We start from the raw sequence: 576,716 nt of genomic DNA, 5'->3' as shown, positions 1-576,716 counted from the left end.
TCCATCTCCACATTACCCTCTTCTCTGTGTGACTCATTTTCTGTTTCTTACCAAGACATTCTTATTGGATTCAGAGCCCACCTTGATCCAGGATGGATCTTCATCCTTGCCTTCATTACCTCTGCAAATAACCTATTTGCAAATAAGGTCACATTCAGAGTTTCCCAGTGCACGTGAATTTTGGAGGGCACTATTCAACCCACTCTAACTCCCCCACATAAAACTTCCCAGTGATTTCCTGTTGTCACAAGAATAAAATCCAAATCCCCATCGGGTCCTCGGGATCTAGCATCTGCCTAGTCCTTCGACCTCATTTCCTTCCACTCTGCTTTCGTTCACTACACTCCAGCTACACTGGCTTCTTTCTCTCCCTTGAGCGTGCCAAGGTATTCCCACCTCCAACCCTTTGCACTTGCTTTTCCTTCCTCTTGGAACACCATTTCCTCAGACTTGCACATGGCTGCCTCTTCATCATTCAGATCAAAACAAAAAATGCCAGGTCAAGAGAACTTTTATGACTGTTCTGTTAGCTAAATCTATATATAAATCTACATAGCTAAAGCAACCCCCACTCTTAGTCACTACCTCAATACACTACTTTATCTCCTTTGTGGCAAATAACAGTATCTTAAATTACTGGGTTTATTTGTTCATGAACTTACTAGCTATACCCATAAGAAAGTAAGTGCCTTGCGTGCAGGGCTTTTTAACTGGCTTAGAGTCCTACTATTCACACAGTAGGTGTTTGTGTAAGAAATTTTGGACTGGCCCACTCAAAATCCATGGCATCTGGAGTGCAACGGGAAGTTGCCTTCCTGAAATGCAGAAGCTGGAATGCTAAAAACCACATTTCCCAGGCACCCCTGCAACCAAAGTCCCAGTTGTAATTTAAATTCCTCAAATAACAGGCAGTCATGCAAGACTTGAATTTCGAACTGGGTTCAGAGGGGACAGAAGCCTTGGATGTGCGGTATCTGTTTGGGGGGCACAGATTGTAGCAGCTGTATGGCAGCTTTGCAGTGGGTGGCCAGCTTCCTGGTGGTAGCGGGAGCAGCAGCTCTTAGTGGGCTCACCCATGAACATTCAGCCTATAACTAGATACCTGTGATGTCATTTAGGGATCACCGAGATAATCCAGAAGAATCTCCCCATCTTAAAATTCTTAATCACATCTGCAAAATCCTTTTTTTTTTTTTTTTTTTTTTTTTTTTTGAGACAGAGCCTCACTCTGTTGCCCAGGCTGGAGTGCAATGGCACCATGTCAGCTCACTTGCAATCTCTACCTCCTGGGCTCAAGTGATCCTCCTGCATCAGCCTCTCAAGTAGTTGGGATTACAGGCATTCATCACCATGCCCACCTAACTTTTTGCATTTTTAGTAGAGACGGGGTGTTGCCATGTTGGCCAGGTGGATCTCGAACTCCTGGCCTCAAGTGATCCACCCTCCTCGCCTCCCAAAGTGCTGGGATTACAGGCATAAGTCACCTCACCCAGCCCCGCAAAATTCCTTTTATCCAAATAAGGTAAATGTTTTAGTTTTTCCAGGCTGCTGAAACAAACTACTATAAACTGAGTGGCTTACAAACAACAGAAATTTGTTTATCACAGTTCTGGAGGCTGGGGAATCCAAGGTCAGGACACTGGCAGAGTTGATATCTGGGTGAGACAGGAGAATAGGGAATTAGGGTAAACAAGGGTTAAGAAATAAGCAAAAGAACAGCAGGTGCAGCCAGTTCTAGGCAAGATTAGGTGGCATACAGGCCACATTTTTACTCCTGTGATAACAAGACAGAAGTTTCCATCTCAGCCTCTGATTGATGGCAGGCCAAGCTTCCACTTCAGCCTCCGATTGGTCACAGGCCAATCCTTCATAAGATGGAACCAACTGGAAACCTCTAAAGGGAGCCTAGGGGAGTTACCAAATTATTTCAGCTTAATAAAAACCCAAATTGGGAGATTCTTGAGTTGCTGGCTCGAGCCTGTTCCCACTCTGTGGAGTGTACTTTCGTTTCAATAATCTGTACTTGTGTTACTTCATTCTTTTGTTGCTTCATTTGTCTTTCATTGCTTCATTCTTTTGCTGCTTTGTTTGTGCGTTTTGTTCAACTCTTTGTTCAACACCCCAAGAACCTAGACAACTCACAGTCAAGACCTTCCATCCAGTAACATGGGGAGGGCTCGCTTCCTGGTTCATACATGGTGATGGACTTTCTTGCTGTGTCCTCACATGGTGGGAGGGACTAGCTCTGCACTCTCTTTTACAAGGGCACCTCCCAAAGGCCCCACCTCCTATTACCGTCACCTTGGGCATTAGGATTTCAGCAGATGAATTTGGGAGAGGACACAAATATTCAGCTGTAATATTTACAGCTTCCAGGAATTAGGACCTGATATTTTGGGGGAGGCAATAATTCAGCTTACTACACTGGCCTTGACCAGAAAACTATGTTCTAAGATCTTTTCCAGCTATTCAAAGGGAATGCCACTGGCGTGCGTGCTCGTCTCCTACCTCACTTCCATTTATTTCTCCCTTGAAGGACTTACCTAATGAGGGAAAATGAGGAGAAAGGGAAAGAGCAAACATGCAATGGCTGCAGACACTCAGCCAAGGCAACTAGGAAGTGCGTGAGCCAAGCTCTGACCAGGTGTAGACACTCAGCCGAGAGCTGAAAATGAATAACCAAATTACTGGAGCATCAGCCAAGTGTATTCAGCTGCATCTGATAGGCCAAGAGAGGGACAAGTGCTTGGCATGTTCACCTTAGCAGACAGGTGCATTGGGCCTGGTATGCCCTTGGAAAAAGATCCCTTCCCAGGTGAGGGCTGGCTTTCCAGGAAAGCTCCAGCCAGCCTCGCCCATTTTTAAGGACAAGGAGGAGGAAAGAGGCAAGAGAGAGAATGAGAATAGGGAAGTAGGAATAGATGGCTTCCTGGACCCAAGAGGCTATTCACCAAAGATCAAAAGAAGTGAAGAGATGAACGAATTATCTGGATAAATTAAGCAAAAATAAAAAGAGGCAATGGGACTTGGGGACCTTTCCAGTCAGAGCCGGTTGTCTACACTATTAAGCTCACTAGACAATTATTCAAACTTTTCTGCACGTGGGAGGGCAACAAAAAACTGACCCCAGGGTAGGTCTAAAAGCCCCAGATTGCTTCTCCCATCTTAGCACCCCTTTGACGTTAAGTCAAGCCATTCAACCAGAGCAGACATAAAATAAGAATATCAAAGTAGTGCCTGCATATAATTAGGCAATACTGACCAAAATAAAGTAGGTTTGATCTCTTAATGGGTGAATAAAATGCTGACATCAGCACCATGTTGTTTGGCAAAATGTGCAATATTAATTCATTCATTTGATAACTAATAAGTACCTAGGGATATATTGATTAATCAGACATGAATCTTGCTCTCAAGCAACTTACAGTCTAATAAAAGACATACAGCATGCTCATAAATAATGCATTTAATCTTATCAATAAACCTGTGAGCTAGTCACCCTGACTCCCACTTTATGGATGAGAAAAACTCAAGTTTGCAGTAAACGCCTTGTACAGACTCATACAGTTAGTGACAGAGCCTGGATCTGAGCCACATGTCTCACTGCTGAAGCCCATACTTTTTTCACATGACTCTAAGGTTTTCTGAAGGAGAAACCTTTGAATTTTCAAAGCTGTATAGGATTTAAACAAGCGGAGATGAAAGAAACAGCACTTAATGTAGAGAAAAAAGAAGAAGTATAGAGATGCCGTTGTGATATTAATCGACATGGGAAATAAGAAATAGGAAGTTTGTGGATGGAAATTATGAGCTCAACTTTTAAAAATATCTTTGAAGGACTTCTAGGACACGCAGCTAGAAAAAACAGCAGTCATTCAGAAATGCAAAACTGGAACCCCGCAGAGAAGCCTAGGCCGGATATTTAGATCTGGGTGTCCTCACCCAAAAAAGAATGGTGGAAGCCATGAATCTACTAAGGCAAAAAGTCTATGATGAGAAGACGAAAGAAGAGAAAGGGCCAAGAACCTTTGGAAGTTCTACCTTTAGGAAGTAGAAGAAAGGAGTGGAAGGTGGAAAAGAATGAGTAGGCAGGAGAGCTGAGAAAGTCAAGCATTCCAGAACACAGGGGAGGAGAAAGTTGAGGGATGAAAGCCTGACGAATTCTACAAGAAGAACAAGGAGAATAAGTTTTGATTGGTAAAAGGCCACTGGATGGGCAAGTAGGAGGCTTTTGGTGACGTTTAAATAAGAGTATGTGTTTGAGTAATGGAAACAACAAGGATAAATTGCCCCTTCAAAAACTCTGATAACAAAAGGGAGGAAAAAGAGGAAATAAGAACAAGGGACAGATAATTTTTATGGAAAAATCCCAGGCTTGTCTGCATAATTTAAAACATTATGGGCTGGGCGTGGTGGCTCATGCCTGTAATCCCAACACTTGGGGACGCCAAGGCGGGTGGATCACAAGGTCAGGAGATCAAGACCATCCTGGCCAACATGGTGAAACCGTCTCTTCTAAAAAATACAAAAATTAGCCGGGCGTGGCAGTGCGTGCCTGTAGTCCCAGCTACTCAGGAGGCTGAGACAGGAGAATTGCTTGAACCCGGGAGGCAGAGGCTGCAGTGAGCCGAGATGGCGCCACTGCACTCCAGCCTGGGCGAAACAGCAAGACTCTATCTCGAAAAAAAAAAAAAAATATATATATATATATATATATACATACACATATATATAGCCAGACATGGTGGCTCATGCCTACAATTCCTGCACTTTGGGAGGTTGAGGTGGGTAGATCACTTGAGATCAGGAGTTCGAGATCAGCCTGGCCAACATGGGGGAACCCCATCTTTACTAAAAATGCAAAAAATTAGTAGGGCGTAGTGGCGGGCACCTGTATTCCCAGCTTGGGGAGGCTGAGGCAGGAGAATTGCTTGAACCCGGGAGGTGGAGATTGCAGTGAGCCGAGATCGTGCCACTGCACTCTAGTGCGGGTGACAGAGCAAGACACCGCCACAAAAATGAAAAATAAAACATTATAAATTTCCTCTTGCATCTCTTCATTTTTTTTATCTTCCCCCTTCACTCTTCTCTATGTAAACTCGTTCTGGCCAAGTGAATCAATCAAGTTGGGAACACTGATTTAAGCAGACTTGTCAATATTACTCTGGGAAAAAAAGGAGTTGATAAACTGTTCTGGCAAGAGTCATCACAAAAATAGTACTACATAGGCTTGTGATTGGAAAGAATAGCAAGGTTTAGGAAAACGTGTTTGTTGGTTGTATTTGTTTGTGTAGGGGATAGTCGAACGTGTTTGTAGGGGAAGGCTCTAGTGTTAAAGGAGAGATTGAAGATGTGTTATGATTCTAGACAAGTATGGAGAGAAAGGAGATCAAGCCACACCTGTAAGGGCTGGCTTTAGAGAGAAGAAGGGACATTTCTTTCCCTGAAATGTCCATGAAATACAAAAGAAAGAAGGCTGACAATGATGTGAAATCAGAGGCAGACAACCATAGCAGCTAGGTAATTCATACCAATCTTCCCAATGAGGACAAACATACAAGTTGCATTAAATATAGGGATTATCTTTCTGGAAGCATCAGATAGCTAACACAAGAGTGAAGAATTAGCAAGCCAGAGACCAGGAAAAATGGAGGCCCAAGAGGTAAACCCACAGTCTGAAGCCACTCTTCTCCTCATTGTTAGCCAACGTCAGTTCACACAGCAGAGAGGACGAGAGTCTGAGCAACACTTTACACAGCATCATATGGTTAGAGGATCTGATACTGGGGTCCAGGGCCCACCAAAGTGAGTGTCCCAGGAAAATCCTTATCTTTGGGTTGTGACCCTAAAGGACTATACTGTAGGAGTAAATATTATCCAGAAATAGCCCGGCCTTTGCAGACATTGCAGCTCACCTTCAAATCATTTCAATCCATGAAATTGGATTAAATTAATCTCAGGGTACTCTTGGCCCCAGACTCCTGACGAAAGCAAAGTAAGTCCTCTCTGGAGGAAGATAAGATTATCCTAGGTCTCAAATAATTTCCACAATTAATTTTATAGCTATGCTCACTATAACAGCAAAAATAACTAAATAAGAAGAAAAGATAATAAACATAAAAATCAGCATAACAATGGAAAATAGAACAATGGACACTCAGAGAGTCTCCAGATATTGGTGTTAACAGAAATTCTAGAAAGGAAAAAATATTATTATATTTATTATATTGTATTATGTTATATTATTATATGTTCTATTATATATTATATTATACATTGTATTCATTATATTATTATATTAAATTTAATAAGTCATAGGTGTGTTTTATAAGAGAATAGACAAAGCTGAAGTAAATTGGATGTTGGATCAGAAGAAAATATTTGCAATGAAGCATGAAGGAGTAAAAGAATGAAAAAGACAAAAGAGAAGTTAAGAGTGATAAATAATAGAGTAAGAATACCTAGTACACATGTTACTGGAATTCTGGAAAGATAGAAGAGAAAATGGGAAAGAAGCAATATTTGAAAAGATAATAACTGAGATTTTCTCCAAAGCAAATTAAACACATAAAGCTACAGATTCAAGAAGTCCATAAAACTCCAAGAATTATAAGGAAATACACCTAGGTACATTATAGTAAAATTGCTGAAAACCAGAAGAAAAAGAAATATCTTAAAAGAAGCCATAGAATAAAAGACAGATCACTGTCAAAGGAGCAACAATTAGATAGAGAGCTGATTTCTCAAGAGAAACAAGGAAATCCAGAAAAATAATGGAATACCCTTAACATACTAAAAGTAAATAATGCCAACCTAGAATTTTATGCCCTCCAAAAATATCCTTCAAGTATAAAGATGAATTAAAGACAACAAACCAAAACAGAATTATTTGTCACTCACAATAAAGGAAATATTAAAGAATATTCTTCAGGCCCAAGGAAAACAGTCCCAGATGGAAAGTCAGAGATGCAAGAAGGAAAGTATTACATTAAAAATAGCAAGTATTAAAATATAGGTAAATATAAATTGAGAGTGACTATATAAAACATTTTAAATGTTGTTGTATTTGAAATATATATTCCTCGGCCGGACACGGTGGCTCATGCCTATAATCCTGGCACTTTGGGAGGCTGAGGCAGGCAGATCACCTGAGGTCAGGAGTTCAAGACCAGCCTAACCAACATGGAGAAACCCTGTCTCTACTAAAAATACAAAATTAACCAGGCATGGTGGCACATGCCTGTAATTCCAGCTACTCGGGAGGCTGAGGCAAGAGAATCGCTTGAACCCGGAAGTCAGAGGTTGCGGTGAGCCGAGACTGCGCCATCGCACTCCAGTCTGGGCAACAAGAGCGAACTCCATCTCAAAAAAAAAAAAAATTGGCCAGGCGCGGTGGCTCACGCCTGTAATCCCAGCACTTTGGGAGGCTGAGACGGGCTGATAACGAGGTTAGGAGATCGAGACCATCCTGGCTAACACGGTGAAACCCCGTCTCTACTAAAAATACAAAAAAAAAAAAAAAAAATAGCGGGCGCCTGTCGTCCCAGCTACTCGGGAGGCTGAGGCAGGAGAATGGCGTGAACCCAGGAGGCGGAGCTTGCAGTGAGCCGAGATCGCACCACTGCACTCCAGCCTGGGTGACAGAGCGAGACTCCACCTCAAAAAATTAATTAATTAATTAATAATAGCTTAAAATACATGACAATAATAATACAAAATTGGGGACAGGAGTAGAGTTAGGGTGTTTCAGAGTTCTTGAAATGCCTCAAAAGAGCATGAAGCACCAATTAATATAAGACAAGAAGGAATACTGTGATCTTGGGGCTTATCACCAAAAGAAGAGTAAAAAGGATATATAATTTCCAAGATAATAGAGGAAGGCAACGAAATATTAAAAAATAGTCATCCAAAATAAGCAATAAAACGACAGAAAGATGAACATAGAGTATAAGTAGGACAAATAGAAAGCACACAACAACATGGGAGATCTAAATCCAAATATATTAGGGATTAAGCCAGGCACAGTGGCTCACGCCTGTAATCTCAGCACTTGGAAGGCCAAGGCCGGCAGATTGCCTGCACTCGGGAATTCAAGACCAGCCTGGGCAAGAGGGTGAAACACCATCTCTACAATAAATACAAAATTAGCCAGGCATGGTGGCACACGCCTGTAGTCCCAGCTGCTTGAGAGGCTGAAGCGGGAAGATCTCTTGGGCCTAGGAGGTTGAGGCTATAGTGAGCCATGTTCACACCACTACACTTGAGCCTGGATGACAAAGCTAAACCTTGTCTCCCCACCAAAAAAGGAAACCGGGAATTACATTAAATATAAATGGACTAAATGGTCCAATTAAAAGACAAAGATTGCCAGATGATTAATGTTTTCAATTGTATAGTGTTTACAGAAGATTACATTAAGGATATAAAATGGGCTGGGCATGGTGGCTCATGCCTGTAATCCTAGCACTTTGGGAAGCTGAGGCGGGTGGATCACTTGAGGCCAGGAGTTCAAGACTAGCCTGGCCAACATGGTGAAACCCCGTCTCTACCAAAAATACAAAAATTAGCCAGGCGTGGTGGCAGGTGCCTGTAATCTCAGCTACTCAGGACGCTGAGGCAGGAGAATTGCTTGAACCCTGGAGGTAGAGGTTGCAGTGAGCTGAAATTGAGGTGAGCCAAAAAAAAAAAAGCTGGGGGGGGATACAAAATGGATAAAAGTAAAGGTATGGAAAATATATACCATACTAATCCAAAAAAGATTGGACTATCTATATTATTAATTATCAAACAAAATAGAATTTAAAGCAGAAAGCATTACTAGAGATAAAGAAGGGCCTGTCTTAATAACAAGATTTTCAATTTCCCAGGAAGTTATAATGTTGTGAAATTATTATTATTATTATTATTTGAGATGGAGTCTCACTCTGTTGCCCAGGCTGGAGTGCGGTGGCACAATCTCGGCTCCTCTACCTCCCAGGTTCAAGTGATTCTCCTGCCCCGGCCTCCCAAGTAGCTGGGATTACAGGCATGCACCATCAAACCTGGATAATTTTTGTATTTTTGGTAGACAAGAGTTTTACCATGTTGGCCAGGCTGGTCTTGAACTCCTGACCTCAGAGGATCCACCCGCCTCAGCCTCCCAAAGTGCTGGGATTACAGGCATGAGCCACCATGCCCAGCAAATATTATAAAATTATATACACCTAATACCTCAAAATACATGAAGCAAAAAGCAACATATCTACATCTAGACAAATCCACAATCATTATGGTAGAATTTAACACACTTCTGTCAATATTTAACAGAACAAGCAGACAAGTCAGTAAGGATATAAAAGATTCAAACAGCACAATCAGCAACTATAACCTAATGGACATATATAGAATACTGAGCTCACAACCACAAGTGTACATTATTTTCAAACACATAAGAAACAATTTCAAAAATCAACCATATGCTGAGTCATAAAGCATGTCTTGACAAATCTCAAATGACTGAAATTATACAAAATACACTTTTTAAATACATTGCAAGTAAGCTAAAAAACCAATAACAAAAATGATGATTAGAAAACTCCCTTTTTTTTTTTTTTTTTTTTTTTTTTTTTTGAGATGGAGTCTCACTCTGTTGCCCGGGCTGGAGTGCAGTGGTGCAATCTCGGCTCACTGCAACCTCCGTCTCCCTGGTTCAAGCGATTCTCCTGCCTCAACCTCCCGAGTAGCTGGGATTACAGACGCGTGCCACCATGCCCAGCTAATTTTTGTATTTTTAGTAGAGATGCGGTTTCACCATGTTGGCCAGGCCAGTCTTAAACTCCTCACCTCAGGTGATCCACCCACCTTGGCCTCCCAAAGTGCTGGGATTATAGGCGTGAGCCACTGCGCCCGGCCCCATGTATTTGAAAATGCAGATGTACATCTAAATAACCCAAGAAAACAATCAAAATAAAATTTTAACATTTTAATAGAACGATAATAAAAATATTGATTGCTGAAAGTCATGGGATAAGGTTAAAGCTATGATTAGATGAATATTTATAACTATAATTGCATATATTGATTATAGGAAAGGTTTAAAATTAATGAACTAAGCAGTCATCTCAAGAAATTAGAAAAAGTATGGAAAATTAAACCCAAAGAAAGAGAAAAGAAGAATTTAATGCACTAAAAAACAAATATAGAATATGAAATATAGACGGTTCCCAACTTACAATGGTTCAACTTATGATTTTATCACTCCAATAATATGAAAGCAATATGCATGCAGTATGCTCCTCAACTTACATTGGAATTATGTCCAGATAAACCCATTCTAAGTTGAAAATATCTTAAGTTAAAAACACACTTTAAGTGGGACACAACTTCATTGTAAATGAAGGAGGATCTGTAACAACAAAACCAAAATCTGGACTTTTTGGAAAGAGTAATAAAATTGATTTAAAACCCTAGCAAAATGGCTTGGTAGCTCATGCCTGTAATCCCAGCACTTTGGGAGGCCAAGGCGGAAGGACTGCTTGAGGCCAGGAGCTCAAGATCAGCCTAGGCAACATAGTGAGACCCTGTGTCTACAAACAAAAAACAAACAAACAAAAACCAGCAAGATTTATCAAGGGGGCAAAAGAAAGAAAAGGAAGATTAAAATAATCAATGTCAGGCATGATAAACAGACATCACAACAGAACCATCTTTATTAAAGATCATAAGAAGCTATTATGAATAGTTTTATGCCAAAACATTTTGCAAATTTAGATAAATTGGTGAATCCCTTAAAAAGAAAATTTATCAAAAATGGACACAAGAAAGTAGGTCAATCTTAACTAACCCAATAACTATTCAATAAACTGAATTGATAATTTAAACCCTTCCACAAAGAAGACTCCAGGCTCAGAGTAATACCCTCAGAAACACACATATGCCTCCACCAGCACACAAGAGCAAGGATGATCATAGAAGCGTCATTTATAATAGCCCTAGACTGGAAACAACCTAAACGTCCATCGAGAGTAGAATAGACAGACAAATTATGCCATTTTTTTAATGTAATACTATCCACTGATAAAAACTGCAAACTACACCTACACATGACAACCTGGATGATTTTCACCAGTATAATGTTGAGTAAAAAGTGCGGCGCATGAAAGAATACATACTGTTTAGTTACATTTATATAAAGTTAAAAAAAAAAAAACAGGCTTTAGCATTGAAATGCTAAAGTTTAGTTTAGCCAAAAACTAAATCTTAGCATTTAAAGAGACGTTTTTCCCTTTTTTTAAGATTTTATTTTTTTAGAGCAGTTTTAGGTTCACAGCAAAATTGAACAGAAGGTACAGAGATACCTCATATACCCTCTGCCCCCCACATAGCACAGCCTTCCGCACTGTCAACATCCCCCACCTGGGCGGTGCGTTTGTTACAATCCATGAGCCTACACTGGCACATCGGTATCACCCAGGATCCATAGTTCACATTAGGGTTCTCTCTTGGTCTTGTACATTCTACAAGTTTTGACAAATGTATAACGACAGGTGCCCATCATAATAGTATCATACAGAGTAGTTCACTGCCCTAAAAACCCTCTGTGCTGCACTGTTTGATCCCTCCCTCCCCCTAATCCCTGGCAATTACTGATTCTTTTTGTGTGTGTGTGAGACGGAGTCTTGCTCTGTTGCCCAGGCTGGAGTGCAGTGGCGCCATCTTGGCTCACTGAAACCTCCGCCTCTCAAGTTCAAGCGATTCTCCTGCCTCAGCCTCCCAAGTAACTGGGACTACAGGCACATGCCACCACGCCTAGCTAATTTTTTGAATTTTTAGTAGAGACAGAGTTTCACCGTGTTAGCCAGGATGGCCTGGATCTCCTGACTTCATGATCCGCCCACCTCAGCCTCCCCAAGTGCTGGGATTACAGATGTGAGCCACTGCGCCCAGCCAATTACTGATCCTTTTACTGCCTCTGCAGTTTTGCCTTTTCCAGAATGACATATAGTTGGAATCATACTGTCTTTTTCAGACTGTCTTCTTTCACTTAGTAATATGCATTTAAAGTTCTTCCATATCATGTCATGGCTTGATAGCTCATTTCTTTTGAGGACTGAATAATGGTGCATGCCTTAATGTATCCCAGTTTATTATCTATTCACCTACTAAAGGACATCTTGGTTGCTTTCAAGTTTTTACAGTTATGAATAAAACTGCTATAAACATGTTTATATATATATTTAGGTGGTAAAGATAATCAAAGATGCTTTACATAAAAAGTCAGGATAATGGTCGCCTCTGATAGGGAGGGAGGGTAGATAGAGGTGGACGGGGGAATGAAGAGTACGTCCAGGGTGAGGGAGGGCAGAGTTCTAGTTCTCAATCAGGCTGATAATGACACTGGTGTTGACTTTGTGATAAATCACTGAACTGTGTATCTTTGTTTTTGTTTTTGTTTTTGTTTTTTTGGTTCTTTTTTATTCTTGTTTTTTATTGAAACAGAGTTTCACTCTTGTTGCCCAGGCTGGAGTGCAATGGCGTGATCTCGCCTCACTGCAACCTCTGTCTCCCAGGTTCAAGTGATTCTCCTGCCTCGGCCTCTTTTTTCTGTAGGTACATTCTATTTTACAATTTTTAAAAGTGATGAAAAAAAGAAAAAGAGAGTCAGAAAGGAGAGAAGGAAGAAGGAATGGAGAGAGAACAGAGACCTTAGAAGCAGAAAGCTGAGGCGTTAGAGCACATGTTGTGTGGCCTCAATCTTTTCAATAATGTATGAGGCACAATCTCCCGGAGAGATCAAGGGTCTGAAAGGTCTGGACAAGACTTGCAACAGCTGCATTAGAAATGTGGTGGGCTAGGAATCTGCTATAGGTCAGGAAAAGGATTGCTGAATAAACCCTACTGAGCATAGGCTGCAAACTCAGATGCCCACGGGGAACAGGCAGGCATCTCATGAATCAGGTTGTCTGGGGAGTGGGAGGAAGCAAGCCCATTGATCAAAGGCATCTGATTCTCAGTTTGGGGTCCAGGAAGACACTCTCTGTTGTTGCAGAGAAGGTGGCAAAATGGAGTGTATGCCCCATGTCAGAGAAGCCACTGCCTCTCAGCTCCAGCCAGTGGTCCTTCCGGAATGGGTAAAGACCGGGTACCACCAGCTCTCCAGCTCTGCTTGTGGAGCTAAAACTCTGGATTTTCTGGTGATCTCCTATTTCTTAAATGCTCATAACTAAATCAAATTGTTTTAAATATCATTCCGGCCAAAAAAACCCCATTTGATGTTCCTGATGAGGTCCGTGAGGTCCGAGACCCCTGTGTGAACCAGTCAGATCACCATGGAACAAGTCGCCCCAGGGCATGGCTGTCTCCAACCGCTCTGAGTAGCCAGCCGTGCAGCCAGCCGGTCTCAGATTTGGGCTGCGATGAGTCTGGATGGCAGAAGAACAAGAGGGATGGGAAATTGAGGGAGGGCCTCATTGAAAGGGCTCACTCCAGGAGCCAGAAAACCAGAAGAGCCTAAGGGACCCAGAGCTAGAGTGAGATCAGAGATGCACAGTCCCCATGAGGACAAAGAGCCCAGTGAGGAGAAAGGGAGAGGTAAAAGGATAAAAGAGTCAGAAGGAGTTTCAGAATCTAAGAGCTCTAAAAATAAACCTTTCCCTTTGTATCACTTTTCTCTTTTTACTTTAGTTGCTCTCAACTTGCTGCTTCCTTTTTTAAAAAATTCTAGCAATTCTGCAGGAAACCAGAAGTGTGAACCAAACACAGTAACTCTAGGTGTTATGGCACTGTCCTGCTCACCCTTCTGTTGGCCTACTGGCTTCAAAGGTAGGCACACACACCGTCCCTTTTCTAATGATCCAGTTGTGGACTCAGGCTCAGTAAGCCAAGGCCACAAGCAACAGGGCTTGGGCTCCATCTGCCTCGGCTGCTTGCGGCTGCCTTCCAGGAAGTGCTGGAACAGCAGAAGCAGCTAGCAGTGCGCTCAAGAAGTGGTCAGCAGTTGGGAGCAGCTGGAGGAGGGGAGGCCAGTGAGCAAATATCAGCTTGGGAAATAGGGTTTTGGCTGAACAAAGTTCACTGTTGTTTTCCAAGAAAGCAGAACCTAGTGGAGCCACCCTAGAGAATAAGGAGAGGAGCAACTTGAACTGAGTGTTGGCTCCAAACTTCTACGGCATGATACGCTTGGCCACCCAATTGTGATCAGGGCCATTGTTGTTCCCCTGGGGGCAGGGGGCATAGGGCAGGCGGCCGCTCAGAGTAAAAAGGGAAGACAGACAGGCAGTCCAAACACCACCAAATGACAGAGATGCAGACCAAGACGAAAGGAAAAAACAACAGAAGGGATTTTTGTCCTTGAGATGTGCTACGCAAATTCTTTTCAATTAGTTTCCTATTAATTGTTCCATCTTGAACATTTAGAGCTGTTCAACCCGGGCAGCATCTACATTTTGAAGTAGTAAGTTCTCCATTCCTAGCAGAGTCGGAGCAGAAGCTCAGCTGTTATCTACCAGAAATTCTATTAAAAGGATGAAAGGTTGAACTAGATGACTTCTCATTCTGAAGACTGTAATTCAGCAGAACTGACTAATCCCTGGCAAATGATACCCTTTCTGAGTATGCATGTGTCACTGAAAGTCACTCAGACAAACCAGACTATTTGTAAATAGGTCTGATTATCTGCAAATTAGTTGATTGAAGGTTCCTGGGTATCAAGCAGGGCTTATTTTAAGAAATTAAGTTAATTTAGATAATAGCTGTGTTGAAAAGCAACAAGTTCAAAAACAAAAAGAATGCAGCTCCCCTTTTATTTTTTTCAACTCTATATTTTCTTTTCAAATTGTTTCTAACAGACCATCTGTTAAGAAAGGCTCTTTTGACCGGGAGCAATGGCTCACGCCTGTAATCCCAGCACTTTGGGAGGCCGAGGCAGGTGGATCACCTGAGGTCATGAGTTCAAGATCAGCCTGAGCAACATGGTGAAACTCCGTTTCTACTAAAAACACAGAAATTAGCTGGGCGTGGTGGCGGCGCCTATAAGCCCAGCTACTCTGGAGGCTGAGGCACAAGAATTGCTTGAACCCGGGAGGCAGAGGTTGCAGTGAGCTGAGATAGCACCATTATACTCCAGCCTGAGAGACAGAGCAAGACTCCATCTCAAAAGTAAAAAAAAGAAAGGCTCTTTTGTAAATTACTTAAATATGCTTACAAGTCATTATTACTTTTTAAGTCAATAGAAGTCTTTTTAGTTTATCTAATAGCATATTAATTCCTATGCTTTACGTGTTTGTACCCATACAACACCCAGCCCTGCACCTAACACATAACAGGTGCTCAATAGATGTTCATTGAATTAATTGGTTGCAAAAACCGAGTGTATACATTGAACATTTCTGCATATTGGTGATAATAATAGTATTTTGAACACTTGTTCTATGCCAGTGACTGGGTCAAATAAACACTCAACCTCATAGTAATATCTACGAAGTGATTGCTACATTAGCCCCATTTTACAGATGATGCAACTGAGGCCGGTGAGAGGCAGAACCAGGATTCAAGGCCAGGCCTGTCCGACTCCCGAGCCGAAACTCTCAGCAAGGGTATTAAACTGAATCTGAATCCTCTTAGTTTATCTATTTTAAAGTGCTACATGTGGTATGTTCAGCAGATGAAAACTCTCTGATGAGGCACGTGTGGATGGGATGGCAGGGCTGAGAAGGCCGGCTCCCCCACGGGGTGTGCACAACCTACCTCCCCAGCTGTTTCTGCTACCGGCTGGGGCCTTCAACTCCACCGCCTCCCCTCCCCCAGGCCCTAAATCACTCTCAGGCCCTTTGTTCTTCCCCACAGCTGCTCAGCATATTCCTTGATTTGAAATTACGATCACAGGTTGGAGTGCTACTTAAAATAATTTTGCCAAATGTTCCATCTCTCTGTGTTGATGAATATAATGGATGACAATTTAAAGAGCAAAAAAAAAGTAAGTATTCACTTTGTTGAAGACAAAAAAAAAATCATAAGCTGCATGCATAGCATTAGTTTGGCTCTGAAAGATTCATTCCCCCAGGAAGCTAGCCAAATGCTGGACTTTTGTGAACCGCAGCATGGCCGGGAGAGCAGGCTGCTGGCAGGTATGGCCTGCAATAGAGGGAGAGAGCAAAGGTCAGGGCATGTGTTGGGTTTGTTTAAGCATGAGTCAGAGGAGTGGGGGTAGACCTGGGGATCCAATTTCCAATTTCCTGTGCAAGTCACTGAGCCACACTTCTCCCCTTCCCCAAAAGCCTTTTATGCGTACCGCTCTGCAGAACAAAGGGAGATATAGTAGGGGGACACAAATAACCGGGACAGGCTGGTCTTCTCGAAGGTGGAGGCTCTCTTGAATTTGGAAAATGCAAGCTCTGAGGGAAGCAGGGATGAAGGCAGACCACGTGCATCTAGCACTTTGGCCAACTGAGGCTTCCCGGGCTTGGAGGTCCTCACCCTGGGCTCTTAGCGCAGCCTGAGCCCAGTGTGAAGCCATGGGCCAGCCCTTCCTGCAGGTGGGTCCTGTGGCCAGGCTTAGCTCAGGCAAGGGGTGGCTGGGCTATGAGGAATCAGAACAAGGCTTCTTCCTTCACACCGAGTCCTGCTCAGCAGGTGGACTCCACGTTAGACATTTCCCCCATGTCCTAAGGCTTCTTCCAGGCTTGAGCCCTGGAAAGCAGGTGGGGAGAGATGAGCAAATCCTGAGCAAAAAGGAGGTGGCGGTGACGCCTCTCTGAAGTTTTCCATACCAAAAAAGCCCTGGCACAAGGCAGGCACTGCTGGCAGCCCGGCCCCACAAGCTTACTTCCAGTGCAGGAATCCAATAGGAACATGTGCCCCCAGGGCCTCTGGAAACGCAAACTGCTCTCTGAAAACCAGGTCAGCCTCTCTGTAGGAGTCTTGCCATGCAGAAAACACCAGGCCCTCTGGAAACGCCCCCTGTTCACTGAGGGTCTCTGGCTGGCCGGCACTATGCCCAGCAAGGCCACCTCCCATAGGTGACACGCCAGGGTCTTGCTGAATCACAATAAGCTGGGAGCTCTGTGCACCCCCCAAAATGATCTTCCACACAATGAAAAGCACTCAAAAGAAATGGTTACAGCTGCTGGGGGCCCCGTCAGCCTTTGAGGGCAGTGAGGTGCCGGGGTGGCAGCCTCTGGAGCAAACAAGGCCCAGATCTACTGCTTCCCAGCTGGGGAAGGTTCCTGCCCCTTTCTGGGCCTCAATTTCCTCGTCTATGAAATGGGCATAACCGTGTCACTTCACCAGGGGGTTGTAATGGGTAAATGCCCCTGCTCTGTGGATAAGCAGGAGTCTTTCGAGCTATTTCCACCAGAAATGGCAGAAGCACGGCAGGGCAGGAGAATTGCCCGTCTGCGGGTCAGGACAGAAGGCAAAGGTGTCTTTACACACAGAAGATGCTACAGTTCTTTGTCACGCCCTCAACCTCCAGGACTGTCTGCTTGGCTGTACAGTCTGCTTACCATATTCCCTCCAAAGTAGGGACCCAGCCCCGCCCAGCCCCTCATGGACTCCACTCCAGACCCTCCTCCCAGACAAGTGGGGAAGAGAGGCAGAGCCTGCGGTGTTCCCCTCACTGAGCTGTGGCAGTTCCCCTCTCTTCCTTTCTCTCAGGTGACTCTTTTGACCCCCAAGGATCCCTGAACACTCATGTGCTGTCTCCAGCCTCTCTTGCTTGGAAGAGGAAAGAAATATCTCGGGTTCCTTTGTCTTCGGGCCACACTAGCTCCCCCTACCCCACTCACTCAGGACACAGCAGGAGGGAGCAGAAGGACTGGCTGCCCAACGGAAGGAGATTTTATCACTGATATTGTTTGAACTTACTGGTGTGTGGCAATTAAAATGGTTTAAAACCAGTCTGACTTGGAGCTAGATTGATTCTTGTCTTTAAACTCTCTACGGACAATGCTGTCCTCACTGCCAGCCCCCAAGGCACACCCGTCCCTGTACCCTCCTTGCTACTGCTCATCCAGGACCCCATCTTTATGGGCCTCCCAAGTCATAAGCGGTCACTCTCTTCTCTCCTTGGATGCCCTTAACACAGAAAATGATCTGCACCCTAGTTACCGCCTCTCCTACAGGAGCTCTCGGGAGACAGGCTTGTTGGGAATCCTCAAAAAGGGTGCTCTCCCTCTCCCCGGAAGCTCTTCTTGGGCCCTTTGGGAAAGCAAAGAAATAACCCGTCCTCCAAATCCCCATGGGCATAAGAGGAGGGTCTTTGATGCCTCATTTTTCTTCTTGTGTTTTTATTTTCCCTTTTTGCAGATCTCTGCATTTAATGAGGAAGTGCTGTCAGCAGAAAGGAGAGGAAGCTTCACCCCGACCATCCGCAGGACCCACATCCCTCTCAGCAGGAAGGCAGAATCATTCATCTATTGCTTTCCTTGAAGGGCAGCTCCAGACACTCACGTGGAGACAAGTAGGAAAAGCATAGAATGTGTCATCACACTGTGTACCTCATACAGGTGATGTCCTGGAGAAATCTCTGGAAAGAGAAAATAGAAATTTTATGATCCACAATTAAAATGATTTAAGTAATAAATAACCCTGATAGCTTGCCCCACCAAGTATATGCTACGTTCCACACCCCTGGCCAGCCTTTCACATCCATCTCCTCGCCAAGCCCTCTAACAACCTTACAAGGGAGAGACTTTTTACCCTCACTTCCCAGAGGAGGACACTGAGGCCAAAGAAGGGAAGGGATTCCCCAGGTGACACCGTAAGTGACAGAGTTGAGACCCACATGGCCTGGCTGAAGTCAAGGTCACTCTAATTCCTCACACAGCCCCACCAGAGGTTCCCACAGTGCTGTGTGCCAGCCGGGTGATAAGGCCTTTCCACAAAGGACATCAAAATACCTCATCAAGCCGGACGTGGTGGCTCACGTCTGTAATCCCAACACTTTGGGAGGCCGAGGCGGGCAGATCACCTGAGGTCAGGAGTTCAAGGCCAGCCTGGCCAACATGGCGAAACCCCGTCTCTACTAAAAATACAAAAAATTAACCAGGCATGGTGATGGATGCCTGTAATCCCAGCTACTCAGGAGGCTGAGGCAGGAGAATCGCTTGAACCCGGGAGGCAGAGGTTGCAGTGAGCCAAGATCATGCCATTACACTCCAGCCTGGGTGACAGAACGAGACTCCATCTCAAAAAAAAAAAAAACCTCATCATCAGTAGAGAACTGTCACCTTCCTAAACGAGGAAACTGACACTTTTAAAAGCAAACAGATTTCTGAACATGGGGTTAATGATAAAACTGGAAAAACGTAAAAGACTCCCTGTTCCTCTCCTCCATTATCAATATGTGACTTAGATTTGGATGCCAAGTCAAATCTCACCAGAACTATATCCTCCATGGTAAATTATTAAAGAGTCTATCAAAGTTTGCTTTAAGAGAAAAGTAAATACACCCAACTTTCCATACAATGCCGGACCCTGAGTTCACTTCCTGGTTTCACTGTTGACTCAGGTTGCAATCCTAGATAAGTAACTACACAGGCTCACTGCCCTGGGCCCAAAGCTGGGGCGAGAGCCTGGAGTCAGCGCACCCCCAAGAATTCCGGAACATGGGAAGGTGCCCATCTTTCGTGGAGGGGGCATGCCTCGAAGAGGAAAATCAGGCAAAAGGCCGTGTGCAAAGCTCCACGTGCAGGTGCAAGCTGCTTGTCCCTGAGTCTCTGATTGCGAGGAAAGGGGTCACCCGTTGGTCGCACCACCAACAAAGCCCTGCCATCCTTTGGCTCAGCACTCACCCATAATTACTGGGCGTGAGGTGGGAAGGGCTGCCCTTTGGGACTCAGGTGGTGGGGAGGCTACAGAACAGAGTTGGCAAGTCAACTCCAATCACAGTAAGCATTTTCAAAGAAACAAATAAAAATAGCCAGAAGTGGGTCAGCACTTACAGTGAGGTTAGAGACAGGAAATTGGGACAGACTCCCGGTCCTGTGTAGAGGGATAAAAGTTTTATTTCATAAGTACAAACTCATACTCTCTTTCCAATCTGATTCCTCGTTTCTTCTCTTTTGCTTTTTCATCTCCTCTGTCTTTTGGATACACAGGAAACACACACACACAGCTAACAAAAACAGTGTGATGCTGGATCCTTGCTCCTTCAGTTCTAAGGTCCTCTTTTTCCTGAAGCTGAAGAAAAAAGATACTTAAAGAAAACTTACTCGAGAGTCAGGCAGGAAGGGGAGATGGGATACACACTTTCCCTATTTTTAACGTTTCTGCAATCTCAGCGCATGCTGCTTAAGAGGAAAAGAGCAGCAAAGCAGATGAAAAGCACTGCGTCCTTAAGTGATTTACCTGTTCCCAAGCAGGCCTGCCTCACACCTGCCTCCCTCCAATTCCCTGTCATTGACCCTCCCGCCACCATATCTGTGGCATCTGGTGTGCTGCACACACAGTATATGTGTGCAAGTGCATGGTATATACACATAGCACACATGCATACATGCTATAAACACGTGCCCATACATAGGCCCAGTGCTCAGGTATGCACAGTGCTCAGGTACACACAGTACACATACCTGCTAGCCACATACACTCTCAGTGCACGCACATGGTGCTCATGCACACATGGTAGTGCATGGTGAATCCACATAGCATCCATGCACACACACAGTACCCACACACACACGCGGTACATACACATGGCACCCCTGCACATACACAGTAGACATGCATAACCCAGAAAGTGGTTCTTGCTCTCTCTGTAACCTTAAGACTTTGGCAGTTTTTGTTAACTCCCACACTTGGCAGGATTACATTTCCTTGTGGCCTCAATGACGTGATAGGGCAGATTTATTGGGCTTACAGAAAAAAAGAGAGAGGAGAGAGAGCGAGCGAGCGAACAGTAAACTCTGCTGTGCAGTCAACCTGGGCCTTGGTTTTAAGTTGCAGATCATCAGGGCCAAGAAAGAAGATTTGGCAACATGGGGTGGTTTGGTGAGAGTCAGCATGTTTCACTGGTAATCTGCTGGAGCACTAAAATATATACATCCAAAGGTTACCTTCTTTCAATTCACTGAAAAATAAAAGGAGCTTCAAGGCTGGACCAAATAACATACATAAATAACACACGCATGCCTGCATGCATAGATGCAAACATACATACCTAAGATGTGTAGCAAACAAAACAGGCACAGTGCTTTCAGGAGAAACTTGGGTGTGGAAGTAAGTTCTACCTTTTTGCTCTATTTTCCTCCTGGAGGGAGAGAGGAAAAGCAGCTGCCTAAATGCACAGTCAGCCCACAAACTGTCATGCATGACTATCTCCAGGGCAGACAGGAGAGCAGGAACCCATTTATGAAGCTGAGTTCTGATGCAGAATGTTTTCAGGGCTTAAGACAGCCCCCACACAGCTAGCCAACAGAACTTTCTGGGCGCGGTCAGTTAGCTATGTCGCACAGAAATGGCATCTGCTTTCACTTATTTCAGAACTCAAGCATAAGTCCTGGGAGTATTTGACCAAAAGAACCTCCCACTTGGCGTGCGAGGGTTAGGTTTCCAGAAGATGTAGCACGTACCTGCGCTTTCAACTCCCAGAAGCCAAAGCTATGGAAAGATCTCAGTGTGGTTTTTTTAAATTTTATTTTAAAATCATACCATTTTAAAAGATCTGCTTGTTATAAATCCAGCCTAAAAGCAGATGAATGAAACATAGACCCACACAAAAAAATCTACAAGAATAGATCTTTTTTTTTTTAACTTGGGGTTTTTGAGGAGGGATTTTAGAGGAGTGGCGGGGAAGCTACTCAGTCGAGATAAACTCCTTAAAAGCATGGGCAAAATTCCCTTTTCTGTGACCAGTTTTTTTAAAAATGACAAAGTCACACAAGAGAGGAAATGAAAAGGGAAATTTTTAGACTTCTCATCTGTGCTGAAAGCCCCGGGCTGTTTCAGAACCCGGTCAGGGTAACCGTCAGGCCTGCGGTCACCGCGCTGCAATCCCAGGAGGCCTTGCGTCAGCGGCCATTATATCAATAAGGAAGTACAATCACCAAACCACAAGCCGGCTTCTTTTCTAAGCCCACATGTTGCTTTAGAGGGTTTTCAAACAAGAGACTTTCCTGTTTTTGAAACCTGTGAATCCACAGGTCTTACAGGTTACTCAAATTATCACTTGCAGCATGAATTTCAAAACTGCTTACTCCAGCCTTCCCCTCCCCTGGAGGAACAGACGTCCATTTACAAACCAGAATCCTTATTTACAGTGTCCCGTTGCCAACTGCTGACACAGAAGGGGAAAAAATACCAGTTATACATTAAGCTTTAAGGTTAAAGTATCTGTGCCAGACGCTGTCCAAACACCATCTATTCACTGACCTGAAGGCAGGATGACCACACTGGAGAAAATTCCACAGAAACAGTTTTGCGGTCACAGCAGTATTCCTTCACAGAGCCAGGCTATGTTTCCTGCAGATGCATACACATGCTTGCAAATGTACTGTAAGAAATCATCACAACTCATAGGAAACATATTTGTCCTAAGATGTGCAGCAAATCTGTTGGAAATTTTAAAGCACAGCCAAAAGACATCCCAAACCACCTATGAGGTTGCTTCCCAGGTTGCTGGAAAAATCAACGTAGGATAGCATTGGTAGAGGACGCTACGGGGGGCACAGGTGAAAGATGTAAACAGTCCAATCTAAATCTTCAATGGGATGCAAGTCAGACTTGTTTTTCTCTTGAGCAAATAGAAAGATTCAGATTAAAGAGTGCCTTATAGAACTGGTACAGAGTTCTACATAGAACTGATACAGAGTTCATCTAATAAAAGTGTCTTATAGATGAGATAAATCCATAAACAAACGTCTCTCTTTCCTGCTCAGCTCAGCAGCTTGAGAAAGATGTGCCGCACCTAACAACTGCATTTGACAACCATCTCCTGGTTTAACTTTTACCCTGGCCAGTGGCCACTTAGCATTGCCCAAGCAATGCCTGCAGACTTCATCACGCGCTCCCTCACTGGAAGCGTCCCTCCTAAGGCAGACCTGAAGTTCACAGAGGGCTTCTGGACAGTAGTTCACATTCTGTTTTCAATGGTGGCCCAATCAGACTGAGAATAAACAACAAGTGAACTTTATCCTGCAGCTACAACCAGTGAACTCTAAGCCCATTTCACAGAATGCACACAGCAATAATGGATCTAGCAGACACTTATCTAATCTCACACTTTTCCGTCTTTTTGTGTTATAATCAACACTTAGCTCATCAAAACACACACACACACACACACACACACGTCTTCCAAAAAGAACCTGCTCTCAGTTTAAGCACACTGAGATTTTGTTTATCTTATTTTATTTGTCTGCATTCCAATAAACCTTCTAACACTGAAATGTTGAGACAGACACTCTAAAGTCAGGATGCTGTGATGTTTATGTTTGAGGGAGGGTTCTTTCAAAGTAGCCAAAATTGTCTCTCTTATGAAATGTGAAGTGTGAATGAAGCCACACCAAAAAGTCTCAGAAGTAAATCTCTCAAAGATTATGACCAGCCTGTTGTGGAATAACGCAATATATCCTTAGAGGAAAATACAATAAAGTAAAAGAATTCCAGGCTTCCTACACAGGCCCAGTAGGTATTTTTTATCATAATAACTCATTGGTAAATGGCCTACTATGTCCATAGGAAAAGCATCCTCTTCTTCAACCATGTTTTAAAAAGAATAACTTTTTCTTTCCTCCTTTGGAAAAGCCATTGCTACAAAATTCACATAAAACAAATACAGACTGGTTTTCTGTTCCTTTCACTTTCTGTCCCTATCACTTTAGGCTGTGGTAACCAGGACTCCTAGGCCCAAATATGCTTGCCTGATTTTGCCTGAGTTTGCTGCAGAATTGCTCAACCAACTTCTCACTTTGGCTATGTAGACCATAGCTCTTGCCCTCCCTCCAGGGGAGAGGCATTAACCAATGAAGAAAACAGTGACTCCCCTCTTCTGCCACCACTGACACTCCATACCCAGGCCTGTGCCACCAGGCCTGCTTCCAGGACTGTGGGCTGCCTATTCCCTGCTATCTTGAGCCTTCCAGCTCCAGTGCCAACAAGGGCACTAGGTAATGGGTACTTCTGATGAAGGACACTGCATGAGATCTTCCCATCACTTAGAGAAGTGTTCCATTTGGGGTCATTACCAACCCTGTCTACTCAGACCAGCAAAATAGGATGGATAGGCAAGTATAAGGCATCACCTTATATTTGTGTCTTAAAAAGCTCTTTATATTGCAGAATTTCTTTATTTGGAACAACAAAATACTCTGAAGGGAATCTCATCAATTTTAGTTTGGAAAGTTTATAGAGGTTGTCTGGAAGAATAGTTTTTGTTGATTTGGTTTTTTAATACAAAGAAAAATAAAAGCTTTTGTAGTTATTCTTGAAGGTATGACCTCCAATTACAAGTATGAGAGATATTGTAAGCAAGTCCTTTTCTTTTCTTTTTTTTTTTTTTTAAGAGACAAGGTCTCACCATGTTGCCCAGGCTGGTCTCAAACTCCTGTAAGCAATCTGCCCACCTCAGCCTCGCAAAGTGCTGGGATTATAGCTGTGAGCCACTACACTCAGCCTGTAAGCTAGTCTTTTAAAGCTCATTTTAAACTTTTTTTTTCTTTTTTGAGACAGGGTCTTGCTGTGTCGTCTAGGCTGGAGTGCAGTGGCACAACCTCAGCTCACTGCAACTTCCATCATCTCCCAGGTTCAAGCAATTCTCGTGCCTCAGCCTCCCGAGTAGCTGGGATTACAGGTGCCCACCACCATGCCTGTCTAATGTTTGTATTTTCAGTAGAGACAGGGTTTCACCATGTTGGCCAGGATGGTCTAGAACTGCTGACCTCAAGTGATCCACCTGCCTCAGCCTCCTAAAGTGCTGGGATTACAGGCGTGAGCCACCAGGCCCAGCACATTTTAAACTTTTATTATGACAATGTTTATTTTATGTTTTAAAATTTTATTATGACAAAAGGAGCATACAGCACAGCGACTCTCCATATAACTATCACTCGATTAACAATTACCCAGATTTTTTGACGTTTGCTTCATTTATTGTGTTTTACTTTTTTTTCTCTTTCTTTGCTGAAATCTTTTAAAGAGCATCGCAGGCCTCATGCCATTTCACTCCTTCCTACTTTAGTTTGCATCTCTAAAATGCATGAACATTTCCTTACATAGCCCCATGAAGATCCCTTTTTAAAGCAATACAAGAAGTCGGCTTTGTGGAGATGGCAAATAGCACATGGCTATGAAGGCTTGAGATAACATTTCCAGTGAGCATAGCATACAGACTCAAAAAGTCCTAAATCTCAAAGGCAGTTGGACAGAAACAAGATGAAGTGTTCTGGAAGATTGAGTCAGATCATTCCAAAAGGGACACAAGGCCGGGCACGGTGGCTCATGCCTGTAATCTCAACACTTTGGGAGACCGTGGCAGGCAGATTGCCTGAGATCAGGAGCTCAAGACCCAGCCTGGCCAACATGGTGAAACCCCGTCTCCACTAAAAATACAAAAATAAGCCGGGTGTGGCAGCACATGCCTGTAATCCCAGCTACTTGGGAGGCTGAGGCAGGAGAATCACTTGAACCTGGGAGGCAGAGGTTGTAGTGAGCCGAGGTCGTGCCACTGTACTCCAGCCTGGGTGACAGAGCGAGAGTCCATCTCAAAAAAAAAAAAAAAAGATGGGGGGCACAAGTGATGACAAAGACTATTGATAAAGAGTCTGAATAATGAGTAACAAAAAGGCAAGATTCCTAAATAAGCATATTTATGCATGTGATTCTAAATATAACTGGCCAGCCGCGGTGGCTCAAGCCTGTAATCCTAGCGCTTTGGGAGGTCCAGGCAGGCGAATCACTTGAGGTCAGGAGTTCTAGACCAGCCTGGCCAACATGGTGACCTGTCTCTACTAAAAATACAAAAATTAGTCAGGCGGGGTGGCACGTGCCTGTAGTCCCAGCTACTCCGGAGGCTGAGGCAGGAGAATCATTTGAACCTAGAAATGGAGTTGCAATGAGCCAAGATTGCACCACTGCACTCCAGCTTCGGTGACAGAGCAAGATTCTTTCTCAAACGAATAAATAAATAAACAAACAAACAAGTAACCAAGTCAATACATTAAATTCTTAACTAGAAATATGACTATTTCACTTGCATCATTAAAAGTATATATTCAAGCCACCGGGCATGGTGGCTCATGTCTGTAATCCCAGCACTTTGGGAGGCTGAGGCAGGCGGATCACGAGGTCAGGAGTTCAAGACCAGCCTGGCCAACATGTGAAACCTCATCTCTACTAAAAATACAGAAATTAGCCAGGCGTGGTGCCACACACCTGTAATTCCAGCTACTCGGGAGGCTGAGGCAGGAGAATTGCTTGAACCTGGGAGGCAGAGATTGCACTGAGCCGAGATCATGCCACCACACTCCAGCCTGGGCGACAGAGCGAGACTCCATCTCAAAAAAAAAAAAAAATTCAAGCCGGGCGCAGTGGCTCACACCTGTAATCCCAGCGCTTTGGGAGGCCGAGGCAGGCAGATCACCTGAGGTCAGGAGTTGAAGACCACCCTGGCCAACATAGTGAAACCCTGTCTCAACTAAAAACTACAAAAATTAGCCAGGCGTGGCTGGGCACGGTGGCTTACACCTGTAATCCCAGCACTTTGGGAGGCCGAGGCGGGCAGATCATGAGGTCAGGAGATCGAGACCATCCTGGTTAACACGGTGAGACCCCATCGTGACTAAAAAATACAAAAAATTAGCTGGGCGTGGTGGCGGCCGCCTGTAGTCCCAGCTACTTGGGAGGCTGGGGCAGGAGAATGGAATGAACCCAGGAGGTGGAGCTTGCAGTGAGCTGAGATCGTGCCACTGCACTCCAGCCTGGGCGACAGAGCGAGACTCCATTTCAAAAAAAAAATATTAGCCAAGCATGGTGTAATCCCAGCTACTCGCCAGGCTGAGGCAGGGAGAATTGCTTGAACCAGAAAGGCAGAAGTTGCAGTGAGCTGAGATCGCACCACTGCACTCCAGCCTGGGTGACAGAGCGAGATGCCATCTGAAAAAAAAAAAAAAAGTATACATTCAAGATGGCAAAAAAAAGGGGGGGACACAAAATGTGTGTAACCTACCCATTGGGAAATAGGGCATTGCCTCATATTTGGGCTTACATACATGGTATCTTCAACCCATCACCTACCCGCCTCCGCCAAGCCTACTCTTCCTGGCAACAGTACTTCTTCAGTGTATACCAGATGCCACGCACCATGCCAGGCCCTGAGTATACATGTCCCTGAAGTGCACACCTGCCCTGTGAGGGACATCCTACTATCCCCTCACTTTTTCAGGGGAGAAAAACATAAGACTTTAAGAAAGTGAGTTATTTCCCACAGAGATAATAAAGGTGGAACGTAGATCTGACTTATTCTGTCTTCTGCCCTGAAGACTCTTTTTTACTCTCGTCTTCCCCAAAGTAGCAGCTTTAGATCTGCCCTAAACCAAGGGGCAATATAAAGGTTTCTACTCATACTGGGAGACGGGGAGGGCTTATCATCTGCACCATCCCAGGACAGCCATCGCTTCATTTTGTCTTAGCCAAATCACTGTTTCTGGCTATGACAGTCTAGTAATAAACAATGGATGACACTACCCAATGGTGGCTCTAATGCCGCTAAGATGACAAAAATAGCCAAAGCATTTGCAGAGGGCTTAGCTGTAGGGCAGCTGAAGGTACTTGAGTTTCCATCAGGCTCTCAACATGCTACCATTGCTTATGTGCACCCATGCGTCTTTTTCCCATTCAGGGTTGCTAACTCCATTAGATAGTTGTTCTCTGCCACTTCCTCTAATATTATCTTCCCATAAGATGAGGAAAAGAAACACAACAAATTCAGCCCTGCTCAGCCATGTGGTCCAGCCCACACAGGTCTGTGCTACATATAAACTTGTGGCTCCTTGTTTAGCCTCACCCCTGAACTGCAGGATGATTCCCCAGCAACTCATTTAATCTTTCTTTACTGCAGTTTCTTTATCATTAAAACGTGATGTTTGAAGACCATGGCTGAAGTAGCCAAATAATATTATCCAATTAAAGTGAAAAGCACCATATAAATGCTACAGAGGCTAAGACTTAAATAGCCACATATGGTTTGGGGAAAAGCACTCCAGTGCATCAGCTAGCAGTAAAAACACGCAGGAGCGAAATGATCTGGCTGGAAATGAACTGCAAATTGATAAACATTTAGTTGCTAATGCAGTGTTTATTATTTTTTACTAGGATAAAAATTAACTTGTGCGGCCTTAGCCAGCAAACACACTGAACTCTACCATCTGGGTAGTGGAATCGGTATTTCTGTAGCCTCGGGTTACAGGTGACTGTTGCCAGATTTGATTTTATTAGCAAATAGGTCCTGGTGTGTCTGGACAACAGAACCGCGGGATGCTTCTGGAAGCACAAACACGCCAGCGCACCAAAGGGTAACATTCGAGAGGGAGCTTAGGGCCGGCCCCAACCAAACTCAGAATCCTGTATTTCCCAAAAAGAGGTTGCTACTCGTGTTGAAGAATCGCCTTTAGCCTGCGAAATCAGCCAGGGCTGCAAGGCGACGACCTCTCGAGGAACCGGGGGTTCGGGCAGCGGGGGATGGGGGGCGCCTGGAGCTGGGAATGGGACGCAGGGGGCGGACGCCGGCGGGACCACGTGACAGCGCCAGCAGCAGCCACAGCTGCCCCAGCTGCAGACGCCGCAGTCCTCTCCCCGGGGCCGTTTTCCATGAGCTTTGCAAGCAGCTGGATCAATTTACTGGAGCCACAGCGCCCTACACAAGCACGGTCTGAATTATTACTCATGGAAATCCCCTCTGTTTCATGGAATCAGGTAGCTTTCAAATTCCCAACAATTAATGGCCCTTTTGGTCAAAGGAAAATAGCAAAAAATTAAAACAACCCCCACCCCAACCCACCCCCCAGAAAAACCCAACCCAGACTGCCAGGCTGAGGGCTTCTAAACAGTCCGTTTGGTTTCTAGTAAATTAGAGAGAGTGGGTGGTTGAGGTACAAGTAATGCTATCCTGTAGAGTGTGGTCTTTGACGTCAGCAAAATGTTTCTCTCGCGTTTCTGCTTCTTTCCCTCTCTCCCTCCTTTTCCCTCTCCACCCTCCTCCTTCCCTCTTTATGTCGAAGAGACAGATGACATAGGGTAACTGTGGAAAAGTGCTCATAGTTTTGCAACATAGCTCACAGGCTCAGAAAAATTCCCACATTTTAAAAAATGAAGAGTATTGTGGGAGATGGGTAAATTGGCAACACAAAAATACATGCTACCCAGGAAAGGAAGGGGGAAAGGCTGCTGGGAAGTGCAGTCATCACCACTGGCGGTATGGTCTTCCCTCCATCCTGCCGGGTTAGTAACTCTGTCTGAGGGAACATTCTTCCTGTGGCGAAGAACACATCCTCGCTCCAGCTGGCCTGAAATCGGATCCTGGAGAGCATGCGCCCTGCTCCCTGGCTACTGTATTGGTGGGACCCATCCCGGACTGCTGAGCCAGGATTTCTCCTGGCTCTGCTCCCCCTCACCCTCCTTCCGCTAGAGTTGTTTTTCTCTACTCATCAAAGGCAGCAACAGCTGCCCCCATGGGTTAGCATAGAAGTTTCTAGAATAAGGATTCCAAGTCTAGGCAAACATTTGTAACCTGACCCTGCAGTACTTTTGTTTCCCCTTCAAATTGCTTTTGTCAGCCCCACTGTTTCAACAGGGGCAGCCGTGGACACCCTAGGGGTCTGGCCCGACAGTCACAGGGTGAGGATTGGTGGAGTGGGCCACTCCCTTTGTGGCTGTGAATTGCCATTTGGTCTCTAGAGTAATGTGACTCTCACATTCTTTGCCCAGGCAGCTCTTTAAAAGCAGGAATCTATCCTGACCTCGCGGGTTCTGACGTGCTGACTTCAAGTGTGGTTTCCGGCAGGCAGAGAAAGGAGCGGGGTCCAGAGTACACATAGGCCTGGTTTTCTCCCTGTGGGGTGTACTGGCTTCCCCCTCATCCCTTCCCTGATCTAGACAGCAAGGGCATCAGAGGACCTTAGAACAGGGAGTACTTTGTAAACCAAAGCCTCTAAATGCTGCAGACACCAGGTTCATGTGAAAAGCGTATCTGCCATGGAAAAAATACATGCACGAGAAAATGGAGCAAGGTCACATGAATCTACTCAAAAATGAGACCTGGAACCTGAAAAAGAACCTCTGTGTCTGTGTGTGCGCGTGTGTGTGTGTATTGGGGAGGGATAGGTGCATAGCAGCGTCATGAGCAGATAACATAAGAGCACAGCACACAGTAGACGTTTATTAGGTTGTGCAAAAGTAATTGCGGTTTTTGCCAGTAAAAGTAATGGTGAAAACCGCAATTACTTTCACACCAATGTAATGAGGATTGGGCAGATGAACAAATGAGCAAGTGAATGAATTACAGGAATGAATTGGTTTAGAAAACAAAGCAAAAAGGAGCTGAAACTTTCTTGGGGGTGGATGGGGTTGGTGCTGGATCAGTTTGGAAGAGAACAGACTTCTAAAGTGTAAACCCAAACCAGGAGTCTGACATGATGACTGATGATAATGACACTCGGTAACAAGCTTGAACACTTGCCACGTGCTGGACACGGTGAGTGTCTGACACACATCATCTCTGCTGGTTCTCATAGCAACCCCAGGAAGTAGGAACTAGGTTTAGGGTATGCCGACTCTTTGGGGCACCAGAGAAGAAAATCCTGGACCCGAAGGGTTGAGGAAGATTTGAAGCAGATGTATCCAACCAAGAGCAACCCATGTGTAACTCCAAGCTGGCAAAGTGGGTCCTTTAGTGGCCCTGCCTGCCTAAGTCTGACCTCCACTGTAGTTTCTGCCCGCCTCGGTCACTGTTGAGAGGAGACAATTGCTCTCCTGCTGACTTACCGTGCAGAGACCCTGAGGGGGCCAAGGGTGGAATGGCTCTGATCCCAGGCAGCAAAAGCTGGCCTAGCCGCCTCCTTCCCATTGCTCCTTCCTTCTCGCAGAAACTGCAGGAGGGAGGGGAAGAACTGGCATCCCTAGGCTTCGAGGGCGGTTCTTTTGTGCTTCTGGCCCCAGCCTTACTGGGCAACCGCTGGGCTCTTGAGGAAGCCAACTCCAGTTTTCCAGGACATTAAGGGACTCAGGTAGCCAGAGTGATGCCAACCGGCCTGTCCTTGGTGGCCTTCACGGACCTTCTCTCACCTTTATGAGAAGAGCAGGGAACTTTGGTTTGACCCAGCTGAAGCGCTGGTGCCTCACAGCAGCTCTAGTTTAAGGCTGAGCAGGCTCTCTTTTCAACATCATCACAGGGATCATTTTCCTCCACCTCACATTTCCTCTCCTGGAAATGCACCTTAGTCATTTTTTGGTCACTTCAGGGGAATTCTCTCCCCTTCGTGGTCTACACCATTGCTCTACTGAATTATTCTTTCTTCCAAACACGCCATTACAGCCCTGACACCACAGATGTGCATTTCAGAAAAACAATCCTCCAGGGGCATCATTTGAAATATCCCCCTCTCATGTAAGATGTTTCCCTGAGAGGTGGAGTGGGGTGAGGTGGGAGGGACCTTGGAGGAGGAGCTTCCGCTTGAACACAGCTCGTTGCCCTGTGATTACCAGGACAGAGCGGAGTTGGCTGTCAACTTGAGCTTCTTGCCTACTCCTCACGGACCCTGGACCCCCATGCCCATACATCCCAACAGACTGGATTCCTATTACCCACCCATGGACAAGCCATTAAAAATATGGAATATGAATAAGCTCCAGAACACACTGGACTCTGCAACTCAGCAGGTGTGTGATCAACCTGAACAAAAGACAGAGCCCTTAGCCACTGCCAGGTGGTTTAGCAAGGGCGTTGAGAAGCTGTTTGGCTAACAGCACACAGACCAGTCTGTGCTCCTGTGATGGGGGCAAAGATGAAGCAGATGCCCTCGTGGCCACCTGACACAGCAAGTTGCCAGCCTCCCCTAAACACACACACACAGTCATGACCTCCAGTGTCCCTGGAAGGTGGCACGGGTAACAGCCAGTGCATGCTCTCTAGTCCTGGCCAGCTGGAGTCCAAGCCTTGGATAATAATACCTCCTTGATGGGCTAATACAATGTTTATAGCACTTCTGGCTTCTGGTAGGCCGCTTTTTACTGTTGGCAGAAACAATGTTTACAGTGGCTTGGTGCTGAAGATCACTGCAATTTACTGAGCAATTTTTATGAGCCATGTGTGTTAAATACATTACCTCTGCTCACATTAGCCGTCAAGGTAGGTATCATTATTCCTATTTTACAAATAAGGAACCTGAGCTTAAAGCAGTTAAGTAATTTGCCCAAAGTCACATAGATAGTGGCAAAGAGATGGCTCCCATTAAGGTAATCCATGCCTCCTTCACAGCGCTGTGCTGGCCTGCGTGGAGAGACAGGTCCACATAAGCAGAGCCCCTACTGCAGGGCAACACAGAGTAAATCCAAGTGATTATGCAAAAGGGCGATGGCCGTGTGTATGTGTGTGTGTGTGTGTGTGTGCTCACCCTTAGCTCAGGACAGCGCTTTTCAGCTTCACACAGTCTGCCAAAGGCCCATGTTCAAAACCCACCTATTGAAAAGCTTGATTCTGACCCTCAGCCCACAGCAAATATAGGAAATAAACAAAGGGCATTCATAAAGACTAGGGTTCACATGCAAATTTCCTGCACATAATAAAGCTCAACAAACCAAGCGGTCAAAACCACTGGAAAGCATCAGTAGACATTCAGGTAATGATACATTTATTTTAAGCAGTCAGAAAGGAAGAGCAAAAGGTAAAATCAGCTTCTGCATGGGTAGAGATTTATCCTTGCCCCTTCTTTGAGATAGAGCTAACAAGCCCAAAGTGACTTGAACAAGGAGAAGGAGCCTCTTGCAGGTCACTGGCATCCGTAGATAAACTGTAATGGAAGTGTGCCTATGGGGATAAGTGGGTTTTAACACATCGGCTTTGACTGGTGACAAACACTCTTTTGCTCTATATCCCTCCATACCCCCTTTAGTTCCTTGATGATGAAGACTCCCCCTTTAGCTTTTCCAGGCCACTCTTGTTGAGAAGCCAGTATTCTAGAAGTTGAAGTGGCCTTGGATGTCATTCTTTGTTGCAGCAAACTTTCCTTGCTGAATCAGACCCCATAAAACACCAACTATGAGTCACACACAAGTAAATGAGCCGCTATTGGGAAGAGAGATAATGGGGTGATATTTATCAGTGGCTGAATCTTAGCAAATAATGAGCATTGCCTCATCAGTGGTCATGTTCGTGTACATTACCTTCCAGATCACTGCATGGTAGCTCTTGGGATGGTTTCTAACTGTCAATATTTACAGGAACCAGGCACTTAACACAGAGCAAGTGGGCTGGATGTCTCCACGGATGACTCATGCCAAATGAAGCCTTTTATCTAAGGGTCACTGCCCTGAATCCTCATTGGCTGGAGCAGATTGGAAGTGATCAGGTCACTGAAAAGCTCGTACATGGCTGTGGGCTCAGTTCAGTTCTCTGGATGTACCAACATTTATGAAATGAAAGCGTAGAGGAGAGCAAGGGTTTGAACGCATGTAGAGCTGTAGTATTTGTTTGTTTTTATTGGCTAGCTAGTAAATATAGCTCTGGGGCTAAGGGAAGGTGGCAGTGAGATGGCACCAAGAGCCCACATCAGTCTCCACTTGCAGAGAGATTCATACCCTTGAGTGATAGGAGCCTGCATCACCCCAGACCTACCTGAGAAGGCGTCTGCGCATCAGCCAAACATGCAGACAGACACACACCGAGGAAGGGGTGCCACTTAGAACCCAGCAGATCACCTTACCTGGTTATGTAAGTAAGCAGAGTAGACCTGTCTGCCCAACCAGTCCAGGTAGAAAACCTTGGCTCCGTTCAAGCATTGGGAGATAATTTCTTTGGATTTTGAAAGCTTAGGATATTCAGGAGACACTCATCTAAAACGCAGCTAACCTCAGGAGTAGGGCATACGCTAGGTCCCATCAAATAAGAGGATTCTGCTTGGGAATAAGCAGGGAGCAAGAGAAAGAAGGCAGGGTCGAGGGGCAGAAATGGAAGCCAGGAAAGGAAGGCACTGCAGGAGGAAGTGAGGCAGGAGAAGTTGAGCATACCCGGGCTTTGGGACACTCTTGCTGGGCTGGCCCTCAGAACATCACTGGAATAGACATAGAAAAGAAAGGGAAGCTTGTTTTAACATCAACGTTAAATGAAGAAATGCCACGAGACTTCAGAAACACCACTATCAATATGAGGGAAGAGTGACTGTGACGTGCAAATTTCACTCCGCAGCATGCACAAAGAAGCTGATTACAGCCACATTGGCAGTCACATCTTGGCCAAAGTCCTCTGGGGACCCAGTACTAGGCAACATGGGACCCGTTGGTCAACACTGAGCTCCTGGAATCCCAATTTCCTTTAAAATCAGTGAACTAAGCCAGGATTGCAAAAGGACCAATGGGACAGGATTATTATTGCGTTGTGTGGTGAAAAATGTCTTTGATCCAAAATGGTAGATACTGTAGAAGAACGAGGAATATTGAGTCTTCCATACTGAGCCTGTTTTAAACAGGCCTGGCTTGTTAATAGGCACAGCAGGTTTGAAGACTGGGAGGTGTTTCCAGAGATCCCAAGATGATCCACAATGAAATGAGCTGGTGATTCTTGCAGATAAAGAGATCAGAGCACACAGCCATCCTCCAGGGCCATAAATCAAAGGACAGTCCTGTAGCAATTGCGTGGAAACACAACATTGCCATCATTTTTACACACAAAGGGCAAAAAGTGACATAATTCGTGCCCCAGAGAATCATTTTATTGCAGCCTTTTCCAGCCACCATGCCCCATAAAGCTGGGACTGGCAAACACTGGCAAACACACTGCCAGCCACACAGTCACAGCGTGTCAACAACAGCTGGGGTCCCTGTTCCCAGTCTTTCTGAGATGCACACATGTGGCTGCTTTGTCAGGCCGTGTGTGTGTTGTGGCCATGAGTGTGTATACACGTGAGCTAAAAACAAACTTGGAGAGTGGGGGACAGCCAAAAGAAAGTGATGCTTCTGATTCTATATTGAAGGGTCTCCATTCTATTCCAGAGCTTCCGTAGGGTGGCATCTGCTGGAGAGCCCTCTGTTTCATTTCCCCCTAAGTTTCTGCTTTCTGCTGAGGGTAGAGGTAAGGAGAGGCTGAGTAGGGAGGGTTTGGGAGGAGAAAATGAAGAAGAAAAGATGAGCTTGTTCCTGTTCCTCTTTTCCTGTACTTCTCTACTTTTGTCTGTAGATCGTCTAGAATAACTTGCAGATGGCTATATGCTCAGTGAACGTGTTGAGAGGCTGTATTCATTTTCCCGGGCTGTCATAACAAAGTACCACAGACTGGCTTAAACAACAGAACTTTATTTCTTCACTGTCTGGAGGCTGGAAGTCTGAGGTGTAGGTGCCGGCGGGGTTGGTGTCTTCTGAGGCCTCTCTTTGGCTTGGAAATGGCCATCTTCACCCCATGTCCTCAGATGGGCTTCCCTCTGTGTGTGTCTATGTCCTCATCTCCTCTTCTTAGAAGAACACCAGTCATATTGGATTAGGGCCCATCCTCGTGACCTCATTCTGACTTAATCACCTCTTTAAAGACCCTTACACTTGGCCAGGCACAGTGGCTCACACCTATAATTCCAGCAGTTTGGGATCACTGAAGTGATCACCTGAGGTCAGGAGTTCGAGACCAGCCTGACCAACATGATGAAACTCAGTCTGTACTAAAAGTACAAAAATTAGCCCGGCGTGGTGGTATGCGCCTGTAATCCCAGCTACTTGGGAGGCTGAGGCAAGAGAATCACTTGAATGCTTGAACCCGGGAGACAGAGGTTGCAGTAAGCTGAGACTGCGCCACTGCACTCCAGCCTGGGTGACAGAGCGAGGCTCTGTATCAAAAATTAAGTAAATAAATAAATAAGTACCTTATCACCAAATAAGGTCACATTCTGAGGTCCTGGGGGTTAGATATTCAACCATAACAAAGGCAGAGCAGGAAGAGATGTCAACAAATGTGCAGAGCCCTGGCAGAAGCTTGGCACTGTGCCAGGCAGGAGAGAGAAAAGGTGGGAGAGACATCATCTCAACGTGACTGAATGATGAAATGATAGCCCCGGTGAGTGAGTGAATAGGTGGATGTATCAATCATGAATGAATTGAATGAACATCAAAACTGCTCCCCGAATCCAGAGGACTCAACAAATTCCAGGCATACCAAGTCCAGAAGCTGAGTCCAGAGCTGACAGCCTATTCCCATCTCTATCTCCCACGGAGCTGCAGAGATCATTAGGGAAGTAGCGTGGCCACTGCTTCATGCCCACAGAAGCCCACCAGCTCTTGCCTAGAGCAGAACCACCGTGCAGAGAGGTGAGGCACTCCCAGATGAAATCCAGGCCTTCTCCATCTGTGAGCCCTTTCCCAAAGTGGGCTCACAGCAGCCCACAGTCACAAAGCAGAACTGAAACCCCCTACAGGCAGCATCTCAGGTCAGCTGTGCGGACAGTGCTACCTGCCACAGGCCACACCAGCTGCAGTGCGGTGACGGGTGGTGTTCTATGCCTGCGATAGTGTCACCCTGCCAAATGAGAGTGAAAGTTTCCACATCCTCCACGCCATCCCCTCAAAACACTCCCGGTGCCCGAAACTGTACCCCTAAGTAAGGAAGCCAAATTAGAGGAACAGAGAGGGAACATGCCCCTGAGCTTTCTCATCAGTGCATTCTTCCATGCACTGCAGATAATTCAGCTACGTCACTCAATTATGATTATCTGTGCTGTGAGTGTTTACTTAATCAATCTTCAAAGAGCTTTCCAGATGGGTGTTTTGGTGACTAAATCAAGGTCAGAGTTCCTCCTGCAATCGAGCAGAGGCAGCAGGGGGCAGGCCCAGCTGACAGTCATCTGATCTCCGCAGCTGTGCACAAACTTTGAACCAGTTCCTGTCCAGTGTCTCTTTCAGGCTCCCCATGAACCCCAGTCCTTAGTCCACTCCTGAATTGCAACAACACACAACACAAATGCACACAGCGATGCCTCCCTTTCTTGGATGACTTTTATATCATTTTCCTGCACATTCTCCTTCCAGCCCAAACGTAAGCAAGTTGCACAGCGTATCCGTGAATCTTTCCTTTATTACAGAATCTGCAGTCCAAAAGCACTGGCTTGGTATTTCCTCTGCCCCGGTAGGGATTTTTATGGGGTTTTTATTTGGTTTCATTTTTGCCGTGCTTCTGAGAATGGTTCTTTTGTTCTTCCTTCACTCACTGCTTAGATCCTCCAAGGCATTCCGCTCAGAAAATCACACAGCTGCTGCCCCCACTCCAAAAAGAGCTGAGAAAAACCCCCATTTTCCTATGGATTTTCAAGCCAAAAAACAATGGGCTCTGTGGACAGATGTGACCCCTCCCCCAGGCCATGTCCCCCACTGCCAGGCAGGGGACGCAGAGGCGAAGGGGGAGGGCCCACTGCGCCCTAGGACTTGGGAATAGCTCTCAGCACCACGGTGGTGGGCTCCATTGTATGTCTTCCAGGACAGAGGCCCCTTCTTCTGGAGAGTGCCCCCTCCCTAGCACAAATCAGAGTCCAGATGTGAGCAGCCATCAGTTCAGCTCTTCCTGGGCCGCAGTGATTGAGCCAGTGATGGTCACCTGGACCCAGTGAAGGCCACGAAGGCCTCTCTCTGTCCCTTTCTGGCAGTGAAGTCATGAGGTGCAATAAGCAAAAGCTGCCATCATGCACATTACCTGCCACAGAGAGGAAGCTTAGCAAAGAGATTTAGATCAGTATTCAGAGGAAGTTGAGGCGTGAGAAAAGAGAGAGCACGTGGCAGTGTTGGCTCCCAGTTGCAGGTGTCCAGGGTCACACAAAGCCCCCTTTTAAAAGCCCTGGCTGGTTTGACCTGCATTTCTCTCTCGAGAAGCTCTCAAGTCCTTGTTGAATATGGCGGTGACTGGATGCTGGCCGTCCTACCTGAACTAGACCAGCCGAGCCTCTGCTCTGGCCAAGCAAATGGGAGGAGATGGAGGGAGAAAAGAGGAAATGGGAGAGACTGGGCTGGAAGAATAACCCCTGTCCAGGGTGATGGAGGACGTCGGAACGCAGAACACCTGTAGCAGTTTTGCAGAGGGCTTCCAACTCTTTATCAAGCCTGCACTCCACTCTTAGGTTATACAGTCTTAGGCACAAGCAATTATCTGAATAATTGGAGTGTTTCTTAGAAGAGGTTTTAGGCATCAGCAGCAATGGCTGTTCAGACGGCACTCTAGCGATAGATCCTTGGAAAACTCCATGCTCTGGAATAAAAAGCCAATCCTGACTTTTCACTTCGGAATGTCTCAGCTCCCCACCTGACCCTCTCCTATCGTATCATTGGCTAAATGGACAAAGGGACCACAAGAAAACTACTTCCTCCTTCAACTGCCTCCTCCATCAGTCTAGCACCTGCCTAGGTAGAGCCCCTCAGAACCATGCTGCTCCCCCAAATGCAACTCCCAAAAAGGAGGGAGCTCTTGAGGCAGGCACAGATCCAGGATTTGCCTCAGCTCTCTATGTCACTAGCCTCTCTCAGCTGAAACCACAGAAAGGCCTCAGGTCAGAAGGCTTACCCAACGTGAAGCAAGGTCATAGGGTCCAGCTGAGCCCCCTCACTCATCCAAAGGGGTCAAGGGAGGGCCAGCGGCTACAAGGGGTCAGAGCCTCAGGTTTGACTCCAAGTTCAAAGAATCTAGCTAAAGCCACACTGTGCCCCCTGGCACCACCCTCAGAAACAGATCCAATCCTGAGTCAGAGAGGAAGCAGACACTCACTGAATCACCCATCCACTTCCTCCTACCCACAGCCGCTCAGCCAAGACCAGCAGCCGCTTCCAAGGGACAAATTAGTGACTGACACTTGGAAAAGTTGACGCTCTGAAGGAGAGCAAGCAGGGCGCCACGCACGCGGTGTGAACCACCAGGACCGAGTTTACGGTGGCTCCCCACCCCCTGCATTTTTCAGAGTAAAACTGCACATTTTGTAACAGCCCCTATCCTGTCCTGCACTGACCTTGGCTGTGTTATTTTTCACTTCCCTGTTCAGAACACAGCCACACTTTCCAAATGCCATGAATCATCACCACCGAGCAACGGCCATTTAGCAAGGCAGGAAACCACTGCGCGCCAGCCCTGGAAGGAGCAGCTCCCTGCAGTGGGCCTCTCCTACCCTGGCTGTTCATCGTGGCAAGAGTCCACCACGGAGGCCAGCAGGGCAGAGTTGCCACCCCATGTTCTCAGTTTCTCCACCATCGTCCCTGGGGGTTTCCGGTTCCCCCTTGCACCAGGTCACAGGCAGCATTAGCCATCTTCTGACTTTTCCGAAGGCTCTCTTGGTTGCATTGGCTGAAATGAAGCTGTCACCTTCCAGTCCCGGAAGGGAGAGAAGTTCTTGGTGACATTGACTGAAGTGAAGCTGTCATCTTCCTATCCCAGGAAGGAAACAAATGGGGAGACCCATTCAAGACCAAGGGAGGCCAGGCGCCATGGCTCACGCCTGTAGTCCCAGCACTTAGGGAGGCCGAGGCTGGCAGATCGCTTGAGTCCAGGAGTTTGAGACCAGTCTGGGCAACATGGTGAAACCCCGTCTCTACTAAAAATACAAAAATTAGCCAGGCTTGGTGGTACATGCCTTTAGTCCCATTTACTTGTGGGGCTGAAGCAAGAAGATCCCTTGAGCCAGGGAGTTCAGGTAGATTAGATCAGGTGGATCTTGCACAGACATCAACAAGACATGGGACGTGCATTCTGCCTGCAAGTGGCCCTGCAGTTATAGGCAAATGCCATCCTGTCATCCTTTATGACCAGAGCCATGCAGGCTTCTAGACGTCATTCAACCAGTTTCTGAAAGTAGTCACCAGTGAGTCCATAAATCAGTCAATCAACAAAATATTATTACCCTCAAATAGTTATCAAACTCTTCTGTGCTGGGCACCTGGCTCCATGGCTCTCTGAATAACGTATGTCTGCCTTCATGCCAGCCTTAGTTCCTCATGTAGTAATGATATCCTCATATGAAGTCATTATTTTTGCCTCTATTTAACCATAAACAGTACCATTCAAAAGTAAAATGATCGAGGAAAGGCAAATCAATACAACAATAAAACATCAGTTTTAACCTATCAGATTGGCCAAAACTTTAAATACTGTCAATGGCTAGTGTTGGCCAGAGAGTGTGGAAACGGGAACTCTCCTTATTATTGGTAGATGTTTAGTGTTATACATTTTCTGGGAGAAATTTGACCCTCTACTTTAAAATTATTCATGAGTACCCTTTGTCTTCCTAATTTTAAAACTAGGAATTTATTCTCAGTTGAGCCACCAGAAAAAAAATGCACAGATAGTCATCACAGTGTGGCAAATAAATCTAAAAAATAAATAAAGCTGAAACAACCTAGATGTGATTGAGTCAGTGACTTATAGTATGTTTAATCATATACTATGCAACCATTAAACATAATGTTGGAAATCTACGTCCAAAGCCATAGGAAGATATTCACATGGATCATTCTGATAGATAAAAAGTAGGAGCTGATACAACATGTGCAGTCCATTTATGTAAAAATGTTGTTGTGAGTGCATATTCATAAAAGAGACACCTGGAGGCTTATCAAATCATTGACAGTGGTCACCTCTGCAGAGTGGGATTTGGGGATGATTTTTACTTTCCTCACATTTTCTGTATGTCTTAAAATTGCCTACAATACATATGAAGCATACTTACAGTCAGAAAATATACACACATTGGCCTGGCGTGGTGGCTCACGCCTGTAATCTCAGTACTTTGGGAGGCCGAGGTGGGTGGATCACCTGAGGTCAGGAGTTCGAGACCAGCCTGACCAATATGGTAAAAACCCATCTCTACTAAAAATACAAAAATTAGCCAAGCGTAGTGGCACGCACCTGTAATCCCAGCTACTCGGGAGGCTGAGGCAGGAAAATCACTTGAACTAGGGAGGCGGAGGTTGCAGTGGGCCAAGATCATGCCACTGCACTCCAGCCTGGGCAACAGAGCAAGACTCTGTCTCAAAAAAAAAAAAAAAAAAAATTAAAAAGAGAGAAAATATACACACATTTCTTTTCATTTTAAAACCAAATGCAACACAAATCCAAAAGCTGTTTGCCTAACAGATCATATCTGTGCAAGAGAAGTTTTACATGCTCTCTTTCTGATGGAAGATGTTACTGCGGACATTCCACCAGAAGGTCGTGGATTCTAAGCTGTTTTTCCACAGCTCTGATGGGCTGAACTGAATTATGTTCACACTCTCTTACTCAGCCCTGTGTGGCAACCTGATGGATCAGGATGGCTGACCAGGGGTGGAAGTATCCAGTGTGGAAATCAAATCCCAGCTTGGAATTAACTAAATTAACTACCACAGACCTCTCTGGGTGGCCAAGCAAATTCAGACGTTTTGAAAATATATAACTCACAACCCCTCTCTCTCCTCAGCTCCAGAAATGAATTCCAGACCCTTGGAGATCACAAAAACCTAAAGCCAGAAAGATCCTTAAGAAGTCATGTATTTTGGACTCCTCATTTGACGTTTGAGGGGACCAAGGCTCAGAGAAGTGAAGTGACTTACTCAAGGTCAAACAGCATAAGGGTGGCGGACATAAGAGAGCTTGTGTCTCTTCATCTGTAATCCAAGGTTGCTTTTTCTATAATGCGTCTAGCACTAGTACGGTGGGCAGGGGTGGGTGTTAGTGTGGAAGATGTCCTTCATACCATCAGAAACGGTTCCTGTGAGGGGTCCAGAATATACTATGATGGTCTGTGGCCCTGTAGAAGAGTCTAGTTAGAGTTACATGTGAGCATTCTTAACCAGAAAGTCATGTATTTTTCTGAAAGGGGATATAGAGAGAGCTTTCACTATATTTCAAAGGGGTCCCATCACACAAGGAAAACTAAAAATGGATGAACTAAAGCATGGGTTACCAGACTTTTTCTATCAAGCTCCATGGAGTAAATGTTTTGGGCTTTGCAGGCCACATGGTCTCTCTCCCAACTACTCAACTCTGCCCTTGTACTGTGAAAGCAGCCATTGATCAAATGTGAACAAACGGGCATGGCTGTGTTCCAATAAAGCTTTATTTACAAAAACAAGCTGTGGGCCAGATTTGGCCCAGGCAATAGTTTGCCAACCCCAAAACGTGAGGATCTGATCAACTTCCTTTCCATTACCTTAGATTCTGCTTGCCCCTGCTCTCGGGTGAACTGAATGACATCCATATTCCTGGCAATGGATCCAGCACTTAGCCAGGGACCACCAAGGAAGTGCAGAGGCACATAAAAGGCATTCGTTTCACTTTTTCATTAAACAACAACTTCTTTGAATTCCTAATTGGAAACTTTCACACAAGAATCGAAGTTGCTGCAACTCATTTCCTGCTGCCCTGCTTGCAGTGTATTTTCAGCAAAATAATTGTTGAGTGTGGAGGCTGACATTTGACCTCTGGTGGCTGCCAGCAACATACTTTGCTGACTCATTTGCATATATGGTTTTCGAAACACACTGGCACATTCTTCCCTTTTCGCATGAAGTCCTGACGTCCTTGATTAACTAGAGACTAAAATAAGATCTCAAGGTGGAGTGAGGCTAGGAGGGAACTGGAGATTTTTTTCTCCTGTTGTGGCCAAGGAGCACTTTTTTTTTTTTTTTTTTTTTGAGACGGAGTCTCACTCTGTCGCCCAGGCTGGAGTACAGTGGCGCGATCTCGGCTCATTGCAGCCTCCGCCTCTCGGGTTCAAGCGATTCTCCTGCCTCAACCTCCCGAGTAGTGAGGACTACAGGCGCGTGCCACCACACCTGGCTAATCTTTTATTTTTAGTAGAGACGGGGAGTGCAGTGGCACGATCTTGGCTCACTGCAACCTCCACCTCCTGGGTTCAAGCGATTCTCCTGCCTCAACCTCCGGAGTAGCCGGGACTACAGGCACGCACCACCACACCCAGCTAATTTTTCATTTTTAGTAGAGACAGGGTTTCACCATGTTGGCCAGGCTGGTCCCGAACTGCTGACCTCAGGTGATCCGCCTGCCTGGGATTACAGGTGTGAGCCACCACGCCCAGCCCAGGGAGCACTTTAATGCAAGTTGAGAAGTACTCAGCACCTCCTCTGTTGCCGAGTCAGGCCTTGCAATGTGTACAAAGCACCGGGGCTGGGATCCAGGACATTGGTCCTCTGCATTTGTCAGATCCCATTTGTCCTGGGGTCCCCCATGAGACATATGTCACTCTCCTGCTCCACAGACCCTCACCCACCTACAACCCTTGGGCCTTGCCCCTTCCAAATTCTGGTACCAAAAGGACTGAGTCAGTTGGTTCTAAAAGTGAGAGGCAGGTGAAAAAAATGGTTTTCCATTTGTGCAATGATAGTTGTGAATACTCTCTGACCCTATGCAGCAGAAATCCCATCTGTGGATAATAGCTTCGAGGTGCAAATGCCTTCTCTGGGCTGTTTTAGACCCCATTCCATGCTTTGGCATTAGGACATACACAAACACACTTCTCTAAGGGACACAAGAGGTAACAAAGCTCTCCTTCCAAGAGGACAGTGGAGGAGGGAGAGACCAGGCTGGCGTCAGGCCAGCAAGGAGCCAGTATTGAGTCCTCCACTCTATCTCCCACCTGGGTGTCCCAGTCCCTGGACAAGCTGGCTCCTGCAGGAGGCCCCCATTTCACATCTCAAGTGGCTTCCGGAGGATCCAATGAGCTATTTTTTTTCCTTTTTCTCTTGTTATATAAAAATTATAGGAGGCCATTGTTTTGAACCAAGCTCCCACACTAGGCCCCAATAGAACAGACTAAAAATCAACATGGGCCAGGCACAGTGGCTCACACCTGTAATCTCAGCACTTTGGGAGTCTGAGGCAGGCGAATCATTGAGCCCAGGAGTTTGAGACCAGCCTGGCCAACATGGTGAAACCCCGTGTCTACAAAAAATAACAAAAATTAGCAAGGTGTGGTGGTGTGCACCTGTATTCTCAGCTACTCGGGAGGCTGAGGAAGGAGAACCACCTGAGCCTGGGAGGTTGAGGTTGCAGTGAGCAGAGATCACACCACAGCACCCCAGCCTGGGCACCAGAGTGAAACCCTGTCTCAAAAAAAAAAAAAATCAAACTGGAGTCACCCACGCTAAAGTTCCATACCACCAAACCAAAACAAGGTTGTTATCTGACCTTCTGAGAATCGAGAGAGAGAGAACAGCCAATCTCCCAAAAGACCCGTTTAAATCTTCAATCAGAATGATAATGAAGTTCTTTCTGCTTTAATCCTACCACAAAAAAGGTAGCATGAAGTCACCCAAGGTTAACTAATGAGTTATTTTTCTATTGTTCTATCTCCCTGTCCCCTCCTTACAAGAACAAGTAACTTTGAAAAGTAACTAATACAATCTTTGTTCCCTGTTTCTGTTTCCTTCAGTCCTTCTCTGTCTACAAAGCCAACCTCTTCAGCTCAGCTCATGGAACACTTATTCCATTGTGTGGAATGAGTTTGTTGTTCGATGCCAGAATCACAAATCAAGACAATCAAGGTCTTTAAGCTAAATTTTTTGTCATTCTGGTTTTTGACACTCTTTTCTACCAGGACCTGTTTCCCAGCTTTCTCATGGAAAATCCCTGAGCCGGCCACTTCCTGTTTTTGTTTTGCTTTTCTACCCCACTGGTGTACCCTTTGACCTTTTGTCCCTTGTCATGATCCTCCATCTCAAACTGGGAAACCACGCACAGACCAAATCCGCAGCCCCAAGCAGCTAGCTCCGTGCTGCGTGTACTAAACAAATCCTTTCTCCAAGGGGTCCTCTGACTTGCTTCCTCACCTACAAATGGGATGCTGAGAAGACTTAGGCGTTTGTTTTGGGCTCTGCTGGGCTCACTACCCTGTGTTGTGATGCCTCCAGCAAAGCCCTAGGCAGGGGTGGATGCCGGGGTGCAGGATCTCTAGATGCAAACTTTGGTAACAGTTGTTACTGAGTTCTGAAACTTCTTGATCCACTTTTATTTGGAGCTAGAAGTTCTCTTCTGCTTTGTTTTGACAACTAGACTGGCTAGACTATGGCCTGGTGACGCCTGTTCTTTTTTCTTCTTTCTCCTGTTTTGTCCCCTGCCTCTGGGCCCGGCATTCCTGGCATATTTGGAAAGAGTAGGAGCTGGCCTGAGGCCACTTTTCCAAGTATCTTCTCAGCCCTGCAGTCCCGTTTCCAACACACAGTCTCTTTGCTTTTGTTTATTCTGCGCTTCACACTCCCAGTCAGGAGCCAGTCCCACAGGCAGGCCCAGAGATCAGACTGCACAGGCGAGAGGGCTGGAAACTCCAGGGTCCTCACCACCTCTGCAGGTGGAACGTGCAAACCGGTCAGACAAAGGAGGGGTTAACCGTGTGCCCATCTTATGGGGAATTTCCCCCAATACATCTGGCATCTACGAAGTAAAAGGGAAAAAAGAACCCCACACAGTAAGCCCCGCTGCCTTTGAGGATTTACTGCCTGGAGCACAGTCCATTGCAACCCCATTAAGGGCCCGAAGTTAAGCACGATTTTGCCTTGGTCTGTCTGCCTGGCTGACCTTCGCCAGCACACTTCACCCCTCCGGCTTCAACTTTCCTCTCTCTGGAGGCGCCTAAAGAAGCTTACAGAGCAAGGCGCTTCCAGCCAGGGCGCAATCGGGTGGTACCTGGGGTGACCTCATTTTCTGTCAAGCCCAGCTAGGCCTGTCTTACATCTTACCTGGAGGAAAGGTCAACCCGATTCATAGCAGAGGAAAATCTGAAGTTTACTCTAGTCTCTAAATTGTTTTCAAGTTCCCATGGGGGAAAGAGATTGATTCATTTTGTTAATAAGCAAAGGTCTTATTTTTCCACCTTTAGTCGTGTAAACGTCAAGGGGGAAAAAAAGCTTTGTATTCAATCAAAAGACAGTTCCAGCATTTTAAAAAAGTCAAGTGGAGATGAAACAGATGATCTTCCAGGAAAAAAAAAAAAAATAGTCTTAACTCCCAAATTATAACACCTTGAATTATCTCATGTTTAATTCTAGCAACAAAGGCCTCAATGTTTGCCTGTGTTAAAGAATAGTTAAAAGCATAGTGTGTAGGAGCCACAGCCAAGATTCTTCCAGATTTCTTGTGCCCTGCAATGAATCAAACCACTGGACCAAGAAAGGCATTTAAATGGAGCCATAATATCAAATTCAGAGTTTCATAGCAGTGTGACTCAGTAATAGCCAAAAGATCAGCAGATGCATGGATAAACCAAATGTGGTAAATCCAGATAGTGGAATATTATACAACATTAAAAAGGAAGGACATTCTGGCACTTGCTATAACATGGATGAACCTTGAAGGCATGATGCTAAGTGCAATAAGCTGGTCACAAAAGGACAAATACTGCACGATCACAATTATTTGAGGTTCATAGAATTATTTCTGTTTTGCAAAATGAAAAAGTTCTAGAGACGGGGGTAGTAATGGTTGTACAACAACATGAATGTGCACAACACTACCGAACTGTACACTTAGAAATGGTTAAGATGGTACATTTTATGTTGTCTATATTTTACCACAGCTTTTTAAACATTTAATTAAATGTTTTAAAGTTTCAGAGTTGCGAATAAAGAATCCTGAGTGGCTAAGCCTTCCCCTTCTCTGTACACGCAGAGCCGTGTATATGCAGCTCTTTTCTGAGAACCATTGATTGTGCCTTTAATTTAGAGCCTATGCAGAGTCACGAATGCACCCGCCCACTTTTCTGCTTCAGAACTTAGCCTGAGCTACCACATCCTCCATTGTGAGGGAGAGAAAGGGCAGCTCTTTGCCCTGTTTGACTAATGGAAAAACCAAAGGTCATGGAGGTTAAGTAACTTGCTCAAGGTTAGGCAGTTCACAGGGGCTGCCCTCAGTTAAAAGTTCCTGGTGGAGCTGTCTCCAGATTTATAGCCCCCCACAGCATTGAATAAACCTGGGTCAAAACCAATGTGTGTGGGTGGAGAGATTGGAACGGCATTCCAGGACCGATTTTCCAAAATGAGCTCTAAAATCAGTGCCATGTGGACAAAAGCAATCCAGAGGGACATCACATTTGTTCATTCAAACAGTGTTCATGGCAGGGCACAGTGGCTCACGCCTGTAACACCAGCGTTTTGGGAGGCCCAGGTGGAAGGATCACTTGAGCTCAGGAGACCAGCCTGGGCAACATACAGAGATCCTGTCTCTACAAAAAATGAAAAAGCATTAGCTGGGTATGGTGACTCATGCATGTAGTCCCAGCTACTGGGGAGGCTGAGGTGAGAGGATCGCTTGAGCCCAGGGGGTTGAGGCTACGGTGAGCCATGATCACATCACTGCACTCCAGCCTGAGCAACAGAGTGAGATCCTGTCTCAAAAACCAAACAAAACATAAATAGTGTTCACGGAGCTCCTCCCGTGGGCTGGGCTCTCTGCAAGACACAGCATCCATGCCTGGGTCCCCACCAAGCTTGGGGCAGGGGAGGAGGCAGGATGCAGGCCTTCAACAACCAGTTGCAAGACAGGGTGGCAGTGCAGAAATGGAGAAAGTGGCAAGTGTGGCCAGAGCACAGAGGAGAGTTTCAGACCTACCTGGAGAGGTGGAGCCATCAGCTGAGGCCTGGACAGGTGGGCACTAGGGGAGGTGGTGCGTGGTGCATGTGCAAAATACCCAGGACACGGAGAGCCTGGTGCCTTGCAGAGAACCCTCCCTCTGCTCTCCCACATGCCCTGCTTTTCCTCAACACTGATCATTCCTGTTTTCCTATAAACATGCTATTCCGTCTTCCCTATTTAAAAAAAAAAAAACAAAAAACTAAGAATTCCACATCTGTGCCAGCTATCTTCTTTTATTAGCTTCCTGGGGCTGCTGTTACAAAGTACTACAGACTGGGTGGCTTAAACAACAGAGACTGACTGTCTCCCAGTTCTGGAGCCTGGGAGTCCAAGATGAAGGCCTTGGCAGGGTCGATTTCTTCTGAGAGTGTGAAGGAGGCTCTGAGCCCTGGCCCCTCTCCTGGCTTCTGGTAGCCTCGGGCGTTCCTTGGATTGGAGATGGCTGTCATTAACCTGTGTGTCTTCACATCACCTTCCCTCTGTGTGTGTCTGTGTCTGTGTCCAAATTTCCTCCAGTCATATTGGATAAGCGCCCTCCCTAATGACCTCAGCTTCGTCATCTTCAGAGACCCTATTTCCAAATAGGCTCACATTCACAGGTACTGGGGGTCAGGTCTTCAGCATCCTTTGAGATGGACACAATTTTTCCCATAACACTCTCCATTGCTCTGTTCTCCTTTGTAGCAAAAAGCCCTCCAAAAGTCTTCTAGACTCCGGGGATCAATCACGGGACCCACTGAGCTCACTCTGTGGTCTTCAGGCCATCTCTTTCCAGCACCCCTCAAATTTGTATCTCCAGCCTCAACCTCACCCCAGAGCTTCAGACTCATATACCCTCATCCCTTAATTTAGTAAACTCAGAGCAAAGACCACCAGACATCCTGACTCCTCTCTTGCCCCTCCCCATCCCCCACCCCTCACTCAGAGAGGATGGCTTAACCTTCAACACCTGCAATCATGACTGTGCCTTCTTGCCACCTCCTCACCATCGTCTCTCCCCTGGAGCATGAAAGGAAACTTCTCACTGCTCTGTCTACTACCACCCACATACTCAGTCCCAACACAGCAGCCAGAAGGTTATTATACCTCCCGGTGCGCACTTAAACCCTCCCATCACATCCCAAATAAGAGTCAAATTCCTTAATGTGGCCAGCCAGGGCCACCTGGCTACCAGTCAGCCCCTCTGCCTATCATGCTCCATGTTTCTCACACAGCTGTCGCCACCCAGGCCTTCTTATTATTTCTCAATTACTCCAAGCTCATTCCTACCACAGGGCCTTTGCACAGGCTTTTTGCTTTCAGCTGTAATGCTCCTTCCCCTTACTGCAGGGGCTAACTTCACTTCATCTCAGCTTCACTGTCATCTCCCCCAGGAGGCCCTGTTAGACCATCTCTCCTAATACTCACCCCTCCCAGATCACTCTCCATCCCTTACCTTGCCTTATTTTCTTCAGTATCACCTACCACTTTATGTAATTAAGTTGTCTACTTATTCAGTTATTACCTGTCATCAGTCTAGAATGTAAGTTCCATGAGGGCAGGAACATGTCTCATTCACCGCAGTGTCTTCAATGCCTGTAACTAATGTTTGTTGAAAAATAAGGACTTTGGGCCTGGCATGGTGGCTCGTGCCTGTAATCCCAGGACTTTGGGACACCAAGGTGGACGGATAACCTGAGGTCAGGAGTTTGAGACCAGCCTGACCAATATGGCAAAACCCTACTAAAAATACAAAAATTAGCCGGGTGTGGTAGCACATGCCTGTAATCCCAGCTACTCAGGAGGCTGAGGCAGGACAGTCACTTGAACCCGGGAGGCGGAGGTTGCAGTGAGCCGAGATCGTGCCATTGCAATCCAGCCTGGGCAACAAGAGTGAAACTCCATCTCAAAGAAAAATAAGGACTTTGTTTCAGGAGCAATGGGGAGACTGTAAGGGTTCAGGGAGAGGAGTGACAACATCAGTGTTTCATTTTGAGAGCTGCTTCTGGTTACTGCATGCAGAAGAGACGAGGCAGGGCCAATACCCAGGGAAGAGGCAGTGTACCAGCCCCTATGGAGGTTCAGGGGTATCTGGTAACCTGGAGAGTCTGAGGATCCCATGGTCTTGAATTAAATCTCTCTGGGACTTCAGGCAAGTCAGTAAGCCCCTGCACACCTCAGATTCTTCATATCCTAAATAATGTGATATGAACTCCTGCTACAGTTGGCCCTCGGTATACGAGGGGGATTGGTTTCAGCAACCCCATGTATACTCATATCTGCACATACTCAAATTTGCAGTCAGCCCTGCAGAATATGCAGGTATGAAATGTCCCCCTGCTCTATATGCAGGTTTCACATTTTGTGAAGACTATATTTTCCATCCGCATTTGGTTGGAAAAAATCTGCGTACAAGTAGATTCACATAGTTCAAGCCCATATTGTTCATGGGTCAACTGTATAGAGAGTTGGGGGGCAGGGATTAAAGGAGACTATTCTTATAAAGCTCTGAGCACATGGCCAGTGTTCAGCCAACATCAGCTATTGTCTTTTTTTTTTTTTTTCTGAGATGGGTCTTACTCTGTCACCAGCCTGGAGTGCAGTGGCGTGATCTCGACTTACTGCAACCTCCGCCTCCTGGGTTCAAGCGATTCTCGTGCCTTAACCTCCCAAGTAGCTAGGATTACAGGTACACACCACCACACCCAGCTAATTTTTTTTTCTTTTTTTTTTTTTTTTGAGACAGAGTCTCACTCTGTTGCCCAGGCTGGAGTGCAGTGGCATGATCTCGGCTCACTGCAACCTCTGCCTCCCGGGTTCAAATAATTCTCCTGCCCCAATCTCCCGAGTAGCTGGGACTACAGGCATGTGCTACCATGCCCGGCTAGTTTTTTGTATTTTTAGGAGAGACAGGGTTTCACCGTATTAGCCAGGATGGTCTCGATCTCCTGACCTTGTGAGCCGCCTGCTTCGGCCTCCCAAAGTGCTTGGATTACAGGCATGAGCCACCATGCCCAGCCAGCTATTATCTTTATTGGAATTGAACAGACGTGGAATTTACTGGAGGTGAGGCTTGGGAGGAAGTAGGATGTGGAGGAAGAAGCCCAAGGTACCAGCCTGAGAACCAGGGTGAAGGGTGCTGCTGTTTATGAAGCTGGGGTGCTGCAGGGCAGGAGCAGTTTCAGGAAGGGAGATGGCCTTGGGTTCCGTTTGGGGCATGTGGAGGTGGGTGCACCTGTGAGACCTCAGGTCCAGAGCTGAGAAGGCTGGCTGAGCAGAAGATGGTGATTTGAAAGTCATATGGGCATAGAAATGGTATTGGAAGCCACAGGGATGATTTGAGGGGAAAATGCAAGATTAAATGAGAAATGTGCCAGGGATAGAGTGCTAAGAACACCCACAATGGCCGGGTGCAGCGGCTCACGCCTGTAATCCCAGCACTTTGGGAGGCCGAGGCAGGCAGATCATAAGGTCGGGAGATCGAGACCAGCCTGGCCAACATGGTGAAACCCCGTCTCTACTAAAAATACAAAAATTAGCTGGGTGTGATGGCGCGTGCCTGTAATCCCAGCTACTTGGGAGGCTGAGGCAGGAGAATCACTGGAACCCGGGAGGCAGAGCTTGCAGTGAGCCGAGATCACACCACTGTACTCCAGCCTGGGCAACAGAGCGAGACTCCTCTCAAAAAAAAAAAAAAAAGAACACCCACAATTAAAGGAGCAAGGTCCCCAACAAAGGATTCTCATAAGTTGTGGCCTGAGGGGAACAGGATAAAAAGCAACAAGGTGTCATGGAACTCAAGGAAAAGGGAACTTCATGAAGATGAAGGGAGAAGTCAGCTGTGCCTGGTGTTGGTTTTTCCTTTCTAGAACTAAAAGCCAGAATGATTGACAAGGCCCCCCAGTGATGGGGACCATGATCCATTCACTCCCAGCAAACCTTGGGGAAGAGGATGCAGCGTGGAGGTAGCCTGTGGAGGAGGATGGAATCCTGCCTCCTGCCAGGGTCTGTCCCCAGCCACACTGTGGTGGTTTCATTGCAAATCACCAGGTCCTGGGTCTGACACTTTACTTTCCCAGTTCCTGCAGAGCAACTGTCACGCAAGCTGATCTGAACCTCCACTGGCTTCTCAGACTCAAACCAAACACTCCTCCTCCTGGGATCACGAGTTCTATTCAGAGTGGGCCCTGGAGGCCTTCAAAGCTGGGCCCCAGGGTTCTCACGGTGAACTAAACTTTCTCCGCAGACCCCATTGGCCCCAAACCTGGCTTATCTGGCTCCAGCCCTGAGCCACCCAGCGCTGTCCCGATGTAACAGACGTGTTCAGCAGAGACGCACAAGGACTGGCAAGGATGCCTCATACTAGTTGATCCTAAATCTAAAAGACTATGTTTTTGCTACATTCACTCACATGCATCACACACCTGTAGGCACACACGAACACATACATGCACACACGCACACAATTTCTTCCAGTTTAACTCACGCTACTTAGAGAACCAGCTAGAAGGTGAGCTTTCTCCTAGGCCCTCTCATTACAGATGAGAACACCAGGCCCCAAGAAGCTCAGCATTTCACCAACAACCCTTGGCAGTGACAGTGAGTGTGTCACCCTGAACCCCTCTCCCTCTCTCTCACCTCAGTGCTCCTTTTAACTTCCCCTCTTTATTTTATTTCTTGCCAATTCATGCCCTGCCTTCCCTCCAGAACTCAACCCTGAACCTTCTCCCACCGGCACAGCCGTCTGTAACCAGCCCCTGCTAACTCCTCAGAATGAGTGGATGCTGGAGAATGATGACTTCCTCCCAAGAAGAAAGTGAAGGAAGCAGCAACCTCCTGTCAGCCAGATCCCACCAGGACCCCTTCCCACAGACCCGCTTGATGCTGCCTCTCACGGCAGCAGGGAAACGCTTGGCGGGGGTGGCTCTGCTTCTCACAGCAAAGAGAGAATTCTTGGAGGGCAGAGGCTGTCCTCAATATATTTTCCACCTGGTCCCCACCCTCTAACGGGTGTTCTGTTAAAAATGCGTGCACCACACATGTCTCTCAGAGGCCAGGCGGGCTTCAGGGCTACCAGGGCACCTGAATGGGCTCCAGCCCATGCCCAGAACCCCAAGAGCTCTCTGTCCTAGAGGGAGTCCACTTCCTCCGAACTTCCCAGGAAGCCACCCAGCCCACTGACATCCATCAAAAACAAGCTCCCTGGGCAGGCTGTGCTGGGAGGAAGGATCCTCTAATGTAGCATCATCCCTACGGGGGAGACCTGAAGCAGACTGTTTTCAAAGTAGCTTTTCTATCAAGGCCTGGGCAAAATGCATTCATTAGAAAAATCAGAGATGGAAGGAAGCTCATGAACTCATCGGGGTAAACAGGATCTGCAGTTGGTTTATGACCGTCTCTCTGATATCCCAGGAAAAATATATTTTACAGTTTATCTTAGGGATGCAATCAGAGAAAGGTACATATGTATAGGTGTGTGTGTGTGTATATATATATATATGGGCATATATGTGTGTGTGTATATATATAGATATATATATGTGTATATATAGGTATATATATGTGTATATATGTATATATAGGTATATATACGTGTATATATAGGTATATGTGTATATATAGGTATATATATATACACACACACATAGATATACACCATATATCTGTGTATTAATCCTGTTTATATATAAATCATATATATGTATATACTATGTGTGTATGTATATATGCATATATACAAATATACACCTGCTCATGTACATATACATGCAAAGGCATATTTATGTGCTGTTTTTTTGTTTTGTGTTGTTTTGAGATGGAGTCTTGCTTTATCGCCCAGGCTGGAGTGCAATGGTGCCATCTCGGCTCAGTTTTTAATAGCAAAACATTGGAAACTTCTTAAATGCCCATCAGTAGGTGACAGTTTAAATCACAGGTCTGCAAGTGGGCCAGTGGGCCAAAACCCAGTCTAGGACCTATTCTGTGAATAAAGTTTTATTGGAACATAGCCACACCTGGTCATTTACGTCTTTGACCAATTTGGAGCTACAATAACAGAGTTGAGTATTTGCAGCAATGACCATCTGACCCACAAAACCAAAAATATTTACTATCTGGCCATTTACAGAAAAAGTTTGTCGACGCCTAGGTTAAATTATGCTTCCTCTAAATGAAGCTATTCAATGATCCTGTAAGTCTGTAATTATGGCTACGAAAAGCCCATGATCTCTTAAAAAGTAAGAAAATCAGTTGGAAAATGTTGACACAATCCCATTCTTATCAAAGCAAAATGTATTCACCTGAACGTGCATACAAAAATGTGCATTGAAAACTATGTATCTTTCCTCTAGAAAGTTATGGGAGAAGGAAGATAATAGATGGTGTTTTTTCTTCCTTATATTTTCTTTTTGTGTTTGATTTTTAAATAATGAGGATACCTTAAAGTTCTTTTTATTGAGGGAAACAGTTGCTCACTTCCTTCACTCCCTAATAGCTGGTGAAAGGTGTCAGCTTTAGGAAGGGCTGTGTCAGGGAAACATCTTGGCTTCTGGGGTGTTGGGGCAACAAAGGGCCAAGAAAGACAGCCTCTCAGAGGAACAGACCCCAGTGACATCCTTGGGTGGGCCCCCGCCTGAGCAGCAACTTCTTCCAGCTCTGTCTCCCACTACAGCTTCTGCCCTTGGCATGGTCCAGAGCTGCGATGGCGAAAACTCATCACCAAGCATTGCCTCCACTGCACCGAACCCAGCAGAAAAAGAGTCCAGAGAACATCCTGGTCCTGAGTCAGCCCCTGGCTTCAACCCACAGGACACCACAGGGCGCCACGGGACATGGCACAGCGCCAGATGCCAGGGATCCGAGGAGACAGAGCATGATGTCCAAACATGAATGGCTTATTTTTAGCAAAGTCCAGCCCTCATGTCCTGGCCCTGCTCCAGGGTGAGCAACAACATTCCCTCTGACTCAGCTCCGCAGGCTGACTCGGTTTCAGAGGAACAAGGTAGTCTCTCCTTGCTGATGTGAGCGGCGGGCAGTCCTCCCCTTCAGGAAAAATCTCTACAGTAGTTCTGATTCCTTCTGGGACTGTGTGCTGGCTGCTTCCAGAAGAAACATAACTATTCCCTTCACAGTCTGGGCTTCGGAACTGAGTGCAGAAACTTCCACACTCCATCTTCTGGACTCCCGTCTTCTAACCTTCCCATGTGATTTCCAAGGAAACCAGATGGCTGCCTTCTCCCTCCTCTTCCTCTTCCTCCTGCACAATGAGCCGACAGCCCCAACCCTGCAGCTCTGGCCTGAAACTGGGGCCTGTTTCTCGGGGGTTTCTGTCTCTTCGATCAGTCACCACACTGTGTCCAGCAGACTAGAACAACGAAGGGAGGAATCGTTTTCTTCCAGTAACGACACTAGAACCTATGTTCTGCTGTAATGAATAATATGGGTTTGCCAGGAAGACGTGTCATCAATGCCAATAAAACAAGGCAGAGTACAGATACCTCTAGAGATCTTGCCAAAGAGGCTCACAGCCCTGATAGGTTTGTGTATGTTTTGGGGTGGGGGGACATGACAGAATGAGAGATTATTTTCCTTCCGGACATTCTCAACATGCCTGAAATAGCAAGGACACAGCTGTCCCTCCCCAGTTGTCCCTGTGTGATTGGAGTTGCAGGTGTCAGTTGTCTCAAAGCAAAGAAAGTGCAGAGCCTGCACGTATCCAGATCTTCCAAAAGACGAGGCCCTGTTCTCCTGGCCTGGCGCCTGGGTTTCTCATTTGCTCCTAGGTCTCTGGTATTGTGTCGCCTGCATCCCGGGCAACGCCAGCAGCCCAAGCGCCACTGAACAAGTCAAGACCTCTCTGGATGAGGTCAGCAGCTGGAGCTTCCCCTTATTTTGTTAGGAAGCACCATGCGTCAGCCTTTATTCACGCACTATAAAGTTGTAGCCTTTAAGGTTAGTCTCTTCCACACCTATAATTCTCCATCAGAGCAATTTGCTGCAGAGAAAGAGCCCTCCAGCAGGCAGTACCTGTGAGTCACCGCTTCTTCCTGGCCCCCGCCCGCCCTAAAGGAGTGGCTACTAACAGGCACCTTTGATCCTCAGGCTGCTCTGGGAGTTGGAAGAGTTGCCGAGGCTCACCTGTAGTCATAAGGTCAAGAGACTTGCCATGAGAAATAGTAACAGTAGCACCGCCTGGATCCCACCCCGGGTCTTCTCCCTTGGGCCTCTGTTCTTCCTGTAGGGGTTGGATCTTTCAGCTCTGCCATCTGCCTTTCATATCATCAGTTCTATTTTTTTGTTTTCGTTTTTGTTTTTGTTTTTGAGACGAAGTCTTGCTCTGTTGCCCAGGCTGGAGTGCAGTGGCGTGATCTCGGCTCACTGCAACCTCCACCTCCCAGGTTCAAGCAATTCTCCTGCCTTAGCCTCCCAAGTAGCTGGGACTACAGGTGCTGCCAGGCTAATTTTTGTACTTTTGGTAGAGTTCGAGTTTCACCATGTTGTCCAGGCTGGTCTTGAACTCCTGACCTCAAGTGATCCACCCGCCTCAGCCTCCCAAAGTGCCGGGGTTACAGGCGTGAGCCACTGTGCCCAGCTTAGTTCTATTTTTGAGTGAACAACACTCTCCATTGGCAGGGCAAGGTCACCTTGGTATGTGGCCTCACTTACGGAGTAGAGTTTCTCCAGGGCCTCTCCCAGGGCTGTTCAAATGACCCAGCACAACCCTTCAAGTGACTTCCCCTTCTCTAAGACTCTAAGACTCAGTTTCTTTATCTGTCCAATGGTGGAATTGGAGTAAATATTTGCTAAGTTTCCATCCAGCTCTAATGTACTAAAAATCTATGAAAATCTGGATTTTCCCATTTCCAGACAAGCCTGGTCCTACTCAACCTTAATCTACAGCCAGCCACCAGATGAAACCCGCTGCAGAGCCAACCCTGACACCAGCTCTGTGCTCTTCAGTTCACAAGCACCATTCTCACTGGAGCCCCACCAGACCTCGATGACGTGGACAGTGCCAGTTACGTGGACAGGCTGAGGCGGGTGGGTCACTTGATGTCAGGAATTCAAGGACAGCCTGGCCAACATGGTGAAACCCTGTCTCTGGAGATGAGAAACACTTTGTCGAGTGCCAAATAGCAGCACTAATAATGTAGCAGCCCTGGGGCCCGAGCCTGGCCTCCTAACTCCGAGCCTGGTGCCCCACTTATCAGCCCCACCTCTCCCCGTGGGTGTCTACCTGGCTGTAAACGACACTAGCCAAAGGCAGAACCTCAACCTGCAGCCATCAGTGGACATTCAAGTGGACCTGCTAGGCTGGACAGAGAGAACAGGAAAGTCAGGAAGGCCTGTTTCTTCCTCCATTTTGGCTGACACAGGCTCCCTAGCACCCGGCCGTCTGACCACCCTCAGATGAAGCTCTGTTCTCTCCATCCCTTTCCTCCTCCTCAGTCTCGGGGATCAGATGGGTGCAGGGCCCTGTTCTGGGGACACTGAGAGCTGTGCATTCAGGTCAGACATGCACAGTTTCAAATTCACAGAGGAGGCAGAGTGTGGTGGCTCACGCCTGTAATCTCAGCACTTTGGGAGGCCAAGGCAGGCAGATCACCTGAGGTCAGGAGTTCAAGACCAGCCTGGCCAACATGGTGAAACCCCACCTCTACTAAAAATACAAAAATTGGCCAGGCGTGGTGGCACGCAGCTGTAATCCCAGCTACTCAGGAGGCTGGGGCGGGAGAATTGCTTGAACCCGGGAGGCGGACGGAGGTTGCATTGAGCCTAGATCGTGCCACTGCACTCCAGCGTGGGTGACAAGAGCGAAACTCTGTCTCAAAAAATAAAAAATAAATAAATAAATAAAATTCATAGAAGAGCCTGGTGTCCCTTTCCCATAATCTCACCCCCACGCAGAAAGGGGCAAAGGAATCGTCATGGTGTAAATCATAGGTTGGGCTTCGACTGGAGGCCTCCTCCAGCCCCTCAGCCATGTCAAAGTGGCCAGAACAGGGAGAAGGGAGCATTCTCTCCACCGCCCCCATGAGCCTGCGTTCTACTGAAGGTGACAGGAGATGTTTGGGATGGGGGAAGGAAGGGAGGTATCTGTGTCTTGTCAGAGTTAGAAATTGCCCAGAACATTAGCAGGCCCCACCCAGCCTTCATCTACAGGCCCTTTAGATTCTGCTGTGGCTCAAACTCGAAAAGACAACAGCCTTCTCAAAACATTTACATTCCTGCCAGGCAAAGATTCATGTGACGCTGAGTCCCGAAGTACACAGGTTTTCATGGGAAGATTAAAAGAGAATTCCGATGATTTCATGACAAAGTAGCCAGTCTTGCCAAGTGTCATTTAAAGAAAAAAACAAAGAAGAAGAATCCTTACTTTGCTTGCTTGTATTTTCTTTTCTATCTGGAATCCTGCATGTATCAGTTTTATAACTTCATTGACAACTTTCAATTGGAATTTAATTAAAAGAAAATAGAGGCCGGACGTGGTGGCTTATGCCTGTAATCCCAGCACTTTGGGAGGCTGAGGCGGATGGATCACTTGAGGTCAGGAATTCGAGACCAGCCCGGCCAACATGGTGAAACCTGGTCTCTACTAAAAATACGAAAATGAGCTGGGCGTGGTGACCGGCACCTGTAATCCCAGCTACTCAGGAGGCTGAGGCAGGAGAATCGCTTGAACTCAGGAGGCGGAGGTTGCGGTGAGCTGAGATCACGCCATTGCACTCCTCAAATTTAAAAAAAAGGGGAAATAGAGAGCAAGGTCAGCCTTGGTCCCCAATTTCTGCAGAAAGTGCAAAAAGAGATCAGCAAGGCCTGAAACAGACTTGCAAAACTTGGCAAGGGTCCCAAGATTCGTGAAAGGATATTGTGAGGCCAAACCCACTCAAAGACCTCCAAAGATACTGAGGAAGGTGTTCTCTTGCATGAGCTGGGCTTCAGAAACGTTCTCTCATACTCCAGTGTGACACACACACACACACACACACACATACACACACCAGTGCCCTGCCCCGAGTAAAATTAGTTATTCTGTCCTTCACATGCAAAAGGGACAACCTTCAATGTTTCTACGCATGAAACACTTTTGCCAGAAGCCTGAATTCATGCAAAGCATATTCATCTAGACTGAATTTTTTAATATGGTGTATATATATATATATATATACACACATACACAATGGGATACTATTCAGCCATAAAAAAGAATGAAATCCTTCATTTGCAGCAACATGGGTGGAACTGCAGTTCATTTTATGAATGAAATAAGCCAAGCACAGAAAGACAAATATTGTGTGACCTCACTTCTATGTGGGAGCTAAAAAAAAGTTGGTCTCGTGGAGGGAGAGAGTAGAATGATAGAGACCGGAGGCTAGGAAGGGTGGGAGAAGGGATGAAGAGAGCCTGGTTAGTGGATACAAACATACAGTTAAATAGAAGGAATAAGTTTCAGTGTTTGATAGCACAGTGGGGTGACTATAGTTAACAATAATATATTGTATATTTCAAAATAGCTAGAAGATTTGAAATGTTCCCAACACAAATAAATGATAAATGTTCAAGGTGATGGGTACCCTACATACAATAATTTGATCACTACACATTGTATGCTTGTATCCAAATATCACATTTACCCCATAAATATGTATAAATATTCTGTAGCCATAAAAAATGCAAAACTAGGTAGGGCATGGTGGCTCATACTTGTAATCCCAGCACTTTGGGAGGCCTAGGTGGGCAGATCACCTGAGGTCAGGAGTTCAAGACCAGCCTGACCAACAGGGTGAAACCCCATCTCTACTAAAAATACCAAGTTAGCTGGACATGGTGGCGCATGCCTGTAATCCCAGCTACTCGGGAGGCCGAGGCAGGAGAATCACTTGAACCCAGGAGGCAGAAGTTGCAGTGAGCCGAGATCATGCCATTGCACTCCAGCCTGGGCAACAAGAGCAAAACTCCATCTCAAAAAAAAAAAAAAGCAAAACTAAAAAAAAGTACCTTCAGCTGTTCACAGTCAGACCCATGTTGGAAAATTTGAGTCAAAATAAAGCATGTACATTCAATATATCTGTGCACATTAATGAGAACAATGTTTTTGTACTGTTGGCCCTGACCTTGGAATATTATTAGAACATTTTTTAAGCAGAGGGGTGATCTCTATTTGGGTTTCGATTATTGTTCAACACTGATGTTACAATGATAGCGGCTGTGGTGAGTCTCCCTGACTGATGGGACGATGAGGCACAGAGAAAGCTGGGGCAGATGGTGGGAGTGGGATGGGGAGAGTGAGATGCCCACAGCAGCCACAGCACATGGCAGCACACAGACTCCACCACCCTAGAGCTGGAGTCGGGATTCAGTGGACTGGAGTACAGTGGCATGATCTTGGCTCACTGCAACCTCCACCTCCTGGGTTCAAGCGATTTTCCTGCCTCAGCCTCCCCAGTAGCTGGGATTACAGGCACCCTGCCCGCCACCATGCTTGGCTAATGGTATGTGAGAAAATGTAAATCCAGAGTCCTGAGTCATCAATCCTGAATTAGAATACACCACCTGTACTTCTCAAGACCTACCAGGAATTTGCATTCGTTCCACTACTAGCATAAAATACAAATAGCTGAGGGGTCCTTAGAAGGAGTGTCTGAGTCCATTTTCTGTTGCTTATGACAGAATATCTAAAACTGGGTAATTTATAAAGAAAAGGAATCTGAGCCAGTCACAGTGGTTCATGCCTATAATCCCAACACTTTAGGAGGCCAAGGCCCGAGGAACACTTGAGGCCAGGAATTCAAGACCAGCCTTGGCAACATAGGGAGACCCCATCTGTATGAAAAAAGTAAAAAATTAAAAAAATTAGCTGGGTGTGGTGGTGCACACCTGTCGTCCCAGCTACTCAGGAGGCTAAGGTGAGGAGAACACCTTTAGCCCAAGACATTGAGGCTGCAGTAAGACATGACCACACCACTGCAGCCCAGCCTGGGTGACAGAGCAAAACCTGTCTCAAAAAAAAAAAAAAAAAGAAAAGAAATGTATTTCCTACAGTTATGGAGAATGAGAACTCCAAGTTCAAGGGTCTACATGTAATGAGAGCCTTCTTGCTGGTGGGGACTCTGCAGAGTCCCAGGGCGGTGCAGGGCATCACATGGACAGGGGGCTGAGTGTGCTAGTGTACTCAGGTCTCTCTTCCTCTTCTTATAAAGCCACCAGTTCCTCTCCCATGATCACCCATTAATCCATTAATCCACAAATGGATGAATCCATTCATGAGGACAGAGATATCATGGCCCAATCACCTGTTAAAGGCCCCCCTCTCCATACTGCCACTTCGAGGATTAAATTTCAACATGAAAGGGGAAAAACATTCAAATCATAGCAGGGAGGTATCTCTAAATAGATCTAAGAGGGCTCAAGACACAGGGGTAAAGAGCTTTGAAAGCTATAGTCTTATTCCACTAATGGCACTATCATCCTGGCAGTTTTGAGATTGCCCTTGGGGACAGTTTATTGACTATCCTTGATGATTAAATAAATAATAACTACTTATTCTTTCGTGGTGGATATGACTTGTGGAGGCAACCAAGAGAAGACAGTAGAGTATAGAGGTGAAGAACTTGGATTCTTTTGGAGCAGTGGTTGGTGTCACTGGAATAAATTCTCCCAAGGCACTGCTCTAGTCTACACATGGCAGTATCACTGCTATGGCTTGAATATTTGTCCCCTCCAAAATTCATGTGGAAATTTAACTACCATTGTAACAGTATTAAGAGGTAGGATCTTTAAGAAGGGATTACGCCATGAAGGCTCTATTCCCACAGGTAGGATTAATGCCATTATAAAGGATGAGTCCATCCTCCTTTTCTCTCTTTGCCCTTCTGCCTTGGGCCATGTGAGGACAAGGCATTGCTCCCCTCTGGAGGATGCAGTGTTTAAGGCACCATCCCGAAATCTGCCACTCCTTGTCATTGGACTTCCCAGCCTTCAGAACTGTGAGCAAATTAACTTCTGCTTTTTATAAATTACCAGTCTGTGATATTATGTTATAACAGCAAAAAATCAACTGAGATAATCACTTCCTCTCATGTTACCTTGGTGAAAACCAGCCCATGGTTGCACTAGATAGAGGGACTAGCCATGTACCAGAAAAGAAGATGAAAGCAAGTATTGAGAAGCACAACCCAAAGAATGGATCACTCCGGCCCTGTCCAGGACTCATCCTCCCAATGGAATCAACGGCAGGGAAGCGTGTTGACCCTTCTAAAACAAATATGTCTACATTGGTAACCTATCAAATCAGTGAGAAAACAGGTCTGCGGTAGCCCAGATGTCTCAAATGTGCAGGCTTGGGTTTAGCTATTTATCCAAACACCAAACCCCCAAACACCAAACCCTCTGTTGAGTCTGCCTAGGATTCCACTCAGGATACTCAAAAATTCTGCTCATGTGGTCCTAGGCCACTGCCCCCTTACCCACCCCAGACTGTCCCATGGTCCTGCTTTGGTAATTGCCATAATGCAATCTGCTTTTCTTCCAGGTGTGTGCAACCTACATTATGTATCTGTGATGCAAATCATGCAAAGAACCAGGTGGCTACTTTCCATTTTATCTCATGCTCTCAGCTGGTATTAAACAGACCTATCTGATTTTCCTTGTCTGTATACTTTCAGTTCTGTTTTTGGTGCTTACCTATTATTACTTTTATATTTCATGATTCTTGCTACCACTCATCAATTTGCTCTCCTATCTTATGTCTATAAAATATCTCCAGATTATGTAATAAGGAAGCAATACATGAGTGGCCTCCAGGGAATGGAACTCGGTGGAACTAGGACTGTCTAGAAGGGAGATCTGAGGACATTTTAAATGTTGAACCACATGAGCAAATACTTAATCAAAATACTTTTTTTTTTTTTTTTTTTGAGACAGAGTCTCCCTCTGTTGCCCAGGCTGGAGTGCAGTGGCACGATCTCAGCTCACCACAACCTCTGCCTCCCGAGTTCAAGCGATTCTCCTGCCTCAGCTTCCCTAGTAGCTGGGATTACAGGCACCCACCACTACACTTGGCTAATTTTTGTGTTTTTAGCAGAGATGGGGTTTTACCACATTGGCCAGGCTGGTCTCAAACTCCTGATCTCAGGTGATCCACCTGCCTCAGCTTCCCAAAGTGCTGGGATTACAGGCATGAGCCACCACACCCGGCCTCAAAAATGCTTTTGAAACAATTAATAATAATGAAATTAATAGTGTTCATTGTTGTGATAAGGCTAGCAAGGAGATCTTATTGGTAAGGAGAATGGGGAAAGAGGAGCCATCTGCGACCTGAAATAGAATCCCAGAGAGAAAAAGAGAGCTGCTTAAAGAACATATTTAAAAACATCTGTGGTATGATATGGAATGTGACCACCTTCCTCCCACCTCCACCAAGAAATATTCAGGAAAAGCTACAAAACCCATCAACGCTTTGGGAGTAAACGATGTGGAGAAATTGGAACTTTCATGCACCGTGGGTGGAAATGGAAGATGGCGCAGCTGCTACGAAAAACGCATGAAGCTTCCTTAAAAAAATTAAAGATAGAATTCCTATATGATCTTAAAATTTCACTTCTGGGGCTTTACCCAAAAGAAATGAAAGCGGGGTCTCAAAGAGGTATTTGTGCACCCATGTTTACCATAGCAGCATTATTCACAATAGCCAAAAGGTAGAAGCAACTCAACTGTCTATTGTCAGAGGAATGAATAAACAAGATGTGGTCTATCCATACAATGGAATATTATTCAACCTTGAAAAGGAAGGAAATTCTCACACATGCTATAATGTGAATGAACCTTGAGGACATTATGCTGAGTGAAATAAGCCAGTCACAAAAGAACAAATGCTTTATGATCCCACATACATGAGGCATCGAGAATAGTCAAATGCATAGAAACAAAGTAGAAGAGTGCTAGGGGGGCGGCTGGTGTGAGGGTGGGGAAAGAATGGGGAGTTAATATTTCCTGGGTATAGTTTCAGTTTTGCAAGATGAAAAGTTTTGGAGATGGATGGTGGTGATGGTTGCAGAACAATGTGAATGCACTTAACCCTACTGAGCTGCACGCTTAGAAATGGTTGCAGTGGCAAATTTTATGTTATGTGTGTTTACTACAGTTTAATTTTTTAATTTAAAAAATACTTTATATGTTGTGTGGTGTGTGTGTGTGTGTCTGTGTGTGTGTGTGAGAGAGAGAGAGAGAGAGACAGATGTTGGGTTGCTTGGGGGTGGGGGCAATGGTGGGTGATAATGTATTAAGCCTAGATGCAAAGCAAGGGCAAGATGACCTGTAACATCTGTGTGACATCTCTAAGGCAATCCTTTGGCAAATGATGAGCAGTGCTTAGGTAGTTTATTTGGCTCCAAAAGTATCCTGAACCTCCTCCAGCAGTGCTGCCAACTCCTGGCACCCAGCATGGTGTTGCATGCTTCTTAGTTGATAGAAAAAATCGCCTGCCTCGGAGGATATATAGTGTGGCTTCTGACATCTTCCTTGTTTGTCTTGGAGTGAGATTTCCCTTCCTTCCCTTCCCACATCTACTCAGTCATTCAGCCAGTAACTATTCGTCCGTGTACACCATGGGCCAGGCTCTGTGCTAGACACAGGGGATTGAGAGGTGAACACAGCAGTTGCTGCCTGCAGGAGGCTCCTAGCCCAGCAGGAAAGACAGACAAGCAGACAAGCAACTGCCACAAAGCAGGAGGCACATGATGATGGGTGGCACCAGGAGCTAAGGGGACATGGGGCATTGCAACACCCCATGTCCAGAGTCATCTGGAGGGCATGGAGAGTAAACCCAGAAGTGGGACACTCACAGTCCAGCTGAGATCTGAACTCCTATGGAAAATTCGGAGTTATTCCTGAAAAAATAAAATAAAATTAAATTAAAAAGCCAAACCTTAGAAGGGAGATTAGGGAATAAGAATACAGAGGTGCAGCTACTCAGAGAACAGCACTGTGGGGTCTAGAAGAGATCCAAGAGAGGACACGGTGTCTTTAAGGAACAAAGAGAAAATAGTAGTACTAAAGCACGGAGCACCAGGGGAACTGTGCTGAGGCAGGCAGTCCCCAGGCACTGAGGGTCTTAGCATCTGTTTAGGAGCAGCCGGTCACCATGCCAGGGACAGTGGGAAACATTTGAAAGTACTCAAACAAAGGAGCACCCTAATGCCATTTGCAATTCTAAATGAACAACGGAAACGCACCTTGAGTTGGAGGAGTGTGAGGCTGGTGTGGATGTTGGGAGATCTGTGTATTAGTTCCATGTGGCTGCTGTCACAAATTACTACAAACCTGGTAACTTAAAACAACAGAAATTTATTACTTCACAGTCCAGGAGGACAGAAGTTGGAAATTTGTTTCACTGGGTTCAAATCAAGGTGCTGACAGGGCCAAGCTCCCTCCAGAGGCTCTAGCGGAGCTCTCTGTGGCTTCTGGTAGCTGCAGGCATTCATTGGCTTGTGGCCGCATCCCTCCAATCTCCACCTCCATCTTCATTATCACCTTTACTGTGTGTCCCATCTCCTGCTGCCTCTTCCTTGTAAGGACACTTGTGATGGTATTTAGGACCCACCTGAATAATCCAGGGTAATTTTCGCATCTCAAAATCTTCATTTAAACCCTTGTACACTGTTGGTGGGAATGTAAGAAGGTACAGTCACTATGTAAAACAGTATTACAGTTTCCCAAAAAAATTAAACATAGAATTACCATATGGTCCAGCAATTCCTCTCCTGGGTATAGGCCCCAAAGAACTGAAAGCAGAATCTAAGGAGATATGTGTACACCCATGTTCACAGCAACACTATTCACAATAGCTACAAGGTGAAAGTAATGCAATGTCCATCAACAGATGAATAAACAAATGTGCTATATACACACAATGGCATATGATTCAGCCTTCAAAAGGAAGGAAATTCTCTCATACACTACAGAAATAAGCCAGTCACAAAAGGGCAAAGACTGTATGAGTCCACCTTTGTATTTCACTTTATTTTTGAGACAGGGTCTTGTTCTGTCACCCAGGCTGGAGCGCAATGGTATGATCCTAGCTCATTGCAGCCTCTGACTCCTGGGCTCAAGTGATTCTCCCACGTCAGCCTCCCCAGTAGCTGGGACCACAGGTGTGCACCTCCACACCTGGTATATTAGTCCGTTTTCACACTGCCAATAAAGACATACCTGAGACTGGGCAATTTACAAAAGAAAGAGGTTTAATGGACTCACAGTTCCACAAGGCTGGAGAGGTTTCACAATCATAGCAGAAGGCAAGGAGGAGCAAGTCACATCTTACATGGATGGTGGCAGGCAAAGAGAGAGCCTGTTCAGGGAAATTCTCATGTTTAAAACCATCAGATTTCATGAGACTTACTCACTATCCCAAGAACAGCATGGAAAAGACCTGCCTCCATGATTCAATTACTTCCCACCGGGTTCCTCACATGACACTTAGGAATTGTGGGAGTTACAATTCGAGATGAGATTTGGGTGGGGACACAGCCAAACCATATCACCTGGCTAATTTTTAAATCTTTGGTAGAGACAAAGTCTGACTAGCTGCCCAGGCTGGTCTCGAACTCCTGGGCGCAAATGATCCTCCCGCCTCAGCCTCCCAAAGTACTGAGATTACAAGAGTGAGCCACTGTGCCGGGCCTCATTCCACCTAATATGAGGTATCTAGAGTAGTCAAATGCACAGAGAGAGAAAGTGGAAGAGTTGTTGCCAGGGGCTGAGGAGAGAGAGAAATGGAAGTTATTAATGGGTACAAAGTTTCAGTTCTGCAAGACAAAAAGAGCTCTAGAGATGGACGGTGGTGATGGTCACACAACATAGGAATATACTTAATGCCACTGAACTCTGCACTTAGATGAATAAACTGGTCAAGTCTGTTATATATTTTATCACAATTTTATAATTTTTTTTAAATTCCTTAACTTAATCACATTGGCAAAAACTTTCCCACGTAGGGTAACATTCACTGTTTTCCAGCGATTGGCACTTGATATCTTTGGGGCCACTATTCAGACGGCTACAGTCACTTAGGAGACTACTGCAGTGGTCCAGAGAAGAAGTGATGGAGGCATGAACTAGACCACAGGCAGTGGGGATTCTAGAGCTGCCAGGCAGGCACTGCTGGTGGGAGCTGGGAACTGGGCAGGAAGAGTGATGCCTGGCACCCTGGTTTCTGGCTGGGGCAACTCACAGAAACTCTCAGCAATGCTGAGAGAAGAGCAGATGGAGGGTGGGATCAAAGGGAAGACTGGTGTTGGGGAAGAGATTGAGGTGAGTTTTAGACACATTTGCAGGTGTCGACCAAAAGCTGGGCCACTGAGCAGAGACCTGCCTACATCTTGAGGCCCCACACAAAGGTCTTGTCCCAAATGGGTGAGCCAAGGAAGAGCAGGGATGCTATGGAGGGAGGAGGCAGCCACAGGCAGGGCTTGGGGATAGTCTGGAAAACAGAGAATGAGAGGAGTCAGGGCAAAGAGGCGAGGTCTGTGGAGGTGCCACAGGAAGGCATTGGGCACTGGCTCCAACTGAGAGCTGGGAGCTCAGGAAAGCTCAGGTGGCTAGACCCGGCCAGGGGGCAGACATGGAATAACAATGGCCTTCCGTGAGGGCAAGGCCATCTGTAGCAAAATGTCCACCCTCCATGCCAAGCCTCCCACCCAAATATCCCTTCTGATTTCCCATGCTATGAGAGCCTGAGCCCCGGAGCCCTTGGAGAGAAGATCCATCGGAGGCGGGAAGGTGGGGGGACCCACGTGGCTCAGGTTAAACTTACACCTGGCTTTGCATGGAGAAGTCTTGGCGAACTTCTGAACAACAAATCAAGTTACAGATGGCTGAAACAAAGGGTAGTTTCCCAGGAGCCGCTGAGACCATCAGTAGGGGCCCTGTAGACTTTCATCCAAGTCAGACTCAACTGTATCTTTCTTTTTCCAATTTTTTAAAAATTGTAGTAAAATACACATAACAGAAAATTTACCATCTTAACCTTTTTTTTTTGAGACAGCGTCTCACTCTGTCACCCAGGCTGGAGTTCAGTGGTGCGATCTTAGCTCACTGCAACCTCCATCTCTGGGTTTCAAGTGATTCTCCTGCCTCAGCCTCCCGAGTAGCTGGGATTACAGGTGCCTGCCACCATGCCTGGCTAATTTTTGTATTTTTAGTAGAGACAGGGTTTCACCATGTTAGCCAGACTGGTCTCAAAACTCCTGACCTCAAGTGATCAGTCTGCCTCCGCCACCCAAAGTGCTGGGATTGCACGTGTGAGCCACCGTGCCTGGCCTCCATCATAACCATTTTTAAGCACGTTGTTCAGTGGTGTGACATGCATTCCCACTGCTATGCAGCCATCGCCACTAACCATCTCCAGACACTTTCATCTTGTAAAATTGAAACTCTGCACCCATTCAACAATAACTCCCCACGTCCCATTCCCCTCAACTGTATCTTTTTAAAGTGCTTTTCCCAGTGAAGTTTCTAACATTGCTAAAGAACATAAAATATAAAGATATGGCCACGCAGCAGGGGTTTTTTCCCTGCAGAATGCCCACTAAACTGTTTTTGTATGTTTAATTTCTTTAACCAAGGAAATAGGGGATGCCCAACATTTGGTCCCCAAACCAGAAAGACTGTGGGTTCCTTGCATCAAGCCGGGGGTTTTAGTGAACTCCCCCATGGGGACTCTGTCGGCCCGCTCCACCTCGGGTGTTCCCCCGCCCCTGCCTTTTCCTCTCTCACCTCCTCCATCCACCCCTCTCAGCCTTGCAGTCGGCCTGCCTCTCCTCTGGTCGCTCTGTTTGTAGGGAGGGTCTGCTTGAAGGGAATTCCCATTCTCTCTCACCCAGAGTCGAGGCTCTTGACTCTATTGTACCTAAAAAGCTCCTGAGGAATTTGACAAGGCCCCATCCTCAGAGATAAGGGGTGAAGCCCAGGAATCTGCATTTTTAACAAGCATCCCAGGTGATCCTGACACTTGCACACACCCCCACACACACCCACGCCGACTACCCACACACTTCCATGGCTCAGAAGTCTGCAGGACCCACAGCAGATATTCGGGACTATTTGTTCAATCCACACCTGAGTCGTTGCACGATTATGCTGAAGTTCCTCGGAACACCTCGCCTGCCATCTGACAGCTTCCCATCCAGAAACCACACAGTACAGTAAAAAACAGAAAAAAGAAAGCCGTTAGACCCCAGTGAATGTTATTTTTAATGAAAGTGGTGCATTTTGACTCACTGTGTTGAGACCAGATTATAAATGAGTCATCAGTGAATCGACCACAAAGAGCCTTTGCGGAGGTGATTTACAGGCGAGCTCTGATATCTGCTGTCCTCTGCACACGCTTCACAGAGATGCTGTCAGACGCAGAGCTGGTCTGGGGCATCTGTTGCCGCGTCAGCTCAAAAGGACGCTGTGTTGTCACCAATGGGATTCCCCAGCCCAGGCAATGTTGCGGTCCCACCCACACAAGGAAGGCAGCCATCACTGAACAATGCTTGTGGTTACATCATCATTGCTGGTTTCCAGGTAGTGACTAGCAGATACTGGAGAGAGACAGGCCATCTGCTCTTCCTGTGCACCTCAGCTCCTCCCTCATACCCACATCCTCTCGCCTGGTCTTCTAGAAGCAGCCCCTATGCAGACAGACCAGCAAGACTGAAAGCTGGACAGACTCGAGCCGGAGAGCCAGGTGGAACAACCTGGCCAGAAAGTCTCGCCGCAAAGAGTCTGGCCACAGCCCCGCTTTCCTCATCTCTAAAATGTCCACATGGCCGCCTGCCCTACCCGGCTCAAGGGAATGTTGCAAGGCTCTCATGGAAACCATGCTTGTGAGGGTTTTGAGGGACAGTAGAAAACAAATAACTTGCTTTCAGAGGGTGCTTTCACCAGTCAGCAGCGTCTGACCCGGGCAAAGCCAGACAACTAAAATGGAATGAACCCGCAGAGTAGGGTGGGGGTGAAATGCTCCACTTCCAACCCAGAAAGGAGATGCCAATGCTCATGTTTCCCCTTAGAGAAACAGGCAATGTTTGAACAGGAACAACGACACCAGAGGGTCAGTCACACACAGAACACCCCATCTCCATGCCGATGGGGGACTGACTGTCCTGCTGCTGAACTGCACCCCTGGGCTCTCCGGGACACTCCACTGGTGGCCACACTCAGGAAAATAAAGAAAAGCCTTCGAAAGGACCCTTCTGGCCATTTAGGGAATGCACACACCTGCTAGCTCCTGCTTGCCTGCTCAGAACTGCCTCCACTGAGGCAGGAATCTGCAGCCAAGAAAATCTCTGACAACCCCAGGGACAGAAGGGTCAGTCTAGGGGACTGTCGACCAACCCAGCAACCCAGATTAGCCTGCTCCACCAGGAACTCTGTGTCCAGAGAGCAAGATCTGCCACAAGCAAAACTAGGCCTCATGTACTATTCCACAATAGCAACTAGAAAGCATGTGATCCAGAAAACCTTCAAAGAAGGCCAGAAATTCATTAAATCTGAAAAGAAGGGAAGAAGGGCCGGGGAGAGGAAAACACTGTTTAGCAAAGCCAACTGAATCCCTCTTCCATACATCACAGATGCAGGACCAGTCTCAGCATTCAAGAGGAAGAGAAAAATGAAAACAAAAACCAATCTGGAGTTGAATGTCAGCCTTCCCCTCACTGGTTCTGGGTCCTTTGGAAGGCCATATTGTCCCCGGACCTCTCTTGCTTCAGTGGCCTTCCTGCCAGGATTGCCATATGGATTAAATGGACTCATTTATGTGTTGTACCTACACAGTACCTGCAACATAGTAAACATCCAATAAATGTTGGTTTCTTGCTACAAGAAATTGTAAAATATGGGCACAAATTCCTCCTACCTTGTTAAGCACATCCCTTGGCAAAGACTTAGCTGCTACTCCCATCAAGAGTTGTGGTCTATGTCCCTACCCCTTGAATCCAGGCTAGCCTGGGACTTGCCTCAACCAGTGGAATTTAACAAAAGTAACAGTGTGTGACTTCCAAGGCTAGCCCTTGCCACTTCCACTTTTGCCCTCTTGGAATGTGGCCCAGAGACAGCCATCTAAGGAAGCTGATCCAGGCCACTGGAAGAGGGGTGGGCAGATGGAGAAGTGATGTCCCCCAGCCAGCTGCCAGTCACATGAGAGAGGCCATCTCAGATCTTCCGGCCCAGCTGAGCATTCAACTAAATGCAGTCACATGAGTGAGCCCAAGCAAAACCAGCAGAACTGTCCAGACAACTCATAAAATCAGGAAAATAATCAACTCTTGTTTTTTTGTTTGTTTTTTGAGATGGAGTCTCTGTTGTCAGGCTGGAGTACAGTGGTGCAGTCTCGGCTCACTGCAACCTCTGCCTGCTGGGTTCAAGCGATTCTCCTGCCTCAGCCTCCTGAGTAGCTGGGCCTACAGGCGCCCAGCACCACGCTCAGTTAATTTTTTGTATTTTTAGTAGAGACGGGGTTTCACCGTGTTGGCAAGTATGGTCTCAATCGCTTGACCTCGTGATCCGCCCACCTCGGCCTTCCAAAGTGCTGGGATTACATTGTTGTTTTAAGTCACTAAGCCTTGGGATGATTTAGTATGCTGCAAATTCTTACTGAAATACTTTTCTTATTTCCACCTCTAAAACATCTTCTCCCTTGGGCATTCTTGGGTTTACCTTAGCCATACCACATCTGGTAGATTATTCAATGAAAAACTAAGAGTTTATGGGGACCAGGAACTATGGTTTTCACAGTCATCAAGTTATTTTTATGCCCACATGTTACGATAATTAATCAATCAAACAATGAAGCAGCATCTGCCAACCCAGGTTGATGATTAGCAAATCTGCCTATTCTACCTTTAAAATAGATGATAAATTCAATGACTTATCTCCAATTCCACCACAATCTCTTACCTGGATTATTGTGTTACCCTCCTAATTGGTCTCCCCCTTCTATTTATGTCTCTCTACACGTTGCTCTTCTCCACAATGAAACCAAAAAGATTTTTGAAATATATTCACTCATGCATTCACTTCTTCAACAAAAATTTAATTTTTGGCCAAAAATACCTTCCTCTGTGGAATTTACATTCTAGCTGACATTTGAGAAATTAATAAGTAAGTTAATGAATAAAATATACAATGTGATACACTCAGCAAAAAATAAGGCAGGAAATGAGGAGGCATGGATAGACGGTGTTGGGAGGGGTAGCAGTTGTGAATAAGGCAACCAGGGAAGGTTTCAATGAGAAGGTGACACTTAAAGACCAATGGAATGGCAAGTGTAAGCACCCTGAGACAGAACCATTCCTCGCATACTGCAGAAATAGCAAGGAGGCTAGTGTGGCTACGCAGAATAAGCAAGGGAGGCTCGCCACTGCACTCCAGCCTGGGTGACAGATTGAGACCCTGTCTCGATAAATAAGTAAATTAGCAAAGGGGAGAGTTAGGATGAGATGAGTTCAGAGAAGTAACAGTGAAGGGAGGTGGAGAAAGTCAGATTACACACCACCTTGTAAACCAATGTAAAGACTTAAGCTTTTGCTCTAGTGGTATGGAGAGCCGTTAAAGCATTTTCCCCAGAGGAGTTACATGATTTGATGATGTATATTTTAATAGTACCACTCTAGATAATGTATTGAATACAGACTGAGGAATATTCTGAGATGATGCCTATCACATAACTTTTTAATGTCCCCAAATACTAACATCAAAAATAGGTAGTACAGCCAGGCGTGGTGGCTCAGGCCTGTAATCCCAGCACTTTGGGGAGCCAAGGCAGGTGGATCACTTGAGATTAGGAGTTTGAGACCAGCCTGGCCAAGATGGTGAGACTCTGTCTCTACTAAAAACACAAAAATTAGCCGGGCATGGTGGTGCATGCCGTAATCCCAGCCACTCAGTAGGCTGAGGTAGGAGAATCGCTTGAACCTGCAAGGTCAAGGTTGCAGTGAGCTGAGATTGTGCTACTGCACTCCAGCCTGGGCAACAAAATGAGACTCTGTCTCAAAAGAAAAAAAAAAGGGTAATACAAGCACTAGAGAAGAGCAAAACCAAAAATCCATTCGCCATATTTGTCACAAAACTACCTAACAAAGTATCCCCATGGTTTCCAAAATACAAGTGGATGGGGCGAAACCACCAACAGATCCCAGCTCTGAGTAGAATTAACATCTGTACGAAAGGAAGCAAAGGCGGAGTCGGTGCATGTGACAGACCTGAGAATCCCCAAATACCCAAGAGGACTCAGTGGAAAGCTGAGAGTCAATTTGAGAATAAGAGCTGAAACGGGAAGGGTTTTGCCCACTCATATACTGGGTGAGTTCAAGGAGTCAGCAGTAAAGGTCTGAAAAGGCTAGAACTGTCTGAGAAAGTCCCATAAATTCTAAAAACTAACCAACCAAAACTCCTTCTGTGACAAAGCCTCACACTGAGAAGAAACTTCTAGGAATAGGACCCAATATGAGCAACACATGGGGCAAGAGAGACAAAAGAAAGAGACAAAAGAAAGGGTGAAAAGGGGGTAAGAGGAGCACAGAGCCTAGAGACCTCAAAAAGTGAGCCACCACATTCCTAAACACTGTGAAAACAACAGAAGAGAGAACTTTAGAGCAGTGAGGCTTTAAAAAAAAAAAAACAAAGCCAAGTAGCTCTGTATCTTCTAGAGATTCACAGAAACTAGTTTATAGTAAAATTTTCAATAGAAAACAATTAAAGGCCAGGCACGGTGGCTCACACCTGTAATCCCAGCACTTTGGGAGGCCAAGGCAGGTGAATCATTTGAGGTCAGGAGTTCAACATCAGCCTGGCCAACATAGTGAAACCTCGTCTCTACTAAAAATAAAAAAATTAGCTGGGCGTGGTGGTGTGTGCCTGTAATTCCAGCTACTCAGGAGGCTGAGGCAGGAGAATTGCTTGAAACTGGGAGGTGGAGATTGAAGTGAGCTGAGATCATGCCACTGCACTCCAGCCTGGGCAACAGAGCAAGACTTTGTCTCAAAAGAAAGAAAACTATTAAAGTCAAATAATATATATTTATTTTGGAAAAAAAGATAAAAGTTACAGAATCACATCCCTACAGACCATAAAACAGATAATAAAGACATGCCTACAAAATGAATTAAATCCACAGCTTATTTCAAAACAAGCTAAAAGACCAACATAAATTAGAGCAAGAAAAACTGAGAAGTAAAATGATAAAATTCAGGGAAGTATTAGGAATTTTTTAAATCACATTAGAAATTATTATTAAATTAAAAAGAAGACAAGAGGGCATAAATCCAGTGGATAATTCCTTAAGAGAAATAGAAAGTATAAAGTAAAAAAAAAAAGTTATATTAAAATAAATGAAGAAAGAATTAAGAGGGATTTGAGAGAAATTAACAAATACAGAAGATAGACAAAGAAGATCCAACATGTGTGTAAAAGGAGTCCCCAAAAGAGAAAACCAAAGTGAGGAAAAGAACACAAACTAAAAACTACAATGGAGTGGGAGAATTTTTCTGAAATTAATTTCTCAAGATTTGAGACTACATAAAGTCAGAATCACCCCAATACAAGCAACACCAAAATACATTCTAATAATATTTTTAGACTTTAAAGAAAAATATAAAATCCCTTGGGCATCCAGGAATGAAGAGCACGCTGCTTAGAAGGGAGAGAAAACCGGGTCATCCTCGGACTTCTCAACAGCCACACTTTGTGCCAGAAGAACAGATGGAAAGAGGGTGAGGATGGAAGCAGGGAGAACTGATAGGAGGCAGAGCCAACTGGACTTTCTGGTCGATCAAACATGGGATGTCAGAATACCTGAGCAGCTAAGACGAAGTTTCCATTGATGCTATTGGGTAGACTGTGGGAGGCAGTGGTTTGGGAGCCAAGAATAAGCTAGTAGTTTGTGCATACTATGTTTTAAATGTCTACTAATAATCCATATGGAGAGCTGAGTAAGCAGCTATATAAAGAATCTGGCATTTGAAGCTGAGGTCTGGGTTAGAAATATATATTTGGAAAAGATCAGCATATGGAACCTGGGTAAAATCAATGATGGAGTGAGTGAGGAGAATATGCCCCTATTCAAAACTTCACATTGGCTTTTAACAAAATACAAACCTTTTATCTTGACCAATAAAGCCCTCCATGTGGCTCCCTCTCACGCCTCATCTCCTGTCACTCTCCACCTCACTCCAGGAGCTCTAGGCACATAGGCCACCTTGCTATCCCTGAGTAACTTCACTTCCATCTCAGAGTGTTTACATTTGCTCTTCCCTATGACCAGGACATGTTCCCTCAGATGTTTGCATGCCTGCATGCCGACATCGTTTAACTCTCTGCATAAATGTCAGCTCCTCAGAGAAGTCTTCTGATACCCTATCCAAAATATCTGCCCCCAATCCCAAACCCACCATTCTCACTCTCTAACCCCTTAATCTGCTTTATTTTTCCATTATTCACAGGTTCCTTTTTCAGTTTCTATTGCTGCAAAACAAATTACCCCAAAACTTAATGGCTTATCACAGCCATTTTACTAGGCACCTGGATTCTGTGGGCCAGGAATTTGGACAAGGTGCAGAAAGAATGCCTTGTCTCTGCTCTACAATGTCTGGGGCCTCAACAAGGAAGGCTCAAAGGCTGGGGTGACTCGGCAGCTAGGGTTTGGAATCATCCGAGTGCTTGTTCACTCCTGTGTCTGGCATCAGAGCTCAGCTGACTCAAAGACTGGGAATGCTGGCCAGAGATCTCCACATGGCCTCCCCGTGTGGCTTGGCTTCCTGACAGCATGGCTGCCTCAGGGCAATCAAACTTCTTACTTGGTTACAGAGACCCAAGAGCAAGTGTCCCAGCAAACATGGAGGAATCTGCATTGCCTTTCAAGACCCAGCTTCAGGAGCCATACAGAGTCACTTCCCCAGCAATTTACAGGTCAAAGTAGTCTCAAGCCTGGCAAAAGGAGGAACACAGATGCCATGTCTCAACAGAAAAAGAATCAAAGAATGTCGAGGCTCTGTCCCACCATACTGCCTGAGAAAACGTTGAGCTTTTCTTCCCAAGCATGCTACTAGATGCCTGTGGAAAGAATGAATTGTCTCCTTAATATTTGTCTGTTGACCTATGATTGTCTTGCTCTCACTCTCTCCCCTTACCCTGGAGACAGGACTCTGAATTCCCAGCTGCTCTAGTATATATCAAGTCTTGATGTAAGATCTCGACTCCACAAAATGGAGAACACAGTGGTTCTCTCTTTACAGCAGGGCTCCTGAATCTGTCGACAGCCTCCTCCTCCATAATGAATGGTCCATGTCCATTTTACAATCTGGTCCCTTAATTCCCTGTAACTTCTTGTCAGGACTTCTTAAAAGGATGAAATACTTTTCTGAATATTGGAAAAACCCACAAAAACACAACAGAAGAATTAAACAAGTTCACAGAAGCTCGTTCACAATGCCATTTGATTAAAAATAATTGAACAAGGAAAATTAATTCCAGGCAAAACTGAGTAGTTATTTTCCTAAATTGGAAGAAAATGCTTCTCTTTCCACCATCAAAGCCCCTAAAAATGCCACCAAGATTGTTGAATAACATTAACTTGAGACGGGAAACCACATGACTTTACACCCACACACTCGCCCTTTGGCCTGGGCATGCTTGATTCAAGAGAAGAGTTACATGTGCCTGAGCACCTCCCTTCAAGTTTTAGAAGCTTTGCATTGCACTGACCAAGAGTTTCTCTTGGATTATAGCTAAGGCTGGGCATAGGCTTGTGTGCAATCATGGGACGGAAAGAGGGAGAGACTGCATCCCAAAGGGAGATCAAATGAAGCAAAACAAAGAAAGGGAAGGACCAGACCCAAACCCAGATCGACCGGCAAGCTAGAACATGGCTTGGGTTGTCTGGAAGCAGTTCCCAGACAGAAACCTCAGTGTGGTGAATCAGTTTCCTTGGACATCAAGGGGATAAAGAATCTGCTGTAGAGACAGAATGTATTTATTCAAGGAATGGCTGTGAGAATTGGGCATGAGCAGCGGTGGGTGGAAGGAGGATGGAGTATGTGGCAAGGAAAAGCCAACATGAATCCCCAGTCTAGACACTAATCCCATAACCAGAGAGAAGCAAACTATCTAGAAGAAAGGGCATGTTTGGGAGAACAGAGCCAGTTGAGCATAGCTCTGAAATGACTGGTTGTGAGACCCGAGTCAGGTATCGCAAGACACATCTTTTAAAATCACAGAGAGGAGAAAATAGACATAATTAAAGAAGACAAATGGTAGTCTACACACAAATCTTCTTTTCTGTCCTGCAAATCAAATTCCACTATAAACAATGCCATAAGAAAATGTCTATTCCTCTAAATAGCAAAGATTTCCAAGTACAAAAAAGAAGGCCCCCTTACATCAAGCAATGCAATTACATCACAGCAGGAAAGCAATGTTCAGAGAATCTTGTATTATTCAGGACGATCATCCGTTATCGTGAGACTGATGGCATGCATCCCCATGCCCGGGCAAGGGAGAAAAGAAGATTGATCAGCAATGTCCTGCAGTATTCACTTTGAAAGGATGACACTTTTCCTGTTTTGTCACACACCCTGCTTCTTAAAGGTAGGTCCCAATTCTCTTGTGACCAGCCCTACATATGCCTAGCAAATGCAAGGATACATTTGGCTGCAGCAATTATTTGCAGGTGATGGAGCTCTGGCCCACTCTCCCTTTAAGTGTTTTCAGGCCGATCCCAATGGCTCACACTTATAATCCCAACACTTTGGGAGGTCAAGGGAGAGGATCACTTAAGGCCAGGAGTTCAAGACCAGCCTGGACTATGTAGCAAGACACCCCCCACCCATCTCTATAAAAACTAATTAAAACAATAACAGAGCATGATGGTGCACACATGCCTGTGGTCCCAGCTACTTGGGAGGCTGGGGGGTGACAGATGGGGGAGAATCACCTGAGCTCAAGAGTTCGAGTGAGCAGTGAGCTCTGATCCCACCACTGCACTCCAGCCTAGGTGACAGAGCGAGACCTTGTCTCTAAATAAATAAATAAAAATAGGGGCCAGGTGCAGTGACTCATGCCTATAATCCCAGCACTTTGGGAGGCCGAGGCAGGAGGATCACCTGAGGTCAGGAGTTCGAGACCAGCCTGACCAATAGGGCGAAACCCCGTCTCTACTGAAAATACAAAAGGCGGGCACCTGTAATCCCAGCTACTTGGGAGGCTGAGGCAGGAGAATTGCTTGAACCTGGGAGACGGAGGTTGCAGTGAGCTGAGATCACACACCGTTGCACTCCAGCCTGGGTGACAAGAGCGAAACGTTGTCTCAAAAAATAAATAAATATAATTTAAATTTTTTAAAAAGTGTTTTCATACTGAAGAAACAACAGCAGCTCATATTTGTATCCCATTTTCATGCTTGGGAGGCATTTTTACCTACATGATCTCAGTCGATTCTCCCAAAAACCATGTGAGGTCAGGATAGCCCAGCCTGGTGTGACTCACACAGGTGCACACACTTAGCTAGAGCTCTCTGTCTCTCCTTGGGGAAGGGGAGTCACTGGGAAGGAATGAAAACACTGTCCCTCCCTGACCTTGCTGTGGACTAGGCCCTCTTTGTCCTGCAGGAAGACAAACAAGTCTTTGTGGATCTAAGGGCATAGGGGCCAGTGTAGTGGGAGCAGGGCTTTTGTGGAAAGGGGGTCCAGTCTGAAGAAGGAGTGAACTCAGATGTGTTGAAGGGACTCAGTCACCAGGTCTGGGAACCTATAGGTGGTTGGGGGCCCCTAAGTTCTGGAGGCAGTGCCAGGTTACAAGGAGCAATGCCCGGGAGTTGAGTGCCCAAAGGGTGGATGGGACGAGAGTGCCACATCTTGCACGGAAAGGGAAGCCTGCTTTCAGGGGCAAGGGTTGCCCCCAGTTGGAACTCCTCCAGGGCTGTGATGTGAGGTCTCACTGGCTGACTTTTCTGTTCCCCATGGAGCAGGACCATCAGTATCTCCCCACAAGTACGATCAATATCCTGCCAGTGTTTTGAGTACCCCCAACAACATCAATGCAAATCGCTCAACCACCCCACAGCATCCCAGACACTTGGAAATCTTATCAGAACCCTGGACACCCAGCAAGGATGGGAGCAAGAGCTCCCATTCCTGCTCTTTGGGGCTGGATAGGCACCCTTTAGGTCACCCCAAGCCAAAGACAGATGGGAGTGGACGCTTCTTTTTCATTGGCATTATTATTGTTATTATTGTTATTACTCCATCTTCACTGAAAAGTTGTTAAGGTGGAAAGAAGTTAAAGCCAGGATCTTATAGCCAGTGGATGACACCAGTCCTTTGACTTTCGGGCCCTGATTGCTTTATTATACCAGGCTCCTGCCTCAAAGGTAAACTATGCCAATGACTTGGGCCTCTGTTTGTTCACTTTAAAAATGTAATGAGTAGCGGGAGGTCCTTTACTCTTTCCGTCCCCCGCTATCCTGGACCCATGATTCTCCAGCCCTGGGATCCTGACTTGGAGGCGGTGGCAGGCGTACTCCATGTCTCCTGCAGAATGAGCACAGTTCCTCTGAATACCTTCTCCTCCTCAGGACAGCACTTCCTTCGTCCCTGTTAGGAACCTGCTTTATAAGGTGAGAGATCTTTTCATAATGAAGCCCTTTTTAATTTTGAAAAAAAGTAAAAACCTTTGCTTGGAAGGAGTCCCGGACAGACCCAGCTTACACCGAGCTCCTTGGAAGCTGATAGCATTTCCACGCAGCCCCAGGTGCAGTCACTACGATGTGCTTGGGAGGAGAAGGACGATTTTGTGACCAGACAGAAGAGCTCTCTTCTGTACTATGCCTGTGAAGCAGCAGCTGTTCTGTGTTCCTCTGTCCAGGAAACGAGAGATCAACTCAGAGAAAATTCAGAGAAAAGCAACAAAGATGATTAATGAGCTAGAAAAGCAAGTGACAGCCTTGCGGGGGAATACATTGCCAGAGCTGGATGGATATCACACACCAGATCCGTGCGTGTGAGCAGGAGCTGGCCACAGAAAGAGAGAGGAACTGTTTGGCTAGGGCCCAGGCAGTATCCATACTATAGAAGTAACAGGAATGAAATGGAGAGGAAAGGAAGATGTCAGCTGAAAATCAGAAACAAGTTCCTCACCAAGACACTGCCCTCTCACAACAAGGATAGAAAGCCTGTTGCTTTAGCTGTTATCATGGAAGGCCCAGAAAAGGCCTTGGGAGAATCCAGTTTCAGGAAAGTGCGGGAAAATACCAGAAAGCTGTGGAGAGCCCACGAGGATCCTACAGAACAGCCTCTAGACGTCGACAGCCCTGTCATGAATTAGAATCTTTGGACAAGGGTGGTGAGCCAACCAGATCCTGCAGCAGCTGACAAGCAACCAAGGCTACACAGCTTCGCCTGGGACAGCTTCACATGGTCACTGTGATTTAGATGATAATAAATAGCCCTCCCCGGCAGCCACGCGGACCTTGGGAACAAGTCTTCTTTTCTCGGTCCATTGAAGTCACTGGAAACCATTAGCGAAGTTTCATCACCGTTTGTAAATCACTGCCTTAGTCATGCAACGTAGCTCTTAAACAACTGAGGGTGTTTCTTTTTCATTCTCGTAGGCTACGAAGCATAGATGCTAATACTGGCCTGAAAGTAGCCTTTGTTCCTATGGTTCCTGCACACTGCATCTCCCAACTCTACTTTTCTGCTAAGGCACCGGGCCCATAGAGCTCTTTGATTGCATGTCATTACAGTACAAAATAAACAGGAGAGGTGGCCCTGGGGGCTGCCACCAGGGCAGAAGGCTGCTGTTAAATCTGGAAAACTGACTCCTGGCCATCCCTGGTCCGGATGCAGGTTATTTTTGCGGCAGCCTCTGACCCCAGACACCCTGCAGTCTCCTCTTACACATCCTCCCCACGTGCTGCTTCCACCTGTTGGCTTTTGTCACCATCAGCCCCAAAGTGTCTGCGCTGCCCAGACCCCACACTCATCTGTGTCCTTTCCCACACTTCCTCCCTGCCGTCTTGCTTGCTTCTGAGAGTCAGCAGGCACCATGAGGAAGGGGATTTCTCTGTCAGCCTACATGAAACTTTCACCGTGGACAGATTTCTTCAATCCAGAAAAGCCTTTGGGGGAGGGGTGGGAGGGCTCCAGTCAGAAACCCTAGAGGGTTGGCCCCGTGGAGAGGGGCTTTCACATGCCCTGCCTGCTGCTGGGGGTAGGATGCTTGGTGAGGGTTCATGGTGGCCAAAGCTATAGGACTCCTCACTCAAACCCCTCAGCCTGACCCTACAGAAATGTGCTCTGTCTTGGAGAAGCCAATTAACCTCTCTGGAGGTCATTCCCTCATACCATATCACAGTGACCACAATTCTAATGCAGAGGCAGAAGACTCAACTAATTCTGCATGAAGAGAATGTGCTCATATAATTCAAACTTCCTATATTCAAGGTTTCTCCAACAGACATGAGTGTTCTAATCGGAGCACGGTATTGCACAAGTGATCAAGCTCAAGGGCTCAGAGTATTAGAGAAATTTGCCCAACCTCACACACTGTGTCACGCAGCAGGGTCAAGTTTCAAACCCAATCAATCCTGTCTTACGCCAAAGCCCTTGATTTCTCAGTTATGTCCACTGTTCTGCAGTGAGTCCAACAAAATATTTGTTTCCGTGGTTAGACTGAACTCTCTGAGACCCCGTGGTCATGTGAAGATAGCTGTGTTCATCAGAGCACTTGGTAACAAGTAGCTTAGGAAAAAAAATAACAAATTGGAAGGTTGGGAACAATAGCTCATGCCTGTAATTCCAACATTTTGGGAGGACTAGGCAGGAGGATCACTTGAGGCCAGGAGTTTGAGACCAGCCTGGAGAGCATAGAGAGACCCTGTCTACACAAAAAAAATAAAAAATAAAAAATAAATTAGCCAGGAGTGGTGGCACGCCTGTAGTCATAGTAACTAGGGAGGCTGAGGTAGGAGGACCACTTGAGCTCTGGAGTTTGAGGTTATGGGGAGCTATGATTGTGCCAATGCACTCCAGCCTGGGAAACAGAGCAAGACCTTGTCTCTAAAATAAAAATAACAAACTGCTCCAGTGCTGAGAAGGTCTGGGAATAGATTTTAAGCATGGCTAGGCCCACAGCTCAGACAATGTTCTGAAGTGCCTGTCTCTGCTTTTGTTATTTGGTGTTATTCTTAAGCAAGTTTTCCCCTCCCAAGGAAGGAAAACAGCTGGCAGTGACCCCGGACTCACATCCCCACTGAGCAGCCCAGAGAACGGCAGCTCTAGGAAAAGCACTGGGATTGGGTCTCACTGAGCCAGTTTGTGTCATCAGCTGGGATTGGGTTTCATTGAGCCAGTTTGTGTCTTTAGCCTCATTGTTTAGCTGGTCACTGCATTTAGGAAGTTGAAATATGCTGAATGACCAGGTCTGGACACGAAGGCCACCCTTTGAGTATTAAGGAGGAAAAATCCACTGAAAGACCTAGTGGTGAGGAGGAGTGAGAAGGAAGGAGAAGGGCAGGAGGCCTGTGGGAAGGGGCGTCATTGGGGAGAGCCTCAGGGGACAGATGACAGGACTCACAACAGAGTGATGCTCAGCCATTCCACGGCCATCTGCAACCTGCTCTGAGGATGGGGACCCAGTGACAGTGAACCATGAAGGAGAGACAAATCTGCTTCTCACCCCAATCACAAGAGCTGCCTGCTCTGGCCAGATCCTGAGCGTGGGCAGCAGAGTCTGTCTGAGGTCCTCGGCTTCTTGCGGAGCTTCTATCCTCACTCTGGAGGAACAGCAAGGATGGAGCCTCTACCCTAGCCAGGAAGAACAGAACAACTCCAGAAGCTGAGGAGACCACAGGGCCTCTCTCATAAGAACAAAGATGGCCATCTATGACAAATATATGGCCCATAGTGTTCACTAAAAAATTGCTAAAAGCAGGCCAGGTACAGTGGCTCACTCCAGTAATCCCAGCACTTCGGAGACTGAGGCAGGAGATCGCTTGAGCCCAGGAGTTCAAGACCAGCCTGGGCAACATGGCGAAACCTCATCTCTACAAAAACAAAAAAGAAAGCAAAAACGTAACTGGACATGGTGGTGCACACCTGTGGTCTCAGCTACTTGAGAGGCTGAGGTGGGAGGATCGCTTAAGCCTGGGGGTGTCAAGGCTGCAGTGAGCTATGATGGCACCATTGCACTTCAGCCTAGACTAGATGACAGAGCAGGACCCTGTCTCAAAAAATATATATATATTATAAATATATAATATATATATTATAAATATATAATATATATTATATATTTATAATATATATTATATATATTATAAATTTATAATATATATAATAAATATATAACATATATTATATATATTATAAATATATAATATATATAACATATATTATATATATTTAATATATATAATATATATTATATATATTATAAATATATAATATATATAATATATATTATATATATTATAAATATATAATATATGTTATATATATTATAAATATATAATATATATTATATATATTATAAATATATAATATATATTATATATATTATAAATATATATGTATTAAAAATATAATATATATGTATTATATATTTATATATATAAATTTATAATTTATATATTTAAATTTATAATATATATATATTTATATGTGATTCTCTCGTTTTTAAAAAATTGCTAAAGGCATATGGGAATTCTGGTCTTGTGGGGCTTGGTGGCCTTTCTCAGAAATAAGCAGTCGGGCGTGCCTTAGGCACATGAAAGCCAAATTCGTGGCCAGTCTATGAGACCTGCGCTCTGTGAGGCTCCTTGTAGCGTGGAATGTAGTGGGCACAAAACTCTTGGAAGCACTACTCCAATCTTATCATTTTATACTTGAGGAAACTGAGGCTTCCAAGGTGACGCAAGATGGCCAAGATCATACCCAGAATCAGCCTCTGCAGAGACGACAGACACTTACTGGGCACTTCTTTGGAACAAAAGCTCACACCAGCCTCAAATCTTTGCTCTGTTGTCTTGGTCCATTTTCTGTTGTTATAGAGGAATACCTGAGGCTGGGCAATTTGTTAAGAAAAGAGGTTGGCTGGGCATGGTGATTCATGCCTGTAATCCCAGCACTTTGGGAGACCAAGGCGGGTGAATCACCTGAGGTCAGGAGTTCAAGACCAGCCTGGCCAACATGGTGAAACTCCGTCTCTAATAAAATACAAAAAAAAAAAAAAAAATAGCCAGGTGTGGTGGTGGGTGCATGTACTCCCAGCCACTCTGGAGGCTGAAGAAGGAGAATCTCTTGAACTTGGGAAGCGGAGGTTACAATGAGCCAAGATCGCGCCACAGCACTCCAGCCTGGGCAACAAGAGTGAAACCCCAAAAAGAAAAGAGGTACACTTAGCTCACAGTTCTGCAGGCTGTACAAGATGCATGATGCCAGTATTTGTGCTGCTTCTGGTGCTGGGTTAAAACACAGTGGAGAGGGTCATAGAGGAAGCAGATACATGTGAAGAGCGAGAACCTGAGAGGCATCCTGGCTTTATAACAACACACTCCCATGGAAACTAATCCATTCCCCTGAGAACAAATCCACTTCCACAAAAATGGCACCATGCTGTTCATGAGGGATCTCCCCCGTGACTTAAACCCTCCCACGAGGACCCACCTCCCAGTGCCACCCCACTGGTGGTGCTGGGGATCAAACTTCAACATGAGATTTGGAGAAGACAAATATCCAAGCATGGCATCTGTCTACCTGGGTCCTCATCTGCCCCTTCAACTCCCCACGCATCCTGTCCACTCTACCCACAGGATGTCTCTTGCATCTGTCCACTCCTCTCCACATGGACTCCTAGACTAAGCTAGCATGGCCAGTCTCACTGAGAACACAGCAATAGCCTCCTTCCCCCTCGGACTCTCCTCCCACATTGAAGCCAGAGTGATCCTATGAACATAAATCCCACAGGGCACCCACAGACCTCTCCTGCCTCACCATGGGCCTCTCTCACCCACTGTATTAGGCCATTCTTACATTGCCATAAAGAAATACCTGAGACTGGATAATTTATGAAGAAAAGAGGTTTAATTGGCTCACGGTTCTGCAGGCTGTACAGGAAGCATGGTGCTGGCATCTGCTTGGCTCCTAGGGAGGCCTCAGGAAGCTTCTAATTATGGCGGAAGACAAAGCGGGAGCAGCACGTCACATGGCAAACGCAGGAGCAAGCAAGAGAGAGAGTGTGGGGAGGTGCCACACCCTTTTAAGCGACCAAATCTCATGTGAACTGAGAGCAGAGCTCACTTATCACCAAGGGGACAGCCCAGGCCATTCATGAAGGTTGGATCACCCCCATGATCCAATCACCTCCCACCAAGCCCCACCTCTAACATTGGGGTTACACATGCGATCTCGGTGGGGCCACATATCCAAACCATATCACCCACCTTCTGCCCTGCAGCCTCCGTGGCCCTCCTCTGCTTCCTCAAGTCATCCTTGCCCCCTGCAACCTCCAGGCCGTGGCACACACTGGGCTTTTCCCCCACCAGCATCTCTGCCCCTTGGAGCCCCCATGAGACTACCATGTGGAAGGTGAGCTGGTTGGATAGTGGAGGGGGTTCCTGCAGGAGTGTTAGCATCTCCACACAAGCCTTGACAGCCCTGCTCTTCTCCTCGCTGGGCCCCACGGTGGATCTCATCCTAATGGCACACCCAGAGATTCTGCCGTGATGGTTCTGGGTGTAGCCTGAACCACAGAGTTTTTCAAAGCTCCCCAGGCGAGGCTAATGGTCAGCCAAGGTTGACTATCACTGCCCTGAACATAGCATGAGGATGATAGGCGGGTCGTTTCTTACTGAAAGGTCCCTATGTGCCAATCACTGAGCTACGCACTCTGTGGCTGGTTTCACTGAAGTCTCACCAAAGCTACAGGAGCTGAGGACGATGATCTCCATTTGCAGGTGAGGAAAACCAGGCTCAGAGAGGGGAAGAAACTCGCCAAGGTCACGTAGCTCAAGGCAGCAGAGCCGAGCATGAGCCCAGGGGTGGCTGCCTCCAAAGCCTGCATTCCTAACCATTCTAAACCCTGTACCCTCCATGGGTTTCAGTAAGGTGCACAGAGAATGCCAAACTTCAAAGTCCTCTGAGATATAAAATGTAGATGTGCCACCATGGAGGAGCCAACGAGAAACAGAGTCCAAAATATGGAAACACAAGTTTTGTTCCTGATGTCAGACCCTGTAAATACCACAAATAACACATCAGCATGTCCTCCCATCACTGTCAACAAACTATAAAACGCCTTTTAAACAGCCCACAGTCATGACTGTACAGAAGTCAAATCCAGCAATTCAATTTTCCGAGGAATGTTTTTTTGTTTTTTGAGACGGAGTCTCACTCTGTCTCGCCCAGGCTGGAGTGCACTTGGCTCACTGCAGCCTCCACCTCCCGGGTCCAAGCGACTCTCCTGCCTCAGCCTCCTGAGTAGCTGGGACTACAAGTGTGCGCCACCACGCTCAGCTAATTTTGTATTTTTAGTAGAGACGGGGTTTCACCATGTTGGCCAGGCTGGTCTCGAACTCCTGACCTCGGGTGATCTACCTGCCTTAGCCTCCCAAAGTACTGGGATTACAGGCATAAGCCACCGCGCCCAGCCCCAAGGAATGCTTTGCTTAACTGACTCCCTCCACTTGCTTTGTAAGAAACTCTAGTTCAAGTTCATGTGCAGAAGCTCCTTGAAACCTGCGAAAGGAGGTGCTGGGCATCAGGTGAGGAACACCTGGTCCTCATCAGCCTCTGCGGCTTCCACTAGGCATTTGTTGGGAATTTTCTTTTTCGTTGAGTCCTCACCAGTAATCCATGATCTGATCCAATATAAAAAGACTTTCAATTATTTAGATAATAACATCTCACATTTATATAGTGCTTTACCATTTTCAAAGTACTTTCACATATCTTATTTCATTTGCATATCAGGCATTCAATGTTGGCTACATTTGTATAGATAAATACAGGTGATGAATAGGCAAAGTCTAAAAAAATACTGTATTTCGTTATCATCTCCAAATGCTGTTTCAAATAAGACAAATTAAATAAATATATTAAAATGAGAAGTCTCTTAAGGAAAGCAACACACATTTATAAAGTTACCTTTTCCAAGACTAGCAAAGTAATGAGCATGATGAGGAACTCAAAGCATGTTTCTAGAGACTTCCATTTCCAGCAATATGGTAGACTGCTAAGCTGACATATCCAATTGCTGAAAACAACCCAAAATATTGAACAAACTACTTTTTAAATAATAATAATTTGTTGAAGACAACCAAGAAACTAAGGAATACTTGGAGGGCAATACTAAGTAAAATCAAGAATCTGAAGAGATTTAAGTAAAATTAATTACCTAGAGAGCACCAAAATCAACGTTTACCTTGAGGACACTGGTCAAGCTCAGTAATCTGAGAAGTGCAGGAAACAGGAGATAAGATGGAGAGTCTAATAAGAAACACCTAGAGCTTCCGGTAACACTAGCGTACTTTTTTTTTTTTTTGGACACAGAGTTTCGCTCTTGTTGCCCAGGCTCAAGTACAATGGCGCGATCTTGGCTCACTGCAACCTCTGCCTCCCAGGTTCAAGCGATTCTCCTGTTTCACCCTCCCAAGTAGCTGGGATTACAGGCACCCGCCACCACAACTAGCTAATTTTTGTATTTTTAGTAGAGACCAGGTTTCACCGTGTTGGTCAGGCTGTTTTCGAACTCCTGACCTCAGGCAATCCACCTGCCTCGGCCTCCCAAAGTGCTGGGATTACAGGCTTGAGCCACCACACCTGGCCTACACTAGCGTACTCTTAGTGGAAAGGTGAACTACACCAGGGATTGCAGAGAAGATTGCTGTCTTGAGGCTTGGTATCGCATAAAAGGGAAAAACCTACCCTGAGAATCTGTAACCTCAAGCCAGCCCACATGTGAGTTTGCTGTTCTTATCTGCTATAGTGCCCCTAAATAACTCAAGCTGGAAATTTGGTGGTCCTCAAAACCCTCAGCTGAGAGTTTTGTTTACAAAGACCTACTCTAAAATTCCAGCTCTGGGGAAGATGGAGTAACCACATTCCATCCTGTCTCTCCCACCAAATGCCAGAACACAATGCACAGAGAAGCTGAGGACTCTAAAAAGTAAATAGCCGGGCGCAGTGGCTCACGCCTGTAATCCCAGCACATTGGGAGGCCGAGACAGGTGGATCACCTGAGGTCAGGAGTTTGAGACCAGCCTGGCCAACAGGGAGAAACCCTGTCTCTACTAAAAAATACAAAAATTAGCCAGGTATGGTGGCACACGCCCGTAATCCCAGTACTTTGAGAGGCCCAGGTAGGCAGATGGCTCAAGCTCAAGAGGTCAAGACGGGGATGAAACCCCATCTCTACAAAATACAAAAAAAAATAGCCGGACATGATGGTGCATGCCTGTGGTCCAAGCTACTTGGGAGGCTGAGATGGGAGAATTGCTTGAGCCCAGGGAGGTCAAGGCTGCAGTGAGCCAAGATCATGCCACTGTACTCCAGCCTGGGTGACAGAGCGACAAGACCTTGTCTCAAAAAAAAAAAAAAAAAAGTAAATAGCAGCAGGCAGAATAAATGAGAAGACAAGAATTCAGATTACTGCTGAGGTGGCAGAAAGTTGACCATTTTCCCCTCTTCAGTCCTCCTGCTGCTTGGCCCCAGACATGGTACACTGGTAGCAGATGCATCACAGATAAGGGGAATGAAAGCCCGGATTTCTGGCAAGAGGACGAAAAAGATGAGCCCCAGCATATAAGAAAGCCCTGAACAAGTGGCCGGGCATGGTGGCTAACGCCTGTAATCTTAGCACTTTGAGAGGCCCAGGCAGGTGGATTGCCTGAGCTCAGGAGTTCGAGACCAGCCTGGGCAACATGGTGAAAGAAATCATGAAGAAGAAGGAGCTTGGCAAAGTGACACCATAAAGTTATATATAAACTCCCAAATTTAGCAAACAGTATAAATTTAGAGATAAATTCAAAGAAATTTATCTTTGAATTTTTTTGAATTTAGGATAAATTCAAAGAAATCAATGCCAAGACACATCATAAGGAAACCTCTGAAAACAAAGAAAACATCTCTAAAACAATCAGAGAAAAGTGCCACAATGCAGGGCGTGGTGGTTCACGCCTGTAATCCCAGCACTTTGGGAGGCAGAGGCGGGTGGATCACGAGATCAAGAGTTCAAAGCCAGCCTGGCCAACATGGTGAAACCCCGTCTCTACCAAAAATACAAAAATTAGCCAAGCGTGGTGGTGCAGGCCTGTAATCCCAGCTACTCAGGAGGCTAAGGCAGGAGAATTACTTGAACCGGGGAGGCAGAGGTTGCAGTGAGCCAAGATCATGCCATTGTACTCCAGTCTAGGTGACAGAGCAAGACTGTCTCAAAAAAAAGAAAAGAAAAGTGCCACAATGCCCATAGAGAAAGAAAAATTGAAATGACTACGGATTTCTCATCAGAAACTATGGAGGCCAAAAGGAAGTGGCACATTTTTTTTAATGCTGAAAAAACAGACCTGTCAACCCACAATTTTGCAGCCAGCAAAAATATTGTTCAGAAAGGAAGATGAAATAAAGACATTCTCAGTGAAAGGAAAACTAACATTCACTGCCAGCAGATCTCTCTAAAAAAATTGCTAGGGCCGGGCGCGTGGCTCATGCCGGCAATCCCAACACTTTGGGAGGCCAAGGTGGGTGGATCACCTGAGATCAGGAGTTCAAGACCAGCCTGACCACATGGTGAAACCCTGTCTCTACTAAAAATACAAAAATTAGCCAGACATGGTGGCATGCACCTGTAATCCCAGCTACTGGGGAGGCTGAGGCAGGAGAATCACTTGAACCCGGAAGGCAGAGGTTGCAGTGAACCGAGATCATGCCATTGTACTCCAGCCTGGGTGACAGAGCAAGACACAGTCTCAAAAAAAAAAAAAAAAAAAAGCATTGCTAGATAAAGTTCTTCAGAAAGAAGAAAAACGGTATTTGGAAGGAAACTGGAAACATCAGAAATGAAAGAAACAGACATGGTAAATATCTAAATCAATACATTATTCTCCTATTGAGCTCCTTAAAACATGTTGGTGACTGAAAGCAAAAATTGTAATATTTTCTAATGAGCTTTCATATATATATACACACACATATATGTAACATATAAGACAAGTATAACAGAAAGAGGGAGAATAAAGGGACCTGTATGGTAGAAGGGAGGAGATAATAAAGATAGATGCATAAATTACTGAAACAGGCAGGGCGCAGTGGCTCATGCCTGTTATCCCAGCACTTTGGGAGGCCATGGCAGGTGGATTGCTTGAAGCCAGATGTTCGAGACCAGTCTGGCCAACATGGCAAAACTCCATCTCTAATAAAAATATAAAAATTAGCCAGGTGTGGTGGGCTCCTGTCATCTCCTGTCATCTCAGGAAGCTGAAACATGAGAATTCCTTGAAACCAGGAAGCAGAGTTTGCAGTGAGCTGAGATCACACCACTGCCCTCCAGCCTGGGCAACAGAGTGAGGTTCCATCTCAAAATAATAATAATAATAATAATAATTAATTAATTAAACAAAAAACAAACAAAGAGAAACAAAAAAAGTTATTAAAATTATTTTAACCTCTGAAGAGGGTAATTTAAAAACACCTCTAAAAAGAATAATGAAGAAAAAACATGAAAAGTCACAATAAATAATAACACAAAAAGGAACTGATACCTATAAATACAGCAGAGATTAGACGGATAAGAGAGTACTTCAACAACTTTGTGCTAATAACATTGAAAATTTATACATTCTTAGAAAAATTTATTTTTGAAACTGATTACAAAATAAAAAGAAATATGGATTAGGCCAGTAGTCTAAATTTTCTAGTAAAGAGAACACTAGGCCAAAACAATTTACAGGAGAGTTCTAATAAACTTAAGGAACAAAGAAATATTTTTTTAAATTTAGCAAGAAATAGAAAATGAGGAACAACTCAACAACTCCACGGTTATGAGGCCAGTATGATTTTGACAACAAAACCTAAACAAGAAAAATTTGAGAATTTAAAATTCTATGCCCATTTAATTCATGAATAAATATTCAAAAACTCCCAAGCAAATATTAGCAAACCAAATCCAACCACATATTTTTTTTTTTTTTTTGGCGATAGCATATTTTTTAAAAAATAAAACAACCAGCCATGGTGGCTCACACCTGTAATCCCAGCACTTTAGGAGGCCGAAGCGGGTGGATCACCTGAGGTCAAGAGTTCGAGACCAACCTAGCCAACATGGTGAAACCCCCGTCTCTACTAAAAATACAAAAATCATTTGGGCATGGTGGCGGGCAACTGTAGTCCCAGCTACTCGGGAGGCTGAGGCAGGAGAATCACTTGAATCTGAGAGGAGGAGGTTACAGTGAGCCGAGATCGTGCCACTGCACTCCAGCCTGGGTGACAGAGTGAGACTTTGTCTCAAAAAAAATAAAAAATAAATAAAAGTAAAACACAGCACAACAAAGTTGAGTTTATCTCAGGAATTCAAGACTGATTTTATATTTTAAAATCCACTGATATTAAAGGTTAAAGGAGAAAAATCTTATTATCCTCTCCATAGATGCAGAAAAAGCATTTTATAAAATTCCACACCCATTTATGATTTTTAAAAAGTTTCCTAACTATTAAAAAATCAGAAGTAAAAGGAAATTTCCTTAATCTCTCTTTTTTTTTTTTTTTTTTTTTTTGAGATGGAGTCCGGCTCTATCGCCCAGGCTGAAGTGCAGTGGCACAATCTCAACTCAACTCACTGCAACCTCCTCCTTCCTGGATCAAGGGATTCTTGTACCTCGGCCTCCCAAGTAGCTGGGATTACAGAATTGTACCACCATGTCTGGCTAATTTTTGTATTTTTAGTAGAGATGAGGTTTTGCTATGTTGGCCAGGCTGGTCTCAAATTCCTGGTCTCAAATGATCCGCCTGCCTCGGCCTCCTGAAGTGCTGGGATTACAGGCATGAGCCACTGTGCCCAGCCGAAAAATTCCTTAATCTGATTAAAAAGACATGTATTTAAAACTTCTCAATTGTTTGGTTTCCCATCTGGCATTTAAGGAGCTTGGAAGTCATCACCCCATCCTAACAACAAGTAAAAAGCTGAACAGACTGAAAAATCAACAACTCTTCTGAAGTCCATCAGAGAAGTGAGGTCACATGGCAAATCACTGTCCCCAGAGTTGAAGAGACAGATATGCAAATACAGAGAATCACAACCTACCAAACCAGAAACCCATGAGCAGAAACTTCCACAGAAACCAGTACCATAGCAGAGAAATCTAAGCTACAATCGACCAATTTCTGGGGGTTCTGTGTGGACTAGCCTAAGAGTTCAAAACTCCAAGAGGACCCAGTCATAGAGGAGGACCCACACTTTTATGACTTTGACCTCCTTGAGATTGACCAGGTTCTCACACTGAGACAGAAAAAAACCTACTCATGGCAGTGGGGAGGAAAAGGAACCATTTTAAAATATGCTGGAGCATTCTGTTCTTCCTAACAAGGCCTGCCCTCAAGGGCTCCCGGGCGTGGTGGCAGGCGCCTGTAATCCCAGCTACTCGGTAGATTACTATATTACAATTCCTTCTAGCCAGTACATCACGTCCAGCTATCACGAAAAAAGTAAAAGTCATAATAAAAGGCAAAGAAAAAAAAAAACACACATACACACACACACACACAATTTGGAAAGGCAAAGCAAGCATCAGAACCAGATTCAGATGACAGGGACGGTGGAAATATCAGACCAGAGATTTTAAATCATTAAGATTTTTTTTTTTTTTGAGACAAGAGTCTGGCTCTGTCACCCAGGCTGGAGTGCAGTGGCTCAATCTGGGCTCACTGCAGGCTCCACTTCCCAAGCTCAAGTGATCCTCCCACCTCAGCCTCAAAAGTAATTGGGACTACAGGCACATACCACCACGCCCAGCTAATTTTTGTATTGTTTTGGTATTACAGGTGTGAGCCACTGCCACCAGCCCCTTTTATTTTTAATCTATATGTATTGTTATATTTAAAATGGATTTCTTGTAGACAACATATAGTTGGGTCTTGTTTTTTGATCCACTCTGACAATCTCTGTCTTTTACTTGAGGTATTTAGACCATTGATGCTTAAAGTTATTATTGATATAATTGGGTCAATATCTATGATATTTGTTCCTGTTTTCTTTCCATTGCCCTTGTTCTTTGTTCTTATTTTTGTTTCCTACTCATTTTCTGCCTTTTGTAGTTTTTTTTTTTTTTCCAAGATAGGGTCTTGCTGTGTTGCCCAGGCTGGAGTGCAGTGGCACAATCACGGCTCACTGCAGCCTCGACCTCCCTGGCTCAAGCAATCCTTCCACCTCAGCATCCCAAGTGCCTGGGCCTCCAGGCCTGCACCACCACACCTGGCTAATTTTTTTTTTTTTTTTTTTTTTTGTAGAGATAGGGTTAATTGAGCATTTTTTCCTCCTTTCTTAACATATTAGTTATAATCATTTTTTAAAGTTTTTTTAGAGGTTGCCCTAGAATTTGCAGTGTACGTTTAGAGCTAACCCTAGTCTTCTTTCAAATAACACCATGCCACTTCATGGGTAATGCTAGTGCTTTATAATAACAAAATAGGCCGGGCGCGGTGGCTCAAGCCTGTAATCCCATCACTTTGGAAGGCCAAGGCGGGCAGATCACCTGAGATCAGTAGTTCAAGACCAGCCTGACCAACATGGTGAAACCCTGTCTCTACTAAAAATACAAAAAATAGCCGGGCATGGTGGCAGGCACCTGTAATCCCAGCTACTCAAGGGGCTGAGGCAGTAGAATCTCTTGAACTGTAAGGCAGAGGTTGCAGTGAGCAGAGGTCTCACCACTGCACTCCAGCCTGGGCGACAGAGTGAGACTCTGTCTCAAAAGATAAATAAATAAATATAAATAAATAAAGGCCAAGATGCAACGCTAAAGACTCAACAAATCCTACCAAAGTTTTAACCTGTTCTACCAAGAAACAAATACTATTCCAGAGTATACATAGAGAAGAAGCAGTCTCCAACCCCTTTTATGAAACTATCATAGTCTTGATTGTGAAACCCAACAATAATATTATAAGAAAGGGAAGTTATAAGCTTCATCAGTGACCATACCAACAGATGGTATTGAAATAGGATAATTTAAGTCAGGCACAGTGGCTTGCACCTGTAATCCCAGTTACTCAGGAGGCCAAGGCAGGAGGATTCTTGGGGCCAGGAGTTTGAGACCAGCCTGGTCAACATAGTGAGATCCCTGTCTCTAAAAAAACAACATAAAAAATTGTAATGAAATAGGATAATTTGGAGAAGACTTATTTACAATGTGTGGTTGAAGGGGAACAACACGGGATCTTGTTCTTGAGATAGGAACCAGGGAAGAGAAAGCTTACCAGACCTCAGAAGAAGAGAGAGTCTTACAGTTGGCAATTCATATCTCAAAAAATACAACCAGCCTGAAATGAACACACTATCCTCCCTTCCTCCAGTCTCCTGCCAGGGCTCCCCACTGGCCTGATCCAGCTGTCAACCAGAGGGTACAGGACCTCAGTGAAGAAATTCACATGGGCCAGCCCTGCTGGGCAGTGAGCAAGGTGGAGTAAGAGGAGTAAGCACATCTGGAAGGGCAAAGGGAAGATCTCCAAATTGCGGGCCAAACTTGCTCATAAATTTAGCCTGAAAATTCTTCTTTAAAAATTATCAAGTTAAATCTAGCAATGTATAAAAAAGCTGATATGGAATAACCAAGACGGGTTACATTTTATTTTTTTTTTATTTTTTATTTTTTTTAATTTCTGAAGTATTTATTGATCATTCTTGGGTGTTTCTCGGAGAGGGGGATATGGCAGGGTCATAGGATAATAGTGGAGAGAAGGTCAGGAGATAAACACATGAACAAAGGTCTCTGGTTTTCCTAGGCAGAGGACCCTGCGGCCTTCTGCAGTGTTTGTGCCCCTGAGTACTTGAGATTAGGGAGTGGTGATGACTCTTAAAGAGCATGCTGCCTTCAAGCATCTGTTTAACAAAGCACATCTTGCACCACCCTTAATCCATTTAACCCTGAGTTGACACAGCACATGTTTCAGAGAGCAGGGGGCTGGGGGAAAGGCCATAGATCAACAGCATCCCAAGGCAGAAGAATTTCTCCTAGTCAGAACAAAATGGAGTCTCCTATGCCCACCTCTTTCTACACAGACACAGCAACAATCTGATCTCTCCTTCCTTTCCCCACACTTCCTCCCCTTCTCTTCAACAAAACCGCCATCGTCCTCATGGCCCGCTCCCGATGGTCGCTGTCTCTTCGGAGCTGTTGGGTACACCTCCCAGACAGGGCAGCCGGGCAGAGGCGCTCCTCACCTCCCAGACAGGGCGGCTGGGCAGAGGCGCCCCTCGCTTCCCAGACGGGGCCGCCCGGGCAGAGGCGCTCCTCTCCTCCCAGACGGGGCGGCCGGGCAGAGGCGCTCCTCACTTCCCAGAGGGGGCGGCCGAGCAGAGGCGCTCCTCACTTCCCAGAGGGGGCGGCCGAGCAGAGGCGCTCCTCACTTCCCAGAGGGGGCGGCCGGGCAGAGGCGCTCCTCACTTCCCAGACTGGGCGGCCGGGCAGAGGCGCTCCTCACCTCCTAGACGGGGCGACCAGGCAGAGGCGCTCCTCACTTCCCAGACGGTGTGGCGGCTGGGCAGAGGTGCTCCTCCCTTCCCAGATGGGGCAGCCAGGCAGAGGCGCTCCTCACTTCCTCCCAGACGGGGTGGCGGCCAGGCAGAGGCGCTCCTCACTTCCCAGAGGGGGCGGCCGGGCAGAGGTGCTCCTCACTTCCTCCCAGACGGGGTGGCAGCCGGGCAGAGGCACTCCTCACCTCCCAGACGGGGCGGCCGGGCAGAGGTGCTCCTCATCTCCCAGACGGGGCGGCCGGGCAGAGGTGCTCCTCATCTCCCAGACGGGGCAGCCGGGCAGAGGTGCTCCTCACTTCCTCCCAGACGGGGTGACGGCCGGGCAGAGGCACTCCTCACCTCCCAGACGGGGCGGCCGGGCAGAGGCGCTCCTCACCTCCCAGACGGAGTGGTCAGGCAGAGGCGCTCCTCACTTCCCATATGGGGTGGCGGCCGGGCAGAGGCGCTCCTCACTTCCCAGATGGGGCAGCCGGGCAGAGGTGCTCCTCACTTCCTCCCAGACGGGGTGGCAGCCGGGCAGAGGCGCTCCTCACCTCCCAGACGGGGTGGCCGGGCAGAGGCGCTCCTCCCTTCCCAGACGGAGTGGCCAGGCAGAGGCGCTCCTCACCTCCCAGAGTGGGCGGCCGGGCAGAGGTGCTCCTCACTTCCTCCCAGACGGGGTGGCGGCCAGGCAGAGGCGCTCCTCACCTCCCAGACGGGGCGGCCGGGCAGAGGCACTCCTCACCTCCCAGAGTGGGCGGCCGGGCAGAGGCGCTCCTCACTTCCCAGAGTGGGCGGCCGGGCAGAGGCGCTCCTCACTTCCCAGAGTGGGCGGCCGGGCAGAGGCGCTCCTCACTTCCCATAGGGGGTGGCAGCCGGGCAGAGGCGCTCCTCACTTCCCAGATGGGGCAGCTGGGCAGAGGTGCTCCTCACTTCCTCCCAGATGGGGTGGCGGCCAGGCAGAGGCGCTCCTCACCTCCCAGACGGGGCGGCCGGGCAGAGGCACTCCTCACCTCCCAGACGGGGCGGCTGGGCAGAGGCGCTCCTCACCTCCCAGAAGGGGCGGCTGGGCAGAGGCGCTCCTCACTTCCCATATGGGGTGGCAGCCGGGCAGAGGCGCTCCTCACTTCCCAGACGGGGTGGCGGCCAGGCAGAGGCGCTCCTCACTTCCCAGCTAGGGCAACAGGGCAGAGGCGCTCCTCACTTCCTCCCAGACGGGGCAGCCGGGCAGAGGCGCTCCTCACTTCCTCCCAGACGGGGTGGCAGCCGGGCAGAGGCGCTCCTCACATCCCAGACGATGGGCGGCCGGGCAGAGGCGCTCCTCACTTCCCAGATAGGGCGGCCGGGCAGCGGGGCTCCTCACATCCCAGACGATGGGCGGCCAGGCAGAGACGCTCCTCACTTCCTAGAGGGGGTGGTGGTGGGGCAGAGGCTGTAATCTTAGCACTTTAAGAGGCCAAGGCAGGAGGCTGGTAGGTGGAGGTTGCAGAGAGCCGAGATCACACCACTGCACTCCAGCCTGAGCACCATTGAGCATTGAGTTAGCGAGACTCCGTCTGCAATCCCAGCACCTCGGGAGGCCGAGGCAGGCAGATCACTCGAGGCCAGGAGCTGGAGACCAGCCCGGTCAACACGGCGAAACCCCGTCTCCACCAAAAATACAAAAACCATTCAGGCGTGGCGGCGCGCGCCTGCAATCCCAGGCACTCGGCAGGCCAAGGCAGGAGAGTCACAGGAGCCCAAGGCAGGGAGGTTGCAGCAAGCCGAGATCCCGGCAGTACAGTCCAGCTTCGGCAACAGAGGGAGACCGAAAAAAGAAGGAGAGGGAGACCGAAAAAAGGAGAGGGAGAGGGAGAGGGAGAGGGAGCGGGAGCGGGAGCGGGAGCGGGAGCGGGAGCGGGAGCGGGTTACATTTTAAAATGCGAGTTTGCTTTAACTTTTTTTTCTTTTTTTGAGACAGAGTTTCACTCTTGTTGCCCAGGCTGGAGTGGAATGGCACAATCTTGACTCACTGCAACCTCCACCTCCCGGGTTCAAGCAATTCTCCTGCATTAGCCTCCCAAGTAGCTAGGATTACAGGTGCCCGCCACCGTGCCTGGCTAATTGTTTTAATAGTTTTAGTAGAGACAGGGTTTCACCATGTTGGCCAGGCTGGTTTTGAACTCCTGACCTGAAATGATCCACCAGCCTCAGCCTCCCAAAGTGCTGGGAATTCAGGCGTGAGCCACCACAGCCAGCCTGCTTTAACTTTAAAAAAACAAATTAACTAAAAAAACAAATTTTTCTCCTTTAAAAAATTAAAGGAGAAAGAAATCTTGGTTATCCCTATAGATGTAGGAAAGATGTTTCCTAGGATTCAATATCCATTCATGATTAGAAAAAAAAAATTTAGTAAACTAGGAATAGACAAAAATTTTCCTTAATCTGATAAAGGAGATCTACAAAAAATAATAATAATAATAATAAGCCTATAGCAAACATCAGAAACTGAAATGTTGAAGGCTTTCCCTCTGAGCCTCCAACAAGATGAAGATGCCTGATAACCCCACTCCTTTCAACATTATGCTAAAAGTCTCACAGGAAGTCAGACAATGGAATAAGACAAGAAGAAGAAATAACAGGAGGTTTAGGAAGAGACAACCCGTTAATATTACAGGTGACATAATATCTACAAAGGAATTCCCCTAAATAATATACATATATTATTAAGTTATTAGAGTTAATAAGAGTATAACAAGATTTCTGAACACAAAATCAGGATACAAAAGTCAGTTGTGGCCGGGTGTGGTGGCTCACGCCTGTAATCCCAGCACTTTGGGAAAGGAAGAACTAGCTTGTATACCAGGTGCCACAGACTGTGAGGCTTAATCTACAGGAATTTGTTTCTTCACATTTCTGAAGACTGGGATTCTGAGACCGAGGTGACTGCAGGGAGGCCTCCTTCCGAGGCCTTTCTCCTTGGCTTGCAGGTGGCCGCCTCCGTTCTGAGTCTTCATTTGATCTTCCCTCTGCGTGTGGCTGTCCTAATCTCGTCTTCTGAGATAGACAGCAGTCATGTCAAATTAGGATGTACCCTCATGGCCTCATTTTAATTTCATTCCCTCTTTAAGATCCTATCTCCAAACACACATTCTGAGGTGCTAGGCGTTAGGGCTTCAACTTATGAATTCCGAGGGTGGGAGGACAATACAGCTCCTGACACCTGGGAAACCGTGGTATGAACTCAGCTGCCCTGGTCCAGGCTGGGGCTGGATTCCAGGGGAGGAGGTGGGTGTGGTCATTTTTTCCCACTCACTGAGGTCTTGGTCTTCCATGGGCTTCTTTCTTCCGACTGTCCTCCAGCCATCAGGTTGTTTCCCACGCCAGGCCTGAGTTAGGGACAGGACTCTCCATGGCCATGAGCATCCTTCTTTGCTTCTCTACTCCCATCATTCCTGCAGAGGCCCCTCCTTTCTAGGAAGAGGGAACCTCTCCAGGTCCTGCCCATAGCTACAGTGAGATTAGATGTGAATACAAGGGCCAACCTAGGGGAAAGGAGATACGATAGGGCATTGGAGAGGAAACTGGGAAGGAAAGTCCCGGGCTGGCTATGCATGGGCATGTGACCCCCAGTGCTTTATTTTTAGTGCCAGCTTCTAATAGAACACCTTCTCCTCCTTACTTCCCACATCTCACACCATGCAGCCACCACCACAGCAGACAGCACAGTGCAACTGGAAGAGCACAAGCAGACTTGGGGCACACAGACCTGGTTTGACTCTTGTTCCTGCCATTTACTAACTGTGTGGTGTTGGCCAGGTTGCCGATTCTTTGGGGGACTTGTGTTCGTTATATATGTAGAAGGGGACAGTAGTATCTACATTATAGTATCACTGGGAGGATTACTTGAAATCATGCATGTAAAGTGCCTGGGGGCCAGGCACAGTGGCTCACACCTGTAATGCCAACACTTTGGGAGGCCAAGGCAAGCAGATCACCTAAGGTCAGGAGTTCAAGACCAGCCTGGCCAACATGGTGAAACCCCATCTCTGCTAAAAATACAAAATTAGCCAGGCATGGCAGTGCACGCCCATAATCCCAGCTACTCTGAGGCAGGAGAATCACTTGAACCCGGGAGACAGAGGCTGCAGTGAGCTGAGATTGCGCCATTGCACTCCACCCTGGGCAAAAAGAGTGAAACTCGGTTTCAAAAAAAAAAAAGTGCCTGGGACCTGTTGTTAGGGGTTAAACTATGCTCCCTGCTCCAAAAAAATTCATACGTTGAAGTCATTAACCCCAGTACTTAACAATGTGAGTATATTTGGAAACAGGGTCTTTAAAAGGGTAGTTTTAAGATTTAGTGAGTAGTTAAGATTTAGTGAGGTCATTACTGTGGGTCCTAATACAATTTGACTGACATAAGAAAAGGAAATTATGACACAGACAGCCGGGCACAGTGTCTCACGCCTGCAATCCCAGCACTTTGGGAGGCCAAGGCAGGCAGATCACGAGGTCAGGAGTTCGAGACCACCCTGGCCAACATGGCGAAACCCCATCTCTACTAAAAATACAAAAATTAGCTGGGCGTGGTAGCGGGCACCTGTAATCCCAGCTACTCGGGAGGCTGAGGCAGGAGAATCGCTTGAACCCAGGAGACGGAGGTTGCAGTGAGCAGAGATCACACCACTGCACTCCAGCCTGGGAGACAGAGTGAGACTCTGTCTCAAAAAAAAAAAAAAGACACAGATACACACAGGGGACAACCACATGAGGACACAGGGAGAATAGGACCATCCCCAAGCCAAGGAGAGAGGCTGCAGGGGGAGCTGATTCTGCTGACACCTCGATCTTGGACTTCCAGTCCCCAGGAATAGGAGAGATTCAGTTTGTGTTATTCAAGCCCTCTAGTCTGTGGTACTTTGTTACAGCAACCCTTGCAGGGAACAGTCTTCAGGCTGATAATCCTAGAGAAATCTTGGCCCCCAAGGCTGTCCCAAATCTTCCCCAGTTCCCCCCAGGACTATCCATGTAAGAGAGACTTAGGCTCACTCATCTGAGCCAGTGACACTATGGACCCAAGAATCAAAAATAAGATGAGTTGGGAGTGAATACGAGAAGACACAAATTTTCTTTCAAGTCATTGGTGGGGGTTTGAAAGTGGCAAAATTAGGGATAGGACTGTTTCAGTAAAAAAAAAAATAATCAAAGCATGCTGATAGATCCCTAAACAATCTCAGCCTGTGATGACTTTGTCATTTTGAATGATACCTTTACTGATATTTGTCAGTTTATTCTATGAACTGCAGTTTTCACAGGTAACCCTGTGAACAAATGGGTTTCCTGTGAACCAGCACGCCCACATCTTTAGAAAGTAGCCAGGTCTTCTGATTATTCATTCCCTATTTTGGCAGTCAACAGACAGGCCACTTGTCTTCGCTGCTAAGGTGGAAGAAGGAGATAAAAGGATTTATTATCTGAACATTCCGGAACCTTCCAAACAAATCTGGGTTTTTTTTTTTGTTTTTTTCCTAAAAGCTGGACCACGTTTTGCAAGATGAGAAGTACACTTTCTTTCTAAACCAGCTTGTCCATCTCTGCTCGGTTCACACAAGCATTGACTCCCTATTGAATGACAATCTGCTAACCCGCAGAGTAGGAGATTGCTACGTCAGCACAGCAGTTGTGTGCTGAAAATCCAGAGGATGAAGTCAGTTTGCATCACTCATCACTAGCGTTCCATGGTCACGTTGCAGCGTCTCCATCACCAGCCGCCCACTGGCAGGTCCTTGGGCTGTGTGAGAAGGGGATGAGATCAACGTCCAGGGTAGAGCCCAGAGGGAACCACAGGCAGCCCCTCTGCTCACAAGAGGGGCCCATGCTCCCCACAAATGAGGCACCCCGTGGCTGGGGCACCAGGCTCATCAGGCAGATTTCAGCCCTCACAGTTTGCACAGCCTTAGAGCCCACACAGCCCTGGACAGCATCAACCACTATGAACTCTACAGCAAAGGTAGCAGAGTGTTCAAAATGATGCTTTGGGTTCCAAGCTACTTTCAATGGGACGGGAAATAGTCTAGAACCTGATCCACAACCTGTGAGCCTTCTCACCCCCGCCCCACCAAAAAATATAAAGAGTGGGCCAGTTGAGAGACATGATTTTGAAGAGAAGATTGCCTGAGGGGTGTCTCTGTGGAGAAAGCTGTGCTTCCTGAAGGGAAGTGGGGGCCTCCCCTCACCTCAAATTTGTGGGTTTCCACAAAGCTTCTCAGAGAGCTCACCCTGGGATTCCCTCTCCTGATGGCAGAGAAGGCCAGAGCCCTTACCATCCAGGAAATCCAGAGGGTGGGTGTCAGGCTGCAGGAGGCTGATGAAAGCCCCAGCCGTGTCAGGCCTAACCCCTGGAGCCTATAAATGTGGCCTTATTTGGAAAGAGGGTCTTTACCGATGTGATTAAATTAAGGATCTCAGGATGGGGAGATTATCCAGGATTAGCCCTAAATGAGATTACATGAACCTAAATGCAATTAGCCGTTTCCCTACAAGAGAGGGGCAAAGGGAGGTTTGCCCAATGCAGACGAGACGGCGATGTGACGCAGAGGTGGGGACCGAGTGATGCGGCCACAGGCCAAGGGTTGTCGGCAGACACCACAAGCCGGAAGCGGCAAGCTGGGGTTTCTCCTGACAGCCGCAGAGGGAGCAGGGCTGTTGTGCCCACACCTTGATTTCAGCCCCCTGATCTTGGTTTTAGACTTCTGTCCTCCAGGACTGTGAAAGAATAAATTTCTGTGTTAAGCATCGTAATTCGTCATAATTTGTTAGAGAACCACAGGGAACTAATGCACAGGATGACTACTGCCTGCTTTTTTAATTATTATTTTATTTATTTATTTATTTATTTATTTATTTATTTATTGAGACAGTTTCACTCTTGTTGCCCAGGCTGGAGTGCAATGGCACAGTCTCGGCTCACTGCAACCTCCGCCTCCTGGGTTCAAGCGATTCTCCTGCCTCAGCCTCCCAAGTAGTTGGGATTACAGGCATGTGCCACCACACCCAGCTAATATTGTATTTTAGTAGAGACGGAGTTTCACCATGTTGATCACGCTGGTCTCGAAATCCTGACCTTAGGTGATTCACCCGCCTAAGCCTCCCAAAGTGCTGGGATTTTGGGCATGAGCCACCACGCCTGGCCCTGCCTGGTTTTTTTAAATAAATTTTTGTGTGTGTGGACTGGGCACAGTGGCTCAAGGCTGTAATCCCAGCACTTTGGGAGGCAGAGGCGGGCTGATCACTTGAGGTCAGGAGTTCAAGACCAGCCTGGCCAACATGGCAAAACCCCATCTCCACTAAAAATACGAAACTTAGCTGGGCATGGTGGCGCATGCCTGTAATCCCAGCTACTCAGGAGGCTGAGGTAAGAGGATTGCTTGAACCCAGGAGGTGGAGGTTGCAGTGAGCTGAGATCACGGCGCTGTACTCCAGCCTGGGCAACAGAGTGAGACTCCATCTCAAAAATAATAATGTTTATTTTTGTAATGACATGGGGTCTCACTATGTTGCTGTTCTTGAACTCTCGGCCTCAAGTGATACTCCCTCCTCAGCTTCCCGAAGTGCTGGGTTTACAGGAGTGAGCCACCATGTCTGGCCCTGCCTACTTTGATGCCAGAACCAGGAGCAAGCACTGGGTTGGGGTTGGCCTCCCTCCCAGAGCTTGTGGGGGCAAGCCACACAAGAGGGTCAGAACCAGCTGAAGCCACACAGAGAGGGAACCAGCATGGGGTCTGCTAGGGGCCTGATCAATAAGACCACGTGGAGGGGCAGAAACCCTAGCAGCAAAAAGCTCGAGGTAAACCCAAGGGACCAAAGCAGAGAGTCTCAAATGATCACCAAGAAGAGACTTCAGGAAGTGCAGACCCACAGGGAAGCCCTGGCAGGAGAAAGGGCAGCTTTCAACCACAGCCAGACCCAAAGGATGCACAGCCAGCTGCCCATGCACCTACTCGGGTGAGAGCTGTCCTGGGCCCTAAAACCCCTCACCCAGCTCCAACCTTGGGAGAAGGGGCACAAGGAGTCACAGGAAAGGACAGAAGCCAGCCTCATTCCTTTCCCATGCAGACTTCCAGCCCTAAGCAGCCTCAGCTGGAGCAAGAAGAATGGTTTGAAGTTTTGATTAATATCTTGGCCTGGACATTGAAATTCCAAATGGAGACTGGTTGTTTTGTTTTGTTTTGTTTTGTTTTGTTTTGTTTTGTTTCCATTTAAAGCAACCATCAGACATACTATTTCCTAAGAGGAGCAGAAAAGTCCAAGCCTGCCAGGGCCTGGGAACATGAATCCGGCTGAATAAACTTTAGAGGGGCAGCACAGGACAAAAGCTAAAGTTGCCTTCCAATTGCATTGCAGGCTGTGCTCGTTCCACACACCAGTTGCACACAGGCTGGTGAAAACATCTCAGTGGAACTGAGAGTAGCCAAGTTCCCGTGAAAGGAAAACATGCAAATCTGTTTTCAGTATCACTTTTAAGCTTCCTGAGTGGAGCCTTTGGCCTGGAATGACTCGCATTGACGTCAGCCCGAGGCAGCCATATCGCAGCAGCTGCCATCCCTTCCTCACCCGCGGCCCCTGGGGCAGAAGACACACTGGTTTTGTTTCATGGGAGATTAAAAACAGTTGCTGCTGCATCCATAATTCACAACCCCTGTGATCACCGGGGCCAGGAATACTGAGCAAAAAGCACAAGGAGTCCACATTAAAACCAAGGGGAGCTGGGCGCAGTGGCTCACCCCTGTAATCCCAGCACTTTGGGAGGCCAAGGCAGGTGGATTGCCTGAAGTCAGAAGTTCAAGACCAGCCTGGTCAACATAACGAAAACCCTGCCTCTACTAAAAATACAAAAAAATTAGCTGGGCTTGGTGGCTCATGTCTTTAGTCCCAGCTACTTGGGAGGCTGAAACACGAGAATCGCTTGAACCCAGGAAGCGGAGGTTGCAGTGAGCCGACATCATGCCATTGCACTCTGGCCTAGGTGACAGAGTGAGACTCTGTTTCCAAAAAAAAAAAAAAACACCAGGCCTGGTGTGGTGGCTCACGCCTGTAATCCCAGCACTTTGGGAGGCCGAGGCAGGCAGATCACCTGAGATCAGGAGTTCAAGACCAGCTTGGCCAACATGGCGAAACCTGTCTCTACTAAAAGTACAAAAATTAGCCGGGCGTGGTGGTGGTGAGTGCCTGTAATCCCAGCTACTCAGGAGGCTAAGGCAGGAGAATCACTTGAACCTGGGAGGCGGAGGTTGCAGTGAGCCAAGATCGCGCCACTACACTCCAGCCTGGGCGACAAGAGCGAGACTCTGAAAAAAAAAAAAAGGGGAGACCCACAAAAAAGATGCCAGAGGTGGGGATCATGGTCAGCTGGGACCCTGCCAGGGCACTACACGCTTGCCGGTTCTCCTGAGCCTCAAGGCGATGGGATCTACACCATACATCTGAGACTCTGATAAACTGCTCGAAACATGGGCTTATGCATGATGCTGCTTTGTTTTATGGCACTCTGTGAGGGAGACAGGGCAGGTACCCCACAGCCCAGGATGGACTCCTCTTGCCTCTGGTCTCCTAGCAGAGCAGCAGTCCCCCAGGAGGAGAAAACAAGCTCCTTCCCAGGGCTGCACTGGGGCTGGTGGCAACGGTGGCAATGTTGATGGTCATGTGGCCTGCCCTGCACTGGCAGCCGGGACCCTGACTCTACTTTGAATCTTCTGGTTCCTTCCAGCATCCAGGACGAGGCCCCAGCAGTAAAGCCCAGCTCCACACTGCTCCTGCAGCACGGAGCTGGTTCTCCTCCAAAAGTCCTGAGAGATGTATCATTTATCAAGCTGGTAGATAATTCTGCCCCTTTCTATAGTGCCTCTCAGACACATCCCGTAGGTAATTGTTGCTTGAAGCCTCTATTAAAATGTGAGGCGACAGAAGCCAGTAGACTGTGTATCCCTTTCCTTCGTTTACTCTCAGGTTAGAATGGTCTTTCTGCCTAATCCAGTGATTGGGGCATAAGGGAAGGAATGTGAGTGTGGGGAAAGGGAGGTGGGGGAGAGGGCTGGCGTGTACTGCTGCACTCCCTGTGGTTTTAAGATCCTTCAAATAGAAGCTATGAACATGTGTCTGGGTGCAGCGGCTCATACCTGTAATCCCAGCACTTTGGGAGGCCGAGGCGGGCGGATCACTTGAGGTCAGCAGTTCAAGACCAGACTGGCCAACATGGTGAAACCCCGTCTCTACTAAAAGTACAAAAATTAGGTGTGGTGGCGGGTGCCTGTGATCCCAGCTACTCAGGAGGCCAAGGCAGGAGAATTGCTTAAACCCAGGAGACGGTGTTGCAGTCAGCTGAGATCACACCACTGCATTCCAGCCTGGGCAACAGAGCGAGAGACTTTGTCTCAAAAAAAAAAAAAAAGCCAGGCACAATAGCTCACGCCTGCAGTCCTAGCACTTTAGGAGGCCAAGGCAAGTGGATCACCTGAGGTCAGGAATTTGAGACCAGCCTGGCCAGTGTGGCGAAATCCCGTCTCTAGTAAAAATACAAAAATTAGGCTGGGCGCGGTGGCTCATGCCTGTAATCCCAGCATTTTGGGAGTCTGAGGCAGGCGGATCACGAGGTCAGGAGATCGAGACCATCCTGGCTAACATGGTGAAACCCCGTCTCTACTAAAAATACAAAAAAAAAAAAAATTAGCCAGGCATGGTGGCGAGCGCCTATAGTCCCAGCTACTCCGGAGGCTGAGGCAGGAGAATGGCACGAACCTGGGAGGCAGAGCTTGCAGTGAGCTGAGGTTGCACCACTGCACTCCAGCCTGGGTGACAGAGTAAGACTCCGTCTTAAAAAAAATAATAAATAAAAATAAAAAAAAAATTAGCTGGACGTGTTGGCATGCACCTGTAATCCCAGCTACTCAGGAGGCTGAGGCAGGAGAATGGCTTGAACCCAGGGGGGCGGAGGCTGCAGTGAGCCTAGATCGTGCCATTGCACTCCAGTTTGGGCGACAAGAGTGAAACTCCGTCTTAAAAACAATACAAAAATAGAAGCTGTAAACATGTGGCTGTGCCTCGGGACTGCCTGGCTTCAGCACTGCTCTGAAGTCAGGGCCGGCAGAGAGCAGAGCTTACTACCAGAGGACGTGAGTGTGAATCCTGCGGCTGGCTCCACCACTTCTCTGAGCGGGACACCAAGCCCAGCTATCACTGCTGCCACTGCTTCTTCCTAGGGGCCTGCCCCAAGCCCGACTCCTGGGCTGAGGTCTGGCCCCTCCCCTCCCCTTGCTAATCACAGTGCCCTGTCATAGGTGATGTCATTTCCCAGTACACTGAGAAATGCGAGGGTGGGAGCTTTGGCCTGTCCAAATCCCAGCACCCTTCACATAAAATGCAAAATGAAACACACCAACCGCAGATAAAGTCCAGATGGTATTCTTATTGCTGGCATTGCAATATCAGTTAAGTATCAGCAAGTAACGATCATTCCCCACACCTCCCTTTCTTAGGTCTGAGGAAAACTTGTAAGGTTGCGTGGATCCACATTGAGGACTGTCTGCTGGGAGGTGGGAGACTCTTCTGGGGAAAGGCAGACGGTGAAGAAAAACAAGAGCTGTTTTGCTGTTGTTGCTTTTAATCAATCTTTTATTCACAGCTACAAACCTTTAATCAATTATGGATAAAACACAAAAGCTTTTTGAAATGCTGATAAAGGAACCCATACTGAGAGACCAAATAAAATCCGAGTGCTGAGCTGGCCATGGGCTTGGCGGGTCAGCAGCACACGGAGATGCAGAGATGGTGGCACCAACAGAAAGGAATGTGGGAAAATTTTGTCCCCCAGATAATATGAATAGAACAGTAAAATGAGGTTCAGGGTTGAAATGGCAAAGCCAACATTGCTGTCATTCTCTTGGGTCCCTTCCATGTGCTGGGCTATGATTATAAATGGGGCATGCTGGCTGCATGCCAGGGGCTCCTGGCCTCCAGGAGACAGACACTGTCACACCAGGCTGAGCAAGGGCCATAAAGTCAGGGATTGCTTGGGGCCAGGAGTTAAAGACCAGCCTGGGCAACACAGCAAGATGCTATTTCTACAAAAAAAAAAAAAATATATATATATATATGTATATATAGGCTAATATATACAATATATATAGGCTAATATATTATATATATACATATGTGTGTATATATACATATATGTGTATATATATACATATGTGTATATATATATATTAGCCAGGCATTACAGTGCACACCTGTAGTCCTAGCTACTTGGGCGGCTGAGGTGGGAGGATGGCTTGAGTCCAAGAGTTTGAGGCTGCAGTGAGCAATGATTGAGCCAATGCACTCCAGCCTGGGTGACAGAGCAAGACAAGACCCCGTCAATCAATCAATCAATGATAAAACAGGCCACTGGCCAGATTTGGCCTACAAGGCAGTAGTTTGCCTGCCCCTGGTTCAGATTAGAAAATATAGAGTTGAAATCCACTAGCACAGTCTCTCCAAGTCCTGCTTTTCTTTCCCCTTCCTATTCCACATGCCTGGATATTTTCTCATATCCAGTGATTCCAAGACATTGCTAAATGATCTGAAGATTACAGTGAGCTTGCCTTCATCTAAGCTCAAGAGACTGCAGTGCATAAAGATAATTTGTTCAACAGAGTGAGAACTGCTTTGCCAGGAGCGCTGAGTGTTTTAGTAATCAATCAATCAATCAGTCAGAGAAGAACTCATTAGGCGCATGGTGCTGTTCCACACTGGAGATGTGCAGAGTGTTGAGGCTGGATCCTCACAAGCGTTGAGGCTGGATCCTGGCACGTGGGTTGGTGAGAAATTCCTGCTTCCCTGTTGCCCGGGTACTCATCGCAGTTTCACACACTTTTAGTTGTGTATAATCCTTGAGAGTCACATTTTCCATTTCTTAACCTGTACAATGAAGAAATTCAACTAAATGGCAACGTGATTTTGTGTGTGCACCAGGGGGCTTCTCAGCGAGGGCTTCTTGGAGATGTCTTGAAGGCGGTCATGTGCCATGTACGAGGACTGGCCTCAGGGGGAGGGCTCTTAGCTTGAGCTCAAGAGATGGAGGCTGTAGTGAGCCATCATCTCGCCACTGCACTCTAGCTGGACAATGGAGAAAGACGCTGTCTCAAGAAATAAAAAAGTATTCATTGTTTATATGAAATTCAATTCAAATTTAGCTGAGCATCTTGCCTGTTTATTTGCTAAATCTGGTAACTCTCTAGGGAGAGAAGCAAGTTCACATTTGAGTGTCTGGACCTCCCAGCAACATACTAGTTGGTTCCTACAACCTGTGCGTGGGCATCAGTGCATGGAAATGGCGACAGGGAGAGGGAATAAAACAGAAATAGAGGAGGGTAAGTAATTGAAGCCTCAGTATTTTTGCTGTCATTGCAAGAAGAAGGAAATGCTCTGACATACGGTGTAGACGAAGAGTTGAAAACTCAATGCCAGCTGGGTGCGGTGGCTCACGCCTGTAATCCCAACACTTTGGGAGACTGAGGTGGGTGGATCACCTGAGGTCAGGAGTTTGAGACCAGCCTGGCCAACATGGTGAAACCCCGTCTCTACTAAAAATACAAAAATTATCCGGGCGTGGTCGCAGGCGCCTGTAATCCCATCTACTCAGGAGACTGAGGCAGGAGAATCGCTTGAATCCAGGAGGCGGGGGTTGCAGTGAGCCGAGATTGTGCCACTGCAGTCCAACCTGAGTGACAGAGCGAGAGTGTCTCAAAAAAGAAAAAAAGAAAGAACAATGCCACAAAGAGCTGGACAAGGAGTAAAAGTAAGTTAAGTGGAATGGATATAACCACAGGGAACAGTGGGGACATGCGACACTGGGGGATGCATGCCCTGCCTAAGAGGTCTGCTGGTACCTCGCTCCAGCTCACTCTGCCATGTGATCTTCAGGGCTCGGTATGGAAGAGCTGATTCTCCTCAGGTTGACAGTCCTGGTAACCTCAACTGTGGATAGTGAGGCTGATTTCAGAAAGAGTTTTGGAGAGCCCACAGAGTTCGTGAGTAAAGCTGAATATAGTCCCAGCCTCAGCAAATGAAGGCTCCTTCAGCACTAAACCAACTACAAGCTTCACCTGGAAGCAGCACTGCCAGGTGAACACAGGACACCCAGTTAAATGTGAACTTCAGATAAACAATGAATACCCTTTCTGTATAAATACATCCCAAATATCGCATGGAACATACTTACACCCAACAAATATATATTTGTTGGCCAGGCATGGTGGCTCACACCCATAATCCCAGCACTTTGGGAGGCCAATGTAGGAGAATTGCTTAAGCCAGGGGTTTGAGACCAGCCTGGGCAACATAGTGAGACCCCGTCTCTACAGAAATAAAATAAAATAATTAGTCAGGCATGGTGGTGCACACCTGTAGTTCTAGCTACTTGGGAGACTGAGGTGGGAGGATAACTTGAGCCCAAGAGATGGAGTCTGCAGTGCACTGTGATCCCACCATTGAGCTCTAGCCTGGACAACAGAGTGAGACTCTGTCTCAAAAAAAAAAAAAAAGTATTCATTGTTTACATGAAATTCTATTCCAATTTAACTAAACGTCTTGCCCTTTTATTTGCTAAATCTGGTAGCTTTCTAGAGAGAGAAGCAAATTCACATTCGAGTGTCTGGACCTCCCGGTAACATACTAGATGATTCCTATGTACTCTCTTTGATGCCAGAAGATGGATGTTCTAGAACCATCTTGGCCCCTCACCAGTTGTATGTTCCCTGTCCCTCCGAGCCTCGGTTTCCTCATCTCTTAGGTGGACATGGGAATTCCTATCTCACAGGATTGTCACAAGGCTGAAATGGAGTAAATGTAATGGCATATCGTACGGTGTCTGAGACGAAGCAGACACGCAACACGTTTGCTGCTGAGTGAAATTCCTTACCCTCAGAATGACGCTTTGTTCTCTCACTGCACCTGTCAGGACCCGTCCAGGCTGGGACCAGGGGAGCGTGTCACTCCCACAGTGGCAGGCAACATCATGTGGTCTTCAGGGCCTTAATGGGGAGCAAGCGAGGAACACAGGGGCTGTGCTCCTGGTGAACCGTCCAGGTAACAGTTCAGAGGAGAATGAGGGCCCTGGCTTTCTGTTCTTTGGGGTTGGAAGCCACGAGTATAGAAGCCTCCTTTTCCATTTGGGCTTTGCCGCCATTCTTCAGCAGCATGGCAACTGCTGCCAGCAGCACAAGGACGGTTTCTAATGCACCCAGAGAGTTCTTTGAGGGGCTCGGAGAGACCCAGGACCAGCTTCAGCCACCTTCCCCCCTCCGGCCTGAAGCCTCTCGAAAGCCAGGCCTGAACACTGAACAGCTGGGAAGCCTTCAAGCATTCCAAAGAAGAAATGGAACCTGGGGCATGAAGAGCTTCATTTTATCTGCTTCCTTCCCTGGATGCCTGAAGGGTGACACAGGAGGTGCCTGCCAGCGCCGCACGCTGATCCGCCTGCAGACGGCCCTGTCCACGCACACACAGACACGTCCCAAATATTGCAGGAAGATCTCTTGAGGGAGCTCATTTAACTCTGCTTCCCTTGGAAATAAAAGTGACTGCATTCTTTCACTGGGGCTGCCATAACAAAGTGCCGCAGCCTGGGTGGCTTCAACAACAGAAATGCCTTGTCGCCCAGTTCTGGAGGCGGGAATTTGAGATCAAGGTGCCAGCAGGTCGGTTCCTTCCGAGGCTGTGAAGGACGGATCTGTTCCAGGCCCCTCCTCGGCGTGCAGGTCTACACGTTCACATGAAGTTCACATGAAGTTCTCCCTTCACAGCTGTCTGTGGCCAAATGTCCCCTTCCTATAAGGACACCCATCACGTTGGATTAGGACCTACCCTCTCGACCTCATTGTAACTTTGTTACCTCTTTAAAGACCCCATCTCCAGGCCAGGCGTGGTGGCTCACGTCTGTAATGCCAGCACTTTAAGAGGTCGAGGAGGGCAGATCACTTGAGGTCAGGAGTTCGAGACTAGCCTGGCCAACATGGCAAAACCCCATCTCTACTAAAAATACAAAAATTAGCCAGGCATGGTGGCGTGGGCCTGTAATCCCAGCTACTCAGGAGGCTGAGGTGGGAGAATCACTTGAACCCAGGAGACAGAGGTTGCAGTGAGCTGAGATCACACCACTGCACTCCAGCCTGGGAGACAGAGCGAGACTCTGTCTCAAAAATATACATATATAAATAAAATAAAATAAAAATAAAGATCCCATCTCCAAACAGGGTCACATTTTTAGGTACGGGGATTAAGACTTCAACATATGAATTGGGAGTGGAAGGGGACAGAATTCAACCCACATCAGTTATCTTGTTGGAAAGAATAAAGTCCATTAATCCAAAAGTCTGCTGTGGTAGATATCACAAATATTCCTCTTCTACATGGATGAATCTCAAAATAATTATGCTGAGTGAAAGAAGCCAGGCCAAAAGAGAACATGCTGTGTGATTCCATTTATATCAAATTCTAGAAAATGCAAACTAATCTATACAGCAGCAGAAAGCAGATCAATGTTTGTCTGGGGATTGATGTCACAGGTGTGGAGATGGCAAAGGGTCCCAAGGAAACTTCCAGCAGTGATGGAATGTTCATGATTGTGATTGTGGTTGTGGTGGTTTCACGGACATACGCGTGTGTCAAGCTTATCAAACTGTAGACTTTAAATATGCATATTTTATTATGCATCAATTAAAATTTCATAAAGAGTTGGGGGTTTTTTAAGAATAAATATGGCCAGATGTGGTGACTCAGGCCTATAATTCCAACCCTTTGGGAGTCCAAGGCAGGAGGCTTGCTTTAGGCCAGAAATTCGAGACCTAGTTGGTCCAAGTGTTGTAGGTTATTGTTAAGCTGATTTAACATTGTCTCCTAAAATAACCACACCTGACTGACTATTAAAAAAAAAGTTTGAGACCAGGCTGGGCAACACAGCAAGACCCCATCTCTATTAAAAAAATTGTATAAAAATTAGTCAAGCATGGTGGTGTGCACCTGTAGACACAAAAGGCTGAGATGGGAGGATCACTTGAGCCCAGGAGTTCGAGGCTGCAGTCAGTTATGATCAAGCCACTGCACTCCAGCCCCTGGGCAGCAAAGTGAGACCGTGTCTCAAAAAATAAATAAATAAACGAACAAATATTCCACTTCTTCCCTTCTGTTCTTTTGTTGGGCATGTGGTAGGCATGTACTTACTTCCCTGTTCCCTTCAAAGTAAGGTGTGGCCATGAGACAATTCTTGGCCAATGAGATGCTGGCAGAAGTGATAGGTGTCACTCACAGGTGGATGTGTTAAGAGCCAGGGTGTGATTCAGCACCTTCCCTTTAGTCCCACCCCTGCAATCATGGAAGGATGAGTCAAGATGGAGCCTCCAACCACCTGGGTCCCTGCCATGACCAGCGCCCCCTGCTGACCTGTGCTAGATGCGCATCACCAGTAAAAAACCCTTTGCTTTTTTAAGCCACTGAGATTTGGGGCTTGCTTATTACTGCAGCATAACCTAAGCTCTGCTGACAGTCACCTACAAGTATGAGAGTCTGTCATTCAGCTGTGGCCCCACTGGAATCAGGCAGGAGACGGAAGCCACACAACTAGAGGGTGAACCTAACTAACCACCCAGACTCCTCCCCTCCCCAAAGCCTCGCTATACTCTGGTCCTTTTTGCAACACAGTAATATGCATAAAGGGGTACACACTTGCTTTTCTATGTAAAAATGGCCCCCAAAAGAAAGCTAGCTGCTGGTGGTGACAGTGGAAGTGAGAAGGAAGGCAAGCAGTCCAGCAAGGTCTGAAGGTCAGAAGCGGGTTGTGTAGCCTGAGGTGGAGGATGCAGTGAGCCAAGATCGCGCCACTACACTCCAGCCTGGTGACAGAGTGAGACGCCGTCTAAAAAAAAAAAAAAAAGAAGTGGGTTGTGTAAATGACATTGGCCCTGTATTCGCACATCATGGCATGGAAACCGTGTCTCACAGCTGCCAGTTTTGTCTTGCTACATTGTTGGAGGGGGTCATATGCTACAGAGGTGGTCTTGAATCTGAGGAGTCACCAAAGCATCGGAATTTCTGTGATGCCTATTTAGCACAATGCATTTCAAACACAGGTGATCTTTCTGCAGAAAGAGGCAGACTGTAATGAAGAGAAGACACAAGGCTTGCTTCGTGCCACCTGGGGAGAGCGTGGAGCCACGGTGCTTGGTTTCAGCACCTCCGCCAGCTTTCTCTGGGCCCCCTGGCAGACCCTGAGCCTTCCTGGCCCCTGAGGTCTATCCATCAAGCTGGCTTACGTGGCCTCTGAGGTCCTCTTCAGCTTGAGGTCCTGTGATCATTCAGGTCTGGGCATCTCATCTCCCGCCCATACCTTGGTGCTTCCTAGATACAGGACATTCTATGACACACTTTATGTAATTCTGAGTTATTCCTCACAGCAAGCCTAGGAGGGATATGCTATTATAATCCTGGTTTTACTCCTCATAAGGAAACTGAGGCTTGACAAAGTCAAGTAATTTGCCCAAAGCCACATACCCTTACAAGACAGAGCCAGAAATGCAGTCCTGATTTTCAGAGCATGTGCTGCTTCTTCTCAAGCACATGCTCAGATCACTCCACATTCTTTCTCATGGATTTTTTTTTTCATTTTATCTTTGCCTTTTGTTAATAGTACGAAAAAAATTAAGGTTTATTGTGGGTTGTCTGGATGATACCCTCATAACCAGGAATTGCCCTTCCATGTTGGAACCAGCACCTCCATTTGTGCTCACAATCTGGCTCTAAGAAGTCTCCTGATGAAACTGCATTTAACCTTTTTTTTTTTTTTTTTTTGGGATGGAGTCTCGCTCTGTCTCCCAGGCTGGAATGCACTGGCGCAATCTCAGCTCACTACAACCTCCGCCTCCCGGGTTCAAGCGATTCTCCTACCTCAGCCTCCTGAGTAGCTGGGATTACAAGCACCCGCCACCATGCCCGGCTAATTTTTGTATTTTTAGTAGAGACAGGATTTCACCATGTTGGCCAGGCTGATTTTTAAAATACTTTATAAAAAAAAGAGAGAGAGAAGGAAGGAAGGAAGGGGAGAGAGGAAAGAAAGAAAGAGAAAGAAAGAAAAAGAAAGAAAGAAAGAAAGAAAGAAAGAAAGAAAGAAAGAAAGAAAGAAAGAAAGAAAGAAAGAAAGAAGAAAGAAAAAGAAAAAGAGGAAAGAGAGAAAGAGGAAGGAAGGAGAAGGAAAGGAGGGAGGAAGGAAGGAAGAAAGGAAGGAGGAAAGGAAGGAAGGAAGGAGAAAGAGAGAGAGAAAAAAAGGAAGGAAGGAAGGCAGTGGAGACAGTTATCCCCATCCCCCACCCCCCAGAAATAAAAACATTTAAGAGCTCCAAGTTTTTAAGAATTATTTTAATACACTTTTCCTGTGAAACTCAATTCAAGGCAACTTCAAGGTAAAAATGCTTATATTTGGCATCTGTCCTTGTATTTTTAGGCACCTTGATGCATTCACACTCACTATGCTCACACCCAGAAGACCCCCAAGAAATCCGCCTCCTTGTGCAGATAAAGGAAATGCAAACTGGTCATTCTGGAAACCAGGGTCAATTCTAGATTTCTAGAAGCCTGGCTGTGGGCCTCAGGGCCCTTCATGAAAGCAAGGGCCTCAGATTGACCCTTTCCAAGCATCCCCTACCAGGAGGGGAAGGGCACAGATTCTCAAGGGACCGTGGTGCATGCAGGTAAACTGAGGCCTCTAGGCTGGCACATGGGACCACTGCCCTAAAAGACAAGCCATCCCTGCTCTCTGTCTGGATGGCCTGGTCAATGCAATGTAGATCATGGATGTGATTTCTCTCACTGATATTTGGGGGTGGGGTGTCAAGAACCAATTTAAAATGTATCCAAGTATCCGATGGAAATAAGAGGGAGCTACAGAAAATGACTCAAGCTGAGGACATATAGGAAGGAATTGATTCAGGTGTAAGGAAGGATTTCTGGGGAACTTTCTTCCTCGTGTTCGTCCCTCCCTCTTTACATAAGGTCGAGTCATGAGCACCTTGTGTTAGAAGCTGGGGTACAAAATGATCAAAACAGAGGGCCTGCCCACTGAGAGTACACACTTCCCTGGGCCACATCCACCCTCCGAAGTAATCCCACCATGACAGAGCAGCTGTCATCATGGAAGGACTGCCCAAGTGCAGAGGGGCCCAAGAAAGTGGTCCCGTCCTCAAAGCAACTTGAGATGAGGATCCTGCATCATCCAACAGCTACAGCTTAGGCAGATGAATAGCGGCTTCCCTGGGCCCGGGCAGTCCTCCAATTCATAAAAGCAAACAGGCCTGGGGCAGTGGCTCATGCCTATAATCCTAGCACTTTGGGAGACCTAGGTGGGCGGATCACAAGGTCAGGAGTTTGAGACCAGCCTGGCCAACATGGTGAAACCCCGTCTCTACTAAAAAAAATACAAAAATTAGCCGGGCATGGTAGCATGCACCTGTAATCCCAGCTACTCAGGAGGCTGAGGCAGGAGAATTGCTTGAATCCCGGAGGCAGAGGTTGCTGTGAGCTGAGATCGCGCCACTGCACTCCAGCCTGGGAGACAGAGCAAGACTCTGTCTCAAATAAAAAGGAAGGAAGGAAGGAAGGAAGGAAAGTAGGAAAGAAGGAAAGAAGGAAGGAAACAGAATAGTAGGTTGTCAGCTGGACTGGTTCTAGAGGTTGGAGATGCCAAGGTCCTCCCATGACAAATCAGGAAACTGAGGACACACTTTCACGGCCAGTTCTCCAGCAACGCCCACTAGCATCCCAGGCTCTCTGTCTACCTAAACAAAGTCAATTCCCCCTGCCTAGCAATTTAATTTATGAGGGGTTTTTTTAATGATAATGAGTTGGAACTGAACACACACTAAAATGCAACGCAAATCACTGCAATGAGAGCTGAAAAATGCTAATCTCTCTCCAACATCTTCAGTGCCATTCTCCTGAAACTACCTGCTCCAGCAAGGTTCCCGTGGGTTAATTATTGCTGCAGAGGAAATTACACTGATTTGCATCTGCTTTCATCAGCTGGAACCAGTGCATGTCAGTCCTGCAGGAACAGGCCTGGGTTAACCTGTTGGCTGCTTCAGGCGAGAGGGACACTGCGTTGCAGGCTGCCTCTCCACCCCACCAGTGCTGTTTCCCAGCCTCAGGGCACCTGCAGAGATCCAGATCTGGTTACCTGTTCACCTGTACTTTGTGCATCTGATACTCCCAGAGCCTGCCCACCTGCTCTTTGCAATGCGGCAGCAGCAAATCCCGGGCCCCAAGCTCAAGGCCTGGGATTTAATTTGCCCTATTTGAAAGGTCCCATTCCTACCTGGTGAGCTCAACAATAACTATCAAAGCCACCTTTCTCCTCGTCCAAGAACCAGCCTTTCTACAGTGACTGGCTCCAGATGCAATTTCAAAATCTGGCTGGCTCCTGCAGAAGCCAGGACAGCCTCCCAGATGGGAGTAGGCCACCTCTGAAGGCTCGGCGAGTTACAAAACAGAATCCCCGTGCACTAAGAGAAAGAAGAGAGAGATTGCTATAGAGGACTGGCCTCTGGGGCTCTGAAGACCTGAGGCCTCTGTTCTCAGATTGCATGGGACCTGAAAGCTCCTGGCTGTTGGTCCCCTGTGTGTGTAACAGGGTACCTTCTTGTTCTCAGAAAAGGAAAAGTCTGTAATCCATGTATTGATATGCAAATGTATGTTTACCCAGGTGAGGTGTATTGTGAGAGACACCCCTGGGATAAGTTTCCACTCTGCACATAACCTTTATTACAGTATTCTTGTTTCACTGGCTACTCAAAGGGTTTAAAAAGAAAGTTTCACTTGCATACTACATCTGGCCTGCAGAAATCTTTCACTGAGCCATGTTTTAACCAAAAGCACCAATATTATTATGTTTGCATTAGCATGTGTGGGCTGTCGTTAGGTGCTTTTGATTATAATGACAGCACCAAGAGTCTTAAATCTAGGTAGCACCTGTTCTGAATGATCCTCTGATGATATTGAATATAAGCAAAATAAGTATTTCATATTATTGATGACAGATTGGACGTGATTGTATTTTCTCTATGAAAGATGCTGAGCAACTCTGTATCAATAACTGTGCGGAGGACTCCAGGATTTGGTTCATACAGGAACTCCTTTAATAGTGCTTAGCTTACAAGCTCTCCAAGGTGGGGATGGAGCCTCAGTTAGATTGATACAGTTTGCAGAGTGCCTGTCTTAGTCGATGCTCAATAACATTCGGGGCAGGAGGGAGTGAATAAAGGTATACATGGGTGGACAAAATAACACAGTCTAGGCCGGGCACGGTGGCTCACGCCTATAATCCCAGCACTTTGGGAGGCCGAGGTGGGCGGATCACAAAGTCAGGAGTTCAAGACCAGCCTGGCCAGTATGGTGAAACCCCATCTCTACTGAAAATACAAAAATTAGCCGGGCATGGTGGCGGGTGCCTGTAGTCCCAGTTTCTCAGGAGGCTGAGGCAGGAGAATCGCTTGAACCCGGGAGGCAGAGGTTGCAGTGAGCCAAGATCGTGCCCCTGCACTCCAGCCTGGGTGACAGAGCGAAACTCTGTCTCAAAAAATAAAAAATAACACAGTCTATCCCTTAAGTAAAGCCAGGTCCGGCGGGAAAGGCTGCAGCCACCGGTGAAATCACCCCTAGGTCAGGACACTCAGCAAGAGAAAGTGGCCTGCCTTGGAGCCACCTGAATACGCAAAACGGAGTCAAATATCTGCAGAGGAATTTGGCACAAAACGTGTGGCATATTGTATGACCTGTTTATAGAGATCGCCCTGAAAAAAAAAAAAAAGGTTGAGGACTCAGGAGGGCGTAAGCAATGACTAACCTGGTTAGCTAATTACAGGAGTTACACAAACCGGCTTCAGGGTAAAGTCCATTCAGGGGTTACTCAAGACCAGCCCCACCCCCAACAGGTACTGTGGAGGCCCGCAGCTGAGCTGGGCCCGAGTCCCTTCCTCCACATGCACACCCCTTCCTGGCTGCACACCCAGGTGCCCTGCCATCTCAGGTTGCTGATACATCTGTTGGCTTGTGCCCCGGCTAACAGCCATGACCGAACTTCCCAGTGTGTGATGATGGCAGTTCTCACCTGGAGCGGCACAGAAGGGCGGCCTGCTGGCTCTACAGCTCTCTTGGACCTCGATCCTCCTACAGACCCTCCCCTTCCCTTCCCCAGTAACCCAGACTCCTACCCAGGAGTTGCCAACCAATGTACTGGCTGAAAGTGGAGGCCACTTGGAAGGCTAAACTTTGTGGATGTATCCAATGTCCTTCCTGAGACAACCCCAAAACAATGCAATTTCCTTTCTCAGCCATCGCCCCAATAAAGAAACACCACTGCGGATGCATCTAGCCACGGCCAACTGAAACGGCGTTCTGGACACCTTGGTCTGCCTTTGCAAACAGCATGCGCACACCCAGGGCACACTGCACACACTTGCACATGCCACACTCACCGCTGACAGAGGGTGAGCATGAGAAGGGCCCTGGAGTCTGGGGGCACAGGATGCTCGAGACTGCATTATCCTCTAGGATCTTGTCCTTTGGCAAAATGAAACTCAGAGGGTCAGAGTTTCAGAGCGTCAGGAAATGACAAGGCTGAACCTCAAGCTCTGATGTTTTGGCCACAAAAGGAAATGCAGGCGCAGCCAGATGCCTAGAAAAGGGGGAAAGAGGGCTACCGTGCTTCTTGGATTCCTGCCCGATTTTTCTCTTTGACCATCACTAGCCATGAAGAGGCCCTAATAACCAGGCCCCTTTGTACTTACCTGGAATATTGGAGGGCTCACTTCCACACATTTATTGAGGGTCTACTATGTGCTATGCACTGTGCTAGAAACTGAATTGTGCCAAAACAGTTCTTGCTCTCAGGATGTTTATATCCGGCAAGTGAGAGCAGCAGAAAAACAAATAATGGCAATAGAGTAATGTGGAAAATAAGAGAAGACATACATATGTCAAAAAAGTACAACTGGGCCGGGCGCAGTGGCTCATGCCTGTAATCCCAGCACTTTGGGAGGTCGAGGTGGGGGAATCGGGCCCGCCTCTTAGAGGTCAGGAGATGGAGACCATTTTGGTCAACATAGTGAAACCCCGTCTCTACTAAAAATACAAAAATTAGCCGGGTGTGGTGCTGCGCACCTATAGTCCCAGCTACTCGGGAGGCTGTGGCAGGAGAATCACTTGAGCCCAGGAGGCGGAGGTTGCAGTGAGCCGAGATCACACTACTGCACTCCAGCCTGGGTGACAGAGCAAGACTCCGTCTCAAAAAAAAAAAAAAAAAAAAAAAAAGTGCCACTGCGTATCTCTTAGGGAGGAAGTTGGGGAAGCTTTGCAGCCATAGTGACGTCAGGTGAGGATTTTGCAGGAAGAATGGGAGCTGTCAGGAGGGTGAGAAACGGTGTTATCCCTGGCCAAGGGAACCATGCGGGTGGAACTCAGTGATAGAATATGTCAGCAAAGTGGAGTCAAGAATGACATCCAGGCCAGGTGCGGTGGCTCACACCTGCAGTCCCAGCATTTTGGGAGGCCAAGGCGGGTGGATCACCTGGGGTCAGGAGTTTGAGACCAGCCTGGCCAACGTGGTGAAACCCCCTCTCTATTAAAAACACAAAAAATTGGCTGGGCACAGTGGCTCATGCCTGTAATCCCAGCACTTTCAGAGGCCAAGGCGGGAGGACCACCTGAGACTGGGAGTTCGAGACCAGCCTGACCAACATGGAGAAATCCCATCTTTACTAAAAATACAAAATTAGCCAGGCATGGTGGCGCATGCCTGCAACCCCAGCTACTCAGGAGGCTGAGGCAGGAGAATCGCTTGAGCCCGGGAGGCAGAGGTTGTGGTGAGCCGAGATCGTGCCATTGCACTCCAGCCTGGGCAACAAAAGCAAAACTCTGTCTCGAAAACAAAAACAAACAAACAAAAAAACAAAAAATTAGCCAGGCATTGTGGTGGGTGCCTGTAATCCCAGCTACTCAGGAGGCTGAGGCAGGAGAATTGCTTGAACCAGGGAGGCACAGGTTGCGGTGAGCTGAGATCGCACTATTGTACTCCAGCCTGGGTGACAAGAGCGAAACTCTGTCTCAAAAAAAAATTAAAAATTTAAAAAAAGAATGAAATCGAGGTGTTCTGTCTTGGACAAGTGGGCGAATCATAGCACCCTTATCCCACATGAGAAATACTGAAGGACAGGCAGACATATAGAATAAGAGGGTGAGTTTATTCCCCGCCATCTTGAATTCGAGTTATCTGTAGGATAGTCAGGCGTAGGCATCAATGTGCACCTGGACAAGTGAGTGTGGAAAAGAGTGTAGAGGACAGAAGCCAGGTAAGCAACCTCAGCAAGAGAATGGTAGACTATGGAGTAGATGGGGTAAGGAAATGAAGATGGAGCATGTAGGCTACTCCTAAGCTGGTGCAGTTAAATAAGGAGGAGAGCAAGAGTCCTGCAGGCTCATGGAATACAGCCATTGGGTTTCTAGCACGAGGAAGGGATGGGTGATCCTCCATTGATGTGAGGCCAAGGGTGCGCATGGACAGGCCAGCCTCAAATAGGAAGAGGGGCTGTTCTCAGCTCCTGGAGAGAAGAAGAGAAAGACAAGTAAGAGAGGAGGTAATGAGGGAAGTAGGGACTAAGGGGGACAAGAAGTTGAGAACTGTGTTTTGTTCTCCCTTATGAAAATAAGCTTAATGAAAATTGCCTAGGTCATTAGGTTGTTTTTTAAATGACCAGGTAAAGTCGTCTTTTTTTTTTTTTTTTTCCTGGTCTGGCATGGTAGCTCACACCTGTAATCCAAGCACTTTGAGAGGTCGATGCGGGTGGATCACTTGAGGTCAGGAGTTTGAGGCCAGACTGGCTAACATGGTGAAACCCGGTTATCTACTAAAAATACAAAAAAATTAGCAGGGGGTGGTAGTGCATGCCTGTAATCCCGGCTACTTAGGAAGCTGAGGCAGAAGAATCACTTGAACTTGGGAGGCAGAGGTTGCAGTGAGCCCAGATCACACCACCGCACTCCAGCCTGGGTGACAGAGCTAGACTCCATCTCAAAAAAAAGAAAAAGAAAAAGTCTTTTTTTTATTATTATTATTTTTCTTTGAGACAGGGTCTGTGGCCCAGGCTGGAATGCAGTGGTGCGATCATAGCTCACTGCAGCCTCAAATTCCCAGGCTCAAGTAATTCTCCTACCTCAGCCTCCCAAGTAGCTGGGACTACAGGTGCGTACCACCACGCCCAGCTAAGGTAAAAGCATCTTTAAAGAAATAAACTAATTCTAAGTGTACTCTAATCATACCTCTCCATACGATACATACATTTATTGATTATACAGCAAATGCCTTGGGGAGAAAAGATTCCCTGGATCTGGCAACACTGAATTATTTCACTGAGATTTCTCAAAACCATGAAAACAATAAGTTTCAGCTGATAAATACACGAAATGTCAAACACTATGAAGACTTCAACTATCCCTACTTAGAATAATCAAAATCAACCAGGTGCGGTGGCTCATGCCTATAATCCTAGCACTTTAGGAGGCTGAGACGAGAGGATCATGAGGTCAAGAGATAGAGAATATCCTGGCCAACATAGTGAAACCCCGTTTTTTGTCTTTTTTTTTTTTTTTTTAGACGGAGTCTCTCTCTGTTGCCAGGCTGGAGTGCAGTGGCTCAATCCCGGCTCACTGCAACCTCTGACTCCCCGGTTCAAGTGATTCTCCTGCCTCAGCCTCCTGAGTAGCTAGGATTACAGGAATACGCCACCACACAGCTAATTTTTGTATTTTTAGTAGAGCCGGGGTTTCACCATGTTGGCCAGGATGGTCTCAATCTCCTGACCTCGTGATCCACCCACCTCGGCCTCCCAAAGTGCTGGGATTACAGGCTTGAGCCATAGCGCCCGGCCTATCCCATTTCTACTACTAATATATACAAAAATACAAAAATTAGCCAGGCATGGTGGCACGCGCATGTAGTCCCAGCTAGCTACTTGGGAGACTGAGGCAGGAGAATCACTTGAACATGGGGGACGGAGGTTGCAGTGAGCCAAGATCACACCACTGCACTCCAGCCTGGGCGGATGAGCAATACTCCATCACAAAAAAAAAAAAAAAGAAGAATCAAAATCTGTGAAAACATAACATAGATAGCTGCTCATCTGATTAAAAGGCTCCCTGCTTTCATGTCCTATTCTTACAAACTCAAGAACTTGACACAAACTTCAACCTCCAAATAGAGAAGCAGCTCCACTGTACAGAGCCAAGCAAAAATGCCTTTGGTGGCTGGGCACAGAGGCTCACACCTGTAATCCCAGCACTTTGGGAAGCCAAAGGGGGAGGATCACTTGAGGCCAGGAGTTCAAGACCAGCCTGGGCAACATAGTGAGACTATCTCTACAAAAAAATGAAAAAGTGAAAAAAAATTGCCTTTGGAGACAGAAGTTTGAGGGCATTTTGAAGACTTTTATGTGCCGAGAAATTTCAAGCTTGAAAGATCAAAAGGCAAGAAGAAATAAATATATCCAGTATTTTGAAGGATCAAGGGATCAAACTGCTCATTTGACCAACTGGAGACTTACAAGAGCATTGGAATGTGGGTCGGATCCAATGTGGATAGAACTCAGCTATGGGCTTTTAAACCCATTACCCACCCACTGGGAACAGGATTCTGAAGGCAAATGGCAGGTGTGTGAATAGGTGTAGGGCCCACACAATAGGCCCTGTCAGGCAAACACCCACTGGCATGCTACACCAAATGGAGAAAACAGACATGAGTTCCCTGTCTCATGGATCCCCTGGGTTCACACTGCAGGTCACATTGCAAAGGAATGAGAGCATCCACCACCACAAAGGGAATACCAGAGCTTGGGCCAGAGGGCAGCACAGTAGCCCTCCCACTGCTTATGAAGAGGAGGTTAAACTTCCCCACCAGAAGCCCCGGGGCAAGAGAGAGGACTAGACGGGAGGAGGGGAAAAGCGTGTCACCTGGCACCGATGACAGACTCGTCAGCAAGAGCCAAACCAAGCCCCTCAGTGAGTCACACAAACTGTGGAGTTTGTACTGAACATCTACAAGGAGCGTGGAGGCTGCGCTTCTCCAGAGTCCTGCTTGCTGTGCCGGGAGCATTCCCGTGGTCCTGTCAGGGTGCCTGGGTGGGGCTTCACTCTGGGCTCCAGAAGCTACTGCTCAAATGCTGCATTCTCTCAGCAGGACAACCAAAAGCTGGGGAGAGGAAAGGGAGAAGACTCAAGGGAACGTGACCCTGACTTCCCAGAAGGATGAAGCCATGGATGCCACCGCACCTGGCTGGGAGCCAAAAGGCATGAAATGGTGTGGGAACAAATTACAGAAACTCTTGGGCAGGAGCTGAGGGCTTGAGTGTCCAAATGAGATACAGCCTCCTCCTCCTGATCCCATTCTTTTCCTCTTCAAAAGGTTCTTTTTGCATTTTAAATTCAAAGGAAGGGTTTGGACAAAAGGGAGGCTGTTCCATCCAGAAAGCACGTACTTGTCAGAACAAGCCGTCTGCCAGGGCGTCTGGCGGGGAAGGGCTGGGGGCCACAGGCTGACTTACCCGAAGTCCTCGGGCAGTGGCAGGGGCCCAGAGCACCTCCCCACTGTGAATCAGAAGAAGGGCATTCCTCCACTGTTACCAGCATCTCCATCTCCACCAAAACAAGCCATGCCTTTCTCTTTCCCACGTTCCTGGGTCGAGAAGCAGGTGTGGTCCTTTGCAGCAAGTTGACATCAACGAAAAACACATTCCTTGGCCCTTCGAGTCCTATTGACACATGCAGTTTCTGAGGCTGAGTTACACCTGACCTCTGGGTCAGTCCCTGTTTACTCATCCGCACAACCCACTCATTTATCAGATAATGACCCAGCCCTTGGATGTGACTCCTGCTCGGTCCCAGAAGGAGTCGGCAGGGTGTCAGGGAGACCTCCCTCAAGGGGCTCGCAGGCTGCCCCACACTGGTGATGGCACCCAGGAGGGCCCTTGCATGGTATCTACTTATATAAAACATGCCCCTTCTGACCCCCACCTCCTCTTCATGCACTTCTTTGCATTTATTCATTCATTCAAAGGATAGATATTGGGTTCCCCTGGTGCCAGGCTCCACAAAAACTTTTCAGGGGAACCAGGTCCAGTGGCTTACACCTGTAATCCCAGTGACACTAGAGGCTGAAGCAGAGGGATCCCTTGAGCCCGGGAGTTCAAGACCAACCTGGGCAATATAGTGAGACCCCATGTCTACAAAAAAACAATTGAGACAGGGTCTTACTCTGTTGCCAGGCTGGAATGCAGCGGTACGATCTCAGCTCATCGCAGACTCATTCTCCTGGGCTCAAGTGATCCTCCCATCTCAGCCTCCACAGTGGCTGGCACTGCAGGTTCACACTACCATGCCCAGCTAATTTTTGTATTAAAACAATTTTTTTAAATTAGCCAAGCGTGGCGATGCACACCTGTAGTCTTAGTTACTCAGAAGGCTGAAGCAGGAGGATCACTTAAGTCCAGAAGTTTGAGGCTGCAGTGAGCTGTGATTGTGCCACTGCACTCCAGCCTGAGTGACAGAGCAAGACTCTGACTCTAAAATAAATAAATAAATCAGAAAAGAAAAGTGTGGAGGATGTAATGGTGAACCAAAGCTGGCATGATTTCATCTCCCACATAACTTACCTTTCAGTAAGAGAAGACATCAGAAGCAAGCAAGCAAATAAATAGGCCAGATAGGTTCTGTGAATAGGAAGGGCCTCGGAGAACATCAAGACTGGGGAGGGGCTAACTTAGTCCTCTCTGAGGAAGGGACGCAGGCCTTAGGGATGAAGGGCAGGCACATTTCAGGCTCGGTCCCCTGAGGAGGGGAGCCCAAAAGGAAGCCGTGATGGGGGGTTCAAGCCACCGGTGTGAAATGGAAAGCTCAGACGAGGCACGTCCTCGCTCATCAGACACAGGCACACTCTGGCCCAGAGCAGGATGGCCTCAGGCCTGGCCTCCACCCATGGGGCTTCCTCCTTTGTGGCAGAGAACTTTGAAAAGAAGTCAGCCACGTGGCTTGCTTCTAACTCTCCCAGAAAGGCAGCAAATGTGGCTTGTTATACTAGGGAGAGAGGCCATCTCGGTGAGGACACTCTGGTGGCTCACGATTGGCCTGATTTCCTCAGATGACGCTAGATGGTCAGAGGCCGCTGATCCTCCAGTCCCCGTCCCCCAGAGACCCCAGTCAGTGTCGGTGGCCAGTCAGCTCCTGCCAACACCTCCTGGAAACTGCACCATTGCCCCACTCGTGGGCAAGACCCCACATAGTACTTGAGCTCTTTTTCTCAGGAGGGGCTGATGCATGCACAGCCAGGGCCCTGGGCCTGGCTGCCCAGCTCCTCCTCGCTTCCAGAAACTCCCCTTCTCCCTACTGCATGGGACTGGTGCCAGGCCACATCGTGGTTTGGCTTGAGAGCAGTGTGCCTCCCTTCTGAACGTCGCAGCTCCATGTGCTTCCCGAGGTGACGAATGACCTTGATTCACATTGGTGAAGTAATGGCTTTCCTCTTCAACCTTCTCATCCATTAGTCACGTTGCAACACGGCCCTGCATGGCACAGAATGCATTCCCAGGAGCCAGCTCAGGGAATTGCAAACACCTGCCAGGCTTGGCTTACCAAACTCACAGTCACACAATCAGCCCAGGTGCCCGGAACTGCCTTGGCCCGCTGCCACCAAGGGCCCCGCAGCAGGGACTTGGGAAAGTGTGAGAGCAGAGGCCAAGGACTGGGGCTTAGGTCCACGTCTCCCCTTGCTCCGTGACTTTGGGCAAATGACTTAACCTCTCTCAGCTTCTGCATCTATACATTGCCAATAACGCTATGAGCACTGGGGAAAAGCAAATGAGAAAGTGGCTGTGGAAGCATTTTGTAAGCTGTTATAAAGCACCAGACAAATGACAGTGGTTCAGTCCCATGGAAAAACTGGTCACAATGGGTGACCACTGGGTCATTACCCAAGGAGTTTGTTTGTTTGTTTGTTTCTTGAGACAGGGTCTTGCTCTGTCACCCAGGCTGGAGTGCAGTGGCACAATCACGGTTCACTGAAGCCTCAACCTCCTGGGCTCAGGTGATCCTCCCACCTCAGCCTCCCGAGTAGCTGGGACTACAGGTGCATACCACCACACCTGGCTAATAATTTTATTTTTTGTACTTGATCTTAGCTAAAAGGCTGAGAAGTGATATAATTTTATCTTTTGTAGAGATGAGGTCTTACTGTGCTGCCCAGGCTGGTCTCAAATTGCTGGGCTCAAGGGATCCTCCTGCCTCAACCTTCCAAAGTGCTGGGATCACAGGCATGAGTCACTACACCCAGACACCTAAAGATGGCTCATTTCTATGAGGAATAGAAATGATGTCCTTGAATCCATTTCTGGGACATGGAAAGACATAACACAATGTTTTTAGTACAGGTTGAATATGCTCCTCATTTAAATACCTAGGGGGCTAGGCACAGTGGCTCATGCCTGTAATCCCAGCAATTTGGGAGGCCCAGGCAGGAGGATCACTTGAGGCCAGGAGTTCAAGACCAGCCTGGGCAACATGGCAAAACCCTGTCTCTACTAAAAATACAAAAATTAGCCGGGCATAGTGGCGCATATCTGTAATCCTAGCTACTCAGGTGGTTGAGGCACAAGAATCGCTTGAACCCAGGAGATGGCGGTTGCAGTGAGCCGAGATCGCACCACTGCACTCCAGCCTGGGTGATGGTGCAAGACTCCATCTCAAAAAATAATAAACAGCTTGGGAATCACAGTGTTTTGGAGTTTGCATTTTTTTGGATTTTGGAATATTTGCATAATATACTTATCAGTTGAGCATCCCAAATCCAAAAATCCAAAATCCGTAATGCTCCAATGAACATTTCCTCTGAGCATCAGGTTGATGCTCAAAAAGTTTCAATTTTTGGAGGATTTCGGATTTTTGGTTTGGAATCCTCAACCTATATATCAGTAAGTAAACTTCCTGTGTAAAATCTGAGAAACAAACCCCATGCCACATTGCAAAGCATTGTAATAAGATGCCAAGAAATGTCCATAGGTATATGTGTAGTACATCCTCTGCCCCAAAATCATTGCTTGGAGACTTGGGATTGGAACCTACATTGCATTAATGGCTATTATTTGAGCCTGCAATGAGATACAGTAGGTGGGTTCAACAGTGGGCTCAGATGCCTGTAATCCCAGCTACTCGGGAGGCTAAGGCAGGAGAATCGCTTGAATCCGAGAGGCAGAGGTTGCAGTGAGCTGAGATCATGCTACTGCACTCCAGCCTGGGTGACAGAGCGAGACTCTGTCTTAAAAAAAAAAAAAAAAAAAACAGTGGGCTCAGGCCACTGTCACTGATGTAGGTCATCTTATAGCTTCCAATGTATATACTAAAGGAAGAATTAGCAAGTTTTTCAAAGCTGCATGTCAAGTTAGTGGCCAAAAAGAATCCCTGCCCTCCTGCCTAGTGGAACTCCCTTTGATGGACAGCTCTTGCTGCGCACACGGGCCCATCCGTTTTGTTTTTTGTTTTTTTTTTTTTTTTGAGACAGATTCTCACTCTGTCGCCCAGGCTAGAGTGCAATAGTGCAATCACAGCTCCCTGCAACCTCCGTCTCCAGGGTTCAAGTGATTCTCCTGCCTCAGCCTCCTGAGTAGCTGGGATTACAGGCGCGTGCCACCACACCTGGCTAATTTTTGGATTTTTTAGCAGAGATGGGGTTTCACCATGTTGGTCAGGCTGGTCTCAAACTCCTGACCTCATGATCCACCTGCCTCGGCCTCCCAAAGTGCTGGGATTACAGGCATGAGCCACCGTGCCCAACCAGGCCCATCCTTTACAAAATGCCTCTTTTTAGAATAAATTGCTAAACTTTTTTTTTTTTTTTTTTTGAAACCAAGTTTTGCTCTGTAGCCCAGGCTGGAGTGCAATGGCACTATCTCGGCTCACTGCAACCTCCACCTCCCGGGTTCAAGTGATTCTCCTGCCTCAGCCTCCCGAACAGCTGGGATTACAGGCACCTGCCACCATGCCTGGCTAATTTTTGTATTTTTCGTGGAGATGGGGTTTCACCATGTTGGTCAGGCTGGTCTCGAACTCCTGACCTCATGATCTGCCCACTTTGGCCTCCCAAAGTGTTGAGACTACAGGCGTGAGCCATCGCGCCTGACCAATTGCTAAGCTTTTACCATTCCATTTTATCAAACAAAAGAGAGGCAGGACTTGGGTCCTTCTTCATCCACAGGTAATAAGATCAGGCTAATAATGGCCAGGTGCGATGGCGCATGCCTGGGCGACAAGAGTGGGACTCTGTCTCAATAAAAAAATAAAAAAATAAAAAAAAAGATCAGGCTAATAATGATGCTCAAGGGCAAATCACCAAGGATCTGGATGTGAATGGCAGGCGGCTGGATAGGAAGGGACAGCAGGCCAGTTGGCAAGAGGGTGTTCACTGCACTCCATGCACCCACCCCGGCTGGTCTCCTTTCCTCGATGGCAAAGCACCATTAGCAGACCTCCTCCAGCTCTGGAAGCAGGAGTCTTGTCCTTGAAAATCATGGAGTTTAGGCTGGGCACGGTGGCTCACACCTGTATCCTAGCACTTTGGGAGGCCGAGGTGGGTGGATTACCTGAGGTCAGGAGTTTGAAACAGCCTGGCCAACATGGTGAAACCCAGTCTCTACTAGAAATACAAAAGTTAGCTGGGCGTGGTGGCTCGTGCCTGTAGTCCCAACTACTTGGGAGGCTGAGACACAAGAACCCCTGGAACCCAGGAAGCGGAGGCTGCAGTGAGCAGAGATTGTGCCACTGCACTCCAGCCTGGGTAACAGAGCGAGACTCCGTCTCAAAAAAAAGCAAAAAAAGAAAATCATGGAGTTTGAGTCCTGTGAGGCTTGGGTGAATTCAAAACCAAGTGCAGGCCTGGCGTGGTGGCTCACGCCTGTAACCCCAGCACTTTGGGAGGCTGAGGTGGGTGGATCACTTGAGGTCAGGAGTTCAAGACCAGCCTGGCCAACATGGTGAAACCCCGTCTCTACTAAAAATACAAAAAACTAGCCAGGTATGGTGGTGCATGCCTGTAATACCAGCTACTCAGGAGCCTGAGGCAGGAGAACTGCTTGAACCCGGGAGGTGGAGATTGCAGTGAGTCAAGATCCTGCCACTACATTACAGCCTGGGTGACAGACGGAGACTCTGTCTAAAACAAAACCAAAACTGCAGTTCATTCTTCTCCCTTTCTTCTCCATGATCTGAGAGGGAGAGTTTATGAAATGCAGATGCCCAGGCTGCACTCACAGCCACTTAGAAGCAGGCCTTTCAAACTGGCCATCCCTAAGACCACCCTCTTCAACCCTCCTACACATGGTCTTCCCCAGCCTTCTCCATCGCAATCAAGAGCTCCATCTTCCACCTCCAGCAAACACCCAGAGACTGTCCTTAACTCATCCCTCTGTCATGCTCCACATCCAATCCATAAGAAAAGAATGTCAGCACCATCTTCCCAAGAAATCCTGAATTATGTATCACCTCCCCTAGCATCCAGAATCACACACAGCCCCACAACCCACATGGTGCTCCCTACAGGACCACACCCCTGCTCACCACCCTCACATCCTCTCTTGCCACCATCCAAGAGCAGCATCCTCCCCCAAGCTTTGGACAGGCCACCCTCATTCCCCTCTCAGGGCTTTTCTGCAGTTGTTTCCTCCCCCTGGAATGCTGGTCCCCTGGTCTGGCTCCTTCTGCCCTTTGCGGAATTGCTCGTGCAGACACTTTCTCTGATTCCTTATCTAAAATTTTTGCTCAGCCAGGCACAGTGGTTCATATCTGTAATCCCAGCACTTTGGGAGGCTCAGGTGGGAGGATCCTTTGAGCCCAGGAGTTCCCAGCTTGGGCAACACAGCAAAACCCCATCTCTACAAAAATATTTTTAAAAATTAGCCAGGCATGGTGGTGCATACCTGTAGTCCCAGCTACTCAGGAAGCTGAGTCAGGAGGATCACTTGAGCCCAGGAGTCTGAGGCTGCAGTGAGCTATGATCACACCACCGCACTCCAGCCTAGGAGAGAGAGTGAGACCCTGTCTCAAAAAATAAAATAGCCGGGAGCAGTGGTTCACACCTGTAATCCTAGCACTTTGGGAGACCAAGAGGGGGTGGATCACCTGAGGTCAGGAGTTCAAGACCTGCCTGAGCAACACGGTGAAACCCTGTCTCTACTAAAATACAATAATTAGCCGGGCATGGTGGTGGGCACCTGTAATCCCAGCTACTCAAGAGGCTGAGGCACGAGAATTGCTAAATCCGGGAGGCAGAGGTTGCAGTGAGCCTAGATCACGCCACTGCACTCCAGCCTGGGTGACAGAGCGAGACTCCATCTCAAAAATAAAATAAAATAAAACAAAATAAAAAAGTTGTTCCTCTCTCCTACCCTCCCCTCTAGCCAATCTCTGTCCCATTATGCATTTTTAGTGTCCTTATAGCATGTCACTCTCTGAAATGATTTCTTCTTAATTTTATGTATTGACTGTCTCCTATGTCTCCTATGAACAACATAAAGGCGGGGCCACATCCCCCTCATTTACCACTGGAATGGAACAATTCCTGGGCCAGAACAGGGTGCTTAAAAAGCATCTGTTGACCCCCTCCAAGAGTCCAGTAACTTCAGGCAAGCTGAGCAGGAGAGCACCAACACCTCTCGAGTTGCCAATGGCCAGTTTCAACACCTCAGACAGTGGGGCCCAAGGCCGAGCTCCTGCCATTGCATCTGAGGCCTCCAGTGCTAAGGGAGAAGCCCTGGGCCTCTTCCACTTTTGGCCTCCTTCTCTGCTGGAGCTGCACCAATTTCCACAGGAGTTGGTGATGGGGCACGAGTTGGCCCCGGTGCTCCACACCCAGAGCCCTGGGCAGGAGAGCACCTTCTCCTTTTCTTGGCCTCATCACTAGCACCGGCAAGCTTTTCAATTCCCCCATCTGCAAGACAGGGACAAAGAATTCTTTGTCACTCCACCTACTTCTCACGGGTGTTGTGAAACAACTGTTTGCTCGGAAAACACTTTGAGCAACTTGGGGAAAGGTGCCCGGGGCTCAGATGACGCCTGTTGCATTCGATCCAGGCCAAGGAAGGACTGTGCCAACTAGTCATCCGGTCACCGCTGCACCCCCCGGAGGAGCAGGAGGCACAGCAGCTTCTCCTGTGTCTCCAAGCCTGTGTCACCAAGCCCGTTGGCCGTGCCGTGGTCCCAGAATCTTCCCACAAGGTGTGTGTGTGTTCCTGGGGCTGCCTGAGCCACTGGTTTCAGCAGAATCCGAGTACTCTATGGGCCTGGACAGTGGCCTCCAAACACCCAGCCTACCCTTAGCCAGAAAGAAGGGCCGAGGGTCACCTGGGGATAACATACCTGAGCTCCTGCCCTGCAGGGCGGGGCTGAGATTTTGCTGCCAGCATCCCAGGCAGGGAGCTGGGAACAAAAGCAAGTGGTCTTGGCTCCCCAGCTTGGGGAGGGCAGATCGTAACCTGCAGGCAGGCAGGTGCCTCCTGAGCCGACAGCAGTTGCAGCAGCCACCTCGTTACTATGACAGCCATACTTGGCCACCATCACTCTGTCTCCAAGAGGTGCTGGCCCCAACCTTGACCACACAGGGTCACCCAGGGCTGCCCAAGGTGGAGAATGGAGAAGAACCGAGGCGAAGGCAGGCTGAGGGCCAATGGACACACCTCCCCTTTAGTCAACAGCTCAATCTAAGCTTCGGACTGGAGGTTCGACTCAAAGGTGGGACAGGCCTCTCTCTCTGCAGCATCCACCCCAGGCTGCTGCTTCTAGATAAACCCCTTTCCCTACAGGTGACTTCAGCAAGGCCTTTAGCAGACAGTGAACAGCAGACAGCATGCATGTTTAATTATAACTCTCTTGCATAGGCAGGACTGGCTATATACAGTATGTCTGCCTGTTACTAATTATATTTACTTTCAAACGAAGTGGGGGAGATCTTCTGAAGATGAGTCAGAAAACAAAAAAGCCCTTCGTTGTTATGAAAGCAGGGGAACGTCTCCTGAGAGCGTCTGAGCAGCACTGTCACTGCCTGACAATGGAAAACCTGAGCGCCAAGGCAGCCAACCCGGTAAACACCACACGCTGGCTTTCCTGGCCCGGCGTCCCTTCGAGCCAGTGCCTGAACTGCATACCAAACCACAATCAATAGGAAAGGCGTTCTCCCTCCCGGATAGAGCGGCATTTAGAGCCTGGCTGGCTCTTCCTGCAAAGACAGGGCGACTCGGCGATCTGCTGTCACCTTAATTAGGAGGCAGCGTTCCAGTTGAAACACAGCAAAGGTTTTTTCCCTCATCAAAGGAGAAGCATTCTGACCAGATGGCTGAAATGAAAAGGCTTCATCCTCAGCCTCCACACAGCCAACAGTGTTATTAACGACGACACTGCGAATGCCACAAATCACATGCGAACACCTAGAAACCCAAAATAGTCACCACATGCAGAGCAGTTGTCCGCGCCTTGGCGGCGATTAGGTCATTGTACTAATTTCAGCTGGACGCAGCCTCACACACACATGTGGACTCACACCCGTGTCTGTCTGTGTGTTTGAGGTCTGCAAGGGTGAGGTGCCCGCGGTTGTTTGAGGGGAACTGGTCCCCAGGCCCCACTCAGCCATCAGCTGCCTCTTCTGAGAAGACCGCGTGGGCAGCCCTGCCTCCTCTCCACACAGACGCCAGAGTAAGCCCAGCCGAGGGTGACACATCCGCCCAGGAGAGCCATGCAAACTCACACTGTTCAGAATGGGTTTTCCAATCGTTTTCTAAACAGTCACACTTATTTTGTTTGCTTTCTTCCAGGAAGGCTGCACTGTTTTGGAAAAGTAAGGGGAGGACATTTTTTCAAATGAGTTCACGTCCTGAGTCTTTATTTTAAATATTTTATTTCCCTATAGACGGAGTATTGGGAAGCTGTGGCCAGAGGACAGAGCGGTCTCAGGTGGGCGGCTCCCGGGGTATGAGGATCAGAGCGTGTCCCCCCACGCGCACTCTTCACAAGCCGGGGAACTGGAGTTGGCAACAAGACAGCAACGAAGGAGCCGGGAGAGAGTCCCTTCCCAAACCCCCACCCCACTTCCCACCACCCTCCAAGAAAACGTTTCTAAAACCAGCTTGGAATTTGGAATGAGTTTTCCTGTTTGTCCAGGCAAGGTTGAATTATGAAATCGCATTATTCAAAAGAGAAGAGAAAAAGTAGATATGAGAGACTAGTCACTGGAGATTTTATTAGGAAGGAATCATGAGGGTAGCCAGCATGAGTCAAAGTGCATTATTTTACCCGTTACTCGTGGTCGCCCTATGAAGCAAATGCTGGTGCGCCCATTTCACAGGTAAGGCCCGGAGAGGTGAGGTGGCAATCCCAGGGGCCCCCTACCCACTCCCACAGACTAAGTCAGCTTCCCTGCTGGACACCTTCTTAGCAATCTGCACCATTCCTTCATTGCTGGAGTCATCACTGGAAGCGAAAGTTATTTGCAGGGTGAGTTGGCCTATGTCTGTCACTCCCCACTAAAATGAAAACTCCATGAAGACAGGGGCTTGTCTTGTTCACGGAAGTACCCAGACTGGGCACAGTGCCTTGAGCACAGTAGCTTTGAAGTATGTATTTATTGAAGAGATTAAAATTTAAAAAAAGCCAGGCATGGTGGCTCACACCTGTAATCCCAGCACTTTGGGAGGCCGAGGCAGGTGGATCACTTGAGATCAGGAGTTCGAGACCAGCCTGGCCAACATGGCAAAACTCCATCTCTACTAAAAATATATATGCAGTGGCAAGCACCTGTAATCCCAGCTACTTGGGAGCTGAGGCAGAAGAATCACTTGAACCGGAGAGGCGGAGTTTGCAGTGAGCCGAGACCACGTGACCGCACTCCAGCCTGGGCAACAGACCAAGACTCCATCTAAAACAACAACAACAACAAAAACAACAACAACAAAAACAACAACAACAACAAAACCCTCTTGTTCTAAAGGAAGAAAGAAGGCCCAAAAAGAGAAACATGGCAATGCTGAGCATGCCAGCAGAAACATAACATGACCCATTTCAAAACCAGTGCCACAAACCCTTCCAGATTCACAAAACACTGGGGCCTGAAGGGCCTGGTACCTGGGCAGTGAATAGGCCTTTCCACTTCCTATCGAGGCACTGGACGGTATGTATACAGAGTGTCCCCCCACATGCAGCAGATGGGGTACGAGTGCCCTTCCTACAAATGGAGAATCAAAGACAGAGACAGCAGTGCTTTATCCTGAAAGTAGCTTGAACAGCAAGGGCAGAGCTTGGCATCAGATCTGTCAGCCCTGCCCATAATTCCCTGATCGGATCACAGATGGAAGCAACGCTCTAGTTTTCAGAGCAATGGCCCAAATTCTAGTTTTACCCCACAAAGATTACACCCAGCCTCAAAGTGTGGGGACCTGGTCACTGAGAAAGCCTCCCTTTTCCCACTCTGGCTCCCCCTGTCCCCTCAAAGCCCCCAAGCTTCACTAGAGTGGATAATGAGATGAGGAAGAAGAGCAGATGGAAGAGCAGGCAGAAAAGGAGGGCTGGAAAGAGGAAGGACCCTCCCACCACCTCACCAAACTGAAGGCTGTGCTCCCAGCAGGCCTCCTGGGGTCTTGTCTTCCATGTGGTTTAAGGCACAAGCATTTGTAAAGGCCTGTTGGCTCATTGTGTTCCCGGCCTTGTCTTAGCACTAGAACTCCTCAGGAAAAACACAGAGCCCTGCCCTCAAAAGGCTTCCAGTCTCACAGCAAACCAAACAGTACAGCTTAGAGGTCTCCAAGCACAAAGGCTGCTTGCCATTCCTGGCTTTTCCATTCTCCCGAGTCAGGGTGAGGAAGTTGTGCTGTTCCAGCCTCAAACCAAGCCAGGCCCTCCCTTTGGGCCTCTTAATTTCTGAATTCTGCTGGGTCAAGGTTTATGAGAAAGTGGATGCAGCCATTTCTAGGAGAAATAGAAGTGGGGAATTTGTAACACATCACCCCTAAGGAGACCACACTCAGTTCCTGGGTCACACCGAGTACATGTGGACAGTTTGACTCATCACATCTCCTTTCCTCTGGTAAGTGGCCCTCTGGAGCTGCGGCATAAATGCTGAATCCAGGGCCCATAAGAGTCAGGACTGCCCTGTGGGCACCGTGTGTAACACACACCAGAAAATGCCCGAGACCCACAGCACGCGACTTAGCAGCTGTCACGGAGCACAAGAAAGCGTGCCTTCCACAATGAATTCTCTCCAAAAGCCATCTGACTACAGCAGCTCAGATGACTTTGTTCTTAGTGTTACATTTTAACTGACAAAGTTTAACAACGACTGTGACTTACGGCCTTCTAAAATTGGCAGCAAAACAGGAAAAAACATAAGTGAAGCCACTCAGTACCACGCATGATTTCTGTTGTTTCTGAGCATGTGTGCATGTGTATATGTGTGTGTTATGTGTATGTGTGTATGTGTGTGTATGTGTGTATAAATATGTTATGTGTGTGCTATGTGTGTATGTGTATGTTATGTGTGTGCTTGTGTGTTGTGTGTATGAGTATGTGTGTATGTGTGTTATATGTGTATGTGTGTGCTGTGTGTATGCGTGTATGTAGGTTATGTGTGTGCTATGGTTGCATGTTATATGTTATGTGTGTGCATATGTGTTATGTGTGTATGAGTATGTGTGTTGTGTGTGTTGTGTGTGTGTTGTGTGTGCATATGTGTTGTGTGTGTTGTGTTTGTGTGTTATGTGTGCGTGTATGTGTGTGCGTATGTGCATGTCTGTTATGTGTGGTGTGTATGTATGTTATGTGTGTGCTGTGTATGTTATGTGTGTGTTGTGTGTGCATATGTATTATGTGTATATGAGTATGTGTGTGTTGTGAGTTGTGTAATTGTATATACGTGTTATGTGTGCATGTTATGTGTATGTTATGTGTGTATGTGTCATGTATATGAGTATGTGTGTACATGTGTTGTGTGTGCATGTGTGTTGTGTATGTGCATGTGTGTTGTGTGTGTGCATGTGTGTTGTGTGTGTTGTGTTTGTGTGTGCTATGTGTGCATGTGTGTGTGTTATATGCATGTGTATTATGTGCATGTGTGTTATGTGTGGTGTATGTGTGTGTTTTCTAATGGTAGAAAACATCTTCCAGACACACTGTCCTGGCGTTCCCAAGTACATATTTATGCCAAGTTTATAAAAAGCAGCTGCAGACAGGATTGACTGAAGGCTCGCTCTGCTGTCTGGCTTCCAGAAGGTGCATCGGTTCTCACTCTGTCACCAGGACTTGGATTTACTTTTTAAAACTCTCTAACTTTCTGCATCGTGCACCTGAAGGAGACACACCTGTGGCTCAGAGTGAACCAGAACAACGTCCACCTCTTCCTCTTCTAAGCCTTCATAGTATACTTTTTATTTGCAACGTGCTTCAATGACTTGTGTTGTGATCATTTTTAGTCCATCAAAATCCTCAAACAGATACAAAAAGGAAAGTGTTCCAAGGCTCATTTCACAAATATCTGGGTGTCACAGAGAGGCAGAGTGACTCAAGCACAATCAGCGGTTTTCTGAATCCTTTAGAACATAGGGCAGAGCCCTCCGTGGGTCAGTTGAGGCCAAACTGACTCTTCATCCACTGGCTCTGGTTTCAGTGAGATGCCCTTTTCCATCAGCCTAAGCCTCTCAGTCCTTCCCCACATACTCCCTGTGGTATCTCCCACCCCAACCAGTGAGAAGCTCCAGCCTCTACTTTACCTGCCTTTGGGTTCGTCCCCCACCCCAACACCCCGAGAAATCCCGAGTGGCTGTCATCTCCTGTGCCCAAATCCACACATTCTTCTGCCAGTTTTCTCACTGACCTGGGATGGGGACTCCACTTACTTCCCTCCTCCACCATGGGCTTAATAAAGACAATAATAACTTGCTTTGTAGCTCTCCTGGGGGTGACTAATTGGTTAATCTTGGGAAGGCCCTTTGAAGATGAAAAGCCGGTATTACTCACGGGGTTGAAGGCATGCACCTGCCCCAGTCTGGGCCTGAGTCAGCAGAGAATGGCCTCCCACCTGCAAGCAGGCTGGGAGAGCTGGCTGGGGCCTCTGCTCAAGGTCAAGGTTGGCCAACAGAGGGGTGTGGAGCGCACACCTGGCACCTGTAGGGGGAAACCAAGAGGCCTTGGCGGCCTGCGCTGGGTGAGCCTTTCCAACTCTGGGAACTGTGCCCCATCAGCATTTGCAAGGTGTAATAAGCCTTCCAGTAACTCTGCCAAGAGGGCAGCACATGTCAGGAATAGCAATCGAGACAGTATTTCCTGGTAATTGTTTGGGGAAAATGCTTTTCTCATAGCAAAGCCCTCCCATTTTCTTCCTCTGGAGGAAGGGGAGCCAGGGGAGGTAAGCAGGGCATAGAACTGCAGGGCCTGAGATTTAGGATGCAAGCTGTGGGCAGCAGGGCTCTCTTCTTTTACAGCTCATGGGTATCCTCAGCCTGTCTCCTACTCATCTCTCCAAGGAAAAGGAAGTGGTAGCAAGAACTGGGAACCACCTAAATAAATTAAAAATAGAACTACCACATGATCCAGCAATCTTCCTTTTGGTTATATACCCAAAAGAGAGAAAATCACCACCGAGGAGAGGTAGCTGCACTCCCGTATTCACAACAGGCAAGATAGGGAAGCAACCTAGGTGTCCATTATGGACAAATGAGTAAAGAAAATGTGTGCACTCAACAGGAATGGGGAAAGAAAGAATGAAGAAAGAAAGAAAGGAAGGAAAGGGAAGGGAAGGGAGGCAGGCAGGCAGGAAAAGAAAGAAAGAGAGAGAGAGAAAGAGAAAGAAAGAAAGAGAAAGGAAAGAAAGAAAGAAAAAAGAAAGAAAGGAAAGAAGAAAGAAAGGGAAAGAAAGAAAGAGGGAGGGAAGGAAGGAAGAAAGAAGAAAGAGAAAGAAAGAAAGAAAGAAGACAGAAAGAAAGAAGGAAAGAAAGAAAGAAGAAAGAAAGGAGAAGAAAGAAAGAAAGAGAGAAAGAGAGGAAGAAAGAAAAGAAGGAAGAAAGAAAAAGAAAGAAAGGAAGAAAGAAAGAAAGAGGCCGGGCGTGGTGGCTTATGCCTGTAATCCCAGCACTTTGGGAGGCCGAGGTGGGCGGATCACCTGAGGCTGGGAGTTCGAGAACAGCCTGACCAATATGGAGAAACCCTGTCTCTACTAAAAATACAAAATTAGCCGGATGTGGTGGTGCATGCCTGTAATTCCAGCTACTCAGGAAGGCTGTGGCAGGAGAATCGCTTGAACCCGGGAGGTGGAAGTTGCGGTGAGCCAAGATGGCACCATTGTACTCTAGGCTGGGCAACAAGAATGAAAAAAGAAAGAAAGAAAGAAAGAGAGAGAGAGAAAGAAAGAAAGAAAGAAAGCAGGCAAGGAAAGCAAGGAAGACTGGGTGTGGTGGCTCACACCTGCAATCCCAGCAGTTTGGGAGGTCAAGGCAGGCAGATCGCTTGAGGCCAGGAGTTCAAGACCATCCTGGGCAGCATGGTGAAACCCCATTTCTACTAAAAATACAAAAAATAGCCAGGCGTGGTGGTGCATGCCTGGTGCATGCCTGTAATCCCAGCTACTCGGGAGGCTGAGGTATGAGAATCTCTTGAACCCAGGAGGCAGAGGTTGCAGTGACCCAAGATTGTGCCATTGCACTCCAGCCTGGGCAACAGAGCAAGTCTCTGTCTCAAAAAAAAAAAAAAAAAAAAAAGGAGATCCACAACATGAATGAACATGGAGGGAGGATAGGAACGGTATTATGCTGGGTGAAATAAGCCAGACACAGAAAGACAAATACTGCACAGCCTTGCTTACAGGTGGAATCTTTTTTTAAAAAAGCCAAATACACAGAGATGGAGAATAAGACAGTTGTTACCAGTATTGGGGGTGAGGCAGAGGAAATGGGGAGGTGAATGCAGAAGGACACAAAACAGCAACTATGCAGGATGAACAAGTAGAAAGATCTGATGTACAATATGAAGACACACTTAGTTAAAAGTGTACTGTATTCAGCATCTTTGCTAAATGAGTAGATTATAGTTGACTGTAGCTGCTCTTACTACAGGGGAAAAATACGTACCTATGAGAGATGACAGCTATGTTCATTTGCTCCACTCTAGTAACTGTTTTACTATATGTACATGTACCTCATAACATCACATTGTATACCTTAAGTATACACAATAAATTCAAAAAAAAAAAAAGGGCTGGGCGCAGTAGCTCATGCCTGTAATCCCAGCACTTTGGGAGGCCAAGGTGGGTGGACTGCTTGAGGTCAGGAGTTGGAGACCAGCCTGGCCAACATGGTAAAACCCCATCTCTACTAAAATACAAAAATTAGCTGGGCATGGTGGCGCATGCCTGTAATCCCAGCTACTCGGGCGGCTGAGGCAGGAGAATTGCTTGAACCCAGGAGGTGGAGGTTGCAGTGAGCCAAGATAGCACCACTGCACTCCAGCCTGGGTGACAGAGACAGACTCTGTGTCCAAAAAAAACACTCATGCCTGTAATCCCAGCACTTTGGGAGGCTGAGGCAGGTGGATCACCTGAGGTCAGGAATTAAAGACCAAACCCCTTCTCTACTAAAAATACAACAATTAGCTGGGTGTGATGATGCGTGCCCATAGTCCCAGCTATTCAGGAGGCTGAGGCAGGAGACTCACTTGAACCCAGGAGGCGGAGGTTCCAGTGAGCCGAGATCACGCCACTGCACTCCAGCCTGGGCAACAGAGCGAGACTCCATTTGAAAATAAAAATAAAAAAAGAGAGGGCCAGGCGCAGTGGCTCATGCCCAAAATCCCAGCACTTTGGGAGGCCGAGGCAGGTGGATCACCTGAGGTCAGGAATTTGAGACCAACCTGGCCAACATGGTGAAACCCCTTCTCTAGCAAAAATACAACAATTAGCTGGGTGTGGTGATGCGTGCCTGTAATCCCAACCCAGGAGGCTGAGGCAGGAGAATCACCTGAACCCGGAAGGTGGAGGTTCCAGTGAGCTGAGATCATGCCACTGCACTTCAGCCTGGGCAACAGAGCGAGACTCCATTTCAAAAATAAATAAATAAATAAAAAAGAGAGGGCCAAGCGCAGTGGCTCATGCCTGTAATCCCAGCACCTTGGGAGGCCAAGGCAGGTGGATCACCTGAGGTCAGGAATTCGAGACCAGCCTGGCCAACATGGTGAAACCCCTTCTCTACTAAAAATAAAAAAATTAGCTGGGCATGGTGATACGTGTCCGTAATCCCAGCTACTCAGGAGGCTGAGGCAGGAGAATGGCTTGAACTCGGGAGGCGGAGGTTGCAGTGAGCCGAGGTCATGCCATTGCACTCCAGCCTGGGTTACAGAGTGAGACTCTGTCCTCCTCCCCACCAGCCACCCCCACCCGCCATTGCAAAAAAAAAAAAGAAAGAGAGGCCAGGTGTGGTGGCTCATGCCTGTAATCCCAGCACTTTGGGAGATTGAGGTGAGAGGATCTGGCTTCAACCCAGAAGTTACCAGCCTGGGCAATCTAGTGAGACCCCATCCCTACGAAAAAACTAAATATTAGCCGGGTGTAATGGCATGTACCAGTAGTAAACTCCTGGCAGGAGGACCGCTTAAGCCCAGGAGTTTAAGGTTGCAATGAGTTATGATGGCACTGCTGCACTCCAGCCTGGGTGACAGAGCTACAGAGAGAGAGAGACAGAACTGAGAACCAGAAGAGGCCAAAGCAAGTAGATGAAGGCAAGGGTCCCTTCAGACCACGCCTCCACCCACCCTTGACCCTGCGAGAGGGATTTAGACACAGTGGCAGCTGGGAAGCCAAGAACAGAACACATTAAGCCTTGCAACCTAATGCCAAGATTCCGCCCGAGAGACCCCGTTTCCTGCCCTCTGCACATTCCTTCCGTTCCTCCCAAGCACCTTCTCCCACTGCTATTTTCTTCTTTCTTCTAGAAAACAAATCATGTGGCCAGAAGGATGTCAGGCACTTCTGCCTTCTCTTTTAGATTCCCGGGTTCTTATAAGGTTTTCCTGGCCTTCTCTCTGCCTGCAGAGTGCCTGGCACTGCAGAGGCCCCCAAAACACACAGGATGATAAAGCTCTAGAGAAACAGGATGGAAGCCTGGGTGCGTGAGTGCGGGAAACAGGGCACAGGGGCTACTAAATCTTTGCCCGGATGGCGGGGCCGGGCGGGGCTGGGGGAGCAGAGCAGCAGCAACAGGCTGTGAAGTGATTTTGTTCTGTTCAGTTAGGAAGGAGGTGGGTGGAAATGACAGTTTGGAGCTGATCAGAACAGAGGAAACTGTTTCGGGAGAAGCCGTCTCCCTTCTCCAGTTCTAACAGTGCCATCAAGCGGCTTGAGGAGCAGGCGCAGGGCAGTGCCTCCAGACAACCCGAGCTGACCCCTCAGCAGAGGAGCACGGGGCTGGGCAGAGGGGCAGCTCTCAGCACTCTGCCTGTGACAAGGGCCAGTCCTCAGCCTCCCAGACAGATGGCCAAACACCTTTCCCTAGAACGATCTGCAAAGAGGTGGGTAAGGTATCTCCCCAATTGTAGGTATAATGCACAAGCACCTTAATGGATACGGGCAGTCAAGTTTATCAAGTTCCTGCGAGGTGCTTCATTGGGACACATTGGGACAAACGTCATCGTCCTGTAAGAGGCGCCAAAGCACATTTTCAACGCGAGACGTGGTCAGTCACCAGGGCAAGCCTGTCAATGCCATCAGCCCTTGTTGATGTTCAAAGGAGAGCAGAGGACAAAGAGGACAAAAGTGTGCTGGGCAAAACTAGCTGTGACCAGCACACCAGGGGGAAGGCTCATAGGATCCTCCAAGCTAAACTTATTATTTCACCTACTTCACTCGCATTCCTTTTTGAATTCTGCAAATCAAAATCTATTCACCTAAGAAATACAAGGCTGGGCAAGCTGGCTCACGCCTGTAATCCCGACACTTTGAGAGGCTGAGGTGGGTGGATCATATGGTCAGGAATTCGAGACCAGCCTGGCCAATGTGGTGAAACCCTGTCTCTACTAAAAATACAAAAATTAGCTGGGCTGGGTGGCGCACGCCTGTAGTCCCAGCTATTCGGGAGGCTGAGGCAGGAGAATCACTTGAACCCAGGAGGCAGAGGTTGCAGTGAGCTGAGATCATGCCACTGCACTCCAGCCTGGGTGACAGAGCAAGACTCCCTCTCAAATAAATAAATAAATATAAAAATTAGCCAGGGTGGTGGTGCACACCTGTAATCCCAGCTACTGGGGAGGCTGAGGCAGGAGAATGGCTTGAACTTGGGAGGTGGAGGCTGCAGTGAGCTGAGATCACGCCACTGCACTCCAGCCTGGGTGACAGAGTGAGACTCTCTCTCAAAATAAATAAAGAAGGAAACAAAAGACTTTCTCAGCAGTTGTGTGTCTGGATAACTGCAAATGAGGAGGAGGTGGACAAGGAGGAGGGAGAACATTCTACAAGGAGCCCAGGCCCCTAGGGTGGGTCCAAGCGCTGACACTAAGTCACTGTGCACCTCTGAGGAGGTAGCCTCACTCTCTGAACCTCATGTTTCTCAGGTGTAAAAACAGAGGCTAGAACAAGATCCATAGATTTTTTTTTTTGAGACAGAGTCTCACTGTCTCCCAGGCTGGAGTGCAGTGGCGTAATCTCTCTCACTGCAACTTCTGCCTCCTGGGTTCAAGTGATTCTCCTGCCTCAGCCTCCTGAGTAGCTGGGACTACAGGCACAAGCCGCCATTCCCGGCTAATTTTTGTATTTTTAGTAGAGACGGGTTTCGCCGTATTGGCCAGGCTGGTCTCGAACTCCTGACCTCAGATGATCCGCCCTCCTCAGCCTCCCAAATTGCTGAGGGTACAGGCATGAGCCACTGCATCTGGCCAGATCCATGGTTTTCTTTCTTTGATTTTTGTTTTTTGTATTTTTTTGAGATGGAGTCTTACTCTGTCACCAAGGCTGGAGTGCAGTGGCGCGGTCTCGGCTCACTGCAACCTCCGCTTTCTGGGTTCAAGCGGTTCTCCTGCCTCAGCCTCCTGAGTAGCTGGGATTACAGGCACCTGCCATCACACCTGGCTAATTTTTTGTATTTTTAGTAGAGTCAGGGTTTCACCATGTTGGCCAGGCTGATCTCGAACTCCTGACCTCAGATGATCTACCCACCTCGGCCTCCCAAAGCGCTAGGATTGCAGGCATGAGCCACCACGCTCAGCCAGATCCATGGTTTTCAAAACCACAGTTCCTCAGACCCCAGGGGAGGGGAGGAGCTAACTGGATGGACTTTGGCCCCCATCTCAGTTTACCAGAACAATTCTTCATTCATTCTTCTTTCATGTTTCGCGTTTAGGTTAAGATTTTATTTGAAGAAAGTGTTCTCCAGTGTTGTAGGCACTTTTGGAGGGATCTGCCCTGCCCATGGCTCTCGGAACTGTCCCCCACGCCCGCAGAGTTGACCTGAGGTCAGGAGTTCGAGACCAGCCTGAGCAACATAGTGAAACCCTGTCTCTACCAAAAAATACAAAAATTAGCCGGGCATGGTGGCCTGCGCCTGTAATCCCAGCTACATGGGAGGCTGAGGTGGGAGGATTGCTGGAGCCCGGGAGGCTGAGGTTGCAGTGAGCCTTGATCAGGTCACTGCACTTTAGAATGGGTGACAGTGAGATCCTGTCTCAAAAAAAAAAAAAAAAAAAACTAAATTAAAAATAAAATGTTCGGTCGGGCACAGTGGCTTACACCTGTAATCCCAGCACTTTGGGAGGCCGAGGCAGGTGGATCACGAGGTCAGGAGATTGAGACAATCCTGGCTAACACGGTGAAACCCCGTCTCTACTAAAAATACAAAAAATCAATGGGGCGTGGTGGCGGGCGCCTGTAGTCCCAGCTACTCGGGAGGCTGAGGCAGGAGAATGGCATGAACCCAGGAGTTGGAGCTTGCAGTGAGCCGAGATCATGCCACTGCACTCCAGCCTGGGCAACAGAGCAAGACTCCATCCCAAATAAATAAGTAAATAAATAAATTAATTAATTAAATAAAATGTTCAATACAGCATAGCATATAATGACTCAGTAAATATTAACGTTTTTATCATTTCCATTGTTGATATATTCAAAAGTTGTTTGTAAATCATTCATGTTTTCCTGTTGCTATAAAATTAAATTTCAGAAACATCACGGACTACACCTACCAATAATACTATAAATTTTAATTTCAAAACTATTTTCTTATTCATATCTACTTGGACTATACCTACCAATAACATCTAATGCTTTTCTTTAAATTTATTTGTCCTGAAAACTTCCATCCAAGGACTTACATATTTGTAGATAGGCTAATTTACTCATTTGTCCACTTAATCTTTTTTTTAGATGCTCTGAGATTTACCAAAGAAATAGATGGCAAAAATCCCTTCACTAAGCGCTTCCAGGGTAGAATTTGAAGAAATCATAATTTTAAGTGTGTATTTCTTAAATTAGGTTTCTTAGATTTGAGGTCACCTGAGTTCCCCCAGTAAGAGATCAAAGACTCGCATATTACCAATATGAGAAAAGGCCTCCGAAATTTGCATTTGTCACACTTTGGGTCACAGCCTAGTCGTGGGCCCCGAAATCAATTTAATGGATCAGAACCAGCATTTTAGTTTTTTTTTTTTTTCTTTTTCGAGACAGAGTCTTGCTCTGTCACCCAGGCTGGAGTGGCACGATCTTGGTTCAATGCAATCTCCACCTCCTGGGTTCAAGCGATTCTCCTGCCTCAGTCTCCCAAGTAGCTGGGATCACAGGTGCCTATAACCACACCCAGCTAATTTTTGTATTTTTGTAGAGACAGGGTTTCGCCATGTGGCCAGCCTGGTCTCGAACTCCTGACCTCAGGTGATCCATCTGCCTCGGCCTCCCAAAGTGCTGGGATTACAGGTGTGAGCCATTGGGCCTGGCCTAGAATTTTTTTTTAATTAGAATATGTCACATGCAGTAAAACTAAGTATTGTTTTGTAGAAACGGATATCAACCCTGTAAATGTGTGTGCTGAGTGAAGATGTCAAACACCCCCTCGGCCAGGCACGGTGGCTCACACCTAGAATCCCAACACTCTGGGAGGCTGAGGCCGGAGAATCGCTTGAGCCTAGGGATTTGAGACCAGCCTGGGCAACATAATGAGACCTCGTCTCTACAAAAAGAATTTTTTTAATTAGCCAGGCATGATATTGCGCACCTATAATCCCAGCTATTTGGGAGGCTGAGGTGGGAGGATCACTTGAGCCTGGGAGATTAAGGCTGCAGTGAGCCGTGATTGCCCCATTGCACTCCAGCCTAGGCGACTAAGAGAGACCCTATCCCAAAAAAAATTGAAATTAAAATTTATAAACCACAAAAACCTACCTCTCACTGCGGGTCTCAGTCAACACAGCCTGCCAACGCTCTCACACAACCATTTGACCCGCCCCTTCTGTTCCTCAGTCTTCAACCCAACCCAACACACATGCAACCGCACCCCGGGACGCCTGTGTATCATTGCACCTGCCTGGGATTTCAGCAGCAGCCTGGACACCGGCAGAATGGTGGGAATGTTTAAGGCTGACCCAATCATGGCTTCCTCTCCTCGGAGTACTGCCTCTGCCAGGGGCCCTTCCTGCCACATTTGACTCCCAATACACATCCGTTTGGCTTTTGTTTTATTGGGTTTTGAGTTTTTTGGGGGATGGGGTAAGAGAGGGGTGCAGGTGGCTGGTCGACCAGTAGAGTTCAGGAAGCCGACTGTGAAACCCCTGGTCACTTTTGGTCAAGCTAGTGCTGGGCTTGGAGCTGGAGGCTGGGGGCTGTCCAGCACTCACCATCCTTACAAGCACAAGGGGTTAAGAGGGTCCTCACTCATTACCACCTTTAATCTCCAGTAGTCCACTGGCAATCTCTGTCAGCTCTGGCCACGTGTATGAAATAGCGGAGAATCTAGCTGAAAAACGATTTGTTTGTCTGCATGACACAAAATAATCATTTTACCTAATCTTTTTTCTTCACTCACATGACTGAACCACAAGATTGCTTTTGGCATCGTGTAGAGTAGACCTTGCAACTCAGAGCACGGAGCAAGGAACTGCAACGCCAGCCTCGCCTGGGAGGCTGTGAAAAGGCAGAATCCTGGGTCCAGTCTACACCTAAGGATTCAGAATCTTCATTTTAGCAAGACTCCACAGGAAATTTACGCACACGTTAAAGTTTGAGGTGCAGTGGCATAGTTCTTATGCTGGCTGAAGTGCTGTTTTCATTAAGATTCATATCCAATTAGCTTTGGCCACAGGTGCTATTTTTGCAGGTACGCAGCGCTCTTGCAGGCCACTGGGACCTGCTGGGGTCTGGAGTGCCGCCTTCCACTTCCATCATAGACCCAAGATTCGGAAATGCTAGCTCAGCTGAGTGAGGTGGCTCACGCCTGTAATCCCAGCAATTTGGGAGGCCAAGACGGGAGGATTGCCTGAGGCCAGGAGTTCAAGACCAGCCTGGTCACCATAGTGAGATCCCGTCTCTACAAACAACTTAAAAATTAGCTGGGTGTGGTGGCGCATGCCTGTAGTCCTAGCTACTCGGGAGGCTGAGGCACGAGGATCACGTGAGCCCAGGAGTCTGAGGCTGCAGTGGAGCTGTGATGGCACCACTGAACCCCAGCCTGGACAACACAGTGAGACCCTGTCTCTAAAAATAAATAATGAATGAATGAAATGCTGGCTCACTAACAGCTGCTGGGCTTCGGCCACGTTTCCATCCCTCCGCAGTGAAATTGTCAGCGTGAGATCTGTCCTTTCCTGGCAAGTGCTGTCTTTCACTCTGGTTTTATTCTCTTCCTCCTACTTTTCTGGCGTTAAAATGTGCTTTGTTGTAGGACATGAGAGTGCCTGTGATTGTAGACATCGTTTTGTTTGGTTTTGTTTATGTCTTCACTAGGCAAAATAAAACTTGATTACCTATGTCTACCCTGTTGTTTTCAGTTTTCTAGCCTACGAATCCAAAAGTCTGGGAACAACTAGTAAAAATGAAACCAGCAGGGTGTCTTACTGAATCCTGTGCGGCTAAAGCAGAATTGGAGTGTGGTGTCCCACAGAAGATTTGGGGTACAGTGTTTGCACCATCATTCAGAGTGCTGGCAACTAAAAGGGACCCACTCTGTGAGAAAGAGGCACAGAAAGACAGCGGCACAGCTGGAAGGTGGCACTCCAGACGCCAGCAGGTCCCAGTGGCCTGCAAGAGCGCTGTGCACTTGCAAAAATAGCACCTGTGGCCAAAGCCAACTGGATATGAATCTTAATGAAAACAGCACTTCAGCCAGCATAAGAACCATAGGAAGACAGGCCGAGCGCAGTGGCTCACACCTATAATCCCAGCACTTTGGGAGGCCAAGGAGGGTGGATCACCTGAGGTCAGGAGTTTGAGACTAGCCTGGCCAACATGGTGAAACCCCGCCTCTACTAAAAATACAAAAATTAGCCAGGCATGGAGACATGTGCCTGTAGTCCCTGCTACTCAGGAGGCTGAGTCAGGAGAATCGCTTGAAGTCGGGAGGCAGAGGTTGCAGTGAGCCAAGATTGCACCACTGCACTCCAGCCTGGGCAACAGAGCAAGACTCCGTCTCAAAAAGAAAAGCTGTAGGAAGATGGACCTCATGGCTGGACACCCAACACCCACACACGTCAAGGTTTGTTTTCTCTGATATCGTCTCCTGAAAACTGAAGAACCTGTCACAAGCAAGCAGACCTGTCTCCAAACAGAAGATACCATGCAATGCGGGAAAGAGGGGTGATTTTCCTCAGTAAATGGAGTGGCTGGAGTGAGTCTGTGGGAAGCACAGAACCACGGCCTGGTGCAGTGGGAATGGAGGAAGGCTGGGAAGGCAGCAGCCACCGGGCCTGGTGCGGTCCACAAAGGAACAGGAGCAGCCTTCGTCCTCAGCCCACATCCCCAGGCCCTGTGCAGCTGCTCAGCTCCCCTGCAAGGCTCGAGGCCCCATCTCCAGCGTCCTGGGATTCTCCGCATTCCAAGCCTGGCACATAACAATGGCAGTGTTTGTGGCATTTCAGAACAAGCTTGGAAACTTTCAAATGTCAGAATGAATGATGTGGAAAGCTTGTGGGAGACGAGGAGAGGCAGAAGCTGAGCTGGGAAAATGGCAAGGCAGGGAGGCGCCAGAGGGAGCGCTGCTTAACACGTCCTTGGGGCTCCAAGGCTTTTAATAAAGGGATCCTCAGAAGCAGAAAAACATCTTGAGCTGTCAGAAAAGCAGTGATGTGGCAAAAATGTGAAGATTTACTGCGGTCCCGGCGGGGAGAGCTGGGGCACGTGTTACTGATTTTATCAAGGACCCACTGTCTGATTCGCCAGAGGATTTCGTGGAACAGGGAGCGCTGCTATCCCGGCAGGATCTGGGTATCGGAAGACACACGCAGCTCCTGTCTTGCTAAGAGGAGGAGGCCCCCTGTAACCAGGAAGCTCCCACACTGAAGACCAGACGTCACTCGATTCCCACGGTCCACATGGCCCCTCCAGAGGAGACTGTGCTGCACAATTGTCCACAATTTTGGAATGTCTAAGAGATGCCCACTCTGTGAGAAGCACTGGGCAGAGCTTAGGAATAAACATGGGAAGGCAGAAGTACAGCTCAAAGGCAGCATTCTAGATGCCACTTCGTCCTGGGGGGAATGACAGTGATGCACCCTACAGCAGGAAACCAGGGCTCAGTACCCCCGACCTCCCTGACCACAGTCTTCTCACCTGTGAATGACAGACTAGGGCTGGATAATGGTGACATCCCCCGTGGATGGCAAGATTCTCAGAAAGAAGAATCCTGGGTCTCCCTCAACCCAGGTTAGGCCTCAGTGACTGGCATGGAGTCAGAGTCTGTCAAAGGAATGGGTGGATGAGGCGGTGCAAACCCCTCCTTAGGGCCAAGACTCAGGCCTGTCCCCAGGGTGGAGAGGTCTCTAAAGAGAGACATGGCCAGGCACAGTGGATCACACCTGTAATCCCAGCACTTTGGGAGGCCGAGGCGGTGGATCACCTGAGGTCACGAGTTCAAGACCAGCCTGACCAGCATGGTGAAACCCGTCTCTACTAAAAATACAAAAATTAGCCAGGCACGGTGGCACGTGCCTGTAATCCCAGCTACTCAGGAGGCTGAGGCAGGAGAATCGCTTACACCCAGGAGGTGGAGGCTGCAGTGAGCTGAGATCGCACTATTGCACTCCAGCCTGGGTGACAAGAGCGAGACTCTGTCTCAAAAAAAAAACAGATGCAATACAGGCATGGTGGCTCACGCCTGTAATCCCAGCACCTTGGAGGTCAAGGCAGCAGGATTGTTTGAGGCCAGGAGTTCAAGACCAGCCTGGACAACACAGCAAGATCCCATCTCTACAAAAAATCTAAAAATTAGCCGGGCATGGTGGTGCATGCCTGTAGTTCCAGCTACTTGAGAGGCTGAGATGGAGGATCACTTGAGACCAGGTGTTGGAGGCTACAACAATCTATGATAGCGCCCCTGCACTCCAGCCTGGGTAACAGAGCAAGACCCTATCTCAAAAGAGAGATAGAAGCCATAAGCTCGCAAGGAAACCGCCCCCCCACCCCCGCCCCCCGTCTCCCAGCCACCACAACTGCCTGCTTGGGCAGCAGGGATGGGTATATGAGGACAGGGACTTGGAACCAGGCCAACCTCAGTCTGCTCCGTGCTCACTTCTGCTGGGGTTTTTTTTGTTTGTTTGTTTGTTTTGTTTTGTTTTGAGACGGAGTCTCGCTTTGTCACCCAGGCTGGAGTGCAGTGGTGTGATCTTGCAATCTCTGCCTCTCAGGTTCAAGTGATTCTCCTGCCTCAGCCTCCCAAGTAGCTGGGACTACAGGTGTGTGCCACCACGCCTGGCTAACTTTTGTGTTTTTAGTAGAGATGGGGTTTCACCATGTTGGCCAGGCTGGTCTTGAACTCCTGACCTCAAGTGATCCACCTGCCTCAGCCTCCCAAAGTGCAGGGATTACAGGCCTGAGCCACCGCCCCCAGCCTCACTTCTCCTGTTAATGACCTCAACCCTCTGAGCCAATTGCCACAGCCGTGTGAAACGAGAACACCACCTAGAAAGGCTTAGAAGGGTTACAGGTGACTGCCTGGGCGCGATGGCCCATGCCTGTAATCCTAGCACTTTGGGAGGCCGTGGCGGGCGGATCACCTGAGGTCGGGAGTTCAAGACCAGTCTGACCAACATGGAGAAATCCCGTCTCTACTAAAAATACAAAATTAGCCGGGCATGGTGGCACATGCCTGTAATCCCAGCTACTCAGGAGGCTGAGGCAGGAGAATCACTTGAACCCACGAGGCGGAGGTTGCAGTGAGCCGAGATTGTGCCATTGCACTCCAGCCTGGGCAACAAGAGTGAAACTCTGTCTCAAAAAAAAAAAAAGAAGAAGAAGGGTTAGGGGTGACTTATGTAACAGCACTCAGCATCTAGCACACAGTAGGCTCGGAGTGATCATTACTATTGGCTTACAGTGGCTTCGCCAGCACAGTCAGCCTCATGGGAAGGAGCACCCAAGTCTCAGGGCCACTCCCTGAGCACATGTGAGCTCAGCGGGATCCTTGCTGACCGGAGTCCCACGGGGAAGCATGAAAGAGAGCCAGGAAGCGCTGGTGGTCCAAACGGGGCAGGAGCCTGGACACCAGGGATACAATGACCCAAAGCCTTCCCCTTGTTTCCTCCTCCTCAATTCTCAGCAGAGTGAGGGGTGAGGAGTTAGGCCCTAGGGAGCAGGAAACAAGCAGGGATTCAGCCACACCCCCACCTTCACCTTGATCCCGGACGAGACGTCCCCATCCCTTCCCAGCAAGGCAGCCCTCAGGAGCTGCAGCACAAGTGTCTCGCCTGGAGCTTCCAAGTGCAGAGCCTGATCTTTGAAGAACCACTGCCACACTCTGGCAAATGCAAGAAAAGTCATTCTTGGTGCTGTGGCCTGGGGACCAGCACTAACTGTCCTAGGGCACAATCCGAATGCAAGTAGGGGAGAGGAGGCCCCAGCAGGCTAGATGCTGCTACAGGGAGTGACCATCACCCCTGTGTGTCCAGAGCCCACTCCACGCCTGGAACGCAGTAAACACTGCATCAACAGTGGCCCTCCCCGCAATCCCCCTTGCTCACCCACTTAGCTCCTGAGCTCCTTGTCATGCTTTCTGCGTGGCCCTGCTCTCACCTGACTGTAATCTGCATTTATTCCGTGTCTCCAGCTGATCTGTGAGTTCCACAAAGGGGAGAAGCCACCTGCTGGACGGTCTTGCATCTGTGGCAATGCCTTGTGCATAAACAAGCCTTCACTAAATGTTTGTTGAGCGAACAAAAGAGCGAATGATGCACACGAATATGGAGGTCTACTAATATGTGCTTAGGGAATTAAACCGGTGATGACAGTGATGAAAGTGAGGCGGGTAGGTCATCGCAGTGCCTGCGGTAGGCACTAGATGGCGCCCAAGCACACCAAGAAGGCGCTGAGAGCCGGGCTGAGCAGCATGAGTTTTCGGTATAGGGGTTTCCTGGAAGATTGGAGCAGTTTATCTATGAGGGCCCCTTGACTGAAAGTCTAAGATCTGGTACAAATAAGCCAGGACCAGCGGGACATGCTGTATTAGAGTTCTCCAGGGAAACAGAACCAACAGGATGTGTGTAGAGAGAGGAAGAGATTCACGTTGAGGAATGGGCTCGTGATTGTGGAGGCTGGCAGGTCCTAAACCCAGTGTGCACCAGCAGAGTCCAGACCCAGGAGAGCAGAAGGTGCAGAGAAATCCCAGGGTGCTCTGCTGGATAACTTTCCTTGCTTGGGAAGGCCAGTTCTACTTAGACCTTCAACTAATTGGATGAGGCCCACCGACATTAGAGAGTGCCTCTGCTTTACTTGGAGTTTACCAATATGTTTTGAGACTTTTTTTAATATAAAATGAGGTCCTGCTATGTTGCTCAGGCTGGAGTGCAGTGGCGCAATCATAGTTCAATGCAGCCTCAAACTCTTGGCCCCAAGCAATCCTCCCACCTCAGCCTCCCAAGTAGCTGGGATTACAGGTGTTCACCACCATGCCTAGCTGTAATGTTGATCTCATACAAAAGCACCCTCCCAGTTGACACATAAAGTTAACTATCACACACACAGCTTGAGCTGTTGTTCCAGAGAAGTCGTGATCTTTTTGTTTGTTTGTTTGTTTTTTGGAGATGGAGTCTCGCTCTGTCATCCAGGCTGGAGTGCAGGTGGCGCTCAGCTCACTGCAACCTCTGCCTCCTGGATTCAAGCAATTCTCCTGCCTCAGCCTCCCGAGTAGCTGGGACTATAGGCGCATGCTACCGTGCCCGGCTAATTTTTTATATTTTAATAGAGACGGGGTTTCACCGTGTTGTCCAGGCTGGTCTTGAACTCCTGAGCTCAGGCAACCTGCCCGCCTCGGCCTCCCAAAGTGCTGGGATTACAGGCGTGAGCCACTGCGCCCAGCAGCTGTGATCTTGCATGGAGACCAGCATCCTCCGTCCCTCCCTCTTGCCTTCTCCCAAGAGCCCCATAATGAGTGTGAAGTGCTGGAGCAGAGACCTGTTTCCTCCCAGAGAAATCCAAAGGTTCATGGATCAGAATGTTTTTTCCACGTGTGGCCAGGCACAGTGGCTCACGCCTGTAATCCCAGCAATTTGGGAGGTGGAGGCAGGCAGATCACCTGAGGTCAGGAGGTCGAGACCAGCCTGACCAACATGGTGAAACCCATCTCTACTAAAAATACAAAAATTAGCTGGGTGTGGTGGTGCACACCTGTAATCCTAGCTGCTCGGGAGGCTGAGACAGGAGAATCGCTTGAACCTGGGAGGCGGAGGTTGCAGTGAGCTGAGATCGCGCCTCTGCACTCCTCCAGCCTGGGAGACAGAGTGAGATTCCATCTCAAAAAACAAACAAACAAAAAAGAATGTTTTCCCACACGCAACCCCGCAAGGCAATGCAGAGAATGCTATCCATGACATGGTTCTAGGTTCAACTTCTGAGGACACTCTCCCAACCTGTGTTATAGATGCTCTTTGTAGAATTTTAGTCAGTGTTTAAAAATTAGCTCAGCCCTAAAGGTCTGTGAATTGATGGTAAGTAATTTAATTGGAGATGAGTAAGTGAGGAGACAAAGGAAGAAATGTTACCCTCTCCGCTGAGCACAGCTAATATCACAGATAGGAAAGAGCTTTTAGCATATTCACTGATTGGAGTCGTGTTTACATTCCTGTTGTCAACTGGAAATATTTGCTTGTTTAAAGGAAGCTTCCTGAGTTTCATCTAATTGTTAAATCTCTGTCCTGAGGGAAAGTTCTAGGTGTAGACCCACACCACACAGTTCGTAAGTGACCATGTGCTAAGGCAAGGCACAAACTCACCTTAGCTGCTAAATTATTTTCTTTCACCATAAAACTGCAAACAGTACTGCAAACAAATCTGCAAACAGTACTGCTATCAGCAAAATCATCCATTATTTTTCCATGTTAGTATTTTTTAACCCACTATTCTCAGGAACAAAACAAAACAAAACAAAACCTTTAATTTGTGTTTAGACATCATCAGTTAGCATCATAAAAACCTTTGATTAAAGCAAAATTAGGCCATTGGTAATAGACTCACAAAAACCATTGGGGAAAAAACTGCTTCATCCTTTGAGCTACTCTCTACTTTGCAATCCAGTTTTTTAAATAAGGTTTCTAAATACACAACATGAGTAGTGACCTGCTGGTGTTTCTAGCTTGGAAGAAAGCTATGGAAGCCTGTCCCTTGGTCCACCTACGAGAGAAGAGAGGGACAAGGCAGCCGAAAGAAAGTTCTCCAAAGTGGAGGTGCCCTTCTACAATGCCAGACAGCCCGAGCATACTCTTCACTCTTTTTGTGTGTTTGTTTTTGTTTTCGTTTTTGTTTGAGATGCAGTCTCACTCTTGACACCCAGGCTGGAGTGCAGTGATGCGATCTGGGCTCACTGCAACCTCCACTTCCCAAGTTCAAGCGATTCTCCTGCCTCGGCCTCTTGAGCAGCTGGGACTACAGGCACGTGCCACCACGCCCAGCTAATTTCTGTATTTTTAGTATTGATGGGGGGTTTCACCATGTCGGCCAGGCTGGTCTCGAACTCCTGACCTCAGGTGATCCGCCCGCCTCAGCCTCCCAAAGTGCTGGGATTACAGTACAGGCATGAGCCACCGCGCCTGTTTTTTGTTTTTTTTGTTTGTTTGTTTTGTTTTTTGCAGATTTTATGGCTTTATTTAAACACGAATAAAATGTACACATGGCTGCCCATTCATTTTCTTGGCGGGGCAGCCGGGCATTGGGATTGCTGACTCTGACGGCAGCTGGGCTGCTCTTCCCGAAACAGCTTTGCGGTTCTTGGTTCTTGGAGGAGGCGCGGCCAGTGGTGCCTGCACAGTCAGATTCACTGCACATCAGCAGCACTTCCAACTTCTTGATGTAGTGGACCAGGAACTGGTCTAACTGGTGCCAGATGAAGTTTTTGATCCTCTTTTGGATGCTGTTGGGCTCCATGAGGGGTCTGAGGGAGACATCATTCAGAGTAGGAAATAAATGTCACCTCCGTAGGCAGAACCAAGGAAAGGGGGTTTTTTTGTTGTTTTTTGTTTTGTTTTGTTTTTGTTTTCTGGGGGTTTGTTGTTGTTTTTTGAGGCAGGATCTCATTTTGTTGCCCAGGTTATGCAATCATAGCTCACTGTAACCTCAAACTCACGGGCTCAAGCCATCCTCCTGCTCGTCTCTCCAGTAGCTGGGACTACAGGCACATGCCACCATGCCTGGCTAATAGTTTTTTAAAAACTTTTTGGCTGGGCATGGTAGCTCATGCCTGTAGAATCCCAACACTTTGGGAGGCCGAGGCGGGCGGATCACCTGAGGTCAGGAGTTCAAGGCCAGCCTGGCCGACATGGCGAAACCGCGTCTCTACTAAAAATACAAAAAATTAGCTAGGCGTGGTGGCAGGCACCTGTAATCCCAGCTACTCGGGAGGCTGAGCCAGGATAATTGCTTGAACCCAGGAAGCGGAAGTTGCAATGAGCCGAGATCGTGCCACCGCACTCCAGCCTGAGCGATAAGAGCAAGACTTTGTCTCAAAAAAAAAAAAATTTATTTTTTGTAGAGATGGGGGTCTCATTATGTTGTCCAGGCTGGTCTTGAACTCCTGGTCCCAAAGGACCCTCCCACCTTAACTTCCCAAAGTACTGGGATCACAAGTGTGAGTCATCACACCTGGCCTGTTTTGTTGTTGTTGTTGTTGTTTTTCAATAGACTTCTTATTTCTACCTCTGCCAATAGTTTTTGGGGGTTTTATTTGTTGTTTGTTTAGAGGCAGAGTCTCAATATGTCCTGGGTAAATTCTTATGAGATCAGACCCTATTCCCCAATGAAAGACTGAAATAATTAAGGCTGCACAATGGTCCTCACTTGGGAGAGGGACAGCCCACTTCAGCGAGACACAGAGCCCCACGGACTGTGCACCTATGGGATCAGAGCTCTCTGGTGACACTCAACAGAGATGGACCCAAACTCTAGGGAGGGAGGAAGGAGGAGGAAAGGAAGGAAGGGAGGGAGGTAAAAAGGAAGGGAAGGAAAAAGAGAGGGAGAGGGGGAGGAAACGGGGAGAAAAGAGAAGCAATGATCTCTGGGACAGAGGAGTTGGCTTGGGTGGGTTGCAGGCACAGTGATTTTCCTCCCACCACTGGCTCCATGTGGAGTGGGGGCTGAATGGATGACTCTCCAGAATTAAATTGGGGTGCTATTCCCAAAGTCAGGGAGAAGGACTTCAGACAGGCAAGAAACATGTGCCCAGGGAAGCACCCACCTGCAGGGGTGGGCAGGCAAGCTTGGTGGCATGAACAATATTAGTGTCATTCTCCTTTCATTTTCCATCAGTTTGTGTTTTTGTTTTCTTTTAAGACAGAGTCTTGCTCTGTCACCCAGGCTGGAGTGCAGTGGCACAGTCCTAGCTCACTGCAGCCTGGAACTCCTGAGCCCGATTGATCCTCTAGTCTCAGCCTCCCAAATAGCTGGGACTACAGGTTCATGCCACCAAACCTGGCTAATTATTTTAATATTTTAGAGAAATGAGGTCTCTCTATGTTGCCCAGGCTGATCTCAAACCCCTGGCTTCAAGCAATCCTCTCACCTTGGTCTCCTAAAATGCTGAGGTTACTGGCCAATATATACCCAGTTCTTAACATGATTTTAAACTTTGGTCTTGGGTCCAACTAAATCAGATGAGTGGCCAGGCCCGGCGGCTCCCCGCTGTATTCCCAATACTGTGGGAGGCCGAGGCAGGTGGATCACCTGAAGTCAGGAATCTGAGACCAGCCTGGCCAACATGTCAAAACCCCATCTCTACTAAAAATACAAAAATTAGGCAGGTGTGGTGGCACACACGTATAATCCCAGCTGCTCGGGAGGCTGAAGTGGAAGGATGGCTTGAACCCAGGAGGTGGAGGTTGCAGTGAGCCAAGATCACAACACTGTACTACAGCCTGGGCAACAGAGAGAGACTCCGTCTAAAAAAAAAAAAAAAATCAGATGACCTCCTGTTTATTTAGAATGCAGATTTCTGGACTCACTCCCACAAGATTGTCTCAGTAATGCTGAGACCGAGCCCTAGAATCTGCATTTTTTTGGAGTCTTGCTCTGTCGCCCAGGCTGGAGTGCAGTGGTGCGATCTTGGCTCATTGCAGCCTCCCACTTCTGGGTTCAAGCAATTCTCCTGCCTCCGCCTCCCAAGTAGCTGGGATTACACAGGCATATACTATCATGCCCAGCTAATTTTTGTATTTTTAGTAGAGACAGAGTTTCACCATCTTGGCCAGGCTGGTCTTAAACTCCTGACTTTAGGTGATCTGCCCACCTCAGCCTCCCAAAATTCTGGGATTACAGGCATGAGCCACAGCGCCCAGCCCAGAATCTGCATTTTAACCAGCCTTCCCCAGGTTGCTGCCCACTGGCACACGTTCCTGTAGTAAAAAGGAGAGATACTCAATAGACTATAAAACTCCACATTAAAACACTAAAATCCAGACTACAAGAGTAACACCAAAGAGAGACTGGACAGATTCTACAGGAAGGTTTACAAATAATTTCCTTCCCACAGTCAAATTATTCTCTTCTCTGGCTTTTCCAGAAAAATGCTGGCAATTAAAAAGGTGTAAATAGGACAAAATCTAGGAAAGAAAATGTCCCAAACAGGAGTAAGGCCAAAAGGTCCCCTCTCTCTCCCACCTTTGGGGATTGACAATCCCCTGTAGCTACTTTGTAAACTTAAAAGTCTCAGAGTGGGTGAGAAGGGATCACCTGCTCAACATGTTCTTTTCCCCAAGCAGCCATAGCATCTGTCAGCAGGTCTCCCCTGCAGCAAATAAGCGGCTTGCGGGCCGGCCCTGCACACCTGCAGCTGCTGGTTGCTCTGGCAACCAAGACCCAAGCCCAGGCCTGCAGCGGCCTTGCGCGGATGTGCTTCCTCCGGTTGTCAACACAGGAAAAAGAATTGAGTGTGAAACCCTCAGGATCTGTGAGAAACTATGTGATCTGGAAAGAAAAATCTCTGCAAACCTTTTTGATGCAAAAGACACTGTGAAATGGGCGTTAGTGAGAATTCCATGTTCCCATCGTGTGACGGGTGTTTTGCGGAGTCATGCGGCAATGTTGGGGTCACCAGCTGATCCAGTTCATTCCTTTCTCATTAAGAGTCCAGGGAGGGCGGCTGACTTTGAAAGGGAAACAGGACTGAACCCTAGGTCTCTTGAGCCTTGTTTCTGGCAGATCCTCCACTGGCAATGAATTTTTTTTTCTCTCTTTTTTTTTTTTTGAGTTGGAGTTTTGCTCTTGTTGCCCAGGCTGGAGTGCAATGGTGCGATCTTGGCTACTGCAACCTCCGCCTCCCAGATTCAAGCGATTCTCCTGCCTCAGCCTCCCGAGTAGCTGGGATTACAGGCATGTGCCACCACACCCGGCTAATTTTTGTATTTTTAGTAGAAACAGGATTTCGCCATATTGGTCAGGCTGGTCTCGAATTCCTGACCTCAGGTGATCCGCCTGCCTCAGTTTCCCAAAGTGCTGAGATTACAAGCGTGAGCCACCATGCCCGGTCCTGGCAATGAATTTTGAACCTCCTTTGAGTTTAACCACCTCCCTCCAGGAGTATCTAATAGCATGTTCTCACAGAGCTAGTCCAAGCCCTGGAAGTTCTGATGGCTCCCCATCCAACTGTGAAGAGAGGTCAGCAGGCCACATATTGGCTCTAGACAGAGACATGGGATAAGGACTCCTCTCAGTGACATGAGAAAAAAAGGGAATGAAGATTGTCCACAAGAGGAAAAAAATGAAAACTAAGAAATATTGAGAAGGAGGGCTGGGTGCGGTGGTTCATGCCTGTAATCCCAGCACTTTAGGAGGCTGAGGTGGGTGGATCACTTGAGGTCAGGAGTTCCAGACTAGCCTGACCAACAGGGTGAAACCCTGTCCCTACTAAAAAAAAAATAAAATAAGTAAAATAAAACACACAAAATTAGCTGGGCATGGTGGCGCATGCCTGAAATCCCAGCTAGTTGGAAGGCTGAGGCAGGAGAATCACTTGAACCCGGGTAGCGGAGGTTGCAGTGAGCCGAAATCATAACAAGAGGGAAACTCCAACTCAAAAAAGGGAAGGGAAGGGGAGGGGAGGGGGAGGGAGGGAAGGGGAGAGGGAGGGAGGGAAGGGAGGAAAGGGAGGAAAGGAAAGAAAAGAAAGAAAGGAAAGAAAGATTGAGAAGGAAAGAATAAAGCAGAAGTAGAAAACAGCCATGAGCCTTGGAGTCAGGAAATTTTTTATCAGAGGTGTTGATTCTTCCTGTTTAATCCTGGTGGGTTAGCATTCTGTGAACAAGTCTTTCCCTTTTGCCTTGGCTACCAGGAAGCTCAGCGCTAAACTCTGAGTTATTTATAGCAGTTTTCCTTAGCCTGACTTTTTCTTCTGCCTGCATTACTGCAAATCCTTTCTGGAAGTAGGTAGGAAGACAGCATTTGTGATTTTCTTGCTACCTATCTATTCCCCCTGTTTTGACAGCTGGACACCAAATTCCCTCCAGGAAACTATCCTTCTCCTACTCTTAGCCCGTGTGCTTGGGACAGAGGGTTCCAACTCCATCTCAGGAGTGATGCATGTGAGACGGGTGTGAGTCAAGCAGTTATGCCAGCTCCCTTGCCACAGTGCTTCATTTTTAGGCAAATCTATGAGCCAATTGGAGCCAAAGAGATGCAAAGAATGGTTTGTCAGGAATCACGGGATAGAAATTGTTCCCACTACACTTGAAATTGGAAGGACGTGAGTCTGAAGCTACCACAGCTGTATTGGGACCAGGAGGGAAGCATCTGCCCAAAACTACTGCCCAATCAACAGGTGAGACCTGAAGGATGAAGAGAGAAAGAAACCAGATCCATGTTCATCATTGGGACCCCCAGGTCCAGCTGTACCTGAAGCCCACCTTGCTGTCAAACAACAAAGTCCCCTTCTGCTTCAGTTTGCCTGGGTCTATAAGCATGGACAAAACGCCTTACTTTGCTTTCTCTTACTCTATGAAGGGTACGTGGTTATGGCCAAATATGTAAAAAACACAGGAAAGTATAAGTAAGAAAAATCCAGCCGGGCGCAGTGGTTCATGCCTGTAATCCCAGCACTTTGGGAGGCCAAGGCAGGCAGATCACAAGGTCAGGAGTTCGAGACCAGTCTGGCCAATATGGTGAAACCCCATCTCTACTAAAAATACAAAAATTGGCTGGGCACTGTGGCTCATGACTGTAATCCCAGCACTTTCAGAAGCCCAGGCAGGTGGATCACTTGAGCTCAGGAGTTCGAGACCAGCCTGAGCAACATGGAAAAACCCCATCTCTACAAAAAATACAAAAATTAGCCAGGCATGGTGGCATGTGCCTGTGATCCCAGCTACTCAGGAGGATGAGGCAGGAGAATCACTTGGGCCTGGGAGGTTGAGACCGCAGTGAGCCGAGATCACGCCAGAGCACTCCAGCCTGGGCAACGAGTGAGACTATCTCAAAAAAAAAAAGTATCCTGCAAATGGTTTTCCACCAAAGCTCAGAGCACACTTCCAGATACTTTTAAATTACTACGATATTCAAACATACAGAAAAGTAGCGTAGTATATAACAAACACCTGTATATGCATCACCCAATTCCACAATTGTTAATGTATTGCCAATTTCGCTTCATGTATTTTTTTTTTAAGGGAACAGCATGAAAATGTATTTCTTTCTGTGTTGAAGTTTTGTTTTTTGTTTTTTGTTGTTTTTTTTGGGACAGAGTCTTGCTCTGGAACCCAGGCGGGGGTGTAGTGGCACGATCTCAGCTCACTGCAATCTCTACCTCCCAGGTTCAAGCGATTCTCCTGCCTCAGCCTCCCAAGTAGCTGGGATTACAGGCACCTGCCGCCATGCCCAGCTGAATTTTGTATTTGTAGTAGAGACGGGGTTTCGCCCTGTTGGCCAGGCTGGTCTCAAACTCCTGACCTCAAGTGATCCACCTACCTCAGCCTCCCGAAATGCTGGGATTATAGGCATGAGCCACTGTGTCCGGCCTGTGCTGAATTATTTTAAAATAAATTGTAGACATTATGATATTTACCCCTAAAGTTAATTTTATATACAGTATCTGTATATAAAAAATTCTATATAATAAAATGGGTTTGTTTTTGTTTTTGTTTTTTTCGAGACAGAGTCTCGCTGTCACCTAGGCTGGAGTGCAGTGGCACGATCTCAGCTCACTGCAACCTCTGCCTCCTGGGTTCAAGTGATTCTCCTGCCTCAGCCTCTCAAGTACCTGGGACTACAGGCGTGCGCCACCACGCCCAGCTAATTTTTGTATTTTTAGTAGAGACGGAGTTTCACCATGTTGGCCAGGATAGTCTTGATCTCTTGACCTGATGATCCACCCACGTTGGCCTCCCAAAGTGCTGGGATTACAGGCGTGAGCCACCGCACCTGGCTAAAGTGGTTATTTCAATACATAATCACAATTGAAACATAATCATATAGAACCACAATGAAAAATAATACAATTAATGCGATTTTCAACATTGTCTAATACCCAGGCACATTCAAATTTCCCCAAATAGGCTGGGCACAGAGACTCCACGCTTGTAATCCCAGTACTTTGGGAACCAATCCCTGAATTCAGCACCGTAGAGGCCATTGGCTTCCTGCGGAAAAGCAGCCCCAGTGAACGGGTGGAACACAAGTTCAATGAAGTGAGAAGTGGAGACAGCGAGCATGGACAGTACAGACGTTTTGCTAACTAAGTGAGGAGAGACATCAGTGCTGCCTGCAGGGGAGGTGGGGCTAAGAGGCTTTTTTTGAGATAAGAAAAATCCTACCATGTCTGTGTGCTAATGGAAATATCTAGTTATATAAAGAGGTGAAACTGATGATGCCGAAGAGAGAGGAAGAATTGCTGGAGCAATATCCGCGATGGCCCAGATGGAATGGGACCCCAGGAGCTGGCTGGGAAGTGCGATCAGGTCATACAGGTCATCCATGGTAACGGGGAAAGGCAATGGCTATGGGCACAGATACAGTCCATGGTGGTTGTGGTTGGAGTTTGAATTCTTTTTTTTTTTTTTTTTCTGTTGAGACAAGGTCTCACTCTGATGCCCAGGCTGGATTGCAGTGGTGAGATCATAGCTCACTGCAGACTCCTGGGATCAAAGCCATCTTCCCATCTCATCTTCCCGAGTAGCTGGGACTGCAGGTGCTCCCCACTATGCTCAGCTAATTTTTTTAATTTCTCATAGAGATGGTGTCTCCCTATGTTACCCAGGCAGGTCTCAAACCCCTGGGCTCAAGCAATCCGCCCGCCTCTGCCTCCCAAAGTGCTGGGATTACAGGCGTGAGCCCAGGAGCCCAGCCTGAACTCCGCTTATAAGAAGATATTCTCGGCCGGGCGCGGTGGCTCACGCCTGTAATCCCAGCACTTTGGGAGGCAGAGGCGGGTGGATCACGAGGTCAGGAGATCGAGACCATCCTGGCTAACATGGTGAAACCCCGTCTCTACTAAAAATACAAAAAATCAGCCGGGCGTGGTGGCGGGCGCCTGTAGTCCCAGCTACTCCGGAGGCTGAGGCAGGAGAATGGCGGGAACCCGGGAGGTGGAGCTTGCAGTGAGCCGAGATCGGGCCACTGCACTCCAGCCTGGGCCACAGAGCGAGATTCTGTCTCAAAAAAAGGAAAAAAAAAAAAAAAAAAAGAAGATATTCTCATGCCCTTTGGAAATGAGGCACCTAAGCCTCAAAGAAGTGCCCCAGTACGCGGCACATTTAGAACTAAAACCCCAAGCCCCTGCTTCTAAAAACCGTGTTCGTTCCGCCACCCGACAGCTGCCCCTCTATTTTTGTAAGGTGATTCTACAGAACTGGGAAGGTAAGGAGTTAAAGAAACCCTCTGCCACATTTTATTCTTTGCCTTTCGTAGAAAAAGATCACTTACGTTGCTTTGACTCACTCTGAAGATTAACCTGGAATTGCGTCTCTTCTTGGACAAGTCAGAAGTCCTTTCAACTATCCTTTTCAATTAATATTCTCCTGTCTGGTAGGTTCCCATCTAGAATTTTAATTCACGAAGACTGGAAACAGGACTTCACAAAATGTCATCCCGGCACATTTTCCAGGAGGAACGGTTTTATTTCTAAACAAATAATCGGAGCATTTTCATTTCGCTATGACGATCGCTGTACCTGGCAGAATCACAGTTGCGCTGGGGCTCGAGGCTCCCGGAGGCCTGGGGGACAGGCACGGCGCGGACGCCCCCGAGGATCGCCGCCAGAGGGCGCCAGCGCGCTCCTTCGCGCCTGCTGCTGCCCTGATGAAAAGGCTCACAGCGCACGCGGTGCACACGGAGCAAATCCTATGAACTTCTCCAGCCCAGTTTGGAACAAGGGAAAGGGCAGCGCGCGGTACCGGCTGTCCACTCCGCGGTCCTCCTGGCTCAAGTCACCCTGAGTCTTCCCTCAGCTGACAAAGGCGATCGGACGCACAGCCTGGACCCAGAACCGTGGATGGATCCACTTTGCCAATATATTGAAAAAACTGATACCCTGTTGAGAGAAGAATCTATTTTTGTAAGAAATGTTACTTTACACATACTTTGCTGATTTTTGATCTCAAAAAACCCAAAACCTGGTGTAGTGTCCAGTAACTCAGTTGCCTGGAGCCCTATGCAATGAGACTGAATTTCCATGGGGCCCAGTTATTAGCTTTAAATCATTTTCGGGCAAGGCGTACACACACACACACACACACACACAACGTATATACACAGAGAAAGAGAGAGCTCACCTGGTACTTCTCTTTCGTTTCATGGTGACACATTACAGTGCACACAACATGACCAGCTTACAGGTGCTAGAAATGGAAGTCTGAGGCTGACAACTCAAGGGTGTGTGTGTCAGGGGCAACAGCTCCGTAGATGAGTATTATTAACTATAATTACACCAACCCAGCCTCTTTTGAAAATTGACCAGAGATGCTTTTTCTTATCTTGATGAGTAGGTCAGAGTAATTATCATTTGCACTGGGAAATAATACCGTTGGTTCTAGGGCTGATGTCTGCAAGCTGGCTTCACTGTTTCTTGGACTTGTCTTTTATCACATACCTCAAGTCTCTCTGAGAAAGAAACTAATTCACTATTGTTTCTCCACTGTGGGAGAGGGAGGCTGTGGGTGGGGAGTAAACTATAACCGAGATGTACACTTACTGTATTTCATGTTGGTTAGTGCCCTGGAACTAACGTTTCTGTTTCATTTTCTAATGCAACAGTGACAGGTTTTACTAATACCAGCCCTCATCTGGCTTTTACTGAGGTGTCTGTCTCGTGTTACAAACCATTCTGTGTGCTGAGGATACAGCAGTGAACAAAAACAGTTAAAAAAAAAAAAAAAAAAAAGCCAGGCGCAGTGGCTCTTGCCTGTAATCCCAGCACTTTGGGAGGCCAAGAAGGGCCGATCACTTGAGGTTGTGAGTTCGAAGCCAGCCTCACCAACATGGTGAAACCCTGTCTCTACTAAAAATACAAAAATGTATTTGTACATGGTGGCACATGCCTGTAGTCGCAGCCACTCGGGAGGCTGAGACAGGAGAATTGCTTGAAGCTGGGAGGCTGATGTTGCAGTAAGCCAAGATCGCACCACTGCACTCCAGACTGGGCGACAGGGCAAAACTCCCTCTCCAAATAAAAAAGCTCTAAGTAATCAAATAACCAAGTAATTAATTACCCAATATCAGTCAGCAAATGAGTCAGAATTCAAGCCACAATAGCTATTATTCACACTACAGTCACTCCTAAATTTGTTTTAGTGACAGTGTTTAAATTGAGCTCACTAAGAATGTCTAACACAGTATCTGAGAAGCTAAAGATTTGGAAAGTCTTGTCTTCTGCCAGCTAACATTTGGTAAAGACATGGTTATTTTAGCCAGCATCCTTTTTTTTTTTTTTTTTTTTTTTTTTGTATCGTTTTGTTTTTAGAGAGAGTTTCACTCTTGTCGCCCAGGCTGGAGTGCAATGGCTCACTGCAACCTCCACCTCCCAGGTTCAAACAATTCTGCCTCAGCTTCCCAAGTAGCTGGGATTACAGGCATGTGCCACCACGCCCAGCTAATTTTTGTATTATTAGTAGAGACGGGGTTTCACCATGTTGGACAGGCTGGTCTCGAACTCCTGACGTCAGGTGATCTGCCCACCTTAGCCTCCCAAAGTGCTGGGATTAAAGGCATGAGCCACTGTGCCCAGCCTCTTTTTCTGAATATAAGTGAATTTTAAAAATCTGTCACCTGTGAAAGTAGACTGAATTCCAAGTCGTCAAAGTTCTGAACAAGCTGCCAACCTGGACTGCTAGTCTGTAGTTCATCTAGCTCAAGGGAAAGTTAAGAAACAAAACAATCCTGTCTTTTAAAAAGGTTTGGGAAAAGCAGGGTATAGACGGGGCCACAGAGCACCCTTAAATGATGAACTATAATGACACCTAAGTCACCCCTGTATTTGGCAAGTTTCCATGAAAGGGTGGTTCAAAATGACTCTAAATTATGTTTTTGGTTTTTTTCTAAAAGGCCATCTCAGAATTTTTTTTTTTTTTTTTTTTGAGTTTGAGAGCAGCCTGTCCAACATGGTGAAACCTCATCTCTACTAAAAATACAAAAAAAAAATTAACCAGGCATGGTGGTGCACACCTGTAATCCCAGCTACTCGGGAGGCTGAAGCAGAATTGCTTGAACCTGGGAGGAGGAGGCTGCAGTGAGCCAACGTTGTGCCACTGCACTCCAGCCTGGGTGACAGAGCAGACTGTCTCAAAAAAACAAAACAAAAACCTTTATGAATGCTCTTCAATGGCTGCCAGGTTTGCTTTTTTTTGGCATTTTGTTGTTAGGTTAGGAGGCTATCAAGAAATATGTAGAAAGCTAAATAGATCCCTTCCCTTCTCCTGTTCTCAAACTTACACTATTTCTAATAACCAAGTGAGTTAAGTGGGTTTTAAAATAGATTACTCCTCATAATGTTTCTTTCCTTCCGCTTACCTGGCATGTGTAATCCCAAAGAATCTTTTAAATTTTGTGGTGAAAAAATCCCATTTCTGTTCATTTGGATTTCCATTATTTACTAGGCATTTAACTATGCTCTATGCTGAGGAATCTGACAGTCAGTAAGACATGTCTTGGGAGCTGTCTGGTGGGAAAGATGGACAAGTCACCAGGAAGTGACAGTAGACATTGGTAAATGCCATAGGAATATCCCAGGAATGGAGATACCAGCATCATCAACATGGGGCACAGAACCCTGGACCTGGGCCGGCTACATTAAGACTCTCTCAATGAGATGGTAAGATCAGGGACTATTTTGTTTATCCAGCTATCTGGGGTGATAAGCGCAGCTGCCCAAGGCATAGGGAGCCCCGCAGGAGGACAGCTGAAGAGGAAGGCACATTTAGGGGAAGGATGGCACATAAGGTGAGATCGGAGTTAATCAGGCCAGATTATGAGGGCCTCGGATGCCATACGAGGGACATGATGTTTCAGATTAATTCCGCAGGCAGCTGTGTGGATTGGCGATGAGACCTCCAATAACTCTGGGTTACCTAAAATAGTGGCAGTGAGGCTGGAAAGAAGTGGGACAGGAGGAAGTCATCAGCTACAGGTGGCTGCTGAAGGAAGAGAGGGAGAAATCACCCAGGAAAAATGGAAACACCAGGGGAAGCTTCTAGATAAAACAGCATCTTTTGGCTGGGCTAAAAGAGGAACAAGTTTGTCTTTCTCTTAATGAGATAGGGTCTCACTCCGTTGCCCAGGCTAGAGTATAGCAGTGCCATCACGCCTCACTGCAGCCTCGAAGTCCTGGGGCCAAGCGATCCTCCCACCTCAGCCTCGTGAGTAGCTATGACTACAGGTATGCCCTACATCCAGCCAATTTTTTCACATTTTTGTTGAGATGGGGTCTTCTGACCAGGCAGGGTGGCTCACGCCTGTAATCCCAACACTTTAAAAGGCCGAGGAGGGTGGATCACTTGAGGCCAGCAGTTCGAGACCAGCCTGGCCAACATGGCGAAACCCATCTCTATGAAAAATACAAAAATTAGCTGGGTGTGGTGGCACATGCCTGTAACCCCAGCTGCTTGGGAGGCTGAGGCATAAGAATCGCTTGAACCTGAGAGGCATTCCAGCCTGGGCAATAGAGACTAACAAAACAGACAAGTTCTGGAACTCCTAGCCTCAGGTGATCCTCCCACCCCTTAGCCTACCCAAAGTGCTGGGATTACAGGTGAGCATGGCACCTGGCTTAGGGAGTTCTGGCAGAGGCCCTACTCCCTGCCCTGCATCCTGTCTCCCATGGCCTCTGGCTCTAGCCCAAGCTTGTCCAACCTGTGGTCCAGGGCAGCTTTGAATGTGGCCCAACACAAACTTACAAGCTTTCTTAAAACACCATGAGATTTTTCTGCAATTTTTTTTTTTTAGCTCATCAGCTATTGTTAGTGTTAGTGCATTTTATGTGTGGCTGAAGACAATTTCTTCTTCCAATGTGGCACAGGGAAACCAAAAGATTGGACACACCTGCTCTAGCCAACGTTCATTCCAGCCCTCCTGTGTCAATCTGCTCTTCAACTCAGGCTTTCCAACACACTCAGGTCCTGCTTACCTGGGCAGTTTATGGCAGGAGCTGAGGAGGCTAGGGCATACCCCCTTCCACCCTCTCCAAAGCATTAATTTTACTATTAATATAATAACTTTGGAGGTGGCAAAGAGAATTTTGTTAGAGCAAAATTACAAAAACTCTCATAGATCTGATACTGATGACTTGTACACTTCAGATCATTATCAGTGATGTAGACTACAACGTATTCTCAGCCAGCGCATTCTGCTACCAATTAGCTGCTTTTTACAGTGCTAACGTACATATTCTGTAACCTTAACACAGCTAGTTTCTCTAACAATCCTTCATGTTTTGCACGTCAGCAACATCACCACTGAGCTCCTCTCACGAATCTGTTTTAACAGGCCTCCCAGGTGGCTGCTATCTCCTGAAGCTAGGCCCACCACCACCCGGAAGCCCTCGGGCGCTGACACTATCACAGGGATTTTCTTCACCTGGAATCTGAGGCAAATGTGCATTCTCCTGGCAGAGAAGCCTGCGGCCCTAGACATCCTCGAAGACGTTAACAAAAAAACCCACAGCTTTAGACTCAATAAATTCAGCAGAGTTCACTTCTCCAAACATACGCCAAGCCAAAGTTTTCTCCAAGCCCTTTAATATTCACTTAAACAGTTGAGGCACAAGCAATAATAAAACTGCATTTTTTACGTTACAAAAAGATTTTGTATGTTATCTGCATGATATACCAATCTTCTCAATCTCTTCTGCAATAACATCTCATTAACACTCTGGTCCACAGGTTGATTTAGTAAAGTCAGAATGGCAGGCGGGAGGATGGTAAAATAAACTTACCGAGGGGCAAAAGGAACCAAACATTTACTGAGTGCCTACTATGCACGCTCTACTAGGTTTTACACACTTTACATAAACGTGAACCTAAGTTCTAGTTATCAGTTAACAGGCCAGCATTGCTACGGCCAATAAGTCTATGTTTTAAATGTTCTTTCGCTTTTAAGTATAAATTGTGGAACAAAACAATGTATCTTTGCCCAAAGCAGCATGTCAACTGTTACACTAATACATTATTTTCCATTTCCAAAGTTTTTGTTTTTAGTTAAGTGTGCAACATTAGCACATGGAAACGCTCAAGCTGTGTATTAGTTCACTGAAATCTGGGGTTTTTTCGTTCTCACCTGCTGAGCACCATTTGGCCAGCATCACTACAACGAGCTGATTATATTACCTTGTAAAACTTAAGATGGGAACGAATAGTGTTTGGCAATTACATTTCTGGGAGAAAAAAAGTGCTGATTTTTTTCTTTAACTCGACACAGCTAGCTTTAAAAAGTGGTACCTCATTTTAAAGCACCAAAGTTGTCATTTAAATAACAAAATGTACTTGGGTTAATGAACTGTAAAATGAAGATACCACTGCCTTTTCAAGCATTACAGCAAAGCCAGTATGTTCAGAGCCAAGTGACACCCAGCTCATACTGCACTCCAGTTCCCAAGGAAAAGGCGTTTCTACCCTCTCCAAACTTAAGCTGCCCCTCACTCCTCCAGCCAGCCCTCCTTTTTCTGAGCCCATTCTTTGCTTGCTGAGCTATCTGCCCCTTGCTCCCTTTCCCACCCGTTCTCCCTCTAACTGCCCCTCTATACATGTCTGGGCTGCTGCCTAACACTTCTTAGCTGCCTGGTTAGTCACTGACCAATCACCACTACACTGCTTTGGAATTGGGATCCCACTAGTAAAACTAACTGGCATGTCTGTACTGGTCATCCCCCCAAAAAAGCATCCTGTGTAACAAAAAAGCACTGTTTAAGGGTTCAGGATCACAAACCCTCAAGATACCCGAGAAAAGTCCTCAAATGTGAGTCGCCTAGTCTAACAGTAGAGGTTAAGTTCAAAGATGAAATGTGATTTGTTCAAGGCTGTGCGGCTAATCAGAGGCAGAAACTAGACCTATTTCTCCTTCCACTACACCACAAAAAAACCGAGATTAATAATGATTAAGAAGAGTTTGTAAGTCAATCAAAATAAAATGCCTAGTACATAGGAAAAGTCTTTGGGATTTCTCCACAGACTTTTAGACAGAACAAAGGCAATCTTTACAATGAGAAATGCTCGTCAGTTCAACAGATGCCACCAAGTACCAAGGATCCTTACTCAGTTCTGAAACTGTGACTACGGAGATTATGTCACTATTTGAGAATAAGAGGTCCCACCTGCTCCACCCTTTTCAAGTCTTCAGTCACAAGGTTGCAACTTACTCTCATCGTTTAACAAGATAAATTAATCAAGTTGAAGTAGGATTAAGGAGGTACATTGAAGATAAAAGCAAAAGGCAACAAACATTTTTACAAGCAGATCATCCCAGTTACCTTAAAAGTTTCAGATTAATTTACAGAGTAGTGACATAATCATATAATTTCAGTGAAAATCAAGATAGTTATACCATTAAAAAAAGATCAATTCAGAAATACTAAGTCAGGCAAGCATGCACAATTCAGAATATAAAAAAATGCAGGGCCTGGTTGCCCACATACATTCCTCAGGTTAAGGTGGATTTAAAGATGCCCAACAGAACCCAATGAATCAGAAGCTAAAAGGGACACTTCAGTGATCAGCAGACGCATTCTCTCATGTAACAAACGGAGGGAAAGTGAGCACACATTAACTGGCGAAGCTCACAAGGTCAGATTAGGGGTGTACAGAGATCTAATTCTTGGTGCTATTTGCAACTACGTATATTTAAAATACAAGGAGATAAATACCCAGAACACATTAAGCCTACTGATTTAAACAGAACATTTCAAGACTGATATACAGAAAGAGAAGGAAGCTGTTAACCCAGCACAGCAGCACACCTCACATATTTACGTCTCAGAGATTAAATGGAAAGAAATGATCAATCAAAACCTTTAATGCTGTTTTCACAAACACAATCAAGTCTATCAAATTTCCAGATTTACAGCAAAATGTGCTCCCTAAAAAAGTGTACATTCTTCAGTTTCTCCTATACTTTTTTTTTTTTTGCCTATCTTTCAAAACTGAGCACTGAGTATTTTTAACATAAGCCATGTCATATGTACAGTTTAACTATGTTTCAGGAATAAACAAAATCCATGATATTTTAGTAACTCATAGTGTATTTATAGAATGAAAAGTTCTCTATCAAAATACACTTTTCACTGGGAAAAATAAATAAAATAGACAAATGGATCTACACAAAGTAAACATTAACTTTGGTAGATTTCAGTGTAGTTCATAACAAGCATATTTGCCCTTATTCCCCCAGAGCTGCTCAACTACCAAGAATTTTTAAAATATTTTTAACTGAGATTTCATTATGTTGACATTTGTTTCTCATTCCACATCATCTTCAGCCAAGCTCTGAGCACTCACAATTCTCTGAAAGAAAAAAAATAATAATTTTTTAAAGTGTCATAAGCATTTAATCGGATTCTAACTTCAACATAAAATGCTCTTTGTATTCAAAGAACCGAATCTTAGTAAAGTTCACCCATTCTGACATTTAATTCAAAATGTAACACTTTACACACTGTCAGCATCCAAGAAAACAATGATCATACTACTGACAGTCCCATTTCAAAAGTCAAGTTAACAAAGGAGGCAGATCATTACAATATATATATTTTTAATTCAGATGGGGTCTCTGTCACCCAGGCTGGAGTGCAGTAGCACAATCTCAGCTCACTGCAACCTGACTACTGGGCTTAAGCGATCCTCTCCCACCTCAGCCTCCTGAGTAGCTGGGACCACAGACTCATGCCACCATGCCCGGCTAATTTTTTATTTTTGATGGAGACAGGGTTTTACCATGTTGCCCAGGCTGGCCTTGAACTCCTGAGCTCAACTGAGTGCTAGGATTATAGGGCATGAGACACTGTGTACGGCCATCATTACATAATATTACATCAGTCAATTATGTAACTAAAACCAAAAAGATTTTAAGATCTCTTTTCACTCCCAGGCAAACCAAGAACACTGATAATTGAGTGAAGGATGTCATTTTTAAGGAATTAGGCTTCACAATGAATTCATAAATATTCCAAAAGACATCACCCTCTGGCCAATTTTCCAAAAGTACTATACTATGCTGCCTTTCAAATAGCGTAATATTAAACCGATGATTCCAGTATGAATCCTCTAGAACTAGAACCACATTAGTCTAAATAAAAACAATTTAGACAAAGTCCTTGGTTGTCCAACTCATTCCCTCAAATCGTTGGGACCTTTACTTTCTTTCCAGTCCTTTTCTAATTCAGTTGAGTAAAAATCAGTTTGAAAAATTAACCAGTCAGTTACTAACTATACAGTTCTATAAATACTTCCTATCATCATTCACTGTTTTAATCACACCAACTTGGGAAATCAACACATATAACAGACACGCTATTCCAAAAAGCAGATTCATTTGGGCTCCTTGAAAAGAACTCAAAATGCACAGAAGGCATTTTCATTAACTCCTTATTTACACATAAGTTAATCTTTTACAGTATATTAATGCTATTTTGCATTTTTGAGTAGGGATTTGGGGATGTCGTCAAATAGCTCCAAACTCAAAGCGCACCTCAGCAGCAGCAGAGGCATGAGCCTTTACACAAATGAGTCAGAGAGAATCCACGCTCCTGAACGCCCTAATGTCTAGGCTATAGCTATCTAGGCTCCTTTGTCAGATCACCTAACTGAAGGCATGGTCTCCTGGAAGAGTAGGCAGAAAGCTACTTGTAGAAAGTAGCCAAGAGTGACCTGACTTTGGACAGTTGACTACTAAGACCTGCGACTTATCACTAAGACACACACTTCCTGATCCACCTCCAGGGCACAATCACTAGATCTGGGCAGTCATCTGGATTGTTTCCCATCAGAGAGGAAAATGTCAAGCGCTGATATCTCCCGTATTGTTTTCATTATACAGATAAGTTTATTTCATCATGTTCACTAGGCTCATTTTAAAATGTCCCTAATCATTCGATTCTAAATCCCACTCATTTTTATGTCATAACATTCCAATTCCTTACCTGGCTAATTGTTGGGAGCTTAGTCAGAAGCATCTGGAACACTGGTGGTGGAAGAGTTTGCTGTAAGACCTGCAGTAACTGCTGTGGCTGTCCACACACAGCAATTGCATTTGTCAGATGGTCTACGCCCTTCTCATATTCACCTGTAAGATTTACATAAAATTACATGTAACCTGAAAAGCCTTGGCCTTTGTCAAAATTAACTTTACACACTATCTCCAAATGATGCTGACCAAAAACACTAAGCAAGTAAAATACTGGAAATGACCTCTAATGCATTCATATAACTATTATGAAGCTACTAACAAGAATGAGTCAGATTACGTGTACTGATATGGAAGGGTTTCAAACATACGTAAGGGGGAAATCAATGTATAAAAATGTCAAAGTATATTACTATTTATATACTTGGAATATTTCTGAAAGACTACATGAGACAATTGCTAACAATCGAATAGTACTTTTCTGTAACAGAACTACAAGACTGGGGACTGGGGTGGAAAGAAGACCCAATTTCACATTAAGCCAAATCTTTGTACTATTTGAATGGTATCACATGGGAAGAAAAAAAAAATTTTAAGTGATACTAGTAGGAAAAATGGTCATACTAATGAAATATGACAGGAGAAATAAAGCCATGATTAACTCCGAGTGGGAGGGCTTTTTTTTTTTTTTGAGACGGATTCTTGTTGTCGCCCAGGCTGGAGTGCAGTGGCACGATCTCGGCTCACTGCAGGCTCCGCTCCCCGGGGTTCACACCATTCTCCTGCCTCAGCCTCCCGCATAGCTGGGACTACAGGCGCCCGCCACCACGCCCGGCTAACTTTCTGTATTTTTAGTAGAGACAGGGTTTCACCATGTTAGCCAGGATGGTCTCAATCTCCTGACCTCATGATCCGCCCGCCTCGGCCTCCCAAAGTGCTGGGATTACAGGCGTGAGCCACCGCGCCCGGCCTATTTTCTTTTATCTATAAATATCCTTTAATAGACAAATTATGTTTGAAAAAAATACTTAAGGCTTACAGTTTTTCAAAGTTCACTTAATTCAATAAATAATAAGTATCTGCTATGTGCTCCTTGTCCTCAGTTAACTCCATTTTATTTATTTTTTGAGACACCATCTCCCTCTGCCACCCAGGCTGGAGTACAATGGTACAATCTTGGCTGACTGCAGTCTTAACCTCCTGGGCTCAAGCAATCCTCCCACCTCAACCTCCCAAGTAGCTAGGACCATAGGTGTGCACCACCACACCGGGCTAATTTTTTTTTTTTTTGTAGAAACAGGGTCTCACTATGTTGCTCAGCCTGGTCTCAAACTCCTGGACTCAAGTAATCCTCCTGCCTCCGCCTCCCAATGTGCTGAGATTACAGGCATGAGCCACTGCACTCGGCCCTAATCCCACTTTAAATCAAACTCCAAAAACTGTCCCAAATTATTTGAGCAAAACTATGCTATTAAATATTTTAAATTAAGCACTCTTCTGTATAGGAGGTTTCCATTAAAATATTTTAATGTGCCTTACATAAAAATAACTCCATTATTTTTAAAAAATAATACGGCCAGGCACGGTGGCTCATGCCTGTAATCCTAGCACTTTGGGAGGCCAACGTGGGTGGATCACAAGGTCAAGAGTTCAAGACCAGCCTGACCGACATGGTGAAACCCTACCACTACTAAAAATACAAAAATTAGCAGGGCGTGGTGGCGCGCACCTGTAATCCCAGCTACTTGGGAGGCCAAGGCAGGAGAACTGCTTGAACCCGGGAGGCGAAGCTTGCAGTGAGCCAAAATTCCACCACTGCACTCCAGCCTGGGCGACAGAGCGAGACTCCGTCTCAAAAAGAAATAAATAAAAATAAAAAAAATAATAACAATACAAGTAGAGGAACAATTCTCCTCAAGTCTCTCACACTTCTGCACTTCTGAGCAGATATTTACTGCCTTCGCTCCAAACTGTCTTTTCAAGGACGTTTGTACAGTAAACAACCTCAGAATATAAACTGCCTCCCACTGGAGCAAAGGCAGGTTTGCAACATCACCTATGTGTAGGGAAAAGCGCCCACATGTTTACTGCCCATTATAAAAAATTCAGGATCCTTAAATTCAGGGCTCCTCTCCTATATGCAATCCACTACATGTACATGTGTCCCCTGACTTTCTGCACTGCCATAGGAACTGTGGCTCGGGAAACCAGTGCAAATGCCAATACCCTTGTTACTATTACTGCAGTGAATAACGAGCTATCCTTTGTTCCTAGCCCAGTGGTCTCATGTATTTTGCCAGCATCCATGAAATTGGCACAAACTAATGTGCTAGCATGCAAGTAAGGTAAATCTCAGAAATGAACGGGAGCGGCGGCTCACACCTGTAATCCCAGCACTTAGGGAGGCCAAGGTGGGTGGATCACCTGAGGTCAGTTCAAGACCAGCCTGGCCAACATGGTGAAACTCGTCTATACTAAAAATACAAAAATTAGGCCGGGGTGTGGTGGTTCATGCCTGTAATCCCAGCACTTTGGGAGGCTGAAGTGGGTGGATCATGAGGTCAAGATATCAAGACCATCCTGGCCAACATGGTGAAACCTGGTCTCTACTAAAAATACAAAAATTAGCTGAGCATGGTAGCACATGCCTGTAGTCCCAGCTACTCAGGAGGCTGAGGCAAGAGAATCACTTGCACCTGGGAGACGGAGGCTGCAGTGAGCCAAGATTGTGCCACTGCACTCCAGCCTGGCGAAAGAGTGAGACTCCATCTCAAAAAAAAAAAAAAAATGAGCTGGGCCTGGTGGCGCACGCCTGTAATCCCAGCTACTTGGGAGGCTGAGGCACAAGAATTGCTTGAACCCTCGCTTGAACCTGGGAGGTGGAAGTTGCAGTGAGCTGAGATTGCACCATTGCACTCCAGCCTGGGCAACAGAATGAGACGCCGTCTCAAAAACAAAACAAAACACCTCAGACCTTTTCCAGTTCTTAATACCATTAAGATCATTTTTTACCAGATTCTTTTTATTTACCAAACAATTTTCCATGATATAAATTCACAGGAAACTGATCTTAAAGAGTGAGAATGGGGCTGGGCGCGGTGGCTCAAGCCTGTAATCCCAGCACTTTGGGAGGCCGAGGTAGGCGGATCACAAGGTCAGGAGATCCAGACCAACCTGGCTAACAGTGAAACCCTGTCTCTACTAAAAATACAAAAACTTAGCCAGGCGTGGTGGTGGGTGCCTGTAGTCCCAGCTACTCGGGAGGCTGAGGCAGGAGGATGACATGAACCCGGGAGGCGGAGCATGCAGTGAGTGGAGATCGCGCCACTGCACTCCAGCCTGGGCGACAGAGTGAGACTCCAACTCAAAAAAAAAAAAAAAAAAAAAAGTAAGAATGGACCAGGTGCAGTGGCTCACACCCGTAATCCCAGCACTTTGGGAAGCCAAGGCAGGCGGATCACTTGAGGTCAGTTTGAGAATAGCCTGACCAACATGGTGAAATCCCCTCTCTACCAAAAACAGGAAAAAATTAGCCGAGCTTGGCGGTGCATGCCTATAATTCCAGCTACTCATGAGGCTGAGGCAGGAGAATCGCTTGAACCTGGGAAGCGGAGGTTGCAGTGAGCCGAGATCACGCCACTGCACTCCACCCACTGCACTCTGGGTGACAGAGTAAAACTCCACTTCAAAAAAAAAAAAAAAAAAGGAGAAACAGTTTCAGATCAACCTTACTAATTTTTCCCCAGCAAGCTGAGGATATTAAGTATGTCTTAGGGAATATCTCTACCATCATACCCGATGCACTTGACCCTGTCAGCTGATGGCAAGCCTAGGTATCAGGATAGTCACTCTGGTGTTCTTTCCAGGCTCTTAAATCTGGTATATGTTTTTTTGGTTCTACCAATTGGCTGCTGTTGAAAGACTGAGAAACATTTTGGGTAAAATTTTGAATACAGTGGGGTATCTGATGGCACCTGAGTATAAGTAAAGGTTTCCAAGAGCTTTCTTAACCTCTTGATCACCATCAGAAACAGGTGAATCTCCACTGCCAATGTGAGGACTATGATTGTCCCATCTACACAATGTTTCAGGATACTCCAATTGTGTAGATCATTGTCATCTGGGTTTGCAGGCACCATCTGGAGCTGCTTGGCCAATTCCTTTCCCAGGTATTGAAATGATGATGTAGTGATACCCATCACAAGAGATCCGACCCAGGGCTGCACAGTGATCCATTGATGGTCAGTTTAGAATTACAGTAATCAAAAGATTGGCTAAGTCAATTCCTGCTTCTGAATACATACTATAATTAAATCTCTTCTGAACTAGCACTGTTGATTACGTATCTGCAGATTTAGCAACAATGCTGAAGAAGATACATTGACACAATCTCAGTTGCAGTGATCTTGTCATTTTGAGCTCTCTTCTTGTGCAAAGCGGATGTTGCTACAACTTTTGATGACTAGATAGCCAGATCGTAAGTGGTATCTTTTGTTAATACAACAGCATCTAGAATATCATAAAATCCATCTATCAGCATACGAAGATCAAACCCGGTGTTATACGATGCAAGGAGCAGAGCAACTCAGTATGCAGCACTGCTTTAGCACTGAGGGGGAATGCTTTCCCTTTCCCCAATGCCTGGGTCCTCTCTCTCACATTGATGGAGAAATTGCAGTGTGATGCCTGTAGGAGACTTGGAAATGTTTCCTGATTGGTGCCTATCTTGTACTCCTCTGCAGTTACAGATTTTATGTATATAGTTTTTAAGAGACAGCATATCATTTCTGTTGCCCAGACTGAAATGCAGTGGCACCATCACAGCTCACTAGAGCCTCAAACTCCTGGGTTCAAGGTATCCTCCTACTTCAGTCTCCGAGTAGCTGGCTACAGGTGCATACTACTGCACCTGGTTTATTTTCTCATTTCCTATAGAGATGAGGGTCTCACTTTTGTTATCGATGCTGGTCTCGAACTCCTGGCTTCCAGCAGTCCTCCTGCCTCAGCTCTCCAAAGTGCTGGGATTACAGGAATGAGCCACCATGCCTGTCCCTACTCACTGATTTTTAACCCTTCCCAGTCTGTCGGCAATTTGAGTACTGTGACTCTTTAGGTCAAATTAATTGAGCAATTCTATTGATATCAAAAAAGTATTTCTTGGCAAAGGGGAGACATGATAAAGTTAGTTACCACCATTTTTAATGAATTAAACTCTCCCCATAAAAGAAACAACAAACTCATTCACACACAAATGCCCCACATCATGTAGTTCACTTCTATCTAAATCTATTGATACAGCAATCAGAATTTTAAAATATTTGATAACAGTTTTAATAATGATAGCAACTACTTCAAATCTACTTTTGAGATTACTGAGTAAATTATGGTTCTCATGTCTGTCAATTTGATAATTTCAATTTCACAGCTGTCTTAGCACTGTTGATGAAATAAATGAAGTACAATGTATAATGAAAAGGCTAAATTCTGGATCAGATAACAAGTTGGTTCTGAAATAAGGGGTCATGGACTCACCGTGTGACCTTGATTAGGTAAATTAACCTTCTCTGGGACCTTACATTAGCCATTCCTTCCTATAAATACTGGAAAAGATCTGAAGATTAGATGAAGGAGTTGAGGAGTATATTCCTAGCTTATATTCCTTCAGTTACTATTTACATATCGCACTATGGCTATACATTAGAAACTACTTCAGAGTAAGAGAACCTCATTTGTAAAAACTTACTATCTTCTACATCATATGATATAGCAAGAAAACCTAAAACTCACTTAAAATATATCATGGACAACAATATCCCACAAGGAATATTTCTTTCCAGAGCCAGTCTTACACAAAATAATCTTCCAATTATTAAGTGCCTAAAAACCTGTCTTGAGATATTTGGAGTACCTTTTCTAATAGCCAAATTACACAAACAAAGCCCCTTATCATTATAAATTTCTATCAGTGAGAAAAATTCTACCCAGTTCCTTAGCTTTTCAATGACTATTACCTTGAGCTAGTAACTCTTCACCAAGCTGTATCTCTTCAAGGAAGAACTTCTGAACAGCTTCAGCATCTTTAAGGTCAGGTAACTGGAAATAAAATATTTAATAATTGACACCACAATTATGTCAGGGGATATAACCAATACACAGATATCAATAAAAATAAAACAACAAAAAACCAAATCACCCATTCTAAAAAAATCTGATAGAAGAACTTTACTCCTGAACAACACTTGTAGGAATTAAGAGTTCATCTACATTCAAATGAATAAAAGAAAAAACTTGAGTTTGTAGTTGAATAATTCTTAGAAAGCTCTAACTCGAATGTAAAGAGAAAAGAGTGCAAAATCTATACCGTCTACGCACTTTACAATATTTTCGGATGCCATTATTGTAGATTTTTATACAACTGTAAGCAATTTGTCCTTATGATTCAACATTATTTTATACAGATTTTTTTTTTGTTTTTTTGAGACAGAGTCTCGTTCTGTCACCCAGGCTGGAGTGCAGTGGCACAATCCCAGCTCACTGCAACTTCCACCTCTTGGATTCAAGCGATTCTCCTGCCTCAGCCTCCCGAGTAGCTGGGTGCCCGCCACCATGCCCAGCTAATTTTTGTATTTTTAGTAGAGATAGGGTTTTGCAATGTTGGCCAGGCTGGTCTCAAACTCCTGACCTCAGATGATCCACCCACCTCGGCCTCCCAAAGTGCTAGGATTACAGGTATGAACCACTGCATCCAGCCTACATTTTACATGCATCTAAAAGACTGTTTTTTGAGACAGGGTCTCACTCTGTCGCCCAGGCTGTAGTGCAGTAGTGTGATAACAGCTCAGTGCCTTCACCTCTCAGGATCAAGTGATCCTCCTACCTCAGCCTCTCTCTACAAAAAAAATAAAAGACTAGCTAGGCATGGTGGTGCATGCCTATAGTCCAGCTACTAGGGAGGCTAAGGCAGGATTGCTTGAACCTACGAGGTCGAGGCTGCAATGAGCTGTGACTGCACCGCTACTCCACCCCAGCCTGGTGACAGAGTGAGACTCCATCTCAAAAAAAAAAAAAAAAAAAAAGAGAAAACCTAAACTTCTATTAGTGCAAGTTTTTGGTCCTTGAATTACACTGTACATGCTCTTATTAACCTAGCCAACACAAGTGAAACAATTTAAATTTCTGAAAGTGGAGACATCTTTCACGCACTATCCCAGCATGTAGCAATAATTTAATTCTATTCTTCAATCTAAAAATACATACTGGTGCATGTCTCAATCTGGTTCCCTGTGCCCTTAGAAATATAGGTTACCAAAAGCATAATAAACATATTACACACTTCAGGAAGGTAGTCTGATCCTACTAGAACAAAGTAGTTTCCTCCCATTTTCACTTCACTATTACCATGTCCAGTCAACTAGCTGTGTTTACACAACTGTTTCAAAATAACAAAATATACTGGTTAACTTATTTTTTCCTTGTCTCAACTTGCTTTAAAAAGAACCACTAATGATCCAGTAATCCAAGTCCTAAGAACCCAGACAATAGAACTCATCTCAATAAAAAGGAAAAGTTGCAAGCACAATGATTAACATTTACTTAATTTACTTACACACGCCACAAAACATTTTTTACCAAGTAGCTAAACCTACGTAGTCATTAAAAATAATCAAGAACTCAGGCTCTATGAAAAGAAAAAATAAATTACAAGTTTTATATCCAGAACTGTGTACCGCAACAAGGCAAAAATTTGTCAGAGCAGTGGGATTCTGGATCAGTGGGCTTGAATAATCTTGAATAATTTTTGAAATAATAACTCATGGTTCTTTTACAGGAAGTTAGAGTAAAGAAATTAAATCTTAAGTGTAATATTGTATCATTTTGAAGCAGCTGATTAGGAACTTTTCATCTTTTGGTGCAAATGTCTTGAGGCCCTCATCTTGTTCCTTAATTATTGTTCATACAGTAAGCTGTATGTTGTTATGGCCAGCAAAAGAAATAATGAAGGACTCAATAATTGTCAGTGGAACTATGTTATTCACCTACTCCTAAAAATAAGCTGTATTTTAAAATAAAAAAGCAATGTCCAGTATCAACTAGCTTTTTCCAATTACATTTTAATTACATTTCCAATTACAGATTTTAAAATAATATTTCTACAAAACATATAATTTAAACAGAAACCAGACTATTACCTTGGAAAGCCCAGCTCTCTCCTTGGCAAGCTTCTGTTTCTTTCTTCCTGCAAGAAATGCAAAGTTATATTTACATTTTGTCATTATAAAAATGGGAATCAAAAGAATTCTAATTGCTGTGGCAGTCATTAATTCCATTTGCAAAACATTTCTAACTCTAGGAATCTATCCCTCCCTGTGATCTGTCAAGGCCATATGACTAGTTCTGGTCAATGAGCTGCAGGCAATGTGACACTGCACTGGAGCGTTCTCCTTCCCTTTGGGGCAGAAGATCTAGCAATTCACAAGATGGAGATAGCTCCAACAGCTGGACTTCTAAAGTAATTACAATAAGCAGATCAAGTCCCCCCTTCCAACCAACACAGGATATGTAACAGGGGCAAGAATTAGGCCACTAGTATTGGGGAGTTTTATTACTGAAATATGCCAGATTATATCTTTACTGAATGTTGCAAACTGGCATTCTTAAATGAAAGAAAAAATCTAAAGTGTACAGGAGGCATATGATGGTCACATGAAAATACTATACCACTTAAAGGTACTTGAGCATCATCAGAATTTGGTATCCAGCGGAGGCCTGGAACCAATCACTCAAGGATACTGAGGCAGGACTACACCTAAAGTGATAATCACTAAAAACTACCAATGACATAGACAGTAACTACTGACATAGTTAAGAAAATGTAAGGCTCCAATACTTATTATTAGCTAATACTTATTAGCTGGGTGGCCTTAGGCAAATCTCTCACTCTCCCAAGATAAGGTCTAAACTTAGAGGACTACAATGAGAAACAAAAGCCATGAAACAAGCAAACGTCCTCTGAAAACCTTAAAGCACTCTACAAATCCAAGCTTCAATGCATGACTAAAGAGGTCTGAGGGCCAGGGGCAGTGGCTCATGCTTGTAATCCAAGCACTTTAGGAGGCTGAGCCAGGCAGATCACAAGGTCAGGAGTTCAAGACCAGCCTGGCCAACATAGTGAAATCCCATCTCTACTAAAAATACAAAAATTAGCTGGGCATGGTGGCAGGCACCTGTAGTCCCAGCTACTTGGGAGGCTGAGGCAGGAGAATCACTTGAACCCGGGAGGCGGAGGTTGCAGTGAGCAGAGATTGTGCCACTGCACTCCAGCCTAGGTGACAGAGCGACACTCTGTCTCAAAAAAGAGGTCTGCCTACCTGCAGACAGAAGGTTCATTTACTATGGTCAAGGTACCTTTTCTTAAGTCAACCCTCGTAAACTGGATTTCATCACACCAGCATCAGATACCCACTCATCTCCCATAATAGAGTGCTACCACTGTAAGGCTTAAATACGATTCTAGCCATTTCAACAGAAAAAATATGCATTAAAGTTGATCTTATGTATTAATCTGAAGGCTGCTAATTTTTCTAAGTACCTTACCTAAGTGTTCATCACTGCACAACTAACTGTGGGGAAAAAGGACAAAGAACATAATTCAACCCTCCATTTGCTTATGGGTTTTTGTTCTCTTAAGGCAGAAAATAATGAGTGATACCAAACAACAATATCTAATTGCTAAATATCATGGTCTACACTGGAACCTGCACTGGAGGGAGCGTAGTAAAACTAGAAAAGAAATGGAAGACTTCAAAGGATCTGGACATGAAGACAAGAAACACTTGGATGTGAGCACTAAGTTTTAGATGCTACATGCCAGACACTGTTCTAAATGTTTATTAGCTTATTTAATCCTCACAACATTAAAAGAGTTACAGCTGGGCACAGTGGCGCACGCCTGTAATCCCAGCACTTTGGGAGGCCAAGGCGGGCGGATCACTGGAGGTCAGGAGTTCGAGATCAGCCTGGTTGATACGGTGAAACCCCGTCTCTACCAAAATACAAAAAATTAGCTAGGTATGGTGGCAGGCACCTGTAGTCCTAGCTATTCAAGAGGCTGTAGCAAGAGGATCACTTGAACCTGGGAGGTGGAGGTTGCAGTGAGCTGAGATAGCGCCACTGCGCTCCAGCCTGGGCCACAGAGCGAGACTCCGTCTCAAACAAAAACAAAAAACAAAATCCAGGTACTATTATCATCCCCATTTTCCAGATGAGAAAATGTACCAAGGTCACAATTACTTACTGGTGGAATGGCAACTCAAACCCAGGCTTTTGGACTTGAAACATGACTCTCTTCTGCCTCTATAGTTAATAGTGTGGAGAAGTAAAGATGTTATTACCATCAAAAAAAAAGGCACCTCAGAAATGAATGTGCCAAGTTTGTGGGATCAACTGTATGTGAGACATACAATTTGCCAAACCAGAATTTAGGGAAAATTACAAAACTGATAATGAAACCCAGGGAAGTGAAACTGAGTCATAAGTTTTTTTAGTAAGGTGGGGAAGAGTGTGTGATTGCCACTGAATACATTTAACTGACACAGCTACCAAATTTTAAGATCACTTAGTTGCTTTACATTTTTAGCAATAAGATTAAAATTCTGGCTTTAGTTTCATGATACAATTAACTTATTACATTAACATATTTTCAGATATAGTATTATGCAGTATCTCTGTGATAAAGGGACAGATGGTAATCAACTGAAAAACCATGAAGAAATTTAACAATGAGCAAAATCAAGCCTTGACTCAATGTTTCCAAGATTTATTCACTTAAATAAGATGCTTAATATATTTTTAAGGTGTCATTTTATCCGTCCCATATAAGTGAAATGCACCTGCAGCTGGCATTGTAATTTGGCAATTACGTTTCATTTACTCATAATTTAGAATGATAAAAACTATGTTTCAAGGATCCTGATACTCTGCTTTTGCTAACAGGTGACAAAAAGTCTAAATAAATTAGGATCTCAAATTTAACCTCAAGCCTCATTTTAAACAATGTAAGGCTCTCTTATTTTTTTATTTTTTTTCTTTTTGAGACGGAGTCTCGCTCTGTCGCCCAGGCTGGAGTGCAGTGGTGTGATCTCGGCTCACTGTAAGCTCCACCTCCCGAGTTCACGCCATTCTCCTGCCTCAGCCTCCCGAGTAGCTGGGACTACAGGTACCCGCCACCACGCCCAGCTAAGTTTTTCTATTTTTTAGTAGAGACGGCGTTTCACCGTGTTAGCCAGGATGGTCTCGATCTCCTGACCTTGTGATCCGCCCGCCTCGGCCTCCCAATGTGCTGGGTTTACAGGCGTGAGCTACCGCGCTCGGCCGCCTAAGCCTCTCTTCTTAACGAAAAAGAAAGCCAATGAGCTACATGCCCTATGTGAGAAACTGCTCTTTTATTGCAGATGTAAATATTCTATTGGAAATAAGACTAGACCACAAAATTTTTAAAAAAATTAATTTTAAAAACTCAAAATTAACTGAACAGAATTTCATTCCACAAAGGCAAAATACCCCTAAAGTTTTTAAAATCAGCCAATCACGCAATTGCACTTTTTTTTTTTTTTTTTGAGACCGAGTCTCGCTCTGTCCCCAGGCTGGAGTGCAGTGGCGCCATCTCGGCTCACTGCAACCTCAGCCTCCCAGGTTCAAGCAATCTTCCTACCTCAGTCTCCCAAGTAGCTGGGACTACAGGTGCGTGCCACCACACCCAGCTAATTTTTTTTGTTGTTGTATTTTTAGTAGAGACGGGGGTTTCACCATGTTGTCCAGGCTGGTCTCGATCTCCTGACCTCGTGATCTGCCCACCTTGGCCTCCCAAAGTGCTGGGATTACAGGCATGAGTCACAGCACCTGGCCTATAGACACACACGCACGCACGCACGTATATTTTGGAGACAGAGTCTTGTTCTGTCTCCCCAGGATGGAGTGCAGTGGTGCAATCTCTGCTCACTGCAACCTCCACCTTCCACATTCCAGCAATTTTGCCTCAGCCTCCCAAGCAGCTGGGACTATCGGCGTGCGCCACCACACCCGGCTAATTTTTGTATTTTTAGCAGAGAGGGGGTTTCACCATGCTGGCCAGGCTGCTTGAACTCCTGACACGAGGTGATCCGCCCACCTCGGCCTCCCAAAGTGCTGAGATCACAAGCGTTGAGCCACCACACCTGGCCGCAATTACCTTTAAACAGACTGCAAGATTATTCTAAATAAATTTTACAAAAACATCAAACAACAAAATAATTCTACTCATAAAAATATCTCATCCAGACGCGGTGGCTCACGCCTGTAATCCCAGCACTTTGGGAGGCTGAGACGGGCAGATCACGAAGTCAGGAGTTCAAGACCAACCTGGCCAATACGGTGAAACTCCGTCTCTACTAAAAATACAAAAATTAGCCTGGCGTGTTGGTGTGCGCCTGTAATCCCAGCTACTCAGGAAGCTAAGGCAGAATTGCTTGAACCCGGGAGGCGGAGGTTGCAATGATCCGAGATCACCCCACTGCACTCGAGCCTAGGCGACAGAGTGAGACTCAAACAAACAAACAACAACAACAAAAAATCTCTAGCATTCATCAATTACCATGTGTGAGGAACAGTACTAAAACTCTACACTATACCATTTTACAAAAAGGGAAAACTAAAGCTTGAAGTTACTTGCCTAAAGTTACTGCTGCAGCTAAGTAATTCACTGTAATCATTAGGTTGCCGCTAAGTCCAGAAAAAACAATTTTAGATTGAAAATGATGGAGAAGTTATTTTGAAATAACATTCCTCCATTTGTCTAAAATGATAGCTCTTGTTTCTGCAACAGGACTTCAGGGTTTCCAACAGAAGATAGGGTTAATCCATTCTTTCTAACTCCGCATTTGTACCAAAACCCCCAGCTGTCACCCATTTTGGCAACTACAGGACAATAACCTGAAGGCAGAATGACTGCCAGCATTTACGGAGGAGCATTTCCTATGTCAGGAAACGTGGGAGGCAATTCAAACATCTCAATCTTCACACGACCAACAAGAGGTAGGTGGCATTACCTGATTTTACAACTACGGAAATTAGGATTCAGAAACCCCAAATTATGCCGCTAACCTGGCCCTAGAAATTCAGGGTCTGAATCCAAAACAGTATTCTATTAGTCTGCCTAGTCATAAATCAAATTATGTCTGTATCCCTTCCCTCCTAAAACATAAGAAAGCTGGAACTAGATGTCTGATTCTAAGTGCTAGTAAGATCAGCGCTGCAGTCACTGCTCACACATGGCTATTGAACACTTGAAATGACTTAGTATAGCTGAATTAAACCGTAATCACTGTTACTTAAGTAAACAATCATCCCTTCTTTGTACACCTTGGGCTTTAGTAACTTATGTGTAAATTTTAATTTCAAAAACTAATTTGGCTGACCAACCAAGATAAGCCAAAAAATATTTCTTATTGCAACAAATTTGCTCTTCAGTGATGCGAATGAAGAGTCTCCCAAAATTCAAGGTGGATCTAACTGTTTTCATGAAACGAGTCCCCTCTTGCAGACCTCTCTTAAAAGATGTCGCAGGTATGAAATAAGACTCAGCCACGGGAGAAGCGCAGCCCTTTGGACTCCCCTGCAATTTCTATAGCATTCACTCATATCTTGGAAGCACTTAGAACGAAGCTACCAAGAGGGTTTAAGAATGCAGCAATGAGCCAGGCGGATCTTCTGAGGTCAGGAGTTCGAGACTAGCCTGACCAACATGGTGAAACCCCGTCTCTACTAAATACAAAAAATCAGCCGGGCGTGGTGGCGCCCGCCTGTAATCCCAGCTACTGGGGAGGCTGAGGAAGGAGAAGCGCTTGAACTCGGGAGGCGGAGGTTGCAGTGAGCCGAGATCGCGCCACTGCACTCCAGCCTGGGCGACAGAGCGAGATTCCGTCTCAAAAAAAAAAAAAGAATGCAACAATGATACTGCACTGAGCATGCGGATTTAGCCTCAGACTAAAATTCGCGACAAAAATGCACGACTTTTTAGAGGTTTAAAAAGATGAACGACAAAAAAAGAGACTAGCTCCTCCCCAGGCCACACACACCCCAGATTGTAACACAAATCAAGAGTGCACTTGCACGGCTAAAATGTTTGGGGAAAACAAAACGGGAAAAATCCTTCCTCCAAAATGAAGGCAATTCCTGCGGGGCACTAGAGCCCCCGGTGCGGCGCAGCCAGCGCCCTCGCCTGTTGAGGGCCGCACCACGCGGTCGCCCTGCGCGGCCCACAGGCTGGTGGGAGGCAATGACCCCTCCTGTGGAGGGCGGCGGCCGAAGGCAGCAGGCCCGGGCAGGGTAGAGACGACCCACTCACGTTCTCGAAGCCTGTTCTTGAAGTTGGGGTCACTTCGTCTTTTGCGGTCGAAGTAGATGCAGTACCCAATGAAAAGAGCCCCGCATACACCGGCGGCGATGGCGCTGTTCCGACCCACCATCTTCTCTACAACGCTGAGCGTGGATGGTGGCGGCAGGGACCGCGAAAGAGCGGTGGGCCACGAACCCTCAGAGCGGTCGGCGGAGCTCACACCCGACGGCCGCGGACCAGGAACACGAAAAGGCAGAGCACACGCCACTTCCGGTCCGAGTCAACTAAGGGCCTCGAGGTCGTCCGCGGCAGTGCCTGAGCAGAGGTCCGGGGCGCGGCTCCTGCGCCTGCGCCTGCGCAGTGGGCCACGCCGGCGTTGCCAGTGCGCCGCTGGGTGTACGCACAGGACTCGGGAATTTGCACGTGACCGCGGGTTTTTTTTCATATCCGCCGACCATGCTGTAGTGAGGCGGACGCGTTGCTGGCTTGCACGTACTCGGAAGACTAACTGACAACCTTGTTTGTGGCAGACAAAGATGCAGGGTCCCAGACCGCGAATGCTTCATCTTGTCTTCTTGTCTAACACAGGCAGCCTGTGACTTGTTTGAATTAAACTGTACTTTCTTTTCAGATTGCCACAATCCATTGTGCGTAGTGGTTCCATTTCAAAAGAATGTTACAGGATAGCCTCATTTTATGATAACTGGAATAAAATTAAATGGAGTAATTTCTTGAAAAATATACACAATTGGAGGAAAAATAGAAAACGTTTTATAGCCACATGAAAACATACACATGATCAGGCCAGGCACGGTGGCTCTCTCCTGTAATCTCAGCACTTTGGGAGGCCGAGGCGGGCGGATCACTTAAGGCCAGGAGTTTGAGACCAGCCTGGCCAACATGGTGAAACCCTGTCTACTAAAAATACAAAAATTAGCTGGCCATGGCGGCCGGGGCCTGTAATCCCAGCTACTCTGGAGGCTGAGGCACGAGAATCGCTTGAACCAGGAGGCAGAGGTTGCAGTGAGCCAAGATCGAGCCACTGCACTCCAGCCTGAGTGACAGATCAGGCCTCCGTCTCAAAAAAAATAAAATTATATATATATATATATATGATCTCAGTTAAGATATTCTGACAAGGAAAACCGTGGGCAGAAAGCAGGCATTAAACAGACACTGTAAGTTGAGGGGCATCAAAGAAGTCAAGTATCAGTGTCAGAGACATTGGAACCAGAGCTACCTTACCTTGAATAGGGACTGGGTAAAATGAGGCTGAGACCTATTGGGGCACATTCCCAGGAAGTTTGGCATTCTTGGTCACAGGATATTTACAGGGAAGGGAACAAGTTAATAATGTTTACTTAACAGACCCAGGAAATGACCTGATGTCCCAATATCTTAAGAACAAAAGCATTCTTAGTTTAATTTTCCCTTTAAAGATAATATTGATTCTTGCAGAAGACAGTAGTTACACAGGATTAACAATCCTTTGACAAAGACCAGGCAGTGTCTCACATCTGTAATCAATCCCAGCACTTTGGGAGGCCCAGATGGGCGGATAGGTTGAGCCCAAGAGTTCAACACCAGCCTGGGCAACATGGTGAGACCCTGTATCTACAAAAAAATTAAAAACTTAGCCAGGTGTGGTGGCACGCACCTGTGGTCCAAACTACATGGGGAATGATGCGGGAGGATCCCCTAATCCCAGGAGATTGAGGCTGCAGTTAGTTGATTGTACCACTGCAGTCCAAACTGGGTGACAGGGTAAGACCTTGTCTCAAAACAACCACAGAAAAAAAATCCTTTGTCACAAGCTCTTGGAGTAGAGCACATCTTCCCCATTATTTTTTTGCTGTTCAATATAAACAAGCCTTGTACCTAAGGTGGACATGTTCCTTCTCTTGCTTTAGGGTATGCACCATTCCACGAAGTACCCCTTCTTTCACTTTTTTTTTTTTTTTTTTTTGACTGAGTCTTGCTGTCACCCAGGCTGGAGTGCAGTGGCATGATCTTGGCTCACTATAACCTCCACCTCCTGGGTTCAAGCAATTCTCCTGCCTCAGCCTCCCCAGTAGCTGGGATTACAGGCACATGCCACCACACCCAGCAAATTTTTGTATTTTTAGTAGAGATGGGGTTTCACCATGTTGGCCAGGCTAGTCTCAAACTCCTCACATCTGGTGATCCACCACGACCGATCTTCTTTATTTTCTTAATAAACTTGTTTTCACTTTACTCTGTGGACTGGCCCCAAATTCCTTCTTAGGCAAGATCCAAGAACCCTCTGTTAGGGTCTGGATCTGGACCCTTTTCCAGTAACACCAGGTTGTGTAATGAAGAATTTGGCTGGCCTTTGTCCCCAGTTCCTGGGAGTTCTAGCCCCTTGGAATTGATGAGTGATTCACTCCTGTAATCCTAGCACTTTGGGAGGCCAAAGTGGGAGGATCACTTGAGTCCAGCAGTTTTGAGAGCAGCCTGGGCAACAAAGTGAGATACTGAAGCAACGTCGTTTGGGGTAATACCAAAGGTTCATTGCCTCATGCCAAGGAAATCAAGAACTTGAGCACACACGGAGTAAGGTTAAGAGCAGAGGTTTAATAGGCAAAAGAGAAAGGAGGCTTGGGTGCAGTGGCTCACGCCTGTAATCCCAGCACTTTGACAGGCCAAGGCGGGTGGATCACCTGAGGTCAGGAGTTCGAGACCAGCCTGGCCAATATGGTGAAACCTCGTCTACTAAAAATACAAAAAATTAGCCAGGCGTGGTGGCGAGCGCCTGTAATCCCAGCTACTCGGGAGGCTGAGGCAGGAGAAGCGCTTGAACCCAGAAGGCAGAGGTTGCAGTGAGCCGAGATCACGCCACTGCACTCCAGCCTGGGAGACAAGAGCCAAACTCCGTCTCAAAAAACAAAACAAAAACAAAAAAACCTTCAAAGGTAGTATCACAATGTGAATAAACTGAGAATGTGGAAGTCTCCACATTTCACATACACCATCCATAAAGAAGTATAAAACTCAACACATGATTAGCAGACAATGCTATCAGCAGATAATAGCACTTTTATTAGCAGTACTCAGCAGGAAAAGAAAAAGCAGTTCCCGGTTGTTATTTCTGTTTTCTCTGTTTCTTGGGGTGTCCACTTTTCTTCTGTCCTTTCTTCTTCGTTTTAAGGAGAACAGCTTTTTCTCCAATAAATAAGCTTTTAGAATGTCCTTCTGCAGTTTTGGAAGTAAAATTAAGTCCCTGCTTAGGTTTACTGACATTCTTCAATCGTGGTTTTGAATTTTGTTGTTTTAATTTTTCTTTATTAACAGAGCGCATGACTCTGAGTTTTCTCCCCATGAGTTCAGAATTATTTAATTTCAGAGCAAGATGAACAGAATCTGTATTCTGCAAATCAAAAGAAAACACAATACATTAATTTCTACCAGAAACCCATCTGCAAAGAAACTAGTGAAAGTGTCACTTTAACAGATGAGAATGACTTTCAAGCTTGCATAGATAAGCCCCATCCAATCCCAGGTGTATCAGCTGCTGCGCTCTAAGTCTCCTTATCACCATGCTCCTCACCAGTGTTTCCTCAGAAAGCACTCAAGCTGCCTTGTGAAATGTTCAGCTAAGTCACAATGCTACAGGCTTCGTGTTTTTTTTTTTTCATTGTAAAATGAGGTTCTAAACTAGATTAGTCATATGCAATATTGGCTTTTTTTTTTTTTTTTCTTTTTTTGAGACGGAGTCTCGCTCTGTTGCCAGGCTGGTGTGCAGTGGCACGATCTCAGCTCACTGTGACCTCTACCTCCTGAGTTCAAGCGATTCTCTTGCCTCAGCCTCTCAAGTGGTTGGGATTACAGGCGCAGACCAACATACCCAGCTAATTTTTGTATTTTTAGTAGAGACAGGGTTTCACCACGTTAGCCAGAATGGTCTTAATCTCTTGACCTTGTAATCTGCCCACCTCGGCCTCCCAAAGTGCTGGGATTACAGGCATGAGCCACCGCGCCTGGCCCCCATATGCAATATTTTAAACCAATAAACCTCCTTTGCATAGCCATCTTTCTGTCAAAGCCCCATTGTATTAGCTGACCAGAGGGCAGGGAACTCTCCATTACAGTACCTGAGATGTTGGACTAGACACCCTCTAGGATTCCATTTAGATCCAAAATTCTGTTATACTTCTGTTCTAATATAGAGCCATTAATGCTAACAACCCTGAATATCCATGAGATGTTTGTTAAAGGACTTTAGAAGCTTATCAAGTAATAGAAGACAGGGAGCAGAGAAGCAGAAAGGTAACCACAATACAGTAACAATGGCAACAAATGCTGTGACAATCTTTCTAAAAAAGCTACCAGGCAATTCTTATCAAGAGTCTTCAAAATGGTAACACATCTTAACCTAGTAATATCCTAATGGGGATCTATCTTAAGTAATCTACAATCCAAACTTTTGGGAAAAAAACATAACCAGGCCAGGCGGGGTGGCTCACACCTATAATCCTAGCACTCTGGGAGGCCAAGGCGGATAGATCACTTGCACTCAGAAGTTCAAGACCAGCCTGAGAAACATGGTGAAATCCTGTCTCTACATAAAAATACAAAAATTAGCCAGGCGTGGTGGCACACACCTGTAGTCCTAGCTACTCAAGAAGCTGAGATGGGAGGATCGCTAGAGCCTGGGAGGCAGAGGCTGCAGTGAGCTGAGATCGTGCCAAAGCACTCCAGACTGAGCAACAGAGACTCTGTCTCAAAAGCAAAAAACACACAACCACTGCAATTTCATTATTACAGGGAAAAATAGAGAATTCTACCAAGGTCCAACATGAGAGAAATGACAGTATAAACTCTGTTATATCACTCAATGGAACATGCTTACATAACAGAAAATAACATAAAATAGGATGTAAACACAATTTAAGTTCACAGAGAGAAGTTCAACTATAAAAATGGCAGCACAAGGAAAAACTGAAAGGAAATGTAGTAATGGGTTGTTACTGAGAGAAGAAAAATATATGACATCACATAGTATTGTAGAGTCAGCTCCCCAAATCCGTGAGTTCAGTATCAGAGGATTCAATCAACTGCAGATAGAAAATACTTGAAAACAACAAATAAGATGACAATAAAAAATATTTATTATATATAACAATATACATTCATGCAAATGTGCCATTTTATATAAGGGACTTGAGCATCTGCAGCTATATATACTGTTTGCTATGTGAGAGGGATCCTGGAACCAATACACCATGGATATCAAGGAATGACAATACATTATTTTTTGTTTTGAGATAGGGTCTCACTCTGTCACTTCGGCTGGAGTGCAGTGGTGCAATCATGGCTCACTACAGCCTTGACCTCCTGTACTTAAGCAATCCTCCAGCCTCAGCCTCCTGATAGGACCACAGGCGCTGGCCACCATGACCAGCTAGATCTTTATTTTTTAATTTTTCTTTCTTATTTTAAAACAGGGTCTCACTCTGCCATCCAGGGTGGGTGGCTCACTGCAGCCTTGACCTCCCAAGGTTCAGGTGATCCTCCTGCCGCAGCCCCTCAAGTAAATGGTACTACAGGCATGCACCACCACGCCCAGCTGATTTTTGTATTTTTTTGTAGAGGCGGGATTTTGCCATGTTGCCCAGGCTAGTCTTGAACTCCTGGACTCAAGCGATCCACCTGCCTTGGCTTCCTAAAGTGGTAGGATTACAGGCATGAGCCACCGCACCCAGCCTTACTTGTATATTTTTTTGGAGAGTCGGTGTCTACCTATGTTGCCCAAGCTGGACTTGAAGTCCTCACATTAATCAGTCCTCTCGCCTCAGCCCTCCAAAGTGCTGGGATTACAGTCACGAGGCAACATGCCCGGCCTGTATAGTCTTTTACTCCTTAATATTGTCAGGCATGAATCACTGGTTAAAAATTAGTGAACTAAATATAACTAATTTGGCACAAAGAATAAAACTTTCTTATACCTTAATGTCAATTATTTACTCTATCATACAGAAGGTGGAGAAGATTCAGTGATTTAGTCCTTCTAATATCCAGGATCGAAAACATTTCATTAGTATGAAGAAAGAACTGGGACATCTTTTGGATAGGTGCAGTTGCAGCAATATATTATGGCAGGTTATAAATTCAGTTTTCTTGTTTTCGGTTTTGTTTTTTTTTTTTGAGACAGAGTTTTCCTCTTGTTGCCCAGGCTGGAGTGCAATGGAGCAATCTCGGCTCACTGCAACCTCTGCCTGCCGGGTTCAAGCGATTCTCCTGCCTCAGCCTCCCGAGTATCTGGGATTACAGGCATGTGCCACCATGCCCAGCTAATTTTGTATTTTTAGTAGAGATGGGGTTTCTCCATGTTGGTCAGGCTGGTCTCGAATTCCCAACTTCAGGTGATCCACCCGTCTTGGCCTCCCAAAGTGCTGGGATGCTGGGATTACAGGCATAAGCCACCATACCTAGTTTTTTTTTTTTTTTTTGAAACGGAGTCTTGCTCTGTCGCCCAGGCTGGAGTGCAGTGGTGTGATCTCGGCTCAATGAAACCTCTGCCTCCCAGGTTCAAGTGATTCTCCTGCCTCAGCCTCCCAAGTAGCTGGGATTACAGGTATGAGCCGCCACATCCGGCTAATTTTTAAATTTTTTGTATTTTTTTTTTCCCTTGAGATGGAGTCTTGCTCTGTGGCCCAGGCTGGAGTGCAGTGGGCATGATCTCGGCTCACTGCAACCTCCACCTCCCAGGTTCAAGCGATTCTCCTGCCTCAGCCTCCTGAGTAGCTGGAATTATAGGCGCCCGCCACCACACCTGGATAATTTTGGACTTTTAGTAGAGACGAGGTTTTACCATGTGGGCCAGGCTGGTATCGAACTCCTGAGCTCAAGAGATTCACCCGTCTCGGCCTCCCAAAGTGCTGGGATTACAGGCATGAGTCACCACACCCAGCCCAGTTTTCTGAAGATGGAATTTGAGAATGGAAGTGAAAGTTATGTCTCAATGATGACATGCAACAGTGTCAATGCCTCCCAGGGCACTTCGAAGGACAGCGACAATGCATTAGTCTCCCATACCTCAAACAGCACATAGCCAAACCCTTTGCCGATGCCTGTCATTTTGTCTCTCACAATCCTCACAGCCATGATACTTCCACAGTCCAGAAAGTGCTTTTCAACGGCAGATTCTTCAACTTCTGAAAACAAATTCAACCAAAATGGAAGTAAAGAGTTGGGAGCCCCTCAGAAACATGGAGATGTTTCATAATACAACTAGTTAAGCATGGTCCCATGAAAATAAGCCATTATATTGCACACTTTTTTGTACATGTGCTGCCACAGCAAACACATTGCATGCTTTAAAATTAGTCTTAAATCAAAACATTAAGTTACTACTCAGTTCTTATTTCCTTGTTATTTACTTAGTAATATTAACTGTACTTTGTTTAAACAAACTTACTGTAAGGGAGATTCCCCACAAAAACCGATCTCTTGTCTCTCTGAAACAAAAAGACAGTTAATAAAAATCACTCACTAGACCAGAAAATGGAAGTCATCGAAAATCCTCCCTATCCCTCCTTCCCCCCATATCTGACAGGTCACCCATCTTCTAATTTAACCACACATCATGTTCTTTGATTCTGTTTCTTCTGTCTTCCCTGCTGGACTGTGTGTGGGTACCAGAGGAAGGGAGGGGCCTTTTGTTCACAGCTGGCACTGACACACGGTAGGGATCAGGAGCGGCCTGCTATATTGAGGGCATGCAAACTTTTTCTGTAAAGGGTCAGAGAGCAAATATTATAGGCTTGGCAGGCCATGTGGAATCTGTTGCAACTACTCAACTCTGCCATTATACCTTGAGAACAGCCCATGGATAATACACAAATGAATGGATGTGGCTGTGTGTCAAAAGAAAACTTCATTAACAAAAAAAAAGCAGCACGCAGACTTGGCTCTCTACCATAGTTTGTTGACCCTCTACTGGGTCCCCAAGTCAAGCCAGGGCTTTCATCCAGGTCGTTGTCATTTCTCCACTAAGTTGCTTTGACATCGACAGAAATGCACTCTATGTTTCTGTGGGTGAACTGTTATAACTGTCCTTCATTCATTTCTAGGCACCTTTGTCAAGTCCCAATCTGGTCATGTCACTCTGAGTTTAAATTTTTAGAATAGCTCCTGAACAAAATCCAGACTCCTCTGTGTGAAGCACGGTAGACAAGGTCTTCATGATTTGGCCTCTGCCTATTTGTCCAACAGCAACTCTTACATACCTCACCCACCTAACAATTGTATCAAGCTCTTGCCATCTCCTGAGTGAATTAGTTTCTGTCCTCACCATTTATACTGTGTTTTTCCTCCCAGACATGGCCCTCGGCCTTTACACCACTTTTGGTCTACATAAGCCTTCTCTTCTTTCTTTTCCGCCCCCCCCCCCACCGCTTCTCCACAAGGTAAGTTCTATCTCCTCATCTTTCAAGACTATTATGAAATTCATTCCCCTGGAAGCTTGCCTTGTCTCTTCTTCCTGGCATATCCCCAAGTCAGGTGTCCCAATCCTGAGCTGACAAATCATCCTGTGCATTGATGACAGTACTTATACAACAGTGACATGATCTGTCACTCCGACCCTAATGTATACTGTCAGCTCCTAGGAAGTTGAGACTATGTCTTAGAACTGTATCTCTGATAGAGTATGTACTAAAAACTGTCTAATGAATAACTGAACTTTCTAGACCTCGGTCTATAATGTGTTAAACCAGATGATGTCTAATGTACCTTCTGACCTAATTATGATTATTTGAAGAGGACTATGTTTTTGTTTCTTTTTAGGAAACAGGGTTGCCCTCTGTTGCCCAGGCTGGAATGCAGTGGCATGATCACAGCTCACTGCAGCCTCAAATTCCTGGGCTCAGGTGATCCTCCCACCTCAGCCTTCTGAGTAGCTGGGACTGTCGGCATGCATCACACACTTGACTAATTTTTTTTTTTTGTAAAGGCAGGGTCTTGCTACATTGCTCAGGCTGCTCTTAACTCCTGGGCTCAAGTGATCCTCCCACCTTGGCCTCCCAGAATGTTAGGATTACAGGCATGAGCCACTGTGCCCAGCCAGGACTACATTTTTGAAGGGAATGTTGACCTCGGTCCTTGTGCCTCTCTTGCCATCAACTCTGTAACCACAGAGGACATAGGCTGTTTCCTTCTGTGCTTCCCTCACATTGCTGATTCCAGTCCTCTTCCAGGAAAAGCCTGGAAGGAAAGATTTCTCTCTACAAAGCTCTCGTTCTTTAAACAAATCAAGTACTACTTACAGATGAGGTCTCAGATGCGAGATCAACTCTAATACGAAATCCATCTGCAATTTGGGCCCCATTTCTACGTTATAAATACAAAGGGAAAATGGTTGTTAAAAATCAGCACTCAATTACTAAAATATCTATGCTAAAATGAAACCAAAGAATAAAAAAAATACTCATACATACTTATAGGACGATTATTCTGTTCAAACCTAAGGGATAAAATTACCTTTTCAATGCTTGCGTGGCAGCACTCTCCTCCTTAAACACAACGTAGGCATTAATATTTTTCTGATCAGGATGAATTTTACGTCTACACCAAAAAAAAGAAAGAAAAGAGAGACAAGGTAAAGTTTCTTAGCCTCAAAGTCACTAGAAAAAATCCAGCTTGTTTTCAACTCTTAATCAACACACATGACAAGAATTCCTGGGTGGACATTTTATCTCTTTGAATAAATATTTAGTAATAACTCAAAAAATAACACACAACTTACAAAGATATTGGTGGAGACACAACCCATACTTTCTTAGGAGTCATAACCATGAGAAAACAGATGGACCATGTATATGAATCCCTGAGAGCCATACGAGAACTAAAAACTGACATCTTAGCTGCAGTCCGTATCTAACACACACATAAACAGCTGTGAAAGACTGAGTTTTCCTCTTTACTGTAAAACACCCATATAGAAGAGTGCACAAACTATGTATAGCTGAGTGAATTAACAACAGCTCAACGTGCCTCGTAGCCCACTCAGAAGCCTCTCTGTGGCCCTTTCCTGTTGCAGCCCCTCCTTCCCTCCAAAGGCAACCACCATTCCCATTTTTATAGGAACTACTTCCCTGCACATCTTTGTGGTTTTATCAACCAAGTGTCTATTAGACATCATGCTTTGGTCTTGTCTATTCTTTTGACCTGATATGTCTTTTGAATCTTGTTTAATTTACAGAGTTTTCTCTGTATCTCTTTATCTCACTGTTTGGCCTGCAGAATTCCCCACAGCCTGGATTTTGCAACTGCAAGCTCATCAAGTAGTTTAACACAAACCTTTGTCCTCTCTATTTCTTCTAAACTGGCAGCTGCATCCAAAGGATGGATCAGACTCAGACGTGACCCCTTTGTCGCAACTGCTGGTGGGTGTTGTGTTCTTTCCAGGGAGTCATGTTATGACTGGTTTTTACCCTTTTGTCAATGACTGCAGCTGCTGCTACTAAATGCCTAAACTCATTAAGTCACTAGGTTTGCAAAATGGTGATATAATTTGGATGTGAGGAGTTAGCAAAAAGGACCTAGTAATGAACACAGATCTTTCCCTGAAGACATCAACCTACTGTTTTGAAGTAACAAAAATGCTACTACATAAATGAGTATCATCAAGAAGGGAACTGGAAACTAGTGCCTGACATGACTGATGGCATTCTGTAATAATACACTATACTAATGCTTTTGTATTGATTAAACCAGCTGTGATTTATTGAATGCCTAATATATACCAGACACTCAGCTAGACATTTTATGTATTTCATTTAATCTCACATCTCCAACATGGTGTTTTTTTTCTGATTTTATGAATAAGGAAGCTGAGACTGAAAGAGGTATGTGACTGCGATGAAACGGCAACAAGTGGCTGGCCTAGGACTGAAACCAAGTCTAGCTGACTCTAGAGCCCTGCTCTTTCACCCAACACACAGCTGCTGACAACTCCCAAATCCAACACATCCTAGTGCACCCCCAGGAACAAATGCTGGAGTTCCACTTCCACCTAGAATGTAAAAAGCCAGAAAGTGCATCACTCCTGCTCTTAACAGTTAAGAAGAAACCAGATAACCCCCAGCATCATAACATTTGTTGCAGCCATCAGAGAGCTGAAGTCTTGGGGAAAGCCAGCAGCTAGAAGCTAAGGACAGGCCTGCTCCCTCCAAAGAGAGACAGAGGAAGCACTGGCTCTACTGGCTCTATGATGGCCGAGCACAGGGGCAAAATGCTGGGCACCAGACAAGCAGGAAAGATTCCAGCCATGATCTCACTAAAACACTAGAGCTCAGCGTGGGCTGGGCCTGAAACAGAGGTCCTGGAGGCTGCTGACGCAGGAGTGTGCACCCATCCTCAGGATCTGCCCCACTGACCTCCACTCCATGGGAAAGGCTGAGATTGCAGCCATGGATGCTGCAGGCCTGGAGGAGGGAATTGCCAAAGTGTGGGAAAGGCACAAAGCCCCACCTGGATTCTTCTCTTGATGGAGGAGAAGGCTAAGCTGCTAGGAGAGGGATAGCAAACCCTGTCACTCCAGGGCATACTGAAGACCCCTACAGCCGGAGGAAGGGAGGAGTCCAGCTACTGGGAGAGAGGTGGGAAACATCCTCTGCACAATTCCCACTAAAGGTACAAGGCATTTGGCACAGCTTGGCTGCCCCAGGAAAAAAGCCCTGATCAGGTGCACTCCTGAGACACAGAAACACTAAGACAAGACAGCAGAGACCCTGCTGCGCCTACTCCCACCAGACTACCAAGCCAACTGACAAGCAATAGCACTTGAGATGGAGTTTCGCTCTTGCAGTCCAGGCTGGAGTGCAATGGCACCATCTCGGCTCACTGCAACCTCTAACTCCCGGGTTCAGGCGATTCTCCTGCCTCAGCCTCCCGAATAGCTGGGATTACAGACGCACGCCATCACTGTTGGCTAATTTTTGTATTTTTAGTAGAGACGGGGTTTCACCACGTTGGCCAGGCTGGTCTTGAAATCCTGACCTCGGGTGATCCGCCCACCTTGGCCTCCCAAACTAATGGATTACAGGCGTGAGCCACTGTGCCTGGCCAACAACAGCACTCTCTAAATGAGATCTTCAATAAAACTTAAAACTTTCAATCTTTAAGAGACACCTCTGGGTGGGCACGGTGGCTCATGCTTGTAACCCTAGCACTTTGGGAGGCCAAGGTGGGTGGATCGTCTGAGGTCAGGAGTTCGAAACCAGCCTGGCCAACATGGTGAAACCCAGTCTCTACTAAAAATACAAAAATGACCCGAGTGTGGTGGCGCACGCTTGTAATCCCAGCTACCTGGGAGGCTGAGGCAGGAGAATCACTTGAACCCAGGAGGCGGAGGTTGCAGTGAGCTGGGATCGCACCACTGCACTCCAGCCTGGTGACAGAGCAAGGATCCATCTCAAAAAAAAAAAAAAAAAAAGAGAGAGAGACACCTCTAAAAAAGCCAGCCACAAACTGGAGCAAAATATCTGAAACACACATAGCAGGAAAAGGTGTTATATCTAGAATATATAAATAACTCCTTACAATTGTATAAAAATAATTTAAAAGTCACTAAAAAATGGGCAAAATTTTTGTACCAACATTTCACCAAAGAATAGATACAAATAGTAAGCACATAAGATGCTTAACATCTTCAGTCACTGTGGTTGACAAACCTTTAGAATGGCTAAAATTAAATGACAATGCCAAGTGCTGGTGAGGATGTGAAGCAACTGACATTTTCATCGATAGCTGGCAGGAATGTAAAATGGTACAAGGACTTTGGAAAACAATTTTGCAGCTTCTTAGAAAGTTAAAATATACCATAAGATCTGGCAATCCGACCAGGCAGTTTCTCAAAAGAAATGATCTGTACCCAAATATTTTTTAGCATTTTTATGTATAATAGCCAAAGGCTGAAATAACCTGAATGTTCATAAACTGGTGAATGAGGCCGGGTGCGATGGCTCACGCCTACAATCCCAGCACTTTGGCAGTCTGAGGCAGGTGGATCACCTGAGGTCAGGAGTTTTAGACCAGCCTGGCCAACATGGCAAAGCCCCATCTCTACTAAAAGTATGAAAAAATTAGCTGGGCATGGTGGTATGTGTCTGTAATCCCAGCTGCTCGGGAGGCCGAGGCATGAAAATCACTTGAACCTGGGAGGTGGAGGTTGCAGTTAGCCGAGATGGTGCCACTGCACTCCAGCCTGAGCGACAGAGCAAGACTCCATCACAATACAATACAGTACAATACAATACAATACAATAAATCACAATAAATACAATACAACACAACACAATAAACAGGTGAATGGATAAACAAATGGTACTGTCATACAATGGAATACTACTGAGCAATAAAAACGAATTAATTACCAATGCATTGCAATAATAAGAACAAATCTCAGACAGGCACGGTGGCTCAAGCCTGTAATTGCAACACTTTGGGAGGCAAAGGCAGGAGGGCTACTTGAACTCAGGAGTTCAGGACCAGTCTGGGCATTAGTGACACCTTGGCTCTACTAAAAACTTAAAAATCAGCCGGGTGTGGTGGCGAGCACCTGTAGTCCCAGGTATTTAGGAGGCTGAGGCAGGAGGACTGCTTGAGCCCAGGTGATAAGGCTGCCGTGAACCATGATCGTGCCACTCGACTCCAGCCTGGGCAACAGTACAAGACACTGTTCCCCTCTTCCAACCCTCACCCACAAAAAAACAAACCTCAAAATCATTATGCTGAGCAAGTTAGACAAGAGTACATCCTGTATGATGACTCTACTTAAATAAAATTCTGGAAAAAGCAAACTAACACACAGAGACAGAAAGCAAGTGAATGGCTGCCTGAGGACAGACGTGGAGGGACATATTGCAGAGGGTTAGGAAGAAACTCGAGGTGATAAAGTGTTCAGTATCTGGACTATGGCAGTGGTTTCAAGATTGCCTACATATGTTAAAATCATAAAATTGTACATGTCAAATATGTGCAGTTTACGGGAAGTAGCCTTAATAAACTAAAAAAAAAAAAAAGGTTTTACACATTTTGGCTATAAGAAAAAGGAAAAAAGTTTTACATGGCAAAATTTCCCATAAGCCAAGTCAAAAAGCCAACAAGCTAGGGTGTGGTGGTGTGCACCTGTAGTCCCAGCTACTCGGGAGGCTGAGGCAGAATGATTACTTGAGCCTAGGAATTCCAGGCTATAGTGGACTATGATTGAGTCACCGCACTTCTGCTGAAGAACAAAGCAAGAATCTATCTCTTAAAAATAAAATAAGGCCCGGCGCGGTGGCTCATGCCTGTAATCCCAGCACTTTGGGAGGCCGAGGGGGGCAGATCACCTGAGGTCGTGAGTTCAAGACCAGCCTGACCAACATGGGGAAACCCCGTCTCTACTAAAAATACAAAATTAGCCAGGTGTAGTGGCACATGCCTGTAATCCCAGCTACTCAGGAGGCTGAGGCAGGAGACTCACTTGAACCAGGGAGGAGGAGATTATGGTGAGCTGAGATCGCACCATTGCACTCCAGCCTGGGCAACAAGAGCAAAACTCCGTCTCAAAAAATAAATTAAATAAATAGCAAATGACAAATAGAGAAAAAATATCCATAATTCATGTCACAAAAGGCTGATTTCATGAACATCCCACAGATCAATAAGACTAATAATTCAAATAAAAGAAAGCACAAATGACTCTTAAAATTACATGACAAGATGATCACTCATAAGAGAAATTCAAATTAGAAATACCACACTCAGGTTTCCAACAATCACAAAGCTCAAAAACATACTTTTTTTTTTTTTTTAAGATCGGGTCTCACTCTGTCATCCAGGCTGGAGCGTAGTGGTGCAATCATGGTTCACTGCAGCCTCCACTCTCTGGCCTCAAGTGATCCTCCCACCTCAGCCCCCAGAGTAGCTGGACTACAGGCGTGCACCACCTTGCCCAGCTAATTTTTGTATTTCTTTGTAGAGATGGGGTCTCACCATGTTGCCCAGGCTGGTCTCGAACTCCTAGGCTCATGCAATCCACCCACCTCAGCATCCCAAAGTGCTGGGATTACAGGCATGAGCCATCTTCCCTGGCCAACATACTGGTTTTATAAAGTAAAAAACTTTACTGTTGGTAAAGATGTGGGAACATGAATAGGCTGCAATCTCTACGAGACAGCAGTCAAATATGAATGCAAATACCCTTCTGACTGAGCAATGCCACTGCTAGAAGTTTATCCTACAGATAAGTTTAGCTTATGTACAAAATTACCTAAGTACAAAGTCACTCATTTACTCCAACATTATTTGTTTTGTTTTGAGAGAGCGGGTCTTGCTTGTCACTCAGGCTACAGTGCAGTGTTGTGATCACAGTTCACTGCAGCCTCAAGCTCCTGGGCTCAAGTGATCATCCCACGTCAGCTTCCCAAGTTGCTGGGACTACAGACACGTGCCTCCATGACCAGCTAAAATATTACAGCAGGTTTTGTTTGTTTGTTTGTTTGTTTTGAAGACAGGGTCTCACTCTATCACTCGGGCTGGAGTGCCAGGGGTGCAATCACAGCTCCACTTCCTGAGCTCAGGTGTTCCTTCATCTGATTCCCAAGCAGCTGGGACTACAGTGCACGGCATCATGCCTAGCTAATTTTTTGTAGAGATGGGGTTTTGCCATTTTGCCCAGGGAGGTCCTGGGCTCAAGTGATCTGCCCGCCTTGGCCTCTAATGGTGCTGAGATTACAGGCATGAGCCACTGCACCCGGCCTTTAGCATTATTCGTAATGGCCATGAGACTGGGAAAAAACTTTCTGTCCATGTGGGAGATTTGATAAAATAAATTAAGGCACAACTACAGAATACTCTAAGAAAAAGGGCATTTTTTTTAAAATGCTATAAAAATAATCACTTTCACACCAATATAAACAGATCTCCAAGTTGTAGTAAGTAGAAAAAGGGAAGGTGTGGAGTAGTGTGTATGTTGAATACCAGTGACTTAAAATGTTTTATGTGGGAAGAAGAACATCTATGCGTTATCAGTTTTTAAACGCCAAGATGTCTCTAGAAGCTTACATAAGAAACTAAAAACACTTGCCTAGGGTAGGCAATTGGCTGACTAGAGAAAAGGTGTATAATTAAATTTTATTTATTTATTTATTTTGAGACAGAGTCTCACTCCGTCGCCAAGGCTGGAGCGCAATGGCGCGATCTGGGCTCACTGCAACCTTCATCTCCTGGGTTCAAGCGATTCTCTTGCCTCAGCCTCCCAAGTAGCTGGGACTACAGGCATACGCCACCACACCCCGCTAATTTTTCTATTTTTAGTAGGGACAGTGTTTTGCCATGTTGGCCAGGCTGGTCTCAAACTCCTGTCCTCAAGTGATCCGCCCACCTCAGCCTCCCAAAGTGCTGGGATTACAGGTGTGAGCCACCATGCCCAGCCATCATTAAATTTTAAATTAAAAACAACAACAAAAAGGCAGTGGCTCATGCTCATAATCCCACTGCTTTAGAAGGCTGAGGCAGAAGGATTGCTTGAAGCCAGGGATTCAAGACCAGCCTGAAAAACATAGTGAGACTCTATGTCTACAAAAAAATAAAATAAAATAAATTAGCCATGGTGGTGTGCACACCTGTAGTCCCAGCTACTGGGGACACACTGAGATGGGAGCATCACTTGAGCCCAAAAGTTTAAGGCTACAGTAAGCCAAGATCTTGCCACTGCACTCCAGCCTGGGTGACAGAGCAAGAGCTTGTATGTTAAAAACACAAAACAAAACAAAGAAACAAAAAAACAATGAGATGGGGCTGGAGGAGAAGCTGACAGTATGGTGTCATGTTAGAAAATTCCAATTTTCTAACATATCCCACTGAATTCCTCAGTAGTACTTGTACATACACCTGTCAGAACCTCTGTTTCTGTTCAAATTTAGGTTCCTGGGTTTCAACCTCATACAGAAACAAAAGTATGACTCAAAAAGAAGGGTTGTATCTTACTAAGGTTTCTAGTCTCCACAGCACTGAACAATGCCTGGTATCTAGGAGGATCTGCATCTTTGGTTACCTCAGCAAACACTGTGGAAATCCATATATTTATCAAGTCTTAACTATACACCTGGCACTGTGATGGTTATGAGGAAAAACCGGCGAAGACCTGGTCGGCCAAATAACTCCAAATGAAGACTGAATATTGAAATGAAGTCACCAAGATGTCCAAAGGGACTGTTGTCATACAAAAGTTTGATAGAACAGGATTCCCAGAAATGTTTCTAAAGTACATTATTATATTTTATCTAATATAAAGAAGTATCTCCTTATAAACTTCATCATTTCATGTACCATTAAGAGAGAAAAACACCCAAGATATGAGACTAATAGGAAACCGGCATAAAGCTGAAGGTAAATGAAAAATAAGCCTTCCATATGGAAGGGCGAACAAGGAGACGTGTAGGTTTCATTCTTGACACTGAGTGGGAAACAAAAAAGTCCCCTGAGCACTGGAAACAAGCCACCACCAGTGTGGTCCAAAACCCTCCAACAGAGAACGCCAAGTGGTCACAGGCTGGCAGTATACCCAGGTGACCAGCACAAGCAAACATGAATTCTCTCTGGAAAAACACAAGAAATATGGCATTTGTAATCTGTATGAGAAAATTTAGGCATGAAATTTTACACTCTCTTCCAAACACTAAAAACATTCTTAAAATTTTTCATGGCTCATTTTCCAGTAATATTTTCTATGACTCTATAATTTATATTATGGCTTAAAGAAAAACGTGACAAATGTAAAGGCTCTCAAATACAGAAGCAAACAGTCAATCATGCTCTATTATCCAAATATATTAATAAAATCTATGCAATGTTAAGAAATGGTCTAACTTTTTAGCCAAAAAGGAAGAAAGTTTAAGGTGACTCCCTTCCTCTAATTATAGACTTACTTTATTGCTGCCAACTTTTTGGATAGAGTTCCCTCTGCTGGAATCTTTCAAGAGAAAAAAAAAGTATTAAAGACAGTATTTGAAATATTACCTCAAATTAATATTTTAAGTGAAGTCTAAGTATCTAACTCCAGTACACTGTGATCAAAAACATTCTAGGGAAATAAACAAATCAGAAACAATTGTCCTAATTTTTTTTTTTTTTTTCTGTTTTTTTTTGAGACGGAGTCTCACACTGTCACCCAGGCTGGAGTGCAGCGGCATGATGTCGGCTCATTGCAAGCTCCACCTGCCGGGTTCACAACATTCTCCTGCCTCAGCCTCCTGAGTAGCTGGGACTACAGGCACCCGCCACCACGCCCCGCTAATTTTTTGTATTTTTAGTAGAGACGGGGTTTCACTGTGCTAGCCAGGATGGTCTCGATCTCCTGACCTCGTGATCCACCCACCTCGGCCTCCCAAAGTGCTGGGATTACAAACATGAGCCACCGTGCCTGGCCAATCATCCTAATGCTATATGAAATGAAGCTCATGGCTTAGGATAAGTTTTTCCAATGAAACCATCATGCTCAGATTTAACAGGCAGGGACTCAAAAACCCAGACAGAAGTTAAGATACTGGGCTCTCAAATTGCATCAGATGACTCCTAGAGGGAGGACGCCAGGAAGAGACACAGACGATGAAAGACACATGAAAACTGTAAGGAAAAGGCCGGGCGCGGTGGCTCACGCCTGTAATCCCAGCATTTTGGGAGGCTGAGGCGGGCGGATCATGAGGTCAGGAGGTCGAGACCATCCTGGCTAACACGGTGAAACTGCGTCTCTACTAGAAATACAAAAAAATTAGCCGGACGTGGTGGCGGGCACCTGTAGTCCCAGCTACTCGGGAGGCTGAGGCAGGAGAATGGCGTGAACCTGGGAGGCGGAGCTTGCAGTGAGCCCAGATGGCACCACTGCACTCCAGCCTGGGTGACAGAAGACGACTCCGTCTCAAAAAAAAAAAAAAGGAAAAATGTTAAGGAAAAAGAAATGTTTATAAATTAACATTTTATCGTGTATTCTAATACAATTTTTAAATATGTCTAACTAAACTGATGAATAATATAAAAAGACATATTGTATCACCTGTATCTCTAAGAGTTTATATATTCTAACAGGCAAAAAAATGCATGGTGTCCATTGTGCAGGTATGGGAATCTCTTTTATATGCAGGTTCACTTTATTTTCAGTCATATATAGCCTCCTTTAAGAGTGGATGGGGCAGGTAGGGAAAACTTTATGGAAGAGGCAGAAATACATGTCAACAACTACAGCTGTCGACAACATGCCAAATGCAACCAGGTACTGAGAAGATCAAGGTGAAAAGACACCAACCCTGCTAGTTCACAATCTAGAACATAAATGCCTTGTAGGGCAGTTATTATAAATCTTTTCTGGAAAGCCTATTTTCTTTCTCAGTAACCTGACAGTTTACATAGTAAAACTATGAAATTCTAACTATTTCTTCTGTTTGCAGTTTATCTTGCTAAAATTGCTAACACAGTCAAACTCTCAAACCTCAAAAAAACAGTACAAGACATAGAAATGTCTAAATGAATAATCAACATGTGAATGACATCATCAAAACACATTTATTGGGTGCCTTCTGTACAGGGTCTACATCCCGTTATTTGTTTGGTTTTGTATTATTTTGTTTGTTTGTTTTTGAGACAGAATCTCGCTTTGTCGCCCAGGCTGGAGTGCAGTGGCACAATCTTGGCTCACTGCAACTTCTGCCTCTCAGGTTCAAGCGATTCTCCCTCCTCAGCCTCCCAAGTAGCTGGGATTACAGGCCCCCGCCACCATGCCCAGCTAGTTTTTGTATTTTTAGTAGAAACGGGGTTTTGCCATGTTGGCCAGGCTGGTGTCGAACTTCCGAACTCAAGTGATCCGCCTTGGCCTCCTAAAGTGCTGGGTTACAGGCATCAGCCACTGCACCCGGCCTACATCCTGTCATTAAAGATATTAATACATAAGTACAACATAAGGCAATAAAGTACAGGAATAATGCAGAGGAAAAAATATCATTTAATGATATAAAGTATCAGAAAAGCTTTGAAGAAGGGACATTTTAGCCACATACTGAAAAATACTTTCATAGGCAAAAATGGTACCTTAAGGAAGGATTCCAGGCAAAACAAATGGACTGGCAAAGGGACAAAGGTGAGAAAACCCATGCGTAGAGGAACACAGGACGGGCGGGGCCACACTGGAGAACTGCCAAGCTAAGAATTAAGGATGTATTTCACTGACAGTGAGAATAATTAACACAATCTACAGGTGCTGGTAACCCAAGAAGAAGTAAGACAGAGTATTTGTAACCACAGCTTACAGTCTGGTGGAGGAGGCAAACAGCAATTTCAGTAGAGTGTACTAAGTACTGTAATGAGGGATGGGTGCTGTCAAATGCATAGCAGGGACACACTGGTAGCCTAGAGACTGGGGAGAATCAAGGCAGGCTCCCCAAAGGGGAGAAGGCAATAGCAGGCCCAGTGAGGGGTGTGTGTGTGGCGGCTGGGGGGATGGGGGGGAAGGGCGTTTCATTAATGCAAGGCAGGGAAAGAGGTAAGGGTTCCGGGAAGAAGAGCTTCAGGAAGACTGAGTTGACAGTGTTTTGTTGGACAAATTAGAGGAAGACTGAAGGTAGGAACCACAATAGGCCTCTGCGACTATTCTGACAGGAGGTAATGAGAACTTAGGTAGGACAAGGAAAAAAGAAAGGAATGACTCATATTAGGAAGAAATCACAGTTGAAAAACGGGCAGGAATGGCAAACGCTAGCATGGGTGAGCCAATGAAGAGTCAAAGGCAACCACAAAACCTGCAGCCTGGGCGCCACTAAATACCACAGAAAAATCAGTAGGCAGCATAGGGTTGGGGTGAGAATGGATGAAGTAAGCAGATATACTGAAATCGGGGTCTGGCAAGACACCCACACTAATGCGTCAGCCAAAGGTCTAATACGGGGAAATGGAACTCAGAAGGACAGACAAAAGATATGTGATGACAGTGGGAAATAAATACCCTGACAGAAATTATGGGCACTGTCAAAGCTTCGGGTAACGTCTACTTCTATAGAAGTGGGCAGTTGTGCCTCCTCTAACATTTGGCAATTCCTGAAGATATTTTCCATCGTTAAACTGATGTGCAGGGGGCGCTACCAGCATCTAGTGGGTAAAGACCATGGATGTTACTAAACATCCTATAATACAAAGGGCAGCCTTCAACAACAAAGAAGTATCCAGCCCAAAATGTCAACTGTATGAAAGTTGAGAAACTCTATTCTAGAGAATCACATGAGAAAGAGCAATTAGAAACAAGAAAAAGGCTAAGCGCAGTGACTCACACCTGTAATCCCAGCACTTTGGGAGGCTGAGGCAGGCGAATCACCTGAGGTCAGGAGTTTGAGACCAGTCTGGATAACATGGTGAAACCCTGTCTGGACTAAAAATACAAAAATTAGCCGGGCGTGGTAGCGCACACCTGTAATCCCAGCTACTTGGGAGGCTGAGGCATGAGAATTGCTTGAACCCAGGAGGTGAAGGGTGCAGTGAGCCGAGATCGCACCACTGCACTCCAGCCTGGGTGAGACACAGCGAGACTCTGTCTCAAAAAAAAAAAATAGAATAAACATTTCCTATATTCTAATATACATTAATTATGTAATAGTGTCCAAAAATGTACACTACGGTACGTCAACTAACTATGCCTATGCAGTTAAAAAAAAAAAAATCATGTATGGGAAAACCAAATATAAATGATACTTATTTCCTGCTCCAAAGAATGTGGCTATAACTGGTCCAGAGGGCTGAGCTGGTAAAATCCAACTCACTTCTATAAAGTTTTAATATTAAATTGACATAAATACTTTATCTGTCTGTGCTCAGAGAACAAAGACTGTTTGCAGCAATCATACCCACCTCCCATACTAATGCATATGATGGGACATAGGAAGAGAATGCCTAGGATTCCAGCAATAATAATCAGTATTAACTTTTCAGCCTATTCTGTTGACACAGTAAATAAGTCACCCATCCACCCTCCAAAGTACATTGCAGGCTTTCGTAGCAAGAGTATCATTTTATTAAGTAAACTCACTACATTATTTAAAAAGTTCAAGAGTCAGCAGTAGATAGTAAGAGCAACTCTTTTCTTGGGTTAAATTTGAATCTATTGATTCAAAAGGTTAAAGTGCTCCACCATCTCACTAACAGCAAGAAGTTAATCTGACTTAAATGCAATAAATTTTAATATTATGTAATTTTACAGGGGAATGAAACATACCAGAGAACGAAATCGTACAGATTCTATTTGTCCATACTCTTTAAAAAACGACTTCAGCTTCTAAAATTAAAATGATACATACACATTAGCTCACCTTCAGAACATCAAACACATGCTACAAAAATTAAGAAAAATTGTCTGATAATCCTTTACTGCCAGGTATTTTTTTTTTTTTGAGACAGAGTCTTGCACTTTCGCCCAGGCTGGAGTGCAGTGGTGTGATCTCGGCTCACTGCAACCTCCACCCCCGCGGCTTCAAGCGATTCTCATACCTCAGCCTCCCAAGTAGCTGGGATTACAGGCGCCCGCCACCATGCTCAGCTAATTTTTGTATTTTTAGTAGAGACGGGGTTTCGCCATGTTGGCCAGTTTGGTCTCGACCTCCTGACCTCAGGTGATGCAACCGCCTCAGCCTCTTGAAGTGCTGGGATTACAGGCATGCGCCACCATACCCAGCCTACTGCCAGTTTTTAAGAACATTTCAGGAAAGTAGGTGACTATTCAGTTGGATGAACAAAAAAATTTTACTGAAACTTGTGAGACTCTGTCCCAAAAAAAAAAAAAAAAGAAAACACAATTCAAGCTCCTATTAGTATCCATCGGATGTATGCTTTTCTTTCAATCTTTTATAACCTTTATCACATGTAAATTAAGGATAGACTTATAACTTCCATAGACTCTCTCATGTTTTCACATTGGTTTAAACCAGGAATAAACTTTTTTTTTTTTTTTTTGAGACAGAGTCTCACTCACTGTCACCCAGGCTGGAGTGCGGTGGCACGATCTTGGCTTCTGCAACCTCCCCCTCCTGGGTTCAAGCAATTCTCCTGCCTTAGCCTCCAAAGTAGCTGGGATTACAGGCATGTGTCACCACACCCAGCTAATTTTTGGGACTTTCAGTAGAGAAGGTGTTTCACCATGTTGGCCAAGCTGGTCTCGAACTCCCGACCTCAGGGGATCCACCCACCTTGGCCTTCCAGAGTGCTGGGATTACAGGTGTGGGCCACCACGCCTGGCCTCAAAAAGGTTTTTCTACTGTTTTTAATCAAGTAGAGTTTAAATTGTCCTTCAAAATATGAGCAGGATGCCGAGCTAAGGATTGCAACAGTTACTATCACATGAACATGCAGAAGCAAAGGGCAGGTTTTGCTTCAGTGATCGTCACACAACGGAAGACACTCAGGACATCTTCATTCTTTAAACAACACATATTTACTATGCACAAGGCACCACTTCAGGTGTCAAGAGACAGAACGAGGCCGGGTGTGGTGGCTCACGCCTGTAATCCCAGCACTTTGGGAGGCCGAGGCGGACCGATCACAAGGTCAGGAAATCGAGACCATCCTGGCTAGCACAGTGAAACCCCGTCTCTACTAAAAATACAAAAAATTAGCTGGGCGTGGTGGCAGGCGCTTGTAGTCCCAGCTACTCGGGAGGCTGAGGCAGGAGAAGGGCGTGAACCCGGGAGGCGGAGCTTGCAGTGAGTGGCGATGGCGCTACTGCACTCCAGACTGGGCAACAGAGCGAGACTCTGTCTCAAAAAAAAAAAAAAAAAAAGAGAGACAGAATGATGAAAAAAGAGGATCAGGCCCAGTGGCTCATGCCTGAAGTCTCAGCGCCTTGGGAGGCTAAGAGGGCAGATCACTTGAGCCCAGGAGTTTGAGACCAGCCTGGGCAACATAGTGAGACCCTGTCTCTACAAAAAAACACAAAAATTAGCCAGGTGTGGTGGTGTGCGCCTGTAGTCCCAGCTACTCAGGAGGCTGAGGCAGTAAGATCACTTGAGTCCAGGAGTTTGAGGCTGCAGTGAGCAATGATCGTGCCACTACACTCCAGTCTAGGTGACAGTGAGAACCTGTCTTAAAAAAGAAGAAAAAAGAAAAACATCTTTAAACATATGGAGCTTACTTTCTAGTGGCATATAACAGGAGATAAGGCTGAAAGAAAGAAACCAGGCAGGAGGTCACTGCAATATTCAAATATAATCTGCAAAAGCCTGAATCGGCAGGGACTACAGGAATGAAAAGGAGGGGGTGGATATTGGAATCCATTTATATTAGGATGATTTATGTAATAATTTACAATGAAGTTATATCCATGACTTATTATTGAATGCTTATTCAACACAGGAAGAACAAAGTTATTAACTTCTCTGAACTTTTACTATATACAAACTCACCTTCTTATTACATGTAACAGGCAAATTCCCAACAAACACAGTTCTCTCATTCTTTAATCTCTCTTCTTCTTGGTTGATTTGAATTTTCTTTCTTTGACTGACAACTGTGTCATCTATATCACCAAGTATTTTTCTATCTGCTACTTTAACACCAGGTTGAGAATTTTTCCTTTTCTGCCCTTGTATCTGGTGAATTTCTTCTAAATCAGCACTCGCTAGAGCGCTTTCCCTTTTTAAGGCAAAAAATAAAACAAAATAAGCAGTAAGAGTCATGCCAGTTAGGTCTAGTATTTGACAAAGCACAGCCCTACCCTCCCGACTAGAAATATTTCCCAATGTCTTCTGAATTTTCCTAGATTTACCACTCACAAATATATCAAAATTTTTAGAGCAGCACTATCTAGAAACTGACTAGTATCTTTAGAAAAAAAATGATTTAACTCAAGAGTTAGAAAAAGTTAAGCTCTTTTTTTTTTTTTTTTTTTTTTGAGACAGGGTCTTGCTCTGTCACCCAGGCTGGAATGTAGCAGCGTAATCACAGCTCACTGCAGCCTCAACCTCCTAGGCTCAGGCAATCCTCCCACCTCAGCCTCCCAAGTAACTGGGACCACAGGCGCATGCCGCCATACCTGGCTTTTTTTTTTTTTTTTTTTTTTTGAGATGGAGTTTTGCTCTGTCACCCAGGCTGGAGTGCAATAGTGCAATTTCGGCTCACTGAAACTTCTGCCTCTCGGGTTCAAGTGATTCTCCTGCCTCGGCCTCCCAAGTATCTGGGATTACAGGTGGCCGCCATCACGCCGGGCTAATTTTTGTATTTTTAGTAAGAGATGGGGTTTTGCCATGTTGGCCAGGCTGGTCTTGAACTCCTGACCTCAAGTTATCTGCCCACCTCGGCCTCCCAAAGTGCTGGGACTAAAGGTGTGAGCCACCGTGTCCAGCCTTTTATACATACATACACACATACATACATACATACATTTGTTTATTTATTTATTTATTTTTTTTTTTTTTTGAGACAGAGTCTAGCTCTGTCTCCCAGACTGGAGTATAGTGGTGCAATCTCGGCTCACTGCAACCTCCGCCTCCCTGGCTCACAACGATTCTCTTGCCTCAGCTTCCCAAGTAGCTGGGATTGCAGGCGCCTGCCACCATGCCCAGCTAATTTTTTTTTTTTTTTTTTTTTTTTTTAGCAGAGACGGGGTTTTCACTGTGTTGGCCAGGCTGGTCTCGAACTCCTGACCTCTTGATCCGCCCACCTCGGCCTCCCAAAGTGTTGTGATTACAGGCATGAGCCACTGCGCCCGGTCTCCTTTTATATTTTTTTGTAGAGACAGGGTTTTGCTATGTTGCCCAGGCTGGTCTTGAACTCCTGAGCTCAAGCCATTCGCCCACCTCAGCCTCCCAAAGTGCTAGGGTTACAGGCATGAACCACTGCACCTGGCAAGAATAAGTGAAGCTCAATTTTTGAACACGTTAAATCTGCCAGGCAACAGCAGCAGCAAGTTCATCTAAACAAAAGCTGATTCACTTAAAGCTCCTGGAGATTTAGTTTACACTCTATCAGTGCCTAATTTCATTTTCTACTCTAGACCTTTAGGGGCACTATCACACTCCCTGAGAGTCTAAAAAGGTTAATATGGCAGCAGAGTACTTACTCTGTAAAAGCAATATGGCCGATAGGAAAAACCAGATTCCCTACTTCTAATACTTCTGTAATATTTAAAGGACTCTTACCAAAAGTAAATTGTGAAATGGTAAATACAATATAAAGTATTGCTGGATATGGATAAGCAAGGTCTGAGCATCAATCTGAAAGGAGAACTAAAGGATATTAAGGAGTGAGGGAAGAGAAGAGCTAGTAAGAATCATAAAAATGACTCACTCATCAGCAAATACTTACCGTGTTCCTACTCAGTTCTAGACTCTGAGGATACAAAGATAAAGAAACAATCAAAGGCCTCCAATAGTGTAGTGAAGAGACAGACCAAGTTCACAATAAAATGGTAACAGCTATAATACATGGTATGCAAACATAAACGAGAAAGGCTTCTCAGAGGAGGAAATCAGTGTCTGGCACATAGTCCAATAAAAGCTGACTGTTATTACTCCTCCCCTGAGGACAGGGTCCATGTCTAGTGTTTTGCTCACTACAGTATATAAAGTACCTAGCAGGAGTGAAAGGAAACGAGACAGTACAGTAAGATGGGAACCAGCTCAGAAGAGACCTTCAATGTTACACGAAAGTGCTTAGATTTTATCCTACTGAAGACGAGGAGACACTGAAGACTCTGAGAGCATCTAAAAAAGATCATTTGGGCAGAAGAGTAGAAGATAATTAGAAACGGGATAAGGTTGGAGAAGGGAGACCAGTAAGGAGATGGTTACAACAGTGTGTATCTGAGAAGACTGACCAGACTGACCACAGCAGGGAAGGAGGTGAACACGAAAAAGCAGATTAAAGAGATAATCAAAAAACAGCATCATCAGGACTTGGCAACTTATTAGCTAAGCAAGGAGAGGAAAGAAGACAGGATGACTCTCGGGCCACTAACTTAGGCAACTAGAAGGCTAGTGGTAGTGCTCATGCCAAGGAACAGGTCTGATGAGAATGATGAGCTCCCAGTGGAGCATTCTTACCTGGTGGTACATATGGAATAAACAGGTGCAAATGCCAGGAGGCAAACAAACATACACGTCTGGAGATCAGGAGATCACGGTGGGCACAAGAGATACTGTCCCCAACAAAGGGTGACAAAGGGTCACAAGAACATGACCAAGAATGAGACCCCTGAGGGAAATGCACATTTAAAGAGCAGTCAGAGGAAAAGATACCACAGTAACACCAAGAAAGAATTGGCAAGAGGAAAATCAGAAGAGATTTCTCTCAGAGAATCCAGTAGCTTCAACAAGAAAAGCAGCCACGTGAAAGGTAACAGAGGACTCATAAGACAAAAGCTGCACTGCCCATTACATATGTCAGAGAGGTCAGGGTGGCCTCAGTGAGCACTGCTTCAGTGGCACAGTCAGGACGGAGAATAAAACCCACCACCACCAGAATGCAAGTGCGTGGAAAGGTGAACAGATCAAGAAAAGGGAGAAAGTACAAGAACAGACTACTTTTCCTAAAAGCTAGACTGAAGGGAAGGACTGTGGGAATGGTAGCAAACAGAGACACGCATTTACATGGGTTTTTTTTTTGGCAGATAGGGGGAATGTCCTTTTTAAAGATTAGAATCTTGAGCACGTCTATATAACAGAAAGAGGGATAAGGGCCGGGCACGGTGGCTCACGCCTGTAATCCCAGCACTTTGGGAGGCCAAGGCGGGTGGATCACCTGAGGTCAGGAGTTCGAGGCCAGCCTGGCCAACATGGTGAAACCCCATCTCTACCAAAAAAATACAAAAATTACCTGGGTGTGGTGGTGGGCGCCTGTAATCCCAGCTACTCAGGAGGCTGAGGTAGGAGAATCGCTTGAACCCGGAGGCAGAGGTTGCAGTGAGCCAAAATTGCACTGTTGCTCTCCAGCCTGGGCGACAACAACGAAACTCCATCTCAAAACAAACAAACAAAAAAAACGAGGGATAAGGGAAAGAGGGGAACGTGGATGGATCTGACGGCACAATCCCTAAAAAGGCAGAAGAACATATGTGGTACACACAGCACCCAGGTGGCTGAGTTAATCTCGGACAAGAGGGAAGACACTTTTCTCTAAGAAAGAGGGGAAGAAACAAGGCTGTGTACAGATGCATTAAGTTTAAATAGGACAAAAAGTAGCAGTTCCCAACTGTTAGTGACTAACAGCTCCAGAACTGGTACAAAGGTCTTCAGTTGAAAGGAGAAAAGGGAAAAGGAAATAAGGGGCTTGAAGAGAGTGGCAAAGAAGAGAGGAATGAAGACTGTTAGCTAGGTACATGTGATAGGATCACTATTTGCACCTTGATTCAAATACACTGTTAAACAACGTTATGCTGGCCAGGCATGGTGGGTCATGCCTGTAATCCTAGCACTTTGGGAGATGGAGGTAGGAGGATGGTTTGAGCCCAAGAGTTCAGGACTAGCCTGGGCAACATAGCAAGACCCTGTTTCTATTTTTTTATTAAAAAAAAAAAAAATGCTGACTGGATCACTTGAGTCCAGGAGTTTGCGACCAGCCTGGGCAACATGGCAAAATCCCATCTCTACAAAACATACAAAAATTAGCTGGGCATGGTGGTGCATGCCTATAGTCTAAGCGACTCAGGAGGCTGAGGTGGGCGGCTGGATTGAGTCTGGGAAGCAAAGATTGCAGTTAGCCACAATCGCACCACTGCACTCCAACCTGGGTGACAGAGCCAGACCTTGACTCAAAAAAAAAAAAAAAGTTAATGAGGGAAATGAATAAATTTAAGAACACCAAACTCGGCCAGGTGCGATGGCTCACGTATGTAATCCCAGCACCTTGGGAGGCTGAGGCAGGTGGATCATGAGGTCAAGAGCTCAAGACCAGACTGGTGACACCCCGTCTCTACTAAGAATACAAAAATTAGCTGGGTGTGATGGCACGCGCCCATAGTCCCAGCTGCTCAGTAGGCTGAGGCAGAAGAATCACTTGAACCCGGGAGGCAGAGGTTGCAGTGAGTCGAGATTGCGCCACAGCACTCCAGCCTGGGCGACAGAGTGAGACTCCATCTCACAAAAAAAAAAAAAAAAAAAATTTTTTTTATTTAAAAAGCAAACCAGGCCAGGTGCAGTGGCTCATGCCTGTAATCCCTGCACTTTGGGAGGCTGAGGTGGGTGGATCACCTGAGGTCAGGAGTTCGAGACCAACCTGGCCAACATGATGAAACTCTGTCTCTACTAAAAATACAAAAAAATTAACCAGGCATGGTGGCGCCTGTAATCCCAACTCCTTGGGAGGCCTGAGGCAGGAAAAATCACTTGAACCCGGGAGGTGGTGGTTGCAGTGAGCTGAGATCAGGCCACTGCACTCCAGTCTGGACAAAAAGGGCAAAACTCCATCTCAAAAAAAAAAAACGCAAACCAAATTATTTTATATACATGCTGAAATATTTATAGATGAAACATAAATTTTCATTTTGCTTCCAAATAATGAGGGGGTGGCTGGGCGAGGTGGCTCACACCTGTAATCCCAACACTTTCGGAGGCCGAGGTGGGCAGATCGCTTGAGGTCAGGAGTTCCAGACCTGCCTGGCCAACATGGTGAAACCCTGTCTCCACTAAAAATACAAAAATCAGCTGGGCATGGTGACGCAAGCCTGTAGTCCCACCTACTCAAGGAGAATCGCTTGAACCTGGGAAGCAGAGGTTGCAGTGAGCTGAGATCACTGCACTCTACTGCAGCCTGGGCATGGCATCAAGACTCCATCTCAAAACAAACAAACAAACAAACACAAATAATGAGGGGGTATATGAGTGGGGTAAAAATACAAAAAGGTTGGCCAAATATTAGTATTGCTGATGCTGAGTACATGGGGTTTCTTAGCCTTTTCAACTTTTCTATATGTACTGGATTTTCCATAATAAAATTTTTGAAAGAAAGTAGAAATATGAAATAAAACTAAGACGAATATTGCAAGTATAGGAATGTTAATTTACCATCTAATTTCTTTAACATCAAATAAGAGAATTTTACCAACCTGTTTGCCAACTTTTTTTCTGCGTTAGTGTGTTTCTTCTTCGCTTTCACTTTTTTTGCAGGTTCTTGCGAAAGCGGTCTTTCAATCTGGGATGTACTTTCTTCTTTCTCATTCCATTTCGTTTTTTTGATGGTTTCCTTTTTAAAAGTTTGAAGTTATATTTGAGACCCCATACTTTTAGAATTCTGACCCTAAGCCATAATTTAGTCTTTCTAAATGAGCATCTCTTCTCTCTCAGTGGTATGTAAGAGTCATGAAAGGTTACTTAAAATGAATCCTGTCTGCCCCCTTTAGAAATCACACTTCACGCGGTAGGTAAGAAGACTGTTTTGTACGTAAGTGGTTCTAACGAGCTATTCGGGAAGAAAGCCCAGTGACTTACTTTAGGCACAGGCACGTACACGGGTTGAATCTGGGGCTCCAGAGAACTGAAGAGGGACGCCAGCCGACCGGTGCCACCTCTGGAATGGTGCTCGCCGCGGAATAAGCTACTGGCGACCTGTCCAACCCTGTAGTCTCCCGGCGGACTCCCGCGAACGCCGTCGTCAGGGTTCTTTCTAGAAACGGACACCAGAAACTCAGCCACGCCACGCACCACCGCTTCGCCAGCACGAGGGAACGTACAACATCCCTCCCCAGGTACTCGTGCCGCGCGCCACTCACCCCTCCTCGACACTTCTCTTTCTCTTCCGTTTGCTCATCCCTTCCAAGGCCATTCTTACTCCAAAGACTCCCAGACGGCAGGGGCGCGCGAGCTCGCACTTCCGGGTTCCGGGCACTTCCGCTCTCTGGCCACGCCCCCGCCCCTCCCGGCAGTCGGCCGCCGGGCGGCGGTGAAGGAAGGTGCTCGGTAAGGGAGCGGGTTTGTTCCCGTCGGTTGGTGGTCCTCGCCGTTTCAGAGAAGCCTCATTTTGGGAGTGAAGGACGTCTTCTGGGAGTGGTTGAAGCCTGCAGTGTGAAGAATCAGCCAGGCTAGGAGCGGGGTGTCCACCCAAGCCGAGGGAGAAACACGTAGAATACCGACTTGTTGAAAAGGAGGGAGGGAGGTTTGGCAAGAAATGCGGTTGGGGGTGAACGCAGTGGGGTGTTTACAATTTGCTAATCGCTGTGAAGAGTACAAAGGAATTCTTTGTACTCTTCTTGCAACTTTTCTGAAACATGACATTATTCCAAAATAAAGACCACAACTCTAACGAGTCACGTCAACATACAATTCGAAAGATTGTAATGCGGACCTGCTATTCTATCTGGAAAAGTAGATACTTGGCATTCAGAACGCTTCAAGGTGTTCTCAGCCCGTCTTCCCAGACTCATCTCCCTCCAGCCCCTGACATTCCAGCCTGCTTTCTCCACCGCCTCTACAGTTGTTATTCCTGTCCCCTCTGTTGTAATTGCCCTCCTCTTTCCCCTTCTGCAAAATAATGCCCATCCTTCAAGGCCTACCTCAGATACTGTCTAACTTAGCATTTCTTTGCAGCCAGGCGCGGTGGCTCGCCTGTAATCCTAACACATTTGGAGGCCGAAGCGGGAGGATTGCGTGAGGACTAGGAGTTTGAAACCAGCCTGGTCGATCTAGCGAGACTTATTCTCTACAGAAAACAAATTAGACGGGCACCTTCGCGCTCGGCGCCTGTAGTCCCAGCACTTTGAGAGGCTCGGGCAAGAGGATCTCTTGAGCCCTGGAAGGTCGAGGCTGCAGTGAGCTGTGATCGCACCACTACACTCCAGCCTAAGTGACAGACCCTGCCTCAAAAAAAAAAAAAAAAAAACTTTGCTATTTACAATAGGGATCTTATCTTTTCCCAAGCCCCCATGGTACTTACTATAATCATTTTTGGTCTGCTTTAGTGTTAGTTACAGTCTCTTTAGATGTAAAGGCAAGACAGTAAGGATTATGTTTTATTTGTCATGTATGCTGTGTCTCTATTAGCTGTACATAGTGAATATTTGTTAAATTGACTCTCAGGGTAATAAAAGATTACTAGTTAAATCATTCAATAGTTTGAGTGGCAAAATAGGATTTGACTTTGTTGTTCTTTGAGACAAGGTCTTGCTCTGTCACCCAGACTGGAGTGTAGTGGTGAGATCACGGCTCACTGCAGCCTTGACCTCCTGGGCTCAAGCCATCCTCCCACCACGGAGTAGCTGGAACTGCAGGCAGCAGCACCATGCCCAGCTAATTTTTTTTTTTTTTTTTTTTTTTTTTTGGAGACAGAGTCTCACTCTGTCGCCCAGGCTGGACTGCAGTGGCGTGATCTCAGCTCACTGCAACCTCCGCCTCCCAGGTTCAAGTGATTCTCCTGCCTCAGCCTCCCGAGTAGCTGGCATTACAGGTGCATGCCACCATGCCCAGCTAATTTTTGTATTTTTTTAGTAGAGACCGGGTTTCACCATGTTAGCCAGGCTGGTCTTGAACTCCTGACCTTGTGATCCGCCCACCTCAGCCTCCCAAAGTGCTGGGAGTACAGGTGTGAGCCACCGTGCCTGGCCTTTTTTTTTTTTTTTTTTTTTTTTTTGTAAATAGAGATGGGGGTTTCGCTGTGTTTCCCAGGCTGGTCTTAAACTCCTGAGCTTGAGCAGTCCTCCTGCCTTGGCCTCCCAAAGGGTTGGAATTACAGGCGTGAGCCACTGCATCCAGCCAGGATTTGACTTTGAGTCTTTTGGGGACAGCCTAGCTTTTTGAAAGCTACTCGACACAAGTTGACTGGGAATATATATGACTTTTACTTCCCCCTTCAGAGAAATTTATGAAAAAAATCCACAATATTCAACTGCTTGGCCCTGAGTTTTGATTACTGGGCCCCTTATTTTGGTTTCCCATAATCTTGATCTTCTTATTTCACAAAGATGAAGAAAGCTTATCCATACATGAATGCGATACAACTCAAAAATCTGTCCTATCCAGTCCAGTGAAGAAATTATATTCTATATTTCTAGAATTATAGAATTCTATTCTGTGTATTTTTTGAGACGGAGTTTTGCTCTTGTTGCCCAGGCTGGAGTGCAGTGGCACGATCTTGGCTCATTGCAACCTCCGCCTCCCAGATTCAAGCAATTCTCCTGCCTCAGCCTCCTGAGTAGTTGGGATTACAGGCATGCACCACCACACCTGGCTAATTTTATATTTTTAATAGAGACAGGGTTTCTCCATGTTGGTCGGGCTGGTCTCGAACTCCCGACCTCAGGTGATCCACTCGCCTTGACCTCCCAACGTGCTGGGATTACAGGTATGACCCACCGTGCCCAGCTAGGTAGCAGATACTTACAGAAGAAAACAGACTGCGAAAGCAGCTGTGGTTGCAGATAGTTTTAAAATTATCTTCATTGCCGTTCAGTGCTGTTTTTAACCATTTAGAGATCACTGACCGCTTTGAGAGTTTTTTAAAATATGAGGACATGGTGGGACAAGGTGGCTCACGCCTATAATCCCAGCACTTTGGGAGACCAAGATGGAAGGAATGCAAGCCCAGGAGTTTCAGATCAGCAACTGCGCCATTTGCACTCCAGCCTGGGCAACAAGAGCGAAACTCCGTCTCCAAAAAAAAGGAGGCCGGGTGCGGTGGCTTACGCTTGTAATCCCAGCACTTTGGGAGGCCGAGGTGGGTGGATCATCTGAGGTCAGAAGTTTGAGATCAGCCTGGCCAACATGGTGAAAACCCATCTCTACTAAAAATACAAAAATTAGCTGGGCATGGTGGCGGGCGCCTGTAATCCCAGCTAGTCGGGAGGCTGATGCAGGAGAACCACTTGAACCCCGGAGGCAGAGGTTGCAGTGAGCCAAGATGGCGCCATTGTACTCCAGCCTGGGCGACAGAGCAAAATTCTGTCTAAAACAAAACAAAACAAACAAAAAAAAGAAATTAACAAGACCCCACTCTAAAGTTTTTTCAGTAGGAAAAAAAACGTTTTGGAGAACACCGTTAAGAAACCTATCATCCTGGGCGGGCGCGGTGGCTCACGCCTGTAATCCCAACACTTTGTGAGGCCAAGGCGGGCAGATTACGAGGTCAGGAAATCGAGACCATCCTGACTAACACGGTGAAACACCCCTCTCTACTAAAAATACAAAAAATTAGCTGGGTGCGGTGGCATGTGCCTGTAGTCCCAGCTACTCGGGAGGCTGAAGTAGGAGAATCACTTGAACCTGGGAGGCAGAGGTTGCAGTGAGCCAAGATTGCACCACTGCACTCCAGCCTGGGGCAACAGAGCGAGACTCTGTCTCAAAAAAAGAAAAAAAAGAAAAGGAAAACATACCATCTTAATATGTCAATTGTAAACTAACTTAGTAAAGTCTAGTTTAGGTGACCAGAAGTATACATAGGTCAATTCTACTAATTCAATAAAATCCTCAAACCCTCTTAAGAAGGTAGGATGTAGAACAAGAAGGCAGGCAAGACAGAGAGGCACAAAGGCATAAATCTCGACTCCAACAAAATTTGGAATAATTCCCCTATTCAGCACTGTTTCTATAACATACTCAGTACGTGATATTAAAAGCTCCTCAAAAAACAGGGTTTCATGATTAGGTAGGATTGAAAACAGTAGGGTAAAGGAAGTTATTTAGGCAGGTATCTCTTCACAGGCCTTCTCAAAGTTTTTAATATGCAAACACTGTGATTCTCTAAGAAAAGAATGTGCTATACATAGATTTCCCAAAATATATTTGGTTATAAATTCCCAGAGCATTTCCAGGGACCAGTATTCTAGGAATTCATTTTGGGAAGCACCGTTCCACAGACTTAAAAGATCATCCCTTAAACTAATTTTTGTGAAAATAAAGGGCCACCACAAAGATGCATTAAAAATATGTATTTAAGCTTTCTAGGCCTTAAAAAAGTTCATTTCCTGTCTTGTTTTTTTTTTGTTTTGTTTTGTTTTGTTTTTTTTTGAGACGGAGTTTCAATCTTGTTGCCCAGGCTGGAGTGCAATCTCGGCTCACTGCAACCTCCGCCTCCCAGGTTCATGCAATTCTCCTGCCTCAGCCTCCCTAGTAGCTGGGATTACAGGTATGCGCCACCACGACCGGCTAATTTTGCATTTTTAGTAGAGACAGGGTTTCACCATGTTGGTCAGGCTGGTTTCGAACTCCTGACCTCGGGTGATCCACCTGCCTCAACCTCCCAAAATGCTGGGATTACAGGCATTAAGCCACCACGCCCAGCCTCTCTTTGTATTAAAGAAAGGTTTTTTTTTTTTTTGAGAGGGAGTCTCGCTCTGTTGCCCAGGCTGGAGTGCAATAGCGCGATCTCGGCTTACTGCAAGCCCCGCCTCCCAGGTTCATGCCAGTCTCCTGCCTCAACCTCTCGAATAGCTGGGACTACAGGCACCCACTACCACGCCCGGCTAATTTTTTTTGTATATTTAGTAGAGACGGGGTTTCCCCATGTTGGCCAGGATGGTCTCAATCTCTTGACCTTGTAATCCGCCTGCCTCGGCCTCCCAAAGTGGCGTGAGCCACTGCGCCCAGCCAAGAAAGGTTTTCTGTTGGTAGAAAGTCCAATAAGTGGGGCCAAAAAACTAGATTATAGATTTTTAAAAGTTTGCAGCAAAGCAGTGTTTCTCAACCCAGATGCATATTAATATCACTAGAGACCTTTAAAAATTAAAGATCAACATCCAGGTACTACCCCCAACCAATTAAATATAACTCCTTGGGAGTGGGGTGTGAGTACTGAATATACTTTTAACAATGTCCAGATGATTGCAATGTGCAATAGAACACACTGAAGTATAAAAGACCCGGAAGGGTCTAACTAAATTAAAAATTTTTAAAAGCTGCTAGTAATGGTTTCAAGTGTTAAATTAAAAAAAAAAACAACTTAATTTTCAAATTTGGACAATTCTACAAGTGATAAGAAAAATATTTAAATTCAGACTCAAGCAAAATAGTGTGTGCAAAGATAAAAGAAGGCCTAGGCCGGGTGTGTTGGCTCATGCCTATAATCCTAGCACATTGGGAGGCCAAGGTGGGTGGATCACATGAGGTCAGGAGTTTGAGACCAGCCTGACCAGTACGGTGAAACCTTGCCTCTGCTAAAAATACAAAAATTAGCCAGGAGTGCTGGCAGATGCCTATAATCCCAGCTACTCGGAAGGCTGAAGCTGGAGAATTGCTTGAACCCGGGAGGTGGGAAGTTGCAGTGAGCTGAGATTGCGCCACTGCACTCTAGCCTGGGCGACAGCGCAAGATTCTGTGTTCAAAAAAAAAAAAGAATGCCTAATACATTCCTTATCTGGTTAATGGACTTTTAATTTTCATAGGTAGAATCTTCCCTTTTTGGTGTATCAATTAATCCCTTGTGATAATACGTGCTGGATATGTATGTTCCAGTCAGTCATCACATACAGAAATGAACTAAAATTACTAAATCTTTTAGAAACAAAAATCAAGGATTCACAAACTATGGCATTTTATTTCAGAGCCTTTGCTTACATTTGTACAATATATTACATAATTCTTCATTGTTTGCAGATCCTAATATATACTTTATAGCTTTTATTCTATAAGCTTTTTTTCTTCAACATTTTGCTGTCAACAAATCTTTACAGTCCTGTACAAATTTTAATAACTTGAAACCATTTTCAACAAAATTAGTTACTGTAAGCACACACTACAAGACTGAAAATGCTTTTCTTAGAAAAGTTGAATGTAAAGGATTCTGACACGTTAGCATCTACAACAAAACGCATTGAAATTCTCACGTCGTATTGCCAGAAAACAAAGAAAACATGCCAGCCCCATCCAAAAAAAGTACACAGAACTACAATTAAAACAGTAAAACAGTCTGTACAATAAAGTACTGTGTATTAACAGTGCCAGATATTAAATAGCTTGAATGAACACATCCGCAATATACAAATGTCTTACAAAGGTGAAGAATTAAATACAAGTGCCAAACAGAACAGAGATTGGAATCATACAACATAAAGTCAATACAAGTGAAAACAATTTTGCATTCATTTTGGATTTTATACAAGGCATTTAATTTTATAGGCCTACCACCCCCATTAGCTATTTATATTTAAAATAACCACCATCCTTTTGAGACAGTTCATATCAACAATCTTGAACCATACTAATACATTACTTGTTCCTGAAGTCCTTTTGTTGTAGCTCATAATAAAATAAGCAATACAAATGAATTATCTGTATTTAAGGGAAAAGAAACATTTACAAGAAAACACAAAAATATAACTGTTATAATTCATTATGAATAAATATACACTTTGAACTGGCTAAGTACAATCTTTATACATTGTTTAAGATTTAATACAGTTTATTAGCCATTTTCTTTTTTCACACAATGTATTATATCAAAATTAAAAAAAAATACTGATTTATAGAAAAATGGCAAAGTACAGTAGTTCCATTCCAATTTGAAGGGCCATGAAAAGCCACTGCAAGACCTTTTAGCCTAATTCAAACCTGTAAACATGTTCAGTCTTTTTTAAAGAGAATCTTTAATATTTGGTTACCAGGACTGATGTCTAATATCCTGTTAACTGCAGGTTTTGAATTTATTACATGTGCTTGACTTATACAATTAAAGCCACCCTAAGGTGACTTGCTTTAAAAAACAATTACCTTGTACAAATGAAAATAGGTTCATATTTTTTCATAAATAAATGGAAAAATATCAAATGTTCCAGCTTTAACAAAATACAAGGGAATACATATACAGTAAGTTATCTTAACATGTTCTGACCCACCCCTTAACTATGCTTACTGTATTGTCTCTACAGGCAGTGAAAAGCCTCCATTTGCCACAGTGGAAGGCCTTCAAGTTACCAGACACACAATTCCCAGACAAGTTGGAAACAATTATTGCTTGAGGAAAAGCAGTTCATTGTACTTTTTCTTCATAAAAAAGTGCACTTAAGTGCCAAGTCAGCTTGTCAAGAAACAATTTTTAAATATAAAATAGTGCTCGTCTGATATTTTTTTGTGCCACTGTGCAGTATAAAAAAAAAAGTGGCCCTCAACAGCCATTAAGTGCAAAGTGCTTTAGCAAGTCCTGCTGTCACCTGCACTCAACTGACATTCCATTTTGTGATGCGCTGGACATTGACGGTTCAGCTAAAGTTAACATAACAGCAGCTGTTATGGAACTGGATGAAGGTGAAGAAGAGGATGAGGATGTAGCAGCACCTAAGGAAAAGGGAGACCAAACCAAGAGCTTAATAAAAATTTATGTCTAACAATAGACAGAAAATACTAGTCCTCTGAAATAAAATTCCGCCGTATTGTCCAAAATCATTTAGCTTACAACAACAGTGGTCAATTCTCACAGTACTACAATGTGAAGAAAGGAAAAGCTAGTGTAGCTCAAGAAGCTAGACAGTGCCCAACTACAGAAGTAACGAAAAGGACAGACCAGGGAAGGCTCCTGCGTGGGTCAAAGAGGGAAAGAACTGTGCCTAGTCTACAAGACACAGAAATAAAATATAGAATACACTTTTTGTAATACTGAAACAAGTATCAAAACAGGAAAAATCTGCAATCCATCCAAAAATCATTTGTCCCCTCCTAATCCCTCCATCTTTCTGTACTTAGGAGTTTTATTGTACATGTAAATGGTGACGAGAATGGGAGGCTTAATTGCTTCTTCAAGTTGGATCAAAACAGTGCATAGCTCAACTGTTGCATTCTCCTCCACTAGGTTTACAAAGCAAATAACACATTAGTTATTTTCATCAGAGGAAGTCTCTCATTGTTTCCTTTTTTCGTTTTTTTGTTTTTGTTTGTTTGTTTTTTGAGACAGAGTCTCGCTCTGTTGCCCAGGCTGGAGTGCAGTGGCTCGATCTTGGCTCACTGAAAGCTCTGCCTCCCGAGTTCATGCCATTCTCCTGCCTCAGCGCCCCCCAGTAGCTGGGACTACAGGCGCCCGCCACCACGCCCGGCTAATTTTTTTGTATTTTTAGTAGAGATGGGGTTTCATCATGTTAGCCAGGATGGTCTCGATCTCCTGACCTCATGATCCGCCCATCTCGGCCTACCAAAGTGCCGGGATTACAGGTGTGAGCCACCGCGCCCAGCCTGTTTGTTTTTTTGAGACAGAGTCTCGCTCTGTCGCCCAGGCTGGAGTGCAGTGGTGTGATCTCGGCTCACTGCAAGCTCCACCTTCCAGGTTCACACCATTCTCCTGCCTCAGCCTCCTTTTTTTTTTTCTTTGAGATGGGAGTCTTGCTCTGTTGCCCAGGCTGGACTGCAGTGTGCGATCTCAGCTCACTGCAACCTTTGCCTCCTGGGTTCAAGCAATTTTTCTGTCTCAGCCTCCTGAGTATCTGGGATTACAGGCATGTGCCACCATGTCCGGCTAATGTTTGTATTTTTAGTAGAGATGGGGTTTCATCATGTTGGCCAGACTGGTCTCGAACTCCTGACCTCAGGTGATCCGCCCGCCTCGGCCTCCCAAAGTGCTGGAATTACAGGTGTGAGCAACCGCGCCCGGCCTCTCTCATTGTTATAAATTAGTGTTCATAAATTAATATTTTTAAATACATGCACAGATTTAAAAAATTCATTCAGCACAGGGGTAATAAGATAGAAAAGCAAATCTCCCTTTCATCCAGGAACCTCCTAATCACGAAAATTCCCTTCCCCATTGTTACCAGTTGATTCATATTCATTACAACTAGAAGAAAGGCTGGCAAAAAAAACTACCCCAGGGGCAAATCTGGCTTACTTGTCTTTGGAAAGAAAAATTGTACTGGAACACCGCCATGTCTATTTGTTTACATATTACCTATGGGAGATTTCACACTTACCATGGCAGAGATAAGTAGTTTCTACAGAGACCATATGGCCCACAAAGCCTAACATATTTATTGTCTCTTTACAGAAAATGTTTGCAACCCCTGTTCTACAGGAATTTTATCTCTAGAATCTAGAGATATGATATGCAAATTTAAAATATGTAGATATAGCAACCCCTTTAAAAACGTAAGTGGAGGCCGGGCGTGGTGGCTCACGCCTGTAATCCCAGCACTTTGGGAGGACTAGGCGGGCGGATCACGAGTTCAGGAGATTGAGACCATCCTGGCTAACACAGTGAAACTCAGTCTCTACTAAAAATACAAAAAATTAGCCGGGTGTGGTGGTGGGCGCCTGTAGTCCCAGCTACTAGAGAGGCTGAGGCAGGAGAATGGTGTGAACCAGGGAGGCGGAGCTTGCAGTGAGCCGGAGCTTGCAGTGAGCCGAGATTGCACCACTACACTCCAGCCTGGATGACAGAGTGAGACTCTGTCTCAAAAAATAATAATAATATTACAAAAATTAGCTGGGCATGGTGGCACGCACCTATAGTCCTAGCTACCCGGGAGGCTGAGGTAGGAGAATCACTTGAACTGGAAGGCAGAGGTTGCAGTGAGCCAAGATCGCGCCACTGCACTCCAGCCTGGTGACTGACCAAGACTCCGTCTCAAAAAAAAAAACAAAAACACACACACAAGTGGAAGCATAGGTCAGTGTCTGACTTTTTTTTAAACAATATATTTTAAGAGATTGTTCCATATCAGTACATACAGATCCTTTTCAAAGTTGAGTAGTATTCTACTATACTACAACTCATAACTTATATGAATTTCACTACACTGTTCCTGCATTGGTTTTAGTTTTAATTTTTTTGGTAAGAATGATACCTTATTTGAGCCAGTCACAGTGGCTCATGCCTGTAATCCCAGCACTTTGGGAGACTGAAGCAGGCAGATCACGAAGTCAAGAGATTGAGCCATCCTGCATCCTGGCCAACATGGTGAAACCCCATCTCTACTAAAAATAAAAAATTAGCTGGGCGTGGTGGCATGCTTGTAATCCCAGCCACTTGGGAGGCTGAGGCAGGATAATCACTTGACCTCAGGAGGCAGAGGTTGTAGTGAGCTGAGATCGCACCACTGCACTCCAGCCTGGGCAACAGAGCAAAACTCCATCTCCAAAAAAAAGAATGATACCTTATTTGATTTGCATTTCTTTGGTAGCCAGGATAAGCATTTTCCTATGGATTTTTCTTAAAATAATATTTAGGAACTGACTTTTAATGCTAACCCAGTAGAGAGGCTCTATTTAGCAAAATCATTCATTATAAAGAATTTGTGGTGACTATATTTACAAAATATTGTTTAGAAGGAATTTCTGGATAGATGTCTTTTTTTTTTTTGAGACAGAGTTTAGCTCTTGTTGCCCAGGCTGGAGTGCAATGGCATGATCTCTGTTCACTGCAACATCTGCCTCCTGGGTTTAAGCAATTCTCCTGCCTCGGCCTCCCAAGTAGCTGGGATTACAGGCGCCTGCCACCATGCACAGCTAATTTTTTGTATTTTTTAGTAGAGACGGGGTTTCACTATGTTGGCCAAGCTGGTCTCGACCTGCTGACCTCAGGTAATCCACCCACCTCGGCCTCCCAAAGTGCTGGGATTACAGGTGTGAGCCACTGTGCCCGGCCTCCTCCCAGATTTTAATTTATTTCACTTCCTCATGTCATTCAGGTATCAACAAAAATATGCTGACCATTTGTAATCTAAAGTAACCCATCCAATCACTACCTTAACATCATTTTCTTCATAGTGCTTTCACTATCTGAAATTATCTTATTAGGAAGTTTCTGGTAGAGTATAAACTCTATGAAAGTGAATATTATGATCTGAAATAATTTTTTTTATTTGAGTAATTTATTTCACTTTAGAGATGAGGAAAATAAGACAAAGAAATTAAAAAATTTGCCTGAAAATAGACAGTTATAAAGTCATGGCAGTCTAACTGCAGAGTGAGAAATTCTGGTTTATGTTTAAATAAAGTAAAAATACTGGCAGGGTACTCTTGGCTCACGCCTGTAATCCTAGCACTTCGGGAGGCCAAGACAGGTAGATCACCTGAGGTCAGGAGTTAGAGACCAGCCTGACTGACATGGCGAGACCCTGACTCTACCTAAAAATTACAAAATCAGCCAGGCTTGGTGGTTCATGCCTGTAATTCCAGCTACTTGGGAAGCTGAGGTAGGAGAACTGCTTGAACCCAGGAGGTGGAGGTTGCAGTGAGCCGAGATTGCGCCATTGCATTCCAGCCTGGCAACGAGAGCGAAACTCCGTCTCAAAATAAATGAATAAATAAAAATAAAGTAAAAATACTTACTTTCTCTCTCTTTCTTCTTTAAACGCTTTCTCCTCCGATCAATGGAAGCTACTTCAGATTTTAATGACAGATAATGTTTTCTGATTTCTTGAAGTTTTTCTTGAAGAATTGTGATGCGTTGAGCACTTGTCATATTTTCCAGGTCCGCTATAAATTTAAAGCTTTCATTAATAGACATTTTTTAAGAAAATTTTAACATATAAAGGAGAGAACATCGAGCATGGCTGCTGAATAAGGTTGAGGCAGATGAACTAAAAAACTAAGGCTTCTAAAATATTTGTTTTCCAAATTTTTTATCTAGCCTAGAACAATGCCTGGCACATAATAAATGCACAATATTTGTTGAATGAATATGTACAGCATTAAACACCTTAAGATCTACATATATCCACATCCATATACAGTATCACCACAGTAAAAAATCACACTTAAAAATAAAACTGGGGCTGGGCACAGTGGCTCACACCTGTAATCCTAGCACTTTGGGAGGCCAAGGCAGGCGGATCACGAGGTCAGGAGTTCGATACCAGCCTGGCCAAGATGGTGAAACCCTGTCTCTACTAAAACTACAAAAATTAGCCGGGCATGGTGGCGGGTGCCTGTAATAATCCCAGCTACTCGGGAGGCTGGGGCAGGAGAATCACTTGAATCTGGGAGGTGGAGGTTGGAGTGAGCCGAGATTGTGCCACTGCATGCTAGCCTGGGCAACAGAGTGAGACTCTGTCTAAAAATAACAAAAACACAAAAACAAAACAAAACAAAAAACCTGGAAAGACACCAAAATGCTAAATTGTACACACTTTTTGAGTAACAAGACTGTGGATAAATTTTTCTCTTCTGTTCTCTGTTATTTTTTAGGTTTTTTTAAAGAGTGTGTAAAACAATTTAAATTAGAAGCAATTTTAAAAAGCTCTAAAGCAATCTTCAATCTCCTAAGAATACTTAAGATATTTCCTTGTATGAAAAACTCTAGAGTAGTATTAAAAAAATATACATATTGGCTGGGTGTGGTGGCTCACACCTGTAATTCTAGCACTTTGGGAAGCAAGGTGGAAGGATCAGCTCAGTCTTGAGCTCAGGAGTTCAAGATTACCCTGGGCAACATAATGAGACCTCATCTCTATTTAAAATATATATATACCTAAAACATATATATATATACATATACCTTTTTTTAAATGAAGATTTATGAAGATTTCTCACATATACAAAAGTATAGAGAGAAGGATAGTGAACCCCATGTACTCATTATCCAGCTTCGGTAATCATCAATTTATGGCAAAACCTGTATCATCTGCACCCCTAACCATTCCTCACCCCTAACACCAGATACTTTTAAATCAAATTACCGACATCATATCAGAAATATCTTTTTTCTTCTTTTGAGATGAGGTCTCACTCTGTTGCCCAGGCTGGAGTGCAGTGGCACGACCTCAGCTCACTGCAACCTCCACATGCCAGGTGCAAGCAATTCTCCTGCCTCAGCCTCCTGAGTAGCTAGGACTACAAGCGCGCGCCACCACACGCAGCTAATTTTTTGTTTTATTAGTAGAGACGGGGTTTCACCATGCTGGTCAGGCTGGTCTCGAACTCCTGACCTCGTGATCCACCCACCTCAGCCTCCCAAAGTGCTGGGATTACAGGCGTGAGCCACTGCGCCCAGCCATATCAGAAATATCTAGTCAATGTTGGCATTTGCCTCAACTGCCTTAAAATTTTTCTTTAACCAATTTATTTATTCAAATCGGGATCCAAATAAGGCCTATACATTGCAATTCATTAGTACATCTATTAAGTTTGGTAAAGCCTCTTTTTCAGAGTATTGGCATGAAGAGTTACTAGGATTGGGGCTGGGCATGGTGGCTCATGCCCGAAATCCCAGCACTTTGCGAGGCCGAGGCGGACAGATCACCTGAGGTCAGGAGTTTGAGACCAGCCTGGCCAACTGGTGAAATCCCATGTCTACTAAAAATACAACAACAACAAAAAAATTAGCCAGGTGTGGTGGTGGGCGTCTGTAATCCCAACTACTCGGGAGGTTGAGGCAGGAGAATCATTTGAAGCAGGGAGATGGAGGTTGCAGTGAGCAGAGACTATGCCACTGGACTGCACTCTAGCCTGGGTGACAGAGACACTCTGTCTCAAAAAAAAAAGGCCACACACGGTGGCTCATGCCTGTAATCCTAGCACTTTGGGAGGCCGAGGCAGGCGGATCATGAGGTCAGGAGATGGAGACCATCCTGGCCAACATGGTGAAACCCTGTCTCTACTAAAAACAAAAAAATTAGCTGCGTGTGGTGGCGCAAGCCTGTAATCCCAGCTACTCGGGGGGCCGAGGCAGGAGGATGGCTTGAACCCAGGAGGCTGAAGATTGCAGTGAGCCAAGATCGCACCACTGCACTCCAGCCTGGTGACAGAGCAAGACTCTGTCTCTAAAAACAAAAACAAAACAAAACAAAAAGAGTTACTAGGATGAAGTTTGTATGCTTGGCAATTTAACATGTCACTTACACATCTGAAAACTCCATTTGTAAACTTTGGGTAATCGATTACTGGGTTCCTTGAGATCAGGATCCTTATCACCATTCTTTCCACATTTTCCTGGAGACTGCGTCCTTGCAGGAGATTTGGTACTATGAGACTTCATTCCAGTGGAAACTGATTTGACTGGCTGACTCTTAGTTATACTTTCACCAGCTGAAAGTTCTTCACTATCACTACTATTTGCTGAAAGAGAAAGAAAAGATTTAATAAACAAAAATGTAACAATAAATTTGTCACAGATTTTAGTAGGTAATTTAAAATTAGCCATTTGAATTTAGTCCTACAGAAAACAACCTGCCTAGAAACCTGGAAAATCACATACAAATGCAGCAGCACCTTAGGAAAAGCAAAAACAAAAAACTCTTCTTACCTGAACTGCCAATAATATATATACTTTTAAAATCACTCGCACTAATCTATCATTATGCTTGGTAGACTGTCAAATATACAGTAATCATCTGAATGGCTTTTTACTCTATTATGTTAATATATAAAGTAAAATATAACATCTTTTAAAATGATTAATTGTAGAAACCTCTACAATGAATATGTAACATTGGGTATATGCAACATTTTCCTGCTCCTTTGGCCACAAACAAATAATGATGCACAATCATCATATTCAATAAAGAACTCCTCAGGAATAAACTCTAAAGTTTGACATGTATAATGAAATTATTCTTAACTCCTATGCTGTGGGTTGACTAAAATAATCAGTTTCACCCTATTAAAATATTCAGTATTTTATGAACAATTCAGAAGTCTATGTAACAATTATGTTACAACTGCTATTGCTAATTAAACTTCAGCACTGAAATGGAAATACTTGACCTTGTCAGCTTACCATGTGAACAGGTAGGTGATGGAATTAGTATTTCCACAGATAACCTCTTTCTGGATACAAAGTATTAGTTTAGATTCCATCAGAATTAATTCATGTTACTAAATTATTCTCTAGAATGGTTAACTCTGATTTACCATGGCAGAATCCCAATAAGTAAAATGGGAGAACACTATATCTCTGTATTATATGAATATACTAAATAACTCATTGAAGATGAGCTCTCCTAGGAAATGTCATTTAAATAGTAAACTCTTGAAGACAAAAACATCACAGTGAAAGAAAAAACACTTTAAATATCCTACCAGTTACACCAAACAATTGATGACTGACTGATTTGGCATATATTTACTGATTTTTCACTTAACAACATCACCAAAAAAAGAAAAAAAAAAAAAGGAGTTAAACTCTCAAAGCCAGAAATTATTCCAAATAGTAAAGGTAGATAGCAGCAACTCCTCCCACTGTGAAATTTTGGGAATAAAGAAACTCCACCACTGGTTGACACATATACACAAATTCCCTCCCAGCTCCCCCACTGCTGCTCTGGAATCCCTGGCAACTACTAGCTAAGCCACCCAAGGCTTGGCCCCACTCTATGCAGTGGACTGTCTCAGCCTGGCTTTCATGGCCTTGCTGAGCACAGCCGCCCGGGGCCCCAGGGACGCCATATTCACCGCCTGGAAGTCATATGGGCTCAGCAGAACCTCGGGGAGCTGGCCGAATAACCCTTTTCTGCACTGAAGTGCAGCCAAGCCGGCTGCTAGCAAAGGTCAGGCAGTGGAGGTGGCAGGAGTCTCCTGGAAGAGCAGCAGGAGGTCAGTGTGGGGCACCTGAAAAAAAATTCTTTACATATTTTCTGCTTCTTACTTTGTCTACAAAAGAGAGATAAAATGTGCAGCCCTCAGAAGAAATACAGTATATATATTTTCTGTGGATTGATGCACGGAGTCGTTGCTAAAGTTGGAGCATACTTAGCAAAAAGTATTGTTTGTAGTTACTCTCAGGTCACATAATATAGGGTACCAAAGATAAATGTTGTAGACTGGAGTTGTTGGAATTATAGTTCTAAAGTTATCTTGATTGTTATACTTCTATGCTGATTTTGCCTTGAAGAATTACTAAGCAATCAATTTCACTGTAATAAAAATAACATATAGTTGAAATATTTCACAATGTGTGATACATTTTATAGCAAGTGAAAAGAACTGTGGAATACAAAGGTAACAAATATGTTGATGTTTATAATATATTGGCTATTATTTCAAAAACAGATTACTTGATTTTTCATCAGCAATCAATACCACCGCTGAATAACACCAACTTGCTTAAAACTAGAATTTACCTAAGATTAGAAAACCTGTGTTTTTTTGTTTTGTTTTGTTTGTTTTTGCAGAAATTCTTTTTTCTTTTTATTATTATACTTTAAGTTCTAGGGTACATGTGCACAACATGCAGGTTTGTTACATAGGTATACATGTGCCATGTTGGTTTGCTGCACCCATCAACTCGTCATTTACATTAGGTATTTCTCCTAGTGCATTTTTTTTTTTTTTAAAGCAAGTAGCCTTACAGAATCTGTGTGACTTTTTTTTGAGTGTACAGACAAAATCAAAATAGTGTACTATCCACTATCCCATACCCTGAATACCATTTTCTTACTGGGGGTAAAATTATCAGCTATTATTTTTATATTTTAAAAATTAGAGATTTCACACTTACTGCCTTTTCCCTTCTTTTTGTTGTTTACCACTGTTGCTTTATGGCTTCTTTTCTGCTTTTTTGATGAACTTCCTCCTCCCTGAGCATCTTTCACTCTTTTCTGACCTGTAGAGGCTATGAAGGGAAAGGAATTAAGTAACACAAAATAAAATCCAACATTCCCTAGGTATAAATTAATTCCACATTTTAGAAACATAGAACAATCCAAAACTACATGTTCTTTATGACATTTATAAGTTGTCACAGAAATTACTACAATTTTTAAATAAACTGTCATTAATGGAAGCTCATTTCTTGTACATAATAAAAGTCAGGGTTTTTAAAAAGGCAAACAAAGTATGCACATCCTTCTTTAAAAAAATCAGATATAAATTGAAAATAGTCCTTAATATAGTACTGGGAGTTTATGAGCCTAGTAATTAAAAAACAAGTATATGCTGAAAATAAAAACTGAAATTTGTTAAGATTCAATAAAACCAAAATATTAAGACTTAATCACAGGTTAAAATGTTAATGACACTATGTCTTATAATCATAGTAATATAATTTTTAAATGATATAATGATATTAATGGGGTAAATTTTAGCAGTAATTCATACTTGGTTTTTTTTTTTACCAATTTATGTCAAGAATAACTAAGCTCCCAGGGCACTGTTTGGTTAACATGCATACCATTTACAAATCCAACATAGTAGTTCTAAAAAACGTCTCATCTTCTTGGTGGGAAATTATTGCAAAACATTACAAATAAATGTCTCCCTTTTCTTCAAGGACTAGCCCAAGTCCTACATCTTCACTAAGATGTTCCAGGCTTCACTGATGAATCACTACTCTGAACTGTAGCATTTTTCTATACTACTCATTTGGTCCTTAGCATCTGCTATATTTCTGTCTAATTCATATATGTTATCTCTCAGACTATATAAAATAAGCTTTTTTCTCTAGAGACTAATAAAGTACTATCTCCATTCAGTTCCAATTTCAGACACTAAATCAACCCTCTGTGTATAAAACCTAACTTCCTTGATCAAAAACAAGACAAGTAATTAACTGTCTGCAACTTCCTAGCTTTTTTTTTTTTAATGGGTCATATAATCTTACTTACAACTTTTCCTAATACTTTTTTAAATTTTTAATATTTCTTTTTTATTTTTTACACCAAGTATGTGAACCCACCTAATGTCATTTTAATATAACAATTTAAGTGAAACACAAAGGAGACGTAGATATTGACCATACTGAAGCACAGAATCATAATTGTCAGGTTTCTCTCCAAGAGAGTTTAATTCTAAAGTGTTCAGATACTAAGAAATAAAAACCTTAAATGTAGAGTAAATTAAGAGGAAAAAACTACATCTAAATAGTAAAACTTAAATTTTAACTTGTGATATAATAGGGACTCTCCAATATTCATAATAAGTAAATTTATTAAAATGTGGCCATGTGAAATAGGTGCTTAAGAACCTATTTCTACCTGGGCGCGGTGGCTCACGCCTGTAATTCCAGCCCTTTGGGAGGCCAAGGTAGGTGGATTACCTGAGGTGAGGAGATCGAGACCAGCCTGGCCAACATGGCGAAACCCCATCTCTACTAAACAAAATACAAAAATTAGCCAGGCGTTAATCCCAGATACTCAGCAGGCTGAGGCAGGAGAATCTCTTGAACCTTAGAGGTGGAGGTTGCAGTGAACCAAGATTGCACCACTGCACTCCAGCCTGGGCAACAAGAGCAAAACTCTGTCTCAAAAAAAAAAAACAACAATTTTTTTTGTTTTTTTTTTTTTTTAAGCCATGAAAAAGACTTTATCACTGTAAACTTGGAAAAAAACAAACAAACAATTATTTCTAAAGAGATATAAATTACCCTAAATTTAGGAGTAGCTTTCAAATTCCACAATTATTAACCTAGTCAAGATTAAGATTCAAAAGGGCAGTGTTGACTTAGTCTATTAGCAGACAAGATATCGTCTTTTTTTTTTTGTTTGTTAATTTTAATCTTTTGTAAGATATTAGGAACGTAATAAGGATACAACCTCTTAAAAACTATAACAATAGGCTGGGCACGGTGGCTCACGCCTGTAATCCTAGCACTTTGGGAGGCCAAGGCAGGCAGATCATGAGGTCAGGAGATAGAGACCATCCTGGCTAACATGGCGAAATGCCATCTCTACTAAAAATACAAAAAATTAGCTGGGCACGGTGGCACACACCTGTAGTCCCAGCTACTCAGCAGGCTGAGGCAGGGGAATCACTTGAACCCAGGAGGCGGAGGTTGCAATGAGCCCAGATCACACCACTGCACTCCAGCCTGGGCGACAGAGCGAGACTCCATCTCAAAAAAAAAAACCCCAAAAAACCTAGAACAATAAAATCTGTTTTTTTCTTTCATTTCTTATTCTTTTTTTTTGTTTGTTTGTTTTTTGAGACAGGGTCTTGTTTTATCACCCAGGCTGGAGTGCAGTGGCGTGATCTTGGCTCACTGCAGCCTTTCCGGGATCAAGTGATTCTCCCCCATCTGCCCCCAAGGTAGCTGGGACTACAGGCATGCGCCACCACAGCTGGCTGATGTTTGTATTTTTGGTAGAGATGGGGTTTTGCCATGTTGTCCAGGCTGGTCTTGAACTCCTGGACTCAAGCGATCCACCGCCTTGACTTCCCAGACCTCCCAAATTGCTGGGATTACAGGTGTGAGTGACCACACCTGGCCAGTAAAATCTTATTGTTGAAAGCCTAATATTCTGAAATAAAGGATTCTTTCATTTTGAAGATGAGTCATGCCTGGATAGTTCAGTTCCATGAGATAGTATGGCACAGATAAAATCACAGTAGTTATACTTGCAAATGTGAAAAAAAGCAAAGAACATTTCAATTTAATTGCAAGTATTTTTTTAATTTATTTTAAAACAGAAATGTTTTAAGTCAAAATTCCTGAGAAAACATAGAATTAACTAATTTGATCTAGACCATATCTCTTTAAGCTTTGCTGAAAACCTAAAGCTAGCATTCTAAAATCTTTTATGGTATATAAAAAACATACTCCAGTGCTCTGTCTTTACAATGGAAAAGTGTGTTCTAAAGCCAGGTGTCAGCCTAGAGTATACTGATTTAAAGATACCTGAATGAAGTGGTTTATAAGAAAAATGATGACAGAAGTATGGCTATGGCACCATCGAAAGGCACCAATACTTTGGGAAGGTACCGATTTGAATTTCCACTTTTAACAATTTCACGGAAAATCAAAAAAGTATTACTGTAGGTTATTAACGTACACATTGGTCCTTCAATTTGGAAGCTATGCATCTAAGAAAGCATCAAATTCCTTTACAAACTCACACAAGTTAGTCAGGCTTGAAAATCAGTTTGACACGGTTGTCTGAGGAAAGCAGTGCCTGGACAGTTGGTTGCTCCAAACCCCTACATACAGTATTTGGTTAAGGGTGGAGGGGTCTGTCAATAAATCAAAATGTTCGTGAGAAACTGCATATTACAATTGCAAAAACAATGTTACAGAAATAGATTTAAGCTGCTCATGCCATATAGTCAACCACTGCATATAATGAATTCTCAAACAGGTTTGGATTTGGGCCTGGGTGCAATTTCTAGCATGTGTTCTGGTCCACAATAAAATGTCATGGATGGCTCAAGCAAAGCATATTAAAGCCTTCTCAAGCTTTTAAATGCATTCCACTATTCATTTTCAAATTACCTTTAAAATTTCCATTTTTACCATGTTCACACAAATATGACACTTAATCGCCTCACGTTATAACAAGAGATACTGTGAAATCATTGAAACTTTAAGAGGGGAAACCCTAAAATAAGTCAACATACACATTTTCCTTCTCACCTTTTTCAGGATGTTCTGGTTCTGGCTGATTACTACTGCTTGAGCTCACACTGGCATCAAAACCTGCTGGCGAGCTATTCCCTTCAGACTGGAGGTCTTGGAGCTCCCCAGCAACACTATCCACCTCAATTGTGCTATCAGTTTCACTCTTGATACTTCGAACCTCTTCTTGGTTTGGAGCCAGTGGTTCTGATACTGTTACAGAAGACTGCTGCCGGCTGCCTTCTGTTACAGTGACTGATGAAGGCGATTCAGGTGTAGTAGGAGGGGTATTTAGCACTGAATTACTGCCACTACTTGGAAATTCTGCTTTTCTGTCATTGACCTCTACTGTTTTTTCTTCAATGGATTTACTATCGACATTGACTGGAGGTGGTTTTTCTATTTCTACACTGGGTGAACAACTCTCCTCTTCAGCCACAGTCTGTAGTGACTCCTCTGCCACCCCCTCCTCTGGGGCAGGATGCGGTGGGGAAGCTGCAGCCTCAGTATCAGAGTCTGAAAAAAGCTCTTTCAGCGTTTTTTTAGGCCACTGTCCCTGAATACTTGACCAGACATCTTTTCGATCTTTGGCCCTGCTGTTTTGAAGTCTTTCATCAGAGTTATTTAAAAGTTTAATCCTTTTTTCTGCCACTTCTGAAAATCCTGAATAGAAACCAGTTGTCCGTAGAGATTTTCTTTTTTCCTCCAAACCATTGTATTTCTTAGTTGGTGTCATCTTTGCTTTTGATTTTTCTTCTTCATCTTCATCTGAAGAGCTGTTGCTACTGTTTTCCATGCAAAGTGATTCTTTGTTCTTGGCCTTCTCTTCCTTTTTGCCAGGTGATCCAGTTTTTAGACACTCTTCTGTATTGCAATACCTTCTTTTACCACGTTTTATTTGTGGTTTTGAAGATTTATCTGTTGTGTCCTTCTTGACATCCTTTCTCTTTTTTGTGACTTCATCTTCTTCATAATCAGTATCTTCAGATAATACTTCTATATCTTTCCTTAATCTTTCTGGAGATTTTGACACTGGTTTGGATATTACCAAATCTGCATGAACTTTGTTTTCTTCTAGCAAAGATGAACTGTTCTGTTCCTCCTTTGAAATAAGATCATTTCTGTTGTTGGTCAAATGATCAATCTTAGATTCCTCTTTGCCATTATTATCCATGTCTTGAGCACCTCTCTCATCTTCCTGCTCACTGTCTTCAGCAGAACTTTCAGAAGCTAGAAAATAAGAGAAAAAAAATGATGAGTATGATAAGAACACTAGCAATGTCTTCTATGTGCCAAGGACTGTATATATTAGGTCCTGTGTATACAGCCACCCGAGGTTGCTGGCTTTTATCTCTATGTTACATGCAAAGAAACTGGGTTTCAAAGAGGCTAAGAGGCTCTTCCAATGATGGAAATGTTCTATTACGATCATGGTGATGGTTGTAACACTGTATACTTTTGTCAAAACCCACCAAATTTTAAACATAAAAGTCATCACTTTTATGTAAAGTGTACCTTAATAAAGCTGAAATAAAAAAGAAAAAAGCTTCTCCAAGTTTATATGAGTATAATATTTTTATCATAATATATCTAAGAAAATAGTGGAGTCAGGATGTAATCCCAGATTGTACTACCTCCAAGTTTATAATCTTCTTCTTTTTTTTTTTTTTGAGTCTCACTTTGTCATCCAAGCTAAAAGTGTAAGTGGCGCGATCTCGGCTCACTGCAAGCTCTGCCTCCCAGGTTCACGCCATTCTCCTACCTCAGCCTCCTGAGCAGCTGGGACTACAGGCGCCCACCACCACGTCCAGCTAATTTTTTGTATTTTTAGTAGAGACGGGGTTTCACTGTGTTAGCCAGGATGGTCTTGATCTCCTGACCTCGTGATCTGCCCTCCTCGGCCTCCCAAAGTGCTGGGATTACAGGCGTGAGCCACCACGCCCGGCCCCAAGTTTATACTCTTATAAAACTATAGCCTTCGTTTTTCTTTTCATCAGAGATGGTCTCACTCTCTCATCCAAGCTGGAGTGCAGTGGCACAATCACAGTGCACTTCAGCCTCAAACTCCTAGGCTTAAGAGATCCTCCCACCTCAGACCCCTGAGTAGCTGGGATCACAGGAGCAAGCTACTGCACCTGGCCTCTCATTTTTCTTTCCTTTGTTTTGTTTTGTTTTCTTTTCTTTCCCTCCCTGCCTCCCTTCCTTTCTTTTTCTTTCTTTTCTTTCTCTTTCTTTATTTCTCCCTCTCTCTCTCTCTTTTTTTCGGAGACAGGGTCTTGCTCTGTTCCCCAGGCACTATCATGGCTCACTGCAGCCTCAACCTCCTGGGCTCAAATGATCCTCCCACCTCAGCCACCCAAGTAGCTGGGACTACAGGTGTGCCACATCCAGCTAATTTTTGTATTTTTTGGAGAGACAGGGTCTCGTCATGTTGCCAAGGCTGGTCTTGAACTCTTGAGCTCTAGCAATCTGCCTACCTCAGCCTTCCAAAGTGCTAAGATTAAAGGCATGAGCCACCACATCTGGCCAGCTTCATTTTTCAATGTAATAATGAATATCCAATAATTTTGTAATCAATGATTTCCATGATGTTTTAAAGAATAGATATAATTAATTTTAGTTACTGCTAACTTATGTAAAATTAATTATGGAACTTACTGCTTCAGTGTGTTCATTCTGGTAAATCATTTTATTGTTATTTTAAGATAACATTTCTTGAGAACCTACTACATGCTGGTTACTTTGATACACTTTGAACAGACCATCTCATTCAATCCTCACAACAACACTACGAGATATATGTTGTTATCAGCCCCACTTTATAGTTCAAGAGACTAGGGTTTTAAATAAATAAGAAAAACAAACAAACAAAAAGCAACACAACAAAACAAAGCAAAAAAAGGGACTGGGGTTTAGAGGTTAATCTACCCCCCAAAGTAGTTAAATCTAAGTCATTTAACTCCAGAACTTACAACCTTAACTATAGCTCTCTAGTGAGAAATCCATGCATGTTCTTTAGCTAAATTCATTAAATGTAAAACATAACTGACATAACTAAGACTGGTAAACCATTTCACCTTTACAATGTGTGCCTGCACGGCCACATTTTTTAAATTATCAAAACAATACATATACATCATTAAAAACAAATCTAGACTCATAATGAAAAACCAACAAGAGGATAAAAATCTTTTTCCACCTCCAAAGTGTTAACATCTGATAGTTATAGTCATCTCTTACTATTCATAATATACTATTTGTTTTATTTATTTATTTGTGTGTGTGTGTGTGTGTGACGGAATCTCACTCTGTCACCCAGGCTGGAGTACAGTGGTGTGATCTCAGTTCACTGCAACCTCCTCTTCCTGGGTTCAAGCAATTCTCCTGCCTCAGCCTCCCAAGCAGCTGGGACTACAGGCACATGCCACAATGCCCAGCTAATTTTTATATTTTTAGTAGAGATGAAGTTTCATCATCTTAGACAGGCTGATCTCGAACTCTTGACCCCAAGTGATCTGCTCATCTCAGCCTCCCAAAGCACTGGGATTATAGGCATGAGCCAACGTCCCTGGCCTGCTGACTTATTTATAAAGTTTATCCTCTATGAGCAATGGGGATTCTTTCTTATCAACACCCATATCTCCCCTCTACCATCCTTTCTATATATAGTTATCTTTCATTTTTACAATATAATAACATATGTAAATGTGGTTCCCTGCAGAAATAAGTAGTACATTTGATAAACTTCCTTTCTTATACAGCAATTTATTTTTCCAAGAGTTTCCAACTACTTTTCTGCATGTTATATCTTCCTTTGTATCTCTTTAACATTATTTTATTTCATTAAATCAAGCATTGTATCCAATTTCCCCTTATTCACCCTATCTCTGCACCCTAGAGAGCTATTTTCTGCAGTAGCATCTGGGTGGTATCTCTCTGGGTCTGCTCTAACTGCTGTCATCCGGGGAATCCTCCTCGCTGCTTTCTCTTGAGCTAGGTCCACTGTTAACTGAATCTCACATCTTCTTCTTCCTTGTTCATCTCATCTGTACTAGAGCTCATCGAGTAGTTTCCTTAAAAAGGTACATGGGATATAAATATTCATCGTCCTTACTTATCTGAATACATCCTTACCCTCAAACTTCATTGATTGAGAGTTTAACGAGGTACAGAATTCTAGGTTAAAAATTGTTTCCTTAAGAGTTCTGAATCCTTCTGAATGTACTGCTTCTTTGCTTAAGGGGTTATAAACCATAACTTTCCTTTGGTTTCTCATTCCTTTGTGGTGATTTTTTCATTCTTGATATTTTATAATTTCATAATGATGTACTATGGTATGACTCTTAATTTATTAGGTACCTAGTGAGCAATTTCAGTGTAAAGATTTGTGTCTGTCAGTTCTGGAATTTTTCTTCTTTTAGTTATTTGCTTTTTTTTTTTTTTTTTTTTTTTTTTTTTGAGACTGAGTCTTGCTCTGTCATCAGGATGGAGTGCAGTGGTGCAATCTCAGTTCACTGCAACCTCCACCTCCCAGGTTCAAGTGATTCCCCTGCCTCAGCCTCCTGAGTAGCTGGGACTACAGGCGCATGACACCACACCCAGCTAATTTTTGTATTTTAGTAGAGACAGGGTTTCACCGTGTTGGCCAGGATGGTCTTGATTTCCTGACCTCGTGATCCACCCACCTCAGCCTCCCAAAGTGCAGGGATTACAGGCGTGAGCCACCGCGCCTGGCCTCTCTCCTCTGTTTTCATAGTTCCCCCTTCCTAGAGTAATACACTATGTAACCTATCTTTTCTCTAAAATTTCCATCGCTGCTGTTTTAAACTTTCTGAAGATTTCCTCCATTTAAAATTCTTAATGCTCTACTGAATTTGCTTTTTTTTTTTAAGAGACAGAGTCTCGCTCTGTTGCCCAGACTGGAGTGCGCTGGCAAGATCTCAGTTCACTGCAACCTCCACCTCCCGGGTTCAGGCAATTCTCCTGTCTCAGCCTCCCCAATAGCTGGGACTACAAGCACACACCAAGCTAATTTTTGTATTTTTAGCAGAGATGGGGTTTCACCCTATTGGTCAGGCTGGTCTCAAACTCCTGACCTCAGGTGATCCATCTGCCTCGGCCTCCCAAAGTGCTGGGATTACAGGTGTGAGCCACCGTGCCCAGCTCTACTGAATTTTAATTTAGATTTTTTGTTTTTGGTTTTTTTGAGACAGGGTCTCTCTCTGTTGCCCAGACTGGAGTGCAGTGGTGCAGGTTCAAGCAATTCTCATGCTTCTGCCTCCTGAGCAGCTGGGATTATAGGCACCAACCACCACATTCGGCTAATTTTAGTATTTTTATTAGAGATAGGGTTTCACCATGTTGGTTAGGCTGGTCTCGAACTCCTGACCTCAAGTGATCTGCCCACCTTGGCCTCCCGAAGTGCTGGGATTACAGGCGTGAGACACTGTGCCTGGCCTTTAGATTTTTATCTTCAAGTCTTTCTTGTTCTTTTCTTTTTCACTGCATCTTATTCTTTTTTTTTTTTTTGTAGACGGAGTTCCACTCCTGTTACCCAGGCTGGAGCGCAATGGCGTGATCTCAGCTCATCGCAACCTCCGCCTCGTGGGTTCAAGTGATTCTCCTGCCTCAGCCTCCCAAGCAGCTGGAACTACAGGCATGTGCCACCACGCCCGGCTAACTGTTTTCTATTTTCAGTAGAGACGCGGTTTCTCCCTGTTGGTCAGGCTGGTCTTGAACTCCCGACCTCAGGTGATCCGCCCACCTTGGCCTCCCAAAATGCTGGGATTACAGGTGTGAGCCACCGTGCCCAGCTTATTCTTGTTTTATAGATACTGTAGGTTCTCTGAGAATAACAAGAGATGATTAAGAATGCCCTATTAAAACTTGATTGGCACTACTGTTAGTAGGATTTATTAACTGACAGGCTTTACATGATTCATCCCGGATCTAGTTTACTCTAGGGGATTTCCACTGCCAGAATGTAGAAGATTATTCTCCAGAGACATTCAATTTCTCCACAGAACTCCAACTATCACTGTACCTCTGGTTTTATTCCCAACCCATCTCAGAACGAGAGGATAGAATCTTAGCTGTCTGTGTTCTCTACTCACAAGGGGCATCAAATTTTTATGTATACATATACATACACATATGCATTCATATGATGATCATTAATTAACTGGAAATATTTGAAATGTCTTCAATTTGATCTGTGGCCAAAGATAAAATAAAATTCACTGAAAAAAAGAGAAAATATGAAGAGAATACTTAAAATGTTAAAAGTATGCAAATATGATACTCATTGTTGAACTAACAGGAAAAATATGGGAAATGACCAAAATGTGTTTTTATTAGAAACTAATTAAACAAATTATGATATATCTATTCAGTAGATGTGGATGTGCTGATTTGGAAAGATTTATAAGTTATACCACTAAGTAGGGGGAAAAAAGAGTTTGTAATATGTTAATGTTCCCATCTGTAAAAAGATTGCACACATGTGAGTATCTATTACACATATAGGATAAATACGTGTGTGGGGGGTTTTGGGGCACTGTATATATGTTATATGTATGTGTGTGTGTATACATACTCATATGTCATATATATGCTATATAAATGCAATTTCTGAAATGAATAAACCTATAAAAATGGGGGAAAATACAAGAGAAAAGCAACACAATTTGCAAGTCAGAAAGCAGATAAATGAATGACGGACACCAAAGAAGGCTAAACCTCATACCAGCAGTGAGGAAAGCCAAAAACCAACCCAGTTTACCATAGAACCCTCAATAATTACTGACTGCCCTAGTGCCTATGAAAATAAAAAACGGCAGTGGGGAGCCTCATACAAGGAGCACTGGGTGAAGACTGAAAATTACTTAGATGCCTAGATCTCCACCTCACTTCAGGTTGGAAGGTGACTGCCCTTCTAGAGCTTTATTCTCTGAAGACAGCAGGAGAGGGCTCCTAGCCTGGGAGATGCTAACAACTGTTGAAGGCACAGGTACAGATGTAATGCTGAAATTAGGGGGATTCATGAACATATCTAACCACTAAGAATCCTCCACCCCTCTCTCTGTTCTTCAACTAGATCCTAGAACACTGGAAACCATTCTCTTACCACCCTCCAGTCAAGAGACTGGAATTCTTTTCTCTGGAAGCCAACTAGTCTAAGAGAAAAAGACCTAAAGACTTCATATTATGAATTCCCTAGGACATGGCCAACCAGATCACCTGATAGTGAAACTCAAGGTCAACAAGTGCCAACCATATGCTTGCAATTTCCAAATCAGTTTAGTCTTTCCTTCATAATCATAAGACAGCCAGGAAAAAAAATTCTTAATAGGGAAGAGCTCAAAACAACAAAACAGAAAAAAGCAAATTAGAGGTAATTGACCAAGCAAAAAAAAAACCCAAAAATTATAAAATCCTTTGAAAGATCAAAATCAGAAAGGTAAGGTATTACGTCCATCTATAAGAAAAGAGTGGTACAAAACACACAGAAAATAGAGCTCTTGAAAAATTAAACTAGTTTAATTTTAAAATATTCATTGAAAGGCTGGGCGCAGTGGCTCACGCCTATAATCCCAGCACTTTGGGAGGCTGAGGCGGGTGGATCACAAGGTCAGGAGTTCAAGACCAGCCTGGCCAAGATGGTGAAACCCCATCTCTACTAAAAATACAAAAAATTAGCTGGGAGCGGTGGCAGGCGCCTGTAATACCAGCTACTCGGGAGGCTGAGGCAGAAGAATCGCTTGAACTTGGAGGGCAGAGATTGCAATGAGCCGAGATCACGCCACTGTACTCCAGCCTAGGCAACAGAGTGAGACTCAAGTCTCAAAAAAAAAAACCACACACACACACGGAAAACTTAAACATTACAGCAAAAAGTCAACAAAAGGATTAAAAGACAAAGCAGATAAAATTTCAAAGAAATAAAAAGACAAAAAAATTAATAAAAAGCAAGAAATTAAATGGTGAGCATATTAGAGTATATTACAGAAGGTATAATATCAAATAATGGCTGGCCAAAGAAAGATAACAGCCAAGCGCAGTGTCATGCACCTATAACCCAGCTACCCAACTACTTGGGAGGCTGAGGCAGGAGGACTGCTTGAGCCCAGAAGTGTGAGAACAGCCTGGGCTGAACATAGTGAAACACAGTCTCAATTAAAAAAAAAAAAAAATTTGGTGGGGCCAGTACAGTAGCTCATGCCTGTAATCCTAGCACTTTCGGAGGCTGAGACAGGAAGATTGCTTGAGCTCAGAAGTTTGAGACCAGCCTGGGCAATATAGTGACACCTCATCTCAAAAAGAATAATTATTTTTTAAAAATAATAATAATGAATAAAAATTAAAAAAGAGAGAACAGTAAAATGCAGAAGAGGAAATAATCAAGAAAATCATTCAAAAAAACTGCCTAGAACAGAAAGACAAAAGTTGCTAGAATGAAGAGTCTAGCAAGTAGGCATCACAGGATGAAAATATATCTACACAAGGCTAAAGACAGAGAACAGCCAAGTGTACTGTGGATATATCTGTTCTCTTCCTTTGGCCTTGTGTAGATATATTTCAGAGTTAAATTTTTGGATATGAAAAACAAAGATTCAAGATTCCTAGCAGGGCATGGTGGCTCATGCCAGTAATCCCAGCACTTTGGGAGGCTGAGGTGAGCGGATCACTTGAGGTCAGCAGTTCGAGACCAGCCTGGCCAAAATGGCGAAACCTCATCGCTACTAAAAATAGAAAAACTAGCCAGGCATGGTGGCAGGCCCCTGCAATCCCACCTACTCAGGAGGCTGAGGCAGGAGAAACACTTGAACCCAGGAGGCAGAGGTTGCAGTAAGCCCAAATTGTGCCACCGCACTCCAGCTTGGCCGACAGAGTGAGACTCCATCTCAAAAAAAGAAAAGAAGAAAAAAAAAAAGATTCCAGAGAGGGAAAAGCAAAAAATAAAGAATAAAACAAGTCACATACAAAGCATAAGGAATTGGAAGAGCTCTGGACTTCACAAAAGCAATACTGGAAGCAAAAAAACAATTCAATACTGCCAATAAAACACTGAAGGAAAAACTTCCAATCCAGCCAAACTATGAATAGAGTAAAGATATTTGCAAAAATAAATACAGATATTTAAATGCAGCCAATCTCTAAAAATTCCCTCTCATGCACTTGCTCTTTAGAAGCTACTAGAGAATGTGCTCCACCAAAATGAAAGTATGGGGGTGGGGAGAAACCTGAGATGCCAAAAACAAAGAAATCCAAGAGCTACATTAAAGGAGATCCCTAGAATGGGATCTCCCTAGGAAAATAGCTGTGCAACAGATATAGAGGGAAACCAGTCCAGACTAAAGCAGTGTTTGTTTCCAAAGAAAGTCATACCGTAGGCTATTATCATTAAGCTACCTGCTGCTGCCTCTCTGTAGTCTTTGAATGCCTGAGTGAACCAGACTAGATTTTAAAATCTGCATTTATCTTGCTTCAACTATGTGTCAATGAAATTCCAGCTCTCCCTTCCATGTCTTATGTGCCACTACCTAGATCAGCTAATGACATCATTTTATCCAGCAGAAACATTCTGACCTACTTGTGAAAAATAGGAGTAAATCACCATAAGCCTAGAATGGGAATATATATAGAGTAGTCTGCTACTACGACTGAGCACACTCCCACATAACATCCACTGCGAATGTGTCAGACATTCTTTTTTTTTTTTTTTTTTTTAAGACGGAGTTTCGCTGTTGCTGCCCAGGCTAGAGTACAATGGCGTGATCTTGACTCACTGCAACCTCTGCCTCCCGGGTTCAAGCGATTCTCCTGCCTCAGCCTCCCAAGTAGCTGGGATTACAGGCGCCCACCACCACACCCGGCAAAGTTTTTGTATTTTTTTTTTTTTAGTAGAGACAGGGTTTCACCATGTTGGCCAGGCTGGTCTCAAACTCCTGACCTCAGGTAATCTGCCCACCTTGGCCTCCAAAAGTGCTGGGATTACAGGAGTGAGCTACTATGCCCAGCCAAATGTGTCAGATATTCTAACTGTAGTGGACCCCTAGGTTTACCAGAACTGGCTTATGACCTGTCCAACTGAATTCTCTAGAGGGGCTTTTGTAAACTCTCAGAGAAGCTAAATCTGAAATCAGAGTACGACTTAGAATCTCTATTCAGGTAACATTCTCAGAAAGCCTTCATCTGAGCCTTCTTATAAAACTAGGCTTATGCTTGTTACTCAGTTTTTAAAAAACTAAAAAACAGGCTGGGTGCAGTGGCTCATGCCTGTAATCCTAACACTTTGGAAGGCTGAGGCAGACGGATTGGATTGCTTGAGTCCAGGAGTTTGAGACAAGCCTGGGCAACATGGTGAAACCCCATCTCCACAAAAACTACAAAAATTAGCCTGGCATGGTGGCACACACCTGTAGTTCCAGCTACTTAGGAGGCTGAGGTGGAAAGGTCGCTTGAGCCCAGGAGGTCACTTGAGTCGTGATAGCACCACTGCACTCCAGCCTGGGTGACAGAGCGAGACTGCCTCAAAAACAAAAACAAAACAAAAAAACACCCTAAAAAAATGAAGTAAAATAAAAATTACTTAGGAATATAAATATAGATAATTCAACTCTGAAGAAAAGTAAAGCAAGGATTACACAAAAGTCCAGACTATAATTACTTCTGGGAGGAGACATACTACATGTTTTAAGTAAATAGTATTTGATTGCTACTGTGGAGACATACTAGTATCCATATTATTACCGTTCTTTAAACTATACATGTATTTTCCATGCACTATTCGCACGTAGGATACATGGGAAAATTTTTTAAAAATCAATTTTAAAATATTGCCCTAATTAGTACAGTGGAGAGTAAACAAAAATACAGTACAGCATTTGGTTTATAAAATAATGAGTTAATATAAACACACATCTACAATAAGGAACAAAAACTAGCTACTACTACATTCAAAGTAAGTAAAAATGAAACTTCTTTTAAGTTATGAGAAATGTTAAAATATTTTTATGGAGATCCATTCTTTTATCTCATAGATATGTCCCCTTCCCTGCCAGTCAGATTTAATAAATCTCCGCTCCAATCCTCATTGTTTTTATTATCTATACTTCATTCTGCCTTAAATACTAAGCAATAATCCCATCATAAAAGAGGTCATGTCAGGCCGGGCGAGGTGGCTCACACCTGTAATCCCAGCACTTTGGGAAGCCAAGGTGGGCGGATCATGAGGTCAGGAGATCTAGACCACAGTGAAACCCCATCTGTACTAAAAACACAAAAAATTAGCCAGGTGCAGTGGCGGGCACCTGTAGTCCCAGCTACTCGGGAGGCTGAGACAGGAGAACAGCGTGAACCCGGGAGGTGGAGCTTGCAGTGAGCTGAGATTGCGCCACTGCACTCCAGCCTGGGTGACAGAGGGAGACTCCGTCTCAAAAAAAAAAAAAAAGGAAGTCAGTCCAGGTGCAGTCGCTCCTGCCTGTAATCCTAGCACTCGGGAGGCTAAGACAGGCCAACTGCTTGAGCCTAGGAGCTCGAGACGAGCCTGGTCAACAGGGCGAAACCCCGTCTCTAGAAACAATATAAATATTAGCCGGGCATGGTGGCATGCACCTGCAGCCCTAGCTCCTTGGGAGGCTGAGGTGTGAGGATCTTTAGAGTCTGGGAGGTTGAGGCTGAAGTGAGCTGAGATTGCACCACTGTACTCCAACCTAGGCTACAGAGTGAGACCCTGTCTCAAAGAAACAGAGATAATAATAGTCATAATCAGGACAAACAAAGTTTGGTGTTCTTTACAACAACTTGTCAGTATACTTTTATGGTCTGATGTTGTATAACACAAATTATGCATTACATTGCAACAGAAAGGATGGTACAGAAAAGATTAAAAAACTAAAGTAACAATGCTAAAAGTTGAATATTAAATGTTAACCAAAATTTTATGGTGCCCTTGGATCTACTAGTAATAAAAAAATTCGAGGCCTCAATCAATGGCTGATTTTATTTCAAGTACAGGTTGAACATCCCAAATCCAAAATCTGAAAAGACTCCAAAATCATACACTTTTTGAGTGCTGACGTGATTCTCAAAGGTAACACTCACTGGAGCATTTCAGATTTAGAATTTTCGGATTTGGCTTGTGGAATGCAAATATTCCAAAATCCAAAAAAAAATCTGAAATCCAAAACATTTCTGGTTCCAAGAATTTCAGTTAAGAGATATTCAACCTGTAATAAGAGAGCGAACAAAATTCTGGTAGAAAAAACAGTAGTTGGTAATGTCACTGAATTACCTTTATAGAATTTGTCTCATAAACGAAAATCAAATACTTGCATGCAACAGAACGATTGTTGTTTACCTTGAAGTCCATTGAGGATTGAAGTGATTTCTATGGACTTAACATGAGCAGTATCAGAGTTTTTGGCATCAGTGAGATCCAGTTTGGACACCATTTCAGGAGATGGATTTGTCTGAAATGGTGGTTTGGACAAGCGCCGAAGTTTACAGTTTTTTGGAGAGTATTTTTCATCTTTGTCTTTTTCTTTGTCTAATTTATTCTAGGTTAAGAAAAAAAGTATGTCGTAATTTATCATAAGGCATTTATCAGAAACAATGTTAATGTCCACTTTTAACTCACTATTACAGAATATTTTGTTAAATATTGAACATAAAAGAAAGAATATAAGAAGCCCCTCAAAACAGCCAGATTTTTAAAGCTACTTAACAAAATACTACACAGGATGATCAAAAGGTTTTGTATTTATACTTTAATAATGGGAATCAAATTAACAATCAGGTGATTAGGACTAGCAAACCTACAACTTGCTCTTCAGAATTAAAATCACAATACGTTTAAATTGAATACTAACTAAAAAAAAGAGGCCAGGTGCGGTGGCTCACACCTGTAATCCCAGCACTTTGGGAGGCCAAGGCAGGTAGATCACCTGAGGTCGGGAGGTCAAGACCAGCCTGACCAACATGGAGAAACCCCGTCTCGTCTCTACTAAAAATACAAAAGTAGCCGGGGTGGTGGCACATGCCTGTAATCCCAGCTACTCGGGAGGCTGAGGCAGGAGAATCACTTGAACCTGGGAGATGGAGGTTGCGGTGAGCCAAGATTGCGCCATTGCACTCCAGCCTGGGCAACAAGAGTGAAACTCCGTTTCAAAAAAAAAAAAAAAGAAAAGAAAAGAAAGAAAAAACAAGAAAACAATTGCAACGTGGTCATTTTAAAATCTCATTATATGCGGGTTGGGAATGACAAAATTCCAGGTACTTTTGTAAAGTCAAGTCAGGGGCAACCTTCCTACCTCAGTGACATATTAATGTTTTGAGAAAAGATGAGAAATCTTCTCAAATTATTTGTTTACAAATAGATAAGCAGAGGCCAATATTTCCTAGAAACTACTCTTAAAAATTTTTTTGATTTATAGGAAAAATAAGCTCTCTGAAGCATGAGTTAGCAGTAAACACTATAAATTTTGAGTGAGAGTAATTCTCCTAAGGATGGTACATATCTAGTGTCATTCCAGATGCATAGAAGATGCTAATCAAACATTTAGGAAAATTTAGTCTTAGAATGAATAATTCTATCATACATAAAAGTAACATTAATTTTCCATATGAGCTCCTAAGTAAATCCCCACGGCATTTTCGTGGTTAATAGGATCCTGTGGGGCTGGGTGTGGTGGCTCACGCCTATAATCCCGGCATTTTGGGAGGCCAAGGCGGGCGGATCACCTGAGGTCAGAAGTTCGAGACCGGCCTGGCCAACATGGTGAAACCCCATCTCTACTAAAAATACAAAAATTAGCCAGGTGTGGTGGTGTGTGCCTGTAATCCCAGCTACTCGGGAGGCTGAGGCATGAGAATCACTTGAACTGGGAGGTGGAGGTTGCAGTGAGCCGAGGTTGCACCACTGTACTCCAGCCTGGGCGACAGAGTGAGACTCTGTCTCAAAAAAAAAAAAACAAAAAAAATCTTGTGAATATATTCTAAGCCACTGACTATAATCAGATAAAGAAGAAGAGAAAAAGGAGTTGCCAGATAGCCTTTTCTTCCTTGGAATGGTTTATAGCTACAATAATAACCTATGTCTCTCCAAGTCACACTGCCTTATGGCTCCTGGTTGGGAACTAGAGGGGAAGGAAATGGCAGAAATGGATAAATAAAATCTGGTTGAATGGCTTTATATAATGTTGGGACTGAAAAAGTCTCAAAGATCATCCAGTACTGTTTCTAAAATGCTTTCCCTAACCTGACAAAATTAATTATATACAAATCTAGCATTTGAGAAATGTGCTATTTCAATAAAGTGTAACACTAACACATATTTAATTGCATCATTTGGAGGAAAACTTCTTTTTAAGAGCTAACAGTGTGTAGTAAAAACAAGCACTTACCTTTATTTTCTTCCGATGTTTTATCTTTGGCACGTTTTTATCAGCAGGTCTTACTATTTTATCTGCTTTAATCCATTCGTCGTATCTAAAATTAAAGGAAATTAATATAAATATGTACAATATATACCACAGAAATAACCTATGCCATATTAAAGAGAAACTCATATAGAATCATGACATTTTAGAAGGGAAAGGACCCTGGAAGTCATCTCAGCTTCCTGGTTTGAAGAGCAAGCTACCAAGGCACAAAGAGAGGGAGGTAATAACTTGCCCATGGACTTAAAGCTAGCTACTGGCCGAGCCAAGACTAGAGAGCATGACCTCACGATTCCTCAAGTAGCACTGCTTACTCGGCTACAACAAAGAGAAACTGAATCTGTACAGGAAGTATTAAGATAAATCACAGTATTTTCTACATTTTGTTTTACTTTGTTTCATTCTTAAGCAACAGGTAGGCAATTTTTCTCTAGACACATCAGAAAGCTAAGGTAATAGCTTCAGTTTTAAATGGCATTGTGTAATAGAAAAGCACCGTATTACAGCCAGGCATGGTGGCTCACACCTGTAATCCCAGCACTTTTGGGAGACCAAGGCGGGCAGATCACGAAGTCAGGAGATGGAGACCATCATCGCTAACACGGTGAAACCCCATCTCTACTAACAATAAAAAAATTAGCCGGACCTGGTGGCGGGCACCTGTAGTCCCAGCTACTGGGGAGGCTGAAGCAGAAGAATCGTGTGAACCCAGGAGCAGAGCTTGCAGTGAGCTGAGATTGCGCCACTGCACTCCAGCCTGGGCAACAGAGCCAGACTCTGTTTCACAAAAAAAAAAAAAAAGAAAGAAAAGAAAAAAAGAAAAGAAAAGCACCGTATTGTAACGTATGGATAATGCAAAATCAACTAGAAAAAAAAATGCTTGCTCATAAAATACCAGAAAAACATTACTCTGCAAAGTTTTTCAGTATTCTGAAATGCTCCCTACATGTACAGACAGCTGAGTCAACAGCTGTGATGGCCTCTTGATTCAATACTGATGGTCTTCACAATTTCATAGGGTGCAAGTTACTATTAATTGCAATAAAACTATTTGTTTAAAGCAAAAAAAAAAAAAAAAGAATGACAGTTTATTCGTTCTTCATTCATTCAAGAATTATGACAGCTATAAGAAGTAAACATTAAAAACTAATTGACGGCCGGGCGTGGTGGCTCACACCTGTAATCCCAGCACTTTGGGAGGCCGAGGCGGGCGGATCGTGAGGTCAGGAGATCGAGACCATCCTGGCTAACACGGTGAAACCCCATCTCTACTAAAAATAAAAAAAATTAGCCGGGCATGGTGGCGGCCGCCTGTAATCCTAGCTACCGGAGGCTGAGACAGGAGAATGGTGTGAACCTGGTAGGCGGAGCTTGTGGTGAGCCGAGATCGCGCCACTGCACTCCAGCCTGGGTGACAGAGCCAGACTCCGTCTCAAAAAATAAAAAATAAAAATAAAAATAAAAACTAATTGACATTCTCTTTTTGTGTTCAAAGTTATATACATTACTCATAGAAAACACAAAACTAGAACACGGACACCTGAAAATGAGCTTTTAAATTAAAATGTCCTCACTGTTAGAGGTATTAAAAGGAAGTAACAAAGTCCCCAAATCAAGAAGTAAATGACTTGAGTCATTACTTGACTAATAAATTATATTCTTACTCTAGCATAGGCCTGGAAAGTATCTGTAGCAAACTCCTGGGCAGTTACTCTGCTGGTACAAACTACTGGCTTGTAGCCAGTAAAAGCCAGAAAAGCTGAGGATTCAACCCCATGCAAGGGGTTGTTTATATGCTGGAAGATGCTGAGGGCCGTAATAAGAATAAGAGGGAATGGAATGAGCTTTAGGACAGACTTAACATAATCCCTGCTTCCTAGTTATGTGGTCCTGATCAACTCATTCTCAATCTAAGGCTTAGTTTATTTCTGTATAAAATAAGACTACAATTTAAAAATAAAATAAAAAATAATGGTACATACCATATATGGGGTTTTTTTTGTAGAAATATATGGTAAGTACAGGTATAAGTACAAATATATGATAAGTACTTTGAAAAGCTTTAAAGCAAGTATTCTTCTACTAAACACACTCCTTTTGGTACTTCTACCTGGCACTGTAGCATCTATCTATATATTTGCAGTAGTACTTTTACCTTTCCTATTAATATCAAAAACTGTATAATGCTTAGGAAAGCAATTTACTTCTTTCCAAAATTGGGGGCATGGTGGGAAACGAAAAGAAAACACCTCCATCCTCTGTAGATTTCAATATGAGCTCCTAGAAGTTGCTCTATTAGAATAGTTATGGAAAGAAGAAGTCAAGATATCAACTTTGTTTTTAAAAGAAAACAAAACAAGCTAATTTTTTATGAGAGAAACTGAAGTCAGTTCATGATGGCTGCACATAACATTAATGTGGGCTAAACAAAGTTATAATCATGTTTTACCTTTCTTAACCAAAGGCTATCTGTTCTGTAGCTAGTTTTATACCAGACATGTTTTACTATCAATAAAAAACCGACTCAATTCAACCTGGGTTTTATTATCAATTATATTTTGAAGTAGGGTAAAATAGTTTTCAATTTAAGAATACATGCATGATATTGCACATTTGTATATTTTACATGCATCACCAAACACATCAAACAAGGAAAAACAGTTACTGCCTCATGGGTAAGGCCACTGTGATAAAGGAAGATTCCTTTATTACTCAGATATAATGTATGTCATTTAAATTCTCTTAAGAACAAGGTGGCAAGAACATACACAAAAATAATAAAATGATGGATGCTTGGTATGGTACAGGCTGGGGCCCACTGCCTAAGCTCTGTAAATCCTATATGCTAATCATGTTCTCTTCTACTCAATTATAAAAGAAGGGTGGTACAAGAGGACTGGATGTCAGAAAAATGTTAAGTAGTTGAGTTTAGATGTCAAAAGTGTGTTGGAGCAGGCAGGACACACACAAAAAAATAAATTCTTAAATTAGATGAAACCAACTACATACATAGTTGTAATAAACAGTATGGCCTTACTATTCTGGAAAATTTTTGTTTTAAAATTCTCATGGGGCCGGGCGCAGTGGCTAATGCCTGTAATCCCAGCACTTTGGAAGGCTGAGGTGGGCAGATCACCTGAGGTCAGGAGTTCGAGACCAGCCTGGCCAACATGGTGAAACCCTGTCTCTACAAAAACACAAAAATTAGCCAGGCATGATGGCACATGCCTGTAATCCTAGCTACTCGGGAGGCTGAGGCTGGAGAATCGCTTCAACCCAGGAGGCGGAGGTTGCAGTGAGCCGAGATCGCGCCATTGCACTCCAGCCTGGGTGACAGAACAAGACTCCGTCTCAAAAAACAAAACAAAAAAAATTCTCATGGAATATTCTATATGGTTTTAAGAAATTCCCTGAAAACTTACTATAATGACGTAATCTAACAGCAAACAATGTATTATAATATTACATTATATTTATAGATCTAACTTACAGATCTATAAATATTAGCTAATATTATGACTCTTCTGTTACTTGGCTTCTTTCTATTCTACTTTCTCAGTGCTTTTATTTGTTTATTCAGGCCCTTGTTTTGACACTAAGTTTTTGCATTTTTTTTTTTACCTTGCCAGTTATGCTCTTTGTATAAAATACAGTTATACAATATTGTTACTGTTATCAAAACTAATAACTTTTAGAACTAGAGCATATCTTAAAAATTTATCAGGGCCTTTATTTCACAAGTTAAGAAATTCCAACAATGAAAATGAAAGAGAGTGCTTGCCAAAAAGCACTCCTGTGGAGAATTAGAGAAGAGAAGGGAATGGACTGCCCAGGAAAAGATTCTAACACGAAAATAACGGTAGGGGGCATTCCAGGCCCTATTCAGAGTAAGCTTAGTGAAGAGTGAGAGACCAGTGGCGTGAAGAGGAAGAAAACGTGAAAATAACATGTGAGAATTTTGGTTGAGGAAGCTTTTTCAAATTACAAATGTCCTTACCAAATACAAGCTGAGATCACTGACACAAACATATTGGCAGACAAGTATTTCAAAACCTAATGAGATGTTAAATAGCACTTTAGTTGTCTGATAGATCTTACAAGAAAAATAAAGATGGTCAGAAGATTAAATAACTATAATTGATCATTGTTTTTAAAAATAAGAAATGTTCCTTCCGTATATGTAATTACCCATTAGAATATTACTCAAATGTTCCTTCTATTTTCTCTACAGGATATTTTCAAAGAATAGGAAAAAAAAAACAAACAAAAAAAAAACGCAAATTCATGTGGGGAGGCTGGGCACGGTGGCTCACACCTGTAATCCCAGAACTATGGGAAGCCCAGACAGGCAGATCACCAGAGGCCAGGAGTTCAAGACCAGCCTGGCCAGCGTGGTGAGACTCCGTCTCTAACAAAAAGATAAAAATTAGGCTGGGCACAGTGGCTCATGCCTGTAATCCCAGCACTTTGGGAGGCCGAGGCAGAGGTGGGCAGATCATGAGGTCAGCAGTTCGAGACCAGCCTGGCCAACATGGTGAAACCGTGTCTCTACTGAAAATACAAAAATCAGCCAGGTGTGGTAGCGGGCGCCTGTAGTCCCAGCTACTTGGGATGCTGAGGCAGGAGAATCGCTTGAACCTGAGAGGCGGAGGTTGCAGTGAGCTGAGATTGCGTGCCACGGCACCCTAGCCTGGGTGACAGAGCAAGACTCATCTCAAAAAAATAAAATTCATGTGGGGAAAAACTCTACATGAAAACCCCACATTTCCTACAGACATTAAAATTACATAAGAAAGAACGTCTTAGACTGGCATAATTACTGCTGCCAATTAATTTAAGAAAGCAATATTAGTGGGTCAAGATTTCTCATTCCTTACCAAAGAAGCACAGGCTTCAAAGAAGAATTTACTTCAGAACTACAACAAAAAGCTATAGTTAATCCTACTTCTTCTTCATAAATTTAGACTTTTAAAAATACAGTACATTTACTATATATTAAAAAGAGACAACACCAAATTTACCTTAGACATAATAGATAAGAAAATAGTCAACGCAGATAGAAAATGGGAAATTTTAGCTCAAGTTCACATATCTTGAATTTCATAAAAAATTAAAATAGGCCAGGCCCGGTGGCTTATGCCTGTAATCCTAGCACTTTCGGAGGCCGAGGAGGGCGGATCACAAGATCAGGAGTTCAACACCAGCCTGGCCAACATAGTGAAACCCCGTCTCCAATAAAAATACAAAAAAAATTAGCCGGGTGTGGTGGCGGGCGCCTGTAGTCCCAGATACTTGGGAGGCTGGGGTAGGAGAATCACTTGAACCCGGGAGGCAGAGGTGGCAGTGAGCCAAGATCGCTCCACTGCGCTCCAGCCTCGGTGACACAGCGAGACTCTGTCTCCAAAAAAAATAAAATAAATAAAAATAAAGTAAAATAAAATAATTGGAAAGGAAGTGGCAAAGAGTGAAACTGCAGCTAAGAAATAGAAGGCCATAAAATATTTCTCAATTTCTCCTTGGGGTACCATGTCAAGTAAGATATCTATTCATCCCCGAAAGTACATTCTTAAGGAATACGAGAATCTTCTTTTTTTTTTTTTTTTCTTCTTCATACAGAGTCTCTGTTGCTCAGGCTGGAGTGCAGTAGCGCCATCCTGGCTCACTGCAGCCTTGACCTCCCAGTATCAATTGTCCCACCTCAGACTCCTGAACAGTTGGGACTCTAGGCATTCACCAACACACCTGGATAATTTTTTTGTATTTTGTAGAGAGAGGGTGTCACTACGTTTCTCAGGCTGGTCTCAAACTCCTGGGCTCTAGTGATTCACCCACCTTGGCCTCCCAAAGTGCTGGATTTATAGGTATAAGCCACCGCGTCTGGAGGAATACAATAATCTTAGTAAGTAAGTTAAATACAAACCTTTTGGTCTTAAAAATGCTTCCAGACCAGCCTGGCTAACATGGCAAAACCCCATCTCTACTAAAAATACAAAAATCAGCTGGGCACGGTCACATGTCTATAATCCCAGCTACTCAGGAGGCTGAGGCAGGAGAATCACTCGAACCCAGAAGGCAGAGGTTGCAGTGAGCCAAGACTGCGCTACTGCACTCCAGCCTGGGCAACAGAGCAAGACTCTGTCTCAAAAAAATATGTAAAATAAAATAAAATAAAATAAATTGTCTTGCAATTTTAGATTCAAGCAATACAGTTTTCTGAAAATGTGAAAAATCAGGTAGACTGGGTTTTATTTTATATATATAGGTATATAATATATACCTATATATACACAATATATACACATATATACAATCCAGGATAGTTTATCTATCCTGGCTTTAACTGGTCTTAACCTTTAGGAATTATGATTACAAGATCATAATTGGCCTTTTCATAATAACAGGAAATAAATTAATTTTGCAGGGCACAAGGGAAAGAGCATTACTAAATGCTTCCATTTAAAAAGAAATACTGAAACAAACAAAAAGTATTGAAACAAATATTAAAAACAAATATTGAGTTAGAAAATTAAGACAGTGATTAGCCTATACTTTTTCAATTCAGTTATCAATACAGTCAATGTAATTAATTCTACAGATGGAATCTAAACACGTATCTTATTGAATATTTATCTAAAGTACTAAGGAAAATATTTCCAAAGTATATATATGACTTGTCTGATAATATTTCTATTGAGATCACTTAGCATTCAACTAACAAAACATAAAAGAACATATGCATGATAAACTCATTTAACTTCTGAAGATCTAGTATGTTCCCTGACCTACATAAAATGGAGTACAATGAAAAAAAATTTTTTTTTTTTTGAGACAGAGTCTTGCTCTGTCACCCTGGCTGGAGTGCAATGGTGTGATCTCAGCTCACTGCAACCTCCGCCTCTCAGGTTCAAGTGATTCTCCTGCCTCAGCCTCCTGAGCAGGTGGGATTACAGGTGTGTGCCACCACGTCCGGCTAATTTTTGTATTTTTAATAGAGACTGGGTTTTGCCATATTGGCCAGACTTGTCTTGAACTCCTGACCTTAGGTGATTTGCCTGCCTCAGCCTCCTAAAGTGCTGGGATTACAGGCGTGAGCCACCGCACCTGGCTGTAGAATGAAAAATTATATGAGACTCCAAGACTGTAAGTACACATGTGGACGTATTCATTTGACAAACACCTCTTAGGTATCTATTATGTAATAACAGGGTCTGCACTAGGCACTGGGTACTCAGCAATGAATCAACAAACACAGCTCTTGCCTGCGAGGAGCTTACAATTCAACAAAAGAAGACAATACTAAACAGTAATGACAAATTGTGAATACAAACATGAAACTTTCTGAAAGAAGCCACCACACAATTATTTGATTTTTCAAATGTTTAAAAATATTCATACAAAGCTAAAAGATACCATTCAGAGACCACAGCATACTTGCTCTCACCACAGAAAAACTGGATTTGTAAAAAGAAAACCTTATGGCTTTTGTACAGATGCATTGGCAAATTACGTAAGAAATCATTTTGTAATAATAAAAACGGAAAAGAACATTAGTTGACCAGATATACTACCAAAATGGTTAATATGCCCACATCAATTCAGCTTTTGGTTCTTCTTAAACCCAATTTTAAAAGAAACATTATCAGCATATAGTTAATATATACCTAAAAAGCACAGTCTTAGAGATTTAAAAATAAATAGCATGCAGAATAAAGGTATTTTAAAAATAACTTCGTAAGTAAAATCAAATTAATATAATACTTAAAACCTCACTCTTTGAAATATGTATAGATAAGATAAAAATCTAATAACCAATCATTAAGTAAATGTTAAAATCATCTATATTTTGTTTTCTATAATGAATAGATTCATTTAATAATTGTTGCACAATATGTATTTTATGTCTTGCCTCTCTATAATCAAAAAAGTTAATGTATGTCATATAATTAACTTACTTAGTTTTTAAGAACCCCACATCTAAAGTGGAAATTTGTACTGTCTTAGTAACGAAAGGGATTTCCCCACCTGAATTAAATAAAGTATGACAAAATAATAGAAAAAAACACCAAGTCAAGATAAAAAGCAGTGTTGTTATTAATTATAAACTTCATAAGCAATTTTATCAATATTTACCTACTTTATGAATTTTATATAATCTCAATTTATATGTATTTTAATCTGATTGAATATCTAAAACAAGATATATGAAAATAAGAACTGATCACAATTAATACTTTTAATCATGTATCTATAATAAAATGAAACAAAAAAGTAGTATATTATTCAAAAATAAAATTCCTGCCAGGTGCAGTGGCTCATGTCTGTAATCCTAACATTTTGGGAGGCCGAGGCAGGCAGATCATGAGGTCAGGATTTCAAGACCAGCCTGGCCAGCATGGTGAAACCTCATCTCTCCTAAAAATACAAAAATTAGCCGGGCATGGTGGCACACGCCTGCAGTCCCAGCTACTCGGGAGGCTGAGGCAGGAGAACTGCTTGAACCCAGAAGGCGGAGGTTGCAGTGAGCCAAGATCGTGCCGCTGCACTCTAGCCTGGGCGATGGAGCGAGACTCCGCTTCAAAATAAAATAAAATAAAATAAAATAAGATAAGATAAAATAAAATAAAATTCCTAAGTATGATATAAACATTTCATATTTCTACTTCATATAACACTTAAATCTACATCAGAGAGACAGCAATGGTATTCCTCATACTTAAGAATATAACAGCAGAATGACAGAACCATAAATGTTATAGCATAGTCATATTTAAGAGTTGACATCAACAGCTCAACGGAATGGTATAGTAATTATATCAATAGGTTTTCCTAAGCAATATAACGCTATAAAATGAAACGGAAGTATAGGTCTTTAGGCAGAGGTAATATGTAATAATAAGAACACTAATACAGCATTTTACCAAAGCGTACAAAGACAACTGCAAATGGTTAACTGTGCCATTAATTGCATATTGTAATGCAGATGCTAAGTTTTTTAAATTCCCCGAAAGTATACTTTGTTAATATCTGATAAATGTATGGAATTAGTTATTTGTGCATACTTAGACAAAAATACCAATGTACCTGCCCATCTACAAAACTACTGAATGAAACAGGTCCAAGTTTAGTAAACACTCTAAGATGAATACACAAAGAAAAATTAAAGCCCATTTCAGTATAACACACAACTGAATTATCATCTTTTTTTCATGAAGGAAATGTTTATGTTCATTTGTATTCAAAAACTATGGTTAACTCAAAAGCCACTCTCTTTTAATACAAACTTACAGATAATGGAAACCACTGTCAAATGGTCATTTTATAGGCCTCTGACTTCTGTACTATAGAAACAAGGCAGACAACTTCCCAGGGGACCTTGCTTTCTATCATTACCAGGACAATTATTTCAAAGAAAATAAGTAGAATAACTTTGTACTCTATTTCAATATTCCTAAATCCAATGGCATACACAACTCAAGTATAGCAGGGATCAGATTACATGGAAATAAAAGAAAAAAGAAAAAAAATGAAGGACACAAAACATTTTAGAGCAGGAAAGAACAAAGAAATTAAGCTGAAAAGTGACTTAAAAATTTTTTAAGGACAAAAGGAGACTAAGAATAGCTAAAAAGTCACAGAAAATTAATATTTCCAATCAAATTCATTCCAGTCTCTCAGTCTCAACTCCATTTTGTTTGCTAAGAGATGGGCCCTTTATGTAACCCAAAGAGGTCACATATATCATATACAAATATGAACTCAAATTAGATCAATGATGTAAACATTACAGCGAAAACTATAAAGTTCTTAGAAGAAAACATACAGGAAAATTTTCAGAACACTGGATTTGGCAATGTTTCTTTGGAAATAACATCAAAAGCAGAGGCAACAAAAGAAACGTTTGCAAATCATGTATCTGATAAGGGAATAACATCTAGAATATATGAAGAACTACAATTCAACAACAACAAAACAACTGACCAATTCAAAAATGGCTAAAACCTGAAGGGACGTTCCTCTAAAGAAGATACACAAATGGCTAATAACTACATGAAAAAATGTTCAACTCTAGTCATTAGGGAAATGCAAATCAAAAGCACAATGAGATACTACTTCACACTCACTAGAATGGCTATAACCTCCAAATTTTTTTTAAACAGAGAATAACAAGTGTTGGCAAGGCTGCAGAGAACCTGGAACCCTAACACATTGCTGGTGAGAATGTAAAACGGTGTCGTCTCTGTGGAAAAGTCTGAGAGTTCCTCAGAAAGCGAAACACAGAGTTATATATAAATGAGGTTAGAAGCAGCTCCAGTGAGAGGGTCAAGCCATATCTGTCCCAATCCCCTATTATAGGTATCGCTTTAAAAAACCAGTGGCTTTTATTTGGATTTTACCTTCTGCTCTACTTTCCATTTTGTTGTCAGGAGGTCCAATTTAGTTCAACATTCATTAGTACTTATCATATGCCAAATGAATACTTTTCTAGATGTGGTAAGGGATATTAGGAGGATAGATATGAAACAGAAATTTTTTTCATATTTTAAAATTAAGTTCACTTTTGTAATAATACATAATGTAGTCCTGATGTAGAAAGCTTGAACGATGAAGAAAAAAAGAAAAGGAGGGGGAGGAGAGTCGAAGGGAAAGAATTTACCCAGAGTCCTAGGTGAAAGTTATATTCCAGATCAAATTCCTTTGGCTCAGAAAAATAATTTAGAAAAATTCAATATCAGAATTGTGACTCAAGTTAGGATTGGAAAAATAGGAACAGAAACCAAAAAAATGCTAAATGGATATTAGAAAGAAATAGGGGAAAAATTAGAAGGGAGAAAACACAAAGATGAGGAAGACAGAAAAGATAATTTAGGAGTGGTTTCTTAATCTTGAGAAAGGAAGAAAAGGAAAACAAACAAGAAAAATGGTTGTAGCTGGAGCAGCTGGAGCCCAAGCAAAGCATATCATGGAAGGAGTGATCAACTGACTGTAAAGCCATTGATAAGGCACGTAAGAGGGCAAGAAAAGCAGGAGGAATTTATTTACAAAGGGTCACTAGTGTTCCTGGTAAGCACAGTTGTGGAGACACAGTGAACAAAAGGCTGATGAGAGTGGATTTACACAGAAAAAGGAGAGAAACTGAATAACAAGTGTAGGTAACTTTCAAACAGTTCTGCTGAATGAAAATGGAGCGAAGAAATGTCACAGTAGGAGAAGTCAGGCTCCAGAAAAGGTTTTCCTTGAGATGTGACAAATAACCACAGATCTGTAATTAGTGGGAATGACTCAGAACAGAGCAAGAAAATGGGCCATGTCTTTGATCAGTCAAGAAGGGATGGTTATGAAGACTGGCTTCAGACAGTAGCATGATTGTATATCTATGGCTAAAGATGAAAACACAGAGAATGTGGCAGCAAATGCAGTTAGGTAGGCAGATCTTATGAAGTGTGTAGAAATGTTTTTCTTGTTTCTATCTCTCAGTAGGTACAAAGCAAAGTCACCAGCTGAAAATGAGGATAGGGAAGAGATGTTGGGGATGTGAAGACATAAGCAGCAGTATGAAATAGTCTTCTAAGAAAGTAGGAGAGTGAATGGAAGAAGGACATAAAGAATTAAGGACCCACTTGAGGTTCACAGTTATGAATTTAAAATAAGAACAGTCATTGTGGTTGCTTGCTTTACTCCAACCAGTATCGGCTGCACAAGTGCAGGCAAGGAGCTGGAGGGTTAGATTTAATCAAGGTTCTTGTGGTTTTGTCAGATGAGTACTATAAAGCAAAAGGACAGAAAAAGAACAGCTCGAGTCAAAAGAAGTGATTATAATAATAAATGCCAGGGAATGTAAGCAATATCAAGGGAAGACTGAGCGCATTAACTGGGGTGGAGAGGTAAGGGGTGGTAGGATCAATACCTTAATAAGGAATTATTATTATGAATTCCTTAATAAGGACCACTTCTTGGTATCTTTGGTGACAAGCACAGTATTTGGCACATAGTGGATATTCAACTTATGTTTGGAAAATAAAGGAATAAAGTGTGATAAAAAGCAACTGAATGATGGCAAAAAGTAGGATTGAGCCTACTCATTTGTGAAGCCTTTTAGCAGGTTTTTTCAACCCCTAACTCATTCCCTCCTAAGAGGATTTAATTTGTTTGGTGAAAATATTTTTTAACTGTAATACATTTTTAATTTCAAATAATATATTTAGCATAATTTAGCTTATTTTCAGTTCTCTATAACTGTTAACATGAACTAGAACTGTTGTGGCTTATTTAAGAGTTTTACAACTGAAGTTTTACAGTGTCTCTTTTACTTTTGGGTTCCCATTAATGCAGCTGGTGATCTTCAACATATAAAAAATTATTCTCTAACTAAATTTGCAACTCTTTGATTACAGAAAGCCAAGCTGGAAATGAGCGAGAAAATTCAATCAGTATTGATACACTATTACAAAATATTGATGTATTTTAAATTCCACGCCAATTAGTCTAGATAGTTTCACTCAGTTGTTACTAAACAAAGAAATCCAACACACTCAACCAGTTTACGGCATGTTAATTTCAATGTGTACCCTTACTTTCAAAAATCAATCCCATATTTACGACATGACTTAGAAACTTGAGAGTGAAAAGGATCAATTAGATAATTACACTAAGATTCTCTATAAAATATTAACGTCACTAAGAAAAGTTAAATATAACAGAGAGCCTACTATTAAAAACTACTTAAGCAGAACTAATTTTTTTTAAATGTATGGAGACATTTTAAAAGACTAAAAGAGAACACATTATAATATTAGTAATTTTATTTTATTTATTTTTTTTTGAGATGGAGTTTCACTCTTGTTGCCCAGGCTGGAGTGCAATGGCGCAATCTTGGCTCACCGCAACCTCCGTCTCCCAGGTTCCAGCGATTCTCCTGCCTCACACTCCCTAGTAGCTGGGATTATAGGCATGTGCCTCCATGCCTGGCTAATTTTGTGTTTTTTTAGTAGAGATGGGGTTTCTCCATGTTGGTCAGGCTGGTCTCGAACTCCCGACCTCAGGTGATCCGCCCACCTCAGCCTCCCAAAGTGCTGGGATTACAGGCGTGAGCCACCGTGCCCGGCCAGCAATAATTTTATCTTTCTACTTTTATGTATTTTTCTCATTTTTCTAAATTGTTATTTTTAGAAGAGTTTAAAAAATAATTTATGAGCATACTCCAAACATGCCTAGTGCTTGGTGACATAGTAAGTAATATAGCGCTAGACAATAGTTTTAGATACTGTCACTGCATCAGAAAAATTCTGTAAAAGTATTATACTATTTGTGGTTAAAGAGTTCAGGCCCTTTCCCATAAATGTGGTGTGAACATGTTAAAATATGACTTTTTTTTCATCACAATAATAGAAAACAAACTTGCCCAAATGTTAACCTTTGTATAACAAAAATCAACATTTTCAGCTGTGAAATGAGACATACATGAAAATTATATTAAAGATTTATACAGGTCGGGTGCAGTGGCTCACGTCTATAATCCCACCACTTAGGGAGGCAGAGGTGGGCAGATCACCTGAGGTCAAGTGTTCGAGACCAGTCTGGTCAACATGGTGAAACCCCATCTCTACTAAAAATACAAAAACTTGCTGGGCATGGTGGCATGTGCCTATAATCCCAGCTACTTGGGAGGCTGAGACAGGTGAATCTCTTGAACCTGGGAGGCGGAGGTGGCAGTGAGATGATATCACGCCGCTGCACTCCAGCCTAGACAACAAGAGCAAAACTCCATCTCAAAAACAAACAAACAAACAGCATTTTAGTTAGAAAAAAAAAGAAAAATGTAAAAATTAACAAGAAAATGGATTTTTTTTTTTTTTTTTGAGACGGAGTCTTGCTCTGTCACCCAGGCTGGAGTGCAATGGCATGATCTTGGTTCACTGCAACCTCTGTGCCCCTGAATCAAGTGATTCTCATGCCTCAGCCTCCCAAGTAGATCGGATTACAGGCACCTGCCATCATGTCCGGTTAATTTTTGTATTTTTAGTAGAGATGAGGTTTCGCCATGTTGGCCAGGCTGGTTTCGAACTCCTGACCTCAGGTGGTCTGCCCACCTCGGCCTCCCAAAGTGCTGGGATTACAGGCATGAGCTACTGCACCTGGCCTAAAAACAGTATTTTTAAACAAAAAGACAGATACTTTTACATTATTTGAGAAAATCTCTTTACTGGAAAAACATGTTTCATGGCCATGAGCATTGGTTCATGTCTATAATCCCAGCACTTTTGGAAGCCAAAGCAGGAGGACTGCTTGAGCCCAGGAGTTTGAAACCAGCTTGGGCAACACAGTGAGACCCCATCCCTACAAAAGATAAAAAATTAGCCAGGTGTGGTGATGCACACCTATAGTCCCACCTATTCCAGAGGCTGAGGTGGGAGGATCACTCGAGCCCAAAAGTCGAGGCTGGAGACCCATGATGGCACCACTGCACTCCAGCCTGGGTGACAGAACGAGGTCATGTCTGTCTCTCTTTTTTTTTTTTTTTTTTTTTATCTGAAATACATGTTTCAGATTTAAAAAACCATGGAAATAGGTCCACACAAATCTCCCAAACTGCTTGTCATGAATGACTGCCACTAAAGATAAAACTATTTTCATGAACCTCCACGCATAAATCTTCATTTCTAATTTCACATCTGTTAAGTATAAATTTAGAGATCAAGCTGAAGACCCTAAAAATAAAAAAAAAACTGTCATAGAGCTGATGAGGATTTGTTGCAGTCCTTATTAAATTAGCTTCAGAACTGGAGGAGCAGCAAAAATAAAAATTATTGCTTATTTATCAATAAGACAGACTGATTATTGTAGAGAGAAATAAAATACTGTTACGTTAACTCTAAGAAGATTAACTGCTTAATCTACTGAAGTACATTTGTTTTCTCCATGATGTTGGAGTGTATAGAGATCCATCCTACAGGTCTTCATCAAGATGTTAAGTTTTCTTCTTTTGAAAGTTCATAGCATACAAGCACTTGAGTTCTCAGAAATAGATGGCAACCTTCACAGTAACACAAGAATGTCTTGTTGAACTAGGTCCCATTTTCCTTCCTATATTATTAAAAAACTTGAATGCCTCAATTTAAATTCTTTCCTCACTTTCCCTTCCCGCTATCTATTTAAAAACTAAATTACTAGAGATTCTTTCTACCGTCTAAAATCAAAATACTCCTGGAATTCTCTTTATTTTAGTCAACCTTTTCTTAACAAAACAAAGCTATATCTTAACTGTAAAACAGTTTCATGAATGACTCAGTTCTTATATCTACTAAGCCTTTTTTGTTTAAAGAGCCAATTAATAGAAAATAAGCCTTGGCTGGGCACGGTGGCTCATGCCTGTAGTCCCAGCACTTTGGGAGGCTGAGGCAGGTGGATCACCTGAGGTCGGGAGTTTGAGACCAGCCTAACCAACATGGAGAAAACCCATCTCTACTAAAAATACAAAAATTAGCTGGACGTGGTGGCACATGCCTGTAATCTCAGCTACTCAGGAGACTGAGGCAGGAGAATCGCTTGAACCCGGGAGGCGGAGGGTGCGGTGAGCCAAGATCCAGCCATTGCACTCCAAGCTGGGCATTAAAAGTGAAACTCCGTGGAAGGAAGGAGGGAAGGAGGGAAGGAGGAAAGGAAGGAAGGAAATGAGCCCTGATTATATATACTGAAAGTTGGAGAACACCTAAATTCTATCCATTTCTCAAAGAATTTCAAATACTTCATAAAGGCCAAGAGGAAAAACTGCCTCTACATGTAAACTAGCAAAATAATTAGAAAAACTAAAAAGAGAGGCAAAAGGTGTTGTGACTCTATCTCATGGGCATTATGCAGTAATCATTCGTTTTTACTAATCCAAGTATTTCTTAATTTAAGAGATGAGGTCTCATTCTGGCACTCAGGCTGGAGTACAGTGGCATGATCATAGTTCACTGCAGCCTCGAATTCCTGGGTTCATGCGATCCTCCCACCTCAGCAGCTGGGACTACAGACATGCAACACCACACCCAGCTTTTTTCTTCCTAATTTTAAACTAACATATTCTACATTTACATTTATATCCTAGGCAGAAGTAGAACTCCCTCTACATTTATATTCAGTAAGATAATTTAGTAAGATCAAAATGACTAGAAGTCAAAAATTGGGCAAAATATTCTTTTGGTAGCTATATCTGAGATCTCAAGTACCTTCTTTGGAATATATTCATTAATAGCCAGGCCTTCAGGTGAGGAAAATCACATACCAGAAAGGCAGCATCAGAACCAACAGCTGACACCTGTAATCCCAACACTTTGGGAGGCCAAGGCGGATCACCTGAGGTCAGGAGTTCAAGACAAACATGGCAAAACCCCATATCTACTAAAAATACGAAAATTAGCCAGGCACAATGGCAGGCGCCTATAATCCTAGCTATTCAGGAGGCTGCGGCACAAGAATCGCTTGAGCTCGGGAGGTGGAAGTTGCAGTGAGTAGAGATCGTGCCACTACGCTCCAGCCTGGGCAATAGAGCTAGACTCCGTCTCCAAAAAAAGACAAAAACAAAAATAAAAACAAAAAACAAAAAAAAAAAGAACCAACAGGTGAAAGGATAAATTGTGCAGTGTGTTAAAGTGGTATCTGGAAAAACTTATGTTTCTGGGTAACTATCACATCTAAGCTCTGATGATAGGTATTCTTAAAATCTAAAACTGTATCCTGATTAGACATAATAAAGAATGAGCCCAAAACAAAACTTCTGAACATTTCCTCATGACTTAAGTTGCTATTTGCTATTTTCTTCCAAGCATCAGAATGGATCAGACTGGTACTTTTCTCAAAATAAGAAAGGTAATCAGATTAGATCATGAGCTTCCTATTACACAACAGAACAACAAAAAATTTAAGAAACACAATTTTGTATAGTATAATTTATTTAAAACACATGCATGTAAGAATACTATATATTTTCTATGAGTACATTTATATGTATGTGAAAGTAGAATGAAAAGTTAGTAAGGACAGCCTCAAAACTCTCAGAAGTGATTTTCTTTAGAGAAAGGGCATTGTGGGAAGTGATTAAAGAGAATCAAAATTTCATTTGCAACACTCAAACACAGAATTTGAGATGATGCCTTCCTATTAACTTCCCAAACCACAGAATATAATTTAAGTATAAAGCATGAGAACTGTATTCCTCCTTGAAGACACTAGGTACACCATGAAACCACAACTTAAAACTTCTATGGTTAATCTTTCCAGGTATCTAACTGTCTTATAGGCTACATTTCAAATATAATATCAAATATTCTAAAACAAATTATTCTTAAAAGATAACTGAACGAATAGATCCCAAAACTGGCTTGCCAATTTTGGTTAAAATCAAAATACAAAATTTCTTTGGAAAGCCAAAGAAAATTTATCTAAGAAAAATGCTTAAGTCATTGAACACGACTTAAAACCAAATTTCACTCTTGCCTTTCAGTTCCCTAGGTTAGGAGCAGTCAAAAAGTGCATTGTATTTTAGTGAAGCAGGCCTGCTTACATGTTCAACCATATTTTTTCAAAGATACTAATAAATTTCTGAGACTTCTGAATAAGGTTGTAATGCAATAGCTGTTAATTAAGGAGATAAGGCTTTCTTAAAATAGCTAATGTTTCCTAGGATTTTAAATCCCTGACTACAGAAGGAAAGAAATGACTTAAGAATACAAAAAAGAGGTTACTGTGGCAATGTAGTTTAAAATGCAAGACAGCCAGCAGCCTGATAATTGGTTTGTAGATGTCCAGAAGTTCTGATCATTTCAACAATGTTTTGTCTACTGATCTACATGTAGTACATAAAAATCAAGTGTGTAGACCTCGGTTTTCTAGACATTAGGGATATCTTCTAAGTACTGAAAACATTAATTGTAAGTCGCTAAGTGAGGTATTTGCATGCTAAAAGCTATGTATTTTTTATAAGGTACTATGACCTCACTTAGAATACTAATAAATCTGTAATCCGTTACTTAAGTTTTTAAATAGAAAAGTATTTTATAATTGTTTTTAGGTAATAATCACTAGCTAAAACTCAAGTTACCTCACATTCCATCCGCAGTAATGCACCAAGTAAAGGACCTCTCCACCTTCGACATCAGAATCTTTAATACTAGCTTCATACATTTTTTGATTTTTCCCTCGTCCATACCGCACTTGGACTTTCATGCCTGGTGGATAGCATTCAAACTCCTCTTCCTCATTGTTGTCATCATCATCTTCATCCTCTTCTTCTTCTTCCTCCTCCTCCTCCTCTTCTGCTTCTTCATCATCTTCATCTTCTTCTTTATTCGTTTCATCTCTTGAAAGGTTTAAAAAATTGCAGAGTTAATAAAAGACACTTCATAAGTTTTTCAGTTCCAAACCACATATATTGATAAAAGTTGTGGCTGTGATTGTTCCAGGAAAAGCAGGTTCCACGTGTATGAAATTCTCAGAGTTTCATTTTACTATTAAAAACTAAAACTGTAAGACAACCAAGGTTACAGAAAGACACATTTAGAGAAAATGAAGATTCAAAAATAAGTGCAGTAAAGGAAAATTTCCAAAAGTCAGAAAGAACAGAATTTGTGCCGAACAGCAAGAAGCAAGTATGGTCAACTCTAACAATTTTTTCATGTTTTATTAATAAAAGTGTTTCACATCTCAATTGACAAAAGAATTCATTATACTTCATTGTCATTTTACAACTAAAAATTATTTTTCATTCAAATATTTCCAGCCTCAAGATGTTTATTTTATTTTTTTAGAGACAGAGTCTTGCTCTGTCACCCAAGCTGGAGGCCTCAGGAAGTTTGAAACAATAATTTTTACTAGCAGATGGCAGTCTTAATAACTTTAAAACATTCTCCAACCGAATTTTCAAATGTTATAATAACTAAAATACTATTTTAATTTAAACAGAAATATTCTAATAATGTACTACTAATATCTTATCAGGTTTGTTCTTTCCTTTAAACTTCAACACAATTTCTACTCTCATTACCACAGATTTATTAACATCTTCTACAAATCTTCTCAACTTTGACGTTCCAAAGAAATAGACAGATGAGAGGCCAATTACAAGTATATGAAACTAAAAGTCAAACTATTCTAGAAAGAGTATTACATCCTTTTTTTTTTTTTTTGATAGAGTCTCACTCCTGTCGCCCAGGCTGGAGTGCAATGGCGCAATCTCGGCTCACTGCAACCTCCGCCTCCCAGGTTCAAGCGATTCTCCTGCCTCAGCCTCCCAAGTAGCTAGGATTACAGGCACCCACTACCACGCCCAGCTAATTTTTTTGTATTTTTAGTAATGACAGGGTTTCACCATGTTGGTCAGGCTGGTCTCAAACTCCTGACCTCAGGTGATCCGCCCACCTCGGCCTCCCAAAGTGCTGGGATTACAGCCGTGAGCCACCACACCTGGCCTTACATCCATTTTTATCTTCTTAGTACCACGTACTTTCTAAAACTGAGCATTCATATCCTTTTTATATTGACCACCAATCTGTATTCAACAAGTTGGAGAAAATCTTCAATTATAAATCTTTCCAAACACTAGATTTATTTTTTTTTTAATTTCAATATGAAATCCAAGGCTACATTTAGTCTGGTTTTATTTGTTGTCCTGTATGTCTGTACTTAAAGACTCCATCACTTTAGGGCTGACAAATGACTAAACATCATAAGGCAGAACAACCAGATAGTTTAGTATTTAAGCTTTAAAAATTAATAATATGTAAAATACACATGATATATTAAAATATATGCTACATTATATATTAAGATTAATGATTATATATATACATATATTACACCACGCACACACATATATATATGTGTGTGTGTGTGTGTGTGTGTATGTATATATATATATATATTTTTCCCCCCCTTGGAGACATGGTCTCACTGTGTCATCCAGGTTGGAGTGCAGTGGCCTGATCATGGCTCACTGTGGTCTTGACTTCCTGTGCTCAAATGATCCTCCCACCTCAGCATCCCAAGTAGCTGGGACTACAGGCACACACCACCACACCCAGATAATTTTTTATTTTTTATTTTTGTAGAGACAGGGGTCTCACTATGTTGTTTAGGCTGGTCTTGAACTCCTGGGCTCAAGCAATCTTCCTACCTTGGCCTTCCAAAGTGCTGGGATTATAGGTGTGAGACACTGCACCCGCCTGATGAATATAATATTTATATTAAAAAAAAAAAAACTTCCTCCACTGAAAATTTCAGCTTTATATTCCTATATGCAACCTTTTTAGGGATAATATACTTTATCATTCCTAATTATGCAATTATACAGGCAACAAAAATAATATATAAATAGTGATATAAGCAGCACTATAATGCTTTTTTATTCTCCTTTTCCTTTTGTATAGTGGGGCAGGAGTGTTGGGGGGATGTTTAATGGACCGGTAGAAGTAAGTCCATGTTCAGGAAAGTATCAAATGTATCAATTTTGTCTGAACTATAACACAAATTCCTCAAAAATTCTCAAGATTTATTCCTATTTTAAAGATTCAGTTACAGTCAAATATATAAGTATTTAAAAAACTAAAACCTTCATGAAACCAGCTATAATCTGAGATATACATATATATGTATATATATGTATATATATACACACACACACACACATATAAGTGTGTGTGTATATATATATATAAAAGTGTATATATATATATATATACTTTTTTTTTTGAGACAGAGTCTCGCTCTGTTGCCCAGGCTAGAGTACAGTGGCGTGATCTCAGCTCACTGCAACCTCCACCTCCCAGGTTCAACCAATTCTCCTGCTTCAGCTTCCCAAGTAGCTGGGACTACAAAAATCAGCCACTACGCTCAGCTGATTTTTTGTATTTTTAGTAGAGATGGGGTTTCACCATGTTGGCCAGGCTGGTCTCGAACTCCTGACCTCAGGTGATCCGCCTGCCTGGGCCTCCCAAAGTGCAGGGATTACAGGCATGAGCCACCGCACCCAGCCTGAGATTAAAATATTAACAACGTTATTGAAAATACCTTAATATTTCTATTATGAAAAAGTAATTTTATTAAGGCTAAAATAAAAAATTAACAGAAATGGCATTATCAATGATAAATTATTATGAGGAATTTTATTTTATATAGTAAATTAAAACAATTTTTTTTTAAAGAATACTTGCCTAAGTCATAAGACTCTATCTTTGCATACTGGGGAAAAGAAGCATATTTTATTGTGGCCACAATAAAAGAGATTTATCATGCACCTCAGAATCATCATATAAAAATGAGATATAGAATCAAAATTCTAAATTTTTTGAAATGACGACAAACTCCAAGCTGTATCTTACATCATAGAATACACTGAGTTGATGAATACAAACAATTCTAAATGCCAACAGCGTGCAAGCACAATCATACTTTAAGTAGTAGCCCAGGCAAATTTTCATTCAATCTACAACAAAAACCCAACACTCTTTTATTAATGAAATCAAGCAATCAAAAACTAAAAATATACATATACATTTAATAACACCCTCAGACACAAACCAAATGAAATTCACTTTAATAATACACTGAAGTATAAAGAAAAAAACAACATAATTACTGGCAATCAACCAAAGAAAACTATTCTACTTTCTAAGACTTCAGTGGCAAACTCAAGACTAATGTGCTAAACCAGATGGAACACAGAATGCCAAGAAAGAGAGCCTCTGAAAGTATAAAATGCAACCAACATACAGGTTAAAAAAATTAAGTTGATGCATACACTACATACATGCACTCATATACATACATACACTCACATACATACATACATACACACACACACATACGCATTTAAGCTAGTCATATTTTAGAGAAGAATATCTTGGGAAACGAAATGTATCAGCAAGGATTTTCATCTGAATTCACAAAGAAACATCAAATCTTCCCTACTTGATGTTACACTCTTTACAATGAAACAAAATTTTTAAAAAAGATAGTGTATTAAGTACCTGCTATGGTCAAGGCACTGAACTAGACATTTTACATATATCAACTTCTTCAATCTCCCACATCTGGACAATGGAAGAAGGACACTGAACATTCTTGGTAGTAGCCTATTACTTAGAGAAAGTTTATATGCCAGAAAAATACCTATATATTAATTCTTTATCACTGTAAAATTTTCCACTGCAATTATCTAATAAAACTCAAAAATCAATTACAGTAAGCCCCTCTTATCTGCAAGGGATACATTCCAAGATCCCCAGTGGATGCCTGAAACCGTGGATAGTACCAAACCTTATATATACTGTTTTTTTTCCTATACATACATACCTCTGATAAAGTTTAATTTATTAATAAGGCACAGCATGAGATAAGCAATGACTAATAACATAAAGTAATTATAATATGCTGTAATAACAGTTATGTGAATATGGTCTTGTCTCACTCTCTCAAAATATTTTATTGCACTGTACTCACCTGTTTTCAGACTACAGTTGACCACAGGTAACTGAAACTGTGGAAAAGCAGGGAGTACTATATAAACAGTCCCAACTGCAATGCTTCTAAAAAATATCTACCAAACTAGGGCAGTCACATCAGGAAAATTTTAGTTTGAGGTACGCATATACTAATAAATATCTGTAGTACACAAAAATCCATATAATTATAGAGTTAAAGGGGTTATTAAAAACCTACAAAATACAGTTTATTCTATAAAATAAGCAGAAGCACCAACTTAAAAAATTAGCAAAGAAAAAAATACAGATTTATCACAGTGCCTTGCAAACAGCAGATGTTCCAGAAACATCTGCAGATTTAAAAATCAGATTTTTTGGTAAAAAGCTGAGTCTTTATTAAGATTCTTATCAAAATGATCTCCTTTAGCAGTACTTTAAACATACACTTCTACACATAGAAATATAACAATGTATAATCAACAAACACTTTTACTACATTCTTCTAAACCCAGGATTTTTTTCTTCCATGTTTGTCTGTATGGTGCCACCAAAATTTCAGAACTCTGATCAATCAAGATTTTAGGCAAAAAGCTGAAATCTTTACTGTTTCTTAATACTTGAAATAGTCTCCAACAGCAGTAAGGCATACTTCAAATATATATTTTTATACACAAAAATACAACAAAGTATAATAAACACTTTTCACTATATTCATATAAGCCCCATTTTTTATTTTCCCCTTCCCTGTTCGTCTGCATACTGTGGCCAAATGTCAGTACGCTAAATGATTTTTTTTTTTTTTTTTAGACAGAGTCTCGCTCCGTCCCCCAAGCTGGCGTACAGTGGTACGATCTCAGCTCACTGCAACCTCTGCCTCCCGGATTCAAGAGATTCTCCTGCCTCATCCTCCTGAGTAGCTGGGATTACGGGCACATGCCACCACACCTGACTTCTTTGTATTTTTAGAAGAGACAGGGTTTCACTATGTTGGCCAGGCTGGTCTTGAAATCCCGATATCAAGTGATCTGCCCGCCCTGGCCTCCCAAAGTGCTGGGATTACAGGCGTGAACCACCGCACCTGGCCTGCTAAATGATTTTTTAAAAAAATTCATTGTACTTATTTAAATGAGACACTAATAGATATGTTTATGTTTTTTAAGCCTCAGAAAAAAGATTCAATGCCAAAGATTATCTATAAAATCCAGGGATCCACTAGCAGTGCATAAATTACATTGTCAAATAATTCATCATTCCAAGTGACTAAAACAAACAAATGCTACTATCACATAAAATAGAACATACAATTTTTGGCCTTTTAAAACTTTAATATTTTTCCACTCTTGCTTTTGCTTAAGAAATAAATACAACTCTCAGAATCTATAGCCAACATACAATCTATAAAACATGGACATAGCCCCAAGTTTATATTATCAAGTAATTCAGCAGACCTAAAAAGTACTTTGCTCTAGCTAAAAATTTTATCAATTTCCATGATGAGAGCAAGAAGGGTGGATCAAAGTATGATCTTTCTCTACAAATCTCTATCAGTAGGGTCTCTGAAAGAAGTGAATGCTATTTAATTAATAAATGCCAATGACTGTATTATTTAATATTTTGTCAATTAATTTCGATTCATACATATAGACATACAAAGAGCAAATGATAAGAATCCATCAAGCTGAAATGCATCATAACCAAAAACAATTTTCTTACCCAGATTTTGCTTTTTCTTCCTCAGCTTCTACCTTTATGTTGAGGGATTCATCTATCCTAGTTGTGTCATCATCTTTGTCGTCCAGATTTTCATTTTCTTCTGGTTTTTTAATGTTAACTTCTTTTTCCTGATCAGAATGTGTAGGTATAGATTCTAATAAATTCTTTTTACTTCCCTAGAAAAAGATCAGAGGAAAGAAACCAACAAAAGTAAAAATTTTCAACCTATATCCATGGTTTATCTCTTAGCAACAGGAGGTATCAACCAATTCTAATATTAAAAGTTATAAATTACTTTTAAGAAACTCCTGCTACTTTAAAGCTCTAGACAAAAATAGCTAACAGCTATGTTGAAGTTATTATGATAAAAATTATACAAAAGTAGCACTTAATGAAGAAAATAAATAATAAATAATAATATTATACAATATATTGATTTTGGAACTTTATAGAGGATATGGAAAATATACCAAAGAAAGCAAAGGACAATTAACAATATCTGATTTACCAGAGAAGGCTTAATATTTTCTTTTCTTTCAATTTCATCCTCAATAGGCTTTTCTTCTTTTGGTATTATATTCTTCTCCTCCTCCATCTTTATTTCTTTGATCTCTGTTTCATTTTCCTCCTTAACTTTTACTTCTTTTACATTTTCACACTCCTTACATTGCTTGTTAACAACTTTCTCTGGCAATGCCATCTGAAATTCAATGTTGGCTGATCTACAGTACTCCTCAAAACCATATAAGTATCTGGAAACATGAAGAGAAATTACATTTGGTGAAAACACTTCAAAATATAACTATAGAGTTATTTTTAATGTGTATTCATTTCTTTTGTCTAAACTCTCAGATATTGAGCCATATTAACATTCTAATTTAGTCTAGTTCTTTCTAATCTTTTCAATGCAAAAAAATTTGTCAAAAAATTCATTTAAAAAACTGTGCTCAGTCATAACAATAACAGCTATTAAAAGTATTAGTAATAGCATCTATTTTTTGCACATTTCTTATGTGTGAGGCTGGACTCCTTAGTAAATCTCATTTAGTCACTACAGTAATCCTGGGGCACGCAGCAGCATTCTTTTTTTTTTTTTTGAGATAGTCTTACTCTGTTGCCCAGGCTGAAGTGCAGTGGCGCAATCTCAGCTCACTGTAACCTCTGCCTCCTGGGTTCAAGCAATTCTCCTGCCTCAGCCTTCTGAGTAGCTGGGACTACAGGCGTGAGCCACTATGCCCAGGTAATTTTTATATTTTTAGCGGAGACAAGGTTTCGCCATGCTGGCCAGGCTGGTCTTGAACTCCTGACCGCGAGTGATCTGTCCGCCTCGGCCTCCCAAAGTGCTGGAATTACAGGCATGAGCCGCCGTGCCTGGCCAAGCATTCCATTTCACAAATGAAGAAACTGAGGCTTAGGAGAATAAATAACTGGCCCTAGGGCATAAACAGCTAATAATTGGCAGAACTAGGATTCAAATGTGGATTTACTTGACTTTAGAATATTAGCTTTTTAACTTCTATGAAGTACTTGACAAATGTACTTAGCCACAAAAACTTTCTTCACAGAATTTCTCATAGATCTAGTATTCATAGAATACACTTTAGAAAATACTATCATAGAATGACTACTCTAGTAAAATGTTCTGATTTCTTTAAAGAAATAATTAACCTCAGTTATAAGGTAAATTTCATCCTGCTTTCTAGGTAAAAATACTGAAGATAATCGTATCAATTATACTAACTTACTTTTTATAAGCACATTTAACATTGTATCCTGCAGCTGAATTTAAGACAGGGATTCCAAGATCTTGGTAGACTTGCTTCCAAACAGCTCCACTTTCAATCTAATGGACAAAGTGAAACAAAAACTCTCAAATTAAAAGGTGTTAATATAATAACATTTTGATAGACACAGTATATATGAGTATATTTTTATATTTATTGGTCCTAGTCTCAAAAGAATTTTTAAAAACTTGATAAATTCTAAATCTGGTTTAAAAATAAAGGTTTTAGTACTCTAACAAATATCAGAAAATTATAAATGTTGAAATATTAGGCCATTTGACTATTTTTTTTTTTTTTGGAGACAGGATCTTATTCTATTGCCTAGGCTAAAGTGCAGCAACAGTGGCACAAACACAGCTCACTGCAGCCCTGAACTTCTGGACTCAAGGGATCTTCCTGCCTCAGCAACCCAAGTAGCTGGGACTACAGACGCACACCACCACACCTGGCTAATTAAAAAATTTTTTTTGTAGAGATGGAGTCTCACCATGTTGCCCAGGCGGGTCTCAAACTCCTGGGCTCCAGCAATCTTCTGGCCTTAGCCTCCCAAAGTGCTGAGATTACAGGCATGAGTCACCATAACTGGCCCCATTTGACTTTTAAATAAACCCAGTTATGGAAAATGGAAAAATATTCAGGTTCTTAAATCAAAATTTTTAACAAAGAAATGGAGACAAACATTTTTAAAGGATTTATTATTTCACATAAAATATACAGGCTAATAAATGAAAGCAGTTCTACAGAAATTTGTAAAGTATTTTATTCCATAGAATATTCTCAATTGGATAAGTATTGTACATCACGTCAACCTTAAAATAATTTCTTCAGATCAGTTCAACAAACATTTCCTGCTTTAATCCCTTTATATTCTTAAAGGGATTAAGAATATAAAGAATATTAAGACAGATCCCTGCTCTTAAGGAGCATACTGTCTAATGAAAAAGAGACACAGGAAGGATTTCCACCAATATGGCTGTGCTGTGACTCAGATAAAAAAAGGAGGTTTATGAAAGTTTGACCAATTTAACAGTAATCAGAAAGCTGATATGAAAAAAACCTTTTTTTTTTTTTTTTTTTTTTTTGAGACAGTCTCATTCTGTCACCCAGGCTGGAATGCAGTGCAGTGGTGCAATCTTGGCTCACTGTAATCTCTGCCTCCTGGGTTCAAGTGATTCTCGTGCCTCAGCCTGCCATGTAGCTGGGATTACAAGTGTGCGTCACCACGTCTGGCTGATTTTTGTATTCTTTGTAGAGATGAGGTTTTGCTATATTGGCCAGGCTGTTCTCCAACTCCTGGCCTAAAATGATCTACCCGCCTCGGCCTCCCAAAGTGTTGGGGTTGTAGGCATGAGCCACCATGCCTGGCCTAAAAAATCTTTAAAGTTTAAATTTTGTCTGAGGAGGCTAGCTGTACTTTCCACTTTATCTTCTTGTTAGGTTTTTACTGAAAAACTTTGTTTTGTTCTTTAGAAAAACAATTTCAGAGATGGCAGATACCTGAGAAAACATGTTACATGAAAAAGATGTTTCAGTTTGACTACAATACTCACATTATCAAATCCTCCAAGTTTGTGTACAAGTCTGAATAACTTAAAGAGATTCAAATTTCGATATCCAAGTACAGGTCGTTTGTTAATAGGTGTACCTGTTACAGAAAACACAAACTATATTAGATCCACACTACATTTTTAACTTAAAATTTCAAAAGATTCAAATAATACCAGAGTATTTATAGTATTTTATATATACACATATATATACACATATATATATGTGTATATATATGAGAAATTATCTTGTTAATCAAAGACACGGTATCTACACATAAACAAGCCCACGGCCACTTTAAAATTTTTCACATAACCAGATTTTTGAAACGTTTTATTTTCATTCTACTTTCTTCCCTCTGCTGAGCAAGTAAATAAATACTAGACAACTGCTTCCCAATAAGAGTTACTTTTATGGCATTTTCTTTGTATTTTACCAATTTACTACTACTCTAAATAATGATTCTATAGTAAAGCTACATGTTTGTTTGTTTGTTTTCATTCTAACACAAGAAAATGCAACGCTAGGACCAAACCAACCATGAGAAAGTGGTAGAGGAGGTAACAGGGTAGGGGTACAATGCCTCATATGGCCATTTCTACAAAATATATGACTGGCTTAATCATATTTTTTCACTCTAGTATTAGATTTTATTCATTTCCTTTGCTTTTTCATTTGTCTTATACAAGAGCCTACGAAACAACATACTTCTTAGGCCAACCCTCCATTCATGTAAAGAAATAATACAAGAATCAAAGACATTTTATATTGAAAAAGAAATATATTGTGTTAGGCGTTATCATTTATGAAAACAAAACATGACAAACAGAGTCAGTTTCTACTCATCAGCACTACAATCAGGGATTTAGAAAATGTTCAATTCCCAGAATATTGTGGTGTTTCCAAACAGTAATCATTCATTTTGCCCTTCCCTTACAGCTAGAAAGCCTCTCCTTACTCCCTTACAAGCATCTTCCCAGAAAAGAAGAAAGTAGACTCTGACCAAGAAGATAAGCTAGAGAATAACAGTGTTGAGGTTACGGAAGGATTAGTTCATTACCCTAAGTTATTCTTCTTCCTTCAATCCCTCCATGGCCTTAGCAGCTTCTGGCAGATTAAATAAGCTGAGCCAAGGCTCACTTTGAGACTTTGTCACACTTCTTTCTCTATTTCTGGCTTAATTCCCATTTTGCTACTGTTCTTTAGGGACCCATGGATAGGTAAAGGGATTGGCAGGACAGGGTAATAAGTGCATTTATGTGTCCATAGCCACAATATCTGGCAAAATGCTTTCAAATTCCTCATTCTACTTGTTACGTGACAGGTGCTATGCTAGGTGCTGGTGATATCAGAGTCAAAAAGACAGCCATAATTACTGAAGACATAAAGTTCAGTAAACAAAATTCTATTCTTATTTTTAAGATACTAATTATCTGTCCAAAACTTACCACGTTAATGATAAATAAAAAATACTCACCTCTATCTTCCATAAATTTGTACAATTGCTGAAGAAAGTTCTCCCTTTCTTCTGGAAATGGTTCTATTTCTTCCTAATTTTAATCACAGAAGAATATTATTTTCTTCAATTAAGCATTTTAATAAAACAAGCAGATTTCTTGCCAACAGCGAAGACTAGTGTTCATTAAAATACCTCAAAGGCTTTTTACCTAATCAAAGTTACTCTTTTAACACTAAGCTGTTCAAAACCAGGTAAGTCTAGACATTTTATGTTTTATAGAGGAATATGCCTTAAAAAGTATCCCAATAGTTAGAATCCCCACAGTAAAAATTCCCATATGAGAAAAGGGACTAGCAAGATTGTTTGTGTTTTGTTTTTTTTTTTACCATATCAGAGAGATATTTTTCAAATCAGGATCACAGGCTCAAGAATACCTACTCTCAACTTATGCGAAACTGGGTCAGGGTTAAACATGAAAACTAATTATATTATTGCTCCTCAAGGTACTATAAAATTATGGGTCCCATTAGCTGTAACTGCAAGTATCCTTCATTTTATGCAGCCCCACTGTATATACTTCAAGCTTACATAATCAGTAAAGTGGGGAACAAATTTGATCTATAATACCTGAAGATTCAGACTTAGGGAAATCTTCAAGTAACAAAATAGTTCCCCCATTTATCAATTACAAGGGAAGGACTAGCTTCTTGCTGCTGTGGCCGAGGGCTGTGGCAGCAGGGAGCTGGTCCTGAAGCAACCTGCAAGGAGCAGGGTAGTAGGTTAAGATTGACGAACTCACCAATTCAATGACTTTCATCCATTCAACAAACACTTGAGCACCTGTAAGTGTAGGCACTATGCTAGGTGCTGAATCAAATAAAAGAAAAAATAAGCTATGGAGCCTACCATTACAGAACATGATTAGGAGTAACTGCAGAGAAAATGATTCCAAATATACAGCTAGGCTTTACAGTTACTCTGGCTTAAATACACATATTTGTAACAGTAAAAGTTAGGATATTCAACTGGTAATCTAAATAAATAAAAACATAGCATTTTTCAATTTGGAAAATCATGTGCCTAATGCCACTGCTTTAGCGAGATTGTCTTTTTAATTTAAAAGCTAGTACAACAAAGAAAGGTAATTTTTTTTTAAAGCCCATGTTGATAAACTATTAGGTTTTCTAACTGGGCAGAGAAAAATAAATGACAACCATTAATTTGCTAATGACGAACCTGTATTTCTCAATTTAAACACACTCCATACATTCAGGTTTTGGTAAGGTGATCAAATACAAATCTAAGGACATCTATTTTCTATATGTTATCTTAAATGTTCCCATGGTACAATATTTAACTTTAATAAACAGCCCAATTTATTCCTATTCCAAAAACATTTAAGGTAAGCTTTTAACTCAAGAAAATGTTTACATTACACTACAGATTTGCTTTTACAAGAACACTTGTGAAAACACTAAGCACCAAAAGGTTTGGTAGCTATTTATCATTTGTTATATTTTACACATTATGACAGACACTTTAAGTATGAATACGAGTAAGACAGCATTCCTAACTTTAAGGAACTTACAAATTTGTGGGGAAGAAAAAATAGACAATAAATATAAATGACAAAAATATGTATAATGAGCAGTAGTAGTTTTTGTTTTGTTTTGTTTTGTTTTTGAGACAGAGTCTTGCTCTGTTGCCCAGGCTGGAGTGCAGTGGTGTCATCTCGGCTCACTGCAACCTCCGCTTCCTGGGTTCAAGCAATTCTGCTGCCTCAGCCTCCCTAATAGCTGGGATAACAGGCACCTGCCACCACGCCCAGCTAATTTTTTTTTTTTTTTAGATGGAGTCTGGCTCTGTCACCCAGGCTGGAGTGCAGTGGCATGATCTCAGCTCACTGCAAGCTCCGCCTCCCGGGTTGACACCATTCTCCTGCCTCAGCCTCCTGAGTAGCTGGGACTACAGGCGTCCGCCACCATGCCCGGCTAATTTTTTGGTGTTTTTAGTAGAGACAGGGTTTCACCGTGTTAGCCAGGATGGTCTCGATCTCCTGACCTCAGGTGATCTGCCCGCCTTGGCCTCCCAAAGTGCTGGGATTACAGGCATGAGCCACCGTGCCCAGCCACACCCAACTAATTTTTGTATTTTTAGTATAGACGGGGTTTCACCATGTTGGCCAGACTGGTCTCAAACTCCTGACCTCAGGTGATCCGCTCGCGTCAGCTTCCCAAAGTGCTGGGATTACAGGCATGACCCACCGTGCCTGGCCAGGAGCAGCAGTAGTTTAGACTAGCAAATGAACTGGTGCTTTCCTGAGGTGAGAGAGATGATGGTTCACAGGTTTCTCTTTAGAGAGATGGCACCTAAGTAGGGTTCTGAAAACTGAACAGGAATGTGCCATGCTGACTAAGGAAGGAGGGGAGGAAAAGATGGTGCCTACAGAGGTACTAGCATATGCAAAGGTGAGTAGCAGCAATATATGTAATTTGACATTGCTATAGCATAAAGTTCAAGGGGGAGGACATAGAAAGGGAAATGATGAGAAAAAATTGAGGCAGGAATTGGACTATAAAGGAGATTCTATATGAAAGCTTAACTTTTACAGTGACAAAAAGCTACTCAGGAGGTTTTTAGCAGCAAGGGAATGATTGCTCATTTTAGCAATTTAAATAGAAAGCAGTCAGGGAGAAGACTGAAGCAGGGAAATTTCTACATTACACGCTGTCATTACAGATCACTATACCCTAAAACATAACCTCCAAAACAATCTCATTTCATTAATACTTTACTACAGTTAAAAGGCAGAATTTCATAACTTACCTAAAATATTACATACTGACCAATTAATTTACTAAACACATTAAATACATTTCATTATCAAATATAGTAGCCTTCACTATCTGTACCACTCATTAACTTTTATGAGGCTGTTCAGCAAACCATTAAAGAGTACCTTGTCACTGCCAGACCTAAAGCTCCAGTTAAAATAAAATCCAAAATTTGAGCTCTTTGATCCATATACAACTAGATGTCTTATTTATGATCTAATTAGAACCATCTACCCATTTGCCTTAGATAAAATGATTCAAGATTCTCTGAATCAAAGAGATATTGATCTTTACTTTTCTGCTTTTTTTTTTTTTTTTTGAGACGGGGTCTCGCACTGTCACCCAGGCTGGAGAGCAATAGTGCGATCTCAGCTCACTGCAAGCTCCGCCTCCTGGGTTCAAGCGATTCTACTGCCTCAGCCTCTCGAGTAGCTGGGATTACAGGTGTCCACCACCACACCTGGCTAATTATTTTGCATTTTTAGTGAGAGACGGGGTTTCACCATGTTGGCCAAGCTGGCCTCGAACTCCTGACCTCATGATCTGCCCGCCTCGGCCTCAGAAAGTGCTAGGATTACTCATCCCAGCATGAGCCACAGCACCCGGCCTGATTTTTCTTTTAAATATTAAATGAAAGATGTATTTTACACTTTTCTGGGTAAATCAATAAAATATGGAGATGTAAACATTTCATGAGGTGACAGCTGTCAACATGGTAATGAAAAGCATTTTAAAGTATTAGGTAGGTAGGTTCTTTTTTTTTTTTTTTTTTTTTTTTAATAAGACAGGGTCTCACTCTGTCACCCAGGATGTAGGGCAGTGGTAAATTCACGGCTCATTGCCACCTCCACCTCCAGGGCTCAGGCCGTCCTCCCAACACAGCCTCCACAGTAGCTGGGGCTACAGGAGTGCACTGACATGCCCTGCCAATTATTTTTATTTTTATTTTTGTTGAGATGGGGTTTCACCATGTTGCCCAGTCTGGTCTCGAACTCCTGAGTTTAAGCGAGCCGCCTGCCTTGCCCTCCCAAAGTGCTACGATTATGGTCGTGAGCCACCGTGCCTGGCCTAGGTAGAAACTTTTTTTTTTTTTTTGAGACAGAGTCTCGCTCTGTCGCCCAGGCTGGAGTGCAGTGGTGCGATCTCGGCTCACTGCAAGCTCCACCTCCCAGTTTCATGCCATTCTCCTGCCTCAGCCTCCCGAGTAGCTGGGACTACAGGTGCCCACCACCACCCCCGGCTAATTTTTTGTATTTTTAGTAGAGACAGGGTTTCACCGTGTTAGCCAGGATGGTCTCGATCTCCTGACCTTGTGATCCGCCTGCCTCAGCCTCCCAAAGTGCTGGGATTACAGGCGTGAGCCACTGCGCCCAGCCTGGTGGATATTTTCTTAATCATCTCATAAAAAAAAGCATAGAAAGACTAAGACATGTTTTTGAGGTTATTAGGAAAATCAGACTTAATATTTTTAATTTCACAAGATCATACATCTAAAGTAACCAAGTAAACTATCTGATTATGAGTATTACAAATACAAGATTATGAAATATTTCTCATACTAAAAATACTTATGTGATTAATGACTTAATGCCAAATCCTAACCCACAAGGGAAACCCAACTGTGATTTATAATTTTAAAAGGTATCAACCGTTTTCACTTACCTCTTCTTCACTGCTATTATCCTCCTTTTCTTTTTCATCATCTTCCTCCTCCTCTTCTTCCTCTGCTTCACTGCTAGAGCTATCTTCTTTCAATTCAGTCTTCCAGTTAGCAGGAATAGTTCTACTTTTATGAAATTCAAGTGCCTGTTCAAAGGCTGGAAACAGACCACAAGGTACATGAACTGAAGAAATTAAGACAATTGTTTTCTCAAAAAGTATTAAACACAATAAAGAAATAAAAACTACTGTGCTAATACCACTGACATTTATTGTTTGCTATGTACCAGAAACTGTGTTAAGTGCTTTTAAATGTAGCAATATATTTAATCCTATCCATCCTATGCATTAGGTAGTCATTTTATAGATGGCAAAACTGCCACCATTGGAAGATTACTTAAGTTTAAATAAATAAAAGAAGAGCAGTTTTATTCTTTTAAACAAAGATTAAGCTTCGCTAGTAAAAACCTTTAATACAGGAAATCATGTAATATCTTTTTTTTTTTTTTTTTGAGACAGAGTCTTGCTCTGTTGCCTAGGCTAAAGTGCAGTGGTGTGATCTCAGCTCACTGCCAGCTCCGTCTCCCAGGTTCACACCATTCTGCTTCAGCCTCCCGAGTAGCTGGGACTACAGGCGCCCGCCACCACACCTGGCTAATTTTTTGTATTTTTAGTAGAGACAGGGTTTCACCATTAGCCAGGATGGTATCGATCTCCTGACCTCGTGATCCACCCGCCTCGGCCTCCCAAAGTACTGGGATTACAGGCGTGAGCCACTGCGCCTGGCCGAAATCATGTAATATCTTATGCAACAAACAATTATCAAACAGTATTAATACCAGGCACAGAGCCATTAAAATAAATATACAATGCCTGAAAACTGACCACACATGATTTTTACATTTTCAGTTAAACTTCAATTAAAACTATGGTAACAATTACCTTTGACTAAAATTAGCTAGACACAATTATTCTCATTTTATAATATATGGGAATAAATTATATACCAAAAAATCTTGAAGATTTTAACCAATCTACATAGCATATTACTGAATTCAAGGAATAAGGGCAAAGAGAAGACAACTATTTACAGTGCCAAAAACTAAGTGACAGATGCAATTACCACATATTCCTCAAATAAAACTACTGGAGCCTTGTGGTTAAGGATGTACATTCATTAGTGAGAAATACCAAACCAAAATTACTTTGATTCCTCAGCCAGGTGTGATGGCTTATGCCTATAATCCCAGCACTTGGGAGGCCAAGGCAGGCAGACTGCCTGAGCTTAGGAGTTCGATACCAGCCCGGTCAATGGTGAAACTCTGTCTCTACTAAAAACACAAAAATTAGCCGGGCATAGCGGTGGGCACCTATAGTCCCGGCTACTTGGGAGACTGAGGCAGGACAATCGCTTGAACCCAGGAGGTGGAGGTTGCACCGAGATTGTACCACTGCACTGCAACCTGGGCGACAGAGCAAGACTCCATCTCAAAAAAACAAAACAAAACAAAACAAAAAAAAAAACAACACAAAGTTACTTTGATTCCTTTCTTCTACCATTCCCAGAAACTAATATTTTATTTACCAGGCAAAAGCTAGATTATAGTAACAGCTGACTACACAGTTTTCTCCCATTATTCTAGATTATTATGCCTGACTATAAGCTAAAAAAAAAAAAAAAAAAAAAACAGAAAAAAAAAGGAAACTTATGGTTGGGCGCAGTGGCTCACGCCTGTAATCCTAGCACTTTGGGAGGCCGAGGCAGATGGACTGCCTGAGCTCAGGAGTTCAAGACCGGCCTGGGCAACACGGTGAAACCCCATCTCTATTAAAATAACAAAAAATTAGCCGGGCATGGCAGTGTGTGCCTGTAGTCCCAGTTACTCGGGAGGCTGAGGCAAGAGAATTGCTTGAACCCAGGAGGCAGAGGTTGCGGTGAGCCGAGATTGCGCCACTCCAGCCTGGGCGACGGAGCAAGACTCTGTCTCCAAAAAAAAAAAAAAAAAAGAAAAGTAAACTTATAACACAGAAGACACATGGGTTTATAAAAATAAAGGTCACAAGGAACCAAATATAACCATAAGAACATAATTTAAAAAAATTTTTAAAGAGTGAAGAAAAATTTAATCTTCAAAAACACTTTAGCAGTTTTTACAGTACTTGTAATTTATTCCAAGATTATCCTTACCTTGCTTTAAAACAGCATCAGGCTTTGGTGCAGTGTCACTAGTAATTTCATGGACATCTTTTCTTGGAACTGAAGTACTATATATGTTTTTTAATTATAAGAGAAGAAAAAAACCCCAAAATATGACTGAGATTAATTAAGAATCCAGATGATTACATATCACAGAAAGATACTGAAAATATGGGAATGTTGACATTTACAATAAAAGTGATTGCACACAGAGTAGCAAGTCAGAAATAACATACAAGACAGGATGTTAAAATACGTAATCATCTACAGAAGGATCCTACCGTAAGAGTTATTTTATAAACACCAACGTGTTCCCAAACACCAGAGTCCCCTGCCCAAATGCAACACTGAAAACTTTTTTTGTTTTGTTTCGTTTTGTTTTTGAGACAGGGTCTCACTCTGTCATCCAGACTGGAGTGCAGTGGCACAATCTTGGCTCACCACCACCTCTACCTCCCAGGCTCAAGCGATTCTCCTGCCTCAACCTCCCGAGTAGCTGGGATTACAGGCACATGCCACTACCACCTGGCTAATTTTTGTGTTTTTAGTAGAGACAGGGTTTCACCATGTTAGACAGGCTGGTCTTGAACTCCTGACCTCAACTGATCCACCCACCTCGGTCTCCCAAAGTGCTGGGATTATAGGCATGAGCCACCACGCCCGGCCAAAAACGATTTATGGCAATATAATGATAAAATGTTTGGGGCCAGGCATGGTGATTCATGCCTGTAATCCCAACACTTTGGGAGGTCAAGGTGGGAGGACTGCTTCATGACAAAGTTCAAGACCAGGATGGGTAATATAGCGAGACCCAGTTTCCACAGACAAACTAAAAAAGTAAGCAAAGAATTAGCCAGGAGTGGTGGCATGTGCCTGTAGCCCCAGCTACTTGGGAGGCTGAGGCAGGGAGCTGATTGGAAACCCAGGGCAGGGTTACAGTGAGCCATGATTGTGCCACTGCACTCTAGCGTAGGCAAGAGAGCAAGATCCCATCTCTTAAAAAATAAAGGTTGAGCTGGGTGCAGTGGTTCACAACTGTAATCCCAGCACTTTGGGAAGCCAAGGCGAGTGGATCACCTGGGGTCAGGAGTTCAAGACCAGCCTGACCAACATGGTGAAACCCCATCTCTATTAAAAATACAAAAATTAGCTGGGCATGGTGGTGCATGCCTGTAGTCCCAGCTACTTGAGAGGCTGAGGAAGGAGAATCACTTGAACCTGGGAGGCGGAGGTTGCAGTGAGCTGAGATTGTGCCATTGCACTCCAGCCTGGGCAACAAGAGTGAAACTCCATCTCAAAAAAAAGTAAATAAAAGAAAATAAATAAACAAATAAATAAATAAAGGTTGGACACAGTGGCTCACAACTGTAATCCCAACACTTTGGGGGTCAAAGTGGGCAGATCACTTGAACTCAGGAGTTCAAGACCAGCCTGGGCAACATGGCAAAAAAAAAACCCTACAAAAATTTGCCGAACATGGTAGCACACACCTGTAGTTCTAGCTACTTGGGAGGCTGCCAGAATACTACAGCTGCCACACTGTACATCAGATCCTGTACACTTTCTTCATCTTACAAATAAAAGTTTGTGCCGTTCTACTAATGTCTTCCCATTTTCCTTACCCCCCAACAATATCAAGTCAGTATTCCATTTCTGTGCTCAAATTCCTCTAATTATCTCAATTTTGTTAAAGTTGGTTCTACATATTTTTTTGTTTTGTTCTGTTTTGTTTTGAGATGGAATCTTGTTCTTGTCACCCAGGCTGGAGTGCAATGGCATTATTTCTGCTCACTGCACCCTCCATCTCCCAGGTTCAAGCGATTCTTCTGCCTCAGCCTCCTGAGTAGGTGGGATTACAGGTGCCCACCACCATGCCTGGCTAATTTTTGTATTTTTAGTAGAGACGTAGTTTTGCCATGTTGGCCAGGCTGGTCTTGCACTCCTAACCTCATGATCCGCCTGCCTAGGCCTCCCAAAGTGCTGGGATTACAGGCGTGAGCCACCGCGCCCAGCCTACATACTGTTTTTGAAGCTAACTTTTCAGACTGGGTGCAGAGGCTCACGCCTGTAATCTCAGCATTTTGGGAGGCCAGGGCATGTGGATCGCTTGAGCTGAGGAGTTCGAGACCAGCCTGGCCAACATGGTGAAACCTTATCACTACAAAAAAATACAAAAATAGCCAGGTGTAGTCCCAGCTACTCAAGAGAAGTTGAGGTGAAAGGATAACCTGAGCCCAAAGGGTCATGGCTGCAGTGAGCCGTGATCATGTCACTGCACTCCAGCCTGGGTGAAAAGAGTGAGACCCTCGCCAAAAAAATGAAATAAAGTAAAATAAAACAATTAAAAATAAAAAATACCTTTCCCGAACTTGAAAATTCAAACACCAAATCTTAAAACATGATGACCTTTTTAAGGTATTTATACCCAATACAATTCTGTATAAAGTATCTGGCTTCTCTAGTCATATAATTCTTAAAGAAAAATTAACAAATAATTTTCTTAACACTTACCATCCATATACAAGTAACCCATTTTAATCCTCAGACTACTGCAAAAGTTGAGTATTATCCAACAGGTATCACTACAACCATTAGACATAACTAGTAGAAGTATCGGAAATTCCTAATTAGACCATCAAGAACAAACCCTAAGGAAATAATGTCAATAAATACATCAATAGGCCGGGCGCGATGGCTCACGCCTATAATCCCAGCACTTTGGGGGTTGAGGCGGGCAGATCATGAGATCAGGAGTTCGAGACCAACCTGGACAACATAGTGAATCCCCGTCTCTATTAAAAATATAAAAATTAGCCGGGTGCGGTGGCATGCACCTGTAGTCCCAGCTACTCAGGAGGCTGAGGCAGAATAGCTTGCACCCAAGAGGCAGAGGTTGCAGTAAGCCGAAATTGCACCACTGCACTCCAGCCTGGGTGACAGAGTGAGACTCTGTCTCAAAAAAACAAAAAAATCAATAAAGTATTAAATACATTAGATATGGCAAATTTGCCTCAAATAACCAGCTATTATGTGGACAAATGTTAACAAATTAGACAGTACTGAGTGTCTAGTTTGGAAAAGATTACCAAAATTGGTAAGGAAAAACATACTATAAGACTACAACACATTAAGATAATATGAAAAACAGTCACTCTTTGAAACATTCTGTATGATGAAAAATAAAAGCCTAAGGTAATTGGAAATAACTAATTAATCATTTAACATCCTAATTCAAAATAACAGCATATATTTATAAACTGGTTTTTCAAACCAAGTAAATTATACTTACAATTTTCCATCTTTGAAAGATCGAACAAGAATATTGTCCTTTTTTACAGCAATCTCATCACTACAATCAGGACAAACCACCTTTTAAGAAAAAGGGTGAAGCTATTATAACTAAAAGAACTCATAGATAGGTAAGTACCTACCATTTAAATCCTTTTAAAAAGTGTAAGCTTGAAGTTTAAAAATTAATTTTAGTTTGAAGGTAAACAGGTACACACACATGTGGGAGCACACACAAGTAATTTTAAATTGGTATCCTACATCCTTCCAGCTGCCTGGATAATCTAGATTTTTTTTTTGGCATAGGCACGGCATTGAAAGCAGAAGCACAGCTATGCCTAGGATGAAGCTGTGGACAAAGTTCTAGTCAGAAACAGAAAAAAGGTAGAGCTAGATCCTTAACTGAAAGGATATATCATGGCTAAGAGAAAAACAAGGGTCCAGAATTTCCAGAGCCTTGTAGGCCATATTAATTCTTAGGATAAAATCTAACATCTTTGTTGAAAGAATCTGAAACCAAAGAATGTCATAATAAATTTTCCTTTTAAAAATCTACTTTGGCTGCTATGAAGCAAATGGACCACGCAAAGGCGACTGTTCAAAGAAACTAGGCTATTGTGATCATCTGAGTGAGAGGTGGTGGCTTGGATGTAAAGTGGTGGCAATGGCAAATTAAAGGAATGAGAAATATCCAAGATAATTAGGGAAGTAGAAAGATGAACAAGAAGAGGACGCTTAGTTTTCTGCCTTGTACAAATAGGCAGATGACAGGGTTATTCACTGTGAAAGAAAAACAACAAAAAAGGGCCAAGTTTGTGCATGAGGGAAGGGATAATAAGAGGAGTTTTGGGACTACTAAGTTTTAGGTGGCTAAAAGACATCCAAATGAAGATAGTGAACAGAAAAATCAGGTCTAGAGCAAAGCGTAGAGGTCTGGACTCAAGGATATGAATTTGAGAGCCCACAGCCTAAATATTAGGGGTCTAAAACTTGGGGCTTGTGAGCCAAATCCACTCATTACTTTTCCCTGATGAGCTAAGGATTTCAAAAACTGCACATGTGATAGCTTTGGCCAGTGATGACACTGGTGTATGAGTAAGTGGGCTCACTGTCCAGTTCTGCCACAGAACGACAATATGCATTTTATCCCATTCACCCATGTATGTTATTTTCTTGGTCACTTTATCTCTTTGTTATCTGTGCAAAGTGAAGCTTTAAAAGGGGATGAGATCACCCTAAAGAAAATACAGCAATACATTCTGAATCCTGAATTACAGCTTGAAAGGGTGATTAGAAGAGGAGAACTTGGTGAAAAAAACTGAAAAGGAGAACTGCATGAGCCATGGAATCTAAGATTTCCCCCTCTTAAAATGAAATAGGAAAATAAGATAAAAAATTGAGACTCAGAGTAAGTCTTAATTAGGATTAAACAATACTACTTATATTAATAAGCTCAGCACAGTCCTAGTCAGGGTAAATACTCAGCGCATGGTAGTTATTTATAGTTCCTGGGACTATGTAGTTGTTGCCTTTTTCTTTTTCTTTTTTTTTTTTTTTTGAGACAAGGTCTCACTCTGTGCAGTGGCGTGATCACGACTCAATGCAGCCTCAACCTCCCAGGGTTCAATCGATCCGCCTACCTCAGTCTCCCAAGTAGCTGGAACTATGGGCACAGGCCACCAGACCCAGTTAACTGTTTTCTTATGATGTTACTAAAACACTTTGAATTTACTCGATTTATAAAAATAACTTATAAATTAGAAACACAAATATTATTTGTGTGATTATATCAAGATTGGTCGATTTAGAACATAACTTTTCACTCTAGTTACCAAAAACTATCCATCCCTGTCCAATGGATCTCAATTTTGGGAGGGGATAACATACATCAATAATTCTAAGAATTTAAAAACAACAGTGAAATGGCTGACTAAACAGATTCCTATCCTTTCAATATTAAAAATCCTTAGATTTTTTATTTTCATCAAAGAAACTTTTTAGTGATTATGGTGTGAGAAGCTTAAATTAGTAACTCAAAACACTAATATTAAAAAATTTAATGTTCTTATTGAGAAAAAGACTTACAAAACAGTTGTGTCTGTGTGTGTGTGTGTGTGTGTGTGTGTGTGTTTGAGATGGGGTCTTGCTCTGTCACCTAGGCTGGAGTGCTGTGGCACGGTCTCAGCTCACTGCAACCTCCACCTCCCATGTTCAAGCAATTCTCCTGCCTCAGCCTCCCAAGTAGCTGGGATTATAAGCGCCCGCCACCATGCTCGGCTAATTTTTGTATTTTAGTAAAGATAGGGTTTCACCACGTTGGTCAGGCTGGTCTTGAACTCCTGACCTCAAGTGATCTGCCCACCTCGGCCTCCCAAAGTGCTGAGATTACAGGCGTGAGCCACCGCACCTGACCCACAAAACGGTTGTATAAAATATATATATATATATATATATATATATATATTTTTTTTTTTTTTTTTTGAGATAAAGTCTTGCTCTGTCACCCAGGCTGGAATGCAGTGGCGTGATCTCAGATTACTGCAGCCTCCGCCTCCCAGGTTCAAGCGATTCTCCTGCCTCAGCCTCCAGAGTAGCTGGGACTACAAGCACGCACCACCATGCCCTGCAAATTTTTGCATTTTTAGTAGAGAAGGGGTTTCACTATGTTGGCCAGGCTGGTCTTGAACTCCTGACCTCAGGTGATCTGCCTGCCTCAGCCTCCCAAAGTGCTGAGACTGCAGGTGTGAGCCACTGCAGCTGGCCTTAAAAAATACTTTCAAAAGAAACTCATAAAGACTCCTAGTGCTTCAGAAAGAAAGAAAGAAAATCGCATACACTGATGCTTTTTTTCAGCTTAATAATTAACCCAACGTGTGGCAACTAACTTAACGCTGCTAATACTCAGTTTCCTTATCTCTAAATGGGGATAAATACTAATACCTATCTCATAATAGGTGTTAGCACACTCCTTGTACATATAGGTATCCACTAAATGTTGGATACACAGGAAGGTATAAAGGTATTATAAAATATTTATATTTATTAAAACAAATAATTGTCCTCATTTTTCACTATCATTACAAGAGCTGACATTTACTGCATACTTAATTTGTGCTGAACACTGAACTAAGCAGTGGAGATAAAGAAATAAAACATGTTGACTAAAAAGGGTAAATGGACATCACAAGTAGAAAACAGTAAAAACAAAGATAGTTCTATTGTTTCTTTTTCATTTGAGACCATGGTTACCTAGTTTAGCACAAAAACCACAAATATACAAAAGAGTTTATATATATTATGGACATAAGTTTTCATACAAATACATATAAACAAAGAATAGTGTTTTAATCCCATTTCTAAGTCTCTGCAATTGTTAGTCAATGAGCAGGAAAATAAGAGAAAGAGAATAAAGAGTTAGCAGATTCTCAACCACAAATTGTAGAGAAAAGTTTATTAATCATCACCAGGTGTGGTGGCTCACGCCTGTAATCCCACAACTTTGAGAGGCTGAGACGAGCAGATCACCTGAGGTCAGGAGTTGGAGACCAGCCTGACCGACATGGAGAAACCCTGTCTCTACTAAAAATACAAAATTAGCCGGGCATGGTGGCTTGTAACACCAGCTACTCGGGAGGCTGAGGAAGGAGGATCACTTGAACCTGGGAGGCGGAGTTGCAGTGAGCCGAGATCACACCATTGCACTCCAGCCTGGGCAACAAGGGCGAAACTCCATCTCAAAACAAAAAACAAAAAAAAAGAAAAAAGAAAAGTTTATTAATCATGAGAATAAAAAACCTCTACAGCAACTAAATGAGTCTATCCTTGTTAAATATTTTGAACAGAACTTGGTATATGATAAATGCATACCTAACAAATATGTGTTAGTCTTGAGAACACAAAAATTTTATTAAATGTCATTAACCTAAGGGAAAAAAGCATCAGAGGAGAATTTGGCTAATTATTTTTAGTAAGGGAGTGAGAACATACAAAACAGAGACAGAGAATAATTTTGACCCATTCTGTCTCTCAATATTTGAGAACAAATTAGTTGTCAAACATGAGAATAGTACTTTCAAAGTGTCTTTTGTTTATCAGCGGATCTTCAGTTTATAGTTTATTAAATATGAAGTGAGGGGAGGACGTATTTGTAAAAGATGTGGGCTGGGCTCAGTAGCCCCCACCTGTAATCCCAGCACTCTGGGAAGCCAAGATGGGAGGGTCACTTGAATCCAGGAGTTCAAGACTAGCCTGGGCAGCATAGGGAGACCTCGTATTTACAAAGTATTTAAAAATTAGCCAGATGTGGTGGTCTCCACCTGTAGTGTGAGCTACTCAGGAGGCTGAGGTGGGAGAATTGTTGAGCCCAGGAGGTCAAGGCTGCAGCGAGCCAGGATCACACCACTGCACTCTAACCTGGGTAATGGAGTAAGCCTCTGTCTCCAGGAAAAAAAAAAAAAAAAAGTGGATCTCACTGTTTGATACAAATGACTCAATGGTCTTCAGGTAAAATCATCATAGGACAATTCAGACATATCAAAATTTTAAAGAGTTCAAGATAATTCTTTCTTTTTTTTTCTTTTTTTTTTTTGAGAGGGAGTCTTGCTCTGTCGCCCACACTGGAGTGCAGTGGCACGATCTTGGCTCACTGCAACCTCCGCCTCCTGGGTTCAAGCTATTCTCCTGCCTCAGCCTCCTGAGTAGCTGGGATTACAGGCATGTGCCACCACAGCCAGCTAATTTTTTTGTATTTTTAGTAGAGACAGTGTTTTGCGCCCTGTTGGCCAGGCTGGTCTCGAACTCCTGACTTCAGGGGATTTGCCCACCTCAGCCTCCCAAAGTGCTAGGATTACAGGTGTGAGCCACCACACCCCAGCCAAGATAATTCTTAAGAGATACTGATTATTAACTTCAGTCTCCTACTTGAAATTTAAAACCTTAAGCGATTTATCCAATTATATCCTGTCCAGAAAAAAATGCATTCTTATTGCCACAGAGTTAAATCTTCATTAAAGTATCATATATAGCTAATTATTAGTTGAACCTTTATTTGCTTTAAGAGCTACAAATTATTTTGTCTACCAAAAGATTACTTGAAAAGCAGCCTAGTTATGTCCGTGAAAGATATTAGTATATGTTCCCTTTGTAAAAGTCAAAGAAAATGGTCTATACATGGCCCTTTCAACTTGCTAAAGAAGCTAGTGGTTACGAAAAACAGAGAGATAAAAAGCTCAAAAGGCTTTCTGTCATGTCTTAACAGTTTGAAATACAAGAACTTGGGACAATCATGAGGATACTCCTGATAATAAATCTTGAGTACCTCCTCAGAATCACAAAAAGGCAACGTGAGAAAACAAGGGAAAAATGAAAAATATTCAACCTGGAATCTAAGGAATTGCAATCTTTTGGAGAAAAAAACATTAAAAAGTAGGTAGAATTAACAATCTACTGTAGAGAAAATTGAAGATTGGGGTAATGTATAATTGCAGTCATGATTATATAGGGAGTACCTAAAAGGCAAGATTAAGATCAAGGATGGAAACACCCTGATTCACTAAGTATGAGGAAAATGTCTAGTTATCCTTGTCAACCAGGAAAGATTCTGTTGTTCTTTTGCAATCTAGACCTACATGGACTTAGGAGCTTTAAAAGTTTGCATCATGAATTTTCTACCGAGAGAGAGAGAATTCAACTTCCACATAGCTAAACCTCTAAGATTATCAAGATTTTGCCTTTCCTAAATGACATCAAGAGTTCTTTGTACTGAAAGACAAGGCTGAAAGTAAGCTTAGTGTGAAGTAAATAATGCTAAAAACATTTCCTCATTTTGTACCTATGAAAAACATTAGTAAGAAAATTGTTTTCTTCATAAACTTATATAGTTTAAAATTAAACTCTTTTATATTGAAGCTACTCACCAATGCAGGAAACCACAGTGCTTTCTTTTTATCCAAACTAATGTAATCTACACATACAACTTTGCCTAGTAGCTCATCAATCTGTTTCCTATCATCCTCATCTTCATCACTGGAGGATGATGAAGACTCTTCCTCTGGTCTAGGGAGAGAAAAAAATAAAATATTTCCATTTATCCTCACAAAGAATAAGCATGCCAGTGATGAATATAGGTATTCCCAAACTCTTATTACATTTCCTAAGACCTGCAAAATGGCTAATTTAAATCTTAAATCATTTTCTAAATTTCTAAAAAATAACAGCAAGAGTTTATCACGAGAGGAAAGCACATCATTTTCCTAAAAATATTTCTGGTTTATTTAGTGCTACTGTAAAAAATTGAGGAGGAAAATCAGGACAAATAACTGGTTCCCAAATCCTCAAAAAGGTGAAGCCTCCATATTAAACATCCCAGTATTACACTAAAATATACACAATCTCAATCTCAAATTAAAGGAATTCTGGAGACAGTAATTCTGTATCTCCAGTACAAAGTTAATTTTAAAAGGTAGGAGAGCAGACCTTTATTAACTGAGGTTAGGTTGGGAAGAGGAGGCAATCTGAAAAGAGATCACCACTGCTATCCATAACAACAAATACACACGAATTAGGTATTCATAAAATGTCCAATAAGCCTCTTTTGTATGATGTTAAAAACTTTCAAAATTAAAAGAAAAACAGAAAATCCTTTCAGTAACATTAAATATTGGACTAGTAAATTAGAAAGATAACTGTCAGAAGAAAAAGGAAGTATCTGAAACCATCAACTTGATGTTTAAGGAAAGTGCAGTAAAAAGGAAAACAAAACAAAAAGCTATTCCAATTTGAATCTGATTCTAATAAAGAATCAGCACCCAAGAAAATGCCAAGAATGAGTAAAGAATAGGAAATGTTTGATGGACAACAACATATGTCCTTTTTAGAATGACTATCATTGAATACCTACAAAGATAAAAGTGTTTTTCAGATAGTTTGCAATGATCAGTTTCACTGACCAAAAAAGGAAAACTGACAGATTAAACTACTAAAAAACTTTAAACATGATTTACCTATTTAGTATACTATCTAGTATACTCTGAATTTGTCTTTGATGACTTTCCAAAAGTATGACAAAGTAACCATCATGCCTTTATATTTATATATTCCAACATAAATGTAAACAAAGTGAAAATTATTTTTTTCTTTTTTGAGATGGAGTCTAGCTCTGTCGCCAGGCTGGAGTGCAGTGGCACCACCTTGGCTCACTGCAACCGCCGCCTCCTGGGTTCAAGCAATTCTCCTGCCTCAGCCTCCTGAGTAGCTGGGATTACAGGTGCCTGCCACCACGCCCGGCTAATTTTTGTATTTTTGGTAGAGAAGGGGTTTCACCATGTTAGCCAGGATAGTCTCGATCTCCTGACCTCGTGACCCGCCCACCTCGCCTCCCAAAGTGCTGGGATTATAGGCGTGAGCCACCCCACCTGGCCAAAAAAGTAAAAACTATTAGAATAATATTAAGCTTTTTAAAGTGACATTGGAAATACCATCCCCTTGATTTCAATGATCAGTCAAATAACTTAAAAATTGTTCCCTGGCAGAAATAAAGCAAATCTTCAAAGCTTACTATTGAATAGAAGTATTGTACTTTGGCTGGGAGTATTGTACTCCCAGCACTTTGGGAGGCCAAGACGGGTGGATCACCTGAGGTCAGAAGTTCGAGACCAGCCTGGCCAAAACAGTGAAACCTCGTCTCTACTAAAAATACAAAAATTAGCCAGGCATGGTGGCGGGTGCCTGTAATCCCAGCTACTCTGGAGGCTGAGGCAGGAGAATTGCCTGAACCCGGGAGGGGGAGGTTGCAGTGAGCCGATATCGCGCCACTGCACTCCAGCCTGGGCGACAGAGTGAGACTCCGTCTCAAAAAAAAAAAAAAAAAAAAGAGATATATTGTACTTCAATGGCACTTAAAGAAGTTCAATCTCTACTTAGAAAGTAGGTAACAATAGGAAAACTCAACTACCTTTATATTAGTGGAGAATAAGACCCTACACATAGACACACAGCTTGGGACAGTAACGACAGTCCTCACAAGTCTGATTTCTACTTGATTTAGAAGAGCTTAAGAGTAGTGACTTTTTTTTTACTTTCTAATGACTACAGGATACAACCGAGCTTAAAATCATAATTACTGCTTTCTCAAAGTAGCCACAGAAGACTCATTCAGCTAGGGGTTTATGAACACTCTATTATCAGTAGCAGCTAGAAAGCTACAGTGTCAGAGATAACATATATCAAAATCTGTACAACATAGAGAAAATTGGGCTTTATTTGGCTAACAAAATTATCTGCATCATTGTAAAAATTGTAACTTTTCTTAAGACTTAACAAGTGTTAAGACTTCAGATTTCACAGTATATCAAAAAGAAAAACAAAACACCTTTGTTCAGCTAGCTGAAACATCTATCCACCTTACATATAAAATTGCAAGGTTCCTGTCTAAAATCATCCCCATTTTTAGACTAGATGCCCCTTCCCCCTCACCTACTCAAGACTTTGTTCCACCTTATTTAAATTTACAAACCCTGCCCATCTACCTCTTTTCATCTTGCTCTTCATTTCCACAGCATTCACTTTTATCATATCATATAATTTACTTATTTCTTATGTTTATTCCTTTTTTCCACACCAAGTATGTGAATCCAATGTTTAAATCGCTATCTCCTCCCCTGAGAGAATGTAAGCTCTCAAGTTGAAGATTTTTTAAGTAATTTTTTTGTTTATTGATATATCTCAAGTACCTGAACAATGTTTGGCACAGTATAGATGCTAAATAAATACTTGTCCATAAAATAAAAAAGATGCAATTTTTTTATTATGGTATTTCTGATTTTTATTCTAAAATCACAAAATGTATACATCAGTGTAAACCATACTATTGCACATGAAGCTCCTTAACTTTTCCTTTTAGAGGAGCTTAGCCAGAAAACTGTTTACACAGGTACTCAATAAACTAATGAACTAAAATTAATGAGCATCCAAAATATTTTACAGGAGCAAAGACAGAGCAAGCAGCGAGCCTGCCTGATTTTTATTCATTTCTGACATTGTTATTTCTTTGATGACAAGGTATTTGTAGAGCCACAACAAAATAATGCACTGTCTCTATGAAATACAATCTGATGATGTCACTAGAAAGAAAGCTAATTACACGGAAATTTTTACCGTAATACTCTAACAGCCAATCACTTAAAGCTGATCACACTTCACTATTAACTCTAATTAGTTGTAAATCAAGAAAGACGAACTTTAGACAAGATATGGGCCAAGGAATACCAAATAATGATATAAATTGAGCTAGAAACAAGAGGCTCAACCTTTGACATGCAATTCTGATTATTTTTTATTTTAGGCAAATCAGTTTACTCAGTTTCAAACTTTGTAAATTGAAATGTTCTATTAGTATCTGGAAGACTGACAATGTAAATACCTTCTTAGAAACACACAGAACCTATGTACGCTTAACTATAAAAGGGTTTTAATTTTTTTCTCAATTTTTATCAAGGAGGAAATGAATCAAATTCTCATATTAAAATAAAGCAGCAAAATAAAAAGATCTTCTGGAATTAGTGATGATAGTTACACAATTTTATGAATATACTAAAAACCACTAAACTGTACACTTTAAAGGGGTGAATTATTGGATACAAATCTACAGATTAAAATATATGAGTAAATTTTATGATATGTGAATTATAAACTAATTTTAAAATGTGTTCAGATCTGCAGGCCTGTATTTAAATAGCAAGTATAAACCAGGTATTGGGTAAATCTTAGCACTGTTACTGGGTAAAATCTATACTCATAAATAATCCCTTGTTAACAAGATTCATTGTAAACCTTATGCTTTATCTTTTTTCTGAAGGGGAAAAAAATAACAGCAAATAGACTGCTTTCCTACTGTAGCAGTTGCACATAAACTTTTGCCAGATCATCGGAAAACAACTTCAAGAGGAGAGGGACAAACAAGTATTTCCATAACTTCAGGTGTTCTACTCTTCTGGATGACTTAAACACAACCGCTGCAAACAATGGGTAAGTTATAAGGAGAAAATTCAATCCAGTAATACATTGATTAAAATAATCAACAACTTGCTTTAAAAAAATTTAGCTAGAAGATGATAATCATTAAAAAAAGAAAATACTTGAATTTACTAGGATTAAAGGTAAAACATACTGAAACTCAATTTAATGGAAGATGTTAAAAGTAATCAATTTTGGAATAACTAGGGGTAGATTAACTGATACGTGGAATAACAGCTGCTAAAAGAAAACAAATTTGGTGATACATCACTCCAACAACGAAGTCCTGGGAATCCTAAGAAGAGATAACTTTATATATCTTTGTACAAAAATACATTTTAAATGGCAATCTGAGACCACAGCAAAGACTTTTTTCAATGGAGTAATGGAAGAGGAAATGAAGGTCAGATGAATGCCCTTAAGATCTAGGTTTAAGACTTTGTTGCAGAAAATCACTCTGAAGAAAGGGGAGAAAGAACTTTGAGGAAATGTAATTAAGGAGATGGGCATTTCAAACTAGTACTTGCCTGTAATGCTTACACACCAAGGCTTACAACGCCAAGCAAGAGTAACATTGTCAGGTTCCTTGGCAGTGAGAATGACCAACCATGGTAGAGAGGGGGAAGGAAGAGCAAGCAAAACAAGATTACAGATGGAGCAGGTCTTCATTCCTACACTAGTAATCCTCAACCTTTTGTCTGCATTCATACTTTACACATGTATAACACAATCTCAACAGCAAATCTCTCATTACACATAGAGATTCTCAACAGGAAAATCACTAACTTAGAATGTTTGCTGGAGTCTTTAGAAAGCAAAGATCAACTTATTCAGTAACAAATGCGTGCTTTATTCTCATATTCACAAAACGGACGCCTCAACTAAGAAACATCTAACAGTTGGGGAACGACAGAAGAGGAAATAAAAAATAACTGACTTTTCAACAGATCATAATTTTTAGTCATATTTGCAGGTCAATATTATGTGATACTGCACAATAAATTCATTTTTAAACTTATTTTTCCACTTTAGGATGATGTGTATAAAATCGTAAAAATATGTCTAAATACTAGATGCAATCTTTTAAAAATTAAAAAAACTTATTGACAAATAAGAGACTATTTTTCCTATAATATATATAAAAACGTAGAAATTTTTTAAAGTTCGAATAAGTCAACAAGAACCAGTCCTAAATGTCAGACATAAACACCAGGAAGCAGAATTTTTATATATACATGTAAACACATTTTCATATATAAATGAAACTGTTACATACTGGTATTTCATCATGAAATTTTTCATGTCAGTATATGATGTTGATTATCTAGTACTTACATAACATTTACTCTATAAACACTTTAAGGATACGAATTCACTTAATTTTCACAACAACACTAAGAGATAGGTAATATTATTATCCCAATTTTATAGATAAGAAGTGAGGTATGAAAAGATTAAGTAACCATCCCAAGATCACACAGCAAGGAAGTGGCAGAGCCAGGATTCAAACCCAGACCAAATGGCTCCACAGTTCATACTATGCCAGAGAATTGGGTTTACAGGGGAGAGAAACATGTCTGGTTTCAAGGCAAGTGTGGGGAGACACAAAATGGTTCATATAAAGGTTTAAGCATTTTTGTTGAGAATTAAGGCATGGACAAGACAGTTACCAGGAAGGGAGGCATGGAGACCAAAAATAATAGCATGAATAAAAGCATGATATTAGAAAACAAGCGATGTATTCAGGAATTATTGACTGGTTTCATTTTGACTACAGCATCAAGATAACATGCAGGGAGAAATTGAAGGCAGATACAGCTGTTAAGTAAGGTCGGCTGAGCATGGAGAACCTCAATCATCCATGCTGAGGAGTCTGAAATTACTATTAGATCTGAAATCACTATTAGATCTGGTTAGCATTTTGCAAATTACAATTTTAAAATAACTATAAACAATACTAGAAGGAGAAATGAATTCAGGTTCAACTAACAGTCATGAAAATGGACTTACATATGATTAGATCTTCTTCCTCTATTTGTTTTCTTTCCTATGACTGGAGTGCCAAAATGCTCAGGGTTGGTGAGTGGGAGCTGGTCTAATGTCTGTGGGTAAGAACATAAACCCATCAAAAAATTAACACTTTGCAAGTGCCTTCTTTGTTTTAAACCAAATCAATTTAAGAATATGCTCAGATTTTGAGATTAAACTCTCCCCCCAAGGGAAGCTAAAACACAGCTTTCCTAAAAATAGAAAATTCTAGTTTCAAAGATATTAGAATAAAGATGAATGAGCTCATTACTGGAAAAAAAAAAAGTGAAAAGAAATTTGGCTGCTCTCTCTAGATGATTCACTACCTATGTGAAGGTTGACAGGCATCTAAGAGTGATTAAAGCACAAAACAAACACAGCCCAGTGGAAAGACAGATGTGAGAATTAAGAAATCTATTTGTAAGGTTAGGGCCAACTGCAGCTCCAATATTAATTTGTACACGGGGAATCATAATCCATAAAATAAAATTATTAATAAGAAACAAAATTAATTATGAAGATAAAGCATCAATTGCATGAACAAAAAGCCTCAGAGTAAGTTATATTACTACTCTGCAAACATTTTCTGCAATAAACCTTTTTTAATAAAATGTAACATTAATTTTATTTAATTTTTTAAATTACATTTGATTTCTACATTTGATTTTTTCCTTTCCTACGTTTTCTTAAGATTTTCCACAGTTTCTGTTCCTCTCCTCATCCTAAGAAGAATCTTTCCTGTTATAAATAATTTCAGAAACATCAGAGCAACTAGAGATTCCCAAGAAAACTGCCCAGATGAAAATAAAAGTGAGTAACTATTTAAGACAGAGACTTCTTAAAGTTACAGACCAGGGTGGTATAAGAAAGAGTATCCATCAACTTAGAATTAAAGAGCAGGCATCTAAACTAACTAATGTAATATGTAAAAAGAAATGTTATATAACTTCTTTAAAATTGAGACAATTCTGTTATAACTACAATGAACAAAACTGTGAAAAGATGAACCATATTAACACTTTTTTACATAATTCATTAGAATATATGTAAATGTGTTTAAGGTACATAGATGTATGTATCTCACAACAAACAATATGATCAAGAAAAAAGGTACTAGCCATAAAGGATTAACTAAAGATTGATTCCTTCAAAAGACTGACAAAAATCATAGCTTTCATAACTCTCACAGGGCAAAAAATCTAACCTTTCAAATTTAGTTTGTACAGAACCTAACCCTGTCCTAATGAACCTTAAATCAGGCATTTAAAACATATTATTTGGGCTGGGTGCAGTGACTCACGCCTATAATGCCAGCACTTTGGGAGGCCGAGGCAGGTGGAACACCTGAGATCGGGAGTTGGAGACCAGCCTGGCCAACATGAAGAAACCCCGTCTCTACTAAAAATACAAAATTAGCCTGGCGTGGTGGTGGGTGCTTGTAATCCCAGCTACTCAGGAGGCTGAGCCAGGAGAATCGCTTGAACCTGGGAGGCAGAGGTTGCGGTGAGCCAAGACTGCACCATTGCACTCCAGCCTGGGCAACAAGAGCGAAATTCCATCTCAAAAAATAACAATAAAAATTATTTGGAGGCAAAAGCTGTCCTAAACTCAATATATACCAAACAGAAACTCTTTTTATTGAGACAGAGTGTCACCCTACCATTCAGGCTGGAGTGCAGTGGCGTGATCATTGCTCACTGCAGCCTCAACCTCCTGGGCTCAAGCGATCCTCCAACCTCAGCCTCCCAAGTAGCTGGGACCACAGGCACGCACTACCACACCCAGCTAATTTTTGTATTTTTTTGTAGAGATGGGGTTTTGCCATGTTGTCCAGGCTGGTCTCGAACTCCCAGGCTCAAGCCATCTGCCCAACTCTGCCTCCCAAACTGCTGGGATTACAGGCATGAGCCACCACACCCGCCCAGAAAATCTAGACGTTGCCTGTCATTAACTCTTATGGTGAAAATTTCTATGTAATCTGAAATATTATTTTGGTAATACTATATCACTATAGAGTATTACTAAATGACTTTATTTGGTAAACAGGGAAAATAAATTAATCTGGATTCACTTTCTGCCAAGCAAACAGATGGATTAAATGTATGCTCTCCCCACAGAAAATTAAGGTTGCTCTCTTTAAAGCAGAAAAATAAAAGAGAGAGAGAGATTTATACTACACAGTGTGATTTCTATTTTAAGTATCTGTTAGTCATTTCACTTGCTACGGGAAAGAAAATTTCTAAAGAGTTGTTTAAGAATCACACATAGTAATTTTCAAATAAGAGACCACAGTCTCTCCCTAGCACATAACAAGAAGAAACATAAGCAATATCTCTGTCCCTAACCTCAATGTCCAGGAAAGTAGGGGCATGTTTGTTTCAAGGGACTAAAAAGACCTGGGGGTAGGGTAGAATTTGTCCCATCTTATACCTAAAGAGCAAAAACCAGAGGCTCCTGAAAGCTGTATTAAAGGCACATAGAAAACTCCGTAGGCCTAGAGGGAAAATGTCTATGGCCCTGTTACCTAAAATGGGCTGCAGAAAATATGCAACTGGGATTTTACCTAAACTTCTCTAGAGTTTTCAATTGCACATAGTAAATACAAAGAAAGAATACCAGATAATTGGCTGGGCGCAGTGGTTCACGCCTGTAATCCCAACACTTTGGGAGGCCAAGGTGGGAGGATCACTTGAGACTAGGAGTTGAAGACCAGCCTGGCCAACATGGTGAAACCCCATCTCTACTAAAAATACAAAAATTAGTCAGGCGTGGTGCTGCACGCCTGTAGTCCCAAATACTCAAGAGGCTGAGGCATGAGAATCGCTTGAACCTGGGAGGCGGAGGTTACAGTAAGCCAAGATCATGCCACTGTACTCCAGTCTGGGCGACAGAGCAAGACTCTGTCTCAAAAAAATAAAAAATAAATAAAAAATAAATAAATAAATACCAGATGATGAATCTACTTTTGTATAATACTCAAAGTATGAATGGTCTTTAGAAATACCTAAACTGTCCTACAGATGTTAGGCAGCAGGTAACATACTCACTAAGCTGGTTATGGCTAAAACCAGTGGCTTCAGTGTTGGAATTTAAACTGACTGAGGCTGAGCATGGTGGCTCAAGCCTGTAATCTCAGCACTTTGGGAGGCCAAGGCAGGCGGATCACGAGGTCAGGAGATCGAGACCACCCTGGCTAACACAGTAAAACCCTGTCTCTACTAAAAAATATTTAAAAATTAGCTGGGCGTGGCCGGGTACGGTGGCTCACACCTGTAATCCCAGCACTTTGGGAGGCTGAGGCAGGCGTATCACGAGGTCAAGGGATTGAGGCCAGCCTGGCCAACATGGTGAAACCCCATCTCTACTAAAAATACAAAAATTAGCTGGGCGTGGTGGCACACGACTGTAGTCCCAGCTACTCAGGAGGCTGAGGCAGGAGAATCACTGGAACACGGGAGGCAGAGGTTGCAGTGAGCCAAGATCGTGCCACTGCAGTCCAGCCTGGCGACAGAGAGAGACTCCATCTCAAAAAAAAAAACAAAAAAAATTAGCCAGGTATGGGGGCAGGCGCCTGTAGTTCCAGCTACTCGGGAGGCTGAGGCAGCAGAATGGCATGAATCTGAGAGGCGGAGCTTGCAGTGAGCCGAGATTGCACCACTGCACTCCAGCCTAGGCAACAGAGCAAGACTCCATCTCAAAAAATACTACTACTACTAATAATAAAATAAAATAAAAAAATAAACTGACTGAAGTGCAAATGTGATCTCTTTCCATGAAAATCCTGAATTTCAGTGTTTATGAAATGGGATTAATTTCAGTAGTTTATTAAATGGGATTAGTGACCCAAAATACTGCCAGTATGAAGCGGCTTTCCTCTTAAAGGACAATGTTATGGACTACTACTACTACTAATACTCTGAATGGTCTTTCAAAAACATTAAAACTTTTAAAACAATATGAAAAATACCAAATAAAGAGAAAAGAACATACAGATGGTAGATTAAATTCCCCTATTGGGGACACTCTGGACCACATCTTCACAGGGCTTAATATACTCAAATTTTAAAATATGTTTGATTGTTTGATTAATGCTTTTTCTCCTCCAACAGAGAATGAGTATCCAAGGATAAGTTCCATGTTTACATGGCTTGGCTTAACCTTTGTCCCGGTACCTAGCACTACACAGCTCCTGGCACATCGGAAGGGAATTAAAGAATCACACACCAGTATTCTAATTTCCTTCTAGCAAAACATAAATTAAAAGTACACACCTGCACAGACACACTAAAACTGAACCTCCTTGAAGATATGAAGGATACATAGCCACTTGTTCATATTACCTTCAGCATTTAACTTACAACTGTCTTATGAACCATTCCAACTGAAAATTCTCCTGGTTAAAAACAATAATATTTTGGCTGTTTCTCTAGACTAAAAAAATAAAATGCGGACCTTCACTTAACAGGAGAAAAACCATGTCTTCAAGTCCTCATACTCACTGACTGTACGGAAATGAAATTAAAATAATTCCACAAACTCAGAGAGAATTCTGTATTTTATCACTATACTTGCCCCAAAGCTGTCTGTATTTATTGTATGTAAACCTTCAGTTTATTCCACACATATTTATTGACGCCTTTTGTGTAGAAATTGCTAGGAAAAGGGGGGCCTATCAAGTGAGGAAAGGATGGATATTCCCCTACAACAGCTTAAAATCTTACAGCAAAAATGAGAAAAGTTAAAAAAAAAAAAAAAAAGGCCCTAAAACAAGAATAAGCAAGAGAAGTGCCAAACGACCAAAGGATAAAGAGATCCAATCTGGGTAGAGAGCTCACGAAAGACATCATAGAGGAGAAAGCATTTATAATGGCCTTCAACATAAGTGAGATTCCAACAAGAGGAAAGGAGTCAATAAAGGAAAGTATGTACCATAGTCTGAAGATACCAAGCAGTCTAATAAGGCGGAAGTACAGGGAAGTGGTTGAATATGAGACTAAAGGGATAGGCTGGAATTATAATACAGAGAACCTGTCCCAAATTCTAAATTTAAGTGGGAATTCAATCATTGAGAAGCAAAAATTTTTCAAAACAGAAACATAAAGTCTAATAGGTTAATAAGTTAATATTAAAATATCCCCAAAGAAACACTATTCCAAATAGTGAGTAGAAAAAAGAAATAGCTCGGCCACACTGTGTATCAATGAGTATCTGTAGACTGGATTAGAGAACATAACACCATTTAGAGCAACACCTATCTTTTAAATTCTGAATTGCAAGCGAGTTAGTTACAAAACTTTGTGAACCCTCTGTTCTTAGTAACATCTTTCAATTTAAGGATATGGCTTTGGTGCTAGAAAGTGCTGGTTAGAAAACCAGCTCTAGCTATCCATTTCCTAATCTGAAAGTTGGGGATAATAATAGTAACTACCTCATAATGTTGCAAATACAATAATGTATGTAAAGCACTTAGCAAAGGCCCTGGCAATTATAAGCATCTCATCTATTCATCCAACTAACACTTACGAAGTTCATACTCTGCGTCAGGCATTGTTACAGCAACTAGGAACAAAGCCATGAAGAAGATATACAAAGTCTCTGCCCCTGTGACACATTCTAGTGAGCAAGGCAGACAATAAATAATTATGTACTCATATTTTGATGTTAGGGAATAAGACCTAAATCAATCTAAAAGGATGATAAGGAATGGAAGGGACAATTTTAGGAAGGGCAGTCAGGCAAGAGGAAAGGGTATAATAATATCAGCTAATAGCAGTAGCAGTAGTTAAAGACTGTTGTATCTACACATCCTTTAACTACGACAAGGATCAAGTAGATTACAAATCAGAAATCTGTTTTCTAGTTATTTACAAATTTTAAGTCTATTTAAAAACTGCCTAAAGATAATAATTAAAGCCCATTGTATTTTCTCTGTGGACAAATACTGAAACACTTTATATAGACAAAAAAGAAGACAGAACCTGGTGCTCAAACACAGGGCCTTAAACAGGCTTCACAGATTACATCATAAGGGTACTGTGTATTAATGAACTTTCCTGATTAGGAAGTACGTTTACTGAGTTGAGACAGCAAAAATTTATTCCTCCCAATAAAACACATTAAGGCATGTTCATTTGTTAAATGATGACTTACTTCACTTTCAGCAAAATGCCTCTCTCCTTTCAGGCACAGTGAAGATCGTCTCAGTGTCTTCTCATCTCCATCATCAAAAACTATGAGAGGGGGTAAAAACGGAAGCTACTGAAGGATTTTTTTCAAAGATCAAAGAGATGATATGTATTATAACTTTCTGAGTGCAAACAGATCCACTATTTAAGACTACATTTGGAATTCAATTCACATTTTATGTTTTCTAGTGAGTAACTTCAAATATAGAGTTATTAAAGTAACTTTTCCAATTTCTAGTGAAAAAGAAACAACATATATGAAATGAAAACAACTTGTATAAAACAGGACATACCAAATAAAAATAAGAAGTTGGTATTTCAAGAGGAAAACATTTAAATGCTAATTAACTCTTCTCAAAATGGTAAAGAAAAGCCAGGTTTTCCTACTGACAGATATTGACAGATTTACACCTAAGAAAGATTACAAGTTTATGCAATCAGACTGCCCCTTTAAAAAAATAACTGTATTTTCATTATTTAAAGTAGGGTTTCTCACCCTTTAGCACTGTCACTAGTGACATACTGCACCAGAAAATTCTCTGTTGTGGCAGGCTTCTCCTGTGCACTGCAGAATATTTAGCAGCACTCCTGGCCTCTACCCACTAGATGCCAGTAGCACCCCCTTTCTCAGCTGTGACAATCTAAAATGTCTCCAGGCATTGCCAAATGTTCCCTGGGGGTAAATTCATCCCAGTTGAAAACTAGTGACTTAAAATACTAAAATGTCTACTAAAAGGTGATGGAAGTGTTAAGCAACTTGGTTGCAGTAATTATTTCACAATATATTTGCCTATCAAGTCATCATGTTACATATACATTTATATGGTTTTGTCAATTATATCTCAATAAAGTAGGGGGAAAATTTTAATAAAAATAAAGTACTTAAAACACCCCAGCAAAACCACCATAAGTTAACAGATATGGAATGTATGACTATTTGTATTATATGCATAAATTTGTGATATACATAAATAATTTAGGGATATACTACATTCCTTAGAAATCATGGGAAGACAGTAACTCTGTTTTAAATAATGTTACCAGATCTCTATTTTAGAAATTACATTTTCTGCCTACCTACTAAAATTAGATTCTCTTCTTTCCTTTTCTTTTTCTGATGCTCAACAGGATCTCACATTTATTGAGAAATGATTAATGGTTAAAAGAAAGGCAATACCCTTTCCTTACTGGCTGAACTAAAATTAGATTCTCATATGTTACATAACAAGTTACATTATGTGAAACTGGATAAATAATTTTCAGTACATCTTTAAATGATGTAACTAAAATATACAACATAAGTGTCACATTTAGGAGACTATTACAACCAATCACCATCTAGACTTCCTACATAGAATTGCTCACAGTCTTCTCACTTACATAAAGTCACATATTTACTTATGTCTCAAAATCAAATAATTTTCCCTCTATTTTCACCAGGTTTTATTCTCATACCAAAAAAGTATAAACAAAACTCACCTATTCTATCTGAAAGTTCTATCAAACTCTGAAATCACCAGACATTTTACTAGGTGTTTACTTTCATCTCTGAGGTCGTTAAATGGTAAGAATTGTTACCTTCAGTAAATAATACTGGCATAAAGGGCTATCAATCTAGGACAAATACTTTTTAATCATTATTTTAGAATGTTGGAAAAAATACATACTACTGTAGATGAAATAAAAATCTATTTGTAGAACAAAAATAAAAATAAAATAAAAATAAAAGTATAAAAAATTTGAAGAATACATTAGAAAATAGATTTATAACGCTGATGGAAGGCTTTCTTAAGATTCAAAACTAAAATTACAAAATAAAAGGTGACCATACGAAAACTGACTACATGAAAATTAAAAGCAGAGACAAGAATAAAGCAACAGGAGAAACATATTTATAACTGAAGTAGTAAACAGTTAATATCCAAAATATATAAAGAACACATATCCTAAAACTAATAAGAAAAAGATGAATCATCTCAAGAGAAAATGGGAAAGAATAAAAGCCAGCAACTCAAAACAGAGAAAACACAAATGAAATTATGTTCCTTTCAATAAACATATGAAAAGATGTTCAATCTCACTAGTAATCATGGGAAGGGCATACTGAAACAAAACTGAGATACTACTTTATGTCCAAATTAGCAAAAAATTTTTTAAAATGACATAAAATCTGACAAGGATTGAGAAAACAGACAGTGTCTTTTAGGAAGGCAGTTTTCATTAACTACCAAAGTTTTTGGAGTATATTTTTCTTCAACCTCTATTTCTCAGTATGTACACTAAAGAAATATTAGGATACAGTAGGTATCCTAATTAAGTACCTAATTAGGTAAAAAAGACATTCAATCCAGCATTTATTGTAATAGTAAGAAAACTGGAAACCTCATCAGTAAGAAAAAATAAACTAGCACATCAACTATTATAAAATATACTACTACTTTGTTTCCTGCTGGGAGCTATATATATATACAGTTAAAAGAAATTTCTATTATAAAACAACATGAATATCCTTAACATTACTGAACTATAAACTTAAAAATAGGTAAGATGGGGGAAAAAAAGCAATTTACCTAAGATATACTTTGAAGTAAAAAAAGCTAGAATTCCAATTGCATAATATACACATTAAATAATTTCAATTTTTGTTACATACACATACATATACTTTGGAAATAAATTTTTAAAAGATGTGGAAAGATAAAATCCAGTAACAGTAATAATATCTAGGGTATTAAGAAGTGAATCCAGGAAATTTCATTTTATTTGTATTAAGTTTTCTTTCTGTAACTAAAAATACATTTTTAAAAGAAAATTCATTTTCTTACCTACGGTGTACCAACTCGCATCTGTTAGTTTATTGATAACAGCTTCCTGATACGCACCATCAAGATTCTTCACTTCCACAATAGCTCCTACCTAAAGTATTTTTAAACATGTTAGAAAAACTTTTAAAAGGTAAATGAACAAACCAAAACCTGGGTTTGTTTTCTTTTAACTGAGTGTACGACAGTGAAGAATAAAATGATTACTGACTTCATTTAAAAGTGCCAGCAGTTGGCGTAAGCACAGTGGTTCACATCTGTAATTCCAGCACTTTGGGGGCTGAGGCAGGTGGATCACTTGAGGTCAGGAGTTCAAGACCAGCCTGGCCAACATGGTGAAACCCCGTCTCTACCAAAAGTACAAAAATTAGGCAGGCGTGGTGGCAGGCACCTGTAATCCCAGCTACTCGGGAGGCTGAGCCAGGAGAATTGCTTGAACCTGGGAGGTGGAGGTTGCAGTGAGCCGAGATCGCACCACTGCACTCCAGCCTGGGTGACAGAGTGAGACTCTGCCTCAAAAAAAAAAAAAAAAAAAAAAGTGCCAACAGTTTTACCCATCAATATTTTTGTACCATCAGTGAAAATGTTAACGTAGTAAAAAAAAGGCAAATAATACCTAAGTACTTTTAAAAAGTTTTACCCTTACAACCCCCCTAAAAGAGTCCTGGGAACCCCCAGAGTCAGTAGATTACACCGTGAGTACCACCATCTGTGAAACTGACTGTCCTTGCCCCGTATTTCCACTCTTCTTTCAAGGAACCTCAGGAAGGATAGGGACAATTTAAAAATTGCTCTGGGGTTTCCTTTTGGCCCTAAACCAGCCAAAGAGCACATAGTGGTTTACCCACACATTCTCTTTTAGCTTGCTCACTGGCAAAAAGCAAAGCAGCATTTATTTCACTTGCCAAAGAGGAAAAATGAATGCAAAGAAATAAAACTCTCCAGCTGTTAGTGTGAAGGCTGGTGGCCCTTAAAAGATTTCATTTGCCAGTAGTGGCTCCAAAGAAGTAAGAGCTCTGGTTTTTTTGGTTTTCTAACTTTCTCACTTTTCAGATCATCATGGAACTGACATCACTAATCCTTAGTTCATCATCTATTAATGTTGGAAAATCCATCATTTTAGTAATGGAAATATGGTGGATTAAGTAAATAAATGTAGTCAATGCTTCTTTGACACTCATTTTATTTCTGAATAAACTGTTTGGTTTTACTACCATATCAAGTATTATTTAATATTAAATCTTTTTTTTAAAAGACAGCATCTCATGCTGTCCCCAAGTGCAGTGTGCACAATCATAACTTATTGCAACCTTGAACTCCTGGCCTCAAGCTATCCTCCTGCCTCAGCCTCCTTAGTCGCTGAGACTAAGTCTATTTTTTCTATTAGTCTTTTTAGAGAAAATTACATATTGAGTTTAATCAACTCAGTAACAAAAGAGCCAATGAATTAATACCAAGCATGATTATTTTTTCCCAAACAACCATTAGAATTAACAATGAATACATGAATTACCTTTAGTGGGCCCTTTATGTGGTCATCCTGAACTTCCACTGTTGAAGAATCATGTCTAAATGTCACCTAGAGATTATAAGTTTAATTAGCCACCAAAAATAAACCAAGCAACACAAGCTCATCAATGCACCAATTATTCATTTGTAGTAAAAGAAATATAAAATAATAGCTGCCTAGTTTATACAACATCCCAATCCCTAAGTAGATTAACTAAAAAATTATTTACAGACAACTGCCCAGACCGTATCTCAGTTTTCAAAAATAAAAGTAATCAATGATAGCACATCTAAATTACTAGATGTTCCACATGTCATTCTTTTTTTTTTTTTTTTTTTTTAAACTTTTTTCTTTTTTTGATACACAGTCTCACTCTGTCGCCCAGGTTGGAGTGCAGTAGCGCAATCTTGGCTCACTGCAACCTCCACCTCAGGGTTCAAGTGATTCTCCTGCCTCAGCCTTTCAAGTAGCTAGGATTACAGGCACCTACCACCAGGCTGACTAATTTTTGTATTTCTAATAGAGACGGGGTTTCACCACATTGGCCAGGCTGGTCTCAAACTCCTAACCTCAAGTGATCCGCCCGCCTCGACCTACCAGAGTGCTGGGATTACAGGTGTGAGTCACCACACCCGGTCCCACATATCATCCTCTATTTCAATACTATCAGTTATGAATTTAGTTGTAAAATTGCTTTTCCTAAAAAATGAGAAAGAAAGATGTGGGGATTTTAGGCTATTGGGTATTATATCATTTTGTGAAGGCCTACCTTAATAATAAACAGTAGCAGCAAACACTTAACTGAGATCTGAGCATCAGTCTCTAGTACCAAACATTTAATCTTCACGACAACCCTATTAGGTACGTATGACTGTTCCCATTTTGTTGATAAGAAAACTGAGAAACAGGCCAGGTGCGGTGGCTCATCCCTGTAATCCCAGCACTTTGGAAGGCCGAGGCAGGTGGATCACCTGAGATCAGGAGATGGGACCAGCCTGGTTAACATGGTAAATCCCCATCTCTATTAAAAATACAAAAATTAGCCGGGCATGGTGGCGCATGCCTGTTAATCCCAGCTACTCCAGAGGCTTAGGCAGGAGAATCACTTGAACCAGGGAGGTGGAGGTTGCAGTGAGCCGAGATCGCGTCACTGCACTCCAGCCTGGGGGACAGAGCGAGACTTCGTCTCAAAAACAAAACAAAACAAAACAGGACAAAACAAAAAACAGAAAGTGTAAGTACCTGGTCCAAGTTTACAGAGCTAGACATGGTGGAGGTGATATTTAAATATAGGCAGTCTAGTTCCAGAACTTTACTGTGCTCTATATCATTACAGAAGTCAGAGAATGGGAAACCAGATGTGAAAAGAGTAAGTTAAAATAATGAGTTCAAACTTAAATATTTAATTAGCTGGTGAAAAACAAGATAGCTTCCACTACTCAGTATAGAAAACAATTGTTTTCTCTAACAAGGGAAAAGAGTTCTTATAGGGATTGAATCATTAACATGGTCTTTATCAGGAATATGTGATAATTATTTTAGGTAACAGGCAGGCTCACTCAAAAACCAGCTATGAAAGGAGATGCCTTATACCCACAGCATCCCAGGCATTTCTGTGTCATAGAAAAGCATTATCACACTTTTTATTTAAATCACATGTTTAGGTATCTGTGCCCTTCACTAAACTATAAGCTACTTACAGATGGAGACTAGGTCTTAACACTAGAGTTTCACCTTTAGATAGAGCTTAGCACATAGTAAATGTTCAACAAATGAAAACAGGTAGTGAAAACATATCAACAAATTTGTTAAAAATACATTAACTTTGAATCATAAACAAATTAAACATGTTAAAATATATATCCCTATATCTACTGACAAAATCACTGAATTAAAAACAATTTCTTTTTCTTTGTGTATGTGTTTTAATGGACATCACCTCCACAGAAATAAATTTTTAGGGCAGCCGAAAAAATTAAAAATAAGCTTTAGATATTCATTACTTATAAGGCACAAGGTACTCTGTGCTATCAACAGAGGCAGTAGAGTCCAGTAAGAGTTTTGTTCCTTTCATTTACAGCAAGAAATGGCAGGACTGCTACATGTCATTTTCCTAGTTCATTCATTACACAGGAAATGTGCAGCTAAGGATGCAAGGTGGGGCTTAAATCCAGCCTTTGCTTTGTGGGCCAAAGCATGGGTCCTGGAGTGACACAGCTCCTGTCCAAAGAGAATGTCTTTTCCAACTGGCACAAACTTGCTATCTGCATGTCAAGCGCTGCTAAGGAGGCTTTCCACCAGGAAAGAGGGCTTTTGTCTACTTCACACAAAGGTGATACATGTGCTACCAGTAGTCCTGAAAAAGTACAAACATTGATAAAAGGCTTTCTCTTCCTCTACAGGATAGTACTGGCAAAAAACAGTGCTTGGGGAATACCAGTGTGCGAAGCCAGAACAGGAAATGCACACTATAAAAGCACCAACCACCAAGCATGTGGAAACTGAAGGTAGGGTGGGGCCAAGACTAGCCCCCTACCAGTTTGTAGTTAATTTAAAGGCCTTATCACAATGGTTCCTAACCAGGAGTGCAAATTAGAATCACCCAGGTAGCTTTTTCAACACATCCATGCATAAGGAATACAGGAACAGTAAAAGCTCCAGAAGAGACTGATACCCTACATAGAAGCACAACACCTCTACAGTCTATGTAATTGGCGAAATAAAAACCAATGGTTTAAACGGTATCTGCTAATCTAGATTATAAATTCCTTGAGGACAGATCAGGTCAATCTCATCCTAATATCCCCATCCTCCTTCCCGCCTAAAAGTTCCCTGCAAAAGGTTTGTCACTCAATAAATTACTGACAAATGAATAAATGTCTATATTCAAGTTCACTTGTCTGTCTGGTATTTTTCAATGCTGATAATTTACTAAAATGGAAGCAATTACATTCCTTTTTCTATATTAAAACAAAACTCAAGTACTTTAGAAATATGTTTCAAGAAAGGCAGAGCATAAGGAGTCAACAACTAGATGTACCTTATTTCACTGTTATCTAAGGCACCATCAATTACAGTCACATTCTAATTTTATGGCTGAAATACAGGGGGTGATGCCTTAAAATTGATGAACTATGGTAGTTCCAATTCTGCCATGAATTTGGCATAATGGCCTTGGAGAAATCACTAACCCTCTCCGAGCCTAATTTTTCTTGTAATAAAATGAAGCAATTTAAACTAGATGACTTCTAAGTGCCTTTCCTGCTCTAAAACACTATACAAACAATAAGACGTCTACAGTGAAATGGCATTCAAAATACCAACTGTGATAATCTAATTTCTTTCCAATTATAATACTTTTAAAATAACAACAAATGCTTTGTTTTGAGGTATTTTTACAACCTTCACTCCTAGAAACTTATTTTGCAGAAAAATAATTCTTAAATACACTCACCAAATAAAAGTTTAAATATCAAATGCTGAACATATAATTTATAAAATCTACAAATACTGTACCTTGACTTTGACAAGTCTTTTTGCTGTCTTGATCTTGGCTTCACAAAAGGCTCCTCTGTATTTAGCACTCACATCAGTGCCCACTGTCAAATAGGGAGGCTCATCAAGGGCCTAAAAATGCAAAGAAATATAATTAGATTTAAACTCTCTAATTCTTTCCCACAATCAGACCTCAGAATAGTGAGCCTAATCTTGTTAAGCTACAACAGTTATAAATATGAAATGTATGTTAAGAAGACCAATCTATAAAATACTATAAATTAAAAAACAAGTAAAATGTTTATCATAAAGACTATTTAAATGTACATCACATAAAATATAAAGGTATCTTATTTCCATTAAATACATATGGTCCATGATATGAATTAGCTCACTCACAAGTATACCCCTCTAGTCACTCATTCATTCAAATATTTATTTATTCTATGACCACTTACAAGAAAAGGGTCCATTGGCCAGAAGGCAGATCTTTAAAGCTCAAATTCTGGGGTGGGGGGGAAATCTTCTAATATTTAGGCTCTATCTTGGCAGTCACCCAAATTCAGAATAGCTCTGTTATATCTCTATCTAGAAAAGTCTAAGGTAGTTTAGTGTAGTGCCTGGTGTGGTGGCTCCTGCCTATAATCCCAGAACTTTGGAAGGCCAAGGCTGGAGGATCACTTGAGCCCAGGAGTTTGAGACCACCCCAAGCAACATAGGGAAAACTCAACTCTACAAAATAAAAAAATAAAAATTGGCTGCCTATGGTGCCATGCGCCTGTACTCCTAGCTACTTGGGAGACTGAAGTGGGAGGACTGCTTGAGCCCAAGAGGTCGAGACTGGAGTGAACTGTGATTGTGCCACTGAACTCTAGCCTGGGCCACAGAGTGAGACCCTGTCTCAAAAAAGCAAACAAAAAATAAGGTAGTATAGCATATAAGGGAGAAAAGTTAGTATATTTAAACTACTAGTGAAAACTATCTGAAGAAAGTCATCTGGAAAGTCTCAAAACTTTGAAGCCAAAATATCTTCAATGCTTTAATAGGAGGGATTCGCTGGATATTTACTCTTCTACCTTAACTAATATTTATGTTTCCTCAGTTGTGATTTAGTTTTTAATAGCTGCTCTCACGTTTTACATTCAGGTACATTTCTACATCTTTATTTCTAAGGAGTTCTTCTGCTTATATTAATTCCATAGCCAAAGGAAAAACATGTAAGTGGCTTTTTCCAAAGTGCTTTATAAAAAGCACTAACAGCCCAGGACGTTCCACCAAAAGGAAAGGAGGCAGGAGTTGGGGGAAATTCAGTATATTGAATGAATTACTTCTCTGCCTCAACTTTGGAGATTCATAAATGTAAGCTAAAAGATCTGAGAAACCCTATAATAGAGAAAATGATTACATTTTAACTCAACATTTCCCAGTCTATTTGTCCAAAGAACCCTTTCTTTTCTATTGACATCTATTAACATCCTACAGAAATCCCATAGAATATAAAGTGAGAAATGCTGTTACGAGTAATAAATAATGAAAGAATAATTTCATTTAGATTTTAAAATAAATTCTCCCCTAAAAGTTGTAGCTATCATACAGAGTAATCTATTTCCCAAAGAAAAAGGGAAAAAAACGATATTCTAGTGCCATAACAGGAGTGCCCACAATTATATCAGACCTCCATAATGGCCACCTGCTTCACATTCCATGTATTTTCATAAAAAGTAAACTCAAAACATATCAGTTATACGATTTTTAAAATCAACTTAGGAAAATGCCTATTCATCAGTTCATTTATACCATAATGGGAATATATCCTCACAGAAAGATAATCATTTCTGCACTAATACTTTCTAATTTTTTTATATTATTAACTACAACTTGATAACTTTACATTATTATTGTACCTAGTGAATAAATGAATTTCTACTTTACCTACCTGTCTTAGGTCTCTTAAAATATCATTTTCTCTGGCCAAAATTATGGTTACATTCCAGGCATACTAGTGGCTTTATTTAAGCAATAAAATGAAAAGGGACTCACACCACTTTGCTCCAAAATCATAAAAATGGCCACACATTGTGGCTCACACCTGTAATCCCAGCAATATGGGAGGCCGAAGGAGGACTGCTTGACCCCAGTTCAAGATCAGCCCAAGCAACACAGGAAGATCCTATCTCAATTATTTAAAAAAAAAAAAAATTTATCATAAGGATGGGAATATAATATACAGCACAAGTGATAATGAATGTGTTTGTTCATTTAACTGTGGTAATCATAAAATGTATATCAATTCATCATATTGCACATACTGAATATGTTCAAGCTTTACTCATCAATTAAATATTTTTTTAAATGTTTTAAAGAGAGAAAAACAATTTAAGGAAATTTCAGTTCACTTTGTGGTTCAATTGGTACTCGGTATTACTGCTATAAAAACCCAAATGGCAGGGCAGTCTTCATGACCACAGGCTCATAACTTTCCACAATTTGCAACCCCTCCTCTATTAACACATTCTGCCATACTAGCCAGTAAAATTTTATTTTCAGAGACAAACAGCATACTTAAAAATAAATTAAAACTGATGAGGAAACCAAAATTATGAAACATAGAAGAGAACAATAAATCAACTAAAAGTTGCATATTTGTACCTACTGAGGAACATATAAAAATTAAGGAATTGATACACTTTTAAATTTTTAATAGATAATTCTTAACAAAAATAGGGTATAGAATAGTAACATCTTTAGCCTATTAGTATTCAGAAACCCATTTGCGTATTCTTTTCACTAACATTCACAGACACTAGCAACATTTCAACTACAGCAAACTGCAGATTTGCTTATTGGGCAAATTTATTAAAGCTGAATTTGAGAAAGGGGACTCCCTCCGCCCCCAAATTAAGCCAATCCCACATCTTCAACAATATAAAAATCTGTGTTGACGGGAGAAGGGTATTAATTACTTCAAATTATTGTGGGGTAAATTATTCTTTTGAAGGGCAATATTTTCTTTCCTTCATGCTAGAACACATGAAAAGGAATTACAAGGCATATAAAGAAAATGCCTTTAGAAAGACTTGCAGAGGGAGGGCTGGGCGCGGGACTCACACCTGTAATCCCACCACTTTGGGAGGCTGAGGCGGGCGGATCACGAGGTCAGGAGATCGACACCATTCTGGCTAACACAGTGAAACCCTGTCTCTACTTAAAAAAAAAAAAGAAAGAAAATACAAAAAAAATAGCTGGACATGGTGGGGGGCACCTGTAGTCTTAGCTACTCAGGAGGCTGAGGCAGGAGAATGGCGTGAACCTGGGAGGCGGAGCTTACAGTGAGACAAGATCATGCCACTGCACTCCAGCCTAGGTGACAGAGCGAGACTCCATCTCAAAAAAAAAAGACTTGCAGAAGGAAACCAAAGTCTAATAAAAGCTGCTAAAACTGAAACACATTATCAGAGCAGTGTTAATTTGTTAGAGCACAGAAAAAGCAGTGATCTGTGTTTTGATCTTACTGCTGCCACCTCTATTTATTATACATCATCTCAGGTAAGTTACTTTTCTGTTCCTAAATTCTCATTCAGCACAATAATTTGAATCTTATAAATAATTGTTTAGGAAGCCTATACCAAAGCATTGGCATTACAAAGGTGGTCAGAATGGGAAGTTTTGAGACATATATAATCATCTAGAATGAAACTGTCAAACTATTTTTAAATGCCAACCAAAATATGAATGAGACTTTACACAGAAACCCAAATCAAATCCATAACTGAGGTGGTCAGATTTGAGGATGTAATTTTAGCTGGGCATAAGGTATCACTCTATCATTAGTTTAACATGAGGTAATGGAGCAGACTGATTAATAGCACAGGCTTTCAAAGCAGAGAGGCAAGGTCCTAATCCAAGCTCTACTCCTTACACCAACTAGATGAATTTTTGTAGGCTACTGAACCTCTCTAAGCTTCAGCTGCCACATCAAAAAAACAGGGTGAATATTAGAAAGCACTCCATTGTGATGTCTGAGGTAGTTAGCTAGGAAGTTATAATTAATATTATGAAACACTTGATGTGGACAAGTCATTTTATCAACAGAAATTCAGATTTGGTTCCCTTCCTTATTTCTTCTTAATATTCGAGGGGCAAAACCACATTTTGGCTGGGCAAGGTGGCTCATGCCTGTAATCCCAGCACTTTGGTAGGCCAAGGCGGGTGGATTATCTGAAGGTCAGGAGTTCGAGACCAGCCTGGCCAACATGGTGAAACCCCATCTCTACTTAAAATATAAAAAACTAGCCGGGCGTGGTGGTGGGCGCCTGTAATCCCACCTACACGGGAGGCTGAGGCAGAAGAACTACTTGATCTCAGGAGGCGGAGGTTGCAGTGAGCCGAGATCATGCCATTGCACTCCAGCCTGGGCAACAAGAGTGAAACTTCGTCTCAAAAAAAAAAAAATTTTTAGGCTGGGCACGGCGGCTCATGCCTATAATCCCAGCACTTTGGGAGGCTGAGGCAGGTGGATCACGAGGTCAGGCATTCGAGACCAGCCTGGCCCAACATGGTGAAAACCCCCTCTCTATTAAAAATACAAAACAATAGCAAGGTGTGGTGGCGGGCGCCTGTAATCCCAGCTACTTGGGAGGCTAAAGCAGGAGACTCACTTGAACCTGGGAGGTAGAGGTTGCGAGGCTGCAGTGAGTCAAGATTGTGCCATTGCACTCTAGCCCAGGCGACAATGTGAGACTCCGTTTCAAAAAAAAAAAAAAAAAAAAAAAAAAAGTCAGTATAATACAGTAATTAAGAGTATAGGTTCCCAAGCCAAGCACAGTGGCTCACACCTGTAATCCCAGCACTTTAGGAGGCCTAAGTGGGCGGACTGCTTGAGCCCAGGAGTTCAAAACCAGACTGGGCAACATGGCAAAACCCTGTTTCTACTAAAAATACAAAAATTAGCCAAGCATGGTGGCACCTGCTTGTAGTCCTGGCTATGAGGGAGGCTAAGGTGGGAGGACCAGTTCAGCCTGAGAGGCTGAGGTTGCAGTGAGCAGAGATAGCGTCACCACACTCTAGCCTGGGCAATACTGAGACCTTGTCTCAAAAAAAAAAAGAAAAGAAAAGAAAAAAAAGGGTATATGTTCCTAAACTAGATGCCTAGGTTCAAATCTATCCCTTAGTAGTGAGATGACCCTGGGCTAAGCCACTTAGCTAAATGCCTCAGCATACAATAACAGTTCTGTCACAAGGATGAGGAGTAAGACGGCACACATAAAATGCTTAGAAGAGGGCCCAGCACACATTGCCAAATAAAGGCTATTATTTTCACTTTACAACCTAGGAGGCAATTTTTTTTTTTTTAATGTTTAAGTCTATATACAAATGGGTTAAGTCATAAAAAAATTCCCACATAAATAGAGCAGATGCCAAGGTAATTGTGTATATACGTGGGGAAGAGGGGTTCCTTTAAAATATTTTCTCCCTTATTCAATCCAGACATGAAGTAATCACGTTGAATTCTAGCGGCAAGAGAATCTTAAATCTTTGTGGGGATGCTCCATAATAAAAGTGTATCACGACCCCTTAGTGTACCAAGATTGCACCAGTATTTTGAGGCTAATTTACTTTGGTCCAATTTAGAGACATACAAAGGATTATGTCAGCAGGTTAACTAAGATTCTTTTGACCAACACCAACCCTGATAAATATGCATGTCTATCTATACGTAGCCAGAAAAAAAAACTCTTCCCTTTTCTTTTTGCTCTGCTTCTCTAATTCTGATCAATAGTATGGATCATCTCAGAGGCTAAAATAAGATGTTTTTATGTAGCACCTCCATGCCAAAAAGGAAATTAAACTACTAAATTACCATCCCTTTGTTGAGCAAACAGAACAGTTTTCTGGTTGTCAAGGCAACAGCTACCTCACAGTTTTCCAGCATTGCTTAAATAATTATTTTCCTAGCCAGTCTACGAAATGTCCTAACTGGCACCTAAAAACCACTGAATTCCATGGGAACACTAAAAAGCATAAGCAATTTTAAAATTAGCTATTAGTGGATAATAATCCTTCAAGATGCCAAAATGCCAAGGAAGCACAGAAGTGTACAAATGAATCAACAGTAATCTCTAATGTGTCTCTGGGCTGCAGCACATCAAATACATAAATTAAGTTTTAGAAAGACAATAGTTAAATCAAATCTTCAAATGGCTGGCTAACACGGACACTGACTAGGAAATATTCAATTATTCGAGATGTTTTTTAAAAAGCAAAACATGCTAGATGACATTTTATTGAGGTAGTTTATTTTAAAAAGTAAGGGATTCAAATTGGTTACAGTGCCAATGTAGCCAGAAGAATCAGAAAACAAGAGTATTAAATTTGATCATAAAAACCATCAGTAGGCTGGGTGCAATGGCTCACGCCTACAATCCCAGCACTTTGGGAGCCCGAGGTGTGTGGATTGTTTGAGCTCAGGAGTTCAAGACCAGCCTGGGTAACAGGGTGAAACCCCATCTCTACCAGAAATACAAAAATTAGCCAGGCATAGTGGCATGCACGTATGGTCCCAACTACTAAGGAGGCTGAGGTGGGAGGATCGCTAGAGCTCAGGAAATGGAGGCTGCAGTGAGCCATGATTGCAACACGGCACTCCAGCCGGGTTGATAGAGCAAGGCTCTGTCAAAAAACAAAACAAAAAACCATCATTAATAAATGTACTTAAACACAAACTACATGACAATAAATCTATGAAAACAGCCTATTTTATATATAACAATCCCAATGAACTATTAAATAATGGAGATAATTCCAAAAGATGAATGAACAAAATATACTCGCATTTATATACCAAACGGTGTACCATTTAAAAACCAAGCTTAAAATGCACAATTTGGTGGGGGGGAATATAAAAAAATGAATACATCGAGGAAATGAAGAAAACCATGGCCGGGTGCGGTGGCTCACGCCTGTAATCCCAGCACTTTGGGAGGCCGAGGCGGGTGGATCACAAGGTCAGGAGATGGAGACCATCCTGGCTAACCCGGTGAAATCCCGTCACTACTAAAAATACAAAAAATTAGCCAGGCGTGGTGGTGGGTGCCTGTAGGCTAACATGGTGAAACCCCGTCTCTACTAAAAATACAAAAAATTAACCGGGCATGGTGGTGGGCGCCTGTAGGCCCAGCTACTCGGGAGACTGAGGCAGGAGAATGGCATGAACCTGGGAGGCGGAGCTTGCAGTGAGCCGAGATCGAGTCACTGCACTCCAGCCTGGGAGACAGAGTGAGACTCCGTCTCAAAAAAAAAAAAAGAAAAGAAAAAAAAAAGAAAACTATGCAATATAACTTCAAAATATTCTCTGGGGCCATTTCTTCTCTCCCTTTTCATGTGGCACTAAGGACATGGATTTGTGAAGGGGTAAGGGTTGAAGAGGCACAAGGACAGAAGCTGAATATACAAGGCAGTGAAGAGGAAGCCTGGGGGAACCACATGGAGGTACAGTCCTGTGGCTGAGGACATGGGTGACAGCTGAATAGGGACAGAGGAGATAAGCTGCAAGGCTGGAAGATGCATTACCCGGACCAAATAAGTAAATACACTAATCAAATAAGTAAATACACTGAATATAGTGGGGGCCATGTTTTTCACTCCAAAGAAGTTAAAATGGAAGGAAGGGAGCAGACTACAAAGAAGTCTAAATATTGGACTGGAATTGGAAATTTGGTTTGAATTCATGGTTGTATAATGTATATATATATACACACATATATATATATATACACACACATATACATACACACACAGTCACACACACACAGAAAAATAAACAAGTACTTATAGGTGTGTGTGTGTGTCCCTATATTTTCCTAGCTCTGTCCAAAAAGAAAGTACTAAGAGCAACCAACAGACAGCCCAGTAACAACAACAAACAGCAATAGCCTATATCTTGATTTATTTCTTCTTTTTTTTTTAATTGAGATGGAGTCTTGCTCTGTCGCCCAGGCTGGAGTGCAATGGTGTGATATCAGCTCACTGCAACCTCTGCCTCCCAGGTTCAAGCAATTCTCCTGCCCCAGCCTCCCAAGTAGCTGGGATTACAGGAGCTCACCACCATGCCCAGCTAATTAGTGGAGACGGGATTTCACCATGTTGGTCAGGCTGGTCTCGAACTCCCGACCTCGTGATCCACCCGCCTCGGCCCACGTCTTGATTTCTAAATAACTCTCTCCATTATAAGGAATTAGGATCCTTAGAAAAATGGTTGATTTCAAGGCTGGACAGAGAAAAGCACCAGAAGAATCTGAAACATCTTGTGTCAGAAAGTAAAGAAATGGTGTGATTAATGATAGGGGACATTTCAAAGGGACACAGGAAGCATCTTGAAGGGGTTTTCCTCTTACTGGCCAAATGGGGGAAAGTTTGAGCATTAAAATAAATATTATTTGTGCTATTATCTCCTTAGGGATATATATGTATGTCAAACTGATCAACTTAAGATCTGTGTATTCCACAGTAAATTAATTATATCTCACTTTAAAAAGTTGGTAACAAATTACAATGTATTCAGTAAAAATGAAATCCATGAGTCCATATTGACAAGAATGAATGAATGAATGTTTTAAAATGTAGAAAAGATAAAGCTTTTCCTTATACTAATATGTTAATAACTGTAACAGAACTGACAGAGAATCAATGTTTGGCAACCATCATAAAGGTGGCTGATTCAGAGAGCTATCAAAAGATGCTGACAGGTGGTTTGATGAACAGAATATTCACATCATCTTTGAATACTACTGAATTATTTTTAGTGGTGTAACTGTGTGATGTTTTGCACTGTAGTATCAAAAGAGCAACCTTTCTGTGGTATATCTGCCAAGAGTAACTGGAAATGAGAAAAAGTAGACAGACCGAAGTTGAAGTTATTCTGTTCTATTTATTAGGAATTACACACTGGAGTACAATGGGTGACAGAACATTGTGTTTTAAGCTTGCTCTTAAAAAGTTTGAAGATAATGATATTGAGTACATACACATGTACACATATATGTATACAATACATATATATGTGTACATACACATACAAATCTGTGTATATATATCTCTCTGTGTATACACACACACAGAGAAAAAGATAAATTAGATATAGAGCAAATGACATGGAATGTTAACAATTGGCCAGTCTGGTGAAGGAGATTACATGAACTATTTATACAGCAAATGTGGAATTATTTGAAAATAAATTATTTTGTAAAGTAATATATATTTATTGGGCATTTGCATATTTTTCTATTAATTATCTATTTATATTCTTTACACATCTTTCTGAATTGCTCATTTTTGTTTTTGTTTTTTGTTTGTTTGTCTGTTTTTTTGCGGATTGTAAGAGTTACTGCATATTTTAAAACTCAACGCCAGCCGGGCGCGGTGCCTCACGCCTGTAATCCAAGCATTTTGGGAGGCCGAGGCGGACAGATCACAAGGTCAGGAGATCGAGACCATCTTGGCTAACACAGTGAAACCCCATCTCTACTAAACATACAAAAAAATTAGCCGGGCGTCGTGACAGGCGCCTGTAGTCCCAGCCACTCAGGAGGCTGAGGCAGGAGAATGGTGTCAACCCAGGAGGTGGTGCTTGCAGTGAGCTGAGATCGTGCCACCGGACTCCAGCCCGGGTGACAGAGAGAGACTCCGTCTCAAAAAAACAAAAAACAAAACAAAACAAAAAAACTCAACCCCTTCCCAAAACACGAAAATCTTTGGATGCTATCTATATTTCTTAATATTCTTCTTACAATTTTTTAAAGTTTATTTTTGGTTTTTTACATGGCCCCACCGTGTATCTTCTTAAAATTTAAGTTACTTTAGGAGACAAAACCACAAGTTACTTATAAGTAAATTTTAGATCCACATCTAGTAAACCAGAGGAATATCTGCATAGTCACAAATATTAACAGAAGAGTATCTGCATATTCCTGGAAATTTAAGTAACTCCAAATAAATATTCTAACTAGAATTTTCTGCCTCGGCAAACAGGTGAGAGAGAAATTGGGAGAGACATTATTAAAAGCCTATGATATTTGAGGCACTGTTCTAAGTATTAAAAAAGTAAAGGAGCTTTCTCATGTAACACAGCCAATCTACTTTGCCTTGAGAAGAGGTTATTTGTCATCTTGCTAGTGAGGTCACAATCATATTCAAATGCAAATGAATCTTCTTTGGAGTAACAGCACTCTCAGAACATAAACTTTCATCATCTGGAAATTAGAAGAGCCTAGTGGAGGATTCAGGCAGTTCAAAATTCAGAATACAAACAGAAACAGAAACTGGCATTGTTATGGTTTAATGTATCTGGGCATGTTAGTAATAACTACTGGCATGGATTAGAAGGCAATAAGTAGAACATTTTTTAATATAACAAGTCACTAAAGACAGCATCTGGAGAACATTTAAAAGAGTTTGATTTAAAAAAAAAAATCCTTAAAATCCCTACTGGGCCAGTCCTGTAATCCCAGCACTTTGGGAGACCAAGGCAGGAGGATCACTTGAGCCCAGGAGTTTGAGACGAGCCTGGGCAACATAGCGAGACTTCATCTCTACAAATAATTTTGAAAAATAAGCCAGAAGAGGTGGTGAACACTTATGGTCCCAGCTACTAAGGACACTGAGGTGGGAGAACTGTTTGAGCCCAGGAGGTTGTGGCTGCAGTGACTACATCACTGCACTCCAGCCTGGATGACCAAGCTGAAAAAATAATAGGTCGGATGCTGTGGCTCACGCCTGTAATCACAACACTTTGGGAGGCTGAGACAGGCGGATCATCTGCAGTCAGGAGTTCGAGTCCAGCCTGGCCAACATGGTGAAACCCAGTCTCTACTAAAAATACAAAAATTAGCCAGGCATGGTGGTACGCACCTGTAATCCCAGCTACTTGGGAGGCTGAGGCAGGAGTATCACTTGGACTCAGGAGGCGGAGATTGCAGTGAGCCGAGTTTGCACCACTGCACTCCAGCCTGGGCAACAAAAGTGAAACTCTGTTTCAAAAAATAAAATAAAATAAAATAAATAATAATAATAATCCAGCCGGGCACGGTGGCTCACACCTGTAATCCCAGCACTTTGGGAGGCCAAGGTGGGCAGATCACCGGAGGTAAGGAGTTTGAGACCAGCCTGACCAACATAGTGAAACTCTATCTCTAATAAAAATGAAAAAAATTGGCTGGCCGTGGTGGCAGGCACCTGTAATGCCAGCTACTCGGGGGTTGAGTCACGAGAATCACTTAAACCCAGGAGGCGGAGGTTGCAGTGAGCCGAGATCACGCCACTGCACTCCAACCTGGGCAACAGAGCGAGACTCTGTCTCAAAAAGTAATAATAATAATAATAATCCCCACCAACCAAGTTTTTAATCGTGTTTTATATCCTCAAGAATATGATTTTGAAAGAAGTCATCAACAAGAAACATCAATCTTTAATCACTTGAAAACCTATCAATTACTTGTCTAGTGACCAAAAGAAACTGACCCACACAACATGTATTAAACACTAAGTCACAAAATTCATTCTAGATTCAGAATACTACTGTAGTAAGCCCTTTGGTAACTTATGCTAAATACTCATTGATGTAACACTATATACTGACTTTCCTTTTCCCAAATATACCAACATTTTGTAAAAGTGACCATTTTATACCATATTTTAATGATTCCTGTCTGTCCTCTAGACTGAGCTACTTAAGATAGAAATAGTGTCTTATTCGCCTTTGAATGCCCTGGTCCTAGAATAGCACCTACATATAGAAGAAATTCATGAGATAATTGTTAACACAAAAAGATTAGACATTAGTTAAGCCCTGCTAAATGAGATTCCTCTTAAGTTGAATATTATTTATATTTCAAAAATACCTTATATTCAGAAGCATCTTATATTAAGAGGTGAAAAAGCATGAGCTATGGAATCAATATCTGAGATCAAACTTTAGGTTCATAACTTACTAGCTACATCATCCTTGGGAAAAATTATTTAACTTATCTGAGCATAGCTTCACATTTGTAAAGTGTAGTTTATCATACTAATAAAACGTACGTTCACTTTTATATTATACATTACATATTATAATTAAATATAAATTACATATTAAATACATACAATACCAATGTGGCCTGTTACACATAAAATCACATGTAATAAGCACTCAATATAAATAAATGTCTGTATTGTTATTATTACCATTCTTTTTAAAGAAGATTTTGTACTTAACAATTAGATCATGCAGAAATTAGTGACAGAAGCAGTTCAAGAATAGGTATGAGCAGCTAAGCAGCTAAGCTTATGAGTACAGGACTACAGAGAAGAATGATAGGGGCATTGGTAGCAAATATCCACAAGTGGCAATTTTGTTTCGGTAGGCCAGGTGATTTTCCAGATACTCTGGAGAAATGTTTTCTGAAATCTCAAGTTCTTGGCAGTTATATTTACAGGCTGGAGTCCAGTGGCGTAATCTTGGCTCACTGCAACCTCTGCCTCCCAGGTTCAAGTGATTCTCCTGCCTCAGCCTTCCAAGTAGCTGGGACTACAGGCGTGCACCACCCCACCCGGCTAATTTTGTGTGTGTGCATTTTTATACAGACGAGGTTTCACCATGTTGGCCAGGCTGGTCTCGAACTCCTGACCTCAGATGATCCGCCCGCCTTGGCCTCCCAAAGTGCTAGGATTACAAGCTTGAGCCACTGCACTCAGCCTACACAGTTGTTCTTAAACTTAAAAAAAGTAAATTCTCTCTCCCTTACAGAGATGATGGTTTATTTTTATGTTACTGAAATTCATACAAACGTAAAGCTACCATATTTCATCTAATTTAAGTCATTAAGTGTAAACCACACTTACCACTAAAAAAGAAAAAAAGCTGCCAATTAAACTACGATATACCATCAATTGACTGCTAAATATATCCTGATTTCAGAAATGTTAAAATGTAGAAAATGTATACTTGTACCTGATAAAATGTAGTCATATAGTAGCTAAGAATTATTTATTCTTACAGAACTGTACAAGTATAAAACCAAATCTGCAAACTAAATTCCACAAACCAACAAAATCAATGAAATTCAAGTAAGAATATTAATTCAATATGATGGATGATATTCTGCTACAACTACACACTCAAAACACAAATATGGCACAGACTACTTTGGACTAGCATGCTTTTAATATTGAGCACAGTGTAATGAATTAATTCTCCCACCACTTTTCCCTACGTAAACTAGTACAAAACCTTTGCTGGAGAGACCAATGTTGCCTCATGAGGTAGGAACAAAGCACTTAACTGTGAACTCCATCTCCATTGTTTTAAAATTAAACCTGCAACAAGCGAAGTAATACTACTCACTATGAACGCTGGTTGTAAAACATAAAAAGTAATTGCAGTCTTTGCCATTAAAAGTAATTGCATGCCAGGCAAAGAGGCTCACACCTGTAATCCCAGCACTTTGGGAGGCCAAGGCAGGTGGATCGCCTGAGCTCAAGAGTTCAAGACCACTCTGGGCAACATGGTGAAATACAGAAAAGCTACTAAAATACAAAAAAAAAAATTAGCTGGGCATGGTGATGGCTTGGGAGGCTACTTGGGAGGCTGAGGCAGAGAGAATCACTTGATCCCAGGAGGTGGAGGTTGCAGTGAGCTGAGATTACACCACTGCACTCCAGCCTGGGTGACAGTGAGACTCTGTCTCAAAAATAATAAATAAATAAATAAAAATAAAAGTAATTGCAAAACCACAATTACTTTTGCACCAACCTAATAGTTCACTGCTATCCAGATGTACAAATGACCCAGAAAATGTTTATATTAAATCTTTTTAGTCTCTGTATGAAATGAAATGGAAGAAACTCAAGATAAAACAATAGTAAAGTATATACCTTTTGAATTTAGTGTCATTTGCGTGTATTACTTGATAAAAATAATCAATTAAACAAATGCAATTTTTTATTCTACACAGAGAACTTGCAAACTAGGCCAAAGAGAATTTCCGAGAAGTCCAGTTTGATATACACTCATATAGAGGTAAAAGGATATAGAAGAATAAGGCCATAATTTGTGTAAAGAATATCTCAGCTCAGCTATGGCTACGATCTGCAACCTATTAGTTGACTGATGTTTACTCCCTGATTCTTAGTTTCTCCATTTCTAAAAAGAGGGTAAATAATACCTTCTGCCTTAAAAACACTTTATATATAAATGTTAAGTCTGTTGCAGACTTATCTTTGAATTATGATTATCATGTGCTAAATCAAATGCATACTAAAAATAGGCACAATAGTAAGAGTAGGAAAATCCAACACCAGGCCTAATTGTGTATGTGTGTGTGCAGACCGCTCTACCTACGCATTCAATGACTACGCACATATGAGAGACCCAACAAATCATATTTTAGTAAGTAAAATAAGGACAAACTATCTTACAGATCACCAAATTTTTACGACAAAGAAGCCCACACAGCTTTACAAAGACTAAGTCGCTAACATGACAAGTATCAATTACAAGTTATTTCTCTTAACAAAGAGATATGTTCTGGCAATATGCTTTGCCAACAAGTGATTCATTAGACTGGTAGCCACCTGATCCAAACTGGGCCGATCAGTTTTACTCTCCTAGGAAGTTAAAGCCAGGTTAACCAATTAGCCAGTAGAGAAAGGATGTGATGCAGCCTATGGTAGCCATTTTCTGGCATGCACAGGGAGAAGTAGAGAAAACCAGTCTGCTGAGAGGAAGTAAGAAATAAAACAGATGCAGAGGGGAAAAAAGTGCACATAAGAAACTGTGGGTTCTCTGAGTGACTGAGAGAATAGCTAGCCTTAGTTCCTGCTAGCTTTCCAACTGCCTCCTCAAGCCAAAGTGGACTTCCCCTCTTTGGGTACCATGAGATGCTCTGTACCCTTAGAATAGATTCTCTTTTCTGCTTTTCATCACCTGAAATGGGTTCTACTACCCATAACCAAAATAGCTTTAATTAAACCCATCAGATGCCTATTATCAAAATAGAAATAATATCAAATACAGTTACAATTCCACAAACATTAAATGAGCACCCACAATGTCCTGGGATATTCAGAACTTAGATCACATCTAGACAAATATTAAACCAATCCCAGTTTACATTTTTAAGCTAAACTGTCAAAATATACAAAAATTCTGGGCTGGGCACAGCGGCTCACGCCTGTAATCCCAACACGCTGGAAGGCCAAGGTGGGAGGACTGCTTGAGCCCAGGAGTTCAAGACCAGCCAGGACAACATGGCAAAACCTCATCTCTACAAAATATCAAAAACTTAGCCAGACGTGTAGCTAGTGAGGGGGCTGAGGCAGAAGGATCACTTGAGCCTGCGGAGTAGAGGTTGAAGCAAGCTGTGATCACACCATTGCACTCCAGCCTAGGTGACAGAGAGAGACTTTCAAAAAAAGAAAAAAAAATCTTGACCAGTAAGAAATAATGAAATGTGAACATATGAAGCAAAAAAAAAAAAAAAACCACAGGTTTTTTAAAAAGCTATTCAAGGTCATCAGATCATTATTATAACATTAGTAGCATTAGCAAACTAACACTAATTACTAGCATTAGCAAACATTAGTAAGATATAACCTCTGGCTATCAATTTTTAAAAATCAGCTTTTAAGCCCTTACCAGATGGGTCTGGCCCTACAATCTTATTAAAAATATATTTACACTTTTTAAAAAACAATAGTTCACATCTTCAACAGACCCTTACATTTCTACTCATATTTTTCAAAGTTATAAACTTCTTATCAAATAAAAAGAAAAAATAAAGCAAGAATACTAATTGTCATGGTGGTGCACATCTGTAGTCCTAGCTACTTGTGAGGCTGAGGCAGTAGAATTGCTTGAGCCCAGAAGTTCAAGGCTGTATTGAGCTATGATCACATCACCGCACTCCAGTCTGGGAGACACAGCAAGACTCTGTCTCTTTTAAAAAGGAAAGAAAGAAATTACAAGTTATTTCTCTTAAAAAAGAGATATGTTGGCCAGGCGTGGTGGCTCATGCCTATAATCCCAGCACTTTGGGAGGCCGAAGCAGGGGGGATCACCTGAAGTCAGGAGTTTGAGAACAGCCTGGCCAACATGGTGAAACCTCATCTCTACTAAAAATACAAAAAATTAGCTGGGAGTGGTAGTAGGTGCCTGTAATCCCAGCTACTCCGGCGGCTGAGGCAGGAGAATCGCTTGAACCCGGGAGGTGGAGATTGCAGTGAGCCGAGATTGTGCACTGCAATCAAGCCTGGGTGATAGAGCAAAACACCATCTCAAAAAAAAAAAAAAAAAAAAAAAAAAGATATGTTCTGGCAATATGCTTTTGCCAAGAAAAACCCTGAGCAACAAAGGAAGACATGTCTCTACAAAAAATAAAAAAATTATCTGGGCGCGGTGGCACACGCCTATGGTCCCAACGATTCAGGGGGCTGAGGTGAAAAGATCACTTGAGCTCAGGAGGCCGAAGGTGCAACAAGCCATGATCGTGCCACTGCACTCCAGCTTGGGTGGCAGAGAGAGACTCTGTCTCTAAAATTTAAAAAAGATTTTAGAGGCTGGGTGCAGTGTAATCCCAGCACTATGGGAGACTGAGAAAGGCAGATCACCTGAGGTCAGAAGTTCAAGACCAGCCTGACCAACATAGTGAAACCCACTCTCTACTAAAAATACAAAATTAGCCGGGCATGGTGGTGCACACCTGTAATCCCAGCTACTCGGGAGGCTGAGGCAGAAGAATTACTTGAACCTGGGAGGTGGAGGTCGCGCCACTGCACTCCAGCATAGGCAACAAGAGTGAAACTCCGTCTCAAAAACAAAAAAGATTGCAGAAATAAAATTTCAACTTTGTATATTAATCTATTAATCTACTGTTCTTTTTTCACTAAACTGAATTTATAAGCTAAACAATTTACTTAAACACTAGTTAACCATAGGGAGTGTGTTTGTGTGTGTGTGTGTGTTTCACTATCATACAAAGTCAGATACTTGCAACAGTAATTTTGAAGAATGAAATCACTTGCAATAATACATCGTCCTTGCCGCCTATGCCATCTCAATTTGTATTACAGTTCTATTGCTAAAATTGGAAAGAACCTTCTGATATATCACATAAAAACAATCCACTTTTTATATTATAGGTTACTAGCCTATGACAAGATAAACAGTGATATTAAAAATAATGTAAATGGGACCATTTTTAATGCCTTATATTGTGTATATGTGTGTGTGTGTGTGTGTGTGTGTGTGTTTCACTGGTTTTGTTTTGTTTTACATTTTTCTCCCGATGACCCTTCCCAGCATCTTTCAGGATTTTAATGGTGGCACTAAATGGCTTTTCTTGGCCATTCCTTCCATACTATCTCACACTAAATAGAGATTCTACTAGTTGCTGAGGATATCTATTCCAACTATTCACTTAGGACCATAGGAAACAATTTCAAGATGAGTGTAAAGAAACATATTTAATTCAAAACTCGATCAAAATGCTATTTCCTGACTCTCCATATGCACCTACTCTTACTGGTAGGTCACAGTGGTATTCTTTTGAGTCACCAGTAATTAATGGTTAAGTCAGAGCCAATATCAGATTTTAAGACCTGAGTATTATTCCCCTATCCCACTGCACAGCTACTTAAGTAAATGTACACACACAAAGTATCATTAGCAAAGGCAAGTAGGAAGGGCCATGCTACATACAGGGGTATGTAACAGGCCTTCCAGGATACTCGGTCTTGCCTTCTTTCAATGGGCAATCAGAACTAAACAGACTCAATTTCAAAGCATTCAACAGAATAGTTTATATTAGATTATCATCAGACCTGGAGTTTTAAAAAACTATACCAATCAAATAAGTTACTAGGTTACTTATCTACATAGGGATCTCAATGCACGTGCAAACATTTTCAGAATTTCATTATCAAACATGCCCTCCTACCTAAATGTGTTAACCATGCCCACCTAGCCTCCGTTTTGCTGGAATTTTCTGATCCCCACTGAGATCATGAAAAACATTTCTATGGCATCCCCTCCTATAAGCATTCCCAGTGGGACAGAAAAGCCAATAAATCCCTTAAAATAGTCTAGCATTTCCCTTGCCAAGCCATTTTCCCTAAGAAAATGGTGAAGAGAGAATCTACTAGACTGTGATTACCGAAGGGAGATGATAAATTCCAGGTGATATGAGGAAGATTAACTGAGCACACACAAAAAATAGTGAACTGTTAATTTACTTATCTTAAAAACAGATAAGAAATAAACTTTACTAATAAGTATTTCTTATGTTGATCTATAAGAGCAACACACCTTGTGAACACACACATCCTGAGAGAAAAGTGGCAGCTGCACAACACAGCAGGGTTGACAATGAAGTCTTCAATTGTCCTATCACTTTTGGCACACTGTATTTGGTATTCCTGTACATGGGAATTTTACAGATTACATGTTTCTTGTTTACATAAGTTTGTGGATTGTATTATAAACTAGAAAAGTGGTTCTCAAAGTATGCTCCCAGGACCAACAGCATCAGCAACATCTGAAAATTTGTTTTTTTGAGACAGGGTCTCACTCACTCTGTCACCCAGGCTGCAGATCCTAACTCACTGCAGCCTCCACCTCTCAGGCTGAAGTGGTCCACCCACCTCCCACCTCAGCCTCCCAAAGTGCTGGGATTACAGCAAAGTGCATACAGCGCCCAGCCAACACCTGGGAATTTGTTAGAAATGCAAATTCCCAGGCACCACTCCAGACATTCTGAATTAGAAACTCTCCGGGAGGGAAACAGCATTTTGTGTCTTAACAAGCCCTCCAGGATGCTCTGATGCACCCCCCACCCCCAGCAAGACTGAGAAACATTGACCTAGAGGTTATTCCTCTAGGTCTTCAGTAGATATTTGTAATAGATATGCTCAGCAACTAACAGAATCTCCATTTGGTTTCCTGAACCACGTAGTATGAGGTATTCTGGTAGGAATCAAAAACTGAAAGCCATTTTGGAAATTTCAGAAGTCATTAAAGACCCGAAAGATACCAGGATGGTGATAATGAAAACAATGTAACATACGCACAAAATAAAATATGGCCATAAAAGCAGACCAATTTAAAATAATACATTACTTAAAAGTTGCTTTGAGAAGACTCTAGCGAAGAAATCAGCAATAGAGATAAAATAATCAATGCAAACAACTAAAGAATTAGTAAATAAAAAGCTCATCTTCCATGCAGAAAAAAGTTAACAGCAGACCTGAGATGGCTTTCCTTAGAAAGGGCTGCTTGCAAAGTTGGCCCTTGGCTGAGAATGCACAGGAACCTGGATTTAGGGAAAGTTCCCACCACCAACTGGTAAGAGTGGCTGGTTGTGTCTAAAACAATATGGCTTAAGCTTTCATCATCAGAGTCTAGAATTTGATATGTGCCTGACATGCAGTACCTATGTGACCAGCTCCCAATAAAAACCCTGGATGTTGAGTTTTAAGGAGCTTCCCCGGTTGCAACATTTCATGTTGTCACAATTCTTGGTTAGGGGAATTATGTGTGTCTTGTGTAACTCTACCGGGAGAAATTTGCACCTGGTTTCCTCCAGACTTTACCCAATGTATCTTTTCCTTTTACTGATCATGCTTCCTATCCTCTTGTAATAAATCACAGCCGTAAACATGACTAATACAATACACTGAGTCCTGTGAGCTCACCTTGTGAATTACCAAATCTAACAGTGGTGCTGGAAATATCCAACACATTCTCTTAATTCTATTACGAGCTCTTTGACAGTCATATAATGATAAAAACACTGACAGTAACTTCAAGTCTAAAACATTTGTATTACTCTTACTCCACCCATTAATAAAACATTTTAATATTATTTTATTTCCATTGTCTTATTCTTTTTAACATATCCAGTAATCTTATTTGAATCACATGCTTAGTCCTTGTACAGTAAAGAACAGGACACCTTCACTGACAATCCAAGGGAAATTGGTATGTTGTTAACAAACAAGGTGGAATAGAATACTGGGCAGGTTCTAACAAGAGAGGATCACTAAAATCAGGCTATTTGACAAACAAAATTGACTTAAAGCATACTGGGGAAGCATCGCAAAGAAATAGTCATGATGTCCCACAACTCAGGGTCCTGAGCAGCTCACTGGGTTCCTGCCTCTCCACTCCTCACCATGCAAACGGCTCCTGCCAGAACCCAAGATGGCAGCTTCAGGTGGACAGGTGGCCAGGACCACCGAGAGCACACCAGTGCCCAGGTGGAGAACAGCCAGGGGCCCCTCCTTGCTCGGTGCCTAACAGCAGGGGCGCAGGGTGGGGCTGCCATCGGCCATGCGCAGAGCCCACTTGGTTATGGCAAGGGAGACCCTGTGACCTAGGGAGTCGCCAGGCTTCCAGTTCAGCTGGCGGGAAGGACTGGCAAGGCAGTGGGGATAAAGGTGCAAGCAAAGCAACCATGGTTTCCGAAGGATAATGTACAGAGAGGCCTTGTGTTGACCCGAGCACGTTTTTTGAAAGTAATTCTTAATATAGGGTGAGCGCTAATCCTCAGTTCAAAAATTAAATCATATGTCTAAAAACAAAAAAAAAAGGGAGTCCTGAGTAACTTCTGATTATTATTTTACATATTAAAAGATAACAGAAAAAAAAAGCAGTTTCAAATGTGAGTCCTAAGTAAAAACTCACCGACTCTACAGCTTACAAGCTTGCCATCAAGGTGGCTTCTCACCAGGACAACTCTATACAGCATGCTTTAAAGTGAGCAGGAGGGTTGGGTGCAATGGCTCAGCCTATAATCTCAGCACTTTGGGAGGCCAAGGCGGGTGGATCACTTGAGCCCAGTTCAAAACCAGCCTGGGCAACATAGGGAAACTGCCTCTGTTAAAAATAAAAATAAAGGCCGGGCACAGTGGCTCATACCTGTAATCCCAGCACTTTGGGAGGCTGAGGCGGGTGGCTCACCTGAGGTCAGGAGTTCAAGACTAGCCTGGCCAACATAGTGAAACCCTGTCTCTACTAAAAATGCAAAAAGTCAGCTGGGCGTGGTGGTGCATGCTTGTAGTCCCAGTTACACGGGAGGCTGAGGCACAAGAATCACTTGAACCCAAGAGGCAGAGGTTGCAGTGAGCCGAGATCATGCCACTGCACTCCAACCTGGGCAATAGAGCGAGATTCCGTCTCAAAAAACAGCTGAGCATGGTAGCCCATGCCTGTGACCCCAGCTGCTCGTGGTGGAGGCTGAGGTGGAAGGATCATTTGAGCCCAGGAGATCAAGGCTGCAGTGAGTTGTTATCATGCCTCTGCACTCCAGCCTGAGTGACAGACCAACAGCCTGCCTCAGAAAAACAAAAACAAAAACAAAAACAAAAAACAAAGGGAGCAGGAGTTACTTATTTAACAGTGGTAAGAGATACTCTCATGCAATTCTTAGGGAGGTTGGTTAATGTATTTTTAAAAACCTATTCTTTATACCATTCAAAAGACCAATAAGAAATGCTGAAAAAATCAGAAATACAAAAATTAAAAGAAATTATCACATTACTTATATTAGATATCAACATTATAAATAAGGGAATACTTTTCAGATACAAAATGATCTCTAAAACTTTCCTATTTTGGGCAAAATACTAGCCTAGGAACATACACCATGAATATACACCATGATTCAGAAGGGGAATCTGCTACGAAATAAAAACAATGAAATACTAGAATATAGTGGCATATTTGAAGGAATTGAAAATCATCAAAAACACAATCACTCCTAAAGCATATAATCTAACAATGTCTTCAGGGAGTCCTGGTTAACCTAGTATTACTTGCTCATCCCTTAGCCCTGTGATACTGTATGAAAACTGTTTACAGTTTTGTTTAATTATATCCTCAGGATTCAAAGTTTTTACATGGTCTCGGAAACCCAAGATCTACTTGAGAAATGCACTGATTTTATTCCTCAGCGCTGTCTCTAACTTACAAAAAGTAATATTTTCTGCTCAAGGCTACTTCACAGGATATAATCAATGCAAAGCAACCTTCTTTTTGGTAGGCTTTGGGCTAACAGTCAATGCAAATTTAGTGAATGCGAAAATTAGTTGTATGAGTGTGTCAAACTTTTGGAAGCACAAGTAGGTAAACCAAGGTACCACGGACAATGGGTGAAAACTATTATAAATATGGAAAATTTTTAACCTGGAAACCATAACACTGTTTCTGTGGATTTCTGAAGACCCTACAAGAATTTTCAGAGATGATACATCTACACAATAAAGTCTGTGCTTTCGACAGACCCAAAAAAGTTTAAGAACTCCTATTGTACCCTGATTTTTCAGAAAAATTATCTAATTAAAGTGGCAGAAAGGGAAAATGGGAATACTTAAAGACAACCCCAGACAAGGAAATATTTACTACATTAGATACTACTTTATTTATTTATTTATTTATTTTTTACTTTTTATTTTTATTTTTTCGAGACAGAGTCTCGCTCTGTCACCCAGGCTGGAGTGCAGTGGCGCGATCTCGGCTCACTGCAACCTCCGCCTACTGGGTTCACGCCATTCTCCTGCCTCAGCCTCCCGAGTAGCTGGGAATACAGGTGCCTGCCACCACGCCTGGCTAATTTTTTGTATTTTTAGTAGAGATGGGGTTTCACCGTGTTAGCCAGGATGGTCTCGATCTCCTGACCTTGTGATCCACCTGCCTTGGCCTCCCAAAGTGCTGGGATTACAGGCATGAGCCACCGCACCTGGCCGATACTATTTAATTTTATAACAAAATAAGAAGTTTTATGTATCTTTTAAAACACATTCATTTTCATCACAAAACAATTATGTAGATAAATAAAAAAGTATTATTACCCACTGGTATAAAAGAGCAAACAGAGGGTGGAGCTTCAAGTGATTTTAAGGACATAATTCACTAGAGGCAGGAAAAAGAGCTTAAATCCAGATGTTATACCATAACTACCTTATCAGGTAGTAACAACCTAACACCCTTTAAAAAAAACCTATCTTTAACCAACATAAATTAAACTTACCTACTGATTCAGAAGCTAATGTTTAAAATGTTGAAAAAACATGATTACAAACTATGTTTTAAGAAATACATAGGTAAAAATTTGAAAGTATATACTAAAATGTTAATAGTAGTTACCTCTGTAACGTCTGAATTATGAGTGATCTTTTTCCTACCTGATTTTCTGGATTTTCCATACTTTCTACCATGAGTTTTTTAATAACCAGAAAATGTTAAAATCAAATAAAATGCTTTATGTTCATTATTAAATTATAAAATTATTAATATTAAGTACTATTATTTAACATTTACTTAAGACAGTCAATTTTAAGATTTCTTGCTGACACTTAAGAAAAAGTTAACTTAGACCCTAAAGAAAATGAAATCAATCCTTTATTTACTTATTTATTGAGACAGTCTCGCTCTCCAAGACAAGTCTTGCTCCAGCTGGAGTGCAATGGTGCAATTGCGGCTCACTGCAACGTCCGCCTCCCAGTCCAAGCGAGTCTCATGCCTCAGCATCCCGAGTAGCTGGGATTACAGACATGCGCCACCACACCCTGCTAATTTTTTTTTAATTTTAGTAGAGACAGGGTTTCACTATGTTGGCCAGACTGGTCTCAAACTCCCGGCCTCCCAAAGTGTTAGGATTACAGGTCTGAGCCACCACGCCCAGCCTCATTCTACATTTAAAACAAATCAACATTAACTCTTCAAGGCCAGGCCGGAATAGTGGCTCATGCCTGTAATCCCAGCACTCTGGGAGGCCTAGACAGGCGGAACACTGAAGGTCGGAGTTCGACACCAGCCTGGCCAACATGTGAAACCCTGTCTCTACTAAACATACAAAAATTAGTCGGGCACGGTGGCAGGCACCTGTAATCTCAGCTATTCGGGAGGCTGAGGAAGAAGAATCGCTTGAACCTGGGAGGCAGATGCTGCAGTGAGCCAAGATTATGCCACTGCACTCCAGCCTCAGCAACAGAGCGAGACTCCGTCTCTGGGGAAAAAAAAAATTCTTCAAAGCCTAAATTATCTGCTCTCCAAGTATCCTATAAAATTGACGATGCAATGTGATGAATTGATCAGAGAAATTTAATTACATATACTTCACTGGCTTTTTCTATTACAAGTGATCTTTAAAACCATAATGTGATTATGACCTATTATTTCAAATAAAAATTGCTGGGCACAGTGGCTCACGGCTATAATCCCAGCTACTTGGAAGGCTAACGTGAGAGGATCCCTTGGGCCCATGAGTTCCAGAACAGCCTATGCAACGTAACAAGATACCATCTCTAAAATTAAAATTTGGAATTCTTCCCAACTCATTCTACAAAGCCAACATTATTCTGATATATAATGACATTATGAGAAAATAAAACTAGAGGCTGGACATGGTGGCTCATGCCTGTAATCCCAACACTTTGGGAGGCTGAGACGAGAGGACTGCTTGAGGCCAGGAGTTCAAGACCAGCCTGGGCAACATAGCAAAACCACATCTCTACAGACCAATATCCCTCATGGGTACAAATGCAAACAATTTTTTTTTTTTTTTTTTTTTTGAGACAGGGTCTTGTTCTATCACCCAGGCTGCAGTTCAGTGGTGCAATCTTGGCTCACTGCAACCTCCAACTCCTGAAGTCAAGTGATCCTCCCACCTCAGCCTCCCAAGCCTCCCAAGTAGCTGGGACCTACAGGTGCAGACCACCAAACCCAGCTGACTTTTTTTAAAATTTATTTTCTGTAGAGACAGGGTTTTGTCATGTTGCCCAGGCTAGTCTTAGAATCCTGGACTTAAGCCAACCCAAAGTGCTGGGATTAGAGGTGTGAGCCACTACACCCAGCCCAAAAATTCTAAATAAAATTCTAGCACGTAGAATCCAACAATATGTTCTAAAAGGTACTATATCATGACCAAGTGCAGTTTATTGTAGAAATGGAGGATTGTTCTAAAATTCAGAAATCAGTGTAATTAACCTATCAACAAACTTTAAAAAAAGATCACCTCAATATACCCAGAAAATGCCTTTTATTAATACAAAATCCATAAGCCACTCCTGATGTAATCTCTCAGCAAACTAGGAACAGAATGAAACTTCCTCAATTGGACAAAAGGCATCCATGAAAAATCTGCAACTAACATTATACTTAACGGTGAAAGACTGAATGCTTTTCCTTACAATTAAGAGGATATCCACCTCACCACTTCTATTCTGCATTGTTTTGGAGAGCCAATGCAATCAAGAAAGAAAAGACATTTGAATTGGACATGAAGAATAATAGCTGCCTTTACTGACAACATGATCTGCTACCAAGGAAATCCAAAGGAATCTACAAATATCCTACTGTAACCAACAGGTAGTTTTAGCAAGATCACAGGATACACAATATAGAAGTCAATAGGATTCCTATACATTAGCAACAATCAGAAATTGAATTTTTAAAATACCATTAACAACAGAATAAAAAATTACTAAATATTTAGAGATCTGGCAGAGAGTTCTCATTCTGAGAGTTCTAACTAGTAAATCAGGATTCCTTATACAAGTGTTTTTCAAACTGAGTCACAACCTATTAATTACTAGGTAGGGAAAGAACAAGAGAAAAAAATGATATGAGAGAAAAAATGACTGAGTTAACACTCAGTCACACATTTGTTTCTGGCTTTTGGGTTTTTTTTTGTTTGTTTGTTTGTTTTTTTAGATAGGGTCTCCCTCTGTTATTCAAGCTGAGCTCTGTGGCTCCCTGCAGCCTTGACTTCCTGGGCTCAAGCAGTTAGCCTGTTTCAGCCTCCCAAGTAGCTAGAACTACAGGCATGTACCACAATGCCCAGCTAATTTTTGATAATTTGTAGAGACAGGGTCTCACTATGTTACCCAGGCTGGTCTCAAACTCCTGGACTCAAGTGATCCACCTTGGCCTCCCAAAGTGCTGGGATTACAGGCATGAGCCATCGCACCCAGCCTTATTCATACATTTAAACTAAAGCCTATAATGTATCAGGTGCTGGTTAGGAACCAGAGACTTGATTTAAAACTCAGTCTTTGTTTTCATGGAGTGTAGTGGAGGAATCAGTTAAACAGTTAAGTTACTATATGAAGTTAACTACTATGGTCAGGTTTTGCACAAGCGGAGCACGAAGAAGGACGTAAATCTATCTTAGGATCTCAGAGAAGGATACCTGAAGGATGACTGGTAATCTAGGAAAAGAATTCTGATGGGTTGAAATGAGAAACAATATAGATTCTGGAGAAGAGCTATAGTGCATGAGGAAAGTAGACAATATAGAAAGCTACACTTATTAATGACCATAGCCAGAGTTCTCGAGAAGCATGGCCTGATAGCAACAGGAGAAGAACTACTACAAAGTTTTATGAGCAAGAGTTACATTATCTGATGTCTTAGATCACTGTGGCTGCAATGTGAAAAACAGATTCCAATGTACAAATACAAGGCTAAATCAGACAGATCAGTTAGGAATCTGCTACCATAATCTAGAATGAGATACAATGGCTTGCACTAATGCTGGGATGGAGAGAGAAGAACTGGGTAAAGACATTCTCACATTTAGTGACTAACTGAATAAAGGGATTAAAAACTTTACCTTTTGGCCAGGCACTGTGGCTCATGCCTGTAATTCCAGCACTTTGGGAGGGTGAGGTGGGTGAATCATTTGAGGTCAGGAGTTAGAGATCAGCCTGGCCAACATGGTGAAACCCTGTCTCTATTAAAAATACAAAATTAGCCGGGAGTGGTGGCAGGTGCCTGTAGTCTCAGCTACTCAGGAGGCTGAGGCAGGAGAATTGCTTGAACCCAAGAGGCGGAGGCTGGAGTGAGCCAAGATCGTGCCACTGCACTCCAGCCTGGACGACAGAGTAAGACTCCGTCTCAGAAAAAATAATTTTTTTTTTTTACCTTTTTTCTCCTCACTGCTGACTTCCATTTCATAAGAGCAGATCTGATCCCAGACTAGCAAACAAAGAAAAGAGAACTACAGAGGCACCCAAACTGCAGGGGAGGTTGTAGTAACAAAGCAGAAGACAAAAGGAAATTCCAGATGAGGCTACAGGGCAAGAACAGTCTCACTGTGTGTTCTGTCTTGAATGTACCAGAAACTACCAGTGTTCATGATGGTATATGAGAAAGAATCTACTTATTTTTATTTTTCTACTTGCCCTAAAGTAATAAACATGCATCACATCAAGCAAATTAATGCCTAATTATCAGCAAATTAGTAAACTATTTCTGTTGATACCTTTATTCTCTACCCAGTAATTCAACCGGCAGCTACTATTTTCACTAAGTACTGTTAAATAAGCTTGACAAAATGAGATACTCTTACATGAATTCCTCGTCCTAAAGAATTTAGTCCTTTCTTCAGCATACAAATAAATACATGAATTCATTTGCTTTATAAAACTATAAAAATACAGAAGTATACAAAAAGCAAATGTCTCCTTTTATCTTCTCTGCTCCCACATCCCTCGTGGACATAACTACTGTCTCCTTATTTAGGGTATTCTTCCAGTCTTACTCTGCATTTACAGGGACCTATGTACAAAACAACGTATTTCTTCCAAATAAATTTTAAATTGGCTTTTAGTGGTACAGCCTATGAGCATATTATCCTTGTAAAAATAATAAAACATTAATGTGGCCGGGCACAGTGGCTCACGCCTGTAATCCCAGCACTTTGGGAGGCCAAGGCGGGTTGGATCACCTGAGGTCAGGAATTTCTCAAGACCAGCCTGGCCACCATGGCGAAACCCCTTCTCTATTAAAGAAATATAAACATTAGCCAGGCGTGGTGGTGGGCACCTGTAGTCACAGCTACTTGGGAGGCTGAGGCAGAATTGCTTGAACTCAGGAGACGGAGATTGCAGTAAGCTGAGATTGCACCACTGCACTCCAGCCTGAAAAACAGAGTAAGACTCCACCTCAAAAAAAAAAAAGTAAGTCCTAAATTACTATATCCAATTCCCATTAATAATCACTATTCTCATTGTGGCATATGTTCTTCCAGGTTTTTTCCAGACCTTCACTTACATACATGTACATATATCCATATTTAATAACATTTCTGTAAATCTATTTTTACATAACTGGTACTACATTTAATATACTGTCTTTCAACTTTTCTTTCATTCAAAAAATGTTTTAGAGATCTTTCTACATCAGTAAACACAAACTGTCGAATTAATTTTGTGCTATAACCATTGCAGGAATTTGCCATGGTTATTTAGCTTGTCCTCTATTGGTGATATTAAGTGGTTTTCTGTTTTTCCCTATTAAAGAGGGCAGCCACAAACATATTCATGCCAGCTTCCTTGTGCACCTACCTGTACATGGGCTGCTTCTGGGTAGGTATCAAAAGGGAGCACAAAGAACATGAACTTTTTTTATTTTAAGACATAACCCAAATTCTCCCAAGGAATTTCTAAAGTATAATTATGGTGCCTTAAAGGCCAATACATAATGAAAAAAGAAGACACTTAGTTACAGTTAAGTGTTCTGTTTTCAACCAAAACTTTTCTAATCCTAGAGGAGTTTAGCAATCTGGCATCCTGAACAGAAATTACCATTAATTTCTGCACCAGTTATTAGCAATGCAATATCTTAACAGTCTTGAAAGATCATTTATTCAACAATAATTACCAAAATTAAAAACACACAACCCTGGCCCCAGGAATAAACCGCCAAATTCATCCAATAGCTATACTTGCACATGTGTGAGATAACATATATTCAAAGTTATTCATCACAGATGCAAGTCAGTAGGTCTGGCCAAAAGTCCAGCTAAATTCAAAGTGATATAATAAATTATCATCCTGGAAGGGAATTCAATGTATGACTTCTTCAAATAGTAAATTAACTCAAAGTTTGGGAACTATAAAAGAAAATATTGATAAATTTAACCATTAAAAAATTGCTCAGTGGCAAAAAAAATACACAAAGCAAATAAATCAAAATATAAATGACAAACTCTACAAAAAGTTATTTATAATTCACATCACTAAAGAGCTTGTCTCTCATATATAAAGAACGTCTAAAATCAGTAATTTTTTTTAAAGACCAACCATTCAGGCCAGGCAAAGTGGCTCACTCCTGTAGTCCCAACACTCGGAGGCCAAGGCAGGTGATGTGCTTGAGCCCAGGAGTTCGAGACCAGCCTAGGCAACATAGTGAGGCCTTATCTCTATAAAAAAATTTAAAAATTAGCCAGCATGGCAGCATGTGCCTGTAGTCCCAGGTACTCAGGAGGTTGAGGTGGGAGGATCACTTGAGCCTGGGAGGTTCAAGGCTGCAGTAAGCCGTTATTGCACCACTGCACTCCAGCCTGGGGAATAAGAAGGAGATTCTGCCTCAAAAAAAAAAAAAAAGCCAACCATTCAACAGAAAAATGGGCATATGACATAAAAGGATATTTCATACAAAAAGAATTACAATGGACTCTTAACACTTGAAAAGATGCTCATACTCATTCATAAATTTGATGTAAAACCTACTAAATAAAAACAATTCAAAACACCATTTTTCACACGCACCCATAGTTTCAACTACTTGGGAGGCTGAGGCAGAAGAACTGCTTGAACCTGGGAGATAGACGTTGCAGTGTGCCTCTATCATGCCACTGCATTTCCTCCAGCCTGGACGATACAGTGAGACTCTTATCTCTAAAAAGAAAACCCACACTGTTTTTCACTATCAGATTGGCAAAAATTCAGAAATTCAGAAGTCTAGTAATGTACAGGGCAGGTAAGGTATGGGAAAATGTTAGCCCTCATATTGCTGCTGAAAACGTAAATCTGTATAACCTGAACGGGAAACGATTATAGAAATAAAAAATGCAGGCCGGGCAGATCACTTGAGGTCAGGAGTTCAAGACCAACTTGGCCAACAAAAAGAGAGTTTCCAAACAGGTGACACCTGTCTCCACTAAAAATACAAAAATTAGCGGGGCATGGTGGTGCGTGCCTGTAATCCCAGCTACTCCAGAGGCTGAGGCAGGAGAACTGCTTGAACCAGGGAGGCAGAGGTTGCAGTGAGCCAAGATGACGCCAACCTGGGCGACAGAATGAGAGTCCATCACCAAAAAAAAAAAAAAAAGCACATGTGCTTTAATCAGTAACCCTACTCTTGGGAATTAATCCTACAGATACTCTTACAGATGTATGAAATAATATATGTACAAAGTTACCTCATCTCAGACCTGCTCGTAAAAGCAAAAGGTCAAAAACAACCTAAATGTCCAAAAATAGGGGTGTGGCTAAATAAATTACGTTACATCGTAAATCTTATACATCTGTCCTATACAGAACTGCAAAAACAACTGAGGAAACTGGTTGTTTGCAGCTGGAGACGGGCATGAAAGACCAGAGACAGGGAGAAAACTTTTTAAGGATTATAGAAATATTCTTAAACTGGACTGTGGTGATGGGTGAACAACCCTAGACATTTACAAAAATTCCATAACAGCCAGGTGTGGGGGCTTACGCCTGTAATCCCAGAGCTTCAGGAGGCCAAGTGGCAGTATCTCTTGAGAGGAGGTGTTCAAGAACAGCCTAGGCAACATAGTGATACTGTGTCTGTACAAACAACAAATTTTTTTTAATTAGCTGGGCATGGTAGCACACACCTGCAGTCCCACCTGCTCAGGAGGCTGAGGTTGGAGGATTGCTTGAGCCCAGGAGTTTGAGGTTAACACAGAGCTATGATAGTGCTACTGCACTCCTGCCTGTGCGACAGAGTAACAATTTGTTTCTAAAAAAAGAAAATAGGCCAGGCCTGGTGGCTCACGCCCATAATCCCAGCACTTTGGGATGCCGAGGCGGGCGGATCACCAGGTCAGGAGATCAAGACCATCCTGGCTAACACGTTGAAACCCCATCTCTACTAAAAATAAAAAAAATAAAAAATAAATTAGCTGGGCATGGTGGCGGGTGCCTGTAGTCCCAGCTACCTCGGAAGGATGAGGCAGGAGAATGCTGTGAACTTGGGAGGCAGAGGTTGCAGTGAGCCGAGATCGCGCCACTGCACTCCAGCCTGGGCGACAGAGCAAGACTCTGTCTCAAAAAAAATAAATAAATAAATAAATAAATAAATTTTTAATTAAAAATGAATTTAAAATTCCTTGATTTTTACACTTACAATGGTTTAATTTTTTTGGTGTGCAAGTTATACCTCAATAAAAGTTGCTAATAAGAACACACAAGGCTAGGCATGGTGGCTCACGTGAACCTGTTAATTCCAGCACTTTGGGAGGCCGAGGTGGGCAGATCACTTGAGGCCAGGAGTTTGAGACTAGCCTGGCCAATGTGGCCAAACCCCGTCTCTACTAAAAAATACAAAAAATACTAAAAAATAGCCTGGGTGACATAGTGAGACTGTCTCAAAACAACAAAAACAAAACAAAACAAAAAAACACCCACAAATGAGGGGATCTCTATGTAATAATAACACAAACATCTCCCAGATGTGTTAAGTGACAAAATTAAAAAGTGCAGAACAGTATGTGTAATTTACAAGCTGAAAGTAAAGGGTAGGGGAGATAGGGAAGTAAGACGGCAAACTTGTGTTTGCCTTTCTACGTGTGGAAACAATACACAAAAACAATGACTGACTGTACAGAAAGAAGGGAAATTTAACAATTGGAGGTAAAAGGTAGGATGAAAGGGTTTTTACTATATTCTTTTATAAGTATTTTTTAAAACTTTTCAGCCATATGTTTGAATATTCAAAAAATTAAACTAGAATAGATATTTGGACTTTAATAATACAGATATACCTTATAATGTAAGTTGTTTGCTTATTCATTTCGTTACATATTATATTTCATATAATTTTGCAATCATCCTGATTGTCCCCAAGAGTCTGCCTTTGTGAAGAATTGTGCCTACAGAAACGTTGCATCCTCAATATTCTGGGAACAGTTCCAGTTTCAAATATTCAATTCCAATGTTACTGATTTACAAATTAATAAAGGCTCTTAGAAATTCCAAGTTTTGGCTGGGTGCAGTGGCTCACGCCTGTAATCCCAGCACTTTGGGAGGCCAAGACAGGTGGATCATTTGAGGTCAGGTGTTCAAGAACAGCCTATCCAACATGGTGAAACCCCATCTCTACTAAAAATACAACAAAAGTAGCCAGTTGTGGTGGCTCATGCCTGTAATCCCAGCTACTTGGGAGGCTGAGGCAGGAGGAACGCTTGAACCCAGGAGGCAGAGGTTGCAGTGAGTTGAGATCACGCCACTGCACTCCAGCCTGGGGGACAGGGTGAGACTGTGTCTCAGGAAAGGAAAAAAAAAAAAAATTCCAAATTTTCCATCTACAGTGATAGGAAAAGGTACCCCCAAAAAATCTTTTTTTCAATCACATGACCGAATTAAAAGTTGGGTAAGGTAAAACTCATCCAGAATATGCATAAAACTTGAACTTTAACTTTTTTGATTACTAACAAGATAAAGTTATAGATCTACTTTTATGTAACAGTAACAGAATAGGTACAACATGGACCCCAAAGTCTCTGCTGAGCAGAAAACTGGTAATGACTAGAAATATACTGACAGAAGAGAAAAGCTAAAGTAGAACTACATAGTCAAGAAGAAAGCTCTTGAGGGAAGGTTGTGGATTCAAATAATACATAGATAGCTCTTCTAAGACTCCACAATACATTCCTCATTCCTGTAGAGCTATACTACTCCTTCCCAAAACCTACAGGGCAGCAAATCTAAGATCCACAAAAACCAGAGCTCCTATTTTATTAACTAGCTCCCCTTGTGCCAAGCATTATGCTTTAGTAATCTCATTTAATCTCAGCAACACTATGACATAGGTGCTGCTATCCTCAGTACCGAAGTGCAGTAACTAAAGATCAACATCACACAAACGTCAAAGGCCAAAAAAAAAATGCTACTAGAGGATTTCCACTTTTCCTCTCTTATTTTTTACTATATTTTAAATACTGATCATTAACACAAACTTGTACAAGTAAAAAAATTTTATATAATGAAGTAGTACACGCTCATTTTAAAAACCAAACATTGTAACTTCACAAAGTAGACATTAAACATTTTCTATACTGTCACCGGCTAGAGACCATCACTATTAACTTGTTACAGGTCTTTCCAGACCTTTTCTTAAAAGCATTAACAACTGATGTGCCAAGTCAGTACAATTATCTACTTATACTATATATATGTAAATATGAGGTAAAATGTCTACCTATAGATAGTATAAATTGTAAGCAAAAGCAAACTGTTACCCAAACCTAGGTTAAGTCAAGTTTGGATTTAACTATATAGAATATTCTAAAAAGCACATAAACCAAAAGAAAATGATGAAAGAGAAGGTGGAAAGATGAAAGCAGGAAAGGGCCAAATACAGTCTAGCAACCCAATTCAGCAATACAGCCAGTTTGTCACTACCTACCTACTTAAGAGCTGATTCTAACATCTATTTCCATGGTAACTAGGCATTAAGCAAAAAAAATATATATACCAGACTTTTAGGAACAGATTCCTTTCTCCTCCACCAGAAAAATGCCTAGTTTGGCAAATTTGAGCAATGTAATCTGGAAGTCTGACTTTATGTCAGAAATTTCAGTATATTAGCTCGTAAAACATCTTAAAATAATTATTAATTGGAGGGGGTGGACTACAAGGAGTAAAACTGATCATCTGCAAACATCATAATCTTAGTTTCTAAAATTAGAGTTCCAGTTGCCTTCTAATGACATACAATATGTCCAAAACCCAGTAAAATATTTAAAATTCTAAAATGCAATATATAAACAAAAACTATTTACTGACATCTAGTACCATCTGGCCACCTGGAAAATTTACACTGGACTTTCAAATCTGAACCTTTAAAAATTAATGTAAGCATAAATTAAATTTTAAGTAAAAACATACAGTAAAATAATACCTCTTTAGTTACTGATAGGATATGGGCAGAATAATGATACGCAAACCAGCAGCATTTTTTTTTTTTTTTTTTTGAGACAGAGTCTTACCTTGTCACCCAGGCTGGAGTGCAGAGGTGTGATCTCGGCTCACTGCAACCTCTGCCTCCCACGTTCAAGCAATTCTCCTGCTTGAACCCAGGGGTTCAAGCCTCCTGAGCAGCTGGGATTACAGGCGCTTGCTACCACACCCGGCTGATTTTTTGTATTTTTAGTAGAGATGGGGTTTCACCATGTTGGCCAGGCTGGTCTTGAACTCCTGACCTCAAGTTATCCGCCCGCCTCAGCCTCCCAAATTGCTGGGGATACAGGAGCAAGCCACCATGCCCAGCTGTATCTTTTTAAAAACATGCTCAACATTTTGAAACCATGTAAATATTTTACATCAAAAAAATTGAAAAGGAAAAAACAGCACTCCTTAGAAACCAAAACCAAACTGAAGTAAATGTTCTATTTTCAACTGCTGACATAAATACACAGAGAGAATTATTATTTCAAGTATCTTAAATATTATTTATTTGAAATATTTTTTATTAAAATTTATAAAATTTTATTTTCATTTAAAAAGTATTCTGAGCTTACATCCCTACTGGAATACAGCCTAAGGACATAAGTAGACAGACAAATGAATCTCAAACTACATTATGATATTGTTATCTCAAAGCTAATATGTGTTATATGTACAACATATTGTTAATGTTGTTAGGAACCAACATTTTTAGCATAAGATAAAAAATGATATAGGCCGGGCACAGTGGCTCACGCCTGTAATCCCACCACTTTGGGAGGCTGAGGCAGGTAGATCACTTGAGGTCCAGAGTTCAAGACCAGCCTGGCCAACATGGCAAAACCTGGTCTCTAATAATAATACAAAACTTAGCCAGGCATGGTGGCACGTGCCTGTAATCCCAGCTACTTGGGATGCTAAGGCAGGAGAATTGCTTGAACCTGGGAGGCAGAGGTTGTAGTGAGCCGAGATCATGCCACTGCACTCTAGCCTGCGGGGGACAAAGCAAGACTCCATCTCAATTTAAAAAAAAAAAAAAAAAAAGGCCAGGCACAGTGGCTCACGCCTGTAATCCCAGCACTTTGGGAGGCCAAGGCAGGCGGATCAGGAGGTCAGGAGTTCGAGATCAGCCTAGCCAACACAGTGAAACCCTGACTCTACTAAAAATACGAAAATTAGCCAGGCATGGTGAAGGGTGCCTATAATCCCAGCTACTTGGGAGACTGAGGCAGGGGAATCGCTCGAACCTGGGAGGCGGAGGTTGCGGTGAGCCAAGATAGCGCCACTGCACTCCAGCTCTGGGCAACAGAGCGAGACTCCATCCCAAAAAAAAAAAGAAAGACACAACTATAAAAGAAATTACATGGCTGTACTCATCAAGAAGGCATCACAGGCAAAGAGGGAAGCCCCGGCTCTCCCAACGTCGAAGCCAAACCAAAGGCTCTAAAGGCCAAAACAGTAGTGCTGAAAGGTATCCGTATCCACAGCCACACAAAAAAGAGAAGATCTTCACGTCACCCACCTAAGGACAGCCCAAGACACTGCTGCTGTTCTGGAGGCAGCCCAAATATCCTTGGAAGAGTGGCCCACTCCAGGAGAAACAAGCTTGACCACTATGCTATCAAGTTTCCCCTGACCACTGAGTCAGCCATGAAAAGAACAGAAAGTCAACAACATTATTGTGTTCACTGTGGATGTCAAGGCCAACAAACACCAGATCGAACAGGCTAAGGAAAAGCTCTCTGGCACCGACATGGCCAATATCAACACCCTGATCAGGCCTGATAGAAAGAAGGCCCATGTTCTACTGGTTCCTGACTATGATGACATTGCCAACAAAATTGGGATCATCTAAAGTGAGCCCAGCTGGCTAACACTAAATAAACATATTTTTCACCATAAAATAAATAAATAAATCATAAAATAAGTTAAACAAAACCTCTAATTTTTCATGAAAACTGGAAATATCAGTATGAATTGAAAATTTATTCTTCTCTTTTTTTTGAGACAGGGTCTCACTCTATCACCCAGGCTAGGGTGCAGTGGCACAATCTCGACTCACTGCAGCCTTGACCTCCAGGCTCGGGTGAACTTCCCAAGTAGTTGGGACTATAGGCACACACCACCATGCCTGGCTAATTTTTTTGAGCTTTTTGTAGAGACAGGGTTTTGCCATGTTGCCCAGGCTAGTCTTGAACTCCCAGGCTCAAGTGATCCGCCCACCTCAGCCTCCCAGAGTGCTGAGGTTACAGGAGTGAGCCACCTCACCCAGCCATAATTTACTCTAACAAAAAAAAAAAGGAGGAAGGAAGGAAGAGAGGAAAGGAGGGAGGGAGAGAAAGAGGGAGAGAGGGAGGGAAAGGACGGAGGGAAGGAAGGGAGAGAGTACTTCCTATATCTAAATACTGAAAAACCATAGAAGTCATGACCAACCCAGCAGCAATGAGCACCCTTAACACCCTGATTGTGATCTCTAAAAACCATTTCCCACTTCAGAAAACCAGGGCTCCTTGTTCTTTTCTTTTTATATATATATTTGATGTCATTAATGTCTCAGAAACCAAGGTTCCTTAAAGAAATAGCTGATTCCAGATGCAGAGCAGGAAATGTACAAAGTGAACCTGATATCCCTCGTGCCAGAAAGAGAGTAAGTTATTGAAAACTGATGGGACAATATTCAAAAGAACACAGGAACCCATCTGAAGGGGTTCCAACTGGCCAAAGATGAGACAATTGAAACATGAGAAACAGCAACTACAATGGATTAAAATACATCACATACATAAAAATCCCTAACACTAAAAATAATAAAAGAAAGAAGAAAAATTTACTGGTCATTTTAGCGGGTTCCTTGGACACCAACTCATTATTATAAAAACTGGCAAAACGAGGTGGGAGAGGAATTAAATTTTTATAGCCTGCACTTCTAGATTTTACAGACAGTAAATACATGAAATAAAAGTTTTCTTTACAAAAGAATTTCAACTAATAAATGTAGGAGTGATATAATTCAAAAATCACCGTTTTGCAAACCTTATATAATGGATCTAGTCAACAATCCTCAGATGCTGCTAAAACCTTTGTGTGAAAGTTGATAAGAACTTTATAAAGGATAGATCAAGCCAACATAATCTAAAACCACTGACCAATCCTAGCAATACTGAAAGTGAACCAACCTCACGATGGTAAGTAATAGAAAGAATACAGCACCTTTTATGAAGAATGCTCACCAAAAAAAATACCCTCCAGAACGAATGATCAGTTTACAGGAAATTACAGGGGTTAAACCAAACCACAAAGATGTAATCAGCCAAACAGAATGTGGGAAATTCTACAGGTTAAGTAACAGTTTCTTCATCAAATAAAGGGCATGAAAAGGGTGGAGATTTAAGAGACCATTTAGAACTGTATCTTCCAACTGCAATGTGAAGACTTTATTTGGGTCCTAATGTAAACGAACAAATTGCAAAGACATTTTAGAGACAGTCAGGCTAATCTGAACATGTTCTTGCTACCAGATGCCATTAAGGAATTAATGTTGATATTATTCATTGTGACAATGGTATGATAGTTGTACTGTGAAAGGAAAGTTCAAGTGTGTCAGAGATACATACTGAAATACATATGGGTGAAACGATATTTGGGATTTGCTTTAAAATGCTACATGGTGAGGGAGAAAGGAGAGAAGAGGGGCAGCAGAGTGAAACAGATAATACCAAGATGGCAAAATATTGGCAACTGGTGAGGCTAGGCCATGAATATGTAAAATATCAGCGAACTTTATTTTTGTATGTTGTAAATTTCCATAAAGTTTTAAAGCTGTATCACCAGCATGTTTGTTACCATGAAGTGTATTCGTCTCTAATCATTTATTTTTACTAGTCTCCAGAATTAACACCACTAAATTTCCCAAAAATTAAAAAATGTTATGTTTCAACTTATATATTTAGTCTAAAAATCAATTACTGTATTACATTAGATATATCCATATATATGAATATAATGTATATTTATATATATCCATATATATGAAAATGACTATCTGCATTATAAAGTCACTGTGCCTATCCACAGTTAAATATTTGTTTAGCAGAATTGTATGTACATATAGTGTTTCATTCTACTTCAATTTTATTTGAGATCTTCATTTTACTTAATTAGAGCCCCGTATCTCTTTCATCAACACCTAATCACAGTTAATACTACAATCAGAACAATTTAAGTTATAACTCAAGGGGCACAGAGATGGGGAACCAAACCATACTGTTAATGTTTGCCATAAAAGCTGGCTTCAATCCATGCACAGAGGCATTTCATTCATTAAAAACTGCAGTCTCAGCCCAGCACAGTGGCATAAACCTGTAATCCTCCTGTAAAGCTATTTGGGAGGCAGAGGCAAGAGGATGGCTTGAACCCAGGAGTTCCAAGCCAGCCTAGACAACAAAGTGAGACGCCATGTCAAAAAAAAGGCAGTCTTACTCATTGTACTTTCTAGAGCCACCTTAAAGTGTGACCCTAATACAAGTTCACGTACATAAGAAGCTTTTTGGTGTTTTCCTAAGGGATAAACTGTGGTTTGGTTTGGTTTTTTATTGAGACAGAGTCTTGCCCTGTCACCCAGGCTGGAGTGCAATGGCATGATCTTGGCTCACTGCAACCTCCGCCTCCAGGGTTCAAACGATTCTCCTGCCTCAGCCGCCCGAGTAGCTGGGATTACAGGAGCCCACCACCACGCCCAGCTATTTTTTGTATTTTTAGTAGAGACGGGGTTTCAGCATGTTGGCCAGGCTGGTCTCAAACTCCTGACCTCATGATCCGCCCACCTCAGCCTCCCAAAGTACTCAGATTAAAGGCGTGAGCCACTGTGCCCAGCCTAAACTGTGTTTTTGAAATTATCTGAAGGTTTAATACCTGAAGAAATAACAAACGCTAAGAGTTCAGCCTAGTCAAAAATTAACACCAGCCTGTAATACATCAGAGAGTTATTTACTCATAGAAACAAATGCTTCTTGCCTATCAGTGTTTAATGGTATCATTTGAGATCTGAATCCTGGCACTGGTTTTTAAAAGCGGAGCAGTTCTCTGGAAAAGAACTCTGGATTATGAGTTAGGAGATCCAAGTTAGAGGGTTGGTCTATGCCAGAGTTTGAATCCATAATTCTTGTTCATTGGTGGTTAGCTGCATGAAGCAGTAGTACTATCTTGCAAAGGATTCTAAAGCTTCATTCAGGAGCAACCAGTGTTTAAATGTATGATGCAAAAAATATAGAACTAAAAAAGAGTGTAGCTTCCTGGGTACCTTTTTATTGTCACAGAAGTAATTTAAGTATTTAGTCCTGTTCTTAAATATCCAAATGGGTTCCTGAAACACTGTCCCTCTACCCACATGTTACTCTACCCTAGCTCCCCCATAAAAGAAACCCAGAAAAACTACTGGTGGGGAGAGGTACTTCCATTTGCTTTTTCATTCTATCCAGCAACCAATAAGTGGTGTGACTGTCAGAAAAACAGGCTCTGGGCCAGGCACAGTGGCTCATACCTGTAATCCCAGCACTTTGGGAGGCTGAGGCGGGCAAACCACTTGAGGTCAGGAGTTTAAGATCACCCTGGCCAACATGGCAAAACCCCATCTCTACCAAAAAATACAAAATTTAGCCAGGTGGGGTGGCAGGTGCCTGTAATCCCAGCTACTCGGGAGGCTGAGGCACAAGAATCGCTTGAACCCAGGAGGTGGAGGTTGCAGGGAGCCGAGATCATGCCACTGCACTCCAGCCTGGGTGACAGAATGAGACTCCGTCTCATAAAAAAAAAAAAAAAGAAAAACAGACTCTTGAGGTCAGAATTGAGTTCAACTCTATGCTCTATAAGTTTCTCTGGTCCTCATTTTCCCTATCTGTAAACAGGGAAAATAAAAGTATTCTCATAGTGCTATCATGAAGATTAAATGATTATCTGTGCTTAGAAGACAACATAACACATACAAAGCAGTACTCAATAAACTTTATATTTTTAATTATTATTATTATTACTATATTTAGCTTATTCTACATTAAAGATGCCTTGCAAGGAGAAAAAAGGAACTACAAGAATAGTTTTTTTTTTTTATTTTTTGTGAGACGGAGTCTCGCTCTGTAGCCAGGCTGAAGTGCAGTGGCACGATCTCAGCTCACTGCAACCTCCGCCTCCCAGGTTCAAGCGATTCTCCTGCCTCAGCCTCCCCAGTAGCTGGGACTACAGGTACATGCCACCACGTCCAGCTAATTTTGTGTGTGTATATTTTTAGTAGAGGCGTGGTTTCACTATATTGGCCAGGATGGTCTCAATCTCTTGACCTCATGATCCGCCTGCCTCGGCCTCCCAGAGTGCTGGGATTATAGGCGTGAGCCACCACGCCCAGCCAACAATACATTTTTTTAAGTATTTTTTTTTTTTTTTTTTTTTTTTAAATATACAGACAGGGTCTCACTATGTTTCCCAGGCTGGTTTTGAATTCCTGGGCTCAAACAATTTTCCTGCCTCAGCCTCCCAAAGTGCTGGGATTATAGGTGTGAGCCATCACACCCAGCCGAATCTACTTTTTCTACTGTAAATTTTATGAAATCTAAATACAGAACAAGCATCTCTGCTGAAAATTTAGTGCCCAGTGTGGTGGCTCACGCCTGTTATCTGAGCACTTTGGGAGGCCAAGGCGGGAGAATCACTTGAGCCCAGGAGTTTGAGACCAGCCTGGGCAACATGGTGAAACCGTCTTTACAAAAAATACAAAAAATTAGCCAAGCGTGCTGGCACACACTTGTAGTCCTAATTACTTCAGAGACTGAGGAGGGAGGATCGCTAGAGCCTAGAAAGTCAAGGTTGCAGTGAGCTGTGATCACACCACTGTACTCCAGCCGGCGAGAGTGAGACCCTGTTTCTTTTTTTTTTCTTCTTCTTTTGAGACAGGGTGGCCTTCCCCTGGTCCAGGCTAGGGTGCAGTGGTGCAATCTCAGCTCACTGCAACCTCCCTCCACCTCCCAGGCTCAAGCAATTCTCCCACCTCAGCTCCCGGAGTAGCTGGGACCACAGGTGCCCACCGCCATGCCTAACTAATTCTTTTTTTTTGAGATGCAGTCTTGCTCTTATCACCCAGGCTGGAGTGCAGTGGCCTGATCTCAGCTCACTGCAACCTCTGCCTCCCAAGTTCAAGTGATTCTCCTGCCTCAGCCTCCCAAGTAACTGGGATTACAGGTGCCTGCTACCACACCCAGCTAATTTTTGTATTTTTAGTAGAGAGGGGGTTTCAAAACTCCTGACCTCAGGTGATCCGCCCATCTCGGCCTCCCAAAGTGCTAGGATTGCAGGCGTGGGCCACCACGCCCAGCCAACTAACTCTTTTATATTTTTAGTGGAAACGGGGTTTCGCCATGTTGCCCAACCTGGTCTCAAACTCCTAGGCTCAAGTGATCTACCCAACTCGGCTTCCCAAAGTGCTGGTATTACAAGCATAAGCCACCATGCCTGGCTGACTCTGTCTCAAAAAACGGAAAAACAAACAAACAAACAAAAAAAAAAAAAAAGAAACAAGGAAAAGGAAGGGAAGGGGAAGGGAAAGGGGAAGGGGAAAGAGATGGAGAGGGGGAATTGTAAAGGGAGGGAAGGAAGGAAGGAAGGAAAGAAGGAAGGAAAAAGGGAAAGGGAAAGGGAAAGGGAAGTGGAAGAGAAGGAGGGGAAGGGAGGGGAGGGGAGGGGAGGGAAAGGAGTGGGGACAGAAAGACAGAAAGAAAGAATTTAGTATCCAAATTGAGACATGCCATAGGTATAAATATACACCAGATTTCAAAGATATAGTATAAAAAAATGTAAAATATCTCAATAATTTTGATATCATTACATGTTGAAATAACAATGTTTTGGATATGCTGGGTTAAATTAAACATTATCATAATGAATTTCAACACCTGTTTCTTTTTATTTACTTAATACAGCTATTATAAAACTTAAAATTACACATGGCTTGCATTATACTCCTATTGATAACACTGCTCTAAACAATACACGTTAGCACTTGAATACCTGCCCACTGCTTCTCCTTTCTCTTATTTGTCATTACTAATAACTGCTGTGGGTCACTTAGTGGAGGCCATGCTAAATGCTTTACACGGATTACCTCACTCAATCCTTCCAAAGTAGGAGGTACATTTTATCATTATCCTCATTTCAGACAAGATTAAAATTTAAGCATCACAGAAGGTTACACTATTTGCTTAACATCACAAGGCAGTAAATAATAGTGCCAGGATTAGAATTCAGTTTGAGAGTTTATATTCTTCTTTTTTTCTTTTTTTTTGAGACGGAGTCTCACTCTGTCGCCCAGGCTGGAGTGTAGTGGCGTGATCGGCTCAATGCAGGCTCCGCCTCCCGGGTTCACGCCATTCTCCTGCCTCAGCCTCCCGAGTAGCTGGGACTACAGGTGCCCGCCACCATGCCCGGCTAATTTTTTGTATTTTTAGTAGAGATGGGCTTTCACCATGTTAGCCACGATGGTCTCAATCTCCTGACCTCGTGATCCACCTGCCTCGGCCTCCCAGAGTGCTGGGATTACAGGCGTGAGCCACCACGCCTGGCCAGAGAGTTTATATTCCTAACCAATGAGGCTGTACTATCTTCCACCCAAAATTTGTATTCCTGAATTTTATGTTATCTAAAGACACTGCCCCCAAAACAAATATTTTCCAGTGGTTCTAAAAGCCAGTCCTTTTTTAAATTAAAAAATAGGGGTGGGGAAAAAAAAAAAAGCAAAGCAAAAAACAAAGCCTACACAACTTGACTCCAAGAACGAAGATCAGGCTGGACACAGTAGCTCACTCCTGTAATCCAGCACTTTGGGAGGCCAAGGCAAGAGGATCATTTGAGGCCAGAAGTTCGAGACCAGCCTTAGCAACATAGTGAGATCCCATCTCTACAAAAAACGAGAAACAGCCAGGCATGGTGGCACATGTCTGTAATGTCAGCTGTTTAATACTTGGGACACTAAAGTGGGAGGATCACTTGAGCCCAGGGGTTCAAGGCTGCAGTGAGCTATGATCATGCCATTGCACTGCAGCCTGCAGAACACAGCGAGACCCTGTCTAAAATATAATAAAATGTAAAAAGAACAAAGATTAACCAAAGCTATATGAATCTGACTTCCAAAAATTAGGTGCACAGGTAATAAGCACTCTTTTATCATAATGCAATGCACACTAGCTATACTAAATACATATTCTAAATTATTAGAAATTGGTTATTTGGAGACATTTAGTAAAGTGGTTCATCCCTGACTTTACAATATATTACAGGTTTTTTTTTTTGGCACATATAAACCAAACATAAGTATTTTACATGCATCATCATATTTAATAACAAAGCAAGCAATGAAGTAAATGTTATTAGCCACATTTCTCATATACTGAAAATAAAACTCAAAGAAGTAAATTGCCTAGGCCAGGCACGGTGGCTCATGCCTATTATCACAGCACTTTGGAAGGCTGCGGTGGACAGATATCTTGAGTCCAGGAGTTTGAGGACCAGCGTGACAACATGGTGAAACCCTGCCTCTACAAAAAACTCGCCAGGCGTGGTGACATACACCTGTAGTCTCAGCTACTTGGGAGGCTGAGGTGGGAGGATCACTTGAGCCCGGGAGGTGGAGGTTGCAGTGAGCCAAGATCACACCACAGCACTCCAGCCTGGGCAACAGAGGAAGACCCTGTCCCGAAAAAAAAAAAAAAGAAAAGAAATGACAACATTAACTTCAAAAAATACCACCTGAGCACATACAAAACAATCTTGTGTGATTTAAAAGTGCAATTACTCAAGGTCCCTTTTCATTATCTTCTATAGCAATCCTTTGGAAAATCATGTTAAACAGAAAAGCTGCCTACTTAAAAAGTGAACTGTATCTTAGAGATTAAGACATTCAAATCATAAAACAAATTAAGAGTTAAGGGGCACTCATCTGTTTTACCACCATTGTGCTATAAATCATCACTATCCTCATCATGCAAAGGTCTGGAAAGGCTGAATTCTAAAACAAACATCTGCCTTTAGAAGAGTCAGGCACTCAAACTGGAGTTTATCAAACCCAGTGGTTACCTTGGAGACTACCCATCACCACAAGCATATACCTAGCAGATAAGATCAAGCAGAAAGCATCTGCTAATTAAGTGTATTCTATGCATGGCTTGTCTGTATTAGCACATAACTTCCATCTTCATAAAATTCCTTTGTGGTAAATAGTAAATACTAATCTCATTTTACAGCGAGGCCTAAGAGGCTAAATCATTTTGCCACACTAAGGAAACTCTGGTAGGCAGAATGCACTCCCCCTCCCCCCAAAATGACATCTGAATCTCCAAAACATGTGAAAATGTTATCTATCAAGGGGAAATTTAAAGCTGCAGATAGAATCAGAGTTGCTAATTAGTTGACCTTGAAAGGGGGAGATTAGCTTGTAGTATCTGGGTGAGCCCTATTTAATATAAACACAAGGATACTTATAAGTGAAAGAGGGAGGCAGGAGAGATAGTGTCAGAGACAGATTTGAAGACACTAGGCTGCTGGCTTTGAAAATAGGAGAGACCAGAGGCAAAGGAGGAAATACAGCCTCTAGAAGCTGGAAAAGAGGCAAGGAAACCAATTCTCCCCTAGAGCCTGCAGAAGAAATGCCCAGTGAGACCCACGTCAGACCTCTGACTTCCGGATTTGTTCAAAACTCCTCCCTCTCGATACACACATAAACACACACATACACTTACAACTAACAACTCACACAGTATTTGGCACTTCTAAATGTTCTGTGTACTAAGAAAACTAGATATCCAAGTAAAGATATATATTAAATAAGAGGCAGAAACAGCATTAATATTAGTAGGAGCTCTGGTTTGGAGTAGTTTAGGTTTAAATCCTCACTATGCCACTTACTAGTGGCATGACCTTAGTTAGGTAAATTACATAATCTCTCTCGGCCTTGAGTTTTTCATCTGTAAAATAAGAATATATATGTACCTCTCAGGGTATTTTGAGAATTAAAATTTTAAATGGGCCAGGCACAGGGACACACGCCTATAATCCCAGCACTTTGGGAGGCGGAGGCAAGGGGATCACTTGAACCGGGGAGTTCAAGATCAGCCTAGGCAACATAGTGAGACCCTGTCTCTATGAAAAAAGTTAAAAATTAGCCAGGCATGGTGGTGGACACCTGTACTCACAGCTACTCAGGAGGCTAAGGTGGGAGGATCACCTGGGCCCAAGAGGTCAAGGTTACAGTCAGCCATGATCACGCTACTATATTCCTGCCCAGGCAACAGAGCAAGAAACTCTGTCTTCAAATAAGAAAAAACTATATATAATGTAAGAAAAGACTGACACATATTAAGCATTGAATAAGTAGTGGCAAAATTATCATATGATAATAACAAAAACGATAATAATAATTACAGCATAAAGAACATGATGACCAGCAAAGAGGCTGGTGTGATAAATATTTTAATGCTATTTCAGAACAAGACAAGACTGATGACAGTTAGTTTGAGATAAATGGGATGTTACTTTAGCAATAAAGACAAATTTAGAAATTACATGCCTACTAAAAATTAGGATTGTGCTGGCTGGGCACAGTGGCTCACTTTGGGAGGCTAAGACAGGCAGATCACGAGGTCAGAAGATCGAGACCATCCTGGCTAAGACAGCGAAACCCCGTCTCTACTAAAAATACAAAAAATTAGCCAGGCGTGGTGGCACACACCTGTAGTCCCAGTTACTCGGGAGGCTGAGGCAGGAGAATCACTTGAACATGGAAGGCGGAGGCTGCAGTGAGCTGAGATCATACCACTGCACTCCAGCCTGGGCAACAGAGTGAGACTCCATCTCAAAAAAAAAAAAATTGGATTGTGCTAATTACTAAAGTATATGAAGGTTAACTATTATTTATTATTACAGATTTACAATATATCATGTCAAAGCATCTGCTTAACATTCCAAATGTAAATATATAATTTTAGGGCTCTGTATGATCCCTTAAATAAAATCTCTTTTTTTAAGACAGAGTCTCCCCCTCTGTTGCCCAGGCTGGAGTGCAGTGGCGTGACCTCAGCCCACTACAACTTTCACCTCCTGGATTCAAGCGATTCTCACGCCTCAGCTTCCCAAACAGCTGGGATTTCAGGTGTGCACCACCACACCCGGCTAATTTTTTTGTATTTTCGGTAGAGACAGAGTTTCGCGATGTTGGCCAGGCTAGTCTCAAACTCAAAGTAAACTTGCAATCTTCCCTGCCTCAGCCTCCCAAAGTGCTGGGATTACAGGCATTAGACACTGTACCATGCCAAATAAAAACTGTTTACAATAGTTGTAAATTACCTGAACCTCCCCTTCACTACCTCCATCAATGCAGAAAGACTACAACTGGAAAGCTTTTCAACTGTGAGAGAAAAAACTTGTACATACAAATTACAGAGAAAAAAAATTATAATGGGGGAAGGGGGAACGGGATAGACAGAATTAAGTCCATACAAGTAAACAGAAAATGTCTGGCTGGGTGCAGTGGCTGATGTCTGTAATCCCAATGCCTTGGGAGGCCAACAAGGGAAGGTCACTTGAGGCTGGGAGTTCAAGACCAACCTGGGAAACACAGTGAGGCCACAGCACTACAAAAAAATAAAAAACTTAACTGAATGTGGTGGTGCATGCCTGTATTCCCAGCTACTCAAGAGGCTGAGATGGGAAGATCCCTTGAGTCCAGGAGTTCACGGCTACAGTGAATTATGATCACACCGCTAAATTCCAGTCTAAGTGACAGAGCTAGGCCCTGTCTCTTTAAAAAAAAAGAAAAAAGAAAAAAAAGAAAATGTTTCAAATGGCCAAAGGAAACTTGCAATTTAAGAGAAGGTTGACTGTTCTAAAGATTCTTCAGCCAAAAAAAAAAGAGAGAGAAAAAAAGAGAGACAAACCACCCAGATTGTAAAACTTTTTCTGAGCTAGATCATATTCTGTGTCATCACTTGGCAGAAGAGATAGGTTCTGAACTCAAGGGCTCAAATGACCTTTCAAAGTCTCTTCAGGCTATACGGGCCACAGTGTTTCAATGCAAAATTACTTGTGGCAATATAACCAGAGGATTCATTTTTCTCCTACTTTAAAATATTAACTCTTCAAAGCTTTGTACAAAGCCTCTAATTTATAATACTAATTTTCCTTTAGAGTCTCGCTCTGTCGCCCAGGCTGGAATCTAGTGGTACAATCAAGGCTCACTGCGGCCTTGAGCTCCTGGGCTCAAGCTCCTCCTGTCTCAGCCTCCCAAGTAGCTGGAATTACAGGCACATGCCACCTGTCCAGCTTGACACTAATTTTCAAGCTAGCAAAGGTTCTCCCAGAAGAACTAAGTCCACTGTTGTTCATTTTTGTTTTTTCATATGGTTTCTTCTAATTTTTTTTTTTTTTTTTTTTTTGGAGGGGTACAGAGTCTTGCATCTTGCTCTGTCGCCCAGGCTAGAGTGCAGTGACCTGATCTCGGCTCAGTGCAACCTCCGCCTCCCAGGTTCAGGCACTTCTCAGCTCCTGAGTAGCTGGGACCAGAAGCACGTGCCACCATGCACAGCTAACTTTTGTATTTTTAGTAGAGACAGGGTTTCGCTATGCTGGCCAGGCTGGTCATGAACTCCTGACTTCAAGTGATTTGTCCGCCTTGGCCTCCCAAAGTGCTGGGATTACAGACGTGAGCCACCGCTCCTGGCCTGATTTTTTCTAATTTTTAAGAGAACGGGGAAATTTACATAAAAATGTTTCATACCATGATACAAGTAAATTCTAAATGTAAAACTTTTTTCAACAAAGTAAGTAGGCAAAAGGTTTGTAAACTACACTTACTATTCGATAAAGCCATCAAAAAGTCACTAAATGGCAACAACTTTATTATTTGTTTATAATAACTAGTAGAGAGGCAGCATGGTTCAGTTTACTAACAAAAGAACAGGCTCTGTGATCAGTTTAATGTGTGCCTGTGAGCAAATCACTCAACATCTTTACACCTGCTTCTTCGATCATAAAAAAGGAAAAATGTTGCTGACCTGCCTCAAAGGGATGTTATTAGATATAACTAATGATTATGGGACTTTAAAAACGTAATGTGCCATATAACTGTATGGTTAAAGAATTCCTTATAAACTATATATTCTGACTTTGAGCATCTGCTGGGGACACTTCCTATAGAGATCCATTCCAAAATTAACGTGTTTTTGATTTTGTTTTTAAAACAGGGTCTTGCTCTGTCACCTAGGCTGGAGTACAGTGGCTGCAATCACAGCTCCACTGCAGACTTGACATCCTGGGTTCAAGCAATCCTCCCAGCCTCAACTTCCTGAGTAGCTGGAAATACAGTCACAGGCCACCACTCCTGGCTATTTTAAAACTTTTTTGTAGAAGCAGGGTTTTGCCACATTGTCCATGCTGGTCTCAAACTCCTGGGTTCAAGTAATCCACCCATATCAGCCTACCAAACTGCTGGGATTACAGGTGTAAGCCACTGCACCCGGCCCCCAAAATTAACCTGTCTAATCAATGCTAATAGGGATCCCAAAGAACAGCATAAGCCTTTTTAGAACCAGCCATATAGCACAGGGATACTCCCTCACTAATCCTCACAGATTACCTTTTAGTAACAATGTCATGCAATGATATTTAACAGTTGGTGGCTGCAGTAATTCACAGGGCAAGAGTTCAAGACCAGCCTGGGCAACATAGCGAGACCCCATCTCTACAAAATATAAAAAATCAACCTATGGTGACCCACACCTGTAGTCCCAGCTACTCGAGAGGCTGAGGTGGGAGGATCACTTGAGCCCAGAAGGTCAAGGCTACAGTGAGCCGTGATTGTACTACACACTCCAGCCTGGGTGACAGAGCAAGACCCTATCTCAAAACAATAATAATAATAATAATTCATATGACTATAAGAAGCTTTGTATATGTAATAGGTACTGGGACTATTTGCCACCTACTAGTACTAGGCATCCAAATAAGTTAACAATACCTACTGAAGGCCAGGCACAGTGGCTCACACCTGTAATCCCAATACTTTGGGAGGTCGAGGCAGGCAGATCACTTGAGGTCAGGAGTTTGAGGCCAGCCTAGCCAACGTGGCAAAACCCTGTCTCTACTAAAAACACAAAAATTAGCTGGGTGTGATGGCACGGGACTGTAGTCCCAGCTACTTGGGAGGCAGAAGCCTGAGAATCTCTTGAACCCGGGAGGCAGAGGTTGCAGTGAGCCAAGACTGTGCCACTGCACTCCAGCCTAGGCAACAGAGCAAGACCCTGTCTCAAAAACAAAAAACAAAACAAACAAACAAACAAAAACAGTACCTACTGAATACTAAACACTGCTACATACCTGCAAAACTTAAAGAAACATACCGGTGCCCTATATAAATCATTTGGTTGTAGAAAAAATAACATGTTGAATGCAAATAAAATCTTACTAAAGCCATCAAGAAGAATGACATAGACTTGTGTAATATGTACTGATATAGAAGAATGTAAAAGAAAATTATGGGCCAGGCGTGGTGGCTCACGCCTGTAATCCCAGCACTTTGGGAGGCCGAGGCAGGCAAATCACAAGCTCAAGAGATCGAGACCAGCCTGGCCAACACAGTGAAACCCTGTCTTTACCAAAAATACAAAAATTAGCTGGGCGTGGTGGCGCGCACCTGTAGTTCCAGCTACTCAGGAGGCTGAGGCAGGAGAATTGCTTGAACCCGGGAGGCAGAGGTTGCAGTGAGCCAAGATCGTGCCACCGCACTCTAGTCTGGTGACAGAGCGACAGTCCGTCTCAAAGAAAAGAAAGAAAAGAAAAGAAAAAAGAAAATTACAAACAATATGCATAGTATAAGCCCCTTTCAATACAGTCAAACATAACAAAATAAATACTCATGTTTGATTCATATGTGCAAAGAAAAAAGTGTGGAAGAATACACCCAAAAACTGTTGAATCAAGTTACCAGGAAGTAAGACTTCTACTGTTCACTGAATACTACTATGTAATTTTTAATGTTTACAGAAAATCTTTATTGCTTTCATAATAAAAATTGCTTTAATTTTGCTAGAAAAACTAGTCTAGAAAAATATTTCTCCAAGTTAGAGCAAAGGATGAACAGGTGACTTACTAAATGCCAAACGCTCTCTGGCTTGCCTTTAAAAAAAACAACAACACTTTAGCAAAGAATATTTAGATTAAAAAAACAGAAATGGGGCTGGGCGCGGTGGCTCCCACCTGTAATCCTAGCACTTTGAGAAGCCAAGGCAGGCGATCACCTGAGCTCAGGAGTTTGAGACCACCCTAGGCAACATTACAAAACCCCATCTCTACTAAAATACAAAAAATTAGCCGAGCATGGTGGCGCATGCCTGTAGTCCCAGCTACTCAGGAGGCTGAGGCACAAGAATCGTTTGAACCTAGGAGGCGGAGGTTGCACTGAGCCAAGATTGCACCACTGCACTCCAGCCTGGGAGGCACAGCAAGATTCCGCTTCAAGAAAAAAAAAAAAGAAAAGAAAAGAAATGGGTTCTTTGATGAAGTATCCTTATCAAGATAAAACTGAAAATGTGAAAAGTTGAATTTTTGAGATGCAGTCTCATTCTATCGCCTAGGTTGGAGTGCAGTGGTGCGATCTCAGCTCACTGCAATTTCTACTTCCCGGGTTCAAGAGATTCTCCTGCATCAGCCTCCCAAACAGGCATACTACCATACCTGGCACTTTTTATATTTTCAGTAGAGACAAGGTTTCACCATGTTGGCCAGGCTGGTCTCAAACTCCTGACCTCAAGTGATCTGCCCGCCTGAAATGCTCAAAGTGCTAGGATTACGGGCGTGACCCACCATGCATGCCTAAGTTGAATTTTTTTTTTAATTCTGAAACAGGCATAAGCCAAGCTGCTTCACTTAACTTTGACAGCAATAGTGGCTCCTCTGTGTTCAGGCTTGTTCAGCTTTTTTACTCCTCTCTGGAGTAGAGACTCGGGTTCAGCAGGGCTCCTACAGTCATTCGCCCTACCCACCTAGGCGGCCCATGCTAGATCAGCTTCAGGTGGCTGACTACACCACATCAGAACAGTATTCTGATCAAGAAATGAAAACAATTTTTGCCATACATAAGCAAGGCTATACAGATGGATGCTTATCCAGAAAATAAGTATCTTCAGTAGTTTACCTAATCCATAAATAACCCTCTAGGCTTGGAAGTAAAATTTACTTTTCCCTTAAAAGGAAAGACGGGAGCAAATTAGGAGAGAGGAGACGTATTATATTTACTAAGAGAAGCTTCTGCATCAGTAAGTACCAGGAAAATAAAGGTTAGAAATGAGAGCAAAGAGTTCTTGGAATAAAGAAATCTGATTATCACCTTCTACTAAACATTCTGTTTTTAAGGATTTCAGAAGGAAAGAATAACAGATTTAAGGCTTAATCACAAAACTGCAACTTCAAAATTAACTTTTAAAAGACCAGAGTCAATCTATCTCCCCGAAAGCCTACTTAAACTCACAAGAATCTGCACATTCTTTCTACTGAACTAATAATAATAGCTACAATGTATTGAGAACTTACTATGTAGTAAATCCTATTACATTTAGTCACCCCAAACAACCCCATGAGGCAAGTACTGTAAGCATTCCGTATTTTAGATGAGGACACCAGTCTTCTTGGAAAGTTTAAGAAAAACTGCCTACAATCTGGTAAGCAGGAGTGGCAATTCAATCCCAAACAGTCTTGATTAAAGGAATCCTCACTCTATCAGCTTATTTAAAAAAAAAAAAAAACAAGACAGGCTTCCACTAATAACATAACTGCCACGTACTAACTGCTCAGAACTATGCCAAGCACAGTGCAAAGCATTTTAAATATGGTATTTCATTTCATATTTACACAACTTTACAAGGTAGCTGTTATTATTCTTATTTTACAAAAAATGAAACTGATGTTTACTTTCATTTCAAAAAAAGTAACTTTACCCAAACCTCAGCAGCCAAGTAAAGGACATAAAAAGTACTGGAAATAAGACCGCTGACTTTCCAAGCCATATGCTCTTAATCATGAAGCTACAATGTTTACTGGGCACTTTAAACAAAGACAGTTTTCACAGTCATATTCAAGCAGTAAATTAAGAGAGGGGACAAGTAGATTTACCAAGAAGAGCTTCTGCATCACTAAGTAGCAGGAAAAGAAAGGTTAGAAACAACAGCAAGGTTCCTGGAATAAAGAAATCTGGTTTACATTTAATTTACATATAAATTATCTTAAATGATATATAACTTAATATATATAACATTTTACTATGAGTAAAATATGTTTATAAATACATATTTATATATATTTCAGTATATACATTATTTTGACTATCAATATAAAGTAAATCCTTTCTTTAAATACCACTTGCTCAAAGGTTTTAGTTTATAATCTTCATTTGCTATTGAAGTAAGTGCATTGTTAAAATATGATGTTCAATGAAACTTACTAAAGTTATCAATGACTATGTTCTCATAAGCAATTATGCCCTGAAATCAAAAGGTTATCAATTAGCAGACAGCATTAATAGAACTTTTATATAGGATTTCAGATATTCTAGTTAAGTCACATTGCCAAATTTATCTATAAACTAGAGAAAAATGGCTTAAATGAGAAGTCTACATATAAAGTATCTGTCCCGTTGTTCAGGCCAGGCTTGGTGGCTCACATCTGTAATCCCAACATTTTGGGAGGCCAAGGTGGGAGGATCACCTGAGCTCAAGAGTTCAAGACCAGCCTGGGCAAGATAGGGAGACCCTGTCTCTACCAAAAATACAAAAAAATTTAGCGAGGCATGGTGGTGTGCATTTGTAGTCTCAGCTATTTGGATGGCTGAGGTAGGAAGATCACTTGAGCCCAGGAGTTGGAGGCTGCAGTGAGCTATGATTGCGCCACCGCACTCCAACCTGGGCCACAGAACAAGGCTATGTCTCCAAAAAAATAAATTATCTGTCCCACTGTCCAAGATATAGTGTAAGTAATCTCACACATTTTAATAGTATAAACCTACTGCCGAATTATTATTCTCTTAATTGATGACAGGTAAATTTGTAACTTAAAAGTGATATACCCTATTTTCTTCCTTATAAATGTAAATTTGTAACTTTAAAGTGATATACCCTATTTTCTACCTTATAAATCAGTAATAATGGCCCAGAGAATTAGCCCGTTCTACCACCTTACTATCAACACTAACATTAATCTGGAAAGACATTAGTTACAGGGATGTTGAATTCTACACTTATGTCTAACTGTATCCTAAAGCTAAGTATATCTGGTTATTCATAGTTAGATACTATCCTTGCCTTAGATAACCCGATTAGAGTAAATAATCGAATATGCAAAAGGTAAGAGTAAGCATATATTAACACTTGTAATAAATAGTTTCATAAATAATATCCAATGTGCCATGGTGGCGTGCACTTACAGTTCCAGCCACTGGAGAGGCTGAGGCAGAAGGATCACTCAAGCCTAGGAGTTCAAGACCAGCCAACGCAACATACCAAGACTCTGATCTCATAAATTAAATTAAATTAAATTCATAAATAATCCCAATTTGCTACAGACTACAATTCCAGATTTCCAGAGTAACCTTTGGAAATTATTTTATAAAATGTTTCCATGGACCAAAGGCTAGCTATAAATTTAAAAAATTCAAATTCTTCTTAGGAATTCAACAAGGTAAACATTTCAAGCAATTCATATTGAGTATCACTAACCCAAAAATAAGTGGGGCGCAGTGGCTCACACCTGTAATTCCAGCACTTTGGAAGGCTGAGGCGGGCGGATCACTTGAGGTCAGGAGTTTGAGAACAGCCTGGCCAACATGGTGAAGCCTCATCTCCACTAAAAATACAAAAAATTAGCCAGGTGTTGTGGCACATGCCTGTAATCCCAACTACTCTGGAAGCTGAGGCAGGAGAATCACTTGAACCCAGCAGAGGCTGCAGTAAGCTAAGATCACACCACTGCACTCCAGCCTGGGCGACACAGCAAGACTTCGTCTCAAAAAAATAATAATATATATATATAAAGCTGGGCACGGTGGCTGATGCCTATAATCCCAGCACTTTAGGAGGCTGAGGCAGGAGGATCACCTGAGGTCTGGAGTTCAAGAGACCAGCCTGGCCAACATGGTGAAACCTTGTCTGTACTAAAAATACAAAAATTAGCCAGGTGTGGTGGCAGGCGCCCGTAATCCCAGCTACTTGGGAGGCTGAGGGAGAAGAATCGTTTGAATCCGGGAGCCGGATGTTGCAGTGAGCCAAGATCGCGCCACTGCACTCCAGCCTGGGTGACAGAGCAAGATTCTGTCTCAGACAACCAAACAAAAAAACAAGATATAGATATACATATACATATGTAAAGCACAAAAAATCAGAAATGCTACAAAAACTGAAACTTTTTCAGTGCTCACATGACACCAAAGGGAAATGCTCACTGGAACATTTTGGATTTTCAGATTTGGGATGTCCAAATCCTAAGCATACAAATGCAAATATTCCAAAATCTGAAAAAATCCCAAATATTTCTGGTCCCAAGCATTTCAGATAAGTGATACTCAATCTGATTAAGCATTTCACCTAAATGTTAACATTTCAGAAACAATATAATAAAAATTTTTTTCTGATTCTGCAATGATTTAAGCAAAAATAAATTTGAAAATAAAATGAACAGTGACTAGTTGATTACTTTTTCTTTAATGGTAAAAGTAGAAGGATATAGAAACAACTCTTCCTATTAAATAGATTAGCGGCAGATCAGTCAACAGATGATACCACAGAGCTGTGTTTCTTAACATTTGTACTGTGGGTTCCATCGAGAATCTGATGAAAGCTATCTATGGCTCCTCTCCTCTGAAGCCTACACTTGGACTTTCTGAGTAATATATGAGCAAGCGTTAATTAAGGAAAAGAGGAAATTATGCTCAGAGTAAGGCAAGTGTTGTTTTAAAACTTTTCCCTTTTTGACTCTTTCATTATGTCCCTTGCTTCTATTAACCAGCCTAAAATAACAGCCACTATGGTAAGGTGAACATGAAGATAGTTTGTCTATGCTGACCTTAGTAGATCTGCTTTTTATTTTCTGGTAAACTGTTTATATACTTCCATAAACTCATTTTTTTCTTCCCCAAACCTGAACGCTGTCTCCAATTTTAGAACGAAAATTATGAGATTTCTAAAATCACTTTATTTTCTACGGATACCTTGAATACCAGAGTTTCCTGTACTCCTAAAAGATCCAAAGAGCCAGGAATTTCTACCTATTTTGTTCCCTGACATATTCCAACTGACTAGAACAGAGACCAATACATAATAAGTATTCAATAAATATTGAATTAATTTTTTAAATGTCCAACTCCTTGGTGGCCACTTGCCACAACACAAAATACATGAAGTTAAATACTCAGCACTCCCCAGGTTATCACACAGGTAATATTAGTACCCTAAGAATTGAAAGGTCCACTCCCAGGACCCAAGAGAATTAAAAATACATGTTTGCACAGAAACTTACATACAAATGCTCATAGCAGCATTACTCACAATAAGCAAAAAAACAGAAATAGCCCACATGTCCTCCAAATAAGTAGACTGACAAAATGTCATATCTTCATAAGATGGAGTATTATTCAGCAATAAAAAAGAGCATAGTATTAACACTTGCTACTTCTTTTTTTTTTTTTTTTTTTTTTTTGAGACGGAGTCTTGATCTGACACCTAGGCTGGAGTGCAGTGACGCGATCTCAGCTCACTGCAACCTTTGCCTCCCGGGTTCAAGCGATTCTCTGCCACAGCCTCTTGAGTAGCTGGGATTACAGGCGCCCACCACCACGCCCGGCTAATTTTTTTATTTTTAGTACGGATGGGGTTTCACCATCTTGGCCAGGCTGGTCTTGAACTCCTGACATCGTGATCCACCCACATCGGCTTCCCAAAGTGCTGGGATTACAGGCGTGAGCCACCGTGCCTGGTCAACACTTGCTACTTCTTTCACTTATGGGAAGTAAAAGAAATCAGACTCAAAAAGGCCACATATGTATTACAGGATTCCGTTACCAGAAAATGCCCAGAATACGCAAATCCTTATAGACAGAAAGTAAATGCTAAGCTCAGTGGCTGAAGCCTGTAATCCCAGCACTTTGGGGGCCAATGCAAGAGGATCACTTGAGCTCAGGAGTTCCAGACCAGGCTAGGGAACATAGTGAGACTTCACTACTACAAAAAATTCCAAAATTTGCTGGGCATGGTGGCGCACACCTGTAATCCCATCTACTTGGGAGTTGGAGGCAGGAAGATCGCTTGAACCCAGGAGGTCGATGCTGCAGTAAGCCATGGTCGAGTCACTGCACTCCAGCCTGGGTGACAGAATCAAAACTCTTCTCAAAAAAAAATTTAGATTAGTTATTGGAGGGATAAAAGAAAGGGAGAACAGTGAATGACTGCTAATGGATAAGAAGTTTCTTGTTGGGAATTTGGAAATGTTCTGGAGTTAAATAGCAGTGATGGATAGCTAGGGATAAGTAACATGTGCCTGAAGTCTCAGCTACTTAGGAAGTTGAGGGGGAAAGATCACTTGACCACAAGAGTTCAAGGCCAGCCTAGGTCACACAGCAAGACCTCATCTCTAAAAAACAAACAAAAGAAATTAATAAAAAAGTTTTCAAAAGATAGTAGTGATGGATGCACAAACTTGTGAAAATACTAGAAATTTATGAACACTTTAAAAAGGTGAATTTGGTGAGGCACGGTGGCTCATGCCTGTAATCCCAACACTTTAGTAGGCCAAGATGGGAGGATCACTTGAGCCCAGGAGTTCAAGACCAGCCTGGGCAACACAGTGAGACCTCCACAGAAAATTTAAAAGTTAGCTAGGCATGGTGCTGTGCACCTCTGGTCCCAGCTACTTGGGAGGTTGAAGCAGGATCACATGAGCCCACTGAAGATCAAGGCTGCAGTGAGCTATGATTGCACCACTACACTCCTGCCTGGGCAACAGACTGTGGCCATGTCTCAAAAAAAATAAAACAAAAGGGTGAATTTTATGCTATATGATTTATATCTCATTTTTTATAATTAAAAAAACAAGTGAAAGGATTGCTCAACTCAATGTTCACTGATCACTGAGAAGGCTAAGAGTTGACAAGCCTTCATGGTCATACTCAGTTCCAAGAATCCCATCTACCAACTAATCTCAGCAAAAAGACTTTTTTTAAAAAAGGGAGGGCGGCCAGGTGCAGTGGCTCAGGCCTGTAATCCTAACACTTTGGGAGGCCAAGGCGGGCGGATCACTTAAGGTCAGGAGTTCAAAACCATCCTGGCCAACATGGTGAAACCCCATTGCTACTAAAAATACAAAAAAAAAAGGCCGGGCAAGGTGGCTCACACCTGTAATCCCAGCACTCTGGGAGGCCGAGGCAGGTGGATAACAAGGTCAGGAGTTTGAGACCAGCCTGGCCAAGATGGTGAAACCCCATTTCTCCTAAAAATACAAAAATTAGCCGGGCGTGGTGGCACATGCCTGTAGTCCCAGCTACTTGGGAGGCTGAGGCAGGAGAATCACTTGAACCTGGGAGGCGGAGGTTGCAGTGAGTCCAGATTGTGCCATTGCACTCCAGCCTGGGTGACAAGAGCGAAACTCCGTCTAAAAAAAAAAAACAAAAAATACAAAAAAAAATTAGCCAGGCGTGGTGGCAGGTGCCTGTAATCCCAGCTACACGGGAGGCTGAGGCAAGAGAATTGCTTAAACTCGGGAGACAAAGGCTGCAGTGAGCTGAGATCACATCACTGCACTCCAGCCTAGGCAACAGAGCGAGGCTCCGTCTCAAAAGAAAAGGAGGGAGGGCATTTGTGGGAGGACATACATCTGCAAGTTGCAGTAAGTAGAATTTTCCCTTCACACCCAATCCATTGAAATCCAATCATCCCCATCTTCAAATATATTCCCAATACTACTAATTCTCCTCACCACCATCTCTCCCCAGGACTAGCTTGACAGCCTTCTGACTGATCTCCCTACTTCCACTCTTGTGTTCCCATGGTCTGTTCCCATGATCTGTTCACTACCCAGCAGTCAAACATTTTTGAAAATGTTTATCATATCACTTCACTCAGCACCCTTCAAAGGGTTCCTAACACATTCAGATTTTACTCAAGTCCTTACCATGTCCTATAAGGCCCTACAATTGTACTGGCCCTTTGTGACCCTCTCTGGCCTCCTCTCCTACCACTCCAGCCCTGATAGCCTTAATGTTCCTTAAATATATCACACTCAAACATGCCAAGCACACTCCATCTCAGGGTATTTGCACTTGTTTTCTGCAGGGAGTGCTCCTCCCCTAGAAACCTGAATGGCTCACTCTATCACTTGTTTCACAGCGCACTTAAATGTCATCTCAAAAACGCCCTCCATTATCACCTAATCTAAAGTAACCCACCCTCTGTCACTCTAACCTCTTATTCTGATTCCGTATCATTTCTCTTCAAAGCACTTACCACTATTTTTTTTCTTAATGTGTGTCCACCATAGTAGAAAGTAAACTCCATGAGGGTAAGAACTCTTGTTCTACTCACTGCTGCATCCTCAAAACCCAGAACAATGTCTGGTACAAGGAAGGTACACAATGTGTTCAATGACTGAATTCACTGGCTGACTTGGCAAAAACACATTCTTCAGTGACATAGGTACTCATCTAGTATTTTTTTTATTACAATAAACAAAGATTTAGCAATTTGGACAGAAAACAAGTTAGTATTTTACAAGATTACCTGTTCATCAAAAGGACCACAAATTTATAGCACGAAATTTGCCATGTTATGGATCTTAAATCCCTTCAAATATAGATATGAGGTTAACATTCACACCAGATTAACCAAGCCTCTGACTTCATCCTACCTACTTACTCTTACATCTTAAGCAGCACGTCCAATGACAGCATGCTTCAAATGACAGTAACATCTATCTAATTTCCTAAGACAAAAATCACCATCTTCCTCCTACCCCAGGATGAGTTACTAGGTCCTGAATTCTACTTCTTTCAAGACAGACTCTTGCTCTGTCGCCCAAGCTGGAGTGCAGTGGCGTGATCTCGGCTCACTGCAAGCTCCGCCTCCCAGGTTCTCGCCATTCTCCTGCCTCAGCGTCCTACAGACGCCAGCTACCAAGCCTGGCTAATTTCTGTTTTTTGTATTTTTTTAGTAGAGACGGGGTTTCACCATGTTAGCCAGGATGGTCTCGATCTCCTGACCTCGTGATCCACCCGCCTCGGCCTCCCAAAGTGCTGGGATTACAGGTGTGAGCCACTGCGCCCAGCCCTGAATTCTACTTCAAAAAGGCTCAGATCTATCCTCTCTGCTCCACTTCCACTGCATTAGTTAAGGCCCTTATTCATTTTCCACTTGGACTTCTTACCTGGAATTTCCATCCTTACATTCAGCTCTTCCCTTGTTTTTGCAGTGACCTGATCTCAGCTCACTGCAACCTCCAGCTCCTGGGTTCAAGCAATTCTCAACAACTTTCAATCGTTCCATGTAGTTTTCAAGAAAATTTCTTTTCTTTTTTTTTTTTTGAGACAGAGTATTGCTCTTGTCACCCAGGCTGGAGTGCAATGGCATGATCTCGGCTCACTGTAACCTCCACCTCCCATGTTCAAGCTATTCTTCTGCCTCAGCCTCCCTAATAGCTGGCATTACAGGCGCACGCCACCATGCCCTGCTAATTTTGTATTTTTAGTAGAAACAGGGTTTCACCATGTTGGCCAGGCTGGTACAGAACTCAAGTGATCCACCTGCCTCAACCTCCCAAAGTGCTGGGATTACAGGTGTGAGCCACCATGCCTGGCCAAGAAAATTTTCAACTCCCTCACTCAGCTTCATCTCCCACCACTGCCGTTCTATTCCTACCCAAACATATCATGCTTTAAGTTAATTCAGTCACACCAAATCACTTACAGTTTCCAGATACTTCACCTTGTTTTGTTCATTTTCCAGTACGTTATCCTCTATCTGAAAAACTCTTTTCTTCCCTTCTTTGCCTAGCAAAAGCCTTCATACTCAGCTTAGATGTCAACTCCACCAGAAAACTTTCCATAGCTCTCTGATTTAGCTGTCCTCTTCTGTCCTCTCATAGCATTTCCTACAATTATTTTATGTTGGAATACTCATAAATCGATATGCTAGGAGTTCTGCTTTATTTATCTGCATCTTCTGCTACACTGTGGGCTCCCTGAAAGCAGGTCAGATGCCTCACCCACCTTCATTCTGTATTACCTGATACATGAAACAGGTTGTTGTTAAATGAATGACTTACGAAAGGGGTGAGACAGAAGGAAGAGGGGGAAGGAAAAAACAATACAGGGAAGGAAAAGAAGAGAGAGGGGAAGGAAGCGACAGAGTGGATAGGGAGAGAAACAAAGGTAGAAGTGGGGGGAGAGAGAGAGAGAACATGTACACACACAGGGCATTAAAAAAGGGAATTTGTAATCAATCCATTATTTTTTCATGCGGCCTAAGCCAATCATTGTTGAAGAAAGTACATTTGGAAAATTCAATCTATGTGGATTCTAAATATAACCATCTTTTTTTTTTTTTTTTTTTTTTTTGAGATGGGGTCTGTCACCCAAGCTGAAGTGCAGTGATGCCATCTCGACTCACTGCAACCTCCACCTCCTAGGTTCAAGCGATCCTCCTACCTCAGCCTCCTGAGTAGCTGGGAATACAGGCATGTGCCACCATGCCCAGCTAATTTTTTTATACTTTTAGTAGAGAAGGGGTTTTCACCACTTTGGCCAGGCTGGTCTTGAACTCCCGAACTCAAGTAATCCACCCACTTCAGCATCCCAAAGTACTGGGATTACAAGCATGAGCCACCATGCCCGCCAAAGTATAATCATCTAAATCATTCATCCTCTAAAGATTCTGGTATGTCCAGCCCAACCAGCCCATTTTAATTGAAAATTTACTGCTACATAATAAAAGACGTTAATAACATGTACAATATAGACACAGGAAAAAAAAGTTTGAGTTAAAAAAAAGTAAAAATCGGCCAGGCGCGGTGGCTCACGCCTGTAATCCCAGCACTTTGGGAGGCCGAGGCGGGCAGATCACCTGAGGTCAGGAGTTCAAGACCAGCCTGACCGATATGGAGAAATCTTGTCTCCACTAAAAGTACAAAATTAGCCGGGCATGATGGCGCATGCCTATAATTCCAGCTACTCGGGAGGCTGAGGCAGGAGAATTGCTTGAACCCGGGAGGCGGAGGTTGCAGTGAGCCGAGATCGCACCACTGCACTCCGGCCTGGGCAACAAGAGCAAAACTCTCTCTTAAAAAAAAAAAAAGTAAAAATCAACCTGACATAATAAAAATAAGTCTTGGAATTATTTACAAACTTTAATAATCTACCACCTCCTTATAATGTGGCACTGCTGATTTTTATTTTATTATTATTATTTTTTTTTTTTTTTGAGAGAGACAGTTTCACTTTTTTCGCCGAGGCTGGAGCTCAGTGGCGCAACCTCAGCTCACTGCAACCTCCGCCTCCTGGGTTCAAGCAATTCTCCTGCCTCAGCCTTCCAAACAGCTGGGATTACAGGTGTGTGCCACCATGCCCAGCTAATTTTGTATTTTTAGAAGAGACAGGGTTTTACCACGCTGGCCAGGCTGGTCTCAAACTCCTGACCTCAGGTGATCCTCCTACCTCGGCCTCCCAAAGTGCTGTGATTACAGGCGTGAGCCACCATGCCCAGCCGGTACCACTGATTTTTAAAAGTCTATCAAGAGCATGAAAAATAAATTCAACATAACACCAACATCACAATCCATGTTACAGCACAAATTCCTTATGTACTACGAATCATATTCCTCAAAAACACACTGTGAAAAAAGTAACAGCATATATTAGTCAGTAATGGGAATGTATTTATTTACATAAATTCTTAAAGGTAGTACATGGGAAAACTGCTAAAACATACAACACTTAAACTTTAAAACAACACCTAAAAAGTATTACTACATAATCTAACTTTCAATCACCTCAATAAACTGTCACTTAATAAAATTTAAAGACTTGTCGTTAATACAACAGACAATTCAAACTTAAAAGCTTGCTCCAAAGTACAAATATGTTTGGTAAGATCCAATAAATGGCATAAAACCTTCTATAGCTCAATGATCATCGTAATACAGAAATTACACCAGGCACGGTGACTCTCGCCTGTAATCCCAGCACTTTGGGAGGCTGAGGCGGGAGACTCACTTGAGCCCAGAAGTTTGAGACCAGCCTGGGCAACATGGCAAAACCTCATCTCTACAAAAACTACAAAAATTAGCCAGGTGTGCCTGTAGTCCCAGCTACTCAGGAGGCTGAGGTGGGAGGATTATTTGAGCCCAGGAGGCAGCAGTTACAGATCGTGCCAGCCAGGGTGAAATAGTGAGACTCTATATCAAAAAGAAAAATAAAAAAAGAAAGAAAGAAATTGCGAACACACAGAAAAAGAAACAAAATTTAGGCCTAATATACTCAACATTAAATAGATTCTGAATTGCAATTTTTGCTAAAGCAAAATACAAATTACAAGAAGCTTCTCATCTTTTATCGCATAAGAAATAAAGTTGTAAGAAATAAGCTAAGTTTTTAGTACTAATAATTACTAGCAGATTCTCTGAGATCTGCTATACTTATAACAGGAAGTTCTTGTATGAAGTTAGAAATTTATTTTAGTAACTTTTTCCTTTTAACGTTAAAAGTACCTTTTTAAAAAATGCAATAGAATGTAATGCTGAGCACTTAAAATTAGTATTTCTAAAATGATACCAAAAAATTTGCATTTGGCTAGTATTACCAAGAAACTTTAAAGGCTAAAGTTTCCAACATACTTTCATTTTTTCAAACAGACTACTTAAAAAAAAAAGGAAACGAAAGGAAGAAAAAAAAAACATTTTAATCTCAGACTTTCAGCTTAACTACATTTTTTTTAACCAAACATTTATAGAGCACCTAAGAAGTGACAAGCACTATAACACTGGGAACTGTGACAGATTACATTTACTCCAAACTAAACCTTTTATTTATTCGGCTTCTGAACTTATTATTTCTTACTCAAACCAAAACTTTTCTTAAGAAATTCTCACCCAACATCAAGGTACATATACAAGTTACCTAATAAATGCACTTTCACCACTGTTTTACACAGGTCACGAGAGGTATAGCTAGGATTTGTGACTAACAAAAGGGATTCATTCCTGAAACATGTCTATGCTTCATGAAATGAGATAGAATAAACTGTTTCAGGTAGTTTACAGCATCCCAGACTCAAAGAGAAAACCTTAAAAAAATTAGACTAAACTTAATTACTCTGTATAATAGACCAAGATTTAAGTAGCCACAGCTTTTACCTTCTACAAACATAAGCATTACAAATTTTAATTTGGATGCAGAACTGTCAAAGCAGTCTTGATTCTGAGGACAAGTTAAATATTTTTTTAAATAGTTAATAGGAACTGTCAAAAGTAGACAACGTTGATATTCTAACATGCTATCTGTTGCATTTCTACACTTATGAACACTCTACCCTTTTCAAGCACTTCTGAATTTGTAATGGATGAAAAAATACAAGCTAGTGTCTAAGTTCCACCAGTTGAATCCAGACTTTTCAAAAACCTAAGGTTTTATTCTAGAATGTGTTAAAAAAAAAAAAGACAGCATTCATATACATGTTCTCTCAAGTAACAAAAATACCTGTATTTTTATCGTTATCATTTCTTCCAACAATTAAGCAAATTCTTTGACCTATTCTCCACTCAGTTAACATGTTTACGTCTAAAAGGAAACTGGCCATCAGTTTTCCACACAGCATAATGCAACAGAGCCTCTGACTTATTTACAGACCAACCAGATCAATAAAGAAAAATAAACCATATAACCCCAAGTCCCTGGAAATACAAGAAACAACTGGTATCTCTGAATTGTGTAAAGATCACCAAAATTCTCTTTTTAAATCTTTCAATTAAATTATTTTTGTGACGAGTCAGAGTTTTCTGCTAAAATTTTACACTACTGTTCACACAATAAATAAGATTCTCTTTCATCAGTGTAACTGATAGAACCACAATACAGTTCAGTTTCTAGGGTCAGATTACCTGACCTGCTTTTATTTTACCTTTTAAAACACTTTAATTCATGCCGTTATTCCTCTCATTCCCTACAAAAAGAGATGTTCAATATGGGAGAATCATCTTCAGTTGAGATATCCTATAACTGCCTCCAACTCCACAGCAAAGCCCGCCAGCTGACCCCGGTCTCTCTGGGGAAGGGCTCGGTCACCAAGTCACCAAACACACCTTCCTCTGCAAAACTCGGAAGCCCCACACGACGACCTCGTCCAAACCCCCTACTTCCTGAATTCGATAACCCCAGAGATTCGTTTTCCGCAGGCAATCTTACCTTCATGATGACTCTGGGACCAAGGTATCTTCTAAAACACCAGGTTCAGCTGCACCTGGAGGGGAAACAAAAGACACCCAGTCAACACCAAAGGAACCCCTCTGCACCGGCGGAGGCGGAGGGAAGGAAGCGAGCGACGCCCGAACCCCGAAGAAAGAGCCGCACCAGGCGCCAGCCCCCGAACCATCACACGCCGACTCGGGGCTCCCTCCGGCCCCGCCATCCCCGCAAACCCAGCCACCTACACAGCTCGGCAGCTTCCCGTCCCCATTGTCGAGACCCGACGGAGTTTCCCGTCTACGACAATGACGCCATTTCTGTCAGAGAAGAAACTCACAACAAGCCCGGCGTCCGGCGCGGGGCCGGCCGCTCTCCCCGCGGGCCTCGGCGCCCGGCCGAGCGAGTCCGCGCCCCCACGCGCCGCGTCCGAGCGAGAGGCCGGCTGGGGGCCACCGAGGGGCCAGGAAGGCCTGTGTGCCGCGGGCAGGACCGGCCCGCCACAGAGCCCCTGCCCACGTCCCGTTCCGGGCTCAGACCCGACAAGTGGGAGCGAGATCAACATCTGGCCCCGCCGCGGGGACAACGTGAGGGCCGAGGGCCCCGGAGGCGGAACAGCCCCCACCCTGCCCGGGCCCCCGACCGCGGCCGCTAAACCGCTGAATGTGCGGCCGCCCAGCCAGGGGGCGGCTCGGACACAGCGGCTGCGGGGGGTGGGGGTTCCCGGGAGGCCGAGGCCCCGAATTCGGGCGCCGCAGGGACCACCACAGCGATCTTCCTCTGCTCCTTGGCCGGGCCCAGGGACTCCCAAAAGAACCCCCTTAGGAGACCACGAAAGCCCCAGAAAATGTCCCTACCTTCCTCGGAGGCGAGATCTGACCCTGGCACGTCCAGAGTCCCCTCTCTCCTTCTCCCCCCCAAAACCAGCAGGCCCGGGGGAGAGATGGGGAAGAAGGGCGGCGGGTCCAGTGGCTGCTGAGGCAGAGGCTCCGGCTCCTCCTCCTCCCGCGGCGGCGACTGGTACCTTTGTTTGGCGGCCGCTCGGGTTCCCTGGCTGGGGGGAGGGGGACGACGAAAAATCCCCCCCGGACTGGAGGTCCGGGCCCCCAATCGCGCTGCCCTCCAGAGGACGGCGGCGATGGACCCTCTGCAGCTCCCTCCGGGCAAAGGTCCAGGCGGTGGCCGTGGCGGCGGCAAGCTGAAGCTCAAGAGTCTCCCTCCGCTTCGGCGACCGAGCTCCTCACTCCGGACTCGACTGACGGGCAAACATCGCTTCCCCCCCACCGACTCTAGGTTCCCCCCTCCTTTCTCCCCTCCCCTAGATTTTTTTTCCCCCCCTCCCCTACCTCTTTCCCGGATGGCCTCTTAGACGACCTTGGATTGGTTAAAGTTCTTTAGAACCCGCCTATACACTGTTCCTATTGGTCCCTGGATACAAACAACGACGCCATTTTCCCACCAGTTCTATGGAAACAGAAAGTTACGCCTCAAGGCTTTCTGGGAAATGAAGTCCGGCCTCTGGGGCCAACGCGCAAATCCTCGTCCGCGAGAACTGCAAGGCCCGCAATGCCCTGCGCCTGCGTGCACCGGGGCGGGGGCGGGGGGGAGGTGAAAGGGGCGGGGCAACAAAGCAGTAGGGAGGCGGCAACGACGCCTGCGCAGTGTGACCGGGATGGCGCATTTTCTTGCACCAAGTAATGCGGTGTCGCTGGCGGCTGAGGAGGGCGGAGAGTTCTGTGGTGAAGTAGTGGGAGGGATTCATGTAGGCATCGGGAAGAGCCTAAGTCCACATTATAAAATAGGAAGTTGATGCGGGGTACAGCTACTCCCGGACCGGCGGCGTGAAAGTCGTGATATCATCGTTGAACTGTGAGCGGCAGTGGTGGCGGCTGGGGGGAACCCGGATGGGAAGAAGGGCGGGGGAGGCTGGGAGGCGGGGCAGGCTGGGAGGCGGGGCAGAGAGGAAAGAAAGAAAGGAGAGTGAGGACCCGGATGCTGAACCGGATTGTGTATGAATTTTCCATCCCCTGGCTTTAAGCGAGGAGGGAAAGGAAGGGTTGGCCAAGTGGGGCGGAAGGGAGCATCTGAGCGAGGAGGAAGCAGAAACCCCACCGTTTCTTCCCCTCCGGACTCTTGTGCTAGCACTGTAGACGTTTGCAGTTCTCTGCCCAGCCGCTGTGGAAAATCGGCCTCGAAGTGATTGAAATTCCCTGCTTATATCAGGCAGCTTCTTTCAGATCCATCGTCTTTCTCTTGGAGTATGAATGGAAGGATTCAGTATGCGCTTCACATTTGTATGTCTCTGTTTAGCCATTCTCAAACCAGGCCCTTCCCTTTGAAAAGTCGTTTGCATGGGATGTTCACTTCTTAGACGCAAGGTTGTGTACCCTGGTTTCATCGTCTAACGCGTTAGAAGGCGCTTTCATTTCTTCGTGGGTGTTGAGCGCCGACCACTGGGGTGGCCTCTGCCTTCGTAGACCTGCGCCTGGCGAGACGGACAGATGCTGAACAAAACAATGTGAAATTACCGCAGTGGCAGTGCCCCAGAGGAGACTTCCACTGTGATAGGAGAATGTGAGGGAATTTGGCTTCTTTAGGGAGGGAAAGGAAGGGTTTCTGAGCAAGTGAGGATCGAGCTGAGAGCTGAAGGGCTAGCAGTAGTTAACTAAGGAAAGAGAGAAGGAAAGGACATTCCAGACAAAAAGACTAACTTGTTGGAAAGCCCTGTGGCGGAAGGGAGCTTTTCCAGTATGAAGAACTGAGCGTGGAGAGATGGGATGAGGGGGAGTGTCGAACCTTTTAGGCTTTGTAAAGGAGTTTTGATTTTGTCCTAATAGCAATGGGGTATCTTCCAAGGATCTCAATCAGAAGGGAGAGATGACTCCGATTGAAATGTCATCCCTGGCTGAAGAGTAGAAGAAGCGAAAAAAAGAATAGTTAAAGAGGCAAATGCAGGGAGCCCGACGAGGAGGCTATTGCCGTAGTAGTTCACATGGTGAAAAGAATGGAGCGTTTGTATTAATAATTATGGATTCACTCTGAACAAATTTCTGGCAGCTTTTTAGTTTGAAAGTGAGAAGTTTCAGTCTCTCACTGAGGTATTCTGTAGTTTTTTCACTCTAAAAGGAAACTAGTAGAGTTCATGTAACACACACTAATGCCTCTTTACATTTAACTTTAGTACGTGATAGCTGAAATTTCCAGCTGTGATAAATTGGGAAATCCTTTTATTTAAAAGAAAAACAAAGGCGGGTGAGAGTATATGCCACGGTGTGTAGAATCCTTTAGGCTCTTAAGAAGACACAAGGCGGCCGGGCGCGGTGGCTCACGCTTGTAATCCCAGCACTTTGGGAGGCCGAGGCGGGCGGATCACGAGGTCAGGAGATCGAGACCATCCTGGCTAACACGGTGAAACCCCGTCTCTACTAAAAATACAAAAAAATTAGCCGGGCAAGGTGGCGGGCGCCTGTAGTCCCAGCTACTCGGGAGGCTGAGGCAGGAGAATGGCGTGAACCCGGGAGGCGGAGTTTGCAGTGAGCCGAGATCACGCCAGTGCACCCCAGCCTGGGCGACAGAGCGAGACTCTGTTTCAAAAAAATTTAAAAAAAAAAAAGACACAAGGCAAGTTGGTTGTCGATACCTAGAAAAATTGAGGTTCTTATGTTTTCATACCACTGAAAATGCTTGTATGTAAATATCCTCTGGGAAAGGAAATTGACTTGTTAAGTGAGTGTTCTTAAACATCTCTAAGTGAGCAAAGGAAATATTTTTTTAAAGCATAATTAGTGTTTTAAGTTGAAAAATAACATCAACCGCAAAGCTCTACGAATTGAAACAAAGATTAGCTCTGATTTCTATGCAACAGGGTACACCTGTTACAGATCCTGACACAAAAGGGAATTCTGAAAGTGCATCTCATTGATTTTTAAGTTCAGTCAAATGTGTTTTGGAGGCTGTGAGAAAATATACAAACGTGATTCTTGCTCCCAACCTGTAGTTGAGAAAAGATAGGTGCTAACATTTAAATAGAGAAGTATGTGAGATGCTTTTTTAATTCTACCTTTAATGATGTTCGATAATAATCTTTTAGCTAAGCCATTATTCTTGCTGTTTTGCATCTTCTTTTCTTACTTCAATCCCTGATGATAAGGTAACGTGTCAGAGATCAAATAGTATAGGTAATAGGTTACCTAAATAGGTATTTACCTAATAGGTATATTGATTATTTCGCTTACTTGAGTCTTTATGAGCCTTTTTTTCCTTGTGACGTCTTTGGTATTAATTGCTAGTCAAGATGGATGTAGAAATTTTCCATATGGGATGTTTCTCGTCGAATTCATGTTGTTAAAATGATTTCTTTTGGTGGAGTGCTGATTTTTTTTATGATTGTTTCATATAGATAAGAACAGACTACAAAAAAAATGCCTTTCAATCCTGAAGAGTAACCTGAAGTATACGCTAGTTTTGTGCTTTCATTTTCATTTGTAATCTGCCTTCAATAAAGAGTTAAGCTAGTGGAATTTATGTCTTAGTTTATTATAACATAAACATTAATATTTGTCTGCTTGGCATTAAAGGGTAAAGATATTCCATAGCTGGGGATCTTAATCTGAGGTGCATGTAAACATTCAGGGACTATATGATCTCTGAGAATTTGTATGTTGTAAGTCTTTGTGGCAGTGTATACATTTGTGTTGCAGCTTATTAACACATACACCGGGCTTTTTTTTTTTTTTAGAAGATTCATAGCTTTCATCATATTCTCAAAAGGTTTCTGTGACCCATGAGATGGTTTACAGTATGGGGAAGCATCAAAGCACTTGCACAGTTGATGGTTATATGTGTGTGTTATTATTTCAGCCACCCATTATCGTGTGCCTACCAACTGCCTAACAGTGCATACATATGTAGAAGTTTTATTCTTTTCTCCTGTTGCCATATTACACGTCTCATTTCACAGCAGAAAAACAACTGCATGACAGAGACAATGTGGTTCAAACCATTTTACCCTTGTATTCATTGACTGCTACAAAACAGGAACATTAAATACCTGATTGTCACCAAATTGGGTAGTCTCAGCACTTCTACACTTGTAATTGTGCTGGAAAAGTGGAATGCTAGCACTAATAATTAGATTTTGGTTTGGAGGGTTTTTTATTTGTTCTTACTTGTATAAATTTATGGGGTGCAAGTGTTTTATCACATGCATAGGTTGCATTGTAGTGAAGTCAGGACTTTTAGGGTGTCCATCACCCATATAATCACGTTGTACCCTATAAGTAATCTTTCATCATCCACCTCCTTCCCACCTTCTCACCCTTTGGAATCTCCATTGTCTATCATTCCACACTCCATGTCCGTGTATACACATTATCTAGCTCCCATTTATAATTGAGAAGATGTACTATTTGTCTTTCTGTATCTGACTTGTTACACTTAAGGGCTATCCATCCATTTTGCTGCAAATGACATGATTTCATTTTGTTTTAATGGCTGAGTAATCATTCGTTGTATATATACCACATTTTCTTTATTCAGTCATCTGCTGATGGACACTTAGGTTGATTCCATATCTTTACTATTGTGACTAGTGCTGTAATAAACACATAGTGCAAGATTTTGGAAATTTTACTTTTGTGGCACGTTGTTGGTATTTACTCAGGATCTTCGGATTTGCTTGGCTGCATGTATATGAATCAGTGTGTTTATTTACTGAAATATGTGCAAAAGTCTTGTCTTTGGGGATTAATTTATAATATAAATCCACAAAAGTCAGATTCTGCTCCTAAGTATATTTTACATTTTTTAATTTAATGCCAGCAAGAAGTTACAGTACTAGAATTGCCTTACCCCTGAGAGTATCAATAATGAGATCATAGTATCAGGTGACTGGGCTATAAAAGATGACTTTTATTACTTAACATTATGAAGTTACTAGGGCAAATTTAGAAATCGAGGAACACTGGTGAAACCCCGTGTCTACTAAAATAAAAAAATTAGCTGGGCGTGGTGGTGGGCACCTGTAGTCCCAGCTACTCAGAAGGCTGAGTCAGGAGAATTGCTTGAGCCCAGGAGGCACAGGTTGCAGTGAGCCGAGATCATGCCACTGCACTCCAGCCTGGGCGACAGAGTGAGACTCCGTCTCAAAAAAAAAAAAAAGGAACACATCCTCACTGTTATAATAAATAACAATAGCCCACACCCCCTTAGTTGTGGTGTGGTGTGGTACCATGTAAGCAACCTATTTCCAGTTCCCCTAACATTCTCAAGCAGCTGTATCAGAATCATACAAGATGCATATTTAAATTGAAGATTTCTAAGTCTCTGGCCCAGACTTAGAAAAAAAGGATCAGGCCGGGCACAGTGGCTCACACCTGCAATTCCAACACTTTGGGAGGCTGAGGCGGGTGGATCGCCTGAGGTCAGGAGTTTTGAGACCAGCCTGGCCAACATAGTGAAACCCCATCTCTACTAAAAATTCAAAAAATTAGCTGGGCGTGGTGGCGAGAACCTGTAATCCCTGCTATTCGGGAGGCTGAGGCAGGAGAATCACTTGAACCTGGGAGGCGGAGGTTGCAGTGAGCCAAGATCGCGCCACTGCACTCCAGCCTGGGCAACAAGAGCAAAACTCCGTCTCAAAAAAAAAAAAAACAAAAGGACCTTTGAGCAATCAGAATAACACAAAGTACATGAACTCAACTTCATTTTCTTCATTCAAAAAAAAGTGGCCCTCATTCAAGCAAATATATTCTTGTGCTTTATCTTCTGGCATACTGAGATAACTTTCTAAAGTGGTTTCCAATTCCAAAATCCAATGATGTGCAACTCATTGAACAGCCCTAACCACAAACTGCCATTAGATGCCATATTACATTTAGCCTTTTTGTTGTAGAAAAGTTGGTTAGAAGTGGGCTCAGGATTCTAAAGACTAAATCATAGTCCCAAGAAGCAAAAGAAAGAGGATAAAAGTAATAAACTTCCCAAAATGTGCCAAAAATGCTAGAGCAGTTAGAAAAAGTTTCCTAATATGAGGACAAGTAATAATAGAAACAGATACAAAGAAATAGAGATTCAACAGTACAGGGAGACCCTAGGAAGACCATGAGTGTTATTCTAGGAAATACTGAAATAAGACAGATTTCAGTATAAAGGGGAATATGTTTAATAAATATATGCATTTGAGTTAATGCGTATCTTAAATCAGAAATCTCTGAAATGGATTGATTGTAGAGAAACTACTAGGGGGACGAGGAGAATCCCTTTAAATTTCAAATACATAAAACATACTCATCTTAGTGCTCATTTAAAAAAGGATATGTTTACTAATTAGTGTAATCAGTTAAATACAGAGGTATCTTTCCAATTCTTTGGGTTTGTTTTGACATTTGCCATTGACAAATTAATCCTTTTGTGGTTGATTAAAATAGGAAAAGCTTAATATAAGTTACGTGACTAAGAAAACAACTTAAAAACCAAGACAACACTTTGACCAATATAATCACTTGAATGAAGAATTTTCTAATTGAGATATAATTTACATACCACCCATTTAAAGTGTACATTTCAGCAGTTTTTAATGTATTCACAGGGCTGTGCAACCATCACAATTTAATTTTATAACATTTTGATCCCTGCAAAAAGAAACCCTGTACTCATTAGCAGTTAGTACCTATTCCTAACCACTAATCTACTTTCTGTCTCTGTAGATTGGCTTATTCTGAACATTTCATATAAATGGAATCATAAAACATGTAGTCTTTTGAGATTGGCTTCTTTCACTTAACATGTTTTCAAGGCTTCATAGATGTAGAATCTTTTTTTGTTTTTTTGAGACTGGAGTCTCACTCTTTCACCCAGGCTGGAGTGCAGTGGTGTGATCTCAGCTCACTGCAACTTCTGCCTCCCAGGTTCAAGCAATTCTCCTGCCTCAGCCTCCCAAGTAGCCAGAACTACAGGCGCACACCACCATGCTCAGCTAATTTTTGTATTTTTAGTAGAGATGGTGTGAAGGCTGGTCTCGAGCTCCTGACCTCGTGATCTACCCACCTCAGCTAATTTTTCGTATTTTTAGTAGAGACAAGGTTTTGCCATGTTGCCCAGGCTGGTCTCGAACTCCTGGACTTAAGCCATCCACCCGCCTCAGCCTCCCAAAGTGCTGAGATTACAGGCGTGAACTACCGTGCCCGGCAACAGAATCTTCTTTTTAAACCAGACTAGGTGTCTTTTCACAAACACCTTGAAATACAAATTCCTTTGCAGTTTGACACTCAAAGATGATTAGTTTCATGTGATCTTTATGTTTCTCCTTTTTGACAGATTAGCTTTGAAGTTTAAATCCAATGGAGAAGACTCAAGAAACAGTCCAAAGAATTCTTCTAGAACCATATAAATACTTACTTCAGTTACCAGGTAATACTTCACTTGCAGTCCATATAGGGTCATTTTCATACAGTAGCGGTCGTTCAAATGTTAGCAAATAGAAAAGGTTAGACTTGCTAGCTGTTGAGATTTTCTATTTAAGGTAATGCATATGAGAAAAATGATAAGTAGAACATTATAATTTTTTCTTTATTAAAAGGTAGTTTTTGCCAGGTGCAGTGATACACACCTGTTGTCCCACCTGCTTGGGAGGCTGAGGCAGGAGGATGGCTTGAGCCCAGGAGTTTAAGGCTGTAGTGCACAATGATCACACCTTTGAATAGCCACTACACTCCAGCTTGGGCAACCTAGTGAGACCCTGTCTCTTAAAAAGAAACGTAATTTTTGAAGGCACCCTTTAAAACATATCCAATTATTTAACATACCTTAAAAAATAAAAATACTTAAAACATTTTGGTATCTCATTGGAGGTTGTATTCTTTATGGATATTATGCATTCAGATTCCCCACTGTTTAGATATTAGGGGAAGTTATGCAGATTTGTTTAACAGTAGAACACTTTATTTACCATCCATGTTCAAGTTTACCTTCTATGTCTGTATTTTCCAGCATCTCACACATACACTGCATTTCATATACTACTAGTTCCTTTGAGAGCCAAATAATAATGTATCTAAAATCACAGTATTTGGAAACATAGCCCACTTTATTCCTGTATAACGGTGTGCCACCTGGACATGGCTTCCTACCTCACGTGTACGTGTGTGTTTTTGCTTTATTTTGTTTCTTTAAAAACTTGTCTGGAGGCTGGGCGTGGTGGCTCACACCTGTAATCCCAGCACTTTTCGAGGCCAAGGCGGGCGGATCATGAGGTCAAGAGGTCGAGACCAGCCTGGCGAACGTGGTAAAACCCCGTCTCTTCTAAAAACACAAAAATTAGCTGGGCATGGTGGCGCATGCCTGTAGTCCCAGCTACTCGGGAGGCTGAGGCAGGAGAATCACCTGAACCTGGGAGGCAGAGGTTGCAGTGAGCTGAGATTGCACCACTGCACTCCAGCCTGGCAACAGAATGATAACTCCGACTCAAAAAAAAAAAGAACTTGTCTGGAAATGGTAATAAGCAAAAACTCATGAATATAATAAACGGGTTATTGTAATAAAAAATCATTTGTATTAGAATATTCTTTCTCATAGAAATAATATAGGCCAGGTGTGGTGGCCCACACCTGTATTCCCAGCACTTTGGGAAGCCAAGGCAGGATTGCTTGAGACCAAAAGTTTGAGACCACCTTGGGCAACATAACAAGTCCCTCTCTCTGTTTTAAACATTTTTTTAAAAAGAAGAAATAATATAAAAGTTGGTAAATTATTTGACAAGCATAAAAACCTGTTTAGCCATACTGTGACTAAACTCTAATGATGCTCTCAATTCATTCTCAATAGACACTTTTAAATTTCTGTGCTAAAGTACACACGTTTCTTTATGAGCACATCTCTATGGTAATATGTGCATTTCTGTTCTTCATGAGCCTCAGAAGGATAAAAGCCAAAAGAATGCTAGCTCCTGTGCTACACCTTGGAAACCATAATTAGTGTCATTTTTATTTTGGCCGACCCTAATAGAGACTCGCCTGCTAATGTCAATGCATGAGAAGAATGAGGGAATGACAGAAATGGAGAATTCAAAGGGAAGGTTGCCCACTGTTTAAGAAAAAGCCAAGAGACTGCTTTTGAATGACATTTATCCAGCAGTTAGTAACTTATTTCAGTATCTCCCAGTGAGAAACATGGCACAGTTTCACTTTCACTCTACCCAGCTCTTACTGCCAGACATCCTTTAGAACACGCTCACAAACACTAGCTGGAACTGGGCTGGCATTAATAGCAAGCCAGTTATCAGTGCTGACAAAAGTCTAACAAGCATCGCTTGAAAGTCTCTTACTCTGCTATTTACAAAGCAAGGACTGCCTACAGTTACATTTTAACCATAATGCTTACTTATGCTGTGACCACCTTCTATGACTTTTTTTTTTTTTAGTTCTCATTACTTGAAAATAATGCTTTAAGACATTAGATAACATATTTAAAATTATCATTAGGTACCTCACCTTTTTATTCAAGTACGTTCTTGATCCATGATGGAATACAACCTCAAAAGATACTACTAAAGAAATATGACATTGCACTGTGCACATAACACACTTATTTTTTTACAGAGAGCTTCAGAGTTACTAAAGTAACTTAGAGGTGTGCCAGGTCATTTATACTGTTGTAATATTACTCTTGCTAATAAATATTAATAATGATATCAGGATTTTCTGAAGTCAACCTGGCCAACGTGGTGAAACCCTGTCTCTACTAAAAATACAAATATTAGCCAAGTATGGTAGTGCATGCCTGTAGTCCCAGCTGAGGCACGGGAATCACGTGAGCCTAGGAGGCAGAGGTTGTGGTGAGCCGAGATCACGCCACTGTACTCCAGCCTGGGCAACAGAGTGAGACCCTGTCTCAAAAAAAAAAAAAAGGATTTTCTGAAATTAGTAAAGAAAATGATTTTTATTTTTAAATTTCTCATACTTGCTGTCATCTTATGTTTATGTTTGTTTATTTGCCTTAGTGTGGGGCCCTAGATGAGGTGAAGGGTGGGATTAGGGAGAGATGAAGCTGGCAGTGGAGGAAGAAGGGCTCCAAAAAGAGAGACAATAATGTTTAGATCTTAAAGAGGAAGCAGTAATCTTTTAATTTTGAGAGATCTCTGTGATTCGCCTCAGTGTTAGAAATTATTTTGGAACTTAGCCAGGCGCAGTGGCTAACACCTGTACTCCCAGCACTTTGGGAGACCAAAGTGGGCAGATGGCTTAAGCCCAGGAGTTCGAGACCAGCCGGAGCAACATGGCAAAACCCTGTCTCTACTAAAAATACAAAAAATTAGCCAGGCATGTGATACACCCCTGTAGTCCCAGCTTACCTGGGGGACTGAGGTGGGGTGATTACCGAAGCCTGGGAGGTCGAGGCTGCAGTAAGCCAAGATCATGCCACTGCCCCCCAGCCTGGGTGATAAAGGGAGACCCCATCTCAGAAAAAAAAAAAAGGGGGAGGGGAACTTAAAAGTATCAGGCTAAACACTAGCATGTCATCAGAGGGGAAAAAAGTATTAAAATTGTAGTACCTCAAAAATAAGCCATATATTGTACTGTTTTCTATATAACATTCAAAAGTAAAATGAAAAATGAAATTTCACATTGAGACTCTGTTTTTCATCTTCAAAAAAATGTGTTTAAGTGATATAGGCCAGGTGCAATGGCTCACTTATTATCCCAGCACTTTGGGAGGCCAAGTGGGACAGATTGCTTTTGAACCCAGGGGTTTGAGACCAGCCTGGGCAACAGGGCGAAACCCTGCCTCTAGAAAAAATAAATAAATAAAAATAAAATTAGCCAGGCGTGGTGGCTTGTTCTTGTAGTCCCAGCTACTCAGGGGACGAGCCTAGGAGGTCAAGGCTGCAGCGAGCCGTGATTGTGCCACTGCACTCCAGCCTGGGTGACAGAGCGAGACCCTGTCTCAAAAATAATAATAATAATAGGCTGGGCGTGGTGGCTCGCACCTGTAATCCCAGCACTTCGAGAGGCCGAAGCATATGGACGACTTGAGGTCAGGAGTTCGAGACCAGACTGGCCAACATGGGGAAACCCTGTCTCTATTAAAAATACAAAAAATTGGCCGGGCGCAGTAGCTCACACATGTAATCCCTACACTTTGGGAGGCCGAGGTGGGTGGATCACCTGAGGTCAGGAATTCAAGACCAGCCTGGCCAACATGATGAAACCCTGTCTCTACTAAAAATACAAAAAATTAGCTGGATTTAGTGGCGCACACCTGTAATCCCAGCTACTCAGGAGGCTGAAGCAGGAGAATAGCTTGAACCTAGGAGGCGGAGGTTGCAGTGAGCCAAGATCGTGACACTGCACCCCAGCCTGGGCAACAAGAGCAAAACTCAATCTCAGGAAAAAAATACAAAATAATTAGCTAGGGGTAGTGGCGCACACCTGTAATCCCAGCTACTCGGGAGGCTGAGACAGGAGAATCCCTTGAACCCAGGAGGCGAAGGTTGTGGTGAGCCGAGCCGAGATCGTGCCATTGCTTTCCAGCCTGGGTGAGAGAGCAAGACTTTGTCTCCAAAAAAAAAAAAAAAAAAAAAAAACCTGTAATCCCAGCATTTTGGGAGGCCAACATGGGTGAATTACCTGAGGTCAGGAGTTTGACACCAGCCTGGCCAACATAGTGAAACCCCGTCTCTACTAAAAATACAAAAATTAGGCAGGCGTGGTGGCAGGCGCCTGTAATCCCAGCTACTTGGGAGGCTGAGGCAGGAGAATCGCTTGAACCCAGGAGGCGGAGGTTGCAGTGAGCCGAGATCACGCCATTTCACTCTAGCCTGGGTGACAAGAGCGAAATTCCGTCTCCAAAAAAAAAAAAAGAAAACAGTATTTTACTTTTAACTTTTTATGTAACCATTTTCCTGAAGCCTTATCTAAAATTAGGATGTTATTACCATGCGTTCGTTTAGCAGAAAATTTATAGAACATTTTTACTAAGTGAACTGGCCATGGTTTTTATCTAGCATTCCTTTGTATATGACTACAATGACTTCTAGTGGTAACTTCTATCCAAAGGCCTATCTTAAATTAGCCAGGCATGGTGGCACATGCGTGTAATCCCAGCTACTCAGGAGGCTGAGGCAGGAGAATAGCTTGATCTTGGGAAGCGGAGGTTGCAAGTGAGCCGAGATCATGCCGCTCTGGGCAACAGAATGAGACTCCGTCTCAAAAAAAAAAACCAAAAAACAAAAAGACCTATCTTGAGCTTTCCGTGTAAGAAAAAGATGATACTGCTGGGCAAGGTGACTCAACGTCTGTAATTTAAGCAATTTGGGAGGCTGTAGTGGCCGGATTGCTTGAGCCCAGGAGTTTGAGACCAGCCTGGGCAACATGACAAGACACTGTCTCTACAAAAACAAAAATTAACCGGGCGTGGTCACTTGCACCTATAGTGCCAGCTACTCGGGAGGCTGAGGTGGAAGGATCACTTGAGCCCAAGAGGTGGAGGCAGCAGTGAGCTGTGAACACACCACTGCACTCCAGCCTGGGTGACAGAGTGAGACCCTGTCTCAAAAAAAAAAGGAAGAAAGAAAAAAAGAAGATACTGAAAAATGAATGTCCCTAGTCAAAATAATGAGATTAACTTTTGACTAAACTCAGGATATTAAAAGGAATACTTCAGTGCATGATGATCTCATTTTTGAAAGGAAAGAAGCAGAGCTTCCCCATCTCTAAAACCTTAATTTAAAGGAGAAATAGATAATTTCAAGAGGTAATTCTATGAGGTAATAGTAAAATATATTTTATTAACAGTACCTATAGTTATGTAAAATAGGTAGTGCCAATTAACTGAACACTAAACTAGCTTCTTGGCCTGGCACAGTGGCTCACGCCTGTCATCGAAACACTTTGGGAGGCCGATGTGGGTGTATCGCTTGGGCTCAGGAGTTGAAGACCAGCCTGGGCAACATATTAAAACCCCCTTTCTACAAAATATACAAAAATTAGCCAGGCGTGGTGTGTGCCTGTAGTCCCAGATACTCAGGAGGCTGAGGCACGAGAATCATGTGAACCCAGGAGGTGGAGTTTGCAGTGAGCGGAGATCATGCCACTGCACTCCAGCCTGGGCAACAGAGCAAGACTCTGTCTCAAATAATAAATAAATAAACTAGCTTCCTTTTCAAAACAAGAAATAAATTAGGTCCTAAGTCCTAAAAGCCCATCCTACTTTAAAATTGTTTATTCAAGTTCAGATGAAAAGAGTGGACTAGTAGGCCACTGAAGTGCTTTAGAGTCTCCCATGCCTGCCCTAATTTTAGAAGGTTGTGCACTTTATGATCCGGCTTTCGGAGTGGTTGAGAATGGGTTATTGAGCAGTGCAAGGCAAGCTCTGCAGCAGGTAATGGATTGATGAGGCTGGATTTAGCAAGTCTGATCAATTTAAAGGCAGTTTCTGAATGTGTTTTTTGTAGTTAAAATACTCATAATTAAAACACTTATCACATTGTCACATTTTATTTTTAAATTGCAGGTAAACAAGTGAGAACCAAACTTTCACAGGCATTTAATCATTGGCTGAAAGTTCCAGAGGACAAGCTACAGGTATTAGGCAACTCTAATCTCATTAATCCCCAAGAAATTAATAGCTATCACATAAAAATATTCCTAGTTCTTGATTGAATTTAGTCCTCATGCAAGATATTATTTTATATTGAGGTTGCTAAATATTTATTAGTTGTGAAAATTAATACACCTGAGACTTTCATAATCTGTTAATTAAACTGAGTAAGTTTTGAATAGTTCAAATAAGTGAAATTTTCAATTCTTTTTTATTAGATTATTATTGAAGTGACAGAAATGTTGCATAATGCCAGTTTACTCATCGATGATATTGAAGACAACTCAAAACTCCGACGTGGCTTTCCAGTGGCCCACAGCATCTATGGAATCCCATCTGTCATCAATTCTGCCAATTATGTGTATTTCCTTGGCTTGGAGAAAGTCTTAACCCTTGATCACCCAGATGCAGTGAAGCTTTTTACCCGCCAGCTTTTGGAACTCCATCAGGGACAAGGCCTAGATATTTACTGGAGAGATAATTACACTTGTCCCACTGAAGAAGAATATAAAGCTATGGTGCTGCAGAAAACAGGTGGACTGTTTGGATTAGCAGTAGGTCTCATGCAGTTGTTCTCTGATTACAAAGAAGATTTAAAACCACTACTTAATACACTTGGGCTCTTTTTCCAAATTAGGGATGATTATGCTAATCTACACTCCAAAGAATATAGTGAAAACAAAAGTTTTTGTGAAGATCTGACAGAGGGGAAGTTCTCATTTCCTACTATTCATGCTATTTGGTCGAGGCCTGAAAGCACCCAGGTGCAGAATATCTTGCGCCAGAGAACAGAAAACATAGATATAAAAAAATACTGTGTACATTATCTTGAGGATGTAGGTTCTTTTGAATACACTCGTAATACTCTTAAAGAGCTTGAAGCTAAAGCCTATAAACAGATTGATGCACGTGGTGGGAACCCTGAGCTAGTAGCCCTAATAAAACACTTAAGTAAGATGTTCAAAGAAGAAAATGAATAATGTTAAGCCATTCTTGATTGGGCCTCATAGCTTATTTTAGTTAATCTTTTTTTTGTCTTTTAGCCTTACCACCTTTTAAAAAATTTGTTATTCTCCAGAAACAGTAAATAGGTGAGTAAGGGTGATGCAAGTGAATTCGTTTTCATTTAGAAGCCCCTCTGTAGTACAGATAATCAAAATTCAAAGTTGAAAGAATCAAAAGCAGCCACAGTTATGTAGGTCTGCTTTGAATGTCAATTGCAGTGACAGGACATTGCCACCAATTCTACCCTACTACCATCAGTGTTGTGTTTATTCCGTCAATAAAAAAGACTTGCTTCCAGGAATTTTTATCCATACACTTTCTAACTGTACTATCTGGGCAGTTCCAAGCCAGTTTCTTTTAGCTAGCTGTCCCAAAGACCAATCTCTTTTTTTCCTAAATGCTGCTGTAAAGAATATCTCACTTTTCCCCCCTGGAAACACCCTCACTGAAGTCTTCTATGAAAAGGCTGATAATGGGCTGGATGCGGTGGCTCACGCCTATAATCCCAGCACTTTGGGAGGCCAAGGCAGGTGGATCACAAGGTCAGGAGATCGAGACCATCCTGGCTAACACAGTGAAACCCCGTCTCTACTAAAAATACAAAAAATTAGCTGGGCGCGGTGGTGGGCACCTGTAGTCCCAACTACTCGGGAGGCTGAGGCAGGAGAATGGTGTGAACCCAGGAGGCGGAGCTTGCAGTGAGCCGAGATAGCGCCTCTGCACTCCAGCCTGGGTGACAGAACAAGACTCCATCTCAGAAAAAAAAAAAAAAAAAAAAAAAAACAGAAAGAAAAGGCTGATAATGATAAACAGTAAGCACTCCGGTCCTTTTTTTACATTTTCCTTTTTTCCTTCCTCTCCACCCCACAAGTTTTGCTTTTTAACCAAGGTGTCTCTGCTTGATGAAATTCACATGCTAGTCTAAATCTTTTTTTCTCCCTTGTAATGTAACATTTATGTGCCCCAAACTGTTTAGTGTATGGGTACAGCATTCCCTTTCCAATTGGGAAGCGGAAAAAGAGAGTATGGGATATTTTAGAAGGGAGCCTTTGAACCTTATTATATTTCCCCATCATTGATAGTGACAATCTTAAAAGGGTTGTTTTCTTACCTTAAGTACAAAAGCATGGAAAAATGCCCTTTTCCTTCCCGCCTACATCACCACCCCCCTTGAAGACAATAGGTGCTTGAATGGAAAGTGAGTAGGCATCTTTAATCGCCCTGATTAAAGGAAAGAAAGTGTTAGCCTGAGAGGGCCTGACTGAAAAGTAACCAAAGGCTTAATATCAAGCACTAATTAGCTTTTTAGTGCCTTAACCCTGACCTTGTTACCAGTTTTCTATAATTTCTAGACCCAAGCCACTGAAGTCATCTGTGGCCCAAGAGGTAGGACAAAAAAAAAAAAAAAAAAAAAGCTGATTTCAATATTTGATTTGTTGACATCCCAAAATGAAAGTTTATGTTTCCCTTAGAAACATGTTTTGCTTGGTTTGTTCTATAATATGTTACTTAGGATCTATTTACCATATATTTGTATGAGAAATCCTCACCCAAGCATTCAACCTAAATCTTTGAAAAGTTGGGTGCTGTCTTTAGTAACTTTTAAAATAGTTTAAATCTCCCATTTTAATAGTGATAAGGAAACCTGTTAAAATCATGGCTATTGATGTTATAGTATGGAAAGTTGAACTTTATGAACCCATACTTTTAAAAAACATTATTTTTAAAAATCTAACACTGACTAGAAACATTAAAATGTCTATCTTTAAGTATAAAAATTGCTTAAGTAGATTTGTTCCTTGCCTATCAAATTAATTTTGGCCTGGTGTTCTTCATTATTCATTTGTCAATTTTATCTTGTCTTTGTCAATATCAGAAATGTTTGTCATTGAATTGGGAATTTTTTTTTTTTTTGAGACAGAGTTTCACTCTTGTTGCCCAGGCTGGAGTGCAGTGGCACGATCTCGGCTCACTGCAACCTCCACCTCCCGGGTTCAAGCGATTCTCCTGCCTCAGCCTCCTAAGTAGCTGGGATTACAGATGCCTGCCACGTTGCCTGGCTAATTTTTTTTTTTTTTTTTTTTTTCAAGTAGAGATGGGGTTTCACCATGTTGGCCAGGCTGGTGTCGAATTTCTGACCTCAGGTGATCCAGCCGCCTCAGCCTCCCAAAGTACTGGGATTACAGGCATGAGCCACCACACCCAGCCAAATTGGGGACTTTTAACAGTCATTTTACTTGTAGAATAATCAAAACTCTTCACTTGATCTGTAGTCATAGCTATTAACACAGAAAAGTGAATGCCAGTTATGTTGCCATAAACCATCTTCTGAACTCGGCAAGATCTTAAAACCATCAACTGTTCTCTGTTCACTCTGTGAACTTCTTTCTACTTCTTTCTCTACCTCACCTGTACTCTATAGTCACTCACTTCAATGACACTTAAGGAGCATTCACTCTCAGATCACTTTTCTCCTTTCCTTGCCCATTCTTATCTTGCCAACTCCCAGTCCTGGATAAATCCAAACATCTATATTCTTTGCGCATCCGTGTTGCTCAGTGCTGCTGGGGAACATTTTCAGAACTGCTGTTGGAACCATTGTGAGTTTACACATTCCAGCCTCTGCAACGCCTTTATTTTCCATCTAATCTTTCTTTCCTAGCAGAGATTTCTATTTTTTTTGTTTTGTTTTGTTCTGAGACAGAGTCTCACTCTGTCTGGCAGTCTGGGGTGCAGTGGCACGATCTCAGCTCACTGCAACCTCCGCCTCCTGGGCTCAGGCAATTCTCCTGCCTCAGCCTCCCGAGTAGCTCGGATTACAGGCGTGTGCCACCATGCTTAGCTAATTTTTGTATTTTTAGTAGAGACGGGGTTTCACCATGTTGGCCAGGCTGGTCTCAAACTCCCGACCTCAGGTAATCCGCCCGCCTCTGCCTCCCAAAATGCTGGGATTACAGGCGTGAGCCACCACGCCCGGTGGCAGAGATGTCTTATTAAAGATCCCCTGCTTCTCTTCTTCCTCTCTTCTCCCACTAAATATAAACTCTCCTAACTTTCCTTCCCTTTACTTTAGGTCTGTCTTTACATAGTCTGCTATTTTCCAGAAGAGTTTGACCTGCCCTAGGTTCTCTCATGTGCTTGAATTTCCCCCTGTCTATTGAGGGGGAAATCTCAATCCATCTTCTCTTCTAGATATCTCCCATCTAGATAATCTCAAGATCTATCCATTGACTCTTTTTTAATCAGTGTACTGAGGAAGAAAGAGGGCAAGGAAATACATACTTACGAAGTATCTTACCGGGTACTAGATACTTCACATGTTTTCTTCAAGCATTCACTGAGGAATGCCAGGGCCTTGAATACAGATCAAAGTACCTGGCTTTGCTGGGCGCAGTGGCTCATGCCTGTAATCCCAGCACTTTGAGAGACCAAGGCGAGTGGATCACTTGAAGTCAGGAGTTCGAGACTGGCCTGACCAACATGGTGAAATCCCGTCACTGCTAAGAAAATACAAATTAGCTGGGCATGGTGGCACACGCCTGTAATCCTAGCTACTTGGGGGGCTGAGGCAGGAGATTTTCTTGAACCTGGGAGGCATAGGTTGCAGTGAGCCATGATCGCACCACTGCACTCCAGCCTGGGCAACAAGAGCAAAACTCCATCTCAAAAAAAAAAGAAAAAAGTACCTGAATCTTCTGTACACGCTGCCTCTCATTCTCTATGCACACTTAAATGTGTTTAAAAGTTTGAAAAGCACTGGTTAGGCCGGGCACGGTGGCTCACGCCTGTAATCCCAGCACTTTGGGAGGTCGAGGCAGGCGGATCACGAGGTCAGGAGATCGAGACCATCCTGGCTAACACAGTGAAACCCCATCTCTACTAAAACACAAAAAAATTATCTGGGCGTGGTGGCGGGCGCCTGTAGTCCCAGCTACTCGGGAGGCTAAGGCAGAAGAATGGCATGAACCCGGGAGACGGAGCTTGCAGTGAGTCGACATCTCGCCACTGCACTCCAGCCTGGGCGACAGAGGGAGACTCCCATCTCCAAAAAAAAAAAAGAAAAGAAAAGCACCGATTTATTCTAATAACAGTTTCCTTTCTATAATCTCTCTCTACTATTCTATCTGTGTCACAATTATGTCATAGTGGCTGATATTCACTATTTGAAATAGAGTCCCAGTACTTTGGAAGGCCAAGGTCAGGGGTTCAAGGACCAGCCTGGCCAGCATGGTGAAACTGCGTCTCTACTAAAAATAGAAAAATTAGCCAGGCGTAGTGGCACACGCCTGTAATCCCACTTACTCGCCAGGCTAAGGCAGGAGAATCGCTTAAACCTGGGAGGTGGAGGTTGCAGTGAGCTCTGAGATCACACCACTGCACTCCAGCCTGGGAAAGAATGAGACTCCATCTCAAAAAAAAAACAAAAAACTACAGGAAAAGGCTCATGATAATGGAACCTACAATAATGTGAATTTAAATATAATGCAGTTGGCATTTGGCTCCCCATACCCACATTTGGTTAACTGAAGACTCACTGTAGTCATTTCATTAATCTTGTAATATTTATCTTACTGAATATTTGGACCTTACAGTGTTACTAGACTTTGTACTGGTTGGTAAAGAATAAGTGTAATAAGCAATAATATTAGTAATATAAATTTCAGTGTATATAGTTCAAGTGAATTGTTAGAATACTTAATGACCATTGATTAATGAGAGAGATCTGGGTAACATCTGCCTTATCATACATATTCTTTATAAAGTATGCTTTAGGAGAATGACCAGTAATATAATTATTACTGAATTATATTTATCACTGTACATAAAGAAAGAAATATATACTCAAAGATCTCAGAGTTGCTATAATAAGTAATGGAAGATATTTGGACCTCAGTGGGTGAGGTAGTACTAATGGTAAGCTGTAAAAGTAGTTTGTAAATCTCACCAAAACTTGTAAGTCACTTAAGAAAAACTAAAATGGGAATAGTTAAACATTTGTAGACTAAGAACGTTTTCAAGAGATTAGTATTTTTGTTTTATTTTTGAGATGGAGTCTTGCTCTGTCACCCAGGCTGGAGTGCAGTGGTGTGATCTCAGCTCACTGCAACCTCCACCTCCTGGGTGCAAGCTATTCTCCTACCTCAACCTCCTGAGTAACTGGGATTACAGGTGCTCACCACCATGCCCAGCTAATTTTTTGTATTTTTAGTAGAGACAGTTTCACCATGTTGGCCAGGTTGGTCTTGAACTCCTGACCTCAAGTGATCCACCCACCTCGGCCTCCCCAAGTGCTGGGATTAAAGGCATGAGCCACTGGGCCTGGCTAGGAGATTTAGTTTTAAATGATATTCTAACAGAGATATCAATACTTTATGAGAAAGAAATGGTTTATGTATTAAAGCTGACAGATTTAGTCAGCCATACTAAGTTAAAGAAATTGAAAATGAAGCAGATTATTGAACAAAAATTGTCATTTGAAACAAAACAAAGTAGCAATTTAAACAGACTAATAATTTTTTTTTTTTTTTTGGAGACAGAGTCTCTGTCACCCAGGCTGGAGTGCAGTCGCATGATCTCGGCTGACTGCAACCTTCACCTCCGGGGTTCAGGCGATTCTCATGCCTCAGCCTCCCAAGTAGCTGGGGACTACAGGCGTGTGCCACCACGCCCGACTAATTTTTTTGTATTTTTAGTAGAGACAGGATTTCACCATGTGGGCCAGGCTGGTCTGCAACTCCCGACCACAGGTGATTTGCCCACCTCGGCCTCCCAAAGTGCTGGGATTACAGGCGTGAGCCACTGTGCCCAGCCTCTTAATAGATTTTCTAATAAGTTTTTATGAAAATGCATTTATGGTTTGATAACAAAAGTGAAAGTATAATAATTTTTTAAGTTTAATTTATTGAACCCTGAAACTTAGACAATTAAGGTTCGAAAAACTCCGTGAATTGAAATTGAACCAGCCGGGCGTGGTGGCTCATGCCTGTAATCCCAGCACTTTGGGAGGCCGAGGCGGGCGGATCTGGAGGTCAGGAGTTCGAGACCACCCTAACCAATATGGTGAAACCCCATCTCTACTAAAAATACAAAAATTAGCCGGGCATAGTGGTGCATACCTGTAGTCCCAGCTACTCAGGAGGCTGAGGCAGAAGAATCGCGTGAACCCAGGAGGCAGAGGTGGCACTGAGCCAAGATTGCACCACTGCACTCCAGCTGGGCAACAGAGCAAGACTCTGTCTCAAAAAAAAAAAAAAGAGAGTGGATCAAAATAAAATGTAGCATTTAAGCCGGGCACAGTGGCTCATGCCTGTAATCCCAGGACTTTGGGAGGCCGAGGTGGGTGGATCAGTTGAGGTCGGGAGTTCAAAACCAGCCTGACCAACATGGTGAAACCCCGTCTCTACTAAAAATACAAAAATTAGCCAGGCATGGTGGTTCACGCCTGTAATCCCAGCTACTCGGGAGGCTGAGACAAGAATTGCTTGAACCTGGGAGGCGGAGGTTGCAGTGAGCCAAGATCATGCCACTGTACTCCATCCAGGCTGGGTGACAGAGCGAGACTCCGTCTCAAAAAAAAAAAAAGCAAACAAATGGCCAGACGCGGTGTCTCACGCCTGTAATTCCAGCACTTTGGGAGGCCGAGGCGGGTGGATCACCTGAGGTCAGGAATTTGAGACCAGCCTAACATGGAGAAACCCCACCTCTACTAAAAATACAAAATTAGCCGGGCGTAGTGGTGCTTGCCTTGTAATCCCAGCTACTCGGAGGCTGAGGCAGGAGAATCGCTCAAACCCGGGAGGCAGAGGTTGGGGTAAGCTGAGATCTTGCCATTGCACTCCAGCCTGGGCAACAAGAGCAAAACTCTGTCTCAAAAAAAAAATAATAAAAATTAGGCCCGGTGCGGTGGCTCACGCTTGTAACCCCATCACGCTTGTAACCCCAGCACTTTGGGAGGCGGAGGCGGGCGGATCATGAGGTCAGGATATCGAGACCATCCTGTCTAACACGGTGAAACCCCGTCTCTACTAAAAATACAAAAAATTAGCTGGGCGTGGTGGTGGGCGCCTGTAGTCCCAGCTACTCGGGAGGCTGAGGCAGGAGAATGGCGTGAACCTGGGAGGCAAAGCGTGCATTGAGCCAAGATGGCGCCACTGCACTCCAGCGTGGGCGACAGAGCGAGACTCCGCCTCAAAAAAAAAAAGTAAATTAAATTAAAATAAAATTGTAGCATTGGATAAATTAGCACTAAAGATAAAATATATACAATTTAAGACAGTATTATAACGATTAAGAAAAATATGAATATAAATTCTGATAGTTCAGAGGAAGGCAAGAAAGGATCCAGCACCGTGAGAATGTCATTAATATTGGGAGAAATTCTCAATTTATTGAGACTGAAAGTCACCTATGAGTATCAATTTAATGAAGAAGTTGGAAGAATTTGATGCAATTTCCTGTGTCACATCATGGCTCCAATAGGAATATATTATTTAGCTAGTGACTGCTGCAACAAACCAAAGATCACACCAGTAATTCCCAGCTGGCTTGGAATGACATAGCATATATGGACAATTAATGTTTCCTGACTTACTGGATCTGTTTTTTCAGCCCATCTTGCACAAAACTGCCAGATTAATATTACTGCTTTTTATGTTGAATACCTCTGTTCAAAAATCCTTTATAGGACAAACACTTTAGGTTCATTGTCAAAGCTCTCTATAATCTGCTTCCCGTCTTATCTCCCATCATTCCTTAATAGCGTTTACTTCACCTAACCCTATCTATTCATTCTTAACTAAAGATATCCAGCTGGGTGCAGTGGCTCAAGCCTGTAATCCCAGCATTTTGGGAGGCCGAGGCAGAAAGATTGCTGGAGGCCAGGAGTTCAAGACCAACCTAGGCAACATGAAGAAACCTCATCTCCACAAAAAATAGAAATAAAAAAATTAGCCAGTTGCTCCTGCATGTCCCTGTCAGGTGCATCCCTTGAAGTCAGGAGTTCAAGACCACCATGGCCAACATGGCGAAACCCCATCTCTACTAAAGATACAATAATTAGCCGAGTGTGGTGGCGCATGCCTGTAGTCCCAGCTACTCAGGAGACTGAGGCAGGAGAATCCCTTGAACCCAGGAGGTGGAGGTTGCAGTGAGCCAAGATGGCGCCATTGCACTCCAGCCTGGGCAACGGAGCGAGACTCTGTCTCAAAAAAAAAAAAAAAAGATATCCTACAAGTTCTCACATTCATGCCTGTATTCATAATATGTCTGACATGTTTCCCTAGCCACTCATTAAATTTGCTGTATCTCTAACTTAAAGTTGTAATTTCTTACTGAAGACCTCTCCAAATCAAAATGTCTATAATAAATAACAATGTAACTAAAGAAACAAACCAATCCCCTTCACCCAGATAGAAAATGAGTAAGAGAATGGCCTTAGCTAAGTATTTCGTAGAGACCTTACAAAGCAAAACTTAAATATGGCCTTTGGTTAACTAATGGCCTTTCAAAGGCTATGACTGACTTAATACAAGGTCTTTTTGTTATGCCTTACAGACCAATTGCCCTCTGCTGGTGAGACGCTGACTTCATAGTAAGGCAGCTGGAAAATATCTCTTTAACATGGATTCGTGGCAGGATTTTTCCAATTCAAATAATGTACCACGTCCTTTAAAAGAAAAACAATATTCTTGGACCTCTACTGTTGACCTAGATTTTTTTTTTGTTTTACTAAATATGTACTTAATATATAAAAGGTATACTTAATGCATAAAAAGGCATGAACTCTGTAGGTACTATTAATACCCTTGTTTATTGGCTATTCTCCCATCCTAATTCTTCCTAATCACAGTTTAATTTCCTTTTGGTGAATTACCTCTCCCCACTTGGGCACAGCCAAAGTAACCCATACAGAAGCCAAGGGGTATTAGGACATTGTTATATGTTTCCTCTCAGTGACCTGTACAGTCAAAGGTTGGATACATGACCTAATCTTGGCCAGTTGGACTGTCTCCAAGGAGATTCTTGAGTGGAGAAAACGCTTCACTTATCTGGCAGCATATGTTGGCCAAATGGTATCTGTTGCTGTGGTTCTTTGTCTCAGTTCTTTGTCTTGAACCTGAACCTGGTTCTCCTGCCCTCCTATTGTACTCTGAACTATCTAAAATCCTACTAATAAATTAGTCAGGCTGGGTGCAGAGGCTCAAGCCTATAATCCCAGCACTTTGGGAGGCCAAGGCAGGCGGATCACCTGAGGTCGGGAGTTCAAGACCAGCCTGACCAACATGGAGAAACCCTGTCTCTACTAAAAATACAAAATTAGCCAGACATGGTGGCGCATGCCTATAATCCCAGCTACTCGGGAGGCTAGGGCAGGCGAATCACTTGAACCTGGGAGGCGGAGGTTGCAGTGAGCTGAGATGATGCCACTGCACTCCAGCCTGGGCGACAAGAGCAAAACTCTGTCTCAAATAAATAAATAAATAATAAGTTAGCCAGATCTCCCAGCTACATGAAGACAAAAAGAAAGCACAAGATTCTATAAGAGATTATATAGTAAGTTACCATTTGTGAAAAAAAAAATAAGGCCAGAAGCGGTGGCTCACGCCTGTAATCCCAGCACTTTGGGAGGCCAAGGTGGGCAAATCACCAGGTCAGGAGTTTGAGACCAGCCTGGCCAACATGGTGAAACCCCATCTCTACTAAAAATACAAAAAAATAGCCGGGCGTGGTGGCACGCGCCTGTAGTCCCAGCTATTTGGGAGGCTGAGGCAGCAGAATTACTTGAACCTAGAAGGCAGAGGTTGCAGTGAGCCAAGATTGCACCACTGCACTTCAGCCTGAGAAACAGACCAAGACTCTGTCTCAAAAAAAAAACAAAAACAAAAGAAAGAAAGAAGGAAAAAGCTGGGCGTGGTGGCTCAAGCCTATAATCCCAGCACTTTGGGAGGCCAAGGCAGGCGGATCACCTGAGGTCGGGAGTTCAAGACCAGCCTGACCAACATGGAGAAACCCTGTCTCTACTAAAAATACAAAATTAGCCAGACATGGTGGCGCATGCCTATAATCCCAGCTACTCGGGAGGCTAGGGCAGGCGAATCACTTGAACCTGGGAGGTGGAGGTTGCAGTGAGCTGAGATGATGCCACTGCACTCCAGCCTGGGCGACAAGAGCAAAACTCTGTCTCAAATAAATAAATAAATAATAAGTTAGCCAGATCTCCCAGCTACATGAAGACAAAAAGAAAGCACAAGATTCTATAAGAGATTATATAGTAAGTTACTATTTGTGAAAAAAAAAATAAGGCCAGAAGCGGTGGCTCACGCCTGTAATCCCAGCACTTTGGGAGGCCAACGTGGGCAAATCACCAGGTCAGGAGTTTGAGACCAGCCTGGCCAACATGGTGAAACCCCATCTCTACTAAAAATACAAAAAAATAGCCGGGCGTGGTGGCACGCGCCTGTAGTCCCAGCTATTTGGGAGGCTGAGGCAGCAGAATTACTTGAACCTAGAAGGCAGAGGTTGCAGTGAGCCAAGATTGCACCACTGCACTTCAGCCTGAGAAACAGACCAAGACTCTGTCTCAAAAAAAAAAAAAAAAAAAGAAAGAAAGAAAGAAGGAAAAAGCTGGGCGTGGTGGCTCACGCCTGTAATCCCAGCACTTTGGGAGGCCAAGGCGGGCAGATCACGAGGTCAGGAGTTCGAGACCAACCTGACCAATATGGTGAAACCCTGTTTCTACTAAAAATACAAAAATTAGCCAGGTGTGATGGCTAACGCCTGTAATCCCAGCTACTCAGGAGGCTGAGGCAGGAGAATTGCTTGAACCCGGGAGGCAGAGGTTGCAGTGAGCCGAGAATGTGCCACTGCACTCCAGCCTGGGAGACAGAGTAAGATTCCGTCTCAAAAAAAAAAAAAGAAAAATATTTGCACAAAATATCTAGGGGTAGGACCTGGGAGACAGAGGACTAGGAGGTAGGAGGAGCAAGAGAGACTTCTCATTGTATACCTATTTATTACTTTTCATTTTTTGGAAGCATGTGAACGTGTCATCTATTCAAATATTGAAATTTTAAAAAGGCACCAGTAAATGAGAAAACCAACAATAAATGCTAAGCAGATAATTTTAAGAGTGGCTACTTACATTGGGTATCCGGAGAAGACCTCTGAGGGAGTAGCATTTAAGCTGAGCTCTGAATGATAAGAAATTAGCTATACCGCAATCCTAGTAAAGAACAATTGAAACCAAAGGAATAGCCAACAAAGGTCATAAGGTGGGAAAGAATGGTGCCAATATGTACAAAGCAACGTAGGTATTAGATTGTGTAGGAATTTGTAAATCATAGAAAGGACTTTAGGTTGGTTTTTTTTTTTTTTTTTTTTTTTGAGATGAAGTCTCACTCTTGTCCCCCAGGCTGGAGTGCAGTGGCGTGATCTTGGCACACTGCAACCTCTGCCTCCCGGGTTCAAGCAATTCTGCTGCCTCAGCCTCCCGAGTAGCTGGGATTACAGGCACCTGCCACCACACCCGGCTACTTTTTATATTTTTAGTAGAGACGGGGTTTCACTACATTGGCTAGGCTGGTCTCAAACTCCTGACCCCAGGTGATCCACCTGCCTCGGCCTCCCAAAGTGCTGGGATTACAGGCGTGAGCCACTGCGCTCAGCCAGACTTTAGGTTTTAAAACTAACTGCAACTTGAAGCCGATGGATGGTTTTAAGAAAATGAGTAAGGCCAGGTGCCGTGGCTCATGCCTGTAATCCCAGCACTTTGGGAGGCCAAGGTGGGTGGACCACCTGAGGTCATGAGTTCGACACCTGAGGTCATGAGTTCAAGACCAGCATGACCAACATAGTGAAACCTCATCCCCACTAAAAATACAAAATTAGCTGGCTGTGGTAGCACATGCCTGTAATCCCAGAAACTTGGGAGGCTGAGGCAGGAGAATCACTTGAACCCAGGAGGCAGAGGTTGCAGTGAGGGAAGATCGCGCCATTGCACTCCAGCCTGGGCAATAAGAGTGAAACTCCATCTCAAAAAAGAAAAAAAAAGAAGAAGGGGAGTAAAGGCCAGGCGCAGTGGCTCACACCTGTAATTTCAGCACTTTGGGAGGCTGAGGCAGGCGGATCATGAGGTCAGGAGTTTGAGACCAGCCTGGCTAACATGGTGAAACCCTGTCTCTACTAAAAATACAAAAAATTAGCCAGGTGTGGTGGCGTGCCCCTGTAATCCCAGCTACTCCGGAGGCTGAGGCAGGAGAATTGCTTGAACCCAGGAGGCGGAAGTTGCAGTGAGCTAAGATTGGGCCATTGTACTCCAGCCTGGGTGACAGAGCAAGACTCTGTCAAAAAAAAAAAAAAGAAAAGAAAGAAAGAAAGGAAAGAAGAGAGAAAAGAAAAGAAAAAAGAAGGGGGAGTAACTAGATCTGAATTACCTTTATAAAAGATCATCCTGGCATCTGAGTGGATGATGGACTACAGAGAGTCAGAAGAGGAGGTAAGGAAACCAATTAGGAGGGTGTTTGAGTGTCCAGTGAGAGATGATGGTAGCAGAGAACATGGTATGAAGTAGTTGAATTGGGGATTATTTAGAAAGTGGAGTTTATATGAATTACTGGTGGATAGGATGTAGATTTAATGGAAAGAGGAGTCAAGGATGTTCTTTAGATTTTTTATAAGAAACTGAGTAGATGGTGATAAATCATAAATCAGACTTAGGAAGACAGGGAAGGGGTAGGTATTAGGGGGAAATTAGAGCTGCCTATCAAGCATCCAGAAGGAAATGTCACTGCGTGCACAGGCTAGATTCAGGGGAGATTCAAGCAAGGCTGAAGTTAGATTTGTGGATCATTGGTGATCAGTTGAGCCCAGGATTGGATAGGTTACCTAGAGATATTGCGTAAGAAAGAAAAGAAGGGGCCTCAGCACTGATCCTGGCATGCCACGTATAGGAGTATTTTTTTCTTTTCTTTTTTGAGATGGAGTTTCGCTCTTGTTGCCCAGGCTGGATTGCAATGGCACGATCTCAGCTCACCACAACCACCGCCTCCCGGGTTCAAGCAATTCTCCTGCCTCAGACTCCTGAGTAGCTGGGATTATAGGCATGTGCCACCATGCCCGGCTAATTTTTTGTATTTTTAGTAGAGACAGGGTTTCTCCATGTTGATCAGGCTGGTGTCGAACTCCTGACCTCAGGTGATCCACCCGCCTCAGCCTCCGAAAGTGCTGGGATTACAGGTGTGAGCCACTGTGCCCAGGTTTTCTTTTTTTTGAAACAGCTTTGGCTAGGCAAGATGGCTCCCATGCTGGTAATTCCAGCACTTTGGGATGCTGAAGAGGGAAGGATAGCTTGAGCCCAGGAATTCAAGACCAGACTGGGCAACATAGTGAGACCTTGTCTCTAAAAAAAAAAAATAAATAAATAAATAAAAGCCAGGCATAATGATGCACACCTGTGGTCCCAGCTACTTGAAGGCCAAAGCGGGAAGATTGCTTGAGGTCAGGAGATGGAGACCACCCTGGGCAATATAGTGAGATCTTGTCTCTACAAAAAAATTTAAAAATTAGCCAAGCGTGATGGCAAGTGCCTGTAGTCCCAGCTACTCGGGAGGCTGAGGTGGGAGGATTGCTTGAGCCCAGGAGGTTGAGGCTGCAGTGAGCCAAAATTACAACACTGCATTCCAGCCTGGGCAACAGGGTAAGACACTGGCTCCAGAAAAAAAAAAAAAAAAAAAAAAAAAAGGTTGGATCTGCTGGCTCACACTTGTAATCCCAGCATTTTGGGAGGCCGAGGCGGGTAGATCACCTGAGGTCAGGAGTTTGAGACGAAAAAATAATAATAATGAAAAATAAATGAATAAATAAATAAAAGAAAAAAACAAACAAAAAAAGAGTTCAAGACTAGCCTGGTCAACATGGTGACATGGTAAAACCCTGTCTCTACTAAAAATACAAAAGTTAGCCAGGGGCTGGGCACAGTAGCTCATGCCTGTAATTCTAGCACTTTGAGAGGCTGAGGTGGGTGAACCACTTGAGGTCAGGAGTTTGAGACCAGCCTGGCCAACATGGTGAAACCCCGCCTCTACTAAAAATACAAAAATTAGCCAGGTGTGGTGGTGCATGCCTGTAATCCCAGCTATTTGGGAGGCTGAGGCAGGGGAATTGCTTGAACCCAGGAGGTGGAGGTTACAGTGAGCCAAGATCGAGCCACTGCACTCCAGCCTGGGCTACGGAGTGAGATTCCATCTCAAAAAAATAAAATAAAATAAAGTTAGCCAAGCATGGTGGCACACACCTGTAATCCCAGCTATTCAGGAGGCTGAGGCACAAGAATGGCTTGAACCCAGGAGGTGAAGGTTGCAGTGAACCAAGATCGTACCACTGCACTCTTGCCTGGGCAACAGAGCGAGACTCTGTCTCAGAAATAAATAATTAAATAAATAAACCTGCCAATGGCTTCTATGACCCAAAGATGAGATGCCCCTGGCCACCTCTAAAATCTCCTAGAAGCTGATGTAACTATGAGAATTAAAAAGGACCCAAAACTGATTGAGATCAAATTTTCTGCTAGTCTTGCAAGATGGAGGTAGAGGAAGAATATACATTCTCTTCAGGATGCTGGACTGAGCGTGTGTTATTTTTTTCTCCCTTTTCAGAGAACACTAAAAGGAAAGTAAAAGAATAAAAAGGTTAATACAGCAAAATATAATTGAGAATGGGAAGGGCTAATCATGATCCATGTTAGTGAATAAGAAATTTCAAGAAATTTCTTGGCCAGGCGTGGTGGCTTATGCTTGTAAAACCAGCACTTTGAGAGGCTTAGGCAGGCAGATCGCTTGAGGTCAGGAGTTCGAAACCAGCCTGGCCAATATGGCAAAACCTCTACTAAAAATGCAAGAAGTAGCCAGGCATGGCAGTGCACACCTGTAATCCCAGCTACTAGGGAGGCTGAGGTGGGAGAATCGCTGGAATCTGGGAAGCAGAGGTTGCAGTGAGCCAAAATCGTGCCACTGCACTCTTGCCTGTGCGACAGAGCAAGACTCTGTCTCAAAAAAAAAAAAAAAAAAAAAGAAGAGAGACTAAAATGCAGAGACTGCAAGACTGCCCTTCAAAATGGAAGAGAGAGGCAGAACTGGGTTCTCTGCTTCAGAGTCACAGGCTGCAATCCAGGTGTCAGCCAGATCTGGGTTCTCCTCAGAGGCTTTAGCAGGGAAGGATCCAATTTCAGGCTCCCTCGGCTTGGTAGAATTCATTTGCTTTCAGCTGTAGGATTCTTAGTAGATTGCTTCCTGGAAGCTAGGAAGAAAGACAGAGACCCACAGAGAGAGAGAGGCAGGCTCTAGTGCCAGGCAGCTAACAAGACAGTCTTATAAAAATGTAATCATAGGAATGACATCCCATTATTTTTATCATTGTCTATTGGTTAAAAGCAAGTCACAGACCCTGCCCACACTCAAGGAAAGGGGATTAGGGGATTATACGGGGCTGAATACCCAGAGGCAGGGGTCATGGGCCACCTTAAAGTCTGTCTCAAGTGGGTATTGTTTTGTTTCTTTTCATTTTGGCAGTGGTAAGGAAGAGGGTATCAAAAGGCAGGGCCCGCTGCCTGTACATTGGATGAAAATATGCTGAAATTGATGGGGACGAGTCCAGTCTAACCCCACCCCAACTCTGACTTCAGTTGTGCCAAAGAAAGAGATATGGAGATTGGAGCTATTTCCTCACCATTTTATAACTTAACTGCCTGCAGAGTACTCTGTAGATCTAATGCACAATACGAAAAGATGAAACAATAGAATGCGGAAGGCTGGGTGAGATGGCTCACGCCTGCAATCCCAGCCCTTTGGGAGGCCCAGGCCAGCGATCACTTTGAGCTCAGGAGTTTGAGACCAGACTGGGCAACATGGTGAAGTCCTGTCTCTACCAAAAAAAAAAAAAAAAAAAAAAAATTAAGTGTGGTGGAACATGCCTGTAGTCCCAGCTGCTAGGGAGGCTGAAGCTGGAGAATGGCTTGAACCTGGGAGGCAGAGGTTGCAGTGAACTAAGATCATGCTACTTCACTACAGCCTGGGCAATGGAGTGAGACCCTGTCTCAAAAAAAAAAAAAAAAAAATGCCAGGCGTGGTGGCTCACGCCTGTAATCCCACCACTTTGGGAGGCTGAGGGAGGCAGATCACCTGTCAGGAGTTCAAAACCAGCCTGGCCAACACGGCGAAATCCCATCTCTACTAAAAATACAAAAATTAGCCGGGTGTGCTGGTGCGTGCCTGTAATCCCAGCTACACAGGAAGCTGAGGAGTAGAATTGCTTGAACCCAGGAGGTGGAGGTTGCAGTGAGCCGAGATCATGCCACTTCACTCCAGCCTGGGTGACAGAGTGAGACTCCATCTGAAAAAAAAAATTCAGAAGAGGTTTCGGTTGTATTGGATTGGACTCTTGTATTTATGATCAAGGAAGTTACAGCAAACGGGTAAGAGTTCAGAAAATTTTGGGGGGAGCTGAGATAAGGTGGAGGAAGCCACAGGTTCCAGACGTTAGATGCAAAAATGAAGGGTGATAGGGTTTGGATATTTTTTCCCTCCAAATCTCATGTTGAAATGTAATCTCCAGTGTTGAAGGTAGAGCCTAGTGTGGGAGGTGATTCTATCATAGGGGTGGATCCCTCATTAATAGTTTGACACCATCCTCTTGGTGATAAGTTAGTTCTCCCTCAGTTAGTTCATGGGAGATCCAGTTATTTAAAAGTATGTGGCACCTCCCCACTAGCTTTCTCTTGCTCTGGCTTTTGCCATGTGACACACCTGCTCCCCCTTTGCCCTCCACCACGATTGTAAGCTTGCTGAGGCCCTCACCAGAAGGATATGCCAGCATCACGCTTCTTGTACTGTCCAGAACCATGAACGAATTAAATATCTTTTCTTTAGAAATTACCCAGCCTCAAATGTTTATTTGTTTATTTTTGTTTTTTATTTTTTTGAGATGAAGTCTTGCTCAATCACCTAGGCTGGAGTGCAGTGGCGTGATCTCGGCTCACTGCAACCTCTGCCTCCCTGGTTCAAGCCATTCTCCTGCCTCAGCCTCTCAAGTAGCTGGAACTACAGATGTGCGCCACCATGCCCGGCTAATTTTTGTATTTTTAGTAGAGGCGGGGTTTCGCCATGTTAGCCAGGCTGGTGTCAAACTCCTGACCTCAGGTGATCAGCCTGCCTCAGCCTCTCAAAGTGCTGGGATGACAGGCGTGAGCCACCATGCCTGGCCAAGTATTTCTTTATAACAACACAAGAACAGCCTAACACAGAGGAGATGGGTCCTAGACCATTATTTAGAGTCATCCCATTCACCCCTTTCAGTTTCACAACCCATTCAAAATAACCTCTCAGTGTTTTGCTTTTTTTTTTTTTTTTGAGACAGAGTCTCGCTGTGACGCCCAGGCTGGAGTACAATGGCGCAATCTTGGCTCACTACAACCTCCACCTCCTGGGTTCAAGGGATTCTCCTGCCCCAGCCTCCTGAGTAGCTGGGACTACAGGCGAGAGCCACCATGCCCAGCTGATTGTTGTATTTTTAGTAAAGATGGGGTTTCACCATATTGGCCAGGCTGGTCTGGAACTCCTGACCTCAAGTGATCGGCCTGCCTGGGCCTCCCAAAGTGCTGGAATTACAGGTGTGAGCCACCACGCCCGGCTATTTGTTTTTTTTTTTTTATACTTAGCATAATTATTTTGAGATTCATACATGTTGTTGCATAGATCCTCCATTCACTCCCTTGTATTGTGGAGGAGAATTCCGTCTATGAATATATGACAATTTATTCATTCATCTTTTGATAGCCATTTGAATTGTTTCCTGTTTGGGGTTTATCAAAAGTAAAATTACTGGCCAGGTACGGTGGCTCATGCCTGTAATCCTAACACTTTGGGAGGCCAAAGTGGGAGGATCATTTGAGCCCAAAAGTTCAAGACAAGCCTTGACCCCTCCTGGGGTCCGTCACCCTCACCCACAGCTCTACCCTGGTGAGGCGACTGGTGGGGGAGTTGTATCTGGACCCCCAGTGGGTCCCAAGGGGTTAGGGGCTGCCTCATTCATTGGGGCCCCTGGTAGGAATAAGCAGCACCCCGCATGCACTACCCACATTTCAGTATCAAGCTCGTGTTGGTGGTGCTCCCCCAACAAAGATGTCTAACACTCCAATGGGTAATGGGAACCTATCCTCTGCTTCACCACCAACCACCTTCCCCCATGTGGCACCAAACCTGCCTCCCCCATCTGCCCAAGCCCCCTCAACAATGCCTCAGCAGCTGGGCATGGTGGCTCACTACTGTAGTCCCAGCACTTTGGGAGGACAACACAGGAGGATCACTTGAGGTCAGTAGTTTGAGACCAGCCTGGCCAACATGGTGAAACCCCGTCTCTACTAAAAATATAAAAATAGCCAGGCGTGGTGGTGCACATTTGTAGCCCCAGCTACTCGGGAGGCTGAGGCAGGAGAATCACTTGAACCCAGGAGGCAGAGGCTGCAGTGAGCCAAGATAGTGGCACTGCACTCCAGCCTGAGATACAAATCTAGAATCTGTCTCACAGAAAGCAAAACAAACAAAAAACCCCAACACATTGTCTTCTCCTCCAGGCCCGGGGCCCCTGCCCTGTGGCACAGGGAGAGAGCATCTGTCCTCTCCCTGTGCCATGGGGCAGGGAATGGGAGGGTTTCCTCCTGGCCCAGAGAACGACTTGACTCTGGCTCCCTCAGCCCACCCTCTGCCCCCGCTCCCTGCTTCCTCTTCTTCCGCCCCACTGAGGTTTCTTTATTCATGCTCTAGTAGCAGCTCTGCGGCAGCCTCCTCTTCCTGTTCTTCCTCCTCTTCCTCTGCCTCCTAGTACCCTGCTTCCCAGGCATTGCCCAGGTATCCCCACTCCTTCCCTCTTGCAACAAGCCTCTCTGTCCCCAATCAGCCCCCCAAGTATACTCAATCTTCTCTTCCAGCCCAGGCTGTGTGGAGCCAGAGTCCCCCACAACCTCCTCCCTATGGCAGCCTCTTAGGCTTCCTCCTCCTGGAGGCCAATCCACTGCCCACATCACCCCCAACACATCACCATCACCACCAGCAGCAACACTGTGGAAGCTCCAGGCCCCCTCCACCTGGAGCATTTCCCCACCACCTGGAGAGCTGTAGCCCCATATCATGCACACTCTTTTTTTTTTTTTTTTTTTTTGAGACGGAGTTTCACTTTTGTCACCCAGGTTGGAGTGCAGTAGTGGCACTATCTTGGCTCACTGCAACCTCCACCTCCTAGGTTCAAGTGATTCTTCTGCCTTAGCCTCCCAAGTTCCTGGGATTACAGGCGCGCACCACCACGAGCGGCTAATTTTTGTATTTTTAGTAAAGACAGGGTTTCACCATGTTGGCCAGGCTGGTCATGAACTCCTGACCTCAGGTGATCCACCCACCTCGGCCTCCCAAAGTGCTGGGATTACAGGCGTGAGCCACAGTGCCTGGCCAATGCACACTCTTATGCCATGTGTTCCTCCCTAGGGTCTCTTTGGCTCTACCCATCAGGGCCAGCATACCTGGCCCCATCTCACAGTCAGATGTTCTACAGCCAAGCAGGCCCCAGTTGCCCCCTACCTCCCGCGGTCTCTTCTTCTAACTCTCTTTTTTCCTCCTCTCAAGGGTCCTACCCACTTTCACACAACTCCCAGGGCCCCTACCTCTTCCCGCTGGTGCCTACGGGCACCACCTCCTTGGCTGCCCTTTCCACTGCCATTGCTATTGTGGCTTCCTTACCAGCAGACTACAAAACAGCCTACTCATCTGGGCCCACACCATAGGGAGAGAAAGCTGCATCCCCAGGGACTAGAAGACAGGCCACACAGATACAAGCCAGAGTGCCTCTCTCCATCTGAAGGGGACCCCATCAGGTCAAGCCAGTCTTGCCCACTGTGGGACCTGCCACCTGTGAGCCCTCAGGTGTCATCTCTGCCACCACTACCTGTGGCCTCTGCCTCAGGGTTACCCCTAAGCACCAGACAGATCAAACAGGAGCTTGCTGAGGAGTATGAGACTACTAAGAGCCCAGTGCCCCCAGCCTGCAGCCCCTACCTCCTCCTAAGGTGGTAGTCGTTTCCAGCCATGACAGTCAGTCAGCCAGGTGAGTGGGAACGGGAGGGTGAGCCTGGAAGGGGGTTATGAAGGGGCGACAGAGAGTGGCACAAGAGGGGCCTTCTGTTTATGTGGTGGTTTTTGTTGTTGTTGTGTTTGTTTTTTGAGACAGGGTTTCGCTCTTGTTGCCCAGGCTGGAGTGCAATGGCGCGATCTTGGCCCACTGCAACCTCTGCCTCCCGGGTTCAAGCGATTCTGCTGCCTCAGCCTCCCGAGTGGCTGGGATTACAGGCATGTGCCACCACACCTGGCTAACTTTGTATTTTTAGTAGAGACAGGGTTTCTCCATGTTGATCAGGCTGGTCTTGAACTCCCGACCTCAGGTGATCCACCCACCTCAGCCTCCCAAAGTGCTGGGATTACAGGCGTGAGCCACCATGCCCGGCCTATGTGGTGTTTTTTATCTTATTTTTTATTGAGATAGGGTCTTGCTCTGTCACCCAGGCTGGACAGCAGTGGTGTGATCATGGCTCACTGCAACCTTGAACTCCTGGGCTCAAGCGATCCTCCCACCTCAGTCTACGTGCCTGGAGCTGGGATGACAGGCACATGCAGGAGCAACCGGCTAATTTTTTTATTTCTACTTTTTGTAGAGGTGAAGTTTCTCCATGTTGCCCAGATGGTCTTGAACTCCTGGCCTCCAGTGATCCGCCTGCTTTGGCCTCCCAAAGTGCTGGGATTACAGGCGTGAGCCACCACTCCTGGCCTATGTGGTGTTTCTTTTTCTTTTCTTTTTTTTTTTTTTTGAGAAGGAGTCTCGCTCTGTCGCCCAGGCTGGAGTGCAGTGGCATGATCTCGGCTCACTGCAAGCTCCGCCTCCCAGGTTCATGCCATTTTCCTGCCTCAGCCTCTCCAGTAGCTGGGACTACAGGCACCCGCCACCACGCCCAGCTAATTTTTGTGTTTTTAGTAGAGACGGGGTTTCACTATGTTAGCCAGGATGGTCTCGATCTCCTGACCTTGTGATCCGCCTGCCTCGGCCTCCTAAAGTGCTAGGATTACAGGTGTGAGCCACCGCGCCCGGCCCTACGTGGTGTTTTTTAACTGCTAATGCTGTTTCAGTGAAAGGGATTTATAAACAGATGCCTGGTTGTTTTAATTTCCTCTGGAAAAAACTTCCTTAAAATGTCATAATGCCAGGGCCCCTCACCCTGCCTTATCTTACACCCCAAAGCCTTCCTGCTCCAGGCCTGAAGGCGGTTGATACCTGGGCTTTCCTACAACTCAAGGACTTTGCAGCCTGCGCAGGGTCTGCTCTTTCTCTGTCAGTGACAGACAGGCTCTTAGCAGCTTCCAGATTGGCGACAATCTGGAAGGCCCCTCCTCTTCTACTCTCTGTCGCCCCTTTGTAACGTCCCTTCCAGGCCCACCCACTCATACCCGCCCACGTGGCCTACTGACTGGTATGGTTGGGCACCACTACCAATTTAGGAGGGGATGAGGGCTGCAAGCTGGGAGCACTGGCCTCTGGGGGTCTCATACTCCTCAGCCAACTCCTGTTTGATCTGTCTGGCATGTATTTATTTATTTACTTATTTTATTTGTTCCATTTTATTTTATTTTTATTTATTTACTTATTTTTTTGAGACAGAATCTCACTCTTTCGCCAGGCTGGAGTGCAGTGGCACTCTGGGCTCAACCTCCGCTTCCCGGGTTCAAGCGATTCTCCTGCCTCAGCCTCTTGAGTAGCTGGGATTACAGGCATGTGCTACCATGCCCAGCTAATTTATTATTATTATTATTGAGATGAATGTTTGCTCTTGTTGCCCAGGCTGGAGCGCAATGGTGCAATCTCTGCTCTTTGCAACCTCTGCCTCCCAGGTTCAAGCCATTATCCTGCCTCAGCCTCCCGAGTAGCTGGGATTACAGGTGCCTGCCACCACACCTGGCTAATTTTTGTATTTTTAGTAGAGATGGGGTTTCACCATGTTGGTCAGGCTGGTCTTGAACTCCTGATCTCAGGTGATCCACCTGCCTCAGCCTCCCAAAGTGCTGGGATTACAGGCGTGAGCCACTGCGCCCGGCCCCTATTTCTTTTTATTATTATTTTTCTGAGGCGGAGTCTCACTCTGTCATCCAGGCTGAAGTGCAGTGGTGCGATCTTGGCTCACTGCAACCTCTGCCCCACAGGTTCAAGCAATTCTCCCACCTCAGCCTCCCGAATACCTGAAACTGCAGGCAGGCGCCACCATGCCTACCTAAGTTTTGTATTTTTAGTAGAGATGTGTTTCACCATGTTGGCCAGGCTGGTCTTGAACTCTTGACCTCAAGTGATCCACCCACCTCGGGCTCCCAAAGTGCTGGGATTACAGGCATGAGCCGCCATGCCTGGCCTTATTATTTTTTTTGAGACAGGGTCACACTGTCACCCAGACTGAGGTGCAGTGGCACGATCTCAGCTCACTGCAACTTCCTTCTGTCTCCCAGGTTCAAGCGATTCTCCTCCCTCAGCCTTTCAAGTAGCTGGGATTACAGGCGTGAGCCACCACGCCCAACTAACTTTTGTTAGGAGAGACGGGGTTTCATCATGTTGGCCAAGCTGGTCTCGAACTCCTGACCTCAGGTAATCCGCCTGCCTTGGCCTCCCAAAGTGCTGGGATTACAGGCATGAGCCCCTGTGCCCTGCCCTGTGGGGCTTTTTGAAGCTGCAGCTGTGCCCCGCTAGCTGGGGTCCGGTGATTACAGGCTGCTTTGGCCGGCTGCTGGCAGGATCTGAGCACGTGCTGCCTCCGCCCCAGGTGGGTTCAAGAAACACCTGAGCGTGGCTTCAATGCGCAGGTGCAGTGACTTGTACTTGATGCCTCTGAAAGGCGCCACATGGGCCAAGAAGTGGGTGGACCCAGTGGAGGAGATGTGGTGACAGGAGGAGTAGCACGCCCAGGAAGAGACGGGGAGGACCAGTGGGAACTTGAGGAGCAGGGGCCAAAGTGCCATGAGGTGAGTGCCTCAAGAGATGTGCCTAACTTGGCCGGGCGTCATGGCTCATGCCTGTAATCCCAACACTTTGGGAAGCTAAGGTGGGTGGATCACCTGAGGTCAGGAGTTCGAGACCAGCCTGACCAGTATGGTGAAACCCTGTCGCTACTAAAAATACAAAAATTAGTTGGGCATGGTGGGACATGCCTGTAGTCCCAGCTACTCTGGAGGCTGAGGCAGGAGAATCGCTTGAACCCGAGAGGCAGAGGTTGCAGTGAGCTAAGATCGCACCAGTGCACTCCAGCCTGGGCAACAGAGCGAGACTCCATCTCAAAATAAATAAATAAATAAATAAAAGAGATGTGCCTAACTTAAAAAAAAAGCCAAGCTGTTTTCCAGAATGTTTGTGCCATGTTACATTCCCAACAACATGAGAGGTCCGAACAATATGAATATTCCAGTTCCTCCAAATCCTTGCCAACACTTAATATAGTCAATCTTCTTACTTTTTTATTTTCATTTTATTTTCAGACAGGGTCTCGGTCTGTCATCCAGGCTGGAGTGCAGTGTCACAATCACAGCTCACTGCAGCCTTGACCTTCTAAGCTCAAGTGATCTTTTCTCTTCAGCCACCTGAGTAGCTGGGACTACAGGCTCATGCCAACCATGCCTGGCTGATATATATCTATAATATAACATATTATATAACATATAACATATATATTACATATTATATATAATATAGAACATATAATATATAAAATATAACATATATTATATGATATAACATATATATTATATATTATACATGATATAACACACATATTATGTCACATATAATATATAATATATAATATATATTTTGTATAATTTTTTTTATTATATGATCTATATTATATATTAGATATATATTATATATTAGATATATATAAAATTAGATATATAATATATAAAATATATACTAACATGTAATATAATATATAATATATATTTTTTATTTTTTGTAGAGAAGATATATCTTTTTATATATTTTTGTAGAGAATATATAAATATATATTATTATAATATAAAAATATAAAAATATATTTTTTTTTTGGTAGAGAAGGGGTCTCTGTGTTTCCCAGGCTGGTCTCCAACTCCTGGGCTCAAGTGAACCTCCCAAAGTGTGGAGATTACAGGCGTGAGCCACCGTGCCTGGCCTTTTGGTGAAATTTTGAGTCAAAAAAAATTTTTTTGAGACAAGGTGTGGCTCTGTTGCCCCAGCTGGATTGCAGTGGTGCGATCTCGGCTTACTGCAGCCTCCGCCTCCTGGGTTCAAGCAATCCTCCCACCTCAACCTCCTGAGTAGCTGGGATTACAGGTCCGCGCCACCACGCCCAGCTAATTTTTGTATTTTTAGTAGAGATGGGTTTCACTACGTTGGCCAGGCTGGTCTCAAACTCCTGGCTCAAGTGATCCACCCGCCTTGGCCTCACAAAGTGCTGGGATTACAGGCATGAGCCACTATTCCTAGCCTTGACTCAAATCTTTTTGTCCATTTTTCTGTTGGGGTTTTCTTTTTCTTATTGTTCAGTTTTGAGGGTTCTTAAATATATTTTGGATTGAATGGGCTCACGGATATTTATGAAATCATGCCCCCCAAGAGTTAAAGATACCAGTGACTATTACCAAGCAAAAGGAGCTTGCTGCCCAGTGGTACAGAAGTCAAATCCTATGGCACTAGGTTTTTTTTTTTTTGAGACGGAATCTGGCTCTGTCGTCCAGGCTGGAGTGCAGTGGCACAATCTCAGCTCACTGCAAGCTCTGCCTCCCAGATTCATGCCATTCTCCTGCCTCAGCCTCCGGAGCAGCTGGGACTACAGGCGCCCGCCACCATGCCCGGCTAATTTTTGTATTTTTAGTAGAGACAGGGTTTCACTGTGTTAGCCAGGATGGTCTCGATCTCCTGACCTTGTCATCCGCCCGCCTCGGCCCCTCAAAGTTCTGGGATTACAGGCTTGAGCCACCGCGCCCAGCCGGCACTAGGTTTTTGAGAAGAAAAAAAAAAAAGCTTTACTGTGAGTCAGCCAACAAAGAGACAGGAGGCCAGCTCAAATCGGCCTCCCTGTGCAATTCTTAAGTCAGTGCTTTTTAAACTTTTTATTGTATTTTAGTTTTTAGAGACAGAGTCTCGCTTTGTTGCCCAGGCTGGAGTGCAGTGGCTTGATCTCAGCTCAGGTCACTGCAACATCTGCCTCCCAGGTTCAAGCAATTCTCCTGCCTCAGCCTCCCCAGTAGCTGGGACTAAAGGTGCATGCCACCATGCCTGGCTCTTTTTTGTATTTTTTTTTTTAGTACAGATGGAGTTTCACCATACTGGCCAGGCTGGTCTTGAACTCCTGACCTCAAGTGATCCACCCACCTCTGCCTCCCAAAGTGCTGGGAGTAAAGGCATGAGCCACAACGCACAGCCTGCAAATGGGTTGTTTTTGTTTTATTTATTTATTTATTTATTTATGAGACGGAGTCTCGCTCTGTTGCCCAGGATGGAGTACAGTGGTGTAATCTCAGCTCACTGCAACCTCCGCCTCCCGGGTACCAGCAATTCTCCTGCCTCAGCCTCCCAAGTAGCTGGGATTACAGGTGCATGCCACCACACTCGGCTAATTTTTGTATTTTTAGTAAAGACGGGATTTCACCATGTTGGTCAGGCTGGTCTCGAACTCCCGACTTCATGATCCGCCCGCCTCGGCCTTCCAAAGTGCTGGGATTACAGGCGTGAGCCACTGCACCCAGCCTCTACAAGTGTGTTTTTAAAGGAAAAAAGAAGAGGTAGTTTCTAAGTTGTTTACCAATAATAATTTACATTAAAATAAGTTATTGATTGGCTATACATTGTTTTATTTTATTTTATTTTTTGAGATAGAGTCTCACTCTGTAGCCCAGGCTGGAGTGTAGTGGTGGTATCTGGGCTCACTGCAACCTCCACCTCCCGGGTTCAAGCAATTCTCCTGGCTCACCCTCCCAAGTAGTTGGGACTATAGGCATGCACCACCATGCCTGGCTAATTTTTGTATTTTTAGTAGAGATGAGGTTTCACCATATTGGCCAAGCTGGTTTCGAACTCCTGACCTGGTGATCCGCCCGCCTCAGCCTCCCAAAGTGTTGGGATTACAGGCATCAGCCACCGCACCTGGCCTATTTTTTCTTTTCTCACCAACAAATGGAAAAGTGAGGGCTTTATTTATGTATTCATTTTCGGATGGAGTCTTGCTCTGTCCCCCAGGCTGGAGTGAAGCGGCATGATCTCGGCTCACTGTAGCCTCTGCCTCCCAGGTTCAAGCAATTTCTGCCTCAGCTTCTTGAGTAGCTGGTTTTACAGGCATGTGCCACCACACCCCACCCAGCTACTTTTTTTTTTGAGATGTAGGCTAGTTGTGTCACCAGGCTGGAGTGCAGTGGTGCGATCTCAGCTTACTGCAACCTCTGCCTCCCAGGTTCAAATGATTCTCCTGCCTTAGCCTCCCAAGTAGCTGTGATTACAGGCACACAGCACCACGCCCAGCTAATTTTTGTATTTTTAGTAGAGACGGGGCTTCACCCTGTTGGCCAGGATGGTCTGGATCTCTTGACCTTGTGATCCACCCGCCTCAGCCTCCCAAAGTACTCGGATTACAGGCGTGAGCCACCACGTCTGGCCTTTTTTTCTTTTTTGAAACAGGGTCTCACTCTATTGCCCAGGTTGGAGTGCAGTGTTGAGATCTCAGCTCACTGCAACCTCTGTCTGTCTCCCCTGCTGAAGAGATTCTCCCAACTCAGCCTCCTGAGTAGCTGGGACTGCAGGCACTTACCACCACGCCTGGCTAATTTTTGTATTTTTTTAGAGACAGGGTTTCGCCACATTGCCCAGGCTAGTCTTGAACTCTTTAGCTCAAGTGATCTGCTTGCCTCGGCCTCCCAAAATGCTGGGATTATAGGTGTGAGCCACCGTGCCCTGCTGAGGAGAGTCTTAATCTGGATCCATGGATTCCTTTGAGGCCTATTCATGGACTTCAAAGGATTAATCAGTCCTTGAAATCATATGCAAAATTTGTGTGTAGGTAGATAGCTTTTATCAGATTTCCAATGTGGTTTTTAATCCCCTCTTCCAAAGAAAAAACAATCACTGTAATATCTAGTTTCTAGTTTCAAGGAGTGAACTATCAAAGTATAAAGCAGTAGAGACATCCAGCAGGATACTGACTGTTTGTGTCCATTCAATATGACAATTAGAAGGTCACTTCTTGGAAGAGTCATTTGGCTTTGCTCCCTCAATTTCCTTTCCACTTCACCTCACTTCAGTCTGGTTTTGGAATGCTAACACTCACTCTACCCAAACTGCTCTTGTTGTGGAGTCTGTGGTATCCACCAATGGGTTCTTTCTGCCTGCTGCACAAACAAAATTAATTGACAGAAACCATGGCATTGCAGTAAAGAAAGTTTAATTGACGCGAGGCTGGCCATGCCACGTGGGAGACAGTTATTACTCAAATCCATCTCACCGAAGGCTCAGAGGTTAGGGGGTTTTTCAGATAGTCTGACAAGTATGGGGCCAGGGAATGGGGAGTGCTGATTGGTTGGGTCAGAGGTGAAATCATAAGAAGTAGAAGCTGTCCTCTTGCACTGAGTTGGTTCCTGGATCCCCAGGTTGGTGAGTTAGGGTGGGGCCATCCACTTGTCAGAAATGCAAGAACCTGAAAAGACATCTCAAAAGGCCAATCTTAGGTTCTACAACAGTGATGTTATCTGCAGGAATGATTGGGGAAGATGCGAATTTGTGACCTGTGGAATAATGGGTGGTAATTACATTTAACTACAATTACAACTTAGAAGAATTCAGGACCCTCTCATTCTCCTAACTTGGTAGCCTTTCATTTAGTTTTAAAAGGGCAGTTTTGGGGAAGGGTTATTATCATTTAAACTATAAACTAAATTTCTCCCAAAGTTAGCTTCTCCTGTGCTCAGGAATGACCAAAGACAGCCAGTCTGTGAGGCTAGAATCAAGATGGGGTAAACCATGTCAGATTTCTCTTACTGTTAAAATTTTGCGAAGGCAGTTTCAACAGAAATTAACATGTCTAGGATAGTTGCTTTTTCTATTATTTTTTCTATTACTGCATTTACTTTCATTCTGCCTTATGCTTTGCCTCATGCTTTAACTAGGTAATTTTTTTTTTTTTTTAGTTTTGGCGGCATCAACACTATGACCACCGCATGCTGCCTACGTGGTAGACTCTCAATAAGCATGGAACTGAACCTCTTACAGGATTTGTAACTCACTTCTGTGGTAGCTAGTAAACTGGAACACGCGCTTTCCCTGGGCTGCTCTGTCCTCCCAGGTTTCAGCACTGGGAAATCGCTTGGGCCCCCGCCCAGAGGCGGGGCTTGGGTGGGCTGACCACTCCTCTGGCCTCCAATACTGTCGCTGACGTTCTCGTCTATGCTCCAGCAGCCGTAGCTCACTCCGGTGGAGGCGGGACTTCCTATAGCACTTCCGGCCAGAGCCTAAAGCTTTGCTGCTGGGCAGTTCGCTGGAGGGACTGCTGCTTGGAACACTTGGAGTCTCCGCGGGCAGGTGAGCTTCAGAGGTTCGGGGAGCTTCCGGAACGAGCATTCCTGGCCGGTGCGTCACCGTGCAGTGCTCTTGGCCTTTTCTTCCTTTCCTGGAATCTTCCCAGATTGCTAGAGCCGGGCGTTGCCTGCTCCGTGCGCTGGGAGGCGGTCCAGCCGGCTGGGTTGGGGCCACCCTGCGCCTCCTGGAAGGCCTTATTTAGGAGTAGCCGCACGTGATCCCTAGCATTTTGAGCTTCTCTCAGAGAATTGGCATGTCACTTTGGAAGAGGTGAAAATGGTACAGGCGACCAATGACTTTTACAAGGTGCCACCTTAAAGGAACAGCCTCGTCCTTTCGAATCAGTTAACATTGGTGATGACAGAGAAATAACGTTAAATAGGTGGAGAGCACTTAAATTAACTGTTTGTTTGTTTGTTCTTTTGAGACAGTCTTGCTCTGTCGCCCAGGCTGGAGTGCAGTGGCGCGGATCTCGGCTCACTGCAACGTCCGCCTCCTGGGTTCAAGCGATTCTCCTGCCTCAGCCTCCCCAGTAGCTGGGATTACAGGCGCGTGCCACCACGCTCGGCTAATTTTTGTGTTTTTAGTAGAGACAGGGTTTCTCCATGTTGGCCAGGCTGCTCTCGAACTCCTGACCTCAGGTGATCCACCCGCCTCGCCCTCCCAAAGTGCTGGGATTACAGGCGTGAGCCACAGCGCCCGGCCTAAAGTAACTATTTTTACTTGGTGTTTACTACCAAATGGGGACTGTTCTAAGTTGTGGGTGGATCCAAATGATGGTGTGACAGCCTTATCCTCAGAGAAGCAATCCTGGCCGGAAGACAGGGTTAACAAATTGCCAAACTGTTAGAGAAAGTTAGTGGAGGTAGAGATGAAGAGAGAAGACTTTTCTTTTCTCTGGCATTAATTTAGCCATGGCTGCTGTCTTTTGATACTTGCTTCAAAACGTTTTTCATATTCTTAAGTTTTAACTTTTCTGTATGCTCATATTTTATATACTGTTGTAAACAGCATATCTTTGGGTTTGTTTTTTTTTTTAATCTAAGTGGACAGCCTGCTTTTTTTTTTTTTTTTTTTTTTTGATACGGAGTCTTGCTCTGTTGCCCAGGCTGGTGTGCAGTGGCCCAATCTCAGCTCACTGCAACCATGCCTCCCAGGTTCAAGCAGTTCTCCCACCTCAGCCTCCCGAGTAGCTGGGATGACAGGTGCGTGCCACCATGCCCAGCTAATTTTTTTTTTTTTTGTATTTGTAGTAGAGATGGGGTTTCGCCATGTTGGCCAGGCTGGTTTCGAACGCCTGACTTCAGGTGATCCACCTGCCTCAGCCTCCCAAAGTGCTGGGACTACAGGTATGAGCCACCGTGCCTGGCCCAGCCTACCTTTTGACTAGCAGGTTTATTGGATTTACATTCATTGTCACTACTGAAATATTTGTTTAGATCAAAATCTTTGGCATCATGCCTGATTTAATCTCTTTCATATATATCAGCAAATCCTATGGACTCTCCACCTTTAAAATCTGTCCACACTCCCAAACTCTTCTTATCACCTTCACTTGTTCAAGTTACATTGTCTCTCACTTGAATTACTGCAGTAGTTTCTGTTCTTTCCTCTTTTAGTCTGTTTGCATCACCGCATCTCGGTTGATCCTTTAAAAAAAAATCAGATTTATATCTTTCCTCTCAAAAATCCTCCAAGGACTACACATTTCACCCAGAGTAAAAGCCAAAGTCGGCCGGGCGTGGTGGCTCATGCCTGTAATCCCAGCACTTTGGGAAGCGGAGGTGGGTGGATCACAAGGTCAAGAGGTGGAGACCATCCTGGCCAACATGGTGAAACCCTGTCTCTACTAAAAATACAAAAATTAGCTGAGCATGGTGGTGCGTGCCTGTAATCTCAGCTACTCAGGAGGCTGAGGCAGAAGAATTGCTTGAACCAGGGAGGCAGAGGATGCAGTGAGCCGAGATCGTGCCACTGCACTCCAGCCTGGCGGCAGAGCAAGACTCTGTCTCAAAAAACAAAACTGGCCAGGCGCGGTGGCTCAAGCCTCTAATCCTGGCACTTTGGGAGGCAAAGCCTGGTGGATCACCTGAGGTCAAGTGTTCAAGACCAGCCTGGCCAAAGTGGCGAAACCCCGTCTCTACTAAAAAAAATACAAAAAATTACCCAGGCGTGGTGGCGTGCGCCTGTAATCCCAGCTACTAGGGAGGCTGAGGCAGGAAAATCGCTTGAACCCAGGGGCGGGGATGGGGGTGGGCGTGGAGGTTGCAGTGAGTTGAGATTGTGCCATTGCACTCCAGTCTGGGCAACAAGGGCAAAACTCTGTCTCAAAAAAAAAAAAAAAAAAAAAAGCCGAAGTCTTTAGAGTGGATTATTCATCGAAGGTCCTATATGACCTAGCCCTGCTTCACTTCTGATCTCATGTCGTTCTCATCTCCTGTTTGCTCTACTGTATGGTCTCCTCAAGTGCATCCTAGCCTCAGGATATTTGCACTTGCTATTCCTTTCCCTCATATGTCCACATGGCTCAGTTCTTTACCTCTCTCATATTCTGGGGACCTTTACCTTCTCAGTAAGGCCTTCTCTGACAAGCCACTGCCATCTTTAACATTTCCATTGCACTCGTTATCCTTGTGCTTATCATCATATGACATGCCATGTGATAGTCATTTATCTGGTTTGTTATGTTTTCTCTCACTGGCATAGAAGGTTTATGAGGGTAGGTATTTTTCTGTTTTGTTTACTGCTGTATTCCTTTTTTTTTTTTTTTCTGAGACGGAGTCTTGCTCTGTTGCCCAGGCTGGAGTGCAGTGGTGCGGTCTCGGCTCACTGCAACCTCCGCCTCCTGGGTTCAAGCAATTCTCTGCCTCAGCCTCCCAACCAGCTGTGATTACAGGTGCATGCCAACACGCCTGGCTAATTTTTGTATTTTTAGTGGAGATGGGGTTTCACCATCTTGGTCAGGCTGGTCTTGAACTCCTGACCTTGTGATTCACCCGCCTCAGCCTCCCAAAGTGCTGGGATTACAGGCGTGAGCCACCGCACCTGGCATTTTTTTTTTTTTTTTAAAGATCTCTTATTGTACTTCCCTGTAAAATCCATTACTGTTTTATTCCAATTGCCTAAAATAGTATCTGGCTTTTAGCAGACACTCCATAATATAGTTGTTGATTGAATGAATTTGGGGGTTTTGCACCATCTTTTACACTTCATATTTTTATGCTTTTTTCCTCCTTTCTTATCGTTTTTTTTTTTTTTTTGAGATGGAGTCTCGCTCTGTTGCCCAGGCTGGAGTGCAATCGTGTGATGTCGGCTCATTGCAACCTCCGCCTCCCGGGTTCAAGGGATTCTCTTGCCTCAGTCTCCTGAGTAGCTGGGATTACAGGTGCACGCCACCGTGCCCAGTTCTTTTTTGTATTTTTAGTAGAAATGGAGTTTCACCATGTTGGTCAGGCTGGTCTTGAACTCCTGACCTCATGATCCGCCCGCCTCAGCTTCCCAAAGTGCTGGGATTACAGGTGTGAGCTATCACGCCTGGCTTTTTTTTTTTTTTTTTTGAGACAGAGTGGTTGCTCTTGCTGCCCAGGCTAGAGTGCAATTGCATGATCTTGGCTCACCGCAACCTCCGCCTCCTGGCTTCAAGCGATTCTGCCGCCTCAGCCTCCTGAGTAGCTGGGATTACAGGCATGCGCCACCAAGCCTGGCTAATTTTGTATTTTTAGTAGAGATGGGGTTTCTCCATGTTGGTCAGGCTGGTCTTGAACTCCCGATCTCAGATGATCTACCTGCCTCAGCCTTCCAAACTGCTGGGATTACAGGCGTGAGCCACCGCGCCTGGCCACTCTTGTCTTTTTTTTTCCCTTTTTTTTTTTTTTTGAGACAGGGTCTCCTTCTGTCACCCAGGCTGGAGTGCACTGGCACGATCTTGGCTCACCGCAACTTCCGCCTCCCGGGTTCAAGTGATTCTCCCACCTCAGCCTCCTGAGTAGCTGGGATTACAGGTGCGTGCCACCATAGCCTGGCTAATTTTTGTATTTTTATTAGAGACGGGGTTTCATCATATTGGTTAGGCTTGTCTCAAACTCCCGACCTCAGTTGATCCACCCACCTCTGCCTCCCAAAGTGTTAGGATTACAGGCGTGAGCTACAGCACCCGGCCCCACCTTTTTTTTTGAGACGGAGTTTTGCTCTTGTCACCCAGGCTGGAGTGCAATGGCATTATCTCGGCTCACTACAACCTCCAATTCCCGGATTCAAGTGATTCTCCTGCCTCAGCCTCCCAAGTAGCTGGGATTACAGGGGCCCGCCAGCATGCCCAGCTAATTTTTGTTTTTTTAGTAGAGGTGGGGGTTTCACCATGTTGGCCGGGCTGGTCTCAAACTCCTGACCTCAGGTGATCTGCCTGCCTTGGCCTCCCAAAGTGCTGGGATTACAGGCATGAGCCACCGTGCCTGGGCTTTTTTCATTTTTTTTTTTTTTTGTACAATAGGGTCTCCCTCTGTTGCCCAGGCTGGAGTACAGTGGTGGGATCAGGGCTCACTGCAGCCTTGCACTCCTGGGCTCAGGTGAGCCTCCAAACTAAGCCTCCCAAGTAAATTGGCCTATAGGCGTGCACCACCACACCCAGCTGATTTTTATATTTTAATTTTTAATTTTGATGTGCATATTTAACTGAATCTAATCATAATTTATTTTTTATTTTTTAATTTTTATTTTTATTTTCTATTTATTTATTTATTTTTTGCGACAGGGTTTCACTTTTGTTGCCCAGGCTGGATTGCAATGGAGTGATCTCGGCTCACTGTAACCTCCACCTCCCAGGTTGAAACGACTCACCTACCTAAGCCTCTCAAGTAGCTGGGATTACAGGCATGTGCCACCATGCCTGGCTAATTTTGTATTTTTAGTAGAGATGGGGTTTCACCTTGTTGGCCAGGCTGGTCTTGAACTCCTGACCTCAGGTAATCTGCCCACCTCGGCCTCCCAAAGTGCTGGGATTACAGGAGTGACCCATTGCACCCAGCCTATTTTAATTTTTTTTTTGTTTGTTTGAGACAGAGTCTGGCTGTTTCACCCTGGTTGGAGTGCAGTGGCTTGATCTTAGCTCACTGCAACCTCCACCTCCCTGGTTCAAGCCATCCTCTCACATCAGCCTCCTAAATAGCTGGGACTACAGGCATGCGCCACCATGCGTGGCTAATTTTTGTACTTTTTTATAGAGATGGGGTTTCACCATGTTGTCCAGGCTGCTGTTCAACTTCTGGGCTCAAGCAGTCTGCCCGCCTTGGCCTCCCAGAGTGCTGGGATTATAGGTATAAGCCACCACGCTCGGCCTAATTATAATTTTTTTTTTTTTTGAGACGAAGTCTCGTTCTGTCGCCCAGGCTGTAGTGCAGTGGTGTGATCTCAGCTCACTGCCACCTCTGCCTTCCAGGTTCAAGCTATTCTCCTGCCTTAGCCTCCTGAATACCTGGGAATACAGGCGCACGCCAACATGCCTAGCTAATTTTTATATTTTTAGTAGGGATGGGGTTTCACTCTGTTGGCCAGGCTGGACTCGAACTCCAGACCTCAAGTCATCCACCCGCCTCGGCCTCCCCAAGTGCTGGGATTACAGGTGTGAGTCACCATGCCCAGCTGGCATAATTCTAATTTTAACCCTGTAGAACAATATTGTTTTTATCTTTAAGCTACTGATTTTCAACAGGCTTCCTGGCTCATCTCAAATTTTTATAGGATGTCAGTGTTTAAGAGTAAAACTAGTAGTTGTTACTGTTTTCTGGTGTATGTGTTTTTTTCTTTTTCTTGTTCATTTATTAAAGTCAATTTATCATAAATTTATTTAATAGAGTATTGTATACTTAGCACTTCAAAGGTTGTAAAAGAAGTATATGTCACTTTCCCTACATTTTGCTGGGAATTCGTGCAAGAAGGACAATTTGAAATCAATATGATAGAGATATTTTTAGGTGTGAAATGAATATTACCCAGAAAGTAGATAGGGGTTACCAGAAAAGGACAGCATCATTCTTTGCCAGTAATTGTTTCAGTAGCTGGAATGAATTTGTGGAGAAATGATTTTAGAAGATTTGATGGTATTTGTAAGTGTAAAGAAAAGTCACAGACTAATTGGTTTGTTAGTTACTTTTATATGTTCTCATTTGTATAATTTTGCCATAAAATTGTGGGTTTGGTACACATTTAGGTCATTGGTGTTTTAGAGAGAAGACATGCCTTCAGTTTCTTTGGAAAATGCCTAAAGCTTTTTGTAGAAGCTCCTTAAAATTATGTGAGATACAGTTTGGGAGGCCGAGGCGGGTGGATCAGTGGAGGTCAAGAGTTTGAGACCAACCTGGCCAACATAGAGAAACCCTGTCTCTACTAAAAATACAAAAATTAGCTGGGCGTGGTTGCGGGCGCCTGTACTCCTAACTGCTGTGGAGGCAGAGGCAGAATTGCTTGAACCCAGGAGGGGAAGGATTACAATTATAATTCTCCTGCCCAGCCTCCTGAGTAGCTGGGATTATAGGGGTGGGCCACCACACCTGGCTAATTTTTGTATTTTTAGTAGAGACAGGGTTTCACCATGTGGGCCAAGCTGGTCTGGATCTCCTGACCTGAAGTAATCTGCCTGCTTTGGCCTCCCAAAGTGCTGGGATTACTGGTGTGTGCCACCAAATCTGGCCTCTATTCTTTTCAAATTATTTTATTTGAAGAATTATTTAGTTACCTTATTATATAGGAGGCCTCTCGTCGTGGCTCATGCCTGTAATCCCAGCACTTTGGGAGGCTGGTGGATCACGTGAGGTCCTGGCCAACATGGTGAAACCCCCTCTCTACTAAAAATACAAAAAATTAGCCAGACGTGGTGCTGGGTGCCTGTAATTCCAGCTACTTGGAAGGCTGAGGCAGAAGAATCCCTTGAGCCGGGGAGGGGAGGTTGCAGTGAGCTGAGATCACACCTTTGCACCCCAGCCTGGGCGACAAGCCTCAAAAAAAAAAAAAAAAAAAAATCTAGCTGGGTGTGGTGGCGCATGCCTGCCCCACCTAGTGATTAGGGAGGCTGAAGCAGGAGGATTACGTGAGCCCAGTTGTTCAAGGCTATAGTGATCTAGGAAATAGACTGAATTTAGATTTTAAAAGCAGATTGATAAGAAAAAGGTCAATAAACCAGTAGGAAATGGGCAAAGTATATTAACAGCTGGTTCATAAATGGAAATGGAAATGAACTACATATTTTACTCATTAGACTGACAATCAAAATTTTTTTTTTTTTTGAGACGGAGTCTCTCTTTGTCGCCCAGGCTGGAGTGCAGTGGCACAGTCTCGGCTCACTGCAAGCTCCGCCTCCCAGGTTCACGCCATTCTCCTGCCTCAGCCTCCCGAGTAGCTGTGACTACAGGCGCCCACCACTACACCTGGCTAATTTTTTTGTATTTTTAGTAGAGATGGGGTTTCACTGGTTAGCCAGGATGGTCTCGATCTCCTGACCTTGTGATCTGCCCGCTTCGGCCTCCCAAAGTGTTGGAATTACAGGCGTGAGCCACCACGCTCGGTCTCAAAATTTTATTAATATATCGTGAAGGCCAGGTTGTAAGAATACAGGAGTTTATACACTGCTGATAGCATGGTAAGTTGATATAGCCATTATAAAGGGACATTTAGCATTAGCTATTAAAATTTAATATGCACATACTTTTTGACTCAGCAATACCAGTTTTGAGAAACTTTCCTACAGATACAGGAAGATAAACGTGTAGGCGTAATTTTTCAGTATTGTTTGTGATAGCAAAAACTCGGTATTAACTAAATGTCCTTCAGTTTGAAGACTGGTTAAGTATATTATGGTATATCTATTCAAATACTATAGTCCCCAGAAATTAAAATCTCTTGTCATGGCTTTGGGTAAATCTCTAGGATATATTATTGAATGAAAAGGTGAGGAATAGAACCACCTGTATAGTAGGCTTTCAGTTGTGTAAAGAAAGAAAAAATGTATTTGCTTTTCTATACGTAAAATATTATGGGAGTAGGCCAGGCACGGTGGCTCACTCCTGTAATCCCAGCACTTTGGGAGGCCAAGGCGGGTGGATCCTGAGATCAAGAGACTGAGACCATCCTGGCCAATGTGGTAAAACCCTGTCACTACTAAAAATACAAAACTTAGCCGGGCGTGGTGGCAGGCACCTGTAGTCCCAGCTACTCGGGAGGCTGAGGCAGGAGAATGGCGTGAACCCAGGAGGCGGAGCTTGCAGTGAGCCGAGATCACGCCACTGCACTCCAGCCTGGGCGACAGAACGAGACTCCGTCTCAAAAAAAAAAAAAAAAATTGATTTAGACTAAGAAGTAGTACAAGAATGTCTACTACTTGGATGTAGTAAGTTTTTTTTTTTTTTTTTGAGACAGAATCTCGCTCTGTCACCCAGGCTAGAGTGCAGCGGTGCAACCTCGGCTCACTGCAACCTTCACCTCCCAGGTTCATGCAATTCTCCTTGCCTCAGCCTCCTGAGTAGCTGGGATTACAGACGCACTCCACCTCGCCAGGCTAATTTTTGTATTTTTAGTTGCAATGGGATTTCACCTTAGTGGCCAGGCTGCTCTGGAACTCCTGACCTCAGATGATCCCCCTGCCTTGGCCTCCCAAAGTGTTGGGATTACAGGCGTGAGCCACCACTCCTGGCTGGCTTTGTAGAACCTTAAACATATTTATCTATCTTAAGAATTTTTCCCAAGGAAATACTTCATAAGGTAGTATTTTAAAAATCAAAGCTGTTTTTAGCTGTTTTCTTTGGAGTTGTAAATAAACAGCATTAGAGAAATGATTGGCTGGGTGTGGTGGTTCACACCTATAATCCCAGCACTTTGGAAGGCTGAGACGGGAGAATCACTTGAGGCCAGCAGTTTGAGACCAACCTGGGCAGCAGAGAGAGATACCTTCTCTACCAATAGAAAAGAGAGAGAGAGAGGCTGGGCGCGGTGGCTCACGCCTGTAATTCCAGCACTTTGGGAGGCCGAGGCAGGCGGATCTCGAGGTCAGGAGATTGAGACCATCCTGGCTAACATGGTGAAACCCCGTCTCTACTAAAAAATACAAAAAATTAGCTGGGCGTGGTGGCGGGTGCCTGTAGTCCCAGCTACTGGGGAGGCTGAGGCAGGAGAATGGCGTGAACCCGGGAGGCGGAGCTTGCAGTGAGCCGAGATTGCGCCACTGCATTCCAGCCTGGGTGATAGAGCGAGACTCCGTCTCAAAAAAAAAAAAAAAAAAAAAAAAGAAATTATTAAGTAAATTGTGGTATCATACTTGGATATTGAGATGATTAATGTGTTGATTCTGTGGCTGTATAGAAAAATGTTTACGGACAAATGTTAATATGGCCAGTTGAGGTAGCTCAAGCCTGTAATCCCAGCACTTTGGGAATCCTCAGGAGGATTGCTTGAGCCCAGGAGTTAAAGACCAGCCTGGAAAACATAGTGAGGCCCTACTTTATTTTAAAAGAAGTTAATAAAAGAAGTAGAACAAATTATATGTCTCAGTTGTAGTAAAATTCTGCTTACATGTTAATGAAAATTTTGAAAGGGCACTTAAAACTAGTAAAAAACTCATTTTTAGGGTAATACAATTGTAGTGAAATTTAAACATTTAAATTTTATGATTGGAAGATGATAGTAAATCAGAAATGGCTTTGGAATTTCTTTCATTGCAACCTTAATAGTAAGCAACAGTCTTTCCCGTGAAAGGGACAGAAAAAAAAGAACGTAACGTCTACATTTTTTTTTTCTTTGAGACGCAGTCTCACTCTGTGGCCCAGTCTGGAGTGCAGTGGCACGATCTTGGCTCACTGCAACCTCCGCCTCCAGGGTTCAAGCGATTCTTGTGCCTCAGTCTCCCAAGTAGCTAGGATTACAGGCACTCACCACCATGCCCGGCTAATTTTTGTATTTTTATTTTTTTAATTTTAAAATTTTATTTATTTTTTTGAGACTGAGTCTTGCTTTGTTGCCCAGGCTGGAATGCAGTGGCACACCTTGGCTCACTGCAGCCTCTGCCTCTTGGGTTTAAGCCTCCAGAGTAGCTGGGATTACGGGTGCTTGCCACCATGCCTGGCTAATTTTTGTATTTTTAGTAGAGACAGGTTTCATCATGTTGGCCAGGCTGGCCTCGAACTCCTGACCTCAGATGATCCACCTGCCTCGGCCTCCCAAAGTACTGGGATTACAGGCGTGAGCCACTTTGCCTAGCCTACACTGTTAAATGAATGCTTTTCAGACCATTGTACCCCACATGCAGGTCAGGCCACATCTGGAATGTGGTTTTCAGTTCTAGATATTGCAATTTAAGCATGGAATCAGTAAATCAGTTACAGAGGAAAACTGGAATGCTATAAGGAGGGTTTAAGGAGCGGGAAATGTTTACCCTGGTAGAGATGTTTGGGAGATGAAGACAGGAATCAGGGAAAGCAGAAATGGTAACAAATGGCCTTCCATATTTATTTATTTATTTTTTGAGACTGAATCTCCCTCTGTCACCCAGGCTGGAGTGCAACGGCGCAATCTCGGCTCACTGCAACCTCCGCCTCCCGGACTCAAGCGATTCTCCTGCCTCAGCCTCCCTAGGAGCTGGGATTACAGGTATCAGCCACCACACCTGGCTAATTTTTGTATTTTTAGTAGAGACGGGGTTTCACCATGTTGGCCAGGCTGGTCTCGAACTCCTGACCTCAGGTGAGTCACCCACCTTGTCCTCCCAAAGTGCTGGGATTACAGGTGTGAGCTACCGTGCCCAGCCAGCCTTCCACATTTAAATGTTGTCTGGGAAAGGGAATATATTGATTCTCTGTAGCTACGCAGGGCAGTAGTAGGAAATTACTAGGTGAAAATGATAGAGATGTAGATTTCTTTTTTTTTCTTTTTTTTTTTTTTTGAGATGGAGTCTCACTCTCTCGCCCATGCTGGAGTGCAGTGGTGTGATATCGGCTCACTGCAAGCTCTGCCTCCTGGGTTCACACCATTCTCCTGCCTCAGCCTCCCGAGTAGCTGGGACTACAGGTGCCCACCACCATGCCCGGCTAATGTTTTGTATTTTTAGTAGAGATGGGGTTTCACTGTGTTAGCCAGGATGGTCTCAATCTCCTGACCTCATGATCCGCCTGCCTTGGCCTCCCAAAGTGCTGGGATTACAGGCATGAGCCACTGCGCCTGGCCTAGAGATGTAGATTTCATCTTTTTAAAGAAGAATAACAAGAAGAGTCACTCCAGCATTTAAGTGGGCTATCTGCATTAGTTAGCAAATGTGTGTATTTTAAAAAGTCATTCCATCTTAACCAAGCCTTAGTCAGCACCCAGAGAGACCTAACTGAGAGCAACATGCCACTCACATTCAGGTGATTAGGAGAGGGCCCAGTGCAGGCCATTAGAGAGAACTTAACTGGGCAGCAGCTGACTGCAGGTCATTTTGACTGGATACTGAAATGGGGCTGGGGGTGGGCAAGTGATCAAAGTGATTGTCCTAGCAACAGGCAATAAGGGTGCAGAGTGAGCCAGTAACAGCAGTAACAGCATCAAGTAGGTCTAACATCAGGGAACAGGGACCCATTGGTTACTAGCTAGAAGAGGGTAAAGGCTTTGGAACTAAGGCATAGGTCACCAAGACATGGATCCAGTTTCTAGGTCTTCACGGAAGATCATGGTATCAAGAAAGACATTATTAGAAACGTTCAGAGACGAGACAGGATCATCAAAAATACTTGAGGCTGGGCGCAGAGGTTCACACCTGTAATCCCAGCACTTTGGGAGGCCGAGATGGGTGAATCACCTGAGGTCAGGAGTTCGAGATCAGCCTGACCAATAAGGTGAAACCCCATCTCTGTTGAAAAAAAAATACAAAATTAGCCAGGCTTGGTGGCGCATGCCTATAATCCCAGCTACTCAGGAGGCTGAGGTAGGAGAATCGCTTGAACCTGGGCGGCGGAGGTCCCAGAGCTGAGATCACGCCATTGCACCCCAACCTGGGTAACAGAGCGAGACTCATCTCAAAACAAACAAATAAAAACACCTGACTTGACACAGAGACTGTTAATTACTGACCTTAGACCTTATACCTAATGATCTCATTGGTCCTGTCTGTGGGCACAGCATACAGGTAGGAATGGAAAAAAAAATTGTTACTGGAGATTAAATAGGATCAAGCATGTGAAGGAATTCATGAGTTACTTACAGATGTTAGATTAATAATGAGAATGGCTTCCTAGTGTCTTCAATCCTCATTCCTGCTATTATACTCTCTCGTTTTACTTCCCATTGATGGCTGCCCCCTTCTTCTCACCAAGCCATTCTCACTGTTAGCCTGATCTGCAGGGTGATATAGTAGTACCCTTAAGCTGAGCCCCAGCTGGAAAGAGCCTCAGACTGATTATGGGGCCTTGTGAGTTTCTGGGTTTAGATAATCCCTATACATTCTAGTTCATGGAGCCAAGATTTGGCCTAGTACTTTAATTTCTTGTAGGAGTGGAGTTCTGCAGTCATTTTATTAGTCCCTCTTCTTAGGGACTAGAGCTCTGAATCTGAGCACAGGTTTTTGGGTAGTGCTGTGTCTCTGGCCAGACCTCTTAGCTTATTAAAACATAAATTCCCCATGCCTGGTCTGACCCGTATGTCGATCCTGCCATCACATCATCTAAACTGGCCGGTGCAGTGGCTCACACCTGTAATCCCAGCACTTGGAGGCTGAGGTGTGAAGATCACTTGAGGTCAGGAGTTTGAGACCAGCCTGGACAATATGTGAAATCCCATCTCTACTAAAAGTACAAAAATTAGCTGGGCCTGGTGGCAGCCACCTGTAATCCCAGTTACTCAGAAGGCTGAGGCGGAAGAATTGCTTGAACCCGGGAGATGGAGGTTGCAGTGGGCTGAGATTGCACCAGCCTGAGCGACAGAGTGAGACTCCGTCTCAATTAAAAAAAAAAATCATCTAAACTGCTTTGACTTTTCTTACCAACTTTGGGCTTGGAGATTATTTCTCTTTTGCTTTTCAACACTACTGGGCATGTTTAGATCTGGATCCTGGCCCCCTTCCCAATGGCCCTGTCCTCCTTTATTTAAATAGATGAAATTCAGCTCCATTTTGAAAGTAGGATTCTTTTCACAACAATTGGGAGAAATGATTTTTTTTGTTTGTTTTGTTTTTTGTGAGATGGAATTTTGCTGTTGCCAGGCTGGAGTGCAGTGGCACGATCTTGGCTCACTGCAACCTCTGCCTCCCGCATTCAAGTGATTCTCTTGCCTCAGATGGCCAAGTAGCTGGGACTACAGGTGCGTACTACACGCCCAACCGATTTTTTTGTATTTTTAGTAGAGACGAGGTTTTACCCTGTTGGCCAGGATGGTCTCGATCTCTTGACCTTGTGATCTGCCCGCCTTGGCCTCCCAAAATGCTGGGATTGCAGGCGTGAGCCACTGCGCCCAGCCTAATGTTATTGTTTTTATAAAATATTTGAGGACCTGATTGAGAGGACCTTATGCAGAAACTTAATAAACTTAAAATCATATAATGTGAGATTGAAATGCTTAGATTATTCTGTAATATGGAAATAGCAGGTCAAATGTAACAGACAACTCCGGTAACAGAGGAAATGTCTACCTATTCTTTTTTTTTTTTTTTGAGATGGGGTCTTGCTCTGTCACCCAGGCAGAAGTGCGATGGCTCGATCTCGGCTCACTGCAACCTCTGCCTCCCGGGTTCAAGCGATTCTCCTGCCTCAGGCTCCTGAGTAGCTGGGATTACAGGCACGCACCACCACGCCTGGCTAGTTTTTGTATTTTTAGTAGAGACGGGGTTTCACCATGGTGGTCAGGCTGGTCTCGAACTCCTGACCTTGTGATCCACCCGCCTTGGCCTCTCAAAGTGCTGGGATTACAGACATGAGCCACCACTCCCCTTCCATCTACCTGTTCTTAAAATAAAAAAAACCCATAAAGGTGGAGAGGTAGTAATACCAAAGGCCTCAGATATGTATATACAAATGGAGTTTGTGGGTAGTCAGTAATGTATTCTAACCCCAGATGGCATGTAACAGCATATGTTTTTTCTTTTGTTTTGTGCACATATTATATATGATAATATTAAAATAGAAAAATACTTTGTTCAATAGTCATGTAACTTGTGGTCGTTTAAAAATCCTTGTACTTCAACACTGTTATCTTTTATTTGTGTTTTTTTGTTTGTTTTGAGACAGGCTCTAGCTTTGTTGCCTAGGCTGGAGCAGAGTGGCATGATCTTGGCTTACTGCACCCTCAATCTTCTGGGCTCACATGGTCCTCCCACTTCAGCATCCCAAGTAGCTGGGACTACAGGCGTGTGCCACAATGACTGGCTAATTTTTGTATTTTTTTTGGTAGAGATAAGTTTCACTATGTTGCCCAGGCTGGTCTCGAATTCCTGGCCTCAGGTGATCTGCCTGCCTTGGCCTCCCAAAGCGCTGAGATTACAGGCATGAGCAACCGTGCCCAGCCAACACTGCTAGCTTTTTAAAATAGAAAGTGAGTTTTATTTAGGCCGGCTGCGGTGGCTGATGCTTGTAATTCCAGCATTTTGGGAGACTGAGGCGGGTGGATCACTTGAGGTCAGGAGTTCGAGACCAGCCTGGCCAACATGGTGAAACACCGTCTCTACTAAAAATTCAAAAATTAGCTGGGTGTGGTGGTGTGTGCCTGTAATCCCAGTTACTAGGGAGGCTGTGGCAGGAGAATTGCTTGAACCCAGCAGGCAGAGGTTGCAGTTAGCAGAGATCGTGCCACTGCACTCCAGCCTGGGCGACAGAGCGAGACTGTCTCAAGAAAAAAAAAAAAAGAAAAAAAGAAAGTGAGTTTTATTTAGACAAAGATGAAGGTTTGGAAATTAACCATATTTGTGCTTGCAAAAGGAGCACGGATTTTTAAGCCCTAGTCTCACAGGCTCTCTCTGCAGCGTCTGATACTGTTGCTTGATTATTCCTGCTTTAAACTCTGTCCCTTGGATTCCAAGGCATCAGGTAGCTGCTCTTCTTTTTTCTTTTCTGTTTTTTCTTTCTCCGACTTCTTAGGGATTTCTTCCTTCTTTCTTAACTATTATGTTTTTGCAGGATTCTGTCATTGATCCCCTTTTCTTTCTAGCTGATACCCTTTCATTCTCATCTACTTTCATGCTATCAGTTATAAGCTCTGTGCTGACAACTCCTAAAAACACGTTTCTAGGCCGGGCGCAGTGGCTCATGCCTGTAATCCCAGCACTTTGGGAGGCAGAGGAGGGTGGATCACCTGAGGTCAGAAGTTTGAGACCAGTCTGGCCAACATGGTGAAACCCCGTCTATACCAAAAATACAAAACAATTAAACAGGCATGGTGGTGGGTGCTGTAATCCCAGCTACTTGGGAGGCTGAGGCAGGGGAATTGCTTGAACCAGGGAGGTGGAGGTTGCAGTGAGCCGAGATCGTGCCACAGCACTCCAGCCTGGGCAACAGAGTGAGACACCATCTTAAAAAACAACAACAACAACAAAACACATTTCTAGCGCAAATATATCGTTTGAGCTAGAGACCCACATCTGTCATCACCCTCTATAGGCACTTTAAGTATACTGACTTCTCTCCCAAACTTGAACCTTTTCTTATAGGCCAGGCACGGTGGCTCACACCTGTAATTTTACCACTTTGGGAGACCGAGGTGGGTGGATTGCTGGAGCTCAGGAGTTGGAGACCAGCCTGGGCAATGTAGCAAAACCCCTTCTCTACTGAAAATACAAAAATTGGCTGGGTGTGGTGAAGCACATCTGTGGCCCCAGCTACTCTGGTGGCTGAGGCACAAGAACCCTTGAGCCTGGAAGGTGGGGATTGCAGTGAGCTGAGATTGCGCCACTGCACTCCAGCCTGGGCGACAGAGCAAGACTGTGCCTCAAAAACAAAAAAAATTCCTTTAAAGGAATTGTATTAAGTTCTTATCAGTGTTGTATTTTTCTTCCTAGATCTCATATTTTGGATTCTGGATATATTATAATGAGTGACACTTTGACAGCGGATGTCATTGGTCAAAGAGTTGAAGTTAATGGAGAACATGCAACAGTACGTTTTGCTGGTGTTGTCCCTCCCGTGGCAGGTAAGTAATTATTGTGTGTGTGTGTGTGTGTGTGTGTGTGTGTGTGTGTATTTTGCAGCTGTTTCTGTGTAAGCTTCTCAGTACCACTTTATACCACAAATTTTGACAAAATTAACAACTAATTTATAGGTGCCTCCTGTATCCAGTTTTATTTGAGTGACAGTATCCTGTGGTATCTATGATTTTGTTTAATTATATGCCATTTAATTATTTAGTGTTGCTATCTTATATAAAATCAACCTTAAAATATCTTCTGAGGAAACTATAAACAGCTAAAAGTCTTGAAACCTCATAAACCTCAACTCAAGTAATTTTTTTGAAATTTCTTTTGTCATTAATCCATGTGTGTAGGTATCTAATATAGTTTAAACTGATACACATTACAATTTTTTGTTACCTTTTTTTTAAACTTATTTTTTGGTATAAATTTACCTATGTTTCTACAGCATTATTTTGCAATATTTCTTCTTTTTTTGATTTTGCGTATTTCTTAATTATTACATTTAGTGTAGTATATAATTTGTTTAATTGTTCCCCATTTTTGGATGTTAATTTCTAGTTTTTAGAGTAAATAATAATGTAGTAGACTTACTCATAAGTCTTAGTCAACAAAAATTTGACTGTTTTCTGTGTATTTTGAGACGGAGTTTCGCTCTTGTTGTTCAGGCTGGAGTGTAGTGGTGTGATGTTGGCTCACTGCAACCTCTGCCTCCTGGGTTCAAGCGATTCTCCTGCCTCAGTCTCCCGAGTAGCTGGGATTTCAGGCATGTGCCACCACACTTGGCTAATTTTGAATTTTTAGTGGAGACAGGATTTCTCCATGTTGGTCAGGCTGGTCTCGAACTCCTGAGGTGTCCTGCCCGCCTCGGCCTCCCAAAGTCCTGGGATTACAGGTGTGAGCCACCGTGCCTGGCCAATAAGGAGGCTTTCTATGAACTGGGCAACTGCTGGAACCAAGCTGATATGGGTTTACTAGCTGATTGCAATGTGCCCAGAATTAGAATATTTATCCATATTTTTACATTACCCATCCCTCTTGTTTCTTCTGAGCTGCAGCCAGAGATCACCAGTTGGTTCACAGGAATAAGCAGGGTTAGCCTAAATTGAAGAAACAAACTTAAAAACAACTAATGAGACTAGAATCTAATAACGAATGTTCCATAGTTCTTGAAACATAATTTTTCTCTCTAGTTTCCAAGTTTTACCAAAGACAAGTCATGGTAAGACTGATTTGCTTGGGCCGGGCACGGTGGCTCACACCTGTAATCCCAGCACTTTGAGAGGCTGAGGTGGGTGGATCACGAGGTCATGAGATCGAGACCATCCTGGCTAACATGGTCTCGATACAAAAAATTAGCCGGGTGTGGTGGCGGGCGCCTGTAGTTCCAGCTACTAAAGGAGGCTGAGGCAGGAGAATGGCATGAACCCGGGAGGTGGAGGTTGCAGTGAGTCGAGACCATGCCACTGCATTCCAGCCTGGGCGACAGAGCGAGACTCCTTCTCCAAAAAAAAAAAGACTGATTTGCTTTATTATAGTTGGCCTGATTATTTGTATAAAGTGCAGCAAGAATAATTATTTTTCTTTTCTTTATTTTTATTTTATTATTATTATACTTTAAGTTTTAGGGTACATGTGCACAATGTGCAGGTTAGTTACATATGTATACATGTGCCATGCTGGTGTGCTGCACCCATTAACTCATCATTTAGCATTAGGTATATCTCCTAATGCTATCCCTCCCCCCTCCCCCCACCCCACAACAGTCCCCAGAGTGTGATGTTCCCCTTCCTGTGTCCATGTGTTCTCATTGTTCAATTCCCACCTACGAGTGAGAACATGCGGTGTTTGGTTTTTTGTCCTTGCGATAGTTTACTGAGAATGATGATTTCCAGTTTCATCCATGTCCCTATAAAGGACATGAACTCATAATTTTTTATGGCTGCATAGTATTCCATGGTGTATATGTGCCACATTTTCTTAATCCAGTCTATCATTGTTGGACATTTGGGTTGGTTCCAAGTCTTTGCTATTGTGAATAGTGCCGCAATAAACATACATGTGCATGTGTCTTTATAGCAGCATGATTTATAGTCCTTTGGGTATATACCCAGTAATGAGATGGCTGGGTCAAATGGTATTTCTAGTTCTAGATCCCTGAGGAATCGCCACACTGACTTCCACAATGGTTGAACTAGTTTACAGTCCCACCAACAGTGTAAAAGTGTTCCTATTTCTCCACATCCTCTCCAGCACCTGTTGTTTCCTGACTTTTTAATGATTACCATTCTAACTGGTGTGAGATGGTATCTCATTGTGGTTTTGATTTGCATTTCTCTGATGGCCAGTGATAGTGAGCATTTTTTCATGTGTTTTTTGGCTGCATAAATGCCTTCTTTTGAGAAGTGTCTGTTCATGTCCTTCGCCCACTTTTTGATGGGGTTGTTTGTTTTTTTCTTGTAAATTTGTTGGAGTTCATTGTAGATTCTGGATATTAGCCCTTTGTCAGATGAGTAGTTTGCGAAAATTTTCTCCCATTGTGTAGGTTGCTTGTTCACTCTGATGGTAGTTTCTTTTGCTGTGCAGAAGCTCTTTAGTTTAATGAGATCCCATTTGTCAATTTTGGCTTTTGTTGCCATTGCTTTTGGTGTTTTAGACATGAAGTCCTTGCCCATGCCTATGTCCTGAATGGTAATGCCTAGGTTTTCTTCTAGGGTTTTTATGGTTTTGGGTCTAACGTTTAAGTCTTTAATCCATCTTGAATTAATTTTTGTATATGGTGTAAGGAAGGGATCCAGTTTCAGCTTTCTACATATGGCTAGCCAGTTTTCCCAGCACCATTTGTTAAATAGGGAATCCTTTCCCCATTTCTTGTTTTTCTCAGGTTTGTCAAAGATCAGATAGTTGTAGATATGCGGCGTTATTTCTGAGGGCTCTGTTCTGTTCCATTGATCTATATCTCTGTTTTGGTACCAGTACCATGCTGTTTTGGTTACCGTAGCCTTGTAGTATAGTTTGAAGTCAGGTAGCGTGATGCTTCCAGCTTTGTTCTTTTGGCTTAGCATTGACTTGGCGATGTGGGCTCTTTTTTGGTTCCATATGAACTTTAAAGTAGTTTTTTCCAATTCTGTGAAGAAAGTCATTGGTAGCTTGATGGGGATGGCATTGAATCTATAAATTACCTTGGGCAGTATGGCCATTTTCACGATATTGATTCTTCCTACCCATGAGCATGGAATGTTCTTCCATTTCTTTGTATCCTCTTTTATTTCATTGAGCAGTGGTTTGTAGTTCTCCTTGAAGAGGTCCTTCACATCCCTTGTAAGTTGGATTCCTAGGTATTTTATTCTCTTTGAAGCAATTGTGAATGGGATTTCACTCATGATTTGGCTCTCTGTTTGTCTGTTATTGGTGTATAAGAATGCTTGTGATTTTTGTACATTGATTTTGTAACCTGAGACTGCTGAAGTTGCTTATCAGCTTAAGGAGATTTTGGGCTGAGACGATGGGGTTTTCTAGATATACAATCATGTCATCTGCAAACAGGGACAATTTGACTTCCTCTTTTCCTAATTGAATACCCTTTATTTCCTTCTCCTGCCTAATTGCCCTGGCCAGAACTTCCAACACTATGTTGAATAGGAGTGGTGAGAGAGGGCATCCCTGTCTTGTGCCAGTTTTCAAAGGGAATGCTTCCAGTTTTTGCCCATTCAGTATGATATTGGCCGTGGGTTTGTCATAGATAGCTCTTATTATTTTGAGATATGTCCCATCAATACCTAATTTATTGAGAGTTTTTAGCATGAAGGGTTGTTGAATTTTGTCAAAGGCCTTTTCTGCATCTATTGAGATAATCATGTGGTTTTTGTCTTTGGTTCTGTTTCTATGCTGGATTACATTTATTGATTTGTGTATACTGAACCAGCCTTGCATCCCAGGGATGAAGCCCACTTGATCATGGTGGATAAGCTTTTTGATGTGCTGCTGGATTCGGTTTGCCAGTATTCTATTGAGGATTTTTGCATCAATGTTCATCAAGGATATTGGTCTAAAATTCTCTTTTTTGGTTGTGTCTCTGCCAGGCTTTGGTATCAGGATGATGCTGGCCTCATAAAATGAGTTAGGGAGGATTCCCTCTTTTTCTATTGATTGGAATAGTTTCAGAAGGAATGGTACCAGTTCCTCCTTGTACCTCTGATAGAATTCGGCTGTGAATCCATCTGGTCCTGGACTCTTTTTGGTTGGTAAGCTATTGATGATTGCCACAATTTCAGAGCCTGCTATTGGTCTATTCAGAGATTCCACTTCTTCCTGGTTTAGTCTTGGGAGGGTGTATGTGTCGAGGAATTTATCCATTTCTTCTAGATTTTCTAGTTTATTTGCGTAGAGGTGTTTGTAGTATTCTCTGATGGTAGTTTGTATTTCTGTGGGATCGGTGGTGATATCCCCTTTATCATTTTTTATTGCGTCTATTTGATTCTTCTCTCTTTTCTTCTTTATTAGTCTTGCTAGCGGTCTATCAATTTTGTTGATCCTTTCAAAAAACCAGCTCCTGGATTCATTAATTTTTTGAAGGGTTTTTTGTGTCTCTATTTCCTTCAGTTCTGCTCTGATTTTAGTTATTTCTTGCCTTCTGCTAGCTTTTGAATGTGTTTGCTCTGGCTTCTCTAGTTCTTTTAATTGTGATGTTAGGGTGTCAATTTTGGATCTTTCCTGCTTTCTCTTGTGGGCATTTAGTGCTATAAATTTCCCTCTACACACTGCTTTGAATGTGTCCCAGAGATTCTGGTATGTTGTGTCTTTGTTCTCGTTGGTTTCAAAGAACATCTTTATTTCTGTCTTCATTTTGTTATGTACCCAGTAGTCATTCGGGAGCAGGTTGTTCAGTTTCCATGTAGTTGAGTGGTTTTGAGTGAATTTCTTAATCCTGAGTTCTAGTTTGATTGCACTGTGGTCTGAGAGACAGTTTGTTATAATTTCTGTTCTTTTACATTTGCTGAGGAGAGCTTTACTTCCAAGTATGTGGTCAATTTTGGAATAGGTGTGGTGTGGTGCTGAAAAAAATGTATATTCTGTTGATTTGGGGTGGAGAGTTCTGTAGATGTCTTATTAGGTCTGCTTGGTGCAGAGCTGAGTTCAATTCCTGGGTATCCTTGTTAACTTTCTGTCTCGTTGCTCTGTCTAATGTTGACAGTGGGGTGTTAAAGTCTCCCATTATTATTGTGTGGGAGTCTAAGTCTCTTTGTAGGTCACTCAGGACTTGCTTTATGAATCTGGGTGCTCCTGTATTGGGTGCATATATATTTAGGATAGTTAGCTCTTCTTGTTGAATTGATCCCTTTACCATTATGTAATGGCCTTCTTTGTCTCTTTTGATCTTTGTTGGTTTAAAGTCTGTTTTATCAGAGACTAGGATTGCAACCCCTGCCTTTTTTTGTTTTCCATTTGCTTGGTAGATCTTCCTCCATCCTTTTATTTTGAGCCTATGTGTGTCTCTGCACGTGAGATGGGTTTCCTGAATACAGCACACTGATGGGTCTTGAGTCTTTATCCAATTTGCCAGTCTGTGTCTTTTAATTGGAGGATTTAGTCCATTTACATTTAAAGTTAATATTGTTATGTGTGAATTTGATCCTGTCATTATGATGTTAGCTAGTTATTTTGCTCGTTAGTTGATGCAGTTTCTTCCTAGCCTCGATGGTCTTTACAATTTGGCATGATTTTGCAGTGGCTGGTACCGGTTTTTGCTTTCCATGTTTAGTGCTTCCTTCAGGAGCTCTTTTAGGGCAGGCCTGGTAGTGACAAAATCTCTCAGCATTTGCTTGTCTGTAAAGTATTTTATTTCTCCTTCACTTATGAAGCTTAGTTAGGCTGGATATGAAATTCTGGGTTGAAAATTCTTTTCTTTAAGAATGTTGAATATTGGCCCCCACTCTCTTCTGGCTTGTAGAGTTTCTGCCGAGAGATCAGCTGTTAGTCTGATGGGCTTCCCTTTGTGGGTAACCCAACCTTTCTCTCTGACTGCCCTTAACATTTTTTCCTTCATTTCAACTTTGGTGAATCTGACAATTATGTGTCTTAGAGTTGCTCTTCTCAAGGAGTATCTTTGTGTCGTTCTCTGTATTTCGTAAGTCTGAATGTTGGCCTGCCTTGCTAGATTGGGGAAGTTCTCCTGGATAATATCCTGCAGAGTGTTTTCCAACTTGGTTCCATTCTCCCCGTCACTTTCAGGTACACCAATCAGAGGTAGATTTGGTCTTTTCACATAGTCCCATATTTCTTGGAGGCTTTGTTCGTTTCTTTTTATTCTTTTTTCTCTAAACTTCCCTTCTCGCTTGATTTCATTCATTTCATCTTCCATCACTGATACCCTTTCTTCCAGTTGATCGCATCAGCTCCTGAGGCTTCTGCATTCTTTACGTAGTTCTCGAGCCTTGGCTTTCAGTTCCATCAGCTCCTTTAAGCACTTCTCTGTATTGGTTATTCTAGTTATACATTCGTCTAAAATTTTTTCAAAGTTTTTAACTTCTTTGCCTTTGGTTTGAATTTCCTCCCGTAGCTCGGAGTAGTTTGATCGTCTGAAGCCTTCTTCTCTCAACTCATCAAAGTCATTCTCCATCCAGCTTTGTTCCGTTGCTGGTGAGGAACTGCGTTCCTTTGGAGGAGGAGAGGCGCTCGCTTTTTAGAGTTTCCAGTTTTTCTGCTCTGTTTTTTCCCCATCTTTGTGGTTTTATCTACTTTTGGTCTTTGATGATGGTGACGTACAGAAGGGTTTTTGGTGTGGATGTCCTTTCTGTTCGTTAGTTTTCCTTCTAACAGCCAGGACCCTCAGCTGCAGGTCTGTTGGAGTTTGCTAGAGGTCCACTCCAGACCGTTTGCCTGAGTATCAGCAGCGGTGGCTGCAGAACAGTGGATTTTTGTGAACTGTGAATGCTGCTGTCTGATCGTTCCTCTGGAAGTTTTGTCTCAGAGGAGTACCCAGCCGTGTGAGGTGTCAGTCTGCCCCTACTGGGGGGTGCCTCCCAATTAGGCTGCTCGGGGGTCACGGGTCAGGGACCCACTTGAGAACGCAGTCTGCCTGTTCTCAGATCTCCAGCTGCGTGCTGGGAGAACCACTGCTCTCTTCAAAGCTGTCAGACAGGGACATTTAAGTCTGCAGAGGATACTGCTGTCTTTTTGTTTGTCTGTGCCCTGCCCCCAGAGGTGGAGCCTACAGAGGCAGGCAGGCCTCCTTGAGCTGTGGTGGGCTCCACACAGTTCGAGCTTCCCGGCTGCTTTGTTTACCTAAGCAAACCTGGGCAATGGCGGGTGCCCCTCCTCCAGCCTCGCTGCCGCCTTGCAGTTTGATCTCAGACTGCTGTGCTAGCAATTAGCGAGACTCCGTGGGCATAGGACCCTCCGAGCCAGGTGTGGGATATAATCTCCTGGTGTGCCGTTTTTTAAGCCCGTCAGAAAAGCACAGTATTAGGGTGGGAGTGACCTGATTTTCCAGGTGCCGTCTGTCACCCCTTTCTTTGACTAGGAAAGGGAACTCCCTGACCCCTTGTGCTTCCCGAGTGAGGCAATGCCTCACCCTTCTTCGGCTCATGCACGGTGCGCTGCACTCACTGTCCTGCGCCCACTGTCTGGCACTCCCTAGTGAGATGAACCCGGTACCTCAGATGGAAATGCGGAAATGACCTGTCTTCTGTGTCGCTCACGCTGGGAGCTGTAGACTGGAGCTGTTCTTATTCGGCCATCTTGGCTGCCACCAAGAATAATTATTTTTCACATAAGCTGTTTTTAAATTGGCTTTGATGGAACTCTGTCCCATAGAAAGAACCTCAGATAATACTTTTTTAAAGCCGAACCCAGCCATGGGCTTGTACCATCACATATCTATGAGTTGAGTAAATTCCTCTCCTCTTGGCTCCCAAGATAAATTTGGGCTCCTGGGCCTGTGAGAAAGTGACATTTTTTACTTACCACAGGTCAGGAACCCTGTGTAGAGACTGTGGAGACAAGGTTTGAGATATTTTCCCAAGCGGCTTTTATTGGCTTTACAAGTCAAGTTTGTTTCCTTAAAGGGAAGCATGCCATTCCAGTTAAAGCCTTGGTAAAATAACCAGTTTTTCCAATTGTGTCCTGTTACAAAAGAAAACAGATTCTTGGCCAGGTGCAGTGGCTCATGCCTATAATCCTAGCACTTTGGGAGGCCGAGGTAGGTGGATCACCCAAGGTCGGAAGTTTGCAACCAGCCTGCCAACGTGGTGAAACCCCGTCTCTACTAAAAATACAAACAATTAGCCGGGTGTGGTGGCGCACGCCTGTAGTCCCAGCTACTCTGGAGGCTGAGATAGGTGAATCGCTTGAACCTGGGAGGCGGAGGCTGCAGTGAGCCAAGATCGTGCCACTGCATTCTAACCTGGAGCAAGATTCCATCTAAAAAAAAAGGGAGGAGGAAACAGATTCTTACTGCACTTATGCAAATAACTATGTTGTCATAAATTAAGAATACTTAAAAATAGTTTGCAAATTCTGGAGGAATCAGGTAGAGGAAACAAATATGCTCCAAATTTAGTTTACAGGGATATACTTCACTCAATTTTTTTTTGTTTGTTTGTTTTTGAGAAGGAGTTTTGCTCTTGTCACCCAGGCTGGAGTGCAGTGGCATGATCTTGACTCACGGCAACCATCGCCTCTTGAGTTCAAGCAATTCTCCAGCCTCAGCCTCTGGAGTAGTTGGGCGCCCGTCACCATGCCTGGCTAATTTTTGTATTTTTCGTAGAGACTGGGTTTCACCATGTTGGCCAGGCTGCTCTCAAACTCCTGACCTCAGGTGCTACCAGCCTTGGCCTCCCAAAGTGCTGGGATTACAGGCATGAGCCACCATGCCCGGCCTACTCAATTGTTGAGAGCTGGAAATAGCTCAGAAGAAGAGTTTCCTTGACTCTCAGGTCGGCCAATCAGTGCTGCAGTCTATTTCCTTGGGTCAGGGGGTTTCTTCAGTATCGTCCCTTCTGTGGTTCACTAGAAAGACGTTACTGGAACCACCGTTTAGTCTTTGGGTCAGGGGTTTCCACATTTTTGCCCCTTCAGTGGTCACCAGAAAGATGTTACAGGAAATGGTCTCAATCCAGACCCCAAAAGAGGTTCTTGGATCTTGTGCAAGAAAGAATTCAGGGCGAGTGTGTAAAGTGAAAACAAGTTTATTAGGAAAGTAAAGGAATAAAAGAATGGCTACTCCATAGACAGAGCAGCCCCTCCAGGGGATTCTGATGCACAATAAGGTTTGGTGAAAGCCATTGAACAAGATACATGTGGACTCTGCCTTCATGGAGGCTGTGGAAGTCTTTAACATATACTTAATCTGGCAAGGGTTTTTACATTCCTGGTATTATTTGTAAATGGGAAGAGAAAGTAATGTTTAATGAATAATTACTGTGTACCAGACACTTGAAAGCATGCTCTCAACTTTGAATATTCCAATAATAACCTTAAAATATAGATGTTACTATTCCTATGTTTATAGACAAGAAGACCAAGTCTCAGGTCTCAGAACTTTTATATAGCAGAACTGGGATTTGAATCTATCCTTCATTGCCCATGCCCTTTCTACTCTGTTACTTTTTTTTTTTTTTTTTTTTGAGATGGAATCTCACTTTTGTCGCCCAGGCTGGAGTGCAATGGCGTGATCTTGGCTCACTGCAACCTCTGCCTCCCAAGTTCAAGTGATTCTCCTGCCTCAGCCTCCCGAGCAGCTGGGATTATGGGGACCCGCCACCACACCCAGCTAATTTTTGTATTTTTAGTAGAGACAGGGTTTCACCATGTCGGCCAGGCTGGTTTCGAACTTCTGACCTTAGGTGATCTGCCTGCCCCAGCCTCCCAAAGTGCTGGGATTACAGGCATGAGCCACTGCACGTGGCCCTACTCTGTTACTTCTAAAGAATGTGAATATTCTCAGGTTCTTGACATATGTTGCCAAATTGTTGTCTGCAAGTCAATCAATGTCCAGTACTTGGAAATTTCCAATATTCACATTCTCTGGTAAGCAGACTTAGCTAGAGATTTACACTTAGGAAGTTTAGTGTTCAGAAAATTTTTTAGGGAGTACTTTGTGACCAGTACTCATGGGAGAGGAAAGAGAGTAAGCAAGGTTGGGCAGAGGGCTAAGTTGGGCTATGGTGCAGCCTCAACAAATATTTCAGCTGTCTCCTTTGGGTGCTCTGAAGATAGAGTGGCCTTTCAGAGTCTTTTCTAGTTGAGATGATGGTCTGGGTCATTATACGTTTGTGATGATCTGTCACTGGGTTCTGTTGACCCTAGGAAGGGGGTGTGCCCTTGGGCAAGATGCTTTCTACAGTAGACAATTCCATAAGAGGGCAGACAGTTGAGGGCTATTTACCAAAAGCCAGTCCTCCCAGCTCTTGGGAGATAAGTCCCAATTCTTGAAGACAGGGTGGCATATCACTAGTACAGTAATATAGATAAAAGTTTTTTAATGATAGTTTAGCAAACATGAAGTTTTTAATTTATTTAAATGTTATTTATTAAATTGCCTGTGAATGTGACACTTTCTCCATGCATGTTTTATCAGGTAAGTGCTTTTTTCTCCCTTGAAAATTGTAATTCTGCAGAGAGGGAGCTACTGTAAATTTAAGCTTTTTTTTTTTTTTTTTTTTTTGAGGTTGAGTTTTGTTTTTGTCGCCCAGGCTGGAGTGCAATGGCACGATCTCGGCTCATTGTAACCTCTGCCTCCTGGGTTCAAGTGATTCTCCTGCCTCAGCCTCCCGAGTAGCTGGGACTACAGGCACCCGCCACCACACACAGCTAATTTTTGCATGGTTTTTTTTGGTAGAAATGGGGTTTCACCATGTTGGCCATGCTGGTCTCAAACACCTGACCTCATAATCCGCCCATCTCTGCCTCCCAAAGTGCTGGGATTACAGGTGTGAGCCACCACGCCTGGCCTGCATTTCTTTTAGAGGTCATCTTTTGGAATTGGTACTAAGATGTAGAGTAATTGAACACAGATTTAGTAATAATTTCTGTGGTTACTTCACTGGATGTTGTAGGGCTGTTATGACAACTAAATCAGTTAGATGTTTAAAGCACTTAGACCAGTTAATCGTGCATATTGTTGTAAATAAACATTTAAAAATTTACTTTAAAAAGAAATACGGACTGGGCGTGGTGGCTCATGCCTGTAATCCCAGCACTTTGGGAAGCCAAGGCTGTAGATCACTTGAAGTCAGGAGTTCGAGATCAGCCTGGCCAACATGTTGAAACCCTGTCTCTACTAAAAATACAAAAAAAATTAGCTGGGTTTTGTGGCACGCTCCTGTAGCCCCAGCTACTTGGGAGGCTGAGACAGGAGAATCGCTTGAACATGGGAGCAGGAGGTTGCAGTGAGACGAAATGGCATACTCCATTCCAGCCTGGGTGACAGAATCAGACTGTCTCAAAAAAAAAAAAAAAAAAAAAAAAAAAGAAATGCAATTGTACTAATGTTCTGCAAATGGCTTCTGGTAATTGGAGATGTGATTTCCTGTGATAGCATCATATGAAGATTTAAAAAGTGTTACATCTTAAACTGTTTAGATGGAATAAAGATGATATACTGTGGTGGGCAGGATCATAGCCTCCCAAAGATGTCCCCACAACCTCTGATTTTGCTAGGTTACATGGCAAAGGGGAATTAGAATTATAGATGGAATTAAGGTTGCTAATCAGCTGATTTTAAGATTGGGAGAGTATCCGGTTTATCCAGTTGGGCTCAATGTAATCACAAGAATCATTAGAAGTAGAAGCTAGGTCAGGCGCAGTGGCTCACACCTGTAGTCCCAGCACTTTGGGAGGCCAAGTCGGATGGATCACCTGAGGTCAGGAGTTTGAGACCAGTCTGACCAACATGGTGAAACCCTGTCTCTACTAAAAATACAAAAATTAGTTAGATGTGGTGGCACATGCCAGTAATCCCAGCTACTTGGGAGACTGAAGCAGGAGAATCGCTTGAACCTGGGAGACAGAGGTTGCAGTGAGCTGAGATGGTGCCATTGCACTCCAGCCTGGGTGACAAGAGTGAAACATCTCAAAAAAAAAAAAAAAAAAATAGAAAAGAAGTAGAAGCTAGAGGCAGAAGAGGCAGTGTCAGTGTGACATGAGAATGTTTCAGCTGGCCATTGTTGATTCTGAAGATGGAAGAGGGTCATGAGCTAAGGAGTATGCAGCCTCTAAGCCTCTAGAAGCTGAAAGAGCTTTCCTCATATGATAAGGAAGCTATCATGTAAAGGTTCATCTTACGTTTCTTGCTGTTTTCTTTCTTTTTTTTTTGCTGGCAAATATCATTCAGGGGCCACAGTATGGGCTGCAGTGGTGCTCATTGCTACTGGGTTGGTCTTCGTTTCTGGGCCTTTTTAATGGACAGAGCTGTATCTGTTGGATTAATTCCTACAAGTAGAATAGATTTAAGGAAGATATGAGTAGTTTTTGTATTATTATTAGAAAATACAAAAAAGAAAAGGTTTCAAAAGTCTAGAAAGTAGAGAGAATAAGCCAGGCGTGGTGGCTCACGCCTGTAATCGCAACACTTTGGGAGGCAGGTGGATCACTTGGTCAAGAGTTCGAGACCAGCCTGGGCAACATGGCGAAACCCTGTCTCTACTAACATTACAAAAAAAATTAGCTGGGTGTGGTGGTGGGTGCCTGTAATCCCAGCTACTTGGGAGGCTGAGGCAAGATAATTTCTTAAACCCGGGACGTGGAGGTTGCAGTGAGCCGAGATTGCACCACTGCACCGCAGCCTGGGCCACAAAGACTCCATCTCACAAAAAAAAAAAAAAAAAAAAAAAAGCGTAGACAAAGAAAGTAGAGAGAATAGTATAATGGACACCTGTATATGCTTGCCATGTCAGTTTAACAATTGTTAACATGTTGCCATATTTGCTTCATTTCCAATTTTTTTTTTTTTTGAGATGGAGTCTTACTCTGTCACCCAGGCTGGAGTGCAGTGGTGCGATCTCTGCTCACTGCAACCACTGTTTCCTAGGTTGAAGCGGTTCTCCTGCCTCAGCGTCCCAAGTAGCTAGGATTACAGACATGCGCCACTATGCCCAGCTAATTTTTATATTTTTAGTAGAGATGGGGTTTCCCCATGTTGGCCAGGCTGGTCTTGAACACCTGACCTCAGGTGATCCACCCACCTCACCCTCTCAAAGCGCTGGGATTACAGATGTGACCCACTGCACCCGGCACATCTCTTATTTTTTGCTTAAGCATTTTAAATTATATACAGAGTAGCATTTCATTCCTAAATACTTTACAGTGTAATTCTAAAAAAAAAAAAAATACGTTTTCTTACAAAACTGTACAGTTTAAATTGTGATTCATAGACTGGGTGTGGTGGCTCATGTCTGTAATTGCAGCACTTTGGGAGGCTGAAGAGGGAGGACTGCTTGAGCTCAGGAGTTTGAGACCAGCCTAGGTAACGTAACAAGATCCCTGTCTCTAGCAAAAATAAAGAAAGAAATAAATAAGTACATAAATAAAAAATAAAAAAATCAGCCAGGCATGGTGGCATGTGCCTGTAGCCCCAGCTACTTGGGAAGCTGAAATGGGAGGATTGCTTGAACCCAGGAAGTTGAGCCAGCAGTGAACTGTGATCGTGCCACTGCACTGCAGCCTGGGTGACAGAGCAAGTCTCTGTTTCAAATAAAAGAAAGTTGTGATTCATATTGTCAAATTGGTGAACAGAATTTTTTTTTTTTTTTTTTTTAGACGGTGTCTCGCTCTTGTCGCTGAGGCTGGAGTGCAGTGGTGGGATCTTGGCTCACTGCAACCTCCGCCTCCTGGGTTCAAGCGATTCTCCTGCCTTAGCCTGCCGAGTAGCTAGGATTACAGGCACCCCCCTCCATGCCCAGCTAATTTTTGTATTATTAGTAGAGATGGGGTTTCACTGTGTTGGCCAGGCTGGTCTTGAACTCCTGACCTCAGGCGATCCACCCACCTCAGCCTCCCAAAATGCTGGGATTACAGGCCTGAGCCACCTTGCCTGGCGCAGAACTGTTTTAAATCAGTAAGTCCAGATTATTGAAAAACTTGATTCTATTTCACATCTTGGTTTAATCCTTTAGTCCAAAGTGGTGTCCATTCTTTAAGATTTTAAGATGGGGTAGTCACATGCTCTTTTAATATGCTGTCTTTTAACAAAATTATTTGCCAGGCATGGTGACTCAGGCCTGTAGTCCCAGCTACTGGGAGGCTAAGGTGGGAGGATTGCTTGAGCCCATAAGTTGACGGCTGCACTGAGCTATAATCCAGCCTGGGCTGGATTATAACAGAGTGAGATGCTGTCTCTAAACAAATTAATAAAAAAAAATTCTGCATTAGCTTTTTTCTTCATTAATTTTAGACATGAGTTTCTTAGCTTCCCATATAGAGAAAAATCTAATTTTTATCCCGCCATTTCCTGTGGTTGCACTTTGTTTTTCACCAAAATGAAATGTTTATTTATAAAGACTTCTGTAGCATTTATTTACCTACTATTGGCTTTTCACATTATTTATATACTGAGTTATAATGCTAGAGATATTTTTAAAAATAGTATTTAATGGTCGGGCATGGTGGCTCACGCCTGTAATGCCAGCACTTTGGGAAGCCGAGGTGGGTGGATCACAAGGTCAGGAGATTGAGACCTTCCTGGCTAACATGGTGAAACCCCGTCTCTACTAAAAATACAAAAAATTAGCCCGGTGTGGTGGCGCATGCCTGTAATCCCAGCTACTCAGGAAGCTGAGGCAGGAGAATCGCTTGAACCCAGGAGGTGGAGGTTGCAGTGAGCCGAGATGGCGCCACTGCACTCCAGCCTGGGTGACAGAGTGAGACTCTGTCTCAAAAAAAAATAGTATTTATTGATTAGATCTTATTATTGTTGTTTTACTGCTGTTCTTGTTCCAGAGTTTTAAATGTTTTTTTTTTTTTCATTTCCTGTGTTGAAATATATTGAAATAATAATACCTAGAGAATAGAGTTGACACAGGTAGTCTGGTAGCAAATCTCTTCATAAAGTATGTACAGCAGTGCTGTTCTTTTAGCAGTTGTATACACCTTTCAGAAGAATCATGCTTTTATCCTCCTGCAGAGCAAATAGATACGTGTGTATTTTAAATGGTAATGACACGATATGTTTTCATGTTCTAGGAGTGGATGAAGGAAACAGCTAAGCTTACTGACTGTTGCCTAGGGGAACATCTAAACATTATATCAAACCAAAGTTCCTGCCTTTGACAGACACACCGTGGTATTTAGGTGAAAATTGTAGTGTAATTAACTAGGTAATTAAGTTATTTATTTCATTTAGTGATTTCAGGGTGCATATTGTAGCTTACTTATTACTAGGGTGCAGCCCTACTTAAAATTTGTAACGAATTTTATGCTATTTTTATTTATTTATTCTTTTTGAGATGAAGTCTCGCTCTGTCGCTCAGGCTGGAGTGCAGTGGTGCGATCTCAGCTTACTGCAAGCTCCGCCTGCTGGGTTCACACCATTCTCCTGCCTCAGCCTCCAGAATAGCTGGGAGTACAGGGCGCCAGCCACTACGCCCAGCTAATTTTTTGTATATTTAATAGAGACAGGGTTTCACCGTGTTAGCCAGGATGGTCTCGATCTCCTGACCTCATGATCCACCCGCCTCGGCCTCCCAAAGTGCTAGGATTACAGGCGTGAGCCACCATGCCCAGCCTGTAACAAATTTTATTATAGGCATTTGATAATTTTTGATAATTTCTTTCTTTCTTTTTTTTTTTTTTTGAGACAGGTTCTCTGTTGCCCAGGCTGGAGTTCAGTAGTGCTTATCATAGCTCACTGTAACTATAGCCTCTGCACCTGGGCTCAAGTGATTCTCTCACCTTAGCCTCCCAAGTTGCTGGGACTACAGGTGTGCACCACCATGCCCAGCTAATTTTTTGTATTTTTTAGAGAGCGGGTTTTGCCAGGCTGGTTTTTAGCACCTGGGCCCAAGCAATCTGCCTGCCTAGGCTTCCCAAAGTGCTGGGATTACAGGTGTGAACCACCACACCTAGCCCTTATTTTTTGAGACACAGTCTTGCTCTACAGCCCCGGCTAGAGTGCAGTGGCATGATCATAGCTCACTGCAGCCTCAACCTCTGGGGCCCAAGTGATCGTCCCACCTCAGTCTCCTGAGTAGTTGGGACTACAGGCACTAGCCACCATACCTTGCTAATTTTTTGTTGAGACAAGGTCTTCCTATGGTGCCCAGACTGGACTTGAACTCCTGGGCTCAAGTGATCCTCCTGCCTTGGCCTCCGAAAGTGCTGGGATCACAGGCATGAGCCACAGTTCCACAGGCCAGCTTATATATAATTTTTGTGGGTACATAGTAGGTGTATATATTTATAGGGTACATGAGATATTTTGATACAGGCATATAATATATCACATCTGGGTAAATGAGGTATCCATCACCATTTATTCTCTCTTTGTGTTACAAACAGCCCAATTATACCCTTTTAGTTATATAAAGATGTACAATAAATTATTGTTGATGGTAGTCACCCTGTCATGCTATCAAACACTAGATCTTATTCATGCTATCTGTATTTTTGTGCCCATTAACCATTCCCACTCCCTCCCCCTGCCCAGCCCCCCAGCCTTTAGTAACCATCATTCTACTTTTTCTTCTTCTTCGTCTTTTTTTTTTTTTTTAAGATGGAGTCTCGCTCTGTCGCCCAGGCTGGAGTGCAGTGGTGCCATCTTGGCCCACAGCAACCTCCGCCTCCTGGGTTCAAGCGATTCTTCTGCCTCAGCCTCCCAAGTAGCTGGGAATACAGGTGTGCACCACCACACCTGGCTAAATTTTGTATTTTTAATGGAGACGGGGATTTGCCACGTTGGCCAGGCTGCTCTCGAACTCCTGACCTCAAGTGATCCACCTGCCTTAGCCTCCCAAAGTGCTGAGATTACAGGCATGAGCCACCGTGCGCAGCCCTATTCTACTCTCTATCTCCATGAGTTCAATTATTTTCATTTTTTTAGCTCCTGCAAGTAAGTGAGAACATGTGAGGTTTGTCTTTCTGTGCTTGACTTATTTCACTTAACATAATGACCTCCAGTTCCACCCATGCTGTTGCAAATGACAGGATCTCATTCTTTTTTAAGGCTGGATAGTATTTTATTGTGTATGTGTTTATTTTCTTTTTCTTTTTTTTCCTTTTGAGACAGAGTCTCGCTTTGCCACCCAGGCTGGAGTGCAGTGGAGCGATCGCGGCTCACTGCAAGCTCTGCCTCCCGGGTTCACGCCATTCTCCTGCCTCAGCCTCCCGAGTAGCTGGGACTACAGGCGCCCACCACCACGCCCGGCTAATTTTTTGTATTTTTAGTAGAGACGGGGTTTCACCATGTTAGCCAGGATGGTCTCGATCTCCTGACCTCATGATCCGCCCACCTCTGCCTCCCAAAGTGCTGGGATTACAGGCGTGAGCCACCGCGCCTGGCCCTTATGTGTTTATTTTCTTTATCCATTCATCTGTTGATGGACACTTAGGTTGATTCCAAACCTTGGCTGTTCTGAATAGTGCTGCAGTAAACATAGGAGTGCAGATTGTCTCTTCTGTATACTGGTTTTCTTTCTTTTCGGTATATAACTAGCAGTGGGATTGCTGGAACATATGGCAGTTCTATTTTTAGTTTTTTGAGGAATCTCCAAACTGTTCTCCATGGTGGTTGTACTAATTTACATTCCCACTAACAGTGTGTGAGAGTTCCCTTTTCTCTAGCATTTGTTATAGCCTCTCTTTTGGATAAAAGCCCTTTTAACTGGAGTGATGTGATATCTCATTGTAGTTTTGATTTGCATTTCTCTGATGATCAGTGATGTTGAGCACCTTTTCATATACCTGCTTGCCATTTGTATGCCTTCCTTTGAGAAATGTCTATTCAGATCTTTTGCCCATTTCTTAAACGGATTAATAGATGTTTTTCCCATTGAATTGTTTGAGCTCCTTATTATATTCTGGTTATTAATCCCTTATTAGATGAGTAGTTTGTAAATATTTTCTCCCATTCTGTGAGTTGTCTCTTCACTTTGTTGATTATTTATTTATTTATTTATCTTTTGAGACGAGTCTCGCTCTGTCTCCAGGCTGGAGTGCAGTAGCGCCATCTTGGCTCACTGCAACCTCCACTGCCCCGGCTCAAGCGATTCTTTTGCCTTAGCCTTCCGAGTAGCTGGGACTACAGGGGTGCGCCACCACGCCCAGATAATTTTTGTATTTTTAGTAGAGACGGGTTTCACCACGTTGGCCTGGATGGTCTCAATCTCTTTTTTTTTTTTTTGAGACGGAGTCTTGCTCTGTCGCCCAGGCTGGAGTGCAGTGGCGCCATCTGGGCCCACTGCAAGCTCCGCCTCCCGGGTTCACGCCATTCTTCTGCTTCAGCCTCCCGAGCAGCTGGGACTACAGGCGCCCGCCACCATGCGGGGCTAATTTTTTGTATTTTTTAGTAGAGACGGGGTTTTACCGTGGTGCTAGCCAGGATGGTCTCGATCTCCTGACCTCGTGACCTTGTGCTCCACCCGCCTCGGCCTCCCAAAGTGCTGGGATTATAGGTGTAAGCCACCGCGTCCGGCACTTCGTTGATTGTTTCTTTCGCTATGCAGAACCTTTGTGATGGATTAATTATTTTTAATTCTTGTGATGTCAGTGAAGTTGGGCCTGATTATGATTGGCCTTTCATGTGGCATGAGTCCATGGAGAATAGGAAACAAATTAGGTTGACCAGAGTAATCAGGTTTGTGTGACAGCTTTATTTATCATTGTAAATTAATAAACCTGTGTGCTAGTGTCTGGTTCAGTCTTTTGTGCATTTGGAATTTTCAAATTGAGGCTATCAGGGTTTGTTCACCCCGGATGTAGAAAGCAAAAATCTGGATCTTACACATTCCTGGGATCTGACTGGTGAGGTATACCCTTATACCACGTCTGTCCACTCTCTCACTCATACTGGTTTCTGTACTTGCTCCTCTATCATTAATGTACTGGCCCCAGGGGAAAAGCTTGCTAAACCACAGATATTCTTCGTCAGACTTACAGCTAATCACAGTTGAATGCTGGCCTTGCTCCTTCTGTCTGCTTTGGCTTGAAAAATGACTTGTGCTTTGCAGTGTGAGAGAATGGCCTTATTTTGTGCATTCTTCTTTGTAGCATCCATCAATTCAACCCATTCTGATAGTTTCTATGATGATAACATTAATTGTACTTCTTTCTTTTTTTTTTTTTCTTTTGAGATAGAGTTTTGCTCTTGTCGCCTAGGCTGGAGTACAATGGTGCGATCTTGGCTCACTGCAACCTACACTTGCTGGGTTCCAGCAATTCTCCCACCTCAGCCTCCCAAGTAGCTGGGATTACAGGCACCTGCCACCACGCCCGACTAATTTTTCTATTTTTAGTAGAGATGGGGTTTCGCCATGTTGGTCAGGCTGGTCTCAAACTCCTGACCTCAGGTGATCCACCTGACTTGGCCTCCATAAGTGCTGGGACCATAGGTGTGAGCCACCATGCCCGGGTATTGGAAAATGTTTTCTTTTAATGACAGCATTTATACCATTTATGTTTTACTTAATTATTGATAATTTGGGTTGATATCTCTCATCTTACTACTTGCTTTTTGTTTGTTTTGCTGACATTCTGTTCCTTTTTTTCTCCCTTCATTGGATGACGATGATGATTATTTGTGGTGTTTTCTTTTTTTTTTTTGAGACAAGGTCTTACTCCATTGCTCAGGCTGGAGTGCAGTAGCGCTGTCTGCAAATTCCGCCTCCTGGGTTGAAGCAGTCCTCGCACCTCAGCCTTCCAAGATGTAGTCCCAGCTACTCAGAAGGCTAAGGCAAAAGAATCCCTTGAGCCGGGCTTATTTTTGTAGTTTTTGTAGAGACGTGGTTTCACTATGTTACCTAGGCTGATCTCAAATTCCTGAGCTCAAGCAATCAGCCAGCCTTGGCCTCCCAAAGTGCTGGGATCACAGGCGTGAGCTCCCATGCCCAGCCACTATTTCTTTTCTTTTTTTCTTTTTTGAGACAGAGTCTCCCTCTGTCACTCAGGCTGGAGTGTAGAGGCTCAACTTTGGCTCACTGCAACCTCCACATCCCAGGCTCAAGTGATCCTCCCACCTCAGCCTTCTGGGTAGCTGGGATCACAGGCACGCATCACCATACCCAGCTATTTTGTATTTTTAGTAGAGATGGGGTTTTGCCATGTTGCCTAGGCTGGTCTCGAACTCCTGAGCTCAAGCAATCCACTCACCTTCGCCTCCCAAAGTGCTGGGATTACAGGCGTGAGCCACCAAGCCTAGAGATGATTATTTTTATCTTGTGTTTCTTCTCCATTAGTTTGGTAGTTGTGGTGGTATGATATATATTGGTTTTTGTTCATGGTTCCTGGTTCTTAACTCCCATACCTCTTGTTACAGTCTTTTGTTATAATATTGGTGTGTCAGGCCTCAGGAAACAGGATCTCTCTCCTGCCCCAAGGCAGAACTCTAATCTTCTTCCACCATTCTGATTGTGAGTCATAAGACCGTCCCGGAGAGGCTCCCACCCCTCTACACTAGAGGCAGGAATGCCTCTTTGAAGTCTTTGAACTTCTAGATAGCTGAATCTGTGAAGGTTCTTGCATCCATGGAGGGCTTGGAAGCTCCACAGCCCTTCCCCTGTACTTCACCTTAGCACACCTCTTCATCTAGATTCTTTGCAATATTTTTTATAATAAACCTGTAAATGTAAGTAAGTGTTTTCCTGAGTTCTGTGAGCCGCTCCAGCAAATTAATCAGATACAAAGAGGGGGCTGTTGGAACCCCAGCTGTTTGAAGCTGGTCGGTCAGAAGTTCCAGACGCCCAGGCTGGTGGCTGGTGGTCTGACACTATGTCCAGTCAGATAGTGTCAGAATTGAACTGGCGGACACCCAGATGGCATCCCCTGCTTGGTGTGTGGGGAAAACCCCCAGACATTCGGTCACAGAAGTCATCTTCTGTGCTGATTGTTGTAGTGTGAGGAATAGTGTAGCAGAGGAAAGACATGGTTTGGAGAGAGTTTTAACTTACACAGTAATTATTCATTTTTTATTTTTCCTTACACAGCAGTTAATTTTGTATTATTTAGAGGTAAGTCTAGAGATTAAAATATGCATCTCTGGTTTACAGAAATCTAGTCTAATAATTATACCTCCTTTTGGACCTTAGAACATGCCATTTATCACCTTCCTAACTCATATGTGTGACATATTAACCAATGTTTATTTTAAACCCAAAGAACTGATATTATTACTTTATATTGTCTGTATTACTCTAACTTTACCCATATATTTACCCTTTTCTTGCCTTCTATCTCCCCACCCCTCGTATCTTTAGGCTTCTGTCTGGTATAATTTTCTTTTTCCTTGAAGACTACCTTTATTGGGTTTTTCTTTGCTGAAATTGAAGGAAAAAATTATTTTTCCTTTTTTATTTTTTATTTGTTGAGACGGAGTCTCGCCTTGTCGCCTAGGCTGGAGTGCAGTGGCGTGATCTCGGCTCACTGCAACCTCCGCCTTCTGGGTTCACGCCATTCTCCTGCCTCAGCCTCCGGAGTAGCTGAGACTATAGGCGCTCGCCACTGCGCCTGGCTAATTTTTTGTATTTTTAGTAGAGACGGGGTTTCACCGTGTTAGCCAGGATGGTCTCGATCTCCTGACCTCGTGATCTGCCTGCCTTGGGCTCCCAAAGTGCTGGGGTTACAGGCGCGAGCCACCGTGCCCGGCCTTTTTTTTTTTTTTTTTTTTTTTTTTTTTGAGACAGAATTTTGCTCTTGTTGCCCAGGCTGGAGTGCAGTGGCATGATCTCGGCTCACTGCAACCTCCGCCTCCCTGCAAACTCCGCCTCCCGGGATCAAGCGATTCTCCTGCCTCAGCCTCCCGAGTAGCTGGGATTACTGTCATGCGTCACCACGCCCGGCTAATTTTGTATTTTTAGTAGAGACGGGGTTTCTTCACGTTGGTCAGGCCAGTCTCGACCAGTCTCGAATTCCTGACCTCAGGTGATCCGCCCACCTTGGCCTCGCAAAGTGTTGGGATTACAGGCGTGTGCCACTGTGCCTGGGCTTTTTTTTTTTTTTTTAGATTTTTATTGTAGCTACATACATAACATAAAGTTTGCCATTTTAACCACTTTTTAATTTAACATTTTAAATTGTGGTAAAATATACGTAACATAAAATTTACCATCTGAACCAATTTTGAATGTACAGTTCAGTAGTAACTACCCTAAGTATCTTATATAAGTGGAATATGGTGTTTGTCCTTTTGTGGTGGCTTATTTCTCTTAGTGTAATGTCCTCAAGGGTCAGTCTTGTTTAGTGTGCTCAATAAATTTTAGCCATTCTTGTTTTCTGGAGTGGTGGTTTTTGTTGGCTTTTTCACCCAGACATGCTATGGCATTTGCTGATTGAAGTCCTGAGTATAAGGCTAACTTGTCCATTCCCTCCTCCGCAAGTGGTATCTGTGTGATATGGTTTCCACTGCAAATTGGTATTTGCTTGCAGAAAAATGGAGCATTGCTTGTATCATCATCTGTTACTCATTTGGTTTTTCTTGTTCTGCTAGGACCCTGGTTAGGAGTAGAATGGGACAATCCCGAGAGAGGAAAGCATGATGGGAGCCACGAAGGGACTGTGTATTTTCAATGCAGGTAACTTTTCACTATGAATCAGCATGGTCATTTAGTCAAGGTTATATTTAATACTTGACAAGGAGGGATGGAGAGGAAGAAACGTTTGGCTCATGGAGTAGTTATATTATGGAATTTGTTGTATTCCAAAAAGGCAGTGATTTTATTTGTGGCTTAATTGCTGCTGTTTGTAGCATTTTTCCCTTTTTAAAAAAATTTCTGACTCTTGACCTTATGGGTGGCATTGCTTTCTTCGTCCCTTTTTTTTTTTTTTTTTTTTTTTTACAGTCCTTTACATTGGATGAATGTAAACCTTTCTGGCTCATTACCAATTTACAATCCAGTAAGTAAATAATAGAAAAGAGAAATAGCCTAGTTATCCAGTAAGAAGGAATTGATTACCCAAAATACAGAACATCTGAATAGTGGAATGCTGAGCCACCGTTAAAAAAATTTCTTATCATAGGAAGAGTTATATGTCACATTGCATTTCTTTTTCTTTTTCTTTTTTTTTTTTGAGACGGAGTCTCGCTCTGTCGCCCAGCTGGAGTGCAGTGGCACAATCTCGGCTCACTGCAACCTCCACCTCCCAGGTTGAAGCTATTCTCCTGCCTCAGCCTCCTGAGTAGCTGGGATTACAGGTGCCCGTCACCATGGCCGGCTAATTTCTGCACTTTTAGTAGAGACGAGGTTTCACCATATTGGCCAGGCTGGTCTCGAACTCCTGACCTTGTGATCTGCCTGCCTCGGCCTCCCAAAATGCTGGGATTACAGGTGTGAGCCACCGTGCCCGGCCCGTCACATTGCATTTCTATTAATATTTTTGATTGCCTGATGTCAGAAAAACTGCGTGAAGCTCTGAAAAGGGTGCTGGGGAGCCTTCAGGCAGAGCCTATCTTCTAAATTTTTGTTGTTGTTGTTGATTTTTATTAGTTTTCAATTTCTCAAAAGGATCTTTCCCTAGTAAGCTGTTTTTCCTTAAGTATGGTACAGTGAACACAATACTGCCCTAGAAATCAGGAGGCCTCTAGTCTGTTTTTAACAACGTTTTTTGTTTGTTTGGTTGGTTTATTTATTTGTTTATTTTTTGAGACATTGTCTCGCCTAGACTGGAATGCAGTGGCATGATCATGACTCACTGTCACCCTGAACTCCTGGGCTCAAGTGATCTTCCCACCTCAGCCTCCTGAGTAGCTGGGACTACAGGCACGTACCAGCACACCCAGCTAATTAAAAAAAAAAAAAAAAAAAAAATAGAGATGAAGTTTTTCTATGTTGCCCAGGCTGGTCTCAAACTCCTGGCCTCAAGCGATCCTCCCACCTCAGCTTCTCAAAGTGCTGGGATTACAGATGTGAGCCACTGCACCAACCCCACTTTTAACAGTCTTTATGGTCCTGAACAAGACAAGTTTACTAGCCTTTAAAATGAAGGTCAGAATTAGGTAACCACACAGCGTATCTCCTGGTCCACTATTCCATAATTTTAGAAAGTCAGGATGTTCTTAAAAGGCCAACTCTACTTGTAGACTTGCCATCTCTGAATTTGTTCAGAGCTGTTCAGGTTATATGTTTAGGGAGAAATATTTTAGCCAGGCCTACAGATTCCTTAGGTACCTGGACCATGACCTTACAAACCCTCCAGTGAAAGGACTTTTTTCTTTTTTTTTGAGATGTAGTCTCACTCTGTGGCCAAGGCTGGAGTGCAGTGGCGTGATCTTGGCTCAGTGCAACCTCCACCTCCCTGGTTCAAGCAATTCCCCTGCCTCAGCCTCCTGAGTAGCTGGGATTACAGGCGTACGCTACCACGTCTGGCTAATTTTTTTGTATTTTTAGTAGAGACGGGGATTTCACCAGGTTGGCCAGACTCTTCTCGAACTCCTGACCTCAGGCAGTCCACTGGCCTCGCCCTCCCAAAGTGCTGGGATTACAGGTGTGAGCCACCACCCCCTGTGAAAGGACTTTTTATTTGGAACTTACCCCAGCCTACTTCCGTCTTCTAAAAGCTTGCCCAAATTGTCCATAATTTTATGGTCTTTAATGGTTTTTGGATACAGTGATATTTTCAAAGTCTTGGTTACTCTGAGCAGAAAAATCAAGAATTGCTTCAAGTCCTGGGTGATGCAGGGTTTGTCCTGAAATGCTAATGGAAGGCCTTGGTTCAGGGACATTGACTCAGTATAGTCATGCATTGCTTAATGAAGGGGATGCATTCTGAGAAATGCCTGTTAGGTGGTTTCATCATTGTGTGAACATCATAGTGTACTTACACAAACCTGGATGGTGTAGCCTACTACACACCTAGGCTACTGTATGGCATAGCCTATTGCTTTTAGGCTATAAACCTGTACAGCATGTTACTGTGCTGAATACTGTAGGCAATTATAACACAATGGTAAGTATTTATCTAAACATAGAAAAGGTACAGTAAAAATAAAAAATTGGCCGGGTGCGTCGGCTCACGCCTGTAATCCCAGCGCTTTGGGAGGCCAAGGCAGGCGGATCACGAGGTCAGGAGTTCAAGACCAGCCTGGCCAATATGATGAAACCCTGTCTCTACTAAAAATATAAAAATTAGCCAGGCGTGGTGGCGGGCGCCTGTAGTCCCAGCTACTGGGGAGGCTGAGGCAGAGAATCGCTTGAACCTGGGAGGTGGAGGTTGCAGTGAACTGAGATCGTGCCACTGCACTCCAGCCTGGGTGACAGAGTGAGACTCCATCTCAAAAAAAAAAAAAAAAAATTAAGCAGTGTGGGGTGGTACGTGTGGTATGTGCCTGTTAGTACCAGCTACTTGGGAGGCTGAGTAGTTAGGATTGCTTAAGCCCAGGAGTTTCAAGACCAGCCTAGGCAACGCAATGAGATCTCATCGTAAAAAAAAAAAAAAAGATAGAAAATGGTATGCCTGCATAGGGCACTTAGCGTGAATGGACCTTGTAGGACTGGAAGTTGCTCTGGGTAAGTGAGTGAGTGGTGAGTGAATGTGAAGGCTGGGACATTCTTGTACCCTACTGTAGACTTTGGAAACACTGTAGCCTTAGGCTACACTAAATTTAGAAGTTTATTCTTTCTTTAGTAATAAATTAACCTTAGCTTCCTGTAACTTTTTTATTTTATAAACTTTAAATTTTTTTTTTTTGGGGGATGGATTCTTGCTCTGTCACCCAGGCTGGAGTGCAGTGGCATGATCTCAGCTCACTGCACTGCCTGGGTTCCAACGATTCTCTTGCCTCAGCCTCCTGAGTAGCTGAGATTACAGGCATGCGCCGCCACACCTGGGTAATTTTTGTATTTTTAGTAGAGACGGGATTTCACCATGTTGGCCAGGCTGGTTTTGAACTCCTGACCTCGTGATCAACCCTCCTCAGCCTCCCAAAGTGCTGGGATTATAGGCGTGAGCCACCATGCCCGGCACTTTTTTTTTTTTTTTTTTTGAGACAGAGTCTTGCTCCGTCACCCACGCTGGAGTGCAGTGGCGCAATCTCGGCTCACTGCAACCTCTGCCTCCCAGGTTCAAGCGATTCTCCTGCCTCAGTCTCCCAAGCAGCTGGGACTACAGGCACATGTCACCATGCCCGGCTAATTTTTGTATTTTTAGTGGAGACGAGGTTTCGCCATGTTGGCCATTCTGGTCTCAACCTCCTGATCTCAGGTGATCCGCCCGCCTTGGCTTCCCAAATTGCTGAGATTATAGGCATGAGCCACTGCGCTAGACCTGAGCCTTCTTCCAGAATACCTCCTGAAGGACCTGCCTGAGGGTAGTTTACAATTAACTTTTTTTTTTTTTTTTTTTAATAAGTAGGAGTTTGCTGGGCACAGCCTCTCATGCCTGTAATCCCAGCACTTTGGGAGGCTGAGGCAGGAGGATCACCTGAGGTCAAGAGTTCGAGACCAGCCTGGCCAACATGGTGAAACCCCGTCTCTACTAAAAACAGAAAAAATTAGCTGGGCATGGTGGCACGCATCTGTAATCCTAGCTACTGGGAAGGTTGAGGCATGAGAATCACTTGAACCTGGGAGGTGGAGGTTGCAGTCAGCCGAGATCACACCATTGCACTCCAGCTTGGTCGGCAGAGTGAAACTGTGTCTCAAAAAAAAAGAAAAAATAGAAGGAGTACACTGTAACATAATGATAAAAAGTATAGTATAGTGAACACTTAAACTAGTAACATAGCCATTTATTGTCATTATCAAATATTATGTACTATACATAATTGTATGTGCTATACTTTTATATGCCTGGCAGCGTAGTAGGCTTGTTTACACCAGCATCACCACAAACACAAGTATTATGTTGTACTACAGCATTAAGACAGCTACAGCTTCACTAGGAGACAGGATTTTTTCAGCTCCAGTGTGATTATGGGACCACTGTAGTATATGCGGTCCGTTGTTGACCTACACGTCATTATGTGGTGCATGACTGTATTCGGATTCTTAGCCTTGGAACAACTGCTTACTTCATTATGTCGTCTAGTGTTGTGTTGTCATGCCTAAACATTTACATAATTGAAATACATATTATCTTATTATAAATAACTTTTTAAAATTTAAATAGGCACTTTGTTGACATTAAAAAATTATATGAGTAGGTAAAGTTATCTGTGAATTCCATTTCAGGATATTTATGGGGCAATACAAAAGAGATCATTGGGTCTGAAGTGGTGGAGAACCAGTGGTCTGGACTACAGGAATTTAACTGGTCCTTTAGAGTTTGATGATTTCATGTCATTTTTTAGTTTCTCTGATCTCTTTTGTAACCTAAGGTAAATATAGCAATCTCCTGAGCTATTATTACCCATAATTAATATTTGTAACATTAGCAATTAATAGTGGTTTACAGTGTCAAAAATAAAATGTGTAGACGAATGTCTAAATGTAACATTTTATTTGTGAAGCAAGAATTCCAGTTCAGGGCATCCACATAGACTAGATGGTCTTTGGTATATCCAAAGAACAAAGAGAAAGGTGGATTTTTTTCTTTTTGCTTTTGAGATGGAGTCTCACTCAGTCACCCAGGCTGGAGTGCAGTTGCGCCATCTCGGCTCACTGCAACATCCGCCTCCCGGGTCCAAGCGATTCTCCTGCCTCAGCCTCCTGAGTAGCTGGGACTACAGGTGCCCACCACCACACCTGGCTAATTTTTGTATTTTTAGTAGAGACGGAGTTTCACCATATTGGCCAGACTGGTCTCGAACTCCTGATCTTGTGATCTGCCCACCTCGGCCTCCCAAAGTGCTGGGATTACAGGTGTAAGCCACCGCTCCCGGCCTTTTTTTTGAGACGGAGTTTCACTCTTGTTGCCCAGGCTGGAGTGCAATGGCGTGATCTCGCCTCACTGTACCCTCTGTTTCCCAGGTTCAAGGGATTCTCCTGTCTCAGTCTTTTGAGTAGCTGGGATTATAGGAAAGTGCCACCACGCCTGGCTAATTTTGTATTTTTAGACAGGATTTCTCCATGTTGGTCAGGCTGGTCTCAAACTCCCAACCTCAGGTGTTCTGCCCACCTTGGCCTCCAAAGTGAAGGGATTATAGGCGTCAACCACCGCGCCTGGCCACCCCCTCCCTTTTTTTTTTTTTTTTTTTGGAGACAGGGTCTTGCTCTGTCACCCAGGTAGTAGTACAGTGGCACAATCATGGCTCATTGCAGCCTCAACCTCCTACACTCAAGCAGTTCTCCCACCTCACTTTTTGATTTTTTTGTAGAGATGGAGACTCCCTGTTTTGCCCTGGCTGGTCTCGAACTCCTGGGCTCAAGTGATCCTCCCACCTCGGCCTCCCAAAGTGCTGGGATTACAGGTGTTACCTGCCGTGCCCTGTCTAGTACATTTTATAAAAAGGAGAAATGTTACATACTGTTCTGAAAGAAAGTTCATTGCCACTAGTAAAGTTTTGGAGAGCTGGCTAGCAAGCTCTGATTGGTGAGTGATAGTGGTAGGTAAGATTAGTCTTAGCGTCATAGCCAATTGTTTTAGTAGCTATTAAATAAAACTGGCTTCAGGTTACAACAGGCAGTCTCAGCAGCTGGGCTTGTAATAAACTGAATTCTTGGAGCAGGTGCTGTATGCCCCGAGCACTTTTTCCCCTTGGCCCCTTGACTCTGATTTAGTTGGGTATGACAAGAATGACCCAGTTTCTGTAATCAACTTTCCCAAGATTTATGGCTGTGCGCCAGTCACCCGTGTCCTTCCTAGGTATTCCTGCTCTCTACTTCTTGTCTTTTGGAGTAGTTGAGGGGTTCAAATATGGTAAGTAACCTTGAAGTCCTCTTTACCTTGTCCCTAGACAGCAGAGTGGTTTTCAGTTTTTTTTTTTCTTTAAACCTAAACCACAGAGTATGCTCTGAACAGAGCTGTGTGTGTCAGTATTCTGCCCACTCACCTTTTATTTCAGTGCTTCTGTTTCCAAGCAATGATAGAAGTTCTCTTTTCTGGTGAGAAATAAATCTTAAAATTTGACTTTTCTTCAACACTAGGGAGCAGAATCTAACTTTAATACTTAGCATCAGAGAGGACGTGCTGTTCCAGCCTGTGTCTGTGATAATGGACATCTTAGGAAATGGGTGGTTGACAATTTAAGAAACAAAGCCCTAGAAATAAAGGATAAGTGTTTGAAAGAAAGGATAAATGTTTGAGGTGATGGATACCCCATTCACCCTGATGTGATTGTTACACGTGTGCCTGTATCAAAATATTGTATGCACCCTCAAAAATAAAAAATTAAACTAAAAAAAGAAAATTCTTGATTTATTCATATTTTGTGTCATAAGCCTGTTGTAAAGTGTTTTGAGGATCTTGGCTGAGCATTAATGGATTGGTATAAAATATTCTTTTGGTATGGTGTAAAGTGTTCGAGTTTTTTTTTTTTTTTTAATCAGGAAATGTAATGATAGTATGTGGGCAAGGCGCATCTCTGTTCAAAAAGGTGGTAGCTCTGCTTCATTTTTGGAAGGCTTTCTTGAATCAGAGCAAAATCATAATTGTGTCAACGCAAAAGCAGTTGAGATGAATATTAAATTCAGCTGATTAGAGAAGCAAACAAAAAGAGCAGTCTACAGCAAGGTGCTTTTCTACTGCACTGCTTTACTCACAGGAAAACAACCTCACTGGGTCAGCTCTTCAGATGTTACAGCGCTGAACACTGCAGGAAAGCTGAGTTCTCCTCTCATGATGAACAGCTAGTTATGCAGCCTTGCCGAACACTAAACATTCCTGAAACAAACAGGTATCAAGATCAACAGTATTTATTAGAAACTCCCCAGAGACCTGGCCTTTCCCAGTAGCTTGTATCCAAAGCTCCAACAAGAAAGAAGCTTACTGTGGAACTTTGGGAGTCTGTTGGGGACCCTTTACCTTTGTGTAGTGTTGCCAGATTCAGCAAACAAAAATACCAAATGCATAGTGAACTTTGGATTTCAGATAAATAGCAAATCTTTTTTTTTAGTATAAATATGAGACATGCATGGGGGCATACTTAATTAAAAATGATTTGCTCTTTATCTGAAATACAAGCTTAACTGAGCATCTTCGATTCTATCTGGCAATCCTGATGGGGACATAGGACAGAATGAATCTTGATAACTGGGTTTTATGAGCACATCGTGTTTCCAAAAGGGCCATGGGTCAGGATGATGATTTTACCAGCAGCATGTGTAATTGGTAGGCAGAAGGAGGAAGGAACCTGAACAGGCCAAATGCTTCTAAGAGAAACGTTTTTGGACACCCCTCCCTGTGTTCTCCTCCTCACCAACATTTTTCTCTTTAGACATGGTTTAGAATTTGAGTGTTTGGATACAGTTTCTTAATATATTAATCTAGAATCTCAGTGGAGTCTATGTAAATTATTACGGTTTACCTCTTGGAGATTTGTTGTTATTGATGGGGCACCCATTGAGCTAGGATTTTTCATTATTTGTTGAGGCTGTTTTGTTTTCTGAGAAACCTGCTGGAAATGTCCCAGAAAATATTGATCTTTAGTGTTAGTCTTTGATCTGTAAAGGGCATAGCATCCGCTTTGCAACTACCTAACACCATTCCTAACTCTCCTTTCATCTTCCTGCAACTAAACTGAACAGTAATAAAGATCTGTTCATGACTTCTTGTTTTTTACCATGGTTTTAAAACTTGTTTATTACCACTGTTTTAAAAAGTGCAGATTTAGGGCCTGGCACCGTGGCTATGCCTGTAATCCCAGCACTTTGGGAAGCCGAGGTGGGTGGATCACTTGAGGTCAGGAGTTCGAGACCGGCATGTCCAACATGATGAAACCCCGTGTCTACTAAAAATGCAAAAATTAGCCGGGTGTGGTGGTGGGCGTCCGTAATCCCAGCTACTTGGGAGGCTGAGGCACGAGAATCGCTTGAACCCAGGAGACAGAGGTTGCAGTGAGCTGAGATCGTGCCACTGCACTCCAGCCTGGGTGACAGAGCGAGACTCCATCTCAAAAATAAATAAATAAATAAATAAATAAAAAGTGTAAATTTAGGACAGAATTGCAAACCATGGTATTTTTGTTTTGCATTGTTTTCTCATTTATCATTATTATAAATGTATTAGTTGAGCTCTTACACTTTTTCACTGAAATCAAATAATGTTTGAAAAATAAATTTTTCTATTTCTAATTCCACCACCCCCCATGTTACTCCTCTAAGGAAAACCGATACTATTTCATAAGTTTTATTTCAGTATGAAATTTAATTTCTAAAATTTCAGATCTCACTATTTCATAAAACAGTATCTATTTTATTAATGAGACTCTAGAAACAGTTTATTAGATGCAAAACTTATTTGTACACATTTACATACATTAAGGTACATAAGCAAACACAAATTGTCTGGAGCTATTTTTCTAACACCTAGTAACGTGCCTGAGGATTTATTTTACCTTCTTACACATAAAATGTTTAATATTAATAATTAATTGATAGTAAACACAAGATCTATTTGTATGTTGCCATATTAGAAAATTAAAGGAGGCTGGGCACAGTGGCTTAAGCCTGTAATCCCAGCACTATGGGAGGTCTAGGCGGAAGGATCACTTGGGCCAGGAGTTTGAGACCAGCCTGGCCAATATAGTGAGACCCCATCTCTACCAAAAATGTAAATAAAAAAAGGAGATCACCTAGAAGTGATCTTTGTAATTTCCTTCGGAAAACGCACTTCTGTTTAAAGCATAAAATCTTATTTAAAATGTTACAGCTTTCATAAAATGTTTTATTTTCAGTAGCACTGCTTTTGCTCTGCTATTTTTTGTTTTTGTAGGTATCTTTATGTAGGATCCTGTTTGATGCCTATGGTAGGACAAAAGTACAGCTGCTTTTTTTTTTTTTCACCAAACTCCTACTCATCCTTAAAGACCCAGCTCAGATTCTACATCTTTTCAGAATATACTCAAGATCAGGGACTTTTGTTGTGCTATGGATCCTTTTGGCAGGCATAACATAATACTTTTAAAAGCAGGAAATAAATATATTACAAAGGAAATAGTTACATTGAAATATAGTAATCAAAATATTTTTTAAGAATTGATATATACGTAGGAGAATATGCATGGGAAAAATTGATACAGTAATATATGTCTTTATTAAGTAACACTAAATGATAAAATCTACCAGTGGGTCTAATAACTACTGAATTTTGAAGCAATCATGAGAATAAGTGATCTTTTAAAAAATATCTGCCACAAGTGTAAAGTAATAGGAAAATATCTTTGATTTCCATTGGTGACAAAATGCTGTAAATCTTACTCTAGTTTGTTGCCTGAATTTATGAGTAAAGATAATGTGGAATTTTGATAAGAGGTTAGTGAAAATAACAATCCACCTTCCTCATCTGTCTCAGTTAGCTATTGCTGCATACCGTACATCTTGGAAGTTTTTGCTCACAAATTTTAAAATAATCATTTGTTTTGTTCCTCCCCACTTTGAAATCTGTGACTTGAAGGAGTTCAGGTGTGGTTGTCTCTGCTGTGCACATGTGGCCTGCGTGAATCCAGATGGCAAGTTCTATGGTGGGGGATGCTAAGATCTTGCTCTTTACCTCACCTAGGCCAGGCCACACTGTACTTTGAGCCCATGGTAGCATGGGGCAGAGGGTGTCCCTTGCCTTCCCCTGAACTTAGCCTTGTCCTGTTCATGGAGGTGAAACTGCTGGGCCTGGGTGGCTAGATGGACACATCTAAGCTTGCCCAGTGTGGCATCCGTTTTTTGGTGGAGAGGGGTAGATGTGGTATATTGTCACCAAAGATGGCTGCCAGTAATGCTTCCCATCCTTATTCATGCATGCCACTTCTCCCATGAAGAGGTGGAGTCTATTTCCTCTTTCTCTGAGTCTAGGCTGGCCCATGACATGCTCTGGTAAATAAGTGCAATGATGTTGTATCAGTAGTTCTGGGATTAGCCTTTAAGAGGCCTTGCAGGTTCTGTTTTCACTCTCTTGGAAGCCAGTCATCACCTGAGAAGTCTAACCCTGTTGGGAACAGGGGTCCAGCCAGACCCTAGCCATTCCAGCTACCTCCACCCAGGTGCCGATAATCTGAGTTGAGCCATCTTGGATGGTTCAGCCTCAGCCAGCTCCCAACTGAATGCAGTCACATGGGTGACCGCAGCTGACAACACATGAATCAGAACAACAAAGCTCAGCAAAGCTGACCCACAGAACTGTACCAAGTATCACCTTAATGTTTTAAGCCACTGTGCTTTGGCGAGTTTTTATGCAGCAATAGGTAATTGAAACAGGTAACCACTTTATACTGGAGATTTATGTGACTTTATCTTGCATGTATTTATATTTTCTGCTAGTAAATTGTACATACTTCATATGATGAAATTATGTCATTATAGATGGTATGGATATGGTCAGGAGCTCGTCTGAACAAGTTTGAGAGCCATTGGTTAGGTTTAGAGAGTATGGCATTTGAGTTATCTCAGTATTTCAAAATATGTGGGGTTTTTTTTTTTGTTCGTTTGTTTGTTTTAGACGTAGTTTCGCTTTTGTCGCCCAGGCTGGAGTGCAGTGGTGTGATCTCGCTCACCACAACCTCTTGGTTGAGAACCTCCCCGGTTCAAGTGATTCTCCTGCCTCAGCCTCCCAAGTAACTGGGATTACAGGCACCTGCCACCACGCCCAGCTAATTTTTTGTGTTTTTAATAGAGACAGGGTTTCACCATGATGGCCAGGCTGGTCTCGAACTCCTGACCTCAAGTGATCCACCCGCCTCGGCCTCCCAAAGTGCTGGGTTTATAGGCGTGAGTTTGTTTTTTTTTAATCTGAGACAGGGTCTCACTGTGTTGCCCAGACTGGAGTGGCATGGTGCAATCCTAGCTCACTGGAGCTGTGAACTCCTAGACTCAAATGATCTTCTTGCCTCAGCCTCCTGAGTAGCTGGGACTATAGGTGCACACCACCATGCCTGGCTAATGTTTAAATTTTTTTTTGTAGGGATGGGGTCTTGCTGTGTTGCCCAGGCTGGTCTCAAACTCCTGGCCTCAAGGGATCCTCCAGCCTTGGCTTCCTGAAGTGAGCTGCCATACCTGGTCAGTTTATTTTTAGTAGTATTATATCAGATGCAGTAACTGTACATAAAGGGTAGTTAGTGCTTGTGCCGGGCAATAAAGTAGATGGCTTATTTAATCTTTATAAATAACCTCATTTGAGAGGGCTTTATAGATGAGGTAATTTAGGTTGAGGTATACATTCAGCTGCCTGAGGTCACATAGCTAGTAAGTAATGCAGCCAGGAGTTGAACCCTGGTTTGTGTTTGTGTTGCCTCCATCCCTGTTCCCCCATCCCCACCCCTGGTTTTAAGAATGTGTGTGTTAACTAGGATTTTTTAGGAGAAAGCAAGTTTATTAAGAAAGTAAAGGGGCCAGACGTAGTGGCTCACGCTTGTAATTCCAGCACTTTGGGAGGCCAAGGCAGGTAGATACCCTGAGGTCAAGAGTTCGAGACCAGCCAGGCCAACATGGTGAGACCTTTTCTCTAGTAAAAATACAAAAATTAGGCCGGGTGCAGTGGCTCATGCCTGTAATCCCAGCACTTTGGGAGGCCGAGGCAGGTAGATCATGAGGTCAGGAGATCGAGACCATCCTATCTAACACAGTGAAACCCCGTCTCTACTAAAAATACAAAAAATTAGCCAGGTGTGATGGCAGGTGCCTGTAGTTCCAGCTACTTGGGAGGCTGAGGCAGGAGAATGGCGTGAACCTGGGGGGTGGAGATTGCAGTGACCCGAGATCGTGCCACTGCACTCCAGCCTGGGTGACAGAGTTGAGACTCTGTCTCAAAACAAAAACAAAACAAAAACAAAAATTAGCTGGGCGTGGTGTTGCACGCCTGTAATCCCAGCTACTCAGGAGGCTAAGGCAGGAGAATTGCTTCAACCCGGGAGGCTGAGGTTGCAGTGAGCCAAGATCACCCCACTGCACTCCAGCCCGGGCAACAGAGGGAGACTCCATCTCCAAAAATAATTATAATAAAGGAATAACGAATGGCTACTCCATAGGCAGAACAGTCCCAAGGACGGCTGGGTGCCCATTTTTATGGTTATTTCTTGATGATATGCTAAACAAGGGGCGGGTTATTCATGCCTCCCCTTTTAAGACCATGTAGGGTAATTTCCTGACATTGCCATGGCATTTGTAAACTGTCATGGCGCTGGTGGGAGTGTAGCAGTGAGGATGACCAGAGGGCACTCTCATCTCCATCTTGGTTTTGGTGGGTTTTAGCTGGCTTCTTTACTGCATGCTGTTTCATCAGCAAGGTCTTTAATGACCTGTATCTTGTACCGACCTCCTATTTCATCCTGAGACTTAGAATGCCTAACAGTCTGGAATGCAGCCTGGTAGGTCTCAGCCTTATTTTACCCAGCCCCTATTCAAGATGGAGTTGCTCTGGTTCAAATGTCTCTGACATATTTCCCCCCTCCCCCCCTCCCTTTTACAAGAGAACCCTTAATCCTAAGGGCTGCAGAGGGATGAAGATCCACCTTCTGTAACTTCTTTATGCTGAACAGGGGTGATGATATTCCTGCCTAGCTGTTGGGTCTCTTGCATTCAGGGTAGAGAGGAGCTCAGTTCGAAAGCGTTGGTATGGCGAAGGCCATTCATAACTCTTGAGTTCCGACAAAAGGTGATATCTGGAAGATTAATAAGTGTTCAGTTTAAGAAAACATTTAGTAAGCTTATCCTGCATTCCTACACAAAGAGTATAATCACAGCAGTATATTCCACAACAGTTTTTAAAATAAAAAAAGTAAAATTAATCCCAAGTAAACTAAATTAGAAAGTTTTCCATGAACTGGGCAGTGGTTGAAATCAAGCTAATAAGGAGTCACTAGCCAATTCCAATATGTGCCCAGAATTAGAATAACATTACTCATCACTCTTGTTTCTTCTGAGCAGCAGCCAGAGATCACTGGTTGGTTCACAGGAGTAAGTGGGATCATTCTCTTGTCTTCCATAGGCCTGTGGGACACAGGTCAGGAACTGTGTAGACAAGGAATGAGGCCAGTTTTCCCAAGCGGCTTTTATTGGCTCTATAAGTCAAGTTTGATTCCTTAAAGGAACACACACCATTCCAGTTAAAGCCTTGGTAAAATAACCAGTTTCTCCAATTGTGTCCCAAGGTCATCCAGTCAGTGCTGCAGACTATTTCCTTTGGGTTGGGGGGTGGGTCTCCTCAGTATCCTCCTTTCTGTGGTTCGCCAGAAAGATGTTACCGGAAAGGGGTCCTGATCCAGACCCCAAGAGAAGGTTCTAGTATCTTGCAAAGGAAAGAATTTGAGGGGAATCCATAGAGTAAAGTGAAAGCAAGTTTATTAAGAAAGTAAAGGAATAAAGAATGGCTACTCCGTAGGCAGAGCAGCCAGTAAACTAGGCTTGTAACTGAAGAGATATGTTTAACTTACAGAAACAAACCACTGATGCTCGTGTGTAGGCCATGAGAGAGAGATGGGACTTAATTTTGCTACAAAAGAGAATTTAATTTCCTGCATAATCAGCTTCCCCCTATTCCACTGAATTAATTTCATCAACATACAAGGTGGATATTTTCTTCTGTCTTAAGCAATCTCCCTCCTTTGACCCCTGTGCCCCTTCAGGACAAGGGTAGGCTGTGCTCACTTGCCTCCCAGTCTTTGGAACTCACCCCGCTGGGCTTTGCCCTATTGCCCCACCCAGACTGCTCATAGGAAAGGTTATGTTCATGTTGCTGGATTCAGTGACCAGGCCTCAGCTGTTACCTTACCTGACCTGGTTTTAGCATTGGACATGGTTGTTGACTTTCTTCATTGGCTTCCAGGACACCACACTTTCCAAGTTTCCCTTCCCCTCCCGCTCCCCTTCCCCTTCCCCTCCCGCTCCCCTTCCCCTTCCCCTCCCGCTCCCCTTCCCCTTCCCCTCCCGCTCCCCTTCCCCTCCCTTCCCCTCCCCTCACCTTCCCCTCTCCCCTTTTGCTCCCCTTCCCCTCCCCTCCCCTCCCCTTCCCTCCCCTCCCCTTCCGCTCCCCTTCCCCTCCCCTCCCCTCCCGCTCCCCTTCCCCTCCCCTTCTGCTCCCCTCCCCTTCCACTCCCCTCCCCTCCCGCTCCCCTCCCCCTCCCCTTCTGCTCCCCTCCCCTCCCCCTCCCCTCCCCTCCCCTTCCCCTCTCCTCCCCTTCCCCTCCCTTTCCCCTCCCCTTCCCTTCCCCTTCCTTTCCCCTTCCCCTCCCCTTCTGCTCCCCTTCCCCTCCCCTCCCCTTCTGCTCCCCCTCCCCTCCCCCTCCCCTCCCCTTCTGCTCCCTCTCCCCTCCCCTTCCCCTTCCCTCCCCCTCCCCTCCCCTTCCCCCCTCCCCTTCCCTCCCCCTCCCCTCGCCTCTCCCTCCCCTCCCCTCCTTTTCCCCTCCCCTCCCCTCCCCTCCCATCCCCTCATTTCCATCTATTGCCCAGGCTAGAGTGCAATGATGTGATCTCAGCTCATTGCAACCTTCACCTCCCGGGCTCAAGCGATTCTCTTGCCTCATACTTCCAAGTAGCGAAACTCCAGGCACCAGCAACCACGCCTGGCTAATTTTTGTATTTTTAATAGAGACAGGGTTTCACCATGTTGACCAGGCTGGTCTCAAACTCCTGACTTTAGGTGATCTGCCCGCCTCAGCCTCCCCAAATGCTAGGATTATAGGAGTGAGCTACCGCATCTGGCCCACACTCTCTAAGTTTCTAATTCCCTCCTGGCCACTTCTTCCCAGGTTGGGGATTGGTTTTAACTTTTTGGGATCACAAGTTCCTTTTAGAGTTTGATCATCACTGTGAACCCACATCTTAGAGAAAACTGTATGTATGTTTATGTTAACAAAATTTATCACAAATACTAGTTTTCATCCTTTTCAATTATGGTGACTTTTTGTTTTTTTTTTGAGATGGAGTTTTGCTCTTGTTGCCTAGGCTGGAGTGCAATGGCGTGATCTTGGCTCACCGCAACCTCTGCCTCCCGGGTTCAAGTGATTCTCCTGCTACAGCCTCCCCAGTAGCTGGGATTACAGGCCTGCGCCACCACACCTGGCTAATTTTGTATTTTTAGTAGAGATGGGGTTTCTCCATGTTGGTCAGACTGATCTTGAACTCCCGAACTCAGGTGATCCGCCCTTTTCAGCCTCCCAAAATGCTGGGATTATAGGCATGAGCCACTGTGCCTGGCCAGAATTATGGTGTCTAAAAAGGTCTGATTTCTTTCTTTAAGAGTTAATGGTTATTGCCTGGGCAACATAGTGAGATGTTGTCTCTTAAAAAAAGTACAAAAAGTGTTAGCTGGACATGGTTGCTTGTACCTGTAGTCCTAGCTACATGGGAGGCTGAAGAGGGAGCATTGCCTGAGCCCTGGGAATTGGAGGCTGCAGTTAGTTATGGTTGTGTCACTGCACTCTCGCTGAGGTGACAGAGTGAGACCCCCTTTCTTTAAAAAAAAAAAAAAAAAAAAGGCGTGGTGGCTCACGCCTGTAATCCCAGCACTTTGGGAGGTCAAGGCGGGAGGATCACTTAAGGTCAGAAGTTCAAGACCAGCCTGGCCAACATGGTGAAACCCTGTCTCTCCTAAAAATACAAAAATTAGCCTGGGCGTAGTGGCACATGCATGTAGTCCCAGCTAATTGGGAGGCTGAGGCAGGAGAATTGCTTGAACCCGGGAGGTGGAGGTTGCAGTGAGTCAAGATCGCACCACTGCACTCCAGTCTGGGCAACAGAGTGAGATTCTGTCTCAAAAAAAAAAAAAAAAAGTAATGATCGTAAGCTGAAATAGTGTTTATAATACCATTTTGATCAATTTATGGAGTTCATTGTTTCTTCTTTTTTTTTAAGTGACAAGGTCTCGCTCTGTTACCAAAATAATAAATAAGTAAATAAATAAATAAAAGATTTTGTATATAATCCATCTACAATTTTTTTTTTTTTTTTTAGATGGAGTCTTGCTCTGTCACCCAGGCTAGAGTGCAGTGGCATGATCTTGTCTCACTGCAACCTCCACTTCCTGAGTTCAAACAATTCTCCTGCCTTAGCCTCCCTAGTAGCTGGGACTACAGGTGTGCACCACCACGCTGGGCTAATTTTTGTATTTTTAGTAGAGATGGGGGTTTCGCCATGTCGGCCAGGCTGGTCTTGAAATCCTGACCTCAGGTGGTCCTCCTGCCTCAGCCTCCCAAAGTGCTGGGATTACAGTTGTGAGCCACTGTGCCTGGCCACCCCCAAGGATTTAATACTTCTGTTTTTTCTAATGTGAACTGTCAGTTTCATATTACTTGTTAGTTTATTTAGAGGGATTTAACATGCTTGCATATGATCATAACCCTTTATGGTCAATCAATCATACTGATTATATATTGTTTTAGTATGTGATATTTTATGCTAATTTTGATTTTTTAGCATGTAGAAATTTTTGAAGACCTTCAGAAAATTGCATTTATGGCCTTTCTTGGTGGGTAATATTTTCTGTGTTTCATTTGCTCTTCTTTACCAGGCACCCAACAGGAGGATCCTTTATTCGTCCGAACAAGGTAAATTTTGGAACAGACTTTCTTACTGCAATTAAGAACCGCTATGTGTTAGAAGATGGACCAGAGGAAGATAGAAAAGAGCAAATTGTTACAATTGGAAATAAACCTGTGGAGACTATCGGTTTTGACTCTATTATGAAACAGCAAAGGTAAGTGGAGTTTATAACGGCAGAGCTGACTTTTATGGTTTTATTAAGGTTCAGAATTGAAATGACCCATGACTGTATAGGGATGCTCACGACTTTGCTCCTAAACTGATTTATGGTTCCACAGAAACTGAATCAAAATCTGAGGAATCCAAGAATTATTTAGAGAAATTAAAATTCTTATGTTAGCACAGGATTGGTAGATGTATCCAGTTTGCAATGGAAACATATGTTGGCCCATTATTAGTATTCACATCATATTATCTCTTGTTGGCTAAGTAACTAAGGCTGACTTTGGGTTTTTTCTGTTTCATGGTGATGATAAGTTGGGAATGGAAACAGCAGTCTCAATTGTTCCCTGTGCCGTGGAGCGTGCTGGTGCCATCTATTAATAGTAGGGAGTAGTTCTCACCTCTGGCTGCACATCTTCATCACCTGGGGAGCAGTGAAACATGCGGCATCCTTGTTCCCATCCCAGTTCTGATGAATCACAATTTTGGGATATGGGCTCTAAATAATGCATTTCACTGTATTGTATTGTATTGTATTTTTATTTTTATACAGACAGGATCTTGCTGTGTTGCCCAGGCTGGTCTTGAATTCTTGGGCTCAAGCGATCCTTGGCTTCCCAAAGCACTGGGATTACAGGCGTGAGTCACTGCACCCGGCCTTAAAATAATGCACTTTAAAACTGCTGCACGAGAACATTCTCTTTACTCTGAAACTGTATATTATGACTTTGTACAAGGAGGCTTTGTAGTCATTCCAGTGAACTGCTTGAATCAAAGAGAGAGAAAGTTAGTATTTACACAAAACTAGTAATGGCTGCACAAGAAATGGCCAGGCTTTGCAGCTTCCTACTGTGGTGAGTGACTTGGACGAGGCATCTGGGTAAGGACCCCTGGTGGCCACTGTGAGAATAAATTTGTGGCCACTTGCAGGCCTGCAATATATTTTCTTTCAGTCTCTAAAAGAATTAAGCTATAGTTCTGTCCAAAGTAAATTTCTTTACTATCTTTTATTATTGTTGTTGTTAATAAAAGTGCACATGGGGACAATGTGGAAAATAAATACATTTCTTGGTACATCTACTCTTTAGCATACATGGCCCCCATTAAAAAAAAACTCAGAATAAATCAAGAGTTTTAGAAAAAAGGAACAAATGGACTGTTCTTTATAAAACAAAATACCTTTATTTTTGAGAATTTAGAAATTACAAATTGAACAAAAAAGTATCATGATTAATGCCACCACTTAGATATAAGTATTGTAAACGGGCTGGGTGCGGTGGCTCATGCTTGTCATCTTAGCACTTTTGGAGGCCAAGGCAGTTGGATCACTTAAGGCCAGGAATTTGAGACTAGCCTGGCCAACATGGTGAAACCCTGTCTCTACTAAAAATACAAACAATTAGCTGGGTGTGGTGGTACGCGCCTGTAGTCCCAGCTGCTTGGGAGGCTGAGGCAAGAGAATCGCTAGAACCTGGGAGGTGGACGTTGCAGTGATCCGAGATTGTGCTGCTGCACTCCAGCCTGGGTGACAGAATGAGACTCTGTCTCAAAAAAAAAAAAAAAAAAAAGACATAACTATCATGAACAGTTTTTACTGTTTACCCTACTGATTTACTTGGATTTAAAGAACTACATGCTTCATAGGGTTAGAGTTCTTTGCTTTATTTTTTCCCATTTAAAATACAGATAGCCTCGGCAACATGGCAAAACCCTGTCTCTACAAAAAAAAAAAAAAATAAATAAATACAAAAATTAGCTGGGTGTAGTGGTGTGTGCCTATAGTCCCAGCTATTTGGGAAGCTGAGGTGGGAAGATCACCTGAACCCAGGAGGTCAAGGCTGTAGTGAGCCGTGATTGCACCACTGCACTCCAGCCTAGGTGACATAGTGAGACCTTGTCTCAAATGACACACAAACCAAAAAAAAACCCCCAAATATTTACATATCTCTTACCCCAAAGAAGCATTTTTTTTTTTATTGGTTAAACTCTTTCGGAGAATATTATGGGATCTGAGAATATTAACAAATTGCAAAAGGATTTTCGTCCCCTAGTTTATGAACAGCTATGTAACTCATGAATTTTTCTGTAAATGACCCTACTACTTGAGTATCATTGCATTTAATCATTAGCTAGTGTCTTTCTTGATTGAAAAGGTAAAATTTTAGAGATTCTGGAGCAGTCTTGTATGTTGGCTGGAGATTAGTCAATTCAGAAATTATGAGACAGCTTGGTGGAATGCAGCCAGTGTTGGAGTTAGGCTGGGTTCAGACGCCAGCTAAGGCACTTTTGGCTCTGACAGAAGTTAGAGATAGCTACTTATTGTTTCTAAGCCTCAGTTTCCTCAGTTACAACATAAAACCTAAGATATAAGTGCCGTTGTGAAAAACAAATGAGATCCTACAATTAATGATAGCTGTCAGTTAGGACTTGAAACCTCTACTTTAAGCCATTGTCTTATCTCCTCAATAAAATCCAGCTGACCAGCTTTGAGATCGTACCACTAAGAAGAGACTTACTCAATAAAGGAATCAAAAACAAATTAAAAAATCCATTATGTATGGTTCCTCTTGGAGATGGCTTTGGCTCTGGAGTGATGCTTGGATTGAGATCTGAGTCCTCATGCTTAGTGCCAAGTTGACCTGGCAAGGAAGGCTATTTTAAATTTTAGGGGGAAGGAGCGACATCTGTTGGACACAGTGCAAACTACAGTTTGAAGTAGTTGCCTGTTTCATGAGATTCCTGTAGTTCTTTTCAATGATGTCATAAGCCTACAAAGCTGGCTTTTGGGCAATTGCCGCAATAAAACGCAAGTATTTATGTACATCTAGCATGCATCAATAGTAATATTTGTTTTATAAAAAAGCAAGTATCTCTTAAATCAGTGTGGAACTGGAAATGGAGTTGGTGGCATCCAGTCTGATTCCAGGGTTTGGGAAGTTGGGCAGTGCCCAGCAGACACTGAGTTGACAGGACATAAGCAATGATTAAGTTGTTTGGCCCTAACTACATACTTAATTGGAACTGCGAGGTATTTATTTTGGCCTAAGTACCATGAAAAGAATTACTGAAACCCTAAGGACCCTGTGGCCTGAGAAAGTTTGGGACCCTCTACCCTTGAATTCTGCTGCTGCCTTTTGTACCCTAGTTTTTCTTTCTTGTTTTTTTTTTTTTGTTTTTGTTTTTTGTTTTGAGACAGAGTTTCGCTCTTGTTGCCCAGGCTGGAGCGCAATGGTGTGATCTCGGCTCACTGCAACCTCCACCCTCCCGGGTTTAAGTGATTATCCTGTCTCAGCCTCCTGAGTAGCCGGGATTACAGGTGCCCCCCACTATGCCAGGCTAATTTTTGGTAGTTTTTTTAGTAGAGACGGGGTTTCACCATGTTGGCCAGGCTGGTCTCGAACTCCTGACCCCATGTGATCCGCCTGCCTTGGCCTCCCAAAGTGCTGGGATTACAGGTGTGAGCCACTGCGCCCAGCTATGTATTTGTTCTTTTGTGACTGGCTTATTTCACCTAGCATAATACACTCAAGTTTCATCTACATTGTGGCATATGTCAGAATTTCCTTCCTTTTTTTTAAGTTCGCACGATATTGCATTGTATATGTGTGCCACGTTTTGTTTATCCTTTCATTTGTTGATGGACACTTGGGTTGCTTCCACCTTTTGACTACCAGGCATAATGCTGCTGTGAACTTGTGCATATACTGTGGCCTTTTAGAGATGTGAAGTCTGAGGCACAGAGAGGCACTGCTCCAAAGCCAAAGGAGATGGTGGAATTGGGATTTGAACCCAGGTGGTCTGGTTCCAGATTCTGTGTTCTTAGACATTATATATGCGGATTCTTTTCATGAACAGAAAGCACAAGATTCTCTACACTTAACAAATGGCTGCCGGAAGTATCTGGTCATGCTGAAGCTGGATGCGCTCTCTAGGAAGTACCTTAGGGAGGCTTTTACATGGGAGTGCAAGAAGCACTCCATAGCATGTACTTCTGCGGAGTTGGGAACAATCTAAATGTCAGCAGAAGAGTATCTACATTCCTTGTGGTCTGTTCATATAACAAACACTGTAAGGTGTGAAGATGAATGTCCTGGAGCTCCATGTGTCACCGTAGCGAAATCTCACCACTGAACAATAGACTGTTGAGGAAAAAGTCAGGTGCAGAAGGCTCTGCGGAGTAGAATACCATTTATATCAAGTTTCAGAATATTAAAAAATGCTGTAATTGTTTAGGGATATGGAAATATATGGTAAAAATATTAAGAAATGCTTAAGATTAAATAAACACCAAATGTAGTATAAGGCCCTGGGGAGGGCTGGGCGTGGTGGCTCACGCCTGTAATCCCAGCACTTTGGGAGGCCGAGGTGGGTGGATCACTTGAGGTCAGGAGTTCGAGACCAGCCTGACCAATATGGTGAAACCCCATCTCTACTAAAAACACAAAAATTAGCCAGGCATGGTAGCGAGCGCCTGTAATCCCAGCTACTGGGGAGGCTGAGGCAGGAGAATCACCTGAACCTGGGAGGGAGAGGTTGCAGTGAGCCTAGATTGTGCCACTGCACTCCAGCCGGGGCAACACAGCGAGACTCCAGCTAAAAAAAAAAAAAAAAAAAGGTTACCCCTGGGAGGAGAGGGAGAGTTGTGTTTGGAGAGGGCCCCAGAGGACCTCAGTTGCATTTGTAATATTTATAGTGCTCTTTTTCTTTTTTTTAATGCTTTATTTCTTAATTTGGGTGGTGGTTACTGGTATTTGTATATTATTTTTGGTACCCTTTTATATGTCTGAAATGTGTTTAATTTTTTAAAGGGCCAGTGGATAGCATACGTGCTTATGTATCCCTGTGAACTCTGTTTTTCATGCAGTCAGCTGAGCAAGTTGCAAGAAGTTTCTCTGAGGAACTGTGCAGTAAGTTGTGCTGGTGAAAAAGGAGGAGTTGCCGAAGGATGTCCTAGTATCCTTTTCACCGAGAGCTTGTTACTGGAATCTGACTTTGGATTTGATACCTGTGCCAGAGACTGCTAATTGCCTACCCATTGTCCATTCTTAACTTCCTTCCTAATGCAGTTCAGTTTTGCTTTGTGTAGTTGGGGCCCAGATAAATTATTTACCTTCCCAGACCCCTTTGCTTGCAAGTTTGCCAGCATGTTGAGGTGGAAGTTTCTAGACCGGGCTCCCTGAAAGGGGCACACTTGGCCGGGCGCAGTGGCTCACGCCTGTAATCCTAGCACTTTGGGAGGCTGAGGCAGGTGGATCATGAGGTCAGGAGATTGAGACCATCCTGGCCAAGATGGTGAAACCTGTCTCTACTAAAAATACAAAAATTAGCCGGGTGTGGTGGCGTGTGCCTGTAGTCCCAGCCACTCAGGAGGCTAAGGCAGGAGAATCGCTTGAACCCGGTAGGCGGAGGTTGCAGTCAGCTGAGATCGCGCCAGTGCACTCAGCCTGGCGACAGAGCAAGACTTCGTCTCAAAAAAAAAGAAAGGGGGCACACTTGGTTGGCCTCTGCGTTTTGCCTGCTGCCTTGAGCGGATGGAAAGCCCAGGGCTTTGGCAGCTGTCTCACAAGTGTGAAGCAAGCCATCCAGTACAGATTGGGAGAGCAGAGGCCAGGGAACCTGGGCTGCTGACCATGTACTGGGAACCCAAGATGAATCTGCTTCAGCCCTGGTCTGTTTTCTCATGCAGTTCTTTTTTTTTTTTTTTGAGATGGAGTCTTGCTCTGTCGCCTAGGCTGGAGTGCTGTGGCGTGATCCCAGCTCACTGTAACTTCCGCCTCCCAGGTTCAAGTGATTCTTCTGCCCCAGCCTCCCAAGTAGCTGGGATTACAGGTGCCCGCCACCACGTCTGGCTAATTTTTGTATTTTTAGTAGAGACGGGGTTTCGCCATATTGGCGAGGCTGGTCATGAACTCCTGACCTCAGGTGATTCCCCCGCCTCGGCCTCCCAAAGTGCTGAGATTATAGGTGTGAGCCACACACCTGGCCTCGTGCAGTTATTTTTAGTGGGAAAGACTCTGGTTCTGGTTTCATGCAGCTGAATGTAGTTTGTTATAATACCCCAGCAGAGGCTCTTTATGAAGTTTGGAATCTCTTTTCTCTACCTTCTCTTATTAGTGTTATTTTTGTCATATATTTCTTTTTTTGCCCATAAGCAAAAATGTTGGAGATAAGTTAAAAGAAAATTTCAAGGATGGGCATGGTGGCTCATGCCGGTAATCTCAGCACTTTGGGAGGCTGAGACTGGAGGACTGTTTGAGACCAGCCTTGGGAACACTGCGAGACCTTGTCTCTATAAAAAATTAAACAAAACAAAACAAAACTGGGTGTGGTGGCATGTGCCTGTCATCTCAGCTACTCGGGAGGCTGAGGTGGGAGGACTGCTTGAGCCCAGGAGTTTGAGGCTGTGATGAGCCATGATCATGCCACTGTACTTCAGCCTGGGAGATCCCATTTCTATTAAGAAATTTCCCATGGAGCCTGGGCGCAGTGGCTCATGCCTGTAATCCCAGCACTTTGGGAGGCCGAGGTGGGCGGATCACCTGAGGTCAGGAGTTTGAGACCAACCTGGCCAACATGGTGAAACTCCATCTCTACTAAAAATACAAAAATTAGGCAGGCATGGTGGTGCATGCCTGTAATCCCAGCTACTTGGGAGGCTGAGGCAGGGAGAATTGCTTGAACCCAGGAGGTGGAGGTTGCAGTGAGTGAGGTCATGCCATTGCATTCCAGCCTGGTAACAGAGTGAGACTCCATCTCAAAAAAAAGAAAGAAATTTCCCATGGAAACCAAATAGACTTTCTCTAACTTTAAAAGGTCTTTTCCCAATTAATTAAGTCTGTCTGATCTGTACATAATAACTTTTGCAAAAAATATCAGTTTTGATCAGTTTTTTTTCTGAGTGAAGAGATGCCAGGTGAAGTAGCTCTCTTTGGCAAAATGCCCCGACAGTGCAGTGAAGGAAATTAGATCAGAACTCTCTCCATCTGTGTGTCTGAGGGTTCAATTCCCTTGGGGGAAACAGTCTTGGGGTCTGTTGGGACCTGTGGTAGCTGCAATATCCAGTCTCTGCCCCTGAGCAGCCTCCTCGGTTGACCCCAGCGTGCTGCAAATATGAGGTCATTTTCAGAAGTAGGCAGCTGGAGTGAGGGGAATTGGAGTGGATGCAGAAAAGAGTTTGCTGAGGAGCCAGTGCCACAGAAGTGTCAGAGCATTCTGCATTCTGCCTGGCCTATTCCTAAACTATTTCAGAAGATTGGTAATTGGGCCGTGTGCAGTGGCTCATGCCTGTAATCCCAGCACTCTGGGAGGCCAAGGCGGGTGGATCACCTGAGGTCAGGAGTTCAAGACCAGCCTGGCCAACATGGTGAAACCCTGCCTGTACTAAAAATACAAAAAATTAACTGTGTATGGTTACGGGCGCCTCTAATCCCAGCTACTCAGGAGGAGGCTGAGGCAGGAGAATCACTTGAACCCAGGAGGCAGAGATTGCAGTGAGCCGAGATCACACCACTGCACTCTAGCCTGGGTGACAGAGCAGGACTCTGTCTCCAAAAAAAAAAAAAAAAAAAAAAAAAGGGTGGGGGGCCAGGTGTGGTGGCTCACGCCTGTAATTCCAGCACTTTGGGAGGCCAAGGCAGGTGGATCACCTAAGGTCAGGAGTTCGAGACCAGCCTGGCCAACGTGGTGAAACCTCATCTCTACTGAAGTACAAAAATTAGCCAGGCATGGTGGTGGGCGCCTGTAGTCCCAGCTACTTGGGAAGCTAAGGCAGGAGAATCGCTTGAACCTGGGAGGCGGAGGTTGCAGTGAGCCAAGATCGCGCCGTTGCACTCCAGCCTGGGCGACAAGAGCGAGACTCCATCTCAAAAAAAAGGACAGATGTGGTGGTAAATGGGTTTGGGAGTGCTGGCTGTTGGGTTGCTCAGAGCTGTCAGCAGTGTCCTGGAGAATCAGCATGTTGTTTGTTTATACCGCACTTTTCTGGAGAAAAATGTCCCCCAGGACACGAAGAAATGAGGTTTCACGAAGATAATCAAGTCATGATTGGTATTTGCAGATACAGTGATAAATGTCTTGCAGCTCCGGATTGAATTCTCACCAGAAGTTGAAGTATTGCTTTGGGTGCTTAATCCAGTCATCCTTTTTTGGGTTGGTCTGTCTTTGAGGTTATTTACTCGACCAGAACTCAAGGCAGTGGGAGAGCTGCAGACCCGGGTGTGTCAAATCTGAGGGCACTTCCAGGGGAGGGGATGAGCCGCCGCCTCCCCCCTCATGACGTGCGGAGGAGAATCTGTGCCCAGGTGCTTGGCCTGTGCTTTCACAGGGGCTCCTGGAACGGTGTGTGTGGGAGGGGCGACCACATATTGACAGCTGTTGTTCGTGATTGATTTCAGGATGTAGGTGGTCTGTGTGCTCTGTACAGACCTTAGAAACAATGATAACTCTAGGCTACATAATGTGAAGCAGCAGTGAGGGAAGTGTGATTGGACTTAAACCCTTCCTCAGCAGCCTAACAGCCGATTTAGCGGGGTTAATGGAAACACAGGGTGGCCAAAGTGTCACCCAGAGGCCAGGAATGCAGCCCTCGCATAAGCCTGCGTCAGGCGGTGTCAGGAAGCCAGGGCAGCCGAGGAGAGGCTGAGGAGGAGGAGCGGAGGAACAGTTTACAGAAGCCATCTTGCAGGTGTGGCCCCAAGGGCGAAGGAGGAGCCCGAGGGAACCTGGAGGGTGTTTGCGAGTCTGGAATTTTCGGCAGCCTGCACCGACTCTTTTCCCTTCCATTTGATGCGACGCCACGGCAAAATCGAGGCTATTCTGCAGGTACTCATCGGTTGAAATGCAACTGTTTACAAGGGTAGACCCCATTGTTAGCTCTTGGGCTGTAATAGTCCAGGCAGCTGGCAGGATTCGGGCATGGGTAGCTGGCGACCGGGTTTGGAGTCATCCCTTTCTTTGCATCTTCTCTGCCGTCCTTCCCTTGTTCCTGACCTTCTTGCAGAGCTTCCTAATTGGTTCCTGCCTAAAATTATTTCCTTTACAACCAATGCTTTGGAGTGATGCCGCTGTTTTTGTAAAGCAACTTTCTCCGTGTTTTATGTATGTTTGATGACTCCCTGTTGCATTATGGGGTGCAATGAAATGGATTTTTGGATCGAGGCTGACTTGGGTGTAACTTCCCACTTGTTCATTTGCACACAATGACACAGCTGTGACTGCTGTGCCACTGTTTGTTCTGCTGTGAAAAAGGAAAACAACCCAGCAATCAGCATAGCGCCTGGGTCTGGTTAGCGGTGGCAGCAGCAGTGCGGGCGGTGGCTGTCGCTGCTGCTGTTGTTATTACTGGATCTTAGAGCTCTTTTTTTTTTTTTTGGAGATGGAGTCTCACTCTTTCACCCAGGCTGGAGTGCAGTGGCGCGATCTCAGCTCACTGCAACCTTCTGGCACCCAGGTTCAAGCGATTCTCCTGCCTCAGCCCCCTGAGTAGCTGGGACCACAGGTGCGTGCCACCACGCTTGGCTGATTTTGTTTTTGTTGGTTTTTTTCTTTTTTTGAGATGGAGTTTCGTTTTTGTTGCCCAGGCTGGAGTACAATGGCACGATCTTGGCTCACTGCTACCTCCGCCTCCCAGGTTCAAGCAATTCTCCTGTCTCAGCCTCCCGAGTAGCTGGGATTACAGACATGCGCCACCATGCCTGGCTAATTTTGTATTTTTAGTAGAGACGGGGTTTCTCCATGTTGGTCAGGCTGGTCTCGAACTCCCGACCTTAGGTGATCCGCCCGCCTCGGCCACCCAAAGTGCTGGGATTACAGGCATGAGCCACAGTTCCCGGCCCGATTTTTGTATCTTTAGTAGAGACAGGGTTTCACCATGTTGGCCAGGCTGGTCTCGAACTCCTGACCTCAGGTGATCCGCCCACTTTGGCCTCTCAAAGTGCTGGGATTACAGGCGTGAGCCACCACGCCTGGCCTGGATCTTAGAGCTCTTCTTCTGGCGCTGGCCACTCCTCCTCAGTCACTTCTGTGGGACCTTTCTCTGGTTGCAGAGTGTTGGGTGTACCCCAAGGCTCAGACTTGGGAGCCCTGGGCTTCTTGAGAGACCTTCTGGGGTGTGGCTGGCACTCCTCCACGGCCTGCCCTCTTCCACATCGGTCTCTCCAGCTGCTGCTTTGATACCTCTGTCTGGATGTCTCATAGCCATCATAGATTTAGCATGTCCAAAACGAAGACCCCTCACGCCTGCTCATCCTGTCGTCTTTTCCCTCTTAATAAATGACAGTTCCCGTTGCACAGGCCACAGATCTTGAAGTTGTCCTTGACACTCCCTTTCTCCCGTGCCCCACACCTAAATCCATTGGCAAATCCTGTGAGCCCCACTTCCAGAGTCAGACGCCCCCTCTGACGTGTTCTGCCCTCTCATGCTGCTGGTCTGCTCCGGCCTCCTGGAGACTCCCGGCCCTCCTTTGCTTCCCTGCAATCGTGCTCAACCCAGAAGCACAGTGACTTTTACTGGTTTTGTTTTTTTTTTTTTTTTGACATAATATAGATCAAAGTCAAAGCAGAGTGATTTTTAAAGGACCCAGGTCACCTGTCGCTGTTCCAAAGCCTCCAATATCTCCCGTTTCAAGCAAAGACTAGCAAAGACTTTGAAGTGGTCTGCAAGGCCCTGTGTGATGTGGCCTGGCCCCTTGTTCCTTGTGACCTTGTTTCTAGTACCCCCAAGCCCCTCTGCTCCAGTCACACAGGCGCTGGTGGGTCCCGGTCATAGGCTGAGCTCGTTCCCACCCAGAGCCGTTTGCTCTTGTCACTCCTCTGCCACGTGCTCCTCTCCCAGATGGCGTTCCCCCATTTCCCTCAGCTTTCTGCTCAGATGCCCTCTTAGAGGAGGTGGTCTTCCCTGAGCACTGCATATAGAACAGCCACACACCTTTCCTGCATGCCCTGCTCTGTCCCTGAGCACAGACAGCCCTGCCTATGACACACTGTCGAGGCCCCTGTGTCGTGATCGTCTCTCCCCGATGACACTCTGCTTTGCTCACTGCGATGCTCCTGGCCCTAAATAATTACTTGCAGACGAGTGCATTGAATAATTTCCACACATCCACATATTAGATGAGAGTGTAGCTCCTCCACTAGCTGGCCCGGTCCTGCTGCAAGCTCCTCTGTCTTTCTCTGCGGTGACCTGGCTAAGCTGTGCCCCTTCCTGATGGCGCTGCACCTGCACCTAGCCCCTCACCTCCACTTGTGTTGCCCGTCGGCTTTGCTTTTCCAGCCCCACTGTGTTATCCTCTCTGAATCCCTGTATCAGGGGCAGTAGGAGTGATACTGTTACAACTGCTTCCAGGCTATCGGACACCCTCTCAATTCCTAAGTCATGCACTTTTGAACATGTGTCCCAAGTTGACCCCTCTTTTCTCCCCTGTAGATGCTATTTATCTGGAGATTCCTATGGTAATGGTGCCCCATAGAAGGTCGTGTGCTGGGGTGAGGCTTGTGTGTATACCTTAGGTGCTTCAGAAATCAAAGTTACCCTCACTGCTTTTCCCCTCTCCTTTTGTTGGATAGTGCTAGGATGGTTTAGCGTTATGACATTTGGGTCTTTTTCATTTGATTGTAGATGTTTGTCTCAAGTTTTGAGTATATAACAATGAACTTTTAATTTATTTTTAGTTTTTTGAGACAGACTCACTCTGTCACCCAGGCTGGAGTGCAGTGGCGCAGTCTCCACTCACTGCAACCTCTGCCTCCCGGGCTGTAGAGATTCTCTTGCCTTAACCTCCTGAGTAGCTGGAATTACGAGCGCGTGCCACCACACCTGGTTAATTTCTGTATTTTTAGTAGAATGGAGTTTTGCCACGTGGGCCAGGCTGGTCTTGAACTCCTGACCTCAAGTGATTCCCCCGACCTTGGCATCCCAAAGTGCTGGGATTATAGGCATGAGCCACCACGCCCGGCCTCACAATGAACTTTTTAGTTTCTCAGTGAAGTTTTGGATAACTTAAAAATATTATGTACTCCTGAAAATATTTCAAGCTGACTAGAGGGTATAAAATGAAAAGTTAAAGCTCTCATGCTCTGGAATTAAGAGTAACTACTTTTATGTCTTTTGTGAATCTTTTGAAATTACTGTTTCTTAACATGTGCTTTTAGATATTAGAAAGGTAGATTTGTCAAAAAACCTATTGTCATCATGGGATGAAGTGATACACATTGCTGATCAGCTCAGACACCTGGAAGTCCTTAATGTCAGGTATGAACTCTTGGTTGCTGAATTTTCATTAACAGTAAAACTCATCTCTCCTTGCTTCCTCACAGCATCTCTGTGGAAAGAGGTAGGGAGCTGGAAGGATTAAGGCTGCCACCTGATGATAGAGGAGTTAAGAAGAAATTACTCAGGCTGATAGTGAGGGTATGGAAGTCCTCAGTAAGGTTTTCCTTTTAATGAAAAGCAGCCCCAAATTATTTTCCTTTCTAACACAAGCAGCCTGTAAGATCGAGCTGCAGACATAGATGCGGACAGTTGAGCCAATCAGGTTCAAGATGGCAACTCCATCTTCCCTTCTCTTTTCCAGCCACGTGTACAGTAAGGAGCAGACGAGATGGTGCCAGCCAAAGGGAAATTTCATTTACATAGTAAGATTAGGGTGGGGTGGCCAGCCTTTCCCAGCTATGTAAATGTCATGCCTGATTGAACCAATTTGTGAGCATTAAGTAAATCAGACACTGTCTCCTCAAGTCAAACTAAAATCTGTGCATCTGGGCCGGGTGCAGTGGCTCACTCCTGTAATCCCAGCACTTTGGGAGGCCGAGGCAGGCAGATCACCTGAGGTCAGGAGTTCGAGACCAGCCTGACCAACATGGAGAAACCCCGTCTCTACTAAAAATACAAAATTAGCTGGGTGTGGTGGCATGCGACTGTAGTCCCAGCTACTCAGGAGGCTGAGACAAGATAATTGCTTGAACCCGGGAGGCAGAGGTTGCAGTGAGCTGAGATTGCGCCATTGTGCTCCAGCCTGGGTGATAGAGCAAGACTCCGTCGAAAAAACAAACAAGGGCCAGGCGCAGTGGCTCACGCCTGTAATCCCAGCACTTTGGGAGGCTGAGGCGGGCGGATCACGAGGTCAGGAGATGGAGACCATCATAGCTAACAAGGTGAGACCCCGTCTCTACTAAAAATACAAAAAATTAGCTGGGCGTGGTGGTGGGCGCCTGTAGTCCCAGCTACTTGGGAGGCTGAGGCAGGAGAATGGCATGAACCTGGGAGGCAGAGCTTGCAGTGAGCCGAGATTGTGCCACTGCACTCCAGCCTGGGTGACAGAGTGAGACTCCGTTTCAGAAAACAAACAAACAAACAAAAAATCTGCATCTGCTGTCAGCTTGCCTTTTTTTTCTTGGAAGTCCCCTCTCTCTTACTAGAGAGAGAGCTGTTTTCTATTTTCTTTCTCTTGCCTGTTAAACCTCCGCTCCTAAACTCCTCATGTGTGTCTGTGTCCTAAATTTTCCTGGTGGGAGAAGAGGAACACCAGGTATATACCCCAGACAACGTAGCTGCTTCGCTAGTAGACATTTTTATACAGCCAGATTTTGGTTTACTTGAATTTATCTAAATTTAACTTTAAGGACACTTTATTTATTTATTTATTTATTTGAGACAGTGTCTTGCCCTGTCGCAAGGCTGGAGTGCAGTGGCGTGATCTTGGCTCACTGCAACCTCTGCCTCCCGGGTTTGAGCGATTCTGCTGCCTCAGCCTCCTGAGTAGCTCGGATTACAGGCACGAGCCACCACGCCCAACTAATTTTTGTATTTTTAGTAGAGATGGGGTTTCACTATGTTGGCTAGGATAGTCTCAATCTCTTGACCTTGTGATCTGCCCACATCAGCCTCCCAAAGTGCTGGGATTACAGTGTAAGCCACTGTGCCCAGCCTTATTTATTCATTTATGTATGTATGTATGTGTGTGTGTGTATATATATATATATATATTTTTTTTTTTTTTTTTGAGACGGAGTGTCACTCTTGTCACCCAGGCTGGAGTGCAATGGCGTGATCTCAGCTCACTGCAGCCTCCCCTCCCGGGTTCAAGGGATTCTCCTGCCTCAGCCTCCTGAGTAGCTGGGAGTGCCCACCCCCACTGCCGGCTACTTTTTGTATTTTTAGTAGAGGCAGGGTTTCGCCATGTTGGCCAGGCTGGTCTTGAACTCCTGACCTCAGGTTTTCCACCCACCTCGGCCTCCCAAAGTGCTGGAATTATAGGCGTGAGCCACCATGTCCCACCTCTTTAAGGACACTTTAATCTTTAAGGGCACATTGATTATTATAGCCTTGCAAACGGTCACATGAGGTGATTCATGAATAAGGAATGTGTTTTAACTTTTATCAGGTGGGGATGAGTTAGATTGACATTGAACTGCAAGATCTTATTTCTTTTTAGCCTGACTGTAAAGATGGAAGGTTGAGGGAGGTGATATTTAATTAGGAAGTAGGAGAGGAGAGGTGATATTATTAAAAGTGCTTGTTTATGTGAAAACCTCTAGCGTTTAATTGCTGTAGGAATGAGTAATTTCATTGGGATACTGTTTAATTCTGTTTTCATAAGGATTTTTCATTAATCTACCTATTTTACTAATGTCACACTTTTTTAGGCCTTCCTGAATATTTGATTTGTTTTAATCTCAGAACCTAACTTTCCAAGGGCTTAGCCATGCTTCCTTTTTTTTTTTTTTTTTTTTGAGGCAGAGTCTCACTCTGTTGCCCAGGCTAGAGTGCAGTGGTATGATCTCGGCTCAGTGCAACCTTCGCCTCCCAGATTCAAGCGATTCTCCTGCCTCAGCCTCCCAAGTAGCTGGGACTAAAGGTGCCTGCCACCACGCCCGGCTAATTTTTGTATTTTTAGTAGAGACGGGGTTTCATCATGTTGGCCAGGCTAGTCTTGAACTCCTGACCTCAGGTGATCCATCTGCCTTGGCCTCCCAAAGTGCTAGGATTACAGGCGTGAGCTACCGTGCCCGGCACAGGTTTCCTCTTTCATTCTTGAACCATTTTTGCATAGACAGGTGAGTGTACAGTAAAGCAGGTAGACAGGCCTGAATGAGTTGTGCTCCCAAATAGAGCAAACGGGGATAATTCAACCCATGGTGTCTCATCTTCTGGAAATACGGGCTTGTGTTTTTTAATAGTATCGTCTTTCAAAGTGACTGTCAGGATTGAATACTTTCTGAGATTAGGGTTTTGAGAAAGAATTTAAGGGGCAATAATTTCATCCATCCTCATAGCCAAAGGGCAGACTCTATGTTTAGAGAAGCAAAATTCTAGCCCACGATTCAGTGTATCAGTAAGACTCTGGAGAACGGGGCTTTGTTTTGGAATATCCAGAGCCATATCTTGTGAAGCTGGAAGCTCACCTTGCAAACGCCTGAGTTTTGGGTTTAGGAAGCCTGCAGCCGCATACAGCTGCCCTAATCCTGTGACAGCATCTTTACACAGCTGATACCAAAAAGTTGTATGTTGTAAATGTTAAAAATTAGGTAGTCTTGATTCACTTGAATCCTTAAAAAAGTGATGTTTAAAATATAATTCCATTTTAAGATTGAAACAAATCAAACCCCTTAGATTAAAACCCAAATTGTTGCTTTCAACAACTATTTCAGTTGGGTTTACTGTATAGAAATAAGTATATTGTATCTTTTTTTTCTACACAGTGAAAATAAACTAAAATTTCCCTCCGGTTCAGTATTAACTGGAACGCTTTCTGCACTGAAGGTTTTAGTCCTCAATCAAACAGGAATAACGTGGGCTGAGGTAATCGTATTTCTTTGGTTTATTACACATTAATAAGCAATTAAAAATGTTTGGTTTAATAGGGAATTGTTAGTACAATTTAATAGTACAACTGTGGCTTCATTTAAATCATCCCAATATCTATTAATAGATAACAAGATTCTTTAAAGTGCCTTATAAAAACGAGTTAAAAGAGCATCATAGTTGAGTTTTGCATCTAGAAATCCATGTCCTATCTCAGCTCATTTTGACTTGTTCTGGTGCCTTTATAAACAGTGGCGCTCCATTGTGGTATGAACAAGTATGTGCTGAGCTTCGAAAAACTGTAGTGTTGGCTATTGACTTAGCTTCCTGAGTTTTCCTGTTTTTTTTTAGAACAGAAGCCAAGCAGCAGAAAGGTTCTCACATCCTTTTCTTGTTAGAAGTTCGGCTCTTGGAATCCACTGTTCATTTTATACAGCCGGGCTCAAAAGTAGACTTGTGGGTCCTTGGCACAGCAGCATTTGGGACTTACATCTGGCAGTACTGTTTCCTGTGCGAGGTGTACTGACTTCACGCACCCAGAGCATCAGAGCATTCCACTTTCTTTTTTTTTTTTTTTTTTTTTTTAGACGGAGTTTTACTTTTGTTGCCCAGGCTGGAGTGCAATGGTGCGATCTCGGCTCACTGCAACCTCCGCCTCCCAGGTTCAAGCGATTCTCCCACCTCAGCCTCCCAAGTAGCTGGGATTACAGGCATGTGCCACCACGCCCAGCTAATTTTGCATTTTTAGTGGAGACACGGTTTCTCCATGTTGGTCAGGCTGGTCTTGAACTCCTGACCTCAGGTGATTTGCCCGCCTCGGCCTCCCAAAGTGCTGGGATTACAGGTGTGAGCCACCGTGCCCAGCCCACTTTCGTTTTTATTTATTTATTTTTCTTGAGACAGAGTCTTGCTCTGTTGCCCAAGCTGGAGGGCAGTGGCGCAATCTTGGCTCACTGCAACCTCCGCCTCCCAGGTTCAAGTGATTGTCCCGCCTCAGCCTCTCAGGTAGCTAGGACTACAGGCATGTGCCACCGTGCCCAGCTAATTTTGTATTTTTAGTAGAGACAGAGTTTCTCCACGTTGGTCAGGCTGGTCTCGAACTCCTGACCTCAGGTGATCCACCCGCCTCGGCCTCCCAAAGTGCTGGGATTACAGGCGTGAGCCACCGTGCCCAGCCCACTTTCATTTTTATTTATTTATTTTTCTTGAGACAGAGTCTCGCTCTGTTGCCCAAGTTGGAGTGCAGTGGTGTGATCTCAGCTCACTGCAACCTCCGTCTCCTGGGTTCAAGCAATTCTCCAGCCTCAGCCTCCTAAGTAGCTGGGATTACAGGCGTTCGCCACCATGCCCAGCTTATTTTTGTATTTTTAGTAGGGACGGGGTTTCACCATGTTGGCCAGGATGGTCTTGAACTCCTGACCTCAAATGATCTGCCCGCCTCAGCCTCCCAAAATGCTGGGATTACAGACGTGAGCCACCGCACCCAGCTCGGGCATTCCACTTTCAAACCAAGGGTGTAGAAATACATTCCCAGCCATGTTCACCCAGGAAGTGCCACAGAGGCCGCTCAGTGAGAGACAGGTGGGCCCCCTGTGCCCTTAATATGCCCATGACCATGGAGCCTCTTTCCTAGGGCCCCTCCTCTGTGAGGCGCTTACTCCCTCTCAAGGTGTAGATGTAGCTGGAAGACAAGAAGGGGCCAGGCACTGGCACTGGGGCTCACACCTGCAATCCCAGCGCTTTGGGAGGCTGAGGTGGGAGGATCACTTGAGCCCAGGAGTTTGAGACTGCAGTGAGCTAGGATTGCACCTTTGCACTCCAGCCTGGGTGACAGAGGAAGACCCATCTCACCCTCCAAATAAACTAGGAAGGGCACACAGAAATTCAGGTGGTGGAGATGGCAGTAAAGTTCCAGTGAGAAAATTTAGAAATAGTTGGTGAGGCTGGTCATGGTGGCTCTCGCCTATAATTCCAGCCAGCACTTTGAGAGGCCCAGGCAGGAGAATCGCTTGAGGCCAGGAGTTCAAGACCCACCTAGGCAACATAGAGAGATCCTGTAGATGCTATATATATATTATATATTATTATACATAATTATATAATATATAATAATTTTTTGTAAAATTTTTTTTTTGTAAAAAAAAAAATTAGGCTCATGCGCAGTGTGGTGGCAGCAGGCACGGTCTCGACATGCAGAAAGACGCCAGCAAGCTCGTGGATCTGTGCGTGCTGCAGAAATGCTCCACCAGCAACTGCATCATCAGTGCCAAGGACCACACATCCATGCGGATGAACGTGGCCAAGGCCAGTGAGGTCACGGGCAGGTTTAACAGCCAGTTTAAAACCTGTGCTATCTGCAGGACTGTTTGCAGGATGGGTGAGTCAGATGATTCCATTCTCTAATTGGCCATGGCCAAGGGCGTCCTCTCAACTATTTGGTTTTTGAGATGGAGTCTTGCTCTGTTGCCTAGGCTGGAGTGCAGTGGTATGATATTGGATCACTGCAACCTCTGCTTCCTGGGCCAAAACGATTCTCCTGCCTCAGCCTCCCAAGTAGCTGGGATTACAGACGTGCACTACCATGCCCGGCTAATTTTTTGTATTTTTAGTAGAGATGGGTTTTCATCATGTTGGCCAGGCTGGTCTCAAACTCCCGACCTCAAGCAGTCTGCCCGCCTCAGCCTCCCAAAGTGCTGGGATTATAGGTGTGTGCCACAATACCTGGCCATTTTTGTATTTTTAGTAGTAATGGGGTTTCATCATGTTGGCCAGGCTGGTCTCCAACTCCTGACCTCAAGTGATCCACCTGCCTCGGCCTTCCAAAGTGCTGGGATTACAGGCATGAACCACCGTGCCCGATCTCAAAGAACTTTTGACTGGAGAGAATCATGGATGTAGAATATTTGTCATAGATATATAATGAAAACTTTAAAAAATATATAATTAAAAAAATAATAATGAAAGAAGAAATAATTGTTGAGAAATTTATGAAAGGATATGAAAAATTAGCATATCCTTTACAAACCCAGATTGGCATTTAAAATTGAGGAAAGGTGTGTAACATCAATTTACTTATTTTGGTTAAGCAAATTCTATCAAACGATAATATGTGCAGTTAGTATCTCCTGTTCTACCTCGTAGCTGCTTTACCTAAACCATGCATTGACACCTACCTCCAAAGCCTCAAAGTGCCCACAGTGTGTGCTCCCACAGCATTAAAATACACCCCCTTAACATTTTATCACCCCCCACCACCATTCCAGGCCTGAAACATAGTCTTATGAACTGTCCGTGAGGCACTTGTTTGCTGAAACAGTAACTGAGCTGAATCCCTGTGGTGGTTCCTGTGGACACCCGGGAAGAAACAGCCAGCAGAGGCCACCTGAGCCTGAACCGAGTTTCTCTTCCAGGTGCTGCGGTGTGCCATGGGGTGCCCAGGCCTGGAGGAACTCTACCTTGAGTCTAACAATATTTTCATTTCCGAAAGGTAACTAGCGCTTACTTAAATGCATCTATCCCCATTTAATCATCATTCTGAGTAAATAAATGGTCTCAATTATATCTAACCTTAATTTTTAGAAGGATTTGCAAACAAGAATTAGGAAAAATGCTTATTATTCATTGCCTTCACAAATTAGAATTTCACTAATTGGTTCTAATCAAAGGAAACTCATCAGAATTAAATATTTGTGAAGACATGAGTTATATTAGTTTTGCATCAGTGTATTAACTTGCTCTTTCTTTCTTTTTTTTTTTTGAGACAGAGTCTCACTCTGTCGCCCAGGCTGGAGTGCAGTGGCAATCTTGGCTCACTGTAACCTCCACCTCCTGAGTTCAAGTGATTTTCCTGCTTCAGCCTCCTGAGTAGCTGGGATTATAGGTGCCTGCCACCATGCCCGGCTAATTTTCTTTGTTTTTAGTAGAGACGGGGTTTCACCATCTTTTACGGGGTTTCACCATCTTGGCCAGGCTGGTCTCAAACTGCTGACCTTGTGAGCCACTGTGCCCAGCCAACTTGCTGTTTCTAAATGGAAGTTCTGTAGGATATGGTATAAAGATTAAAGAATGTATTTGACATTAGCATCATCTGTTTAAGGTCATTGTACCAAAGTACATGTAAAACTTTGTTCTCTGAAATATATTGTTGCCTCATCTCCTTTTTTAATTGATAATATTAAATTACTATGTAAAATTAACCTAACTGTGGGAAAATTTACAACAAATTCTGAATTAAAGGATTCAGAATCTTAAAGATTTTCGTTTACAGAAGGGTTTCATTATGTAGGCAAATGCAGGTGTTTGTTTTTTTTTGTTTTTTTTTTTGAGACGGAGTCTCGCTGTTGCCCAGGCTGGAGTGCAGTGGAATGATCTCGGCTCACTGCAGCCTCTGCCCCCTGGGGTTCACGCCATTCTCCTGCCTCAGCCTCCCGAGTAGCTGGGACTACAGGCACCCGCCACCTCGCCCGGCTAATTTTTTGTATTTTTAGTGGAGACGGGGTTTCACCGTGTTAGCCAGGATGGTCTCGATCTCCTGACCTCGTGATCCGCCCGCCTCGGCCTCCCAAAGTGCTGGGACTACAGGCGTGAGCCACCGCGCCCGGCTGTTTTTTTTCTTTTTTGAGATAGAGTTTCGTTCTTGTCACCCAGGCCTGGAGTGCAGTGGCGCCATCTCAGCTCACTGCAACCTCCACCTCCCTGGTTCAAGTGATTCTCCTGCCTCAGCCTCCCGTGTAGCTGGGACTGCAGGCATGTGCCACCATGCCTGGCTAATTTTTGTATTTTTAGTAGAGACGGGGTTTCACCATGTTGGCCCGGCTGGTCTTGAACTCCTGACTTCAGGTGATCCGCCCGCCTCGGCCTCCCAGAGTGCTGGGATTACAGGCGTGAGCCACCGTGCCTGGCCTGCAGGTTTTTTAAATTAAATTTTTTTATTTTGAGATAAATCATATATTCACCTGAAGTTTTATAAGAAATGATACATAGAGATCACTTGTACCCATGACCCAGGTTCCCCCATTGGTAACAAGTTGCAAAACTATGATATAGGATCACAGGCTAGGTGTGACACTGATACCGGCAGGAATGTGTGCGTCACCACAGGGACCCCTCACGTTGCCCCTTTACAGTCATATTCACTTCTTCTTACCCCTAACCCTCCATCGCACCAAATGCAGGGATTTTAAGGCTGTATCTTTGAAAGCAATTAAGAGATAAATTCATGGTGAAAAAATTTTGTTTTCCATACAGGCCAACAGATGTTCTCCAGACAGTCAAGTTATTAGACCTTTCCTCTAATCAATTAATTGATGAAAATCAGCTGTATCTGATAGCCCACCTGCCCAGGTAATTTGCCCCTAAACGCCTGATACAATAGCGTTCAGTCAATTCTTAGTGAAGCAGTTTTCATATGCTATGTATGCCTTCTCAATAGAAACGTGATAACAATGATGGAATTTCTTAATTGAGTAATTCCCTTTGGGAAATTTTCATTTGAATTCATTTAGAAAATTTACTTGTGAACCCTGTGTAATGTGAACTATGTCTGTACCAGATAATTTGAAGAATGAATAATTTGGCCCTGGTGATAATGCCGAAAGTCTTCATTCATTAAACGCCGGGCAGTAGACCGTGTCTCTTTCCTCTGAGACGCATTTAGCACCTGACATAGCAGTAGGTACTCAAGAACCATTAGGTGACTATAGAGTCATTAGAATGTAGGATAAAGAGTTCACTTTGCATGTCCTAAGTTGGACTTTATAGTTTCTAAGTATTTTACGTGGGATTAAAAACCCAGGGCGTAGGAAGAAATTTACAAACCAAGTCTGGTTGATACCCCATAGCATTTTAGATTGTTCTGTGTAATCAAATTTTATGTTTTGAATTTCAGGTTAGAACAATTAATCCTCTCTGACATTGGAATTTCTTCTCTACATTTTCCAGATGCTGGAATTGGTATATAAGATTAGTAAAGTTCCCCTCTGCCCCCCCACACTATACTTCAGCTACTTTCACTTCTACCGTGTAACTTCATTCCTCTTTTTATAGGGTGCAAAACATCCCTGTTCCCGTCCTTGAAGTACCTTGTAGTAAATGACAATCAGATATCACAAGTAAGAGCTGCTTCGGAGTATGCCCAGCACACTGTTGCCTCTTTCCACTCTCATGGCAGAGTTTGGAGGTTCCTTCTACCAAAAAAATAAAAATAAATTTAAATCGAAAGAGAAATGTCTCCTCAGTGTGAAACTCCTCGTAAGAAGCCAAAAATATTAAGAAAGAAATTAGTTCACTTCACACTTAAGTGGACTTCACACTTAAACGGCACATGAATAGAGTAAAAGTGGCCGGGCGCGGTGGCTCACGCTTGGAATCCCAGCACTTTGGGAGGCCAAGGCGGGCGGATCACCTGAGGTCGGGAGTTCGAGACCAGCCTGACCAACATGGTGAAACCCCATCTCTACTAAAAAAAAAATACAAAATTAACCGGGCGTGGTGGCGCATGCCTGTAATCCCAGCTACTCGGGAGGCTGAGGCAGGAGAATCGCCTGAACTCAGGAGGCGGAGGTTGCGATGAGCCGAGATCGCGCCATTGCACTCCAGCCTGGGAAACGAGCGGAACTCCGTCTCAAAAAAAAAAAAAAAGAGTAAAAGTATGTGGTCTTTCTAGAGGGGGTTGCTTAGTGCATGATGAAATTCCCTGCCTCAGATTAGAACTAGGGACATGCTTTCCTGTTGCTGGTTCAAACTTCTGCAAAAGTAGCGTGAAACATACTGCTTTTCATTTATTTCCTTTTGCTGTGTTTCAGTGGTCATTTTTCAATGAGCTAGACAAGTTACCAAGTCTACGGGCTTTGTCCTGCCTAAGAAACCCCCTGACCAAAGAGGACAAAGAAGCAGAGACAGCCCGTCTGCTCATTATCGCCAGCATTGGCCAGCTGAAGACGCTGAACAAATGTGAGGTGAGCACTGGCGTCATGACTAGCTATTTTTCAGACTAGAAAATAAATGATTTTAGGCCAGGTGCCGTGGCTCACACCTGTAATCCCAGCACTTTGGGAGGCTGGGGAAGCTGATCGCTGGAGTCCAGGAGTTCGAGACCAGCCTGGACAATCTGGTGAAACCCCATTTCTACAATTTTGTAAAAAATACAAAAATTAGCTGTATTTTTGCTGTAATTTGCACCTGTAAGTGCTTGTAGTCCCAGCTACTCAGGAGGCTGAAGTGGGAGAATCACCTGAGCCCCGGAGGCCAAGGCTGCAGTCAGCCATGAACATGCCGCTGTACTCCAGCCTGGGCAATGGAGTGAGACCCTGTCTTAATTAAAAAAAAAAAAGTAAAAAAATTATTTTTGAATATTGTAAAGGGGGTGAGATGTAGCTTTCCTCGGAATGGTGAAAGATTAGCCTTGTGCAGTTTCATGATAGTGGTTCTTTTCCAGCTCCTCAGGAGAGAGTACTCCACTTAGATCAGTGCACTATCATTTGAGGCACACCAGGCATCTTCTCCATGTTTTCAGGGAATGTAGACAGAAAGAACACAGACCACAGAGCTGCTTTCTCCTCTCCTTCTCAGCCACTCTTCCCCATAAAAGTGGGAAGTCCATGCCTTGTCCTTGCCAGCACTTTTGTGTATTCACTGGGTGTCAGTCAGCTCCACCAGAGCAGGCACCTCCAGGCAGACCTCGGGGAGGCGACCCAGGGTACCTGGTGTAGTCCTGAAACTGGCCTATGCGCAAGTACTCGCATGAATTAAAAGTGTAGGCCAGGCATGGTGGCTGACACCTGTAATCCCAGCACTTTGGGAGGCTGAGGTTGGCAGATCATGAGGTCAGGAGATCGAGACCATCCTGGCTAACACGGTGAAACCCCGTCTCTACTAAAAATACAAAAAAATTAGCCAGGCATGGTGGCATGCACCTGTAATCCCAGCTACTCCAGAGGCTGAAGCAGGAGAATCACTTGAATCTGGGAGGTAGGGGTTGCAGTGAGCTGAGATCATGCCACTGCACTCTAGCCTGGGCGACAGAGCAAGACTCCATCTCAAATTAAAAAAAAAAAAAAAGTGTAAAACTGAAATTCTTTTTTCTTTTCTAATAAACCCCTGAGTTCTGTCAATGTTAAAAAGAAGGTGAAAACTGTATCTTGTCCCACTCAATTTGATTATTTTCTGCATGTGCTATGGAGGAAGGACAAGGTGCAAAACGCAAAGGACTTGTTAGAAAAAAGCTTTCTAATAGGCTTGTTTTTATGTCACATGAACATAGATTCTCCCCGAGGAGAGGCGGAGAGCTGAGCTTGACTACCGAAAAGCTTTTGGAAATGAGTGGAAACAGGCTGGTGGACATAAGGATCCGGACAAAAACAGACTCAGCGAAGAATTCCTCACAGCCCATCCCAGATACCAGTTCCTCTGCCTGAGTACGTGCGTATACACTGGTGGCCTTCAGGTGGTGCATTTCCAGCTGGAACAAAGTTTTTTCTTGGGTATCAAAAGAAGTTCTCAGTGTTGCTTTTGCCCTTCTTCCTTTCCTGGGCTTTTTGTATTCATCTAAATGGACTATAGGCACTTTCCTGGGGCGAGGGCAGCAGGGTGAGAGCAGTATCTTTCAGCAGGAGGAACCTGGGAGACTGTTTATGTTCTTGAAATGGAGAGGTTTGCATTTGGGGAAGGGAAAGTAATTCTTTTATTTTTAAGAGATGGGGTCGGCCGGGCACGGTGGCTCACGCCTGTAATCCCAGCACTTTGGGAGGCCGAGGCGGGCGGATCACGAGGTTGGGAGATCGAGACCATCCTGGCTAACACGGTGAAACCTCGTCCCTACTAAAAATACAAAAAAAAAAAAATGAGCCGGGCGTGGTGGCGGTCGCCTGTAGTCCCAGCTACTCAGGAGGCTGAGGCAGGAGAATGGCGTGAACCCGGGGGATAGAGCTTGCAGTGAGCCGAGATCACGCCACTGTACTCCAGCCTGGGCGACAGTGCAAGACTCCGTCTCAAAAAAAAAAAAAAAAGAGAGAGTCTTGCTCTGTTGCCCAGGCCCAGGCTGGAGTGATCTCGGCTCATAGCAACCTCTGCCTCTGGGTTCAAGTTATTCTCCTGCCTTAGCCTCCTGAGTAGCTGGGATTAGAGGTGCCTGCCACCACGCCCGGCTAATTTTTGTATTTTTAGTAGAGACGGGGTTTCACCATATTGGCCAGGCTGGTCTTGAACTCCTGACCTCAAGTGATCCACCCGCCTCGGCCTCTCAAAGTGCTGAGATTATAGGTGTGAGCCACCCTGCGTGGCGGGAAAGCACTTCTTTTTCTCTTTTTTTTTTTTTTTTTTTTTGAGGCAGAGTCTTGCTCTGTCACCCAGGCTGGAGTGCAGTGGCACAATCTCAGCTCATTGCAACCTCCACCTCCTGGGTTCAAGTGATTCTCCTGCCTCAGCTTCCAGAGTAGCTGGGACTACAGGTGCGCACCACCATGCCTGGCTAATTTTTGTATATTTATTTTTTGAGACGGAGTTTTGCTCTCTTGCCCAGGCTGGAGTGCAGTGGTGCAATCTCGGCTCACTGCAACCTCCGCCTCCTGGGTTCAAGCAATTATCCTGCCTCAGCCTTCTGAGAAGCTGGGATTAAAGGCATGCTCCACTATGCCTGGCTAATTTTTTTTGTATTTTTGGTAGAGACAGGGTTTCATCATACTAGCCAGGCTGGCTTCAAACTCCTGACTGTGTGATCTGCCTGCCTCAGCCTCTGAAAGTGTTGGGATTACAGGCATGAGCCACTGCGTCCGGCCAGGAAATCACTTTTTTTTTTTTTTTTTTTTTGTGAGACAGAGTCTCGCTCTGTCGCCCACGCTGGAGTGCAGTGGTGCAATCTCTGCTCACTGCAAGCTCCACCTCCCGGGTTCACGCCATTCTCCTGCCTCAGCCTCCCAAGTAGCTGGGACTACAAGTGCCCGCCACCACGCCTGGCTAATTTTTTGTATTTTTAGTAGGCAGGAGGTTTCACCGTGTTAGCCAGGATGGTCTCGATCTCCTGACCTCGTGTGATCTGCCCGCCTCGGCCTCCCAGAGTGCTGGGATTACAGGCGTGAGTCACCGCGCCCGGCCAGGGAAAGCACTTGTTAAGTGTAGGTTCTTCTCTTGCGTATGTTCACCAGGTTTCAGGCGCTCCACTGTAGGAAGGCTAGGAAGCACTCCAGTTTATCTCCGAGGCATCCGTATTTTTTTTTTTTTTTTTTTTTTTGAGGTGGAATTTCGCTCTTGTTGCCCAGACTGGAGTGCAATGGCGCGATCTCAGCTCACTGCAACCTCTACCTGCTGGGTTCAAGTGATTCTCCTGCTTCAGCCTCCTGAGTAGCTGGGATTACAGGCGTCTGCCACCATACCCGGCTAATTTTTTGTATTTTTAGTAGAGATGGGATTTCACCAGGTTGGCCAGGCTGGTCTCGAACTCCTGAACTCAGGTGCTCCTCCCGCCTCAGCCTCCCAAAGTGCTGGGATTACAGGCGAGAGCCACCACGCCCAGCCGGCATCCGTATTTTTTAAAGCCCCCCAGGTAATTCTAGTGAATAGGAAAGTTCGCATGAGTGTAGTTCTGCAGTAAGCTCTCGTCCCTAGGGCTCGCTACCAAGGCTGGCACTTGGCATGCATGGCGGTTCCTTAAATCCTCCAGGCTGGTTCTTCAGGCTTTGAAGCTAAGAATTCATGAGTCTTTGTTCCTGATGTACTTTCCATTTTGTTTTGACTACACTATTCTTCCACATTTCGCTTTTATGTTATTTCCTTTTTTATATTTCTTAATGCAAGAAGCTCACTGCATAAACGCTTTAGGCTTGAACAGTATCTTTAAGGAAGAAAAGCAGCCTAAAGCAATCACTTTCAAATGACTCCATTAGCCGGCCCAATTTCCTGGCCACGCTGGGTGAATTCTAAATCCCTCGGAGGTGGGCAAGGGAAGACTGAAGCAGCCGGGCAGGTATTGTTGAGTACTGCACTGCTAAGAATGCTGGCAGACAAAAAGCACAGATACATGGGGGGATTTAGAGAAATGTTGTCACTGTTTGGCCTAGAGCAGGAAAAGAGTACTGCTTTCCTCCTCTCCTGTGGAGGCTGTGGTCCAGGCCGAGGAACTGGTTTGCAGTGTGGTACTGAGCGCCCAGCCTGGCACTGCACAGTCTGGTTGAAACCTGGGGAAGTGTCCTGTGGATTGTGTCTCAGGTGGCACCAGGTTTCTGTCAGCGCAGAAAGAGAACTGTTACCAAAGGTGACACTTGGGGAAAACATTTGAAGTATTTGAAGGCAGTCTTCTCTTGCTAGTTTGAGTCAGGACACCTAAGAAACAATGATGTAATACACCTGTAAACATGTTGCTTTTCATTTGTTGTCTTTTGTTGAGTTTCACTGGTCATTAACAATGAGCTAGATAAGCTACAGAGTCTGCAGCTCTGGGGTAGATAGAAGATTCTGCCCTTGGAAATGGTCATTGTCCATCACTCCTAAAAATCACACTGAATAAAGGCAGCTCCATGTGTCCTGGGAAAGGCACAGGCTCTCTGGACACTTACCTATTTTTTTTTTTTTTTTTACTTATAGTGGCCTTTGGTTTATCATTCATCTCTTTTAACTTCTTAAACAGAATACGGCGCACCTGAAGATTGGGAGCTCAAAACACAGCAGCCACTTATGCTGAAAAACCAGCTACTAAGTAAGAATCTCACATTCAAATCGTTTATTTGTATTTGAGTCCTTAAGTGCTGAAACAGATGGTGTGTTTCTCTTAAGTACCTAAGTAAATGCCTTGAGTTTTAAATGAATTCTTTTTTTTTTTTTTTTTTTTTTTGGCGACAGAGTTTCCCTCTGTCCCCAGGCTGGAGTGCAGTGGCGTGATCTCAGCTCACTGCAACCTCCACCTCCCAGGTTCTCCTACCTAAGCCTCTGGAGTAGCTGGGACTACAGGCATACACTACCACGCCCGGCTAATTTATTTTAATTGAGACGGAGTTTTGCTCTTGTTGCCCAGGCTGGAGTGTAGTGGCACGATCTCGGCTCATCGCAACCTCCGCCTCCCGGGTTCAAGCTATTCTCGTGCCTCAGCCTCCCGAGTAGCTGGGATTACAGGCATGTGCCACCACGCCCAGTTAATTTTGTATTTTTAGTAGAGATGGGGTTTCACCATGTTGGCCAGGCTGGTCTCAAACTCCTGACCTCAGGAGATCCACCCGCCTCAGCCTCCCAAAATGCCAGGATTAGAGGCATGAGCCACCGCGCCCAGTCAAAGAAATGAATTCTTTACAACATATCTAAATTCTTACACATTTTTGTAACTCCTATGTTTTAAACTCATTTAATAGTGTTATAAATGTGGGAGGTATTGGAGTTGTGAACCAAATTGTGATTTGTGAATTTATGACTTGAAAACCTAGCCAAGCTGTCAGGAAAGAAGTACTAAGTGGGGAAAAGGGAAAGTGTTGTCCAGCTATTTCTGTTGTTGTTAGCAATCTATGGAAGGATTAATAGAAAGAATTTTAAACATTGATTAGACCTGCCAATTTGCAGTGGATAGCTCTATCATTTGGCCATCTGTTGATGTGTGGATAATTTAAATCCATATAATAGTAGATATCAATTAGTCTTTTTCTTTGTTTCTCTTAAAGCACTGAAGATAAAGTACCCTCATCAACTTGATCAGAAAGTCCTGGAGAAACAACTGCCGGGTAAGAAGAACGAGCCTCTCTTTTCCTTAAACTCTGAATCATTGGCCTAGGTATGAGTCAGCTAAAATTAAAACCTTTAACTCATGTTTCAAAGTGTGGACCTCAGAGCTTATAGGTTTTCATTAGTCTTTTATATTCTAAAATACAATCAATCACGCTAATATCACTCCCCCATGTCCCCAAAAGTTCAGGTCTCCCATAACTTTATCAGCTGAAAGCAGTTTTGTTAAAATTGGAAGCCCCTGCATATAATCTCACACACACACACACACGCATTTTTTTTTTGAGACAGGGCCTCACTCTGTCACCCAGGTTGGAATGCAGTGGCACCATCTCAGCTCATGGCAGCCTCTGCTTCCTGGGCTCAAGCAGCTCTCCAGCCTCAGCCTCCATGTAGCTGGGACTACACATGCGAGCCACCAACGCCCGGCTAATTTTTGTATTTTTTGTAGAGATGGGTTTTCGCCATGTTGCCCAGGCTGGTCTCGAATTCCTGAGCTCAAAGCCATCCGCCTGCCTCAGCCTCCTAGTGTTGGGATTATAGACATGAGCCACTGCAGTTGGCCTAAATTGTATTTTTAACCAAAAACCTGAGAGCTTGAATGGCATAGCCGTTCGGAAGCATTCCCCAAGCCTGCTGCTGTTTCCAGGGAGACTGTGACACTGGGTTTGGGGTCTGCTTCTCATCCCTTCATAAGAGAGGAGCTATGTCCTGGTGAACTGAATTCTTATGGGAGGTTTGTGACTTTGCTTATATTCTACTTCTGCTCCTGACTGATTAGGAGTCCCTGCAAAAACAATTCGCAGATGCTCTTTTAATGGACACCCTGAAATGGTTTTCTTTGAGAAAGCTACCTTAGAACTTAAAAAAATTGTGCTACTGGAACTGAATTACTTTTATTTGGAAAATAAATATGCTTGTGTCAATAAATTAGATCAACATAACTTACCTTAAACTTTCACTCAAAAGAAAAATGAAATTATAGTCTACTTTTGAGTATGCCATGATACTGTGAATTCTCAAGATTAAACTTGATTCATAGCTAAATGCTAAAATATAAGTAATTTAGAGCAGTGAGGATTTAAATAAATACATATCGGCTTAATGACTCTAGTACACTGGGTTTGTTTGCCCGTCAGTGCAGTAAATTCACATTGATTTTTAAATTAGTTTCTATCAGATAAAGCAAGCTTATCATGGTATTGCTTATAGAAGGCCTTAGTTCTGTTCCAAGAAGTACCTTTCTGATTGATAACCATCCATTTAGTGTTAATTTACCACAACGTCTCCATTTTTATTTATTCACAATCCAGTTTCTACTCCTGTAATACGTAATTTGGTTACTGCTATATAATGGATTAGAATTAGTGATTTCCCCCTTCATTATTCTGTTTTCAAACTTAAATACTGACAGTAAAGGCCCTGGTGGAGACAGACTAGTCAAAGAGGGCCAGGACTGTTTTATTTTTTTATTTTTTTTCAGATGGGGTCTGGCTGTCACTCAGGCTGGAGTGCAGTGGTGCCATCTCGGCTCACTGCAGGCTCCATCACCTTGATCCCGGGCTCAAGTTATCCTCCCACCTCAGCCTCCTGAGTAGCTGGGACTGTAGGCACAAACCACCACACCCAGCTAATTTTTTTGATTTTTAGTAGAGATGAAGCCTCACTGTGTTACTAAGGCTGGCCTCAAACTCCTGAGCTCAAGCAGTTCTCCTGTCATCACCTCCCAACGTGCTGGGGTTATAGGTGTGAGCCACCATGCCTGGCAGGCCAGGACTTTCTGTGAATGTTTTTGGCCTTCGGTGTCTTTGCGTGTTTCCTTTTGCCTTTGCAGATACATCAAATCAATTCATGGGAATGTTACCACTATGGAGTATTTGCTCAAGAATATTGTCATTAGACCTGTTTCGTTAAGCTTTCCTTTTCAGTCTTTCTCTGGAAGGCACTGAGGTAGACCTGCCAAGGCCTGCCGTCTGGGCATATGCCTGAATGCAGCCCTTGGCTGGGGGTGACAGTGCTGCCTTATCCTTCTCTACTTCCACACTGTACACTTGACTGGTATCCCAGGTCTTCTGAGATTCAGTTAGCCATTTTGGGAACACCCACTGCATTCATGCTGTTTTTATTAATCTTTGGGTAGAGCTAGCAGAGATTTGACTATCCATAGAAATTATATGTAAGAATTACTACTTTATTCAGAATCTGAGTCCTATATTCTATAAACTCAGCAGTAAGCCAGCAGATTACAAGGGTTCCATTTTTTCCCCTTTTTTATTTGCTTTTCGGTTTCTCAAATGTGCACTCACTCACTCACTCATACAAAGGTTCTTAATACTAATTCTTATGCCACATGCTGTGAATATTTAACCACTAACATAGGTAAATGTCTTCTAAAAAGAAAAGTAATAGCCAGGCATGGTGGCTCACACCTGTAATCCTAGCACTTTGGGAGGCCAAGGTGGGCAAAGTGCTTGAGTCATGTCGGAATTACTGTAAAAAGTTAAAAATACACATATGCTCTGACCAAGCATTGTATCTTGCAGCATTTGTAATGGTAAAGATAGTAAGACTCTAAGTACGTGCCAGTGGAGCCACACAGCACACAAGGCACTGTCGTGTGTCACCGAGGAGACTGAAGCAGGTCTAGAGCTGCGCTGTCCAGTGAGGCTGCAATGACCACATGTGGCTATTTAAATTCATTAAAATAAAATAAATTTAGTTCTTCAGTCATACTCTCCGCTTTCCAGGTGCTCAGTACCACATGTGGCCGCCATACTGGGCAGTGTATGTCTAGAGCACGTGGCATGGAGTTAGTCTGAAAAGCTATACCATCACGTCATAAAGAAATACAAATGTAGTACGTCAATATATTATAAAACCTAAACATCCTTTCTTTTTTGAGACGGAGTCTCATTCTGTCACCCAGGCTAGAGTGCAGTGGCATGATCTCGGCTCACTGCCAACTCTTGCCTTCCGGGTTCAAGCAACTCTCCCTGCCTCAGCTTCCCAAGTAGCTGGGATAACAGGTGCCCGCCACCATGCCTGGCTAATTTGTGTATTTTTAGTAGAGACGGGGTTTCTCCATGTTGGCCAGGCTGGTCTCAAACTCCTGTTCTCAGATGATCCGCCCACCTCAGCCTCCCAAAGTGTTGGGATTACAGGCGTGAGCCACTGCCCCTGGCTTAAAACCTATATATCCTTATATGAACACAGAAAAAAAAAAGGCCTAGAGGTATACCTCTCAAATGTTTAACACTGGTCATAGGCAGGTAAAAAGAAATAATTAGCTATTTCCATATTTTCTGAATGTTAAGACAGTCATATTACTATATTAAAAATGGTAATGCTATTTATTACATACAAATGGCTACTTTCTTCTATAGAACTGGTATGAGTAGGCAGGTTTTTTTTGAGACAGGGTCTCACTTTGTTACCCAGGCTGGATGGAGTACAGTGGCGCGATCACGGCTCACTGTAGCCTTGACCTCCTGGGCTCAAGTGATCCTCCCAAGTAGCTGGGACTAGAGGCGTACATTGCTATGCTTGGCTAATTTTTTATTTTTTGTAGAGATGACGTATCCTCACGTTGCCCAGGCTGGTCTCGAATTCCTGGGCTCTGATCCCTCTGCCTCCCAAAGTGCTGGGGTTACAGGTGTGAGCAGGCCAGGCAGATTTCTTATTAGAATTGTTTTATGACCAAACTTTTTGTTTTTGGCATGTGTTAGGAGTATGTCACTCCCCACTGGTGTGCAGCAGGTAACCCCTTCTCTCACCAGCCTTCAAACAATGAAAGCCAGTCCGTCTCAATCTTTTGAAAGGACTAGACTATCAATCACATATTCACACATGAAAGAGCAAATTTTGTTAATTAAAATTACAAACTCTATTAACTGTATTCAATACATACAAAAAGGCCAGTTTTTATTCTAAAATAAAGATAACATTTATTATCACAAGTTGCATAAAAACACACAGCTTTTACAAAAATGATTTTTGATAGAAAAATATGTTTGAATACACTGTGATATTTGTAGGAACACCACACTATTGCTGTATCTCCAGCTAAAGCTTCAAGGAAACTATTTCTCATAATCAAAATATCCACTATTTACCACAACCCGTCTTTGGAAAGAAGTTCATAGTGTATTCTGAACAAACCAAAGCATTTCCTCGGAAGTTACATTCCCATGCCTGGCAGTCACTTGTGTATGTTTAACACAGTTACACATTACATAATTACAGAATGGCGGCACTGGAAGGGACCCTGTAGATCATTTAGTTGACACCCTCATTTTATAGAGGGGGAACTAAGGCCAGAGTTGAGAGATGTCCTCAGGATACCTGAGTCCCATTCCAGTGTTGGTTCAGTAATTCATAAGGAAGTCATCATAAAGGTTTAAAAAGAAAACGTTAATGACTCACTCCCTTTATTCTTCTGTGCTGAGAGTATCAATCATTCTGGTTTATTCAGATTAAGAAAGAAATAAATACACTACTGAAATGGTATGAAACTCACTGTCAAAGGGCACTTAGGTCCGTTGGCTCCGTTTCCCACAGTTCCCCAAATGAACAGGTGGTACAAGACTCAGGCTTTCCCCTAATTACTTACTTGGGTAAAGTGACTTGGGTAAAATGACAGATACAGCCAGGCGCTGGGCTCATGCTTGTAATCCCAGCACTTTGGGAGGCCAAGGCGGGTGGATCATGAGGTCAGGAGTTCGAGACCAGCCTAGCCAACATGGTGAACCCCCGTCTCTCTCTACTAAAAATACAAAAGTTAGCTGGGTGTGGTGATGGGCACCAGCTACTCAGGAGGCTGAGGCAGGAGAATTGTTTGAACCCGGGAAGCTGAGGTTGCAGTGAGCTGAGATTACACCACTGCACTCCAGCCTGGGCAACAGAGTGAGACTTAAGTTTCAAAAAAAAAAAAAAAAGACAGATACAGCTATCATTGCAATGATACTGTGGTCTCATCACATGAGCTAGTTTTACAGGTAACTTGTCATTTGAGAGAACGAATGGACTTTTCTTGTCTTTTGATAGGCTCCATGACAATTCAAAAGGTGAAGGGATTGCTGTCACGTCTTCTCAAAGTTCCTGTGTCAGACCTTCTGTTGTCCTATGAAAGTCCCCAAGTAAGTTGCCCAGCAAAATACAAAGTCAAGCTTAGTCCTCATATTATGACATTAAACTGTCTCTAGATAGCAACAGTTTGATTCTAAATGGAGACCATAGGTCTGTTTGATTTTAAGGGTAAGCTACTGCCTGGGGACGGGGTGGGGGAACAGTATGTGTAACATGCTTTATCGGATCTGTCTTAATCACATCCTTCCCCACCTTCGTTCTAATTTTAGAAGCCAGGCGTTGAAATCGAGCTGGAAAATGACCTAAAGTCATTACAGTTTTATTCTGTGGAAAATGGAGATTGTCTATTAGTGCGATGGTGACAACCAACTAATAAGATTTAGAGAGTCTGGGGTTCACCGGAAATAAATGATTCACTGGAAGAACTCTACTGTCAAAACAAAGCGGGTTTACAACTTGCCCTAAGTATAACAAGGGATGTATTTTAACAACGGATGTATTTTTTGTTGGGAAGTGACCATTTCTAGGCTTATACATAATAGCAATAATAAAGGCTTTGAACCTACTAACGATTTTCTGATCTTATTTCATATTTATTTTTACAGTTCATCACTGCATTTCATGATAAGATTTAAATATTAAATAGAAACTAGCTAGCCTAATAAAATCTGAACACAGTTAATGTCTGTCATAAGACTAGTTTTAATGGGATTCTCTATTGAAACTACTATTTTAAAGGGTTACTAAAATGATTTGGTTGGTCATTTTGGGAAATGTCCCTTAAACTTGGGGAGACACATCCTCTACTATGTATAACAATATGCTATTAACTGTCTTCTCAGTTGCACTATTTCTAAGAGTACTTAAATTAATCACATGCTTTTCCCTACAATTATACCTAAGCTGAGTATATCTTCTTCTGTAGAAGATAACCAGCTTTGATTGAAATGTACTCGTATTAGGTAAACATTAGGCAATGATAGGAGGAAAGCAAAACTAATTCTTTCAAAATGTTAACAATTTAGAAATATCCTTCCCGATGGCACTAAAACCCTGAGAGGTATTTGCTTTTATTCATACTCACAAAACTTTAGCATTTAAAAACTATGAGTACTAAACTGTGACCTTCAGGATTTATGTTAGATGGAAAAAAGAAAACTTAGGTATTAGTCTACCATATAAATGAACTTCTTTAAAACCAAGGTTCAGAACTGAGAATCATATTGGTTCCACTTCAAGTTGCCCACTTCAGAGATCCACAAAATCTGACATTATTTCCAGAAACCCCAAACTTTGGTATAAGTGACCACTGCGCAAATATGTGATCACATGATCACACAGCATTCCTGTGAGTTCTTTTTTTCCGATAATTATCCTAATTAAGCTCTACAGAGCTATCCTGCAATCCAGGTTGAAATTCAAACTCTCAGTTACTACTACAGATTTCTGAACTAGGCCAAGTTTTAACCAAAAACTATAGGTAATGGTGAATTACTAATTAGCCACAATGCATCAGGATTTAGAAATATTTTTTGTTTTATAAAATAACTTGGTATTTTTCTGATAATCTTCCAATAGATAAATAAAAACTTTTCTTATGCTACAGTACAAGTTGATTTTTAAGGAAATTTGTGCAAACATTAAGAAACACCGCATTGGTTCTGGGTGAAAGTGCCGGTCTGGAACTCTCTTGAAAGACCATACAGTCTACTGCTAAACCCTGGGACTCCTCAGACTTGCACTCAGATTATCGTTTGCCTGCCCTGATTTTAGACGCTGCTAATTCAACTCCCTGTTATCTTGCTTGACATCGACAAGGATCACCACACCGTTCCTTCAGTTTCCACAGTTCCGTCAGTTCCCACGGAGAATACTGAGGAGAAGACAGCATTCCTGTCTCACAGGTCTTCTCGCACAGCCACAGGCTATCCTGTCGAGAAACAACCAAAGCCCATGAGAGTGGTGAAACTGTTTGAAGAGCATCAGAAAGTATGCACGTAGACAGCTTTTATGTATTCTGATGATGATGAAATTATTTCAAGGATAACTCCATGTGTGGACCAACTGGTGAGATTTGGGGGTGGCCCCTCCTGATCTGGGAAAGCACCAGGTCCCACAGTCCTGTGGCTGTGGAATACAGAAACAAGGCGGTGTGTGGATGAAGAGTTAGTCGACAAATGCAATTCCGTAATGAACGATTTTAGAAACCACAAGGGAGTTTCATGTTTGCTAGTAAAGGTGTGTCTATGGCAGTATTTGTAACGCTATTATTCTGATGGAATGCTTACAATATTGTGGGGACTGTACCAAGTGCTTTGTAAATATCTCACTTAAATCTCACAGTAATGCTGTGAGGTAGGAACTATTTCCCTCTTACAATTGAGGAACAAACTAAGAGTTAAATAACTTGTTCCAGGTCACAGGGCTGGTAAATGAAGAGGAGGGATTAAAGACTCCCAAGCTCAAGTTCTTAACCACTAGACTATTTCCCAGCTACGTGAATTGGCTTCTATTTCCAGCAATGTAGCAGAACACAGAGAGAAACTCATTCAATGTTTTGACAACACAAAAATGTTGGATAAAATTAAAAACCTTTATAAAGCATGGCTGAACTCCATGATCAAAGAAGAAATAGGGTAGGAGAAAGTGCTGAGTCAGCATGTGCCTTGAAGGCAGCTGCTGATCCTTGGGTTTGGAAGGCCAAGCCCAGGGACAGGAGACTAATGGGAGACTGACACAGAGCTAGGATCTCTGAGGGGCCACAGCCTCAGGGGGCATATAAGAAAACAAACTCGGCTTGTCTGTCTCAGTCTTGCCCCTCAGTGGGATGGAAAGGGGTCTCTCTCCCCTGAGCGCCTACCCATAGCTTGCACTTAGGTAGGTCTGGGGCTGGTAGTCAGTCTGTGTAAGCCCAACAGTTCCAAGCCAAAAATCTGAAGTATTCATAGATGGTAGTATTCCTAGGTGCATGGCAGAAAAAAACGTAAATCCTCTCTGTAGGAATGCATTTTAAATATAGGACTCAGTTTCCAAAGATATCACATGGTCACCAAAAAAAAAAAAAAAAGACTCAACACATCAGAAAACAAGCCCCATGAACAACAGTCTGTAGAAACAACAAACTGCAAAATCAGACCCAGCAAAGACTACAGATCCCAGAATTACCAGATACAAAAAAGAATTCTATTCAAAGATGAGAAAAAGTACAGCAAAGGAATCGGACTATCAAAGTGGACCATGTGGGTTGATTTCTTGTCCTGGACTGAGAGCTGCTCTGGGGCCCCAGCTCTATGCAGGGCTTCTAACTGACAGACACTGCATGTGCCTTCTGTCCCCTGCACCTTCGATGGCCAAAGTAGAAGCTGCAAGAATCCAGAACAGAAATCTCCAAAGCTAAGGCCAGCTTTGTGCTTCGTTTCTTCCCAGGGCTTTAGTTTCCATTTTGGTCTCTGCAGATTCATTTTTTTTTCTGGTTCAGCAATAGTGTGTTTTAAATGATGTCTTACATTTCATGCAGTGTCTTATATGTATCAGTCAGAAGGGTTGAAGGATCCTTAGACTGCCACACTCAATCAGTGGATTCTGTCGTTAAGTTTTTTTTTGAGATGGAGTCTTGCTCTGTCGCCCAGGCTGGAGTGCGGTGGTGCGATCTTGGCTTACTGCAAGCTCCGCCCCCTGGGTTCATGCCATTCTCCTGCCTCAGCCTCCTGAGTAGCTGGGACTACAGGCGCCCGCCACTATGCCCGGCTAATTTTTTTTGTATTTTTAGTAGAGATGGGGTTTCACCATGTTAGCCAGGATGGTCTCGATCTCCTTGACCTCGTGATCCACCCGCCTCGGCCTCCCAAAGTGCTGGGATTACAGATGTGAGCCACCACGCCCAGCCTTCTGTTGTTAAGTTTTAAAGCTGTAAATAATTTCTGATCAAGTCTATGGAAACTGAATTTTTTGTAGGCAGGGGAACGTTCATTTTATAACCTTTTGCTTTAAACTCAGAAAAACAGTGTATGAGAAATAACCTAGGTGGATTATTGTGAATTAAAGCAACAGCATAACTATTATGGTAGAAGATCCTCATTCTTTCTGCCCATGGTGTGATATACATTACAGGTTGAGCATTCCAAATCTGAAAATCTGCAATCCAAAATGCTCCAAAATCCAAGTTTTTTTTTCTTTTTTTTTTTTTGAGACAGGGTCTCTCTCACTCTGTTGCCCAGGTGGGAGTGCAGTGGTGCATTCACAGCTCACTGCACCCTCGACCTCCCAGGCTCAAGTTGATCCTCCTATCTTAGCCTCCTGAGTAGCTGGGACCACAGGCAGGTGCTGCCATGCCCAGCTAATTTTTTTGTAGTTTTTGTAGAGACGGGGGTTTCACCATGTTGCCCAGGCTGGTCTTGAACTCCTGGGCTCAAGTGATACACCCACCTTGGCCTCCCAAAGTGTTGGGATTACAGGCATGTGCCACTATGCCCAGCCCAAAACTTTTTGAGAACCAACATGACACTCAAAGGAAATGCTCACTGAAGCATTTCAGATTTTCAGATTTGGAATGTGGAACTTGAAAGTATAATGCAGTTATTCTAAAATCCAAAAAAATCTGAAATCCTAAATACTTCTGGTCCCAGGCATTTTGGATAAGGGACACTCAACCTGTATATAGAAATCCACCTCCTCAACTCTTAAGAACCCTGAGGCCATCCCCAAAGACTTACCTGGTATCTTTTAGGTCCTATGGCTGCCATCCAGATGCCCATGCTTACATCTTCACCCTATACATGGCCCATAAAGTTTAAATGTAACAATTTTAATGCTATTTTATTTGTAAAGACAAAACCATGGCCACTCCCATCATAAACCACCTTTCTACTTTTCTGCTCTGTTATTATTCTAATATGAAATAGCAAAAATGGGTTCACACAAAGTCAAAGCTAGTGGTCTTTAATATGAAGCAACCCCACCACGAGGTAATAAGAAGATGAAACCGCGAGTAGATGACCCATCCTTCTCATGTACCTTAAGCTTCCAGGAAGCACTCTGGGCTTCTTCCTGAGGAATAAAAAGCTTTGTATTCCTCCAGGGACTATACTTTTTTTTTTTTTTTTTTTTTGAGACAGAGTCTCCCTCTGTCGCCCAGGCTGGCATGTAGTGGCGCAATCTCAGCTCACTGCAACCTCCGCCTCCGGGTTCACGTGATTCTTCTGCCTCAGCCTCCCAAGTAGTTGGGAATACAGGTGTAAAAAATTAGCACCCAGCTAATTTTTTGTATTTTTAGTAGAGATAGAGTTTCACCATGTTGGCCAGGCTGGTTTCAAACTCCTAACCTTAAGTGATCTGCCTGCTTCGGCCTCCCAAAGTGCTAGGATTACAGGCATAAGCCACAGTGCTCAACCTCCAGGGATGACACCTGTAAATACTAGCTGAAAACATACTAAGTAGGCTCAAAAAAGATTTAGGAATAGAATTTAAAGGCAAGATTTGAGGGATGTAGGGGTGCATCCTTAACCTTTGAGAGGTGATTCCTATACAGAGAGTAATGTGCTTTTCCCCAAGGTAAGTGGGTTCTGCTTTCCATGATGGAATGCTGAGTGAGATGAAACTTGGGTGTGATGACTGTATACGTAGGTGGGAAATCCTTAATTTTTGTTTTTATTTTATTTTTTATTATAGAGATGGGGTCTTGCTTTCTGCTTTCCATGATGGAATGCTGAGTGAGATGAAACTTGGGTGTGATGAGTGTATACGTAGGTGGGAAATCCTTAATTTTTTGTTTTTATTTTATTTTTTATTATAGAGCTGGGGTATTGCTTTGTTACCCAGGCTGGTCTTGAATTCCTGGGCTCAAGTGATCTACCCGCCTTAGCCTCCCAAAGTGCTGTGATTACAGGCGAGAGCCACCACGCCAGGCTAAGAAATTCTTAATTACCTGATAGGTCTTTAACCTCCCCGAGTTGCTTGCCAGCCACTTGACGATGTCCTTGGAGATCACATATCCTGACCCACATGCAAAGGCAGGGTAAGCGGGGCTGGGGTACTCCAACTCCTGCCACTTTCCGGTTCGGTCAACTGCCCAATTCAGTCTGAAACTGAGATGAAAAATAATGTGGCCTCTTGTGTTAGTTTGACACATATCCTGCCACTATTAAAAGTTGACTCCTTTATCATCACTACAAAGGAATAAGCTTGTAGAAGTGAGAAAAGAAAGTAAGAAAATTTCTTTTTTTTTGAGACGGAGTTTTGCTCTTGTTGCTCAGGCTGGAGGGCAGTGGTGCCATCTTGGCTCACTGCAACCTCTGCCTCCCAGGTTCAAGCAATTCTCCTGCCTCAGCCTCCCGAGTAGCTGGGATTACAGGCACGCACCATCATGACCAGCTAATTTTTTATATTTTTAGTAGAGACAGGGTTTTGCCATGTTGGCCAGGCTGGTCTTGAACTCCTGACTTCGGATGATCCACCCTCCTCAGCCTCCCAAAGTGCTGGGATTATAGGTGTGAGCCACTGTGCCCTGCCAGAAAAAAATTTTTTTAATCTAAGGAAAGGAATTATCATTTCTCCAGTGTTGTTTTAGATAAAAGATTGGTATGTTAAATTTTCTCAAAGTTGCATTTGTGGAGTTTCTGAATGAAAAGCACTAGAAGATCACCTTGTGTTTTAGTATATATGAAAACAAAAAACCAAATCACTAATCCATATTGTATTCCTGAGGAAGCACAGAAAATGGTTTCAGAGACGTGTCACAAACGTACTCTTAACAAAATATACAGTAGCTTCTAATGTGAATACCATTTATTTCTTTGGCGTAAGAATAAAAGCCATATTGTTTTCCCTCCTTTACTACATTAGCCTGAGGCTTTTCATTTAAAAAATATTTTCCTCTAATTGTACAGTAATATAAAATTTATTATTAAGACAGGGTCTCCCTCTGTTGCCCAGGGTGGAGTGCAGTTGCAAAATCATAGCTCATTGCAGCCTCCAACTCCTGGGCTCAAGCAGTCTCCCTGCCTCAGCCTCTCAAGTAGCTAAGGGCTACAGGCTCACATCACCTTTTTAATTTTTTGTAGGGGCAGAGTCTTGCAATGTTGCCCAGGCTAGTTTTGAACTCTTGGCCTCAAAGGATCCTCCCACCTCAGCCTTCCCAAAACTCTGGGATGACAGATGTGAGCCAGCATGACTGACCTAGAGTAATGAAATATATATTAACCCAGGAGTCTAGTACGAAATTGTATATCTCAACCACATTTTAAAAAAAAAAAGGATATTTTATGCTTTATTAATTACATTTGATCAGGTACATGAATGCCAATGGGCTAAGAATGGTTAACTTACTTTCCCCACCAAAAATTAGGCCCATCCAGATTCTTTTGGGCAATCCTATTAAATACAGCTTCGAGGTCTATGTAACAGTCGTCATCTGTCTTCAGCAACAAATTGAAGCTGGTTGTTTCCACAGTCCTGTTGACACAAAAGGGATAAGAAAGTCAGTGCAACCAGACAAAGAAACAAAGAAACACCAATGCAGTGGCGTCACTAACACTTTCATTCAAAACTGTCTATATTTCTTATTCCTCAAATGTTGAGAACATCTGCTCTAACAAAATTTTGCTGCTATCAACTAAGGCCATCACTTGGTCTTTACTAAGTGGCATAACACAGAGAAGTACTAAGCTGATTTTAAAAGGTAAAGAAAGAGCATGATGAAGGAAAATATCTGGCTTAAATGGAACATACGTTCAAACAAATGCTTCTTAGGCATCATTCAACTCCTGCTGCCAAATCTATTAAACGTCTGAACCTTGCCCTGTGTGTTCCTAATAACAAAGGCCCAGCATAATGAGTTAGATGTTACATCTGGGCCTCTCACACAGAACACTATTGTACAAGATGCATCCGATGCTACTATTTATATTACACTCAAAATATTTTATGGCTTAAAAAAACCTGACTTATTACATTGAAACATATTTTCCCTTGGAAACAACTTCCAGCAATTAAACCATTATAAATGACCTTCTGGAAGGCAAAGGAGAGTGACTTCATTATCTAGACGTGAAATATATAATCATGACTGAAGACAAAATTGACTCCTTCATTTCACATTGACAGTCCCTGTACATCTGTTTAAAAACACAGTTTTGCTAGGGGGCCAGTCATATGTCAGATATCTCAATAAAATAAATTTAGAATTTCATTAGGTCAAAGAATGGTGAATTTAATAATAATGGGTCCACACCAAATAGCATCACCCCATGTTTCTAAAGTTTATTTACAATTAACAGCAGAAGGCATACATACTATTTGCTAATTAGAAATAAATTTTCATGATAAAGAATATTTAGGTCACTGATAACTGAAATAAAGAGGAAGAAATAATGAAACTCATTTGTAGTGTGGAGATGGGTGATGCCAGCTATGGGGACGCAGGTCCCAGATCAGAGTCCTGTTGAAGGTTACTGCAGCAATCCAGGGAGAGAAGGTGACAGCCAGAATAGCGGCAGCGGAGACTAAGGGAGAGGCTAAGAAACTTCCACGCCTAGGAAATATCTTGCTCTAAAGAGAGTCTGGGGCTGACTCTCAGCCCTGACTTCCCACCCTCGGGACCTCCATGCCCATTCCTCACCTCAGCCTCACATACAATTGCAACTCTCATTTGCAGCCCCAAATTAAAAGGAGGTTCTTTTTCTTACTACAGCTGTCTAAACTTAACCTAGTATTCGACACACCCAGATTTCCAACCCTCATTTACCTCTGCCCTCTACTCACAGGATGAGTCCCAAATTATATTAATTTGCTCCAGCAGGCCAGGTATGGTGGCTCACGCCTATAATCCCAGCACTTTGGGAGGCCAAGGCAGGAAGACTGCTTGAGACCTCATTTCTATTAAAAGATAAATAAATAAATAATTTGCCCCAGCTAAGAAACATTACCTTCCATAAACCAATTAGACCATCTACCCCTCAGGACCAGGGAACTGTATCCGTAAAGTACTGTTCTTGGTAACTTCCCACTCTGCCTAGGGCAACAGAGAAGAAAAGAAAGAGACAGACCCTGGGCCTCACCAAGGAACAGAAGAAGGTTTTTAAAAATAAAAGTGAAAAAAATAAAAAGTGAATACCCTTTATAGGTTTGGCCTAATCAGAGATGCAGTTTGAAAGTTTTGGCTCCATGGTCAGGATAGACAGTACCAGGAAACTCAACAGAAAATTTTGAGATCCTAGAGTAATAATTCTAATAACTATACATGTTAAGATTATATAGATATATAATATGTATGTTACTATTATTATATATTGTTACTGTTATTCTTGTTATAAAAGTAGGAATTAAAAGTGAAGTTCCAAGAAACACTGGAGGGTCTGGGAAATTATAAATATGATAGATTCTGGGAGTTGTGGAATTTCAGTAAGCCAGCTATGTAAGAGTTTTAGAATCAGGGAGGTAGTTTTTAAATGGATGGAGTAGAGACTGGAAGTATAAGGTGGATATTCAGTAGAAGAGAATTCCTATCAGTAACCTAAATGTGAGTGACTATAACGGGGGAATCTGGGTAGGTGGGTATAAATACAACTAAAAATGGACCATTCCCAAACTCACTGATTTTTATCTAATGCTGGCTTGAGACAACCAAGGCAAGCAGAAATGACTCAAAATGAATCAACTTTTTTTTTTTTTTGAGACAGAGTCTCACTCTGCCGCCCAGGCTAGAGTGCAGTGATGTGATCTTGGCTCACTGTAACCTCCGCCTTCTGGGTTCAAGTGATTTTCATGCCTCAGCCCCCCTGAGTAGCTGGCATTATAGGCGCTTGCCACCACACTTGGCTAATTTTTGTATTTTTAGTAGAAACAGGGTTTCACCATGTTGGCCAGGCTAGTCTCAGACTCCAGATCTCAAGTGACCTGCCTGCCTTGGCTTCCCAAAGTGCTGCCGGCAGGCATAAGCCACCAGCCAATTTTTGCCGTGTTTTTGATAGGTTAATATCACATTGTGGATCTTTATCAAAATAAAGTGGCAGCATCTTAGAAGCTCAGTTTTCGCAAGGAACTGGGATACAATAGGTCATATCCCAGGTGCTCAGTGGCCTTAGGTTTGTTTTTATTTGTTGAAATCTCAGTGGTTTGAAGTTGATAAATTGTCGCGACAGCAAAAGAACAATAAGACAGGCACAGTGCCATGTGCCTGTAATCTTAGCTATTCAGGAGGCTAAGGCAGGAGGTTTGCTTGCACTCAGGAGTTCAAGACCAGCCTAAGAAACATAGTAAGACCCCATCTCAAAAAAAAAAGAAACTAACAATAAAACAAGTTCTAGCTACCCAACATTTTTACAACCTACCATCTATAGAAGTTCAATAATTTTGCAGGAACATTACGATAAGTGTCGACAACATCCACAAAAACAATATCATCATAGATGCTGCTTTCCTCCTTCAGTAAGGCATCTTCCTCATGGAGATTCCTTATATGATCAATAAGTCTTTGAGGGCGAGAATGAAGGTTGTGTAAGAGAGCATCACCTTCTAAAAAGGAAAAGTTGAGAGTTGGAGAAAAATGCTATTGTAAACTTACCATTCAGAACTGACGATGTACACTAAAGTTCTTTTCCCAAGGTACCCTAACAGAAACACATGCAGTTGTTTGGAACTTTAGGTAGAATAATGGGAACTCTCATACACTGCCAGTAGGATTAAGTGGACGCTCCCACTCTGGAAAGCAATTTGGCAATATCTATTTAGGCTGAAAATGTGTATACCTTATGGTTCAGTTGAGGCCACTTGTAGATATATCCCTACTAACGTTATTTCACATAAGGATATTAATTACAGCATTGTTTGTAATTGTGGAAGAAAAATGGGACCAACCTAAATGTCCACTGAGAGAAAAAAAAAAACAGCCAAGTTGTGGTATATTCACATAATGAAATATAGCAGTTAAAAAAATTACCCTGATCTTGCATGTTAACAGGATTGGGATGAAAAAATAAAGTTGAGTGAAAATTGCCAAGTGATAAATACAATATGACACCACAGATACCAATTATAAAACATTCAAAACTATGTTATTTAAAGACACGGTCGGGCGTGGCGGCTCATGCCTGTAATCCCAGCACTCTGGGAGGCCAAGGGAGGAGAATCGCTTAAGCCCAGGAGTTTGAGATCACTCTAGGTTATATAGGGAGACCCCATCTCTAAATAAAATTTAAAAATTAGGCAGGCATAGTGGTGTATGCCTCTGGTCCCAGCTTCTTGGGAGGCCAAGGCAGGAGGATCCCTGGAGCCCAGGAGTTCAAGGCTGCAGTGAGTTATGATTACACCACTGAACTCCATCCAGCCTGGGCAACAGAGCGAGACCCTGTCTCAAATAAAGAGATGTAAATATGTTCAAAGTAGAAAAATAAGAATGCGAAGGGTACACATGAATTTTAGGAAAGTGGCACCCCCTTTGAGGAGAGGGAAGAGGAATACATCTAGGGAGAACCACAAGGAAAAGGTTTCAACTGTACCTACAATGTTTTCTTTTTCTTTTTTTTTTTTTTTTTTGAGACAGAGTCTCACTCTGTTGCCCAGGCTGGAGTGCAGTGGCATGATCTCGGCTCACTGCAACCTCCACCTCCCAGATTCAAGTGATTCTCCTGCCTCAGCCTCCCGAGTAGCTGGGATTACAGGCATGTGCCACCATACCCGGCTAATTTTTGTATTTTTAGTAGAGACAAGAGTTTCACCATGTTGGTCAGCTGGTCTCGAACTCCTGACCTCAAGTGATCCACCTGCCTCAGCCTCCCAAAGGGCTGGGATTACAGGCGTGAGCCACTGCACCCGGCATATAATGTTTTCTTTCTTTGTTTTTGAGACACAGTCTCACTCTGTTGCCCAGACTGGAGTACAGTGGCACGATCTCAGCTCACTGTAATCTCCACCTCCCGGGTTCAAGGATTCTCCTGTCTCAGCCTCCCTCGTGAGTAACTGGGATTACAGGCGCCTGCCACCATGCCCAGCAAATTGTTTGTATTTTTACAAACAATTGTAAAAATTGTTTGTAACAAGAGGCGGGGTTTTTTGGCCAGGCTGGTCTCGAACTCCTAACCTCAAGTGATCCACCTGCCTCAGCCTCCCAAAGTGCTAAGATTACAGGCATAAGCCACCGTGCCTGGCCATGTTTTATTTCAAAAAAAAAAAAAAAAATCAGAAATGAATAAGAAAAAATGTAAATAAACATTTGTTAATTCTGAGCACTGGGTACCTGGGTGTTTCAGTACTATTTCTGGTGTATTTATGATTATTTCCCTTTTTTTTTTTTTTTTTGAGACAGGGTCTTGTTCTATCACCTGAGCTGGAATGCAGTGGTATAATTACAGCTTACTGCAGCCTCAACTTCCTGGGCTCAAGTGATCCTCCCACCTCAGCTTCCCAAGTAGCTGGTACTCCTGGCACCTGTCACCATACCCAGGAAATTTTTAAGTTTTTTGTAGAGATGGGGTCTCGCTATGTTGTCCAGGCTGGTCTCGAAATCCTGGGCTCAAGAGATCCTCTTGCCTCCCAAGTTGCTGGGAGCCTCCCAAAGTTCTTGGATTACAGCCAAGAGCCACTATGCCTGGCCATGATATTTCATAATAAAAATGATTACTAATGTGCTTAAGACAATTTATTTGCCACTTCACAAGTTAATGAGTCACTTGTCACAGTGTGCAAGGACTGTCCCCAGATCCTACTGATTTAAGGCAATTCTTTCGCTGTGGCAGGAGACGTCAGGATTTTCTAAACATGTCTCAATCAAATTAAAGAAAAATTTTGAAAAATACGAAGAAAGTGAGCTGCTGAGGGTGGCAAAGGAAATGAAATATAATTTAGCACTGCACTCTTTGTCACTGCAAATGGAAACGATGAGGTGGGGAGCTGAAGGCCTATATCTGACTTCTGCCTCTCATGTCTTGTGAGATACTGGACAAGTTCTGTTGTCTCTAGACCACAGCAGTCTCACCTGTAGAAAATGGTGCTGGATTCAATCAGTGATTCTTGGGAATGCTTGCTGAAATGCAGATTCCTGGGCCCCAAGCCTAAAGATTCAGTAGGTCTGGGGTGGAGCCCAGCAATCTATTTTTTTCCCTCTGCCCCGCTCCCAGGAATCTGTATTTTTAATGGTCACTGCTGCGACCCTGATGCAGGTAGACAGAACACAGACCAGCCTTTGAGAAACACAGGGGTAGATGACCTCCTGGTTTTTTTTTTTGAGATGGAGTCTCACTCTGTCACCCAGGCTGGAGTGCAGTAGCGCTATCTCGGCTCACTGCAACCTCTGCCTCCCAGGTTCAAGCAATTCTCCTACCTCAGCCTCCCGAGTAGCTGGGATTACAGGCGTGTGCCACCACGCCTGGCTAATTTTTGTATTTTTAGTAGAGATGGGGTTTCGCCATGTTGGCCAGACTGGTCTTGAACTCCTTACCAAAAGTGATCCACCTGCCTTGGCCTCCCAAAGTGCTGGGATTACAGGCATGAGCTACCGCGCCTGGCCTGACCTCATGTTTAGACTTACAATTTTTTGACTTTACGATAATGTAAAAACAATATGTGTTCACCAGAAACCACGCTTTAAGTACATATGCAACCATTCGGTTTCTCATGTGACTACAGTCTTGTGAGATGTTCAGTCCTTATTATGGAATAGGCTTTGTGTTAGATTATTTTGCCCAACTGTGGGCTAATGTAAGTGTCCTGAGCAAGTTTAAGGTAGGTGAGGCTAAGCTGTAACATTTGGCAGGCTAAGTGTATGAAATGCATTTTCAACATACATTTTTAACTTAAGATGGGTTCATCAGGATGTAACATCGTAAGTCAAGGAGCATCTGTACAATTTAACACTTGAAGGAAAGTGAAAGTGTTATAAAATTGTAACAGGAAAATGGCTTGTAACAACAGGAGTGCAGAAATTAAATACAAGTCTTTTAGACTAGTAACACATTTTGTTTCACTGCATGTATCTGAAAAATATGAGCATAAATTAGTATGTCAGGAAAATGAAAGGATGTCTGCTTTTGCCACTTCTATTCAACATACATGTTCCAGCCAGGACAATCAGATAAGAAAAATAAAAGGCATCCAGATTGAAAAGGAAGAAGCAAAACTATCTCTTCTTACAGATGAAGTGACCTTGCATGTAGAAAATCATAAGGTCTAACTATAAAATGATTAAGTAATAAATACACGGATCTGTTCAGCAATGTTGCAGCACACAGATCAATCACAAAAACCATCTGTATGTCTATATATGCGCAATGAACAATCTTCAAATTAGAAAAACAATTCCACCTACAACGGCATCAAAAAGATAAGTATTTAATAATTTAACAAAAGAAGTGCAAGACTTTCATACTGAAAATCAAACATCATTGAAGGAAATTTAATAAGACATGGATGTTCAGAGACTTAATACTGTTAACACGGCCATACTCCCTAGATTGATCCACAGATAGAATGCAATCCCTGATGGGAATGTGAACTAGTACAACCGCTATGGAAAACAGTGTGGAGATTCCTTGAAGAACTAAAGGTAGATCTACCATTTGATCCAGCAATCCCATTACTGGGTATCTACCAAAGGAAAATAAGTCATTATATGAAAAAGATACTGGCACATGCATGTTTATAGCAGCACAATTCGCAACTGCAAAAATATGGAACCAGCCCAAATGCCCATCAATCAATGAGTAAAGAAAACGTGGTATATATATACCGTGGAGTACTACTCAGCCATAAAAAGAAACAAAATAACGGCATTCACAGCACCTGCATGGAGTTGGAGGCCATTATTCTCAGTAAAGTAACTCAGGAATGGAAATCCAAACATCGTATGTTCTCACTCATAAGTGGGAGCTAAGCTATGAGGATGCAAAGCCATAAGAATGATAGAATGGACTTTGGGGACTCGGTGGGGAAAGGGTGGGGGGGCTAGGAATAAGACTACACATTGGTTACAGTGTACACTGCTTGGGTGATGGGTGCACCAAAATCTCAGAAATCACCACTAAAGAACTTATTCATGTAATCAAACACGATCTGCTCCCCCCAAACCGATTGAAATTAAGTATATATTTATTCATATATATATATATGCAATCCCTTAAAACATTCCAGCTAGGTTTTCTTTTTTTTTGCACAAATTGACAAGCTGATCATAAAATTCATATGGAAGTGCAAGAGACCCAGAATAGCCAATCAAGCTTGAAAAAGAACAAAGTTGGAGGATTCACATTTCCTACTTTCTTTCTTTTTTTTTTTTTGAGATGGAGTCTTGCTGTCACCTAGGCTGAAGTGCAGTGGCAATCTCAGCTCACTGCAACCTCTGCCTCCCAGGTTCAAGCGATTCTCCTGCCTCAGCCTCTGGAGTAGCTGGAATTACAGGCGCCAGACACCGTGCCTGGCTAATTTTTTTGTATTTTTAGTAGAGACAGGGTTTCACCATGTTGGTCAGGCTGGTCTCGAACTCCTGACCTTGTGATCCACCTGCCTCGGCCTCCCAAAGTGCTGGGATTACAGGCGTGAGCCACCATGCCCAGCCTCCCAATTTCAAATCTTACTAAAAAGCAACATAATCAAGACAGTGTAGTACTGTTAAGGACGCAGACATATAGATCAATGGAATAGAATTAAGAGTCCAGAAATAAATCCTTACGTTTACAGTCATTGATTTTCAACAAATGGGTGCTGGGACAACTGGATATCCACATGCAAAAGAATGAAGTTAAACCTCTATTTCATGCCATATATGAAAATGAACATGGATCCAAGACCTACATATAAGTGCTAAAACTATAAAATTCTTGGAACTGTATAACAAAGGCACAGATCTTTGTGACCTCACATTAGACAATGGTTCCTTACATATGATAACAAAAACGTGACAAAATTGGACTTCATAAAAATTTACAACTTTTGTGTGTTAAAGGGCACCATTTGCAAAGCATGTATCTGGTAAGGGACTTGTATCCAGCATATATAAAGAACTCTTACAATTTAACAATAACAAAATAATTCTATAAATGGGCAAAGGATCTGAATAGATATTTCTCTAAAGATATACAAATGACTCTCTCTCTCTCCCTTCCTTTCCTCCCTTCTTCCCTCCACCCCTCCCTCCCTCACTACCTTCTCCCTCTCTCCACCCCTTCCTCCTTCACTTCCTCCCTCTTCCTCTCCTTCACTTCCCACATCTAGTTTACATACCATAATAATTCACCCTTTTAACAGCGTGCAGCCTGAGCAATATGACAAAACCCTGTCCCTACAAAATATTTAATAATTAGCTGGGCATGGTAGCATGCACTTGTAGTCCCAGCTATTCAGTAGGCTGAAATGGGAAGTTCACTTGAGCCCGAGGAGGTCAAGGCTACAGTGAGCTGTGATCATGCCATTGCACTCCAGCCTGGGCAACAGAGTGAGGCCTCGTCTCAAAAAAAAGAAGAAAAACAACAAAAAAAGGAAGATATACAAATGGCCAATAAGCACATGAAGAAAATGCTCAACATCATTAGTTATTATGGAAATACAAATAAAAATCACAATGAAATAACAATTTACACCCACTAGGATTGGCATATTTTAAAAGACAGACAATTTAGTAAGTGTTGACAAGAATATGGAGAAACTAGAATCCTCATATACTGACTATGGAAATGTAAAATGGGCTGCTGCTTTAGAAAACAACCTGGCAGTGCCTCAAGTGATTAAACACACAATTACATGACCCAGGTCTTCTACTCCTAGATATTTAAGAGAAATGGAAATATATGACCACACAAAAACTTGTACCTACATGTTTACTACAGAATTATTCATATTCAAAAAGTAGAAGCAATCTAAATGTCCACCAATTAATGAATGAATAAAGTAGGGTATATCGATGCAATAGAATATTATATGATCATAAAAAAGAAGTACTGATACATACAAAATGGATGGACCTGGAAAACATGTTACAGCAAAGGAACTGACACACAGAGCACGTACTGTACATTTCCATTTATGTGAAATGTTCAAAATAGGCAAATCCATAGAGAAAGAACATGCATCAGTAGTTGTTAGGGGGTGGAGGGTTGGGGAGGGAAGAATGAGGAGTAACTGCTAATGGGTGTGGGGTTTCCTTTTGGGAGATGGAGCCGGTTGTAGAACTCTGTGAATACACTAAAACCACTCAACCACTTTAAAAGGGTGAATTTTATCTGAATAAAGTTTTTTAAAAGACAAAAAAAAAAAAATCCTTTTCTGTCAAGTATAAAGATTAAGTGTAGGAGATTCAGTGTACTTTTCAAGTTTCAACTAGCAAACTTACCCTGAATAGTATATATAAAACCACCTGCAACTCCCTCCACACCTTCCAAGAATTCATGAGGCAATGCACCCTCCCCAGCCTGAAAGGAATAAGAATGTACTCAATGATTCATTACTAAAAATATATTGATCATATTTTAAAATCGATTTGACAAAAATCATAACATGACTCCACTTGCAGCAGATAAATGCATCTAAGATGCTGGTGCACTAGAGGCTTATAATATCAGGATGACATACAGTATTCTACTATTTTTGTTATCTAATTACAATACTAAAGATAAGATATGCCCAACATTCCATAAGGTGTTCAGAATTGCAACATACATAGAATAATGTTTATGTACTTGCTACTCTAGTAGTACAAAAAGCAATTGATTTTACATCCCATCCCCACCACTTAAAAAAATATGTATTATGACCTTTGATTTTTTGGAAACTAAAAATTCTCATGAGTTCAAATACATCTTGGCACACTTTAAAGTTAAGAGACCATGCAGAGAAAGGCTCAAAATCAACAGTCTGTCCCAAATATTCAAATTGAACTCTACTGAATATTGATTTTAAAAAATTTTTTTTAATTTTTAATTTTTTTTCTTTTTTTTTTTTTTTTTAAATAAGAGACAGGGTTTCACCATATTGGTGAGGCTGGTCTCGAACTCCTGACCTCAGGTGATCCGCCTGCCTCAGCCTCCCAAAGTGCTGGGATTATAGGCGTGAGCCACCACAACTGGCCTAATTTCATTTTACAGACAGGGTTTCACTTTGATGCTCAGGCTGAGTGCAGTGGTGCAATGATACCTCATTCTAGCCTTGAACAATCTTCCCACCTCAGCCTCACAAGCAGGTGGCACTACAGGTGTGTGCCACCATGCCCAGCTAATATTTATAAATTTTTTGTAGAGAAGAGGTCTCACTGTGTTGCCCAGGCTGGTCTTGAACTCCTGGGCTCAAGTGATCCTCCCGCCTCGGTCTCCCAAAGTGCTGGAATTACAGGTGTGGGCCACTGTGCCCGGCCTGTTGATGTTGTTGAAGGTGCCTAAGCCTATTGTGTCAGCAGCCAATGATAGTCCTTTCTACCTCTTAGAATGGAGAAACTTTTATTATTAAAGAGTTATCTCTCTTCACAAGTTACCCAATGGCCTTACTCAGAGTGAGCTGTTTTACTTCTGTATACAGTAAACCACTATGGTACACCTACCAAAGTATTGTCTGGCTGTTGTGGGCTAGATCAGACAGTTAGAGTCCATATTTCCATATTCAGTGTATTTACAGTATTTTTTCTACACCTTCATTTAATCAAGAGAGCTACTGCTTGGCTATTTTTAAACAGATCTTTTCAGAGTTGTACTGTACAAAGCAATGTTTTAAGGCCAGTAGAACAAGTAATCTGAGGTCACGGTAGTAACCTGTCATTTAATTTAAAATATGTTTGTTAGGCCAGGCGCGGTGGCTCACACCTGTAATCCCAGCACTTTGGGAGGCGGAGGCGGGTGGATCACGAGGACAAGACATCAAGACCATGCTAGCTAATACGGTGAAACCCTGTCTCTACTAAAAATACAAAAAAATTAGCTAGGCATGGTGGTGCGTGCCTATAATCCCAGCTACTCTGGAGGCTGAGGCAGGAGTATCACTTGAACCTGGGAGGAGACTGCAGTGAGCCAAGATCGTGCCACTGTACTCCAGCCTGGGTGACAGAGTGACACTCCATCTCAAAAAAATAAATAAAATAAAATAAAATAAAATAAAATAAAATGTTTTTAGCCAAATGTGAAAATTACTAAAAGTGCATGCTATAGACTCCAACACTGTAGTTCCATAAAAGACTGTATATGCTTTATTTATTTGTTATTTACTTATTTACTTTTTTTTTTTTGAGACAAAGTCTCACTCTTGTCCCCCAGCCTGGAGTGCAACGGTGCGATTTCGGCTCACTGCAACATCTGCCTCCCGGGTTCAAGCGATTCTCTTGCCTCAGCCTCCCGAGTAGCTGAGATTACAGGCACCTGCCAGCACGGCTGGCTAATTTTTGTATTTTTAGTAGAGACGGGGTTCACCATGTTGGCCAGGCTGGTCTCGAACTCCTGACCTCAGGTGATCTGCCTGCGGCAGCCTCCTAAAGTGCTGGGATTACAGGTGTGAGCCACTGCGCCCGGCCTACTTAGTTACTTTTTTGAGACGGAGTTTCGCTCTTGTCGCCCAGGCTGGAGTGCAATGGCGTGATCTTGGCTCACTGAAACCTCCGCCTCCCGGGTTCAAGCGATTCTCCTTCCTCAGCCTCTTGAGTAGCTGGGATTACAGGCGTTAGCCACCACACCTGGCTAATTTTTGTGTTTTTAGTAGAGACGGGGTTTCACCATGTTGGTCAGGCTGGTCTCGAACTCCTGACCTCAGGTGATCTGCCCAACTCGGCCTCCCAAAATGCTGGGATTACAGGCGTGAGCCACAGCACCCAGCCTATGCTTTATTTTTTATTGTATATTTCTATATTGTTTTGGCTTTAGAACTCAATAGTAATTTCTGTTTATTAACTTCTCTCTAAAAGGTCGCAACTTGGCTTTTTGCCTTTAAAATTTTTCTGACATTACTTGCTGGCAAGGGAATAAAACTTAGTGAAAACTCTCAGCTGTACGCGTTTCTGATGAAAACCTTAATTTGTACCTGGGGTTTCTTAGCGTAGGCTTTAAAAAGTTACCTGGTTTTGTTTTTGTTTTTTTAGGTTAACTGTATGTTTAAGCTATCTTTAGCCCTCTATAATAATTTTTACTCCCAAAGCAGATCATTTGAGTCTTTACATTTGAACCTAGTTCTCAACTCAGAAATCTATTTTCCTTTTTTTTTTTGCGACGGAGTCTCGCTCTGTAGCCAGGCTGGAGTGCAGTGGTGCGATCTAGGCTCACTCCAACCTCCACCTCCTGGGTTCAAGCAATTCTCCTGCCTCAGCCTTCCGAGTAGCTGGGACTACAGGCACCCACCACCACGCCCAGCTAATTTTTGTATTTTTAGTAGAGACGGGGTTTCACCATGTTGGCCAGGCTGGTCTTGATCTCTTGACCTCGTGATCCTCCCACCTCAGCCTCCCAAAGTGCTGGGATTACAGGCGTGAGCCACTGTGCCTGGCCAACTTATTTCTTTTACTGTAACCAGTACTACAGAATTTCGGCATATGCTGGGTATTTTAAAGTTTCATAAATAGAAAAGGAGGCAAGATAGTAAAGGTGTTTGCCTTGAAAATAAGGAAAGAAAAACGTCATAATTCCATAAAACTTTCTATTTTCAATAAAAAATTTTTCATAAGACTTAAAATGAACTTTAGTAAACAAGTGGTGTGTGTGTTTACTAAAGTAAACACCATCTTTATTGTCCTCCATTTACTTTGTGAAATTTACCTGTCATAATAAATCCTAAATCCTAAACATGAATGAAATCCTAAACATGGCCTACAAATCGAAATGTGTAACTACATATGAATCTGTGGGTCTATTTGTTTAATGTCTTTCTTCCTCACTGGACTGTAAGTTCCACTGTGGGCCACTAGTATGTCTATTTTACCCTGCCATTGTTTCTGCCTTACCACAGGTATGCAGTAAATGTTTTTTGAATGAGTAACAACATATCATATATTCATTTCAACTCAGAAATTAATCCATGTAAATGAGGTTAATACTCATTCACTAAGCTTGTGAATTTAAATCCCAAGTACATTCCTAATCATTGGACAGGAGATCGAGGAGAATAAAAGATTGTCTATGATTCCACCATACACACCATTTGTTTACTAAAGTTCATTTTAAGTCTTCATATACCTTCTTTATTGTCCTATATTTACTTTGAGAAATTCACCTGTCAAACTGTTTTAAATTTAAAGCAAAGCTGAATGAGAAATATGAGAGTCAGAAATCCCAGAGTTGCTTCAGCAAAATAAATGAAAGTACTCAATCTTATTTTCTATTTTTTTTGTCTTGTTTTGAGATGGAGTCTCGCTCTGTTGCCCAGGTTGGAGTGCAGTGGCGTGATCTTGGCTCACTGCAACCTCCACCTCTGGGGTTCAAGCAATCCTCCCACCTCAGCCTCCCAAGTAGCATAAGCCAGCACACCTGCCTTATTTTCCAATATTTTTATCTATAGCTGGGTTTTTTTTTTTTTTTTTTTTTTGAGACAGAGTCTCACTCTGCCACCCAGGCTGGAGTGCAGTGGTGTGATCTCAGCTCACTGAAACTTCTGCCTCCTAGCTTCAAGCAATTCTCATACCTCAGCCACCTGAGTAGCTGGGATTCCAGGCATGCGCCACCCATGCCTGGCTAAGTTTTTGTATTTTTAGTACAGACGGGGTCTTGCTATGTTGCCCAGGCCAGTGTTAAACTCCTGGCCTCAAGTGATCCACCTGCCTCGGCCTCCTAAAGTTCTGGGATTATTGGCATGAGCCACCGTGCCTGGCTAATTATAGTATTTTAACTGAGATTTTATTTTCAAGGTGAGATAGTAAATACTCTGAATACTACTGAGCAAGTGTTCTTAAAGAATGCTAACTTAAAAATTACTGAGAAATAGGCCAGGCGCAGTGGCTCATGCCTGTAATATAGCACTTTGGGAAGCATAGGTGGGCGGATCACTTGAGCTCAGAAGTTTGCAACCAGCCTGGGCAACATGGTGAAACCCCATCTCTACAAAAAACACAAAAAGTTAGCTGGGTGTAGTGGTGCGCACCTGTAGTCCCAGCTATGTGGGAGGATTGTTTAAGCCAGGAGGTGGAGGCTGCAGTGAGCTGTGATCGTGCTACTACATCCCAGCCTGGGCAACAAAGTGAGACCCTCTCAAAAAAAAAAAGAGAAATAAAATATTGCACTTCAAAAATGCATCAATCTTAAGGCAAAACTGTAAACTCACTAACACTGGAGTTACAGGATCATATTTGAGTTTTTGCCTTTACTATGAAGACAAAAACATTTGCTACTATATATGTTGTAAAACACACAAGAATCATTGCTCCATGCTGCCTGGGCTCTAAGGTAAATTTTAGAACAATTTTATGTATTAAAAAGAAGCTAAAATATGCAATTAAACCTTAAAAAAAAATGACTTACTGTAATGACTCTGAGAACTCCCCCTCCATCATTCACTGTCACTTTGTGGAGATTTCTTGACACAAGGCCATGGAGGTCTTGGCTCTCCCACACGATTGTACCTTCAAAGCTCTTTTGTGGAAAGATGAATAGTGAGTCAATTTCCTTATTGCTGTCATTTAGGTTTTAAGTATGCTTTCAGGCAAGATTTTTAGAGAAAATTTTTTCCAAAACATATCACTTAAAATTTTCACCCCATAACTCTGACATACCACTGTTAGCGTTTGGTGTATATCCTTGACCATTTTTTCCATGCACATATAAAAAACCAATTACAAAGAGTATATAGACAATTTTGCATACTGCTGTTTGCCATTTCCCATTGTATCAAAAGCATTTCCTTACGTTGTTGCAGCTGTCACAACCATTCTTCCTCATGTGTGTATAACATCCCAATGAGCAGATACATCCTGATTTACTCATTTTCCCCTACTGTTAGATATTTGGTTGCTACTAAATGTCTACTAAAATATCTACTAAGTATCTACTAAAATAATGTAGGCATGTTTTGGTGTACATGTTTATTTACCCCTAACAATTTGTTTTTTACTTAAATTCCCAGAGGTGAAATTACTGGGACAAGACAGAGGTATTTTTTGTAGATTTTGGTATACACCACCAACCGCTTTTTGAAAGCAACTTTTACTAATTTATAGGGTTATCAGCAATGTATGAGAATGACAAGTGCACTGTATTCTCCCTGGTTTGGGATACTAGTAAAAAAAAGTTTAACCTAATATACTAGATTTTTACAAAATGATTCCTCATTTAGTTGGATTTATTTTTCATTTTTTGACACAGAGCCTCGCTCTGCCACCCAGGCTGGAGTGCAATGGTGCGATCTCAGCTCACTGCAACCTTCAGTCTCCAGGTTTAAGCAATTCTCTTGCTTCAGCCTCCTGTGTAGCTGGGATTACAGGTGCTCACTGTCACGCCAGGTTAATTTTTGGATATTTAGTAGAGACGGGGTTTCGCCATGTTGGCCAGGCTGGTCTGGAACTCCTGACCTCAAGTGATCTGCCCGCCTTGGCCTCCCAAAGTGCTGGGATTACAGGCATGAGCCACTGTAATTTTTTTAAATACAGGCGCCCTGCCTGAATTAAAAAAAAAAAAAAATGATTGGCTTAGTTGGATTTCTGATTCCTAGTGATGTTCATGAATTGCATGTTCTCTTCTGAGGATTGCCTTATCATGCTGCTTTGCCATCTGCCCTCTGAGTTTTCTATTTTTCTTATTCATCTATGCAAGCTTTTAATAGAGTAATTATCTTAATCCTGTGCACATTTTATATGCTAAAATAGTTTTTCATTTGCTACTTAATGCTATTTTTGAAATTCAGAAGTCCATAAATTTTACCTTGGCAAATCTGACAAACTTTTCCTTTGTGATTATTACTATTAAATTCTGAGCTTAGAGAGCTATGCCCCCCGTCCCAAGGTCTGATATATACTGAAATCTTAATGTCTTCTAATTTCTCCATGATCCCATTTTTAATTCTGTGCACAGCTAGCTCCTTAGTCCTACTCAGGTCTCAGCTCCACTACCTTCTCCTCCGAGAGGCTGCCTCCAGATGGCCTCCAGAAGGCTCCACCTCCCAACTTCCTTCTATCACAGCAACCTGCTTTATCTTCTTAATACCATTTATCACTCTGATATTTCTTATTTATTTTATTATTGAACTAACTGCCTCTACTAGAAGACAAACACCTTGAGAACAGGAAGGAGCTTGCCTGATCAACCACTGCATCCCCAGCATTGAGCCCGGCCTGACATGACTGACAACTCAAAATGTTTACTGAATAAATAATGTTGAACTAAAAATCAGCTAGAATTGACTATAGTATAGAGGATTAAATGAAAGATATAGCTCTAATACTCTAAAAACTTTCATGTTAAAATGAAGAGATAAAGTACTTTACAATAATGTCTCATTTTAGCCAGCAGTATAGGGAAACCATACAAAATTCAATTTGTCTGATAAGCTAAGTCAGTGGTTTATAAACATTTTTTTCCCTCTGTACAGAGTGATATAAACTTTTTATTCTTTTTTATTTTTATTTTTTTGAGATGGAGTCTCACTCTGTAGCCCAGGCTGGAGTGCAGTGGCGTGATCTCTGCTCACTGCAAACCCCGCCTCCCAGGTCCTGGTTCAAGTGATTCTCCTGCCTCAGCCTCCCTAGTAGCTGGGATTACAGGAATGCACCACTATGCCTAGCTAATTTTTGTATTTTCAGTAGAGATGGGGTTTCACCATGTTGGCCAGGCTGGTCTTGAACTCCTGACCTAGTGATCCGCCTGCCTCAGCCTCCCAAAGTGCTAGGATTACAGGCGTGAGCCACCGCCCAACCTTTCCCTTTCCCTTCCTTTCTTTCCTTTTTTTTTTTTTTTTAAAGAAATAATACTTTTTTCCTCCTCCAAAACAGATAAAAATATTCCAAGAGTCCAGATTCCTCAGGCAGTTTATCACTTTGTATTCAGCTAATGTATTTTCTTCTAAAACTTTCATAGTGATAGAGTTTGGAAGGATTGATAGCATATATACTTAGGATAAGGAACTGATAGGACTTGGTGAGTACCTGGACATGAGAGTGAGGATAACTCTCATGATTCTGGTTTAGGTGACTTGAGGAAAAGGAGATGGTTACCTAAGATTGAAAATACAGGCGATGAGAACAGGTAGGATGGAGACAATGTTACCATTAGAATGCCCATGGGACACTGAAGTGGAGAAGTTCAGGAGGCAGCTCAAAGCGTGTCTGGAGTTCACAAGAGATGCTGGGGCTGTAATTATAGATTTAACAGCCTTCAGCATACAGGCAGTAATGAATGAAATTGCCTGGGAAGAATGAGTAAAATAAAACAGAAGGCTAGGTAGCAAATCCTAATGATTAATATTTAAGAGGAAAGCAAAAAGGAAATAATGAATCATACCAAAAGTAAAAAGTATAGTGACCAGATAAAAATCCTCACCTTGAAACTACAAATCTAGAAACGGTGATGATAAAATGAGTAATTCTCTGTACTGTCCATTCAATTGACATGACATGTGACATGCTATTTCACAGAGGGTCCTTCCTGGCACCCAACTCCATTTTGTCTGTGACTAGGCTATGATACAACAAACAAATTCAATGAATAATTGAACAGTTACCAGAAAAATTCCCTAGTCCCCCCAAATCATCTTGACTTATTCATGGAACTTAAATAACCCATCAGCTGTTTTGTTACTAAGCAGGGAAGAAGCTTTATCTTCCACCTGTCTCCTAAACCTGTTTCTGCTCTACAACACAGTTTAATTTCTGTTCCTCACCTCTGCTCTCATATACCTACTTTTTATTCTGATGTAAGGCAATTATGAAGCCAGGTATCTCTTTTTTTTTTTTTTTTTGCCAGTTTCCCCCATTTTTATTTATTTATTTATTTTTTTGTTATCTACCAAGGTATTTCAAAGGAAGAAAATTTAAAACAGGCTTACAGGCAAACCCCTATGCTGAGAACAATATCTTGGATGTAGTAGCTCCCTTAAAATGTTTCTTTTTTTTTTTTTTTTTAATTTATGAACTATTTATTGATGATTCTTGGGTGTTTCTTGGAGAGGGGGATATGGGAGGGTCATAGGATAATAGTGGAGAGAAGGTCAGGAGATAAACACATGAACAAAGGTCTCTGGTTTTCCTAGGCAGAGGACCCTGCGGCCTTCTGCAGTGTTTGTGCCCCTGGGTACTTGAGATTAGGGAGTGGTGATGACTCTTAAAGAGCATGCTGCCTTCAAGCATCTGTTTAACAAAGCACATCTTGCACCGCCCTTAATCCATTTAACCCTGAGTTGACACAGCATATGTTTCAGAGAGCATGGGGCTGGGGGAAAGGCCATAGATCAACAGCATCCCAAGGCAGAAGAATTTCTCCTAGTCAGAACAAAATGGAGTCTCCTATGCCCACCTCTTTCTACACAGACACAGCAACAATCTGATCTCTCCTTCCTTTCCCCACACTTCCCCCCCTCTTCTTTTCAACAAAACCGCCATCGTCCTCATGGCCCGCTCCCGATGGTCGCTGTCTCTTCGGAGCTGTTGGGTACACCTCCCAGACAGGGCAGCCGGGCAGAGGCGCTCCTCACCTCCCAGACAGGGCAGCCGGGCAGAGGCGCTCCTCACCTCCCAGACAGGGCGGCCGGGCAGAGGCGCTCCTCGCTTCCCAGACGGGGCCGCCCGGGCAGAGGCGCTCCTCGCTTCCCAGACGGGGCCGCCCGGGCAGAGGCGCTCCTCACTTCCCAGACGTGGCCGCCCAGGCAGAGGCGCTCCTCACTTCCTCCCAGACCGGGTGGCAGCCGGGCAGAGGCGCTCCTCACCTCCCAGACGGGGCGGCCGGTCAGAGGCGCTCCTCACCTCCCAGACGGGGCGGCCGGGCAGAGGCGCTCCTCACTTCCCAGACGGGGCGGCCGAGCAGAGGCGCTCCTCACTTCCCAGAGGGGGCGGCCGGGCAGAGGCGCTCCTCACTTCCCAGACTGGGCGGCCGGGCAGAGGCGCTCCTCACTTCCCAGACGGGGCGGCCAGGCAGAGACGCTCCTCACTTCCTCCCAGACGGGGTAGCGGCCAGGCAGAGGCGCTCCTCACCTCCCAGACAGGGCGGCCGGGCAGAGGCGCTCCTCACTTCCCAGACTGGGCGGCCGGGCAGAGGCGCTCCTCACCTCCTAGACGGGGTGGCCAGGCAGAGGCGCTCCTCACTTCCCAGACGGTGTGGCGGCTGGGCAGAGGTGCTCCTCCCTTCCCAGATGGGGCAGCCAGGCAGAGGCGCTCCTCACTTCCTCCCAGACAGGGTGGCGGCCAGGCAGAGGCGCTCCTCACTTCCCAGACGTGGCCGCCCGGGCAGAGGCGCTCCTCACTTCCTCCCAGACGGGGTGGCGGCCAGGCAGAGGCGCTCCTCACCTCCCAGACGGGGCGGCCGGGCAGAGGTGCTCCTCATCTCCCAGACGGGGCAGCCGGGCAGAGGTGCTCCTCACTTCCTCCCAGACGGGGTGATGGCCGGGCAGAGGCGCTCCTCACCTCCCAGACGGAGTGGACAGGCAGAGGCGCTCCTCACTTCCCATATGGGGTGGCGGCCGGGCAGAGGCGCTCCTCACTTCCCAGATGGGGCAGCCGGGCAGAGGCGCTCCTCACTTCCTCCCAGACGGGGTGGCGGCCAGGCAGAGGCACTCCTCACCTCCCAGACGGGGCGGCCGGGCATAGGTGCTCCTCACTTCCTCCCAGACGGGGTGGCAGCCGGGCAGAGGCACTCCTCACCTCCCAGACGGGGCGGCCGGGCAGAGGCGCTCCTCACTTCCCAGACGGGGTGGCCGGGCAGAGGCGCTCCTCACTTCCCAGACGGGGTGGCCAGGCAGAGGCACTCCTCACCTCCCAGACGGGGCGGCCGGGCAGAGGCGCTCCTCACTTCCCATACGGGGTGGCAGCCGGGCAGAGGCGCTCCTCACTTCCCAGATGGGGCAGCCGGGCAGAGGCACTCCTCACTTCCTCCCAGACGGGGTGGCGGCCGGGCAGAGGCGCTCCTCACTTCTCAGACGGGGCGGCCAGGCAGAGGTGCTCCTCACTTCCTCCCAGACAGGGTGGCGGCTGGGCAGAGGCGCTCCTCACCTCCCAGACGGGGCGGCCGGGCAGAGGTGCTCCTCACTTCCTCCCAGACGGGGTGGCGGCCGGGCAGAGGCGCTCCTCACCTCCCAGACGGGGTGGCCGGGCAGAGGCGCTCCTCCCTTCCCAGACGGAGTGGCCAGGCAGAGGCGCTCCTCACCTCCCAGAGTGGGCGGCCAGGCAGAGGCGCTCCTCACTTCCCAGAGTGGGCGGCCGGGCAGAGGCGCTCCTCACTTCCCATACGGGGTGGCAGCCGGGTAGAGGCGCTCCTCACTTCCCAGATGGGGCAGCTGGGCAGAGGTGCTCCTCACTTCCTCCCAGACGGGGTGGCGGCCAGGCAGAGGCGCTCCTCACCTCCCAGACGGGGCGGCCGGGCAGAGGCACTCCTCACCTCCCAGACGGGGCGGCTGGGCAGAGGCGCTCCTCACCTCCCAGAAGGGGCGGCCGGGCAGAGGCGCTCCTCACTTCCCATATGGGGTGGCGGCCAGTCAGAGGCGCTCCTCGCTTCCCAGACGGGGTGGCGGCGAGGCAGAGGCGCTCCTCACTTCCCATATGGGGTGGCGGCCGGGCAGAGGCGCTCCTCACTTCCCATATGGGGTGGCGGCCGGGCAGAGGCGCTCCTCACTTCCCAGACGGGGTGGTGGCCAGGCAGAGGCGCTCCTCGCTTCCCAGACGGGGTGGCGGCGAGGCAGAGGCGCTCCTCACTTCCCATATGGGGTGGCGGCCGGGCAGAGGCGCTCCTCACTTCCCATATGGGGTGGCGGCCGGGCAGAGGCGCTCCTCACTTCCCAGACGGGGTGGCGGCGAGGCAGAGGCGCTCCTCACTTCCCAGATGGGGCAACCGGGCAGAGGCGCTCCTCACTTCCTCCCAGACGGGGTGGCGGCCAGGCAGAGGCGCTCCTCACCTCCCAGACGGGGCGGCCGGGCAGAGGTGCTCCTCATCTCCCAGACGGGGCAGCCGGGCAGAGGCGCTCCTCACTTCCTCCCAGACGGGGTGGCGGCCAGGCAGAGGCGCTCCTCACCTCCCAGACGGGGCGGCGGGGCAGAGACGCTCCTCACATCCCAGACGATGGGTGGCCGGGCAGAGGCGCTCCTCACTTCCCAGATAGGGCGGCCGGGCAGAGGGGCTCCTCACATCCCAGACGATGGGCGGCCAGGCAGAGATGCTCCTCACTTCCTAGACGGGGTGGCGGCGGGGCAGAGGCTGTAATCTTAGCACTTTAAGAGGCCAAGGCAGGAGGCTGGTAGGTGGAGGTTGCAGCGAGCCGAGATCACACCACTGCACTCCAGCCTGAGCACCATTGAGCATTGAGTTAGCGAGACTCCGTCTGCAATCCCAGCACCTCGGGAGGCCGAGGCAGGCAGATCACTCAAGGCCAGGAGCTGGAGACCAGCCCGGTCAACACGGCGAAACCTCGTCTCCACCAAAAATACAAAAACCATTCAGGCGTGGCGGCGCGCGCCTGTAATCCCAGGCACTCGGCAGGCCAAGGCAGGAGAGTCACAGGAGCCCGAGGCAGGGAGGTTGCAGCGCGCCGAGATCATGGCAGTACAATCCAGCTTCGATAACAGCGGGAGACCGAAAAAAGAAGGAGAGGGAGACCGAAGAAAGGGGAGGGAGAGGGAGAGGGAGAGGGAGAGGGAGACCAGGTATCTCTTAAGATCCAAAACATCTTGTTTATGGCAATTCCCTGCTAAGATCATAAAAACTAAAATAAAAGTTGGGAAAAAATAGCATGATACAGGTTGGAAAAATGAGATATCATATGTATCTCTCCCATAACATAAGCAAGCTGTCTGTAACTCCTTTCATGCATCAGTTCTTTTCCATAAAGCTTCTAATTTCTCATCCAAACAACAGAGTAGCTTAAATATATACAGTACTTCTGTGCCTATAAACGTTAACAACTTCTTGTGGATTGGAGAAATGACTATATATAAAGAATTTCAACCTTCATAAAAAATAAGGATATAGGCCGGGCACGGTGGCTCATACCTGTAATCCCAGCACTTTGGGAGGCCGAGGTGGGTGGATCACCTGAGGTCAGGAGTTCAAAACCAGCCTGGCCAACTTGGTGAAACCCTGTCTCTATTAAAAATAAAAAAAATTAGCCAGGTGTGGTGGCGGGCACTCGTAATCCCAGCTATTCGGGAGGCTGAGGCAGGAGAATCATTTGAACCTGGGAAGTGGAGGTTGCAGTGAACCGAGATTGAGCCATTGCATTTCAGCCTGGGCAACAGGAGTGAAACTCTGTTTAAGGATATAAGTGTCCATAATGCTAACAATAATGTTGCTAGTGACTTAGGTGAACAAAAATAGTCTGCTTTTTACTGAAATTAGTTTGAGGTTCCAACTGTACCATTAAGGACAACATAAAATTAGAGAGAGAGAGAGAGAGAGAGAGAGAGATATATATATATATATTTTTTTTTGAGACGGAGTCTCGCTCTGTCCCTGTCACTCAGGCTGGAGTGCAGTGGTGCGATTTTGGCTCACTACAACCTCTGCCTCCCGTGTTCAAGTGATTCTCCTGCCTCAGCCTTCTGGGTAGCTGGGACTACAGGCATGCGCCACCACACCTGGCTAATTTTTTATTTTTAGTAGAGATGGGGTTTCACCATGTTAGCCAGGATGGTCTGGATTTCCTGACCTCGTGATCCACCCGCCTCAGCCTCCCAAAGTGCTGGGATTACAGATGTGAGCCATCACGCCCGGCCAAAACATAAATATTTTAAGAGAAACACACAGTAGTCTTCACTTGTGAAGAATCACTTGTGACGCCCACTGAGATTTATGCTTTAGTGAGCTACACAATGAAAACCTTACAGGCGACCTGCTTACTGGACAAGCTATACTGCTGACATGTGACTCCAGGCAATCACCAAGTGTGGAGGGAATAAGATGAACTTCCTCTCGCAAATGGAATACACTACCTATTTCTCTTCTGTTACTCTTTGCTGATGATATGCCAGCAAACAATCACTATCATTCTTCCGAGCAAATAAACCCAATCAGCCTTAATGCAGCAAAAAAAAAGTATTTAAAATTAAACATATTTTCAACAAAAATAGAATTTTGTACAACAGGAGAGAATTTTTTTAATTGCTGTTTATTTTTTCTATTATATAAAGCTAATATATGTTTATTATGGAACACTTAGAAGATAGATATACAAAAAGAAGAAAATTAAAATCATCCATAATCTTAGCTCCCCACCAGGTACAGCCACTATTAAATAATTGCTTGCTTTTTGCGTGTGTGGTTATTTTTGTTGTTTGAATAGGGACTGGGTTTCATCAAGTTGCCCAGGCTGGTCGTCTCAAACTCATGGGCTCAATGATCTGCCCGCCTCGGCCTCCCAGAGTGCTGGGAGGATAAGCCTGAGACACCACACCTGGCCTGCTTGTCTTTAAAAGAAAAAAATATTATACAAAATTAATAAAAGTAATAAAATCAAGTCTATTTAGCCTAAAGCCTGAAGGGAGATAAAAAGCACAAGGCTATAGTCATTAGAACTCTTAATAACTAGACCTGGTGGCCAGGTGCAGTGGCTCATGCCTGTAATCCCAGCACTTCGGGAGGCCAAGGCAGGTGGGCGGATCACGAGATCAGGAGATCAAGACCATCCTGGCTAACACGGTGAAACTCCATCTCTACTAAAAATACAAAAAATTAGCAAGGCGTGATGGCACACGCCTATAGTACCAGCTACTCAGGAGGCTGAGGCAGGAGAATTGCTTGAACCCAGGAGGTGGAGGTTGCAGTGAGCCAAGATCGCACCACTGCACTCCTGCCTGGGTGACAGAGTGAGACTCAGTTTCTAAACAAACAAACAAACAAACAAACTAGATCTGGTGTGGTGGCTCAAGCCTGTAATCCTAGACCTTTGGGAGGTGAGAGGATTGCTTGAGGCCAGAAGTTCAAGACCAGCCTGCCAACATAGCGAAACACCCATCTGTACAAGAAATAAAAAATTTAGGCCAGGCGTGGTGGCTCATGGCTGTAATCTCAGCACTTTGGGAGGCCAAGGTAGGTGGATCACCTGGGGTCAGGAGTTCGAGACCAGCCTGGCCAACATGGTGAAACCTTGTCTCTACTAAAAAATACAAAAATTAGCCAGTGTGGTGGCATGTGCCTGTAATCCCAGCTACTTGAGAGGCTGGGGCAGGAGAATCACTTGAACGTGGGAGGCAGAGGTTGCAGTGAGCCAGGATCATGCCACTGCACTCCAGCCTGGGTGACAGAGCAAAATGCTGTCTCAAAAAAAAAAAAAAAACACCAGATATAAAAAATTTAGTTGGGCATGGTGGCAGGTGCCTGTAGTCCCAGCTACTCATGAGGTTGAGGTAGGAGGATCATTTGAGCCCAGATGGTTGAGGCTGCAGTGAGCTATGATCATGCCACTGGACTCCAGCCTGGGCAGCAGAGCCAGAGCCTGTCTCAAAAAAAATACGTAAGTAAATAAAAATTAGGGGGAAAAAAAGTCTTACTAACTACAAAGGTAACTCACTATTTTGGCTGAGTACTTCCCATCATTAGTACCCACTGCCAGATATACCACCCTGAACACAAGCAAGGAAGGTTAACCCCTCTCCCCCAACCCGATTTTTGTTTTGAAAAACTTCAAACCTATAGAAAAGTTCAAATTACCATTCAAATCACCTAGACTCACCAATTGTTCACATTTTGCCACATTTGCCTTTTCTCTCTCTCTACACACATACTTTTCTGTTGTTGGATCACTTAAAAATAAAATACAGATATCATGAATTTTTAAGTATTTCAGCATGTATTTCCTAAAGAACAAGGACATTCTAGCGAAAATAGTATTTTTTATGAACTAATCAAAATTTGCAATTCTTTCTATAAGGCTGACCAAGGTAATGGAGCAGACTCCATAGAATTGTGATTAGCTTGAAGCATTAAAGTTTATTTTCTTCCTCTTTGCTGCACCTCATGTGACCTTCTTTTGGAATACAGTTTCTCAACCTCAGCACCAATGACATTTTGGGCCAGATAATTATTTGCTGGGGCAGGGGTGAGGTGGTGTCCTGTGGCTGCAGGATGTTTAGCAGAATCCCTGTCCCTTTACCCACTAGATGCCAGTATCACCCTACATTTTAACAACTGAAAATGTCTCTATACACTGCTCTGTGTGCGGAGGGCAAATTGCCCCTGGTGAAGAAACACTGCTCTTAAAGAACAGGACCCCCTCAATCCAGATGAGGAGTATAATGATAATGACAACATCTATTGATCTACTGAATGTGTGGCATGTGGCAGCATGTTCTAAGCAGTCTACGTGTGTTATATCATTTAGCCCCTAGAATAACCATCTGAAATGGGTGCTGTGGCACTTCATCTTAGAGGAGGAAATAGACACAGTGAGATTAAGTACCTCATGTGAATGAACAAACCAAAGAATGGCTTCCTGCAAAAACTGAGATCCAACACTATGTATCTGAACCACTATTCTTTTTTTTTTTGAGACGGAGTCTCTCTCACTCTGTCGCCCAGGCTGGAGTGCAGTAGTGTGATCTTGGCTCACTGCAACCTGTCCTGTGGGTTCAAGTGATTCTCCTGCCTCAGCCTCCCGAGTAACTGGGATTACAGGGGCCTGCCACCGCACCCAGCTAATTTTTGTATTTTTAGTAGAGACGGGGTTTTGCCATCTTGGCCAGGCTGGTCTAGAACTCCTGACCTTGTGATTCACCCGCCTCAGCCTCCCAAAGTGCTGGGATTACAGGTATGAGCCACTGAGCCCGACCTGAACCACTATTCCTAAAGTAAAGATAACTTTGATGGTATATTCTGCACTTAAAAAGGAAAAAAGTTCATATGTGAAATAATAAAAGGATGTAGGAAAACAGGCACTCTCATATATTGCTAATGATTGTTCACACTGATACAAATTGCTAAACTCCCCTCCAGGAAGGAATCATGTGACTTAAAAATGTGTATGCCCTTTGACCCAACAATTCATCCTAAGAAAATAACCAGTTATACACATAAAACAGAGGTGCAGTGATATTTACTACAGTCTTTTCCATAACACCGAAAAACTGAAACTCTACCAATACCCAAATACAGAGTTAAATGACAATACTCTCGTACAATGTAATTCTATATAGCCATTACAAATAATAGAGCATATCATATCAAAAGACGTTCGTGATATGTTAAAGTAAGTAAATTATAAAGTAGAATGAACAGCATAATCCTAGCAACTATATACACATGGAAGCAAAAATGTTAAATGTGATTATCTCCAAATATGAGATTCTAGTAGTCTTGTTTTCCTTTAGCATATCTGCATTTTCCTTTTTTTCCACCCCTCTGTTTTAGTTTGGCTTTTATTTAAAAGTTTTTTTTTTTTTTTTTTTTAATTTATTTTTTGACTGCTCTTGCGGAGCAGGCTACCCCGTAAGCAGTATGCTGAGAGTAGCGTATTCAAAAGTTTTTAAAATGGAAGTTCAGATACAAATGAAAAGGAGATCCCTTTGACACTGACAGAATTAACATATAGTTTCAACTACTTGTACTCAATTCCAAAGACCCATAGCATGTTATGAAAATGTGTGGTTCCTATTGTTGAACAAATTGTGAATGGCACCCCACAGACTGGGTAGGAAAAAGTTTCTTGGTTAGTCACCAGGGCCGGTCAGTTGTCTAGCCTCCACACCTTAGCCCAGCTGAGATGCTGCGGAATGAACTCTATAGGTGATCTAAAGTGAATCCCAGAGATGTCTCTAGGAAACTGACCCCAATTGTGGTTCCAGAGCACTGAGTTCAGGAATGTACTCAGCCTAGACTAAAACAGCCTAGAAAGGCTGAAGCTGATGAATGAATAATTTGTTCATGTCTGATCCTGATTCTGTCACACTCTGTGACCATACTGTGTGGCTTAACTCCAGGACTAGTGAGGGCACCTGGCAGGCGAGGCATTCTTTAGTGCATATCTAGTTACGACTGGACCTAGAGGGACCCAGAAGGTGACAGGTACATTTTCAGGCTATCATCCACAACTGTTCACCCTTTGGAGAAATTTTATTTAACTTGGAAACATGGTCCATCTCTGTCATTATCCTGTCTGCACTGACTTTTCTTTTCATTCTTTAGATAAGCAAATTATTTACTTTTTACCCAAATGGTATCTCTGTCTGGTCTTTCCATCAATCCACACCCAACACCGTCCTCTGTCATTAAAACAGTTGTGTAGTTCTCTACTCCACTAAATAAACTACGGCAACGTGCAATGTTTTTCAAAAAGTGGTTTTGGAACCTCTGAGGCCTCATGAAGTCCTCAGGAGGTTTGAATACAAAGTGCTATGTTTTAGCCCATCCACAGTTGGTACCTTCATCTATCACTCTGGAGTGCTGCCCTGGTACAGGAAAATACCAAGTGCCTGCCCCTGAAAGCACATGCCCACTCCTATGAAGGACTGCATTGGTACTACAGTCTTTTCTTGCCACCCTGTACCTCTGGTAAGATGAACTGTTCCACGGGCTTGTACCACAGCTTGTTCACCTGCACACCACAGCTTGGAGGACTGAAGCGAGCAATGAAGAGGGCCTCCTACAAATTGGGAGAAAAAGACAAGAAAAAATACTTCATGTTATACATTGCATATGCAACAAGTTTTCAAACACCTTACATCTTGGTCAGCTAAATCCACAATGGCCCTAACCACGGTCACTAACATGGTTCTACTGTGGTTTTGGAATCACTGGGTTTCCTAGTGCAGTCATGGTTATTAAATAACGATATTTAAGGTAATCAAAGTTGTCATGAAATTCTCAAATGCTAAACATAATCCACATAACCTTAAAAAAAAAAAACCCACCTTGAAAGAAAAAATATTCAGGGAAGTGAGCAGTGTTGTTAAGTTAAGCCAACACATTATAGTGTCAAAACTCCCCCAAAGGGTTAAAACTAAACTGAAAGACACAGATTTTTACTGGGAACCAAAGCATTCAGGAAACTCCCTTCAAAAAGAAGGGAGTTTCTTTTTGAAAAAGAATCTTCATAAGAAAATATACACAAAACAAAAAAGGGAATATAAAAGAGGACTGGGGCCAGGTGCAGTGGCTCACACTTGTAATCCCAGCACTTTGGGAGGCTGAGGCAGGCAGATCACTTGAGGTCAGGAGTTCCAGACCAGCCTGGCCAACATGTGAAACTCCAAATTTCTACTAAAAATACAAAAATTAGCTGGGTGTGGTGGCAGGCACCTGTAGTCCAGCCACTTGGGAGGCTGAAACAGGAGAATCGCTTGACCTCAGGAGGTGGAGGCTGCAGTGAGCCAAGACTGCACCACTGCACTCCAGCCTGGACCACAGAGCCAGACTTTGTCTCAAAAAAAAAAAAACAAAAAAAAAACGTGGACTGATTTTCATTATGTCTATCGTTTTCTTGGGCCCTCCCATTTCTTCTAGGCAACATTTCCTCATTCTCATGCCTATTCTTATATACCAACTTACCACAGGGGAAACTTCTGTTAAGCTCTTAAAACCATGCAGGGGTTCAAAATTAAGCACATTTCAATGGATTATGTCTATTTCTTTCATGAACACCAGTTCTTAGCAATGAAGTATAAGAATAGCTTTTGCATTGTGACTACCCATGAACCCATTAGCATCCATCTTAGACTAGTCCTTCCTTGAGGACAAAGATTAACTCCTCCCTGGTTAAAAATATGGCAACTAAAAGTTATATCGACATGATCAAAATATTGTATGTCTGAACCAAACTACTTGATTGATAACTCGCACACTATAAATAGTTTTGTTTTTTGAGACAGTCTCACTCTGTCACCTATGCTGGAGTGAATGGTGCAATCACGGCTCACTGTAATGCAGCCTCAACCTCCTCGGCGCAAGTGATCCTCCCACCTCAACCTCCCAAGTAGCTGGGACTATAAGCAAATGCCACCACGCCTGCCTATTTTCTTAATTTTTTGTAGAGATGGGGTCTCACTATATTGCCTAGGCTGGTCTCTAACTCCTGGGCTGAAGCAATCCAACTGCCTTGCCCTCCCGAAGTGCTGGGATTACAGGCATGAGCCACTGCGCCTGGCTAATGGTTTTTTTTAAAAACTACATATACTAAGATAAACAAGTGTACCAAAACAATTCAAGATTAATTCTAATTTCTAGATAACAGTGATACTCAGAGTACTGCTATTTCAATTACCTATTTGATCTTCAGTATCAATGAAACTGTTAACTACAATCATATATGGACTCCTATAGTTGAGTATACAACTCTTCTCACTGTAATCATTATAGCTGGCATCATCAGTAGAAATCCTACTCTTCCCTCTGTCTTATATTTATGTCTATAAACACATCAACAAACGAGACAGATTATTTAGAGGAAGAACAGGGCAAATTATAAAAAAGAAATTTAATCTCAAATTTATTTGTATATTTATTGGTGAGTCTCTAACATTGTATTCATTGCTAATAATCAACATTGATAATACAAACACATTTTAAAAAACTGAACAGAGTTCTGCTTCCAGTAATATCAGACCAATTCTCCTATAGATAATAACTATGAACTCTGGATGAAACATAAAAAACAGTGATTTGAAGGCACTGGAATTCAAACAAACAGGCAGAAACTGGAGAAGAATCAGTACTTGGAAGAAGGAAAAGGCTCCAAATATGCATCTCCTCCCTACCCCTTTTCTTGACTCTGTCTGAGGATACAACTCTAGGGCAACTAGAAATCTGAATGAAAATCTGTAGTCTTTCTGCTTGAAAATTAAGAGGACAGAGTTGGGGCAAACACATCAATTTATAAAAGGCGTTAGGGAGAACCTCCCAGAAAGGAAAGGATCACAGAGAGAACCGTAAATTCTTCATATAAACTCTGCCCAAATCTGTGGCTGACTCATGAAATACACATACAAGGCAGAACCCAAGTAGCCCATCCAAGGCCAGAAAAACTGAATAGAGATTTTAGCTGTTTCTCATTGCAAGTGAGACAATGTTTACAGTCTGTGTCCAGCCAATTTAACTGTCTGCTAAAACAAACAAACAAAAAAATCAATACTCTTTGAGGAATATAATAGGATCCAGAGTTCCTACAATGAATTATTCACAATATCTAGGATACAATGCAAAGATAAGGGCCAGGTTTGGTGGCTCACACCTGTAATCCCAGCACTTTGGGAAGTCAAGGCAGGAGGATCACTTGAGGCTAAGAGTTTGACATGGCGAGACCCTGCTCTACAAAAAATTTTATAAATAGCTGGGTATGGTGGCACAGGCATGTAGTCCCAGCTACTCAGGAGGCTGAGGGGGGCGGATAGCTTGAGCCCAGGAGTTTAAGGCTGCAGTGAACCACGACTGTGCCACTGCACTCCAGCCCAGGTAAAAGAGTGAGACCCTGTCAAACAACAACAAAGAAACCAAAATCCAAACCAAAAAACCCCCCAAAATACTAGACATAAAACAGAAAAATGTTACCCATATTTTAGAGGAAAGATAATAATCAATAAAGACAGATGCTGAGATGACTTAGAATAAGCATACACAGATTTTAAAGCTGCTGTTATAACTATGGTCAAAGCTGTAGAGAAAAATATTCTCAAACAATGAACACAGAGGAAATTTTAGAGAAATAGAAACAGTAAAAAAGAACTAAATGGAAACTGAAGCACTAAAAAGTATAATATTTAAAATAAATCTAAAATAAAAAATTCATTGGATAGGCTTAACTTCAGATTTGAGATGACAGAAGAGTCACTAAACTTGAATACAGACTAACAGAAGTTATCTACATTAGAAAAGAGAAAAAACACTGAAAAAAAATGAACAGTCTTGTGATCTGCAGGACAATACCAAAAGATCTAACATACATGTAATTGGAATCCCAGGAGGAGTAGAGAGAGCGAGAGAAGTCAGAAAAGGTTCTGAAGACATTAATAGCTGAAAATCCCCCAAATTTGGTAAAAGACATACATTTACAGATTGAAGAAACACGTAGGACGCCCTGAACAAAACAGACAAAGAAGAAGCACAGCAGGCCTGGTGCGGTGCCTCACGCCTGTAATCCCAGCACTTTGGGAGGCTACTTGGGAGGCTGAGGCAGTACTTTGGGAGGCCGAGGAGGGCAGATCACTTGAGGTCAGGAGTCTGACACCAGCCTAGCCAACATGGCAAAATCCCGTCTTTACTAAAAATACAAAAATTAGCCAGGTGTGGTGGCATGCACCTGTAATCCCAGCTACTTAGGAGTAATAAACCAAATACAGAAAAAACGTTAATTGTTGTAGAATGTAGTTAGTGGCTATAGGGTTGTTTACCGAATAATTCCTTCAAGTTTTCCTCATGTTTAAAACTAAAAAACAGATCCTTCAAATACAATTCCATGCTACTCCTTCAGATGCACTCTGTGAACAAATCAGATTTCCCCACATATCAGGAACAGAGAAACCTCAGTGGTTTTCTGTTTTCTATAAAAGAATAACTTTTATTCCCTCTATATCCTTATTACAAAAAAGATTTGAAGCAGTTATTAGCCTTGTATTACAGACTTTTACAGCTGAAAGAAAGAGGCAATAATACTTACTTATCCTAAGAATCCTAAATTTCTTTTATATCCATTACCAACTTTTGAAATTCCCTAGGCTTTAGGGAATTTTAGGTTGGCGATTTCTAATCTAGTCAACTCCTTCTCTTCTAGATATAGCACATTTATTCATAGACAATCTATCCCCAAACCAGTATTATATCACACTACAGTGTATTCAGTCAATAGGGGAAGAAAGGTGAAAGTCTCTCAACCAGAGAGAATTATATAGTCTTCCAATCTACTTACTGTATTGTCACAAGGAAAAGTTGATGTTTTTGAAAAGGAAAAAAGAGAAAAAACCTGTACAGAGCAGTGCATACCTCTTGTTCTGCCTGATAAAGTTTGACAGTGATGTTCCTCTGGAAACCCACATCACTGGCATCATAGAACACTCCAAGACTGGTAATAACGATGGGGTAGAGAACTCGGAAACTCACGCTGACAACTCGATCCTCAGGGAGCCCTGATGAAGTGTCTTCGGACAGACTGAACGCTTCAATTTCCTGATTCAAAACTAAGTAATGAGAACAGGTTTATATAATTGAACAAATGTAATCCTTTGTTTTACTAGTAAGAAGCAGTGAAGTGGGCTTAATGCCAAAACCTAGGTAATCATTTGCTATATAATTCACAAATGGCAGGAATTTTTAAAAAATGCTTGAGAAAAATGGCTGCTTCTATATAAACATTTTTGAAATTTAAGAATAAAGTTTTCAGCCACATCCAAGTAAGTTAATTATCAGAACTGCTTTAATAGCTTTTTGCATACATGTGTGCATATATATGTATAAATGCCACAGGAAATATTAAATTTAAGTCAACTGGAAGGCATCTATTCAGAAGGGTTGGATAAATAGAAATAATAACAACAGTACTGACTGTAGTCATAAATAATCAGTAAATTTGGTCTTACTGTGAAAATTCCAAAAATCCTACTTCTTATTAGGCAATTTAAAATATTTGTGATATGTCAGGCAATTATCACGGTATAAATAAGCAACTGAAGTCACTTCAAATAACACGAAAAACTCTTGCTGAACAGCACTGATAAAAGATAAGCATATCCAACACAGTTTTGAACCATCTTCTATGTACCATTTCCCATCACATTTACATCTTCACTACTACCCGTGTGTTGTGGCATTCTCTCCAGTTTACATATTAAGAAACTGAGGCCCAAAATTAAGCAATTCACCTAAGGTCATAGAAAGTGGCAGATCCAGGAATCAAGTCCCATTTAGTGATTCCAAAGTCAGTCCCCTTTCCACTCCCTCACAGCTGTCTAATCAGTGCCCAAACAGTTCTTTTCAAATAATTTTTCTTTCCTTTTCTTTCTTTTTTTGAGACAGTCACCCAGTCACCCAGGCTGCAGTGCAGTGGTATGAACATGGCTTATTGCAGTCTTGACCTCCTTTGCTCAAGGGATCCTCCTGCCTCAGCCTCCTGAGTAGCTGGGACCACAGGCACACATCACCAGGCCTTGCTAATTTTTTGTAGAGATGGGGGTCTCATCATGTTACCCAGGCTGGTCTTGAACTCCTGACCTCAAGCAATCCTCCTGCCTCAGCCTCCCAAAGTGCTGGGATTACAGGCATGAGCCACTGTGCCCAGCCTTCAAATAAATTTTCTAATTACCATAAATGAATAAGAATACATTAAATAAAGCAGTTCATAGGCAGGGAATATCAGTGCTACTTTAATAATATAAAACCCTAATTTTAAAAGATTTTATCAAAGTTCTTTGTATCTTTTAGAGCTGTGGTTTTCAAATTTTGCTGACTACACAACCCCATCAGTTAAAAAATATTTGTACACACACCTATTTACTTACAAAATATATGCATATATTGTGGTGAGTCTATATATTCAGTATTAATAAAGATTGTATTTTCTTATTTTCAGATAAATAGAAATTCTAAGCCTGGGCAACATGGTGAAACTCTGTCTCTACGATATAAAAATCAGCTGGACGTGGTGGCACACACCTGTAATCCCAGCTACTTGGGAGGCTGAGGCACAAGAATTCCTTGAGCCTGGGAGGAAGAGGCTGCAGTGACCTGAGATTGTGCCACTGCAGTGCAGCCTGGGCAACAGAGCAAGACCCTGTCTCAAAAAAAAGAAATTATATTTTCTTCCTATACTCTAGGAGATCATTTGGTTGCCCACATCAGACTTCCTAGAAGCTCTTTACACTCAGTAGATATTCAATAAAATGGGATTAAAGGGAAGTAATGACTCCTACCTAATTACAGATATGAACAGGAGGGAAAAAAGGGAGAATAGAGTTTTTTGTCATGGGCTGGGCAAGCATTAACTGGAGAGTTTAGACTACAACATAATGGACAACAATACAATTTTTTCTCTTTAAGATATTCAGTAAATAATAGATATCCATAGTAGAAACCTCTTTATTAAAAGCAATAAGTCAATTATAATATAGCATTTTTAGATATTTTCTTATCTAAAAGAATCGTGCCTTGAGCTTCAAGTTACGTGGACACAGGAAATCCCGTTGCATTACAGTGCTATTAAACCTTCTACTACAGCCACAGTATCATGACGATTAATGCTTACCATGACCTTCAGGTACTGAAATAACCATAACTGCCTTTGGATCATCGAAAAGATAAGATTAGGTTCAATATTAACTTAGTTATATACACATTTAAAAATTCATAACCTAGGTATTACATATAAAAAAATGTTCTATTAACATAAAGTTCTACTTCTTTACTTTTAATAAATAACAGCACTTAAGATAATAAAAATATGGTTAATTTAAAAGTGAAGGGATTTTTGTTTTGTTTTGGTTTTCAATTGTAATTTGTTGGAGGATACCACACCATCAGTGACACAACATTCTATGGGGTTTATGATCCCTTTAAGTCTCCAGTAAGGCCAGGCATGGTGGCTCACGCCTGTAATCCCAGCACTTTGGGAGGCTGAGGCGGGTGGATCACCTGAGGTCAGGAGTTTGAAACCAGCCTGGCCAATGTGGTGAAACCCCATCTCTACTAAAAATACAAAAATTAGCCAGGTGTGGTGGCGGCCACCTGTAATCCTAGCTACTCGGGAGACTAAGGCAGGAGAGTCGCTTGAACCTGGGAGGTGGAGGTTGCAGTGAGCCGAGATCGCGCCATTGCACTACAGTCTGGGCGACAAGAGCGAAACTCTGTCTCCAAAAAAAAATAAGACAAGACTCCAGTGAAAGCCAAAGGACTTTCTCCCCAGCACACAGTTCATACATAAAATTTGCTTACAACGTTAACTGAATTCACAGACATCCTAAGTAAGAAACCTCTATTTTGTAATACAGACCTGAATATATTGTCCAATTTATTTAAAAAGCTGTTTGAAACCCAGCTTTATAAAATGGCAGGCTCTTTAAATTAATGTTCAGTACCTTCCACCTTCTAGGAACTATTATTCTAAATACATCATATGTATCAACTTATTTCATCCTTGTGTCAATCCCAAGTTTACAGATGATAAAACTGAGGCAGAGGAGGTCACACAGCTAGAAAATGGCAAAGCTTGGACTGAGAACCATGAAGACTGCTTATAAAAGTGAGGTGTTATTTAATTATACAGTTTTAACAAACCTTAAAATACCAGAAGTCCTAATCAGCACATTTAAGACTCGGAAGTATAACCTCCCTTAGAAACACAGCTGAACATAACGGGAAGTGCTAATAAACACAGACAGTTAAAAACTTATCAACTTCCTAAAATTGGTTCCCTGGTGACACAGAGAACCTAGTTAGGATCAGCTTTCTTCGTTGTCTTTGTTTTTGAGACAGGGTCTCGCTCCGTCACCCAGGCTGGAGTGCAGTAGTGGGAGCAGATCATAGTTTACTGCAGCCTCGAACTGCTGGGCCCAAGCAGTCCTCCTACCTCAGTCTCCCAAGCAGCTGGAACTACAGGCATGAGCCACAATACTTGACTAATGTTTTTTTTTTAGACATGGGATCTCACTATGTTGCCCAGGCTGGTTTTGTGCTCCTCCTCCCATCGTGGTGTCCCAAAGTGCTGGAGCAGCTTTCTTTATCCTCATCAGAATTTTTACAAACTTTTAATTTTAAGGCATAAATAATGTTACTTGTGTTTTAAATTTTTTACTATTTTTTCTTTTACAGAAATAAATTAGACAATAATTCTAAGAGAAAGTTGATTCATAATATTCGTTTCTTCAAGATTATTATAAATTAACTGGTAAAATCAGCAGTTTTCCAAAAGTTCAAAATTTGGTAATTCAGGATTTATCTAAGCATAAGGAACTTCCAAATGCATATGAATCACACTGAAAAATAAAGTCTCCTGGATCCTAAAGTTCTGATTCTGTAAAGAATCTCTACAGATACCCCAAGTCAATCTGTCAAAAATGATGAAACAGGCTGGGCATGGTGGCTCATGCCTGTAATCTCAGCACTTTGGGAGGCTGAGGCAGGTGGATCACGAGGTCAGGAGTTCGAGGCCAACCTGACCAACATGGTGAAACCCCATCTCTACTAAAAACACAAAAATTAGCCAGGTGCAGTGGTGGGTACCTGTAATCCCATCTACTTGAGAGAGGCTGAGGCAGGAGAATTTCTTGAACCCAGGAGGCGGAGGTTGCAGTGAGCCGAGATGGCACCACTGCACTCCAGCCTGGCCAACAGAGCAAGACTCCGTCTCCAAAAAAAAAAAAAAAAAAAAAAAGGATGCGACACAAATTTGGATGAAAGACATTTTAGTCTATTAAAAACAGACTCCAGGGCATGGTGGCTCATGCCTGCAATCCCAGTGCTTTGGGATGCTGAGGCTGGTGAATCCCTTGAGGGCAGGAATTCAAGATCAGCCCAGGCAAGACAGCGAGACCTCAACTCTACAGAAAATTAAAAAATTAGCCAGTTGTCGTGGCACGTGTCTGTAGTCCTAGCAGGGTGGTGAGGTAGGAGGATCGCCTGAGCCCAGGAGTTTGAGGTTATAGTGAGCCATGACTGTGCCACTGCACGCCAGCCTAGGCGACAGAGCAAGACCCTGTCTCTAAAACACATAATAAAATAAAATAATAAAAAATAAAAACAGACTCCATACTATTAAGCTTAGCAACTTTTACTCAACATCAAGCTTGTGTATGGCAGTCAAGGGAAAAGATGACTTACCTGGATTTGTGATGTTGAGTAGTTTACAGGAATAAGGATCCTCCCTGTCTTCCACAGGCACTTCACAGCCATGAGCACCTATTATGAACTTCACAAGCACACTGAGAGATGTGTTGGCATTAACATCAGTTACTGATCTTCACCTCGCACATGCACGTTTCCTCATGCCCATTTCAGAGCTTTTACTTTGAGACACAAGTGTTTATGAGGATTAATTCTCTACCTTTATTCTTCTAGTCTGAGAAAATGGGGGAACAAGCAAACTGAAAGTTGCTAACTACGAAGTTACTTGTGCATGAGTCCGTTATTGCAACGCTATATTAAAGCAAGTATGAATATGTCTGGCCTCGCTACAAGCAAATGTTCGTATCATTTAAAAGCAAACTATAGTAAAGTCAGTTCTCATGCCCATACCTAAAAACATATCTATATCTAAAATTTTCCTTTGCTGCCTTCTTCTATTTCAGAAGGTGTTCCTTTTGCTCAAGACTAGGTCTTTCCATCCAAGAGGATATCCCCTTCTCTCCTAGACCTTGCTTCACTGGTTACCCCCATAACTAGTGGCTCCTTCCCTCCACATTACAAACATGATAAAGTCCTGACTCTAATTATTCTCTTCACCTTCCATCCCTCCTTGCCACCACACTTTACACTGAGGTCCTACAAAGAAACTAAAATTGCAGCCTGTTTCTTACTTCCCACTCACTTTATAAAACAAGATTTTTAGCTTTAACATCACCACCTCCACTGAGATTCCACTAATGTAATCAATGAGCTGCTGCTAAATCAATAGACACTCTTGAACTCTTACCTTCCTGGCTTCTCTACGACTTGATACTAGCCAGCTCCCTAAAATGCTCTCTTCCCTTCCTCCTGTGGCCTGCTCAGTCATCCTCACTGGCTCTTGTTCCCTAGCTTGTCCACTGAGAGTGGTATTAGTCCAGGGCTCTGCCTTTGGGTCTTTTCTCAGTCTACTCATTTTTTTTACTTCCTCTCCCTAGACAATATTATTTATTCTCAAGGCTTCAAATAGCATGGGAATGATTCCTGAATTAGTAACTCTAGTTGTTTTCTTTCTTTTTTTTTTTGAGACAGTCTCGCTCTGTCACCCAGGCTGGAGTGCAACGGCATAATCTTGGCTCTTTGCAGTCTCCACCTTTCAGGTTCAAGTGATTCTCCTGCCTCAGCCTCCTAAGTAGCTGGGATTACAGGCGTGTGCCACCACGCCTGGCTAATTTTTGTATTTTTAGTAGAGACGGGATTTCACCATGTTGGCCAGGCTGGTCTCAAACTCTTGGCGTCAAGTGATCTGCCTGCCTCGACCTCCCAAAGTGCTAGGATTACAGGTGTGAGCCACTGTGTCTGGACCTGAATTAGTAACTCTAGTTTAGACCCATGTAAAGGACCTGTAAATTCATTGGATATCTTCACCCAGATAACCCACAGACAGCTGTGTGCTAAAGCCTGCTACTACTGGCTTCTGAGAGCCAACTGTCGACTTTTCAGAAATTTTGTGAGATGGTTATTAAACACAGCCTTTATTTAAAATTAAATTATATAATCTTATAATTAATATATATTAAAATCAAAGGAAATACTCAAATTAATCACTTAATGTTTTACTACATTTTACTATTATTTATGTTCTTGAGATCATTTATGTTTATTACATCTACATGGTGGAAATAGTGCATATGGCTCCTGCTTCTCTTTCCCCCACTCTGTGTTCAGTGATGTCACATTAGTCACTTGAATTGGCCACAGTGGGAATATTCACACCCTAGAAACTGGCAAATAATACAAATAAGGGTTTGGTTATTGTTTTGTTGACTGTCTAGACTTAAGAAAGTATACAGAAAATGTTGATAATGCAAATTAAGCTTAATGTGATGTGTCTATCTACAGCCATTACAGAGTGAATAGTTCAAAAAAAAAAAAAAAGTCAAGGAAGATACGATTCCAGTGTTCCAAAACTGTTACCTGATACAGCATAGAAGTCACTGACTTTATTAAGTGTAAAGCTGACATATCTTAGTTGTCACTTTAGTCTTCACTGTTTAACTTAAAAGAAAGACTTCTGTCACAACTACACTCTTTTGTTAACTGCAACCATAAGTTGGTCATAGATAGGAGAGTCTGACAGACAACAAAAGCGTTCTATGAGAATCAACTGGTTTCATGGAATTTACGATAAACAGTATTGTATAGGTTATCTGTCAATTACATGCTGTATAGCCTTTATGTCAATAAAATTTATAATAAATATGTATGTACATATAAGCATCATTTTTCCCAGAGAGCCAGTTAGTAAACCTTTACCAGTACACCACTGCCTGTAGAAACCTCAAGGTCAACATATACACAACTGAGCTTCTTTCCCATGAAACCTGCTCTTCTCTTGTAGTACTTTTGTTTTGATTGATGATTCCACTATTCTCCAAGTCGGAACACTAGCAATCTTCCTAGCCTCCTCCTGCATTTTCTACATGCAATGACCTTATTCTCTCATAAGGTCACCTCTGTAGATCAGCCCCTCAGCAGTCCTCGCTACAACAAGTCTCGTCCTTCCACTCAACCCTCCACATGCCTGTTATACATGATCTGCTCACTGTCTGCCTCTCACAGTCATATGCTTCCCCCCTCTTTTCTTTATATACACCTCTCTACTCTCCTACCTCTCCTGGCTGTTTCTCTCACACTGCGCCACAACCCTTCCTCCACCACCACAAGCCCTGTGCTCAAGTTATATAGAAGTGTTAGGAGTTTCTCAAACACCCCGGGCTATTTTATATCTATTTATATCACAGCACATACATCATTTTATTATACTATTACACCTATTTCCTTCTACTAAATGTCAAGCCCCTCCTAACACTCAGGCTATACTATATTTATCTTTGTATTCTACCACACATACTACACTATTTGTTTACAGAAGTACTTAGTGTTGAGTTTGGGTCCTTTGGTGAAATGCAAGAATGGAAAATACGCCATAACCACAGAAATGCAGTTTCTGTTACTAATTACCAATTAAGGCAGAATACCTTTCATAGACAACTAGCATTTGGAATAAAAGTGTAAACAGAAATGAATAAATGTGCTAACTAAATTATTGCAAGTATGTACCAAATTGGGTTTTTTAGCCATCTTACTAGGTACTCTTACTAGATCCACAAAATTACTGTGTCCCAGGAAGGTGTTTTTGCCTAGTATCTATTTTTATACAGATAGCTGATCATTTTCAAAACACAAATCAAGCATGCTAAATTTAAAGCAAGACTGTTATGATGGCAAATAAATTAGTGGTGAATGTCTGAATATTAACTTTACTCATTACATTTGGTTCTGAGTCATTCATTCAATAGTTGTTGAGTGCCTTAGTCTGCACCAAGCTAGGTTTTAGGTATTGGGAATACACCAATGAAAAAACCTGAAGCCCCAGTGCTCATGAAACCTACATTCAAGTGGAGAAAGACAAACTATTTTACAACTAAATACAATATAGATGCCAGCTGGTGATAAGTGTTACCGAAAAAATTAAAGCCAACTAAGGGAAGACAGAAACAAGATAGGGGTGGGCTGCTATTTCATATGGGGCTGTCTGCTAGAGTGACATCTAAGCAGAGACCTGAAGGAAGTGAGTCCTGAGGACATTAGTGAGAGAGGACGTAGCAAATGCAAAGGCCCTGAGGCAGGAGCACTTTTAGTGTATGAAAGTACAGTAAGGCGGCCAGTGTAGGGAAAGTAGATGTAGATAAGGTCAAAGACCACAACAAAGACTTGGGAGTTTCACTCTGAGCAAGAAAGGAGGTCAGTGGAGGGGTATGAATAGAGAATTGACATAATTTGATTAATTTTAAAAGGATCTCTCTGGCTGCTGTGTGGAAAATAACATGTGTGGGGTCAAAGGTAGAAGCAGTAAGTTCAGAGAAGGGGGCTTCTGCAATAATCCAGGTGAGACGTAATGGCAGCCTAGATCAGACGGCAGTGGTAAAGGTGGTGAGAAGTCGGATTCTGGGTATGGTCTAAGCAGCATCTGGAAGGTATGCTGATGGACTGGATGTGGCAGGTGAAAGGAAAAATCAGGGTAACACCAAGGGTTTTGGTCTGAGCAACTGGTGGAGGAGTCATTATTTTCTAACAGGGAAATACTACAGGAAGTACAGCTTTTGGAGGTGGTTCTGATAGTAGTGATGATTCTGAGGTCTTTCATTTGCTGTGTAATAGGCTCTATTATCATTGCAACCATGAACTAAAGAAACCTGTCTTGAAAAGGAATGAAAGCTACTAGAGTAAGCACTACTAGTGACAAGAAAATTCACAACTAGGCCGGGCTCGGTAGTTCACGCTTGTAATCCCAGCACTTTGGGAGGCCGAGGCAAGCAGATCACCTGAGGTCAGGAGTTCGAGATCAGCCTGGCCAACATGGTGAAACCCTGTCCCTACTAAAAATACAAAAATTAGCCGGGCATGGTGGCAGGTGCCTGTAATCCCAGCTACTTGGGAGGCTGAGGCAGGAGAATCGCTTGAACCCAGGAATTGGAGGTTGCAATGAGCTGAGACCGTGCCACTGCACTTCAGCCTGAGCGACAGCAAAACTCCATCTCAAAAAAAAAAAAAAAAAAAAAAAATTTCACAACTGCAATTTGCTTGTATAGCTACTCAGTCACAAACGTGCCAGTGCAATTCAATCCTGAAAGGGCCTTCTCTGCTTATCACCTGAGTCTTCACATAAATAGAAGTCAACTTTCTATGTGTTTCTTCCCCTAGTCCCTCACTACACAATCTTCAGAGGCTGATCTCATTGAGAACAGACTAAGGCTTTGGGGCCCTAACTAATAACTGAGAGCTATCTAACGTCAGCATGAAATGGATTACCAAAGCTCAGTTCTGGAAGGGTAGTCAGGAAAAAGAGCATGGCATATCACACATACTGTAGATTACACAACTAAAAAATACTACAAAACTGAAAAAAATTAAATTTATCTCTGTGAAGTTAGTGAAAAGTATATTTAGACATGCACATGTGTCTAAGGAGAGAACTGCTCTAGAACAGAACCTTTTAAGAATTGCTATTCTAAATCAAAGCAAAAAACAAACAAACCACACTGGGTATCTAAATACCACACATGTTAACCAGTGAATATACTCTCTTCCAACTAGCATTTGGCTTAAAATGTTGGTTAAATTTACTTTTTGGCCCAAACTATATGGAAGAAAAGCAAATGAAACAGCCATTTCTCCCAGGAAGAGCCCACATATCTGAATGAACATTTCTATTCATAATAAGGTTTCTCAGAACTTTTTTTTTTTTTAATTAGGCAGGGACTCATTCCTATCACGCAGGCTGGAATGCAGTGGTGCAATCACCACTCACCGCAGCCTCAATTTTCCAAGCTCAAGCAATCCTTCCACCTCAGCCTCCCGGGTAGCTGGGACTACAGGCAAGCACCACCTCGCCTGGCTAGGTTTTTCAGAAATCTTATTTCAATAAACCAGGCAAGGCAACAACTCAGAAAACCTACCGTTGACTTAACGTGGGATGCTGTAGCAAATGCCTCATCCAGGTGCTTCTTATCACGTTTCGAAGTTCATGGTTATTGCGAGCTGACAACACGCCAACTACCACATCATAGTGAGTAGATTTCCACTGAGGAAATAAGGCCAACTGATCTAAAAATAAGAACAATACATTAGAAATAAGTCATGTATCAGTTACTATGAAGTTCAATATGTATCATAAGTTTATTGCAAAACAAGCTTATGTTTGTAGGAAATTCAGATAAATACAAAGAAAAGAATTTTAAAATCACATATAAACCTACTATCCAGAGTCAACCACTGATAACATTTTGGTTTAGAGTATTTTTGTGTTTCACATATATATGTATGTATTCATGCTCACATAAGTATACTAATTCTTCAAAACAAACAAGATGTTTGTGGTAAGAATCTGTTTCAGAAGGCAATGTAGCATGAAAAATAGTAGGCATTAAGAGTCAATTAGGCCACAGTTAGAATCCAGGCTCTATCATATATTCGCTATAAGTTATTTACCTTCTTGAGCCTCAGTTTCCTCAACTACAAAATGGGTATAATAATACTTCTCATAAAGCTGTTGTAAAAATTAAATGAGATAACATGTATAAAGCTCTTGGTTTGGTATTAGGCATATATGAGGCATTCAATGGCAACTAAAAAAAATGTGCTTTGAAAAGTGAGGTCCTACATTAATGTTAGCTATTAAGTTTGGCGGATGAAGTTGAAGGACTGCCATACTGGAAAGTAATGCAACCCTTATTTATATCAATGAATTCTATAGCCAGTAAACCTTTTACTACTTACTAAATATTCTAAAGAATGACGGGAAAGCAACATTTTTAGTAAACAAAAATAAAGTAACGAGTCATTCTGAACGGCTCATTTTTTACTGCCAGAAGGTCTAATGCGCAGGGTTACATTTCCATCTAAAACTTGTCCTTAGAAGACAGAAGAGAAAGATATGCTTTGTCCTTGTTTTTCATCACCAGTTTTAAGGCTTGAGAGCTACAAGCTTATATATAGCTCTGATGAGGTATCCATTTCATCTCTTTCTCCAGTGGTGGGAACTGATCCAAAACGTTTCCAAAAATAAATTATTGAAGCCCAGACTCTTTACTACATTAAATGCAATGTTTTTATATACCATGGGATCTAGGTATTCAGTCTAAAAGACAACAAAACCAGGTTGATATTTTCTTCGAAGGCCCAATTAAAACAATAAAAACAGATCTTTCTACTAGGATAATCTTAAGGATATAATACAGAAATTTTTGTGTAGATACCTTATTTTCCACAATAGATATATTCCTTAAAATGTTTCATTCCAGGCCAGGCACAGTGGCTCACGCCTATAATCCCAGCACTTTGGGAGGCCGAGGTGGGCGGATCACCTGAGGTCAGGGGTTCGAGACCAGCCTGACCAACATGGAGAAACCCTGTCTCTACTAAAAATACAAAATTAGCCGGGCATGGTGGCGCTTGCCTGTTACCCCAGCTACTCGGGAGGCTGAGGCAGGAGAATCTCTTGAACCCGGGAGGTGGAGGTTGCGGTGAGCCGAGACCGCACCATTGCACTCCAGCCTGGGCAACAAGAGTGAGACTCCACCTGGAAAAAAAAAAAAAAAAAAAAAGTTCCATTCCAAATGGAATAGAGGTATTTATTATTTCACTCTACAATGAGTCATGTACTAAAATGAATTCTTTTATAAAGACAATTTATTTTTAAATAAATTCAAATTTTCATGGATTAAGCTTATTAATAGGCCATATTTATTGAACAGTTAATCTGTGAAAAGCACTACATATAGAGTATCATTTAATGTTCACAACCCTATGAGGTAGGTACTTTTTTTTTTTTTTTTTTTGGAGACGGAGTCCCACTCTGTGGCCCAGTCTGGAGTGCAGTGGCGTGATCTCGGCTCACTGCAACCTCTGCCACCCGGGTTCAAGTGATTCTCCTGCCTCAGCCTCCCGAGTAGCTGGGATTATAGGCGCCTGTCACTGTGCCTGGCTAATTTTTGTAGTTTTAGTAGAGATGGGGTTTCACCATCTTGGCCAGGCTGGTGTTGAACTCTTGACCTTGTGATCCACCGTGCCCAGCCCGGTACTTGTTGAACAAATGAAACATCCAAAGAATTCAGTAACTTAAGTCAAACAGCTTGGAAATGGCTGGGCTAAGATTTAATCCCAGGCAATCCAACTCCATTCTTTATCACTGTTCTATTCTAAAGCTATACAGCTTAATATAGCTTATCTGAGTCTAAATTCTGATCTTTTAATCCACAATACCAGTTCAACTGAATTAGCAATAAGCGGACCACTGAATACGTTGGATAACACATCATTTTTTTTGAACTCATAGGTCAGAACATTTTTTCTCAGATACATAACTATATGATGAAAGTTGTACCTAGTGTTGGAACTCACTCTAAATGAGTGTCTGAATTCGGAGACTAATTTAAATGACTACGTAAAATTGACAATATGCTTCCCCACCTTTTTCACAGAGAAATATTATGTACATTCTAGTGTCAGGAAGGAGGCAAAGGTAGTGACCAGCCAGATCTGACATTGATTCCACAGCCAACATTTTGCATTAAGTTAGTAAGAAATTATTTAAATCCCTGTGCTTCAACTTCTTAATTAGAGAAAACTGATACAAAAAAAGTTTTGGATATTCTATTTCATTTGTTTCAAAGTCTCATCTCAAAAGATTAAAAGCTGTAGGGCAAATTCACATTTAATCTAAATGCCTCATTTATCTGACATCATCAGAAAATAAGGATGCTGCACAAAAACAAACTTTCAAAATATTTGAAACATCACTTTCAATGCCAAAAATTTACTACCTTATTTTTGATGGCTAATCAAAGCAAACCTTTTAGAAATAGATTACATAGAACATAATTTAATCTTTTCTTGATGTCTCAAAATCTTCATGAAAATTTCTCAGATCTATCCCTTTCTTGTCATTAATTCTAGCTGCTGCTCAGTTCGGTCTGTTTTTTCACCTGGACCAGTACGAGGGCATCCTAACTGGTTTTTACCTGACTTCTCCATATAATTGTCAAACAAGATTTTTCTAAAAATAATAAAGAAATACAAAGATAACCATGTGGCATGTGAAAATCCCATGGATTATGGATGGAAACCTCTTTTTGATCTTATTCCACCTCTCTGCCACTCTCAATCCCCCCTGCTTCTAATCCACGTCTAAGCTGCTTCTGTTCAACTGCTTGACTTTACATGCATTTCTCTTTTTCTTGCAGAGGCGAAGTAACACGGCATATTGTGATCTTTTAGAGAACTACTTCCAGATATATTGAAGTCAAATGTCAGAAAAATAGGTTTTTTAACCACACACCATTAATGTAAATTAGTCCAATAGACTCCTGAGTACTGTGTTACATAGTACAAAACCCAAAGTAGATGCATAATAAAATACTTATGTAAGAATGTTGCTCAAATTTCTAGCTCCCCTTACCAATCTGGCTCTAAACTCTTATTGCCTTTTGTTTTATGTTACAAGAACAGGGTACCTAGTTGATTCCGGTGTCTAGAAACAGAGGGAAAAAAAGAAAGTGCTAAGAAGTAAACATGATACAGAAGGACATAAAGATAATTCACAAAAGAAAAAAGGCAAATAGCAAGCCTATGAAAACATGTTCAACTTCAATAAGAATCAAGTTTGAATTAGAGCAATGAGACACCAGTTTTCTCCTACATTCAAACTGACAAATGTCTTCTTAAATTATTTAACTAAATGATGGTACTTCAAGGAAATGTTGTTAGTGATTTCAAGAAAGTGGCTACTCTCCACCGGGCACGGTGGCTCATGCCTATAATCCCAGCTTCAATTTTGGGAGGCCGAGGAGGGTGGCTCACAAGGTCAGAAGTTTGAGACCAGCCTGGCCAATATGGTGAAACCCCGTCTCTATTAAAAATACAAAAAAAAATTAGCTGGACGTGGTGGTGCATGCCTGTAATCCCAGCTACTCGGGAGGCTGAGGCAGGAGAATTGCTTGAACCTGGGAGGCAGAGGTTGCAGTGAGCCAAGATCCCGCCACTGCACTCCAGTCTGGGTAACAGAGCTAGACTTCTTCTCCAAAAAAAAAAAAAAAAAAAAAGGCTACTCTTTTTCATTGCTGGAAGGAATGTAATTTGGTACAGTCTTCTGCAGGGGGCAATTTGGCAATGTGTCAAATAATTTAGAATGGTATAACTTTGTCCAGCAATTCTAAGAACTCATTCTAAAGAAATAATCAGTGATATACTCAAAAGATCTTTATTAATCATAGTGTCACCTATTAATAGCAAAAAACTGCAAGCTACATAAACACATAAAGGACTCATTAAATAAATTATGGTGTAGCTGTATGACAGAATACTATGCAGCCATTAAAATTACATGTTAATCATATCATTAAACATTATTCTATTAATACAGATAATAGATAAACAGGCGATAGGAACTCTGTAGACACTAGATGGTTCTGTTTATATAAAGTACAAAAGTAGCCAAATTTCTGCCACTGGTTACTATCCCTGGTAGCGACAGAAGAGAGCATGAAGGGAACTTCTGAAGCACTGATAGTTTTCTTTTTTTAAATCTGGGTGGTGATTAGTTGGGTGTGTTCGATTTGTGAAAATATATCAAACTGCACCAGCTTTATTCTCTTGATTTATTCACTCAAATGACAGAGCATCTCCTATGCTCATTGTTCTAGATGGCACAGATACAGCAGTAAACAAAATCTTCATAATGTCAGGACTAAATCACAATCCCAAGCAAGCTCCCTGAGGGTAACGTAAGGGCCAAGGGAAAGTTTTCCCCCTGAAGGTTCGGTGAAAATCACTGACAAGAGACAGACAGGAGAAAAGGCATATAAATTTATTTGATCAGTAAAGATACAGGAGAAACTGCCCATTTCTATGCTTAGGTTTAACAAAGTATGGATAGCTATGTGGAATTAAGATTGGACAGAAAGGGTAGGATCTAATGTTAACAGATGGAGTTGGAAAACCCAGCAAGGCCTGTCTAGATTCTTCTTGTCCTCTCTGAGTATACATTCTTTCCTACTGGGTATGGGATAGGACCCTCTCTGGTATGAGGTTCTTATGACCTGTAATAAAAGAAGGTAAGTTAGGTAATTTTTATATAGAAAGGTGGTGGGGGGGGGGTTAGTTAGAGTAATATGTTTAGGTTTTATGGCTGGCTTTGGGGAAGAGGGATTTTAGTTTCTACAGCTAGCCTCAGGTGAGAATGCAAGGCCAGAGACGACAGCAGCAGCAGGTCAGAGACAGCTGCTTCTGAGGCCTTATTCTGGGGTATTGTTTTCTTCTGAGACCTTACAGTAAGAACTATTTCTTTTCTTTAATATGTAATATATCCTGAGAGTCTGGCAACCTGCTCGACTCTGCACTGTGAGTGGAAATCCAAAGGCATATTAAAGTCTAAGGGAAGGCCTGGTGCAGTGGCTCATGCCTGTAATCCTAGCACTTTGGGAGGCCAAGGTGAATCAATCGCTTGAGGAAAGGAGTTTGAGACCAGCCTGGCCAACATGGCAAAACGCAGTCTCTACTAATAATACAAAAATTAGCTGGGTGTGGTGGCACACACGTAACAGAGGCTGAGGCAGGAGAATGGCTTGAACCCGGAGGCAGAGGTTGCAGTTAGTCAAGATGGTGCCACTGCACTCCAGCCTGGGTGACAGAGTGAAACTGTGTCTCAAAATAACAATCAAAAAAAGTCTAAAGAAGGTTGACATCAAAATTGATTGCTCAAAATAAGCCCAAGAGTCTTAAAAATCAGACCAAAATTCCATTCTCATATGCATGCTCTTGGAAGAGTCACAAATAGATACAAATCTTGAAAATGAAGAAAACATGTGAGCCTATCACAGCTCTAATGATAAAGACAATCATCATACACACTACCAAAGACACCTCCCAAAACACCACACTAGCACAGACATCAGTGGCCACCAGACTACCACTCCTCTCTCAAACTCATGGAGTGTTTACTATGAAACAGGCACTGTTGCGGGTGTTTCATTAATTGAATCTTCACAACAAGTCTATGAGATCATCATTTTATAAATAAGGAAACAAGCACAGAGACACAATTAGCATATAGGGATAATTTTGGAAGAACTCACCCCAGGCAAAATTACAAAGCAAGCTTGATTTGTTTTTTGACCTTCTACTTGCCCTACGTCTGTTTCCATTAGATACTGTGAGCACCTTGGGAGCAGGGACTAGGCATCCAGCACAGAATCCAACACTCAAGTACTTGTTGAGTGAATATGCTCCTTTGTTTTGGTTTCTTTCTTTCCAGATACCCTAGAAAGCGAAGCCTTCTTTTGTCACATCATTTTTCTAAATTAACCGTTAAATAATTCCTACTTAAGGCATTACCCAAAACGAGCATTTTGTAATCAAGATATCCTATGTTTAGATTCCTTAGTCCGATGGTTATCTCCACCTGCATCGTCCTCTGTCACCCTCAGGTGTGCTGGATTTCACTTCCTCTTTACCAGCTGCTTTCCCTGACTGGTTTAAGGGAAGCTATCACATTTAAAAAATTGATGATTCTGGTACTAACGTGACTCACTCACTTCATTCTGGTCCCTGCTCAACTGTTACCTCTTCAGAACGGAATGGACTTCCCTGACCTATTTAAAACCATCTCTTTAATCTCTTAACACTGCTTTATCTTTTTTCACTATACTTATCACTACCGCTGTGATATTTATAATTATTTCCTGATGCTCTGTCTTCCCTTCTAAATTGTAAACTACATGAAGGCAGGAAGTTTAGCTTGATTACTGCTGTAATTCCACACCTACAATAGGAGTTTAGCTTGATTACTGCTGTAATTCCACACCTACGATAGGAGCTGGCACAGGCTCTCAAATATTTGCTGAATCAACTGCAAGCCAAAGAGCCTTTTTTAATATTCAGGGAAGGTAAATCGCTCTTTCAAAAAAAAAAACAAAAAAACTGCCATTACTTAATGAGACTGAAGACAGACAAAGCAGCAGAAGAGAAAAAAAATACATTTAAAAATGTTAATTCAAGAAAAGAATACTTAGCAAAATCTTGGGGATTTTTTCTCCTGTTAGGCTTAAAGTATAAAGGTTAAAATGTAAAAACACCCAACTATTTTAGTTTCAACATGGTGACAGCACAATGGTAAAGGAATTATGGGAAATTTTTGCATTTAAGATGCTTCCACTGCTTTTAGTTTTTTCCAAAAGGAAAAAAGGAAAGGTAGGAGTAAGTCTTGTTTAATCAATTAATTTTTTTGAGACGGAGTTTCACTCTTGTCACCCAGGCTGGAGTGCAATGGCGCAATCTCGTCTCACTGCAACCTCCGCCTCCCAGGCTCACGTGATTCTCCTGTCTCAGCCTCCTGAGTAGCTGGGATTACAGGCATGCACCACTATGCCCGGCTAATTTTTGTATTTTTAGTAGAGATGGGGTTTTGCCATGTTGGCCAGGCTGGTCTTGAACTCCTGACCTCAGGTGATCCACCCACCACGGCCTCCCAAAGTGTTGAGATTACAGGCATGAGCCACCGCGCCGGGCCAGTCATGTTTAACTCACATTATTAAAATATCGATGGTTGACAGGTGCAGCAAACCACCATGGCACACGTTTACCTATGTAACAAACTTGCACGTCCTGCACACGTATCCCGGAACTTAAAAAACAAAATCCTATTTATTATCTGACCAGATACACAGTACTCATTCAAAGCCAAAGTTAATTAACAAAACTAGTATTGATCTTCTTACCTACGTTATTACCCTGTTCCTTTCTATGGTCTACTTCTTCATCTCCTTAATCTAGCCTGGTCTAACTGGATGGCAGATAAAGTCATCATCCTTCATGTGCAGTAAGGGAGTAGGAAAAACTTGTCTCAAACTAAGAAACTGCCTAGCAAGTCTACTAAGATTTCAGTTTTTGTTTGTTTTACTGAACTTTAAACAACCATTAAGGCCATAAACAGACTTAATGACGCTCTGCAAGGAGATTCCAGCTGGGCTCACTCATAACAAAAGAGAGAAACCTGTAACACACAAGCAGATGTTACAAAGCATTTTTTATATATGGCACTCTCTTCTTAGTTCACTTTACAAAAACCTAAAAAACACTGAACAAAACCCTGACCCACTAACTGGTTAAGTGCATAGTAACACTGTACTTTCATTAAATCACTTAAATAGTGTTTAATTCTATTCAGGTCACACAAATCCTTTTCAAAGAGCTAGTGATCTAATAGGAAAAGAGATTGTTACCAAAATAACCTCAACATAATTTCATATAACTGAGACTGTTTTGAGGATTGCCGAATACTTTCTACTTATAAGGCACAGAGTGCTGAACTGCAAACACTCAATTCTAATTTTAAGAACTTTTGGATTAGAAAACAGCTGTTTTGGGGAGAGATGGTAAGGAAAAAAAGTCCCAGTGTAGTTACAAAATTAAGTATTACATAATATTTAAAAGAGCTTTCTAGGTTTCTTTCACGTTCTAGGGTAAGCCCTTAAAAAAGAAGACAAGAGATACAGGGAAAGCTAAAGTAGTGTTCAGGGTGGTGGAACCCACTAACAAAACAATCCACTGGGCACCGTGAGTAAAGCATTCCATTAGGCTGTGACGCGAAACAAGAACAAAGGTTTCATTCCTACGAGAGATTAAGTTTTAGAGCAAATGGACACGATCGTTAAAGAATTTGGTATTTCCATGTAAACTGCATTAGCAGGTTATGCGATCCAAACTCACAGGAACAACTCCACTCTCGGCCATGCCCTATTTCAGGTCTAGATTTGTTTAACCGACTTACATCATCATCCAAGAATACGAACTACAGTATATTCTTACAGCAAAGTTATTCCTTAAAAGCAAAACCCAGCCACCTTTGAAAACACGCACACACATTATCCATGGCACTAAAACCCCAGTCTTGACCGAGAAAGACCAACAACTTGGGGGGGAAGAAAACAACTTCAGAGCCCGAGCTCCCAAAGCAGGAGGCGCTGGCGGCTGAAGGGCACACGAGGTTCCGCTCCCGGGCGAACAAGCGGCGTCGGACATCACCGACCAGGCCTGGGGACGGGCGAAGGACTTGCAGCTGCGGGCGCCGGCTCTGCGGCCGTGAAGGGAAACGGTGAAGTGAGAAGCGGCGGGGACACGAAAAGAGAAAAGCTCCCTCAAGTTTGCCCGATGTTAACGCTCCAAGGATGAAAAGAGCCGTTTGTTTCGTCTGGGGACCGTCGCATTTGGCCCTTCCCCCGCCTCCAACAATTCCCGGCGAAGCCCCGCGGCACCGAGCCGGGCCTCCCACTGCCCCGCGGCCGCCAACCAGCCCGGCCCCAGGACCTCACCTGCAGCGCCGGCCCCGGAGGCGCGGGCGGGCGGCGGGGAGCGCAGCCGCAGCCAGAGGTGCAGCGCGGCCCCGAGCACACACGGGCACAGCAGCACCAGCCAGTTTCGCATTGGCCGCCCCCGCCGCGAGCCGGGCTCTCCCGCGTCCCGGCGGAGACGGAGGGGACCTGCAAGTGCGGAGACTGAGGGGCGGCAGCTGACGAACGACCACTCCGAGCACGCCCGCCCTCGCGCTCGGCGACGTCCTGGGGACTCCTCGCAGCTCCCGGCCCCGATCCTCCGGTCCCCCAGACCGCGGGTGGCCGCGGCTTAGCCGGCCGAAGCCCCGCCCCCTCCGCTTGGCCTTCCCACCGGCTCCGCCCACCTTTTCTCCCACTCGCCCCGCCCTCTCCTCCCGCGTTTCCACCCGCGCCCGCCGGCCGGCCGGGAGCTGAAGTCCCGCTCTGGGCCCGGGCAGGGGGCGCCCGCGGTTTAGAAACCACATTTCCCATAATCCTAAGCATGCGCTTCCGTCACTCGGCAGCAGCGGAGGCGAAGCGCGAGGCCCCACACAGAGCATGCGCATCCCCCTTGATGTTTGCTGCCACCCCACGGCCCAGGGGAGGTAGTGCCGGAGACCCGGTGCTGAGAGGCAGCCCCGAGCCGCGAAGGGAAATGCGCTTTGCCTCAGATTTGAAGGAAATCCGAGTGGCTCTTGTGTGAAATCACGCAGAACTCCTTTGTTCTGCGTGCTCGCTTGCTCGCCTGCTGTGGGAGGTGGGATCCTGCTGACGTCTCCTTGGCCCGAAGAGCGGGGCGAGGAAGCCCGAGTCCCCGCGCCTGGAGCGGTGACTCATCAGGGATTAGCTCTGGTGCCGTGGGTTCCCGGCTCTTTGCTCGGTTCTGT

At 43.3% G+C, this 576,716-nt stretch overlaps 6 protein-coding genes, 3 long non-coding RNA genes, 1 other non-coding gene and 1 pseudogene across 31 annotated transcripts; 3 read left to right on the top strand and 8 right to left on the bottom strand.

Annotated features, from left to right (window-relative positions):
* Positions 1-18,246: 18,246 nt before the first annotated feature.
* LOC129016055 (uncharacterized) lies at positions 18,247-21,944 on the bottom strand. Its single transcript, XR_008494711.2, has 4 exons — positions 21,549-21,944; positions 21,137-21,226; positions 20,006-20,157; positions 18,247-18,502 (listed from the first exon to the last, which is right to left on the bottom strand). It is a non-coding gene; the product is annotated as an uncharacterized LOC129016055 (long non-coding RNA).
* A 10,858-nt stretch (positions 21,945-32,802) lies between these two features.
* Positions 32,803-38,828, bottom strand: LOC134740237 (uncharacterized). The gene is made up of 2 exons (XR_010127554.1): positions 38,708-38,828; positions 32,803-38,395 (listed from the first exon to the last, which is right to left on the bottom strand). It is a non-coding gene; the product is annotated as an uncharacterized LOC134740237 (long non-coding RNA).
* An 80,710-nt stretch (positions 38,829-119,538) lies between these two features.
* On the bottom strand, positions 119,539-124,497 carry LOC129014266 (uncharacterized). The gene is made up of 3 exons (XR_008494183.2): positions 124,132-124,497; positions 123,542-123,779; positions 119,539-121,137 (listed from the first exon to the last, which is right to left on the bottom strand). It is a non-coding gene; the product is annotated as an uncharacterized LOC129014266 (long non-coding RNA).
* A 43,949-nt stretch (positions 124,498-168,446) lies between these two features.
* Positions 168,447-187,907, bottom strand: TOMM20 (translocase of outer mitochondrial membrane 20). Its single transcript, XM_054497330.1, has 5 exons — positions 187,219-187,907; positions 181,028-181,074; positions 178,850-178,931; positions 172,855-172,997; positions 168,447-171,220 (listed from the first exon to the last, which is right to left on the bottom strand). Exons 1-5 carry the CDS (start codon positions 187,337-187,339, stop codon positions 171,176-171,178), a joined length of 438 nt encoding a protein of 145 aa, XP_054353305.1. The 5' UTR covers positions 187,340-187,907; the 3' UTR covers positions 168,447-171,175.
* On the bottom strand, positions 186,427-186,561 carry LOC129023823 (small nucleolar RNA SNORA14). The gene has a single exon (XR_008496939.1). It is a non-coding gene; the product is annotated as a small nucleolar RNA SNORA14 (small nucleolar RNA).
* Positions 187,908-190,232: 2,325 nt separating the features above from the next.
* RBM34 (RNA binding motif protein 34) lies at positions 190,233-219,302 on the bottom strand. 6 transcript variants are annotated; one of them, XM_063670953.1, is made up of 11 exons: positions 217,946-219,302; positions 217,665-217,839; positions 217,283-217,419; positions 211,647-211,875; positions 209,468-209,527; positions 205,146-205,189; positions 196,711-196,800; positions 196,497-196,560; positions 194,648-194,687; positions 194,266-194,384; positions 190,233-190,597 (listed from the first exon to the last, which is right to left on the bottom strand). In XM_063670953.1, exons 1-11 carry the CDS (start codon positions 217,996-217,998, stop codon positions 190,313-190,315), a joined length of 1,296 nt encoding a protein of 431 aa, XP_063527023.1. In that variant the 5' UTR covers positions 217,999-219,302; the 3' UTR covers positions 190,233-190,312. The 6 variants fall into 6 exon arrangements, with proteins under 6 accessions (XP_063527023.1, XP_063527030.1, XP_063527042.1 ...); XM_063670960.1 differs by having other exon boundaries at positions 196,711-196,794; positions 217,946-218,225; XM_063670972.1 differs by lacking the exon at positions 194,266-194,384 and having other exon boundaries at positions 217,946-218,225.
* Positions 219,303-223,668: 4,366 nt separating this feature from the next.
* ARID4B (AT-rich interaction domain 4B) lies at positions 223,669-384,096 on the bottom strand. 6 transcript variants are annotated; one of them, XM_063670896.1, is made up of 24 exons: positions 383,143-384,096; positions 382,289-382,343; positions 317,794-317,904; positions 314,281-314,346; positions 312,771-312,861; positions 309,911-309,990; positions 303,743-303,834; positions 297,637-297,775; positions 291,723-291,802; positions 288,425-288,501; positions 286,240-286,394; positions 281,762-281,834; positions 280,287-280,381; positions 278,698-278,795; positions 277,461-277,704; positions 276,953-277,128; positions 270,865-271,122; positions 252,750-252,834; positions 250,706-250,904; positions 238,363-239,574; positions 234,517-234,630; positions 231,921-232,136; positions 229,410-229,556; positions 223,669-225,431 (listed from the first exon to the last, which is right to left on the bottom strand). In XM_063670896.1, exons 2-24 carry the CDS (start codon positions 382,292-382,294, stop codon positions 225,304-225,306), a joined length of 3,942 nt encoding a protein of 1,313 aa, XP_063526966.1. In that variant the 5' UTR covers positions 382,295-382,343; positions 383,143-384,096; the 3' UTR covers positions 223,669-225,303. The 6 variants fall into 6 exon arrangements, with proteins under 6 accessions (XP_063526966.1, XP_063526969.1, XP_063526962.1 ...); XM_063670899.1 differs by having other exon boundaries at positions 270,973-271,122; XM_063670892.1 differs by lacking the exon at positions 383,143-384,096 and adding an exon at positions 382,534-382,694.
* On the top strand, positions 382,698-398,186 carry GGPS1 (geranylgeranyl diphosphate synthase 1). 4 transcript variants are annotated; one of them, XM_054497325.2, is made up of 4 exons: positions 382,698-382,872; positions 390,602-390,694; positions 396,794-396,864; positions 397,099-398,186. In XM_054497325.2, the coding sequence occupies exons 2-4, from the start codon at positions 390,625-390,627 to the stop codon at positions 397,858-397,860; spliced, it is 903 nt and encodes a 300-aa protein (XP_054353300.1). In that variant the 5' UTR covers positions 382,698-382,872; positions 390,602-390,624; the 3' UTR covers positions 397,861-398,186. The 4 variants fall into 4 exon arrangements, with proteins under 4 accessions (XP_054353300.1, XP_054353290.1, XP_054353304.1 ...); XM_054497315.2 differs by lacking the exon at positions 382,698-382,872 and adding an exon at positions 383,946-384,154; XM_054497327.2 differs by lacking the exon at positions 382,698-382,872 and adding an exon at positions 384,192-384,579.
* A 12,165-nt stretch (positions 398,187-410,351) lies between these two features.
* Positions 410,352-417,707, top strand: LOC129017452 (atrophin-1-like; annotated as a pseudogene).
* Positions 417,708-425,747: 8,040 nt separating this feature from the next.
* On the top strand, positions 425,748-516,672 carry TBCE (tubulin folding cofactor E). 8 transcript variants are annotated; one of them, XM_054497262.2, is made up of 18 exons: positions 425,748-426,547; positions 442,539-442,669; positions 465,298-465,382; positions 482,334-482,519; positions 487,392-487,480; positions 494,675-494,774; positions 498,224-498,323; positions 500,478-500,630; positions 501,737-501,813; positions 503,574-503,669; positions 504,214-504,278; positions 504,372-504,436; positions 505,130-505,282; positions 506,587-506,740; positions 509,944-510,012; positions 510,962-511,021; positions 516,066-516,157; positions 516,377-516,672. In XM_054497262.2, exons 2-18 carry the CDS (start codon positions 442,570-442,572, stop codon positions 516,467-516,469), a joined length of 1,737 nt encoding a protein of 578 aa, XP_054353237.1. In that variant the 5' UTR covers positions 425,748-426,547; positions 442,539-442,569; the 3' UTR covers positions 516,470-516,672. The 8 variants fall into 8 exon arrangements, with proteins under 8 accessions (XP_054353237.1, XP_054353180.1, XP_054353219.1 ...); XM_054497212.2 differs by lacking the exon at positions 500,478-500,630 and adding an exon at positions 437,076-437,173 and having other exon boundaries at positions 426,465-426,547; XM_054497205.2 differs by lacking the exon at positions 500,478-500,630.
* On the bottom strand, positions 514,941-576,205 carry B3GALNT2 (beta-1,3-N-acetylgalactosaminyltransferase 2). 2 transcript variants are annotated; one of them, XM_063670945.1, is made up of 13 exons: positions 575,830-576,170; positions 566,422-566,569; positions 560,897-560,997; positions 556,073-556,266; positions 551,649-551,744; positions 541,120-541,188; positions 538,505-538,615; positions 533,419-533,497; positions 526,433-526,616; positions 523,431-523,556; positions 522,031-522,190; positions 520,820-520,876; positions 514,941-518,037 (listed from the first exon to the last, which is right to left on the bottom strand). In XM_063670945.1, exons 1-13 carry the CDS (start codon positions 575,939-575,941, stop codon positions 517,903-517,905), a joined length of 1,572 nt encoding a protein of 523 aa, XP_063527015.1. In that variant the 5' UTR covers positions 575,942-576,170; the 3' UTR covers positions 514,941-517,902. The 2 variants fall into 2 exon arrangements, with proteins under 2 accessions (XP_063527015.1, XP_054353251.1); XM_054497276.2 differs by lacking the exon at positions 541,120-541,188 and having other exon boundaries at positions 575,830-576,205.
* Between the last annotated feature and the right edge of the window lie 511 nt (positions 576,206-576,716).

This window comes from Pongo pygmaeus, chromosome 1, assembly GCF_028885625.2.
Source record: "Pongo pygmaeus isolate AG05252 chromosome 1, NHGRI_mPonPyg2-v2.0_pri, whole genome shotgun sequence".
In the NCBI taxonomy this organism is placed as follows: domain Eukaryota; kingdom Metazoa; phylum Chordata; class Mammalia; order Primates; family Hominidae; genus Pongo; species Pongo pygmaeus.
This window is presented reverse-complemented; position numbering and strand designations above follow the sequence as displayed.

Bases quoted from the DNA above. Each gene is read 5' to 3' on its own strand.
- TOMM20 (XM_054497330.1), bottom strand. From the start codon at position 187,339: ATGGTGGGTCGGAACAGCGCCATCGCCGCCGGTGTATGCGGGGCTCTT. The intron at 178,932-181,027 runs GTAATAGTCTGG...TTTTATTTCCAG, and splicing joins AGAGAGCTGGGCTTTCCAAG to TTACCTGACCTTAAAGATGC. The intron at 171,221-172,854 runs GTAAGGAATTGG...TTTTTCTTTCAG, and splicing joins AGCTCCCAACAATTAGCCAG to AGAATTGTGAGTGCTCAGAG.
- RBM34 (XM_063670953.1), bottom strand. From the start codon at position 217,998: ATGGCCTTGGAAGGGATGAGCAAACGGAAGAGAAAGAGAAGTGTCGAG. The intron at 196,801-205,145 runs GTAAGTCTATAA...TTCTTTTTTTTG, and splicing joins AAAAAGTTGGCAGCAATAAA to GTGTAGACGTAAAATTCATC. The intron at 196,561-196,710 runs GTAATTTTATCC...TTTATAACGTAG, and splicing joins GCCACGCAAGCATTGAAAAG to AAATGGGGCCCAAATTGCAG.
- ARID4B (XM_063670896.1), bottom strand. The intron at 291,803-297,636 runs GTGAGTAGCTTC...TTTTCTTAAAAG, and splicing joins CACTGTGGTTTCCTGCATTG to GTGGTTTGTCCTGATTGTAG. The intron at 277,129-277,460 runs GTAAATCAGATA...ATCTTTTTCTAG, and splicing joins AAAATATTAAGCCTTCTCTG to GGAAGTAAAAAGAATTTATT.
- GGPS1 (XM_054497325.2), top strand. From the start codon at position 390,625: ATGGAGAAGACTCAAGAAACAGTCCAAAGAATTCTTCTAGAACCATAT. The intron at 390,695-396,793 runs GTAATACTTCAC...TTTAAATTGCAG, and splicing joins ATACTTACTTCAGTTACCAG to GTAAACAAGTGAGAACCAAA. The intron at 396,865-397,098 runs GTATTAGGCAAC...CTTTTTTATTAG, and splicing joins TTCCAGAGGACAAGCTACAG to ATTATTATTGAAGTGACAGA.
- TBCE (XM_054497262.2), top strand. From the start codon at position 442,570: ATGAGTGACACTTTGACAGCGGATGTCATTGGTCAAAGAGTTGAAGTT. The intron at 487,481-494,674 runs GTATCCTTTTCA...ATGTGCTTTTAG, and splicing joins AGTTGCCGAAGGATGTCCTA to ATATTAGAAAGGTAGATTTG. The intron at 503,670-504,213 runs GTAATTTGCCCC...TTTGAATTTCAG, and splicing joins CTGATAGCCCACCTGCCCAG to GTTAGAACAATTAATCCTCT.
- B3GALNT2 (XM_063670945.1), bottom strand. From the start codon at position 575,941: ATGCGAAACTGGCTGGTGCTGCTGTGCCCGTGTGTGCTCGGGGCCGCG. The intron at 533,498-538,504 runs GTAAGTCATTTT...TATTCCTTTCAG, and splicing joins GAGTTCTCAGAGTCATTACA to GCTGGGGAGGGTGCATTGCC. The intron at 522,191-523,430 runs GTAAGTTAACCA...TTTTCATCTCAG, and splicing joins CCTAATTTTTGGTGGGGAAA to TTTCAGACTGAATTGGGCAG.